This window comes from Triturus cristatus, chromosome 10, assembly GCF_964204655.1.
Source record: "Triturus cristatus chromosome 10, aTriCri1.1, whole genome shotgun sequence".
In the NCBI taxonomy this organism is placed as follows: Eukaryota; Metazoa; Chordata; class Amphibia; order Caudata; family Salamandridae; genus Triturus; species Triturus cristatus.
Window position 1 is genome coordinate 783894452 of NC_140593.1, and position 576716 is coordinate 784471167.

General features: G+C 45.7%; 1 protein-coding gene across 1 annotated transcript; it reads right to left on the reverse strand.

Annotated features, from left to right (window-relative positions):
• Positions 1-107522: 107522 nt before the first annotated feature.
• On the reverse strand, positions 107523-454475 carry FAM234A (family with sequence similarity 234 member A). Its single transcript, XM_085628316.1, has 12 exons — positions 454298-454475; positions 351643-351930; positions 322801-322914; positions 315197-315385; positions 299651-299781; positions 262267-262399; positions 217166-217310; positions 193844-193984; positions 179984-180062; positions 141805-141957; positions 135442-135541; positions 107523-112536 (listed from the first exon to the last, which is right to left on the reverse strand). Exons 2-12 carry the CDS (start codon positions 351896-351898, stop codon positions 112322-112324), a joined length of 1656 nt encoding a protein of 551 aa, XP_085484442.1. The 5' UTR covers positions 351899-351930; positions 454298-454475; the 3' UTR covers positions 107523-112321.
• Between the last annotated feature and the right edge of the window lie 122241 nt (positions 454476-576716).

Here is a 576716-nt window from a genome sequence, read left to right on the forward strand (position 1 = left end):
ATGAAACATAACACATCTTCCCCTTAACAAAATGAAACAAAACAAAAATTAAGATACATCATCACAAAAATAATCTGACATCCATTTAGGTTTAGAACGAATACTTTTGTTGTCACAATGTGGAAGGTCAACATCAGCATTGAATTCTATGTCAGGACCGGAGGCTCCGATTATGCTTCTCATTTCTTTACTAGAAATTTGCTCAGCAGCCAATCATATTACAATATAACAACAAGCATTTGCAATGCAATAGGTCTCGCATTTACACAAGTTTAAGCTATTGGCATTGTAAATGACAATGCCTTTTATTTATGTTCAAAAAACAAAAATAAAAGGCATTGTCATTTGCAATGTCAATAGCTCAAACTCGCGTAAATGCGAGACCTATTGCATTGCAAATGCTTGTTATTTTTTATTTATGGATCGTGCCCTGGATATGGCTGTTATGCATTAGCCATGTACGGCATTCCAAATTGACAAACCACTTTTTGACATTACTTTTGGCAAGTCTGCCTTTATGCACTGGGGCGATCACTGCTAGTGATCTAGCATATGGTGACCGCTGATGTAATCTTGTCTGATATGGTCACTATGACAAGACTAATATTAGTAGTCCCGGATGATTTTCATGGAAGACAACTAGCTCTTATTACATAAAAGCTGCAGGCCCTGCTTTACGTTCACCCTCCTAGAAATGAGATGCAGTGCCGTAGATGCCGCCGTCACGTGCTTGCTCGAGCGCTGCTGCCCTCTCGGGGTTAAAGGGGGACTGTTCCTCAGCTTTGGAATAGCGTCCGCCGTGCCTGTGCCAGGCGCGGGTTTCCAACCACCTCCAAATGGCTCTGGGGCCTGGGCCGGGCTAGTTTATTGCTGAATTGGACTAGTGCGAGTTGTTCTCAGAAAACAGGACTGGGATTTATTTTGGAGACTCTCGGGACGCCGTTGCCATGGCAAGTGCTGTTTCCCCCAATTACCCATCCCTCGTTCCCCCCAGCGATGGGGGCACGTTTTGTTGCCTTCAATTCTCACTTGCTCAGCTGCTCCGCGGCTGGAAGCTCGGCTTTTGCCGGAGCGGCGCGGTGGGGAGAAGCCGAAGCAGTCGGGAGTATGTCGCAGTTTGAAAATGAGAGGCGCGCTTCATGCCCGTTCCCCAGCTGTCGGAGTCTGGAGCACTGGACAGGTTCCCATTATCGAGTGGCGGCTGGGAGCCCTGCCCGCGTCTCAACAAAATTAATTTATTCATGGATTGCAGCATCTGCGGCGTGCCAAGAAATCCAAGCCTCGCCTTACCTAATGCGCCATAACCATTGCTCGGGGAAAACGCTGCTGTTTGATGAGCTTTTTTACAGTATCTCGAGTAGCGTGCGGATAAATGCATTTTTATTTAAGCTTCCAGATAATGTAGCATCAGCCCTTGGGATTCTGGGTAAAAAACGAACTGTTCTGGAGATACATAATTCACGAGCGCGTCCTTCTATATTTCCAAATGAATGGGATTTAAAGGAAGTCATCACAGACAGAGAAGCCCCTTCTTATCCAATAAAACAAGCGCGCACTGAAGCTGACGAAGAGGGAGTGGGAGGGGGGAGTGGGGGCGGGCACGCAGGCTGCCAAATGGTGCGCTGATCACGATTGCGATCACATCACGGCGAAAGTGAAAGCAAACCAGTGCTTTCAGGCCTCCAAATGGTGCGCGCGCCCGGCCGGCGCACATGCACTGTATTTGGAGGCCTGAAAAGCCACTGTTTGCACTTCCAAAACTCGCTTACTATAAGTCTCGCCAGAGCAGCGCTAAAGCGCTGTCTCAGGCGAGACCTAAAAAACTACAATACCCATGAACCCAATGGGTATGACGAAATAACCATAGAGTATGCACATATAAATAGTCAGCAAGAGAATACCACATCCTCTTTCTTTGCTGCTCCGCAGCCAGTTAAGTGCATTTCTCTTTCTCTTTACAGCTATTTGTTTATTTATTTATACCGCTTGTTTTGTATTGCTTTGTTGTTTAAATTCTGCATTGGTTTACATTCTCAGCGCTGTGCGCCGCTTGCGGACCTTGTTTTATGCTGTTGGATTTCTTCTTTGCTTGATATCGGTTCCATCGTTGCAGGGAGCGAGTGTCTGCCTCCCCGGTTCGGGCGCTCTGCGCCCGCGCCTCATTTCAAGTGGAGCGGGAGTGAATTAAGGGGCTGAAAGGCTACGCGCGTGTCGCGTAGGTCTTTCCTCGTTTAATTTCAGGCGGCCGTTAACGCGCATGCGCGGCGGCCATTTTTCCTGGGTAAAACTTACTGTTTCCTCAGGAATTCAGCGCGAGAGCAGCGCTTTATTTGCTCATGCCCACTGCCTGATTTCTCTTGCCCCTGTTGACGTCCTGCTGCAGGTTTGAAGCAGTTGGGGCTGTATAATTTTGCATAGGCTTTGCCTAGAGTGGCTTTCATTTGGCAAGTCCTCCCTCCACATCTAAATATTTCATATTTCAGGTTCATTTTTGACCTGTTTGTTTAAACTTGCCTTCGGGGTTTGTGCCGCTCCCCCTTTATTGTGCTTGGCATACCAGATTTACTGTTGTTTTTCCTTCCTCTTGTGGGCATTATTTGCACCAGGTTCTGCCATGGCTGATTATTTTGAGGAAGATGACTATTATTATGATTATGAAGATGAGGACGCCTCTGGCTCTATGGAGCAGGATTTGGTAGAGGCTCTTGACTTAGGTGTACAGTCCTCTGTGAATAAAGCGCTGGTCCGCGCTATTACACCTCTAAAACGTCATTTATCGCAATATGCTGTGCAACAGGGTTGGTTGCCCTCGTCCTCTAAATCTTCGAAATCTTCTCAGTCCTCCAGGTCCTCTAAATCTTCTAAATTGTCTAATCCTCACAGGTCAGATTTTGTAAAGCTGGCTAAGGCCCTTTCCTCGGAACATTCTTATGGTCAACCTCCTAAGGAGCTTTCCTCCCCTTCAGTTCATCCAACAGACGATGACGGTACCTCTCCATCTTCTTCTGACCATGGGGTATCTTCTCCTCCTCCTCGTAAAAAGGCTCGCAAGGAGCATTTTGTTGATGCGCCGTCGCATCCCCAGGTTCTCACGTTTGAACCTTCAGATATCATTCATCCCAATTCTTCTTCTTGGCTCCCGTCTCCTGAGGTGGCGGAGTACGTCCAGACGCATATTCGTCAACCTTTTGACAAGGAGGTGCGTTCCCGTCTTCGCTCTGAGTGTCCCCGTCCTGACTTGGCTGATAAATTAGCGGACACCCCTGAGGTGGATCCCACTATGGTGACATATCTAAAAAAATATGCCAAGGACCCTAAAAGGGGCATTGACAGAGCATGGCGCTCTTGTCAAGATAAACTTTTGGATTTATTGGGACCCCTCACCAAAATTTTGGATTTAGGTTATCGGGCCAAGGAGTCTTCCTCTGCCATTGACCCGGATGACCTTATTGGTTGGGCTCAAAGAGCAGTTTGTCAATTGGGTAACGCCAATTGTGCTATGTCTTCGGAACGTAGGCGTTCTATTTTACTGAAATTGGACCCAAAATTGGCTGAACTTTCTACTTCTGAATCAGGTCCTTGGGCACAGGGTTTATTGTTTGGCCAGTCTTTCCTCAAAGAACTCACTAAATTTGTGGCCACTTTTAGTGGTCTTGATAAGGCGCAAGCGTCTATCAGACGGGCTTTTCGCCCGGTTTTTGGAAGGGCCGGTCGATATAGGGGACGATCGTCCGGCCGAGGTTATAACCAATCTAACCAGCGTGGTTTCCAGTCCCACCGTGGAGGAGGTCAGGACCCCAACTACTCCACCAACAAGCCTTCCTTCTACCCTTCCCGTCGAGGTCGACACCAATTCCGGAAGAGGCGTACCGGCGGCAATCAAGGAGGGCACCACGATTCCTCCGCTTCAGGTGAGTCTGATCTCTGCTTCAGAGGTCATGTTGGGGGGCAGAATTCAGTTTTTTCTTCCCAATTGGCGTTTGATCTCCAACGATGCATGGGTGTTGGAGACGGTCAAGGGTTTCAGGACCGCGTTTTTCAGTTGCCCAAGTCAACCTGTCCCTCCTTTACCCTTGGTTTTTTCCCTTCAGGATCAGGCGATTATTTCCGCAGAAATAGACTCCCTTCTGACAAAAGGGGCGGTTGTCCGGTCTTCTCCTCACCCGCAGGGTTTTTCCAGCCACATTTTTCTCGTTCAGAAAAAAGGAGGCGGTTCCAGGTTGGTTCTCAACCTGAAAGAGTTCAACAGCTGGATTGTCTATCGCCACTTCAAGATGGAGGGCATCCATCTTTTGAGGGATCTTCTTCAGGAAGGGGACTGGATGGTTCGTCTAGATCTAAAGGATGCGTATTTGTCAATTCCCATTTACGGTCCTCATCGCCGGTTTCTCCAATTCCAATGGCAGGGTGTCTGGTACGAGTTCCAGGTTCTCCCGTTCGGCCTCTCGTCAGCACCCTGGTGCTTCACGAAACTTCTGAGGCCTGTGGTAGAGTCTCTACGATCTCGGGGAGTTCGTCTGATAATTTATCTGGACGACATTCTTATCATGGCGCACTGTCCGCGTCTGTTAATGCTCCATTTGGACTGGGCAATAGATCTTTTACAGTCACTCGGATTTCTAGTCAATCCTCAGAAATCTATGTTCCGCCCTTCCCAGTCGATAGAATTTCTGGGTTTTCTGATCAATTCCCTCTCTTGCCAACTGTTCCTGCCTCTTCAGAAGATCAGGATGATCAAACGGGAGTTGAGATTGATTTTACACAAACAGCTTGTGTCATTGAGGTCTCTAGCTCGGATTGTCGGTCTGTTAGCTTCTTCAATTCAGGCCATCTTCCCGGGTCCCCTCCATTATCGGGCACTTCAGCGACTCACAATCCGGCATCTCCAGAAAGGCCTCCGATACTCAGATCAGATTCCTCTTTCAGAGGAGGCGAGGTGGGAGATGTTGTGGTGGTTGGAACACATGGAGTCCTGGAATGGCAGAGCCCTGTTCGGAGTGTCTCCGGAGGTGGTGATCGAATCCGACGCCAGTCGGTGGGGATGGGGAGCCCGTTGCGGTCCAATATCCACGGGCGGCCGGTGGTCCTCGGAGGAACTATCTCTCCATATCAATTGTCTGGAGCTTCTGGCGGGGTCGTTTGCGATCCGTTGTCTGTCTCCACGCATGACGAATTGTTGCATTCTCCTATGCATGGAAAATGTCTCAGCGGTTTGATATGTCAACAAATTGGGGGGGACACGTTCCAAGATTCTGGCAGAAATTGCCAAGGACTTTTGGCACTTTTGCCTCCAGAGAAACATCACGGTGATTGCGGAGTACCTGCCGGGTCACAGCAATTTGATAGCAGACTGGAATTCTCGACATCTTCGCGACTTCAGCGACTGGAGACTTCACCCTCGAGTGTTCAGATCTCTGTCTCGAATGTGGGGCCCCTGCCAGATCGATCTTTTTGCCTCTCGCCTCAACACTCAACTTCCTCGGTTTTTCAGTTGGCGTCCGGATCCGGAGGCTCTTGCCACGGATGCATTTCTTCAGACCTGGCCGTCTCTTCTGTGTTATGCCTTTCCTCCGTTTGTCATGATATCCAGGGTTCTGGCACGCATGAAACTATATCAGACGGAGTTGATTCTGATCACCCCTCTCTGGAGGGTTCAAGCTTGGTTCCCTGTTCTCCTGCAGTTGTCTTGTGCAATTCCAGTTCTTCTTCCCCAATTGTGGAATCTGTTATTGGATCCACTCAACAATCCTCATCCTCTCATAGAGTCGGGTCAACTCTTTCTGGTGGCATGGTGGGTTTCGGGGATCGCTGGCAGATCCCAGGCCTTTCGCGAGACTCTTCCAGATTTATCAACGAAGCTTGGTCTCCCAACACACACAAACGTTATGCCGCAGCATGGAAACGTTGGTGTGATTGGTGCACTCAACGGCAAGTGGATCCCTCTTCTGCGGATGTCGCTTTGATTGTGAATTTTTTAGCTTCTCTGGCATCCTCCGGCCTTGCATATCGGACTGTCAACAATTTCCGTTCGGCTATCTATGCGGGGCATATTCCTATTAATGGTAAACCTGCGGGTGAACATCCTTTGATTTCCAAATTACTCAGAGGTATCAGATTGATAAAACCTCCTTCTCCACAGTATGTTGCGTTATGGGATGTGTCTATTGTCTTACGTTTCTTGGAGGCTTGGCCTTCCAACGACTTTGTCCCGCAAACAACTTTCAGCAAAGTTAACTATGCTGTTGTGTCTAGTCTCTTGCAAACGTGTGTCTGATGTTCGCGCGCTAGATCTTGCAGGTCGTACTTTTTCTCCTGAAGGGGTTACTTTTTCCATTTCCAGACGTACTAAGTCTAATACTGCCTCCATCACTTACCCAAGTTTTCCCAATAATCCAAAACTCTGTGTAGTGCAATGTATTAAGGATTATGAGGTAAGTACTGCTCCTTTTCGTCAAGATTTACATGGTCAATTGTTGATTTCGTTGCAAAAACCCTTTCGCCCTGTGACCCCGGCTACTTTAGCCAGATGGGTCAGATGGCTCATGGGTGAAGCTGGTATTGATGTTACTACTTTTGGTGCACACTCAACTCAACTCGTGGAGCTATGGCTTCCAAGGCCTTTTCTATGGGTGTGACCTTAATAGATATTATGAAAGCAGCTGATTGGTCAACTGATTCTATGTTTAAGACTTTTTATTATAAACCTATTCTGGATATTGCTTCTGTTGTGGTGGCTCAGCTTTGAACAAGCATAATCGGAGCCTCCGGTCCTGACATAGAATTAAAAATTTGCGAACATACGTGACAAGAATTTTCAATTCTATTAAGGACACGGAGGCGAGGATTATCCCACCCATTTTTTCTGTTATGTATTTTGCATATGATAATTTTTCAATTATATATTTCTGGTATACTGTTATGATGTATTTGGAGACAGTCCTTGTTTTTCTCTTCCTTCCCTAAGTATTCTATGCTTTCTTTTTCATTTCGGAATGGTATATTACCACTTTATATCTTTTTTCAGGTTCTGATCCGAAGTGAGCTGCGCTTCTTTCTTTACCTTGGATTATGTTTTGGACGTCTGCTGGTTCCTGTTTTGGGGGATGTTGTTTCACGCATCAAATCAGCTGTTCTATCCTGTTGGTCTTCAGTTGAAGTGTTCGAGCTACGATTTTATCTTCCACGCCTTTTTTCCAGTTGTTGCACTTTTTTCTTCTTCTGACTGTTGCTAATTTCCAAAGAAAGAGGATGTGGTATTCTCTTGCTGACTATTTATATGTGCATACTCTATGGTTATTTCGTCATACCCATTGGGTTCATGGGTATTGTAGTTTTTTGTTATATTGTAATATGATTGGCTGCTGAGCAAATTTCTAGTAAAGAAATGAGAAGCATAATCCTCGCCTCCGTGTCCTTAATAGAATTTAAAATTCTTGTCACGTATGTTCGCAAATTTTTAATTGGTCTCCTCCTTGATCCCCTCCAGATGGTAATTCCTTGTTGATTTGCTCTCCACTAGATGGTAAATCCACATTACAACTTCCACCCGAAACAACAATACTATTGTTCACATTTGAAGAATCAGAATCGATATTAACACAATTAGAAGTGCTATCAACATTTTCATCACAATTGGTAGGAACACCATCCTTTGTGATAATGTCCCACTCAGTGAGTATCCTGCGAGCGGGTAATCTTCAAAGGAGGAAATTTGTTAGACAAACGTGTCAGGAGGGCGAAAAATGGCTATCCTTTTAAGTTTCCAAGCTTAACCATCCGACAATTGTACAGCATTTTTTAAGACTTTCTTAACTCTTAAAGGTTTAAAGTATTGACTTTTACCCTTACTAGTTTTCCAGGGTTTCTTGACCCTGACCCAGGAACCAACCTTGATATAAACATCCTTAGTATGATGTTTTTGATGATACGCTTCATGCTACTTGTTACATTTATCAACAATTCTAGATCTAATGACTTCAACACGGACAGTAGTGGAAGCAGTTTCTAATAACCACTCAGGATTGCGCTTGGTTCTGGCACCAAAACCTCCCATGACTTCAAAAGGGGATACTTCCAAAGATTCATGAGGTGTAGTTCTGTACATCCACACTGTTTTAAAAATGTGCACTTCCCAATCACAACTGTTCTAGACGGCCATTTGAATAGAACTCTTTAAAACTCTATTAAATCTTTCAATCATGCCATTACCAGAAGGGTTGTAAAGAGAGGTTGTCCTGTGTCTAATACCAGCTCTTTTAAAATACTCTTGGGTCAAGTTAGACATACATTGGACTCCATTTTCAGAAATAACTTGGACAGGTAGACCTTCTTCAATGAAGGTTCTGTCAAGAAACTTCAAGATTTCTTCAGAGTTAATTTTGTTAACAACTTTGATGACAGGCCACCTAGAAAAAGTGTTAATGAGTGCTATAACATATTTCTTCTCCAAGCCAACTGGACCCATAATGTCAATATCAATAGTGTGCCAAGGTTTGTTGGGAAGAAAAGACTCACCTAATTTTGGTCTCAGAGTGACTAAGGATTTATGAAAATTACAACAAGGTAAACATTCACAAACAACTCTCTCAATTAAAACATCAATGCCAGGCCACCAAAACCATTGCTTGACCCTCTGCTTGGTTTTAACGATGCCACTGTGCTCCTCATGACAAAGTTTAACAATTTTCATTCTCATTGAAAGAGGAGGAATAACTTTGTCACCCCTAAACATAGAACCATTGGTAACAGAAAGTTCATGTCTGATTTCCCAAAAGGCTTTAAAAGCCTTAGGAAGTTTTTTTTGCAAGGCCAACCATTATTTATAAAAACTGTCAATTTTTGTAAAATAGAATCCAGTTTATAACCAGTTGACCATTCCTTCTCATCAAGGTTGGATAAGCCTTGATTGTGAATCAAAGCAACTTGTTCAATGTCCAAGTCAGAAGGGTCACACTCATGCATCTCGATAGCTAATCTAGACAGGAAATCTGCAATGACATTCTTTTTGCCAGGAACATACACAATCTGGTAAATGTAATCTTGTAACCGCAAAGACAGTCTAGCGAGTGTAGCTGAAGCATTCAAAATTCCTTCTGTAGTAAGTAACTTGACTAATGGTTTGTGATCAGTACGTATCACACAGGACTTTCCGCAAATAAAAGATCGAAAAAGGCCCATAGCCCAAGCACATGCAAGGGTCTCTTTTTCAATGACAGAAACATTTTCTTCAGAAGGAGATAAGGCACGGGAAGCATAACCAATAATATTCTCTTTGCCATCTGCTCTTATTTGAGATAACACACCACCCAAACCCTTGTTCCTGGCGTCCACAGTAACAATATTATCTAAATCAGGATCGAATCCCTTTAGAGCAGGGGCTTCTACAATGGCACGTTTGATGTTCTCTAATTCAGATTGATACTCTGTGCTCCTCAAGAACTTGACATTATTCTTGAGAAGTTGCCTAATGTGGAACATTTTTGAGGAAAATTTTTCCACAAATCTGGAATACAATTCAGCAAGTCCCAGAAAGGACCGCATTTCTTCCTTGCTTTTGGGGTTGGGTGCATCACGAATTGCATCAATTAAGGAGGGTTTTGGAGAAATACTTTCTTTACTGATAGTATGACCTAAGTACGTGATAGATTTGACGGCAAACTTACACTTGAAATGCTCAACAGTTAACCCTTTGGACTCCAGGATGGTAAGTACTTTATTCAAAATTTGTCATGTTCATTCCTGTCAGCACCGAAAACAAGAATATCGTCTTGAAAGCATCTGACGTTTTTGATTTGGCCAAATAAATGGGACATTAACCTCTGAAAAATAGCAGCCACAGAGGCTAAGCCAAAAGGAAGTCTCTTATATTGGAAACAACCGAATGGGGTGATAAAGGCTGTCAACTGTTTGCTCTCATCTGCAAGAGAAATCTGATGATGAACAGCAGAAAGATCTATTGAAGAAAACCACTCTGCATTTTTCACCAAAGACAACAATTCAGAAATTTTTGGAAGAGGAAATGTATCTACTACAATATTATTGTTTTGATGCCTAAGATCAATCTCAATTTGCCGTTACTACGTCTAGCCACTACAATCAGAGAAATCCATTCCGCGGATTCAATGGGTTTAATGATGTCAGCTTTAACCAATTTATCCAGCTCTTTTTCAACATCATCCCTGATGAGAACAGGAATTTGTCTGACTTTCTGTATTTTTGGGCAAGCATCAGACTTCAATACAATACGATGCTCAAAATCATTAAGATTCCCTATGCTTCCATTAAATACTTTGGGAAACTTCTCTAACATTTCCTTGCAAAGCAAATCATCCTCATTAAGCACCATGACAGGATCTGGACTGCTAGGGTTGAGAATTATATCTAATTTACCCTGGTCCTTCCAGCCTAAAACTGAAGGTGGTGGTCTGTCTATTCTTGAATTTAAAGACTACCTGTACCCAACCATATCTATCTTCTCTCCAGAGAACCCTACTGGTTGAATATCAGGTTTTCGAAGTTTATCACTCTAACGGGCGACAACAAGAGATTTCCACGTTTCTTCATCAACAATAGTATATGGCAATCCAGAATCAGCATACATTTGTACTGAAATCCCTCCAATAAACATGGCACACAAAGGTTTTTTTAAGGTTCTAGTATTACTGTCATAGATATTCCAAATAAATAACTTTCGGATTCAAAATTTTGAGAATTACTGGAATCATTGATGGTAAGTTTCTTAATACTACCTTCACAATCACGCGAATCACAATCACCCTCATCCAGACACTTGACTTTCTTTTTGCTTTTCCTTTAACACGCTTTGGTAAAGTGACCCACAATACCGCAATTTGAACATCGTTGCCTTAAAGCAGGACATGTTTTACTGGATGCTAGATGCAAAGGACTATCGAAACGGTAACATCTAAAATTGGTATTGTGATTATTTGTTTTGGAAGTAGACATTTTGGCTTTGATCTTGCTGACTACCTCTGCAGAGCTTTCCGCAATAGCGGCATCTTGTTTAAGCAACTTTGCACTGCGACTAGACATTTCAGCCTTTCTTACAATGCTCAAAATATCTTTTAACTCAGCATCTCCATTTATCCACAACCTATCTTGTACAGCTGGGTCATTATTGTGCATTACTACTTGGTCTCTGATAAATTGATCAACTAAATGATCAAACTTACAATCATCAGCAAGTCTTCTCAAAGCTGATACGTATTTGTGAATGGTTTCATTAGCTTCTTGTTTCCTGTGAAAGAATTTAAACCTCACAATTCCAATACAAACTTTAGTTGCAAAGTAAGTGTCAAAATCATTCATTATAGCGTCAAATACATTGGCATCGCCACCTCCTAAAGCTTTGGTCATTCCTTCATAAGCCTTTAACCCTCCTGGACCAACAGAATGTAATAGCAGTTTCTTTTTTCTCTCAGGCGTCATTTTCCCATCTTCATCGATAGTGTCTATAAAGTTGAGAAAATAGGCTTTCCATTCTGACCACTTCATGCATGGATCAGATCCAGCAGGCCAGAACGCTTGAGGAGGCTGGATTGAATAAGTTTGACTTGTCATCTTGAAAATCAAATAAGGTAAACAAAATAGAGAAAAAGAAAAAAAAATAACTCAAACCATCCAATTACAGAATAATAGTAAAGGAGGTGTGCACATCACCGCGCTGAATTAAAATGAAATCTCGTAAGGTGCTACTAAATAAGTGTGCGCATCACTGTAGGATCGAAGGTAAGATGGTGCACAGGAAAATGACAGAAGCAAACACAAGGTGTGCGTATCACCGTAGAGAATTATATTATTAGATGCGCAATAAACAATTAAAAGGGTGTACGCATCACCGTTAGCATTAGTAATAGAAATATGTTTATGGTAGGATACTTGTAGGCAGGATGCGCAAGTATTTAGGTGTGTGCATCACTGCGTATGTTAAATAGAATTATAACCAGCTTATTGTTGTAAAATGCTTGTAGACGGAATGCGCGAGTAAATTGGTGCCCGCATCACCACGTATGCTAAATAGAATAAAAATCAGCTGTGTAACGAGGAAATGCGGTGAGTGTTGGTGCCTGACAAGATGGCGGCACGTAGAGGTTACAGAACGTGACCTTAGGCATCACTGTGTGAAGGCGTACCAAGGTATGGCAGCAAGGAAGGCGAACTCTGCTGAGTGTTCTGAAGAACGAGACGCGAAAGGTAAGAGCGCTCGTGGACAGACAGTTGAATGTTTTGAATTTCAACAAAGGTAGAGAAGAGAGATAAAGTAAATTAAATCATTTAACAGGCAAATACGACCTGTAGTATAATGTTCAGCACATCACTGAGGGCAGAAAATCCAATGAAGTAAACTGCCGCTTCCCGATCGCTGAAGTCCGCTTTCCAATCACTGGGGTCTGCAGTCGTATCTTGGTACAGCAGAAAGCACGGCAAAGTGAATTTTAAAGCGTAGGTTCTTCCTGTGTTCCGCTCATCGCCAATTGTAAAGATGATCGGAGACAGGAATGAAGATTAGATGTGTTTATTTATGAAACACTGTATCAGCAGAGAAACGCCTCCGCACTCTTCTCCACTCAGCATCCACAACTCCACGCTCTAGGACATACATTGACGTGGAGCGAGAACAAAATGAGAAGCGCGAGACAGAACAATGTAAGAAGTGCGAAGCATACAAAATATACAAAACATACAATAAAACATAACAATTCCCTAACCCTAAACCAGTGGTCGAAGTGGGGGGGGAGGAGTAGGGTAACTGTGGGCGGAGCATCAGAGGGTGGGAATAACCCTTACATTGGGTTACTGGGCGTAGTCAGTGAGGTGTGACAGAACAAAATATCTAAATTTTTAGGTCTCGCCTGGCGTTGCAGCGCCTGTGCGCTGCTCGCTCTGCGAGGGCTTCTTGGAAACAATACGGTTTCAGAAGTCGTGTCTCAGCTCCGCCTGTAATTTTCATTGGCCTGCGTAATTTGTCATCAGTGATTATGCTAAACATAGTTTGTTGATTGTGCCGGAGGCTTTTTAGTCCCTCCTGGTTGCGACCCTGTCCTCTTTTGGCCACGCCCACCAGGATTGGATGTTTTACTGGCGGCGAGAGACGGTTGGTTTTATGGGGAACGGTAATGTGATCAACCCGTGGATAACCCACACAGCGGAGTTTAATTCGGCCACAGAGAAAGGTAAAGGTTCTAACTTTTCAATGTGCAGCAATGAGTATGTTGTTTCGAAGTTAAATTAAAAGGAAGGAACAAAGATGAAGTATTCATGTAATCCCAAGGGACTTTCCCAGCCTTTAACGTTTGCAATGTCCATGCAAACTGCATAATAGAACGCAATTGATTTTAACCATGATACAAAACAGACAAATCATCCTGCACAATATCAACCACAGATGAAACAATATAATCTAACGTATAAATTCTGGAAGACAGGGTGTTAATGCTATTATCTATAACAGCCAATACTTTCTCAATATTGGCGTGATCAATAGCTCGTAATCTGGATGCAACTTCAATCTGTGAGAGCTTCCAAACTTCGTTGAAAACTGCATATACCCATCTTTTGGACCTGCCAACCGCAGGACCTTTAACAAAATCATTCAAATCTATTTTGTCGTTCAATTGTGATAAATAAAGTTTAACAGATGCTAAGGTGGAATGTTGCTGCCAAGATTTGCATAACTTCCCTACTGAGTAGGTAGTTACAGTGTGAGAGGGTTCAAAACGGGGGTCTACACGAACTTGTGTATACCCCGGAGCCAAGTCCAGAAACCGATGTTGACAGGAATCTGAGCTCGTTTGCCATATTAACCACCCTTCCGGATTTAATTTGGAAATGTTGAAGGATGTGTTGGAAATGTATGACTGCAACGTAGCAAGGGACAGATCCGTATGATTATGCCAATTAGGATAAGCACCCAGACCCGGAGTGGAGGGAGAATTGAATTTTTTAGAAGTAGCCAATCCAAAACAGGTGGTCTGAAAAATTGACGAATTCAAAAATAACATGTGGTTCGGGATGAGGCAGGCACAATGCAAAGCTTCTGTTCCCTGTACCTGCCACGGTTTAGAGCCCCAAACCCATTTTAGATCGATACTAGCTTACCACAGGACATAGCCTCCGATTGCCAATTCATCCATAAAAGACTTGGAATACAACAATTTAGTGTGTGTCAGTCTAACTTTAGAAGCAGACTCAGCCGCAACCTTAAAATAAAAGGAGGCCGGATTCGACACATTGAAGTCAGAAAAATATGTGAATTTGTCCAGTAACGTGGAGGAGCTGCCCAGCCTAGGATCTGGACAGTGTTCCCACTGCGTATAATTTACAAAATTTCTAAACGTATTTGCTTTGTGTAGGAAACGCGTGCCATAATGTTGATAGCAGAATTGCTCATCACAATTAGCAGTGTCTAAATACAAATCCTCAGCATCAAATGCAGCATAATATTTCAAATCAGAAAACAGTGCTTCTATGGCTTGAACATCCCAATCATCCGAGTGGATGTTTTGCTTAACCACATCACCCATAGAAACACAAAATACATTTGGCACATTGATTACTTCAGTGGGACCTTGAATTTGAAATTTAACAGCATCCCACGCGATCCCATCCAGTACAGGCCAGGCAGTAATGTTCACAAATTCACAAAAGTCTGGTCCCTTTTCATGATATGTGATGAGTGGGGGGCCAAAGTTCCATCAATTAGTCTAATTGTAGACCTTTCTTTCAGGTAGTGTCCATTTATAAGTCTAAAAAACACTACCACAAAGGCAACGGACATAAATAGAAAAATACATATGAGCACCAGCCAAATGTAAATCCATGGGGGAATTAAAAAATGTCTTTTAAACCAGGCAACAAAAATCGAAACTTTTGATGGGGCAATGGAAGTCATTGAATTAGTGTCAAAGGAGTAGCGCGACTGGGTAACTGTGGTGAATTGTAAAACAGGCAACGGGACATACGCAGGATAAGCATACTCAATATCTTGAGGTAGACCACCAGCTGTCGGTGGCAACAAAGGACCAGTAACTGTATGCATCTCGACTCCAACATCAGGCTAGGTGGTAGGAGCCGGGGCCAAAACAGAAGTTCTCACCATCACAGGGCAAGAAACCGCTGGAGTCATACTAAGAAGAATCGGCCACTCGCTGTAGCTTGACATTGTCAATAGAGATGTACCTGTTATCCTTGCGACCAGGAAGTGGAGGTAAAATGACTGTACGTGTACCCTGTACTCCAAGCACCGGAACTGGTGCACGATAAGAGGGGTCGAACTCCTTCTTGTTCTCCACCTTCTCACGGACCAGGTCACCAACTCGAGGTAGCCAGCCGACTACCGGAATCTGAAGCGCAGCATCAGATGTGGAGGGCACGTGTTCCTTCGCTAGACTGTCTCTGGCTTCTTGTAGATTCTGCAATACAGCACAGTGATCATCTACGTCAAAGGGTGCGGCCGACGCCGCCATGTCTAGACCATCAAGGTCCAGGACAAACATTCGTATGCCAGGGGGCGCTAGAGGGCGCCAGACCGACATGGCCGCACTTCGGTGAGGCTCTCGCCAGCCGGGCACTTCAACTATCCGTATAACCCATCCTTTACCCTGGAAACTGGAGGCTGCTTAGACCGAGTGTTCCACAGGGGCAAACGCACATCTGTGGCGAGTTTGGCTCGAATTGGTGCGGTAACGAGGAAGATATTTGCCCTAGCAGGTCCCGCGGGAGGCGCTGGAACCTTCAGACGTGCAGAAGACGGCGTGCGTGTGCACGCGACGACGGCGCTCGAACGTGGTCGCTAGGCCGCGAGACGCGGCCCTAGCTGGAGCGGGACTGGCGGAGGCGCTTAACATCACCGGACTGCCTGCGGTGGGGCCGGGGGGCCTGAAGTGTCGATAAGACAGCAGAGAGGGCGGGCTGCAGAGGAGACGAGATTCGAAGCTAAACCCTACATAGCAGCCCTATCACCCGGGGACCAGAGAGGTAGGCCTTGGCGCGTTGCGTGGCCCTGGAGGGCCGCTGAGCGGGCGGGGGACGGAGACTCCTTGCAACCTGCACCCTAACTGAGAGCGGGGTGGGGCTCCCTCCGCCGCTGTTGTCGTGAGACCGACCCACGGGGGATCTGCCAGACGTGGGACCCTCGCTGGGGGAGGGTCTCGCGTAGGCCTGCCGGCCTGCCTATAACTACTACGGGCCCGGGGAGAGGAGCACTGCTGACCTGCGACGGAGTGTCATCGGCGGGGGTGGGAGCGCTCCCCCCTGACCAGCCATCCTACATTACGTTGCACTGGGAGGAAAGAAACGTGCGGAGCTGACGGGAGGTGACCCGCCCAAGGAGCTGTGTGGCTGCTCGCCGCGGTACTACCACTTACCTTGTTTTGTGGACGCTGTCAGGACTGCTACCGCGCATAAAATCTGGAAATTAGGGGTCGATACTGCAGCCAGTGATCTGTTGGGGGTGTCTCTTCCCCCTGCACCCCCCCTGAGGGTACTGGTCCATCCACATCACGAGGAACGAAGGGGGTTGTCGTCGAGACGCGAATTAGACCGTCGGAATCGACGCACAGCATACCTCACGCCTGACTCGGGTGGTTTTGGAGGGAGTGCTCCGCTCTGGTGTTCCTGTGTGGAGGGCTGATTTGCCAGGTGTTCCATAATGGGGAAGACGGATACTAAACAATCCAAGCTCCCTTTTGAGTCCCAAAAGAAAAAAGCCCGCACCCCGCCGACGGGGGATGGTGACTCGGAGGTAGGAGACGCAGAGGAGGTAGATTGGAAGGCGCTTCTCTTAAACATGCAAACGAGTCTTACCTCCATTGACTCAAAGATTGATAATATGTCCAGACGACTGGATTCTGTGGTGCACCGTTTCGACCAACAAGAGGAGCGAGTTAAAGAGTCGGAGCAGCGGATCTCGGGGCTGGAGGATGGGGCGGCGGCCAATGCCAGCACTGTATCGCAGATGGAGCGGTTACTGAAGGTAATTGCCGACAAGAATGAGGACTTGGAAGCGCGTTCGCGCCGAAATAATGTGCGCCTTCTTGGTCTGGCAGAATCTACCGCAGTGGAGAAAATGGAACTCTTCATGGAAAAACTGTTGTCTGGCCTCTTTGGCGCAGAGGCCTTCTCCCCACACTTGGTGGTGGAGTGGGCTCACCGCACCCTGGGCCCTCGCCCCATACCTGGAGCCCCTCCGAGACCAATCATCATCCGCTTCCTGAATTATAGAGACCGTGATACTTTGCTTCGCCTGGCACGAGAGAAGCAGCCTGTTCAGTATGAAAACACCACGCTCTCATTCTTCCCCGACTTCACACAGTCGGTACAGGAGGCACGCCGAAAATCTGGGGCAGTTAAGAAACGATTAATTCAAAATGATATCCGGTATTCCATGCTCTACCCGGCGCACCTACGGGTGGTCCACCATGGCAAGTCACACATATTCCAGAACCCATCTCAGGTGGAACTCTTCCTAAAAGACCAAAAACGCCCTCAAGAGACTGCCCGAACACCGCCTGGGAGGGTTGGCTCCCGCTCGCCCACCTCAGCTCTGGACTGACTGGAGGGGTATGGATGATATTCTTGTTTTTCATTACACTGCCACTGCATAGCAATGTTTAGTTTCTGCCGCTTGATGAGCCTTACTGCTCGTAATTTCCTCTGCTTTGTGCCCTGACCTCGAGTTGATGGCTTGTAGATTAATGGGCCCGGTTGTTTTCCAGGGTACAACTGTTGATGTTTAACTTGATCTTGCTCTGGCACTCCCTTCCCCCTCCCGCGTAGCCTGCTGCTACTGATCCACGTGGGCAGCGGGTGAAAAATCGGGGGAGTTGGGTTGGCGGGTCTGGACCCTAGTATCTCCCAATTGGGTATTCCCCAACAGGATAATGGTTTGGAATGTGGTGTGGATATGTGATGGGGGGGATGCTCGGCATGATTGGGATGTCGGTGTGGGTGGGGGGGGGATATTCTAGGGACTGTTGATATTTTGTTTGAACAAAGCATGGATAAGGTCACAGTGCACAGTGCCGACTCGCCTTTTGAACCCTCCGCGATGCAATGGCTCCGGAGCAGGCATGTGTTTGCGCAATCCAGGATATGTTGTTTCTATAGCTTTAAATATGAGCCGGGAAGTGCAGCTAGATAGCAAGGGGGGGGGGGCCTTCTGTCCGTTATTACCTGGAATGTCAGAGGTCTAGGGGACCCAAGGAAGAGGAGACAGATATTGGGGGCATTGGGCAGACTTAATGTAAATATAGCATTCTTGCAGGAGACCCATGTGGATCCCCTACGCGGCGGCAGCTTTGCCGCCCGTTGGGCGTCTCATTCGGTCTTCGCATCATACTCGTCTTATGCGAGAGGCACCGCTATTTTGATAAAAAGGAATGTTCCCTACACTCCCATGGGAGACGCAGCTGACCAAGAGGGACGGTATTGCGTCACCTGGGGAAGGATGGGTGCTGACACCATCACATTGGCATGCTCTTATGGCCCTAATTGTGATGACCCGAGTGGCTTTATTGCCCTCTGGAACAAGATCAGGGAGGTGGGATCAACACATCTCATATGGGGAGGGGACTTCAATGCGGTCCTTGACCCGACCTTGGACAGGTCCAACCCTTCTACACACTATTATACCAACACCCAGAGATACCTGCGAGACATTTGTGACACTCAGGAGGTGGTGGATGCATGGCGTCACTTCCACCCTACTAGTATGGAGGGCACGCATTGGAACTCGGCTCATGCCACTTGGGCTAGACTAGACTACATCTTGGTGTCTCGGGGGCTGGCCCCCTCCATGGCTGCAGCACAACATGTGGGTCGTACGTTTTCTGACCACTCCCCGGTACTGACCAGGTTCCGCTTACCGGACATATTGGGGAGACCCCCATCCTGGCGCCTCCAACCCAACATACTACTTGATGAGCTATTCCGCTCTGAACTCCGCCAGGACATTGAAGAGTTTCTTTCGCATAACAAGGGATCAGTAGAGCAGGTAGCCACACTGTGGGAGGCACTGAAGGTCACGGTACGTGGCATTTGCATCTCTAAAGGCTCAGGCGTATTGCGGGCCTTACGCAATACCTTACATACATTGGAAAACACACTGCGAACACTAGAAACCCAGCCGGACTATACCACTGACTCCGCCGTCCAGGCGCGGTATCGAGAGGTGCTGTCTGAATATACTTCCACCGCTGACAGAGAGGTAAAATTCCGGGGTAAACACTTCAGAGCTAGGGCTTATGGGGAGGGAGAGCGACCCGGGAGATTCTTGGCGGGAGTGATTCGCCCCCGACGTGGCGCAAACTTCGTATTGGAACTGGAGGGGGACGGCGGGACACCTTTACGAGACACACGGTCGATCCTAGACGCTTTCGTTATTCCGCACTCTACTCTACTACCAGAGTGGGGGACCTGGATATGGGTGACTACCTGAGGGAACTCACTTTGGGGTGGCTTCCGGACAGACACAGAGAGTTTCTGGCAGAACCCATAAGTCTAGACGAAATAAGAGATGCGATCAATCAGATGGCACCCGGGAAGGCCCCTGGGCTGGACGGGCTGCCCATGGACTTTTATAAGGCCTATGCAGATATCCTGGCACCGGTGCTTCGAGAGGTCTATCTTGAGGCGCACGAGTCCGGAATACTTCCCCCGTCCATGCAAGAAGCTCTAATCAATTCTCTTCTAAAACCCGGTAAACCACCCACATGCTGTGATTCCTACCGTCCCCTCTCCCTAATCAACTGTGATGCGAAAATTCTGACCAAGGTTTTGGCCAACCGCTTGCCGCTGCTACTGGGAGGGTTGGTGCTGTCGGATCAGGCGGGCTTCATCCCAGGCAGGGCTACCTCATACAACCTTCGTACGCTTTTCTCCATATTGCAAAATGTAGACCCTGAATTGCCATTGGTGGCGGTCTTTTTAGACGCCACCAAGGCTTTTGACTCGTTAGAATGGGACTATCTCCAATGCATACTACGAAACATGGGGATGCCAATAGGTTTCACACAGTGGATAGGTATACTTTATCGTCAGCCGGTTGCTCGCGTTGGGGTGAATGGTCGGATATCTGACGCCTTTACCATATCCAGGGGTGCCCCTTATCTCCATTACTGTTCGCCATAGCGATGGAACCGCTGGCGGCTAGACTCCGACAGCACCACCGGGACAAGGCTCTACGCTGCCTACAGCGAGAGATCCTTGTATCCCTTTACGCGGATGACATAACGCTATACATACGTGATCCCACTAATAACCTCAACCCCATTCTGAGGGAATTCATTCGTTTTGCCGGCATGTCGGGTATCCATATTAACTGGGGAAAATCCACTATCTTTCCGCTCACTAGAGCGGCCCAGCCGTTCCCCCTCGATTATCCACTGCGGTGGTGCACAGATGAGGTCCGCTATCTAGGCCTATTTCTCACTCGAGACCGGGACGAACTGATGCGGCTGAATTATGGCCGTGCTTTTGACCACATCCAAACTTGCGTGACAAGATGGATCACGTTGCCACTTTCATTTGCAGGCCGCGCATCCCTCATTAAGATGGTGATTCTACCTAAACTTCTGTACCTCTTCCTAAATATCCCATACTACCCGGGCAAGTCCTTTTTTAAACTTTTGCGATCTGAACTTATCCGATTGGTCTGGGGGGGAAAGCAGCCACGACTGCGCTGGGCTATCTTGACTCGCCCATTCGCGCAAGGCGGCTTTGACCTACCGGAGTTCGAACTTTATTATGACAGTGCCCAGGCCCATTATGTACATTACTGGGTTCGCCCTGCGCCCTTCCTGCCCCAGACAGCGGTGGAGCATTGGCTGGCGGACCCGATCCCGCTGGAGGGCGCCTTATTTAGCGAACCCGTAACACGTACTGCAGATACTACCACAGTTTCTAGTACGGTCCTGGCGTGGCGACGTATCGCGGAAAAAACTCACACGACTTTACCATACTCTCCGCTGCTTCCTTTGGCGTACCATCCCACGCTACCCCTTCTGCAGGAACAAATATTCAAGAACTTTATGATCAAACTCAACATCAAGACATGGGGAGACCTTTATCGTGATGGTCGTTTTAGGTCGCAGACGCAAATGTTTGCTGACCTTACACCCACTCCCATGGATACATTTCTATACATTAGACTTCGTAGTGGGATTCGAGCGCTGACGGAGGAGTTTCCGGCCGAGCCGCCCACGCCAGACCCTCTACATCAGTTGCTCAAAGCTACTACTCCTGCACATGCGGTATCGAACCTATACCACTTACTGCACGCCATACCGGAGCTCGGACATTGCGGGGCACGCGCTGGCTGGGGGGGGAGTTGGGAGAACCCATTACAGACGAAATCTGGGATTTTTGCTGTGCACAAACCCAACAAATTTCTTCCAGCAGCAGATTCAGGGTCATCCACTATAAGTTCCTACATAGACTCTACTGTACCCCTGCACGTCTGCATAGGATCGGCCTACGGGAGGACGACCTTTGCTGGCGATGCCGCGCACCCGAGGCGGACTTCTTGCACGTAGAATGGGGATGCCGGGAGGTCGCCGACTATTGGAGTCAGGTGTATTCGGGCATTTCGGAGAAGATAGATATACCATTAACACCATCTCCAGTGCAGGCACTGCTGGGTTACACAAAAACTGTTAGGAAACCTGTCCGCAGATTTGCCACAGTCGCTTTTCTTATGGCCAAGAGACTGATAGCTTGCAGGTGGGGAAGGGGCAGAGCCCCAAAATTCAAAGACTGGATCAGAAGCATGGTTCAGTGTCAAGAAACGCTGCTCCAATACGCGGAGCTTCTGCCCACAGCGGCTCGCCCGGTGGATATATGGGGTCCTCTCACGACTTACCTGTTGTCACACCCCATATCATAACACATCATCGTTTAGCTGTATTAGATAGATCCTATAGCGCCGCGCCCACTGGACCCACCCTGCTTGAGCGTGGGCACATGGAGACGAGGTCGAGTCTGGACCGATACACCATTGCATTTATATAAAGCGTGCTCACGCTTCGGCGGCTGGGGGAGGTGGCTTCCATGATTCGGGGTGGCCTCTCCTGGGACAGCTGGGAAGGGATGATGGTGCGGATTCTCCCTCTGTGTTCCTCTGGCATTGCTTGATAAAGTAACAAAATGGGATATATTGCACCCCTGGGAAATGTGATGTGATGATGTTACACCAGCTGTCTTTTGATTCCGCATACTGTATACACGAGATATGTCCCGATTATTACCTGCCAGTTCCAAAATAGAACAACAGGACGAGAGTCCCTTTTTGAGTTATCCTCCTACGTATTGTTAACACTGCAACGCGGCCGGCCCCTAGCGGGTTGTGGACGAACCGCTGTGTACACCATTATCGTTCTAGATGCCGCCACGCTGCCGGCCACTTGTGGTTGTAGGCATAAAGCTGTGTAATGTGACTAAATGCTGAATAAAGTTTTTTGAAAAGTAAAAAAAAAAAAAACATTCGTATGCCAAAGAGCATCATGTATGGGGTCCGCCCACCCAGAGACCTTCTAGGGAGATTATTAAGTGCACGTTGTACGTCATACAAGTGGGCTGGCCAGTTCCGGTCAGTACCTAAAACCCTAGCTGTCAAAGATTGCTTTAAGTCACGGTTCATTCGCTCCACCACACTATTACCCTCAGGTCGGTATGGAGATGAAAATTTGACTTGGTCCCCCAAATTTCTCATGGCTTCTTTGTACGCCTTAGAGGCGAATGCAGGGCCCTGATCAGAATGAAAGGTACCACATGCAAAACTTCCAACAAAGACACGCAAATCCTTGATGACAGTACGGGCATCAGCACTCCTTTGTGGCCATACCCACAGAAAACGTGTGCACGAATCCACTGCAACCAAGATGTATTTGTACGCAGTATCAGATGTGAATGGACCGCAATGATCTAAATAAACACACCCCAGTGGTTTATTAGATATGTACAACTGAGTCTGTGGTGGGCACGCCGCAGTTGAAGGTTTTATCTGCTGGCAAATGTCACAATTAAGAACATAAGCGCAAGCTTGTTTATATAAACCGCACCACCAGTAACGTTGTTGTAACAGAGATACAGTAGCTGCAACGCCGACATGGGCAGACGCCATGCCCTCGTTGGCTGCTAATATCAAAGATGGTCTGCAGTCCGCATTGGGAATCAATCTGTCACCAACGTCGTTAATCCTCACTAACGGGACGTTATCAGGACTAAAGCGATAATGGTAACGAGAAGGGAAACCTCTCGGGTATTTTGTTCCCTTCTCTGTAGCAGCAATAGCTGCCAAGATGTCATCATCGATCTTACTTTGTGATCTTGTAACTGCTGCTACTAAGTATGTCGCCACTGCTGTTTTTGCTGCCTCGTCAGCTAGGCTGTTGCCGACAGCATGGACACCAACTCGTTGGTGACCAAGAGTGTGAATAACATTCATGAGAGGCAGATGTTCTTTAAGTTCTGCCACTCGAACCCAAAGTGTTTTATGCTTAATTGTGCTACCCTTGGAATCACTGTAGTCCTTTTGAGACCAAAAATGTAGATTGTCGTTGTAAGATTGAACACAATAAAACGAGTCACTTACTATAAGAGTAGTGACTCGAGGATCAGCAAGCACCAGAGCCCGAAGCTCCGCCAACTGTGCGGTACAATCACCCAATGACTGCGTATGCACGACATCAGATTGGAATTCACCATTCTCGAAAATACCGACCACAATTGCACAGGCCGCTGAATAGGCATGCTTCGATCCAGTCGCCGGTTGCGCAGAACCATCAGTGTAAATGACACAATGGTAATCCTCGAGTGGGCGCAAAGACAGAGGAGCTGGATGAACGAATTCATACTGTAAGAACTCCTGAGTCTGCAGAGCTGCGTCAAAGATATATGTGACGTCGGGTGATGTCAAGGAAGTGGCCCATTTTATCCACTGTGGATGCAAAGCCTTAGAATTTGGTACACTTGCTTTCGTCATCTGTACTGCCGTCAAAACTTTCTCGACAGCGGAAAATCGCAGTTCAGCCGAAGTGTACAGGTGTGATTTGTAAGCAATGGGGACGGTGTCGCCCTCATTGAACGTTAAGTACGTGAAACCCACTGCACCTGGCACAATTCTTATGACCAGGTTAGTGTGGTTATCACGCGTCAGTAAATATTTTGAAGCAAGAAGGTCAGCTTGCAAAGATTGCAATATAGCTGAATGCTCCGGCAGCCAGCATGATTTGGAAAAAGTAGGTTGTACCAAGGCATAAAGCGACTTGATACGCTGGGCATAATCAGGAATGTACGTTCGACCGAAATTCAGAAAGCCCAGTAAAGATTGTAATTTCTTCAGTGTCGTAGGAGCACGTAGGCATGCGCATTTCTCTAGGAAGTGCGGAGCCAATCCTCGACCTTCATTGTTGAGTTTGTATCCCAAAAACAACACTGTATATTCCGCAATGTGAGACTTCGCAAAGTTGAATTTGTATCCGAAGTCCGCAAACAAAACAATAATGCGATCAACGCGACACAGATGCGGCCACAACTCGTCATCTGTGAGATAAATATCATCCACATACGAGTACGCATCAGGGTCAATGCTCTCTAACAGAGAGACTACACGAGCGGCAAAGACACCAGGGCTGTTCTTATAGCCCATCGGTAATCTTTTGAAATGTTTTTGTTTGCCGCCCGAGGTAAATGCTGTCCGTTCACTACTAAGAGAGGACAGGTTATGGCTATAAAAGCCGTTGGAAGTGTCAAGTGTGGTTTTAAACCGTTTTATCAAGAGACTATCGAGAGCCAAACTGTGGGTATTCTGTACTGTGCATGTCCGGCAATGAGAGTTTAAATGCCGGTAATCCAAAACCAGGCGGTACGACCCATCAGGCTTCGTCACAGTGAATAAAGGATTATTTATTGGTGAAAGCACATGTTTCAATTACACCTTGATATTCCAATTGTTCAAGGATAGCCGCGACGTGAGGTCTTGCTTCGCGACGCATGGGATATTGGGGTTGTGGCTGTGGCGTGGACCGCAACGGAATCTCATGGATGGGGGACAATTTATCCCAGCCTACCTGATTACGATACAAAGCATGCGCAAGCACCAGAGCCCACTCCTCGGCGAACTTCTTAGCTTGGTCCTGTGGCACTGTGTGCGCAAAGGACGGGGGGATCATCTCCTCCCCTCTAGGAGCATCTAAAATGAAAGCCGGGGGCCAGTCTGCCTCTGCCAATAGAATATCATACGAAGAGGTCAGATTATCCCAAAAAATCCCTTGAATCGTGCGTTGTATGTCACCTTCAATTAAAAGGACTATATTATACAGTCTGTCAGGGGGAGCCACTCTAGTGTCAGCAGTTTCTACAGTTATGAACGTATCAGTTGCTGTCGCCACCAGATATGGACGCAGTGATAGTCGCACTACTGTAACTTCCGCCGCGCTGTCGAGCAGCGTTAGTGCCCATGTCAGGTTCTGAAGCTGTGTCCGCACTATCTGTGGCATACCTCGCTGTTAGCGCAGCAACTTTCTTCTTCTGAAACGGGGGTCGTTGACGTGCAGACTCGTCCTGCTTGCCTTTGCCGTCAGTCTGACGGGGTTGCCCACGAACTTGGGCACCCCGTCCTTTCCCACGGTCTCCGCCACCGGATTGTGAAGCCGATGTTTCCTGTGAAGAACGAGGAGAACGTTGGTCAGAAACCTGAAACCTATCAGGTGACCTAATACTAGATCATATGTGCGTTCACTAGACGACTGTACGGTGAGGCAGGACGAGATCCCTGTTTCTGTTGCTGCTTTCCCTGTTTCTTTGCTCGTCAATTTTGTTTAGGAAAATTAGGGCGTTCGTCTTTACTAGACGAGCTCACCTTAGTTTGCTGTACTATATCAGGAATGATCCCAGCTGGTTTAACACCCAAGGTACTGCGGCCTATGGTCCTATAGGCTTCCGCAATTATTTTAGCGAACTCCTTAGGCCTGTCGAGTTCATCCACGCGGTCCAGCTTATTAGCTACTTGGAACTGCATGGCATCGCCTTTGAGGTTGCCCATTACCATGGAAGCAACCACATCGAACACCCCGACAAGCCTCATCCCCAATTCAACAGCAGCCTCCGCTCCGTGATTCTCTTGAACACGTTTAATGACGGAGGGTAGTACAGACATAGACGGAGTGCCGAAGCACTTCGAGTAGGTCGCGGCAAAGACCTTGCCCCAATTTGCACAATCGGCCATATCTGGGACCAAGTCTTTCGGCAAACTAATGGTGAGAATCCTCTCCACAGGAGAGGTATGCGGAAAAACCGCCTCCAGTTGGTCAAATTTCTCAGCAAGCCAATAAGGCAAAACATCCTTATTTTGGGGGTGCTTGCCCATCACCGAATTAACCATAACAGGACTAATAACCACCACGTGGTGGTCCGTTGGTTGTCCCGCAACAGCAGGTGCCCCCACCTGCACGTTGCGTGACACGTACTGCACTAAAGCCCTATGAACTGTAATCAGGGCTGTGTGTAGTACCCGCAACTCAGCCACCGCCACCGTGAGATAGCGGGGCTGAGGCGTAAAGTCGGCCAGCACCGGCCATGTGGCCCCTGCAATCGACAACGGGCCCATTCTAGCCGGTGCAACCGCATGGGGAAGGGCGCCATTAAACCAAATGGTATGCTGCCAGGCAGAAATAGGAATTTCCTGTGTCCTATACGGCGTATAGACTGCAGGTAGCTGCGTGGGAGTAAAGGAATGAAACGTATCATCGTCTACATCCACCGCCGGAAAAGTCACCCAAGAGTAAAACAACTCATACGGGTAAGACGCATCAGCGCTCACCACAAAAATAACAGCCATCCCATCGTCCAGCACCCCCTACGTCGTCAAATGACGGTGCAGAGGTGCACGACTATGCGCGGCAATGTCAACCGTCATAAGGACACACTAAAAAGTATCAATGATATCAACAGTAACACTGGGGTTCAGAAAAAACCCTTTTCAATGATCAAGCTTGAAATAACCTATTAGACGAGACACAGGTAGGTTAAACCCGTCACTCCCGTTAACCGGAAACAAGAGTGAGGGTGTTGTGGACTAATATAAGCACTACTAAGGCGTTTCAAATCAATCGACCAAACGTTAGGTGCGCCATGTTGCAGGTATTCTGCTTATGCACAGAACTATGCACAGGAAACCAGGACCTCAGTGAATTGTGGTGTACCAAAATCTCACCTCAGAACCCAGAACCCCTTATCCGACCAGCATCAGTGTCCCATTCGTTATCCGAGTTTTATCTCGGCGGTCCTAATGTATAGACAACCCAGAACAAGCGACTTAGTGTATTCTCAGGAATGGTGGGAATCAGAAATACCTGTTCGTAATTATTCTCATATCAGTCCACAACAGAATAAACAGAGACACAGTAAAGTTTAAAGAGTTTATTTTATAAACCTCGTGTCCTAAGATGCAGTATTTCGGCTAACATAAGCAGACAAATGATTAAAATCAAAACCATCAGCATAGTTACAATACCATAGAAAATGAAAGGAGTAATCATAATAAAATGACAGTGGATGACAGCCACCTTCCTTTCGCTAGTAAACTAATATTATTATTATTAGACTAATAAAAGGTCTCTAGGCTTGAATGGGGAACCCCATACCGTAAAGATCAGCTTAGTGGAATCACATCACAGGATCAGCTAGACTCTGCTCCTGCGAAAGCTCTCCTTCCGAATGTGTATAAAGCATGCTGCCTGCAATATTAAAAGCACTCGACTTTCAGGTATTTGCAGCTGCGTGCGTGTTATGGCTAAATAGTGGGCCGATCAACCTGAACCCAACAACATGCACCGTCTAGCGACCCAGACTGTTTCTTTACACAATGTTCAGACCAAGGTCGCAGATCACTGTTAGGGATGAGAACAACAGACAGTTCTCATGTGAAGCAGAGGCGAGCAAGCATTTCTCAATTAATAACATGTAACTACAGTGTTGTGTGCAAAAGCAGCAAAAGTGGCAAGATGGCTTTCTAACATCTAACGCGGTTGTGCTAACTTAGCATTGTACGTATATAAATAGCAGTCTTCACTACACTTCCGGCACTTTTTTTTTTTACTATTGCATGTATCTTACGTTTGGAGTGCATTTACTACTATTGGGTGATGTTTAACTTAATGTTTTCTTGATATCTGCTAAGTTATTTGAAATCTTGTTTACTTTGGTGGCACGCGCGCTTTACCTTCAGCCGTGTGAAGCTAAAACGCGGGTGCTCCGATTGTAGCAAAAGTAAAGAAATAGATTTTATTATATTTATTTACTTTTGCTACAATCGCGGCACCCGCACTTTACTTTAACATGGTTAAAGGTGAAGTGCGGGTGCCGCGATTGTTGAAAACCAAAACTAATAGGAAAGCATCTATTCCTTTACTTTTGCCACAATACCGGCACCCGCGCTTTAGCTTAACATGGTTAAAGGTGAATCAGGGCAAGATGGCCGCTGGTGGTGTGTAGTGACCAGTCGCACTCCTCTCCTCCTCCTGATTATACCTGATTATACCAGAAGATGTGGTGATACCCCGCAACCCGATGAAACCCGACTATTGTCTAAAAGGAACTGGCTCTGAATTCACTTGGTCTTTCACCAAAAAGTTTGCCGAGCTTCCGTTAAGGATAATTCGTTTCTTGCTAGCAAGATCCTTGAAAGCGGCAGCTTTTACCTTGGGACGGTACAATATGCCTCCACGCATCGTCAAAGGGAGCGAGGCAGCCAAAGAGGGTAATACGAAAGAACGGCCGGATCGGGACAAACAGGAGCCAAAGAGTACAGCCTCGCGTCCCAGCAACGCACTTACCTCGAAAAAAGGTACCGGGAAGAAAGCTGGTGTGATCCAAGGCACTGACAGGCTCCAAGCGAACCCCATCGGGACGTCTCTCCTGTGCGACTTGCGAGAGGTAAGAAATCTGCGGTCCAACAATGCAGGAGGAAAAGAAATACAACTGCGGCAGCCTTCTGTGGTCGAGAGCTTCCCGGTGATGAGTACAGGCCGCTTGGAAAAGCGAAATGCCGGTAAGCAATCCAAAGGGAACAGCGTGAACAGTGCCGAGGCGCAGGACTCCCGCGAAACGGGGGTTGCTATGCAACCAGACCAAGCACCGGCATTGGAGCAGACGCCTTCGGATGTGTGGAACCTAGCCGAGGGTGTTCCGGCGGAGTCTGAGCGATCGGAAACTTCCAACTCGGGCCCAGAAGCACCAATGTTAGCAGCAGAGGACATGCTCAAGGTGAGGCAGCCTCAAGGTTTGGAGTCTGTTCGTACGGGCTCAGGTGGGCCACTTGCAAGGGATAATTCCAAAGGGGGACAACCTCGGGAGAATGATGAGGCGCACGGAGACAGTCTCGGCGAGCTGGGGGCTGAGCAGGCTAATAGCCAGGAGGCAGGCACGGAGTCAGAGATCTCCCTGGAAGGGGGTACCTCAGTATGTTCACTATTGGACCCGGCCAGTGGGTGTGCTTCACCTGACTATTTTTTTTCACTCAATGAGGAGTCAGAGTCTGTAACTCACAGCGACGATAGCTTTGGTGAGTCTTCAGCCTCAGATGCTAGCTCGGTCCCTCAAAAATGCACCTTAAAGAAACGTAGATCCCGTAGGAAGCCAAACTCTCTAGAAAGCCCTCCTAATCCAATGAAGAGACTTTCATGGGATTATTCAGCTACGTCACAGCCATATCAGGAGGTGAATAATATGGCTTCTGGTGGAGAGGGAATACCTCAATCTAAAACGCAAGAAGCCTCAATGGATCTATTATTCAGTACTCTGAAGAGTATGCAGAACGAGGCAAGGGCCGAAGCTCGGAGATCAAGGCAGGGGCTCAACAAAATTCATAACACACTAAGGAAGATGAATAAGTTGTACGAGGAGGCCTCTGAGAGAATTACCCAGGTCGAGGAAAGAACGGGGAGGCTTGAAGACGAGCTAAGCAGTTTACGGAAAATGAAGGAGGAGCAAAGTAAGATATCCGAAGACATGCAGTGGAAGCTGGAGGACTATGAAAATAGACAGCGCCGTAACAATATAAGACTTCTGGGGGTTGAAGAGGGGATTGAAGGCCAGGATGTAAGGTTGTTTGTTGTTAATTTACTTAAGGGCGCATTCCCAGAGCTTTCAGCATGGCAATGGGATACAGAAATCCAGAGAGCGCATCGATTTCCTCTGGCCCCTAGGCGCAACTCAGGGCAAGACACGAGACCTAGAGCTATCTTGTTATTTGTGGGTAACTTTCTTCTAAGGCAACAGATACTGGATAAAGCTAAACCGGACTCTAAGCGTACCTTTAACGGGATCACTTTCTTCGCAAGGCCTGATTTCTGTCATGTCACAGTTGAAAGAAGGTGGAGGCTGAGGCAATTGATAGCACCTATACAAGCCTTGGGCTCACAAGCTTTCCCGCTGTATCCAGCCAAACTAAAAATAATCACCAAAGGCCAGTTTAAAATGTTCTTCTCAGAAATAAAAGCTAAAGAATATATGGTGGAGGTGCTGGGGTATAAAGTCACGGGGGATCACTAAAGGAAGGGAGAAAGAGGGATTGGTTGGGAAACATACGGTCTCTCATATTGGGAGGAGGAGGCGACAACTGCACTCCTAAGCGATCACACATAGGTCATGTTTGACCTATTTGCCTGTAGGGGGGGGAGGGGGGAGAGGGGGGGCACAGGTTGGGGGGTGCGGGTAGGGGTTCAGGGGGAGGGGGGGGGGCAGGTAAAATACAGCTTTTTCGAGCACAGCATAGGATGTTATATCTCTGGTCTATTTATTTTACTAATTGTTTTGATAAAAGTTAGTCATGGATTACGCTAATGACGTGTAAAATAGCCTCAATTAATATTTGTGGCCTCAACGATGCTCAAAAAAGAATGCGAGTGTCGTCTATATTGAAAGCAATGAAATTGGATCTAGTATGTCTCCAGGAGACACATATAGAGGGGACTAGGGGGTTTCTTCTGGAACAATTGGGGTTCTCCCTACTGGCTAATACTAAACAGGGGACTAAAACGAGGGGAGTAGCGGTTCTAGGCAGAAACAGAGATACAATATTAGTCAGGAAAAAAGAAGATCAGTGGGGTAGGTGGGTATTATTGGAAGTTATTTTTAAAGGGGAGAAGTTCACGTTGGCTTCAGTTTATGGCTCCACCGAAGATGACCCTGAAATGCTCCAGTTCTTGGATACAGAGTTGGCTTTGTGGCCTATACCGATTATTTGTTGTGGGGACTTTAATATTCATTCTCAGGTCGGGGCTACGGGATACACTGGCAGAAAGAAAAGATCTTTTAGGGCTTTAGAGGATCTCTTAGTACACAATTCATTGATTGACATGTGGGCCGCTACTCACTCCTTTTTAGATGGCAGTACTTTTTTTTCTGCTCCCCATAGGGTTTTGGTAAGATTAGATTATTTTTTTATATCCAACTCTTTGCTGAATAGGTCACAAATAGAGAGACACCCTCGGATCATATCCGATCATAAGCCTTTGATCCTAACTATTAAAATGGGCTGTCAGCAGGGGAAGTTCTCCGCTTGGACTTTCGAAAGGGCTCTTTTAAGGGAGGAAGCCTATATTCTTCATATGAATTCCTGGATTAAGAACTTCTGGGAAATTAATAGAGGGTCGGTGGACTCTGGGATTGAATGGGACACCTTTAAGGCGGGCATACGGGGAGAGACGATGAGCTACTCACTGCATAAAAAGAAGAAGGAGAGGGCAATGTTTAATGAATTAACAACGGAAATAACTAAAGCGGAAGAAGAACTTTATTTAGCAATACAGGCCCAAAGATCTGTTGAGCAGCTGAGTATAAAATTAATCTGTTTAAAGGCAAGGGTCTGTGAAAATATTGCTACTAAGGCAGCTGCTAGATACTTTTTTTTTTTTTTTTTTTTTTTTTTTTTGAAACCGTTTATTACAGTTTATAAAAGTTACAGGTATGGGCCTACAACCACACGGCCGGCCGCTAGAGCATCAAAAGCATATCACATACATACAGCAAAAAGTCTCTCAGCGGTGCACAGTAGGAAAACAGGGGTAATCAATGGTGCAGGCCACATAGCTCCATGCCCACAATACGGTTCCATTTTCTTAAAACAAAACAACATCAACAAACCACAACCGCAAGGCAACCCGCGATCCAAAGTGACAACACGTGCTCCATAAGTGGGGGATCCAAACAGCAGCAGAACTCTGAAGAGGGGGACGGGAGTAGATCAGGGACTGGGGGACCGCGCGCCCGCGGCCGAGGGAGGGGGGCCATCTAGGGAGACGGAGCAGGCGAGGCAGCCGGTAGCAGTGGCGGCTCACAAATACCCCCGCGGTAGGCGTTCCAGGGGCCCCAGAGTTTCATCCACGCCCCAGGCTTACCCCTCGCCACATACACCACCTTTTCACGAAACATACACCAATCCATATGCTCTTTCCAGGCCGACACCGCAGGGGGCCTCTGGGATCCCCACAATTGAGCAATATCACGCTTAGCTATCATGTATCCCAGAGTCACCCACCGCGTCTGGGGGACCGAATAGTCATTAGGTTCCCAGACATTCAGCAAGCATCTCCTCGCTTCAGGCAGCAGCGCGACACGCGTAACCACTCGTAGAACCTCATGCACACCACGCCAGAATCGCTCCACCTTCGGGCACTCCCACAGTATATGCATGAAAGTCGCCAACGCACCACAGCCACGTTTACACATTCCATCACCGGCAAAACCCATACGTAGAAGCCTTGGCCCCGTCACGTAGACCCGGTGAAGGATCTTGAGCTGGACGAAACGAAGGCGAGCCGGGATGGCCACCTCTTTCGGAGAGGCCACCGCGGAAATCCAATCCTCGTCGTCCAGCTCCAGCCCGTCGGCAACCCAAGCCTCGCGGAGACTAGTCAGCAGACACGATCTATCGTTAATCAATTTTTTGTATATGAGGGAGATCGTGCTGTCCGGGACATGGCCATCTAGCACTCTGTCCTCCAGGGGGGAAGACTCCGGAATGGATGCAACATCCGGGAAGACGGAGCCCAGCGCATGGCGGACCTGTAGGTACCGAAAGTACTCACTGCCCTGCAGCTGAAACTCCGCCTGCAGCGTCTCAAAAGTTTTGAATCCCCCCCTCGTCCAGAGATCTCCCACCGTGCTGATTCCGATCGTGTCCCACTTCTCGAAGCCCTTCGACGTCCACAGGGAGCCCAACCTCTCAGATGCATACAGCGGAGACGCTCGGGTCAAACGGTCCTTCCACCCCATAGCTGCATTAGCCGCGTGCCAGACACGCACCATGACACGCGTCGGTCCCGTCAAACGGGAGTCGGGCGCGCCAGAGTAGAGCGCTCGATTATAGTCGCCACCGGGCAGAAGCGTCCTGTCCATCTCAAATGCCGGGTTCAAGGCGGGCCCGTAAAGGCCATGATTAATTGCAGCTAGTTGGGAGGCCCAGTAATGCCGTTTGATGTCCGGGAGGGCGACCCCTCCATCGTACCACGGGAGCGTCAATTTAGCCAGAGCAATACGCGGCCTCCCGTCCCAGAACAGGCGCCGCTGGAGGCCCTCCACCTCGCGAAAGTAGCGTGCCGGGACCAAGTCCATGGTATTCTGGAGGGCGTAGAGGAAGCGCGGCAGGGACATCATTTTAAATAAGGCCGCTCGGCCGAGCGGCGAGAGCGGCAGACGCCGCCAGCGCACCACGTCCTCCCTCAGACGCTGGAGGGGGGGCAGCAAGTTCCGCTCATAGCGGGCCTCCGGGTCAAGAGTGATATATATACCCAGGTACCGGAAACCCTGGGAGGCAATCTGGATCGGACAGTCCCGTGGCAGGACCGGGGCCTCCCCGGAGAGCACATAGACACAGGATTTCGCCCAGTTGATGACCAGGCCTGAGTTGCGACCGAAGGAGCGCAAAACATCAACCAGGACGATCAGTGACTTGCGCGGGGAGGCGAGATACAAAAGGATATCGTCAGCATAGAGGGACACGCGGTCCTCATGCTCGGGGGTCCAGCGGAGACCACGGATAGAAGGGTGCCACCGCAGCCACTCCGCCAGGGGCTCCATGGCCAGGGCGAACAGGAGAGGCGACAGGGGACAACCCTGTCGCGTGCCCCGCCCCAGCGCGAATGGGGCCGATACTCGCCCATTCACCACCACCTGCGCCAACGGGCCCGAATATAGCAATTTGACCCAGCTGACGAAACCCGGGCCGAACCCAAACTTCGCCAGCATCGCCCAAATATATGGCCATTCGAGCGTATCAAACGCCATGGTGGCGTCCAAGGACGCCAAGATGGCCGGCTCCCGCACAAATGGGACACGCGCGAGCACCCCGTGTAAGCGCCGCAGATTAAGCGCCGTGTTGCGGTGTGGTATAAAGCCCGATTGATCTTGGTGGACCAAATCGCCCACCACGCCAACCAACCGGTTGGCCAACACCTTGGCGAGGATTTTGGGCTCCGCGTTCAAAAGCGAAATCGGCCTATAGGATGTGACCCGTTCACGGGGCTTCCCCTCCTTATGGATCACCACAATCGTAGCCAGACGCTGGTCCGGCGGGAGGGAGCCCTGCGAGTGGGCCGCAAGGAACATCGCGCGCAGGTGGGGCGCCAACACATCCGGGCGTAGCTTGTATAGCTCAATGGGAATACCATTGGGGCCCATGGCCTTGCCGGATGCGACCGAGCGAATAGCCGAGGCAATTTCGTCCGAGGTGGGCGGGGCGTCCAGCGAATCCCTGTCCTCCACCGTAAGGGAGGGCAGTGCGATGTCCCGAAGCAAGGCATGGGAATCTTCCTCCGAGCAAGGAGAAACCGGGGAGTAGACTTCGCGGAAATAGTCCGCGAAGCAGGAGACAATGGCTTCCGGCTCGGTGACACACACTCCATCCACGCTCTCAATCAAAGGCACCACGCGGCTCGCTCTCTCCCTCTTATCCAACCACGCAATCAGTTTGCCAGCCTTGTCACCCACATCATACAATCGCCCCTGCTGCTCTCTACTGAGGCCCCTGGCCGCCTCCGTGACGAGGGCCCGATAGGCCGCCTGCTTTAAATGCAACACATGCAACTTGGCGTCTGTTACCCCGCTCCCCAGGTCACCCTCCAGTTCTGCAATTTCGGCCTCAACCCGGGTCACCTCCTCCCGCTCGCGCCGCCGGGCATTGGAAATAAAGGAGAGGGCCTCCCCTCTAAGAACCACCTTGAAAGCCTCCCACAGGGAGATGGCAGACGGAACCGACCCCACATTCTCATCAAAATAGCGCTGTAAGGATTTGATCAAGTCGGCACGAATGGTGGGGTCGCGCAAATACCATGCATTAATCGGGGCCACCCTGCCATCCCCCCTCGGGAAGACATCGAAATGCAACAACAATGGGGAGTGGTCTGAGATACCCCGTGCCAAATGGCGCACCTCCCCCACCCTCCCTGCATGGGCCGCCGGGACAAGGATGTAATCAAGCCGCGAGAGGCTACCATGGGCCCCGGAGTGGAAGGTGTACTGTTGCAATCCAGGATGCTTTAAGCGCCAGCAGTCCACCAGGCCCAGCGTGTCTAAAAGGCCGGGCAGCCATGCCTGTGCCCGGGGGAGGTCCCTAGGGGGATGGCGATCCATAGACCCGGAGGCAACCGCATTAAAGTCCCCTCCAACCACCAACAGGCCACTCGGAAGGTCCAGAAGGAGGCGCCCCAGGTCTGCAAATGTAGTGGCTTGTAACCCAGGCGGGACGTACACTGATATAAAGATAAACACTCTACCCTCCATTCGTCCCACCAGAACAGTGTAGCGTCCCCTCTCATCATGACGCACCTCGTCAATCTCCAACGGGAGCGAGTTCTTGACCATAATACCCACCCCCCGCGAGCCCGAAGTGAAGCCGGAGTGGGCCGCCAAACGATATCCCCGCCGATTCATTGCATGAAAGGTGTTACCTATAAGGTGCGTCTCCTGCAGGAAGACAACATCTGGTGAAATACGTTTTAAGTACTGCAGGACCACACCACGCTTGATCCTATCCCCCAGGCCGTTAACATTCCATGACAACACAGTCAAATCCCTACCCCCCATCATACGTCAAAACAATCGGTCGCCCCCCACCGAGCATCTTAAAAACGACAAAACAGTTGCGGGTTTGCCTTGCGGTGCTAACAAACAACACCCCCCCCCACCCCCCGGTCCCAACAGAACTCCCCCCTCCCTGCACCCCTGCATGAGCCCAGACAGCCCCCCCAAAGTGCAGTGTGCCTGTCGCCCCATAGCTAAGTACTAACTAGTCCCCCAGAGGAGGAGGGAAGCCCCCAGCAGACCCCACCTGACCTCCATGGGAGGGGAACATACGAAAGCAATATATGGTAAAGGAACAACATCCAGAGCAAGGCCTATACAGTCACCCCTCAATTCTGATCTGGCGGGCCCTCCTCGCCAGCCGCGCCCCCCCCGCCCCGATCCCCAGGCAAAGTGTCTAACCAGTCCCCAGCCGCCTCGGGCCGGTCGAAGAAGTGCGTACGGCCATCCACCTCCACCCTCAGCTTAGCCGGAAAGAGCATTGAGTACTTGAGGTTTAGGTCCCTTAGGCGACGTTTAACACCAAGAAAGCTCTGTCGCTGCTTCTGGACCGCCGGAGTAAAGTCTGGGTAGAAGTGTACGTCCATGTTGTCCAGCCTGACCGGTCCCTGTTGCCTGGAGGTCTGGAGGATGGCATCTCTGTCCCGAAAATTAAAAATCCGGGCAATAAGGGGCCGCGGCGGGGCACCGGTCTTAGGGCGGCCCCCGGGGACCCGGTGGGCACGCTCCACCGCAAAAAGCTTACTCAGCCCCCGGGGCTGGAGATGGGTCAGGATCAATTCTTCCACGAAGAGATCCGCCGCCTCCGCCTCTCGGCCCTCCGGCACACCAATAATACGGACATTATTCCTCCGGGCCCGACCCTCGGAATCCTCTAGTCGCCGGTCCATCAGGGCGCTCACCTGGCCAAGCCGGCGCACCTCCCTCTGGAGGGCCACCACGTCAGTCGTGAGGCTCGTTGTGGTGTGGGCCAGGGAGTCGACTCGGTCGTTTGTTTTTGACAAGTCTGCCCTCACAAGGCCCACATCCACCAGGACCGAGTCAATTTTTTGCGCCAAGGTATCGAAACGCTGGTCCACTGAGGCCTTCATCTCCGCGATGGCGCCCATGACGTCCCGGAGGGTCAGATCTGCCGGATGGGCAGGCGCCTCCGTCGGGCCCACCGGGGATGTCCGCGATGTCTCCGGAGAACCCTTCTGGAGCGTGTAGCGATCCATACTATTGGCCTGGTGCGCCGTGCCACGGCGAGTTGTCTTCATCTTCGCCCGGTCGCCATCTTGTTTGGTGGACATGCTAGCTCTTCCACTGTCGTGCCGAGATCTCCAAACGGGCCGCCACACCAAATCACGGGTGTCAGGGGGGGGGGCGGGGGCGACCACCGGGCCGCGGGTCAACCCACCGCCGGCGGGTCAGCCGGGCACCTGGACAAGGCCACACCACCGCACCCCGCTCCGCAGCCCGACCCCGCTTGGAGCAAGGAGGGCGCAAAAGCGAAAGCGAAAGTGCGGGGTACGCGAGTCGCCCAGCCCCGCTCGCCGCTGTTATTCACTTTGTCCCCGGATCGCCCCACTACTCCAATCCGGGGGGCCGGCGAGGAGAAGGCCGCAACCCTCGATCGATGCTCCCACCGGTGTTCGGGGTCCAATTCGAGCCCAAAAAACGGGCGGCGCCTCAGCTCGGGTTCCCCGACACAGTCCCCTCAACAAGGACAGGATATCGCCAGGATTAATTCAGGAGGTCGCGGAGGTCCTCGGGAGCCTCGCACCTACGCGGCCATCTTGGTTGCGCGCTAGGCTCCTCCCCTCAGCTGCTAGATACTTATTAAACAGAGAGAATGCTTACGAGATGAGCGAAAGAGTGGGGCACCTTTTGGCTATCCGCTCTAGACAAAAAGCCTCAGCGGCGGAGATCAAGAAGATTACAGATGCTCAGGGTAATATGATTACGGATTCAGACGGGGTAAGAGAAGTGTTTAGGCAGTTCTACGTAGATTTATATAGATCAGATAAGGTTTTAGATCTGGGTCAGATTTTACACTATCTCGATAATATTCAGCCAACATTTCTGTCTGAGGAAGATAAGGAGCAGCTAGAAGCCCCATTCAATCTGGAAGAAATTTTGGGTGCCCTCATCGATCTTCCTCCCGGTAAAGCCATGGGCCCGGATTTAATCCCAGTTGAATTTTATAGAGCATTCAAGGACATATTAGGCGATATACTTCTATCTACTATGCTTCAGGCGCAGATAGGGGCCTCTATCCCTAAGTCTTGGGGAGGAGCAGATATTATAGTCATTTTGAAAAAGGGCAAAAATCCTTTGGCAGCTTCATCTTATAGACCTATCACTCTAATGAATTCAGACGTTAAAATCTATTCGAAAGTGTTGGCAAAGAGATTGGCGACTATAATCGAGTCCCTTGTTAGCCCTATACAGCACGGCTTCATTCCAGGAAAGGGTACCACTCAACATATTAGGCAGGTGCTTACGCTATTTGATGCCGTGGAGATCCCAAGAGACCCTATGGCAGTGTTGTTTTTGGACGCCGAAAAGGCATTTGATAGGGTCTCTTGGGATTTCTTATGGTCTGTCTTGAGGTGGTTTGGGTTTGGCGAGGATTATATTAGAGCCATCCAGACCTTATATAATAAACCCTTTGCCAGAATTAGAGTGAACAGTGGCCACTCATCCATAGTTCAAATAGAAAGGGGGACTAGGCAAGGGTGTCCGTCTTCCCCTCTCTTATTTGCGTTTTATATGGACCCTCTTCTGCGTAGGCTTGTTGCCAACGTTAATATCCCACCGGTAATAGTCAATAATTTGCATATCAAGGTGCAGGCATATGCGGACGACGTTGCAATCATTACAGCTAATCCTACTCTTGCTATGTGCGCAGTAGAATTAGAAGCTCGGGATTTTGGTCAGGTGTCAGGGTATAGCCTCAATAAAACGAAAACACAAATAGTAAAAAATTCATATGTCATATGTAATGATTACAGGGTAATTAGCTCGGCAGTCTATCTAGGTATAGAAATTTCGGCAGATTTGGAGAAGGTGGTTGAGCAGAATATAACTCCATTAATGGCGAGACTAAAATTAGATCTTGATAGGATGAATAATCTGCACCTTTCCCTATTAGGACGCACAAACGTTATCAAAATGATTGTATTGCCCAAATTTTTATACCTGTTTCGCGCAATACCTCTGTTTTTTGGTGTAAAATGGTTTCAGACTTTGGAATTGGTACTAAATAGATTCATTTGGGCTCACGGAAAGACTAGGAGAGCGTACAGATTCATGACTCTTCCAAGGGCTAGAGGTGGGTGGGGCGCCCCCGACTTTAGGCTATACTATCTGGCTACCGCACTGCAATATATGCAGGGATTAATTGGTGGAGGGGAGCATCCTAGAATCTCCAAAATGTCAACCGAAGTTTATTCTATAGTCTTGGGGGCGGAGGCGGAGAACTGTTTCTTAAATTGCACGGACTTTGCATACTTTAAAAGAACAAGGTTTAAGACAGTCATTGCTGCTGTTAACATCTGGACAGCTTTTTTGAAAAGATCTGGATTGGGTAGATACAACAGATATACCCGCTTGTTTAAGAATAAATCCTGGCCAGGAGATATATTTGCAGACTCAATTTTTGCATCCTGGGAACACAATGGGATCAGGAGGATAGGGGATATTGTTGGACTGGACGGTATTGCGCAATTTGCGGATTTAGTTACCAAATTTCACATTGATACAAGGACTTTTTTCAAATATTTACAGGTCAGAAGTTTTCTGAATACCAAGCGCGGAGGGATGACAGGGTTTAAAAACAATGAAATACTGGATATGATCGAGAAAGGGGGAGATTGCAATATACGTAGTTTTTATGCTTGCCTTCTTACTACTAAGAAAGATGATCTTGTCAAATATGGTACTAAGTGGGCCACGAAGTTAGGCATTGAAGCGGCTTGGTTTCAGGAATCACTGGCTCTTGGCCATACGGTTTTATGTTCAGCACCATTACAATCACAGCACTATAAAACTATTTATTTTCTTTATTATACACCAGCTAGAATTGCGCAATGGGGTGGCACCTTAGGGACAGACTGTCCACGGTGTAATCACGTACAGGCGGATATAATCCATATCTTTGCCACTTGTTCCCAATTGGCTACTTTGATTAGGGAGGTAGAGGGATTTCTAGTGAGATATCTAGGTATTCAAATTAAAATTACACCTACGGTGGTTCTTTTGGGAATAGCAACAGATGGTCAGGCTACTTGTCAAGAGTTTGTTTTTATTGCTATGGCAGTTTTTCGGTTGTTAATAGCAAGAGCCTGGCGTGACAAAGTTGCTCCCACCATGAATCAATGGTTGGCCAACTTGTTGTTTGCCTATAATTTAGAAAAAGGGATTTACGAACGGAAAGGTCGAAGGGGGAAGCAACTAGGTCTGAGAATTTGGGATCCATTACGGAGATGGAAAGAACATGTGATGTAAATATGGTGGCTGAATGTGATTTGATTGCTTGGATGTTATTCTTAAAAATGAAATTGTGATAAGGGCTGTATTGAAGCTATATATTGTTTATAATTATTGAATTGTACATTTTCATTGACTGTTAATTGTCGAACCCTATGCTGTGCTATATTGTTATATCTGGTATGAAAATTTCTTTTAAATATAAATAAAAAACAAAAAAACAAAAAAACATGGTTAAAGGTAAAGCGCGGGTGTCGCGATTGTTGCAAAAGTAAAGAAAGAGAAAAAAAAATCTATTTCTTTACTTTTTCAACAATCGCAGCACCTGCGCTTAACTAAAGTAAAGCGCGGGTGTCGCGATTGTAGCAAAAGTAAACAAATAGAAAAAGAGTGCCCCCCCCATTTTGTTTCTATTTGTTTACTCTTGTTAGAGCTTATCACAGCTTGCCTTGGAAAAAAGAAGGGCGATATCCACAAAGGTGCAGAAAGAACCGGTATGCAAATTAGTCAATGTGTGCCCTGGACAGGCCTGGAGCTGCAGGAGAGGGTGTGCATAGGGAAGCATTTGGACGATGACTGCTCACCACCCCCAGCCCTTCCCCCGCCCGCACAGGTTTTCAGCTTTCATTTTCCACGTGTTTAATCCAGCGCCTGCTACCCTTGTGAGTCAGTTCACGTTTAGGTGATACATTTCTGTGTGCGCGTGACTGACTCAGGCGAGTTGGAACACAGATTAATAGAAGATTCAGCTGGGCAAAAAACAAATATTAAAGATGGATTTGTGGCGCGCTTCAGTTATTTATTCTTCTCGGCCCCATTCCGTTCTGCTGCGCATGCGGGGCGCGCCATTTTAAAGGGCTGCCTGACTGACAGAGGGTTGGGCAACAAGAGTATTAAATCACAGAGGCCTTCTGCCGCTGCCGAGAAGTCCAGAGAGGACAGTGCCTTCTGTCTGCCCCCCAGGAGTCGGACAATTTAAGCATGGCGCGCACACACCTGAAGCGCACTAGCAACTATACTGCAAAAAGAACACGTCTTTAGGGTGAAATGGTTGAAAATCTGCCAATTGTTGCAAGCAAGCCTGGCACTAGCCGACAGAATGTGGGAATTAGCCGTGAGTGGGCCAAACTCCTAACTTTTCACTTAAGGGTATGCTGCTGCTGTGCACATCTCAGGTACCATGTACTACACCATTCCAAAGAACATCATGCCATGGCACAAAAAATGGCCATGTCCCAACACAACATAAAATAACACAACCCACCAGACGAATGCAATCTGCAGAGCTCTTTCTAGCTGGGTCCTGGTGTTCCTTATTTCAACTCCTTTTAAAGAGCCTCTCCTGGTTCTACAAGTTTTAGTTCCCTATGGCTGGATTTTAGCGTCTTGGATTTGTTCCACTGAGTGTGAATTTGCATGCTGTCCCGAAGCACAGCAAAACACATCGCTCATGGAATTGTGCAGTTATGTATATTTGACTCGTGCTGCCCATGTCGAACTGGTGTTTATTTATAATGTAATAAGAATATATAATGCCTATGTACCTATGCATATATGCATATGTGACTATATTTGTGTGTATACATATGCATATATAGTTATATGGACATATATATATATTTGTATCTATATTTATTTATATATATGCGACGTATCTGCATATATATATATATATATATATACATATGCATACATGAATATGTATATAGTTATATTTATATATATATTCACTGAAAAAACCATAGGTTTCACACATGTTATAGTTAGCGGAAATTTTACTGATAAAAAACCAATGAAATTCCCCCGTTATAGTTAGTGCAGGAAACTATAACTCACGTGACCGCAATCCTCTGCTGATGCTAATACTGTATTTAGACACTTATTTGCCCATGTCTTCTTCCATAAATTTTTAGCTATACATATATTACAAATATTTTTTTTTCATAAAGACACATATGTCATCAGCAGAAGATTGCGGTCGCGTGAGTTATAGTTTCCTGCACTAACTATAACGGGGGAATTTCATTGGTTTTTTATCAGTAAAATTTCCGCTAACTATAACATGTGTGAAACCTATGGTTTTTTCAGTGAATTTGCAAGGTTTTTTAAATGCTAATTCCTAACTATAACGTGTGTGAAACCTATGGTTTTTTCAGTGAATTTGTACGGTTTTTTAAATGCTAAGTTACTTTACGCCATTCGTGGCGTGCGCGCCCACTTAACGCAGTTTGTTCCGTGCGCGCACGGTGCGCTTCGCGCACCGTGCGCGCACAGTGAGCACGCGGTGCGCTTTGCGCACCGCGCGCCCACTTTACGCAGTTAGTGCCGTGCACGCACGGTGGGCACGCGGTGTGGGCCATGTACGCACGATGCGCTTCGCGCACCGTGGCACATGGAGGACATATTATGCGCTTCCTTGTGATAGGTAATCTGTTGAAATTTTTTGGGGAAATTCTGTGAACTAATATGCCATGCACAAATGGTGGCCTTCGGCCACAATTTGCACACGGGGTGGAGAGAGTGGGTTTTTTTTTTTTAATAATTTTTTACCGTACGCGTACGGTAAGCGTACGGTAAGCGTAATCGGCAAAATTTTCGAAAAATAACAAATTACCGTTTTTTGCCTTGGGGGATTTTTGAAGACTCAACTAACATGGTTATGTGCATGGGCTCTGTCTAAACAGCCCCTTTATATGTTTTTGGCATTTGTTTATCAGCTCCCCCCTCAGAGTGCGAGAGAGAAAATGGCGGCCGCCGCTTCCTGGTTTCGACCGATTCGAATGTTTACTAAGATCTAAGGGCCAATCAGAATCGCGCTCACGCACGCCACCGTACGCGTACGGTAAGCGTACCGTAAGCGCACCGTAAGCTGGCTCAGATATATATATTGATTTAAAGGCTATTTTCTCAGAATCTACTGAACAGATTTACACCAAACCTACAAAAGGCACTTCCTTGACCTGAGGACTACCTCTCTGCCAAATTTCAAGTAATTCTGTTCAGCCGTTCGGGCTGTAGCTGTGTCTAAAGGTCCTATGGAAAAATGCATGGGAAAAACGCGTTTTGGGACCCCCCTTTTATCTCAGCCCCCGCTTGACGAATCCCCCGGAGACTTTCAGGGTAGGAGCGGAGCGTAGCGCCCCACCTATTTTGAAAAATTCGCGAGGATTCGTCGACCGGCGCCAAAGTTATTCAAAATAGAATGTTGCGGATTTCCTATGGAAACGTGGTCCTAACTATAACTACCTACTGGCGACCGCCAGTAGGTAATATATGCATATATCTATGCAGATGTATATATGCATATATAGATATATGTATTTATAGACACATACATATATGCATATATATGCAAATATATGCACATATCACAAATATACACTAAATAATGCAAAGCTACAATACAATACCATTAGCAAAGCAAATGGCTTTAACTTAATCAAAGGCAAGACCTATAGCATTTTCAATGCTTGTTAGTATTGGTTTCTCATTTCACTAACCGGTTACAGCTTATTACGTTATTTAATTTAATCAATGGATACACGTTTTTTTAAGGTTTAATATAAGTTATTGACATTTCAATACATTCACAAAGTGGGATACGTTTCCAATCACAGAATGTCCCAAATATTCTTAAAAGTGGAATCGCAAGCCATTTGTCTCCTAGCCATGGAGTTTCTGTCATCAGCACTTCTTCTCCCTTTTTCCACAAGAGCAGTTCAAACATGAATGGCAAAATATCCTAGTTTGCAAATGTTTTTCACGTAATTATGGCTCTGCCATATTTTCCACATAATACATCATCTGCTGCATAATCTGACGATTCTAACAAATACATTGTTTATAGCTAAAACGGATCAAAAGTTACTAAAAAATGTGACTTGTGCTGCTGTGAAGTGGAGGGCCCTTTGCAAAGGTTGACTGGTCACCTTTCTCACTGCTGCAGTTGTATTTTCCACTGCTACTAATAAGGAACAATCTTTGCAGAGACTGTTAGCATGTGTAAAATTTCAAAATAATAAAGTATCAGAAAATGTACAGCACCACTAATGCCAGTGTAGGGTGTCAGAGCACTTTACATCACACATATTACACAGAGAAAAGCAATCATACATGTGTAAATCACTGTATAGGAAATGTTACATAAGACAAAGGACTACAAGGTGTAGGAGTCACATGACAACCATACTAGTAGGGAGCATAGTTTAATAGTGATTGGTATGGAGAAACACAAACTCAGAATTTAAAACGTAATACCATGGTTGGGGGTTCTCTATAATAATCAGAATTGATTTCTACCCAAATGAACCCTTTTTTGCAACATTAGGATAATAAAAGACTGGGGTGGAAAACCACAACGCTCTAATTTATACCTTACAGTTTGCATGCAGCTCTTACTTGACAGTTAATAGCTCACTGTTTTATGTTAGGATTTTAACTTATTAACTGCAAGTAACAATAGGGTCTCTCTGACAAAAGTAGTAACCCACGGACCTATTTACATTATGTGCACTTTGTGATCGGCATGGTACATGTTCTTAGCAGCAGGCACATTAAGCCTCTGCGCTTCCTTTCCATGAGTCAAAACTTCCACTAGACAAAACACCATCTCTCTCTACTAAGAGCATTAATCACTGGAGTTATCATGACATTTTTATTGTTGTCCAAAATTGTTGTGCTAAGACACCAGGACTTTTAAGATCTTGCGGGACCTTCTAAGGTCTAGCATGGGAATTTGCTCCCTCAAGGGGAGTAGTCTGGTGGACTGGTCATGAAGGCTGAACCTGGTTCCCCAATTCCAAACTCAGCAGCTCTGACCATAGTGCCACATCATCCCCCCCACTGAACACCATACTGCCCCACTGAGAGAAACTTGCACTGCACTGACCCGCTATAAACACCTGGATGTGACTCTATTTAAATTACGCCCTAGACAAGAGCAATATGCTGCCTAAAAAAAAATTAACAACATCCTAGAAAAAGCAAACACTCAGGCAGTAGATGGCGCTAGCGTGAACTTCCTGTGAGCCGGCCAGCCACACCAGGAGCCACTGATGTCCGATGACCGCGTTCGGCGATCTGCTTGCTGACCTGTAATCTTTAGCGGGAGTCCGAGATTGATGTCCGCGTCCGCGTCTGAGCTTGATGCCGTATGCGGGAACAAACCGCTCGGCTATTTAATATTGCTCTCGTTCCACAAGGCGGTACGGGCTGGGTCCTCAATCTGCCTACGTCTGCAGTGCAACCTTAAACTCATCTTTAACAAGAGTGTGGCGGGTAGTGTTTCAAACCGGGCCCGAGCTGGTTTGTTTGGTAGGAAATACAGTCTGGGGACTGGGGACCCCGGTTACTATATATCATTGCTACCGGAGGAAGAGAAGCATGACTACGAGGGGCCAAAAAACCATCAAGCTGAAAGCAGCAGCCATGATCCAAGATGGGGTGGACAGAGACAAGACAGACAAGTCAGACAGACCTCCTGAGAGAGCGGATCCCCTCCAGAAAGGTAAACGTGATGGGGGGAATGCTAAAAAGAATGCCGGGAAGGCAGGACATAAGATGCTTAAAGATGGCTCAGCAGTATGTTCGGCGATTTCACCCTCCATCTCCAAGCATTTCCCTGTTATACCAGCGATATCTAAATCCCTTCATATTCTTACACCTAATATACCGGATGGGCATATTGATTTAAATGGCACTAATCGATTGACTGAGGAGATTCTTGATTTGGACTCCACGCCACGAATTCAGCAAAACACCCCAGACAATGCTTCCGATAATGCGTCCAACAATATTAGCAATACTAGGAATATTAGGGGCTCGGAGCCGGGGGAGAGTTTGTTAACGCCTATGTCTACTCTTGCGCCCTCAAAGGCTGTCCTGGCCAGCTCAGAGGCATTAAATCATACCCTCATCCCAGAGTCGGCCACCAGTACAGCAAGAATCCCTATTCCTAAGGAAGGAAGCCGCCCCGGTCCACAAACTCCTGATCTAGCTACTGAAGTTTTTTTCTCTGTCTCAGATGGGTCATTGTCCGATACTGAGAATGAAGATGGTGACGTCTTGGTCAGCTCCTCTGAGAGCAGCAAACAAGATGGTAATGAACTCGACCCGACATCTAGAACCATCCAACAAAAAAGAAAGCTAGAAGCAGAACACGGAGTCAGCTGAAATGGGATTATACAGACTCTCACGGATCATTTTCTCCGGTGGACCCTTCCAACCTACTGTCCGGTGAAGCTGATGAGACCTCATATTCAACCATTGGATGCCTGGCCGAGCCTTCCTTGGCCTCTATTCTAGAATCTATTAAGCAATTTTGAGACGAAGCAAGGGCAGATAGCCTCGCCGCTAAGGGGGCCTCAAAAAAATTGCAGGGAGGGATCCGGAAATTAAATAAGATCTGTACGGATATCGACGATCAAGTTGCTATGGTTGAGGCCCGGACAGAGTCTCTGGAGTCTGATATGATTAACGTTAAGGAGCAAGGCTCGTCTCACTCTGCATGCCTCACTGATTTGATGTCCAAACTGGAGGAGCAAGAAAATAGAATGCGGAGAAACAATCTAAGGCTTTTGGGGATTCCGGAAGGGGTTGAGGGAGAGGACCCCAGAGGTTACATTATCAAATTCCTTCGTGCCGCTTTTCCTTCAGAGTCTGCCTGGAACTGGGATCAAGAGATCCAGAGGGCGCATCGCTTTCCATTTAATCTAAAATCTCGAAGAGATGGTAGCCGCCCTGGAACTGATAGGCCCCGGGTGTTCCTGTTTTTTTTTGGCAATTTCTTGCTGAGGCAGTTGGTATACGATCAAGCTAGACCAAACTCTCAAAGGAAGCTAACGGAATAAAGTTTTTCGCTAAACCTGATTTTGGTCACGCCACCGTTGAACGCAGGTGGAGGTTACGCCAACTAATTACACCCTTCCAACACCAAGGTGCTCAAGTGTACCTTATGAATCCGGCCAGGCTAAAAGTAATATATGAAGACACTACGCGGACCTTCTTATCGGAGATTAAAGCTGGGGAATATCTGAAGGACATCGTGGGCAGAAAGAAAGTGAACTAAACTTTTCTCCTCTCCTTTAGATCCATGTATATTACCTGAACTATTTCGTTTGAGACTTAAATTTTTTTTTTCTTCTTCTTCTTTTCCCCGCTTAATTGATATAGACATTTTATGTCCTGCGCAAAATGTTTCATTTTTTTACCTTCTATCTCTTTGGGATTATGGCCACTGACTGAAATTTTTTTTTTTTTTTTTTGGTTCCCGCAAGGGTGAGAGGCTCGAATATTGTGGGGAGGGGGTTAGAGAAGAAAGGGGATAGTAGGGTAAGGAAGGTGTGTAAGGCGGTCCAGATTTAAGAGGAGAAGAGGGAGGGAGGGGGGAGAAAAAAAAAGGGTGAAGGGGGAAAAAAAAAGGAGAGAGGGAAAAGGAAAGGAGGAAGAAAGAAAGGAGGGAGGGGGAGAAATGAAAAAAAAAAAAGAAACTATTTTGATTTGGTGTGGCTTGGCGACAGGAGCTCGCGCATGCTCACCATCATTCAGGCTTATCCTGACTGCTTATTTTTGGGGAAGGCTTGGGGGAGGGGTAGGGGTAGGGGGTCTAGATTGCAAGTAGTGGCAGTTGTATCGTCGGTCTGGTTTATATATATGTATTTTTTGTTGTTCTTCGCTGGCAATTTTTGGAACGATCGCAGGAAAAGTCTCAGGAATGACGATGGGTGGTGACAACAAGGGGATTATATGGTGGGCGCAGGGACGGGTCGGTCGGGGGGCCGGTGGCTATTGTATTCATGTTGTGATGCTGATAGATGTTGGTAGTACTATGATTACGAGGATGATAATGATGCTTATTGTCGTAGCTACCGGGCTAATCCATTTAAACTTTAGTCTCTAACAATTAATCTGTTAAAGAAACTTACAATTGTTTCACTTAACATTTGTGGTTTAAATGACCCCTTAAAAAGGCACAAAACTGCTCAAACTCTGCGAACAATGGGGGCAGATTTGGTCTGCCTACAGGAGACACATGTTGAGGGAGCTCAGAAATCCTTGCTGAACACTTTGGGCTATAAGGTTATTGGAGCGACCTCTCAAGGTGCTAGGGTTAAAGGAGTTGGGATTCTTGTTACAAAAAGTTTGCCCCTAGTTGTCAACCAGGTCAAATCTGACTCACTAGGGCGGTGGGTGATTGCAGATTGTTCTATCTCCTCTCCATCGAATAATGCTGGTTTCACAATCTGCTCAGTTTATGGAAGCAATCTTGACGATCCCGGGGTAATCTATGGTGTGAACGAGGAACTGGCACATTGGCCATTACCTATTATATTTTGTGGTGACTTAAATTTAAATCTCCCTAGCACCTGGCTTTCGGATGAGTCCTGGGTCTATAGGGGCAGAAAACCTAAGGTTTTTCAGGTCATTTCCAATTTGATTCAGATTCATGGTCTGAAAGATGTATGGGCCAACTTGAAACCTAATCAGGATGGGTATACCTTCTTTTCTGCTCCTCATTTGTCTTTTGCTCGGCTGGATTATTTTTTAGTTTCTGCATCTCTGGCGTATGACTGTACTATCGATATTGCTCCTCGCTTCTTATCAGATCATAACCCTCTTATTATCAACATATCGGGACTGGTAAATAGTAGGTTAAGCTCTAATTGGACTTTTGAAAAATCCCTCCTGTACGATAACGAATACCGAGAATATATGAAAAAATGGATACCTGAATTTTTAGATATAAACTCCGGGTCAGCCCCGGTAATGGCTGTTTGGGACACACTAAAGGCAAGTATAAGGGGGGAGACGCTTAGATTTTCCATTAATAAGAATAAAAAGGAGAAAATACAGGCTGATGCCTTACTTAACCAAATGATAGAGGCTGAAAGGAAATTAATAAGTGCTGTCCAGCTGGGCTCTAGAATTGAGGAAGCACAGATTAATGTGGCAGTCGCCAAAGCAGAAATGGGGACCATATTAGCAGAAAGAACGGCTGCAAAATGGGCCTCGGCCCGTGAAAGGTTATATGAATGTAGCGAACTTATCGGGCATCAACTAGCTTTTTCCACCAGGCAATAGGTCACTACCAATCTAATCTCTTCTATTCAAACCGTCTCTGAAGGGATTACTAATGATCCTGTAAAAATAGAGGAGTCTTTTAGAGCATTCTATGAAAAATTATACACCGAAGAAATTATCAAGCTCAGCATACTCAGAGAGTCTGAGATTAATATCTACTTAGACACAATTCCAGTAGCTGAACTTGATAGGGAGAGTAGCAACTAAATGGAAATCTCTCCTGTCTGGGAGGAGATCGCAATTGCCCTGGCTAGCCTCCCCGATGGAAAGGCCACTGGAGACGACAATATTCCAGTGGAATTTTATAAAATATTTTCTCCACAAATTAAAGATCTATTCAACAATGTAATTACCTCCATTTTTAATGGCTCATCTCCACCGCAGTCTTGGTCATCTGCTAAAACAGTAATGTTTCTAAAAAAAGATAAACCCGCATTGGAAATGTCCTCATATAGACCAATAACTCTCATCAATACCGATTCCAAGATCTTTTCTAAAATTCTCGCATCTAGACTGTCTTCTAAAATTGAGTCTTTGGTCTCAAAGTGGCAACACGGATTTATACCTAAAAAGGGCACTACCGAACATGTCTTCCGGACTATCACCTTATTTGATGCAGCCAAGGTGGCAGGAGACCCGATCGCTTTAATACTCTTAGATGCCGAAAAAGCATTCGATCGGGTCTCCTGGCAATATTTGTGGGGGACTATGAGGCGGATAGGTTTCGGTCCCAGGATCTTGCAGGCACTACAGGCTCTATATCAGGATCCGACCGCTAGAATCGTGATCAATGGACATATGACAAGACAGATTGGAATAACCCGGGGAACAAGACAAGGATGCCCCTGCTCACCGCTACTATTTGCATTATATATAGACCCTCTGATCAAAAAAATTGAAAGTAATCCTGAGATAGTAGCGGTGTGCAGGTTCGGAATTAATACATAGATCTTGGCTTATGCCGATGATCTAGCTTTAGTAACCCCGGAACCTGAAAGAGCCATTAGGATGTTTGAACAGGAGGCCCGGGAATTTGGGAAAATATCCGGATATGCCATCAATAAAACTAAAACTCAGATTGTGTTAAATGATTATATAACTTGGCAGGACGATAGAGTAACAGATAAGGCTAAATATCTCGGGGTCAATATATCTGCGAATTTGGACCAAATTGTTAAAGAAAATCCGACTCCCCTTGCTGTCGATATGAAAAAAGCTCTTAAAAGAATTGATAATATGCATTTAACAATAGTGGGGAGGTGTAATGTTTTAAAGATGACCTTTTTTCCTAAACTTCTATATTTTTTTTAGGACTATTCCATTAGAATTTAATAATACAATGTTTCAGATATTCGACAGAATATTTTCCCAGTTTATTTGGGCATATGCTCAGCCAAGAAGAGCCTTTAAACTTCTTTCATTACCTACAGAGAGAGGAGGGTGGGCTCTTCCTAACTTAAAACTTTATTATTGGGCCACTGTTCTGCATTATAGCCCCGAGCTATTGCAAGACTCTCCTATAGCGAATCCCACCAGCCTTCCGTCTCCCTATATTATACTATTAGGGGAAAGCGTAAGAGGCTGTCTCTGGCGCCAATTGGATCGTGGCTATTTTAAAAGGGTCAGATTTAAGACTCTTATGAATGCCTATAATGTGTTTTTCAGAATACGTAAACTATTTGGACTGTCTAAATTAAATTACTACACTCCTACTTGCAATAACAGTAACTTACCCCTTATTTTTCAAAATTCGTATCTTCCACAGTGGTATCTAGCGGGCCTCTATAAATTGGGGGATTTGATCACCTCAGAAGGCATTCTGCCTTTTAATATTTTGAAAATCCGGTATAACTTAGCCAATAGCCAGCTATTTCAATATAATGCAATTTCCAGGTACTTAGCCAATAAAACCGGCGGACTAGCTGGATTTGCTAAGCTGGCCCTTATAGATAAAATTTTGGAGCCCAGCACATCACGGATTGGAAGTATTTACCTAATACTAAATGAACGTAGGCCCGATGATATTAGCAAAATTGATGAAAAATGGCAGCAGAAATTAAACATACCTTCGGACACCTTTTGCCGCGCCCTAAGTCTTGCTCAAACACATTATTGTCATCATAGTTGCAAGCTCAGTTTTTGAAAACTGGCTTTTTCTTATATATTACTCCAAGTAGGGTGGCCAAATGGGGCACTGGCATCGGTACAACCTGCCCGCGATGTGCTGAGTATAGCGCTGATTCTATACACATGTTTGCTACATGTTCAAAATTGGCCCCATTACTCGAAAGGGTACAATCATTTATTAGTAGAGTGCTTCTTCAAGATCTACAACTGCTGCCTGTCACTGTAATGCTAGGAGTAAATAATACGCTTAATATAAAATCCGGGGGTGCCTTTCTGTTTCTGGCTATGACTCTTCTCCGAATTTGTATTGCCTCTTACTGGAAAGACCCGAACCCTCCCTCCTTCGCTCAATGGCAGGCTAGACTGCTGTCCACTCACAAACTTGAAACAGCTATATAGGTTTGGAGATTTGGGCACCCCTAACTAACTGGCTTAGCATGTTGAATATACAGGAGGCGTAGCTATGTTGGGGTATCTGGATTTGAGTTTTTTTTCTGTGTGGTATTGATACTCTTTATATATTTATCTGTTTCATCATCATCATAGTCTTTATTCGAATTTTAAAAGAAATCCATAAAAGACACAAACATATACAAAAAACACAATTATCAGAATCTAATCCTTATAAAAATAGATAAAATCATCCTTTAAATATCTTAAAATTCCAATTAAACCAAAAACAGAAAGAAAACAGAATCAAACATATCAACAAGCTAAAAATTGCAGTTTAAGACAAGAATTAAACATGGCAAAAGACTAAAGATGGAAACATTTTTTTTTTTAAAAAATGCATTTCAAAGTAGTGCTACTTGACTTAAAGGGGAATTTACTACTGGCTACCCATGAGTCCCTGTGGTGAATACTCCCGCAGATTCCCTAAGAGCCCTATGTCTTAATGACCAAGCCCATCCCAAATATTTAGCTAGGGCGATTGATAATACTGGCAACAGCAGCGCTCCTTGTGGCAAGGATTTTACACAAAGGGGACCACCAAGTCCTTCTAGGGTTGGCATAAACGGGGCAAACAAACAGAAAATGGGCAATTGTTTCCTCATGGAGGCCACAAATGGGACAAGTCCCTGCACTTGCTCCAGCCCACCCTTTAGTTAGAGCCCTAAGTGGGAGCGAACCTGCTCTTAATTGGAAATAAAGTTTCCGATCTCTGGGTTGGGTGATCAAATCCCAGTAGAGTTCAAGAGCTGGGGAAACCTTCGCCTCCAAAAAACGACTGGTCATTGTAGGTGATGCAGAATCATTCCAGATCCGATGGTGTATCCGTTCCCAGTATAGCATTTTCAGGGATCTCTTTGAGGGGAACCCGGTAGCCACCGGATCGCTCCATAGTCCCTCCATACCCAGATCTATCATGGTTTCCCGGAGGTTCCTTAGCCACCCAATCTTATGGAACGTATCAGCCTGTATGACATCCATAAGGCCCATAGCATATGAGTGAAGCTCTGGAGTAGTCCAGAGTCTCCTCCAGTAGAGAACTGGACGGAGTTTAGCTATGTCCTTAATTGCCTTCCTACCTAAATCGTACCGTAACGGGACCAAGGGAGTGCTCTGCGGGAGGCCGACTATATTACGAAAAAATTTGTTTTCGACAACTGTTAGAGATGATAGTGTGTCGAAACCCCATAGCTCGGCCCCGTACAACACTGAGCTTAAGGCCTTTGCCTCATACACTTGGAGCAATGGTTTAATGGGCCTGGTGTAGGATTTTTTGTGTTCGCCAATCAGGGTTCCTGTTATCTGCCTGAACTTCAGGGTGGCCATTTCCAAGTGTCTATTCCACTTGTTATCATGTGTCACATGCATGCCCAAATAGACGAAGTTTTTTACCTCCTCAAGTTTCTGCCCACTCATGACAAACTTTCCTGCTCTGTAGCTTGGGTGAGGATTAAAGGCCATAAGTTTGGTTTTAGTCACATTGACCTCTAGGCCATGATTTCTGCAAAAATCTTCAAAAACTAACAATGCCCTTACCATGCCACTCGGTGTTTTGGATACGATAAGGGTGTCGTCAGCAAACATCAATATTGGAGTGCTCACTCCAGCCAGCTTAGGGGCATCGGTGTTAACTTGAGCCATATAGTCGACTATTCCATTGATGTACAGGGAGAAGAGCGTGGGTGCCATGGTACATCCTTAGCGCACACCGCGCTCCACCGGAAACTCCGGGGTAATGTCCCCCGGGCCTCCCCACTGGATTCTTGCAAAATTCGGCTCGTGCAGTCGCCTAATTAGGGTCAAAAGTTCCAAGGAAAGGCCTAGCTTTTCAAGAATCCTCCACAACTGCTCTCGGGGAACAAGGTCAAAGGCAGCTCTTAGGTCCACAAAAGCGACGTAGAGACTGCCTTTGCCTAATGTTACTACTTTCCAGTGCAGTTGAACAAAGCGGAACACCTGGTCCACCGTGCTGGTCGATTTGCGGAAGCCCGCTTGAAAGGAGGAGAGTATCCTATTGTCTTTGATCCAATCCAGTAGCACATTCAGGGCCATCCTCCCAATGACCTTCTGGATTGTGTCAATTAGACTAATAGGTCTATAATTCCCTGGGAGGGATTTATCTCCCTTTTTGAAAATGGGAATTATAATTGCGCCCCCCCATGATTTGGGCACGGGAGCCCCTTCTGCCACAGCGTTGGCCACTAGTGAGATGTATTTGCTCCATCTGGGCTTGTTATTGAGGAAGAGATCAGATGGGACCCCATCCAATCCCGGTGCTCTCCCCGTGGCTACACAGGCCAGGGCTACTAGGACATCGTTTGGGGTAAAGGGACCATGCGAATAGAATTCATACGATGTCGACCCCGGAGATTTGATTAGGGGGTTACATGCGTATTGCGGTTTAAAGTAGCCTATCCAGTCCTCTTGGGTGACATGGTTAGATGGGCTGTCAGGCATACCACCCCTGTTCCATTTGATCACACTCCAGAACAATCTGGAATCCCTGGCATAGCAAGCCTCCTTCAGATCGGACCAATACGATTCATCCCACCTTTTTTTAGCTTGGGTGAGACACTTCTTATAATGTAGTCTTGCTTTTTGAATGATAGTCTTACTCCTACTAGAAAGAGCTTGCGCCAGATTGCCTCTGGCTCGTCTGCACTCCTCGTCGTACCATCTTAGACGTTTGAAGAGTGGTTTTGTTCCCTTCTTTATTGGCTTATAGAAAAAACTACGTAGCCCCTCAAAGAAGGACTCATGTAGACTGGTGACTTGGTCCCTAGCTTGATTGGTCACCAGAATATCTTCCAATTTCACAGTAGTCTTGGCAAGCTCATCATCGATGTTAGCAATGGCCTCGACATTGATCTTGACCTGGGGCCACTTAAGTCTTCTCATATCATTAGTAGGAACGTGGTCAGGGTAGCCTGATTGATGTTCCTCTCTCGCCATGTTACAATCCCCCCACCAACTATGGGTAACGCATATAGGGTTGTGGTCGCTCTCAGCTCTTAATGCAACCACCATATCCACAATATGCTTCCACAACCTCCTACAACAAAGAACGTAATCAATCCTGCTAGCTGAACGTCCGTTGTCAAAGGTAAATACACCGTTCCTATCACCAGGGGTCCTTCCGTTCAAGGCCCTTAGGCCTTTCTCATAGCATAGTGCGTTTACCTGCACTGCTATCGTGGACCACCTTTTAATTGGGCAGAGCGGCAGGACAGGTATTCCCCATAGTCGATCTTCTTCGGGATCGAGGCCCCATTCGGAGTCCGGATCTAGAAGGGGTTCAAATGTAACATAAAAATCGCCCGCAACAATCATATCCCTATTGCTCGAGTTGATTTCAATAAGACTAGTCAGAGTGTCCAATACCCGTGACCTTTTCCCTTTCGTCCCGCGGAGGTACAAATTATAAATGTCTAATGTATTCATTGTGCCAAAGGTTAGTCTCACTAGTTGGATGTCTGGGGAGCCCGTATCAATCATGACTGCCCTAGAGAATAAATGTTGGCGAGCCCAGATGGTTAGTCCACCCATAGGTCGGCCTTTTGGGCCCTTGGTCGCTGGAATATAATAGTTCAGATAGCCCAGCAAAAACTGGGGCTCGCAGGACCATGTTTCCTGCAAGATACAAACATCATAATTATTGACAAATCCCACCCAGTCAGGGGAATCTAGTTTGGTATTCATACCTGCTAGATTCCACGATAACAAAGTGCCTTGTCTTTTCCCCAGCAATGAGCCTTGGTGTGCGACAGTCTCTATTGGCTCACTCGGCTTCCCTCTCACACTACAAGGGCCTATTGAGCAAACCTTAGATGGAGTGGACACCCCTGGCCAACCAGGGTTGACAACGTCGTGGCCACCAGTAGCTTCGCATTCATTTGCCCTTTGGTCCTTAAAAAATATGTAGTTCGTTTTGCAATGTGAGTGTCAGTATCTAGCGCCTGTATCGTAAAAATGGTGTAGGGTGTGGGTCTCTATCCCTGAACTGGGTCCATGTTGTGCGTGGTTCATAATGAACCTCGGGATTCGAGTGTCTTCGAAGTTAACAATGATACAATCACCCGCTACATTTTTAATACTTGAGCCCACCCAATTTACTCTTCTTACAAATAAGATTCTCCCATTCAGATTGTTTGGGATTGGTCTGTTTATATTTAGCCAATGACTTACTTTGTTTCTTAGCTCCTGAAAAGATTCAGTTTTGCCTGTGGATAATTCTGGGACTCCAGTTAAAACAACTACGTATGGGAGAGATTCTGGTGGTAAATGGATTTGGGCTAAGGGTGGACTTGAAGGCTTTGCGGTGGTAACAGGATTAACAACTTCTCTCCCTTCCGCAATGTGCTTTGAATTATTACTCATGGATTCCTTGCGTGTCCCTCCCTCCCGCCCTGACAACTGATGGGTATTAGCCGCAGAGTTGGTAGAGCTAGTTCCTACGTCTGTGGTGGTTGATAAGGTAGGTTTTCCAGAAGGGAGCGATGCACTATTCGAATAGTTTGCATTATGGGGGCAACTAGCTTTAACATTGTCTCTAGTAGACATTTTGACAACATTTTTTAAAGAACAAAAATTGTCCAAAATAGTTTGTTCCAGTCTATCAACTTTTTCAGTGACTGATTTAATCCTTTCTAGAATTGGCAAAATTAAAGATCGAACGGCCAGTTCTAGCTGGGAAATCATGTCTCTACTATCGAGCAAAAAGGGGGTACTTGTGCTAGCGTCCTCCCCATGTAAGCGTTCCTGGGTGCGTGAAGTATCGGGGATAGCGGAATTGTTACATATTTTAAGCATTTTCGCCTGCCTGGTACGTACCATAGTTCCACCCCTTTTCCTTTTAGAGTTGGTGGGTCTAGGAAATTTGGTCGCAGCTCTTGTCTGAGGGGGAGTAGGGCTGGCATCGGGTGAAACCATTGCTGGCGCTGCAGGTGTTCCATCAGACAAAGCGATAGCAACAAGCGACCTGTCCGAGGATGTTGATACATTAGAGTGCGTTTCAGAGTCAGCCAACGGAGATACAACCCTCCGAAACTGCGCCCTTGATTTGGTCGGTGACTTGGACTGGGCCAATATTCCTAGTGAGGAGCGTCTTGCGAGCATAGGATCAATAGAAAGGCGCCTCTCAGTGATGGCGATTTCATGTTGCAGGGACTGCGGCACGCTTCCCCTTCCCAGCCATATTTAGCAAACCTAATTAAATCCTTACGTGTGTTGTTGGCAAATGGACCACACGGGCGACGCGGTTCAGTTAACAGTTCACCGTCACCTTCCTTCCAGCTTCGAACACTCACTTGAAAGAGGAATGGCCCAGCCCAGCCTTGGCCAGCCCCGGACGGCCACAGACGGCCCGCCCTTTGTCCGGGCTTCGTCCGGCGCGTCCCGCTCGCGTACCGCGTAGCGGTTAACGCCTTCACTTTTATGGAGCGTGGCAGGACTAAGGCGGGTGGGCGGAGAAAGAGCACAGGTGCAACTGACCACGGGCTCCTGGGATACGGAGTCCCGAGTCGTGCCTTTACCCCTCTTCAGCGCCTCCGGACACAACAGCGGTAGCAGGCAGCCCCTCCTGGGTGACAACGAAAGAAGCAGCACCTCCGCAGCCAGGTGAGACTCTCAACGAAGCGGGACCCGCGCCAGCGGGTTCCGCGAGGTCTTTTCAGCAATCCAAGGCGGGTGGGCGGGGAAAGAGCACTGGTGCAACTGACCACGGGCTCCTGGGATACGGAGTTCCGAGTCGTGCCTTTACCCCTCTTCAGCGCCTCCGGACACAACAGCGGTAGCAGGCAGCCCCTCCTGGGTGACAACGAAAGAAGCAGCACCTCCGCAGCCAGGTGAGACTCTCAACGAAGCGGGAACTAGTGTAAGAGAAACTGCCCTGCCTCCAGGTATAATTGCCACTCGTGATCTGCTAGGCGCTGACTGCTGAGTTTATCTGTTTCTTATCGATCTTTGGTTAAATTGATTTGATTTCACTACTTGCAAACACATATTGTCATTGTTTCCAGACTTAGGGTGGGGGGCTCCTTTTGGTCTGGTAACGAAGTTTGATTTTGTATCGATACTTTTTGTTTTAAAATAAATAAAAAAAATAAAAAAAAGCAAACACTCATAGGAAGTGCAAGATTAAGTAAATCATGTGAAATGTCAGCAGGAACAACATGGTTACCTTTTTCCTTTTACACTCATTATTCAGAAATTAGTGAGTGCTTTTGCCTGAAAAGTTAAGGCCATAACTACAGGGCCCAGAAGGGACCCGTTTCAATGCCCATTGCTTATATCCTTACAAAACGCAAGCAGTATGGTTTAAAAAGACCACATTCGTGAACACATAGCCCCTGTACACATTTTGTTTTCCAATTCACCCATCAAGCAGGTATTTCAGTACTTCCAGGAATGGTGCACTTTGCCACCCAGGGAAAACAATGTTGTTCAAAGAGAGATGAGAAAACAAAAGTAGCACTTTACTGGCAAACACTGTAAAGTGGCGCTAATGTGTTTAGGTGTGAATAAATCAATCTGGCCACCTTGCAACCACTCTGTCTTGATGTAGTTAGTTATTTATTTTTAATATTTGGAATGTTTTATTTCTCTCTACCCCGAGGCTGCACTTAGAAATTGAAAAATGTCAGAAAAGGACAATGTTTCCAGCAAAAGTGTTTTTCTTTTTTGGATCCATTTCACAGGGGAGCAAATAAACGAAAGGAGGAAAGAGAGGGTAATTCCCGTTTCTTGAAGTCTTGGTTTTCACTAAATGAGGAGGAGCAAGACAGAAAGAGAGGGAAGAGGGGGAACAAAGGGAGGGGGTGGCAGCTGCCAGCGGCAGGGGAACTGGACACTGTCCTTGTCTTCTCTGGGTACGGAGGAAAAGATAGGGTCCTTTTCCTTCTCTGCCCGTTCCACCCGTCCCCAAAAGCCGAGCCTTAATTATCGGCCTTGGCGATTTCTGCCGTCCGGGAGGCATGTTTAAAATAAGAAAGTAGGGGAACGGAATCTATGAAATTAGAGAAGTAGGGGCACGCCGTGCCCTGCCGATCCCACCCACTTCGACCACTGCCCTAAACACTGTTAGAACAGTTATACTCCTCTAGGAGCCTAGCTCTGTTTTTGTGAGAGTGTAGGATTTGAACCATGAATGACCTGAAGTGAGTTAGTTATGGACAGGGTAGTAAACCTGAACCCGGTGGCGACAGGTAACTCGGTTGCAATGTCGATCAAATAAAAATACCCTACTGCAGACCAGTCCCATAACACCAGAGCTGCCATCTGGCGAATCAGGTTCGAACCTAGGCCTTGGCCCAATATCCCGTGATTCAGTGAAAACCACATATTCTCCCAGTCCCTTAAAAATACATAGATATATGCAGGGTAGGAATGGGATCACAATTTGGCCCGGGCAATGCTGAAAAAAGTGGCCCACATTCGAGGTGAAGATGGTGTGAGTTCACAACATCACCTGGCTCCAGGACCGGCTTTAGAAATGGTGGCGCCCTGTGCGACAACCACTGTTGACACCCACTCTACCCACACATCAAACTATGCATTTTTTTCTTTGGTGCTGTCTGTGCGTTCACAGCTGTGTACCCACATAATTTTGATACATTCACAATTTCACTTGGTCCATATGTGACCATTATTCTGTCTTCAGAGCTGTCAGCTGTGCAACAGGCCAGTGCTCCAACTGATCTCCCTAAAGGGGAGGGCGGTGGACATGGGATGGATGATGGAGTACGGGATAAGGAGTGAACATGCAGGAAAGGGGGTACCCACTGGCCCATGTGTAACCAATTCTGTCTCTCTCTCTCTGCTTGCAAAGAGGCCAAATGAATAGATGATCATGATACTTTTCTGACCCAGTGACAAGGACATACACTGGTTTCAGTCTCAGTTCCACATGTCCCATCCTCAACACCCATTCACACTTTTATGTCACATTCTCCAAGACTCATATTACATGAATTTCAAAACGACAGAAACTTATCAGATAAAAGGAAATACTACTGCAAGTTAGGGGAGCATACCCTGCAACATGATCCAATATGAGTTAAATGTACAAGAGGACTGTGTGGCTGTCTTGAATTACTTTAAGGGTTCTTACAGTCTTTGCTGAGAACCAGATGAGAGTTTTTTATTTGCAAAGTTAAAGACTTTAATATAAGACAGCATAGAATGACATTTCAATGGCAGGTTGTATTTACTCAAAGTGCTTACCACTGGCAGGGCCCTTACCTGCACACAGCACAGTCAGAAATGTAAAAGTAAATGCTGTTGCTCTCCTGATCGTTTCTCTCGAGGCAAAAAAAGCCTCCATGGTATTTGTGGAGCCACAAGGGCCTCCTTCTCCCATGACAGGCCGATGACATCTCTGGCCCTCTTCCATACACAATTTGCCTGCCCTACTGCTCACAAAAAGAAAGACAAGCAAGCCGTTCGTCTTTTTAAATAACAAACTGCTGCTGTGGTCATAATCTTTCTTCTGGTGTGAGGAGTGGCGTGAGCGCTCACACACAGCCTCTAAGCTCAAGGACAGCAAGATGGGTGAGCAGGCACGCACCTTGCTAGCTCCAAACCATGTGTGCTTTAAGCACCCCACCCCAGCTTGTCACCCGGTGCCCTGCCTGGCTCCCACAGCAAGACCCATTTTTCCTTGCCCATTATGCCCTGAATCAGGGTTGGATTGGGATCAAAAATCGGCCCGGGCACACCAAAAAATTGGGCCACGTTTGCGTATTGCCTTTCAGCAAAACACTGCTTCAGTGAAGTTTTATGAAAAGAAAGGGGATGGGGAGCATGTTTTATTAACTTCACTTAGATTAAAAAAAATTGCACAGATTAGTTCACACTGCTGAGCCACACATGAATGCAAGTGAGCCATTTCTGCTCAGACCCCCTGCTCAATCATCATACAGGCTGCTTTACTCTCCCTGTCCGGTGCCCTCTGTGAACTGGGAAAGGAGAAAAAAAATGACCCACAGAGAGCACTGAGACACCGGCTCTTCAGCCAATCCCCAAATGCCCGCAGTACCAATACATCCCTGTGTATATGAATTTGACCTTTTGTAATTTAACTGGTACACATGTAAAGTGTGGCATCTTGAGATGTCACTCATGTTGCTAAGCACTCTAGAATGTTATCATCTGCATGAGCCTTATGATGTAATGAGTACAGGGCAGTTGCTGCCTAGCTTTCATCCCCACAAGACCTGTTTATCTGGATGGGATCTTTCTATGAATAAACCTTATACTACAAGCAACCTTCCTGGAGTCTTCATTACATTTGGCGACGAGGGTGGGATCACCTGAAGACTTTCATCTTTACTCCATGAAGGACTATTTTTTTTAATGGAAAGATCTCAACATTTCCTCATCTAAGCTGTGGAACTGCTTGTTACAATGATCTCTTTTTAAACTTTGCGCTTGGCATGATTGTCTCTATCTGCGCTGAGGACTGGATCTCTCTTCCTGGTTTGCCTGGGGGGCCTGTTGTCGCTTCGTGACTCGACCTTTATTCACGACGAGGCTCGACTTTGTGTGATTTCCCCACTGCTGACAGGCGTGTGTGTTCCCCACTGCTGACTCCCTTTGAACTGTGCAGCCATTTACGACAGTGCCCAAGCGCGTATGTCATCTCTATTTCAACGTTGCTAGTTCACAGCCTCAACGGGTGCCCATCAGGAAAGTCTATTTATTTTTTTTTTAAAAAGAGACACGGCACGCACTTACCTCGCGGAGCAGCGTTCCAGATCAGCGGTGTTCAACGCTCCATGAGTTCCGTTCTCTCCCTGCAGCGAACTTCATCAGCGACGCTCCGTCATCCCGGCATCTGCTTCCAGAACTCTTCTACGGCAAGCGCGCAGAGACGCAACGTCAAGTGCGCAGAGACGCAACGTCGTCTCTACGTCTCTACGTGAAGCGTTTGGTTGCTTAGCAACTCCACACAACTTCTCTTCGCGTTAATCGCGCCGTCACAGACGAACACAAAAGGAAAAAAAAATAAGAAAACAAGCGCTCAGCGCTCACGTCAAGGGTGGTAAAGTGAACTTTAACCATTTGTTTCCCAAAACAGCAAAAGATATGAACAACTTGAGGTAAATTGTAAGGTGTGTCATAAACAGTGATACACACACATTTTTTTTTTTTTTTTTTTTTCAAATTTCAAAGTGGACAACAGTGATACACACACTTTTGTGTGTCGCATATTTTTTTTTAAAAAAAAAAAGGGGGAAAGAATATTGTTTATCTTACTTGGTTAATTATTGTTGTTTCAAACCTAGTATATAAAAGACGGGGAAGACTATGCAGAACGTAACGGCACCACCGTTCTTTCTGTCATCGCCAGGTGATCCCCCCATTAGATGGAAAAAATGGCGAAAGGTTTTTGAAAGATATGCAAGAGTGTGCGGTTCGTCCCTAAGTGCAGAGAGGAAAACCGCTCTACTCTTACATTGTCTGGGATCTGAAGGACAGGAAGTTTTTGATCACCTTCCTGAACTTCATGATAGTACCCTTAATGAATATGAAATGTGTATTGCTATGCTTGATAAACACTATTTGCCCAAAGTCAGTACTATTTTAGAGCGATACCATTTTGGCAGGAGGACTCAATTAGAAGATGAGAGTATAGAGAATTACGTTACGTCTCTTAGAAAATTGGCTTTGTCATGTAAATTTGAGGGAACACTCGATGAGAGAATAAGAGATCAGTTCATGCTGGGTTGCAGCATTGAACGTGTTAGGGAAGAATTGTGGCAGAAAGACGAGCCAAATTTAGAAGATGTAATTGTAATTGCAAAAAGAATAGAACATTCGCTGAAATGTGTAGATGTCATAAAGAAAAATGGTGAAAGCAAAGAGAAAAATTCTATTCAAGCTGTTACTGTTAAACCTAGAGGGACAACAGGTAATGTGTGTAATGAGAAGATTAACAATTCAAAAGATATAGGAAAGAAATTTGATTTCTCAACTGTTAAGTGTTTCCGCTGTGGGAAAACAGGTCACTTTGCAAATGACAGACAATGCCCAGGGTGGAGGGCCACGTGCAGTAAATGCAAAAAGAAGGGTCATTTCTCTGCCATGTGCAAAGGAAAGAACTACAGAGGTAAGATAAGTGAAGTCTACTATGATGTGGATGGTACCTATGAGTCTCAAGAGGAAGTAGACTGTGGCCAAATTCAGGTTCAAGCCGTGCAGAGCGGGGAAGGAGGAAAATCCCCAATAGATGAAATTTTAGTGGAAGGGAGACCCACTAAAGTACTTTTCGATTCAGGTGCAAAGATTAGCATTATTTCAAAGGATTTCTTTAATAAAGAAATGTGTGGAAAAGTCAAAGTTTATCGCCCTGACATAAAACCGTTTGCATACGGAGGTGAACCCATAAAATTGTTTGGGTACTTCTGGGGTTTAATTGACTACAAAGACAGGTTAGTAAGTGCAAAGATTTACATTTCACAAAAAGGAGACAGCATATTGAGCTGGTTCCACCAGAGGGATCTAGGCGTTAAGTTGGACCCGAATTCCGATCCACCTATCATACTTAGAAAAGATTTCAAATCAAATCTAACTTCAGTTAGTCAGAATACTGTAGATGAAGGGTTTGCTGAGAGTTTAAAAAAAAGATTCCCAAATGTGTTCTCAGACAAGCTAGGGTGCCTCAAAGGGTATCTTCATCACATTCGCATGGTCGAAAATGCTAAACCCATTTGTTGCAAGGTTAGGAATGTCCTATTTACAGTAAGAGAAATGGTCAAATTAGAACTCGAACGCTTGAAGTCTGAGGGAGTGATTGAAGATGTAGAAGCTACACAATGGGTCGCTCCGGTGGTCGCCGCAAAGAAGGGGGATGGATCTCTTCGTTTGTGTGTCGACCTTAGGGAATTGAACAGGAGTGTGGTGGTTGACCGTTATCCGCTGCCTAAGATTAACGACATGTTAATGCTGTTGAAGGGGGCAAAGGTGTTCAGCACCATTGACCTAAGGTCAGCCTATCATCAAATTAGATTAGATGAGGTTTCGAAGGACCTAACAGCATTTGTCACTCCATTTGGCACTTTTCGTTTTTCAAGACTCCCTTTTGGCCTTGTATCAGCAGCCTCAGTCTTCCAGAGAGCGCTGAAAAAAGTTTTGAAAGGCCTCACTGGTGTTAGAATTGACCAAGATGACATTTTGATCTTTGGAGGTGATACCAAGGAGCATGATGAAAGGCTATACATGGTTTTGAACAGGTTACAAGAATTCAATTTAACAGTAAAAATGCAGAAATGTAAATTCAGAAGAAACTCCATTGAGTACTTAGGACACACTATATCCGAGGGTGGTGTTTTGCCAAAGGAAAGTTTAATTACTGCTATACAGGATTTAGCCACCCCAAAGAATAAAGAGGAACTAATGAGTTTCCTCGGTATGGCTGAATATTATAGTAAATTTGTAAGCGGTTTTGCTTCCTTATGTGTTCACATGAGAGCACTGCTCCGCAAAGGTTCTGTATTTCATTGGGACAACAACTGTGATAAAGAGTTCAATGCTGTTAAAGAGAAATTGAAAAGTGCTCCAAAACTATGTAGTTTTGACCCGAAGAAGAAATCCATTCTAGTCACGGATGCAAGTTTAAAGGGGCTAGGAGCAGTGTTATTACAAGAAGGTCATTCGCAGGAACAAGTGATTCTCTTCTTGTCTAGAAGTTTGAGAGGCGCAGAGTTGCGTTACTCTGTGATTGAGAGAGAAGCACTGGCTGTTTATTGGTCGATAAGAAAGTTGAAGGATTTCCTTTGGGGTGGTGAGTTTGAAGTCAGGTCTGACCATAAACCGTTGTGCGAGATCTTTAGGAATAAGGGTATTGACGCGGTTTCTAGTAGAATTACGAAGTGGATTGTAGGCCTACAAGATTATGAGTTTGAAGTAAAATATTTGCCTGGAGTAGAAAATAAAGTAGCTGACGCTTTGTCAAGACTGGTTGTTGAGAATGATCAGCTTTCGGATGAAGGTGAACAAGATGATGATATGGTTTGTGTCGTTGAAGAGAAAATAATTGACAGGTGTAAATGGCAGGAAGCGTTACAACAAGATTTGGAGCTAACTAAAGTGTTAGAAATTATTAACAAAGGTTGGGAAGGTAAGCACAAGGCAGATGAGAACTTGGCAAAATATTGGCATGTGCGAGATCAATTGTCTCAACACGATGGACTCCTTTTTAGGGGTTTAAGACTCATCCCTCCCAACTCTCTTAGAGCAGAACTCATATCGTTGGCACATATGACCCATCAGGGTGTTTCTAAAACTAAGGAGAGACTTAGATTAAATTATTGGTGGCCAGGTATGGATTTACAGGTTGAACGGGTGATAAGAGATTGTGTTGATTGTGCCCTCAGTGAGAGGGTAGCCAAACCTAAAACACAGCCCATGATCATAAGAGATAGACCAGATGCTCCTTGGAAGGAGGTAGGTTTAGACATTCTGGGTCCGATACAGTGTTCGGGTACTGTCTGGTACGTCTTTGTTTTAATGGATTTTTACTCTAGGTGGCCTGAGATTGGAATCTCCAGAGGAATTGAGACTAGACACGTTATACATTTTCTAGAAAAAGTATTTGCTAGGGAAGGATTACCTAATAGTATTTTAACTGATAACGGTGTACAGTTCGTGTCTAAGGAAATGCTAGTATTTTTGGATGCACGTGGTATTAAACATAAAAGGTCCTCTCTGTACCACCCACAAACGAATGGTATGGTTGAGAGATTTAACCGTGTGCTTAAAGAGACTATCAGCATGGCACGAATGAATGGACTGGATTGGCGTACACAAATTTGGAAAAAGGTGGAGATTTACAGAGTGTCACCTCATTCTGTGACAAATAGAACTCCCTTTGAATTGTTTAGGTCTAGATGCCCTAATACTCTAATTGCACCTCCCTGGGTAAACAACATGCAACCTGGTTTACTCCTTGAGAATGAAAGCAAAAAGTGGAAACTGCATGAGTCTAAGACTGTTGAAGCCAGGAAAAGGATCCATGATTTTAGGAACTCTGTTAGGAAAACCTTAGTCAAGGTGGGGGATTGGGTTCTTATAAAGAATCCCTCAAAGAAGAAATCCATGTCAGGGTTTTTGAAGCCCATCCAAGTAATCAAACTTTTCAACAATGCTATAAAGACTGCAGATCATCGTATTTGGAATTTAAACAGGGTGGTGGTGGTTAGGAAAGATTTTGCAGCTGGTCAAAGTCATTCTAGTTCTGCAGAACCAAAACCTAACCCTCTTGCTATTCGGAAGTCTTCTAGAGTCACTTCTCCACCAAAGTTTTTGAGAGATTTTGTAAAATAGGTCATCTCATGTGTTATTAGTTCATGTTTATTGTCTAGATGTGGTTTTATTTGTTTTTGATGTAAAGGATGGGGATGTGTGGCATCTTGAGATGTCACTCATGTTGCTAAGCACTCTAGAATGTTATCATCTGCATGAGCCTTATGATGTAATGAGTACAGGGCAGTTGCTGCCTAGCTTTCATCCCCACAAGACCTGTTTATCTGGATGGGATCTTTCTATGAATAAACCTTATACTACAAGCAACCTTCCTGGAGTCTTCATTACATAAAGCTAATTATTTTTCTACCTATTTTTGTACAGCCCGGGTCCAGCTAATGGGTGTAATTGTTTACAAACCGAATGTTCTACTAATGCATCATAGGTTTGCTGAGGTATTAAAGACGTTATAAATGTTTGCATTGCAGAGTGCCCTATGTGCAGGTGACAGTTGACAACTTGTACCCATTATGATCTACACAAGTTTTTAGGCTTTGTAGAAAAAATTTGCAACAGGGCAAAGATTTTACAAACTTTTGTGTCACTTTTTTGACGCTCCGGTGGCACGTGTCGCTGCATATTTGCAAGGCTACACAAACCCACTTTGCGTGTTTTTTCATGGCCTTGTAAATAAGTGTCCCTTTCAGGCTGTGTGATAAAGGCGTTCATTGGTGTTGTTGTGGGTGTTCCCGGGCGACACCCATGGTGGCGTTAGGGAAGCGCAACAAGTGTTTTCCTCTTTCTGCATCACACATAGAAAGAGGAAAACACCTCTAGTCATCACCCCTACAATGCACCATGGTGCAAGGGTGCCTGCATTGGCACATGGCAGCCCACTGTATGTCAGCACAGGGGAAAAGGACAGGAATGTGCTGTATCTCATAGATACAGCGCATTCCTGCCCTTTTCTTTTGACACAGGGCAGTGCAGCAAGATTCCTTGCGGCACTGCCCTGCACCAAAACCTCGTAAATGAGGCCCTAAGTATTGTATGCACCCTTTAGTTATTAGAAAGAAGTGTGTCAGCGTGAACAGTTCTACGTCATATAGAAGACTTTGCTCCAAGTAATACGTTATGTGCCCAGGCTAATGTGCTGCATAGCTAAATACATACAAAGTCCCAAAAGGTGAGACTGATTGCATTACAAATGCTTGTTACTGTTTGTAATCCCGCGAAAGTCCAGTGAGATTATAACAATTTGTTCAAAACAATATACATTTATTTTCTTCACATTACTTTTCACTTAGACACCTCCTCTCTAAACCTAGGGGAACAGTATGCCTTTCTGTTGCCCTGTTTTATAGCTTTTTTATTTTACTTCCACAACACCTCCAATTTTTCATGGTAAACATTAATGGCGGACATTTCATTTCCGATATTCCAACTGCCAGCCAATCAGAGTGCTCGCTTTTGTGGGACTCTCGGGAGCCTCTTGCTCTTGGTAAAGCGTGAAGGCTCATGATAAAATTGTGCCACTCAACTAATCACAGGGCTCCATTTTTGATTTCACGCTCTCGCAGGACACTCACAAGTGCAACTGTCAAAATATACAATTATTTTACACCCTTAATTTCTCAAAAACTACTCAATGGATTTACACCAAACCAGAAATAGCACAATCTGTGGACCAATATTTAGCTTCCTGCCGAATTTGGTGTAATTACGTTCAGCCGTTTTTGCTGAAAACTCTCTTAAAGAAGTCTATGGAAAATGCATGGAGATTTTGCGTTTTGGGACCCCCAAACTCGTAATTAGGCCCATAGTCTTAAAGTTATGGGCTGGGGTAAGGGGATTTGATTTTAAATAGGAGGCTGATTTGTTGTTGTGTGCACCTTGCAAGGAAAAAAAAGTGTGTGTGAAGATTTAGATTATTTTCAGGTGTAAAACTTAGGTTTCAGCTAAATAGGCTTGTTGCAAATATCCATAATTGTATAAGCGAGTTACTGTGATGACGAGGAGCAGGAAAATACTGTCTGTGGGTTAAATTGCAAGTGATGCAGTGTCATCCAGGCAGGGCTGTTGCCACGGGGGGGGGGGCAGCGGAGCCCGGTCAGTCTATATTTATGTCTGGCCCCCCCTAAAATACTTGGCTCAGGTTTGTTGAGCTTTTCTTTCTTTTTAATCAGGGTTACCTTTTTTCTTTGAGCGCGAGCCCAGTGCCTGGTGCGGTGTGCTAAGAGCTGCAGCACTGCTTGTATTTGAAAGTGGTAGTGAGTGAGCAGGGTGGGGGCTATCTGTTGACAACTGGCCGGGCGGAGTTACACATAGGGCAGGGTCCTCCTTCCTGCCTCGCTGGGAAATACATGGTCTCTGAAAGTTAGCAGGTGCAGAATGAGGCCAGAGAAGGAGCCACGGAGTCGGATCACTGCTAAACTTGGAGAAAAAAAAAATAATTCCAGCTTTGTTTTTAATTTTTGTAACAAATATTTTCATTAACATGTGGAGTAATCACATTAACAAGTATACAACACATTTACTCAGATTGGACATTATGGGCATGAATGACGCATCTGATATGATTATAATCGCGACTGCATGGTTCTCGACCTTGCTCACAGTTCCTGTTCATTGTCTGTGAGGACAAGAGCTTGGGACAAAGCCATGAGAGGTGCACATATATTTACCCTGAAGTGGTTCCATTTACCCCAAATCAGTGTCCATTTCTTAGGACAGCCTCTGCTTTGATAGGTTATCTTTTCGGTGGTCATACACCAGTCTATATCCTGTTCCCAGGCTTGAAGTGTTGGCACCTCCGAGGCCCCCCACAACGTGGCGATGTTACGCTTGGCTATTATCCAACCCAAGCTAGCCCAGGTTCTCCCTTTGCTATTCAGGTCTGTTGCTCTGCATATATTTAAGAGGCATTGCTTCGGCTCCGGTTCTATTGTATTCTCTAATGTATCCCCCATTTTTTTTTTTTTTTAAATATCTTTATTGACATTTTTCCATTTTTTCAATAAACAGCATACTCATTAACAAGCTAATAAGGAAATACATGATACGATACAACAGCATTTTTGGCTAGCATGTCAGACCGTACAGGACGTACGCCAATCATTCTCTAATGTATCCCCCATAGTGCGTGTCACCTGGCACCAGTATTTCTTAATGTGTGGACAATCCCAAATGATGTGGTAGAAGGTACCCTCTTATTCGCAGTGTCTTCTGCATGTAGAATCCACCCCAGGAGTGAACTTGGCAAGCGTATGCCCTGAATAGTAGTCAGTGCAACATCCTAAGCTGTATCAGTCTTGAGATCGCCACCTTTTTTGGGTGAGGACGTGGCCTCCTGCCATTCCTCGTCTTCTAAGTTTTCTACATCTTGTATCCAACGTTGCCTTGGAAAGTATATATCCATCTAGGTCCAAACGTTCTTTTAGAATTTTTCACAGGGAGGCATGGTTGACAGTGTCAGATGCTGCTGATCAGTCTAGAAGACATACATGGCAGGGCTTGCCTTTTGTCTAGTACGTTAAGTGCATTGTTGATTACATACTACAACCAGTTCTGAATCAGGGTTGATAGTGGGCTGTTAAGACGGTTATCGTATTTTATGAAGAGTTTCAGTAGTTTCTCCACGCTGCTTTTCAATACATTTTCATATAAGGGAAGAATGGAAACTAGCTGAAAATTGTTTAGGTCTTCAGAGTCAGCCTTGGATTTATTTAAGGTATAACCCACTTTGAAACCTCCTGGGATGAATCCATTTGACACAGAGTCGTTGGTTTTGTTTGTAAGGTGAGGGGAGAAACAGGTCGTGTTGTATTTGAGAATTTTGGCTGGTAAGGGTCCATGGTATTATTGGATGGCTTGAAGCTGGTTTTTGTAGCTTGGACAGTCAACTGGTTGCAGTTTTTTCTGATGTTGGGAATTGCGGAGGCAGCTTTTGGTCTGGTTAGATTATTGATTAAATCAAACAGTTTCTCGTTGAATTTTGGATGTGTTTATTTCTGATTGGATCTATTTCGGTTTGGCTTCTGAGAGATCGTCCTTTTTAAAATTGCTGTTTTCCTTCCTCTTCTCTTTATCCTTTACCTAAACGTATATCTGGGATAAACATGTTTATCTAGTTTAGGTGAGTCTAGCTTGGTTCATTGTAGGAAAGTGGGTTTCTGTTGCAGTACCCCCCCACTTTTTGCCAGACTACTGATGCACTTTTACTTGGTGTACCCTGGGTCCCTGCCAATCAGGTTCCCAGGGCCTATGTTCTTTCCCCAAAACTAAACCCAATTGCCATCTCTGGCCACAGGTCAGCCCCTGGTAAATGGTACCACAGGCACCCAGGGCACTGTGGCCAGAGAAGGCCTCTAAGGGCTGCAGCACTTATTGTGCCAACCTTAGAGGTCCTGTACCACTACACTCACACACTGCCTTTGCAGGCTGCGTGTTTTGGTGCAGACCAAAGTGAAGAGTCAACATGGCAAACATCCCTGTGTGCCATGCATACAACCCACTGCCCTGGCATAGATCAGTCACCCCTCTAGTTGGGTGCACTATACCAGTGGTGAGGGTACAGGTGCATGAGCCCGGTACCCCTACAGTGTATAAGTCCATTCTTAGGCATTGTAAGTGCAGCGCTGCCAATAAGAGTATATGGTGCTGGGAGTTTGTCATTACGAACTCCACAGCACCATAATGGCTACACTGAAAACTGGGAAGTTTGGTATCAAACTTCTCAGCACATTAAACCCACACTGATGCCAGTGTGGGATTTAATGAAAAATGCACACAGAGGGCATCTCAGAGATGCCCCCTGAAAATTAACCCACCTCTAGTGTCCCGACTGAGTGGCTGCTTAGGCTGCCATCAACAGACATGTTTCTGGACCCCTGGGTCGAGAGCCTGCTGCTCTCGGGGGCCTGAAACAATGCACATCCTGGGACGAGGTGTCAAGTTTCCTACCCCAGGATGGGCAGGGTTCACGAAGGGGAAGCTTCAAAGGCATACTGCCTTTGTAAGCTTCCCCAGACCACTTGCTGCTTTCAGCAACTGGTCCCGACTGGTTCTGCCCTCCCACTTTGGGTGGGAGAACTGGTGGGAAAAACAAGTGAGGGAGAGAGGTGTGCCCACCTCTGCCAACTCCACCCCTCAGGTGGGAGAGGCGAGGTGAAGCACAATTTCAAGTCCGCACCATCTTGAGGATGGGGGGACTCAACCAACCAGGGACAGGCTCGTGCCCCCCCTAGTATTTAGGGAGCACCCTGAACCTTGCTTCCTCAGATCCAGAAATGACAAGAAGAAAAGAAGAAGGACCGAACAGCTGTGCAGCCAGCTAACAAGAGGAAGACACCCCCTGACTTGGCCCCCAGCCTTACAGGCCTGTCTCTCCTTGAACCTGCTCCTGCGAAATCCCAGTGTGTCCTGCAGCCAGCAACCTCAAAAACCCTGGAGGACCTGCCTGCCTTCACTTCCAAAGACTGCTTCCCCCATGAACACAAGATTTGTTCAACTGCAACCTCTGGCAGTAGACCGTGAATCCAGCCCACTCTGCACCCCTGAACTCGGCCCGAGCTCAAGTAGAAAAACACCACGAGGAGGTCCCCCGGCGATCCTGACCAGCGATCCAGCGACCCCTGAAGTGCCTCAAGCCTCCAGCGGACGCCTGCAGCCTAAATCCAGAAGGTCCCCCTGACCGCGACCCGGAGCTGGTAAGGAGATCTGACCCCAAAAGGCACCCCTGCACCAGACGCCCCACGGCCTTGTGTGCCCAAACCAACGGTGCCTGACCAACCCCTAACTTCCCAACTTACCCCTCAAAGTGGTGTTCGCACACAGAAGTCCTTCGTGTCCCTGCCTGCAGCGGTTTTGCAAACCGAGGTTCTCCATTGAAAACAACAGGGCGCCCAATGTAAAAACAGCACTCTGCACCTGGCCGCCTCAGTGCCGCTGAGGGTGCACCTTTTGTGCTACTTTGTTTACCCATTTGCCCTGCCCTAAACCCTAGGAGCTTTGCTCCCACAACCTAGTGGCCTGCTTGCCAGCAGCCACCAACCGGAGGCCCCCTATCCCCTATTGGATAACATTGGGCCTCAACACTCTGCAACCAGCCGCTCTAGTACCGCTGAGGGTGCAACAGGAGTGCATCACTGACCCTGGGGGACCCCTGGGCCTAACCCCAGAACCTTAACTCCCACAGTTGATAACTTACCTGTGAATCGATAACCAGTTTTTCCTTCATAGGATAACATTGACAATTTTCATCCAAAAAGTTTTTAAGTGTGGAGTTTTGAAATCTGAAAATATTCTTTAAATTTCATGAATTACCTAAACGTATATACTTACCTGTTTCCAGGAAATGTCCCAGTGCTGCATCTAGGTATCCAGCACTGAGTTAGAAAAGTAACGTAAAATGTAACTTACCTGTAATTTACTGAAAAAGCCTATTAATGTCAATGTACTGTATTTGCTAAGTATTGCAACCTACTACATCCCTTGCAGATCAAACAAAGTACAATTCCTATTGCACTTTCAAACTGTTCTACATTCAGCAACTTATTACTGTAAAGTATGTAATGCTTACCTGTGCCAGGCTTGCTCGGTTCTAAAAATAAAACAACAGTATATATTTTTATACAAAAACAATTGGCCTAGAGTACAGTTCTTGAGTGTGTGAAATCATTTGCTGACTGAGTGTGTACATCAAATGCTTAACACTGTCCTCTGATACTGCCTTAGTGCTCGACCACTCTACCACAAATAGAGAGTAAGGTTCTATCTAACTTTAACCTCTGCCTACCTCTAGGGTCACCTGGATTCTATACACACTATACCTCATTTTGGTGTAGTATATATAGAGCCAGTTTCCTACATTCATGGAAAGGTTAGTTGAATTATGTGCCTAAGGAAAGGCTTCAACTGCAGACTGTTTTCCTGTTTAAAGATCACCAAAGGAAAGCATGTATCTCTCACTTAGTCTTGTAAAATGTCATGAGGGCATGGAAGCAGGCAAGGAAGCTGATGCTGCTCAGATGCTTTTATAAGATGAGTTATAAATACTACAAACCACCCACATTGTGTTGTCAAGGTCAGGGAATAATGGTTTGTTTAAAGTGTAACCAGGCATTGTGAGAAAGGAAGGAAACCAATCAACTGTTGTTAATGATGGGGGCGCTAGCGAGCCCGGAGCAAGATGGCTGCGCCGTAATGTAGCTCTGCTGGTCGAGCTGTCTATCCATCAATTATCCGAACATATCGGCGCTATCCGTGGCCACTAACGACTGCTACCTGCTACTGAAGTGCTTTGGACTGCACTGGTACAAAAATTGGCGCACTCCGCTGTCTCTGCCCCCGAGAATCCGAGTCTGTACTGGCGGCCCGCGCGGGAGCTGATGGAGGATCCGACTAACGACTCCGCCTGGGGAAGGCCCTGCACTGCCTGGTAGTGGACGATAAGCTGAGGTATTGCTGCGGAACAGGTACTCACGTGATGACGACTGCTGGTGGTTCCCCTGGGCTGTGAGGTGATCGCTGGGTCGTGCCTCATGGTGGCTGACGGCCCCGGCGACATACCTCCTGGAGCCGGGCGCTGCTGCTATCTGCCTGCTGCTGGGACCAGAGGCTGCTGCGGGACCCCTACGCTGGATGGCGCAGCAGAAATCTCGCCTACAGACCTGAGTGGTGTTGAGGAGTCGGAGGCCCCGTTGCGGTGAGTTCCTGGCTGGCCTGGCGGCGTCCTGCTGGGGCGGAGCGCTGGCTGCTGTAACCCGCTAGCAGCAGGCTGCCCGAGGAGGACTGCGCTGCTCCCTAGGCCCTGCGGGCTGGGGCTCCCTGTGTCCGCTGGTGAAACCTTAGACAGCCGGAGGGGACCGTGATGCATCTGGGCCCCGGCTGCGGCGGACGCTGATGGGGAGCCTGGCTCTGGACACTGGTGAGCTGGTGGGGGCATCTTGGGCGCGCCTCACTCGTGGCGCGGCGGCGGACGGTGTGGCCTGGGGGACCCCCTAGACTTGTTGAGGCCTGCTGGAAGACGTATAGTGTACTTGGCCATCCAGGAGAGTGCACCCTGAGCAGTGCGACAAATGAGTTGCCCCTGTGGGGTTATGTGGCCCCTAGTGCAGTACCTGGGCAGTTGCTGATCTCTGATCGGGCCGGATGATCGCTGTCCTGATCGGGGTTGTGAAGGCTGGGTCACCATTATACCCTGTACTCCCTGCTTCCCTGGGGAAAACTAGCTTGCTCAGGCACTGGCGCTTAGCTGTATCTCTGCCCTAGTGTATAGCGTGGCTGCAGGCGCTGATTGCTGGTTCCTTCTGCAACTGCCCTCCTTACCTGACTGTGGAAAACTACAAGCATGGGTCGCACGGATAAACAGCAGAGTAAGCTTCAGTTTGAGGCTAAAACAAGTACCAAAGCTCCTACACCTGCCGCCCCTAGCTCGGAGTCGGAGCCGGAGCAGGGACCGACTTCACGGCTGGAGCGCATGATGCTAAGTATGCAGCAAAGCCTCCAAACCATAGATGCAAAAATCGATGGTTTAAATCTCCGAATGGACAGTATTGCTTTGAGGCTAGATAAGCATGGTGCGCAAATTACGGAGGCAGAGACCCGTATTTCAGCGGCGGAGGACCGGATGGAGGCGGTGGGTACCTCATGTGCCACTATGGAGAAAGTACTTGAAGTCATAAAGGCTAAAAGCGAGGACATTGGGGTGGCCGAAACTACCAACACTGGTCCCATGGAACTGTATGTTGAGTCGATGCTCACGGCACTGCTGGGCGCTAAACATTTCTCAAAGGTGTTTATCGTAGAGCGCACTCACCGCTCCCTGGCCTCTAGACCCGTCCCGGGAGCCCAGCCATGACCGATAATTACCAGGCTCCTTAATTATATGGATAGAGATGTGACTCTCCGCCTGGCCAGGGAGAAGGGGAGGCTTGACTATCAGGGAATGAAAATAGAACTGTTCCCTGACTTCACCATAGCAGTGCAGCAGGCTCGACGTGAGTTTCAGGCTGTGAAGAAAAAGCTGCAATCTCTTCAAATTCCCTATGCTATGCTCTACCCGGTTTGCCTGAGGATACAGCACGATGGGAAGGCGCGGATCTTTACGACCCCAAAGGAGGCACTGCAATATGCCCGTCAGTTGGAGCGGCAGGGATCGGCAGGCAGGAAAAATGGACATTCTGACTCAGATGACTGAATGTGAGGCTCTAGGTTATCGGGCCACTTATTGCTATCCTGCCTGGCATTCTTCTGGCTCCTAACTGTGTATGTTGGCTAATGTGACATTTCCACTTTGTGTGTGCCATGCTTGATAGCTGCTGCTCGGGGGTGCTGGCATGGGGGCATGTTTAGAATGCTATTCTACACCTAATGATAGTACCAGGTAGATATGGGTACATTTTGCATTTTGTGCAAATCCACGAGGTGGTTGCCAATTTTCCTTTAGCTCGACCCACCCCGCCTATGCGGGGGGCCAGGAGCCTCTAGTGACCCCTGAAATGGGATTTCCCCGCAAAGTTTTGGGTATATGTTGGTGCCAGGTTGACGCCTTTGTTGGGACACTGAATTTTTTTGGTCTCAATCTATTATGTGATAGGAAAATGCGATTGTTCTGTTTTCGTTTGGTTCATGCAAGGGAATGTATGTGGGAATGTTTATTGGCCGCAGTGGGGGGATGGGGTGGTTGGGGATCTATGGCTCAATGTGTTGGCTTGGTGCTGATTCTAATGTTGCATGCTATATGGTGCTGCGAATGTGGCTGTTGTCCAGTTGCCTTACTATGTCCCAGAGTACGCTGCTATGGTAGTTAACAACAGGTCAAACCTTACTTGGCTGAGCTGGAATGTCAGGGGACTTAACAACGCTAAGAAAGTGCGGCAGGTACTAGCCTATCTAGACAGGCATAATGTGCAGGTCGCACTGCTGCAGGAGACGCATCTCACAGAGCAGTGCGCCTCGAAGGTCGCCGCTGGGTGGGCAGGGGTGAGGCTGGCTGCGTCCTACTCCTCGTACGCTCTGGGGGTCATGATACAAGATGCTATTAAAGCACTACCTGGTGGTAAGGCAGCGGGAACTGACGGGCTGCCAGCTGAATTTTATAAAGAGTATGCTGACCAGTTAGCACCATGTCTGCTACAGCTCTATGAGGAAGCCTACAAGACCCAATGTGTGCCACCGACCCTTCGGGAGGCACTGGTGGTCGCCCTTTTGAAGCCTGACAAGCCACCTGATCAATGCGACTCGTACTGCCCATTGTCCCTAATAAACACTGATGTTAAAATACTGGCAAAGGTATTGGCCACAAGGCTCCAACTTCTCCTTCCGGTTATGGTGCTCCCGGACCAGTCGGGGTTTGTTCCCACTCGCTCCACGTCCCACAACTTACGTACCATATTCGCGGTAATGCATGTGTTAAAGCCCACACTTCCGGCAGTGGCAGTGCTACTTGACGCTGCAAAAGCGTTCGATTCTATAGCATGGTCCTATATGATTGCGGTCCTCCATCGTATGGGCGTCCCGTTTGTGTTCACGAACTGGATTCGATTGCTGTATACTAAGCCGGAAGCCAGAGTTCTAATTAATGGTCACCTCTCTTACAAATTTACGATTCAGCGGGGTACTCGGCAGGGATGCCCGCTGTCGCCCCTGCTATTTGCGCTTGTACTGGAGCCCCTGGCCTGCATAATACGACAAAGGCACGCTGCGTCGGCATTGCGCTTTTTTCAGCGACCGCTTGCTGTCTCCATGTACGTGGATGACATGGTGCTGTATGTTCGTGAGCCAGCGCAGTATCTGGTGCCGCTTATTCGTGAATATATTCAGTTTGAACGCTTCTCTGGCCTTGGAATCAACTGGTCCAAGTCCACTATATTGTCTCTCACTGATAGCGCCCGGCCCTTTGATATGGAGTACCCGTTGGTGTGGGGTTCGGAGGCTGTTAAATACTTAGGAATATGGCTGCATAGGGATCCGCAGACGGTCATTCAAGCAAACTTTGGCACAGCTGTTACCAGACTGGAGGAGCAGGTGACTCGTTGGATTAAGCTGCCGTTCTCCTTTGCGGATCACATAGCATTGGTGAAAATGATAGTGCTCCCGCGCTTTCTATATTACTTTTGTAACATCCCAGTGCGTCTTAACAAACACTTTTTTGGCACTCTTCGCTCCCTCCTGATCACACTGGCGTGGGGAGGGAAGAAACCCCGCCTTCGGTGGGAAACGCTTACATTACCATATGACCAGGGTGGGTTTGCGGCGCCGGATTTCTATCTCTACTACCTCTGTGCACAGGCGCAGTAGGCCTATTACTGGCAGCATGACCCTGCATTCATCCCACATGTGGCTGTGGAGGCGGGTGCAGTCCATCCTCTACCCCTTAAGGCGATGATTGTAAACACGCATACGGTATATGAGAAGGGAGAATTCGACACGGTGCAGACTACCTCAAGCGCCTGGCGGGCGTTGGGGCAGCGTGCGTGTAAATTACCGCTCTATGCTCCAAGCATGCCATTGCTCCATCACTCTGACCTCTCGGTAACCCAAGAGACGGGTACGCTGCGAACACTGGCGGAGATGGGACTTGGCGTCATGGCGGGCGTGTTCCCTGGGGGCCAGTTTATAACCTCAGTAGACCTGGTGGCCCGTGGTGAGGTCTCGGCCATGCAGCTCTTTGTGTATACTAGGTTGCGCTCTGCCATGCGTGCGTTTAATCCGCACTTCCCTTCCAAACCGCCAAATCTTGGGGCACTGCAGCTTCTTTATACGGCCACCTCTAGAGCCCGGCTGGTGACAAGGCTCTATAAGGCGTCCCAGCGTGATAGGGTCTCTGTGGGGACTACGGCCCTGGACAATTGGAATATGGTGCTTCCGGAACCCCTCACGGAAGATGAGTGGCTGGATGGCTGCAGCTTGACGGGCCGCTTGACGCCGAATGGCAACCTGCGCTTGGTGCATTTTAAGTATCTGCATCAGTTGTACTATACACCGGCGCAGTTATTTAAATTTGGGCTCCGACAGTCCGATGCCTGTAAGCGTTGTGGTGCGTCTGGGGCAGGGATTTATCATCTGGCATGGGAATGTCCTAAGATATTTGCTTATTGGGGTGAAGTTGTGAGAGTGCTCGGTCTGATTATTGAGGAGCTACTGGACTGTCATCCACGGCTGTGTCTGCTGGGCGTTGGGACTAAGGTGCACCCTTCTAATAAAAAACTCGTATCCATTGCATTGCTCATGGCTAAGCGAAGAATCGCTCTCTGTTGGGAGAGCCGATTAGCTCCTACAGCAAAAATGTGGCTGCAAGACTTAGCATATTGCCGGGACCAGCTTACCTGCTATGCGGAGGAGCTGCCGGCAGCCTTGAGGCCACGGGACATCTGGAAACCACTTACATCCTATCTGTTGTCGATTACTGATGTTTGATGTCTAGACTGTAGTTGTTGTGCTGAACTCTTCATTTTCACTCTGTAGGTTGCTGCCCGACTTTCTGGCATTGTAATTCTGGGACTGATTGAGGACATGATTTTGCGGCAATGTAAGTTCACTGCGGCACCGATAATTGCTTTACTCACTGTATTGATGCGATGAATCTGCCAACTTGCATAATTTTGTATTGTATCTGAAATACATGAATAAAGTTTGGGAAAAAAAACTGTTGTTAATGATATATGGCAAGCTGAAAGACATCTTCCTGCTACAACTGCATTGCTCAAGTCTTTTTGTGTTGTATGATGTCTTTATTGAGATCATTGTTTTTCACTCTTTCCTATGGGACTACAAATCTATATATGCAGAGTAACTTGTAAACTGAAGCAGACTCTCTGGCAAATGCTTAGACACTCCACTGCTGCAGCGGGAGCAAAATAAATGATAATGGAGACTATGACCGACTCCTCCATTATTTAAAGACTTCTTCATTTCAGCTTTAATACTTCCATGAAATGGTTTATATATTCTTTGCCTATGTTGTGCAGAAACATTAGATTAAGTTTGGAGGAATTTATATGCCATAAGTGTTCTGTTTGCCTGAAGTTTTCTTTCTATTAAGAGTTCTTGAGAGAACTAGCTTGTTGCTTTGCTTGGTCTTAACTATTTTAATTTTAGACTGGCTCGAATTGCTTTATTCAATAAGAATAACAGTGTTTGAGTTGGGATCGTGGGCAATTTTGTGGCATATTTCTCGGGTACATTGGCTCATGTCTTTAAAGTTTCGGACCCAAACCTTTGGATATTTGGGTTGTCCCAAGGAAGCTGTTTTGGGATAGTGAAGTTTGGAGAGTATTAGAATGTGGTCAGATCCGACAACAGGGATGGGAGAGTTGGTCTTAAATATTCCTTTTTTAGGGATAATCGGGTCGAGAATATTGCATTTTGTATGATGTATATGTACAAATTTTCATATCTTGTTAGTTCTTTTTATGTGTAAATATTTGTATATATATTTTCATTACTTCCTTTATTCTGTATTGTTTAGCACTGTGTACCATGTAAATGAGCTAGGTAGGACCATGAAGTGAGTAATGTTGTTTAGTGTGTTTGTCCTTGAGCAATTATCCTCGTTTTATGGGCTGTTAGAGTCTTCAAGGTATAAATCATTCAGTTGTATCAAATTCCTTGCATGGAATCGCCACCCCTTAACAAGAGATCACTCTTCAGTGAAAAAGATACAGGTGCATGCAGTCCAGTGGCAGAACGGCTAGTTTACATCATCTGACCCAAAATGGGGAATCGGAATCCCATAATCCTTGAGGACCTGGTTCTTCTGTGTTACTCACTGAAGAAGAAGGACGGGAAAAAATAGTAATGAAAAGGGTAGGTCAAATGTAGAGAAAGCACACCGGAGAACATCGAAGGACAGAACCGTTCACACTTGTTGTTTTCTTTGGTGGCAAGGAGATTGACCTGTGTCGTGCTCCAGTTTTGAAAAAATGGCATGACCCACAGCCCCATTGATCCGCTACATAGCTGTCTCCAACTTACGTCGGCCTTGTTGAGGTAAACTATTGCTTGTGTATTGAGGATATGATGGCAGGGCACAAGACAAAATTTCTACTTGGGTAAGGAGAAGCATTTCTAAGGTAGATGTAGGTTGAAAAGCAGCTCTAAGCAGTAAGTCATTCAAGTAGCATTAAATGAAGTGGCCATGTAGGTGTTGGAGTACCACCACTGCCATCATTTTAGTTATTTCAGGGCATGACTGCAAACTGGTAATGTTAACCTTCCACCAAAAATCTCAGCTACGTTTTGTCCTGTGTAGAGCTAGATTTGAGGAGGTAAGAATCCCGGACGTCCAACACCACCACACAGTCTTCTGCCTGCAATGCCTACAGTACCCGGTAAATTGGTAACATTTTGAATTTTTGTTTCCTGAGAAATTTCTTTAGCAGTCTGGAGTCTAAGATTGGTCATAACCCCTGGGTATGCAGAAGTATTTTGAATAACAACCCTGGTTCATCACAGCAATGAGAATGAGTTTGAATGATCTTTTAACCAAAGAGATGTTTACGTTAGGCTTCTGTGGGAATTTAGGAGTCTCTCGGAAGGGCAGCCAATAACATTGTTTCGGGATTTGAAGGATCTGTTAAATTAGAGTATGAGAATTTGGGTGTATTATATGGTACGGCTGTGCAGCCTTATGGTGTAACACACTCACAAAAACTGTCTTGGGTTCAGCCAGGCTTGCTTTTAAAACCTTAAGCTCAACCCTGGGTGGCTATGGCTTCAAGCAGCAAGACTTAAACAAAGGAACTACTGTAAAGCATGTTACAGTCCCAAACAACAAAATAAGAAAGCCACGTATCACAAAAGAAATCAGACACCAATTTTATAAAAATAGATTACATTTTTATGAATTTTTAAAGTCCAAGATGAGCAAAATCCACCAGAGGATTCCACAGATACAGATTTTTTAAAGAAAATGTAACTTTGAATTCATCTGCAAACAAGCATTGGTAACCATAAAGTTTGTAAACTTATGAAAGGTTTGTAAGAGTTGAGTTCAATTTCTCCGGCCCTTCTTGGGTGACCAGATTAGACAGTGAGAAGGTCTGGGGGCCAATAAGGAGTATTTGGACAGTTCCTGGCCACCAAAGCGTTTTCCAGTCCAGTTAAAAACTTTACAGCACATCCGCCATAGATTTCAGTGGAGTAGTCCTGATGCTGCAGCTGCAGGAGATGGAAGATGCTCAGGGATGCTTTACGTGCGGTGCGGTCAACGGTGGTACCTTTGTAGTTATTCCACAGCCCACGGGTCTGGTGGGGTGACTTTCCTTCAGCTCCTCTTTAGTCAGTTCAGAGGGGGCACCCTGATTCTGAGCAATTGCTTGACTCTCCAGGACCTCCTTTGGGTCAGAAGAAGACTTGCCAGGACCAATCTTGTGGTCCCTGCTTACTGGGGTGCTATGCCAAGGGTGGCCTTCCTTTCATCCCTTTACCTTTCTTCTGGGGCTTATGTCTCCTAACCTTAGGGGCAGGATCCCCAGGATCCTGGGGTCTGGCAACGCTCTGGGTGGCTGCCTCTTCTGGGCCCAAACCAGCCTCTGGGATGTCATTGCCTAGGAGGCAATCTAGTGGGAGGTCAAGACTGACTACCACCCTATGTCGGCTAAGCGTACCTCCTATTTCTAGGGATACTAGGGCCCCAGGTCAGTTTGTGACCTCTCCTGGGGTTGCCTTACTTTCCTTACCTCTCCTGGCAAATACTGATCTGGGGACACTGACATGTCAACCACTATGGTGTGACTGGTACCTGTCTCTCTCAGGGCAGTGGTTGGGATCCCATTCACTGAGAAATGGTGGCAGTGTATACTAGCACCCTCACGAATCACTAGCTTACCACCTGGACCCTTTTCCCCAGTTAAAAGTTACTAGGGCCTCCTCATCTGAGGTGTCAGCTTGTAAGAATATACAGGCTATCCAATTGGTAACAGTTTTTTTTGGGGTCAAGCTGCATCAGCTGTGTCCTGTCCTGGCTATTGGCAGTCAAAGCAGAGCCTCTTGTACAAGAGGTTCTTTTACCCTGGGTCCCCAGTACTCTGTTTACTATGGTGGGTTGGGTCTTGACTTCACCTCTTTAGGTTGGCCGGATACCCGCTTCTTGAGATGACCCACTGGGTTCGTGGATATTCTTGTCCAAACTCACTCACCTGTTACCTTACCCATCTCTCAGGGACTTGATAACTTAGAATCTACTAGATGCTGGTGTAATGTCACTGAGGTACAATTTGTAAGCATGTGCTCTTTTACCGCTAAATTGTAGAGCCCCTCATAGGTATCCACCTTGCTACCCTTAATCCAGCCTTTCAGTGACTTCACAGAGGTATCTACAAATTCCACCTGTGTCTGAGTTGACTCCTTCTATGTGTTCCTGAACTTTTGTCTGTACTCCTCTGAGGTGAGACCAAATAACTCAATGAGGGTTTCCCTCATGTGGGTGTGTGACGCTGCCACCTTTTCTACCAGTGTCAGCAGCCTATCTCTCCCTACTGTTAGAATCAGTTCCCACAAGAAGGATCACCAGTGTTGGGTACCCACCCTTCTCATCTAAGAGCGCTCTCATAGGATGCCAGCTGTTTGTGTATGTCATCCCTCTCTACATATTTAAGAACAATAAACTAGGGCAACCTGGGATTATAGGCACCTCCTGCATTCACCTGTATTTCCTTGTTGCTGCCACCATATCCCTGGGGTTTCAACCCCAGCTTAACCTTTTTTCTTCTAGGGCCAATCTCCTTTCTTCCAGAGCCAGTTTCCTCTCCTGGATCTCTACGAGGCTGAGCTGGGCTTCGAGGTTCTTAGGCCTCCTTACAGAAGTGGAGCTCTTTTCAGTTCCAGAAGTGGAGTCATGCCTTGATCGAATTGTGGGGGCCACACTCTTGTCCCCTCTGTTTCAAAGAGAATTCTACCATCTTCTTCATCCCCACTGTTAGGGGTGAGCTAATCTTCTAGTTGGGCATGGGCTCTCCTTGCTTCTTCCCAGGATCTGTGGGCCTTCTCAAGGCCCTCCTTCTTGACAGTGATTCCTGGGCGGATTTTCCTTTCCCTGCAAAGAACCTTCAAATCATTAATCCTCAGCGTGGGCAGGATGGCCAAGTAGATTTCTCTGTTTTCCATCTTTCAAGCCCATGCAAAACCATAAGCCACTTTGTGAAGTCTTGTTGTCGACTTTAAGCTCTTGGGAAAACGGTGCCTTGGATATACACAACTTGGCAACTTTTGAAACGTTTTGCTCAGTGTCGACTTGGCAGGTCCTTTTGGTGGTTGCTAACTCATTAATTGTCTGGTACAGTTAAACACAGGTTCTGGATCCAACCGCTAGGCATCAATTTGAGGACTTGGGTGTATTATACAATATGTACAGTATGGCTGTTATAACCTCGCAAAAACTGTCTTGGATCCAGTAAGGCTCTTATGTAAAACCTGAAGCTCAACCTTGGATAGCTCTGGCTTTGAGCAACAAGGTTTAAACTAAGGAACTAGAGTAAAGCATTTAACAGTACCAAATAAGTAAAGAAGAAAGCCACAGAACACAAAAGAAATACCATTTGGGCAACCAAACTCAACAAGGTGAAGGTCTGGGAGGAAGGGGGGAGGCAAATGAGGAGTATTTGGACAGTTACCTGGCCACCAATGCGTTTCCCAGTCTAGTTCCAAACTTTACAGCATGACTTCAATAGAGCGGTCTGTATGCTACAGATGCAAGAGATGCTCTGGGTGGTGTACGGTTAGTAGGAGTGCCTTTGCGGTTACTCCTTGGTCCATGGGTCTGGTGAGGCAACTTTGGCCACAGAGATTGGAGTCCCTTGAAGTCCTCTAAGACAGTGGAAGGACAGCTGTGGCTGGACTCCCAGGCTCCGTACACAGCAGTCCCAGCGATATCCTTTGATGGAGACTGGTGTCCCTGTTGGTTGACCGATCTGGACTCAGACTACACTCCCAGGTCCAACTGACTCGGGTGCAACTTTTGGCTGACAAGGATCGGTCTCTTGGGACACCCAGTGGCAGTCAGTGATGGTTCTTCTGAAGTGGCTACTGGCTTGCTGAGGTGGGCTACTTCAGCCTTGATGACCGTGGTGGTGGTTTCAGGAGGCCAGCTAACTGACCCTTGGAATAACCTGTTTGGTATGGGACATGACTTTTACCCCCAAGTCAGGGGCCACAAGTACAGTCCGCTCTTCGCTAGCCCAAGGTGCAGTCTAGCAGATGGTGCAGCCTCTCTTTGCACAATCCGGGGAAGCAGGGAAGTCCTTCTCCGGTCCTTGTTCCAGTTCCGACATGATCTGAGGTTCAGGGTGCTAGGGGTGCCATAATTTCCCCAGTGTCCTGGGGGGATGATGCGGTCACTAGCCAATGGGCTACCATGTCCCATCCATCTTGGTGACGACTTTCCGGCTAGGTGCGGCATCTGGAGATTCCACAGTGCTCCATTCTGCCCACTCTCAAGTTGTCGACACCCATCCTCAGATGTTAGGAGCTCTGTAGCCCACCCTAGAGGCGTACGTTACTGTGAGCTACACGCCAGTGGGAAAACCGGTTTGGGCACTGGTCTCTCTTCTCTGCCTCCATCGCAAGTTGGTCTACCTGAACAAAGGGCAGCCCCTTAGGAGCGTGATCTCCATTTGCCACCAAAGGCGGCTTCGCCTTTTGGGATAACACCCTGAATGGCTACCTGCAAAAGGGAGGTGTCACCTCGGTCTGTAGCAGGCTGCTATTGCTTTTAAGCCTGTGAGTCATTCACACTCCTCCCCAAGAGGGCAGAAAGCGGTCTGGTGGCTAGTGACCATGTGAGGCCACTGGACAAACTGGGTCACAGAGAGGCACCTTTCTAAAGGTTGCATTTCTCTAACAGTGACATTAAATTTGACTTGGGCATCAAGTCGGGTTTAATGTCCAATTAATTTGATACCTTACAGTACCCATCTGCATAGTCCCATTCAAGAATTAGCCGGACTGAGGGGTCAGCTGGTAACCCTATGTTAGCCAATAGAGATACAAATTCTCCCACAGCAAAACCACAACTTGGAAGTGTTACTGCTAAGACACACATAAAAATACATGTCCTACTTAATCTCCCTGCATTGGGGCTCGATAGGACTTCCTTAGGGGAGACATACATATATTGTTAAGGGCAGTGTGGGCGTTTGCCATTAGTTTGAATATCAAAGTCGAACTAGCAATGTGACCACTGCCCTGGGTGGACGCTCTGCATTACATGCCCTGGGTACCCTAGTTACCATATACTAGGGGCTTACAAGTAAGTCAGTCCTTGCCAACTGGGGAAGCCTATTCGACATGCATTTTGTAATGTGTTAGAACACAGGCACGGGGGTCTGAATAGCAGGCCTCAGTTCACTCTCAGAGTCGATAAACCAGTGGCATCAGTCCAGAAATGTGGGCAAAAAGTGTGTGTTGGGGAGGCGGACCTGCAAAAAGCCGGTTTTCTTACACAAAGTTATTGTTCCATTATTCTCAAAGCAGTCCACTACTCATCCCTTAATGGCTGAGCAGTGCATTTGGAAGATCAAGGCCTCAAAGAGGGTTTGGTGATGGAGTTCATGAATATGAGGAGCAAGAAAGGATAGGGCTTGCCTGCGTGATAGATATATATATATATATATATATATATATTATCTACTGGCGGTCGCCAGTAGATAGTTATAGTTAGGACCGTGTTTCCATAGGAAATCCGCAACATTCTATTTGGAATAACTTTGGCGCCGATTGACGAATCCTCGCGAAATTTTCAAAATAGGTGGGGCGCTCCGCTCCTTCCCTGAAAGTGTCGGGGGGATTCGTCAAGCGGGGGCTGAGAAAAAGGGGGGGTCCCAAAACGCGTTTTCCCCATGCATTTTTCCATAGGACCTTTAGTCCAAGCTACAGCCCGAACGGCTGAACAGAATTACTTGAAATTTGGCAGAGAGGTAGTCCTCAGTTCAGGGATGTGCCTTTTGCAGGTCTTGTGTAAATCTGTTCATTAGTTCCTGAGAAAATTGCAGTTAAAAGCATATATATATCTATAAGCGGGCACCGTGCGCGTACGGTAAGCATACCGTACGCGCACGGTGACGTGCGCGAGCGCAATTCTGATTGGTTGTTAGATGTCAGTAAACATTCGAATCGGTCGAAATCAGGAAGTGTCGGCCGCCATTTTGTCTCTCGCAGTCTGAGGCAATGAAAAACAAAGGGGGAAAACGTGAGAAGGGGGCAGGATGGACAGGTCCTGACCCCCTAGCCTTTGTCAGGGGGTCACTGAAGGACCCCCAAGGGTAAAAAAAAAAATATTTTTTTTGCGAAAAATCGCGGGGTGCGCGCACTGTACGCGCACGGCACGAACAACGCATCGTGGGTGCTTGGTGCGCGAAGAGCACCAAGAGCCCACAGCGCGCGCAGTAAAAAAAAATACATAACTTAGCATTTAAAAAACCGTACAAATTCACTGAAAAAACCATAGGTTTCACACACGATATAGTTAGGAATTAGCATTTAAAAAACCTTGCAGAGAGGAGGAGCCTAGTGCGCAACCAAGATGGCCGCGTAGGTGCGAGGCTCCCGAGGACCTCCGCAACCTCCTACGTTCATCCTGTCTTCATCCTGCCTCGGTTGAGGGGACTGTGTCGGTGAGCCTGAGTTGAGGTGGTACCCGTTTCCCGTTCTCGAATCGGACTTCAGGTACCGGAGTGGGCACCGATTGAAGTTTGCGGCCTACTTCTCGCCGGACCCCGGATTTGCGCTGGGGGGTGATCCAGTGGCAAAGTGAACAACAACGGCGGGACGGGCCTGGCGAATCGCGTACCCCACACTTTCGCTTTCACTTTCGCACCCCCTTGCCGTCTCTGCAAGTGAGATCGCGGAGCTCTTTGTGTTGGTGTGGCCTCGCCGGGAGACCCTGCCTGCCTGCCGGCTGTGACCCAACCCGTCGACCTGGGGTGGCCCCCCCGGAGCTCGTGGCCTTGATTGCCTGCCCTCTACGGCGTAGCTGGTGCGGGTGTGTGACCCGTGGCGATGGCCACGAAACAAGACGGAGATCGGTCGAAGACCAAGTCGACCCGGCGTGGCGCCGTACATCAGGCCAACATCATGGACCGCTATACCCTCCAGAAGGGATCTCCCGGCGGACCGCACAAGTCCTCTGAGGGCCCCCCTGATGCCCCGGATTTGCCCACAGATCTGACTCTGCAAGACGTCATGGGCGCCATTGCTGAGATGAAGGCCTCGGTGGGCCAGCGGTTCGACACCTTGGCGCATAAGATCGACGCGGTCCTCGTGGATGTCGGCCTGGTGAGGGCTGATCTCTCCAAGACCAACGACCGGGTTGATTCTTTGGCCCGAACCGCGTCGGGCCTCACGACTGAGGTGGCGGCCCTCCAAACGGAGGTGCACCGACTTCGTCAGGCGAGTGCGCTTATGGATCGGCGCCTGGAGGATTCCGAGAGTCGGGCCCGGAGGAATAACATCCGCATCATCGGAGTACCCGAGGGACGGGAGGAAGCGGCGGCGGATCTTTTTGTAGAGGACCTGATCGCTACCCATCTCCAGCCTCGGGGACTGAGTAAATTCTTTGCCGTGGAGAGGGCCCACAGAGTTCCCGGGGGAAGGCCGAAGGTCGGAGCCCCTCCGCGGCCTCTCATTGCCCGGATTTTTAACTTTCGGGACAGGGACGCGATCATGCAAGCCTCCAGACTGCAAGGGCCGATTAAGGTGGAAAATATGGAGGTGAACTTTTATCCCGATTTCACTCAAGCGGTCCAGAAACAGAGACTGAGTTTCCTGGGTGTTAAGCGCCGGCTCCGGGACATGAACTTAAAATATGCCATGCTCTTCCCGGCCAAGCTGCGGGTAGAGGGGGATGGTCGCACGCACTTTTTGATCGTCCCGAAGCGGCCGGGGACTGGCTGGACACTCTGTCTGAGGGTAGTGCTCGAGATGGTGGGGGGGGGCGGCGGGAGGAGACGGCCCACTGGATCGGGACTGAGGGGTTGATATTGGACCTCGCTCTGGACGACTATGATGCCACTTTCGACCAAGCTTCTGTCTTTGTTCTTTCCCCTCCCTTGGAGGTTGTGTGGGGTCTAGAAGGGGTACTCTTTCCTCCTCTAGGGGGTCTAGCTAGTTTCATTATATAGGGGCGACAGGCACACTGCAAGTTGGGGGGGCTGTCTGGGCTCATGCAGGGGTGCAGGGAGGGGGGAGTTTTGTTGGGGTGGGGTGTTGTTCGTTTCTACCACAAGGCAAAAGCATCGTTGTGTTATTTCTAAAGTGCTCTCTGGGGGACGAGTGATGGCTTCTGTTTATGATGGGGGGTAGGGGACTGAGTCTGTTGTCCTGGAATGTTAATGGATTGGGGGACAGGATAAAACGAGGTGTGGTCCTGCAGTTCTTGAAGCGAATTTCGCCCGATATAGTTTTTCTGCAGGAGACACACCTCATTGGCAACTCCTTTTGTGCCATGAATCGACGGGGCTACCGCCTTGTGGCCCATTCGGGCTTCACGTCTGGTTCAAGGGGTGTGGGCATTATGGTTAAGAACTCGCTCCCGTTGGAGATTGATGAGGTGCACCATGACGACAGGGGACGTTACACGGTTTTGGTGGGTAGAATGGAGGGCAGAGTGGTCGTTTTCGTGTCTGTTTATGTCCCGCCGGGGCTGCAGACGACCACCTTTGCGGATCTGGGGCGCCTCCTCCTTGGCCTTCCAGAGGGGATTCTAGTGGTGGGGGGGGATTTTAATGCTGTGGTTTCCGGAACTGTGGATCGTCACCCCCCTAGGGATCTCCCCCGTGCCCAGGCGTGGTTGTCTGGCCTCTTGGATACCTTGGGGCTGGTGGATTGTTGGCGTTTGAAACATCCCACGCAGCTACAGTACACCTTCCATTCAGGGGCTCATGGTAGTCTCTCACGGCTAGATTATGTCCTGGTTCCATCGGCGCACGTTGGGAGGATAGGGGAGGTGCGCCATTTGGCACGGGGTATTTCGGACCACTCCCCGCTCTTGTTGCACTTTGATATTCTTCCGAGGGGAGAGGGTAGGGTGGTCCCGATTAATCCCTGGTACCTGCGTGACCCCACCATTCGCGCAGAGCTGGTTAAATCCCTTAAGCGCTACTTTGACGAGAATGTGGGGTCTGTGTCATCGGCGATCTCATTGTGGGAGGCGTTCAAGACGGTACTCAGGGGAGAGGCCTTGTCCCTTATTTCCCATTCCCGGAGGCGCGAGCGGGAGGAGGTGACCCGTGTTGAAGCTGAGATAACAGAGTTGGAGGGTGATCTAGAATGTGGGGTGACGGATGACAAATTACATGTTCTCCGACTCAAGCAAGCGGCTTATAAGGCCCTCGTCACGGAGGCGGCCAGGGGCCTCAGTAGAGAGCAACAGGGGAGACTGTATGATGTGGGTGATAAGGCTGGTAAATTGATTGCGTAGCTGGACAAAAAGGAGAGAGCAAGTCGAGTTGTCCCGTTGATTGAGAAACAGAATGGTGTGTGTGTCACTGAACCAGAAGAAATTGTCTCCTGCTTTGCAGACTATTTCCGTGGGGTGTATTCCCCGGTGTCCTCCCGCTCTGAAGAGGATTCCCACGCCCTGCTCAGGGATATCGCGCTGCCTTCCCTTTCGGAGGAGGACAGAGTGTCGTTGGACGCCGCTCCAACTTCCGAAGAAATTGCCCTCGCCATACGTTCGGTCGCTTCCGGCAAGGCCATGGGTCCTAATGGTCTTCCCATCGAGTTGTATAAACTGCGACCGGATACGCTGGCGCCGCATCTCCGTGCTATGTTCCTCGCGGCCCACTCGGCGGGTTCCCTCCCGCTAGACCAGCGTCTAGCTACTATCGTGGTTATCCATAAGGAGGGGAGGCCACGGGACCGGGTCACATCCTATCGGCCTATTTCGCTATTGAATGCGGAGCCCAAAATCCTCGCCAAGGTGTTGGCCAATCGGCTGGTCGGCGTAGTGTGTGACTTGATTCACCAGGATCAGTCCGGCTTTATCCCTCACCGCAATACAGCGCTTAACCCGCGGCGTTTGCATGGGGTGCTCGCACGTGTCCCGTTCATACGAGAGCCGGCCATTTTGGCGTCCTTGGACGCCACTATGGCGTTTGACACGCTTGAATGGCCTTATATTTGGGCGACGCTCGCGAAGTTTGGGTTTGGCCCAGGATCAGTTGGGTAAAATTGTTGTACTCTGGCCCGCTGGCGCAGGTGGTGGTGAACGGTAGAGTGTCGGCTCCGTTCGAGCTGGGCAGGGGCACGCGGCAGGGCTGCCCGTTATCGCCGCTCCTTTTCGCGCTCGCCTTGGAGCCCCTGGCGGAGTGGCTGCGGTGGGAACCTTCTATTCGTGGTCTCCGCTGGACCCCCGAGTATGAGAACCGCGTATCTCTATACGCTGACGATATTCTCCTGTACCTGGCTTCCCCACGTAAATCACTGATAGTACTGGTTGATGTATTGCATTCATTTGGTCTTAACTCCGGCCTTGTCATCAACTGGGCTAAATCGTGCGTCTATGTTCTCTCTGGGGAGGATCCTATCCTTCCGCGGGGCTGTCCTATCCAGATCGCCCCGCGGGGATTTCGGTACCTGGGTGTCTTCATTACCCTGGACGCGGAGGCCCGATATAGTCAGAACTTGCTTCCCCCCCTCCAGCGCCTGAAGGAGGATGTTGCGCGTTGGAGGCGCTTGCCGCTCTCGCCGCTCGGCCGGGCGGCATTGTTTAAGATGATGTCGCTGCCGCGTTTCCTGAACGCTCTGCAGAACACAATGGACGTCGTCCCGGCGCGCTACTTTCGCGAGGTGGAGAGTTTGCAGCGCCGACTGTTCTGGGAAGGTAGACCGCGTATCGCCCTGGCGAACTGACGCTCCCGTGGTATGACGGGGGGATCGCCCTCCCGGATATCAAACGGTATTATTGGGCCTCCCAGCTGGCTGCGATTAATCACGGCCTGTACGGGCCCGCTCTAAACCCGGCCTTTGAAATGGATAAGATGTTACTGCCGGGTGGTGATTATAACCGAGCGCTTTACTCCAGCTCGCTTGACGCACGTCTGACGGGCCCCACGCGTGTCATGGTACGAGTGTGGCACGCGGCTAATGTGGCGATGGGGTGGAATATCGTTTGACCCGGGCGTCGCCACTATACGCATCTGAGCAGTTGGGCTCCCTGTGGACCTCGAAGGGCTTTAAAAAGTGGGACATGATAGGCATCAGCAGGGTGAGTGATCTCTGGACGAGGGGGGGATTCAAAACGTTCGAGATGCTACAGACAGAATTCCAGTTGCAGGACAGGGAGTACTTTCGGTATATGCAGATCCGTCATGCGCTATGCTCCGTATTCCCGGACGTTGCCTCCATCCCGGAGTATTCCCCTCTGGAGGATAGAGTGCTAGATGGACACGTACCGGACAGCACGATTTCATTAATCTATAAAAAACTTATCAATGACCGCTCGGGACTGCTGACTAACCTTCGTGAGGCATGGGTGGCCGATGGATTGGAGCTGGATGACGAGGACTGGGTATCGGCGGTGGCCTCCCCGAAAGAGGTGGCCATACCGGCCCGCCTTCGCTTCGTCCAGCTCAAGATACTCCATAGGGTCTATGTTACGGGGTCAAGGCTACTGCGTATGGGCTATGCTGTGGACGGGTTGTGTAAGCGTGGGTGTGGTTCTTTGGGGACCTTTCTCCATATTTTGTGGGAATGCCCGGAGGTGGAGCGATTCTGGCGGGATGTGCATGAGGTCCTGCGGGTGGTTACGCGTGTGTCGCTGCTGCCCGAAGCGAGGAGATGCCTGTTGAATGTGTGGGAGCCAACCGACTGCTCGGTGCCGCAGACACGGTGGGTGACTCTGGGATATATGGTGGCCAAACGCGACATTGCTCAACTGTGGGGTTCCCAGAGGTCGCCGACTGTCTCGGCATGGAAGGATAACATGGATTGGTGCATGTTTCGGGAAAAGGTGGTGTATGTTGCGAGAGGTAAGCCTGGGACATGGGTGAACGTATGGGGCCCCTGGAACACCTACCGCGGGGGAATCTGTACCCCGCCGTTATTGCCCGATCCGTCACCGGCCCCGTCCCCTTAGCCAGTTTATCTCCCCAGTTCCGGGCACTGAGTCCACCTAATCCCAGTCTTGACCTTTTTCCCCCCTTGATACTCCTATGGATTGGTAGGGTCCCCCCGCTAGGGGAGCACATGCTGCTGTTTCCGATTGTGGGTTGCCTTGTGGATTTGTTTTTTTGTTGTTATTTATATTAAAATGAAACCGTTATGTGGGCCCGGATGGTGTGGCTACCACCGCTTCTAACTCCTGTGCATTTCCCTTTGCCGCGGCATGCGCGCTATTGTTTGTATCACATGCTCCTCTTGCTTGCTAGCGGCCGGCCTGAAGGTTGTAGGCCCATCTTTGTATATTTTTTTAATTTTGTAATAAACGGTTTCAAAAAAAAAAAAAAAAAAAAAAAAACCTTGCAAATTCACTTAAAAAACCATAGGTTTCACACATGTTATAGTTAGCTGGACATTTCACTCGTGAAAAACCATTGAAATTCCCCCGTTATAGTTAATGCAGGCAACTATAACTCACGCGACCGCAATCCTCTGCTGATGACGTCAGATATTACATCACTGATGACATGTGTCTTTATGAAAAATAAATATTTGTAATATATGTATAGCTAAAGATTAATGGAAGAAGACATGGGTAAATAAATGTCTAAATACAGTGATGTAATATCTGACGTCATCAGCAGAGGATTGCGGTCGCGTGAGTTATAGTTGCCTGCACTAACTATAACGGGGGAATTTCAATGGTTTTTCACGAGTGAAATGTCCAGCTAACTATAACATGTGTGAAACCTATGGTTTTTTTAAGTGAATATATATATATATATATATATATATATATATACACACACCTCTGTATGGAATAACAATTTGCTGCGGAGATGGTTAATACACTGTTGCGAATTTGTGGTTTTAGTCCTTAAACACAAGCTATTGTTGATGAAACAATTAAAAAGTTAAAGATGAGCTCAGAGCATGGCTCATAGACAGTGCTTCATGTGGAAATATATATGTGCAGGTACTTCCTATTGAGAGTTCCGGTTTGCTCCTGATAAGCGACGGTACTCTCCTACTAAATGTATCACAGCAGTGCTGAGAAGTACAGGTAGTCTTCCTTTTAAATTAAAGAAATGCAGGTACTCATTACCAGATAGTACTGGTCTATTTAAAGCACTGGTGGTAGCCCATCATTTTATGAGCTTCTCAAACAAAGAGTTGACCTTGCCGGCAGGGGTTGCCGGTCAAAGGCAGATCCATAAGCTGGATCTGGGTGTCACCTGGAAAGCCTATGGTCTTCAAGCAAGCATGTCTTTTGCACAACGAGCCCGCATCACTTGCATCCAGCAGTGTCTTTGGAAGGTTTGAGGTTGCCAACGCAGCTATTTCCCACAGGGTGTGGGTGTACCTTGGTAAAAGGTAGGAGGTGTTGGATGCTGCTAGGTCAAACCTACCCATGGTGCATATTTCGCCATTTTAAAGTTTCTGTCCAAGGAAATCATGGGAATGGTATTTAACTTACAATTATATGAAGAAGCCAGAATTTCCATCCTGTCTGGTGTTGGACATGCTGGGAAGTAAGCATGGTGTGAGGGAACCAGCCTATATTTTCAGGATGCCACATGTTAAAGCGTGGAGCCCATTGTGACAGGTCTTGTATTTCCTTTACATGTTTATCAGAGCCTCATTAAAGGGAATAAACATGTCTGTGGACTGCAGGGTCAGAATCTATATAAACAGAGAAGACTTCAGTTGTCTGTGCGAATGCTTATTGATTGTGTCACAGTATCCCTACATTGATCACAGTAAAGTGCGTCTATTGGGCTGAGCAATCCACTTCTGGCGGGTATGTAGCACACTGGAATATAGCAAGTCTGAAAATAATTTGGAAGTTGTGTATGCCTTTGGGAACAGATTGTCCTCCCTGTCTTTACCATCTTACAAAGGTCTAATTGGGAAACTGATGGAGTGGGTGTTGGACCCACGGATATCTTTGGAATAGATTGGTAAGCGAGAGAGAGAACTCCAAGGGAATTATCTTTCAACTAAATAGGTTGATGACATTTTTCCTAGAAAATTGTAGTAAGACGTCACTCCTTTCAATGAACTTTGCTAGAGAAGGCTCTGATGCCTGTAATAACCCTGAAAGAGTCGCACCAGTAACTGCTGGGGTTGCGTTGTCAGGTTTGAAGTGGTTTAAACAGTTAAATGGCAAGATCTTCTGATGCCTTCCTGCCTCTGCATCCACCCTGGCAACTGCAGAGGTGGTACAGAAATACGGAGGAAAGGGAATGGGAAAAATTGATTCTAGTCCATGATCTGGAAGAGGCTCTTTGACGGTTCTGTGTACCTTTGTATAGAGAGGATACAAAATAAAGAACAGGATATTAATAACAGTATAAATCCTCAAGTATATACTAAGAGATAATATCAGGCATTTCCATGGATCACTAGGCAGGTCCTAGAACAGACTTTTTTTTATTATAATCCTTGAGTAAAAAAGATGAACCATTTTCAGTCTTCATTCTGAATGAACATACAGGGAAGATTCCAATACCAATAGTCCTTTTAAGACTTCTCAAATACTTTCTAGGTCCATGACTCTTCTCAGGGATCCATTAATCAAAATCAATAATACACAAATGAAGGAGTCTGATACAGTAAGCGCGTGACCCTGAAACCACAAACAGCGTAGAAGCTACACGACAAAAAAGAGGGTGGTGAGAGAAGTACATAAACTATAGAAGAATTATACGAGGCTCATGAGAGCTAGAGGCTATGACACGACAGCAGAACAGGAATGTAGGAGCTACAGAAGTCTAGGTGCTGCAGGATAGATGCTGGAGCTGAATCAGAGCTTTGACAGTCAAAGGTAGCAGCAACATATGCGTCAAAGGAACCACTGTAGACTCTGAAAGTGAAAGCATTTTCCTGGTGACAATCTAGCCATCACATCTATCATCTTCCTCATACAAAGTAGAAGCAACCAGGTCATAAATGTACCCACTGCATGGAGAGGAAAGACATAATGGTAGTTCATTTCTGTTATATATCACACTAGAGGGTTCTAACGGTGGAGTAAAACAAAGCACCATGCATCACTAACTCCAAATGAATTTATCTCACTAAAAGTGATGTAATGCTACTGTACTGAAAGACAGAGTCAGTGTGTGTAAACAAAGGAGGAAAAAGAAATATTTTCTTTTAAAGACGAGAACCCTCACTCACCCGAGGGTGACATGCTTCATCATTGGGTCCCCTCTTGCACACTGCAACCACAAGGTATACAGTGTGGGCTACAACTCTCAGAGAAAAATAAGAGAGGAGCGTGAGGTGTTTTAATGAGGATACCAACTTAGGCAGGGGAAGTAAGGGGCAGAGTGTAAGTCAAACAAAATGTGGGTAAATAAAACTAGCTATAGGGTAACAAAATTTAATTTAATAATAGTTCCCTTCTGCTAGAGTTAAAATGAGGTGATCTAGGATTGAAATAATATCCTAGTTATTGGTGGTCGACATGTTTCTGCCAGATGACTACTTGTTCGCGGCCTTCATCAGGACCTCTCAATATTATCACTCTGCTTATAGGACAAAAACTAAGTTACAGACCATACTCAGTGGTAAGGTGTTTATGACAATGGAACCAGCTGCAGTCCGGTCCAGTGTCTCTGAAGAAGAAGATAGTAAATAAATTCAATATCATTTCCAAAACGTCAAAGTCAACCTCCATACACCAAATCTAACACCACACACGTGATATGTGTTGCACACGTGGTTAAAAAATAGGGAATACACACCAAACAGATAAGTATGTATAGTGTGTAAACTCACCTATGGGTAATGTTAATTTACCTCTACCTTTCGAGGAATGATGCTTCAAAGCACAAATTACTAAAAAGAAATAAAAGAACGGCTCAAGCTGGTTCTCTCATGTTGCACAAAAACGGACATATATAATGATAGTTTAGCACTATTGTCATGGGGTAACGTGATGACAAGCAAAATCTAGTATTTACTCGATACACAATGTTCAGGGCAATGATAAAGGGTGATAACTTTATAACCCACATGTCCCAAATGCGAGTATCTCACAGTCACTATATAGTAACATACAGTTCTACGAATGTATAGCGTGTGTTATATGTTAACAGCAATATGGAGACCTTTAATGTGTGTTGCACATAGCTGGGCCAATGTAGTCATAGTCTGGTACTCATGAAGTTAAATTATACTACAACAGGCACAATCTAGTAGATTCGTCAGTATGCAGTATTTGGGAATAATTCGGAGTAATAACATTCTACCCACACATCCCAAAAACGAGTTGATCAATGGCGCTAACGGCAGGCATGCAGCTCTAGAGATTATGTGGCATGTGTTCGCTGGTATCGACTCAATAAGTCTAAAAACCCTGAACATGAACAGTGTATTTTCACACTATCTTCACAGTGCACACACCATCAACGGCTAAACACACTCGCAACCTCCAGTACCTTGTGTTAATCTGTGTGTTCCTATTCAGGGCACCAACCGAAGGGGGAGAGACAGCGCGTCTCGAAATGTTTTTGAATCCACCCAGGCAACTCCATGAATGCGTATACCCGGAAGTGAAGCAGTTAGCATCCGGGTCGCAAAGGATCAAGGGAAATGTAGTTAAGTAATGGAAAAAGCAGTGGAGTACGCTATAGAAAGTCGGACGACAATAGTGTCAGCAGTCTCCTATATTCGGAAGTCACAGAAACCGAACCAGACGCACTACAGATGAATGATATGTCCACAATGCAGTGAAATGATCGGTTTGTAATTCTGAGCTCAGCATAAAAACGGGGGCCATGTCACTGTAACGTAAAACAGCTTGATCATGTGTCTTAACGAATGGAAACAATACATATATATAATTCCATATGTAAAGCCAGGTGCCAACTACCCAGTTTCACATTATTTGCAAATTGGTACATCCTGCATAATAAAGATGGTATATCCAATGTAGATTGAAAAAACGGACCAGCATGTGTAGGGAATGTGGAAATAAATATGTATATATTCTAGTATGCATATAAAGTGGATACAGAGCCTACAGGCAAGACTAACGACGTGGACCTGGCACTTGTTCCACTAGAAGTCAGTCATCATGGTGCCCACCATCTATGATTGGTATCATTACTCCCATACTCATGTTGTTAATCATCCAAAGATATGGAGACACTGTGGGGAACATGGCAGAGTTAAACAGAGCCCCAGGGAATGTCCTCGTTAAGACCTTTCAAGTGACTTTTGATACGGAACACCCAACGTTGTTCCCGGCGAAATAGAACCTGTTCCAAAGGTCCCATATTAACATCATAATGAGGTTTATCAATAATGACCCATTGAAGGTCATTTTCCGTGTGACCCTTTTCAAGGTAGTGTCTTGTCATGCGTGTATTCGATTTCTTGCACCGAAAGGTGCTACGATGCTCAGTAATTCTTTGACGTACTTTGCGACAAGTCATGCCAATGTAGATTAGTGAGCAAGGGCACGTGATCATATATATCACCCCACTGGTGTTACAATTTGTGTGGTTATTCAATTTCCATGGTCTTCCCGGTAGAATATCTAACTCCGTTACATGACTTGTAAAGGGACAACATGAACACGATCCACATGGAAAGTGCCCAATCACAGGATTAGTATTCCACAGTGTAGATTGGCTGTTATGATGTATAGTGGTTCTTGGTCGTGTATGTACCATGAGATCTTGTAAATTGCTGCTCCGTTTCAATGCAAATAGGGGCGAGTCCAGTGTCAGCTTGCCTGTGTTAAGTATGTGCCAATTCTTATTGATGGCCTTTTTGACATTTGTAGTCAAATTACTGAAAGTAGTCACACACACCAATCTATCTGATTTTGGTTTGGTATACGTTTCCAGAAGTGCCCCCCTGTCGTTATTACGAGCTCTTTTGGCCGCTCTTTTTATCAGTTGTGTTGGATAATGTCTGGCAGATAGCTCCTCAGTCAACTTCTTGGCATGTTTGTGATACTGGACCAGTTCTGAGCAATTCCTCCTAAGTCTGAGAAATTGACCTACTGGAAGATTGGTTAATAATGCACTTGGATGGAAACTATGAAAACTCAGCAAGGAATTTCGGGCCATCGGTTTCTGGTATAGCTCAGTGTGGATCCTCCCATCTTTAGGATACAGTCTGAGGTCCAGGAAAGGAATAGAGAAGTTGTTATTCTCACCAGTAAACCTCAGATTTGTATCCCGTGTGTTAAGCCATATAGAGAAGTCTTCAAGAGACCCCTGGTCACCTTCCCAGATGACCAGGATATCATCTATATAGCGCTTCCATAGTTTGAGTTGACCATGGAAGGGGTTATGTAGAGGATAGATGTGTAGTGTCTCAAAACCATGCATGTAAAGATTGGCCATGCTGGGTGCACAGGTACTCCCCATGGAAGTACCAGTGGTTTGCCAATACAGTTGTCCTTCAAAGCTGAAGAAGTTTTCTTTAAGTGCTAATGTAGCACATTGCATGATAAAGTCATTAGGAGTTTGGTCATCACGTGAATTTCTAGCTAGTAGATCCCGTATTGTCTCGAGGGTGGCATCTTGTGGTATATTAGTATACAATGCCTCCACATCGTATGTAGCCATAAGTTGGCAGTTGGGATCAAAAGAAAAAGATTCGAGACCCTGCAAAACATGTTTAGTATCCTGTAGGTATCCTGGTCGGAGAAAATGATCCACGAATTTGGATAGAGGCTCTAAAAGGGACCCGATCCCAGACACTATCGGCCTACCCGGTGGAGGTCGCTGATTCTTGTGAATTTTTGGGAGGACATAAAAGGCCGGTATTTTGGGATTTTTCTGGATCAGGAAATCAGCCTCATTCTTTGTTATCCAACCAGCCTCTTTCCCTTCTTCTACCAATGACTTAATTTTCAGCTGTAATCGTCTGGTAGGATCTAATGCAATGCGTGTATAGAAAGTAGTATTCTCTAACTGTCTGTAGCATTCTTGTCGATATATCTCTGTATCCAAAATCACCGTTGCTCCCCCCTTATCAGCTGGTTTAATCGTGATAAGGGGATCGTTACCCAAATTAGAGATGGTCAACTCAAACTATGGAAGCGCTATATAGATGATATCCTGGTCATCTGGGAAGGTGACCAGGGGTCTCTTGAAGACTTCTCTATATGGCTTAACACACGGGATACGAATCTGAGGTTTACTGGTGAGAATAACAACTTCTCTATTCCTTTACTGGACCTCAGACTGTATCCTAAAGATGGGAGGATCCACACTGAGCTATACCAGAAACCGATGGCCCGAAATTCCTTGCTGAGTTTTCATAGTTTCCATCCAAGGGCATTATTAACCAATCTTCCAGTAGGTCAATTTCTCAGACTTAGGAGGAATTGCTCAGAACTGGTCCAGTATCACAAACATGCCAAGAAGTTGACTGAGGAGCTATCTGCCAGACATTATCCAACACAACTGATAAAAAGAGCGGCCAAAAGAGCTCGTAATAACGACAGGGGGGCACTTCTGGAAACGTATACCAAACCAAAATCAGATAGATTGGTGTGTGTGACTACTTTCAGTAATTTGACTACAAATGTCAAAAGGGCCATCAATAAGAATTGGCACATACTTAACACAGGCAAGCTGACACTGGACTCGCCCCTATTTGCATTGAAACGGAGCAGCAATTTACAAGATCTCATGGTACATACACGACCAAGAACCACTATACATCATAACAGCCAATCTACACTGTGGAATACTAATCCTGTGATTGGGCACTTTCCATGTGGATCGTGTTCATGTTGTCCCTTTACAAGTCATGTAACGGAGTTAGATATTCTACCGGGAAGACCATGGAAATTGAATAACCACACAAATTGTAACACCAGTGGGGTGATATATATGATCACGTGCACTTGCTCACTAATCTACATTGGCATGACTTGTCGCAAAGTACGTCAAAGAATTACTGAGCATCGTAGCACCTTTCGGTGCAAGAAATCGAATACACGCATGACAAGACACTACCTTGAAAAGGGTCACACGGAAAATGACCTTCAATGGGTCATTATTGATAAACCTCATTATGATGTTAATATGGGACCTTTGGAACATGTTCTATTTCGCCGGGAACAACGTTGGGTGTTCCGTATCAAAAGTCACTTGAAAGGTCTTAACGAGGACATTCCCTGGGGCTCTGTTTAACTCTGCCATGTTCCCCACAGTGTCTCCATATCTTTGGATGATTAACAACATGAGTATGGGAGTAATGATACCAATCATAGATGGTGGGCACCATGATGACTGACTTCTAGTGGAACAAGTGCCAGGTCCACGTCGTTAGTCTTGCCTGTAGGCTCTGTATTCACTTTATATGCATACTAGAATATATACATATTGATTTCCACATTCCCTACACATGCTGGTCCGTTTTTTCAATCTACATTGGATATACCATCTTTATTATGCAGGATGTACCAATTTGCAAATAATGTGTAACTGGGTAGTTGGCACCTGGCTTTACATATGGAATTATATATATGTATTGTTTCCATTCGTTAAGACACATGATCAAGCTGTGTTACGTTACAGTGACATGGCCCCCGTTTTTATGCTGAGCTCAGAATTACAAACCGATCATTTCACTGCATTGTGGACATATCATTCATCTGTAGTGCGTCTGGTTCGGTTTCTGTGACTTCCGAATATAGGAGACTGCTGACACTATTGTCGTCCGACTTTCTATAGCGTACTCCACTGCTTTTTCCATTACTTAACTACATTTCCCTTGATCCTTTGCGACCCGGATGCTAACTGCTTCACTTCCGGGTATACGCATTCATGGAGTTGCCTGGGTGGATTCAAAAACATTTCGAGACGCGCTGTCTCTCCCCCTTCGGTTGGTGCCCTGAATAGGAACACACAGATTAACACAAGGTACTGGAGGTTGCGACTGTGTTTAGCCGTTGATGGTGTGTGCACTGTGAAGATAGTGTGAAAATACACCGTTCATGTTCAGTGTTTTTAGACTTATTGAGTCGATACCAGCGAACACATGCCACATAATCTCTAGAGCTGCATGCCTGCCGTTAGCGCCATTGATCAACTCGTTTTTTGGATGTGTGGGTAGAATGTTATTACTCCGAATTATTCCCTTAAATACTGCATACTGACGAATCTACTAGATTGTGCCTGTTGTAGTATAATTTAACTTCATGAGTACCAGACTATGACTACATTGGCCCAGCCATGTGCAACACACATTAAAGGTCTCCATATTGCTGTTAACATATAACACACACTATACATTCGTAGAACTGTATGTTACTATATAGTGACTGTGAGATACTCGCATTTGGGATATGTGGGTTATAAAGTTATCACCCTTTATCATTGCCCTGAACATTGTGTATCGAGTAAATACTAGATTTTGCTTGTCATCACGATACCCCATGACAATAGTGCTAAACTATCATTATATATGTCCGTTTTTGTGCAACATGAGAGAACCAGCTTGAGCCGTTCTTTTATTTCTTTTTAGTAATTTGTGCTTTGAAGCACCATTCCTCGAAAGGTAGAGGTAAATTAACATTACCCATAGGTGAGTTTACACACTATACATACTTACCTGTTTGGTGTGTATTCCCTATTTTTTAACCACGTGTGCAACACATATCACGTGTGTGGTGTTAGATTTGGTGTATGGAGGTTGACTTTGACGTTTAGGAAATGATATTGAATTTATTTACTATCCTCTTCTTCAGAGACACTGGACCGGACTGCAGCTGGTTCCGTTGTCATAAACACCTTACCACTGAGTATGGTCTGTAACTTAGTTTTTGTCCTATAAGCAGAGTGATAATATTGAGAGGTCCTGATGAATGCCGCGAACAAGTAGTCATCTGGCAGAAACATGTCGACCACCAATAACTAGGATATTATTTCAATCCTAGATCACCTCATTTTAACTCTAGCAGAAGGGAACTATTATTAAATTAAATTGTGTTACCCTATAGCTAGTTTTATTTACCCACATTTTGTTTGACTTACACTCTGCCCCTTACTTCCCCTGCCTAAGTTGGTATCCTCATTAAAACACCTCACGCTCCTCTCTTATTTTTCTCTGAGAGTTGTAGCCCACACTGTATACCTTGTGGTTGCAGTGTGCAAGAGGGGACCCAATGATGAAGCATGTCACCCTCGGGTGAGTGAGGGTTCTCGTCTTTAAAAGAAAATATTTCTTTTTCCTCCTTTGTTTACACACGCTGACTCTGTCTTTCAGTACAGTAGCATTACATCACTTTTAGTGAGATAAGTTCATTTCCGTTGCCAGATTGGAAGGCGCATATGCAAGCACTCTGACTAGAGTCGTTGGCACCACAGCCTGCTCTACACTGCTGAAAAGGCAGTCTTTCACCCAGATGGTTCCCTTAGACATACCAAGCATCGAGCACCAATGATCATTAACAAGGATCTTGGGAAAAGGTCCATCTCTTGAATGTAAGCACCAGGAGGGAAAAATGTACCCAACATACCTCCTACAGCATAGGCACACATTCAGAATAAGACGAGGGGTGCTTTTTAGAAAGTTTCCCCTTCTTATTGTAAGTTGATTGAGAACAATATTCCTTTTTAGTATTTTCTTTTTTGGGTGAGTGAAGCAGCTCTTAAAACAAATCAGTCAATGCATTTTTCTTTTCATGGAGGTCTGAATTTAGAATGGTCTTGTATGCAGGACATCAAACGCTTCCCTTTTCTGATTTTCTCAGGGTGCCTAAAGCCACGAAGATCACATGACAAAGCATTGTGCAACGTACCCAACTACCACAGACAGTAGGTCTGGGGGTCATTCAGGACAGCTGTTTCAGCAAGAACAGAAGGAATTGAAGCCTGAAGAAAAGCTTCTGACAGTATTTGCTATTTTATTTATTGATAGAGGTTTTCAAAGTATGTTATGAAATAGTTAAGGATTACAACAGTCATAGTCATTCTTCCTTGAGAATTTTCAGAAGAGTGGACTGATTTACCATGAGGATGAGGAGGCAGGTGTCTCCTTGGTCAAGTATGCAAAGGTCATTACCAACTTCTTTGTGCTGTGAGTTTAAACTGTATCAAGAGTAATCTATACTAACCCAACAGCCAGGGTGAGAGTACAAGGACAAGTATCGAACCAATTTATGTTAACAAAAGGCACGGGGCAAGGATTACCCTTGGCCCCACTTATATTCACCATAGCAATGGAATCCTTAGCTATCGCACTGAGGGGAAAAATAGGGAAATGGAGAATTCAAGTGGGAGACACAAACCATGTTGTCTTGTTATACGCAGACTATGCAATGGTTTATATGCGCCGCCCGGATGAGGTGGCCCCGATCCTTCTCAGAGAACTTGCAGAGTTTGGAGTGATATCTGGCCTTCGTTTTCACTCTGGAAAGTCAAAACTGTTCCCTATGGGGAAACTAGCCGGGAAGCCAGACAATGATTTACCGAACGTAGGTCTAACATGGGTGCTGGGTGGTGTCCGATTCATGGGGGGTTTGTTTGATCAATACCCCTACCGCTTACTTAGAATGTAGGGAAGGTAGTGGAAAGTATAAGTAATTATATCAAATTTTGGAAAGAACTTCCACCTCTCCCTGATGGGAAAAATAGCACTAATAAAAATGGCCATTCTACTGAGATGCCTATATGTCCTACAGCATTCACTATATAGGAACCCAAATCAGTACTTCACCAAGTTAGTTTACTAGTTGAATTAATGTGGGGGAATAAGAGGAAGCGAGTGAAAACAGGGACACTTCAACGGAAGTGGAAATGGAGGTACCACGCTTGTACTTATATTATATGGCCTCACAGCTCCAACACTCAGTACACTGTATAGATGAGCATAACAACTGGAGAAAAATAGCTTTTGGCAGGTGCGTGTGGAGTGGTCTCCTTATTGGAGCACCTCGTAATGGGGGCCGGGGTGCCTGAGATCTACCCATATATTATTCGACATGTTGCGGCGGTATGGAAAACATTAGTACAGAAGGTTGTTCGACACGCACTCTACACTCCAGATAGGTCATTGTAGGTGGTAAAACCCTTTAAAAAGATAGCAGACTCAATGTTCATTAAAACATGGATTGAGGGAGGTGTCATACAATGGGAGATCTATATAGTAATGAACAATTCATAACGAGGGAGGAAGCTGAGAATACATTCAAATTGGGAAGGGGGCAATACCTACAATATGTAAAGATTTCAGCGGTAGCCCGCGAGCTATGGCCCGCATTCTCACAGGATCCACCCAGTACATCGATCTTACAGGCGCTGCTAAGCTTGTCTGGAGGATGTAGGCTGGTCTCCCATATATGTATAAAGCGTTATAGGACGATCTCTGCCAAAAAAACCCTTTCAATACAGGCAAGATTGGATGGGATGATGGATAAGCCACTAACAGACCAAGAATGGGCAAAAATACAGGAGGGGGCAAAAAAGGTAAGCTCAAACAGGAGATTTAAACTCATACAATATAATATTATACACTAGACCTACTTGACACCACGAACGATAAACAAAATATATCCGGGACGCACAAATCAATGCCCTAGATGCTGGCATGCAGAAGCGCATTTCCTCCACATGATATGGGAATGTACAGCATTGACACAATACTGGGGAGATGTAGTAAACTGTATAAAAAAAGCCACAGGGTGGAAAATTCCACGAACAATACAGGCAGTACTATTGGGTTTGCTCCCCACACCCAAATCAAAAAACTCTGTAGGAAGTTTGTCATGTTGGGTCTAGTGTTGGCGAAGAAGAGAATAGAGATAAAATGGGGCAGTTCGGACCCCCCCACACTGGAGGGATGGTTAAAAGATCTTAGTGAATGGGCAACAGCAGAATTAGAATGAAATGATTAGGAAAGATGAAAAAGTTGAGAAGGATGCGCGAGCCTGGTCTCTTACAATAGCAGACGCAAAGGACCCCCTGGCCCCTGATGAGGAGTCAAATGGGGAAGGGAGGGGACAGAAGAGGAAGGAATGGATGGATGAAATGTTACTAGAGAATGCACTACATCCATAGATGCGAACTGTGTGGAGATTGATATGTTTCTTTTATTTCTTAGACCAGACACGGCAATGGTGAGGGTGGGAGGGTTGTTCGATGTTAAATTGGTATAGACAGCATAAAATACAATTGCTGAATGATGGAAACTCAAGGAGGAACAATGTTAAGATACAGCTATAGGACCTTACAGAAGATGGGTGAGGGAATGTATGAAGTTGTTGTGATAATTGTAACAATTTTTTTGATAACAAGCAAAATGCCAAACTTTTTACAAAAAAAAGAAAACTGTATCAGGAGGGGAAACATGTTTTATTGCTTTCATATTCACTCCCAGTTAACAAACATCAGGCGTAGAGGGGGTTTATTTAGGAAGCCTACCTAAGAAGCAATAATTCAATCAAACAAATTTTCCCACCCAATACAAATTATTCACACTCCATACACAGTATTCAGCCAAACAGCAAAAAAGCAAATAAGACAAATACCACATGCACATTGCTCATAAAAATGCTACTAATGTACCCCCTTAGCAGCACTGAATCGCTGCTGGTGGGGAGCGACGGCGATAATGAAGCATGCCGCTAACTGTCGGTAAGGAGTTTGCATCCTTTTTCTTTTAGAACATCCCAGAGTTTTCCGTAAGAAAGCAACGCCAACCTACACACTTAAATAATTTCCGAAGTGCTGCAATTTGTATATTACCTTCAGGAAGCAATACATAATGGCCCATCCTCATTTGCCTTTCAGTAGCTGCTCAGTGACTGGCCATGGATTGGACATGGAGCCCCGCCCCCCCAACCCACTCTGCTAAAGGCAAATGTGTGCATGCACACGCACAGTCCCACCCCTAAGGCTGCCCACCCAGAACAGTACCGTCCGTCCGCCATACCACCATGAAAGCACCTGGTTAGTACCTGGATGGGAGACCGGCTGGGAATACCAGGTGGTGTAGACTTTAAAAAAAAAAAAGACCATGGTCAGACGGACGATACTTTGGGCACAACTTCATATGATACCGGCATGAATAGAAGGCAATAATCCATAGAAAATCCAGAAGACATTGGTGCTATTGGAATATCGATGTATATATATATAGATCACTAAACTTGTTTGATGATTTACATGAGCTGGTTCCAGCTTGGATATATATTATTAACAAGATGTCACGAAATTCTCAACTTCCAAGATTTCACATTCGTAGATTGCTTTGCTGATCTTCGTGATCTGATTCACAACCCTGATGAAGTCCATCTATTGGACGAAATGTGTTGGCTGGGCTTTATGCTTCTGATTGGAAATGAAAATAAAGATTATATGAAGAAAAGAAATTTCAAGACTCCCCGCACTTTAATTTTGTTTTAATTCACATGAATTTGTTATGGTTTATAATTTATAAATGTACTATATTTGATTATATGCTCCTTTTCATTATTTCTTTATTCTAAGCAAAGTTTCTTCTCGTATAGTGTGACTTCTGTAGCAATGGGGTTACGAAGAGTGGAGCATTACAATTTAAACACTCTATGGGAACTAATAAACTGGTACAGCCATTTAAGCCCACACTGCGGTTTCTTTAAAAAAAATAGTACTTGCTTTAAAGAGACAAAGTGCTAAAAGACTGCCATAGACTAGTATTTCCCCTAAGCAATATTAGTAATTGAATAGCTGGTTAGCGAGGCTTGATTTGACAATATGCTCAACATACGGTGACTGATCATAGAGCCTGCAAGGTAATAGGAAAGGTATAGGCTGACGATTCTCCAGGTTTTAACAGACCAAAAACACACCCTATATAAGAGGTTCTAACCTTTTGACTTCTGCAGATTCCCACATATTCACTACTTGAAGCTGGGGACTTGGCCTAAGGCATTTCTACTATTTGAACCTCATAACAGTATACACAAATACAGAAATAAGCATACATCAAACAAAATACACAAACCATTAAATATTTTATTTTATTCACAACCAAAACGAAACAAAATCGGAATTTTCATTTTCATTGGAAGAAAGGAACATTTCGAAATGTGTCTTTATTTCTGAAAGATGAAGCGATATGCTAGATGCTAGGATATCACTTTGAAGTTTTTGCTCCTAATGAATGCTCTCTTTTCATCAGTGTAGGCCAGACCTTTAACTGAGTCCACCAATCTTTCATACTGGATTCTGTACACTGGACTTGAAGTGTTCCCACAAACCAGGCTAAGGATACCAATTTAATTTACCATCGAATTTAACATTCCTGCACATTTACAGTGTTAACACATTTTCAGTTTTGCTTTTTTTAAGTACACATAATTAATCTGTTAATATTATTGAATTTTCATTCATGGACCTCCTCAGTAGGCGTCCATGGATCCCGTGTTAAGAACCACTGCCCTATATATTTACATAGGTCTCTTTAACACCCGCCTTAGCTGAGACTGCTAGGCCCAACAAAACACAAAATTCATCATATAATGTTGTAAGCGAACTAAAAATTATTTTATATTTTTGTTTAATTGTTTGGGTGTTCAAGTATTCAAGTGCTTTTACAGCTCATTGATAGTGGTTCACATACAACCTGTTAATGAATTTCCAAACAAAGTTATCGGTCAACAGAGAACTGTCTAGAAGATGTATTCAAGTCAACACAATAAAATAAATGTCAATACAATAAGAAACATTAAATAATTATTCATTGAAATTACAATAATCATATTTTGGCTTTGAAAGAATGAACACTTCTAAAAAGAAAAAGAAAAAAAAACAACAAAAAATAATAATCATTTCATCACCCATGTTACATTTTCAAGGCACAATGTAAACTGATAATTTAAAAATTTATCAGCACACTATTTAACTCACACTTCCCCAAGCCAAGAGATCAGTACAGGCTTAACCCCAGTCACAAATCTGAGGTGCACATAAAAAAAGAAATCACATCATAAAGTCAGCCAGAATCAAACATAAACCCAAACATATTGGCATTCATTCTAAGAGACATACATTATTTTCTTTGACTAACAGATGCTCGTGAAGGTGGGTATATACATGTTGGTCTAATCAAAAACCAGTAGGGAAAAAGAAACACATTAATACAACATTAAATACAATTTTTCGTCTGTCCTGTGTAGTAGGCGTCTATGTGCTACTGAATACCATTAATGCAAACTATTCATTTGATCAGTCAGTTGCACTGGCCATTCAAATTAATGTTTTCTCTACAGTTCGTTACATTTCAACTTCCAGAAAATATTACATTAAATTCAGTTTTATAATTTTCAGTTGAAGCATTTACTTAAATACAGCATTGTATATATTTATATATTAGGTTTCTACGTAATAGGCTGTGTATTACACCATATTATTTTAATATCATTCATATTGTAAAATCGAGTAGAGACAATGCAAATATTGCCTAATTTGTTAATTCGAGCCCTGCAAAAATGAAACCGAATGAATCCGTATTGAGAGAAAACTGCATTTTTGCAATTTCAGATCTCCAAGAGAATGCTAGGAAACTGTCCATGACTGTAAACATAAACCCACTACAGATATTGCAACACCATTGAATAAAGCAGGTGGTATCCAAAGTAAGAAACGTTTGCAAGCTCCAGAGTTAGAATATTAATGACAGAAACGGTAACAGGCAGCTGCTAGTTTGTAATCATTATGCAGGATTTTCATGTCATAGGACAGGAGCAAGTAAATGCTGGGTAGTAATAGGGACAGTGGAGAAGCTTGTGAAAGGCCACATTTCGTCCTGGCCAGCCTGGCTTTTGTATTGACTTAAATTCTGATTGGTGTAAAAACGGTGTGAATGACATGAGGATGTCTTTTGAGTCGAATGCTACAGACTGCAGAACATCAAGATAATTCCAGTATTTCAAATGTTGCTATTGGGATGAGTAATATAGGTGAGGCATGTTTTCCTTGGTCTACTATGTTGTATACATCTTAATTATGTACCTAATTGATTTCAGAGATTTGTGTAGCCCAGCATGCAGCCTTTGTAGCTGATTCAGCGTGCTTACTGTGTAAAGGTTTGCTGTGTTGGTCCAATGGCGGTATACTGTTAAGTGCCAAACTTGTGGTGGTGTTTTGGGGCTCCTGGTGTTTGCTTCTTCAATGCAGAGCCCTAGAGTCTGGATGAGCTGTAGTCACAGGGGAGCTCCGTTAGATTGTATTCAGTCTCGCCGGATAGCTGGACCTGCACCTATGGTCAGTTCATTTTGAAGGTTGGGGAGTATTTTCACTTTGAGTTAGTATAAAAAAGTTTATCTTTAAAATCTCCTGAGGTTGTGGTCTGGGAAAGTCCAGATGCGGAAGGAAGGAAGTCTATTGCATTGGGTCTATGAAGCTGTACCTTCATAATAATACCTAACATTTTTAGTTACTATGCCCTTAGAGTTATTGAGGTGATAAGCAAGGTGACTTATAATATGAGAATGACCAGCACATTGGAGTCCAAGTGGAGTTATTTCAGGAGTGGTTTAAATAACAGATGTTTATGCCCCTCATTACAAGTAGGGAGTAAGGCTAAATGACATTACCCCAGGTTAAGGTAATTACTCGTCTGGTAAATATTGCAGATTCAGAGTTTTCGATATGAAAATGAAGCATAACATGCATCATTGATTTGAATACACCGACTTCTCCATGTTTTGCATTTTTTCCAGGATTTGTCCCTTGAGAGATTCCAGCAAGCTTGACCTGCCAGTATCTATCGGGATAACTGCAAGGGCGTGTGATAATTATCACACATTTGGTAATTCCGATTCCTGTGCAAACTTTAGTTTCCATAGGGATCGGAAGGTAGCCCTCAATTGATATTGAGGTTCACAGATTTAAGAAGATGTAGCCTTCATTGAAAATAGTCACTTTAGTGGGCGAAGGACTCTGCCTCTAGCTTGATGAGAGATGGGTGCCCTATATCTCCTGGGGAGACTACGTGCTTGAGTGTTGTAATTGGGAGTACAGCATAAACTGATATTTGAGTTGGGAGAGCCTCTGTTCAGGTAAATGGGTTGAGCCAGAAGGTTTTGTACATTAGATGTCATGGTGTCTAATTGGTTACAGTAGTTCCAGATTTGAGTGGCTAAATGTTTGGAGATTACTGGTAGTGGGCCATTTCTCATTTTTTATGCTGCACCTGGTCAGAATATTTTTTTGTTCTGCTGCGATTTCTAGATTAGGTCAGTAAGTGTTGCCCCTTTCCTTCTTTTATAAATGCTGGTAGATTGAGAATCTGCTTTTCTTTTTCTCTTTCTAGATTTAGTTTTTCTGTTCCAACTTGATATCATATGCCTTGTGTCCAAAACAGGAGATGGCCTGTGAATGTGTTTTGATCCAAATGAATACTTCATATCAGTTTGGCATTTTGACCCAATCTGTAACTTGTAAAACTGTAAATTTTTATAAAGAAGGATGCCTAAGTTTTTGGCTTCGTCATCTAACTGTAGAAAGGAAAATTCATTAAGTTTTGATTTTTGTAGGCCATTCCATTCTTTTTTAGTCTGCTGTGTTTATGTTTTTTAATGTTATATGTTTTGAGTGTGGGGTACAGACATTTATATCATGCTGAGGTTTTTTCTACAACATAACAATGATTTTCTGGAGTGTTAAAAGATTTTGAGTCCACATGAGATTTGGAGAGTGAGTAAATATGGAAGATGTATGATAACAGTATATTATTCAAACTGTTCCATATAAGTTGATACTCCTACTAAGTCAGGACCCCAAATATTTAAGAAAACTAACAGTTTTACATATTCGTCTGGAAACCATAGTTCTACAAGAAACTGTAACATTACACTGGCCACGTTTAACAAACTTTTTTATAGGGGATGTCGCTCAGGATTACTAGAGTCATTGGCATAGAAGAAGTGTCATCTCAGATTCCGAAAAAAACTGTGGTATCCTGGCAGGTCTTTGGAATCCAAACATGCTAAATGGGTGTACATTAATATCCAGCCAGACGCTATAGCCACTTTGGTAAATTTGTCAAACCCTTGCACCTCCAGAGCAGTTAATCCTTAGTTCTTGTAAATTATGAGATTGAAAGCCCAAATATCAATAAACACAATGTATCTAATGACAACATTTGATTAGATGAATAGAACCTTTTACAAGTTTGTTATTGAAAAAAAAAAACATTTTGATGTTCTATTTATCTATCCTAAGTGGCTTCACAATTTCAAGAATGCAATAATAAGTTGCCTTATGGATAAAGGCAACAGGCTGCCTTAATTACTCCATGAAGTAAACTAAATTAAGCATTATCCTCATACCAATTAGGATGATTAACTGCAGTACCCACCTTAACCTCGCAAACAAATTTACCCATGCTCAGTCCAAATAAGAAAATAACTTGAAATCTTGGATTTGAATTTCAGGACATGAATAATGATCCCTTGAGGGTCAGGGACAATAAATAAAAAAAGGCCTTTATGTGCAAGGGCCAACAAACCTATTGTGGGCATCTACCTTCCAAAACCTGTTACGTAAAAAAGTGCAAATATGCTTCCATTTTAAGTAGTGTTTACTGTGCCTTTTTTATATAGCTAAACCATGCTCGAGATTTTTGACAAAAATCTAAAAATTTACAACAGATCTTTAGAATCTGTCCTGAGGCACTGCTTGATATCTTATCGATTACAGAGAGATTGAAATAAACAAGTATGGAAAGAAAGTTTACAGGCTTACAGTATTGACACCTCATATAGATGTAAAAAATGCAATGTTTAGAACTATCATGCAATTTCACTGCTGTATCTCATTCTGAAGAAGAAATCCCTGATGTCCTTCTCGCTGTACTCGTTGTCGTCGCTCAGCCAGATGACTTTACCATTAGTGATGTCTTCCTTCAGCTTCCGCTTAGTAAGAGACACTGGACCTGGTGCTTCAGATGCCAATGGGCCATTCAGCAGCATGTAGCAGGCATGACGACTTCGCTCAAACAAAACCGCTGCAAAATAATATTTTCATAATTACATGAACATGTGGGATAATCAAAATTGATTACTGTGTAAATATCAAAAATTGAGAATTACAAGACTCACAGAAACATTAAACTGTGTTGCTATGATCTTGAAATGCAAATAACCGCTCTACAAATTCAGTTTAATACAGGAATGGCTTCTTCAAGCAGTTATGTCAGTAAAGGTGAAGTTTCTGCCTCTTGTCAACTAATAAGAGACATGCTTACATTTAAGTAAGTTGAACATAGCTTCGTCATCTAATGGCATCTTCATACAGGTATCAGACTTCATAAACTGTAGAAAGCTGAGGTCACTGCATGAAACTATTTGACGTGAACAGTTCGCCCATCACACTGCAGGAAAACCTCTGGTGCTTGCACTGGAGGCTTCTCCCCAATGGCAATTTTTACAGAGGCCTACACGGAAACTGTTCCACTTCAGCCCCACCCAGCCATCCATGAAATGGTGCTACCAGATGCCGCAAACAGGAGCAGTAGAGCTGAGATTCACACATATCCAGTAAGATTTTGCCCAACATCAGCCCTGACGTCATTCTTAGGTCTCGCCTAGCGTTGCAGTGCCTGCGCTGCTCGCTTGCGAGATCTATTGTCGTTGGTTTTCTGTCGGGCTTCTTTGGAAGTGGGGTTGGTGACCACTCTGTCTCCCTTAGGCCCGCCCACTCATCTGTTGCTCGTCATGCGTGCGTTGTGTCCTTGCACACGCTCGAGCCCCCCTTCTCTGAGCGGCTGTCTCCCTTACGCCCTGCCCGCCCATCGTCTGTTGCTCGTCATGCGTGCGTTGTGCCCTTGCCTCACGCTCGAGCCCCCCTTCTTGGAGAGGCTTCCGTTGTGTCCCACCACCGCAAACCGGTGCTTGTCCTTCATATTTATGGCTAGTGGCACGCTTTAACTTGCAAGGATCTGTGATCCTCCACAGGGCGCTGGTCAGAACATGGTTAACCTAAATACTTTTAGCCCATTATTATTTTTCTTATTTGTGGCTCGCAGCACAGCTTAATTTCATATGGCGTGCGGCTTGTGTTTTTTGGTTGTGATTCAGTTCCTCTGTGATAGGCTTGTTAGACTAGGACTAATCTTTCTAATTAGTAACAAGCATTTGCAATGCACTAGGTCTCATATTTGCGAGAGTTTGAGCTATTAGCATTGTAAATGACAATGCCTTTTATTTATGTATTTTTTTTTGTAACATAAATAAAAGGCATTGTCATTAACAATGCCAATAGCTTAAACACTTGCAACTGCGAGACCTATTGCACTGCAAATCCTTGTTGAGAGAGGCATTGCTGGAAAGGGGACAGTCTTAGTTTACCCTTTACAGCAATGCCTCTCTCAAAAAGATTCCAGCTCATGGATCACAGACACATTGGAAATTCCAATAGACACCAGGGATAGCAGGTGTTTGGGGATGGGGTTTGCCCATCCAGGCAGGGCTCCACCACCCTCCCAGGCAGGCATATATAACATTTTTCCCTTCCCTTTGGGGCTGACTGGACAATAATTTCTATGGGTACCACTGAATACAACCAGGACATAGTATTTGAAGAAGAAAGTTCCTCCATTTATGACAGACGCTGGATGTAAAGTCAATATTGCAATTTTTTGTCTATTGACTATCTTTTTCAGGATAATGTCTTCCTTGACAAAATTGTGCACCAAATTAATATGTGTGCCAAACTATGTCTGAGGGTGCATGGGGGCACTCTGGAGCCTCATTCTACAGCACACATCAGGGCTCCCACTTCACTTGGAGAACTGAAAATATTTCCGGCCCTTACACTCCTCATAGGAATAGTGCACAGAACAGCTGTATAGTCTTAATGGTTGAGTGATATGTTTTGGGCAACATTCATCCTTGCATCAGTCATGACCAGAGATAGGTTTTTGATTCTGAAGTGTATGCTGCATTTCGAAGAGAAGTCTGCGGCTTCACCTTGGGATCATCCAAACCATCACAAGTTGTTCAAATTTGGGCATTTCGTGTTACATTTGTTAAGTTTCCAGAGGTTTATACTCCTGGGAAGAATATAGTGGTTGATCCTATACAAAGGGCAGCTGCTGTTCAAACAGCAGCCTCCAAGCAAAAGAGCTTCTTATGGCATAAAACTGTACATATTGTGCAAGAGCTCTACTGGTTATGGATACAGAATAAGATTTTATACTGGGAAGGACTCAAGTTTAAACCTTGCAGAGTACCTTTCTATGTTAGGAACTGAAAAGATGTGTAAATGAACTTGTGCAATCACTCCTTCGTAAAGGTTATAACCTTTATGTGGACAACTTCTTCATGGGCGTCCCGCTGTTCAGTGAGCTGTACAATGCCAGCACTGCAGCTTGCATTACCATTCAAAACCACAACAAAAGGATTCCTTCAGGAGTTTGTTAGAAGCCTTAAAAAGACAAAAGCACTGCAACAAACTGATAGATATCAAACTTTCTGAAAGGCAGCCAGTATATAAGCTCACTACAACCGAATATGAGACAACGTCCGCAGTCTCAGTTTGAGGTCAGTTGGCAGAAGTCAACAAGCCTAACTGTATACTTGATTACAAATAGTATATTGGCGGAGGCAATAAAAAATACCAGCTACTTCACCCATATAATGCAAGTTGTAAAACACATTGTCTAAGTAATTGGCTGTCCGCTGATCTGGTTGGCAACATACTATGCATACGTTGTCTATCGTCAGACTGCCAAAGGAAGACTGATGTACTTCCTTGACTTTCAGTTGGCCGTTAATGATATTCTTACTGCTGTAGAAGCAGTCGCCTCAAATTCATCTGCTATGGAGTGTGGTTAAATGCTGCATGATCAGCACTTTGCAGAACGAATTTCTGAAACAGAGAAAAAAAGAGCAATCCATATCACCAATGCAGAGTTTTTGCTCGCCAAGAAAAGTGGCAGTGGCGTCATTATTAATGTCTCTGTCCCCATCCCTGCAAGGCTTGTGATTTCCAACTTGCTTCACTCTATCACACAAAAGTAAATTTCTGGGAAACTGACAGAGGAGGAGGAGCAGTTAGATTACTACCTAGTATGTGACTTCAAAAGACTGTTCATGGGTACATAGCTTCCATGGGCCATTATGTGACCAGTAATGCAGCCTTTTAAATTGTTCATCTAATCTGGAAAATCTTTCTAATAGTACCAAACCATAGAAGATCCATCATATAAGCCTATTTTTCTTCCTAAATTATAAATGAGGTACTGTCTTTACGGATTCCAGTAAATAGGAACACATTGCTCACACTTGATGTGTACTTCCTATCTTCATCCTCTGTCAAAACATAGCAGATGTTCTGTCCACCCTATTACAAATGCCATACAGTAACATAACACTTAGTGAAACAGAATACCCTGTCTAGCAAACCCTAAGGTAGTTAGTCTTTCTGGAAGTGTTCATTAGGGACTTAGGAGAGTCTGTCCCAGCATATTTTACACCACTTTCCAAATGCATTTTTGCGAATATTATCGGATGACTGGGCCATCAGCCATTCTTGGACACACACTCAACATACTCCCACACACTGAAAGTAGTTGGAAAAAGCGCAGTGAGTATACTGATGGCGCACAAAAGACACATCATCATGAGTCTAAGCGCGCTGTCACTGTGAGAGGTTATTAAAGGTGTACATGGCATAAGCAAAGTATTAGTCAAGACTGTGAATGAGACAGAAATATGAAGAGGTAGTCAAAAATCAGACTAGGTTTGTGTTCATTGGGATGTTGTATCGACAGAAGGCACATGGTCCAGGTAGGGGTGACCCACAGATCATTGCGCCCAACACTGGTCACACAGGTTATACTTGCAGACTCCTTGCCGCATTCATCCTCCGTCATATATGTGGTGGATGTCCTGTCCACCACATTACAAGTACATTACAGTCTATGCTCTGCACTTAATCGTGGACAGGGCATGCACCATATTTTTAAAAAGTACCCTGCCCACCAAACCTGAAGCCTCTTCATCTTCCTAGAAGTGCTCTTTCGGTAACTTAGGAGATCTGCTCCAGCACGTGTACCCCACTTTTCAAATGTAGATATTCTCATAATGTCTGATGAATGATCCTCATGGACACCTATCAACATGCTACAACAAACTGGAAGTGGTGGGATTGAGTGTAGAGCGTGTGCTACTGACTCTTGAAAAACAGGTCTTCCTGAGCCTAAGATGGCTGCCTTGGGAGGCATTTGTAAAGGTTCACCTGCCACCCACACAGTATTACTGATGACTCTGAGTGAGACAGAGACATGAAGAATAAGTCAAAGTTTAGCCACGCGGGGGAGGAGCCAAGATGGCGACCGGGACGGCAGCGTAGACTCCCGGCTCCGTGAACCTCCGTATCCCGCACGGATATCCTGCATTAAATCCTCAGCCTGCGCTATGCGCCCGTGTTTGTGAATAAGAGCGGCAGCCGATCGAGTGACTCCGAAGTTTCTGGCGGCTGTACCGCCGGAGAAACGGGTATTTGCAATTTGCGGCCTGTGCGGCCCTGGAGCCGGGACCTCGAGTGGATACCTTGGCCGGGTGGCAGTTTAACAACAGCGGCCTTTGGTGACTGGGTGGAGTCGGACTGCCGGATCGGTGCGACTATCGGCCTACATTTCGCCGTGGTCGCTTCCTACCACTAAGCGGAGCGGAACAAGTGCATGCCCGGGGTGGCACTTCCATGACTCTCCGGTGATTGCCTCTGCCTTCGGCGGTGAGCTGCCCGAACGCCGCCCGTAACTCGCCCTGATTCCTGCGGGCTGCTCCCGGATTTTCGCGGGCGCTGGTCCGTGGTGGGGACGACTGTTGCCTGTGACTACATAACGGATACATTTTTGTCTGCCTCCGGAACCCTGTTTGCCAGCGACATGGACCTTGATGCGCTGGCCCCTGGGTCCCGGTCCCAATACGGGTTGGACCTACCCGGCGGCCATCTTGTCACGATGAAGTCCACCAGGTCACAGCAGGATCGGGAGTGTGCGACTCTGGGGAGCGTAGCGGAGCGACCGCAGAGAGCTGTGCTGGGGTACTGTGACCTTCTCGAGGCTCTCGGTGCCCTTCATTCCACCTTGCTTCATGGCGTTTGGGTATTGGGGAGTAGGCTTGATGGTGTGGCATCAGCGTTGGGACAGTTGCGGCCTGCCTGTCCTCAGATACACAGGGACTTCCTGCACCGCACTCAGGACGACAATGTCGTGGCCACCCCTGTGACTAGTGACCAGCTGGAAACTCCGGACAGTCTACTATCGTGTGATCGGCTGGCTGTGGGTCTGATCTGTCCCGGAGGTATTGGCCCTGAGTGGGGGGGGGTGGCCTGGTCCGGTGCGCGGCCTCCGGCGACCCGGGGAAAACTCAAGCAGCGGTTGTCTACTCTGACTGATTCCGCCTTCCTGGACCTTGTGTGCAGTGCAGATCCTGGGGCAGCACTGGGAAAGACGTTCCCCCATAATGCTGACTGGGTTGGTACTCAGAGACTTCCACCCCACCGGGGTGCGTCGCTTCCTGGTCGTTTTTGGACGCTCCTTTACTGTGTAGCATTGGACATGGCGCCGGGTCGAGGGGTATGCATGGGCGGATTTGCCAAGAGTGGCCAAGGATAAGAATGATCTTTCAGAGGTAGTCGGCTAATAGGCGGGCGGGCTCTGGGTTGCGTGCTCTCATGGTATAACTGTCGGTATAGTAGGTGCAAAATGCTCCCCATCTTTCTTTGACATGGTCGATTTTGTGTTGCTTACTGTTTGCTTTGGGGGAATCATAATGTGCGGGAGGGAGAAGCCGGGGGCATGTTTTGAAGGCCCTCCTCCAGTTTATTAATACTCTCTCTACCCCCCCTTCTGGTGGGGTTCTTTTCTTACTCCTTTTTCCCTGTTTCTTCTATATTTCGGGTCTGGTTCCAGGGCGACAGGCACACTGCTGGGGGGGGGGGCCGTACTCATCTGCAGAGGTGCAGGGTGGGGGGTTGGGGGAGGGGATTCTTTAGTCTTTAATCTTTTTTCCATGGCCTCCTTTTTCTTCTCTGATTCTTCTTGTTTTTTCTTTTCTGGGATCAGCGTGGTATACCTCCTTTGTTGTGAAGCGTTGCCCTTTCATGTGTGCCACAATTTCCGGGGCGTTCTCTGGGCTTTAGGGTAGGGGACTGCAGGCGCAGCTGGGCATGATATTCTTCCCCATCCTGAATTTCCTGTGTCTGCGCCATTGATCCAATAGATTGCTGTTTATTGCTTACGTTTTTTATTCTGCCTGCCTCTTATCGCTGTTGGGAAATTGTTCGGCACCTGATCCTTCTGTCTTTTTCCATTATAAAATGAAAACCCTTTTTATCCTGGTGTCCTACCTGCGCTGTTCACTGGCCAGACTATATTAGCATGAAGATTCTGCTCCCCGAGGTGCTGCCTGTGTTAACATTTGATCTCTGTTGCTCTGACTGCTTAGCGGCCGGCCCCGGGGGGTTGTAGGCCCATACTTGTTATTGATTGAAATGTCAATAAAGGTTTTTCAAAAAAAAAAAAAAAGTTTAGCCACGCCTGTAGGTAGAATGCAGAATGTCAAGGTAGGAGTAACACACAGACCTCTGCACCAACCACTACTCAAGGTGGCTGGCAGTATGTATGTAGTAGTGCCTTGATGTGGGATTACAGATCACAATCAATATGTCATGGATGCATTATTCTGATACTCAAATTATCTTATTATCAGTGATTTCTGAGTATTGATTTATGTGAGATCGTTTGTTAATAGCATTTGTTCTTTAAACCTTGAACCACTACTTGTGCTAAATCCAACAGGAATGCGTCTATATTGGAGTAGTGTATGGGTGTACAATGTTGAATTTTAATGATCAGGATCGGGATCAATTACTTTATTTGGATAAATACATATCCATAAAAGGACAGACTCATACAATAATGCATCAAAAACACACAAACTCATAATATTCATAAAAAGAGACTGTTGTAAAATCTAAATACAATGCAAAACAAATTAAAATGCAATGTATACAGTATTCATCGTATTACGTGCACGAAGGAAGATAAAATACTACTTACCAGTATGCATCTGTTCTTAGCATGTAGAGCTGCAGAGTTGTACACTGTGCATAGATCGACATCTGGTGTGAGGCTCGGATGCTTGCACCTTGTTGTTGTCTTGGAAGAGTCTTTTGTAGTCACAAGATACTTGACTCCTCCCTTGGACGATAGTGCGCATGGGCATCGACTCCATCCTCAGATTGTTTTTCGCCATGATGGGAAATGATGGAGTTAGTAAGAAATAAAGAGATGTCCATGTGAATGTATCTAAGATAATACTGGAACAGATACAGGTTCCGGGGAGGTGGGTGGGCGTGTACAACTCTGCAGCTCTACATGCCAAGAACAGATGCATACTGGTAAGTAGCATTTTCCGTTCGAGGCATATGAGCTGCAGATTGTACACTGTGCATAGACTGTACAGCAGTGTCTCCCCTAGCGGTGGTCACCTGTATCTGTTGCAGTGGTTTGAAAAAGTGTTTTAAGAACAGCTTGACCTACAGAAGCCTGTTGCTTAGCCTGCACGTCAACACAATAGTGTTTGGTGAAGGTGTGTGGTGTAGACCATGGTGCTGCTTTACAGATGTCATCTAAGGGAATGATCCCTAAGAATGCCATGGAAGCCCCTAGTTTGCGTGTTGAGTGCGCTCTAGGGGGAATTGTTAATGTACGTTTAGCATTTTGGTAGCATATTTGAATGTATTTGACTATCCACCCAGCGATCCCAGCTTTGGAGATGGGGTTACCTTTATGAGGTGGTGAGAAGGCTACAAACAGTTGTTTTCTCTTTCTAAAGGGCTTAGTCCTGTCAATGTAATAAAGTAGGGCTCTTTTGATGTCCAGTGTGTGAAGAGCTCTCTCTGCTACGGAGTCCGGGTTTTGAAAAAACACTGGTAACTCCACTGATTGGTTAAGGTGAAAAGCAGAGATTAATTTGGGATGGAATTTTGGATTTGTTCTAAGAACCACCTTGTTATGATGTATTTGTAAGAAAGGTTCTTGTATGGTTAAAGCCTGGATCTCACTTACTCTCCTCAGAGAGGTAATTGCGACAAGGAAAGGTACTTTACATGTGAGGAACTGCAGTTTGCATTTGTGTAGAGATTCAAATGGGGGACCCATGAGCCTGGTAAGAACAATGTTTAAATTCCACACTGGAGAGGGTGGCAGTCTGGGGGGAATTATTCTTTTAAGGCCCTCCATAAAGGCTTTAATTGGAGGTACTCTGAATAGTGACAAGTGTTGTCTGCTTTGTAAATAAGCGGCAATTGCTGCTAGATGTAATCTTATGAATGAATATGCTAGATTAAACCTTTGTAAGTGTAGCAGATAGCAAATGATGTCCTGGATTGAAGCATCCAGCGGATCGATTTTATTGTTATTGCAGTAGATGACTAATCTTTTCCACTCTGCTGCATAGCAAGCTCTAGTAGTAGGGCGTCTGGCTTCTTTAATGATGTTCATACAGTCCGGTGGGAGGTTAAGGTAACAGAACTCTAGGACTTCAGGAGCCAGATTCAGTTGTCCTGGATCGGGGTGCCTTATCTCTCCATGGTTCTGCGTTATCAACTTTGGGGAGAGACATAGTTTTTGGTGTGAAACTACTGAAAGTTCTAGGAGTGTTGTGAACCACGGTTGCCGTGCCCATGTGGGAGCTACTAGGAACATCTTGAGAGACTGTTGTCTGAGCTTGCAAACTACTAGGGGAATCAGTGGGAGTGGTGGAAAAGCGTACACAAATCTGCCTGACCAGTTCATCCATATCGCATTTCCTTTGGACAACGGGTGTGGAAACCTGGTGGCGAAGGTTGTGCATGTTGCATTTGCGTGTGTGGCAAACAGATTTATGTCTGGTTGACCCCACATTTGGAAAAATGGTTGAAGAACTTGGGGATGAAGTTCCCATTAGTGTATCTGCTGTGTCTGTCGACTTAGCAGATCCGCAATCTGATTGTGAACTCCTGGAAGGTGTTCTGCTAGAAGGTATATATTTTGTGGAATGGCCCATCTACATATGCTTTGCGCTAGTTGAGAGAGCAGCAAAGAATGTGTGCCTCCTTGTTTTTGTATGTAATACTTAGCCGTCATATTGTCCATCCGGACTAGGACAGTCTTGTGGTGTAGATGTACTTGGAGTGATTTTAATGCTAGAAATATTGCCAGTAATTCCAGGTGATTGATGTGGAGCACTCTTTGTTGTGTGGTCCACTTGACTTGAATAGTGTGGTTCAGGTGATGGGCTCTCCAGCCGGTGAGTGATGCGTCTGCTGTTAGCACTATGTGTGGAACTGGCTCTAGGACGGCCACCCTTTGGAAAGGTTTCATGTGTTCCACCACTGCAGAGAGCGATGTGTGCGGCTGTCCACCAACACCAGATCTGTAAGTTGTCCTTGAGCCTGGTTCCACAGAGGTGCTAGGCATTCTTGTAAGGGGTGCATCTGAAGTCTTGCGTGAGGTACGATGAAAATGCAAGAGGCCATCATTCCAATGAGTTGCATGAATACCCTTGCTGGGAGGGAATGCTGTGGATGAAATTTGGTGATTAGGGTTTGTATACTGGCTATTCTGGCTGGATTGGGATATGCCAGAGCTTTGGAGGTGTCTAATGTGGCCCCTAGATACTGATGTATGTGGGAGGGCTGCAGATGTGACTTGGTGTAGTTTACTGTGAATCCCAAGTTGTGTAGTAGCTGGATGGTTTGATGAGTATGATGAACACACTGGTTGAATGACCTGGCTTTTATGAGCCAGTCTTCGAGATACGGTAAGACATGGATTTGTTGTCTTCTTAAGTGTGTTGCTACTACTGCAAGGCACTTTGTGAACACCCTGGGTGCAGTGGTCACCCCGAATGGAAGGACTTTGAACTGATAGTGTTGTCCGTCTACTATGAATCTTATGTATTTCCTGTGAGCAGGGTGTATGGGAATGTGGAAGTAGGCGTCCTTGAAATCTAGTGTGGCAAGGAGGTCGCCTTGTTGAAGTAGTGGGATGACCTGTTAAAGAGTGATCATATGAAAATTATCTTACTGTATGTAGAGATTGAGAGGTCTGAGGTCGAGTATTGGCCTTAGGGTACCGTCCTTTTTGGGGATTAGGAAGTACAGCGAGTAAACCCCTGTTCCTTGATGCTGTAAGGGAACTAGTTCTATTGTTTGTTTTTGAAGCAGTGAGAGAACCTCCTGTTTTAAGAGCGTGAGATGTTCCGTGGACATTGGACGCTGTTTGGGTGGTATGGTGGGTGGGGTTGTTGTAAGTTCTAGGCAGTAACCATATGGGTAATTTATCTTACCCACTTGTCTGTGGTGATGGAAGTCCAGACAAGTAGGAACTGTGATAGTCTCCCTCCGACCGGGGTGGAATGGTCTGGAGGGAAGTCACTGCTTATTAGTGGGGGAGGTGAGAGTGATGTTGTTACCTCGGCCTCTCCCTTTGTTGTTGTTTCCCCTGTATCCGCCTCTAAAATATCCCCTGTTGGGGGATGTTTGTGTGGTGTTTTTGTAGGAAGAAGAGGCAGTGTCTGTTCCGATGTTTTTGTATGCTCCTCTATAGAAGGAGCGACAAAAGGAACCACGTGTGGATGGAGACTGTAATGCCCCCATGGATTTAGCAGTCTCCATGTTCTTTTTCATTTTTTCTAGAGTGGTGTCTACAGCCAGTCCAAAAAGTTGTTCTTGATTGAACGGCTGATTGAGGATAGTTGTTTGTCCCTCTTGTTTGAAGCCACAGATGCGTAACCAGGTATGTTGTCCGAGTAACACGCTAGTGTTAATGGACCTAGAGGCGGCATCAGCTGCATCAAGGGAACACGTGATTGATTGATGCATTAGTTATTAATTTGCCCTCCTGAATTAAATCATTGGCCTGGGTCTTATATTGATCAGGTAAATGTTGCAATAGGGTTTCCAGTTGGTCATAGTGAGCCCTATTGTACCTAGCAAGTAATGCCTGTGTGTTGGCTATCCACCAGTGATTAGCTTCTTGGGCAGCAACTCTCTTGCCGGAAGCATCTAAAAGCTTAGACTCTCTATCCGGAGGTGGCGCATCACCGGAGGTCTGAGAGTTGGCACGTTTCCTAGCATTAGTTACCACTAGTGAATCTAAAGGTAGTTGACCCTTGATGTAGGTGGGATCATTGGGAGCGGTTTTGTATTTTTGTCAATCCTGGGATTGAGAATTCTAGCCCTAACAGGGTCCTTGAATATGTTGGAGGCATTTTTAATGACACCCTTTAACATTGGCAGGGTTTGTACAGACTTTTGTGACTGTTCAAAGGTGTCTAGTAGAAAGTCCTCGTCTGCGGGGTCAGAATGCATCTGAACACCGTTGTACAGAGCAGCTCTATTCACAAGCTGACCAAAGCCAATATTGTCATCTGGGGGAGATGGCTTTGTTGGATATGCCTGGGGATCAGGGAGGTCTGGAGGATCTATTGGGTCATCATAATCGTCCCAATAGTCCTGTGGTACGTCCGAGTCGTCATCAGGGTCAGTGAAAGGGTCATTGTTGCCTCCCCCACCCCTAAATCATCATCCTCCTGTGGTGAGTGTGGTGGAAGTTCTGGAGAATGTGGAGGAGAGACAGGCTTAGGAGGAAGAACAGGAGAAGAGGGTTCAATCAAGCAGTATTAAGGGATTGCTTTAAGTTGGATCATGCTAAAGAGGTTCCGTGGCTGAGATATGTAGGTTCCACACTCGCAAGATTGGGCCTGCGTAAGTTATTTGACTTCTTATCACCTTGCTCCACTTTTCTTAAAGACAAACTGAAGCAGATAGTCTTAGAAAACGCTGCTGCTATCAGATGGGAGACAAATAAAAACAAATGTCCATGTGATGGGGTTTCTGAACAGACAGCTTATCATATACTGTTTTTTTTGTTCATTTTACTCCCAGCAAAGAAAAATAATATTGGTTCCGTTTCTGCATAGTACTAATTTTAGTCAATATAGGTAAGCATTGTCCCACTTTCAACGGCTGGAGAACCCCTTAGTTGATTTGGTTTTGGCCACTTATTTGTGCCCAACAGTAAAACACAGGAAAGCACTTAAGATTTTTTAAAGCAGAACGCATAGATATGGGAGAACATTCTTATTGGTTAGTTAAAAGTAGTAGTGTCTGGTTTATTGCGTACCGATTTCAACTTTTTAATGTATATCTATTTGATAGGAGGTGTGATTAATTTTTCATGTAATTTGTGGTCAATGTGTCAAGTTGTTCTGTTTTACTTAGTCTAATTTATATGGTTTTATTGTGATGTTTTTAAATAATTTAATAATGAATTGCACTTATCGATTGTGATGTATTTTCTTTTATGCAAAGAAATATTGCGAATAAAGTTCTTTGACTGACTGAGTTCAGGTTAATGAAAATTCAGCTTCTTCTAGAATGCCTGCACATTTTCACACAAAATTACTCTCTGTGATGACTATGGTATTTTAGCCCTGTGTCAGCCAGCTTTGAGGGAACACTAACAATCCCTTATATTTTTGAAAACTAAAATCATTGGGGAGTCCAGGGTGGTGTTACTTGCATAGATTCTACTACTTTTTTTACCCTACCCCGAATGTTCGACAAACATCAAGCTTTGGATAAAATCAAACATTTTCCACACATTTCGGAGAGGAAAAGTTCAGCAGGATCCTACCACCAAGCGGTCTAACACCTGTCCCAATAAAAATGGTACCCCACTTGTGTGGCTGGGCCCAGCGCATGTGACCAGAAAGGCTTTAAAGCTCAATGTGGAGATGGTTTTTGTCACAAAAAAATCTATCCATTTATGAGATGTGGGTAACAGTGGTATTTGGGGCCCAAGTTTAGCAATCACCCATAGAATCCTATTGAATCCATACATTTCTGAAAACTAGACTCCCAGCTTAGCTGAAGATGCCTCCGGGGCAATGAAATTTCAATTTCTCCTAGAATGCCTGCAAATTTCCATACCACTTTGCACTCCGATGGCTATGGTATTTTAATCCTGTGTCAGCTAGCTCTGAGGGCACAATAACAATCCCTTACATTTTTGAAAATTAAAATCCCAGGGAAGTCCAAGGTGGTGTGATTTAGACGAACCAACTTTGTTTTCGTACCCATAATACCCTACAAGCCTCAAACACAGGTAAAAATCACACATTTTCCTCACATTTAGTTGAGCGACAGTTTCAAAAGCTGCGAGGATCCACGCAATTCCTACCACCTAGCATTTCCACACTTCTGCAGTATTGGTACCACGCTTGCATGGCTGGGCCTATCGCCCACTACAGGAACTGGCTAAACCAGGGACCATCCAAAGGCCTCATTAACTTCAAAAGGTCATAGTTTTGATTCATGCCTATCACTGATGCTTGGCCCAAACCACACAAGTGGGGTACCATTTTTATCAGAAGTTTGGGAAAGCAGGGTAGTTGTAATTGTGTTGAATACTTCAGTAGTATCCTTGAGATAGGTCAGAGTCTTAGTGACCAATGCTCAAGGGTCGGTCGACCCATCGTATGCGGTATCGATTCCCTGATAGAACCCTTGAGCAAGTTTTGTGACTACTACCTACGCCCATTGGTAATCAAGACTCCGACCCATCTCAAGGATACTACTGAAGTACTCAACCTCATTGAGAACTTTCCTGCACCTGAAACCATCCATCTACTGGTGACTTTAGACGTAGAGGCTTTGTACACCAATCTACTACAAGATGCCACTCAAAGTTTTGGAGTCTACTTTACAGAACATCAACCCATAGCCTTACGAGACCCCTATCTCTTTCATTTGCGAATGTGCTTCCCTAGCCTTGAAAGAGAACTTTTTTGCCTTTCAAATGCAACTCTACCACCAGATTCAGGGGACCAACATGGGAAGCACATTCGCTCCGAGTCTGGCCTGTCTTTACATGACCAACTTTGAAGAAAAGTTCATCCTAGGGGACAACAATCTATTTAGGGCCAACATATTATTATGGAGGCATTATATTAACGATATCCTTCTCTTTTGGAGGGGAGGGGAAGAACAGTGCACCTCATTTTGTGAATGGATTAACAGCTTAGATCAGTTTCTCAAATTCTCTGGCACCAGATCACACGAAAGCATCCCTTTCCTTGATCTTCTGATCTCCCGAGAAGGAGGAGTGTTGTAAGGACACCGACTTGCTCTCGCCGCCTGAGACGTCCGAGAACTCCAACATGGCCGCCGGTGCACCACTAACAGGAAGTAGCGGTGCAGGTCTAGTCTTTCTACCCCTCAGCGCCGGAAGCAGGAACCCGGGGGAGGGACAAAAGGCAGAGATGGTGAAACGAGACGCTGGCAAGTCCCGGAAGACCGGCAAGAAGGAAGAAAATGAGGGAGGTGGCCCGAGTGCACCAGGACGGAGGAACCGACGAGGCAGACAGAAGAAGACGGCCCCCAACCGGACCGAGCGGGAGGAGAAGGAGGCAAGGTCGTGAGAAACACCTACAGGACCAGCTCTCCTGAAAGGGACACTGAGGCGGGTTCTCCCTACACCATGGCCCTGGAGGGTCGTGGCACCAGGCAAGTGACGACCACACATCCTTCCTCAATAAGGGGGTGGTGGGCAGGTCTACGGGCCACCCAGAGAACAGCACGCTGAATTCCCCTCACCTAGGCACCCCACGTTTAGGGCACCGGTGGTGGAGCACAACCCCCCCCCCCCCTCCCCCCCCCTCATTCCCTTGGTATTAAAACAGCTGACTCAAAGCAGTTTTGTTTCTTTTCCTTTCTTTTGCTGTCCCTGCCCTGTCCCTTCATTCCGGAGACACCAGCCATAGAGGAAGCAGATCGGGATCCAGACCTAAGGAGAAAGAACCCCGAGAAAGCCCAGATATTCGAGTTCAGGAGAAAGAGACTGATTTCACCAGCGTTTTGTCCCTTTTCACCTGCCGTCCCTGAAGAGTCTGTACTTGTAACCAACCAAAACAGAACAATAGAAATAAAGAACGTGCTTGCGTTCCAAAACCTAGTGTCTCGACCTCCTCTGGGGAATAAGGGTACAGGAGGTAGGGACAAGAAGCTGACAAGGAGCTCTACTCACAACGAACTATAGGAAGCCCACAGATAGGAACAGTCTTCTTATGTTTGAGAGCCATCACCCCAAATCCTTAAAAAACAACCTCAGTTCCTACGCCGCAATCGTAACACCCTGACTGAATTCAACAAACAAGCTGAGATCTTGTCAGAAAATATGACAGACAGCCACTACCTGGAGAAAATAATACGGTAGGCACGGAAACGGGCCAAGAACAATCCTAGGAATGCCCTGCTGGAAAGTAGGGAAAGACCCAGTACAGAGGCAGAACGTGCGCGACTACCTTCATCCCCAACTCCAATAAAATTCAGAAGGTTATAAAAAAAACACTGGGGTATTTTAAAGACAGGGGGTTTTACTTCAGGGCCACAACCTCTTTTTCGTTTAAACCCACTCAAAACCTGAAGGACCTTCTTCTCCACACACGTCCTAAGATAACCACCCCCACCCAACCTACCCTCTGGGCCTTACCCCCTGTAGAGGGCCACTATCCCTGCGGATCATTTTCCCTCACAGGAATATCAAAGCAGATAGACCTGGGTCTGGCTAGACCTTGGCACCAGAAGAAACACACAAATTGCAATACGAAAAATGTAATATACCCCATCACCTGTCCTTGTGACAAGCGTTATGCAAGTATGACAACGAGGCCTGTGAAAATTCGAATAGGGGAGCATAGAAGCACCATACGTTGTAAAATGACGAGTACCAGACTAATGAGTCATTTTCTTGAAGCAAACCATACCCCTGATAGCCTTAGATGGACGATTATCGAATCAAACCCCAGCTGGACTACTAGCACATTGTTCAGACAAGAACAACGCTGGGTGTTTTGTCTAAAAAGCAACACAGGGGTCTGAATGATGATATACCTTGGGCTGAATTGATCATCTAGGTCTATCGGCCTAATATGCTGTATTGGGTCTTGGGCTACACCCTGAAAATTATGAACTGACCCCATTATACATTAGGCCATATGATGTGCACACCCATTTTTCTTCCCCCCTACGCATACACATCTGGGTCTGTCCCGTTTCACGCACTGTACCCTGACCCTAGAAATGGGAATAACATTCTGCCTGAAGCCACATTATATCATCCCAACTACGGCTCACCACACCTGTGTTTCTAAATATTTGCTGTGTTATGTTGGAAACATATGAATATGGATGTGTAATGCACCAGCATTGTGTTTCTGTCCATATAGAGCTAGTCATGAGTTGCCATCTAATATGCCATCATTAGTAAAATAACCATATGGCAGGACAAGCCACTAGGGAGCTTCGGCAATTACCTACAAATACTGGAACACATTGTGACAATACGCCTTAACAAAAGCAATTTTCCATTCCATTCACCCCTTTCAAAGATGGCTGCCTTTTTTCTACTAACGTGAACACTCTCACGTTTTTGCTGCACGACCGACCACGCCCCCCTCTTTTCCGCTTCCGTCCAATGCCACGGTATAACTCTGACATCTTCACCGGCTCACATCTACCGGCGTATCTCGGATAGGAAGGGCAGGTAATGGGCTGCAAGGAAGCGAGTGACCGTGAGTATTCTCCTGCTGCCATCTCAACGGATACAGGTATTCACGCACACATGCCAGCACCAGGTCAGCTGATTCCGGCATTTTTCCCGCAGGTATACTCCTTCATGTCCCCAGGGTATGCAGAGGAAGCCACCTCATCTAAATAGAGGGGTAGGAAGTTATGTATGTGTATGGCAGATGTAAGTGCATTGCGGCGGTAGACTTAATTACATGCAACTAAATGCTCAGCACGTTTTTCTCATGTATTTGTGATATTCACCTGATCATGTTAACGGACTGCCACTATTACCATGGCTGCGATGCCTAGACTTCATGATCACGCGTTTAGCCCCCGCTTCGTACCAACAGAGGGGCATAACAATCTGTACGTGAGTAAGTAATACATGGGTGGCTGGGAACTTGCTTTGGACGCATCTGCATGCTCGAAGCAAGTCACTCGAGACAATATGTTTCCCACGCTGCACATTTTTAGCAGACTGACACAATCACGATGGCAGGGATGCCTTGATTTTAAGAGCTTGCTTTCCATACTCCTGAAATGCCTGGGGTACCGCCAGCACGACGAAGTGCATGCATGATACGAGTCACCTCTGGCTACAGTTGGCCAGACACTGGTGACACACCACCTGTGCATGGTTGATTGCACAGGTTACAACGAGCAGAGCTACTTCACAATGCACTGTTATGATGAAAGGGGCATGTTACATTCAGCATGCCTCTATTAGTATATGTCGATGTGAATGCAGATCAGTTGGCAGCATTCCGTTGAAAGTGAATGATTGTATTCACTCTATCCTGACATGTTCATGTCTCCTTGTGTGAGTGTCTCTTTTTGTTTTCTCACTAGGTTGGACTAAGGAACACGACCCGGATGTTCCATTAGATGCACAGACGCCCACACTTAACTTTAGGTACCATAGGAATATAGTGTTGTCACCTCTAATTCCTATTTTTTATATTTTTTAATGCACATCACGGTCCTGAAGAAGCGCACTGGAATCCATTAGGGACCAAAGTGAGCGCGAAACATGTTGACCTAATTTCACTATCACTCACACTCACGGATAAGAGAGCAGCAGGACAGTACTCATCCCTCTACATAATTTGTTTAAAAGAGGTTCTCCTTATCCTTTGTGGTTATTTTTTAACCTTGCCTCCCGGACCCCCGAATGAAAGTCTATGGCCAGGTACCGGATAGGCAATTTTATTTCACACACTCACTTACATACTCGCATGCACAACTGCGTCGTCTCTCCTTAAAAGATCTCTGCCAAAGAGCCCTCTCACGGGGCCTGTGGGGGACAGCAGCGCCACCCCCATGAGGAGCAAACGCCCGATGATGAAGCATGACACCCGCAAGGGTGTGTGAGGGCACTTTTTCCAAAAGGAGGTATTCCCCCACCTTCATGGGTATCCAACCTTCATCATAAACAGAATGCAACACCCCTAACACATTGCTCTAAGCTACCAGATTAGGTCACTTCCTTCTTTTCTCATAGGAACAGTTACCTCTGAGTAATTACCACGTAATTCTTTGGGAGCTTTGGTACTGTACCTTTTCTTTCTAATTGGCTCCCGGTCCCCCCCTCTCTCTTTTGGTTTAACAACACTATGTGCCCAAGCAAATACCCTGCAGAGAAGGTAAACACCTGTACGTGGTAACATCTGTTATCAAGAGCTTTAGACCACGTGTGAATCTTGACATCAAATTTCAGCAGCTCGCAGGTGGTTTTCAGAAAGTTTTTCATATAAGTGTGTGTTCGTGTAATTTTTTTTTTCTATACGATTACATTTGAGGTTTCCACAGCATGTCTGCCCTTTGTAAGGACCAGTAAAATGTAGAGATCTTGTTAAATGAAGAATACATAGGGCCTGATGTATTGTCAATTTGCAAAAAGTGGTGGCTACGTGTGCACCAACCTTGTTAACTGACTGAGCCCGATTTAGATTTCGGCAGATGGGTTACTCTGTCGCAATGGTGACTGATATCCCAGCTGCTGAAATATAAATCCTATAATATCGTATGGGATATATATTTCAATGGACGGGATATCCTTCATCGTTGTGAAGAGTAACCTGTCCACCAAAATCAAAATCAGGCCCTTTGATTTTACAAATGTACAATGCTATGTACTGTTAGGTCGTATTGAAAAATCACCATTCACAACGAGTTGGAGAACAACCTGCATAACGAATATTAACTAGGCAGACAGCAATTTGCTACCTCCCTGTGAATGTCTACAAACACAGGGATGATGGCCTGCAAGGTTAAATGAACCAGGACTGCTTTAAAAAAAATAAAAGGTTCCTGAATGGGAAAACATCAGGGAAAGCATAGTATGGTCCCCTTGCCAACTGAGGCTGCCAACACAATTCCCTTTGCGAATAAGTTACCATCTCCTATGACGAGTCAGGAACTGTTCAATGTTTGTTTTGCAACCGTAACCTCCGTTGCAAACAATTGGCACTGTATCAAATCATAATTTGGAAGTAACGCCTCTATCACACCCCTTTCTAAATTCTGATTCGGTATGGGTTGCAAAACCCATTTTATGAGTCAGAAAAACTTTTCCAATTCGTACAATGGGTTTTGCACATTGGAAATAGCCATTTTGCGGTACCAAACCCTTTGACATCCCAGGGTCAGCGATTGAAAAATTGCTTAGTAGCATCTGGCACCTAGTTGCTTTCATAATTTCCTTCAACACATTAATTTTAAAAACGTTCTTTTTATTTATAATTTAATATGTTGTATTCTATTTGAACATTGTTTTTCTATACTTACTTTATACTTTTTCTTAACTAAGTTTCTTTTTTAAATCTGTTTCTTGACCATGATTAACAGCTTAAAACCAGTGTTGCTCTTGTACACGTTTAACCGAAACCAATAAACAACATATTGGATGAGATGCACAAGAAGTACAATAAAAATAAACCATGCCTCAGGGTTTCTTGTGGCGTGTGAAAGGAGTTGCTCTCTATGGCGTAGTTCCAGAGATAGGGAGCCGGATGGGGTCTTTTCTAAGAGTGTTCCAATAAAAGGATACTGATCACTGACTTTCCAAACAGCATAGAAATATTTACTCATAGCAAAAACAGTAAGTGAGCTCATGTCTGATTGAAGTTCTCTGGAAGCAGTATGATGGTGCTTATAACTCAAATTCAAACATAAGTGTCTGGACCACTTCCTTCTAACCCTTTTGTACATTGGGAAGTAGAATAATACATGTTCTTTATTCTAAATTGTGTTGTTGCAAGATTTGCAGATGCCTTGATCATTGGGGCTATGCTTCCACTTCTATTAGTTAATATTCACAATCTGAATTTAATGTACCATATTCGAGCCTGGTGTGGAATAATATCATACATACAAGATTCAAATGCCGGGATAACTTTACGATCCAAAATGCTATCCGTCATGCTACTGGGTTTTGTTTCTCAATGGCACTGTTCTTCCAAATGGACCCAATAGGTAGATTTTTCAATGTCCTGAGTTCCTCTGTTGATGGTTTAAGGATAGTTCCAAACATTGTCCAGCCCTAGGACTTAAAACCAGGATTTTATATGACAGATCGGGGGTTGATCATAATCTGATCCAAAAGAGAAGGGGCTTTAAAACAGCTATATCCTCAATCTTCTTGAGCCCTGTATCAAAAAATAAGGGTAAGATGGGAGTGCTTTGAGTTAAGTTAAATAAAGATCTCAGTAAATTGTTCTCCTTAAATTTCAGCTATTTAGTGCTGCCTGATCACCAAATGTCTGCCCCGTAGAGTGATGCATTTTGCACCTTGGCTCACGATCGCCAGTCAGACACATCTAGGTGTAGTGACTTAATACGTTTTGACTACTGGAGAGGATCTATAAAGCATTATTGCACCACTTTTCTGTAAGTGTGTTTCCAGTTATGCATATTGTCAAATCTGATTCAAGGTAGTCAAATCTATCACCCATGTGCAGCAGTGTGTCCCTCTGCGTGAAACCACCTCTGAAAGCCTTATGGGGGTTGAAAGTCATATACCTGGTTTTGGAGGTATTCATCTCCAAACCCTGTAGATTGCAGAAGTCAGTGAATTTATTTAACAAATTCTGCAATCCCACCGGTGTTCAAGAAATCAGAAGAGTGAAATCTACGAATATGAGGGCTGGTATTGGGATGCCTTCGACAAATTAAAACCCTGGGAACAAGCATTAATACCCCAGGAATCAAGTTTCTTGCAAAGAGGACCTTATTTCATTTTATTAAATACAGCATAATGATCTACATAGTAAACAACATTAATTGCCATAGTCCCCTGCTTTTGTTCAGTTAGTATATGCAAGAACATGATCCATACCTTCACTACCCTACCTAAACCCAGTTTTATAAGTTTAGAGGATGAATGTTTCTCAACATATGCAGCAAACTTTGCAGGTCGTTCACTGAACAGTAACATAGCAAAGATCACACTGGAGTCTAATAGAGATATTGGCCAATGGTTAGCAGGAGGGATCAGCCCATTCCATGATAAGTGTACCTTATTATATATTAAAGAAGGTTAACATTTTTAGTCAAATTTCAACAAACCTATCAAAGGTCTGTAAGGACCATATACTCTAGACACATTTCATACAGTTGTGATATCTTTGATGTAAAAACGGAAAGGAGTACAGTGCTAAAGATTCTCAATTATAACTTTGACACACATCATTGGTGGATTCTGAATACACCCTCGTAATATGATTTAACAGAGCAAGCAAGTATTATCATAAAGGTCTGTACAGCTGTCATATTTTTTAAGCAGTCAGAGAAACAGCATGCATTTCTATTCATTTGTTTTCAATTAATTTCTTCTAACATCATACATACTTTATATTTCTTTTTTATTTAGTATTAGGATTTTTTATCCTCACCTCATCTGTATTTGGTTCACTGTTCAAATCTTTTAATGTAAGCTGTTTTGCAATTTGTTTTAGCATTGCAATTTTACGGTAAACCAACCACTACCTGGCATGTAAACACTCTACTATACCCACATATATCTCTATCTATATTCCTATCTAGAGTCATAGGTAGTAACAACTTATTATTAAAAACCTTCTGTACTGCCATTTCTCATTGTTTATGAATCAGTCTGAGCACTGAAAGTGTTTTTTGTAAGATATGGATCAAGTATGATATTATTCCACAAGGAAAAGAAAAAAATTCTCCTACACTTTCTTTCCATTTTTTTGTTTTCAGTGAGCTACTACTGGTGACTACACTAATTTTCCCTTTTGGTCATTAGCTCAGAATGTAATGCATATTTTGTGTACTCCAAGATTGACAGGGGGGGGGGTCTCCAAAAAAGGCATAACCAAACCCTCTCCTGTTCTGGTTATATAGCTGTTATTAAAATGGTGGCCTTGCTTAAGTTATTATTTTCTTTTAAACAATACCTTTGGTTGTTGAGAAGACATTCTTAAGTAAGATCCAGTGGTCTGTGTTAACCTGATATGAGAGCCCCCCTCTCATATCAGGTTAACACAGACCAGAAAGAATGCTAGAGTACAAGCTAGGTCGGGCTTCAAACATGCTATTAGAAAAGGAATGGGCATCTCCAAATCTTGCTCTTTTTTAAGCAGTACCACAATTAAGGTAACCTCTGGAGTAGTCTGAGGCAAAAACAGAGCAGCATTGGTTCTTCGTGGACCACACGCTGGAAGGCAGATTTCTGAGGTGATGTGGCTCCTACCTGATAATAGCCCCAAAAACATGACAGACACTGTTTACACATTCAAAAAGGGTTAAACTGAGTAAGCAAGCGTTCCCTCACCATACATCCCTATTCAAGGAAATCTTTTAGTGAGCAGCAGGGAGGCCTTTTTGGGTGGAAACAGGCAGGGTGCACCACAATAGGTGGTTTGTGCATGAAGTTCGATTTGGACATGTGAGCAGATTAAAGCAAGCTGTGGGCAGTAGAAAGATTTAGACATGCACAGGTGAGCCACTGGACTGCAAGCCCAAATATTAGAACTACTTCCACTACGCCTCTCAGTACCTTTAACATATGTTTGCACACGGTAGAGAAAGAAGCCCTTCTCATCTCTTTAAGATATATACACTCATGGCGGAGAGGGATAGGCCCTACATTAGCCACATAGCCGATTAGCAGCAGATGTGTATTTTTAATTCTCAATTTTAAAGGTCGATTTCCGAGAACTCTGAAAACTCAACAACAACAAAAATTGGAATCATAAATATCCCTTAGGAAATAGCAAAATTAAAGATCAGCAATGTCTCATGTTGCACAAACACATACCATCAAAAGCTGTTATTTTTTCTGTGTTGTTTTTCAACTCCAGGATAACCTTGGGGCGCGAAGGATGAAACATATACAAATTCTGTTTCACTGGCAAATCCTTAAAAGAAAAATAAAACATTTTGTCTCAATATGAGTGTTAGATTTTAGTTATTTATGTTATCTCTCTGGGTGCCCTTTTTACAATCAATATCTTATTGTTTATACACTGTTCAGATCAACCTAATCCATCCATAACTATGTTATGAAGGTTCTCATTCAACAAAGGTTGCTCAAAACCCAGTCACAAAGAGTTATTTATTTAAGCACAAAGAAAATTAAATCTGCATGAAACTCTGTACACAGCAGTCTTTGTGGTACATTAGGGCAAACACAGTGACATGAGAAAATGTGTGCATGGTTGATGAGTTATAGGACAGGAATAGACTATGAGAGGAATACTTGATATATCTTAAGGGGTGTATGGTGCAGGTGCAAATTGATACATTTCCCTTTAGTATGGCAGAGTAAAACAATTTAAAGATTGCAGTTTAATGGAAAGCAACGGGGTTGCAAGGATTTATCATGGATTGGGAGGCAGGGCATTCCAGAGTTGGGGGGACCAGTAAGTGGAATGCCTATTGCCGGGAAGAAGTTGAGGGTGCATGCCTTGGACTGTCATTCTAAAACCTGGCCAGTGTAACAATCCAAGGTGCATGTTACACTGTAATTTCTGAACCTATGGTAGCAGGTGACAGGTAAAGCTTGTCAGAAATAAAACGGACAGCGCAAGTGAGAATGGCATACATTAGCCTATTTTTGCAACTGCCACAGAGACATTCCTAAAACATAGGTCTAGTGGACTTGATAATAAAAAAAAATATATATATATAATTCACAATATTACAATTTTCTGCAGCTTGGTTTAAAAAGGTAATTCAAATTGGTATCCGTGAGATAAGGCGACATGATTTCACAGTCTTTCAGTTTTTTTGTAGCGTGCTTTAAAAATTTACTGAAAACGACAATTCAAAATGATATCCGTTGCCTGAAAGCACGCAATCATGGTCTGTCTGCAAGTTCGAATACCATGTTTGCTGAAAAGTGCTCTCAGCGTCGCCCTCCTTGTGTTTATAAGAACAAGACAAACAAGTTAAATGAACAATATTTTCCTCATCAGATTTGCACAGTCTACATCATGCTGTTTTTGCTTCCCGGAGCCAAGGCACAATGTGGGAAAGTCCAGGAAGAAAGCCGAAGCAGTATCTAATAAAGTGCTCTTTTAGTTGCTTGGCCCACCGAGACTCAAGATGGGCTGAAACGTTAGGGCTTTATAGTCATTTAGGACCATTCAGGGATGAGATCTAGTTAATAGTGATTCTGTCTTTAGCCGCAGAGATTTTCTTCATTACGCCATTTATCGTTTTCTTCAATTACCCTTGGGGAAGGGTCATTCCCAATAATGGCCGAACACCCAAATTTTCAGAGGACGAGTCTAGATACCGACGAGAGGACACATTTTTTCTTGTTTGGACTTCACCCCAGAAGGTTTTTCACAATTGTTTGGCCAACCAGGACTGAACTGTTTTCCATACTTTAATGTACACCCCCTTTCTAGTGATTGACTGATTTACTACGCCAAACTCAAGTCTTATCTGGGCCGGAGAGGCATTTATGGAAGATGGAAAAGCGATCTGAAATGTTTTGTAATAATGGAGTTGAAGGCTGTTATGTCTTTGCCTCACTCCCATATGTTAGGCTCTGAGTTAATATTGGTGTTATTACCTTTAGAAATGATAGGAAGCTTGGACCATCCAAGGACTCTGTAGTGTTTGAAATGACAGAAGTAATGCGTTGCCCTTCCTTTGTAGCTCCATCCTATGTTGGTAGAAGGAGCCTTTCCCATTGAATAATAATCCAAGGTATCTGTAGGTTTTCACCGACTTCATTTGTTGCCCGTTTGCCTTGTTTTGCCTTTTCTGTATACTGTTACTAACTTTCATGACCTTGGTTTTCTTTGGATACATTAACATGCCATTGGTTACGGAGTAATTAGATAGTCTGTCAATGAGGCTTTGTAGACCGATTTTTGTTTGACTGAGGAGAATTGTGTCATCTGAATACAGAAGATTTCAATTATGCATATCTCCTACCTTTTGGGGTGAGCATTTACCCCTTCCAGTGCTGGGGTAAGGTCTTCTAAAAATAGATTGAACAAATATGGCGCCAATATGCATCCTTGCTTTAAACCCTGGGAGGTGTCTGGTTTTCTGGACAAGAAAGAGCCGTCCCCAATTCTCTTTCTTGCCCCAGTATCCGTGTATAGCTACTGTATTGCTTTTAAAAGCGGTTGAGGGATGTCCCAGTGTGTCAATTTCTGCCAGAGGAGATTACGCTGCACAGTCGAATGTGGCCGTGAAATACACAAAACAGATGGGTTGCTTGTTTGGTAAACTTTTTTTATCCATTATCACAAAAAAGGGATAAGATGTTAATTGCTGTGCCACCCACCTGTGTAAATCCAGATTGATTAGGAGGGATGATATTTTTTTCTGCTGCCCAAAACAATAATTTAGTAAGTAGAAGGCCTGCAAAGTGCTTTGCCTTGGTATCTAAGAGTGTAGTGAGGTCTAATTTTCAGGCTGGTGGCAGTTACTCTCTTTGAAGATCGGATTAATTATAGAGCCTTTCCATGAGTCAGGGATAGTTTCCAGCTGCAGCACATTGTTGTAAACTAAAGTCAGAAGGTGGGATTTGTTTTATACAATGCATGTGGTATTCAGTCCGGTCCTGGCATTCCATCACGTCTGCACTTCTGAATGGATTTGTATACTTGATCTTCCAAAAAGCTAATCACACTGTTGTCTAGATTTATGATGCTTATTGAGTTTGTGCTTCCTGTCTTATGATTTAAGGGTGTTGTGTCCTCTGAGGATTGATTGAAGTGTTTGGTTAAATTTGAACTAGAATAAGCGATAGTGGCCTTGTTTAGGCTTTTCATCTTTTTCCAGAAGTCTCTTGAGTTTTTCTTTTTACTGAGATACAATGCTTTTGTATTTTGTATTTGTATTTTGTATTTGTATGTGAATTTATATAGCGCGTATATACCAGCAGGTGCCCAAATGATTTGCATCTTTCGGTATATTTTATATATAAACATCAGGTCCGCTTGAATCAAAGGGTTCCTATGCTGTCGCCCAGCAATTCTCAGGATTCTATTACTATTCCACTTTATAATGGCAGATACTGAAGTCCTTTTTAAGTCTTGTGAGCACTATGTAACCGGATGTGTGCTTGGGCATTTTTTTGACAAGTAAGTGTTTATAAAACATATTTTACAATCTGCCCATTTGGAGATCGGGGTAAGGTGTTTATTACTAAAGCAATACCTGATAAGGGCTGCTTAGGCTTTCCCGAAAGTATCTATAGTGTCATTAGACCACTGTAGTGCCTAATAATGTATCGTTTGCAATTCCCCCAGTAGAGTATTTGCCTGGTGGTGGAGGATATATTTAACATCAAGCTCTATAATTTGTTGTCCATGATCATGTAAGGAGGCTTGAGGGCAGAGTAGTGGTATAGAAGGACAAGCAGTCAGGTTAGGTGTCTATGAGAGGGATACTGTTTATTTGCCACAGTAAGAGAAAGACAGTCTGTGTTACACCATAGGTTCAACGGGAAATTAATAATCTCTTCCAAGAAGTTAGGATTCTCGTCTCCTTGTTTCAAAGGGGTATGTGTCCATCTACCACTCTTTACTCTGGGATGTCCTGGTCGTCCCTCCTCGGGTCTGGCTGTCTCCAGGGTTCTCCTCACCAGGGTTGAAAAACAAAGAACAGAAAACACTCGGGTTAGGCTTTACCCTTCCTATTCTTTACGTTGTGCCACCTTCACCAGAACGACGTGGGGGGAGGGAATGGGGATGTCAGGGAGGAACCCTTCTAAAGGTTCGTGAGGGAATAGTGGGCTCCGGTAGGGTGTGTCTCCTAATAGGTATTCCAGCTACCCCACCAAAAAGACCCTCTAAGCGGCACTTGCCTGAGGCCACGACCCGTATACCGGGCCGCGGCAGCCGGACCCGGGGCGTCCTCTCCTTCTCGTGAGCCGCCGGGCTTGAAAGCAGCAAACTCCTGTTCGGTCGTCGCTGTGGGCTCTGGGACACCTGCGCTGGGGTCTCCGTCCTTCTTCTGTCGTCCCGTCCGCTCCTGCTCTCCGGCAGCGCCTCCGGTCCTCCGTTCTGGAACCTCGCTGTCCTCCGCTCTGGATATCCGTTGCTCCGTCGTCCATTCACCTTCGATCCCCTCGCTCTCCGTCCTGCTCCGCTCTTCCTCCTTCCTGATTCCGCCCCTCTTGTGCTCCATTGGCGGCTGCGTCCTGACGTCACGCGTTCCAAGGGAGACTAGAACGCGGTTGATATCCGGTGTTCTCGTCATGGCTCCATCCGGGTTTTCCGACTTCCGCTGAGCCGAGCCGTCCTCCCTCTTACAGATCACTTTTGTCCTAATTTTCGATCTGGAGTGATGTAATTAAGCGAAGAAGAGGGAGAGTTGCTGCTGTGAAATCAATTTTAGATTATGATTCAGATGAGTAATGGGTCCACGCTGAAGGGGATCTTGTTGGTATCTGCCATTTAATACTCTTAGTCCAAAGAATTCAAGATCTTTTACCAGTGTCACCGCCTTTAAATCCCTTGACCTAGGGTTAGTTGTTCCTGCAGATTGTTTGGGGACAAGCCAGAGATGGTCCTGCTGTATAATATGGTCATCTCGGGTGAAAGACGGCAGCAAGTTCATATTAAAATCTCCTGTGACAAGAATTTCTGGAGATGTTGGGTCTTGCAAACTGTCTAGTAGGCTGTTTGACAATTTAAATTACAGATTTTCTTGATCCGGGTGAATATTTAAATTGATTCATAAAAGGGGTCTCTCAAATTTTACATGCTACTTTGTCAACTTGACTGATAAGTGATTTGACAATATACATAAAAGGTTAATTGCTTCCGAGCAGGTTACATTGCTTCATTAAAATGTTTCTGACACTTAGCGGATTCAGTGAAAAGTCTTATGAACCTGCCCAAATTTTGGGCTGTCACACTTTCCTTTGCTGCTTTTTCCATTGTTGACAGCAGTGGGATTTCTCTGTTTTTGTTCAGTCTCTGGCTAGTGCATCCTCAAGAACCATGGGGTGGCACACATTTGAAGCAATCTCTCATTCTTTTGGCTTTTGTTTCAAAGTCTTCATCTCTGGAGCACAATCTCTACGTTCTAAGCCATCCCCCTTTGGTTACCATCAATTTAAGAGCCTCAGGAATGCCCAATGCTGGTATACAAAATCCAGTTGTTAGCTGCTGTATTCTGATAAACCTTTGTGCATAGTTCTGTATCCTAACAAACAGTGTGGCATCCAAGAACTCAATGGTCTTCCTGCTTGTGCTGCTCGTTAATCTGATGTTACAGTCATTGTTGTTCAACCTCTCAATATTGGCTTAGAGTGAAGATTCATTGTTGTCCAAAATAAGGAAAAAGGTCATTGATGAATCTTGACCAAAACATCAAATGTTTCATCTTGTCTGGTTATACTCCGCCCACACCACGTCCCTCTCCCACCACCCCCCGAAAAGATGTGTGTATTTTGGGATGAAGGAGGTACCCATGGCTGTGCCTTGCCTCCAAAGCTATAGTGAATTGTCAACAAAGGCATTATGTTCCATGCAATAGCCTAACATCTCCAAGAGCATATGGATGTGTTGGAGAAGGCTGATAAAGCTTTCTTCCAGAAAATGCCTGCAGGCTTTAATTCTCCATTTCTTTTGTATTGACGTGTATAATGATATAACGTCAAGGTTGACGATCAGATAACTTCCCTTTCAAGGTATATTCTGAATACTCATCAGAAAGTCAGATACATCTCTAATATATGATGGTAATGTCACCACAAATATAAAGAGAAAAATGTCTAGAAATGTTGAAGTATTCTTAAGGTAGGAGCCTAAGAAACTCACAATGGTTCTCCCTTGTGGATGTTCCAATATATGACATACAATGGCCATATGCCTTTTATTGAGCTCAATTGCAATTTCTATTTTCCTTCCACCACCCAGAGCATAACTAAACACAAACTATTTTAAAAGCTGAAGATAAATAAAACGTAAAAGTTTACTTTGTGTTCATACCAAAGAAATTATATGGAAATCTCAGAGAGACAAATTATAGTTATCAAAATTATTTTCTGGTTGATGATCCTTTTAGACTATGTTAAGTATAATAAGGGAATCTTAACACAAACAACCTGTAGACTAGTAAAATACACAATGTCCAAAAATGATTTAAATTATTGATTCCACATTTCAAAACAAAGAAACTGTAGGAATGAAACAAGACATACTGTACTATTGGTCTCAATTTGATAGTCTCCCCAGAACAAGAACGTGGACCTGTGATCTCCAGTTCGGAGTGTGGCTGGCTGTGGGCTCCCTGGTTTGTAATTGATTTCCAGTTCCCAGTGCACTGATCCGGAGGTGCTCTCAAGAATCATGACCTAACACACAAAGGAAAACTGATATTAATTTGTATAAGGAATATGCTACTTACCAGTATGCATCTGTTCTTGGCATGTAGAGCTGCAGAGCCACACACTTAGGATAGTAGATCGCCATCTGGTGTTGGGCTCGGATGCTCGCAGGTTGTTGTTGTCTTCGGAAGAAGTCTTTGGTCACGAGATAGGTGACTCCTCCCTTGGACTACAGTGTGCATGGGCATCCACTCCATCCTCAGATTGTTTTTCGCCATGATGGGAAATGATGGAGTTTGTAAAAATAAAGAAAGGATGTCCATGTGTAATGTCTAAGTAAGACGATGCTGGAACAGAAACAGGTCTCGGGGAGGTGGGTGGGCGTGTGTGGCTCTGCAGCTCTACATGCCAAGAACAGATGCATACTGGTAAGTAGCATATTCCGTTCGAGGCATATGAGCTGCAGATCACACACTTAGGATAGACTATATAGCAGTGTCTCCCCTAGCGGTGGTCACTTATATCAGTTGCAGCAGTTTGGAATGAAGTTTTAAGGACAGCCTGACCCACAGAAGCTTGTTGTTTCGCTTGCACGTCAACACAGTAGTGTTTAGTGAAGGTGTGTGTTGTAGACCATGTGGCTGCCTTACAAATATCTTCTAAGGGAATGTTTCCTAAGAATGCCATGGAAGCCCCTATTTTGCGTGTGGAATGCGCTCTAGGGGGAACTGTTAGAGTGCGTTTAGCCTTGTGGTAGCATATTTGGATACATTTAACTATCCACCTGGCTATTCCGGATTTGGAAATGGGGTTGCCTTTATGTGGTGGAGAGAAAGCAACAAACAATTGTTTGGTTTTGCGAAAAGATTTGGTTCTATCAATGTAATAAAGCAGGGCTCTTTTAACGTCTAAGGTATGAAGAGCTCTTTCAGCTACAGAGTCTGGATTTGGGAAGAACACTGGTAGCTCGACTGATTGGTTAAGATGGAACGGAGAAATGACTTTTGGTAGGAATTTAGGATTTGTTCTAAGAACCACTTTGTTACGGTGTAGCTGTAGGAATGGTTCTTGTATGGTTAAGGCCTGGATCTCACTTACCCTTCTAAGGGATGTGATAGCAATAAGGAACGCTACTTTCCATGTAAGGAACTGTAGTTCGCATTTATGCAGAGGTTCAAATGGGGGACCCATGAGCCTTGTGAGAACAATATTTAGGTTCCACACTGGAGAGGGTGGTAATCTGGGAGGAATAATCCTTTTAAGACCTTCCATGAAGGCTTTAATCGCTGGTACTCTAAATAATGACAAGTGTTGTCGATTTTGTAAGTAGGCTGCTAATGCTGCTAGGTGGAGACGTATGGATGAGTACGCTAAATTACATCTTTGCAAGTGTAGTAAGTAGCAAATGATGTTCTGGATGGATGCATCCAGTGGGCGTATATCATTGTTAGTGCAGTAAATGGCAAATCTTTTCCATTTTGCAGCGTAGCAGGCTCTAGTAGTAGGCCATCTGGCCTCTTTTATAATATTCATATAGTCTGGTGGTAGGTTGAGGTAACCGAACTCTAGGACTTCAGGAGCCAGATCGCTAGGTTCAGTTGATGTGGATCTGGGTGTCTGATTTCTCCATGGTAATGGGTTAATAAGGACAGGGAGAGGCGCAGTTTTTGGTGTGGAACTAGAGAGAGTTCCAGCAGTGTTGTGAACCAGGGTTGACGCGCCCATGTGGGAGCTATTAGTATCAGCTTGAGAGACTGTTGCCTGAGTTTGCGTACCACGAATGGAATGAGTGGGAGAGGCGGAAAAGCGTACGCGAATCTGCCTGACCAGTTCATCCATATTGCATTGCCCTTCACCTGTGGGTGGGGAAACCTGGCGGCAAAGGTTGGGCATTTTGCGTTTTCGTGTGTGGCGAACAGGTCTATGTCTGGTTGGCCCCATTTTTGGAAGAATGGGAGTAGGACTTGTGGGTGTAATTCCCATTTGTGGATCTGTTGAGTTTGTCGACTCAACAGGTCGGCAATCTGATTGCGAACTCCTGGAAGGTGTTCTGCTAGCAGGTATATGTTCTGGGGAATGGCCCATCTCCAAATGTTCTGTGCTAGCTGGGACAACTGGAGAGAATGTGTGCCTCCTTGTTTTTGTATGTAATACACGGCTGTCATGTTGTCCATCCGGATAAGGACAGTTTTGTTCTGGAGATGTAATTGGAATGATTTTAGTGCTAGGAATACTGCCAGCAGCTCCAGGTAATTGATATGGAGCCCTTTCTGTGTGGTCCATGTGCCCTGAGTGGTGTGTGTTAGGAGATGGGCTCCCCATCCTGTGAGAGATGCGTCGGTTGTCAGCACTATTTGTGGAAGAGGCTCTAAGAACGGCCGCCCTTTGGACAGGTTTATTGTGTTCCACCATTTTAGAGAACGATGTGAGCGGCTGTCCACCAACACCAGATCTGCCAGTTTTCCGTGAGCCTGATTCCACTGACGCGCTAGACATTCTTGCAAGGGACGCATTTGAAGTCTTGCATAAGGCACAATGAAGATGCATGATGCCATCATGCCTATGAGTTGCATGAACACTCTTGCTGGAAGAGAGTGTTGGGTTTGAAATTTTGCGATCAGAGCTTGTATTTTGGCTATCCTGGCTGGGCTGGGATATGCTAGGGCTGTGGAGGTATTTATGGTGGCTCCCAGATATTGATGTATGTGGGAGGGTTGGAGATGAGATTTGGGATAGTTTATTGTGAATCCCAAGTTGTGTAAGATTTGAATAGTTTGGTGAGAGTGTGGGATGCATTTGTTGAATAAATTGGCTTTTATGAGCCAATCGTCTAGATATGGGAAGACATGAATTTGTGGTCTCCTGAGATGTGCTGCTACTACTGCTAGGCATTTGGTGAATACTCTGGGCGCAGTTGTTACCCCGAATGGAAGGACTGTAAACTGATAGTGTTGTCCGTCCACCACAAATCTTAGATACTTCCTGTGAGCAGGATGCATGGGGATGTGAAAATAGGCATCCTTGAGGTCTAATGTGGCAAGGAAATCGCCTTGTTGTAGTAGGGGGAGTACTTGTTGAAGAGTTATCATATGGAAATGATCTGAGTTTATGTGCTGATTTAGGAGTCTGAGGTCCAGTGTTGGTCTGAGCGTCTCGTCCTTTTTTGGGATTAGGAAGTACTGGGAGTATACCCCTGTACCCTGATGTTGTAAGGGAACTGCTTCTATTGCGTGTTTTTGAAGCAATGAGAGCACTTCTTGTTTGAGGAGCGTAAGATGGTCTGGTGACATATAGCGTTGCTTGGGTAGAATGTGTGGGGGGTAGTGGTAAGTTCCAGGCAGTAACCATACTGGATAATTCGTCTTACCCACTTGTCTGTTGTGATGGAGTTCCAGACAGGTAGGAACTGTTTGAGTCTTCCCCCGACTGGAGTGTAATGGTCTGGGGGGAGTGGAGAAAAGTCACTGTTTTGTGGCGGGAGAGGTACGAGTGTTGGTACTGCCTCGACCTCGTCCCTTGGTGTTGTTTCCTCTATAGCCTCCTCTAAAATATCCTCTACTGGGGGATGTTTGTGTAGAGGGTTTGAATGTGGAGGAGGTGTCTGCTCCAATGTTTTTGGAGGCTCCTCTGTAGAAGGAGCGTCGAAAGGAGCCACATGGTTGTGGAGACTGCAATGCTCCCATGGATTTAGCAGACTCGGTGTCTTTTTTCATTTTCTCAAGTGCAGTGTCTACTGCTGGTCCAAACAGTTGTTCTTGATTAAATGGTTGGCCAAGTATAGTAGTTTGTACTTCTGGCTTAAAGCCTGAAATGCGTAGCCATGCATGGCGTCTAAGGAGTACACTTGTGTTTATTGCCCTAGAGGCAGTGTCTGCGGCATCAAGTGCACATTTAATTAAGGCATTTGAGATAAGTTTTCCCTCTTGTACAAGGTCATTTGCCTGGGCCTTGTATTGGTCTGGTAGGTGTTGTATCAGTTCTTCTAACTGATCATAGTGAGCCCTATCGTAACGTGCTAATAGGGCTTGGGTGTTGGCGATACGCCAATGATTAGCGGCTGGTACTGCTACTCTTTTGCCCGATGCCTCTAATAGTTTGGATTCCTTGTCGGGGGCGGTGTATTTCCCGTAGTTTGGGAGTTGGCGCGTTTCCTTGCCTTGGAAACAACCAGAGAATCCAGAGGGAGCTGCCCTTTGACGTAACAAGGATCTTCTGGGGCAGGTCTATATTTTTTCTCAATTCTTGGGTTGAGTACCCTGGCCCGAACAGGGTCTTTAAATACTTCTGTGGCGTGTTTTATGACCCCTTTAATCATGGGTAAAATTTGAACCGACTTCTGAGACTGTTCAAAAGTGTCTAAGAGGAAGTCTTCCTCGGGTGCATCAGAGTGCATGGTGACTCCATGATAAAGTGCTGCTCTGTGCACTGGTTGTCCAAACCCCAGGTGGTCATCTGGAGGTGATGGTTTGGAGGGATATGGTGTAGGGTCAGGCATATCTGGTAGAGGGTATGCCCAGTCGTCCAATGGTACGGTATCTGGATTTGTGAACTGATTATTAATATCATCAGGATCACCCGGATCACCCCCTCCCCCTAGGTCATCATCATCATCCTGTGGGGGTGGTGTTGTGATGGAGATGGTAGAGGTAATGGTGGTGTAGGCAGAGGGGGTGGGGTAGGAGGTGGTACAGGAGAGGAAGGAGGAATTGGTGATGTTGCTGAGTCCTTCTTCTTTATAGGAACTGGGGCAGGTGTTGTATCCGGTTTCCGTTTCCTACAAGGTACAGCAGTGACATGTCCAGTTTTTGGATTAATATAGATCCTTTTTAGGTCGAGGACGTCCGGTCTGCCGAAAGGCAGAACCGGAAGTCGGAGATTTAATGACTTGGAGAAGAGGGGCTTGAACCAGCCCCTCTTCTCCCCTGTTCTCCATTGGCTGGCCTCTTGAATGCTGGCCAGCCATTGGAGAAGAGGTCAGTCATTCAGATTAGGCCCCGTCCTTTTCGGATCGGGGGGCGTGTTTTTTGCAAGAAGTCTCAAGGAGGAGACAACAGCAAAACACGCCCCCGAATCCGAAAAGGACGCTGCGTTTCTCCGAGGCATTTCTGCTCTGCCTCGGAGAAAGGCGGTGGTGTCTTTCATGTGTGGGACCTTCACTCTGGAACAAACTCCCTTTGGAGTGAAGGTACATTTCGTCTACCTCCCCCTCCCCTTAGATCCCGAGGAAACTGAAAACATTGGGTTTTAAGCAAGAGTGATGTTACTTCTCAGCTACATCCCATTGGAGGCGCAGAGCGCCTCGACGCTCCTTGGAGTAACAGAGCGCTTTAAGAAATGCCTTTTACATTACAAAAAGCAACAACTGTTGTCTGTGCGGTATGGCTCGTGCTGAGACCCAGGCTGGTAGAGTTAGATAAGAAACCGGGGGTTACATTCTTGTGGGCGGGGCAAGGCGTTAAACTTTACCACCTTCCTAAAGTTTGACTTTTTTATTGGCTTTTTGTGAAGGTTAAAACGTCATTGCGGTTATGTGAACCCTAAGCACCATGTCAGTGGAAGCCTGGTCTTCGACTGACTCTGCCCCATCCCTTTTGCCTTTCACAGAACATGTACCCATTGCCCTGTTTCCAGCCTCTGCCCCTTTATCACGCACTCTCTGCCTCCAGCCCCCGGGTACCAGCAGCTCCCGGACTCTATACGGCCCTGCCTTGCATCTAGATTAACCCTATATACATCCCCATAAACCCTATATGCATACCCCACTTTGAGCGTTCCCTGTCGTGGCGGCCGCTGAGGAACCCCTCCCCAATGTTTAATCTAAAACGAGCATCACTCACCGACGCCACCTCTGAATGAACCAGGCGCTAGGGAGAAGCGCTTCAGCTCAAAGCGCATTGAATGAACCAGGCGCTAGGGAGAAGCGCTTCAGCTCAAAGCGTATTGAATGAACCAGGCGCTAGGGAGAAGCGCTTCAGCACAAAGCGCATTGAATGAACCAGGCGCTAGGGAGAAGCGCTTCAGCTCAAAGCGCATTGAATGAACCAGTCATTAATTGTTTGACTTTTGTATTTAGGGCGGGGGAGATGAGGGTGTGTGTGTGGAGGGTGATGAGGTGGAGGGGGGGGGGGTCGCTAGCACCCACTACACTAATCAGAACTTTTAATATCAGGGTTACATTAAAGGCTCTGCTCGTGTATATGGGATATAAAAAACGCTCGTGATTACTTGTCAGGCCTTTGGCGTTTGTTTGGCCGCTAAAATCCGGATTTAATGATCATTTTCTTATTTAAGTGACATTATAAAATATTGGCAGCTCCCAAAAGGGTGAGATTCACGCGTTTTTAATCCCGGTCCCGGCTGGTGAAAATGTCAGTGTTCTGTAACTTTCATGTGTAAATCTTAATTAATGAGGTGGCAGTGGGCGCGGGAGGGGCTTGCAGCCCCAGAGTAAGAGGTGGGGGGTGGGGAGGACTGCCCATTGTCCCCTCAAATCCCTCTTACTCGGGCACTGATCTGACTTCAAAGCCTCGGGTGGAGGGGAGCGTGCTTCATGCGTCTTTAAATAAAGAGATTTTGTGAGCCGAGGGTCACACCTGACGTCTGTTCGCATCGAAGCAAGTGCCTTCTAATGAGGGTCCACTGGAGGTTAATCCGCCTTCAGGGGTCACTGGCTGTCCCGGTCCTTCCCCCTCTCTTAGGCTGTCTAATTTGTGACTCGGAGCAGGGCTTGCACAGCCACTATTCCACGGGATGTGACGCCACAAGTCTCCCTTAACCCTAAGGTCAGGTCAGAGAGGCTTGGCCGCGCGCCATGGAGTGCCCACGCGCTACGGCTGGGATTATGGCCCCGAACATTTGTTTCTGTTCAGGAAAGAGATGGGCGGCTGGGCCCCCCTACGTTGTCCATCACGTAAAAGACACATTTGGCCATTTATAAGCGCTTGACGTATTATTTCGCCCGAACCCCAGACACTTGTGTATCATCAACCTTACACCATTTCACTCCTATCAGTCGAAATATTCTGAACAAGCATTTACAATGCAATGGTCTCGGCATTGGTAAAGTTAGAGCTATTGGCATTGCTCATGACATTATTTTTGTTTATGTTTTTAAAACATTTAAAGAAACGGCATTGTCATGAGCAATGCCAATAGCTCTAACTTTAACAATGCCGAGACCGTTGCATTGTAAATGCTTGTTTGTGTTGGATCTGGGTGGAAAAGTTCTTGGTCTTCAGGAACAGACTTTGGCGCCGATTTTTTAGGTTCCGATTGAGGTTTTGGGTGATCGGTAGAGTCTTTGGCTTTAGGAGTTGTATTATAGTCCTTAGCCGGTGGTTTCGGTGCCGATGAAGGTTTCGGTGCCGATGAAGGTTTCGGTGCCGATTAAGGTTTCGGTGCCGATGTTGAGTCTTTGAGCTTGGGAGCTTTCGGTGCCGGTTTGTCTATTGGCCTCAGTGTTTTCGGTGCCGAAGGCGCCGGAGCCAGTTTCGGTGCCGAGAGGTCTTGTGTCTTTGGTACCGAAGGTGCCGGTGGCACAATGATATGTGGTTTGCTCGGGCCCGAGCCACTGGAAGGCTTGTGTTTCTTCGGAGCCGAGCCCGAAGGCGGGGCTTCTAAAGGGTGTTTTCGCTCTCGAATGGGGCCCGCTGGCGAAGTCTTGACCAATGCCTTTGGTTTTGGAGGGGTTGGGGTAGGGGCACTGGTACTCACGCGTTGCCCCGGAGTAATGGGGTTGTCTGAGTCGTCGGCTTCTGAGATAATTTGAAGTTCCTCGGAATCTTCTTCCGGGACATCGGGACCCTCATCGAAGATGTTTTCTGGTTCCGGGGCTGGTCTGTGTGCCATGATATGGCGTTGAGCTCTTCGATCCCGAATGGTCTTTTTGGATCGAAATGTGGCGCAGGCTGGACAGCTGGACTCGTTGTGTTCTGGCGACAGGCACAGGTTGCAGACCTTATGATGGTCACTGTGTGGGAATTTTGCTCCACACTGGGGGCATTTTTTAAACTGCGTTCTTTCCATGAGCCGTAGGCCTCACAGCGCGGATGGGTCCAATCGCCCGCGTCGACGTCCGGAACCGGTCCGATTAATTCGATGTCGAGTGAAGGTGCCTCGATGTAGTTTTTTAAAAGTTTTTCGATTCGAAAGCTTGTTTTTGAAGTTTTCTACCGGAGTGGAAAAGTTACATCCGAACCCAATGGCGGAAAAAAACAATCTGAGGATGGAGTGGATGCCCATGCGCACTGTAGTCCAAGGGAGGAGTCACCTATCTCGTGACCAAAGACTTCTTCCGAAGACAACAACAACATTCAAGCATCCGAGCACAACACCAGATGGCGATCTACTATCCTAAGTGAGTGATCCGCAGCTCATATGCCTCGAACATATACTTACTGCCACACATATGTCCAAAGAAGCGGTACACTGCACACAGAATTATGTACAAATGCATGGTTGTTATACATCATTGTTTAATATCCTCACACATCACCCTTTTTTTTTACAACATAAATAATTAAATGAGTACTGACACATTAACCTATATCCCAACTCTCATACATTTTTAACAGTTTAAGACAACAATCTGATCCAGACTCACTGCGGTTACACTTGAACTAACATCTGTCAGAATGGTAGATTATTGATGACATTTCAGAGAGGTCTAGAATTTGTCTAAATTGTTAGCGAAAAAGACAAAAGTTGTTCACCCATTCTGTTTAAAACATGAATTGTTGTTCCTTTTGTTAAAGATGCTTGAAAGGGTGCAAAATATTTCACTGCCGGAAAAATCCTCCTAATTTATAACCTTTTTACGATTAATGGGGGCCCTATTGTAACATCTCTGTGGCATATTTTAAATATCAATTACCCACACCCTGTTAAAGGTTTGTGGCTATGGAAGAGAACTGCAGGTTGCATTTAAGGCAAAAAAGAAGTTGAGGTTTTGTTGCCTGGATTCCTCTCTTCCCCAGTCATTTTCATATGTAAACTGTGTGCCTCAACATCTGCTGCCCATCAGTTTCCAGGGATATCGAGTTGTTCCCAGTCCCTTTGCAAAAAGAAGCTGAAGGCAACTGCAATCTCCTGACTCAAATTACTATAACTACAGATAGAATCCAAAGCCTATTGGGAAAGCATTGAGGGCCTCTGTGTGGTAGGTGGATGTCAATGGAGAGAAGAGCGACCACCAAGTGATGTTGGTTGAAGATGGACATGAAGATCGGAAATCGGGGGCATCCAATGGAGTAGAGGCTAGTGGCACACCAAGGTAGACGTTTTGAGGGAATATTCAGGGGATTAGGTAAAGAAAATCATCAACAAACACCATAATAAATAGCTCAATGACCACCAACTATTTGACACCACTCAGTCTGGTTTCAGATCTAACCACAGCACTGAAACTGCCATCATTGCTGCCACAGATGATGTTGAATTGACTCTAGACTGGACAGCAGTCCTCATCCTCCTGGATGTCTCCACAGCATCTGACACAGTCCCCCACCCCATGCTCCTCCTATGCCTACACACCATTGAAATCTGAGGACACACACTCCTATAGATCTGCTACTTCCTGAATGGAAGCCAGTCAGTCAGTCTGGCACTATCCACCTTGGATGCCCTTGATCTCAGCTGTGGAATTCCGCAATGATTCTCCCTAAGCCTGACACTCGTCAATGCATACTTGATCCCATTATCTAGCATCACCACCTCTCGCAATATTGACATCCTCTCCTATGCCGATGACACTCCACTCATTCTTTCCCTCACGCACAAGTTGCCCAAGTCCCCAAATCAAATTCAATGCCTGTAAAACTGAAATTGTGCACTGGATGAAGACCAGCTTTCTAAAGCTAAACACTGACAAGTTCAAACTCATGATCTTTTGGAAGAGCACATCACTGTGAGACTACACCTTGTGGCCAACAGAGATAGGTCCGACAAAGCCAAGAACCTCGGGATCATCATCGACAGGAAGCTCAACATGATTGCTCACGTTAATGCCGTATCCGTCTCATGCTTGCATAACCTGAAGATGTTGAGGAAGATTCTCAAAGAGCTCTCAATCAGCATCCGAAAAACTGTCATGCATACCTTAGTCACAAGCAAACTGGTCTCTGGGAACACCCTCTATGCTGGGATCAACAAAAGACTCACCAAAAGGATGTAGATCATTCAGGACTCAGTGGCCAGAATCACTCTCAACCACCCACTCCTCACTCACAACACACCACACTTGAAGGAGCTCCACTAGCTCCTCATTCACAAACAAGCCTAATTCAAATTCTTCCCTCCCATTTTCATGGCACTACAAAATTATGGCCCAGCAAACCTCAACAATCTCATCTGTTTTCACAAACCTTTCAGACACCTCCTCTCATCCAGACTCCTACTTGCACAAATCCCACGCATGCGGAAAAACAGATCTGGCAGTCGAGCCTTCTCCTCATCACTCCTAAAGCATGGAAGGACCTGCCTCTACACTTCAGAGGCTCCTCCTCATTTCTTGAATTCCACAAGAAGCTGGAGACCTGGCTTTTCGATCAGTTCTATTAGGCCCTAGCTGGGCCTAGTCTCACCTCTGATTAGTGCTAGGACACCCTCACAGGTAATAGTGCGTCCTACAAATCTGCATAAAAAGGGGTTGTAGTCGGCATGCAGAGAGTTAATGGTGTATGATGGATGTTAGTGAGACTTAGAAATAGTTGCGGTAGTCTGCAATGCTCAGGATGGGGTGGAAAGTAAGTAAGAAGGTGATGCCCTTAGGGAAAAGTGTGGGGGACCAGATATAAATTTGGAAGGGCTGAACATGTGTCGGCTGAGTGTAGCCATCACATCTCAGCCTTTAGGTGGTGTTGGGGAGACTCTATGGAATACCCACATTTTTTCCATGGCTGGTAGGGTGTGGTTTGCTAGGACTGGTTGTGTGCTGCATCTCAATAAGGACTAGGGCAATCCTGTGGGGAACTGTTACATGGTATATGTTAGTTAGAAGGGGAAGTTAGTGGCTCTGTATCCTTTCAATTTTCTTCGTGCTCATTTTCCAGCATGCCTTTCTTCTGTCGGCACCACTCTTGCATGATTCAGTTGTTGCTCATAATGATACTATGGTTTTTACTATGTTCCTAATCTATTGGGGTCACTCTTCACATAGGGAGATGATGACCTCCTTTGTGGTCAATGAATGTGAGGGGGTTGAAAGAGGACAGGAGATGAAGTGAGAAAGCTTTGAGGGAGTTCACAGATGATACAGAGAATTTTGATAGGTGGGTACCAACTGAATACTTCAGATATGTGGAGAGTACAAAAATGTAAAGCAGTTCATTTGTTCTGGGGTCAAAGAGCAGCTATTATGTAGGTTGCCAGGAGAAAGGCTATGGAGAGGGTACAGATCCAGAAGAGAGGGTCGCAACCAAGTTGCAGCATATGCCATGGATCATTCTCCAACACATCGGAGTGAATTAAGTGGTTTAGTCAACCAGGGCCAGATCAATCAGACTATGCTTCAGGCACTGCAACAAAAGTACTATAGGTGGTAGGATACACCATACCACCAAAGGCATCTGGAAATAAATAATCCTCAGAAATGCACTTTTAGAAAAGTTAAAAAAAATTGCCCCTGCACAAAGAAAAGCAGTCTTCACCCAAACGAATAATGATTTTCAGGCTGAATGCTGAACGTGCAAACAGGACAATCGTCGTAAATAAACACCAGATGGCAGCAATTACTTCACCCCACTATAACTTGCGCCCCCACCACGCAAGTCTCATCATCTATAATGTAATTTCAAATGTTGCAGTGATGTTATCAATGATGCGTCCTCCAACCAGCGCATCAACCAGAACCACTGTGGCAAAGTTACTTCATATACAGGCCGGTATGCCATTCTGTAATCAGCACGGAAAGCTGGTAATTATAGGATTGAAGACCAAAAGCTTTTACTCTTCTCTGATTATAGCCTGGCAGTGCTGCAGCCCAGATCATCATTAATAGCGATGAAGCAGAAACAGTGGGAATTAGGCCTGCACCAGCTGGGCATGGATTAAACAAAATGCAATCATTGCTTGCCAATGGAAGCAGAAGAGGAAAGTTAGAGGAGCAGACAGCAAAAATGTATAGGCAATGAGCCAGCTAAATAAGGATCGACACTTACTCATCAAGAAGCAGAGGAAGCCAAGCAGGATGCACTTGTCAGTGCAGCAGCGTTCAGACCACAGTTTGAGGACCAAACATCTGATATAGCAGAAACCAGTGTTGAAGAAGACTGGACAAGCTCCTCCCTAGCTTCCAAAGTAGTGGACTTACCCAGAGTCACTCAACAAACAGCAGATGACATCCTATGAGTGGACAGTAGATAGATTGATGAATGATAACTCTAACAAGGTTAGCTGGTTGTTGGCGGCCGCGTAAGAGGTAATTTGCTTGTATTTCACAGGGGCTCTGGCAAGCCAATTTTGTAGGTATACTGAGTGCTCGACTGGCTTACCGGAAATAAGTTTCTTTGTAACATTGAGGCAATCTCCTGTGCAAAATCGCCATTAATTACGAACACACTTAGCCATGAGACATTAGCTTTTACATGTAGGTTGGCGCAAACGCTTCATAAGGGTTGGTTAACATCCATTACACTGAGGGAATTTGTGGTTTTAAGGCAGACTGGATTACTGCTTGCCATACATCAGGATTCATTCTACCTCCTCATTTAAAATTTGGGCTCAATATGTTTTTTAGGTCTCGCCTCCCTTGCAGCGCATGCGCTGCTCGGTGGCGAGAAATTTTGTGAGAGAGGGATTTCAGAAAAAGGCTTTAAGCCCTGCTCCTCATTTCCATTGGCTGGAGTCACCGTTGATGCTAAACGGTGGCCTACCACTGGAAATTAGGCATTTTGTGGATGCCCTTTTGCCTCCGATCCGACTGGGTTGCCTGCTTTGCTGCTGTCGTAAAGCACTTTCTTATCCTTATGGGGCCATGTGTTTCTAATTCACGCTTATTAGAAACACATGGCCCCATTAAGCTAAGAGATTGATGCTTGTTTTCTTTAGTGTGCATGTTTTAATGTTTGGTGTGGTGTATAAGTGTTGGCGACAGATTTGCCAAGCATGCCTAAAGACCACTTATTTGCAGAAGAAACTGTTCCGGATGGGTAGAGGTGTGTCAGGCATGGCGCAGCAGAGAAACTTTGTGAGTAAACACTTCTGAATGCCTCTCTCTCTCTCATTTCTTTTCCCTTTGTATCATACATCCGGCTTTCTCTTCTTGACGTCTTGTCTTCCCACCTTCTCTACCGCTCCATCTCTGCTCTATTTTTATCCCTCTCTTAGTTTGTTCAGACTTCCCTCCCTTCTGATATTTGCTGCCCCCATTTGCCCCCCCCCCACTTCCTCCTCTTTGTGGTCTGCATACAAAGCGGACTTAGGTGTTTGAGGTCAAGGGACTCGCAGCCTAGAGGCTGCGCTTGCCGGTTTACATTGCATAATTTTAAATGCTATAGCTCAACGGCCTCACAGCACTACATGTCTGTGGTTGCTGGTTTATATTGTGCGGTTTTTAATGCTGGAGCTCAACGGCCTCGCAGCACTAGAGGTTGTGAGCTCAACGGCCTCGCAGCACTAGAGGTTGTGAGCTCAACGGCCTCGCAGCACTAGATATCTGCGGTTGCTGGTGTACATTATGCGGTTTAAAATCTTGGAGCTGAACGGCCTCGCAGCACTAGAGGCTGCAGTTGCTGGTTTACATTTTTGCGGTTTTAAATCTGGATTGAATCCTCCTCCCGCCCCTTCCCACAGACGCTAACGCTGAATATGATCTGGTTTGCCGGAATCCATTGAGCAGCGCAGTAGCCTTTGCAATTTCCCAGCCCCATATACCCAAAGTTTATTAAATATCACACTACACGGCTGCTGTGTATAATATTGGAACCATGCCGAATACTATCAATACTAAATGTAGGTACCAGAAAGAGTACCCAACATCTGTACAGGTCTTTTTATACACGTTTACAACACTTTATACACACCCTACGGCACAGGAACATTGGCACAAACATGCCTCTAGAATGACCAGCACTTATTTCATACAATGTACTATTGATTTAAAAGTCATGTCTTTTATGTTTCATTCTTCTATTTTATTTTACTAAATGTATAGTTGCTGTTATTGTAAATTAGCATTCCTATAGCGCACATTCTTCTGTTTTATTTTACTAAATGTATAGTTACGCTGTTATTGGAAATTAGCATTCCTATAGCGCACAATCTGCCACTGGCAGAACATCGCAGCACCAGTCGCCAGTCCAGCTAGTTCCCTACCAGACTATACTCACACAGACCAAAGTCTGATTCGGTTTTGTGAAGTGCTTAGCTCCAAAACCAGAGACAAAAGAGAAATCGGATTCACTCTACAAAGCTGAGCTTGATCCACTGTACAAGTTATTATTATTTTTTTTAAATAACTTTGTCCATTTTTTTGGGGGGGGGGGGGGTTTTAGATAGCGTGGGCAGCGTTTCCAAAAGAACAACTTCAGCAACTTCATGAAGTAGACAACGTTTTTTTTCAAAATGTTCGATGAAAAACGGCCTAAGTTTTATGTGGGACCCGTGATTCCTGCAAAAATCAAGTTCCTCGGGGCGAATGGACTTTTTTTTTGCACAAAAAAAGGTTTTTGTAACACAAAAATCTCTTTCTGTCTGAAACTTTGGTCGCGGACTAAGTTCTGTGAAGAAACGTCACAAATTAGTGAAATTGTGCTTGTGGAGCTATAATTTTGCACACCTCAATTCGTATACTATTCATGCTCATTACATACAACGTGTTTGTTTCTTCATGCATATTACCCTGTGCTCACGGTATATGGTTGGAAACTATCCATTTTTCTCACAAAAGATCAATAACTATAGCTATGAAATTGAATTCCTGTCACCCGGCGCTTCAGGTCATGTTTGTAATTGTGGACACTACTATCATCATGTGAATGGAGACAAAAGACAACAGTGAGTGTTGCACACAAAGTGCACACATATGTTATCGGGAGGCATAGAAAGGAAGCAACTTAAAAAGTGTCGTCGCCATTCGATAGTCGTCTTTTTTCTGAAGTCAGGTTATAAAATATTTATTTGCTTTACAAGGAACACGTTTATTGTTGTACTTAATTTGTTTTTTAGGTTTGATATGAGCACGAGTCAGGCCAGAAAGGGCTTATTAGGACTGTGCCTTTTTGTTAAGAAGGAACATGATAGAAAACTTAAATGAGAGAAAGAGCCACACATAAGTACAGTTTCCCAACAGTGCCTGTAATAAAGCAGGTGGCTAATCAGCACGTTCCATTCGGCTCACAGCGCCATGAGGTCATACTAATGCCAGAAGTGCACTACATACATGCGGATAGTATGACTATGGATGTACTGTAAAATATTTAGGGACTGATCCAGAAAGATTTTCCCAAAAGAAAGTCAGTCGACTTTATTTTCAAAGATGACTGTGCCTGTAAAGCCTGCTTACACACAGTCACACACATACTTGCGTGTGAAAAAACACTTTTCTGGTTTTCAAGAGTTGCTTTTCCACAGGGAAGTGGATTTACTCAAATCATTTTTTATTAGTAAATCTACAAGCGGGTGTGGCGAGTGGACTATAAAGGATGGTGTTAACTGCGAGCTGTGAACTCCTACAAAGCTGCAGATTTGGGAGTATTCACCAGCTTCTATTTGGCCCACTTTCACCTTGAAAACAAAACACGTATTTTATTGGTGTTTCTGATTTTCGCATGCGTAAATATTCTAAGGTATATTTTTTCACGTGGAAGTTGAATTCGTTCTAGATTTTCATGAGTGTGCATGGAAGCCTGCAACGTCTCTAACTGTACAGGTGAAACCTGGAAAACGCTAGAACAAAAAAAATCAGAAATCTGCCATCTGCGAGGCTGAACCTGCAAGGTGCAGAATTATGTTTTTCATGAATCTGGTCTGATGAGTTTGCGCCTCATGTAAATAACCATTTAATCTGCTGCAGAGGGCACATCATACATGTAGTTCGTAGAGGCCATGTCTGATACACACGGCCGCATGTGGCCAGAATCCGTTCTTGATGCTGGAATACATAGCATGTGCTCTCTTTCACAATCCTGCAGCCCTGCTCGCAGGACTCCTGCAGGCCCTCTTTCTTCATACAGGTGCAGGAGTACAGGCTGGTGGGTTCTGCGCGGAGAGTTGAAACAGGGGTCAGGCGCTCGCCTAACTTCAGACTGAAATTCCAGATGCGGTCCCAGGGCTCGCTGCAAGTCTCAGGTCATCAATTTCACGAGCTCAGACTCTGCTCTGGGGATGGCCCGGCTGCAGCCACTACATGGCATTACACAGAACAAATTGGGACATATCCGCGCCCTAATAAATTCCAGAATTTTAAAGATTTATGGGGGAATGATAGGGCCGATGGTGCACCACTTTCATTTCTGGGCTCTAGTCAAAGCACAGGGATGGAGCGCTGTGGCAAGTTTAGTGTAGGTCTGCCCGACTCTGACATGGCACTATGGCAGGCAGTCACTGAGGATGTCACGTGCAGCCTGAGAGGATACACTGCGGTGCAGGTTTCACCAGAGACTCACAGCGCGAAGAGATTAAGCCGGCTGTTATCAGCCATGGAGTTCAATGCGCATCACAGTCTTCTCCATCCAATACCAATACCACCACCACCAATACCACCAAAACAAATCAGTGCTTAATTTGAGCCGGTGTTTTCCGGTGCTCAGCACCGCCACCTAATCCTCAGCACCGGTGCTTATAGCACCAGTTAAGGACAGAATCATTCGGAGTGCATGTGACTTCCCCCAGAAGAATCACAGGATGCTGAGCCACGCCGAGACTCAAACCCAGTTCCCCAACTCCGAAATCGGCGGCTCTAGCCATTTGGCCAAGTCCTCTCCAGAATAGTAAGTGCAGGGACTCTAGTCAGGAGGCAGTTTGCACCAGCACATTTCTCTTGTTAGCGCTGCCTCCTGAGGAGAGCCCCGGCACTTTCTATTTTAAAGATTAACCACTGCCAATACCACCACCACCACCACGATGCCAATAATACCACTACCACCACCGCCAGTACCAATACCACCACCACCAATACTAATACCACCACCAAGACTGACACCACCAGTACCACCAATGCCACCACCACCAATACCACTACCACCACCACCACAACCAATACCAATACCACCACAATACAAATACCACCAACACCAATACTACCAACAATACCACCAATACCACCATCACCAATACCAATAATACCACCACCTCAGCACCTCTCGCTCATTAGTAATAACAGAGGCACTGTACTAGGCCGGAGCTGCTGCCGAGACCATCCTTCCTTCCCTCCCTCCCTCCCTCCATGCCTGCCATAAAGCATAGCCCAACCTGCACCAGGAGGTGAAGCTAGGGCCCTACTACAGCTGGAGTGTTTTTTATTAGGCCAAAGATAGGAATGACATTACGCAATGCCACACTACACACTCAAATTACGGAGAGGGCAGGAAAAAGCTCCCCCTTCCGCTGTTCCTCCTGAGCCGCAACAGTGTAATCACAGTGCGAAATGTGTTGGAGCGTTTTGTTAGTGTTTATAACTCAAATCATATGTAATTCTCACTTCACACTTTGTGTAATGTACAACACTTACACATCTTCTTCACTGCGCTATTTATCACTACTTTGAAGACGTCGCAGGCCGGTCTCTTCCTCTGATATTTACAATCTAAAAAGCGGTCAAGAAGGCCCTATATTGCATTGCAATAGGTCTTGCATTTGCGAGAGTTTAAGCTATTAGTATTGTAAATGATAGTGCCTTTTATTTATGTTTTAACCCCTTCGATGCTGCGCAGATTCCGCCGCTGTGCTGGCGGAATCTTGCGCGGGCGGGGTCATGACGGAATGGTTCCGTCATGAGCACAGCTCAACCGTGGGTCATGACGGAACCATTCCGTCATGAGCACCGAAGGGGTTAAAACCTAAAACAAACACAAGGCATTGTCATGTACAATGCCAATAGCTCAAACCCATGTGAATGTGAGACCTATTGCATTGCACATGCTTGTTGGATTAGCCCTGGGTGGGGATATTCAATTTGAGTTTTCTGTTCTTGTTTGGCTTCCGACGTGTTACGAAGAACACAATCTTTACAGCAATCACCAGTGGCTGTTAGGGGCTGATATCATAATTATGGCCATCAGATTGCTTCCTACGCTTAGCGTGCACATTGGGGCTCCTAATAGGAGCCCAGACACACCAATATCCAGTAGAAAGCACCACATAAGTACACAATCATAACCTGGAATGTCCGTGGCCTGAGACATATCACTAAGAGACACCAGATACCAACCTTTTTAAAGAGGTGTAGAGCCACCTTCACGTTCCTACAAGAAATCAAAGCTAAACCACAGTGGTGAAAAGCTTAGGGAAAATAGAAGGGTCAGATATATTTCACCTCATATTCTGCATATGCTAGGAGTGTCATGTTCTGGGTGTATCCCAGAATGTCTTTCTCTGCTGAGGTGCAACATATAGACCTAAGAGGACGTTTTGTGTATGTAGGAGGCCAGTTAAATGGTAAATCCTTGCATTTCGGGGGTTATACCTGCCCAACTACGGGCACACACCAATCCTCAATAGTATCTCGGCACTACTTGCATTGATTCCCCTCTGGACCCCCATTGATAGCAGGCAATTTTAACCTGGGTTATGAATGGTGACACAGATAGGTAACATTCACCCCTGTCTGGCATACCCTCCCTGATGTGCAGACAGGTTGAGGAGCTTGGCATCCAAATGGCAATGTACTGAAACATGGAGGGCTACTCACCTGTTACTCAGAGAGTATTCCCATTATTCTGCTACTCATGTTCTACACACCCAGAGTGATATGATTGTTACTACAGAAGACTTGCACTACTGGACTTATTAAGGCGACAACGTGGATTAGACCCCCTTGGATCCTCCCAAGGCCAACTCTACCTAGGGAGAATCAATCAGCAAATATACCCAATTAGTGTCTGCAGCCAGCTGCCTAAGAAGACTTAGTTGACAGACATACTTAATCCAAAGAAATCATATACTTTAATACAGATGTGGGATCCACCTGGGACGCATTCATTGAATGACTTTTGCATTAAGATACCTGTAGGTTTTCGAGTGATTCTGCACAGGCAATTGTATCCACTTGAGAATGATTTGCATGCACTAGAGAAGACATACACTAAACCAAAGCAGATATTGCAAATCTCACTCACATGAGGTAACAGCATGCAATGCTTTTTAATAGGTTGAGCTTACAGAACTACAGATACTACATTGCACTGAAGCATGCTGAGGATATAGATGAGGCTGTCTTTTGGCTAGACTGATTACAGCAGAAACCTAACATGCATCCTTGACTGCATGTTTTAATTACACAATTGGATATTTATGAGGATTTTGCCTCTTACTTTAGGTAACTTTATGCATTGGGCCTGGAGATAGACTACTCGCTACAAGAAGCTTAGATATGCTTGATAGCATAAATTACGGCTTAAATTATGTAATATGATTGACGGAAAACTTTAAAAACAGTGTTATTCTGTAACTTTGACATCCGCGAAGCGGAAAGCGAAACCAACCATTGTCGATACAAACTCAGTAAAGCATGGGGGAGGAACAATGATGGAGACATGCAGACTAGTATAGATTTCCACTTATGGTTGCTTATTCAGAACCGGAAATACGAAAAAAGTATACGTCAGGAATAAAAATTAACATAGAACAATCCTGTACAGCGTGTTCGCAAAATAACAAAGAAGATCCATGTAAGAGGCAGTGGAAAGTGTTTTTAAATATAAGGTACGGATAAATATTTAAGCAATAATTCAAATCAATGGAAATAAAATAATAAGTATAACTAAAACGATAAATCTCATGTATGCAGCTTAATATCGAATCCGAAAAGGTACAGGGACTTCTGAATCAGGGCCAAATCAGATGCTCGTTTCCGGAAATATTGGAGTAAGTAAGTTAGAAGGTAGTATTTCCAATTTAGAATAACCATGGCAAAAAGGAGTAACATAATAGAATATACCAAATAAATGAAGGCAATATAGAAAATTGTGTTTCGGTATGTTCTTTATTTAGGAATAGAAGGAAAAGGGGACGGCCTCATTAGAAGTATCTCAGGGGCGATCGTGTCCGTATTATTGTGGGGCAGACTTGTTTAAATCGCCTCAAGTAAGTTATATATTTTTGTAAATAACCCGTAAATTTATATATGGAGTTTTTTGTAGAAATAAAGAATGAAAATGAATTTAGAAATAACAAAAAGGTCCACAGACTACTGTTTAAGTTCCGGAATAAAATAAAAGAACATATTGGTCTAAGTATGTATATATATATTTGAGGACCGGATTTGGATGTGCGTTGGTTCACTATATTGGCATAAAATATTTTCTCATTAGATACATAGATGTGGGGTTTAACTATTGAAAAACAGCATAGAGATGGTTGTTAACTAGATGTTATGATGTCACAGTATAATATATTGATTTACATATTTAGATTTTTAAAGAATGGGATTAAGAACATTACAGTCTTGAAAAAGAAGGTTCTATGTGAAACATACCTTCGAAACGCGTCAACGCTTTTGATAGTAGCCACAACTTTACCTGTCTGAGTTTCACCTTAGATGCATATAATGTGTAAGGCAACAAGGTGTATATGTTAGAATTTTGTTTTTCTTTGACTGTGGCCATTAATGACAAATGTGATTGTCTGTTTAAAACTCTTTTAACTTTTAAAACTTTTTTGTATATATCTTTGATTGTTTTATGTTTTTAACTAGGACCAAACAGTTCTTACATTGAACAGATTGCAATGTTTTTATATTGATTTGCTTAAGTAAATGATTTACCTAATTAAATGTTTTTTATTATGTAATGTATTGAACAACATTTTTGTTTTAATAAACTCAATTGCTATTGCATTTACTATTGGTTTTTGTGCCAATATTTAGTGAACCCAACAGCCTGAATGCGGTGGGTATGATTATACCTGAGAGCGTGTGACTGAAATTAAAAGTATAAAGTTGTATGTAGAGACACAAAAAAGATTTCTCCCTGAGGACGCTTTTGTTATAAAGTTCTTGTTTGAACCCTAGTCCTTTGGGTTAACCAAGGGTCCCTCTCTTTTTTTATGCATGGCGATGCATGATTATTTGTTTGTATAATTCCCCAAGAAACAAGGAGAGTGTGGGTATGAGCTGTTTGAAAGAAAGCAAAGTGTCAAATTTGGTTGAGGAATTTTCAAACTCAGAGGGAGCGTCCACACTCACACATGTACATAAAGTCTCCTGAAATACCCGAATGAAACTATTTTCATTATGTGCACCAGTCCTAACTTACACCATTTAGGTTACATAACATGTTCCTAATATATACCAGACATTTTTCCAGGCGTGGGACAGTGAAGCCAACCTTCTACCAAATGGTATGGTCATGTCCCCATGTGAATGTCTTATGAATGAAGCTTGAAGAACTGGTCCTATCATACACGAGAAGGCAGTATCAGGGGAACACCACAAGCAAATGTCCTGGGTATTGTACTGAGAACCAAGGATTATAAAAATAAAAGTCTCTTCATTGATTTAGCTCTGGTGATAGCTAGAAGGGCCATAGCAATCCAGTGGAAAACACACCCCATGTCTATTCGGTTTCTGCATGGCAACTAGAGCAAAGTGGGCACAAGTGGAAGATACTTCATTAAGGTACATCAGTTACAAAACTGGAAGAGCTTGTAGACCTTTCTAGCTAGGACACAGTACTATTAAAGCAGGCCTTGATGTCTGATTACAAGTCCTGTAAGCTGAGGTCATTAGGTTTGATACAATGGTTTAGAGAAATCACATGCCATTACTCCTATCTTTTAAAGTAACAAGTTTATATCTAATTACAGGGTCACCTGGTGAATATTTTCCTCAAACTTACCAAATGTGTCATTGTGAATTAAATATGTACATGCAAATAGAAAAGTATAATGGTTTCTTTTCCTCTCTTGATTTAGATTGTTTCTTACAAAATCTTTTGGATGCTGGTCATCACTTTGCACAGCTTTTTAATATACCCACTGTGAATAAGACACTTTCCTTTGCGTGATGGCTTCTGTTGTCATGTATTTGATATGGTTTGAACCAATAAGATGACAGCTCAAATTGTTATATCTAAGCCTTCAGAGAGCCAAATTTCCAAAAGTGGCAATGAACTGCAAAAAATCCCAAATAATACAATTTAACCAACTGGCCACTCTGCATTGTGTCATTTTCCCAGCCGCTACATTTGCTATTGATTTAGTCTTGTAGGTAGGAGAAATCCCTTGACATTATGAATAGATTTAGTCCACAGCATTTTTGCCCCTTGAATGGGTATCCTGAAATTGCTTTTTGGCTTGACTTCAAAGCTCCCGTCCTTGTGTGATGAAATCCTTCTTCGATTTTTAGCATTTTGTCACTTCCTTATAATATTCTACCATAATTCCTAGTTTTTAATAACAACCTACAAAAATACTGACTCCAATTTATTGTCAATATACATATATATAAAGTGTGTGTAGGGCCACTATTTTTTTTTTTTTTTTTTTTTTTTTTTTTACTGTTAATAAAGAATTTTATTTTTTGGCACCGTTACAGTTTTTTAAGCTTTGGAGAAAAGAGGAAGCATTGATTGGAACATCAATATCATATGAGAAAGCCTTTTATGAGTACAAACGCCCTTATTTTAATACCAGAATTCCATAGTTATGTTGACATGTTGAATCAAGCAATTTTAGAGGAAAAATAAAATCCAATCAGAGATATTATGCAATATGCAAGTACCAACAACCTTTCAAATATTACTCCTGCACACCCGCTTGGACAAACAAATATTGGAAATGAAGGTACTGTTGCTATGGGTGAAGGAGAACTTGCTCTGGGCAAATTTGTAAGGATGATGAAAAGTTTGAATGCCTACTATCACAATGAAATACTCAACATATTGAAATATTTGAATAGATTCAAACATCTGTCGATCATGGACTTCAAAGTGAACATGGCGTATGTTTAAATATTCAGCCTATATTTAAAATGTATATTAGGCCAGGCTGGTACAGGTAAAAGTTTCCTAATGAAAGTTATAACTGCTTACTTTAAAAAGTAATGTACTTCGGCAAAATGTGGTCACTCACAGCCAAAGCCTTCAACAGGTATCTGCTGCCCCTGTTTCATTTTGGGAGGGCTGAAAGTTTGGTGGTGGTTGTTCAAGGGGGTTCAAAGAAAAAAGGGAGGGTCGCATAATGGGCTTCAAATCCCATGCATTTGTTCATAGAGGTTTGTATTTCGCCAAGCGTGAAAACATACCGCTGTATTTATATGAAATTTGGCCGTATTACATAATAGGGGCCAAAGATTATTTTGTGGGGGTAGTGAAGGCAACTGGGGTGAGCAAATGTTAAGTTATAAGGTATTTTAACTTAGTAATATATACGGCCACAGTAGTACGGGGGTACTCCCTGAGTACATAGCAATGACTTGGAATTATTTGTTTGGATAATGTGTTCTTTTCCAAAACATAAAGACAGCCATGTTGTTTTTTGTACCACTTCACTTGTGTTTTGTGTTACACCTTAAGAATAAGTTGAGAAATAAGTTTTCTGCTTTAGTTTGAATTAGTAACACTTTCATATAGTGGTGATAGGTAGAGAAAATATGTGAAAATGACTATATTCTTAAAAAAAAAAAAATACGGAGTAGCACGGTACTTCTGCAAAGGTTTCACGAGAGTATCATAGTACCATAAAAGTATTTTTTTAAAGAAGATATATATTTTGACATTTACTAATTTTTCTATCAGGTTGGCTGTTAAAAGAGCCTTTGATTACAAGTGTATAGTTTGGGTTTAGGTATGCTTTAGCACCAATTGGTGGATGTTATTATGAACACATTATTGTAATTTTTTTTTTTTTTTTTTTTTTTTAATTTTTATTGAACAATTATTCGATTACAAGCACGGGCCTACAACCGCCAGGGCCGGCCGCTAAGTACAGAATGAAATATACATTTATCAAGGCTGCAGTCGGTTCCTGGGGCTCGGCCCCGTAGTGGCTCCGGATAGTTCTAAAGGAACAGGAGACTTAAGTCCAACAGACACAAAAAACTAAAAGAAAAACAAAAGGCGAGGCATAAAGACAAACAGCGCAGGTCAGGCTTCCTCCGGGGAACTCCAGTTCAGACCATTAAGCAGCATGCAAAAGGAAGGAGTACCGGGAGGCTGGGGACGGGGGGGGGGGGGGCCAAGGGAAATGAACGTCCATATGTAGTCATTCCAAAAGGTGCCCGGAACCGTCAAGGGTCAGGGGGACATGGCAATATCGGTGTCCACCAGGGGGGGCGTACAGATACCCCCGCGATACGCATTCCATTGCCCCCAGATTCTGCCCCATGCCCCCGGCTTACCACGGGCAACATACACAGTCTTCTCCCTGAACATACACCAGTCCATATTCTCCTTCCATACTGACACGGTGGGCGGCCGCTGGGCACCCCAAAGCTGCGCTATATCTCTCTTGGCAATCATGTTCCCCAGGGCCGCCCACCGAGTCTGAGCCGCGCTATAATCATTGGGCTCCCACACATTCAGGACACAGCGACGCACCTCCGGCAGCAGCACAACCCCAGTGACCTGTCCCATAACCGTATGGACCCGGCGCCAGTAGTCCGCCACCTCGCGGCACTCCCACAGGATATGGAGAAAGGTGGCGCTGAGCCCACAACCCCGCTTACAGAGCCCGTCGTCGGAAAATCCCATCGAGACCAAGCGAGGACCCGTCACATACACTCGGTGAAGAATCTTAAGCTGTACCAACCGGAGACGGGCTGGAATGGCGACCTCCTTGGGGGACGACAGTGCAGACTGCCAGTCCTCGTCGTCCAATTCCACCCCATCCCCCGTCCAAGCCTCCCGAAGGCGCACAAAGAGGTCAGCCCGATGATTGATCAGTTTCTTATAAATTAAAGAAATAGTACTGTCAGGGACATGTCCGTCAAGTATGCGGTCCTCGAGGGGCGAGGAAACCGGGATCTTGGTCCCCTCTCCAAAGACCGAGAGCAGGGCGTGTCGAACCTGGGCATAGCGGAAGAACTCCCTGTCCGTCAGCTCATATTCGGCCTGAAGCACCGCGAAAGTCTTAACCGCGCCCTTATGCCACAGGTCTCCCACTTTGCTGATACCAATCGTGTCCCACTGGTCAAACCCCTTCGTAGTCCAGAGGCTGCCCAGGCGATCGGAGGCAAACAAAGGAGTAGCACATGTCAGTCGCTCACTCCAGCCCGTGGCCGCAGTGGCAGCCCTCCAGGTCCGCACCGCAATCTTAGTAGGACCCGTAAGGGTCCGGCCAGCCGAGCGGGAGTAAAGTGCCCTGTTATAGTTCCCGCCGGGAAGCAGGAACTTGTCCATCTCATACGCCGGATTCAGGCCAGGCGCATACGTGGCATGGTTAATGGCCGAAAGCTGCGCGGCCCAATAATACCTGCGAATGTCGGGAAGCGCGATGCCCCCGTTGTACCAGGGGAGAGTAAGCTTAGCAAGAGCAATACGCGCCCGCCCGTCCCACACCAGTCTCCTCTGCAGGCTCTCCACCTCCCGAAAGTAGGCCACTGGGATGACGTCGAAGGAATTCTGGAGTGCATAGAGGAACGTGGGAAGGGACTTCTTTTTGAACAGCGCGGCCCGACCCAGCGGGGACAGGGGCAGCCTGCACCACCGGGCCGTGTCCTCTCGCAATCGCCGAAGTGGACGCAGGAGATTCTGCTCATAGCGAGCCACCGGGTCCAGCGAAACGTATATCCCCAGGTACTTAAAGCCGCTCAGAGATACTTGGATCGGAAGCCGAGGCGGCAGGAGAGGAGGACCACCGGAGATCGGATAGACGCAGGATTTAGACCAATTGATCGTGAGACCCGAATTGTTCCCAAAGGAAGTCAGAACGTCAAAGAGGACGTTGAGCGACTGCCGCGGTGAGGTGAGATACAGGAGAATATCGTCCGCATACAGCGAAACCCGATCTTCGAAGCCCGGGGCCCACCGGATCCCTCTAAGCGAGGGCTCCCAGCGGAGCCAAGCAGCGAGTGGCTCCAGGGCGAGAGCAAAGAGCAAAGGGGACAACGGGCATCCCTGCCTCGTGCCCCTGCCGAGGGCAAAGGGCCGAGAGACCCGCCCATTCACCACCACCTGAGCCATGGGTCCCGTGTAAAGAAGCTTCACCCAGCCAATAAATCCTTCCCCAAAGCCAAATTTAGCCAAGACAGCCCAGAGGAATGGCCACTCGATGGTGTCAAAAGCCATCGTGGCATCCAAAGAAACCAGCACGGTCGGTTCGGAGAGGAGCTCCGCCCTGGCAAGGGCGCCGTGAAGACGCCGCAAGTTAAGAGCGGTGTTACGATGCGGGATGAAGCCGCATTGGTCCGGATGAATAAGATCGCACACGACGCTCAACAGACGATTGGCAAGGACTTTCGCCAGGATCTTAGGCTCTGCATTTAGCAGTGAAATAGGCCGGTAAGAAGTACAGCGGTCTCGCGGCTTGCCCTCCTTGGGGATCACGACTATCGTGGCCAAACGCTGGTCGGCCGGAAGGGAACCCGCCGCAAGAGACTCACGGAACATGCGACTGAGGAAGGGCGCAAGCTTGTCAGGGCGCAATTTATATAGCTCAATGGGCAGACCGTTGGGACCCATAGCCTTGCCCGAGCGAAGGGATCGCGGTCGCTATTTCATCCGCCGACAAGGGGGCGTCCAGCCGCTCACGGTCCTCAACGGACAGGCCGGGCAAGGCGATATCCCTCAGTAGAAGGCGAGAGTCGTCCTCATCCCTGTCAGTCACTGGGGAGTACACAGCCCGGAGGTGGTCGGCAAAACATTCCACAATCTCATCCGGCTCCGTCACACACACACCATCCGCAGCACGCAACTCCGGGACCACACGATTCACTCTCTCCTTCCTGTCCAGCCACGCGATCAACTTTCCCGCCTTGTCCCCGGCATCGTACAGTCGACCCTGCTGCTCCCTATACATAGTTTTGGCAGCGTCAGTGACCAGGGACCTATATTCAAACTGTTTCAGGCTGAGGGCATGGAGCCCGTCCGGAGTGACATTCGCCTCCAAGGCCGACTCCAGCCCCGAGATGTCAGTCTCCAGCCTCACCACTGCCTCACTCTTGACCCTCTTAGCCACCACTATCTGGGAGAGGGCGTGTCCGCGGATCACGGTTTTAAAGGCTTCCCACAGGGACATTGCAGACGACACCGACCCCTCGTTATCAAGGAAGTATTGGTCCATAGCCTTAACCAGGCTGTCACGAGTCGTAGGGTCTCGCAGGTACCATGGGTTAATGGGAGCGATCCGCCCTGCAGACCGCGACCCGGTGTCAAAAAGAAGCCACAGCGGAGAATGGTCGGAGATACCCCGCGCCAGGTGCCTGACCTCTCGAATCCGACCAGTCTGCGCCGCGGGCATAAGGAAGTAGTCTAACCTAGAGAGACTCCCATGCGCCCCCGAGTGAAAGGTGAATTGACATTGGGTCGGATGCATTAATCTCCAACTATCCACCAGGCCGAAGGTCTCCAGCATCCCACCCAGCCATGCCTGGGCAGCGGGGAGGGTCCTTGGTGGGTGACGATCCAGTTCACCCGAAACCACAGAATTAAAGTCCCCGCCCATGAGCAGGAGGCTGTCCGGAAGGTCAAGCAGCATTCGACCCAAGTCAGTGAAGGTGGAGTTCTGGAGGCCCGGGGGGACGTAAACTGAAACCAGGGCAAGGGGCTGCCCCTCCCACCTCCCAATCAAACACACATAGCGCCCTCTGTCATCCGAGACTATCTTAGTGATCTCCACCGGAAGTGAGGTTCGCAGGAGAATGCCCACCCCCCTGGAACCAGTTGTGAAACCAGAATGGGCCACGAGGCGGTATCCCCCCCTGTTCATTGCATGACAAACATTGCCAACCAGATGCGTCTCCTGGAGAAACACCACATCAGGAGTCAAACGACGCAAATATTGCAGTACTACACCCCGCTTGATACGGTCCCCCAACCCATTGACGTTCCATGACATAAGCCTCAACCCGTCCCCCCCATCCCCCCCAATAGATCAAGGGTCCCCCAGCCTGCAGCACAGTTCCCAGATGTGGACAAAAATCAGTACCTCGCCCTGTAAACAAAAAACACACAGCAAAACAACCCCTTCTCCCCCCCAACCCCACCCCAAGACCAACTCCCCCCACCCTGCACCCCTGCGGGCCAAAAACCCCCCCCAACTTGCAGTGTGCCTGTCGCCCCACTAACCCCATTCTACGAAAAGACCCCAGAGGAGGTAAGGGACCCGTCCCCGCCCGCCCCCCTCACTGGTCCTGGTAAAACACAATATACAAATGAAATAAGACCCAACTGTACAGTGCAAAACGGCAAAATCAAGGACCAAAAGTCATTCTAAAGGGGACCCGTCACCCGCGGTGCCCGCAGAGGGTCCGGGACGGCCACCTCCGTCCGGCAGAGAGTCCAGCCAGTCACTTGCGGCCACAGGAGAGTCAAAAAAGGCTGTCCGATCCCCATGTTCCACTCGGAGTTTTGCAGGGTAGAGCATCGAATACTTTAGGCCCAGCTCGCGGAGACGACGCTTCACCCCTTGGAATCCCATCCGTTGTTTCTGGACCAGTTGCGTGAAGTCCGGATAAAAATTGATGGTCGAGTTCTCATGACGAACCGGGCCGTGGGTCCGTGAGGCCTGCAGAATAGCGTCGCGGTCCCTGTAGTGGAACAGTTTGGCCACGATAGGCCTCGGGGGGGCCCCCGGCCGTGGCCGACCGCCCGGAACTCGATGGGCCCGCTCCACGGCAAAGAACTTACTTAGGCCAGCCGGGGACAACTGTTTCAGGATAAGTTCCTCGACCACGAGGTCAACCGGGCGGCCGTCGGAGGACTCCGGTACACCTATGACGCGGATGTTGTTGCGTCGGGCCCGTCCCTCGAAGTCCTCAAGCCGCCGGGCCATATGATCGTTGACCACCCTGATGTCTCCAAGCGCGGCCCGCAGATCCGACACCTCCGCACCGAGGGTGGAGGTCCGTGTATCGAGAGCCTGGACCCTCTCGTTAGTTTTGGAGAGGTCGGCCCGGATCAGGGTGACATCAATCGCGACAGTGTCAATCTTACGGGCCAGGGCCTCATATTGCGTCGCGATGGTTTCCCTAATGCCATCAATGGCGCCCATAATGTCCTGCAGGGATAGTTCCGTAGAGACGGTCGTGCCTCCCTCCGCAGTATCCGAGGGGAGGCCAGCAGCGCCAGAGGACCCCCTGCCCTGGGTGTAGCGGTCCATGTTATTGCTCTGGACTGCTCCCCCGCGGAGGGAAGCCTTGGTCTTGCGCCCCTCGGGACCCCCTTTGCCCCCCATGTGAACACGGTCACTCAAGGGGACCTCCAATCAAGAGGTGTAAGGGCACCAGCAAGAAGACCACAAAATGTCGGTATAGGGGGTCCGAGGCGATAGGCACTCTAGTGGCAGGTGGAAGAAAACCTCGTGCAGAGGCCCAGGAAGCACCTCGCCACCCCGAGCGCACCCACCCGCCGGTCTCCTGAAGTCCAAAACCGAAACCGAAAGTGGTGGATCGGCAGCTGGCACCGCGCTGAAGCCGCTGTTGTTCAATTGCAGCCCGGCCCCTCGGGTCACCTTCACCCCGGTCACCTCCGTCGGGTGGGTCCCAAAAGTTCCGACGACGACAACTCAGGATTCCCAGGTCCGATTTGATTTTTGAAAAGAGATATATGCTCAGCTGGTCTTTATCTCCCAGATTCCATAAGCCACGTCAGGATATTCTCAGGATAAATTCCGAGGAGCAGAAAGGGTCCGGGGAGCCCTGTGCTCACGCGACCATCTTGGATGCGCGCTAGGCTCCTCCACTATTTTTTATTTTTTTTTATTTATTTTTTTTGAAACCGTTTATTGCATTCTGAAAAAGTTACAGGTATGGGCCTACAACCACCCGGCCGGCCGCTAGAGTGACAAAAGCATATGACATACATACAGTAAGAGTCTCTTGGCGGTGCAGATTGGTAAAGCAGGAGACATCAATAGCGCAGGCCGCATAACTCCAAGCCCACAATACGGTTTCCTTTTATCAAAACAGAACAACACAAAAAAACCACACCCGCAAGGCAACCCGCAATCCAAAGTGACGGCACGTGCTCCGTAAGTGGGGGATCCCAACCAGCAGCAAAACTCTGAAGAGGGGAATGGGAGTAGATCAGGGACTGGGGAACCACGTGCCCACGGCTGCGGGAGGGGGGTCGGCTAGGGGGACGGAGCTGGCGAGGCAGCCGGTAGCAGCGGCGGCTCACAAATACCCCCGCGGTAGGCGTTCCAGGGGCCCCAGATTTTCACCCACGCCCCAGGCTTACCCCTCGCCACATACACCACCTTTTCACGAAACATACACCAATCCATATGTTCTTTCCAGGCCAACACCGCCGGGGGCCTCTGGGATCCCCACAATTGAGCAATGTCACGCTTAGCTATCATGTATCCCAGAGTCACCCACCGCGTCTGCGGGACCGAATAGTCATTTGGTTCCCACACATTCAGCAAGCATCTCCTCGCTTCAGGCAACAGCGCAACACGCGTAACCACACGCAGAACCTCATGCACACCACGCCAGAATCGCTCCACCTTTGGGCACTCCCACAGTATATGCATGAAAGTTGCCAAAGCACCACAGCCACGCTTACACAATCCGTCACCAGCAAAGCCCATACGTAGAAGCCTTGGCCCCGTCACGTAAACCCGGTGAAGGATCTTAAGCTGGACGAAGCGAAGGCGAGCCGGGATGGCCACCTCCTTCGGAGAGGCCACCGCGGAAATCCAATCCTCGTCGTCCAGTTCCAGCCCGTCGGCAACCCAGGCCTCGCGGAGACTAGTCAGCAGGCACGATCTGTCGTTGATCAGTTTTTTATATATAAGGGAGATTGTGCTGTCTGGGACATGGCCATCCAGCACTCTGTCCTCCAGGGGGGAAGACTCCGGAATGGACGCGACATCCGGAAAGACGGAGCCCAGCGCGTGGCGGACTTGTAGGTACCGAAAGTACTCACTGCCTTGCAGCTGAAACTCCGTCTGCAGCGTCTCAAAAGTTTTGAATCCCCCCTTCGTCCAGAGATCTCCCACCGTGCTGATTCCGATCGTGTCCCACTTCTCGAAGCCCTTCGATGTCCACAGGGAGCCCAACCTCTCAGACGCATATAGCGGTGACGCCCGGGTCAAACGGTCCTTCCACCCCATAGCTGCATTAGCCGCGTGCCAGACACGCACCATGACACGCGTCGGTCCCGTCAGACGGGAGTCGGGCGCGCCAGAGTAGAGCGCTCGATTGTAATCGCCACCGGGCAGGAGCATCTTGTCCATTTCAAATGCCGGGTTCAAGGCGGGCCCGTAAAGGCCATGATTAATTGCAGCTAGTTGGGAGGCCCAGTAATACCGTTTAATGTCCGGGAGGGCGACCCCCCCATCGTACCACGGGAGCGTCAATTTAGCCAGAGCAATGCGCGGCCTCCCGTCCCAGAACAGGCGCCGCTGGAGGCTCTCCACCTCACGGAAGTAGCGCGCCGGAACCAAGTCCATAGTGTTCTGGAGGGCGTACAGAAAGCGCGGCAAGGACATCATCTTAAACAAGGCCGCTCGGCCAAGCGGCGAAAGCGGAAGACGCCGCCAACGCGCAACGTCCTCCTTCAAGCGAGGGCCACTATTTTTAACATTGCTTCTATCCACATCAAATTACCCTGGCAATATGTATATCATCAAGGGAAACCGATGTAGAGTCAAGAATAGTAAATCTGCAATTTTATATATATACACACACAATCAATCAATCAATCAATCAATCAATCAATCAATCAATCATACCATTTGTAAAGTGCGCTACTCACCCGGAAGGGTCTCAAGGCGCTGGGGGAGAGGGGTCCGTTACTGCTCGAAGAGCCAGGTCTTGAGTTGCTTCCTGAAGGAGAGATGGTCCTGGGTTAGCCGAAGGTGGAGGGGGAGGGAGTTCCATGTCTTGGCCGCCAGGTAGGAGAAGGATCTTCCTCCGGCGGTGGCTCTGCGGATGCGTGGAACGGCGGCGAGGGCGTGGCTGGTCGATCGTAGCTGGCGGGTGGGCGTGTAGAAGGTCAGGCGGTTGTTGAGGTTCTTGGGGCCCAGGTCGTGGAGGGCTTTGTGTGCCTGGATGAGGAGTCTGAACGTGATCCTCTTGCTGACGGGGAGCCAGTGCAGGTTTCTCAGGTGGCCGGAGATGTGGCTGTGTTGGGGGATGTCCAGGACGCGTCGTGCGGAGGCGTTCTGGATGCGCTGGAGTCTTTTCTGAAGTTTGGCTGTGGTTCCGGCGTAGAGGGTGTTTCCATCGTCCAGTCGGCTGGTGACGAGGGCATGGGTGAGCGTCTTCCTGGTTTCGGTGGGGATCCATCGGAAGATCTTACGGAGCATGCGGAGGGTGTTGAAGCATGATGATGAGACGGCCTTGACTTGTCTGGTCATCGAAAGGGAGGAGTCCAGGATGAAGCCCAGGTTGCGTGCGTGGTCCGTTGGCTTGGGAGTGGTGCCCAGGGCAGGTGGCCACCAGGAGTCGTCCCAGGCGGTGGGCGATGATCCCAGGATGAGGACTTCCGTCTTGTCTGAGTTCAGTTTCAGGCGGCTGTTCTTCATCCACTTGGCGACGTCTTTCATCCCTTCGTGTAGGCTGGTTCTGGCGGTGGCGGGGTCGTTGGTGAGGGAGAGGATCAGCTGGGTGTCGTCGGCGTAGGAGATGATGTTGAGGTTGTGTTGGCGTGTGATGGCCGCGAGGGGGCTCATGTAGACGTTGAAGAGGGTGGGGCTGAGCGATGATACTTGTGGTACGCCGCAGATGACTTCAGTGGCCTCGGATCTGAACGGGGGGAGGCGGACTCTCTGGGTTCTTCCAGCGAGGAACAAGATGATCCAATCCAGTGCCTTCTCTTGGATTCCGATGTTGCACTAGGGTGTGGTGGCAAACGGTATCGAACGCTGCGGAGGGGTCCAGGAGAATGAGGGCCGCTGTTTCCCCGTTGTCGAGCAGGGATCTGATGTCGTCAGTGGCTGCGATGAGGGCGGTCACACACAATGACAGTATAGTGGTCGATATTCAGGAGTCGAAATTCTTGTATGTCGATATTTTTGACCTCTATATTCTGACACACAACACTTTATTGCAAAGGCACTGGTTTTTAACTGTGTATAAAACTTTAAAATCCCCTGAGAAGTGTCATATTTGCCAATAAAAGACATACACATTTTTTGGAATGATCACAAACTGAAAATACATGATGTCATTCAATGTTTTCAATGAACAAATGTAATACATTGGGTTATTAGTGGATAGGTGTGGTATGCCCACTCAAATAATAAACATACTCCTTGTCACAGTGAACTACAAAAGTCACTAAATACACTTGAGCTTAATCCTCTGGTAATTTGTCACAATGTGTAAAGTATTTATCCACCAAACATAAAATGACACCAAGGTTCAAAAATCCAATCAGTAGAACCAGAGTTATGGGTTTTTAAAGCTTCGAGTGAAAATAAAGCCAAAAAGCACAACTCTCCAATTCTGGTTAATCGATCACACTGAGCCAGGTCAAAGTTGCAAGTTCAGGCAGACCACAATGGAGCATGCATCGGATACAGGGACCAGTTTCGTTTTGCTGTAGATTTTATCTTCTCTGAGTCCAAGTCCACATGGGAAGCTGCAGGGGAGCTTCACATTGGCGGTTGACGTGAAGAGACCAGTGTGGGCTTGAGTAGAAGGTAGGGTTTTGCAGACAGCGCTGTTCATCCTGAAGAGTGAGTAGTTGCTGGACCTTCGTGTTAGTGGTCGATGCAGACTCTCGTGATGGTTTTCGGAGCGGACACAATGAACTCGTCATCGCTGGAGATCTGTGACGCTGGACGTCGTGGATGGTCTGTGTGTGCCACAAAGAGTCCGTTCATGGTAGCGAAAAGCCGTGAAACTTCTGGATCTTCACCTGGTACCGGGACTTGATATTTGAAGTAGGAGGAGAGCACTCTAATGCCAGTAATAGGTCCAGAACCTGGTGGGATACCTCTTGGGGATCAGGACAGCACAGGCCAGCAGGAGGGCTTTAGGCAAGTCCAGGCAGGTCCAGTCGGTCATGGGCAGCTGGGCAGTTGAAAGGAGGCATCTGGAGGCATGTTGTGTCCTTGTAGTTCAAACAGGAGGTCAACCAACTGACCCTTGGAGTCACTTCTGGGGGAGCCTGGTTTCAAGTCAAGAGGGTCCAAACTTCCTTCTTCAGACACCAGGGCAGGCATTCTTCTGAATCTTCCACAGGTCCAGGAGTGTTCTAATGAAAGTTTCTAAATGTGCCACTTTTATGCCAAGTGCCAGTCTGTAGGTGAGGGGGACCCCCTCTGTCTAACCATCCCCCTCTCCAGGGGTTGGCTTTAAATTTTAATCGGGTAACAAAGGGCAGGTAGGCCTAGGTGTGAGAGGCATCTGTCAGTGGCAGGCCAGGCTGCCCATGGAAGGTAGAAATGTGGTAGCCCAGCCTGAGGCTACCTTTTGAAGCTCTGGAAGGGCAGAGTACAACCCCAAGGACATTTGTTCAGGAGAGCAACACCCTGCCCCATACCCAAGGCCTTTTGTACCTATGTTTGGAAGGAATACACAAAACACCACAAGAGGACCATTCACAGTCATAAAACCCTGGACACTGGCAGAAAACCACATTTGGTTTAGGCAGAGAAATGCCAATGTTCTAAAAGTCTAAACTAAGAGGAAAAGTGTCCTAGCCACTACTATCAAATGCTGCTAAACCAATTTAACAGAATAAAGGCCATCAATTCAATTGATATAGGCTTGAAGCATTTATTTGCTATTTCATTCTATGCACTTTACTCCACATATAATCATAGGTCAGGTAAGTACGGATACGTTTTAGTCAAGAACAAATTATACATATTAAGACAACAAATAAAAAAAAAATACAGATTTTGTGATGAGGTAATGTGATGTAACAAACAATATATGAAGAGTGGTCCTTAGTTTCCAATGAACTCACTATATATACGCTATATACGTTTTTATATACGTTTTTAAACATTCATGTGTGATGTCTTGGACACTGAATGAAGAAACTCTCATTATTAGGAATAGCAAATAAAGTAAAAGTGCACCGAGCTTCAATCAATTGCTGGGGACTTCAATCAGGCATTTTACAAAGTACTGGGCTACCGGTAACATGCTTAAGTGGTCAAATATAAGTAAATAGTATTAGTTTTAACTGTGTGCTCCTCAACTAAAGTTTTTCATAAACTGACCTATATTCTATCTTAATTTCAGTTGGGCAATAGCACTATGGGCTTTAAGGATAGTGAAGAAAACATCTCATGTCTTTCTTTACATTAAATCCAAGCAAATACATTCTTTGTCTGACTGAAAGAATGGCGAAACAAATTAGAACGTGTTCCTTTTCTAAAAGCAGTCACAGGAGGAATATGAAAAGCTCCACTTCACAGAAAAGAGGGTCTGACTCCAAAGCTTTGTAGTTTTCTTTGCTGATTTTGCTTGTGATGTATTACTGAAGAGGAGCTACACATGTTCTCATAATAAATTCTAGGAAACTCAACCGTTGGGATTGGAGGTTTTGAGCATCAGAGGACTGAGGTGTAGCTCACTGATGTGTTTTGACAGTGTGGAAGAGGGACTGCCATTACACCTGAAAAGGTTAATAGGTCATCAAAGGAACATTTTTGAATGAGAAGGATCTGTCCTATCTGGTGAATAACTATCTCCAAGTATATTTTGGACCATTGTCTGTCGTCTTTATATGGGTGAATCTGTGTTGCTTGTCTAGAAGTGCAACACCAAGATCAACGCTGACCTTCTAGAATCCTAAGGCAGGGCTGTCTCTAGAACACTGAAACAGGTGCGCCGCACTTGGCTCGCACCTCAGGAATGTCATATATAGAAACAACATGAGTTTAAAAAGCACCTGCTGTAGAGTTCCCTGTGTGTCCAGCAGTTCTTAGGCAAAAAAAAAGTCAAGTTAACGCTGGTGATTAATGTTCCCGCTGGAGGGAGACCAGAGTTTTGTCTAGTGGCCGTGTGCACCCACGATAAAGTAGCGGAGAGGGTAAATATGCCTGATGCAAAGAACGAGTACCACTCTAATCACAAACAATTATTTTATATGGATCGGTCAGTAGGATACTGCTTTTGTCACAGAGATCCATTTGTTACTTGCAGTTCAGAAGTTACAATCCTACTATAGCATGGTAAGCTATTAACGGTCATCTAAGAACTGCGGGTCCCTGGTGCGATATGAATCTGTTTCGAGTGCTTCCCACAAAAGGCAAACTTTTAATTCATTTAAATCGGCCCGCCAGGTCGAGGGTAAGCACCACCGCGATATTGCCAGCGGGTCCATGGCTGTTTACTGGGGCAGCCGTCATCGTGAGTAACGGATTCGCACTATTGGAGAACATGCTGCAGCTTTGGTATAGTAACAAACTTACCTGTTTCCTCACAAGCAACCCACATGGGGTTTGAATGACAGACTACCAGGTCCATGATGCACCAAACAGGCGGAGAGTGAGCTGCTGGCCCACAAGGGCGTGTCTTAATCAATTTAATAAATTGAGGGATTCACCTGGCAGTTTTGTTAGTTCATCTTTGTGTTAGCTGCCAAGAAGAAGGGCGTAAGGCCCGAAACACATCGCAGCATGAACTGTCTTGTGGCTGGCTGCAGCGGGTCCCTGGTGCGATATGAATCTGTATCGAGTGCTTCCCACAAAAGGCAAACTTTTAATTCACAAACTGCATGGTATAGGTTACATTTTATATTTTATCCCCAGTCTTTCATTATCCTAATGTTGCTAAAAAGAGTTCATTTGAGTCAAATACATTCTTATTAGTAAAGCTAACCCCAACCACTGTGATATGTTTTAAATCCTGTGTTTGTGCTGCTCCAGACCAAATACTCTTAAAATACCCCGACTACTAATATGGGTAGCATGTGAGTCCTACACCTTTTATCCTCTTTGTCTTTAGTAACATTTCCTATAGACTGATTTACACATGTATGATTCATTGTTTCTGTATCAATTGTGTGTGATGTAAAATCCTACACCGATATGAGTAGGGCTATAAAAACAAATGATATCACAGGAGAGAAGCGTTTTAGAGAGATAAGGGGCACTGGTGGCGCTTGGTAGGGAGGGAATTAGAGTGGAGATGGATGTTTTTAGTGAGTGGGGGCACTAACAAAGATTGTCGTAAAGGGTGCCACCAGCACTGAAGCCAGCCCTGTCCAAAGGACATAAGGTTTCCAGAGACAAAGGGCACATTGGATGACCTGGATCAACTGGAAAAGTTCTAGGATCACCTGGAATAAGGTACAGAGGACAACTGGGAGTGAACGGTGCCATCTGTTGCTTATTAGATATTAAAAGGATGGTCTGTGCTAGCTGGAGCCTCAGTTGACTAATTTTTAGACTGATGGAAAGAAATGCCCTGTTGAAGTTATTACTACCAACAGGAAACACATGAAAGGCTACAGTGATTTATGTTTGGATATCAAGATTCATGACCCCCAACATGATATTAATGTCTAACATGAAACCTGCGAGTAGCAGGACAGCAAAGCTCACCATATCCGCAAGTGATGATCCTGCTCACCTCAGCATCTGGGATGGACAAGCAGGTCATGAGTGTAGCTGGAGGTTACCAGCTTAGAAAAGGGTTAGAAGTATAATACAGAAAAAAAACATTTTTAACAGGCCACAAGGTCACTAGCTGGAGAGCACAGCCACTCTTCACTGTAGCAAGGACTGTGATGAGGAACAGCAGAACCAGGAGTAAAGTGTCTTGTACAGGGTGAGCATCTGACACTACTTTGTTACAACAGCAACATAAATGTGAAAGCACTGACAACTGTACCTTTTTTCTGTTGACTCCAATTCCGACTTCCATTACTATATCCAACACATCTTTTTTATAGTATCCTAATGTTGGCTCACTGTAAAGAAGAAAGTAACAATGAATTGCCAATCTTAGACCTGTAGTCAAATAATTCAGTAATTGGACCCGGTTTGTTGGCTGTAAACAGAATATAAACCGTGGTATGCTTTGTCTAGTTTAATGTTTCTACAACATCTATACCAGAGTGAACTCAATATTAATCTACCCATTAAACATAATCGTCAATAAATTAGCGTAAAAGTAAGTAATTAAACAAAAAGGTGGCTTTTAGGTCAACTTGGGTCAACTTGGCAGATAGTGTTACTCAGTCAAACCACGGTAAAAAGCGTTCTAATATCTGCACTTTACGAAATGTATTGCCATTAACAGAATACCAACACAAACTTGCAAAACTGACAGAAAGTTCTTATTGCATTATAACGATGCATGAATGGTTGAAAACATATATTCTGATTTTTATCAAATAAAAAATCATTGCTGTAGGAATAGATTTGCATCTTCAGGTAAGATTTCAAGCCACAGGATGAATAATCTATGGTGAAAGCATCTCCTTCGAAAGTAGGATTCTATGTCGATGAATCATCTATGGTGAAAGCATCTTCGAAAGTAAGATTCTATGTCCAGAACCGAGGAACTGTCCTACGTCAAGAGACCGTCGGCTTGACTCAGTTGACCCTATGCAGTTCTCTCCAACTGATCTCCTACTGCCTGGTTGCGCCTTCACCCGGAGCGGTACTCCAGCCACCAGGGGAGCCAGATGTGCGTCTCCCATCTCGCACGTTTGTGTCCCTCCTCTGACGGTGCTCCAACTGGATGGCACTCAAGTCACAGAAGCCCGAGAGGGGCACATTCAGGATGTTTTTGGATTTAAGGCTGTGCGGAGAAAAAGGGGGCACAGGAAGTTGGCGAGCCTCTTTCTTCAAGGAGTAGTAGGACACTGATTGTATCAAAAACTGTTGTGTCATCTCAGTGTTTCTTGGGATACACAGTTTGTATATGTTGAAGTGGTAAATTTTAACATGCTGCAGGAGAAAATAGAGATGAAAGTATTGCATAATCCTTGCATAAGTGTCCTTAGTTGAATTGAAACGTTAATGTACATTAGCTAGGACTTCTTTTTTATTCTTAGGTCTTATTCTCAATGTCTTTACTGTATGCACTGTGTATTATTCTTAGTTTTACACATAAAAGAAAAAAAGCCAGTGACAATATTATTGAAAATGAAGTGCGCATTTTTTGTCAGCTTGATCATTTTCTAGTAGATGGCTTTTATTTCGATGATGTTGGATCAGTAGAATATTTTTTGTTTGTTTTAGAACTTGTTGATGACAATGATCTCCATCCTCATGCATTTATTTGAGCTTGCCCGGTTATCTTTGTAGGCTTTCAGCTACTTATTGTACTGGGATTGGGACACCTTCTTTTCTGAGTTATGATGGAAACGGGGCAAACATCTTTAATGGTATGTTGTATGGCCTCATCTAGGTTTTAATTTTTAGTTCACTCAGGTGCTACATATTTTAGGGATAATGTGTAAATCCTATTTGAGAAGACAACAAAGGCGACCACCATATACGGGGAAACTCAAATCTCAGTGTGTAAGAAAGTGGCTCGGCATATACTGTTCCCAAATAGGTACAGTGTGCACAGAGTCCACAGTCCCCAGAGGTTTGGCAGAGGCTAAAGTTAAATATAACCTTACTCTCTAAAGTGATTGCTTGGTCGAGCAGTAAGGCAGTATCAGAGAACAGTGTAAAGCATTTGTTGTACACACTCAGTCAGCAAATGGTCTCACACACTCAAGAACTGAACTCTAGGCCAATGGTTTTTGCATAAAATATATAGTTGTTTTATTTTAGAACCAACAATAGGTATCAAAATATACTTTCTCAGAATGAGATGCTTTAGATAAATACTTTTCAATAGACAATAGACTTTTGAATATAACAGTTACTGTGGTTGCAATAGGCAACACAATTTCAACACACAATAATACATTGAGCTCAATGGGAATTTCTAGTTAAATGCAATTAGTTACTTTAATGATTACTTTTCTAATCACAGGACTGGATCGCGTTTTGGTTACAGTTGTGATTTTTAAGCAATATTTTTGTATTTTTAAAGTTGACACTTAGAAACTTTTTCACATGGAATCACCAATGTTATCCTATGGGAGGAAATTCATTTAGCAGGTAAGTGGGTTTATTGTTACTTTTTCTAACTCAGTGTTGGATCCTAGATCCAGCACTGGGGCATCTCCTGTAAACAGTTGAAAGAATGAGTTGTTGTTATACAGGCGATTTTTAACGAATATTTGTAAGTTTGCAAAATCGACACTTCAAAACTTTTTCAGCAAAAACCAGGCAATGTTATCCTAAGGTAGAAAATTGGGTTAGCGGCAAGTATGGTTGTAATTATTTTATAGGGTCAGTGCTGGGCACCAAGATCCAGCACTGGGATCTCTCCTGATAACAGGTGAGTATTTTCGTTTTCGTTACTCGGTTGATTTTGTGTGAATATTTTAAAGGTTAGAAACTCCACACTTAGAAGAATTTCCAAGTGAAACCAGTCAATGTTACCCTATGGAAGAAAAGAGAGTCATCAGCTTTTGGGTAAGTACTCGACTGGCATAGTTAAGGTTCCGGGCATAGACTCAGGTGTCTCCCAGGGTCAGGTAAGTACAGCTGTTACACCCTCAGCGGCACAGGTGCAGCCGGGTGCAGCCGGGTGCAGAGTGAGTTAGGCCCAATGTTATCCTATGAGAGGCAGGGGGTCCTTGTGTTGTGGGTATGGCACACAGGGATGTGGGCCATGTTGACTCTTTGTTTTGTTCTGCACCAAGACACTCGGCCTGCAAAGGCAGTGTGTGTGTGTCAGGGTACAGGACCTCTAAGGGTGGCACAATAAGTGCTGCTGCCCTTGGGGGCCTTCCCTGGTCACAAGGCCCTGGGTACCTAGGGTACCATTTACCAGGGGCTGACATGTGACCAGAGATGCCAATTAAGTTTTGGCTGTTAGGCAGTTTTTAGGGAAGGAACACAGGCCCTGGGACACCTGATTGGCAGGAGCCCAGGGCACAACAAGGAAAAGTGCATCAGATATCAGGCAAAAAGTGGGGGGGTTACTGCAACAGAAACCCACGTCCTTACACAGTGTAAACAGAAAATTACAACTATATTCATTGTTTCAGCTCAAAAAAGCCAAACAACAATTTTAATAAATAAATAAAAACAACCTCACAAATATGAATGAGGTGAACTAATCAAGAATAACAGGAGTTTGCACAGGGATCAGATGGGTAAAGTTTGTGGTAAACACCACAACATCACTATTTTGCATGAAACACTTTGAGAGATTAATCCACCATGTAACTCTTCGACCGCCTTGACACTTGGACTTCACCTCAAACTGCTTCCCAGAAGACTCCTGATGCTCCTGGTCTCGCTGTTCTGCAAGTCTTCTTCCTTGTCTGTGTCTGTGCTTCTTTCAGGATATTCAACAGACCTGTGGGCATCAAGGACATCCAAAGTGATTTCTCTTGGAGTGAAGGAGTCACTCCCCTGCATCTGCAGGTCCTACAACAAAGCTGACACGTCTGCTGCCCCCGATGCCCCATGGGTTTCGAAAGGCTTAGCAACACAGATGATGGTTCTTCAACTCCCTCGAGGCCTGACCTGTCCTCGCTGCAATTTTGAGGCCAGTATTCCTCATCGGAACTGCTGGGACCAAACCCCTGTGCACCGAGTCAACTTGTCATTGCCCAGGCTTGCTGACTGCCCTCCAGAGATCTTTGGGCTACAAGAAGCTTCATCCTCCAGCAACTCTTCCTGCCAAGAACAGCATCATCACTGCATCCTCTGCACTGTGGGCCTTCATCTTTGGTGAGCTGCTTGAGATCCTCTTGTGACTCCTGTGCCTTCAGCCTGTGGGTCTTCTACTGCTCCAGTGGGCTCCCCTGCTGGCACGGTGCCTGCTCGGACTCTCCTGCTTGTGACGAGTCCCTAGGACCATGCTGTCCCCAAGGTTGCTCCTTCTTCGCTTTCCACACCGGTTGCAGCTGCCAAGGCTTGTTGGTGCTCCTGCCAGACACCAACCCCCTGGGTTCTCGACTTCTGACATGGGACAGCTTGTGCACAGCTCCTGTTCTTCCTCAGTGTTACCTGGTCCACACAGCTGCAACGGCAAGGTCACTGTCAGCTCTCCTGAACCATCCGACATCAGTTGGCATTGCTTTTCCGTGCCTCCTGGTCACATCCAGTGGCATAGACTCTGTCTCGCCTGCTTGCAGGTTCTTCACTTCAAGAATCCACCCTTGGATTCCACCAGACTCTTGTACAGTCTTCTCCAGCGGCTTCTTTCCTGAAGTACTCCATTGCGGTCTATGGCAGTTTCCGACGTAACTTCGCACCTATGCACCCGGCTTCCTGGTGTAGGTATCCTGGTTTCTGGGGTATACACATGTGGGGTGACGCTCCAACCTTCTGTCTTCCATGGGGTTTCTTCAGGGTCCACTGGGAAGGGTCACTCTTCTCCAACCACATACGTGACTTTCCCCATTTACTTCTATTGGACACGCGGCTGTGTTTACACTGCACACAGCCTCCGTGGGGTTCCTGGGTACTTACCTTGGGTGGTTCCTTGTGTCCCCAGGTCCTCTGAATCTCCTAGTCCAAGTGCTGACTTCAGAGACCACTGTATTTTGTGCTTACTTTCCTATTGCAATTGAAGTATTATTATGCATTTGTGTTTATATCTACGGGTAAGAGATATACCAGTGGGTTAGTGAGTGTTGTGTAACAAATACACATTTTTATATATACACTCCGTGGTTCTTTTTTCTGTTTAATCTACACTACATGATCTGAGCTGGTAAAATAAGCTGCTTAACACTCCTTCAATAAGCCTCAAGGCTGGTCTAAACAGCTACCACATAGAGCTTTCTATGGTTGTCTAAGACCCCTAAAATTACCATAAGGGTTGCCTGGATGAGTGCAAGGTGCTTCACTTAACTAAGTGTGAACCATATACTAAGCCAGCCTCCTACATCGGTACTTTGGGAAACCCCTGACCTGATGGCTTCGTCGGATCATTTCCTACTCCCTTTTTCTTGGCCTATGGCTGGCTTTAATGAAAGTAGATTACCCATTCCGAAGTCTTTTTGCCTGTTTTTAAGGAGGTTCTTGATGAATCTAGACCAGTATGCAAGGGCAGGGTTACTGAAGAGGACTTAGCCATAAGCACATGCCTCTGGAAGCAGCGGATGCAGTAGCACTCATGGGGGCACCTCAGATGGGTATGAAGGCAAGTTCATCTCACTGGTTTACCCAGGACTTAGCACTGGAAAAAGCCTCTTGTAAAAGGTTGGAGAGCGCCTGGCGGCGACACTATCAGGAAGAAGATAAAACATGATAAAGTGGCCGTCATTGTTTATCATAAAAACTTTATATGAGCCCGCAGCACCTTCTATACCCATAGAATCATATAGGCTGATAATAATGGGAAGGAGATCTTTGAGATAATCTCCAGCTTCCTTGATCGTACAACGATGACCCCACCATTGGATAACAATTAGGTCCTTTGTGATGGACTCAGTGATTTATTTGAAGAAAAGATCTTCAAACTCCAGGTCAAGTTGGTGAGTCCTAGTCAGCATTTCAATTTGTTACTGAGCCCTGATGTTTTAGCATGATCCTCAGCAGAAGTTAAGCTGACTTGCATTCTCCCCCCGACGATTTGGTGGCGCCTCTGGTGCTGCAACCTATACTTCATTTGTGGAATTTCATTTACAATTACTTATGCTACTACTATCCCAAAATGTCCTACTCTATAATCTCCTGAAATGAAAAAAAAATGTCTAGACCCTTCCTTCTTCTACCCCTCCACTATCCTTTTTCAATCCAACTAACAGACTCACATGTCAACTGCTCAAATATATTTCATATTTACCTATACTAATTCCTCACTGATCCTCTTTGGGTGTCCGGGTGCTCTGCTACTAGCGCTAGATAAATGCAAACCCTTCCCTCGTCTATCCCTCCACTATCCTTTTTCAATCCAAATACCCAACTCACATGTCCACTGCTCAAATTAATTTCATATCACCCTATACTAACTCACCACTGATCCTCTTTGAGTTCCAGAGCAGCATGCTACTCGCCGAAAAGCACTTCGACACCTTTTCAGGGATAGTAAGCGCTATATAAATGCAATTACAATTACATATTCCAAGGCACAAATTAAGAACAGTAAGTATTTATGGAACAAGATAAATGCCTGGACCCAGGGTATTTGTATTTACTGGATGTAATAACCCCCACCCCACTTTCTGACAGGCTCATAAACAGGGTTCAAGAGGGTTGACTATTTAGGCTGAGCCAGAATCTTTGGCTTGACCTTCGGGCTAGGTGCATGTAATAGGGAAAGAGAAGAGGATCAGGCGGTGATCTTATTTGTCTGCTGTGACAATTAATTATATATTAAGATTAGCTGCAAATATTTAGTCTAGTAGGATGGCCATGAATGAACTTCAAAAGTCATAGGTTAGCCTTACAAGTGACCCATCTAAAGCCCACAGTAATTTGGAGGAAAGATAAAACATATTTGGGGGCTCAAGAGTCCGCCACTGCGATCCATCTTTTTGTATGTAAATACATACATTTTACAAAACACAGACCTCAGAGCAATTGTTCACTGCTGCCTTGACCAGCTGCCTGGAATACCCTCAGAGTCAAAGGACACAAATATCTCTACTTCTGTTAAGGAAGGGCCTGTAAGCTATTGTGCTCAAGCAGTTTCTACCATGAAGTAATTTCTTTTGTTTAGATTTAATCTAACCTTTTGGGGGCTTTGGAGTCGTGATCTCAGTTTGTAACCAGACAAATAAGCACTGGCAAATCTAGTAGGGCTGCATTTTTGTTAAGGGGGAGTATTTGGTATTTGTAATATGTAAGCTAGGGCCAGCGAAATTTGCTGAACAGACAGTATTAGCAGAGTTAAGCTATGCCCTTAAAGAGGAGTGTTATAAAAAGGAGTCGTGAAATGTATCTTGTGTCATAAGTGGTGCACTTAAAAGGCATACACAGCTAAAAAAATAAAAATAAAGTCTATGTACCCGCACATATTTACTTTGTGAACAAACAAGCCCTAAATCCAACAACATGTTAACATGAAAGCAAAGTTAAACGAATGATTGAGCAATGTCAATTAATGAATAGCTTTGTATCTTTATGGCAGGCTAACGAATCCAAACACCTGCACTTTCTAAACAAACAAAAGACATAAATCAGCATTTAAAATGTTGTTGTGTCAGCAAAGTAAAACATCAAAGGCTGTCAATTATAAGCTACAGTCGATTTGCACCTGCAGTGTAACAAAATAACTCCTTAATGCCCCTTTATCAAACAGGAACACAGACCCTGCAACCATTCACAGAATGCCATTGCATTAATGTACAGCTCATCCATGCATTGACATACCATGGAAACACAAAATGGTGAAGGGGCATGATCCTAAGCCTACTTTCTGTACGTCTCATTGTATGTTTTTGAAGAATTGATGACATTAGGTATTCAAGAGCTAAAATATTGCATAGATGGTCCCAAAATGATTTGTCCAGCCAGGCAAGCATGGGTGGACAATGCTGTTGAGAATGAAGAAAGGGCATGTTGGGAAGGGTGAATACTGGGTGTTTTCAGTACAAATCAAAAGTTCTTGCAATGATGATATTTTGTGATTGTATGAAATGAATTGTAAAAATTCAGTCAATTTCCCTTAGAACACGGAGCTGTTGCCAGGTGGGGTGTAAAGAAGATGCACACTGTGAGAATACCCAGCAGATGTTCAGAAGGAAATGAACAGACGTTCAATTACAGTGTCTGCTGTGTGATCCCTAATGTGCTTTTGGAGAGAAGCGCCTGCCCATTTCGCAAAAACATGGATCGGAAGTACTCATGAGGGAGTAGATTATCAAATGCCATTTGTCTGTGTGAGGCGAACTTGGATTCAGTAAGGAGCAGTAGGTGTCATAACCCTGTACAGGAGGTACTTTGCTGAGGGATAAGGATACAACTAATCGTACGCTGGCATAACCTCGGTCATATAACCACATGACAGGGGTACGAATGATGAATGAATGCATGTAGGAGGCTGACATAGTTTCAACAAATAAAGAGAGGAGAAACCTAAAATTCAACTAAGTGCATGTGTGTAATGTGCCCGAGATCGGTAAGTAACTGTGCCGGGATGAATCAGTGCTCACCTTACATTTATCTCAGACCTACGTATGAGAGCTATCTGTATTTATATGTAGACGGAGTTTTTATCAATACATATCTATGTATAAATATATATATTATAAGGGTCCTCACCCACAGGTACCACCCGTGGCATGCTTCATCATTGGACCCTCACTTACACACGAAATGTGTGTGAGTGGACTTGATGCGTTTGTAAGCGAAGTTCTATGAAATAGTAACTGAGTGGAGGCAGTGAAAGGTGGGTGTGTTAAAATAACCTCCAAATCCAAATATTTAATGGTCTAGAATTGGCTAGATTAAAGATAAGATTGAAGACGCTCCAAGGATTTAATGATCCCAGGTGTCGATTAGCTATTAGATCGACATGTTTCAGCCAATAAAACTGCCTCGAAAGGTCATTTGGCTTTCTTCAGGACCATTGTTTTCCCTGCTAAATATAGTAAAAAGCCTATTAGCTTGTGCAATTATATTGTAATTAAAAAGGCATGCTCCTTTATATACAGACCATACATGAAGGACCCTTTCCTTGTATAGTTGGAGCTGAAACGAGAACATTTTTATTATCAAATATTCTGGTACTCATATCTTAACGTGGACCCCCATTTAATGTGCTTTATGGCTTTATCACTCTTTTTCGTGTCTTATCCAGTGATATTTCAATGAGCCGATTACATATGACAAACACGAACATATACTTACAATGGACAGACAATGGTGTACTAAACCAGTCAACAACACAAACAAACATAAAATGGCAGTATAGGTTACCTACATGTCTAAGTAACTTAACCGACATCAAAAGGAGTTTCAGGGATGGACCTCCCTGTAGTCACACACTAGAAAAAGCATTGGCATAGCCAATAGGTCTCGCCTTTGGGACCTTATAAGTGTTTAGCCATGCAACAGTTGATGTTGTTGCACTAAGGATATTGTGCGGCATAACTAAATACTTATAAGGTCCCAAAAGCGAGACCTATTGGCTATGCCAATGCTTGTTTTCTATCGTTGTCCAAATTACTTCTAAAACTCATTAACAAAATTCTTATCTGATTGTACACCATCTTAATATTCAGATTTAACACTAAATATTCTACAGTTTGACTCTATTTCTTTTTGCATAGACCTATGAATAATATATAATTGACTATTGTAAATTATCCCCTTGTTATTCATTTACCTCAGTTTATATTGTTACCCAAGCTCACAATGGGTTATTGGGTTGCCCTTATTCTTGTTACTGGTGGCTAGCCCCAGGCAGTACAGAGCTTAAGCCTAAAGAGCCCATTGCTAAATGTACGGATGGGTTTGCAGCACGTCACAGTAGGGTGGCTCCTAAGTTAATTGGACCTCTGTGACCAGGACAGAGACTTCACAGGATTAGACAATCTGCCTGATGACCGGCAATCAGAAATATTCACATTCTGAGGCTGCTGCTCAACTCTTGATTGGGTTGGATCAAGCACAAACACTCGACGTGATCTCCACGAGCGTGAAAGAAGCACGCTTGCGGAAATCACGTTAACATGAGTAAGAACATATACAACAATGAGGTTTTCAAAAAAATATTTTAAGTCATTCTGTCTATGTTATAGAATACATACTAATATTCTTCTGGCATGCCCACTAGGGTTTGCCAAGACTGTCTATAACAAGATCCTATGTTCCCAAGTGTATTGTGGGACATTGAGTTTAAATGTATGCAATTACTTGATATTAAAATACTTGTGTTTAAGGACTAGTTTTGTGGGAAGGATTAGTTGTAATTTCTTACTTGTATCGTATTCACTGATTTCTTACATCTTTGCATCCTTTCTGTGAGGTGCAGTCACAATGTTGTTCCAAGGTATATCATCATTTAATCCTGTTGTGTGTGTAGAGAGTCTTTACACCCACCTTTGTTCTTTTTTAATAGGATTTTTTCAATGTTTCTAGTCTCTTCTGTCACATGTTCCAGGACTGTCCATCTCATGTCATTAGTCGTATGATTGCTCGTTATAAAGTGGTCTCCGCGACGGCTGACAGTACAGGACTCAATGTCCCAGAAAACCGCTGGGCGGCTGAGTACAACTAGATCTGGATGACTCGACTGGTGGCCAGGCACGCAACACCCATTGGGCAGAACGTGCTTCTTCCCCACCATCAGCTTCCGTCGGCTGGGCGGCAAGGGCTGGAGTTGGTGGTTAGTTTTTTGGGCATTGCAGGGAGCTGCGCTGTTCCCTCCGAGAAGCCTCAACTCCCTGATGGGGCCGCCTTCCACTCCTCCTCTGAGCACAAGAGCAGCCCCACCCCGCCCATGGTCATTCTGTATGCCGGCTGATTGTCACATACAGAATGACAATGGGCCAGTCTGGGCTGTTAAAACATGTCTCGTCTAGGGCAGGGCATTCTTTTTTAACAGTACTTAAAGATAAATGTTGCACCTCACGAAATGAAAGAAATTTACAGAATCCATTTCATGTATAGAAGCCAGATAAGAAGTTAAAAAGAAGGGGTTATAGTTCTTTCACAGTCTCATCGTTTTAGAACTGAAGCTATAGTTGCTATTTTTTTTATGCATCTAACAACCATTGGCAAAGCAAATAGTTCTGACTTGTTGTAGGTATGTTACTTGTTGTATTATATATCTGGATGCAATAACAGAAGAAGCAGAATGCCTGTCGGGCAGCACACTATGCTAAGCACATATTTTTAGCTTATGTGCTTGAAGCCACACCTTTAATTACATTGGACACACTCTTTGGAGAGACCCCCACGTTTTTAAACCCATTTAAAGCCCTGGAAACAACACCATGTCACAGTCATCTCATGTCCTGGCACTGTGCATCATGCAAGACTCATGATTTCAAAATGTTCAGATTGCCTATGTGCAGGGACATAGCGAACCCTCCCCCACCCCACCCCTTGTTTTAGGAACTACAGCAAGGATGAAGTTCTTAATGGGTCTCTTCTGCCTGCAACTCTGCAGACAAAGGCTCAGATCATAATTAATGTGAAAAGGTGGGTGAGTAAGTAAGTGAAGGAATGGGTGAATGGCTGGATGGACTAGTGAAGGGATGATTGGATGAGTGAAAGGGTTAATTGATGGATAATAAGAGAAAGGATGGATCAGTGATTGGAGTGTAAGATTTGCCCAAGATTGTGATGTAAAAGAGAATCTGGTGTTTCACATTGCAACTGGTTTACCGGCCTAATGTGTATTAAAATAGAACATTTGTCATTCATTGTGCTAAAATTAATTGAGACCCCCAAAATCATGTTATGCCAAGAAAAATGTTACTGACCCTGTGTGCATTAAAATGCAATATTTGCCACATGTAGTCTCAAAGAATGACTCAGTGTTTTACACACTACATCGGAAAAGCGAAGGGAGCCCCCCACAAGTAATTTTGATTCGGCTCTTATGATGTCTCTGTCTCCACTAATCCATGCGTTAGCTTACCGAAGATGGAGTCTAGTTGCGCCCCTGCTGGCGGCCATAATGGTTCCCAGAGGTATAAAGGTTACACCCACATGAGTGTGCGCTGCTTGACAATCCGCTATAAGAAGCAAAGAAGGCAGTTTTATTTTGCTGCACTCCGCACCTTGAAACCTGCTCTCAGCCGTTGCTGGATTACTTTCTGGTTCCAGGCAACTACGTTCCGGAGAGGGCATGTAAGTATAAGTCCTTGGTGGGCATCTTAAAGGAAACTCCATGCCGTTCGCTTCACGGCCGCTGGCATTTCTTACCTTGCTGGTTGTACCACTGGGACAGCGTACTTGCCGGAAGGATGGCTGCTTTGGACCGAGATCTGTCGCAGGCGTTAGCGACACTTGGGTGGAACTGTGCTCTGGATCTAAGTGCGCGTTCCTACATCTGCTGTTAACCAAACTCCTTTTTGTTCCGTGGCGTCTGACTACTATTTCCGCTTCACTGCAGTCCTCATGGAAAGCACACTCACGGAAGCAGTTCAGGCGTGCCCATCGCTACTATTAACTTGTACATTTAGATCTTTTTGTTGCTTTACCAGAGAGATGTTATCTCTGAGGTACATGACTTTTTGTGTTTCCTACATTCCTGTTTGGGTATATTACCACGTGTGAATTATTTACCCTATAGATGCCAGATTCATTGAGGAGGAGGCACCATTCAACCCGAATGTGCATATGAGAAGAAGTGAAATATCTGAACTCTTGTCTCCACAAACACACCGAGAGAGGAGTGCGTGGATGTTAATGTCTCTCTTGCCCCTGTTCTTTTTTAACTACAGGTCGCACCATTCAGGGTTGGCACTTCCAGATGGTGAACGTCCCTACACTTGCCAAGGACACAGCGAGCGACGACATCCAGGATCCATAGGCTCTATTTGTTATTTTCTCCACTCTCCTTTCCCCTGTTTTTTTTCCGTGGGTTAACAGTTCTCATTTGCTTCCCGAGGAGACCGCAAAAGGGTGTGGCTGGACTGTCTTCTTTCCATCGCCCGTGCCAGCCGCATCGATCAGATTAGTGGTTGCAATCAGACAGTAGGTCATGGTTGTCACTGGGGAGGACGCTGAAAGAATATAGTTTGAAGGGCATTTGTAGAGTGGCACTTGCAGGACATGAAGCATAGGGTACTGCCAGATATTTTTGATCACCAGAGTACGTATAGATTTGGTGATTTTAAGTAGGTTGTTAAGGGATGCCCTGAGATTCAAAACTGTGAAGTATGTTTTGGGGAACAATCAAGAATGATGACTATCACACACAAGTCGGTAGTTTACAAAATATCCAGCAGAGGTCATAACATTTTCTGTGCCAGTTGAAGTTTGAAGTGTATATAAGCCTTGGAGGAGGTGCAGGACGACAACAGGTATAAGTGGTAAAAGTGCATTTTTGGTCTAAGGAGGGTAAGGTGGGAGGATTCCAAGTGCTGGAGCAATCCTGGAAACATGCTTCCTAGGCAGACCATTAATCTAGGATATGAGGGTCTAGGTGGTGGTTTAGCTTGCAGTTTACAGTGGGACGAGAGGTGAAAAGGTGGCGATGAAATGTTTGAATTTTCTAAAAGGAGGTAAGAAATGATGTAGGTTGGCAGAAGTGGTTGCTGTTGAAGTTTAAATGTCTGTGTTGAGTGCCGGGTCCTAAGAGGCAATGATTAGAAAGATGTCAAATATATACATACAAGCACTAGCTAGGCCTGGCCTCAGTACTATAAACATTTGGTAATGAAGACTTTGTGTCATCTGTGGAAGTAAGGATGATACTATACCACCATGTGACCGTAGGGTAAACCTTAAATTGACAGAGAAGCAGCAGATGTACAGTTTGTCCAGACTACAGTTTATTATGTTTGGTGTGGAGCTGGTGTTTGGACTGACAGAAGAGAATGCACCTGCCCCTCCCCTGCTCTTCAATGTCTGGTTCTTTGTTGGAGACACCTTATATTCCCAGTGAATTAGCCAGCTATGGCTTTCAAATTAACACGTTTCCACAAAACATGTTTTTTACACAATTTTGTAAAACACATATTTAAAGATAGAAACACATTTGCTGTTTTGATCACTATTTAGCATGTGTTCTCTTTGCATCACGTTAATTTCTTACCTTAGGACAGTTGATGTGTTGACAGTCCACAGAGTACGAAGGCTTTGGCCATCAAGTAATTCAGAAAAATCTGATTTTACCACAAGCAGATTTTCATAATAATATCCAGGCACCCTCACTACATATCGAATTTGTCCAGGACTGTAAAAAATATTTTCAAGAGGTGAGTGTTCAGTCTTATACCAATGCCATTTTAGTCAATGCAGATTGATTTTCATATTTGAATCTGGCACTGAATGATCCTGGCAGCATATACTGCAAAAGGCTTCAGTAGAGTTGGCGGTCTAGTCAAATGCTTTACCAAGTATGCTTCAGTTTGCCATTGATCATACCCAACATTTATTACCATACTCAACTTAGATTACCATATCCAACATATATTACCATCTTCAGACTGACAAAACAGTTCATCAAAAATCATCACTGTTCACTGCAAAGGTTGTGAAGCATGTCAGACACAACTAATTACATTCCTGTACTTCTTCATTCCTGAAATGTTTGCCACAAGTGGTATAAAACAAGGTAAAGAATTCTCCTGCAAAGATCTTAATGGAATCAGGTAAAAACAAAAGGTGACGCACACAATGTCAGACGTCCATTTTGCCAGCTTTCGTTTGTTAGAACAGGATCTGAAAGAGCGTTTCTCAGATCCGGCCTGTGTAGCTATGCTTCCAACTTCAAATAACTGTACGCTCTCTTATACAATGGGAAGTGGAATCTGAATAATCTTCTTCCAGAAATGTAGACTACGCTAACATCATCGCGACTAAGAAACAAAAACTAGAAGTAAGAAGCATTGCACTGAAATCTAAAGGAGGGAAATTGGCTTGGTTGGGACTGGCAAAAGACCTCATTAAGTAGCGTGTACTCCACAAGCACTGCACCAGAAAATTTATAAAGAAGCAGTTCCGAGATCAAAAAAAGTTAAATGGAGTTGAATAGAAATATATTGATATTTGACAGTTTTTATAAAAAAGAGGAAAAGAACTCCAATCACAAAAAAATAATCTGAACATAAAAACTGAAGGCATGTGTTTCTCGACCAAACCCCAAAACCATAAAACATGAGATCACAAGACAAAGGATAGTAAAAAAAAAAAACTAAGAGAATCAAAAAAGGGTGAAAAGAGAACAGATCAACAGATTAGACTATATATCGCACATTCACAAGAGGACACTTGACATTAATTACACATTGTTAATAATATTTAATAAAATTGAGTTTTCAATTATATCCCTAGTGTACAATTCATAACAATGGTAAATAAATACAACATTATGTTCGTTCATCAAAATAATTGTGGTTAAAAGATCATTATATATTCACAAATTTTAAGACTCAGGTCACACTGCCAAGCTGAAAAACAATATCGAAGTTATTGTTAAGAACTGCAAGGGGCCTGCAACAACTTCTTAACTGTTTTATAGATTTTATGAATTCACTAGACTTAATCATGAATTTTAAGAAATCTCATGCCATATCCATAGGCTCTCGAAAGGCCGCAAAGGCTAAATTTTACTGTAATGGGGAAGAATTAACTAAGGTATGCACGTTCCCATACTTAGGGGTACTCTTTGATGACCAAGGTGCATGGTGTGCACAATGAACACTTAAGGAGAATGTCCTAGCTAGAGCGGCTGGGGCACTCTGGACTTCGCAAAGAGACTAGGGTCAAAACCCCTCCATGCACTATTGAAGATCTATAACGCAAAATGTATTCCCATGGTTATGTACAGATGTGATATTTGGGGCTACAAGGATGTGAAGGGTATACAAGTGGCGGAGAATACTTTTATGCGCAAACTTCTTGGGGTCCCTGTTGCTACTCCAGTCTACAGTCTGCATGAAGAATTAGGGGTGGGTAATATTTCGGACCAGATTGCAGTTGCCCCGTTGTTACGTTGAGTCAGAATCTGGGCTCAACATTCCCCAAATTTAAACCAACTCAGAATCTCGGATTGCACTGCGCTAGAGGGAGCCCTACACATCCCTTGGCTGAAATACATAAAGGAAGAGACAAGATGTCTTGGTTGCCCAGAATAGTTTTTTGACCCTGAGGCCCTTGGGCAAGACCACGATTATAGATTTTAAATGACAGTTTATGGATAGGCGGAAATGCCTCAGGGAGGAGGTTGAGTTAGCTAAACCCTTGGTGAGAAGGTATGTTACATTGAGCCTAGCACCGCAGCTGCAACCATATTTATTTTTGGTCAACAAACCATACCATCGTTTTGTCTTGACAAGATTTTGTTTAAGTATGGTTCCCTGGCTGCTGGCATTTCCGAGAGGATACTCAAAACCAGAATCACTAAAACCCTGCCCCTGTGATAACTTCTCGGAACAGGATACCTTGCACCTAATGTTCTTCTGTGCTTATTATGATTCTTTGCGCAGGCAGTGCATTCTTCCTTTACTTAGAGATTGTCAGTTTGCCCAAGTGAGGCCAGCCCTGCTCTATCTACAAATGCTAGCCTCACCTATGGTCTGTTTTTGGGTCGCAAGCTTTTTAGTAGGGGCCATTAGACATAGGACTAGACTATCGTTGCAATAGAAATCCTGTGTTACTAGCTGGTTCAAATATGTTTTCTTAACTAATACCTTGCATTTTTAAATGTGATTTTACCTACGGACTTGGTTCACTATTCTAGCACAGTTGCACTTTATATGATATCGTTTTTAAAGGTTTTTTAACATGAACACTGTAATTGTAATGCGGAATAATTTTATTATAATGTATTTTGATGGAATGTGTATTTCTATAATATTGTATGCTTTTTTGACTCTTGGCTGTCGAATAAAGTACTTTTGACTGACTGATTTAATATCAAAGTGATATTGATATATGTTTTGTGAATATTCCAAGTTTGTTCCAAAGTTCACACATAATCAGATCTTTTTACAATCATTTTTAAGCAAAAAAAACTAAGAATTATTATTCTAGTAGTTTAAGGTGTTACTCAAAGTATTAACAACTAGAGTAAATGAACAAAAATAATAATTTTTTATTTAATCTCCTCCGCTCTTTAAAAAGCCACACATGCATAAGATTCGGAAGCAATCATGAATGCCACCAGATGTACTAGGTAAGTGCGATAACACAGACAAATCAGAATTAGCTTCTAAATAACTAATCCTATGAATATTACATTTGGTTCATAGGAAGAGATATATTTCTTCCAAATATTTCCACAAGGATTTATTCAAGTACACCGAGTTGTGGTAGATGTTAGGAAGCACATTGTAAAATGTATTTTCAAAAATAGTTCTGACTTAAAGTGTAGCAATTGCTGCTACAATGTAATCTCTATGCTTAAATCTTACCTCACTAGATCAAAGTGCACATTCACTCTTCTAGGTTACACGGAGTTCCTTCGCTGGTGCCAAACTGAGCCATTTCCCTCTTTCCCTTGTGTTCTGGCTCTGAGACCAAGCTTAAAACTCTTTGCAGAATGGTGCTACCCAAACATCTAACAAGAAGTGAACGGTTAGTGGACTCACTCTTTAAGAGCCCTATGACTAATTCCTCTACATTTGGCTCCATTGATAACCCTAAAAGTTTAAAACAATTACTTTTTAGACTAAAAATGATTACAGATTAAAAGAGGAAAGAGTTCAAAATGTTTGGAAATACAAATACTGAAATGATGGGAAGTACAAACAATAAAACAATATTTAGAAATAAAAATGATTCTTACAGGTTTGCATGCTACTTTATTCCTCTCTGCTGAAGACACCGCAGAGGAAATGGGAGAAATCTGGCACAATAAAGTTCAAGAATCTTTGTTTGAAGTGATTAGAATGTTATTTGAACAAACTGAGTTAATCATTAGAAAATTATATATATAGTTTACAGGATTAGATCTACAGTTTGATCAATGGCTCGGACCTTTTAAACCTTAATACAAAGCATTTTTATATAGAAATAAAAACAGAAACGTCTTCATTTGACAATAACATTTATCAGGTTTAAGATTTTCACCTAGGATGCACTTATATTACATATAAAATAAGCAACACACATCATTAAGGAACTAATATTGTAGATTTACAGACAACTGGCAATTAGACACCTTTAATAAAAAGTTTTAAATGGTTCTACAATGACTTTTTATACAAACCTCACAATACACTGTGACAAAATATTTTGTATTGTGTATTTAGTAATTTATTTATTGAAGTACAACATATGTATAATGGAACTATACCATATAACTACAGACCAGGAACACAGTAGAGTTCTAAGCTTGAGCTAGACATTACCATGGTGTCTTCAAATGCCGAAAATGTGGCAAGTCTAAAATAGGGACCGTTATGTAATCAGCTTGAAAATGTGGCCTGGAGCTTACAAGAATCAAAGGATTGGACCCAACCTAGAGGGGTTATTATGCCCTTTTATCTAGTCATGTAAGCTTTAAGCATGGAGATTGATGTGATTCTGCAATCGTAAAGTTGAAAAAAAAAATACATTCCAATAGCTACTTAAGCTCGAAAAACGTACTGTGATGTGATCCTTTTGGAAATGCTTAATCTGACTTAGACATGAAAAGAACAAATCTTGTCTCTTGAACCAATTGTAACGTTCATATAATTAGTCATTTAGAAACTTAATTTGATTACTCTTATGTTATTATCGCCGTATATACTACCTATAATCTCTGATGGCAGTCATGATTGCTTATAAATCATATACCTGTGAGGCACTTTAAATAGCGGAGACGATTACTTATAAAATTATGATTGTTCTTGGTATATTACAGTTGAAAATAATTTTGGTCATATCCTAAACAACTCAACTAATACTTAGATTATTAAAATGATTTGTTTTAAACTGAGTGTGTATAAACTTTCAGACAAATGTGGTATATTTGCAAAAACATATCACTGTAACTTGAGATTCTGTTATTCTGTTTATAAGGCTGAAATGATTCTGCCATTTTTAAACAATATGGACTTTTACTCACAATTTGTTTTAATTGAACAATCAGCATTTGTTTAATGTTGGTACAAATGGCACAAGGTGTGTAATTAATGTAAAAGAATTCCTCTTTTAAATGTGGGTATATAGCCTGATCTATTGATACGTTCTCTTTTATCCATTTTGTTTTTTAGGTCGAGCCTAAGCAGCACATGCACTGCTCTGCGAGGCATGCTGTATTCAGATATGGACATGCAGCTCCGCCCATATTTGTCATTGTCCACCGTAAACTGTGGCTTTTCATTGGTCAGTCCCTCCTTAGTACCACCTTGTCTCATTTTTTAACCTCCCATGAGAACACCCCGTTACATGTGTTGTTACTCGGTAGGCTTTAATTTGATCCTCCGAGCACTATTTTCTAAAATAGCTTTGACCTAACTGCTGCTGCAGGCAAGACACACTCTCTCCTAACGCTTATCTTTAAAGAACAGGTGCCAACGCATTTGCAATGCAATAGGTCTCACATTTGCGAGAGTTTAAGCTATTGGCATGGTAAATGGCAATGCCTTTCATTTATCGGTTTTAAAGACAACACATAACTAAAAGGCATTATCATTTACAATGCAATAGCTCAAACTCTAGTAAATGCGAGACCTATTGCATTGAAAATGCTTGGTTTTTTTGTTTCTCCTACTTTTCTTACATGTTCTATCACTTGTGAACTCATGTTTGGTAGTATTGGGGCCATCTTATAAAATTACTTGTAGAATCTAGCATTCCCTGAAAATTGAAAAATGTCTATTAGTGTTGCGAGAGATATGTTGGCAGTTTTCTTTCATGTGATTGGAGTTCTCTTTCCTAAGGAATATGCTACTTACCAGTATGCATCTGTTCTTGGCAAGTAGAGCTGCAGAGCCACACACTTAGGATAGATCACCATCTGGTGTTGGGCTTGGATGCTTGCAGGTTGTTGTTGTCTTCGGAAGAAGTCTTTGGTCACGAGATAGGTGACTCCTCCCTTGGAGGACAGTGCGCATGGGCATCAACTCCATCCTCAGATTGTTTTTCGCCATGATGGGAAATGATGGAGTTTGTAGAAAAGAGAGAGATGTCCATGTGTGATGTCTAAGTAAGACGATGCTGGAACAGATACAGGTCCCGGGGAGGTGGGTGGGCGTGTGTGGCTCTGCAGCTCGACATGCCAAGAACAGATGCATACTGGTAAGTAGCATATTCCGTTCGAGGCATATGAGCTGCAGATCGCACACTTAGGATAGACTATATAGCAGTATCTCCCCTAGCGGTGGTCACCTGTATCGGTTGCAGCAGTTTGAAATAGAGTTTTAAGGACAGCTTGACCTACAGAAGCTTGTTGCTTTGCTTGCACGTCAACACAATAGTGTTTAGTGAAGGAGTGTGTTGTAGACCATGTGGCTGCCTTACAAATATCTTCTAAGGGAATGTTTCCTAAGAATGCCATGGAAGCCCCTATTTTGCGTGTGGAATGCGCTCTAGGGGGAACCGTTAGTGTGCGTTTATCCACCTAGCTATCCCAGATTTGGAAATGGGGTTGCCTTTATGTGGTGGTGAGAAAGCAACAAACAATTGTTTTGTTTTGCGGAATGATTTGGTTCTGTCAATGTAGTACAGAAGGGCTCTTTTGACGTCTAAGGTATGAAGAGCTCTTTCAGCTACCGAGTCGGGGTTTGGGAAGAACACTGGTAGCTCTACTGATTGGTTAAGATGGAACAGAGATATCACTTTTGGAAGGAATTTCGGGTTTGTTCTAAGAACCACTTTGTTACGGTGTAATTGTAAGAATGGTTCTTGTATGGTTAAAGCCTGGAGCTCACTCACCCTCCTGAGGGATGTGATAGCGATAAGGAAAGCTACTTTCCATGTGAGGAACTGTAATTCGCATTTATGCAGAGGTTCAAATGGGGGTCCCATGAGTCTTGTAAGAACAATGTTTAGATTCCACATTGGAGAGGGTGGTAATCTGGGAAGAATAATTCTTTTTAGTCCTTCCTTGAAGGCTTTGATCGCAGGCACTCTAAAGAGTGACAAGTGTTGTCTATTTTGTAAGTAGGCTGCTAACGCTGCTAGGTGGAGACGTATGGATGAGTATGCCAAATTACATCTTTGCAAGTGTAGCAGGTAGCAAATGATGTCCTGGATGGATGCATCCAGTGGGTTTATATGATTGTTAGTGCAGTAAATGGCAAATCTTTTCCATTTTGCAGCGTAGCAGGCTCTAGTGGTAGGTCGTCTGGCCTCCTTTATAATATTCATGCAGTCTGGTGGTAGGTTGAGATAACCAAACTCTAGGACTTCAGGAGCCAGATTGCCAGGTTCAGTTGACCTGGATCTGGGTGTCTGATTTCTCCACGGTTCTGGGTTAATAAGGACGGGGAGAGATGCAGTTTTTGGTGGGGCACTAGCGAGAGTTCCAGTAGTGTTGGGAACCAAGGTTGGCGTGCCCATGTGGGAGCTACTAAGATCAGTTTGAGAGACTGTTGCCTGAGCTTGCATACCACTAATGGAATGAGTGGGAGAGGCGGAAAAGCATACACAAATCTGCCTGACCAGTTCATCCATATTGCATTGCCCTTTGACTCCGGGTGGGGAAACCTGGCGGCGAAGGTTGGGCATTTTGCGTTTTCGTGTGTGGCGAACAAATCTAGGTCTGGTTGGCCCCATTGTTGGAAAAAGGGTATTAGAACTTGGGGATGTAGTTCCCATTCGTGGATTTGTTGAGTCTGTCGACTTAACAGATCGGCAATCTGATTGTGAACCCCTGGAAGGTGTTCTGCAAGTAGGTATATTTTCTGGGGAATGGCCCATCTCAAAATGTTCTGTGCGAGCTGGGACAGCTGGAGAAAATGCGTGCCTCCTTATTTCTGTATGTAATACATGGCTGTCATGTTGTCTCTCCGAATGAGGACAGTTTTATTTTGGAGATGTATTTGGAATGATTTTAGTGCTAGGAACACTGCTAGCAGCTCCAGGTAATTGATATGGAGCATTTGTTGTTGAGTGATCCATTTTCCCTGAGTGGTGTGGCCGAGGAGGTGGGCTCCCCATCCTATGAGCGAAGCGTCCGTTGTCAGCACTATCTGTGGAAGAGGCTCTAGGAACGGCCGCCCTTTGGAGAGGTTTGTTATGTTCCACCATTTGAGAGAGCGATGTGTGCGGCTGTCCACCAACACCAGATCCGTAAGTTGTCCGTGAGCCTGGTTCCACTGACGTGCTAGACATTCTTGCAAGGGACGCATTTGAAGTCTCGCATAAGTCACAATGAAGTTGCATGACGCCATCATACCTATGAGTTGCATGAACACCCTTGCTGGAAGAGTGTTGGGTTTGGAATTTTGCGATAGGAGCTTGCATATTGGCTATCCTGGCTGGATTGGGATATGCTCGGGCTGTGGAGGTGTTTATTGTGGCTCCCAGATACTGATGTATGTGAGCAGGTTGGAGGTGAGATTTGGGATGGTTTATTGTGAATCCCAAGTTGTGTAAAGTTTGGATGGTTTGGTGAGTGTGTAGAACACACTTGTTGTATGACTTGGCTTTTATTAGCCAGTCGTCTAGATACGGGAAGACATGGATTTGTTGCCGTCTGAGATGTGCTGCTACTACTGCTAGGCATTTTGTGAATACTCTGGGTGCGGTTGTTACCCCGAATGGGAGGACTGCAAACTGGTAGTGTTGTCCGTCCACCACAAACCTTAAATACTTCCTGTGGGCAGGATGTATGGGAATGTGGAAGTAGGCGTCCTTGAGATCTAGTGTGGTAAGGAAATCGCCTTATTGCAGTAGTGGGAGCACTTGTTGAAGAGTGATCATATGGAAATTATCTGAATTGATATACAGATTTAGGGGTCTGAGGTCGAGTATTGGCCTTAGAGTCCCGTCCTTTTTGGGGATTAGGAAGTAGAGTGAATATACCCCTGTATCCTGATGTTGTAAGGGAACTGGTTCTATTGCGTGCTTTTGAAGCAATGAGAGAACCTCCTGTTTGAGGAGTGTAAGATGATCTTGTGACATGGAACGCTGTTTGGGTGGTATATGCGGGGGGGGGGGGGGGGGGGTAGTTGTGAGTTCCAGGCAGTAACCATACTGGATAATTTGTCTTACCCACCTGTCTGTTGTAATGGAGTTCCAGACAGGCAGGAACTGTGTTAATCTTCCCCCGACCGGAGTGGAATGGTCTGGGGGGGGTGGAGGAAAGTCACTGTTTTGTGGCAGGGGAGGTGTGAGTATTATTATTACCTCAACCTCGCCCTTTGTTGTTGTTTCCTCTGTATCCGCCTCTAAAATATCCTCTGCTGGGGGATGTGTGTGTGGCGGTTTTAAATGTAGAGGAGGTGTCCGTTCCAATATTTTTGGAGGCTCCTCTATAGAAGGAGCGCCGAAAGGAGCCACGTGGTTGGGGAGATTGTAATGCTCTCATGGACTTAGCCGTCTCTGTGTCTTTTTTCATTTTTTCCAGTGCAGCGTCTACTGCTGGCCCAAAGAGCTGCTCCTGATTGAATGGTTGATTAAGTATGGTAGTTTGTACCTCTGGCTTAAAGCCTGAGATGCGTAGCCATGCATGTCGTCGAAGGAGCACACTTGTGTTAATTGCTCTAGAGGCGGTGTCTGCGGCGTCAAGTGCACATTTAACTGCTGCATTTGAAATGAGCTTTCCCTCCTGAATGAGGTCATTTGCCTGGGTTTGTATTGGTCTGGCAGATGTTGTAAGAGAGTCTCTAATTGATCGTAGTGGGCCCTATCATAGCGTGCTAGTAGGGCTTGAGTGTTGGCAATTCGCCAGTGATTAGCGGCTTGTGCTGCTACTCTTTTGCCAGAGACTTCGAATAGTTTGGATTCTTTGTCTGGGGGTGGTGGGTCTCCCGTGGTTTGGGAGTTGGCGCGCTTCCATGCATTGGAAACGACCAAAGGATCCAAAGGGAGTTGGCCCTTGATGTAGTTAGGGTCTTCAGGAGCAGGCCTATATTTATTTTCAATTCGTGGGTTGAGAACCCTGGCACGAACGGGGTCTTTAAAGACTTCGGAGGCATGTTTTATGACACCTCTAATCATTGGCAGGATTTGTACAGACTTTTGAGACTGTTCGAAAGTGTCTAATAAGAAGTCTTCCTCTGGTGTGTCTGAGTGCATTGTGACGCCGTGGTATATTGCTGCTCTATTTAATAATTGTCCAATCCCCAGGTGAGCGTTAGGAGGCGATGGTTTTGAGGGATATGGCTGAGGGTCAGGCATATCTGGTAAGGGGAATGCCCAATCATCCAGCGGTGTGGTGTCTGGATCCGTAAACGGATCATTCGGATCACTCCCACCCCCTAGGTCATCATAATCATCCTGTGGTGGTGGTGTATGAGATGGAGAGGGTATATGTAATGGTGGTGTAGGCAGAGGGGGTGGGATAGGAGGCAGTGTAAGAGAGGAAGGAGGGATAGGGGAAGTAGAAGAGTCCTTCCTATTTACAGGAACTGGGGCAGGTGTTGTGTCCAGCTTCTGTTTTTTGCTTGGCACCGCGGTGACATGTCCAGTCTTGGGGTTGATATAGATCTTTTTCTGTCTTGGGTCTGGATGAAAAAGTTCTTGTTCTTCAGGAACAGTCTTTGGTACCGACTTTTTCGGTTCCGATCGAGGTTTTGGTTGATCGGTAGTGTGTTTGGCTTTAGGAGGCGTATGAGAGTCCTTAGCCGGTGGTTTCGGTACCGACGATGGTTTCGGTGCCGACGTGGTTTTCGGAGCCGAAGGTGTTTCTGTGGGCGATTTCGGTGCCGAGCAGTCTTTTGTCTTCGGTGCTGATGGTGCCGGTTGGACAATTACATGCGGTTTGCTCGGTCCCGAGCTACCGGAAGGCTTATGTTTCTTCGGAGCCGAGCCCGGAGGCGGGGCTTCTGAAGGATCTTTTCGGTCTTGACTGGGGCCAGCAGGCGAAGTCTTGACCAATGCCTTTGGTTTTGGTGGGGTTGGGGCAGGGGCAGTGGTACTCACACGTTGCCCAGGAGTGATGGGGTCGTCTGAGTCGTCTGCTTCGGAAATTATTTGCAGATCCTCGGAATCTTCTTCCGGGACATCTGGGTCTTCATCAAAGATGTCCTCTGGTTCCGGAGCTGGTCTCTGTGCCATGATGTGGCGTCGAGCCCTTCGATCCCGAATGGTCTTTTTCGATCGAAATGCTGCGCAGGCTGGACAGCTGGACTCGTTGTGTTCCGGTGATAGGCACAGTTTGCAGACTTTGTGGTGGTCACTGTGCGGAAATTTTGCTCCACACTGGGGGCATTTTTTGAACGGAGTCCTTTCCATGAGCCGTAGGCCTTACGGCGTGGATAGGCCCAGCGGGCTGCGTCGATGTCCGGAATCGAACCGATGTAGTCGATGTCGAGGATGAAAGTGTTTCGATGTTTTGTTGCAAAGTTTTTCGCTTCGAGAAGCTTGGAATTGATATTTCCAACCGGAGCGGAAAAGTTGCATCCAAACCCAATGGCGGAATAAAACAATCTGAGGATGGAGTTGATGCCCATGCGCACTGTCGTCCAAGGGAGGAGTCACCTATCTCGTGACCAAAGACTTCTTCCGAAGACAACAACAACCTGCAAGCATCCGAGCCCAACACCAGATGGCGATCTACTATCCCAAGTGTGTGATCTGCAGCTCATATGCCTCGAACATAAGGATAATCCTTTTTTTATAATCGCCCCCCCGAAGTATCAATAAATTCCTACTTTACCAACCTCAATTGACTTTTTCTTACCTCACATCTGCTTGTTTTTAAGTAAGCAACATTTCATACAACTACTCCTAAAGAAAATGTTATTTACCTTCGGCTTTTTCTGGTAGAAACTCTAACCACAGATTCCTCACTGTACTAATACCACCCAGGTGCCAGACTGGATCTGACATTTTTTATCAGCAATTGCTGAATCCACAAATAGGTGGGGATGTGCAGCTCCACATCAGGCCCGTCAAGCCCCGGAAGTGACTTTGTGGCCACAATATATCCTCCGCATGGCAACATCAGTTTCCTTCGGATAGCTGACCGCATCGTCAGACAGGAAGCCCTTGTAACTACATTGTGCTAGTGTGCAGATCCCTAATTGTTAACTTTTTATTTTGTACCAAAAGAGCCCATTGCACAGACCGGGAAGGAGGGAGCGTCGGTGAGTAATCTGCGGTTAGATAGACAATCCACCATAAAGAACATTACAAAAAGTAAGAAACATGTTTTTTTTTCACAACAGATTTTATTGTTGACAGGCAAAGTAAACCCAGGAAGATCAAGGGCAATGCATCATATACATGATATGGCATTGGTAAAGATGTCAACTTTTTATAATGGTTTGTCAAGAAAATGAGGATACATAGGGCTGAATAACATGAAAGTAAACATTATACACAAAAAGCAATATAGGATAATGACTCCAATCGCGATAAACTAGCATATGTACAATTAGTCACGGTGCACACACCCAACCTTGGAATGTCAAGGCAGATCATCGATACAGAGCTTCAGGAGGATAGGATCAAGATATAGACCTTGATAGTCGGCCCATCGCTTCCATATTTTCGGGTGTTTCTGGGGGCATCCCCGCGCCTTAAAAAATCGGAATTTCTAGCCCCATGGAGAAATCAAGGACTCGCTTCCATGTCCCAACTAAGGGCGGGGAAGTCACCTTCCAAGCCATGGTAATGTTGCGTTTAGCGAAGGTAAGCCCCAGAAATAGCAAGTGTCTTTTGTATCTATTACCTCCGATCCCATTGTTAATGTGAAGCATAGTTACGTGCGGAGACTGTGGCACAACCCACCCAAAGACCTCGGAGAGGCAGGCCAGCACCCCACGCCAAAACCACGATAGGTGGTACAGCCCCACGTTGTGTGGAAGAGAGTACCCTCCGCCAATCTGCAGCGCCGGCACAGAGGAGAGGCAATCATCCCAGCACGCCAAAGTCTGTAGCGAGTAAAGAAAACCCTGTGGAGGTATTTGAATTGCATATGTCGTAGGCGTGCCGCAATGACCGCACCGCGCGGGGATTCAAAAGCCTAAATCAAGTCATCTTTATCAAGTGGACCTAGTTCTAGCTGCCAGGCCTCCCTCGTTTTGTAAAGTGTGGTGTGACTTATTAGTTACCAAGGTACAGTATAGTGCTGTGATTTTGGGTGCACTCATCTCACCCAGAAACACTTTGGCATCAATGGGGTTGAAATCGGGGATAGTGTCTTGTCACGCAAGGTAAGGAGAGAATGCATGACAGAATTGAAGATATTTGTAAAATTGGGATTTGGGCATTTGGAAGTCGGATTGTAGTTGTTGGAAGGACTTTGGTGGTGTGGGATGCCCTAAAGGTGGTCATCCGAGAATCCTTCAAAGAGGCTGCACGCCTCAAGTGAACAAGAGAATTTGAATTGCTCTGTTAAAAGACAACCTCACCCACATGGAAAAGGAACATAAGGCATGTCCCTCTAAGAAACTCTGGAGGAGCCTTACAGCCCTCAGTGACCAAATCTGTAACCTGGAATATAATAGACCTAACTATATACTGGCCAGCGCAGGGCTAAATTCTACGAGGGGGGTAACACAGCTGGCTCCCTCCTCGCCAAAAAACTCTGGGCCCAACGTACCAGAGGATACATATGGGAGGTAAAGAACTCCGAATTGTGCACCTCAGGGGACCATAAGGCCAAAGCATTCCATATGTTCTATAGCCCCTTATACACGGCTGACATGCCTGCAAAAGGAACTAAGCATGCCTATCTACAGGCAAGGACTAACTTCCAGCTCCTAGCACACTCCCATAAGATGCTTACTGCCTGCCACCTTGAAACTATCTCTTGGGTCGAGAGGAGAGCATCCTTTAAAAGGTCTGCCTTCCCCAAGATTCTGTACATGTTTCAGGCACTCTCCTTACCGCTACACAAAACGGCTAGCAGATATCTATATTCATATGGGCTGGCAGTTGCCCCAGATTTCAGCACCTAACCAGTACACTCCATCCAAAACACAGAGGGTTGGGTGCCCCCCATATCTACCTCTACTATCTAAAGGCGCAAGTGAGATACATGGTGGAGTGGCTCTAGGGGGAGACTGACAACCGTGGTGATTCACAGACCAGAATATGACAGCTAGACCGCTGGCGGAGGGCCTCTGGTTGCCCAGATCACAGTGTGGCTGTAACCGCTACATTTCTCCTGCGAAGAGGGATACTCTGGATGCTTGGTACTATCTTTCACATTAAAGGTGAACTACTGAGAACCCATCCCCCTTTACACCAATACATGGGAACAGATATTTTGCCCCAGTTTGGAAAGATTTTGGTTCGGCACATGAATTGACAGAGGCTGTTATCGGCTCGAGATATGTTCCATAATAGCACCATCAGGTCTTTTGAAGGCATCTAATTGACTTACCAGATCCCCAGGTGGGAGAGATTTCACAAATTACAAATCAGGCACTGGGTGCTACAGCCTGGGGTAAAGACAACAGCTACGCGACCCATCACATACTTCGAGAAGTCCCTACAGTACCTCTCGACGTCGCGGCAATTTGTCTCCCGAATATACCCCACTCTACTCATGAAAGCACTGCAGACACACCTGAATTACAAGACTAGGTAGGGCGAGGACTTGGATGTCACCTTTGATGATAAACCATGGGGTGCCATGACCAACTTCGCAAGACACCCACTGGGAAGGGAAACGCTGTACAAGATCCTTTATAGGTGGCACTATACACCAGCACACATATAGATGTGGGGCAGTACTCAATCAGGGGACTGCTGGAGGGGGTGTGGAGGGACGGGAACCCTCTACCACAATCTATGGACCTGCCCTAATTAGGACCGGTTTTAGGAGGACGTTCTGCAGGTCATTGCCTCAATCGAGGGATACCCCTAGGAGAATGATCTTACTGGGACTGCCCCTAAAGACCACTTATCCACTTCACTCCCCCAAGGGGAAGAGGATATGGCACCTCCTCTTGGCAACTAAATAGACAATCTTGGGCCTCTCGGGGGAAAGACCTCACCCCGACATCTCCATGTGGCTACTGAGAGTACTGCAGCTCCTGGCATATGAAGCTAGCGTATGACATGCAGGACGCCTCTGATAAATTCACAACCTAGTGGGATAAAATCTTAAAGTACCTCAGTCAAGGAAATAGGGATCTTGCGTGTCCGAGTCGCCTCAGAGCATTGGGTCTACTATCCCATTACAGACTGTCTGCTGAAGATGACCAGTAACTTTGGTGACATGGAAGAGGGGAGGGTGGTTGTGAAGGACTTGCTGGTAGTTCCTTTTTTTTAGTTCAGTAGTTGGTTGCATGTGGGAAAGCTTGCCTTGTTTGTATGAGAAAACAACAATAAAAACGAGTGAAACTAAAAATAAACTCATTCACCCAGGGCCGTTCTCAGAAGAATATGCCTGACCACAAACTACAAAAGGAGTGAGAAGACACTCAGCGCAAGTGTATCAATGGAACTCTACCCAGTGACACAGCTACACAGAGATTCAGGTAAAGATTTGTTTAAACCATTAGTACTTATTTGCACTGCAGTACTGAAAGTGTCAATGTCTTATGTCAAATATACAACACTAAATGTCAAGGACTGAATAAAGTAACAGCCTTTAGCATTTTTCATGCTCGACTTGAGAACTCATTATGAGTGGCCTGGATTTATCCATGTTACTTTCCTCTCTATAAATTACAATTAAATAGGGTTCCAATGATTCCACAAGAGAGAAATAGCAAGGATTACAAGTTTTTGTGGAATAACCTGAAGAAACTGGATTTACCATACTAATCCCTGCATGTTTTGTCCCCAGTAATCTACCTGGAGACTTTTATACTTTCAGCAGGTAAAATTTCCCGGATGGAATACCACTCAATTATGCTAGTGTATATAGATATATATAGATAGAGAGAGAGAGAGAGAGGGAGAGAGAGAGAGAGACAGAGACAGAGACGGAGAGGGAGACAGAGACGGAGAGGGAGAGGGAGAGAGAGAGATGCACACATATATACATATATTGTATATAGATTTAGATAGATATGTTTTTTGGGGGGTGGTTGCCTCCCAACCCCATTTGTTTTTTTAATAATCCACTCCCCCCCTCTTTTTTTAAAACTCCTTACATCCCTTTTCCACTACCTGTCCTTAAGCTCTTAAAAGCTGTACCTTGAACCTTAAAACCACTTTAACTCCCTTTACCACTTCCCATCCTTGACCCTTTAAACTCCTTACCCCGCTTTTTTGTAAGAATATATTTTTAACATTTTTATTTTATTTTTGGGGGGTAGACCACCCCACCACCGAGTGTGGCCCTGCTGTCTTGTTTTTTACCCTATACAGGTCAGACCGAGAACCGTAAGAGCCTTAAATGCAAGTGACCAGCTGGCCAAATACCTCTGCACCCTTGCCCTAGAACCCGGGTTCACCCCCTAAATCTAAAGACCCTTACCAGGCAAGCCTCCCTGTGGGTTCTACCGGACTTGCCCAAAGTCCTACATTGCAGCCTATGTTTTCAGTTGCCCATTGACTTCAACAGTGTAGTGCTCGAGGCTACCAATCCGTCTAGCACCTCTACACCGAGACACGCCAAGGCAGGTAAACTAAAACTGCTGGGGCTCTTTGGACCTTGGCCCCCTAGCACCTTAATGTCCAAAGGGCACCCCCGAACTACAACTACAAGTACATGTTGGCAGTATATGTTTTCCTTCCATAGGATAACATAACAGCGTTCGAAGCTCATACCTTAAAAACATAATTTATGGATTTTACTGATTTCTTGTAATATCTATAACTCCGAAAGTACTTACCCGATTCTGCTGATCTTTTTTTTTTTTTTTTTTTTTTGAAACCGTTTATTACAAGACTCAAAAAATCATACAAGTATGGGCCTACAACCTTCCGGCCGGCCGCTAGCAATAAAAGGAGCATACGGTATATATTTGTAAAACACATGGTGCTGCGGCCGAGCATTTACAGGAGATAACATCGTTGCGTGCCACACTATTCAGACCCCATTATACGGTTCCATTTTAAATTTAAAGAACAACAAACACAAACAAACCCACAAGGCAATCCTCAAGCGGAATAGCAACACGTGCTCCCCTAGAGGGGGGATTCTAGCCATCCATAGGAATCTCAAGAGGGGGGGGGAGAGATCAGAACTAGGGTTGGGGACACCTAATGCCCAGGTACCGGGGGGATGAGTTGGCTAAGGGGACGGGGCCGGCGACGGATCAGGCAATAGGGGTGGAGCACAGATTCCCCCGCGGTAGGCGTTCCAGGGGCCCCACACTTTCACCCATGTCGCAGGCTTACCTCTCGCCACATACACCACCTTTTCCCGAAACATGCACCAATCCATATGTTCCTTCCAGGCCGAGACAGTCGGGGGGCTCTGGGATCCCCACAGCTGGGCAATATCACGCTTGGCAACCATATACCCCAGAGTCACCCACCACGTCTGCGGCACCGAGTAATCGGTAGGCTCCCACACATTCAACAGGCATCTCCTCGCTTCGGGCAACAGCGCCACATGCGTGACCACTCGCAGCACCTCATGCACACCTCGCCAGAACCCCTCCACTTGCGGGCACTCCCAAAGGATATGCAGAAAAGTCCCCAGCGCACCACACCCACGCTTACACAAACCGTCCTCAGCATAGCCCATACGCAGGAGCTTTGGCCCCGTCATGTAGACCCTGTGGAGTATCTTGAGCTGGACGAAACGAAGGCGAGCCGGTATGGCCACCTCTTTCGGGGAGGCCACCGCGGAGATCCAGTCCTCGTCGTCCAGCTCCAGCCCATCGGCTACCCAAGCCTCACGAAGGGCAGTCAGCAAGTCTGAGCGATCGTTGATCAGTTTTTTGTAGATCAGTGAGATCGTGCTGTCAGGGACGTGTCCATCCAGCACTCTATCCTCCAGGGGGGAGCACTCCGGGATGGAGGCAACGTCCGGAAAGACGGAGCCCAGCGCATGCCGGACCTGCAAGTACCGAAAGTACTCGCTGCCCTGCAGCTGAAATTCCGTCTGCAGCATCTCGAACGTTTTAAATCCTCCCCTCGTCCAGAGATCCCCCACTCTGCTGATGCCTATTAAATCCCACTTCTCAAAGCCCTTCGAGGTCCACAAGGAGCCCAACCGCTCAGATGCGTATAGTGGTGACGCCCGGGTCAAACGGTCCTTCCACCCCATTGCAGCATTGGCCGCGTGCCACACTCGCACCATGACACGCGTGGGGCCCGTCAGGCGAGCGTCGGGCGCGCTAGAGTAGAGCGCTCGATTATAGTCACCACCTGGAAGTAGCATCCCATCCATTTCAAACGCCGGGTTTAAGGCTGGCCCATATAGGCCCTGATTAATTGCAGCTAGCTGGGAGGCCCAATAATACCGTTTAATATCCGGGAGGGCAATCCCCCCATCATACCAGGGGAGCGTCAGCTTAGCCAGGGCAATACGTGGCCTCCCGTCCCAGAACAGGCGGCGCTGCAAACTCTCCACTTCGCGGAAGTAGCGCGCTGGGACGAGGTCCATCGTGTTCTGCAACGCGTATAGGAAACGCGGCAACGACATCATTTTAAACAATGCCGCCCGGCCGAGCGGCGAAAGCGGCAAACGCCGCCAGCGCGCGACATTCTCTTTCAGACGCTGGAGGGGGGGGAAGCAAGTTCCGATTATACCGAGCCTCCGGGTCCAGAGTAATGAAGACACCCAGGTACCTAAATCCCTGCGGGGCGACCTGGATCGGACAGCCCCGCGGGAGGATAGGAGCCTCCCCAGAGAGAACATACACACACGATTTAGCCCAGTTGATGACCAGACCGGAGTTACGACCGAATGAATGCAGAACATCAACTAGTACTATGAGTGATTTACGTGGGGAAGCTAGGTACAAGAGGATGTCATCAGCGTATAGGGATACGCGGTCCTCATACTCGGGGGTCCAGCGGAGACCACGGATGGAAGGCTCCCACCGCAGCCACTCCGCCAGGGGCTCCAAGGCAAGTGCAAAGAGGAGCGGCGATAAGGGGCAACCCTGTCGAGTGCCCCGGCCCAGCTCAAACGGAGCCGATACTCTTCCGTTCACCACCACCTGCGCCAATGGGCCCGAATATAGCAATTTGACCCAACTGATGAACCCTGGGCCAAATCCAAACTTCGCAAGCATCGCCCAGATATATGGCCATTCAAACGTGTCAAACGCCATGGTGGCGTCTAAGGACGCCAAAATGGCCGGCTCCCGTATAAACGGGGCACGTGCGAGCACACCGTGCAAACGCCGCAGATTAAGGGCTGTGTTGCGATGAGGAATAAAGCCAGACTGGTCCTGATGAACCAAATCGCCCACCACGCCGACCAGCCGATTGGCCAGTACCTTAGCGAGAATCTTGGGCTCCGCATTCAGCAGCGAAATGGGCCGATAGGATGTAACCCGGTCCCGAGGTCTCCCCTCCTTGTGGATGACTACGATTGTAGCCAGACGCTGGTCCGGCGGGAGGGAGCCCACCGAGTGTGCCGCCAGGAACATAGCCCGGAGGTGGGGTGCCAGCGTATCCGGTCGTAACTTATATAACTCGATAGGGAGACCATTCGGACCCATGGCCTTGCCGGAAGCGACCGAGCGTATGGCGAGGGCGATCTCATCGGAGGTGGGAGCGGCGTCCAACGACACCCTGTCCTCCCCGGAAAGGGAGGGCAGCGCGATATCACTGAGCAGGGCAAGGGAATCCTCTTCCGAGCAGGGAGACACCGGGGAATACACCCCATGGAAATAATCCGCGAAGCAGGAGACAATTTCTTCTGGCTCAGTCACACACACACCATCCGTTTTCTCAATCAGCGGGACCACACGATTCGCTCTCTCTTTTTTGTCCAACCACGCTATAAGTTTACCAGCCTTATCACCCACATCATACAGACGCCCCTGTTGCTCTCTACTGAGGCCCCTGGCCGCCTCCGTGACGAGGGCCCTGTAGGCCGCCTGTTTGAGTTGGAGGACATGTAATGCAGCATCCGTCACCCCACCTTCTAAATTCCCCTCCAACTCGGCTATTTCAGCCTCCATCCGGGTCACCTCCTCCCGCTCGCGCCTCCGGGCATGGGAAATAAGGGATAGGGCCTCCCCTCGGAGTACTGTCTTGAAGGCCACCCATAGCGATATGGCCGAAGGCACAGACCCCACATTCTCATCAAAATATCGCTGAAGGGATTTAATCAATGCAGCGCGAATGGAGGGGTCGCGCAGGTACCAAGGATTGATTGGGACCACCCTACCCTCACCCCTCGGAAAGACATCAAAGTGCAGTAGGAGCGGGGAGTGGTCCGAAATACCCCGTGGCAAATGGCGTACCTCTCCCACCCTCCCAACATAGGCCGCCGGGACAAGGACATAGTCTAGTCGTGAGAGACTACCATGGGCTCCCGAGTGGAAAGTATACTGCAGCTGAGCGGGGTGTTTTAAACGCCAGCAGTCCACTAATCCAAATGTATCTAAGAGGCCGGGTAGCCACGCCTGTGCCCGGGGGAGGTCCCTAGGGGGGTGACGATCCAAAGATCCAGATACCACCGCATTGAAATCCCCCCCCACAACCAAAAGCCCCCCCGGAAGGCCAAGGAGAAGGCGCCCAAGGTCCGCAAAGGTGGTCGACTGCAGCCCCGGTGGGATGTATACTGACACAAAGACAACCACTTTGCCCTCCAGTCTTCCCACCAAGACCGTATAACGTCCCCTATCATCGTGGAGCACCTCATCAATCTCCAACGGGAGCGAGTTCTTCACCATGATGCCCACACCCCGTGAGCCGGACGTAAAGCCCGAGTGAGCCACTAGGCGATAGCCACGCCGATTCATGGCACAGAAGGAGTTACCAATGAGGTGTGTCTCCTGCAAAAAGACTACATCAGGCGAGATTCGCTTCAAAAACTGCAGGACCACACCCCGTTTGATCCTGTCCCCCAGTCCATTCACATTCCAGGATAACAAAGTTAGTTCCCTACCCCCCATCATATACAAAAGCCATCATTCGTACCCCGGAGAGCACTTTAAAACCAACACAATAATACGTTTGCCTTGTGATAAAAACGAACAACACCCCATCCCTACCCACCCACCCCAACAAAACTCCCCCCTCCCTGCACCCCTGCATGAGCCCAAACAGCCCCCCCAACGTGCAGTGTGCCTGTCCCATATGTAGTTAGACTAACTAAACCCCCTAGAGGAGGAGGGAGAACCCCCAAGAGACCCAACACAACCTCCATAGGAGGGGAACTTACAAAAAACTGACGCAGAATTAAAAGTGGCATCATTTTCGTCCAGAGTGAGGCCCATTATTAGACCTTCAGTCCTGATCCAGCGTGCCGTCTCCCCCCGCCGCCCCCCCCCCCGCCCCCCCGATCACGATCCCCGGGCAGAGTATCCAGCCAGTCCCCGGCCGCCTCGGGACGATCAAAGAAATGCGTGCGACCATCCACCTCCACACGCAACTTGGCCGGGAAAAGCATGGCATATTTGAGGTTTAGGTCCCGAAGACGGCGTTTGACACCTAGGAAGCTCAGTCTCTGCTTCTGGACCGCTGGGGTGAAATCAGGATAGAAATTGACCTCCATATTGTCAAGCTTGACCGGTCCATGCAGTCTGGAGGTTTGCAGGATAGCGTCTCTATCCCGAAAATTGAAAATCCGGGCGATGAGAGGTCTCGGAGGGGCTCCGACATTCGGCCTTCCCCCGGGAACCCTGTGAGCCCTCTCCACAGCGAAGAATTTGCTCAGCCCCCGTGGCTGGAGATGGGTAGCAATCAGGTCCTCCACAAAAAGATCCGCCGCCGCCTCCTCGCGTCCCTCGGGCACCCCGATAATGCGGATGTTGTTCCTCCGTGCCCGACTCTCGGAGTCCTCCAGGCGTCGATCCATTAGCGCAGTCGCCCGACTAAGCCGACGCACCTCTGTTTGCAAGGCCGCCACATCTGTCGTAAGGCCCGATGCGGTGTGGGCCAAAGACTCTACTCGGTCATTGGTTTTGGAAAGATCGGCCCTCACCAGGCCAACATCCACGAGGACCGAGTCAATCTTCTGCGCCAGTGTATCAAACCGCTGGTCCACCGAGGCCTTCATCTCGGCAATGGCGCCCATAACATCTCGCAGAGTCAAATCTGCGGGCAGGTCTGGGGCATCAGGAGGGCTCTCAGGGGACTTGCGCGGTCCATCGGGCGATCCCTTCTGGAGGGTATAGCGGTCCATACTGTTGGCCTGATGGACGGCGCCGCGCCGGGTCGATTTGGTCTTTGCCCGATCTCCATCTTGTTTCGTGGCCATGGCCACCAGTCTCCCAGTCGCACCAGCCACGTCGTGTAGGGCAGGAAAGCAGACACGAGCTCCGGGGGGGCCCCCTCAGGGCAGCGGGGTGGATCACAGCCTGCAGGCAGGCAGGGTCTCCCAGCAAGGCCACACCACACCAACACCAAGGGCTCCGCGACCCAACCTCGCAGAGACGACAAGGTGGTGCGAAAGCGAAAGTGCGGGGCACGCGAGTCGCCAGGCCCTGCCTGCCGCTGTTGTTCACTTTGTCACTGGATCACCCCACAGCGCAAATCCGGGGTCCGGCGAGGGGAAGGCCGCACACTTCAATCGGTTCTCACTCCGGTGTCCGAGGTCCGATTCGGAAGCGGGAAACGGGTGCCACCTCAGCTCAGGTTCACCAACCTAGTCCCCTCATCCAGGGCAGGATAATGTCAGGATAATCGTAGGAGGTCGCGGAGGTCCCCGGGAGCCTCGCACCTACGCGGCCATCTTGGTTGCGCGCTAGGCTCCTCCCCCGATTCTGCTGATCTTGGTGTCTAAAATTAAATAAAAATCTGTGCTACTATTTTTTTTTGATAAATAGGTGTTGGATTACTTCTTTTTTGTTTAAATGTGTTTTGTTTTCATAGAACTGTTAAAACAAAACAGAATAGAATAGCCCATATACACGTTGTGTTGGATTACTTCTTGAGTGTGTGTACCATGTATTGACTATGTGTGAAACAAATGCTTAACACTCCCCTCCGATAAGTCTAAGCCGCTCGACCACACTACCAAACATAGAGCACTAAGAATTATTAAAGTAAGCACTGTAAACCAATAAGAGTTGTCTGGAATTTGTGAATGATGTGACCTTACATTGTCCCACTACATAAAAAAGCAGCCTCCTACAACATGCCTTACACAGCCAGCATTCCAGTGCGTCTCTCATTGTTACAGAAAGTGCATAAAGGCAAACCACATCTTAAAATGGGAGCATTTCAACAAAAAACACTGGTAAAAAAGAAACATGTGCTGCTTTTTCTACCAGAGACGCATTCTGCTTTTTTAAAATATAAAAACGCACTTATGCAGATTAAACACACGTACCTAGAAACTGGTATTGGGATTCTTCCAGTGGTTATGTTGATCTTTTTTTCCCACTCATTGTCTTGCTTAAGCGTTACTGGTTTGTTCTTTTCTCCAGTTGTCATTGAATACAAGTTGTTTAAGGAGTATCCGTGAATGGAGTTCTCTGTATCAAAAATTGACATATTTCAATACATAAATACAAGTGTTCATTTTTTTCTGGTTTACACCTATTTAAAACATAATGCATTATGCATCTGGATATAAATGTTACTTATCTAACAGTCAATACAAGAACTGTTGTGTAACTTAAAGTTCAACCATTTTGAATCCACTTCTTAACAAGAACATATGTAATAGAAATCTAAAACAAATTTCTGTGAACTCAAATTTCAGTCTTATTGGTGATCGAAGCCCATTCATACAACTGGAGCCTAAATGAAGAGTGAGCCAAAACATGCAGCAAATCTGCACTGAAACGCTACCATCAAATGATCCAAACCACCAAACGTATCTCTCTGGCAGATCGAATTGATGCCCACATCAACAAGAGCAAAGAAATCTTTCACTTCATCACCGGCAGCCTCCAACTAGATCACACCCTCGCAGGACCTCTGCAACAAACTCAATTTTTCAGCAAAAAAACACAGCTACTTACAGCAACCTGAACCGGCAACCGGACCCAACAGGCCTTGCCAAATACCCCCAAGATCTTATCAAAAGAACCAATGCTAACCACATGGCCTGTCATCACTGCAAAGGAAACTGCCTACACTATGAAGTTCATCCACTTAGGTGCTCATCAGACCCCTGCCCGCACCACGCCGAATTCGGAGGACTGCAAACCATCAGCGTCATGCACACACCTATTCTGAACGCCTTCACCTCTTTTGTGACCTTCCCACAAGCTTGGAAACACACAACATTCCCCCCATTGATGAAAAAATCCTCTGCGGACCCTTCAACGCTTGAAAACTACAGACTGATCTCACTGCTATCATTCTCTGCCAAGGTCTTAGAGAAAAGCATCAACAGACACCTCTCTGAATACCTCAACGACTACTAACTCCTTTAAAACACCTGTCGGGTTACAGAACCTACCACAGCACGGAAACTGTCCTCAACACCTCTATCATCCGTATGACTCTGGACAGAGACGACACAGTGGTCCTCATTCTCCTAGACCTATCCGCAGGGTTTGACTAGGTTTCTCACCCCATCCTCATTAAGACCTACATGGTACGGAATCCAGGAACATGCACTTCAATAGATTTGCTCCTTCCTGACTGAAAGGAGGCAGTCAGTCACCCTGGGACAGTACAACTCGGATGCCACACCTCATCTGTGGAGTTCCACAAGGATCTTCCTGAAGCCCAACCCTCTACAACGCATACATGAGCCCTCTAGCCAGCATTATCCGATCTCACATCACCCTCTTCTCCTACCTCGACGACCCTCAACTCATTCTCTTCCTCAAGGACAAGACGCCCAGTACCTGGGTCATGTTCAATGCCTGCATGACAGACATTGCCCACAGGACGATGACCAACTATCTGAAGCTGGACACTAACAAGACTGAAATCGTGATCTTTGAGAAGAGTACCTCACTGTGAGAATCCACCTTGTGGCCAACAGAGCTAGGATCGACACCCAGACCAAGAACATTCAGATCATCTTCAACAATAAACTTGACATGACTCCCCCCCCCCCCCCCCCACCAAGCAAACGCTGTCACCATCTCATGCTTCCATAGGCTGAAGATGCAGATTTTAAAATGGCTCCCAATCAGCACCCAGAAAACTGTCACACACACCCTTGTCACAAGTAACTCAGCTACGGGAACACCCTGCGTCGGATCAACAAAAAACTCATCAGAAGTCTGCAGACCATTCAGAAATCGGTAGCCAGAGTCACTCCCAACCTCCTACGCCTGACTCACATCACACTACATCTGAAGGAGCTTTACTGGCTCTCCATGCACAAAGCAGCACAATTGAAACTCCCCACACACACTTTCAAGGCATTACATAACACTGGCCCAGCATACCTCAATAACCGCATCAGCTTTCACAAACCTTCCAGACACCTCCACTCGTTCGGACTCCTACTTGCACACAATCCACGCAAACTGAAAACCAGATCCAGAGGTCTAGCCTCCTCCTACATCACTCACTGTGCTAGGATATCCACTCGGGTGATAGTGAGCTATATAAATCTGCAAAACATAAGGAGGAGTTTACAACTGCACCTCAGGTGAGGAAATTAATTTGGTTATATTAAAAGCAGGATCTCAAATTCTAATTTTTTTTAAATTTTCTTTACTCTATCAAAATGGACTAGGAAAAACAAAGAGTATGGTTTAGATAGCAATGAGTCACCATTGCCTTTAATCAAAGTTTTCTTTTACAACAATTACATATGTATGTGTGTAATTATTTCCCAAGAAACCTATATTTACATTCTGTAAAACACAATTCCTCCAAATTTTCAGCCACCTTTCTCGGTATGGATTCCTTAAAGCCGCTTTCTTATAATTTCCTTTTTTTAACCGATTTGATGGTTATCCAATATACAAATAGAAGGATTTAAAAATGTTCAGTGTGAAAGTAACAGAACAACAGAGAATGGATTGTAAATAGTTTCATCAAACCCACAAGTCGGAATAATCTATTTTTAGCATGCATTTCTATCTGTATCTTTAATGTTTGAAATAACATTTGCCATAAGGCCCAATGTAAGGCTAAAACAAATTATTACAGAAAAATCTGAATGATTTAAACAAAAAGAAACATTTAAGAAATAGATTCTAAGAGACTGTTTGACTCAATGTAGAGAAGAATAGAGGGGAAAAACAGATATTAACAAGAAATGAACTTTTAAAATACTAAAAGATAAAATCAGCAATACAAATGAACTAGAAATTGATTAATAAATAGGTTCGGATTTGAGCAAAATATTTGGAAAATGCCTTAATCTACAGTTTCTAGAAGCATGGATTAGCATTTGGGGCAACCTTTTTAAATATGGATAAGGTTAAGTCATGGCACACTACAAGCACCGTAACTAGGGGAACCCTATCCAGGTTTGAGTACTTGCAGTTGAACTCTTGGATCTCAATAAGATGACTTCCACAGAATAGTCCAGAAGAAATAGAACAGGAACTGCAAGTAGTAACTCCTAAACCGAAAGAGTTAGCCACATTTTATAGATTGGTTATGTGAGGCTGCAGAACTGAGGATGTCTCCCATGGATTAGCCTAGTTTCCAATGCCATTTAGCAGAGACTGTTCGCAAGTATCTGTGCACATGTTGAATTCTATGATCAAATGTGCCACATCTAGAAGAAACAATTGATTTTATTTTTGATATGATCCTGTGATTATTCTCTCTCAGAAAATTGTAATCGAAAAGGTTCTGTAAGTCCATTGAGATGGTGGTTGAGATCCTCTTCAGATGGGCAATATAGTTTGAAGGTTTCATTGGAGGGTCTTAAAATGTGATCACTTCCTACAAGTATTTCTACTCCCTGAAACCCATGTTTTAGTCATTCGTATATATCACTTGTTGTTCTACCAATTGTACCTATTGTTTTTAAAGAAACAATTAGAACTTGACCTATTTACTCCACATGGATAAATTGTTATGTAAATATCTAACATGCCTCTTGTGGTAAAGGTCTTTTTGTGAAGTATCCCTTCTCAATTAAGGTTTCACTATATCGCAACTTTGACATCTTGACTGAGCTTCTGTATGACCTGAGCATCTAAAACATTCCAATACACAGACAATTTAGAAGGTACTCCACTCCCTTTAAACAAAAAGTTTATTAACCCCTGATGGAGCTCTCCTTTTCCGTTTTTGGATGTGTTATTGTTTTAAACCACTTAAATATGGAAGGGCGAGGAGGAGCTTAGCGCGCATCCAAGATGGTCGTGTGAGCACAGGGCTCCCCGGACCCTCGCCACTCCTCGCAATTTATCCTGATGATATCCTGATTTCTCGGACGGACCCTCGAAGGTGAACCTCGACTGAGTCCATAACTCTTTCCAGAATTTGAATCGGACCTGGGCGACCAGTATTACAGCACTTTGAACTTTTGGGGCCCACCTGGAGGCTGTGCCGGGGACTTGGTGATTTGTGGAGCCGGGACGTAGTTGAACAACAACGGCAGTGGGATCTCATCTGTGGCCGTACCCCCACTTTCGGTTTCGTTTCCGGATCCTGACATGGTCTGATTGAGAGACCGTTTCGCTCGGCCGGGGACCACTCCAGCCTCCATTCAGTGTCATCGCTGCCCCCTTATTATAGCCTCTTGGGTCAAGTCGTGACTTTCTTCGGATCGTACGAGCCAGCTTCTTGACCTGATGGTGCCCGACCTGCCGGTGGCCATTTTCACCAGGTCTCGCGGGCCCCTCCGGGGTGCATCTTCCAACATGACGGGCAGGGGTGAACCCGAGAAGCGGAAGACTAAGACGCCTCTTCGTGGGGGACCGTTCCAGACAAATGTTATGGACCGTTACACTCAAGCCAAAGGATCCCCCGGGCTCTCCAGCAGTACCCCGGAGGACACCAGAGACGACCCTTCTGCCCCTGTTGACTTGTCCCTGCAGGACATTATGGGCGCCATCACCGGCATGAAGGAGACCATCGGCCAGCAGTATGAGGCTCTGGCTCGTAAAATTGACACGGTCACCATTGATGTCACTTTAATCAGGGCCAACCTGTCTAAGACTAACGAGAAGGTAAAGTCATTGGATTTGAAGACTTCCAGCCTCACGGCCGATGTGTCGGAACTTCAAACAGACCATGGCAATCTGAAATCGGCCAACGACTTGATGTCCCATCGGCTGGAGGAATTTGAGAACAGGGCAAGACGCAACAACATTCGCGTCATAGGTGTTCCAGAGAATCCCGAGACTCGTTCGGTTGACCTCCTGGTCGAAGATCTAATCCTCACCCATCTTGCCCCTTCTGGACTGAGCAAGTTTTTCGCGGTGGAGCGTGCACATCGTGTCCCGGGCGGTAAGCCCAAGCCTGGCCCTCCTCCGAGGCCTATCATCGCAAAACATTTTCATTTCAGAGACCGTGATGCGATTTTGCAAGCTTCGAGAGTGCACGGCCCTGTGAAATTTGAAAACTCCTCTGTCAACTTTTTCCCAGACTTCACTCAACTTGTCCAGAGACAGAGGATGGGCTTTCAAGGGGTTAAGCGACGTCTCCGGGACCTGGGATTGAAGTATGCTATGCTTTTCCCTACCAGGCTTCGAGTGGAATACGAGGAACGGACCTTCTTTTTCGAGCGACCGGACAGTGTGAGTGACTGGTTGGATTCTCTATCTGGTCGGGGCGATCGCACGGGGCACCCTGGCGGTGCCGAGGGTGGTGAGCCTACACAGAAGTGACCCTTTGGTCCCTAACCTTGACAATCAGACATTGCTCAGTTGGGTTCTACTTCGTTTGTATATTTTGTCTTATAGTAGTTCGTGTCTGGGTGGCGGGTGGAGACGGGCCTCTCTCCTCCTCCGGGGTCTTTTTGTAGAATGGGATTGTTAGGGCGACAGGCACACTGCATTTTGGGGTGGCTTTTTAGTCTGCAGGGGTGCAGGGAGGGGGGAGTTGTAACGGGTTTTGGTTGGGTGGTGGGAGGGGGTGTTTGTGTTCGTGTTTTCTTTTCTCAAGGTGGCATATTGGTTCTTTCTCTGTCTCAGGTGTCCTGCTCTCTGTGGGGGGACTCATGCAACTCTTGTGGGGATGGGGGGTAGTGGGTTGAGGTTGATATCTTGGAACGTCAATGGATTGGGGGATCGTATTAAACGGGGTGTTGTACTGCAATATTTGCGTCGTTTGACTCCGGATGTGGTACTCCTGCAGGAGACGCATTTGGTTGGCAACGTGTGTCATGCTATGAATAGGTGGGGGTACCGATTGGTGGCACACTCTGGGTTCACCACTGGTTCCAGAGGGGTTGGTATCTGGTCCGGTCTTCCCTCCCACTAGAGATTGATAATGTCATCCTTGACGACAGAGGGCGTTATGCCGCCCTAACTGGTAGGTGGGAGGGTAAGACTCTCTCCTTAGTCACGATATATGTTCCCCAGGCCTCCAGACCTCCACTTTCTCTGATGTTGGTTGGATGTTGCTGGAACTCCCCGATAGTCTTCTCCTCGTGGGTGGGGACTTCAACTCCGTGCTATCCGGCGATCTGGATCGCCACCCCCCCAGGGCCCTTCCTGTTTCCCAATCATGGCTTGGTGGGTTTTTGGACACCTTTGGTTTGGTGGATTGCTGGAGGTTAATGCATCCGACGCAATGTCAATACACCTTCAACTCCGGGGCTCATGGGAGTCTCTCCAGGCTTGATTACATCCTCATGCCCGCGGCCCAGTCCCCCCACGTTGGGGAGGTGAGACACCTGGCCCGGGGCATCTCAGATCACTCCCCTGTGTGGCTTCTTTTCGACACTGGGACGCAAGCCGCGGGACGGATCGCCCCTATTAGCCCCTGGCATCTGCGCAACCCAAAGACACGCAACAGCCTCATTAAGTCGCTTGACCACTACTTCCTGGAGAACGAGGGGTCTGTTTTGTCCTCAGTGTCCCTTTGGGAAGCCTTCAAAACTGTTATTCGTGGACAGGCCCTATCATTAATAGTCGAGACCAAGAAAGCTAGGATTGGGGAGGTCGTGAAGCTGGAGGCCGAAATACTGGAGTTGGAGGCTGATCTAGACTTAGGTGTTACCCAGGATAGGCTCCACGCCCTTAGCTTGAAACAGTTTGAATATAAATCCCTTGTTACGGATGCTGCCAAGACAATGTACAGGGAACAGCAAGGTAGACTGTATGATGTCGGGGATAAGGCGGGTAAATTGATTACATGGCTTGATAAGAAGGAGAGAGCGAACCGTGTGGTCCTTGTGCTTCAGAATTCTGATGGTGTGCATGTGACTGACCCTGGCGAGATTGTGGAGTGTTTCGCTGACTATTTTCGTGTGGTCTACTCCCCGGTGTATGATAGAGATGAGGATGACTCTTGTCTCTTGTTGAGGGATATTGCGCTGCCCTGCCTGTCCCACGAGGATCGAGGGCGCATGGAGGCATCGTTGTCGGCCGACGAGATTGTAGCCGCGATTCGTTCCCTTCGTTCTGGCAAAGCTATGGGCCCCAATGGATTGCCTATTGAATTGTACAAGTTGCGCCCGGATAAAGTCGCACCGTTTCTCCGTGATATGTTTCTGGAGTCGCGTGAGCTTGGTTCCCTCCCTTGTGATCAGCCTCTGGCCACTATAGTTGTAATTCCTAAGGAGGGCAAGCCTCGTGATCGTCGTGCCTCTTACAGGCCTATTTCCCTATTGAATGCTGAACCTAAGATTCTTGCCAAGGTCCTTGCTAATCGCTTACTCGCTGTCATCTGCGACCTGATCCATCCGGATCAGTCGGGTTTCATTCCGCACCGGAATACTGCTCTTAACTTGCGGCGTTTACATGGCGTTCTCGCCAGGGCGGAGTTTCTCTCCGAGCCGGCCATCTTGGCTTCCTTGGACGCCACGATGGCCTTTGATACGATAGAATGGCCATATCTTTAGGCCACTCTGGCGAAGTTCGGTTTCGGTGCGGGATTTATTAGTTAGGTGAGACTTCTATATACGGATCCGCTGGCTCAGGTTGTTGTCAATGGTAGGGTGTCCCAGCCCTTCGCTCTCGGGAGGGGTACTAGGCAGGGATGTCCGTTGCCCCCTTGCTCTTTGCTCTTGCTTTAGAACCGCTTGCAGCCTGGCTCCGATGGGAACCATCGATAAAGGGCATTCAGTGGGCCCCTGACTTTGAGGATCGGGTTTCATTGTACGCCGACGATATTCTTTTGTACCTCACCTCCCCGCGTGAATCCCTTACGTCCTATTCGACGTCCTCACTTCTTTCGGTAAAAACTCCGGTTTGATCATTAATTGGTCTAAATCGTGTGTGTATGTTATCTCTGGTGGCCTTCCCCCCTTACCGAATAGGTTTCCCATTCACATTTTGAAATCCGGTTTCAAGTACTTGGGGGTCTACGTATCGTTGGACCCGGCGGTCCGCCACGAGTATAATCTCCTTCCTCCTCTCCGGCGATTGAAGGTGGACGTGGCTCGGTGGCGTAGATTGCCGTTGTCGCCACTCGGTCGAGCGGCCCTTTTTAAAATGATGTCCCTGCCCCGATTTCTCTACGCACTCCAGAACTCCTTTGATATTATTCCAGCGGCCTACTTCCGGGAGGTGGAGGGTTTACAGAGGAGACTTGTTTGGGACGGTCGCGCACGCATCGCTCTTGCAAAACTGACTCTCCCCTGGTATGACGGGGGCATCGCGCTCTCGGACATCAGGAGGTATTATTGGGCCTCCCAGTTGTCCGCCATCAACCATGCTACGTATGCTCCCGGTCCGAGTCCGGCTTTTGAGATGGACAAATATCAGTTGCCTGGTGGCAACTTCAACAGAGCGCTCCACTCTCGGGCGGCGGGGAGGAACCTAACGGGACCCACTAAGATTGCAATACGTGTGTGGAAGGATGCCAATGTGGCTGTGGGATGGAATGATCGTCTGACACGAGCGACCCCCTTGTTTGCATCGGACAGATTGGGATGCCTCTGGACAACGAAAGGTTTTAAGAACTGGGATACGATTGGCATAAGCAGAGTGGGTGATCTTTGGGTGAAAGGTGCGGTCAAATCCTTTGCGGTGCTTCAGAGTGAGTACGAGTTGAGTGAGAGGGAGTTCCTCAGATATGCACAGGTTCGCCACGCTTTGCTGTCGGTCTTTGAGGCCGGTTCCACAGTCCCTGCATCTTCACCACTCGAGGACCGTATACTTGATGGTCATCTGCCCGATAGTACGATTTCCTTGATTTATAAGAAATTAATCAACAATCGGGCGGACCTCCTGGTGCGTCTTAGGGAGGCCTGGACCGGAGACGGGTTGGAGTTGGATGACGAAGACTGTCAGTCCGCACTGTCCTCCCCGAAAGTGGTGGCCATCCCTGCCCGTCTCCGTTTCATCCAGCTCAAAATTCTTCACCGTGTTTATGTGACGGGTCCTCGTTTGGTTGTGATGGGTTTTTCTTCGGATGGGTTGTGTAAGCGTGGCTGTGGAATGAGCGCCACCTTCCTTCATATACTTTGGGAGTGCCGTGAGGTTGCGGCATATTGGCACCGTGTGCATGCTGTAATGGAGTGTGTTACTGGGGTCGCTCTGCTGCCTGAGGCTCGTCGATGTTTGTTGAATGTATGGGAGCCGAATGACTACAACGTCGCCCAGGCCCGATGGGCGGCACTTGGGAACATGATCGCAAAGAGGGATATTGCGCAGCTTTGGGGTTCCCGACGGCCTCCCACGGTGTCAGTGTGGAAGAAGAACATGGACTGGTGCATGTTCAGAGAGAAGACGGTGTATCTGGTCCGGGGTAAGCATGGGGCGTGGGGTAGAATTTGGGGTCAGTGGAACACCTACCGAAGTAACATCTGTACGCCCCCTTATGTAGACACTCCGGACATTTCTCTGTCCCCCTGATCCTGAGGTTCCTGGAATACTGTATCCTTTTGTCCGATTGTTTTGACTTCCCCGCTGCCTCCCCCCCCCCCCCTGGTCATCGCTGTTGTCCTCCTGATTCTTTACCTGGTATGGTGGGACCCCCCCATCGGCGCTCGACACCGTCTAGACTGTTTCTCGCCTTGAGTTTTGTTTCTTAGTTTCTTTGTTTGTTCTTTTCCCTTAAAATTTAAAATATTTGTATCCTGCCTAGCTTCTGAGTTGCAGATAATGTCTCCTGTAACCCTGCTGAGCCTCTGGGGATCAGTCGCTGCTTCGTGACGTCAAGTAATTGACATGCATACATTAGAGGCCGGCCCTGGTGGTTGTAGGCCCATATTTGTAATGATGCTAATTTGCACAATAAAGTTATTTAAAAAAAATAAAAAAATATGGAAGGGCATCTTTTACAGGAATGCACATTGTACATTGCTCTTTTTGTTATTCATCTTTTGACTGCAACAACAATTGTCATACATTTTCCTGGTATAGATAGATATTGAATATTCTTCAAAATTATGTTGTATCTTTGAGTCAATGAATCAATTTTCTTTATTTGATTTTATAGATAAAAACATAAAACTCAATTCATTAAAAAAAATTAAAAAACACCTGCATAGACTTATGGGCCCCAGTATTGACACTGCACTTAAACTCTGCAGCCTCTGGTTCTAACCAACCTACCTGTTCTCAATGAGTATTAGTCCCGGTTTTTAAAAAGGGCAATAGGTCAGACCCTGCATGCTTCAGGCCCATCTCCCTTAGAGATTCGGAGGTGAAAATCATTGGCCGGATCTTACTAAACCGCCTCACAGAGTGGGCCGAAGACAGAGGCTTTTTATCTGACCTCCAGTATGGGTTTCATTCCAGCCAGGGTACTATAGTAAAAAAACATTGAACCTCTATTTATTAACTTGTAAATACAATAAGTCTAAGAAGGGAGCAGTTTCTGGCCTTCAAGGACCTTAGCTATACCTTTGACAGAGTCAACCGCTCTAAGCTCTAGTCCATGATGGAACAGATTGATGTCGACCCAGTTTTAATAAACTTTTTGCGTAATTTGCACAACGATCTCTCAGCCAGTGTCAGGTTTGGACCTAATGCCTAATGGGGAATGTACAGAGCACTTTAAATTATGGTGCGGAATTCGTCAAGGTTGTATTTTAGCTCCCTTTTTATTAATTTTTTATATCAACCACATAGAGTAAGCCCTGACAGCTCCGGGTGCTAACTTCCCTAAATTAGGAGATTGTTCTATACCTGCCTTGCTCTATGCAGACAATACAGTTTTAATTGCTTGTACAGCTAAAGACTTGCAAAAACTTCTTACCCTTTTTATTAGTTTTATGAGTAGCCTTGACTTGACAACGAACTTCTCAAAGTCACATGTTATGAAGTTTGGTCCATCAAATACGAAAACCGTGAAATACGTAATAGATGGCCAACACTTCAGGCAGGTAGACAAGTTCAGGTATTTGGGGGTCCAACTGGTTTCTGAGATGAATTGGCACTCACTCATATCTCTTAATGTTTTGTCTTTTAACCCTTTAGCGAGATATGGCAGTGGAATATGGGGATATGGTCGGGTTGCTCCACTTCAAGTAGCCGAAAATAAATTTTTAAGGGGCCTCTTGGGAGTTCTACAAAGTTAACTTTGCAAAATAGTTCACGGAGAACTAGGTGTAGATTTTTTTAACTGAGCACCTCCGCCTTTGTCCTTTAAAACTTTGGAACTCAATTTGGGTAAAGGAGGAACTTAGTTTCAGCAGACTTATCTTGCAAGATTGTTTAAAACTAGAAAAATCCTCCCTGATCCCATGGTTGGGATATGTGGGGCGTAATTTGCGGGCCCTAGGGAGGTCAGACATGTATGATAATCCTTCTGAGATAACCCATCCAGATGGCAAATGTGTTGAAGCCGCCTTTAGGGACAAGTTGGCTTCAGAATGCGAGGACTATGCGCTAATGAAACACTCTATGCGACAAGCGCTATTAGTGAAAACAGTCAGCAATATAGAATCTTATTAGATCTGGTATATGACTCGCCATTAACGCCGCTTGCCGACTCCTCTTAGGTTAAACTTATTTCCCCGCCTAGACCCTTTTAATCATGGCTGTATGTATTCGCACTTGCCCCTTTGTAATTGTGACAATATATTGTTTAACGATACATAACATGTTGTTAAGCTCTGTCCAAAATACAATAATTTGCGACATAAATTCCTATGCCCAATTTTAGGACCTTTGAATGTTACCCAAGTTAGGCCTGCCTTGCTGTTTTTACAACTGTTAAACTCTCCCTCTATTTGTATTATTTCTTGTACGCTTTTTGATGGGGGGTTTTAAAAACATGAGTGAATCTGGTAATGAAAATCTGTATGCTGTTTTTTTAATGAATTGACTTTTATGATTTTATCTATGAAATCGAATAAAGAAAATTGATTGATTGTATCTTTGAGTGATTTCTCACTATTTTCCACTTTTTTGTTAATGATGTGTTTTATATTGTAAAATGGTCTGCTGAATGGGAGAAGAACTTCGTGTTCTTCTCTGCTCCATCAAATACATCATTTTGTTGTGACTGTTTCAGTGCCATCTATCTGGTTATATTTTGAATACATTCCAAATTCTTATTTAGTTTACTGCTTAAATAATCCCTGTCCTGGCAGCACAGCCTAATTTCTGCAAGTCTTAAAGTCTCCTCAACTGGCACTATGCAATAAACTCCCCCACCAAAAAACTGACCAAGTCGAAGGTTTTCTTTTAGTTTAGGAGTATGAGAACTGGAAAAAAACAAGTTTAGTATTTTTCTCAGATTACCACACCTGTGATAAAGCTACCATAGGTTTAATTACTGTATTGAGGAATTCTACTTGTGGTGAATCAATTGTTAATGCGAGTTTTCATCCAACAATATTTGTTTCAAATTTCACCAGATCGTCAAGACTAGCTCACCAAATTCCAATGCATTCATCTATCCTAAAGATCTTAAGACTCTTTATTTTAGCATTAGCAGGTGTAAATACTTTTACCTACATATGAATACTTAATGAGATTTAACAAGTAAGAGCTCCTCAGTATTTAATCTGTGTCTGTGCCTTGAGTTCCCCATCTTAACAGAAACAGCCCTGATAAGGATGAAGTTTGGTGCCACAGTAAACACACCTCTAAACAAACCTTGCCATGAGAACAAAGCACAGTTCATATATTACATTAAAATACTAGAAGCTTCCTAGTTCTTGGCAGTATCGGCAGGGGGGATACCGAAGGGGCAGGGGGTTCAGGAATGTAGAGTTATGTTTTTTGTTGTTTATACACGCAAACACACATCCCATTCTTCACTTGGCAGACCATTACTCTTAGACCCTGACTAGGTATATGGCCCTTCAGGCAACGGTTTCCCATACCGGTAACCTGACTGTGGTGACGTGGAATGTCCAGGGGTTGCTCAACAAGGTCAAATGGGGGGCTGTCCTCAGGCAAGCTAAACGATATGGGGCAACATTCTTCTATTACAGGAGACTCATCTCCTGGGCAATAAGGCTCCATGTCTAGCCAGGTTTGGATTCAAACATGTATTTTATGCGGGTTTCACTAGGGGCTCCCGTATTCTTATTCATGCTCGTGTCCCCTTCATCCATACTAAACATTGGGTGGACCCTGGGGGTAGATACGTTCTCCTGACGTGAATGCTTTATGGTGAACTGCTCACGCTGGGCAATGTATATGCACCCCGCCCCTCAGGACTGCTTTTGTGGAAGGTCTGACCCTGCTGTGGGGAGAGCTCCTGGAGGGTCTGTCCCTTTTGGGTGGAGACTGGAATGGCATTATGAGGCTACTAGATAGGAGATGGGGTTTGGAGGTGGTCCCCCCGCAGGTACTTCTAAATTATCATTGCTTACAGGGGCACTGGGTTGGGCGGATCTGTGGCGGGAATACCATTCTGCCGAGATAGGCTACACATACATGTCAGCGGTACATGGCTTTATGTCTCGATTAGATTACCTGTTCACACCACGGAGCTATGTCCACATGTTTTCCCAGGTCTCGCATCTTCCGAGAGGGTTATCGGATCATTCACCAGTCACGGTGACACTCCTCTTACATTTTCAAAAGCCCCCACTCAGATGGCGGATGTCCCCATGGCATCTGCAGGATCCTGATTACCAGGAGTGTCTCCACACTGCGATCCATGATCTATCTTACCCCGAGTGTCGACTCCACCCCTCTAAAGTAACCCTCTGGGAGGTCCTGACACCCACCATTAGAGGGGTGGACATTAGTTATAGGATTAACGACAGGCGCAAGGGCTCCGCTCAGAGGTTCGAACTAGAGGCCCAGTGCATTTCCTTGGAAGCGAAATACTCACTAGAGCCCACTCCGACTCTTCGAAGAAATCTGTCCCTTGCGCAACAGCAGCTGCACTATCACCTCACAGACGAGGCAAATGAAATCTGGTTGGCGTCTCAACATCCGATATACCAGTGGGGGGACAAATCCAGTAAAATGCTGCATAGATTATGTCAAGCCAAGGGGTAGTGATGGTGCCTTGCGTACAGTCCCTGCGGAGGTGGTGGAGGAGGAATTTGCGAGTCATTTTTCCACGCTGTATACCCCGAGGGAGCAGATCTCGGAAGATCTCATCGCAGAGTTCCTACGGGATATCCCCCCTCAGCGGCTGTCGGATCAGCTGAGAGACCAATTAGATGCCCCCAATACATTAGACGAACCAACAGCCGCAGTAAACGTGATGCGACCAGGTTGGGCTCCGGTTCCTAACGGGTTCCCTATGGAGTTCCTTCGCTTCCATATGGCCACGCTGGGCCCACATTTATTGGGAACGATCCACGAGGCCCTTGAGAAGCGACTACTGCCTCAGGACTGGAGACAAGCTGAAATTGTCCTCTTTTTAAAGCCCGGCCATCCACCAAAGGATCCGTCCTCATATCGCCCTATCTCCCTAATCAACTTTGAATCAAAATTACTGGGGAAAGTCTTGGCGGACCGCTTGCGATCATGCATTCTTGATCTGGTCCATTTGGACCAATCTGGCTTTATGCCACATAGGGTCACCCGGCATAACATCCGTCGGGTTCACAACGCTATGGCATTGGCCCCGGAGCTGGGACGCCCTGCGGTCTTACTCTTGGCAGATATAGATAAGGCCTTCGACTCCCTTAGCTGGGAGTACCTCTTCCAACTCCTAGAAGCGAGTAATTTCTGTCCAAGTTTTCAAGCGTACGTGCACCTACTTTATACGGAACCTATGGCCTCTGTGCATATTGCAGGCCATCAATCTCCCTTTGTAGTGTAGTTCCTATATCCCTGATAGACTCTGCGCATTGGAATAATATACACTATAGTTTTGACATAGGACTGAGGTCAGTATGTCTCTATCGAGTACATTAAACTTAATTACTTGTGTGTGCCAGCTAACTCAGCGGTCACTAGAAACTTCTCGAATATACAAGAAGGGATTAGTTTCTGACAACTGCATAAACATGACAACTTTGTTTCCCTTAGAGTCGGAACAATCTCAGAACCGTGGAAACAATAGATAACAGTTTCACTCAGTCAACCGTGCATGCTTCGTTTCTACAGAGCTGCACAGAAATACAGAGACGGGCGTTTCAATAAAAAAGGGTTTATTGAACAGTCTGATTTCTCATGCAAGAGATATGAACTGCTACAATCGTAAGACAGGATGCGAAGTACAATACGTACAGAGTTAACAGTAAGATCAAATAATACTGCAATAGCATGGTTTGTAGCTATGACATATATTCATAAAATACATACATAAATAACATAGGCTAAAATGTGAACACTCATCTGATGCTTCTAAATAGTTCTACCCTAGTGTACCTAACCTAAGTGTAGTACGAGGTAAGAAGTAGGTGCTGTTTTCTTTAGTTTAGTTAGCTATAGTTTTAGTTTTGCCAAGAGTTGCCAAAAGTTTTTCTAAGTTCTAGTCTGCTCCATACCTTAGAATGTGTGAGGTTGGAATCTCTTTCCGGGACTCGATATCTAACACGCCGCAATGGGAGTCAGAAACACTGGAGCTGGAATCTCTGCGAGGAGGATGACAGCGTCTGGTCAGTGCATCAGGTGGGAACTCGATCTCCTTCCGAACTTGCTGTGGTGAACCGCAAGTAGGCAGTCGAACTGGACCGTACCGGAACCGTGGTTTGTCAAGGCAAGTGCAGGTATATTTACACCTTGAAGGTGTTTAGGAATGCCTGTATGACGTAAAAGTCGGGCATGGAAACGTCATGAATAAACCCCTAAGGAATAGATGTTCATGCATACTAAATGAGTTCTTGGAGAAATCAATATCCAAGCAAGGGAAATTCCTAAAGGCTTAAGAGTCTTGTTTCCCAACAACTCGTTGTGACATGGATTGACTGATGTAGGAGACCATGCCTGTATTTGGTTAGCATGGACAATGCCTAAATAAGGGCTGGATTTTCTATGCCTAAATAAGGGCAATATGAATTGTACCTATATAAAGGCATAAATCGGAAACCTATATACAGAATCTAAATCTACACACAACACCCACTCCAGTTTCGTATGAACGACATTACTAAATCCCAAACATACTAAACATATCTAAAAGAGAGTATCGCATGATTAGCTAGAACATGCTAAAACATATCTAAAAACATATGTCCTAAAAATGCATTACAAAACCATTGCTATGCATAAGGTGCTGTACATATTAAAAGCAATATTTCATTCTAAGCATATGTGTTCAATTGGAAATGCCAAAAAGAATGAACCAGAAATATATACACATGATGAAATGGCTCATTCATACAGAAGAAAAAAGGGCCGAAACCATTTCATAGCATGTTAACACACATCAATTATTGATGTGACAAGTTGGCATAATGTCCCTGGATGATTTTTCAAATAATTCTGTTCTCTATGAATAGTTCTACTATAAGCAGATTACTGTGCCAAAAAATAAAAAAAATGCAAATCAAATAAAAAAAATTAATCATAGAAAAAAGTTCCAAAGTTAGTCCCTTGTCTGAAAAGAAGGAAGGCCAAATTCAGAGTCTCATCGGAACACTGTGTGCCTGAATCAAAAGTCAGTGTGTGGGCCGGAAGAAAACATGAAATCTTCTAATCCCATAGACAAAAAGTCGTCTACCGTTGTAGGTGATAGTTGGAATACTTCGTTTAGAAGTTTAACTGCACATAGATGTGAACTATCACCATCAGCATTGGTTGCATTAGCAATGTTCGAATCGAATGTTACCTGCATGCCTGTCGTGTCCTCTCATACCTCAGCAGTAGCAATTTGCGTCTGTGAGATCTCAATGAATGCCGTCATCAGGATTGGTAGCCGCTGGGGACAACACAGAGCATGGGCCGTTACCGGGTCCAGCAGAGTATCGATATCCGTAGGCATGACTGATGGGAGTGTTAGACAGATGTCTAGCAAGCATTCTTCACCGCAGAGCAGGCAGCGTAGAACAGGTAAGATGCAATCTTGCCAGATTGGTCTGAATGACAGAAACCATGCGATGTTTAATTCTCGTAGACGAGGTAAACCCAAAATTTGGACGATGCGCTCACGACACTTCATCTCCAATAGAGCTCTCTCTATGGTGCCTGGAGTGACGCTGGTGATTTGGCTTGCCATATAGCAGTAGGAGCAAAAATAGGATTCCTGCAACGAGTGCTAAAAGGAGCGGCAGTCCACCAAACACGAAGTTTGGAAATATGCTGAGGACTGCTTGAAAAGGTGCTAACAGTCCTGCACACACGTTCTTAAATACATGTATAATACCACTCGTATCAGACATGTTAAGATATAACCTAACATTTCTGAGAAATGTACAGGGCAGTTTGTATACAAAAGGGTATGTATATCGGCAGAAGTCCTTGCGACTTGGAGATCATAGGTTTCTCTGGCCTAGGTCAGTGGCACCGTTTTCTGTAAAAGAATGGCTTTCAATCTGCTTAGAGTATCAATTCGTATAGAAGAGATGTTCAGTGAAGACCATAAAGGCGACTCCCTGACTGTGTCTATTTGTGGAAACAAGACTTGCATACAGCAAGTGACCCTGGATGTAACCGTAACTAGATATGGAATACCTGGCAACATGCCACAGCAGCTGTGATCATTCAACATAATGCAACTCCCATTAGAAAGTTGGCCAAAAATTGGATTAATCACTGCAGCCGGTGAACCTTGTAGGTGGCAGGATAAGTTTGTTGTTTAACCATCACAGGCCCCGTGTAAGTTAATACCCTGACAAAGGAGCGAACCGCTTAGTGTGTGTTCACAGTTTTCACCGCTAAGAAACACTTCATGTTCCCCACTCCAACATCTATGTGTGTAAGGTAAATCCCAGGATGTCTTGATGTATTCTTTACCCAACCTTTCATATTTGCCTACTGGTGTATGTTTTAGGCAATAGTGAAAATGGAAAGTTGTAAAAGGCAGAGTAATTTTACCATGTATGATCCACTCAGTAGCTGGTTTTTCTGCCACTGTGAATGGTAATTTTTCCAGTTTTTCAATGCTCAGCATAGTGTAGTCTGCTCCCCTTTGTGCCAGTCTGATCTGTTTATCAGTGAGATTGAATTCTGACAACAGTGAGGTAGTGTTGATTAAACGTCAAGGCACATAGCCTGCACGCAAGTTTTATAGCGACCAGCCCAATAGCATGATAGAACGTAGCTGAGACTGACCATGTTGCAACATGACCAAGTCCTGTTCCATGATGTCTATGACAGAAGACACAATGCTGTCCAATGAATATATTCTGGACGACAGTCGTTAACCCATTGTTTACTACAGAGAGAGTTTTCTCTAAATTAATACGATCAATTTCTCGTATTCGTTCTGTAGTCTCTGCTTGGGTAACCTTCCATGCTTCATTATAAGCAGCGTAGAAACCCGCATATATGAAATATTTTTGACGCGGTTTTCTTGGTCCTAGCAAGAATTCCCTAAGCTCTGCGCCTTCTTGAAGTAAAGTTAAATGTTGTTTTACATTCTTTAGTGTAGCTTTCTGTAGCCAATCAAGGCAAAGTTTCCCTACATTGTATGTTGTTACTACCCCTGGATGCTGTCTTTGAACATAGCGTGGGTCTGGCCTATTGATAGTGAAACCCTGTGTTTTGTTCAGGAATCGATCTGGACAGTTATTCGTGTCTGTGGGCCAGAGCAAACATTTTTTCCATTCTGGATCTGATCTGTTGTGATGCAAAATATTATGTACGTCGAACTCCCCCGTGTATTGCTATTACTTGCATGTATAGGTATGGTCATTGTGTTCATGTATTTGATCCTGGCTAATCCAAGGCAAGACGTTTGTTGTACAGTGTGATTTTAAAAAACATAATTTGCTCAGGGATGATACAGGCTCTAAACAAAGCTTCTATCCCCTGCACATGCCAATCTTTTGTACTCCAGACAGATTTTGTCTCAGTGTTGTTTTTCCAAAAGTCGAAACCCTGTCTAGACAGTTGGGCATTAAAGGCTGCAGAATAAATCTGTTTCGTATTGGTTAACATATTTTTCGTTACAGTCTTGTTCACATTTATAAAGTAAAACGTTTCTGGATTAGACAAATTGTAGCCTGAAAAATATGGAAATTTCAGTACAAAAGTTTTCGAACTATCCTTTGGAGGTGTAGGACAATGTTCCCATGGGTTATACATAAAAAAAACCTCTAAATATTCATGATTTGTGAATACTGCAGACATTTCTAGATCAGACATCATGTTATTAACAGTCTCGAAGTCCCAATCATCAGAAAAGGTACTAGAGGTAATAAAGTCACTTAATGAAATTTTAAATAAATGTGGAATCTTCAAAAGCTCCAACGGGCCAAAAATGTAATTCAGTTTGGTTCCAAACTATACCATCATGTATAGGAATCGCTGTGATGTTCACTGCTGACAAGTCTCTTGCTTCACAATGGGATGATTTGTGTGGTTGGAGAAGTTCACTTTTTTACTTGCTGTGTCCATTTGAATATATCTTCCATTTATCAGCATACCCAGAGTTATTACCAGAGCTAACCAAAGTAGAAAGAAGAATATTCCCAAAACAATCCATAGTTCAATCCACGGTGAAACCAGATAAGTATTTTTTAGGAGATGAAAAAAGTCTGTTGCTTGTTCTTTGAAAGTTCTTTGTGCTGGCGTCGTTTCAGGTTCGCTGGGATCCTCAGAAAACGTATCAAAGTTCATGAAATAGCCAGAGGCAGTTCTGTCAATGGTTGAAATTGCATCAGGATTTGTTGAATTCGCTAGAACCAGTTGATCACTTGTTACTTCGTTGTAGACATGTGTATCAGGACGAACTGTTATTTGGGTCTCAAGAGGGACGAGTTCAATAGCTTTGTTGCTTAGTCCTTCATTTCTCACTGCAGAATCTTCAAAGGTGATGAGTCTCTCAGTTTGAACCTCTTGGATTGTAGCTAGAGGAGTACGTCTGCTACATTGGCGGAGTCCACTTGGCCTACTGCTCAGTATCGGCCACATAGTGTGGTTTGATCAGGTCGATGGACACAAATCTTTTCTCCTGTTTACCAGCAAGTGGCGGTGTCGAATTGCACAGAGGAAGGCTCAGAAAGTTGTGAAAGTTTCAGGGTTGTCCCTTATTTATTTGGAATATGCAAATAATACAATAGCCATTTAGCTGAGGTGTTTTGGTCCTTGACGGTCGTGTCAGGTAGCGCCTCGTCTATTTCCAGTGCGTCTTCTTTCCCCGGGTGTCGGGAGGACCCGCAAACCCATATAAACAAAAACAAAAAGGAGCACGTATTATTATGCAGTATTTCTCTAGTCTTTAGGGAAGGGAGTGAGGGAATCACCGTCGTATTTTTGAGTGCGGGAGAGGGGGGGAAGGAACCACCACCAATGAGCGCGGGATAGCAGCGGACAGGGTCTATACGGCGAAGGTACTTGAAGAGCCTGTTACTGTGTGGCTTTCCCCACCCTTCTCTGAGGTTCCTACACCCACCCGACTCCCGGATCCCCGGAGACGCGCAGGCACCTGTTGTAGCCACAACCCTCCGGGGCCGTGGCTGGGCGATGCGTCCTCCTGAGCGTGCCAGCTCTCGCGTAGTCGGTCGTCCACTGGCGCGTCTCTCTCTGGGAACCCCGGTTCTCTCCTTCGTCCTCCTTCAGAGTTCTTCCGGATGCCTCCGTCTTCCTCCCAGGCGTTGCTGACGTCTTCCTCTGCGTCACAAGCTAAAGACCTCTCTCTGGTAGGTGCGTCCGTCCTCTAAGGGGCGTGTCCGGCAACAGTAGGGAAATCCTTAAAGGGCCAGGTGTTCTGCTCTTCCTGACGGCTCTCGTCTTCAGTGGTTGGTAGCTGTGGGGGAAAGGGGAAATTGCTAGTCCACACCATCTTCTCTTTGGCCCTCCTAGACGGTGAAGTCTGACACACCCCACCCCCAGAGTCTTCCTGATCGGGGAGGAGTGGATATCGGGAAAGAAAGTCAGCATTTTCATTTTGGCTGCCTTTGCGATGGAGAAGTTTAAAGGTAAATGGTTGGATTGAAAGGAACCACCTCATGACCCGCGGATTGTTGATTTTATTTTTACACATCCACACCAGATGGGCGTGGTCAGTATAAAGAAGGAATGGACGTCCCTCCAAGAAATACCGCAGTTTCTCTATGGCCCACTTAATAGAGAGGCATTCCTTTTCAATCGTGGGGTATACTTCCTCTCGAAGAAAGAGTCTTCTGCTGATAAATGCTACTGGGCGTTCGAGACCGTCCTTTGCTGTCTAGGGACAGGACAGCCCCGATACCAACATCGGATGCATCTGTTTGAAGTATGAAAGGTAGGTTGTGATCGGGTGACACGAGCACTGGTCCTTGGGTTATGGCGTCTTTCAGGTTTCTGAAAGCTGTCATGGCAGCCGGAGGTGTGTGGGCTTGGAATCGGTTTGGCACACCCTTCTTTAGGAGGTCTGTGAGTGGGGCAGCTAACTCTGCGTAATGGGGAATAAACCGCCTGTAATAACCTAGGAGATCCAGAAAGGCCCTGACCTCTTTCTTTGTGCTTGGAAAGGGGACCTGTGTGATAGCTTTGATTTTTCTTGTTGTGGGTCGATGCACCAGTTTCCTAACAGATACCCCAGATACCTAACTTTAGAAAATCCCATTCTTGACTTCCGGGAGTTTAAGGTGAAACCCGGCCTCTTGTAAGGCAGAGCCTACTTGTTGGCAATGTTGGAGGTGGTCTTTCCAGGATGAACTGAAGATAATAATGTCATCCAGATAGGCAGCGGAAAACGCTTTAAGGGGTTTTAGTACCTTATTCATAAGACGTTGAAAGGTGGCTGGGGCACCGTGGAGCCCAAAAGGTAACACGGTAAATTCAAAGAGATCATCAGGGGTGATAAAAGCGGTTTTTTCTTGGTCACCTTGGCGTAGAGGAACCTGCAAATATCCTTTTGTTAAATCCAGGGTGCTTATGTATTGTGCTTCTCCTAGTTGTTCAATCAGCTCATCCACCCGAGGTAAAGGATACGCATCTAATTTGGATATTGCATTGACTTGCCGAAAGTCGATGCAAAATCTGATGCTTCCGTCGAGTTTAGGCACTAGAACGATGGGAGAGGCCCAGCTGCTGTGGGAGGGCTGTATCACTCCCATTCTTAACATATCCCTGATCTCGGAGGCGATAGCCTCTCGTCGTCCGGCGGGTATTTGGTAAGGACGTAGCCGAACGGTTTGATTAGGAAGGGTTTCAATACGGTGTTCGACCAGGGAGGTCCTTCCGGGTAGATCCGAAAAGAGGGCAGAAAAGGGAAGTAAGGTGTCTAAGAGGGACTCCTTCTGAGCGGATAACAAATCTTCGTTTACTGTGAGCAGGTCCAGAGTGGTTGAGACGTTCGCCTGGGGAAGGGTTAGATGGTTGTTTACAGGAGGGGCGCCTAACCATTTCTTCAGAAGGTTAATGTGATACGTCTGAGTGCGGTGCGGGGTAAGCTGTAGACGATAGGTGGTGTTCCCTATGGTGTCTACCAGTAGATCGGGACCGTCCCACTCTTTTCTTCCTTTACCTAGGGTCCCGGGTAGCTTCACCAAAGCCCAATCACTGACTTGAAGGGTCCTCCATTTCTTTCCTTTATCGTATTGTCGTTTCTGTTGGGTTTGGGCTTTTTCGAGGTTTGTCAGAGCCAGGTCCCTCAATTTGCCTAAACGGGTTTTGAGGTCCTGTGTATAGTCGAGGACGGTACTAGTGGAAGTTGCGTCCTTCTCCCAGGCTTCTTTGGTCATCTCTAGGAGAGTTCTAGGTTGTCTACCGTACAACATCTCGAAGGAGAAGCAACCCAGACTACTCTGCACCTGTCCTCGAACAACAAACCGGGCTAAGGGCAGAAGTCTGTCCCATTGTTTCCCTTCTTCTGTTAACATTTTCCTTAATGTTAGTTTTAGGGTCCCGTTATATCGCTCGACCAGGCCATCAGTCTGGGGGTGGTAAACGGAGGTACGCAACTGCTCGACATTCAATAATTTACAGACCTGTGCCATGAGTCGAGAGACAAACGGGGTCCCTTGGTCTGTTAGGATCTGGCGAGGGAAACCTACCCGCGAGAAATACTCCAGAAGTTTATCGGCGATAACGGCCGTGGTAGGGGTTTTCAGGGGAAAAGCCTCAGGAAATCGGGTACAATAATCCACCAGTACCAAGACGTATTGATAACCCTTGCTGGATTTGGGTAGAGGACCTATGAGATCCATGCCTACTCGTTCGAACGGTTTTCCTATAACGGGGAGGGGTTGGAGAGGGACACCGGGAGGAGTATAGGGATTCTTTTTCTGGCAGATAGGACATTCCTGGCAGTATCGCTTTACGTGTGCGTAAATACCAGGCCAGTAAAAATGCCTTAACAGGGTTTGGGTAGTCTTCTGTGCTCCGGTGTGTCACCCTAGGAGATGAGAGTGTGCAAAGAAACAGATCTGTTCTCGATATAGCGTTGGTACTAGAAGCTGGGGTTCCTCTTCTATGCTTCCTTTTCTATATATTAGGTCATTGGTTATCTGGAATCCAGGATACATGAGATGAGCGGGGTCTTGTGGCAAGCGAGCCTGTTGCCAGGCATGCTGTAGGGTGGGATCGTTGAGTTGTGCCCAGCGGAAGCTTCTGTCCCCTTCCCAGGGCTCCTGAGTCAAAAGGGTTCTGGGGATGGCCTTGGTCGCACTTAGTCTACTAGAGGAGGGGTTCCCTACTTTTGTTCGTAACAGTGAAAGGAACCGGGGATTATCGGTAACTAAGATAAGTTCCTCAGGTAGGGTCGGAAGAACCCCAACAGTCACTTGAAGGATGGCCCCGTCCGAGCATTTGAGAGGCAAAGTTGCAGAGGGATATGCTTTCACATCCCAATGCACACAACGTATAAACACGTGTTTCCCCTGACGGACTTGCTCTGGTTGAACCAAGTCACCCCTGACCACAGATTGTCTACACCCAGAATCAAGAAGTGCAGTAACGAGTCTGTAATTGAGGTAAAGACTTACATAAAAACAAGTCCCCAATTCCTCGGTGTACAACAGATGGCGGGGAATATAGCAGACGTCCATCGGTTCTTCAGTCCGTCTCTTTGGGCATGTACGGGAGATATGGCCCCATTCCCCACACTCGAAACACTGAGGTCCTCTATGCACGGGGCTCTCATATCGAGGTTTTACTCTCTCAGGTTCCTTGATAGGGCGAAGGGGTTTTCGGGGTACTGGTACGGACCTTGGTGGTTTCTCTACCTCCCACGATGCCGCCCTGGTTTGTGCTCTGGAAAAGGAGGAAGCCATTTCCACAGCCTGTTCGGGGCTGAAGTTATTATGTTTTCGAAGCCAACGCTGAGTGGGGTATGGTAACGCCTCGATAAATTGTTCCAAATATATGGCGTTCATGACTTGTTCTTTGGTGTTTACCTCCGGTTTGAGCCACTTATCTGCTGCGATCTTTAGCTTGAAGTATAGCGTTTTCACTGAATCCCCGGGGGACCCCCTTTCTTTTCGAAAGCGTAAACGATACGTCTCAACGTCGAGACCCAGGTGATCCAAGATAATGGCTTTGACTTCTTCATAGGGGGTAACCTCAGCGGGATTGGCCACCTGGTATGCCGCCTGGTCGTCCCCTGTTAAGAGGGGTGCCAAAAAGAACGGCCATTTGGCCACTGGCCAACCAGATGCCCTAGCCGCCCGTTCAAAATTCAACAGGAAGGCGTCGGGATCCTCACCCCCATGTATTTCTGTAGGGCCACTGTAGGGACAGAAGCCATAGTCCGGTTCCTTTTTTGGGCTGTAGAGGGATGGGCTGCTTCCTCCCCAACCCGTAAGATGGCCTCCATCTGTCCCTTCATGAGGTCTTTGAACATTTCGTGGTCTGCCTGCGCAGACGTGAGTTGTCTTTTCACAACCCATTCCAATTTCTTCTGGCCCTCCACCATATGTTGTATCAGGTTCTCCATTCTTGGGCTCCCAATGGAGGGTTGGACCAGGCAGAAATACCACCTGTCGAATTGCACAGAGGAAGGCTCAGAAAGTTGTGAAAGTTTCAGGGTTGTCCCTTATTTATTTGGAATATGCAAATAATACAATAGCCGTTTAGCGGGGGTTTTTTGGTCCTTGACGGTCGTGTCAGGGAGCGCCTCGTCTATTTCGAGTGCGTCTTCTTTCCCCGGGTGTCGTGAGGACTCGCAAACCCATATAAACAAAAACAAAAAGGAGCACGTATTAGTGCGCAGTATTTCTCTAGTCTTTAGGGAAGGGAGTGAGGGAATCACAGTCGTATTTTTGAGTGCAGGAGAGGAGGGGAAGGAACCACCACCAATGAGCGCGGAATAGCAGCGGACAGGGTCTATACGGCGAAGGTACTTCAAGAGCCTGTTACTGTGTGGCTTTCCCCACCCATCTCTGAGGTTCCTACACCCACCCGACTCCCGGATCCCCAGAGACGTGCATGCACCTGTTGTAGCCACGACCCTCCGGGGCTGTGGCTGGGCGATGCGTCCTGAGTGTCCTGGCTCTCGCGTAGTCGGTCATCCACTGGCGCGTCTCTCTCTGGGAACACCGGTTCTCTCCTTCGTCCTCCTTCCGAGTTCTTCCGGATGCCTCCGTCTTCCATCCAGGCTTTGCCGACGTCTTCCTCTGCGTCACGAGCTAAAGACCTCTCTCTGGTAGGTGCGTCCGTCCTCCAAGGGGCGTGTCCGGCGACAGTAGGGAAATCCTTAAAGGGCCAGGTGTTCTGCTCTTCCTGATGGCTCTCGTCTTCGGTGGTTGGTAGCTGTGGGGGAAAGGGGAAATCGCTAGTCCACAACGTCTTCTCTTTGGCCCTCCTAGACGGTGAAGTATGACAGGCGGCAAAAGTACTGTTCTTGATCCGTGGATTGGTAGGACAGGTACTGGTTGTCTGTAAGAAGGCCCAAATTCCTTCTTGTCCGCGATCTTTTCTCTGACTAGATCACCAAGCTTTGGGATCCAGCCAGGCCTTGCTGGGACGGCCGTTTTTTCCCCAGTGATGGTTGGCTTCAGGAGCACATTGCTTTGTTTTGTTCTTAGTTCATTTAAAATGGCCAAACGATCTTTGATATCAAACTTTTTATTTTCCATCACTGTGCGTCTTGCATATCAAGGTCCGGTACCAACATTCTAATTCCAAATAGAACTTCATATGGAGAGACACCCCCTAGAGAACTTCTTGGCAAGTTGTTAAGTGCGCGCTGGACCCCATAAAGGTGTTTGACCCACCCATCACCCAAACCTAATACCCTAGCTGTTATAGACTGCTTTATGTCCCGGTTTTTTCTTTCCACAACAGAATTTCCCTCAGGATGGAATGGAGAAGAATACCGCAATGCTACGCCCAAACTTGCCATGGCTTCTTTGTAAGCTCGAGAGCTAAACGCAGGACCCTGGTCAGAATGTAGTGCGCCAATTGCATATGTGCCGATAAAGACTCGCAAATCTTTTATAACAGTTCGAGCGTCAGCCGAGCGCTGAGGCCACATCCATAGGAACCTAGAACACAAATCCACTGCGACCATGATAGATTTATAGTTACCATCCCTTTGTAAGGGACCGCAGTGGTCCAGGTAAACACATGTCTAATGGTTTATCTGACATTAACAGGGGCGTCTGCGCAGGACGTTTCACAGTTGAGACTTTCATCTTCTGGCATATTTCGTAGTCCAAAACATAATTCCTGGTCTGTTTCCTAATGCCTGGCCACCAGTATCTCTGTTTTAATAACAGTACTGTGGCAGAAACACCTGCATGGGCAGAGGCGATTCCTTCATGTGCTGCTAGGATTAGTCCTAGTTCCATGTTTGGTATCACCCTATCCCCCACTCCAGAGATTCGAGCAAACGGAACATTGTTCGCATCAATTATATATGAGTATTTGAGTGGAAATTCTTTAGTTAACGCTTTTGCTTCTTTGAAACCATTTTGAAGCCAATTCTGAAAATATTCATTGTAAGATTGAACACAGTAAAAATAATCGCATACTATGAGTGTGGGGAATTCGCGATCTGTGTTTTCAAGTGCCATCTTAAATGCTTGTAGTTCAGCTCGCTGAGCTGTACAATCTCCAAGAGATTGCGTTTTTGTGACCATTGGTCTGAATTTGCCATCGCGCATACGACCTTTAACGATCGCGCATGCTGCACTGTAAGCTTATTTACTCCCCGTAGCGGGTTGTGCAGATCAGTCACTATAAATTATACATTTGTACTGATCAAGAGGGAGAATTTCAGTAGGCAGAGGACATTCATGTTCGTATTGCAGGGATGCTTGTGTTTTCAAATAAGGATCAAAAACATATGAAACATCAGTTGCAGCAATATAATTAAGCCATTGTATCCATCTTGAATGTAAAGCTTTTGCATTCGGAATGCTAGCTTTAGTAACTACCTCTAAGGCTGGTACAGGAGTCACGACCATAATGCGTTTCCCCTATGCTAGGGCTCTTTCTTTTGCTACAGCGGTTTTAACTGCTGTCAGAATCTTTTCTGTAGAAGTGAATTTCATTTCTGCTTGTGTATACAAGTGTGATTTGTATGTACTTGGTACTTTTTCACCTTCGTTAAAAGTTAAGTAGGTGAATCCGCATTGACCCGGAATGATTCGGCTCACTAAGTTGCGTACATTTACACGTGTTTGCAAGTGTTTTGGTGCTAACATGTCTGTTTGAAGTGCACGCAGAATTTGTGTGTGTTCTTGTGTCCAAGTTGTGGCTTTGAAATCAGGTTTGATTAATTCGTAGAGAGGTTTAACCCTCTCTACGTAGTTCAGAATGTATGTTCTTCCAAAATTCAGGAAACCTAGAATCGACTAAGTTCTTCAGCGTTTTTGGAGGTTGGATCAGCGCACACTTTTCTAAAAAGTTGGCTGCCAGGCTTTTCGCTTCACTTGATAGTTCATATCCAAGGAAAAGGACGTTGAGATGGGCAATTCTGGACTTTTTAAAGTTGAATTTGTAACCCTCAGAGGCGAAGCCCAATATAATGGTGTTCACCCTGTTCAAGTGTCTGTCCAGGTCATCGTCTGTCAGATATATATCATCGACATATGACAATGCCTCATCATCATAAATTTGTAGCAACTCTGTTACTCTTGCTGAGAATAACCCCGGGCTGTTCTTGAACTCTTGAGGGAGTCGACAAAATTGACGCTGATTCCCCATTATTGAGAAAGCGGTCAAATATCTACTTTTAGGTGCAATATTTTGACAAAAGAAACCATTTGAAATGTCTAATGTGGTTTTGTACTTTTTATGCACAATGTTATTCATTAATGCTGTACTGTGTGCATTTTGCACTGCAAATGTTTTACAACATGAGTTTAGGTGTCTGTAATCCAAAACTAGACGATATGTATGGTCTGGTTTGGAAACAGGAAACAAAGAATTGTTCATTGATGAGGTCCATGTTTCAATCACCCCCTGGTATTCAAGTTGATCTAAGAACTCCCGGACTTGATTTTTAGCTTCTTGCTTAACTGGGTACTGCCTTTGTGCAGTTGGTTGATTTTTTAACTGGATTTTGCGGTGAGGCGAGTCCTCATCCCATCCTATATGATTCTTATATAATGCTGGGGCCTGGGCCACTGCCGATTTCCTGGCATTAGTATATTTTAAATGTACTGGAACATGGTTAGAGAAGGCTAGCATAATGATGTCTTCGTCATGTGGGCACTCTCTGACAAATTCTGGTGGCCAGTCTTGTTCTGCTAGAAGTAGATCATAACCCTTTGAAAGTCGCTCCCAAAAGAGTGCTTTCACTTTTCTTGGTATGTCTCCCTCCATCCGGAGTGTTATTTCATATAACCTATGTGGAGAACTAACCCTGGTATCTGCAGTTTCAACTTGAATGTCCTCATTCAAGTCCACTATCTCCAGAAGCCCCTTCAGGTTCTGGCGAGCTACTGTAACTTCTGCTGCGCTGTCCAACATTGTCGGAGCCCATTCTCCGTTCTTTAGTTGTGTTCTCAGAATCCTCGGCATGTCTGATCTTCAGACCTGCTACTTTCTTCTTGGAGAATTGAGGTTTTGGTTTGTTTTTCTGAACGTGTTGATCGTCTTTGGACTTCACGCGCTCTTCTTTGTTCTCTGACCGTCCTCTTCTTTCTGATGTCTGTGATGATATCTGAAAGGTACGAGAGGAACGTGTATCAGCATCTTGATACCTGTCAGGTTTTCTCAAATTATCCCTATTCCTGAGGTTATACCTCCTTTCAGAGGGCTCCTTTTGAGGAGACCTTCCTCGGGATTGAGAATCTTTTTCTTTGGAATGTTGTTTGTTATTTTCCCACTTCTTTTTAGAAAAGGTAGGATTGTTTTTAGTAAAGGCCTTTTCAGGACTTTCAGACAGTTGTGGCTTAACTGGTTTCCCTCCCAAACCGTCTCTGCCTAATTCTTCACAGGATTTTTCAATTATTCTGGTTCGTTCTTGCGGTTGTTCTGTTACATCAAATTCCTTTAATTTCTGGCTCATTGCCATGGATGACGTTTCTCCTATAATTTTAGATAATATTATTGTTGAGACCTGGTTGAAATTTTTTAGTAACTTCATACCTAAATTTAGAGCAGGCTCTGCCCCGTATTCATTTTGAATTTGTTTCAGGAGATCAGGTATTACCGCCATGGACGGAACACCATGTGTTTTTGTGTAGATTGCAGCAAAGGCTGTGCCCCAAGTGGTGCAGTCTTCCAGATGTGGTGTGAGCCCTATTGGTAAACAGATTGTTAGAATTCTGTGTTTCTCATAAGGGCTAGTACTAGGTAATACTGCTTCGATTTGAGTAATTTTTTGTGCTATCCAGAATGGAATTTGTTCACGTTTTGTGGGCATTTTACCCATGACTGCGTGTAAAGTCTGTAGAGTGATTGTAATGTTTTAGGGAACCTTTAAACCAGAGATCATGTTCCTGGTTTGCGAGTGGAATTTCAATATCCTCGAAAGGAATATATTCCTCAGGTGGTTCATCTTCTTTGTAGAAGTGAAACGTTTTAGTTACTGGATTTGATTCTGGGAATACTATCCATGAATAGAATACCTCTGTCTTGTGAGATTCATGTGCCTCTATCACAAAAACTGCCCTACCACCTCTTGGTGTTAGGCCATGTTTTACAAGTTTTAGAGTGATGGATCTCCTTAAATTTGGATGGATGTTTATAACACCCTGTTGGAAAGTGGCTCTGTATATACTGTTCCCAAATAGGTACAGTGTGCACAGAGTCCACAGTCCCCAGAGGTTTGGCAGAGGCTAAAGTTAGATATAACCTTACTCTCTAACGTGGTAGCTTGGTCGAGCAGTAAGGCAGTATCAGAGGACAGTGTAAAGCATTTGTTGTATACACTCAGTCAGCAAATGGTCTCACACACTCAAGAACTGAACTCTAGGCCAATGGTTTGTATATAAAAATATATGGTTGTTTTATTTTAGAACCAACAATAGGTATCAAAATATACTTTCTCAGAATGAGATGCTTTAGTTAAATACTTTGCAATAGGCAATTGATTTTTGAATGCAATAGTTACAGTTTGTTGCAATAGGCAACACAATTTCAAACACAATGCTACATTGAGCTCAATGGGAATTTCAAGTTAAATGCAATTGATTACTTTTAGGATTACTTTTCTAATTCCAGGACTGGATCCTAGATTCAGTCCTGGGACAGTTCCTCGAAACAGGTGAGTAAATACGATTTAGTCACTGTTGTGATTTTTAAGCAATATTTTGGTATTTTAAAAGTTGACACCAATGTTATCCTATGGGAGGAAATTCACTTAGCAGGTAAGTGGGGTTATTGTTACTTTTTCTAGCTCGGTGTTGGATCATGGATCCAGCACTAGTGTACCACCTGTAAGCAGTTGAGAGAATGCGTTTAGGTTATACAGGCAATTTTTCACGAATATTTGTATGTTTGCAAAATCGACACTTAGAAACTTTTCCAGCAAAAAACAGGTAATGTTATCCTATGGAAGGAAATTCAAGTTGCAGGTAAAGTATGTTCTCGTTACTTTTGTAATCCAGTGCTGGGCTCCTAGGCTCAGTACTGGGACATCTATCTAAATCAGGTAAGTAATTACGTTTACAGTTGATACGATTTTTAAAGAATATTTGTAGTTTGCAAAAATCGACACTTAGAAGAAATTTCACAGAAAAACAGTTAATGGTTTCCTACGGGAGAAAATTGGGTTAGCGGTAAGTATGGTTGTAATTACTTTTCAGGGTCAGTGCTGGGCACCAAGATCCAGCACAGGGATCTCTCCTAATAGCAGGTGAGTATTTTCGATTTTGTTACTCTGTTGATTTTAGGTGAATATTTTAAAGTTTAGAAACTCCACACTTAGAAGAATATTCAAGTGAAACCAGCCAATGTTACCCTATGGAAGAAAAGTGAGTTATCAGCTTTTGGGTAAATACTCGACTGGCAGAGTTAAGGTGATGGGCATAGACTCAGGGGTCTCCCAGGGTCAGGTAAGTACAGTTGTTACAACCTCAGCGGCACAGGGGCAGCTGGGTGCAGAGTGAGGTAGGCCCAATGTTATCCTATGGGAGGCAAGGGGCCCATGGTTGGTGGCTGCTGGCTAGCAGGCCTTGCGGCTGTGGGAGCTGGGCTCCTGGTCACACGCTCAGGACAAATGGGGAAGTAGGTTAGAGTAGAAGTTGCACTGCCAGGGACACTCGGGCGGCTGGGTGCAGAGTGCTTTTCGGAATCTGGATCTAAGGAAGGAAGGTTCAGGGTGCCCCTAAATACTGAATTTAGGGGCGTTACAGGTAGGAAAAGGGCAGGGACCACTGGGTCTCTGCCCTGGGGTGGGTACACCCCCTATCCTGCCACTCTCCTGTGGAAGGGGGGCAGTGGCCTAGTCCTGATTGAGCAGGGCTCCCCATCTTCAAGATGGCGAGAGCCCAGAGATCTGCTTCACCTCGCCTCCCCCACCTGAGGGGTGGGGTTGGTAGAGGCTGGCACACCCCCTGTCCTTCCTTGGGGTTTCCGGCAAGTCTTCCCGCCAGAGTGGGGGTTTAGAACCGGTAGGGGCCAGTTGCTGAGTACAGCAAGTGGCCTGGAGAAGCTCACAAAGGCGGCATGTCTTTGAAGCTTCCCCTGCCCATCCTGAGGGAGGCCTAGCACCACGCCCAGGATGTGCATTGTTGCAGGCCCAGGAGAGCGGATGGCTCTCTACCCAGGGGTCCAGCAACATGTCTGCTGTGTGGCAGCCTAGGCAGCCCATCAGACCAGACGTGGATTGTAGGTTAGGTTCAGGTGGCATCTCTTAGATGCCCTCTGTCGTGCATTGTACAATAAATCCTGCACTGGCATCAGTGCGGGTTTAATGTGCTGAGAAGTTTGATACCAAACTTCTCAGTCTTCAGTGAAGCTATCATGGTGCTGTGGAGTTCGTGTTGACAAGCTCCCAGCACCATATATTCTTAAATGGCAGCACTGCACTTAGTGCCCAGGAATGGACCTGGGTAATGTAGGAGCACAGGGCTCATGCACCTATGCCCACACCACTGCCATAGGGCACCCAGCTAGAGGGGTGACTGAGGTATGCCAGGGCAGTGTGTGTTGTGGGCATGGCACACAGGGATGTGGGCCATGTCGACTCTTTGTTTTGTTCTGCACCAAGACACTCAGCCTGCAAGGGCAGTGTGTGTGTGTCAGGGTACAGGGCCTCCAAGGGTGGCACAAAAAGTGCTGCAGACCTTAGGGGCCTTCCCTGGTCAGAAGGCCCTGGGTACCTAGTGTACCATTACCAGGGGCTGACATGTGGCCAGGGTTTTAGGTTTCAGCATAGTTTTTAGGGAAGGATCATAGGCCCTGGGCACCTGATTGGCAGGAGCCCAGGGCACACTCAGTCAAAGTACATTCAGCAATTCAGCAAAAAGTGGGGGCATACCATGCAAGAAAGATGGCACTTTCTCACACACCCTCATCGGTTTCATTTAAACCTGTAGTATTAAAAACTGCTACGACTTGGTCAGCCGGAGACTCTGTATCAGACATTTTTGTTTAATGAAAAATGTAGAACAAGTTTCAAGGAAACAAAGATAAGGTGGCACAATATTTCGGAACACTGTATCGTTCAACGTTGAACAAACCAAACAGCTAATACATAGGATTTTTGTCCTACTCAGCTATGGCGGATATTATCCCTACCCACGCCAGACGTTTTATGGAGTATTATGAGTAGGGGTCTCTGAGAAAAGCACGACTGAGTTACTTCAGTATCTAGCGTTAAATTAGTGCCTTACCAAATCGTTGGGCGCCATGTAGTGTAGTTCCTATATCCCTGGTAGGCTCTGCGCATTGGAATAATATACACTATAGTTTTGACATAGGACTGAGGTCAGTATGTCTCTATCGAGTACATTAAACTTAATTACTTGTGTGTGCCAGCTAACTCAAAGGTCACTAGAAACTTCTCGAATATACAAGAAGGGATTAGTTTCTGACAACCGCATAAACATGACAACTTTGTTTCCCTTAGAGTCGGAACAATCTCAGAACCGTGGAAACAATAGATAACAGTTTCACTCAGTCAATCGTGCATGCTTCGTTTCTACAGATTTGCACAGAAATAGAGAGACGGGCGTTTCAATAAAAAAGGGTTTATTGAACAGCCTTATTTCTCATGCAAGAGATGAACTGCTACAATAATAAGATAGGATGCGAAGTACAATACGTACAGAGTTAGCAGTAAGATAAAATAATACTGCAATAGCATGGTTTGTAGCTATGACATATATTCATAAAATACATACATAAATAACACGGGCTGAAATGAGAATACTCATCTGATGCTTCTAAATAGTTCTAGCCTAGTGTACCTAACTTAAGTGTAGTACGAGGTAAGAAGTAGGTGCTGTTTTCTAAAGTATAGCTAGCTATAGTTTTAGTTTTGCCAAGAGTTGCCAAAAGTTTCTCTAAGTTCTAGTCTGCTCCATACCTTAGAATGTGTGAGGTTGGAATCTCTTTCCGGGACTCGATATCTAACACCCCGCAATGGGAGTCAGAAACACTGGAGCTGGATTCTCTGCGAGGAGGATGACAGCGTCTGGTCAGTGCATCAGGCGGGAACTCGATCTCCTTCCGAACTTGCTGTGGCGAACCGCAAGTAGGCAGTCGAACTGGACCATACCGGAACCTTGGTTTGCCAAGGCAAGTGCAGGTATATTTACACCTTGAAGGTGTTTAGGAATGCCTGTATTGACGTAAAAGTCAGCCATCGGAAGTCAAGAATAAACACCTAAGGAATAGATGTTCACACATACTAAATGAGTTCTTGGAGAAATCAATATCCAAGCAAGGGAAATTCCTAAAGGCTTAAGAGTCTGGTTTTCCAAGAACTCGCGGTGACGTGGATTGACGGATGTAGGAGACCATGCCTGTATTTGGTTAGCAAGGACAATGCCTAAATAAGGGCTGGATTTTCTATGCCTAAATAAGGGCAATATGAATTGTACCTATATAAGGGCATAAATCGGGAAACCTATATACGGAATCTAAATCTACACACCTTCATCCCTATTGGTCGAGGCACATGGCAGGGCTGTCCCCTGTCCCCTCTCCTCTTTGCCTTGGCGGTGGAGCCCCTGGTGGCGTGGGTTCGTGGGGATACGGTGCTCAGAGGCTTTGACTGGCCACGCTCTCAGCCGGACTGTATTGCGCTAAATGCAGATGATGTCCTGTTTTTTATGATTGGCCCTTGGATCTCGGGTCCACGTATTCTGCCGATCCTACGGGTCTTCGGGCAGACCTCTGGGCTCCACACTAACCCTGCTAAATCAGTGTTGTTTCCAGTCTGTGGCCATCAGGACAGGATCACTTGGGCATCCTGTTAAAACACGCCATGGAAGGTTTTCAATATATTAGAGTATTTGTGTCCCCATGTCTGCAGATTTCGTGAGCACGCAACATAAATCCCCTCCTCGACAACCTCCGCGATGAGACATCTATCTGGTCTTCCCTACCTCTCTCGTTATATGAACGGTCTGCCATTTTTAAAATGGTCTCTCTCCCCAGGGTTCTTTACCATCTTCAGAATTTCCCATATCATATACCGCAAGTGTGGTTTGCGCAAATTAATGCCATACATAATACATTTTTATGGGGGTGGAGGGGCAATTAGAGTGGCAATTCAAACCTGTGCGCAATCCACCTATTGTGGAGGCATCGCTCCTGCAGACGTACACTCCTACTACGTGGCGGCTCATCTGTTAATCATTAACAACTCGTGGTATAATTCGCCTACGGATCCGGCGTTCGCATTAGAACATACTGCCATGGGGAGGACTGCCCTCTTGCAGTTACTCTACAGCGCACAGAGTCTCGACTTATTACCACACGTCAGTCAAACGACGATCAGGTTGTGGCGGTATACAGTTCGGCGAATGGGATGGCACATGCAGCTGACGCAGGCGACGCCCATATGGTACGATAATTATTTTCCATCAGGTGGTCGCACTGAAAGGGTTCCACCAATGGGACCTGATTGGTATTTCCACTCTGGGGGACATTATGCGGGGCACTGTCCTTAAATCATTTCAGCGACTACATGAGGAGTTCAATCTCCATAAAGCCCAGTTCTAAAGGTACCTCCAACTATGTTATGCCTTGACCCCCTTGCTTGCAAACATGACCGACCTCCCTGAATTCCATCCGCTAGAAGGCTGCCTTCTTATGGGTGATCTAGGCGCACACAAAATAAGGCAGATATACCAGACGCAGACGACGCACTCCAACACGACCCTACATAGAACGAGAAAGGCGTGGGAGGATGACATCCCAGACCTGATGGACGATGACTGTGCGGAGGCTATAGCTAGTGCTCGGGGTGCCACGGTCGCTTCCAGATACCATCTTATTCTGTTTAAGTATGTTCATTGCGTGCATTACACTTTTCTTCATCTTTGGAAGATGGGAGTTGTGGCATCCCCCAATGCTTACGCTGTGACAGGGAGGTGGGGACATTTCTGCGTACGGTATGGAGCTGTGTGGCTTTACAGCCCTTCTGGCATAGGGTATCGACATGCCTTAAAGAGGTGCTGTCCTGGGATCTTCCGCACGATCCCCGACTGTTTTTACTTCATAGCACAGGAGACATAGGTGGGAACCGATATAAGCAACACCTACTCTTTCTCGCCCTCACAATCGCCAAACGCGATATTGCTCAATTATGGAAGGGTACTTCTCCACCTACAATAGGAAAGTTGCTATGAGAGCTAGACAAATGCATGGGTGCAGAGATGGCGGTCTTCCAAGCGAGGGGTTGCCCCCAAAAACGTAGAAAAATATGGTTTTGGTGGGCTACATACCGTCGCATTGACCTTCCTTCACTTCCAGCACAATCCCCGTAAAAGTAGCCCTATGGGAGGTTTTCAGGCCACAATGTACAATGTATTGTTTTATCTTTCTGGGTATACACGGGTATCGATATTTGCTTGCCAATGTGGGTGGGGTGGGAAAGTCTGCGTGCAGTTTTCAGTTCTTTCTCTTTGGTTATGTATACGAACTGTATCTATTGATATTTCCACGTCCGGTAACCCTGTATTACTTTGTCTTCCTGTGGATTATGTCGGACCCTCGCCCACGTGGTGCTTTCAAAAACCTAATAAAATATGTTTAAAAAAAATATATACGAGAAGCTTCAAATGTTAACATTATAACTAAAGATGATTTAACTAACCTAACATACCACAAATTTATATACTCACAATGTTAGCACACTTTGACCATTATCAAGACAATACAGGTTGCACACTTTAGATTTGGTATTCGGAGCATGCCGTTGAAGGATAATCCCCAAGTTGTGAGGGGCAGTAGGATCTAATTTCCAAGAGTGGTTACCATCTGAATGGCACTGAAAAACCAGCCACCTATTAACACATGGCAATGGATTCAAAAGAAGCAGAGTGGGGCCCATGAGGCTAATGAACATCAGTGAGGAAAGACGTGCAACACCAAAACATTTTCAGATTGGAGACAAGTTAATGGTGCTGAAACTGCTCTCACCATCACCTCAAGTCAAAGGCAGTGTGTTTTTTGCTCCCAGAACAGGTTTCATTGGTCCAGGAATCTCAATCCCTCCATCATCAAAGTAGTCTCTGAAACCTTTGGATACAAGTTTATAATAATTACGAATTTCCTGCACAAGTTTCACAACTTCTTGTTACCTTCCCAACATGGCTTCTCAAGGCTGTTTGGCTACTTAATTGGATTCATGACATTTATGTCTGATGTAAGGGTTACAAATTCATCTGCCAGTTATTGCTTAACAACAGAGCATATTACCCTGAGCGCAGGCTATCCACCAGATTCTGGCAAAACTGATGGAGGTTAACTTTTACCTAGCTATGTGATTTCCTCACAGCTGACTGCCAGTCCTAAAAAGGAGACTCATTCAGTGGCTTGTTCATCTTCCTTTATGTATTTGTCTAAGACGTATTTACACTTTTCAATTGTTTAATTGCCCACAGAGCACAATTCATGAGCTGTTAAGTTCATGGCAGCATTACATCATCCCTTTGAGGTGCTTCCTGGTACTGTCACCTGCCATGATCTTCGGTCCATTCTCAATTCCTTGAACCCAAGAGAAACTCTTAGTCTCTCTGTCCCAGGAGGTGCCCCCCTGTGCCACAGCTCCTGGAGCTCCCTTTACGTCCTTTACATAGGAAAGATGATTTTAAAAAGTCTCTCTCCTCATCCAATTAGTTCATATATCCCTGTTACAATACACTGAACTCTTTTGTTTCACAGGTCAAAGCTTGAACAGCTCATCACTACATCTCAACAGTCCTTCACTAGACTTTCAGTCCTGATGTTTAAAATGGGATGAACAGAGCTAAACTTCCCAGAATGCAAAGCCCAAAACCTTGACTGAATGAGTTGCTTACTCTTTTTTTTATGGCATAAGCTACAAATATAAAAGTTGAGACAAAATCTCTCCACTGCTGAGTTTACAGACATGAGAAAGCAGTCGGGCACTGGCACAAACAAAAATTGGCAACCCAAGTCTATTCCTATATGTGCTGAAAGCTGCACACAGGGACTCTGATTTAACCAAAGCAAGCATGCATTTACACAGGAAATGGGATGATGTGTACATGGTTACTGCCCATAGCTCCACACTCACCATCTATCTGCCTATGTACATGTATGCCTATTTACTTTATTTTAATCAGAGGCCCGTGACAGTCACATAGGCAGTGGGATGGGGTGTGGGGCTGGGGTTTTAATGGTTATCAACTGCTGGAATAACGTTCTGGATGCAACCAACAGTAATCCTTCAGCTACCTCCATCATGCCTTAACCCTCCTGCGGCTGTTATCTGATTTGAAGCAGACAGAGGACACAAGGAGATTTCTAGCTCAGCAGCAAATAGAATAACATCCCTGCCTTTCTACCTTTTAAAAGGGGAGGCAATTTAATCCGTCTGACTCTGTGTGGACTTCAAGGCCCAGTATGCTGCGAGGTCAGTGAGGAGGTAATATAAAAATCAACACGCTCTCCCGCAGTGTGGGACGTGCCCTAGCTAAGAACGGCCTGTCTGAGCTGGGCCACTCCTCACAAATTGGCTCCTAACTTTGACAACACAGCTCAGCACAACCGTCACAACTTTATAAACAAAACTGTCCACAATGGGGAAAAAGGAAATCAATGCAGGTGGCAACTGGTAAAGAGAGTTCAGCCTCCTATTCAATCATAAACTATTTCTCCAGTGCCATGGGCCCCAATAATGAAATAGTTAACATGGAGGAACAGTTTGTGGCCACTCAATGGACTGTAAATGAGGCTCCTAAAAAATCTTCATTAGATCATATAGTGAGGCCTAGTGCGACCTCAGTGGGCATATTTAGAGACATCTGGAGCCTACCACATAATAACAATCCATGCGTCCTAAATGCTTCTCAGAGTAATATTACTACCTCTCACCCACTGGCTGCAAGCTCTCCTCACGCTCAAAAGAGAAGAGCACAAGCTAGAGTAAACTGGCGAAAGCTATTTCTGCCCCTTCAAGACTCATTCAAACATGGCCCTCCAGTAATGATCAGCAGGGAAATTCTAAAACAAGAATGAATAAGGATGAAGCTACCAATAACATTATAAGAACCTTTAATATTAAATAGGGCTGCTTGGAGTATTATATATAGTCTGTCCTAGAGGACCTTAAAAGTCAAATTGAATCACTCAAGTCTGTGGTGCAGAACATGAGGGAGCCCTCAAAAAAAAAAACTCCCTATATGCTCTACTAATCAAACTTCTGCTGTGCATAACAATGGTCACACTAACCCAAGTCCAACAGTACTGTCTTTAGCGCAAAGGAATAATAGTGCGCCCTTATAATAGAGGAGAAACATGCCAACCAATCCCCAATATGACTCTGATTCTAATGAAACTAATGGGGGGAATAGTTTAAGTCAAAAGGCAGCGCAGATTACTTCCTCCCATGTCACATCAGGGGGATTCACTAAGAAGCGCACTGATATACAGCTGGGTTAGAATCATTGTTTACTAGATGTCTTACACCTTCCCTCGGAAACCAATCCATGTGTGTTTATCATGAAGTCTGTCTCGCCAGTAAACCCTATTTTATCGGAGTCTTGGCAGGATGGAAAAAAAAAAGATTAATTGGTAGAAATGTCAATCGCCTATATAACGCAATTTTAACAGTGAGGAGAGTAAAGCTTGTTCGTAATTCCAGGAAGACTAGTGAGGGAGACGGCATTGTTTTACATTTTCTATGCCACCATTTTGTTAAATTTTAATTATCAACACTGACTATTATTCAACCAACTGATAATCATATGGAAAGGAAAATTGAAGTTTTGCCTCTCTGCCTCTTTTATAATCCCGAATACTTTGTACTGAATGACATGTCTTACAACCTTGAGGGAAGGATGTGCCTTTTAGAACAAAAAAATGGTGCTGTTATTCAGAATTGGTTTGCCCCTCGTCAGTATATGAATGAAGTTGAATGACTTTCTGTATGCATACAGAATAACTCTACATTCACCACGGTTGCTGTTTAACAACTCTTATGAGGAAGATATTAGCACCAATAATTGTTATTCGGTACCCTGTGTACCCTGTCTAAAAGTTAATGCTCTAATAATTTCATAGAATGCCGTGGAACTAGCAAATAAGCTTAGATCTACAGTTTTAAATGAATTACATTATGGAAATTCAGATTATATTTATTCAGGAAACGTGGGCAGTAGATAAAATCTATATTGAGGGTTTTCTGTAACTTGCTACACCCGCAGCCCCCTCTAGTGTGAGCAGGGCAAAGGGAGACCTTGCTATTTAAATATGAGTTGTATTTGCTTCTAAAGTTCAGATGACATTTACTGCCTCCCATTATTGCCAATTCGTATTATTGTCTGTATTAAATAATCGTGATTTTCTAATTCTAAATCACTATTATAACAAATTAGATTCCAATCTAGCAGAGGTAGTTGGCATCTTGGACAACAATTCGGACATCTTTCTCCAGTCTGCGGTGAATTACCTTTTTTCATTTTGGGCTGGGGGTTTTAGTATTAGTAGGTGCCTTTTCTCCCAAAGAGGTGTGTAGATTAGAGGGTTCGCTGGGTGAGGGATTAAATCAGTTTAAACACAATTCATAGGGCAAAGATTGAATATGATGGCCAAATACAATCTTTTGATAGCTGATACTCGTTACAATGTTATCTTAAATGTATTACCCACATTCTTTGGGAGGGGTGCCTCCAGTACAATTGACAATATATTGACATCATCTAACCCGTTAGTTGTGCTTTTAGCCTTTACGTTGGGGACAGATTGTGTAAGTGACCATAATCCCCTGGTGCTAACATTGCAAATGCATTCACAACAGGATACAGAGACACTTGGACCAAATGGGGAGAGACTAAAATGGACTGAAGCGGACCCAAATAATTTTACCTCATCTCCAATTACTGGTGTACTAATGCCTGCAAGCAGCTAAAAGAAGCCCTTAATGCAAACCCAAGGGATACAATTGCAATGCAGCAATCTAGGTACAAGTACAGACTAGTTTTAGTCTCCATGAACAGTAAGAACTCAGAGCAGAAGCCTGGGAAAACTTGATCCAAGCTGTTGAGACCAAGGATATGAATCTTTTCTGGCAAACCCTAAATTTTACCTTCCGAATCCTAAGGAGAAACGGCTCCCAGTAAAGATTCTTTGGTCTCTACCCATGATTGTGTAAACATTTGACCTCGATATTTAACCTCCTAAATTAATATACTTCCTCTGCTATCATTGAGCTGCTTCCACGGTTAGTTCCTCTTGCATTAATTCTCAAAGAGGTAATTTCTGCCTTAGATAAAAGTGGTAAGGAGAAGTCTCTGGGCCCACATGGTGTCCCTGTGGCCCTAACTGCTAGGGTACATTACGGGCCAAGCAGGGAGAGTACAATGCACTTTACAGTAAAAAAGGGGAAAGGCAGGGCTACGTGCTTGTCTCCTTCCTCCTCTCTCTTTACGTAAATGGGGTAGATGAAAAGCTTCAGGCTTTAGGGTTAGACTCACCCAGCCTTCTGATAGTTAGGGTAAGCACAGACATGTCAGTCAGTCTAATTTGTTGAGAACCAGTGAAGCTGCCACTAAGCTAGGCTCAAAGCCAATTAGAGAAATTATGTCTATTTATAGAAGTAAAAGTCTCCTGGTGGAAAAGGATGATTATTTGGAACACTGGTGCTCCACTGGTGAGTACTGCGTGGCACCTGGACACCTAGCTTGCCACTTGCCTGTGGCCGCCAGTTTCTGCTTGATCCAGACTGATCCAGTGACACCGCGGCTACCCGGGTTTTCTCACTGGGGTTTTCCCGACCGGGTTTTCACATTCACTGTTCTTCCCGCCAACAGAAGCTCCGCCCACCTCAGAACCTATTTAATGCAGACCCCAGCGTGACCACGTGGTGGACATGCGCAGCGGGAGAGCCGTAGGCACGCCAAAGACAAGCCAGTCTACGCCCATCCGAACCTGGACCGCGACCAGAGTCACAAACCCCTAGCCCTTCCACCACTCGAAGATACACCATCGCCAAGCTCTATACCCTCGACCACGGATGCTGCAACAAACACTGCCACCACACCAACCCATGCTAGGACCTTTCGCCTGCACCCACTGCCATTTCACCTGTCACTGCACACATACTTCGTAAAATTGACGAAGCTGGGCAGGGGTCGCTCAGGGTTTCGGGAAGGTAGGGAAGCCCAAAGTCGGCCCTTCGGGCTCTGCACGCAAAGCCGCGGGAGGGGAACCATCCGCATCCCTCGTCACATCAGCCAACGGATGGGGAGAAGTCAAAGTGTGACGATGCTTCTTCGACATCTTCTTGTGCTTCGACTTACCTGACCCCGAGTGCGAATACTTGGATGAAGAGTGATGATGGCTCCTCGACCTCTGACGAGACCGGGAACGTGAACGGCGCTGAGCCGACTGCCGAGCCTCGAGAAGCTTTCGGGACCGCTCCCGCAAAGACTTCGGATCATGGTCCGGCAGTTGGAGCACGACTTGGGGTCATGGTCGCACTCCAGGCAGAAGAGGCATACGTGGTGCGGATCTGTCACCGACATAAGTCGGCTATAGGAACCGCAAGCCTTGAAGCGGGGCATCCCGCGTGCACCAGGAGCCGATGGACTCAAAAAACGGTATCGGCAAAAGTCGAGAAAAAGACAGTCAAAAAGTGACTGGAGGTACCACTCTCTCCGGATCTGCGCTTGCTGGAGCGGAAAAAGAAAGAACGGACGTCCGACCACGACGCCAACGACGCCACTGTTCGACGCGTGGGGGTTCTGCTGACGAAAATTCTCCGGATACAGCCTGACGCCTGGGGGTAATTCTAAAGTAAGAAATCTATAACTAACGGTTTCTTTCAGATCCCTCTATCACCACAGCAACATTTCCCGACACCTGGAAACACGCCAAAGTCATACCACTACTCAAAAAAACCTCAGCCAACCCCAGCGATCTCAAAAACTACCAGCCAATCTCCCTGCTCCCATTCCCAGCAAAGGTACTGGAAAAGATTACCAACAATCAACTCATGACACATCTGAAGCAGAACCAGCTGCTCAACGCCTCCCAATCCGGCTTCCGCAGCAATCACAGCACTGAAACTGCCCTGATCGCAGCCACCGATGACATCCGAACCCTACTCGACCAAGGAGCAGCAACAGCTTTGATCCTCCTCAACCTCTCGGCAGCCTTCAACACCGTATCTCAGCACACACTGATTGAAAGACTCCACCACATCAGCATCCATGGGGACACGCTCAGATGGATCACCTCCTTCCTCAACAGAAGATTCAAGAGGATCCACCTCTCACCTCTGAACCCACGGAGATCACCTGAGGTGTCCCCCAGAGCCCATCCCTCAGCCCTATGCTCTTCAATTCATATTTGACACGCTGGCAAACATCATCAGACCCCATGGTCTCAACATAATTTCCTATGCAGACAACACCTAACTCATCCTCTCATTTCCGACGACCCCACCACCACCAGAACCAACTTCCACAGATGGATGAAAAACAACTGCCTGCAGCTGAACACAGTCAAGACTGAAGTACTGATCTTTGGTAAATGCAGCAACACATGGTGGCCATTAGACCTAGGACCTGCACCCACTCCCTCCAACCACGCCAGAAACCTTGGAATTATCATTGGAAACAAGCTCAATATGAAATAACAGATCAACGCCGTCTCCTCCGCCTGCTTACTCTGCGCATGCTACGCAAGATCTTCATGTGGCTAGCCCTACACACGAGAAGCACCGTGACATAACCAACCAACTGGACTACGGCAAAGCCCTCTACATAGGAATCCCCGCACACATTCTAAAGAGATTTCAGACCATACAGAACGCCACAGAATGCCGCAGCCAGGCTCATCCTCAGCCTCCTCGGCCTCCCCGTTAAACCTACATCACACCTGACCTCAGGAAACTCACCTGGTTCCTTGTTCCTGAAGAGATGCCAACTCAAGCTGCTGATCCACGCAAACAAGGCTCTACACAACCAAGGACCCGTCAACATTAACCACTGCCTGAACTTTCACCAACCATCAAGAAGACTATGCTCCGCCTCCCTTTCAATTGCCCATACTGCCTGCATCTACCGAAGCAGAAGTGGAGGGCACTCCTTCTCCCACATCGCAACAAATACCTCAACAGCCTCTCCATGCCATCATCTCACTTCCGGAATTCCAAATGGTCCTCAAGACCTGGCTGTTTAAATAAGTCTCCAGGATACCCTATCGAGTGATTAGCTGCGCTTTATAAATCCTGATTGATCAAAGTTTTACCAAATGGACAACTAAAACTAAACCCAGGGTAAGTTGTGGACTACTGATTTCATGAGGAAGCCCCAGGAAAATTCACTTGACCCATTTTTATTGGTCAGTTTTGAGAGTGGCAGTGTTTTGAGCATGGTAAACACGCCCACGGAATATTGTCAAAGAATTAAAATGGAGGAAAATCATTGTCTATTTTTCTGAACCTGTGTGGAGTCTTTTTGCGGTATTTTCATTATGTTACTGTTTGTGTTGCACAAATACTTTACACATTGTCTTTTAAGAGAAGCCAGACTGCTCTGTGACAAGTGAGGGTGAGTACAGGTTATCTTTTAGTGTGTATCTGGCTTACCATGTCTAGGGATTGTGGTTCCTGCTTGGATTGGGTGCATACCTCTGCCAATCAGAAACCCTATTTTTAACACAGGTTATGTGAGGAGGGACTGTGGTCTAGTGGCATACGTTTCTCCTGCTACAATTAGGTCGGTGGAGGTAGGCAGCTGATGTCAGCAACATATAGGCCTATAATCAAAGTTCGTACAACTAGCTTTAATATTACCTCACATTACCTACTGCATCAGATCCGGTTAAAGATACCAGAGAGTTTTTAAGGGAAGTCTGAACCAATTGAAAGTTACTGGAAAAATGTTCATGCCCTCCTTAAAGCACTCTAATACTTCGTTATCTTTACAATTTGAAAACATATACATTATGGAAATCCGCAGTTCTTTGGAAATCTTGTTAAAGAAAGACTAACATTTACCGTTGTAAAAGATGATGTAGGGAGACTGAGACTTGGTAACATGCATTAAATATCCAGCTGGTATGTCAAAGTTCACACTCGCATTGTGACTTATTTGATCACCATTCTTTCCTGAATGTACAAAGATTTGCATCTGAAATAAAAAAAAGCAACTGTATTAAAGTTTTGTTGAGAGAAACACACTATTCGAGCTGTAATTTATAACACGTCCTGTCTCTTCAACTTAAACAAAACTAACTTGATTGTGGCTCAAGCATGTATTTATGTTCAGTCAATAGTCTGTGATTAATTTCTAAATACATTAATAAATGATAAAATTCCGCACGCTTAATCAATTAGCCATCGACTTCAAATGCTGTCCCGAACTGTTGTCTACTGGTACCATGCCCAAAGTTGAAGTATAGCAAGCGAGCAAAGCAAACAAGCGCAACTTTGGCAAAGAAGGGTTAGGGGCGGGGGCAGAGTTTCTTCCTCAAAAAGGATTTGAAAAACATGCAGTAAAATTGCAATTTACAGCCTAATTTTAACTTGAATTTGTTAAAAAGCAATAAGCGTTGAAAGGGAGCTCATGAAATAATGCAGCACTTCCATGGTTCGTGTTGGAAGAGCGAGGTCAAGGGTGGGGGGCTACATGAAAAAGTACTTTGTCCTTAGTTTCGCTAGTTCAAATAAAATTTAAACCTAAATGTCCATGATCTGGTAGAATCAACAAAACTGAGTAAAAAAACAAAACTCTGAACAATTATATTGAGAGAAATTAGGTAACACTCTTCAAAATAAATGCTTGTCAATGGTGGGAGGGGGTTCATTTTGAACAGCTAGATCCCAAAGAAGCTCATCAAACAAAAACAAACCAGCATTTGCAATGCAATAGGTCTTGCATTTGCAGGAGTTTCACTTTTTGGCACTGTAAATGACAATGCCTTATAATTATCGGTTTTGATAATTAACAGATAGATAAAAGGCATTGCATTTACAATGCCAATAGCTCAAACTCTTGTAAATTCGAGACCTATTTCACTTCAAAGAAGCGGCCGCCATTGTCCCGGGCTGCGTGGAAAGTGACAGCACGCATGGCGAGCTGAATGTTGCAGGAAAGCATGTTGTGACTGCAGTAGGAGAAACTCATTAAAGACATACCGTGTAACAATAGAAGTAAAAGGGCCAGTCCTCATGGGAGGTTACAAATGAAGACAAGAAGGTACTAAGGAGGGCCTAACAAGCCTATCAACGAATCAGAAGCCAGCAATTACAGAGGATAATGACACAAGCCAATGAAACAGGCGGAGAGTGGGCGGAGCTTCAAGTCCATACTCGAATACAGCATTCCTTGCAGAGCAGCGCATGGGCTTCCTAGGCTCGTCCTAAAAATCACGCACTCACTTGTGCGACAACCTACACTTCCTTTGCTGGTAACACAAAAACACACACAAATGTGATATTTTGAAATCAAATCTGTTCCACTAGTTTCACCTGCACTTCAACCTGCCACTATAGATTCACATTCAGTATATATGAAGGAATGGTGAAAACCGAATTATATAAAAGGTGGCAATATCAGCAGCACACGTTTCAATGACAAAATGAAACAATATGAGCCCTGATGGCCCCAAAAAATAGCAACAAATGACAAGTAGAATAAGCTGAAGATTATCCAGCTATCTACAATGTTCGTTGCCATTTTGGACTCAGGCTGTATTCCTAAATCTTGGAGAGGGGCCATAATTAGACCCCTACATAAAAAGGGGGAAAGGAAGGATCCAAGGAACTATAGACTAATCAATTTATTGTACATTGGAGAAAAGGTTTTTTTCAAAAATAATCCTTGGTAGATTAAAGGAGTGGGTGGAGCGGCGGTCGATAGTTCCAATAGAGCAGGAAGGCTTTAAGGAAGGACATTCTACTATCGATCACTGCTTCGCTCTGTGGGCTGTGGCGCGGAAGTCCATGGAGCTGCAGGGCAAGTTGTATTGCTGCTTCGTAAACTTTCGCGCAGCTTTTGATTTGGTGGATAGGGAGTGCTTGTAGGAGACCATGAGAAATTATGAGGTTCCTGCAGATCTTTTGTTGATACTTTCCAGGAGCTGCACAGCCAAAACTGGGCGCAGGTAATTAAAGATACTTCTGGCGGCCTAACACCTGAGATGGCAATAAACAATGGACTGAGGCTAGGTTGTGTTTTGGCCCCGCTTCTTTTTGCCATATTCTTAGCTGATTTGCCCCTTATCTTGGGCTCTGCCAGAGGCGCAAGCCCAAAAGTAAATGGAAGGCATTTGTCCTGTTTGACGTATGCAGACGACTTAGTAATATTGGACCAAACCGAGGTTGGGCTTCAAAGGAAGCTGAATATATTCAGCAAATACTGTACGGCAAAACGACCTACAATAAACATGGACAGAACAAAAATGTTGTGCTTCGGGAAGAGGAATATGAAGTTTAGTTGGTACTTGGCCCAAACTAAACTTGAAATTGTAAATGAATACAAATACCTCGGAATATGGTTTACAAGTTCCCTGAAGTGGGGCATGCACTTGGAGGCACAGAAAATAAAAGCACATCTAGCGGTATGTGGGCTGGAAAGATTCAACCATAGTTATGGTGATATGTCCCATAAACCACTATTGACGGCCTATAAAGCTATGATTCCCCCACAATTCCACTATGGTTCAGAAGTTTTTTGTATTGATGGTAAAAGCTCCTGGGATAAAGATGAAGGGAAAAGTTTAAAATCTTTATTGTCACTCCCCAGCTCGGCAATGATCCAGGCAATCACATTGGAATTAGGCCTAACTGCTTGGAATGTTCAGGTGCAATTAAGTCTACTCAGATTCTGGAATTGTTTGGGTCTTGGGGAGGTCACAAAGGTGTCTCAATGGTGCATGAAAGAAATTCAATCCAGTGAGTTAAAGTGGGCCAAGGCCACAAGAAGTAAACTCCAGACCATTTGTGACCACCTGAATGTGAAAATAGACCCGAAGACACTACAAATCAATGTAATAAAGAGTGTACTTAAAATGCAGGCTAAAGAATTGTCTAGAGCAATAGACCGAGTGTATTTGAGTAAGAAAGATTCTGTAAAATTTAGGAGTACTAGCTGGGAGAAAGATATAAGCTTTCCTTACCTAGACATATTACCAAACCGCTGGTTAAGAATGGAAGTACTTAGGATAAGAATTGGTGTTAACCCAGTCATAATAAATAGTGCAATAAAATCTGTTTTAATGCAACCTGATGGCAATTTTATGTGTAAGATAGGGTTGAAATGTAACATTTTATTGGACTGTCAAAGATTTTTAAATTTACGTAAATTATTCCTTCGTCCGATATTTTAAAAATATGATGTATGGGAGCTTCTTGCTGATATGGAAAATTTAGATATTGCGATAGCCATTGGGAAATATATGCAGGGCGTATATAAGTTCCCTGCCTCATTAGAGGCTTAAGAGTAGCTAAGAGCTTTGTAATTTTAAATGAAATTATCTGTTTTAAAATTGTTAGAAATGAAGTTTCAAGGATTTTATGATTTTTAATGCTTAAGAATATGACTTTGTAATGTGTAGTTTTTTCAAATGATAATGTACGAGTTGTGGTTTAAAGACCAAATGGTCTAAATAAACTTTATTTTTGAACTTGAGTTATCTGCGGCAGGTTACTAAGTGAATAAGAGGAAGCAAAGTCATAACTGAGAGTGATTGAGTCATGAGTGAAGCCCGTTGAGCTAAAAGAGGCTATGAATGTGGAGGGCTGAGGGGTGAATATGTTAAAATGAACTAAGATCCCTGCAAGTTGAGCAATTAAGTAACAATGCAGCCAAAAGAAACAGCAGGGTGACTAATGGAAGAGATAAGTTGATTTGTCAATGCAGCATGTCAATAAGTCCCTTTGGCAGGTTGGGCAATGCAAATGGCACCCTAGGTAGTGTATACGACAGGCTGAGTAGTAAATTGTAAAGGATTAGCAGTGAGCGAGTAATCAGACAACTAAACAAATTACCAAACATTAGTCACATAATTCTATAGGTTTCCTTGATATCTAAAGTATTAATTTTTCCTTCTGCCATAAGGAAGTATTGACCATCCACAAACTGGACAATAAACTGGGAAATAGGCCACTTAACACTGGCTCACTGCAATTAATTTAATGCATTCCCTCAATGGTAAAAAAAACATGCAGGTAACTCTCGTGATCTGCCAAGACTCTTATTAACTACAAGATGGAAATATGTAGCCCTTGAGGGTAGATGTTTTTAGTCAAGTGCCAAAGAGACACACTGTTGTCAAGGAGACCCGGAAGAGCTGCACTATTTGAGAGAAGACATGTACATAGAGACACTGGTAGCCATGTAGTATTTTCCAAGTCTTCTTTATTGGTTCCATGTCAAGGTAGCATCAATCATAGTCCAGCCAGCTCTCGTCAAGTACCAACCATGTACCAGCCCCACCATGAGCAGCCTGCCTAGCTGCTCAGCCCATCTCTGTCACCACTCATCCACTCACGCACCCAGGTATTCCATCCATCACAGTCACACCAACATTCCGTTACCATCTCTCACTCTGGCTGAGCAGCTAGGAGGACCTAGGCTGATTACATTTAAATGTAATACTGAGGAAATAACAAAATCCTTAACCCTAGAAGTCAGTTCGCAGAACAGGGAGGGTGGGTGGGGCAGTAAGGAATCTATAACTAATCTATGTTTCTTACACATATATCGTTATCAAAGGTAAGTAACTTGTTTATCTGAAAGAGACAATTAGTTATAGATTCCTTACCTTGTGAATAGATACCCCAGCAATACCAACCCCAGAGGTAGGTCTGCGAGCCAAGTTCACAGCAGAGAGTCCTGGAGAACAGAACAGCCAAAGAAGCCGTCTCCCCGGACTTAGCCGTCCAGGCAGTAGTGTTTTGTGAACGTGTGCAGAGATGCCCACGTCACTGCCTGACAGATGTCGTTGAGGGGGACTCCCAGTCCCAAAGCAGTGTTAGCTGCCGTCGCCCTGGGGGAATGGGCGCGTACCCCACAGGGGGCTACTTCTTTGCCAAAGAATAGCAAGCTTTTATACACAAAACGACCCATCTAGAGATGGTTTGCTTGTGTATGGCCCGACCTTTTTTAGCGCCCACGTAACCAACAAAGAGCTGGTCATCCACCCAGAATTGTTTTGTGCGATCTAAGTAAAAGGAAAGCGCACATTTTGGATCCAGACGGTGGAGCCTCTCTTCCTCCTTAGAAGGATGCGGAGGCGGAAAGAAGGTGGGCAAAGTGATGGTGTGGCCAAAGTGGAAAGAAGTGACCACTTTGGGAAGAAAGGATGGACGAGTTCGAAGAACAACCTTGTCCGGATGAACAGCCAGACAAGGAGGTTTTGAAGAATGAGCTTGGAGCTCATCACCCTGCGAGCAGAAGTGATGGCAACCAGAAAGGGAGTCTTTAAAGTAAGAAGTCTGGGAGGACAGTTATGAAGTGGCTCAAAAGGAGCGCACATAAGGTAAGTAAGAACCAAGTTCAAGTCCCACTGAGGCATTACGAAGGGAACATGAGGAAAAAGATGTGTAATGCCTTTAAGAAAGCAATTTACAATAGGGGACTTGAAAAGAGAAGGCTGATCAGGAAGCTTAAGGAAGGCTGAAATGGCAGAGAGGTAGCACTTAATAGTGCCCAGAGCAGAGCCCTGCTGGGCCACAGAAAGAAGGAACAAGAGAACCTCAGCAAGAGGGACAGAAAGGGGATCCAGAGCCTTTGCTGCACACCATGCCACAAATTTGTTCCATCTACAGGCGTATACCGTCTTAGTGGAGGGATGCCTGGCTGCCAAGATAACATCACAGACTTTGGGAGGCACTTAAAAGATGCTGGATGCCGCCGCTCTACCTCCACGCAAGGAGGTGGAGGCTGGACAGGTTTGGGTGGAGGACCATCCCCTGCTGCTGCGACAGAAGATTCTCCCGAAGAGGCAGTCTTATCAGAGGATTGATGGCCATGTGTAGCAGCTCGGGATACCAGACTCTTCGTGCCCAATCCGGAGCCACAAGAATGACTTGGGCCCGGAAGCGCTTGATCTTCTTCAGCACTCTGGGCAGAAGTGTTATAGGCAGAACAGCGTATAGAAGACCGCAACTCCACTCGCGACGAAAAGCGTCACATCGCGAGTGCCGCCTGGGAAATTCCAACGCACATAATTGCTGACATTGCGCGTTCTCTTCGGTGGCGAACAGATCTAACCAAGGCTCTTCCCAATGCTGAAAGAGACCTTGAACCACCTCAGAGTGAAGACGCCATTCGTGATCCATCATGTACCTGGGGCTGAGTTTGTCCACCCTGGCGTTCAGTGAACCTGCCAGGTGTTGAACCACCAGGGATATGCCCTGATGTTCCAGCCATGTCCAGAGACTGAGAGCCTCTTGACATAGGGTCCGTGACCTCACCCCACCCTGTTTGTTGCAGTACCACATGGCGGTTATGTTGTCCGTGAACACCTGCACTACGCTTCCCTGGACAGAGGGAAGGAATGCTTTTAGTGCAAAACAGATCGCCCCGAAGCTCCAGAAGGTTGATGTGGAGCCCAGACTCCGCCGGAGACTAGAGGCCTCTGATCTCCACCTCTCCCATGTGGCTGTCCCACCCCAGAGAGGATGCATCCGTCACCATTGTGAAGTCTGGTTGAGGAAAAGAGCGGGATCTGCCGCTGACCCAATCCCAGTTCGTTAGCCACCACTGCAATTGGCGTGCAGTGTCCTCTGATATCCAGATGCAATCAGACAGGTTTCCCTGATGCTGTGCCCACTGGAACTTCAGGTCCCACTGCAGAGCCCACATATGCCATTTGGCATGATCCACCGACAGGATGCAGGAGGCCATCGGACCCAGCAACCGCAGTCACCCTGACTAAAACCCGGGTTAGAGGCTGAAAGATAAAAATCATAGCCTGAATATCCCAGACTCACTGCTCGGGAGGATAGACCCAAAACTGTGTATCGTACAGAACCGCTCCAATGAAGAGGAGCTTCTGAGAGGGAGTCAGGTGCGACTTTGACACGTTGACAGTAAACCTTAGTGAATGCAGGAGGTCGGCCGTAGTCTGGAGGTGGGAGACGACTGCCTGGGGCGAGCCAGCCTTCAACAGCCAGTCGTCGAGATAGGGGAAGACTGGAATCCCTGATCTGCGCAGATTAGCTGCGACCACCGCCATCAATTTTGTGAACACCCGAGGGGTGCTGGTAAGGCCAAATGGGAGCACGGTAAACTGAAAGTGCTGTGGCCTACCGTGAACCGCAAGTAGCGCTGGTGGGCCGGCAGGACGGGGATGTGAAAGTAAGCGTCCTGCAAGTCTAATGCAACCATCCAGTCTCCAGGGTCAAGGGCAGAAAGGACCTGAGCTAGTGTCACCATTTTGAACCTCTCTTTCCGGAGGAAGCGGATGACTTTCCTGAGATCCAAGTAAGGACGCTGGGCTTTGCCCTTTTTGGGCAACAGAAAGTAGTGGGAATAGCAACCACGGCCTACTTCTGGGGCAGGATCTCGCTTGATGGCTCTTGGCTAACAGAGCCGTAACTTCCTGGTGGAGAAGGGCCAGATGATCCTCCGACATGCGATGGCACTGAGGTGGCATGGCTGGGAGGGGTTTGCCTCGAAGGGGAGGGAGTAGCCCCTTCAGCCTATCTGCAAAACTGACCTGTCCGATGTGATGGTGCGCCAGTGGGAGAGATGATGGCGAATCCTGCAATCACTGGCGATTGGTGGCCCTGAAAGGTCGGACTAGGAGGATTTGAAGGCTGCTGCAGAGGGGGCTGTGGTGGACTGGCCCTTGTGCTGGCCCCCAGATCTATGGCCGTGGTTCCCACGTCATCAGCCGCGCAAAGGCTTAACAGCTTGCTTCGGCCTGTGGCTCTGGGCGGGACGAAAGGGGCAAAAAGCAGACTGCGCAGGGTGGGTGGTGGAGAGGCCCAAGGACTTGGCCGTAGCTCGAGAGTCCTTAAAGTGCTCTAGGGCGTGGTCTGCCTTGTCGCTAAACAGGTGACTGCCATCAAAGGGCATTTCCATAAAGGTAGCTTGGAAATCCCCTGAAAAACTAGTCGACATCAGCCAGGCGTAGCCTCGAAGGGCTACTGACGTGGAAATCGTCCTGCCTAGCGAGTCGGCGGTGTCCAGTCCACAGCGAATGGTAAAGTCACCTGTGCCACCGTATCCCACACGGAGTGGGTTTTAATTGCCCAACAGACATGCAGTGTTCACCGACTGCAGTCCCAAGCTGGAGGAAGAAAACATCTTCCCAAGTTGGTCCAGCTTTTTTGGATTCCCTATCAGATGGTGCGTTAGGTAATGCACCTTTTGGTGTGGAGGCTTGGACCACCAAGCTCTCAGGGGTGGGGTGTTGGGAGAGGAAAGTGGGGTCGCCCGGGGCCGGGCGGTGGCGTCAGGCAATCATCCTATCCACAGGAGCCCCTGTGTTGGGCCTGGACCAGGTGCCCAAAAGGATGTCGGTTAGGGCCTCATTAAATGGCAGCAGGGGCTCCGAAGAGCTTGCTGCCGGTTGAAGCACCTCTGTAAGGAGATTAGTCCTGTCCGGTCCGCCACCGTAGGTAGCTTGAAGTTGAGAGCCTCAGCTGCCCTACGCAACACCACTGCATAAGACGCTCCCTCCTCCGTAGATACGGTAGGAGGAGACAACATGTCAAGGTCTGGTGAGTTATCCAGACCACTGGCTTCTCCCAGTTCCTCTCTCCAGTCTGGTCCGTTACCCAACTGGTCATTCAAAGGGTCTCCAGACCCCTCCAAGTCCTCCTCACCCTCCTATGGTTGCCAATCTGGCCTGAAAGAACCAGGGTAGAACAGAGGCACAAAAGTACCTGTCGGCGCCGGATCGTCTGGCTCCGTGTCTGCGTCGGGGTGGAGGCCGTGGTCGATGCCGGCTGGGTACACAACCGGCGTCAGATGCGGACGTGGTGCCGGTGGAGGTGGTGCCAGGGGAGGTGTAGTCAGGTCGACCGGCGCAGATCCAGGCCTGGATCCCAGGGGACCTGCGGTGCCGGTGCCGGGGCCGAAGCCGCCGGCGTTGAAGGCCCAGGGCCCCCATTTGAGTCCACGGGCCCCGAAGGTGCGCCGGTGGAGTCAGGCTGCCCAAAGATGGCATGCTTCGCTTCATAAAAACTCCGAAGCTGGGAAGGGTTCGCACTGGCTCCCGGGAAGGGAGGGAAACCCAGAGTCGACCTAGCGGGCTCCGCACGCAGAGCCGCGGGAGGGGCACCACCAGTATCCCTTGTAGCGTCAGCCGACGGACGGTGAGAAGTCGAAGAATGACAATGCTTCTTTGACTTCTTCTTATGCTTCGACTTACAGGAGGAGTGCGAAGACTTGGGAGAAGATTCGTGGTGGTGGTGGCTCTGCAACCGGATTCTTGTCCTCCCACGCGACCAGGACCGAGAGGCGCATAGCGGACTGCCGGACCTCGAGAAGCTTTTGGGACCGCTCCCGCAAAGACTTCAGATTCATGGTCCGGCAGTCGGAACAGGACTTGGAGTCGTGGTCGGGTTCCAAACAGAACAGGCACATGCGGATCAGTCACCAACATCAACCGTCGGTGGTGGAGCCGGACACCTCTCTTGCCTGTCAGTATGTAGTGATGGCGGTGGGTACCTTTAAGGCGGTGACTTGTCTCTACAGGCGGATTACTGGGGATATGCGGCAACCCCTGGCTGCGCTGCGCGTCAAGTGGGAGGCGGACCTGGGGGCACCTATTGCGGATAAAAACTGGGAAGAAATCACGGAGCGCCCTTGGAAGTGTACACGAAATGCACGTTTCCAGCTCATTCAGTTTTATGTTTTCCATAGGGCATATCTTACACCTAGCAAAATAGCTGAGTACTTTGGGGGACCGGATGCTTGCCCCCGATGTGGCCATGTTGGGGCGACATTTCTTCACATGTTCTGGGACTGTTTACAGGTGTCAGGATTTTGGCAGGAAGTGGCGACGGTACTCCTGACGGTGACAGAGAGGGATTTGGAGGTGGGCCCGGGGGTCTGCTTACTGCATGGGTTTCCGCACACTGCAAAGACTAAGGTCACCAGTAGGTTTATTGACCTGGGGCTGGTCCTGGCCAAGCGGGAGATTACTTCCCATTGGAAGGCGAGGCAGGGACCTAGTTTCTTGCGTTGGACTAGGGAAATGGAGAAATGGGCGGGAAGTGAGGGGACTTATAGATTATGTCTGGCTAGACGTAGTGGAAATGAGAGATCGCAAGAATGGGCCCGGGCATGGTTGGCACTCCTGGAATTGTTCAAGCGCTCGGCTGTGGGGGACGGGGGGGATCCGGTGGAGGATGATGAGACCCCGGCCCCTTGAGAACCCTGTAACAGGCTTCCCCCTATGCTCGTGAGGCAATTTCTGCTGTGGTATGTGGGAGGCAGATCCGACAAGTGGCAGGGGAGGCTTTGATACGCATGTAATTATGATAGATACTGGCGACCTGCTTGGGTGGGTGATTAGGGTGGGGGGTATGTTGGGGGAGTTGCTGGGGGATGGGGCGGGGGCATATTGGTTATATCGCACACTCGCTGTGGATTAATCCTGTGGATGGACTACCTCGTAGCATAGCTGTTGATGGGGTGAATGCTGTACAGCTATGATCAGTTTGGTGGACTGGTCACTGCTCTACGCTCTGAATTGGCTGGAGGGCGGAGTAATGGGGAAGGGGATTGACTGTATTCTGTTTTGTGACCCAATAAAGTCTGTTTAAAAAAAAAAAAAACATCAACCGTCGGTAGGAACTGCAAGACTTGAAACCGGGCATCCCTGACATGCACCAGGAGTCGAAGACTCAAAAGCCACGTCGACAAAAGTTGGCATAAAGTCAGTCAAAAAGTGACTGGAGGTACCGCTCTCTCCAGATCTGCGCTGGCTGGCACGGAAAAAGAAAGAACTGAAGGAAGAGCGCGAAGGCGGCGTCTAAGTAGCTGCCGTAATGTCATCCCGGCGACCACAACGCCAACGACGAACGCGGAGCCAACCCACGCCACCTTTCGACACGCAGGGTTACTGCTGACGAAAAAATTCTCTGGATACAGTCTGACACCTGGGGTAATTCACAAGGTAAGGAATCTAAAACTAATTGTCTCTTTCAGATAGCTACTAGTTGTTGCGCTGCAGAATAGTGATGTGCATTTACAGTCGTAATGAGGTCCCAGCCTGCGTTTGAAAGTGCTGTGAATATTGCACACTGTATAAAATAGCCTGTTGAAAAATGGCACCGAGATGTAGGGGCATATTTAATAACATTCCAAAGTGATGCAAAATATTTATTTTTAATTCACTTACCAAGTTGCATGAAAGTAACACAAAGCAGTACAAAGTGCTACTTTGCGTCAAAGGGAGTTCTATGGGTGGTACATGGGCGTTCCCATTGCAACCATTCATGGTGTCTGACGCAAAGTCCTATTTACTAACAAAAGAATACAGGGTTTTGACCCAAAAAAAATTGTCTCTCTGAGACAGGTGATAAAAGGAGAATGTTTGACTTTCCAGATTTGTTGAACTGTATAGAACACAATCCAAAATGGCAAGATTTTGTCTAGGGATGGAATTTGCTACTGGAAAGTTATCCTTTCAGTACAAAACCTATGGCTGACATGACGCAGACACCTTTGCGATATGGCGCAGTCCCACTCTCTCCCTCCCAAGCAACAGAGTCCAAGAAGTTTGGTTTCTGTGCTGCGTGAGGCTTTTTTTATGTAAATATACCGCGAAGTGTTAAGATAAAACAAGTGCATTAAAAATTTATATTTTTAGTAACGCACAAACAGACTTTACCTAGTGCAAGCTCTTTTCTAATAAGTTTATTCGAATGACATCCTCCAGAGCTTAGCTGTTATAAATCTTACATTAGATCTCAAAAACAAGAAATCTTTGTACGATTAAGTCTCAACAGGCATCATCAGTTTAACCACAATACAGCCTCCCAGGAAGCCTTTTATATTTGCTGATTAACCAATTTCCCACAATTATATTTCTTTCAGGTAGCAGGCATTCTGGCGAGAAGATTTGTTTCTTATTTCAATGTCTGCCTGCCCCTTGGCTTCACAAAACAGGGAGGTGGTTGAGCCAACAAATTATCAGGGACACTAGAGACAGACTCGACTCAACAGTCTGGCTTGGCTCTGGGCTTCCGTGCACCAGCCAAGCCATGAACATTTTGGCCATGTAAAGCACGTGAAGTAAAACTCAAAAAGAGTATTTTTTTCAAATGTAGAAGCATTACATCACTGCATTGAGAAGCATTTATTAAAAGTGATAGTTTTTAAACATGAACTTGTAAACATTCAAGTACCCCATGCCCTGGGCATGTCGAAAATGCCACAAGTGAACTAGGAGGCAAGTTGGTTGCCATGCATCCCCTACATATATGTACCCTAGATTCTTCTAATGCATCGGACAACATTATAGTCTATTAAATCGTACACAAGAGATTTATTTTTGCAGCACACAACCTGAACTCACATATTTGAAGGTGCTCTCATATGTGATAGTGAAGAAAAAGCAGGTTGGATAATGTAGCTTGGTCAAGTAGGGAAGCCCTGATAGATCACAGGTTTTCTTGTTCCACACTGTGAAATTCAGCCACTAGATGGGTATCTCTTTCTTTCTCCTATTTTACATCAAAGGTGACTTATTTGTTTTTATTATTTCTTGGCGCACAAAGCTAAAGCCTGCATAGCAGACAGAAGCGAAATGGAGTCTCAGCTCGCTTTAGGCACGAGGGTCCAAGAGGACCTCGAACTGAGGTAGTCCAAAATTTGGCTTGAGCCAGGCTGGGGCTTTCAGTCGCTCGCCCACCTCCAAGAATTGAAGATCTCCTACCATCCCTTTCAGTCAGAGGCACCTGATGGCCAGCATTATCTATTCTGCAACAGTTTCTTTTTTCTTTTTTAAACAAAATGTATGGGACCTGTTATTGTAAAATTAAAAATGATCGGGAACGTCATTTTGCATAAATCACGCCCACTTCACCCAATAATGTCATACAGATGTTTTTTACAGGTAAAGGAGACTTTTTTTCTTTGCTTCATGTGCCTCATGGTGTTGCACTCTCTATGCCTAATCAGCCCACTTGCGAGGTGCTCATAAAAAACTGAGCCCTGAATGGGAAATGTGCTGAGCGGAATCCGAGTTGAATCCTGTTCCATACAACTGTAAGAGGGGCATTGTTCCAGGATTACCTGGTGCGGGAACAATGAGCCCACAACTGGTTGTACGCGACTTGGGGACTTATATAAGATATTGTTGGCTGGATCTCAACTCCTCCTCCAGAACTTGAGCTAACAAAAGCTTTTAAACAAACTCAGGTGATTGAGAATAGATTGCTTTATGCCATGACCTGGACGGAAACCAAATTGCACATCTTCTAACCTATTAGTTTCTAAGAATTGCAAGAGTATTTTGCTAACCAGACGCTCTGTAATTTTCATAGGATAGTGTAGGAGAGAGATAAGTCAGTAGTTTTTTGGGCACAGGGGGTCAAGCGTAGCTTTCTTCAGAAGCGATGTCACTTGTGTCTGTTTCCAACATGCAGGTACCAACCCACTACTCATGGATTGGCAGCAGGTCTGTTGGAATAGTGGTAAGAGTTCTTCTTTTAGTTCCTTCCACACCCTGTGTGGTAGAGGATCCATTGGGGAGCCTGAGGAAACACTCAGAGCTAATCTATTGAAGTCCTCCTCTGTGGAATCTCAAAGTATTCTAGAGTGTCTGATTTATCCTGGTCTACCCACTCCTCCTTCTGAGCCAGTGATGGCATCTTAGCCTTTCTGATCTGGTCTTCTATTTCATCTGCGTTGCCCATTTCCAGACCATCAATGATTTTATTGATTTTCTTCTCAAAAAGTCGCTAAGCTATCACATAGGTCCTGTGTAGCAATGATCTTATTTTTTGTGCAATCAGGTTTGGAGAGGTTGTTGTAAATATACTTCTAGCACTGTTTGACGCTCTTAGAATATTGTCAGCGTAATACTCTGCTTTCACTTTGGAGATTTTCTTTTTATAGTTGCCCAGTGCCACTTTCAAGGCTTTTTTATCCTTATCTGCATATCATTTTCTCCACTTTCTTTCTGCCTGTTTGCAGCCCATTTTTTTTTTAGATTTGTTAGCTCTGTACCAGGGGGCTGACGACCTGTGCGGATGTTTTTGTTTTTTCATTGGGATGATCTGATCAAGGGTATTTCTTATCTGGTCACAGAATATCAAATAGTTTTCATACACCGATTTATTTACAACAAAACAACTTTTAACAGTGAACACAGGGGATTGTTTTGCTGTTTTCAAAAGTTTATTCCAATCCCTGCCTCGACGGCTATTTTCCATAGAGGCAGTAAATGTATTAATTCTACGGTTAAATACCAGAAACTTAATAAGGTAATGTTCAGTACAGCATATGGGTAAGATACCTTCCAGTTCATTGTCGACATCTGCTAAGTTAGCATGAGCTTCGCTGCCATGAGGCTGCTTTTGAGCACGACACTGCATGCATATATTTTGCAAGACTCACATGAGAACTGTCTGCTTTTCACATTCTCTGCTGTGCTCCGAGGTTTAGTCTGCACACGATGTACAAGGTCAATCAACAATGCCCCTTGTTATTCTGTTCTGGTCAGTCCCTTGCACCTAGACATAACATGCTACACACAGCTGCACAACTGGAAATCGTAGGCTTTAATATTGGAAGCGAAACATGTTGCTGATGCACTTGGAGAGACACCTTTCCAGAGAGAAGAGCTGTCCTGAGATGTGAACCTTTCATCTAGGCCTTGAAGTATGGGGTCTGCTGACAAAGCCCAGAGGTGGTCTTTTTTATAATAAAACTATTTCTTACCACAGGGAGAGTGGCTAGATCTTTTAGTCCTTTTCCACTGTCTTTATAAAATGATATCCCCGTTTGTATTCTATGGAATTGTGACAATGCTGACTATATTGAGTTTATGCATTTTGCGGCTAGTAATGGCACGTGTACTGTACCATAGAGCGTGTTAGTTAAAATAAACATTTTAAACTATACAGCGTCTCCGTTTACTCTCAATGTGGACAAGTATGAGTAAGTGAGCGAAAGAGTGTCTGGCTCCCGCGATTCCTGAGAGAGTCTGGAGTGTCATGTTCTGGGTTGTCTAATCATTGGTAGCTTCGCTGTTAGTCGGAGAACGAATGAGACACTATTGCTAGTTGGTTTGGAATTTTGGGTACTAATGTGGTAGGTTGGTACACCCCTATTCACTGAGGTCCTGTTTTCCTGCGCATGTGCAGAATCCCTGCAACATCTTATTGACAGTCCTGGACGAACTCCAAATGCGAGCAGACAGAGGACAATCAGTTATATTGATCCTACTGGACTTGTCTGCTGTATTCGATATGGTCAATCACAAAATTCTTCTGTTGAGGCTCAAAGAAGTTGGGGTAGAGGGCATGGCTTTGAACTGGTTTCAGTCATACCTGTCGAATAAACAACAGGCCTTACCTCCCCATCAATCAAAATTTGATAACATTCAGTATGGTGTCCCCCAAGGATCAGCGATCAGTCATATATAGTTCAATATTTATACGAGTACTCTGATTTCAATCATTAAATCATACAATGTTAATCTGGTAAACTATGCGGACGATACGCAACTCATCTTGTCACTGGAGGGGAATCAATTAATATCACTCGAAAATTTTCATGAGTGCATGCAAGAAACTGCAAGCTGCCTTAAAGAGAACTCCCTGTAGTTTAACGGAGATAAAACAGAGATTCTTTTCGGTGCAGCTAAGAAAGTTCCTTTCACGCTCCCGGGCAAATTTTGGCCTATCCCTACAGATAAGCCATTGATACCCTCTGCGGCAGTGCGCAACCTGAGGATAGTATTTGACGACAAACTGAGTCTAGAAACCCAAGTGAACAAAACAGTTGGGACCTGCTTTTCTCTTATCAAAGCGCTACGGAAGATACCTCCAATGCTACCGACTAGAGCGAGAGCAGTTGTTGTGAGAAGTGTCATTCTGAGTCGGTTGGATTATTGTAATGCTCTGCTACTAGAGGCCCCAAATTTCTTCATTAGGAGACTTCAGAGAATCCAGACAATAGCTGCAAAGCTAGCTCTAAAGAGATCGCGGCGATCATCAGCCTCTCTGTCTCTTAAAGAGCCTCACTGGCTCCCAGTGCTACAAAGGACACCGTTCAAATCGCTTTGCATTGTATTTAAGGCACTGCATGGACTCAGGCCAAGCCACTGAAGAACAAATCTTAATGGTATGCTCCGACCAGAAGCCTTCGCTCATCATCAGCTTACTTGGTAAAGATGCCTAGGTTTAGAAGAACAAGGTTTGGAGGAAGAGCTTTTAGCTCTGCAGTCACTCTGCTCTGGAATGAACCTCTGTCTAATCTCAGACAGATAGAAGATCTTTTACAGTTTAGGAAAAGGCTTAAAACATGGCTCTTCCCAAAAGTGTAGTTCAGATCAGTCATAATCCTTAGTAATTGATATCCTCACAGTAACATGTGTGAACAGTAGGACTATTGTAATTCAGCGCCAGGATACCAGTGGGGTGATAGTGCGCTTTATAAGTCTGAATAACATAACAAAACAGTTCATCCAGTGTTTTCATATCAATATTTAGACTGTTAAGTAAATGGCAGTACCACTGTTTCTATCAGTTGATTAAATTGCCTAATCTTGTACGAATTTCTTGATTAATCATGTTATTGGCATGAAGTCTTCCATGAATGACCGTTAAAGTTTTTTTATATCTATCTTCTTAGTTTAAGCGGTATGGCCTGGTCAACTAAACATAATTGACTAATGAGCAGTACAGGCAATAGGAACAGGCTTGTTAACTTGTCCACATTTGAAAATATTTGGTGGAGCTAATGTTCGCTGAATGGGTGGAAGAAGTAGAGACGAGTTCTCGATCAAATGAGTCAAAGGTTTCTTTGGATTTCTGTGCAGGACCAGATGAGGTCTTGAACCAAAGATTGACGTCTCATAAAACAACAGAGATCTTTCTCAGAAGGCAGAGAGACCCCGATTCCTTCAACACTAACTCAAATGAAGGTGAGATGTGGAGGTCTGTAAATGAAAGGAAATGGCAATTGTGTGCCATTAACATCCAGGCTACATACCAAGTTTTCATGAGTGAACAGATCAATGAACTGTTTACTTTTATTTCAAGAGTATAACTAGTTCTTCTACTATGGGACTGCAGAGCGGGACGAGCCACTAAAATAGGTAATTGCAAATCAAATTGCAATAACAGTGAATATATTTTGGACTGATGAGCTGAGGTTAAACAAACATTACACAACAAGGCATTCATGGTTCATGTACCAAACATGTTGGGGGTTTTACTTTTGGATAAAGGTGGGCGCAGTAGCCTTCTAGACGCCTGTTTAAAGAAGGACAGCGGTTATAAATAAATCCATAACATAACAGACTGGAATAGGATATGTGGCCATAAATTGCTATGCTCATTTATTGATTTTTTTTGTCATACCATTGTCTTCCATTCTTGTGAAGCACGGGGTTGCCCTCAGAAGAACGGCAGCGCATATGGGGGAAATGGTGCAACTATTATGGGCTGTCTCTGAAACTCTATGCAGCCTGTTTACATTAATGTCAATACATGAAACCGCCACTATATTATGTGATTTCTGTCTTTGGATGCTATGTGCCTAGCCGTAAAAGTTCAATAAAATTGGTTATAAAAAAAACGTTGTCTCCCATTTCAGGGTCTAGGTTGAAACAAGCAGCATCACGTGAAGTGGACAGCGTTAGGGTGCTGAGAGGGGCTTGCCTTTGGCAGGCCTGCTGCGAGGGTATGCATCAGCCCTTTTGTTATAGTCCGTGTTGGCCTGGAACATGGAAAACTACTGCACTGACTGGCAACTGTAGCTTTCAGACCCCAAAACGGCTGCCACAATGAAAGAAGGAAAATGGCTAACAATGGGTGAAGTGCAGAGCGCAATAAGAAAACTAGTAAACACAAACACAGTGGTGTTTAAAAATAAAACAAATATATTCTTTAAAATTCCCCAAGTATTAAGGACCCAAAATAGAAAACCTACTTGAAAATAAATACGTACGTTTATAAAAAAAAAAGGGTCTGTAGTTTTGCAGCATAAAAGAAACAAAGCCTTTTAGCAGTTTCTCTCATCAAACTGGTGACTCATCAGAAACAGTCATGCATCAGCCCATTTTAATAGTTCATGTCGACCTGGTACATGTAAAACTAGGGCGCTAATCTACCCGAAATGGTCACCACAAAGAAAGAAGAAACAAGCATTGGCATAGCCAATAGGTCTCGCCTTTGGGACCTTATAAGTGTTTATCCATGCAACACTTGATGTTGTTGCACCAAGGATATTGTGCTGGATAACTAAACACTTATAAGGTCCCAAAGGCAAGACCTATAGGCTATGCCAATGCTTGTTTTCAGTGATGTCCTCATGGTCTAAGGTCACACGACTTCTTCCTGTCCCGTCCGCAGTTGTATGATGTCACTTCGTGTGATATCATCACAGGTCAAAAGCGTCATATTACTAATGCTACTCCAGATGTTTTTGTGAATCGACGTCCATCTTGAAATCCATCTTTGTTTCAAATCACATAGCCACAAAGGGCGAGTTATTTTGTAACTCTTTACCCATCACAGTGATTTAAAGGACTCATGGAGTTTTATGTGCATTTCCCATCTTACCATTTGAAACTTTTTTAATTTAATCCAAAAAAATGATAACAATGTAAATACACGTAACCAAAATACACACAGATAATGACAATGGCACTGAAATGCATTCGCTTGATCACTTAGAACACATAAAGCAAAAACACAGAGTGAAAGCGTCATCCTCAATACTTATAAAAGCATTTCATTTGTTAGTTTTAGAGATTTGTGTTAACCACTCGATGGCACCAAATACCAAAAAACATCACATTGTGCTGCTGCTGATATTAATTCAGTACAGTACTATACTCCCATAATGGCCCGACTAATTGCAGAAGTATTGCCAGAGCTTAGTTATTTACATATTTTCTTCACGAGCATCTTATATATATTAACTACTGAGAAGGAACAAAACAAACTGGGAATAAGGTGGGTAGTCATCCTACAAGTGCCTGGACGTTTGTGTGTACTATGCTGTTTGTTACAAGCAGTTTTTTCCGCCATTCCACTGATTTTGCCTAGCATGATCACATTTTCAGATATAAAAATCAAAGGTGAAGAAAATCAATCATAATGAAATGTTGTGGTTCCCCCGTGGCGAGCGCTAGCGGCGAACTCCGGCCTTGCGCACACGGAGACGCCCGAACTACAATACCCAGAGGGCATAGCGCGTCTCGCGAGATGACACGCCAGACGCTTAAAACAGGAAGTTACCGGCCTTCCGATGTCGGAAATTCCTGTGGTGAGACTTCGTCCTTGTCCGATCCTTGTTCTTCAGTCTGTGGCTCAGCGTACGGTAAGGGTGCTTGCACCAACGTAACTATTGTCCCTCCGTAGTCGAGCGGGTGCTCCTACGAAGGTCTTCGTCCGGAGTCTTGTGGATGTGTTCGGCCTGCGGTCATCGGCAGGCGAAGAGAGAGAGAGAGCCTCTCCCCTGGGATTTGTTCGGCCTGCTTTGTCGGCCGGCGGGGTGGGGGCTTCTAGCCTGATCTTACCGTGTCACGAGTGCATGCACATTGCGAACCAAGAGCGTCCCGAGGAAGCTCTCTAGTGCTGGGTCCTATCTTCAATAATTCACCAGCTTTCCTACTTAACGCTTACAGTGTGGAGTGAACACGAAGGGGAGAGTGTGGTGACTGCGTGCGGGGGCTTACAGTGATGGATACAGTACAGTGTTGTATTGTCTAACTGTTGGTTTCTATGGCTCTATCTTAACAGGGGTTATTGCGAGTGGTAGAGGGCTGCACTCTACCCCTGTGAAGTGCGGTGGAGCCAAGTGGAGGGTAGGTGCTAGTTCGTACTGCAGAGCCTCATTGTGCAGCATGGGTTGCTAGTGTAGGGGTTGATCATTGTTTATTTGTCATTGCTACAGTCAAACCTCCCGCATCAAGCGCTGTCTGCCCACCTCTCAACCAGCCTTCAACCTTACGTTACCTTCTTCATGTTATGAATGGATGTTATTTTCCTTTACAGGTATAAGGGCTAGGGGCTATACCAGGTCCGGTAAATCGTATTATTTATTGTATATGTTGGGGTGATTCTTACTGGTGTGTGCTCTGTTCTTTTCTCGTTGCAGATCTCCCTCCCTGGTGTTCCCTTCCTTTCCTTCCCTCACTTGATCCTTCCGCTGACCTGCGCTGTAACAGCATTCAAGCTTGGTTAGACCAAGAGGTGGACCCCTCATTCATCAACCCGCTCCTGAGGACCGGTCGGCGTAACAGAAAGCACTTCTGACAGTCGAAGGCGTGGTCCCCCTGCCTCCTGAATTCCAATTGACTCGCATCATGGGCGACATTCTCTCGCGATCACTATTGGGATCGTCTGCAAAATATGGGATAATCATAGTAACGTCAGATGTTTTAATTGCCCTGCCTTGTTCTGTGGGGTTATGTGCTCTGTTGTGCTGCCAGCATATGTTTGTTACTCCATTGCGGACATTTCAACAGGTTTAAAGTTCTTAATATTTTAAATTAACATTGGTGCACCAGAGAGCTAAACCATGTTTTATCACCCCCGACTGGAAGATAGTACGTTCCCTATAGACGTCTGATCGAAAATAAACCGAACTGGATACAGTTAGATTAGATGAGACGCAGTAGCGACTTCTGAGAGGTCCCAAAAGGCCAGAACGCGGAAGTAAGCTACATCCATATAACTCTGCATATCTTACCTATTACAGAAGGGGGGACTCTTTTCCGTGATTAGCACAATTAGATGTGTCTTCATATTTAGTTTCATGGGACTATGTAGATGTTTAGTGTTGTAGCATTTTCATAGTTTCCTAACCCTTGGTGCGAAGTCGAAACGTATTATGCGGCGAGTGGCATGCTACACTATAGGCGAGTACATAATTGTCGGAGTATTGTGGTCCTATTTGGGTGGCTGAGTGGTGTTGTGTTTTAGTGGCCACAGAGGTGTTCTTATCTTCTTTTGTGGCTCAACACCTAGCAGTGAGATGGACCTGGAGGTGTGAGCGATAGGGGTGCAAATCGTAATAGGCTGGCGGCCATAACTTACTCTGCAGACAACATTTTCTAGTTCATGGTTTCTATTCTGCTTTCAGTTTATGTTCCATGGTAACCAATAGTTGGGTAATTCGCTCTTTAAAGTGTTGTGAGTGTGGGAGGAGAACAGGGGACAGAGGCATGGGAAATAAGCACAGACGTATCAAGCGGTCTGCATAAAAGTAAAAGCAACGGCCGCAAAAGTGATCGCAATCGCGATCAAGCACGGCGAGCGATGCGCTTAATGAGCATGACGAGGAAAGCCATATGGCGCCTCTGCTCGTAAGCGCGCGCCCGCACACATGCACGCACGCTGTAGGCCGGCCATGGTAGCATATTTTGAAGCCCTTACTAAAAGTCTCGCCAGACCAGCGCATGCGCTGGGTCAGGCGAGACCTAAAAAAAAGACCAACAATTGGTAAAGAGCACAGTGCAAAACGAAAAACTACTAAACACCAACACATGGTGTTTCCTTTTTTTGTTTTTTTGTTATTCATTCAAATAATATAGTTGTGATTTTATTATTAAAATATATCATATTTATTAACAGTTGTTAGAAATATGCAAAATGGTAAATTCTCACGTTATGGAGTGTATCGCTAATCAACTTGATATTCATATACAATTGTAAACATTAATAGGACTAAATTGAAATTATTATGAATTAAATTGTTTTTTTTGTGAATAATTAATGAAAGTGACATTTCAGGTAATAACGTATACACTGAAAATTACAAAGGAAAAGTAGGTGTAGCATAATTAAAATTAACCGTGCTTTCATGAAATCTCTTTAGAATATATTTCACACATACCTTAACGATTTAGATTGTTTAGACAAAATATTTGTTTTATGTCCACATTGGTATTTTCAAGATTTATGAGTAACTTATACTTTCATGTATTAATGTACAATCCAGTATTAATATGACTTTGCCATATATTAGCTTAAATTCATGTGGGCTTCATTCTCAAAGTGAAATCACAGACTGGTATAAACAAAGCGTATTGCCAGTAGTACTTAATTAATAATTGTTTAATTTGACTTCTCCCATACTGCACAGGGCACTTGTTACAATCATTGCTACAATTCAGATCTGTGGCCTGGTAAAGTGCCTTTTTGAACCTGCTATGTCTTTTCCTCAATGTTTCATTGTTCAATGTGTCTCATTTTGAATAACTTAAGGAACTGAGTAGTTGATCTTTCCTATTTTTCCGGATTTTGTGTCTTTGAGAGGGAGGTTCTGCGTGCTCACCGCTTCACAATCACGCGGAAACGAACCTATCCAGCCGGACAAGAAGATCACCCCAGAGCAATTTTGATATATGTTGGAAATTTCCTGCTCCGCCAAGCCATAATAGATATGGCTAGACCAGACGCTAAGATGACCTTTGACGGGCATATTTTTTTTGCCCGCCCAGATTTCTGCCATGCCACTGTGGAGCGTCGATGGAGACTTAATCAAATGATAACTGCATTTCAGGGCCAGGGCTGTGAAGCGTATTTGCTTTTTCCCGCTCGGCTTAAGGTTATTGCTAATGGTCGTGTATATATGTTTGTTTCTGAAGTCAAGGCTCAAGATTTTTTAACAGATTTGAAATTGGCAAAAGAGAAAGGGAGCGTTGTTACGTGATATTTTCTGATATTTTTATGAAATGTTGAAAATAAGTTGGATGGTATGTGCGATATTCAAAGGATAGAGTAAGACTAGCCCTTAATTTGCCGCATGACGTATTTTTGTGTTTTCTTTATGCTTTGTGGGTACAGGGTCTCAAAATGGACTCGGGTTCTTTTTCTGTTTAACTATACACAAAGGGGCAGGGGGGGCGGCTTAGGCTGTGAGTTTGGCCGCCATACATAGGTCTTGTTAGACCTATTTGCCTGGGGGTGTTGGGTGGGTTGATACAGGGGGAAATGGGGGTGGGTAAAACACGGCACAGTAAAGCACAATGTAAGTGGGAACAAAACCTCAAAGATTTTAGATATATCGGACAGATTATCTACAGAAGAGAAGAGGAGACTAAGACGGTGTTAAGAGAAAAGATAAACAGTAAGATAATGATGAAGGAAAGGGATTTTAAACTGCTTTATGGGGTCATTAAAGCTTAGAGTTATAACTATCTATATTTGTGGGCTCAATGATCAAGCTAAACGACAAAGGGCGGCAATCTTATTGAAACCTATGAGTGCTGATATCGTATGTATACAGGAGACTCATATAGAAGGTACGCAGGGCGGAGTTCTTGAACAGCTCGGATTTAGGTTATTGGTTGCTACAAAGCAAGGCACCCGGACAAGAGGGGTAGCTATTTTAACCTGACGGAGCGATATTATTGTTAAAAGGAAATTATCAGACAAATGGGGCCGCTGGGCAATAATAGAATGTGCGTTCGCCAGAGAAGTCTTTACTGTATGCTCACTGTATGGCTCGACCGCTGATGAATCAGAAGCCTTGGAGTATTTAGATATCGAACTAGCAAATTGGCCTACACCTTTAATAGTTTGTGGTGATTTTGATATTAACGGGCTGGGGGGGCTTTGGGGTAGGGGGGAGATATCTATTCTGGACGAAAAAAAAGGGTTTTCAAGGCACTGACTAATATGGTTAGCAACCATGGCCTTATTGATTTATGGAATCATGTTAAACCAAATGACCCAGGGAGTACGTTTTTTTCAGCTCCACATAAGGCAGTTTTTAGACTTGATTACTTTTTTATTTCCCACTCGCTTGCCCATCGGGCCGGGATAGAAAAATATCCTAGGGTAATCTCTGACCATAACCCCTTGGCCCTTACCCTTGTTTTCTCTGGCGGTCCGCGTAGTGAGCGGATATGGACCTTTGAAAGAGGGCTCTTAACAGATCCTGAATATGTCTCTCGTATGAAGGGATGTGTTAAATCATATTGGGATATGAACAGATATAGTACAAGCTCTGGGAAGGTGTGGGACGCTTTTAAGGCAGGTATTAGAGGGGAGACGCTTAGCTTCACCCTCTCTCAACAAAAGAAGGAAGCATGTCGGACGAAAGCACTGTATCAATCTCTAGTTAGGATTGAGGAGGAATTGGCAACTGCAGTAAGCACCGGTTCATCTCTAAATGATATTTTACTTCGGCTGGCGTGGGCTAAGGCAGAAATAGGAGATCAAGCTGCCTTAAAGGCAGCCGAGCTGTTTTTGAATAAGAGGGAACATTGCTATGAATTTAGTGATAGAATCAGCCGTACGCTGGCAGCCAGACTCAGACAAAGGAGTGTTAAGAGTGAAATAAATGAGATTACAGATGAGTGGGAATTTAGTTAAGGATCCATTTACGATTCAGGGAGTATTTTTGCGATTTTATCAGCGACTATATGGGGCTGAACCCCCGGTTCAGAAGGAATTAATATTAGGTTATCTTAATAGTATACCACTATTTCATATTAATGATGAGGATAGATCGGGACCTGAAACTATTCTGACATATGAAGAGGTATATTGCGCTCTGAAGAGTCTTCCTCCATGCAAGACCTCCGGCCCTGACCAGATTCCCTTGGAATTTTATAAAACTTTCTGGGATGAAATCGGACCTGTGCTGGTGGATACGACCTGCCTAGCACAACTAGGGAGCTCTGTCCCCGATTCCTGGTCGGGAGCTGATATTATTACATTTTTAAAAAAGGGTAAACCAACTTTAGAGCCCGGATCTTATCGGCCTATCACTTTAATAAACTATGATGTAAAGATTATGTCCAAAGCTTTGGCTACTAGATTAAACTCTATAATAATGAAAGTAATCCATCCATTTCAACACGGATTTATCCCGGGAAGAGGGACTACTCAACATATCCGTCGGGCAATAACCTTATTCGATGCAGCAGAAGTCTCTGGTGACCCTATGGCTATGCTCCTTCTGGACGCCGAGAAGGCTTTCGATAGGGTCTCCTGGGACTATTTATGGCAGGCTATGAATTGGTTTGGAATCGGGCCAGGGTTTATAAAAGCTATCCGCACCATGTATAGTGCACCTACAGCTCGCCTCAGAGTCAATGGGAAATTCACCCACCACTTTCCGATTATGCGGGGCACTAGGCAAGGCTGCTCCTGCTCACCCCTATTATTTGCCATTTATATTGAGCCTCTAATTCGGCAGTTTATGGCATGCCGTGAGATTGAGCCTGTTATTTATCATAGGACATCTACTAAAGTCTTAGCATACGCTGATGACGTTGCTTTAGTCACCCCTAACCCAGTAGCAGCAATGGTAGCAGTTGAGGAAATTGCTTTAACCTTTGGCTCAATTTCTGGGTATGCCAAAATAAACAGAAAACGCAGATTGTTGTAAATAGGGAATTAAGCCACTCCGATCCACGGATGACAGACTCTGCAATATATTTAGGGATTACTATTACTTCAGATTTTAATAATTTAGTGGCTACTAATATTGATCCCATTATTCGGAAGGCCAACACAGATTTTCAATAAATTTCACAATTTACACCTGACACTGATTGGCCGCTGTAACGTGATAAAAATGGTACTCTTACCAAAGATATTGTACCCGTTCAGATTAATACCCTTGGAATTTGAGAAAAATGGTTTACTGCACTGGACAATTTGGCTAACAGATTTATTTGGGCTCATGGTAAAACCCGGAGGGCCCTACGTTTTATGACTACCTCAATCAAGGGGTGGCTGGGCTGCTCCGGATTTTAAATTATATTATTGGGCTGCCGCTTTTCAATATATGGCTGGAATACTCGGTGGCAATCCTAAAAATTTAAATTTGGAAGGTAAGATCCCAGATGTATATACACTCCTGGTGCGGGAAGATGCTAAAAATTGCCTCATGAGATTTAGTGAGCCGAGCTATTTCAAGCGAACTAAGTTTAAAACTCTTCAGGCTGCGTTTACAATTTGGTCTAGTTTTAAAAAAAAAAAAAAGGTTGGCTTAGGGAGGTTAAATTACTACAAATGAGTGTTAACCCAACACTCCCAGAAATCTTCTCAGATCAAACTATGGCATTCTGGGTGGGACGTGGCCTTTTAAAAGTTGGGGATTTATTATGTACTGATGGAATCTATCAGTTTAAGGATCTACAAGATAAATATGGAATTGGGAAGGGGAATTTTTTTTTAAATATCTCCAGCTTAGAAGCTACCTGAGTAAAAAGCTAGGTGGACCTAACAGGTTTGATAAGGTAAAAACTATGGAAATTATAAGAAGTAGGGACGGTTGCACTATTAAAGGAATATATAGGGAACTCTTGGCACTTAAACAAGATGATCTAGAGAAACATGCTGGAAAATGGGAAGATAGGCTGGGCACAGATCCGGACAACTTCTTTCAGTCGCTGGAGCTGGGACAGACAGTTTTATCTTCTACGGGGCTTCAGGTTCAACATTATAAAACAGTATTTTCCCTGTATTACACGCCGGCAAAAATTTTACAATGGGGGGGGGGGCAGCAGGGAATCACGTGTCCACGTTGCAATTCCCTACGGGCTGATCTAGATCATATGTTTTCAACCTGCCCCCGATTAGATGTGCTAAAAAATGCAATTTTGACCTTTTTTGAGTCCACCTTGGGTCTTCGGGTTAAGTTAACTTCATCTCTAATTCTGCTGGGGGTTGATAATACTCAGGGACATACCATGACTCTTCGCTTTCTCTTTGTTGCTATGGCAGTTTTCTGAATCTGTGTTGCTTCAGCCTGGCTAGATCCAGCCGTCCCTACATTTAATTTATGGCTGGCCCGGCTTCTCTCTGTATTTAATCTCGAGAAGGGAATATACGAGAACACATGGTGTTTCCTAGCTTCCTCAAATTAACTCCATCTCTCCCCACAAACTCCAAGGCTATAGTTGCTACATCTATTTCTCCGAGTCTTTTATTTGAGTACATTTTTTCTTCTACCAAAAACCTATATTAAATGTTGTTGGCTTGACTTTGGCCTAAGGGCATGGCACTTAACGTAAACTAGCTAATCTCTCTTACACTTTGTTACTGTATTCCTACTCATTTTAAAAAAAGTTCCCTTTTCCAGAGTTTTGCATCTTCTTTTAGCTTGGTACTATACCACTCTTAGAGTATGTTCACATTTTGTGATATGCTGTAAAGATATGTTTATACAAAATATATGCACAATCTGTGGTATAAAGGACTTGGTCTCGCTGTTAAACATGATCAGTGGCAATGATATCCTCATGACAGCAACTATGGGCATACCAGTTGGCAGGATGCGATAAGAGAAAGGTTGGGTGGTTGGTTCCGAAAATTCGTGTGCATAGAGTTTCCAAATCTCATCACACAACAGAGCTCCAAGGATCAGCTGTGCTGAAAGGTCAAAACTGTTGCTTAACCTTTAAAACAGGTACATGCCTGGCAAGCAGCATGTTGCATGCACTCCTGTGCTCTACATTTCAGCTGTTCACTAACAGCACACATATAGTCCAAAAGATACAAAACAAGGTATGGGGTAAACAATTCTAATAGTGTATGGTGAAGATCAAGGACTGGATTGGCAACATTTTCTAACCGGGACACCAACAGGGCCACTATGACGGCTGTGAACAACTTTCTGGTGACAGGACAACGGCAGCTGCTCAGTCTCTGTTCATGAAACAAATACATTTGGCTTTAAACCGGATATGGCTGCAACTCTTTTCCTAAGGGTCAGCTTAGGATTACCAGTGTGATACATTTGGGATAACAGAGTTAGGAAGCAGCTCTGGTGGTAACAAAGCAGCAGCACTCCAATGGAGAGTAAAAAAGTGTTATTAGTATAAATGTACAACAGGAATGGGCAACACCAAAACAGCAACTGCTAGCAATAGAACATAGAACTATCTACATTCCTTAATGTTGAGTAGGAGGGTGGCACGAAACATGGTGGAATGGGGGTTCTAGGTAGACGGTTGTGCGCTGGCATTGTGGATACTGCTGGGCGATGTGATGTACTGGAGGCATTAGGAGGAAACTTGTTATGATATAATAAATCCTTCTACTAGACCTGAAGTCATGAAGGACATCTTCTTTTCATTGGCGACGAGCTGGAGCATAGTTCGCCACCAGTTTCCCAAATCGGCTCATTTCGATGTTCTTTGGTCAGCAGTGCGGTTCCTGTCAGCACTGCATCGGTGTACTCTGGCACTGGGCAGGACTTTGCCGCATGTCTAAGAGGTGCCTCAACTGAGTTCCGACGACTGTTGGTAGAGGTAGGAAGCCTCAATCACGCCCATGTGTGACGGGCGTGTTGACCATTTTCTTCGTGTCTGGGCAGGTTTGGAGCAACTGTTGGAGTAGGTGGAGGCCTTAGTCACATCCATTTGTGACAGGGTGCTTCGGCCTGCATCTTTGTTATGGATAAGTTACCAGCACACTATGCCTAACGTTATAGCGCCCGCCATCTTTGTTGTGGGCAAAGTTTATCTATCCTAGTGTTCCCTGAAGTTTCTCTCATTTCTGACTGGTGCAGTGGAATTTAACAGTATCCTCTGTGTCTGTGTGACTGCCATATTGCATGTTCTTAATAATTGGTTGTACTCCAACGGTGTGTGGCACACTGGCATATTTTTATTGTCTGAGTATTACTGTGGAAGCCCGGCGTTGGAGGTGTATTCATAATTCATCAAATTTAAGGTACTTGGGTGTACTTACGCTCCTTAGATATTATCCTTCACAACAAGGGAAAATGTGACTGCCCCACCAGCATTTTTGTCTATGCCAGGTGCACCCCCTCTGTGTTAGATTCAATGGAAGAAGGCTTTTGAGGCGTAATTGGATGACATAGATGGGGACACCTTTACAAATAAGAAAAAAATAGCTTTACTCATGCACAATTTGGAAGCAGAAAACAGATCTATTTTAAAAACATTGCCTTTGCAAGATGTAAATATTTGAATACAGCAGGAGAAGGTATCAGGGGAGATGGTAGCAGTTGATGTACTGGATGAGTATGCTTTGGTGATTAAAACGCTCAATAGCAGATTTTCTCCCTCTAGGAATGTTGTCCTAGAGTGACATTTATTTCTAAAAAGAGTTCAAAATCAGGGCAAATCTGTTGATGATTTCATGTCTGCACTGCGTCAGTTAGTAATTACTTGCAATTATGGGGAGTTCTAAAGTGAAATCATTCATGATCAGATGATAAAGAAGACTCTTAACAAGAAGATCCAGAAAAAGTTATTGTCTACGGATGATCCTAGTTTAGAGGTAGCAATTACCACTGCCAGAGCTGTAGAGAATTCTGATGCATATTTCAAGGAGTTGTCAGGCCAGGAGTATACTAGCATTACAAAGGTGGTGAATGCTCTGCAGTCAAAAGAAGGACGTACGAATGTTAATTAGTATACTGCATCGGAGCGAGATGGAAAGAAGTACACCCATTCGTATGGCAAAGGAAACAAAAGTAGTGACGTTAGTGTGTGTTTTAGATCATAAGGGGCACTTTGCGAGGGTTTGCAGAAACACACGCAAACCAGTGGTATCTCAGGTGGATGATACTACATTGGGGATGACGATGATGTCAGTCTAACAATTACAGCATGTAATGAGGATATATGTGTAACTGGTAATGAGATGGTTGAAGACATTGAGGAGGTGGTGGGAGAGTTCAAACTTGTACATAGGAAACTGCCATTTTGCAATGTCACGATAAATGGAGTCAGTGTATGCCTAATAGCGGATTTTGGGTCACCTTTTACGTTAATTGGCCCCAATGTATTTTCAAAGTTCAATCTTCAAGAACTTCAACCATCCAAGGTGAAAATGTGTGCATATGGTGGAAAAAGAAACAAAGTCAAAGGGCAGTTTGATGGCCTGTTAGAGTTTGAAGGAAAAGCTGCTTGTGGGGTAGTGTTTGTGGAAAAGGAAAGTTTGAATCTGTTGGGATGGTATGATCAAGGAGAATTAGACATGATCCTGGACCCCAATTATCCTAATGGTGTGAGGTCACAGTCCAATTTAAAGCCAGTGTGTCTGCTGCCAATGTTTGGGTTGAAATGTTTCCCAAAGTGTTTACCAAGCAGTTGGGAAAATTGTCTGGGTTTAAGCACAGAATCATTTTGCGAACCGGTTCTGTTCCTTTAAAGCATAAGGTGCGCAGGGTACCGTTGTCATTGAGGAGCGATCTGCGCAAGGAACTAGATAAGCTGTGCAGTCTTGATATGATCGAGCCGAATGAGAGCGCAGAATTGTAAGTCCTAGCGGGTACGAGTGACAACACTTTATGGTTGTGTGTTGATTTGCGTGACCTCAACCAGAATATTTAGATGGACAGGGAACCCTTGCCCAGCATTAGTGAGATGTTTAGTACTTTGGAGTGGATGACAATATTTACCACCTTGGATATGTCCGCCGCATACCAAGAGGTAGTTCCTTGTGAAAAACCCATGAATTTAACCTCATTTGTGACCCCGGAAGGTGTGTTTCATTTTAAATGCATGCCCTTTCGACTTGCTTTTGCTTTGTTCGTCTTTCAAAGGCTTATGAAGCCGATATTCAAGAATTGTGAGGGGTCCGATATTTTAAGGACGACATTTTGATTTTTGGTCAACATCTTCAACAGCACAATGGGCGTTTGGACAAAGTTTTGGGTATATTGCAGGAGAGGGGAGTAACTTTGCAGGAGGACAAGTGTAAATTGGCGCAGGCTGGAGTAGACAATTTAGGTCATTATATATCCAAAGAGGGTATCAATTCCAAAATTACATTTCTTAAAGCCATTCAGGAATCACCTGTTCCCAGTAACAAAGACTAATTGAGATTCTTCCTGGGTTCGGCTGAGTATTACTCTAAATGTGTGCCCCATTTTGCAACCAAAACCAGTCCCCTCAGGGATCTGTTGAAGAAGGGGGTAGTGTGTGTGTGGAATGATGAGTGTCAAGTGGCATCTGACAAGATGCGGTCTGACATCCTATCACTGGTCTGTTGAAATTGTTTGAAACTAGGGACAATAGTATCATAGTTACCGATGCTAGCAACTTTGGGCTGAGTGCTGTACTAATGCAGAAAGGTGTGATGGTAGAGAGGATGTGGTATCCTTCGACTCTCATGCTTTATGGGGGGCAGAACATACGTACTCAATCATTGAGAAGGAAGCTTTGGCTCTTTGGTGGGGAACTCGGCATTTCTGCACATATGTATGGAGAGTTCATTTCCTGCTTAGAATGGATCACAAGCCATTAATTGAATTGTTTAGCACGAAAAGGTGTGACAAGACTTCTGCCAGGATAGTCAAATGGAAATATCGATTACAGGAATTTAATTATGATATTGAGTATGTTCCTGGCACGATCAACACCATAGCAAACATTTTATTCAGAATGCTGTTGGATGATTCAGTAGGAGATGTGGAAGCGACTGGTAATGGAGATAATGATGTGGTGTGTTTGAGCAATTCTATCAACAATGTGTTGCAAGGAACATTGTAAGAGAGTGAATGGAGAGCGGAGTTGAGCAAGGATCCGATTGAAAGCAGTAATGACGTGGGTTGTGCCTAAAAAAAGAGTGAAATAACTCATGCACCAAACACTGCATTGAACTGCCAGTTTGTTTCACCAACATAGCTTTGGTTACAGAACCATGCTGATTCATCAGAAGCAGCTTCAAAAAGTCTGTTGATGTTGAGAAACAGATGTATTAAGAGATACTATCATCGAAGGAGGCTGAAACTGTATCACTGTATTGGAGGCAGAAAGTAGAGCTGTAAATATGGCAAAAACAGCTTTCAGGACAAATTCAAAATGACTAGCGGATTCTCCCACTGAAGGAAAATTTACCTGTGGGATAGAATAAAGGGCAGGTATATGAACAGAAGTGGAAAAAAACTTCTCTTTGAACGTTTGTCCTTCGCCCTGTGATGCAAAGAGGATCGGTCTCTTTTACACGGTTTATGCCTTTTCTCTGGTGAAGTAGTCATGGATCGAGCTCAATGAGCATCAATTAATGATGCTACTAAAAGCTTGCCCTTTCTTTCCGAAATCACCTTTGTGTCTATGAGTGAGAAGAAATCACACCACAAGTTATGTTTCTTTATTAAACACAAAAAACCATTGATGCCAAGGTAACAAACATGGGTTTGTGAAATGGTTCGCAAGACTTCAAAACCTACAGACTTTAAGGGAATCATATTTTACTTTTTGAGGAAAAAACATGTTCAAAATCAAAAAAGAACCAAAAAGCTTGATTGTTTTCTTTTCAGGGTCTGTTGACGCACTAAAAAATGAAAAAGAATTGATGCCACCAGCGGGGTGGCTCTATATGCAGGGTTGTTGCAGTACATTCACTGAAACAATAGGACACCACTGCTGCTTTATAGCGCCACATAGTACACGAGTTGACATTATACAAAAATGCTTCGCAATCAAATCTGGCACTGAGCAGAAGGTTCAAGTAAGAAGTTTGCTGGAGATCATATCCAAAAGAAAGCTTATTTAATTCATGCCTTAAAATAGTGGCACAGTACAGGGTTGGGTCAAGTGGTAAACTGATAATTCTTAGGTAAGGGTGGCGCAAGCATGGGAAAGGCAAGTATGCACCTCAGTGGCTGGGGAGAATTTGGCATGCAATATATTCATGTGCCACTTTGTGCCCCCAGCAGCTAGTTCCGCAGTTCACTGATGTCAGATTTGAAAAGGAGTTTCAGTGGCTCTGTTATGGCCAGATCAGATTCTGACCACCTAGGCTTCATAAAGGAATATTCAGTGGTTCTGGTATGGCCAGCTCCGTGTCTATCCACCCACACTCAATTCTTGAAAATCTGCCTCCGAACTGTCACACGCTCGCTCATATATAATAACAGTAATTTATATGACCCTGTTGTGCTACAGACTGAAAGAATAACATGAAAAGGTGAGCCTTGCGCCTACATATGTCTCAATGGTGATGGGCAGTCACCCTAAAGGGGACCCAACATCACAACTGAGAGTCCCATGACTTTATTATGCATACGGGTGAAAGTCTTAGTCCGTCCCAGGTTCTGTGCAAACCAGTTAAAGTTATTTATGCAGTGTCTGTGTTGATTTTTCCCAGTTCTCAACTCAAACGCTAGAAAACTACTGACAATCATTTGCGAAAAGACCAGTCCTAAGACAGGAATCAACCAGGTATAACATTTAATTACAATATGTAGAGTTTGTTACCGCTTTTGCTCCTTCAAGAATGTTCCCATTTTAGGGGACATGCCATATGGGCAGCTAACAAAAGAAATGAGATGACGGTCGCACTCCTTTCTTGACAATGTTAAACGTTAGTTCTGGTTTCACAGTGTTTGGGTGCTATAGAGTATCACCTCTTGATCATGAGGTGTGACGATAAGATGAGAAGAAAAAAAAAAGAAAAAAAAAAAAAAAGAGTCCTTCACCACTGGAAGGGCAAACTCATGTAAGCACTCCTGAGCGAATAGAATTGCTTTAGAAAGTTAACACTCCATTAGTTATGTTTCACTAGGGTTTATTCACATCATATTCCAATAGTGAAAAGTCAGTTCATTTTTGCAAATTGTATATTTTCATTCTTCATAACAATGAGATGTAGAGCATTTGTTCGATTCACAGGAATATTATCAACAATCCCGATGCATTTCGGGACCAGCCCTTCTTCAGGAGTTCTCTCTGTAAACAAAATAGGACACACTTAATAGGTCCTAGAACTGAATACGCCAAAACAAAATAATACACTGTAATGCCAGTATGGCCAAAAAAGTGGAGGATGTGTCATGCAAACTGTAAGACCTGAGAAGTTATAATGAGTAACGGGCAAAAAAACGAGTCTTTATAGAAAAGATAATATGCTAACGAACGTGTTGAGAACTATGTGCTCGGTACTGAGGAGCAGAATGGAACCCGGTTGTGTAATGACAAAATAAATCATAAAAATAACGAGCAAAAAATGAGTCTAAGTGGAAAAGGTACAGTGAGATCAACATGCTCAGAATGGTGTGCTCAGTGCTTGACCATATCCTATCTAAAAATATCTGGAAAGAGAACCTGATTACCTACTTCAGGTATATAGATGACATTTTTGATCTGGAAAGGAACAGAAACAGATTTATCCCAGGCCATCAGCGAGATTAACACCATAGATGAACACATTCAGTTTACACATAGCTTGGACAGGAAAATAATTTCTTTCTTAGATGTTGACGTCCAGATACATGATCACAAATTAGTCCGTGTTCACCAAGTCAACAGACCAGAATAATTTTTTTACGCTTTTCTAGTTTCTACCAGATGAGTTTGAAAAAACACCTTCCATACTCGCAATTACTTTGGGTCAAACGAATCTCATCACCAGAAGAATTATACCATGAGAACATACTGCTAAAATTCAAACACAGAGCATATCCTGGAGAGATTCTACGACAAGCTAATGATACAGCTAACCAACTAAACAGAGTTGAATTGCTTAAATCAAAAGACCGCACAGCGGAAACTGATGAGAGAATGGTATTTGTGTCAAAATACTCAACTAAGAGTTTAAAAATCAAACAAACCATCAGAAAATATTGGCCTCTGTTACAGGCAGAAACGGATTTTAAAGGCATATTAGAACAGTTCCCCATCTTTGCTTATCAACGCACGAAAAACCTACAACAACTCTTACAGAAGAAGAAGAACCCTCTTAATCAGACTTACACTGGAACAATCCGGTGTCATAACTGCGGAAGCTGCAATAATATAATAAAGGGCACCACCTTAAGGCATCCTACCCAAGGCACTCCCATCAAGCTACAAGTGATAGCAACTTGCGACACAAGCAATGTACCTGCTGAAATGCCCGTGTGGGCTACCCTATGTAGGGAAAACAGAACACAAAATTAAAACTCGTCTGGTTGAACACGAAAGAAACACACGGTTGAAAAACCCTAAATCAACAGTTGCCATGCACTATTCCGAATAAAATCATAACAAAAGCCAATTACGGTATTTGATTTTGGAACAAGTCACAAAGAAATTCTTATTGCAACGCGAATTATATTGGATTCACAAACTGAACTCACTAAGCCCCAAGGGGCTAAATGACTGCGTAGAATTCAGTTGTCATGTATAACCAGTTCACACGCACTGTGATCACAAGTCGTTGATTAATTCTCTTGTTATTAAGATGAACCTTTTCCATACACTATCATATTGGTATATGTCTTATAGAGCAGGAGTCCCTTTCATGTATTTTTTCTAATTGTACATTCCTTGACATAGGTGAAAGCGCAGTCGCTATTTTATTTTCCAAGTGCTGGTGTCACCATGCTCTTTGGCTATTTTCACAAAATGTATAATCCATTTGCACCTGTTACTGTTATTTTTTGGAGTCAGATACTCAATGATTTGTTAAAAGTCACAGGTCAATAACTTTATTGAACATCATTCAGCGCTCACGCGCACAATGCACTGAAATACCGGAAGTCTTTCTTTTTAAGGTCTGTTTATAGTGTCTATTGTACTTGCGCAGTTTATTTCCGGTTTCCGCCATCATTTACTTCCGGGGCACCATTTTCGAACTTTATTCTAGAAGTGAGCACCGCTACGAGGCACGCTCGATTTAGGGTATTTCACAGGTAAAGATTTCTCGTGGCACCCTATGGAACCGCGCCACTGTGTTATCCTGCACGCCCGCGCGTTTGCACACTGTTCAACGCAGACAATTGATTTGTGTAATTACCACTGAATTCCATACACAATTCTCGTTCGCGTTTAATGTTGGTCCGTTCCCATATATGCACATAACGATGCCTGACTACCAGGTGTGACACTGTTCCGAGCACGTTTGATCACACGGGTCGCGAATTGCACTTCTATAATCTTTTTGCTAACACACACTCAGTTTCTATTTCGTTTTTAAGCACTGAGAACACCATTCTCAGCATGTTGATCTCACGGTACCTTTTCCACTTAGACTCATTTTTCGCTCGTTATTTTTATGATTTATTTTGTCATTACACAACCGGGTTCCATTCTGCTTCTAAGTACCGAGCGCATAGTTGTCAGCACGTTCGGTAGCATGGTACCTTTTCTATAAAGGCTCGTTTTTTGCCCGTTACTCATTATGACTTCTCAGGTCTTACAGTTTGCATGACACATCCTCCACTTTTTTGGCCATACTGGCTTTACAGTGTATTATTTTGTTTTGGCGCATTCAGTTCTAGGACATATTAAGTGTATCGTATTTTTTTACAGGGAGAATCCCCTAAAGAAGGGCTGGTCCCGAAATGCATCAGGGATTGTGGATAATATTCCTGTGAATCAAACAAATCCTCTACATCTCATTGTTATGAAGAATTAAAATATACAATTTGCAAAAATGAACAGACTTTTAACTATTGGAATATGATGTGAATAAACCCTAGTGAAACATAACTAATGGAGTGTTAACTTTCGAAAGCAATTCTATTCGCTCAGGAGTGCTTACATGAGTTTGCCCTTTCAGTGGTGAAGGACTATTTTTTTTCTCATATGGGCAGCTAAGACACCTTTTGCTATTTTCTTTGGATAGTGCTGCAGCATGCAGATTATGGCACTTGTGAGGAGATGGTCACCCTAATTGTGTGCAACACAATACTGGTCATTCACATATGCTGTGAACCCAAACAACCAGAGGACGAGCACTTAGTTTTCTGAGCTTCAATGTTGCATTTCTACATTGTTAACACTGAAACAAGTTTGAATCATAGATAGTGGACAATAGTTTAGTTTACAGTGTTCTGATGGTGGCATTATTTAAGATGCGCCGATCTGATCAAATCAATGCATCAGCAGTACTCCATTTAAAGATTTTTTATTTTTTCAAAAAGCAGCAGAAAGTAAATGCTTCATTGGCTATTCAACAGTTTTCCAGACGAGCTGTAGAGGTATCTTTAAAGTTGACAGTGTGTTCATATAAAGCTATATGTATTACCTTTTTCTGTTTCCTTCTAACTAAATATTAAGAGGCCTAATACTTTTAAAAAACAAAATCCTTAACAACTGTATTCCACATTCTATACACAAAGCAATCTTCCATAAATTTCTGCCATGGTAACTTCACCCGCGTAAATTATGAGTAAACTAAAGAAAGAACATCTTACAATTTAAATGTTAACTACCTCTGGCACTGTACATTATTATTATTTTTATTATTATGCTAAATTCTTGCAAGTTAATTTCAAAACCAAAAACCACAGAGGGCACAATCTGAGACTCTCCTGCAGCACCTTACATTTCTATTTGACAAGACATCACGTTCAGTTTCTTACCTTATTTTCCAATGAAACCAACACCATCAAGTCAGGGATATTATCATTATTCACATCCGGTATTTTTAGTAACGGCTTCATAACAGTGTAGGTAGCACCAAAAGAACTGGGCTTCTGCCACAGTGTTTCACCTAAAATATCAACAACAAATGTAGGGTTATTGTATAGGTTTAGTTTGTGTCTAGCTGATGTGTTACCTGAATATAGTATTGCAATTCTACCTATTTCCTCAATAATAACTCCTCAACTGTTTTTCATTCCTTTTCTTTACTTAGGAAGATCTCAACTAAAGAACTATTCTCTCATTTCAATGTTCAATACTGTCCACTGCAGACTCCTCAAACCCCAACTCCAATCTCCTACTAGTGATAGTCTTTATTTCGAAGATCTTTAGTTCCCTATGCATTTATTTCATCATACCGTAAATGATTTTTACTTTGTTCTGTTTACTTCTACCTCCTTTCAATTGTAGCCTCTCAGAACCTTAAACTTGACCATAAGGCCGTTTTACAAATCTTAATTTCAATGTAATTTTAGTACATTCAATTTCTTAGTAGCTCCATTTCATGACCCTAAATTTAATTTGAAAAGAGTTCTCCAAGAACTCAATACATCACTTCTGATGTTGAGGTCATGGTATCAACTGTCTTATTAGAACACCCAAACAATCATTGCCATTACTGCTTCTCTCTTTATTCCTTGCCAACACATGTTTCTTCTGTTGCTGTGATGTTAACAGCAGACTTCATCAAGGCTGGAATATAAAGATGATGTAGGAAAAGAAAGTATTGGGGTATATCTAATCCCATCACCAGGGTCAGTCATCCAAAATACGCACGTTATGTGTTCACATTCAATTGTCCATAAGCTGATATTTTGAAAGCGAATATAGAAAGTAGGGGAGAAGTGAAATAAAAGAAAATTATTATTATTAGTCAGATTTGTATTGCGCATGGCTGCCCCAGCAACGGGGCGTCCTAGCGCAGCCCAAACCCAAGACATACGCCAAAGAGATAGAAATACAATGTTAACCAAGAAGGCCGGGGAAGAGCCAGGTTTTTATGGCTTTACGGAAGGCCAGATGATTCTGGATTACTCTGATAGGAACAGGCAGCGGAGTCCAGAGTTTTGCTGCCAGACTACGAAAGGAGCGACCACCTGCTCTAGCTTTCAAAACACGGGGAATACAGACCAGCCACGGTCAGCCCATCTCAATAGGCGCCGAGGTACATAAAACTTGAGCAAGTTGGACAGCCCCAAGGGGGTCTGACGGGTCAAGATCTTATGCGACACACAGAGCGCCTTAAACTGAATGCGTTTTTCGACAGGCAGCCAGTGCAGCTTAGGGAGTATGTGAGCAACTGAACAGGACTTTGGGAGTGCTACTAACAAACACGCTGCAGCGTTCTGAACCCTCTGCAGGCGCTTGATGCTGGTCTTGTTAGCACCCAAATAAAGGGCGTTCCCATAGTCCAATCTGGACAAAATTGATGCCTGGACGATGGTTTGTCGCACCTTGGGAGGGAAGAAGCCCAGCAATGGTTTTAAACCACGCAAGAGCCCAAAGCACACCCCTGCCACTGCTTTGGATTGAGAGTCGAAAGTCAGACCCTGATCGAGCCACACCCCCAAGTTCTTCACAACCTCCTTGGGTATGAGGGCGGGTTTCAGACGCTCCGGCCAACACTGTTCAGACCACAACTCGCGGTCCTTCCCAAACAGTAAATCTCAGACTTGCTAGCGTTCAGCTGCAAACAGTTGGCCGCCATCCAATCTGCCACTGCTAAGAGGTCCTCTTTAAACTTAACCAGATTGTTGCCGCAATTCTTAGAAAAGGTGATCACCAATTGGGTGTCGTCGGCGTACGACACCAGTGACAACCCCCTATCTTTTGCTACTGCAGCCAGGGGGCGAACATAGATCTTAAACAGACGAGGGCTCAATACTGAGCCCTGCGGTACCCCCTGATGCAGAGCAAACTCCTGTGAGTGGAATGGTGGCACAGACACTTGAAAGGACCTCCCCTCCAAGAAGGAGCGAAACCAGCCCAGGGCCACATCCCTCATGCCAATTTCCTGAAGGCGTGTTAGTAAGATCGCATGGGAGATGGTATCAAACGCGGCACTTGGGTCCAAAAGGACCAAGGCCGCTGAATCGCCGCCGTCCAAGCTGCCCCGGATAGCTTCCGTCACTGCCGGTAATGCGGACTCGGTACCATGACAAACTCAGAAGCCGTGCTGAGATGGATCCAGAATGGCATTCTGTTCGATGTACTCGGAAAAGACAGAGTTGACGTGCGATTCCGCCAACTTCGCCAAAAAAGGCAGCTGGGAAATTGGCCAATAATTGCCTGATTCCTCAGGATCCAAGGAAGGTTTTTTGAGTAACGGGATGACTTTAGCATGTTTCCATGCCCTGGGTACGACTGCAGATGCCAGGGACAGGTTAACCAGGTCAATATCCCATGGGGAGATCAAAGAGTGAAGCTGGCGAAACAGGGCAGGGGTCAGAGGATCCGCCGGAGAGCCGGACTTGATTTTCAGGCAAAGCGCCTGTAACAGGGGGAAGCCGGCCGAGGAGACTCCCGTCAGGACACCAAAGGTGATCGACCCTCTTTCCCCTCTTCTCTTCCACCAGCACACGGAGTGGACCCACTCAGGAGCACAGTTCCCCTTCGCGGCAGAGGAAAAAGGACACCGTTCCTTTAACTGGGAAGGTCTCTCGCAAAGCCCCCAGCAGTGACTATGAGGACGGTTGGGCTGAAATACCAGGAAGTGCACTAACGCCGGTGTGTGCTTACACCAGAGGACGAGAGACAGACAGTGGAGCGGAGAACGAGGAAGCAGTTTTGGACAGCGGAGCGGAGAACGAGGAAGCCGTGCGGGACAGCGAACGGAGAGGAGAAGGAAAGCGGACGGGGCCTCGAGGGGAAGCTGCCTACGAGCTACGTGAGCCAGGAGGCCAACGACATCGTGAGCCGCCAAGCCACGTTCCCGGAGGAGCGTGGCTCTTGCAGGTACGCGAGCGCTTCACGGGCTGGGTGGGAAAAAAGGGTGGGCGCCTATAGAGGTATAAGGGGACGTCTGGGTACTTACGTTTGCTGTGCTGGTGATGTCCCGGTAACAACCCTCCCCGAGCACCAAGTCACACAGATCTTGTTATATTGTGCACAGAGTGATCCCTCACTCCCTTCCCTCACCCTCTCAAGCTGAACATAGAATACTCACCTCTGGAACCCTTTCTGTTTTATTTTCCGGGATCATCGGTACTACATTGCCACCCGCGGACCAAGCCAACCCATACTGGACTGAACCCCCGGGAGGAGAAGGACCACAGCGGGAAGGAAGGACCCACGAGAACCGGTTGCACAGACTTCCCTCCCCTATTACCGGCCTAGCCCTATACGCAAACGTGTGCACAGAGTAATAAACACACTTGAAACCCCAAAACGTTCTCCGGTATTACCTTCCAGCCCACAGCGCCTCAAATTCCATAGGTGACAAGGGAGGAAAGGATGGCAAGCTGTTACCCACCGTAGGACCCAAGGGCCCCGGTGCCTCCACCTCAGCAAGCAGATCCCCCGCAGGCAGATTGAGGTAGATCCGCTCAACTTTGTTCACAAAGTAATGAGCAAACTCATTACACTGGTGATTCGAAGAAATCGGGGAGACCGCAGATATGCCCGCACTTTTCATACCCTTGAACAGGGAGAAAATTGTCTGAGTATGATTAGTGCTAGCCAAGATTTTATTGGCCACATACTCTGCTCGTGATCTCCGAATAAGTCTGTGATACTGCTTAATGGCTGCCCGATATAAAAGTGGAAAACATTATCTAAATACTATAGTCTCAATCTGTGAGTATTATTTGTGCCCATACCGTAAATATAAGGAAGGGGTGCCACATCAAAAGTGCAGAGCAGGCAACTGGTGTTCTTACTTCCAAATAACATAGTGCAATGTTCTCGTGCCGATTGTTACCAAATTCATCAAGTCGCCAAGTGGTCTATTGGTAATGGCCGCCACGTACAAACTAAATCAGACTCACCATGGGAGAGTAGTCGAGACCTATCTTAAAGCCCAAATATGGCAGTGTAGAAGGTACCAAGCAAGGTAACAAGACAAGTATTTCAATAGATTCTGTAAATGCAACTGTAGGAAGGTAGGATCCTTCTGCATGTGTACCCCTACTTTTTGCCTGGTGCTAAGCTGGTTTTTGACTAGTCTGACTGGGATCCTGCTAATCAGGACCCCAGTATACTTGCTCTCTCCCTACATTGTTGTGTTCAGTACTCCGGTACATCCCAGATTGGATACCGGAGTACCCTTCTCAGTCTCTAGTATATGGTACCCATGTACCCAGGGCATAGGTACCCCAGAGGTCTCCCATGCGATGCAGCAGGTATTATGCCACCCATGAGAGACCATTCAAAATGGAACTACAAGCTTGCCATTGCAGCCTGTGTAAGTTGGTGCATGCACCGCTTACGAAAGATATAGGTTTACTATATCTAAGGGTCACTGCACTTAAAAGCTATAAGTCACCCCTATAGCAGGCCTTTACAATTCTGAGGGCAGTGTGCTTGGTTCTAAGTGAGAGGGTGGCCCTGCATGAGCAGGACACCCCTGCAGCCCAGGGAGTCTATTCTCCTGAGTTGACACTGAAGAAGCCATATACTTATGTAGAGGGGCATTACGTGACCGCGCGATGACCATCTCGAAAAAGGCTGCAATGAACCCTATTGTGTTTGGTGTCAATCATGTTGGAATCGAACCCCCACACCGTTACCGGAGTGGGAGGTATGATTCCACACGCCGGGAGAACCCTCTGTTAGGCTCAGTGTTCCCGGTACCAGCCTTCTAGTCCTGGACAGCACAAAACGGTTGCTGCTGACCAGAGACACATTTCTGCCCTCCTGCTGCTGAGCCAAGCTCAAACAGGGGAAGTCAGGACAATAGGCATACTGTCACGGGGAGGTGTGACCACCTCCCAGACAGGATTTAGTGTATTAGGGCTGGGTGGGTGTGCTTGCCAGCGCCTGAAAGTCTGCGTGAGGGGCACATTTGGTGTCCCTGTGCATAGTCCAGTTCAAACCAGTCCTGGGAGGCGTTAGCTCCCGCTCTGGCACGAAACTGGACAAAGGACATGGGAGTAACATCCCCCCCCCCCCGTCTAGACCCTCCCCTGGGAGGGTACCCTAAATCTTCTCAACCCTTTCTTTAGGGTACTTAAGGGCTTACCTGGGTGTAGGTCCCTAGATTTGTCGTCAAGATTCAGAACTGAAACCACTGTACTTCTACCGTCTGGGCGCTCTAGACTTCGCTGGACTTCGTTTGGGCCTGACTTCGTCTACCCCTTTCAGTCAGCTGCCTCGCCTGTGCCTGTGCACCATACAGGATCCGTGCAGGGCCTGTGGAGCATCCAAGACACCCGAAGATAATCTCACTTGGAGTGAAGAAGTCACTCCCCTCCAATCGCAGGCACCACAACACTGCTGACCCGTCTGCTGATTCCTAGCTCCTATGTACTCCGAAGGGTTGAACAACACAGGAGGTGAGTTTCTACGTCCCAAGAGGCCCGGGTTGCCTTCTCACCCAGTTTGAGGCCAGAATCCCTCGTAGTGGCTGTAATACCCGCACCCCTGGGCAAGTGCAAATGCTTGTTGGCAATTCTGCAGCAAGTGCATTGGGCTCCAAGTAACCCCAACCTCTGGCAACTTCTCCTGCAAAGATCTTCACCCACATTGCACCATGTGCTCCGTGGCCTGTTTTGTAAAGCTACACGGGGTCCTCCTGCGACTCTAGTGTCTTCGACCTGTGGGTCCTTTGGAGGGTCAACAACATCTTCTTTGGGCTTCCCTGATTACTCTGGACTTGCCCTGACTCCCTTGCGTGTGGTGAGTTTCCTAGACCTTGCTGGCCCTCTTCCTGCAACTTCTTGACCTCCTGCATGGGTTGCTTTTGCCAAGGCTTGTTGGTGCTTCCGCCGGACATCGACCCTATAGCACTCGATATCCTTCGTGGGATAGCTCGTATCCGGCTCCTGGTCTGGTTCCCACAGCTGTAGAGTCAAGGTCATCGACATCTATCTTGAAGCACCAACATCGGTGGGCATTCGTCTACTGAGCCCCTGGTCACTCTCAAGTGACCCAGACTCTGTCACCTCTGCTTTCAGGTACTCCTCAAAAAGGATCCATGTTTGGATTCTCACTGACACTTTCTCCTCTTCCAGCAGCAGCACTTTCCTGAAGTCCTCCATTCGGTTCGGTGGTTTTTGACACCACTTCACACCTATGCACCAGGCTTCCCTGGGATAGGTAACTTGGGTACTACAGTATCCACGGGTGGGGAGGCTCTCCAACCTTTTGTCTTCCACGGGGTTTCCTCAGGGTCCACTAGGAAGGGTCCCTAACCTTTAAAAAACCAACTGTGACTTACACGTACAGTTGTGCGGAGCCTGCGGCCGTGTTCTCACACTGCACGCGTCCTCCGTGGGGTCCCTATCTACTCACCTTGGGTGGCCCCTTGGGTCCCCAGCGATTCTACAACCTCTCGACATTGTCCAGACTCGAGTTGTGGTTCTTATACCACTTTTAGTATATGGTTTGGTCCCTCCTCAGGGCCGACTGTGTATTAGTGCCATTTACTGTGATTTCTTTGCTATAGTATTGTTTGATTTGGTCATATCCCTGTGTGGGAGATACTGGACCGTACTAGAGAGTATTATACAACAAATACATATTTTCATAAATACCTTGTGTGGTTCTTTTTCATTTAATCTATACTAGAAGATTGCATTCTGGTACAACACGCTGCTTTACACTCATTCAAGACTATGCCTGAAGGCTGCTCTCCACAGCTACCACTTAGATAGCTTCCTAAGGTTATCTGAGACCACTAAAATTACCCTAAGGGTTGTCTGGACTGGTGCAACGTGTTCACTTACATTAGTGGACATCATATACCAGGCCAGCCTCTCACATTGGTATGCAGCGGTTTGGATTCAAGCTTGAATTATTTTACCAAATAAATCTTTGCATTGATTAACTGAAAAACCACTAGTACAAGGCACATATAAATACAAGCTAAGAATAGTAAGTTCTAATGAACTTGGGGTTGGGTAAGTTAAGGGTCTAGCACACCCTTTCTCCAACCTAAGAGAGTTTAGCTCCCACTAGGTTGGGTAGGTGCAACACCACACCTCACTTAGTATGTCTACTAAAGGAGATGTCAGTGGATCTCTGCCTTCTAGATACAGGAAACTTTCGGTCCAAGAACTGAAAGCACTGTGTGCCTCTAGAAAGCTGAAGACAAGGAGAAGTGGCAACACTCAACGCCTTGTAGAAGTGGTACTGTTGGATGACCTGAGGAAAGCCTCTGGGTCAGACGAACAGGACAAAGTGAGTGGGCTAGGGAATGAAGATAGGGCAGGAGGTGAACCCCTCTTTGACCTAGAATGAAACCCTGACCAGGGGGAGCCCACTGGCTCCCACCTGGACAAATCAGACCTCCCAGAGGCAAACACAGAGGGACAAGAGGATGTCCTCTTTGATCCTACTGGGAAGGTGCAGAGTAGACCAAGGAGGTCTAGATCCTCCTCTGCAGAGTCCAAAACTTCTAGACAGTCAGTAGGGACCTCCATTTCTAGTAAAGCAGGTAACTATTTGGATAAGGAGTCCCAAAGGCTTGAGCTAGAGAAAGCTAGGCTTAGGCTCAGGAAAGGGCAGTTGGCCCCTTGATAGAGTCCCTAGACGTCCAGAAGGCACAGAAGAAATTGGGACTAGAGTCCCATGGTGGCAGCAACAGTGTCACTAGAGTTAAGGAACATTCCTTTGATAATAGGTACCTGAGCAAGATTGTCCCTCCCTACCATGTTGGGGATGACATTCATAAATGGATAACTTCTTTGGAGAGGGCCTGTAAAGTTCAGAGGGTCCATCAAAAGCAGTGGGCAGCTATTTTGTGGCTCTCGTTTGCTGAAAAAGGTAGAGATTAGCTCCTCACTATTAGAAAAGAGGAAGCTGACAATTACTCAGTTCTGAACAGTGCTCTCATAGATGGGTTTGGCTTCACCCCTGAACAGTGCAGGATTCGGTTCAGAGACACCCAGAAGACACAGAATCAGGACTGGGTAGACTTTGCGGATAGTGCTACAAAATCTCTGGAAGGTTGGTTGCTTGGCAGCAAAGTGCATGACTACTAAGGAATGTACAATTTGATTGTGAGGGAGCAGATCCTTTATAATTGTCAAAACCTGCTTTTGCATCAATACCTGGTGGACTCAGATCTGACTTCTTCCCAAGAATTGGGAAATAAGACACAGAAATGGGTTAGAACCAGGTCTAAGAGGAAGAACCAAGGTGGTGGTGACCAGAAGCAAGATACTTCTAAAACCCAAGAGAAAGGTGGAGATAAGTCTATAGAGAAGCCCTCTGAAGGTCCCCAAAAGTCCTCCGCTGTGGGTGGGTCCCTAACTACTGCTTCCCCTGGAAAGAAACCTTATTGATTTGTTTGTAAAAAGCAAGGCTACAAGAAATAGGATTCTGATTGCCCCAAGGCCAGCAATAAGGAAATTGTTCCTCCTACTACTACAGCACCCCCTTGTGCTCCTGGCAGTACTCTCCCAGGGAGTAGTAGCGCACTCAAAAATGTAGTTGGGTTCTCACGGGGTACTAAGGTGGATACTGGCCTAGCCAGATCCCCCACACAGGCTACCTTAGTCTGTGATGGTGGCATGGGGTTTGCCACTTTTCCTGAAAGTCCCAGTACTTTAGGCAAGTACAGACAGGAGCCTCTGATCAATGGTCAGAAATCTGCAGCCTATAGGGGCACAGGAGCTAGTGTCACCATGGGGAAAGGAAACCTAGTGCCCCGACTTTACCTGAGTACAAGTACCAGGTGACCACCACTGATGGTGTTAGGACAGACCATTCCATGGCCATAGTCAATATCAGCTGGGGAGGGGTCACTGGTCCCAAAAGAGTTGCAGTGTTCCCAAACGTGCCTATAGATTGCCTCTTGGGCAATGATCTGGAAACTTCAGCCTGGGCTGAAGTAGAACTGAAGGCCCATCTAGAAATGTTAGGCGCCCCTGAGAAGGTTGGTGTGACCCCTAGGGCCCCAGCCCAGCCCCAGGGAAGTTCAGGAGCATGAAAGAATGGCCCACTCTACTAACCCAGAGAGCACAGACGATAAAGAAAAGTATTTCTCCTCCCAGAATATAGGTAAGGGTCAGCCTCCTCAAGGAACTGATTACCCCTTGTGAAGGAACTGTCTCAGAGGTGGTCAGGCCTGTCCTGGCAGAGCCACTGAGGTCAGGGGAACCTTCTAAGAGATACCCAGTCTGGAGCAGGTATCCTGCCCCTCTCTATCCAGCCTCAGTCAGCCTAGGACTGCAGAGGTCAGGGATGTCAATGGACCCTTAAGGGCCCACTGCCAGGAGAAATCCCCCCATCTCCACAGATTAGGGACCCCCAGCCTAGTAATACTAGACAGGTGGATATTCCTCAGCAATCTGATGGATCCCTCTTACCCATAGACAAGGACATCCCACAGATGGACTTTGTTGGACAAAGGAAAGGAATATGCTACTTACCAGTATGCATCTGTTCTTGGCATGTAGAGCTGCAGATCTACACACTGTGCATAGATCACCATCTGGTGTTGGGCCCGGTTGATTGCAGTTGCTCTTCCTGTTGGAAAGTCTCTGGAAGTCACGAGGTATGTGACGACTCCTCTGGATCGTATTGCAAAAGATATCAGTCGGTCCTAGAAAGAAAGGACTACATGATGGATAGTACTATGAGGAAGACGAGACCAACCCGGTTAGGGCTTCACTTCCCTACTCAGACACCCCATCAGCCTTTTTCGTGGATAAAACAGATTACAGGTAATCACCCCAAATTTTTGAGGAGATCCACGACCCTACAGGGGAGGAACTTCTCAGTGGACCATAGGATAGGGAGTATCCATGCAAAGGCAGGACCTTCCTTATATGGCCAGTTAGGAAATATAGTCTCAACTGGGCATGGTTAGCCTTATCTCCTTTCGTTTGGGGAGGGTTATGTAGGAAGGAAGGATCCTTCTGCATGTGTACCCCCACTTTTTGCCTGGTACTAAGCTGGTTTTTGACTAGTCTGACTGGGATCTTTCTAATCAGGACCCCAGTCTATCTGCTTTCTCACTACATTGTTGTGTTCAGTACTTGGGTACATCCCAGATTGCATACTGGGGTACCCTTCTCAGTCCCTAGTATATGGTACCCATGTACCTAGGGCATAGGTACCCCAGAGGTCTCATATGGGCTGCAGCAGGTATTATACCACCAACGAGAGACCATTTAAAATGCAACTACAGGCCTGCCATTGCTGCCTGTGTAAGTTGGTGCATGCACCACTTACGAAAGATGTAGGTTTACCATATCAAAGGGTCACTGCACTTAAAACTTATAAGTCACCCCTATAGCAGGCCTTTACAATCCTGAGAGCAGGGTACTTGGTTCTAAGTGAGACGGAATCCCTGCATGAGCAGGACACCCCTGCAGCCTAGGGAGCCTATTCTCCCGGGTTGCCACTGAAGGAGCCCTATACTAATAAAGAGGGGCATTACGTGACCACGCAAAACAGCTGCAACGAACCGTATGTTTGGTGTCTAACATGTTGGAATCATACCCCCACACTGTTACCTGTGTGGGAGGTATAATTACACCCACCGGGAGAACCCTCCGTTAGGCTCAGTGTTCCCGGTACCAGCCTTCTAGTCCCGGGCAGCACAAAATGGTTACTGCTGACCAGAGACATTTCTGCCCTCCTGCTGCTGAGCCAGGCTCAAGCAGGGGAAGGCAGGACAATAGGCATCCGGTCACAGGGAGGTGTGACCGCCTCCCAGACAGAATATGGTGTATTAGGGCTGGGTGGATGCTCTTGCCTGCGCCTGAAAGTCTGCATGAAGGGCACATTTGGTGTCCCTGAGCATAGTCCAGTTCAAACCAGTCCTGGGAGCCGTTGGCTCCAGCTCTGGCGGGAAGTTGGACAAGGACATGGGAGTAACCTCCCCCCTGTACAGACCCTCCCCTGGGATGGTCCCCTGAATCTCCTCAACCATTTCCTTAGGGTACGTAAGGGATTACCTGGGTGTAGGTCCCTAGATTCGTCGTAGACAAGATTCAGAACTGAAACCACTGCACTTCTTCCGTCTGGGCACTCTGGACTACTCTGGACTTTGTTTGGGCCCAACTTTGTCTCCCCCTTTTGGTCTGCTGCCTCGTCTGTGCCTGTGCACCATACAGGATCCGTGCAGGGCCTGTGGAGCATCCAAGATACCTGAAGATAATCTCCCTTGGAGTGAAGGAGTCACTCCCCTGCATTCACAGGCTCCTCAACACTGCTGACCGGTCTGCTGATCCCAAGCTCCTACAGACTCGAAAGAGTTCAACAACATAGGAGGTGGGTCTCTAGGTCCCTAGAGGCCCGAGCTGCCCTCTCACCCAGTTTGAGGCCAGAATCCCTCGGGCGGAGGGACAGGGGTGGGGGGGCTGCAATACCAGAACCACTGTGCACCGCATACTTTTACAAGTGCAAATGCTTTTTGGGCAATTCTGCAGCAAGCGCATTGGGCTCAAAGTAGCCCCAACTTCTGGCAACTTCTCCTGCAAAGATCCTCACCCACATCGCACCGTGTGCTCTGTGGCCTGTTTTGTAAAGCTGCACAAGGTCCTCCTGCGACTCAAGTGTCTTCGACCTCTGGGTCCTGTGGAGGGTCAGCTGATTGCTTTGGGCTTTCCCTGACTCCCCTGCGTGTGGTGAGTCTCCTGGACCTTGCTGGTCATCTTCCTGCAACTTCTTGACCTTCTGCGAGGGTTGCTTATGCCAAGGCATGTTGGTGCTCCAGCGGTCAGTGGACCCTGAGGAAACACCGTGGAAAACAGAAGGTTGGAGAACCACTCCACCCGTGGAAACAATAGTCCCAAAGTTACCTATCCCAGTGGCGTCAGAAACTGCCTCAGGATTGTAAAGGCCTGCTAGAGGGGTGACTTATAGCTTTTAAGTGCAGGGTCCCTTAGATATAGTAAACCTATATCTTAAGGAAGTGGTGCATGCACCAACTTATACAGGCTGCAAAGGCAGGCCAGTAGGTCCATTTCGAATGGTCGCTCATTGGTGGCACAATACATGCTGCAGCCCATGGGAGACCTCTGGGGTACCTATGCCCTGGTTACATGGGTACCATATACTAGGGAGTGACAAGGGTACCTCAGTATCCAATTTGAGGGTGAACCCAAGTACATAGCATAACAGATTAAGGAGAAAGCAGATTGACTGGGATCCTGCTAATTAGGACCCCAGTCTGACTAGTCAAAAACAGCATTACGTCTAGCAAAAATTGGGGGTAACCAGAAGAAGCAGAGCCTACTTTCCTACACCGTGGATACTACACATTACAAGATGGTCACAGTGTTTTAATGGGAGATTGTTAGCACTGTGTTAAGAAGTTGCTCGGTAGCTCATGCAGGGATGAATAGGAGTTATAATATGGTGCATGTGCTGAACGCCAAGGACCAGAGACACGCCGGGACCCCTAATCTTTCCGAGGTAAGCCAGGATTATCTGTGGCACCGTTCTGGCTCAATGATAGGAATTGGGATATTGAGTATTATTTATAGCAATAAGCACCGAGTCTACTCTGTTTTTCGCTTCACTTCACTTGTCACAATAATTGTTTCGCTGTGTATATTTATGGCAGTAATTTTGGTTGCCAGACAGGTCCGACTGGATGATAATACACAGATTATGGCACTTGGTGCATTTCTCGTGACTATCTGTCACAATAACAGTTTTTTTGCTATTTATACCACTTGTGGTAAACTGATTTGTCTGACACGCCCACCTGGGTAGATGAGATAATAATGCATTGATGAGTGCACTCTGTCTAATGTTTAGGTTTTACTTTAGATTTGGCAGCATAGATGCCACCTTATACTTAGTGTCCTATATTCCGTTCTATTGATGCATATTGTGAGCTAGGTTTACCGAACCATGGTAAACATTTGAGACCATGTGAGTTATTTTTATTTGAGTAGGGTATTCCTGTTTTACTGACAGATTTATAATCAGATTGATATAAGTTAGTGCCACCCGTTATTTTATTAGACATTCACTGACGGTACGATAACCTACACCCAGTCTTTAATATTGACTTTAGGAGCACAAGGTAAGACATCCACATGAGATGTTATTTCCCTAAGATATTAGGCAATGAGAACTGTTCCTGGTATAAAAATAGGATTTTGGTTGCATTTACACAATCTATTGAAATCTCTGTCTGGTTATCTTGCTTGGTACCTTCTACACTGCCATATTTGGGCTTTAAGATAGGTCTTGACCACTCTCTCATGGTGATTCTGATTTGGTTCCATTACTTGGCGGCCATTACCAATAGACCACTTAGTGACTTGATGGATTTTGTAACAATCAGCACGAGAATACTGCACTATGTTATTTGGGAGTTACAACACCAGTTGCCTGCGCTGCACTTTTCATGTGGCACCCCTTCCTTATATTTGCAGTATGGACACAAATAGTACTCACAGACTACGAGATTATAGTATTTACATACTTTTTCCCACTTTTCTTTTATTTCACTTGTCCCCTACGTTCTATATTCACTTTCAAATTATCAGCTTATGGACAACTGAATGTGAACACATAATGGGCGTATTTTGGATGACAAACCCTGGTGATGGGATTAGATATACTCAAAGACTCTTTCTGTTCCTACATCATCATATTTATATTGCAGCCCTGATGAAGTCTGCTGTTAACATCACAGCGACAGACAAAACTTGTGTTGGCAAGGAATAAAAAGAGAAGCAGTAATGGCAATGACTGTTTGGATGCTCTAATAAGGGACAGTTGATACCATGACCTCAACATAAGAAGTGATTTATTGAGTACTAAGAGAACTCCTTTCAATTTATTGAGAAAAAGCCTTTTTTCCAACTGAGGAAGATCGGGCGACTCCTCCTCCTCCTGAGCAGCAAAGGACACATGAACATTAGCCTTATGGACTTTATATTAAAATAACCTTGTACTGATTGCGTTGTGTGCGCTAAATGAACCCAGCCACCACCTGGTATTGACCCAACTGTAATTTAATTTTAATTAATAATCTAAATTACATTTTAATATTGCATTTATACTAGCTCTAAAACCTATATTCTAAATGTAATTTACAGTTTAGGAAAACTTATTTAAATCCCTATTCTAAACATTCATAACATCATAATTATTTATTTTTCAATAATTTAATGAAACTAAAATTTACTTCTCTTAATTTCAATCAAATTCCTAACCCTACATTGAAATGAATACAAACTTTACTATATAACTAATGCCAATCATAGTCTTATGTTTTATTAATCGCATTCGCTCATAACAGTAAATGGTTTTATTGTGATTTGAGTTTTATTCTAAGGCTAAATCTTATTAATTAAATAGAGTGTCAAATGTTTAGAGTAATACTAGCCGTGAGGTAAATACATGTAAATCATCTGAAATTATAAATAATGTACTACGTTTTAAAAACCCTAACGTTAATTTATTATTACTACCATAAAATACCATTTTCTGTTGCCTTGAGACAGTGATGGTGTAACTCAGGAAATGCAGATGAATGAAAGGTGTAGTTGAAGTAAAAGCAAGGATGAAAATGTCAAAGGACAAAGGAAAAGCACTATCCTCTCACTTGCACTCTACCGATGAATCAGCAAATACCTCTGCTTCGATTACGTTGGCCTCTGTAAATTATGATCCTTGAGCAATAATAAGTGAGAAGATGTTTACCACGTCCACTATTCACCAAGAGCGATTAAGAAGACACCTTCAGATTTCTCCATCCCCTGTCCCTCTGTTAAACCACCTTAAATTTAATGGGGGATGAGGCTCGATAAATACGAGACCATGAGAATTTCGATCCTGAAATCACCCAAATCCATATATTATGCCCCATTTTGCAGGACTTAACTTCCAACTGGCGATAATTATCGCCTCCAATCTCTGGGGCTATGAGTATTTATGGGTGTGGTAGCTATCATCTACCTCTCTTGGACACTCCTAATCCACCCCTTGGACTAGATCAGCCCTATGACCATACATCTCGCATTATGGGCACTGGGTAAGAGAAGGGGAATGCATGTTCTGTTCTAGCAGGGTTCTTGCTATGAGCAGTGATCTGTGTTACACAACTGTCACGATGATACCCGATTATGCGCTTACTGTGCCTACCTCATGAGACATTACCATCCACACTTCAGTGCGTATGCCCAATATAAACTGCCTAGTTATGCCCCAATCAATTTACGTCATAGGACATTGACCTTACCGACACATATTTAATCTCCAATAGTGAACATGCTCCTATAAATTGTGCAATGCCTCCATGTATGCAGGAATGAGGCGTATGAACACAGGATTTATCCCTACACACTTAAGACTCCTATGTACATGCAAGTACACTACTATGAACCAGCTCTTTAAGTACACATTCCTACCAGTGTGAAAATCGATTGCAGTTAAGAATTCGGGTTTGCCAATAATGAGGCATCCTGAGGGCACGGCCCCACCCAGCTGTTCGATACCACACTCAACTAGCAGGATATCTTCAGTTATTGGCCTTTCCCACAAGGTGCTACTGTTGGTTCCGGAGACAGCAGTCATGAAGGCACAAGGTGAGGAAAGTCCTGAAAAAGTACACAAAAACAGTAATATTTTAATGAAAAAGTGATATAACCACCACAATGTGTTTAATGTACAGGACCAATGCAAAGTGCTTTGACAAGTTCAATATTGTTAATTTATCAAATGCAATTAGTAGACTTGTTTCAATTAGACAGAACTATTAGAACTAAAATTGGTTATTGTAATACAGTCAAATTAATTTGTTGCCAGTTTCTGGAAAACTATATATACAGTAGAACCCATCCTTAAGAAGTTCAGGTGGGACTAAAGTGAGGAAAATAATAGCAGAATAATTTGTTTCAAGGATTTATATAGCATGGACCTCACCACAATCAAACAAGCACAGGAAACAATCAATAACCCTGCAACAGAATGGAATCGAACTGTGGAAGCTCTGCTCCATATGCGTAGATAGCTGATCTCAAAATCTTGGAGTACATGAACCATTGAGTGATGGTGCTTGATATGAGGTGACAAGGTGCTGGTCTTAGGAGTGTTACTGGTCTGTTGTTCAGTCTGCCAGTTAGGCACAAATTCTACCCTCTCCAAGGCAGTGATAGAGATTGCTTAGTTTGAGCCAGTGGTTCCTGGGGACCGGCACCGTAATCTATTTGTCAACAATGGTGCTTGTGACAGTCTGCACAAGGTGGCACTGTCTGGCTAAATTCCAGATGAGCATAACAACAGTTAATTATTAATTTGATAATACATTAAAAATGACTATTACCTGCCACTCAAACCATTCCTATAGCTTTGGGGGGCTGAAATAGTCGGAACGGTCACACTTGTAGTAGTGTGATGGTTAGTAGTTGTGTTGTTACTATCGATGGCAGGGGCAATGTGTGATGCAAGCTGCAATGGCCTCCCTGGCACTTATGTTTTATACAAATTAAGCACTGATTAATGTAATATTTAGAGTGTTCTGCCAGTGTGGTAGAGGGTAACCTCTGCTATTACAATGTACCAATGTTAACACCCACATATCTGGTCTCTCCAACAAGGTTTTTCCCGCACAAGCATGGGGGCAGATAGCATTAAGGAACTCCGACAAGATCAAGGAAGTCCAAAGTATAGACATTTTCATAACACTAATTATACAGCGGATCGAAAGAGATAAATTAGACCATTAAAATAAATCCTTATACGTTTCATGACTCGTTCTGTTCATATGCCAAATGTTATGTTATACTATGTTAATAACACTTGTATAGCGCGTAACTACCACTGGTCTCTAGGCCTTGCCCAAGGGTTATGAGAACATGTTACTACAGATATTGATGAGATGAGAAGTATTAATCTCTTCCAAAAGCTTGTTTAAATAGAAACGTTTCCAATCTCTTCTGAAAGGAAAGGAGACCAGTTTCTGTCCTCAAACCTTCCGGAAGTCCATTTCAGATCTATGATCAGCAAAAACACCTCAGAAGAGCGTAGACGGCATCCAGGAACATATTGCCGTAGCCATTCCTTAATATAAGATGAAACTGTCTAATGCAACGTCTTATGTGCAATGCACATGCCTTTAAGCATGGCCCTCTGTTTGACTGGCAGCCAATATAGCTTTTTCAACAGTGGCTTAGCATGCGTCCATCTTGTTAGCTTCATCAGTAGTCTTGCTGCATCATTCATAACCACCTGAAGCTTACCCAACAGCTTATTAGGGAGACCAATGTACAGGCCATTACTATAATATAGCAGTGACATAATCAATGCAGCCACAACTGTTCGCATAGTAGCAAACAAGAAGATAGGAACCAGTTTCCGGAGCTGCCTCAAGAGACCTGTGCAGGTAGCGCACACTGTCACGACCCGCTGAGCCGTTAACAGGTTACTATCCAGCTTAATACCAAGACTTTTCACTACTGGCATAGAGTCTGGGGCGGGACCTAACTCCCAGGGCCAAAATACATCCCTCCATGGATTCCCTTTCATAGAGATAGCTAGAACCTCTGTTTTATCAGGATTCACTTTCAGCGAGTGATCGGTCTTCCCGACCATAGTGAACCACAGAATATTCTGAACGTTCAACTGTGACTGGATGGAACTTTCGATCCGTAAGACCAACTGAGTGTCATCTGCATAGTTGATGCTACAATCAGAGGATATAAATAAATATTAGACAGCAGTGGGGATAGTGCAGATCTCTGGGGAATGCCACAAGAGAGCACCCTCTCTCTAGAAACATGCCCACCCATCTGCACCCTCTGTGACCGGCCATTCAGAAACAATTAAATCCACAGGAGTGTGGACCCTGTAATACCGCACGCCATTAACCGGTACAGGAGCACTTGATGGTCAACCATATCAAATGCTGCCGTAAGGTCCATCAAGATCAACACAGAGGGCCTGTTCATATCAGAAGCCATTCTAAGTTCATCCAGAACTGAGAGCATCACTAACTCGGTACTATGAGTGGCCCGAAAGCCTGATTGGCAAGGATGGAGCATTTGTTGATCTTCCATAGCTCCAGTATTTTAGCTGGAAATGGCAACAGGGAAACTTGGCAGTTTTTCGGATCAATGTTTAATGACTCCAGTGAATAAAGAAAACAGGATATGTGAACCAGAAATGTTCAAGGTTCGTCTGCTTTGGAAGGTGATTTTACCTGCTACTACTGGGTAAGGGATTCCACCTCAACCTGGCAACAGCTCAGGATGGGGGCACTGCACTCTCCATCGGTACTCCGTGCTCAAATTGAGCCTGTAACCGGTATCGCATATCCTTTTTTGTTTATTCACTTGAGTCATTAAAGCAGCAGCATCTGCATAGGTCCTGACGAAAACCTCGCCCGACTAAGGGGCTTTTTGGCTGAAACATGTTGACCACCACTTTCCACCATACAAATGTGGTTTAAATCCATACCGCTGGTGCACTGTTTTTAATCCTGACAGAGGGTACACTTTAATAAATCATACTTTCTGTACTCGCTAGCCAGTTTTATTCTCACATTCCTCACATTATACATTTTCTTTGCGCTGCGCACTTGCTCACACTATTTTGTTCATAATATGTGGATTTAGAATATCCAGAGAGAATAGATATTAAAAGCATCCCTGAGCTCCTCCCTCTCAGAGAGGGGGTTGTAGCCCTCAAAGGAACAAGGCTTTTTCCTTTGAGAGGAGAATCCCATATGATGAAGCATTTCACCTTTGGTGAGTGAGGGATTTCGTCCTAATAAGGGAACTTCCCACAGCTAGGTCTGTATGTAACAATTTATGGCTTTTCTGTAGTTTATCAGCATACAATATCTTTTTTTCAACTTCCTGTTAAACATAGACCCAAGGATTCTATATTTGTTTCTAACTGATATTATTGGGGATATAATCCTTTGCAGGTCTCTAAAATTTCCCTTGGACCCTTCTGCTTAAATTTTTTGTCGTGTTAGTGTATCAAGATACAAACATAAAGGGTAGTGGTCACTTAAGCAATTTTGTAAGATTGCAAAGTCAATGGTCTTTGGCCTATAAGACAGAGAGTGCAATAAAGTCAATAAGGCTACCTTTGCCGCTGAGCTCAAGCGTTAAATACAGAGATATCTTATTCAGTATTAAACTGAATACATCCCCACAGGGAGTGTGCTCAAAGTGAAAGGGGTCCTCAATATCCGAACCAGTCTGTCCTCGTTTATTTTTAACAGTTCCTCTAAATGAAGCCAGAATCTATGTGGCCCACTTATGTAGTATCACCATGTTTGGATTGTATGTTAGTGAAATATTAGGAGCAGCCAACTGGTAATGATTAGCCTTGCCTATATCAAGATAGGGTAGTGATCACTTAAGCAATTTTGTAAGGTTGCAAAGTCAATGGTCTTTGGCCTAGAAGACTGCGAGAGTGCAATAAAGTCAATAAGGCTACCTTTGCCGCTGAGCTCAAGCGTTAAATACAGAGATATCTTATTCAGTATTAAATTGAATATATCCCCACAGGGCGTGTGCTCAAAGTGAAAGGGGTCCTCAATATCCGACCCAGTCTGTCCTCGTTTATTTTTAACAGTTCCTCTAAATGAGGCCAGAATCTATTGTGGCCCACTTATGTAGTATCACCATGTTTGGATTGTATGTTAGTGAAATATTAGGAGCAGCCAACTGGTAATGATTAGCCTTGCCTGTATCAAGATAGGGTAGTGATCACTTAAGCAATTTTGTAAGGTTGCTAAATCAATGGTCTTTGGCCTAGAAGACTGCGAGAGTGCAATAAAGTCAATAAGGCTAACTGTGCCTCTGCCCGTGAAGGGAATATGTTCTGTATTAGGGTGGTTGCCAAGCTCAAGCATTAAATACAGAGACATCTTATTCAGTGTTAAATTGAATATGTTCCCACAGGGAGTGTGCTCAAAATGAAAGGAGTCCTCAATATCCCACCCTGTCTGCCCACAGACCGCTGAATCGAACACTGGACATAATCTGCAATTGAAATCACATGCCCACATAAAAAAACTCTGAACTAGAAATGGAATCATTAACCCTGGGTGTTTGATTAACACTGACCCCATGGCGCTTAGATGTGGTATTGGCTTCAGGTCGCTTCCTCTTCCCAAACCCACCATGGGTCTTGTTCGAAACCGTCAACACAACGGGCTCCTTCCTCTTTCTTCCCACCCACAGTACTCACTAGAATCTACCCGAGCCTCAGGCACAAAGGTGTGGTCAAGTTTGAACAACTTGGTAATGGAAGAGCTTTGGGGGGGGGGGGGGGGGGGGGGAAGGAGAAACAGAAGACTGACCCACCCGAACCCCAGTTGACATGGGCGAGTTTACTTGCCCAGAACCAAAGTCTAGGGAAACAGATGGGGCAGCGCCTAGGGAGCCAGAAGATGATGGGGTAATAGAGGAGAGGGAGAAACAGCACTCAGTCAGCACAATCTCCTTGTCAATGATTCCTAGCGCACGTTGTAAAAAAGCATCATATGGGGTATTAGAAGAGGGCTTTAGCGTGACAGGTAACCTGCGTTTCCCCATAATACAAGCTTAACATGTAGGTAAAAAATCCCGACTTATTTGTGCAAACAGCCTTGAAAACTGATGAAGCGACTAAATTTAAGGACTCTCTTTGGTTCAAAGTAGACGATTGACTGGTGCTCCGACACACCCCTGTACTGCAGAAGTGCAGTAAGTGCAGCCACTTGGCAACAGTACAATGTCAAAGAGAACTCCTAGGGTCAAGAGGATGTAAGAACAAAGCATGGGTGTTTTATGGCTCTACTCACTGCGACAGCTGTCAAGTACACAGTAGTCACACCACTATAAAGGGTAAAGTAAACCTCCTACCGACAGGCTGATGCAGACTGGAATGCTTCCAGTAGACTTTACCCCACGTCTATGCTCGAGCTCATAACCAAGGAAGGGGGCCCAGCCTCCTTCGGGCACTGATAGGCCTGCCCTCGGCCCGGGCTTTGTCCGGGCACTACCTGTGTGCATTCCACACAGGACAGCAGAGTGCGCTTTATAGCACGTTGTGAGACACCATACCCCCCTCCAGAAACAACATGGCAGCTGCGCCTCCTGATGTTAGGGTAGATGGAGCTTGAAGTCCCCATCAGGCATCAGGGTATTAGGATACCAGTAACCCACTAGTATGCAGCTATAGGACCTTAATTTGGCACTCACGTGCAACAGCCCACCCAGCGAGGTCCAGAGAGGCTGAGGAGCACCTTGCTTCTCTCCAGTGTGTATGACAGCCCTGGTCTATTTTTAAAATTGAAGACTTCCATATTCCTCACCTCTCTAACCATTCAACTCTTCAGTTGATATGATTCAAGTTTGTGGAAAATATGACGTGGACTAGATCCCAGGCTTTTCTTATGCAACCCCATTGTGTGTGCTCTTATTACTGGGATTGAGAAGTCATGATGTTCTTGTCCGCAAAGTAGTTCTCACTTTGTCTCCCCTGGTCTGCCACCCTGAAAGTGGCTGGCAGCTGCCTCCAGGAGATCGTGGGTGCTTACATACGGGCGGGAGAAGGAATTTGACAAGAGCCCACCACCAGGATGCGATCATCTCGGCGCATGAGATTTCTAGAACTATCTTTCTAACTGCCTGGCTCCAAATCACTACCTGCGCGTCTTAGTACTTATTTTGTACGCTTTTTTGGGATAACTTTAAGGTGACCGAGTTGATGGAAATACATAAACAAATACGAGCATTCCGAATATGAATATAAAGAGTGCAGAGCAAGCTGTTGCATCTAGGCTGAAACAACTGACACATACGATACTGTATTTAAACAAATTATGATGCTATTTTAGGATTCCCAGTTTTATGTTATTAATTTTTTCGACATTTCTGTCTGTATTTATCCATATTTATTTTGTGCTTAATGTACAAAAATGACAAAGTCATGGGTATATTTCCACAATTATTTACCTGACAAATATTTACTCGTGCTTGAATGTCCAATGGATTTTAGCAGTTTACAGTACCCCAGTCATTGGAGAACATTTCCATTGTAGCACAGCTTAGACAGCTGCAATGCTGGAGTTATTCAGCTTCATTCGAAAATCTTTTACATTTATTTTTAGCTTCCCTGCCTGTCAATGTGCAGGGTTAATGACCTAGCACTCATGACTGACAGTAGTGAGTATTGTTCAAAAGAAAACCTATTTTCCCTATTTAAAAATAATTACAGACCAGAAAATAGATGATTTTCAGTCTATATTTATCTGTGAAAATAAGTAAAAACTGAATACTGGGAGCCTTACACATGAACTAGAAAACACTAAGACCTTACACAGTCCTTTCAATGCAATCCTAAGGGGCACCAACAAATTACTTTAACCGACATACAATATAATCAGACATGGCCAGCAGCCTGTTTGTCTCCGAAGACAAACACAATGGGAATCTGGTATTGAGTTCACTCTAATAGTGGCAATGTCCCCATTCACAAAGTTTCTTGGACACACTGTAGGAAAGGAATGGGTACAAGTCCACCCTCAATAGTGGTGTAGCGGCATGGGTTTCTCCACAGGGAATGTTTTGCAATGTGTACTCCAGAGCACTGTGTACTCCAGAGCACTGTCTGCCATGCGGATGACTGACTGGAGTACTTATTGGAACATGACCAAGTACTGCGACTTCCAGATTGTTATGGCATACTTATTTAAGTTCAATGAAACCCATGGATTAAAAAAAGGAGTAAATCTACGCGAATCATAGGCATGTGTCTATAATACGTCCGTTCACGCATTTTTGTTCTTGTTAATCAAGTAAATATTTCAGTAAACATGCAAGGCGTGCTATGGTTGCTTTATCGGACAGTGAGATAAAACTGCCAGCTTAATGTTACTTAATCGAGAACACAAAGGTTGAATAATGAAATGACAATAAATAGAAAAAAGAATACAAAACAAGAAGAGCACACAGTGGATAAAAACAATCTGTAATGATTATTTTGTGAGAATAAATCATAAAATCCTAGATACCTTCATCTGAACAGGATATGTTTGGGTTGCTGGTGTTGGTAGACTTGTAAATAAAAAGCACGTCCAGGACTTTGTCTTTGTTAGCATCATTGGTTGATAAATATGGATAAGTAACTGTTAAAATAAAAAGAAGAATTAGAACTCCTATTCTGAAAAAACACAGGCAAGTGGCAGATTCTAATATAAGATTTGCTTTATGAACGGAAGGTAAACATTTACATATATTAATTAGAGTGTGCCTAATGACCGCACAATAAAGTTATAGTTTCAAGATAAATCAACCTGTATGTAAATAATCAGTATTAAAATTCATTAAGGGAAACCTTTTGTTGATTGGTTCCATAAGATTTTAGCTCAAGCCCTGATGGTCATTTCAACCTCGGCGGGCGATGACCCAGCCCACCAGGTCAGCGGAGGCCGTGGCCTCCACTCTCCTGCTGGGGGACTACCAGTCATATTCCGAGCTCCTCACCAGACCGACAGGCTTTTCACAATCATCCATGTTTTCGCAAGTGCAGCGCCTGCACAAAAAGTACATGCGCTTTCTGAGTGGGCATCAGGTTGTTTGGCCCTACTCTGCAAACTATTTTTTTGCAGAAACAAACCCCCCGAAGCGGGTGTTTGCTCCTAAAAAATATTAACCAAATTGTGTAGAAGTACTGGGAGTTTCCTCCCAACTAGTGCATGTCATCTGTGTTTCTGCTCGACTAGCCAGGCTTTTCCTGGCAATCGTGAACCGGAACAATGAATGTCAGAAGGTGGGCTCTTCTGACATACATTGACTGACAGCCCTCCAGTCAAATGTTTGTTGACGGAGACACCCGAGGCTCCGCCTCTTCGGCACTTGTATAAATATGATAGGTGAAATATGAGGTTGGCAGGCTTCTGTTCAGCCAGACTAAGGGAGTCCCTTATTACCTATAAACTCAGCAGACGGAGAATGGCAATGGATACAGTCACGACTCAAATTAATAGTTACAGGAGGAGAAAGAAAAGAGATGGAAACCACACATATTTTCACTAGAAAGTGCTCTGTTTTTAATTTAGAGTTTTTCATACCAAACAGCAGTGGCAATATATCTCATTTACTAAAGTTTACCAAATCAAAAGTATTTCAAGAAATGCGGCCTGTTTGGTCACACAAGTGTGGTAAATCCAGTCAAAAATCTCACTGGATTTATTTTTCTTATCTGGTTTAATTAATTTTTGTGTATACAGTTAGCTTCAAAACGTAGGTCTTATTTCGAGGATCAAAGCAATCAAAATGGACATGACACTAGGATTAACTCAGATGTTTTTCATACTAAAAAAAACAGAGGCATTTTAGTCAGTAAGACCATGAAGAATGGACTCCGATCGGAGACATTTAAACAGAGTTCCTATTCCAGACCTAATCAACTGGGTAGAAATTCTGACAATCTTTCACATTTTTCAGACCATTGAAATTTGAGAAACAATGGATTAACCCTATTGGCAGTCTAAACATTAGGCCATGTTTGGATACAAGGTTCCACGCAAACTCTTTGGCTAAAAAAAACACCCACAAAAATAGTCATTTGACCGGAGAAAAGTGCTGATTAGGTTTGATTTGGTTCCTTTGATGCTGTACTTAAACCCCAAAGGGTTTTGGCTTAACTGAATGAAAATAATTCATTTGTGTGCAAATAAACCAAGAGAGGCATTGAAAATTATTTCGGTGTCTAGAAGTACACGGTTTGCTTGTGGCACCTGCAAAAAACAAGCATTTACAATGCAACGGTCTCGGCATTGTTAAAGCTAGAGCTATTGGCATTGCTCATGACATTATTTTTGTTTATGTTTTTGTTTTTAAAACATTTAAAGAAACGGCATGTTTATTTACAATGTCAATAGCTTAATCACTCTCAAAAGCGAGATTTATTATGCGAGCATTATTTGGGAAGTTTGGCAAATCCATAATTATGAGGAAAACGCTGCAGCATCGCAAAATGCCAGTGGCCCAGACTAATATGCATGATTAGTATTTGGATTCCATGCCCATTCCTTCTTTGTCCTCTCTGCTGAAACTGCTGTCTGAAGTGTCAAATTTTATTAATACTAAACAAAAATCGCACTACCGTGCCAGGGCCAGACTTGGCGTTGATAATGATTGTTTGAAAAGGGAACTTTGAAAGGATACGAACTTGACCAATTCTGGTTTCAAAATATAAGAGAACACTGTAGAGGCATGCGTCTACCGACTGTTATATATAATTTGGGATATATTTCTTAATCTGTCGAGTTCAGCCACTGCATGATTATATTGTTGTCTCTTTTTGAAACTCAGGAGCAGTAACATTGTCGTGGTGTCACTAGGGCTTCAAGTGGATGCTTTTTCAATATTATATACAAGCCATAGTTACTGCTAATTTATCTTATGCAACTAACAACGATTGACAAAGCCAATAGTCCTAACTTGTTGTAGATATCATGTTACTTGTTGTATCATTATGCCTGGATGCAATGACAAAAGAGACAGCAAAATACAAGTCGTATAGACCCCGCGCAACACCGCCCCCCACCCCCACCCATTTTTTTTTATCCCACTTAAAGCCCTGGGTAGGATACTCAACAACAGGGCCGAACTGGAACCCCAAAGTAGGCCTGGCAATTATGTCGGTCCAGCTGGAGGGTCATGGGGGAGGTTAACTGTGAAGCACTTTTGCTACAGGAAACGCCCGATGCCCGGGCAAGCCGGCCCGGCCCTGCTCAACAACCCCGTTCTCTCCCGCATTTACCTGTGATCAGGCGCGCAACACCCATTGAACTCAAAGGGCTTCAGCCCCCCCCCCGTCGTGTGTGGCAGCCCGGGATGAGACCGCTTCCTGGGCAGACACAAAGCCGCGCCCGAGCACTTCACAGGTCTTTAAAAAATCCATTTGCATGTTAATGAGGCCTCGCTGTTGGTTCACCCCTTCTAAGAACCCCCGCAGCTCCACTCTGCCTAGATCCAGCCCCCCCACCCCCGAAATCAGCGCCACTCTGCCTACTGTTTAAAGATACAGCCCCCCCCGAAATATTTGCTTAGCCCCTCCCCCGAACATTAACTAGCAAGTGATTTCGCTGGTCGCTTTTTCACAAGCTCTGAACTTTGGCAGTGATGTTTCCCCTTGATAGAGAAGTTTCAGTTTCTGTATTTGGATTCCATGCCCATTCCTTCTTTGTCCTCTCTGCTGAAACTGCTGTCTGAAGTGTCAAATTTTATTAATACTAAACAAAAATCGCAGTACCGTGCCAGGGCCAGACTTGGCGTTGATAATGAATGTTTGAAAAGGGAACTTTGAAAGGATACGAACTTGACCAATTCTGGTTTCAAAATATAAGAGAACACTGTAGAGGCATGCGTCTACCGACTGTTATATATAATTTGGGATATATTTCTTAATCTGTCGAGTTCAGCCACTGCATGATTTTATTGTTGTCTCTTTTTGAAACTCAGGCATCGAACACCGCCGCCTTTCTCCGAGGCAGAGCAGAAATGCCTCGGAGAAACGCAGCGTCGTTTTCGGATTCGGGGGCGTGTTTTGCTGTTATCTCCTCTAGCCATTGACTGGAGGAGATAATTAGACTTTCTGCAAAAAACACGCCCCCCATCCGAAAAGGACGGAGCCTGATCGGAGTGACGGGACCTCTTCTCCAATGGCTGGCCAGCATTGAAGAGGCCAGCCAATGGAGAACAGGGGAGAAGAGGGGCGGGTTCAAGCCCCTCTTCTCCAAGTCATTAAATCTCCGACTTCCGGTTCTGCCTTCGGCAGACCGGCGGTCCTCGACCTAAAAAAGGAGAGGTAGCCTGTTGCAATTTTTTTGGATGAATGGGCACTGTGCCACGGAAGCACCACATTTATGATGTTAAGCAACATGTATGCATCTACTACATGGAAATTACCATTTGTTTGAGTTTTGTACAATCACATATTGCGTCTTAACGTGTTTAATCAAAAGTTTAACTATTTTCGACTAAATGTGTTGATTCTTTCATTTGAGTTGTAGAGTGGGATGGGGTCCCTGGAGTCCGATTGAGCTTGAAAGCAGGCAACAGATAGAGATGTCGGGAAAGACTTGCAAAACAAATCTAGATTTGGAGCTTTGATTAATCAATTGGCCCAGTACAGGAATGTGTGACTGTCTGATCACGAGATACAAAGCCACAACAAACTTCACCATGAAATTCCAATAGGATACAAATCTCTACAATTTTTGCACACTATAGGTAAAACTTAAAATTGCAGTTTCACAGACAAAGTTATGAAATATGCAGATTTGTGTTATTTGATTTAATTAAGAGCACGTAGCTGTCTTGACGCCAAAAGTGAAATTCTTCTATTTGTAGAATCATTATTCACCATAATTCCTACGAGCTTTTTAACAATTTCTTATGGGAATACACAGATTCAGTTCAAGGGTTTGCTCTCCTAATCCTCAGTTTTGTGATTTGCTGAAATTTCTGATATAAGAACAGGACTAATCCTTTCATGAACAAAAGACTATGGGAACATGCCTCTTGACTGTCACCTGTGAATAATTCAATTTCTTCAAGTAGGAAAACAAGCAAATTCTCTTTTTAAGCTGAATGGAATATTCATTTACCATGATCTCAAGAACCCAGAGTCTGTGGTTACATTTGACGGGATCTTCCTCCTGAAAGGCCACGGTGGGAGAAACGCCTGAAAAAGCGAGCTTTCCTAGAAGTATCACTGCTCCTTTTTAGGGGAAAATGGTAGCCAGAGATGAGGGGTGAGCTCTTACTCAGCTACTCACAGGGAACCAGGCGCCTCATAAAAGAAAGTGGCCCTCAGCTGCAGGAAAAGTCATTTTAACTTAAAAGAAGACTTGCATCCAGATAGAGTAGCTTAAGGACACACCGTATCCAGAGTCTCATCTTCAGTAATGCACTGGGCAAGACAGCCTTTCTATCATGCTTATCTTTAAATGTCATACATGTGTAGGTAAGCATGAACTTCATAGGACCAATAACAGAGGACAATGATGATGCTGTATATTAGCATAGAGGCTTTTGAAGATGCAGCCCTTGGTTTAAATGGACTCGACACTGCAAAGTATGAATAGTAGCTTGTTTTCACAACTTGAGAGTGCCAGTCACACCGCACGAATTTCAAAGACTGAGACACCAAATCACATATGTATCTGGAAACGGATTATAAAAAGGTGATTGAGTCTCCAAGATTACCGGGGGAAGTTCAGCATAACTTCTGCCTGTAGGGACCAAAGTCTGCTAGTCTCCCTACTGTGTGAGGGGACATCACCGAAGAGAATAAAGACCACTTGCTGTGGAGCCTACAGCACCAGCATCAGCCAGTCTGCTGACACCAGAAGACCCTGTGAGGAGGCGGCTAGCACTTAAAGAGAGCGAGGTCCAGTGGATATCCTGTCAACTGGACCTACTAAGCGAAGTGTGAAACTCACGGTCCATTTGAGACCGCCGTACCGATTGGGCCATCTGCTCATGTGCCGCTCAAGTTAGCAAACTCATATGCCAGGTGGGTACATGGTGAAGATTCAGGGACATTGCTCTGGTGCATCAAAGTGACCATGGAGGGCCAATGCCCTGTGCAGCGCTGTGACCTGAAATGGCTGTTACCCTGTGTGCCACTGTTTCCGACCGCAGTACGTCAGGTGGGGGCCACAAAGAAGAGAGAGGACTGTCTCTCTTGTTTGGTGTTCAAAAGTGAGGCAATAGCGAGTTGTGACCCACGTGATCAGAACCTCTACTTTTCCATCAAAAACAAGAAGCCACCCAAGACCTGCAGCTGAAATCAGGAGGACTTACTGCACAAAAGGGAGAAGAGCTGGAGAGGCCCAGCAGTTGCAGAGCCATGGGGGCGAGGGGAAGGTCGTTGAACTTCCTCGGACTAGAGCGCTAAAGCACAGAGGCACTTTAACTTTAAAAGCCAATGTGGAACTCTAAAACTCGTATTCACTAGCTGGTCCTGGCCTGATTGTTACCTCGAATAAATGGGGAATAACCACAGCCAGTAAACAGGGCAGTGAAACTGAGGATCTTGTCCAGACAAAAGCTAAAGCGCTAGCCTTATGAAGATTATGTATATTATTGTGTGCCGTATTTAACTTTGTACATAAATAATACATTTTTTCATAAAAGTAAGCATCTGGTTGGACATCATTCATTGGGTTTGCTGAGCATTCTTGGAGTAGTGTGCCCATATAAACCTTACACCTACCTCTCTTCCCACCCCCGCCGCCCAGAGAAGCACAGCACAGATTGACCTGCGCTACCACTGATAGTCAAGTGCTGAAGGGCTAATATTGGTCCCAATTATTGAAGACCCATAGTAAGTCGGGCACAGGGACATCAGGAGTAAACGGCCTCAACCCCCACGGTTGGGCCCATCAGCTCCTGCTTGCCCCGAGGCCCTCTGAAAGGGGTACTGACATACTAGAAATTTTAATCCGTTTTACAACAGAATTAAAATGATTTATTTAGTTTAACCTATTTTTATTTCAATTTTCAAAAAATGGAGGGATTCAGGGGATGAAGGAATAGCGGAGAGGAGAGAAAACGAGTGATCATATTTTAGAGGCACAAACTATTAATCTTCACGCGTGAGCAAATATAATGGCCGCGAAGTAAAGCGGGAGATGGGAGCAAAAGACATCCAGATGCTGGATTAAGGCATACCAAGATTTATTAAAATGTTAAATTGTTAGGTATTCTGTGTCATTTGGCGACTAATTGATTACATTCTAGATGCCTTGTGGCCTTGGTGCATTAGCTGATCCCTCGTTTTGTTTACTGTGGCTTGTAGTGGCCAAGTCTAAGTTATTTCTTGATAAAGTGTGACCATGAGCAAAGGTGAGAGAGTCGACCCTGATTCAAGTTAATCTTCATAGAACTAGTGTGTGAAAGGAAAGGAGGTGACAGTATTGGACAGAAGGGACTAAAGACAGAAGTCTGCAAAAGGTGCGTGTCCATGTTGTGAAGCAGGGACTGTGACCACCAGGATGTGTCTGAATGCATCCATACTATTAGCCATTGAACAATTGAAGATTCTTGAGCCAAGGGAAATGGAGTTCTTAGTTAACATTTTGTAAATAATGAAAAGGTACCCCAACTGGTAATTATCTCCCAACATGATCATGAGCAGAGAACGACACAAGGCAAACAATCTTTGTAAGGGCAGGGAGCTTCCAGGTACCTTGCAGTATCTGTATAATGTACCCAGTTGGGCATAAGTTATTTCTTTTACTGGACTGGCCATGAAGCCTCGTTCTGCTTTGCTGCCACGTGTGGCTTTTTCCCCCAATGCTGGGATGGGGAGTGCAGCCTCTCCCTGCTGTGCTATGCCACCTTACAGCCACCCCCCACCCCAAACAGGCAACTTGATCACAGCCGGTGTGGACTGTTATTCTATAACTATAAGGTACAACCATGGTCTAAAGAGATATGTGTGCCATGGTGACCAAGAATAATATATTCACTTAAAAAAACATAGGTTTCACACATGTTATAGTTAGCTGGACATTTCACTCGTAAAAAACCATTGAAATTCCCCAGTTATAGTTAGTTCAGATAACTCTAACTCGCGCGTCCGCAATCCACTGCTCATGACGTCACATATTACATCACTCATGACATGGTCAGTGGCATCACTCATGACATCAATGATGAGATCATCCTTGTGATAGAGTGGCGGTCGCGCGAGTTATAGTTATCTGAACTAACTATAACGGGGGAATTTCAATGGTTTTTTACGAGTGAAATGTCCAGCTAAATATAACATGTGTGAAACCTATGGTTTTTTAAGTGAATTTCAATGGTTTTTTAAATGCTAATTCCTAACTATAACGTGTGTGAAACCTATGGTTTTTTAAGTGAATTTGTAAGGTTTTTTTAAATGCTAAGTTATGTACGTTTTATTATATTTTTTATATATATATATTTTTTTTTAAGGTTTTTCACCGTGCGCGCACCCCGCGATTTTTTGGAAAAAAAATAAAATGTTTTTTTCACCCTTCGGGGTCCTTCAGGAACCCCCCTGACAAAGGCTAGGGGGTCAACTCTCTACCCTGCCCCCTTTTCACGTTCTCCACCCTTCTTTTTCACTGTCACACACAAAACACACAAAATGGCGGCCGACACTTCCTGATTTCGACCGATTCGAACGTTGACTGACATGAAACCACCAATCAGAATTACGCTAGGCCACGGCACCGTGCGCGCACGGTGCGCGCCTATAGATATTTATGTACTTTTAACTGCAATTTTCTCAGGAACTACTGAACAGATTGACTCCATATATTCAAAAGGTACACCCCTGACCTGAGGACTCCCTCTTTGCCAAATTTCAAGTAATTCTGTTCAGCCATTCGGGCTGTACCTTCGACTAAAGGTCCTATGGGAAAATGCATGGGGAAAACGCGTTTTGGGACCCCCCTTTTTTCTCAGCCCCCGCTTGACGAATCACCCCGAGACTCTCAGGGTAGGAGCTGAGCGGAGCGCCCCATTAGTTTTGAAAATTTCGCGAGGATTCGTCAACCGGCGCCAAAGTTATTCAAAATAGAAGTTTCAGATTTCCTATGAAACACGGTCCTAACTATAACTATCTACTGGCGACCGCCAGTAGATAATATAGATATAGATATAGATATTCATTGGTTCACTGCTAGAGCAATCCCCATGCCTGCGACGCTGGTGCCGTCAGTGGTAGCAGAAACCACTCTAGAATCGTTACGGTTCTTTCCTCCAAGCGTAAATTCAAAGAGAGAAGAGACAGCACACTAGGAAACGGCACAAACAAACTTTATTTGTGCGCTAGCTTAATCCAGGACGACGCGTTTCGGCGTTAGCCTTTGTCAAGTAACTTCCTGTATTCCAACAACCGTAGAAATACATGCACAAGGTTGATAGACATAAAAGAAATACTGCTATTATTTCGCATAGCATACATAACTTGCGTGAATTTGGACCAAAACAATCATCCTAAATTCAGTTAGTTAGTCAATAGTAATAGACAACGTGTCGAAAATCATAAAAAATGGTGCGATAATAAATAAACAATAACAATCCATGGTCGTGACTTTATGCGTTAACTTAGAAAAATAGACGAAATGTTACATTCCTTATAATCAGGGATCATATGTAATTTCATTGGTAGTCCATATAAGTCCACAGAATAAAATAATTGCAACGAGGTTGCATTCAAGTAATCTGCCCACTGAATCAAATAATTGCGTTAGGAATGAACAATAAAGTTACAAAAATTCAAAGCATACTCAGGTTGTTTCCTTTGCTGTTTTTTTGTGTGTGTGCGGTAACCTGAACAAGTTATTGTGAATGCTGTTCTCATGTGTCCGGAGAAAGCCAATTGGAATCCCCATTAAACCACAACGTAATATAGCACAATTGCGCTATTGCAATGATATTGTCATTTCCTTTCCTTTCAATTTCCTGTGGGCAAATTTTCAGTGGTAGTATGGTCCGTGTGGGATACAGGAAGTGGCCTTAAATAAGTGCTGGGTGTAGGGAGTGTGGGAGATGAAGTGCATTGTTACAAGTGACAAATCGGGGTATTAGGACATATGCGGGACACACAACATTTACCGCAATTGCGGTTGACCCCTATTGGGGCATGTAGACCCATACAAGGATGATCAATAGCCCCGTTTAAATAAAATGTGAAATCTAAGAAAATATAATACCATAACCAATAAAATCCCAACCTAAATATGTTGGGAAGAAAACATTGCTTATTCCATGAATGCAGAGTGTGGCGAAAAATGGCAGACTAAAGCCCTATGTGGGTTGCAAGTTCCTCCCCGCCATTGAGTCCCCGGAGTGCCTTACAGTCCAAATCTATAATAAATTTGGACTCAAATATTCTCAACTGTTTTTCTCGGTCACCTCCCCGTGTGTACTTGGGAATCCTCTCAACTCCAAAGAACCGTAGACTACTGTTATCACTCCCATGGCATTCTGAATAGTGGCGTGCCACAGGATAATTGTGATCGCGGTTGGTAATTGCACGTAAATGCTGTAGAATTCTTAATTTTAAAGGCAACTTTGTGCTGCCTACATACTGGAGGCCACAAGGGCATTCCAGTACGTAGATAGTAAAATCGCTAGTGCAGTTGATAATTTGTCTGATTGGACGTATTTGTCCAGAGCCTGTGATGTACTCTTTACAGTTTTTACCATTACGGTCAGCTTTGCACATACCACATGTGGTGAAGCCATTAGGCATTTTTAACCACTGTGATCTTGTGTCATTATCCTGGAAGCTGTGAACTAGTCTGTCTCTTAGCGATCTTGCCTTCCTATAGGTTATCTGTGGTCTTAATCCCACGCGATCACCAATGATTGGATCTGCGGTTAATAGGTTCCAATGTCTCTTTAAGATTTTTTCTAATGTCCACACACCTCTACTAAATTGGGTTATCATTCTGGGTGTATTGGACTTGATTTCTTCACCCTCTTTCCTCCTAGTGCTGATTTTGGAGGGTTTAAATAATAGGTCATGCTGTTTTAGATTTTTGACCTTGTTTTTAGCTGTTGCCAGGGTTTGTTCTTTGTACCCCCTTGCTTTAAAGCGTGTCAACATGGTTTGTTGCTCTTTCAAATAGATATAGATATATATTATTTGACTTATTACAGTCAACTTACAGCCGGACTGACTTCCACTTGCTTGGTTGAAACGTATGCAGGGACCCAGGTGAGGCTTCAGGACTTACTACAACCGGGTTCACCACGCCTTGCCCTGCAGTTCACCAGCCACATTGGTTCCTACTTTGTTTCCCCACGCAACACCTGCCCGAAAACAAAGCATCTTGGGAGTTGCAGTTTTTACAGCGCTGCACTTGGTGGGCGATCACATGACTGGGGATGGAGGGTGCTCCCACCAATGGGAGACTGCAGTACCATTTAAAAGAGAAGGCGTGGCTATGTACTTGGTGAGCAGCGGCGTCTGAGGAAGGCCACACGGCCGAAATGCATCACGCTTTTTCTGCTGTCCAATAAAGCCCTTACCTGGATTCCTTGTGCGGCCTCTTCCTTTAAGCATGCTGGAGGGGCTCTGGGATATTTGTCGCGCCAGCCAGAGGCGCGTTAAGAGGCCCCGTTTCGCAAGCTGGCAGGTGTCCACACAAGCCTCTGCATCTGCAGTTTGTCGTTTTCCAAGGGATTGGATTGACACCAGCACACCTCGCAGTGTTTGTTCAGTATGGTTTGCTGCCAGTTGGCAGCTCGTGACTTCACGTAGTTATTTGACTTATTACAGTCAACTTACAGCCGGACTGACTTCCACTTGCTTGGTTGAAACGTATGCAGGGACCCAGGTGAGGCTTCAGGACTTACTACAACCGGGTTCACCACGCCTTGCCCTGCAGTTCACCAGCCACATTGGTTCCTACTTTGTTTCCCCACGCAACACCTGCCCGAAAACAAAGCATCTTGGGAGTTGCAGTTTTTACAGCGCTGCACTTGGTGGGCGATCACATGACTGGGGATGGAGGGTGCTCCCACCAATGGGAGACTGCAGTACCATTTAAAAGAGAAGGCGTGGCTATGTACTTGGTGAGCAGCGGCGTCTGAGGAAGGCCACACGGCCGAAATGCATCACGCTTTTTCTGCTGTCCAATAAAGCCCTTACCTGGATTCCTTGTGCGGCCTCTTCCTTTCAGCATGCTGGAGGGGCTCTGGGATATTTGTCGCGCCAGCCAGAGGCGCGTTAAGAGGCCCCGTTTCGCAAGCTGGCAGGTGTCCACACTGGCCTCTGCATCTGCAGTTTGTCGTTTTCCAAGGGATTGGATTGACACCAGCACACCTCGCAGTGTTTGTTCAGTATGGTTTGCTGCCAATTGGCAGCTCGTGACTTCACGTAGTTATTTGACTTATTACAGTCAACTTACAGCCGGACTGACTTCCACTTGCTTGGTTGAAACGTATGCAGGGACCCAAGTGAGGCTTCAGGACTTACTACAACCGGGTTCACCACGCCTTGCCCTGCAGTTCACCAGCCACATTGGTTCCTACTTTGTTTCCCCACGCAACACCTGCCCGAAAACAAAGCATCTTGGGAGTTGCAGTTTTTACAGCGCTGCACTTGGTGGGCGATCACATGACTGGGGATGGAGGGTGCTCCCACCAATGGGAGACTGCAGTACCATTTAAAAGAGAAGGCGTGGCTATGTACTTGGTGAGCAGCGGCGTCTGAGGAAGGCCACACGGCCGAAATGCATCACGCTTTTTCTGCTGTCCAATAAAGCCCTTACCTGGATTCCTTGTGCGGCCTCTTCCTTTCAGCATGCTGGAGGGGCTCTGGGATATTTGTCGCGCCAGCCAGAGGCGCGTTAAGAGGCCCCGTTTCGCAAGCTGGCAGGTGTCCACACTGGCCTCTGCATCTGCAGTTTGTCGTTTTCCAAGGGATTGGATTGACACCAGCACACCTCGCAGTGTTTGTTCAGTATGGTTTGCTGCCAGTTGGCAGCTCGTGACTTCACGTAGTTATTTGACTTATTACAGTCAACTTACAGCCGGACTGACTTCCACTTGCTTGGTTGAAACGTATGCAGGGACCCAGGTGAGGCTTCAGGACTTACTACAACCGGGTTCACCACGCCTTGCCCTGCAGTTCACCAGCCACATTGGTTCCTACTTTGTTTCCCCACGCAACACCTGCCCGAAAACAAAGCATCTTGGGAGTTGCAGTTTTTACAGCGCTGCACTTGGTGGGCGATCACATGACTGGGGATGGAGGGTGCTCCCACCAATGGGAGACTGCAGTACCATTTAAAAGAGAAGGCGTGGCTATGTACTTGGTGAGCAGCGGCGTCTGAGGAAGGCCACACGGCCGAAATGCATCACGCTTTTTCTGCTGTCCAATAAAGCCCTTACCTGGATTCCTTGTGCGGCCTCTTCCTTTCAGCATGCTGGAGGGGCTCTGGGATATTTGTCGCGCCAGCCAGAGGCGCGTTAAGAGGCCCCGTTTCGCAAGCTGGCAGGTGTCCACACTGGCCTCTGCATCTGCAGTTTGTCGTTTTCCAAGGGATTGGATTGACACCAGCACACCTCGCAGTGTTTGTTCAGTATGGTTTGCTGCCAGTTGGCAGCTCGTGACTTCACGTAGTTATTTGACTTATTACAGTCAAATTACAGCCGGACTGACTTCCACTTGCTTGGTTGAAACGTATGCAGGGACCCAGGTGAGGCTTCAGGACTTACTACAACCGGGTTCACCACGCCTTGCCCTGCAGTTCACCAGCCACATTGGTTCCTACTTTGTTTCCCCACGCAACACCTGCCCGAAAACAAAGCATCTTGGGAGTTGCAGTTTTTACAGCGCTGCACTTGGTGGGCGATCACATGACTGGGGATGGAGGGTGCTCCCACCAATGGGAGACTGCAGTACCATTTAAAAGAGAAGGCGTGGCTATGTACTTGGTGAGCAGCGGCGTCTGAGGAAGGCCACACGGCCGAAATGCATCACGCTTTTTCTGCTGTCCAATAAAGCCCTTACCTGGATTCCTTGTGCGGCCTCTTCCTTTCAGCATGCTGGAGGGGCTCTGGGAGATATATATATATATATATATTTATATATATATATATATATATATATATATATTCCAAATGCCTGTGACGCTCAGAGGATGCCCTGCCTAGCGGACCGGGGCTCTTTACACGGGCGGCATCCGTATAAAATATTCCAAAAGAACAAACCTCTGCTTCCACAGGCAAATAGAGCCCACCAGTCGGTATAGTAGTTTTAACTACTGATGGAGCGGGCAGTACAAAATGTTGTATACCTTCCCCATTCTGCATGAAAATATTAATTGAATAATCTACTAATTATAATATTATTAAATGAGTTGCATGAATACTAAACCAACATTACTAATATCCAAATTACACGTGAGATTGCATATTGCATGGCTAAATAACCTTTATGACTAAAAACCTTGCGCATACTAACCGTAGTATATGTAATAAATAGAATACTGCATGCTTTAAATGTTGCTATACGCTAGATAAATACAAACACAGAGGGATTAGTAAGGGATTAACATTAGATTTATTATTTCTATGCATTAATTACTTTTTGTGTTTGTTTCGCTTAAGTTGGCGTTTGGGCCTAAATCCCAAAATGGCCGCCGACGCGATACAACGAAGTGGCCACTGTCCCACGAGGCATAGAGGGAAGTGCGCAGAAGCGACAAAGTTTTCCAGACCTCGTCGTGAACCCTGATCTTAGTGTTCCCAAACAAGGTCACTGTGGGATGACGGCCAAGACAGAAGACAATGGACTCCCACAATAAACCAGAACGGACCAACATTAAATGGACGTGTGACATCACCCCTTGAACTGTACCAATATTCCGAAAAGACTATCGGACGATTCCAACCAGCCAATCACGACCGTACTAAAATAACGAAAAATGTATCTTCTTGCTTTGATTTTATTATAAAAATACGCGGTAGAATAGAGAGGCTCTCGATCGATTGCTCTTTCCGATGACAACGACGACGACGGTGACGCTACGCGAACTCTACTACTTAGGTGACTGCTGCGTTTCCTGAATCCTAGATGGTCCGGACGCTGCCCAATTACCTGATGACTGCGAACTTTTCCTAATTCTATGGGCACTGACAGTTGCTTGCACATCTCTGGTCTTTACCGATCCTTTGAGACTGTAGCGTGCTGAGCAAAGAACTTGAACCTTAGACGAATGACGGCAGATCTGAGTATGCAGACCTAATGATTTAGAGGATTTCGGATAGCCAGATTAGGTAAATACGATGTAAACTTTTCAATGCAAACCTAACTTTCAAGAAATTTTAGATAAACAGATATTGATTAACAAGAATTGAGTTTGTGGTTTATTAAGAAAGGTAAGATCTAAATCTTGAAATGTGTTTTAGCTGGTTCTAGATCACCATCAACCAATCCAACTATTTGGTCCATTGACCACGTGGGAGGAGTGCCTTGATGTTCAGGATTGAGATCTGTAGGTGGAAGGGGTATTGATGTATATTTTGTAAATTAAACTTTCTTTCCCTTTAGGTTACAAGGTGTTGCCCCACATGTCGAGCGCTTGAACCGCTCATCCCTCCATCTGTGTGCAGACCGGTAAATGGTTAGTGTGAGTGTTGGTGTTATGGGCCCCACCAATGACTGCATGTGTGAATGAGTAAGTGTGAGACGTTGGGTCTGTGACGCAGAGAGGATACCGGTACGGGTTTTGCTTTCCCCGTTACCAAGGTTTTTGCGCTCCATCACTACTATACCAACTGGTGGGCTCCATTTTCCTCTGGGAGCAGAGGTTTGTTATTTTGGAATATGAATATACATATATATATTTTTTTCCCCAATTAGTTTACTTTGTGAACAATTGAGAATGTTGAAAATTTGATAAAGTTGATAAATACAAAGTTTGGTTTAATACACTTAAATTATTTTTGGTCATTTGAGAAATATTAATGTACATTTTTGACCAGTTTCGTTTTTTTTTTGTTTTTCCCCACATTTTAATTTTCTCTCAGAAAGAAATGTATTTTTATATCAGCAAAGATTTTAACACATTTTCATAAAGATCTGGACTGTCTCGACTCTTGGCCATTACTGACTGAAACTCTGTTAGAAGCCAGAAGTTGCCAGTACAGCACTACACGTTTTCAACCATCTACTCATGGGACGTCCCTGTCACACTTCGCTTAACGCTTGTGACGCATTTCAAATTTGTGGCAAAAACTGACCATTCCAGTTTGCATAACTTGAAATAATAAAAAGCTAATTCCTGAATATAGTTAGTGCCATTAGTTTACTTTCAGCGACAGAGGGTTGATTTACTAACGTTTTCTCACATGCAATGACATCAAGAAAATGGGGTTCTTCACTTTTACAGCTATTCGTTCACTAAATCTGCTGTACTGATTTATGATTCGAACTATTATTTTTCACATGTCACATGAAGCTCTTTCTTGCTATCTGCAGCATACATTGAGCATAGCCATAATGAGCGTTAAAAATGATTTAACAATCGAAATCATTCAACAGGCTCACAGTCACTTCACTAGGAGCTACATTACCAACGTCCAGTGTATTATTCTGTGAGGAACAAACGGTAAGCCTGAGAACAGTCATCACAGTTCACTCATGTACATACACCTCTGCCTTCCTCTTTCCACTGCAAAGACCTTGGCTGGAAATTAAAGTCTCATTAAAAAAAAAAATCCTTCATTTGTTGTTGGAGCCTACACCAGAGTTGGCAGCCTTGTGTAGACACTAGATAAAATTTCCTGTCATCGTCGGTAAAAGAAAAATAACTCTATACTTGCCGAACTTCACCGACTGTATTAAAGGGGGCAGAGGTGAACGATGTTGCAATAGACCTCAAAACATAAGGAGAAGTCATCGAACAAAGGAACATTCTGGAATGCCAATTGCTTGTGGTCGTTACAGATGCATGGCTGGCTAAAGAGAGCAGCATTTTTGTCTGCTCACTCCTTTAACCTGGATGGACGAAGACAATCCCTGCAACAAGCACCATTGATTAGCATTCCGACTTATAGCGGTACATGCATAATTGTACAGAATAAATGTACATCTCCCCTTGTGCAAATGTAACACCGTAAATTTAATGTAGTACTGCAAATGCAATTTCAAATTTTGATTTGGTCTTCCGTGGATAAATAATTTCCCTGAGGAGAACCCCGTTTTCTTCCTCCTCAGTTTTTGTGGGGTGTTCCCTCCCCATTCTCAATCTGGACCTGGATTAACTCCTTCCCAATGTAGAAGTAAATATCATAACATGGTCATGAATTTGTGAATACCCACAAACACATTACTTTCTGAGTGGGCATAGACTTCAAGGCGCATGTCCACACTAAAACGTCCCTCACAGCTTCTGGGAGATTTATTCACATATATAAATGCGTGACTAAATCTCTCTTTTAAAAACAAAATTCTATTCAAATGCATTTATTTAAATTATGGCGAGTGAACAATGAACATTTCACATTATAATGAATATCTATGGCCTATCGGTTCCATTGATTTAAATAATGGTGCAAGGATGAGGCATAACATGTGGCTGATTCTAGAAATGCGGTGGCACCCACAAATACCCATACCACCATTGGTTTCCCTTTCTATTAAAAGGACACTCGCCCACTTGAAACTCCAGTGTCATGCTTCATCATGGAGTCCTCACCAAGATAATTACTGACATCTGGGTGGGCTCAACCTTGAACCACAAGTAGTTCTACCATCTTCATTGTTAGTCATAATGTGTTGGATTCAGTACCGTGTGTGCAGTGTTCATATTTTTTCTATTGAAAGAAAAGGCACTGACTGGAGAAAATTGTATGGAGTATTTCCATTGCGTGCTAGCGAATTGGGATGGCTAGCTCATTCCACCTCCCATGAGGACGCCTTTACTGCTCTTATTCTCTGCCTTGAGAAAGTCAAGTGCTACAATGGGGTGGTAATTAATATCCAATGTCTTACAAGGTAAAAGTATTTTTAAGTGAGTGATCATATTTTTTTTTAAACTCTAGAAACTGATTGATGCTGCAGCACTAAAGGCGTGATCAGTGGTTAGCATGTTTTTCTGCAGCAAATGAGTCAGCAATCCGGTGTTACATAGGGTCTTTTAAGCATTCATACGCATATCAAACTAAAATATAGTGCTAAATGGTAATTTTCCCTTTCATCTACTTTCACATTATTTTTGTGGAATTATGAGTAACTATTCAAAATCAAATTACGTGGGTTTTGCACACCACAGTTTGTAATTTCCGATTGAGCCTTTATGTTTCCGGCCCCATCATTTAAAAAAATATATATATTTAAACTTGTTTTTATTAATCACTGCTTCCAGCGTATCCAGAACAAGGACATGCATGTACATTTTCAGGATCTATAGCCAATATACATCCAGTGCTGTCAACATGACATCCCATGGTTGTGAATGGACTCACGACTCGAGTTACTCTTATTCATGGTAGCAGTACAATTTTGGTAACGATAGGACTAGCATCCTAAACGACATAGGAACAACAATTATCACAAAAGGAAATCTAGGTTCCCCCTCTGAATCTAACCCTAAACCCCTCCCTCCGCCCTCGTGGCAGCGACAGACTGGAGGCACAGTACCTCTGACCTAGGTAGAAAACTAGCAGTGCACTCACAACTTGTTTGTGAGTCATGCGTTCCTGGTGGGAGAGGGTGCGTGTGACAGCGTTGCTTCGGGAGGTGTTAGAGGGGGCCCAGCGCTCGGCAAGCTATGTGTGTTCTCGTTCTCACTCTCATTTGTTGTTGTGGACACTTCAGTCAACATTTGCCCCCATTTCAGGAGATTGCTCTCCGCATTCTCATCTGTCCGTAATGCTCGGAGGCGACATTCCTCAGCTACTACCCACTCCTGCAGATCATCCCTCCATTTTTTCCACGCCGTCGGTCCTGAGTGTATCCAATGGATCGCTATCCACCGTTTCGCCAGGACCAGTCCTAGTAGCGAAAACGTATAGCGCATCCTAGTCCCTTTCTTGGGCGTCGGAAGCACTCCCAGAAGACAGCGTTGTATGGAAGCGTCAGTTCGCACCGCCACTGCCGTGCTAAGAGATAGCACCACCTGGTGCCAGTACCGCTGTAGACACGGACACTTCCAGACCATGTGCAGAAACGTGGCGGGATACATGCCACATCACCGGCATGCGGAGGAAAACCCTGGGGTGAACGTGCTCGGACTAAATCTCTTTAAATGTAGAAATTCACAGTTAAAGAATATGATATGTGAATTTACACTGGTAAATCAGCCATTTGCGCACCCTGGTCCCAAAATTCTTACAGGTAATGAGTGCTGTTTATTCTTAAAATTCTCTATGAGGATGCTTTTAAAATGGCATATGTTTTGAATGACTCTATGATTCGTCTCTCTTGCAAACAAGAATTCTTCAATGCACTTGATAGGCACTAGTTACTTGTGTCAGATTTTCTTCTGCCCTTACCAATAACCAGAGTATTGGTCATTACAGAGAAAATCCAGCCCTTTATCAGTAGGACCCATAGGGTCCACTAAGATATGTGGAATTGTTATCCAGCGCTACAATGCCTTTCAGATTACAACTGCGCTTTGAACATTTTCATTAAGTTTAATTACCAGCGAAAAATCAAATTCTGGCCACAATTCCCTGGTAAGTCCTCATTCTTCCTGGACATTCACTGGGAGGATTTGGCTGTTTTCCGCAGCTAAAATCTTTGTCTGGGACAAAAAAAACCATACAATTTCCAACACATTTGTGGTAACTATTGTTAACTCCATCATCGGAATTAGGAGATCACTTTTAATGAGGGTCTTATTGTAGTCTCATCATGAAGACGTTCTGCAACTAACAGCTTTATCTCCACAGCTGCGCTCTCTCTCAATGTCACCCTTTGCTCTTAGGTCCACATAGTGGGAAAAAAAACGCATGGTTTGCCTTTTGCTTATGCATATAAGCAGGTGGTTTCGATGCTGAACAACTGGTACAATAAATAACAAGCATTGGCATAGCCAATAGGTCTCGCCTTTGGGACCTTTCAAGTGTTTAGCCATGCAACAGTTATATAACTAAATACTTATAAGGTCCCAAAAGCGAGACCTATTGGCTATGCAAAGTAGCCGTGTGGCCGCGAAAGTTAAAGTGATCGCAATCGCGATCACGATCAAACATCAAAGCGGCCGCGCGGCCGAAAGTGAAAGTAATCGCGGTAAAACGCGGCGCGCGCGCCCGCGCACATGCACTGTAGCTCTAGGCTGGCCTGGTAGCACTTTTTGGAGCCCTCTCAATAAGTCTCGCCAGACCAGCGCATGCGCTGGGTCAGGCGAGACCTAAAAAAAATATGTCTAAAACATTGCTGTCAGAAAATTTTGCAAATGATTCTGAACGTATATTTTGACTAAAACAGTAAAAATGTAAGCATTCACGGCAGGATGGACTGCTTTCCGCCCATCTTGTAATTAATCTTTTGATAGAGGGATTTCAACCAAACTATTCTGTAAATAGCCAGAGGACAGCTCAAGATGGGCAACAAACAGAGTAGCAACTTTCTAAAAGTTGCTGTTACTTAAAAGTTACATTAAATTTAACTTGACCATCAAGACGGGTTTAACGATGTACAGGGGTAGAGAGATAAAGAGACAAAGAGAAAAATGAGGAGCACCGCTTGTGTTCGGACAAGAACCCTCACTAACCCTAGAGTGACATTCTTCATCATAGGGTCCCCTCTGCACACTGGGGCCTCAAGGTACTCAATGAGGGCTACAACTCTCCTTAGGGAGAGGAGCAGGGGTGTTTTACAGCAAAAAGTACTACTTCCTATGTGGGCGAAGTGAGGGGCAGAGTGCAAAGAAAGTGAATAAAACTATCTCCTGTTGGCGAAACACTTTATTCTGGTGCCCCTAGTGGATAGAAATAAAAAAGCAAACTGAAATGGGGATATAGGTATTACCCTATCTCATGGTCAACATGTTTCTGAGATGTAAGACTGTAAAGTTCAAGGCATTCCTCAGGACCAAAGAATGTATGCCACTCTGCTATATGTAGTGTGTAGAATATATTACAAAAAAATATTAGGCCATACAGTCAGCTCGGAAGCTGTTCTTGTGGCACAATCATCTTAAACAGTCCAACTGACACTGTAAGGGACAAACAAAAATAGGAATTTAGAGAATATAACAGACACAGTTCCTCATATTCAATGTACAACACCAGTGTCCACCACCATCACTGCAAACTTGTGCTGAGTGTATCTGTGTTCCCAGTGAGCATATAACACGACCTTACCATCAGTATGTAGCCATGGATCCACTCAACCGTCATCAGACTTTTCCCAGCATGTAGAACTCTATTTAAGTGTACACAGAAGAAATCATAAAATTAAGGGAGCACACCATTCCATGGACAGTATATCGACACCCATGCCATGGATGTGTAATATGTCTGAATGATCATATAGAAAAACAGGAATAAAAACTTTATAAATGGCAGGAGTTAGGGCCACATGAGGAATGTCATTATCTCAGTCTCACAGTACTGTTAGTGTTTGGGAAGAAAACCGACACATAGGGACAAAATGGTACAGGAAGGCCCTGAAGTGGTAGCAATAGTCACGTCTCATGGCAAGAGATGCGGGAGTCAAATCATCACGTGGATGTTGTTCTTGCTGGAACATCACATGATGATTTGACTTCCACATCCTTTGTAATGGAATGTGTGTCTATTGCTATGAAAGATAATTTATTTTATCTTTGAAGGCCAACTTTATTGGCAAGTGACCGGAACATCCATGGGCAGTACTTGTGCCCCAAGTATGGCCAATTTGTACATGCACTGGTTTGAAACTACTCGCATCTACCAGACGGATAACCCCTTCCAGATGAACCTCAAGTTGTGGAAGAGATATATAGATTAGATCTTTGTCATCCGGGAGTGTGACCGTGTGTCCCCAGAGGCTTTTTCTGTGTGGCTCAACACCTTGAATGTCCACTTGGAAGTTCACCTGCGAGTGTAATATGACAACTTCCATTTCTTGACGTTGTACTGTACCCCAAAGAAGGTGGCATTTACACGGACTTGTATCAGAAACCGATGGCTCGTAATTTATTGCTTAGTTACAAGAGCTTCCATCCATAGGTCCTATGGGATAATCTTCTGATTGGACAGTTCTTTCATCTGAGAAGAAATTGTACAGAAATGGACAGATATAAAGAACATGCCAGGAACCTAAGCGAGAACCTCCTGGAACGTCAGTATCCTAAAGATCTCATACGGAGAGCCTCTAAACGGACATGGAACAATAATCGAGAGGCCCTAGTGAAAACATATCCTAAACCTAAGACGGAAAGATATGTCTGTGTCAGCACGTTTAGCCAGCTGACTGATATAGTCAAGAAAGCAATTAATAAGAACTGGCACGTCTTAAAGGTGACAAACTCTGTGAGAAACCTCTTTTCGCGTTGAAATGCAGTAGCAATCTGTGGATCTTTCTGGTTCATAAGAGATCACGTCGCCCTAGGACCAGTGACTTCGTACACGCATTATGGACTAGGGAGCCAGTCAGGGGTCACTTTCCATGTGGTTCTTGTAATTTCACCCAACTCACAAAACAGACCTTGACCTGAAAACACCATGGTTGTTATCTAGCACACTAGTAACTCAGAGGTTGTAATATATTTGATTAAATCCCCTTGTGAGATGCTTTATGTGGGTATGATGACCCGCAAGGTAACAACTAGAATTATCGAACACAGAAGTTCGGTAAAATGCAAAAAATCAAATACAAAACTAACAAGACATTTTCTGGAGGCCAGACATACTGAGGAGGACATCAAGTGGTTGGTTTTGGATAAACCCTACTACTGTAGAGAGACGGGCCCACTTGATAAAGTTCTGTTCTGCAGGGAACAACGTTGGGTGTTCAGATTACGTAGCCACTTGAGGCTTCTCAACAATGACACTCAGTTGTGTTCTTTATAGGACAGGATCAGTACAAGTGACACCTAGTTATAGCGATCACCTTCATTTTATAACACACTATGGCTCCAGACACATGTATAGTGCTACAGTGTTAGAACTGCCCTGTAGTACCTAGGAAACATACTATTGGCCTTAGCATCCTACAGGGTGGTGACATGTTCTAGCTGTCCATTCTCGCCCTTATTTAATTTTATTTTACTCTATTTTATTTTGTTTTCATTTCAGGATTTGACATGGAGGTGTTTATTGCCTGTATACCATCTAATAATAGGCTGGGTTTACACTGACCAGATTTTTGAAAACGCAAGTGAGAACTACATCTTCCATGAACACCCTGCCGGTACTTTCGGCCTGCTGGGCGGAAGGTTGAAAAAAAAAGACTCCGTATCTCGCGCGTTCACTCCCGCCCGACATTTCTAACGCGTATGCGATTCGAGTGTGTGTACACTTGATGAGCATCAGATAAGGTGGCATTAGTCGAGGCACCATCCGGCCATATTTTGCTTATAGATTTTTCCTCATCCCGTCTCAAATGTGGTAGCTTTTTAGTTTTAGTTTTTCACTTTAAATTTTCACTTTATTTATTTTGTTGTGCAGTTTTGCTAACAGGGTAGCAGCTTCCTTGGGTGCCAGGGCTGTCACTCGTACATGCATTATGACATGTGTGCGTAATCCGATATGGCCCATGTACCCCTGCACCTTTAAAGGTTTCACCTTACTTCACACATTGAGTAGTTACTGTCACGCTGCATTGTGTTGCCCATCCTGGGTGGCTCTTAGGAGCATCACATATTTTTATCTTGCCATGAGACGTGACTGTTGCTACCACGCCTCGGCCTTCCTGTTCCATTTTGTCCCTACGTTTCGGTTTTCTTCCAGCACCATAACAGTACACTGAGACTGAGATAATGACACTGCCCTCGTGGCCATAACTCCTGCAGTTTATAAAGTTTTTATTCCTGTTTTTCTATATGATAGCACTCATCATTCAGAGATATTACTACCCATGGTATGCGAGTCGATATACTGTCCATGGAATGGTGTGCTCCCGTCTTAATTTTATTATTTCTTCTGTGTACACTTAAATAGAGTTATACATGCTGGGAAAAGTCTGATGAAGGTTGAGTGGATCCTTGTCTACATACTGATGGTAAGGTCGTGTTATATGCTCACTGGGAGCACAGATACACTCAACACTCAGTTTGCAGTGTTGGTGGTGGACACTGGTGTTGTACATTGAATATGAGGAACTGTGCCTGTTATATTCTTTAAATTCCTAATTTTCATGTCTCTTACAGCGTTATTTGGACCGTTTAAGATGATGGTGCCACAAGAGCAGCTTCCAAGCAGACTGTATAGCCTAATATTTTTTTGTTATATATATTCTACACACTAAATATGTAATGTAATGTAAGTAGCATTTTTATAGCGAGGCTGCCACCCAACGGGTATCCTGGCGCTGAAATTACCAAAAAAAAGAACACTGTGTGTAACTAAATTTAAAGAATCAGAGCTGGAGATTAATCTGGGAAAGAGTGTAGTTTTCAATTCCATCCCGAAACGTGACAAAGTGTTAATTTGTCTGAGCTCAATTGGCAATGTGTTCCAGAGTCTGGGAGCTACAAGACTAAATGATCTGCCACCCAGTCGAACTTTGTTAACATGTGAAATGCATATCAGATTGGCTGAAGAGGAACGCAGGCTTCTAGCTGGAGAGTACCGGAGGAATTTCATCTGTAGAAGCTTAGGCCCCATTTTATGTACTGCCCTGTAGACAATAAAGAGTGCCTTAAACTGGACTCTCTGCGCAATGGGCAACCAGTGAAGATCTTTTAGGGCAAGCAAGGCTGACGTTCTGCGTTGTCTTTTTAATGCAAGCTTAGCTGCGATAACTTGTATCCTTTGCAGCTTTTTTAACAGAGAAGCTAAAGCTCCTAGGAGTAGGGCACTGCAGTAATCTAATCTGCTCATAATAATAATACTCCTTACCACTTGAGGTCTGGCTGAGGCTGGTAGAAAAGGGAGTATTTTTCGAAGAGCTCGGAGCAGAGACAGATAAGTGCTCACTGTTTTATTCACTTGAGAGTCCAGTTGTAGATTACTGTCTAATAGTACTCCTAGATTACGAGCTGTCTTGACAGGCAGCAGAGCATGATTTGCAGAAACTGGTCAGAAATCTGCTGGTAGGGGGCGAGGAACTTTACTTGCAGCACAGCATAGTACTTCCGTCTTATCACCATTGAATTGTAGTGAGTTATCACTGAGCCATCCTGCTGTTTCCCGCATGCAGCTATGGAATTTCTCCAAGAGGACTACATTGTTGCCCTCAAATGAGAAGACAAGTTGGGTGTTGTCAGCATAGTTTAGAACTTCAATGCCAAAGGATTTTATAAGGGAAATAAGTGGGCGCAAGTAAAGATTAAAAAGGATTGGACTGATCGCCGAATCCCATGTTTTACGGGGCTATTCTGAGAGAAGAATGGCGTCATGGTCACTGCCTGCTGTCTGTTTAGAAGATAGGACTGCAGTCAGTCCAGTGCCTTGCCCACAATACCATTCTCAAGTCTCTTGATCAAGAGACTATGGTTGACCGTATCAAATGCGGCTGACATGTCCAGCAGCACTAAAATGACTGTTTGGCCACTGACAGCCCGCATTCTTAGGTCATCAAGGACTGTCACCAGGGCAGTTTCGGTGCCATGTCCTGGGCGAAACCTAAATTGAACTTCATCCAAAAGATTGTTTTCTTCCGCAAATTTTGAAAGAGATTTACTCACTACTCTTTCTAAAATCTTGATCGGGTAGGGATCAGGTATGGCAGAGTGACATACATTCTTTGGCCCTCAGGAATACCTTGAACTTTACAGTCTTGCATGGCAGAAACATGTTGACAATAGGATAGGGTAATATCTATATCCCTATTTCACTTCGCTTTTTTATATCTATCCACTGGGGGCACTAGAATACATTTTTCTGCCAACCAGGAGATAGTTTTATTAAATTCCTTTGCACTCTGCCCCTCACTCCACCCACATAGGAAGTAGTACTTTAAGTGCTGTAGAACACCCCTGCTCCCACAGGAGAGTTGTAGCCCACACTGGGTACCTTTCGGCCCCAGTGTGCAGAGGGGAGCCTATTATGAAGCATGTCACCCTAGTGTGAGTGAGGGTTCCTGTCCGAACACAAGCAGTGCTCCTCATTTTTCTCTTTGTCTCTCTACCCCCGTACATAGTGTGTCTTTATCTATCTAGATTGGAGCAGTATGGTAGACGTCGGGGGAATAATGCTCCCTTCAGACCCTCCCCTGTGTGAGTTAATAAATGATTATTTGATACCTTGAAGAACCAACTTTAGTAGGCCCATTCAGAAGTTAGCACAGTTGAGTTGTCAGCGTATAACCCTGTATTCGCTAAGGGGGCTACTAGCCTTTCTACAGTAAAACAGACAATTTGGGGGTTTTAGTGTTAGGACATATAAAAACACATGTCCTACTTTTTAATATACAGCACCCTGCCTCCAGACTGAATAGGCCAGCTGTAGGAGTGACATAGAATTAAAAAGGGGGTTGGATTTTGTGATCACTTTAAATGGCAAAGGCAAGTTTAGCAGTTTAAACTGCTCTGCCAGTTTGCAGTGGCAGGCTATGAGGCTTGCTTTCATGCAGTCACACCCAAGGTGGCACAGTAAGTGCGGCAGCCCTTGTTGGGACACTTTAACTTACAGGCACTGGGTACCCCAGTACCATACACTAGGGACTTATAAGTAAGTTAACTTAGATCAACTGGGTAGAAGCCAATAAAACATACACTCTTAAGGGTCAAAGCACTGGAACTGTGGTCGGTCTTGTTATCAGGCCTTAGTGCACTCCGAGTAGAAAATCCAGCAGCATCAGTCCAAAACCCTGGGGGTGATCATGTAAAATGGAGCAATTCCTTTACGTAGAGATTTCAATTACACTATTCGGTAAGATCGCCGGTAGGACAGCTCAAGTGTCACAAAACTCCTGCTACTAAGATCTGTGTCCAACATGGAGGTCAAAGGCTTGACTCAATCTAATAACCTTCTGTTGTTGAGAAAAGGAGGGTAATAGCAATCCCTCTTATAAAATATGAAACAACAAAAACACAGTAACAAATGCTATTTCAAACAAGCTATTCTTATTATAGAACTAGGAAGATTCCTAAAATACTTGTGACTTATTATCAGGAGCACATTTGGAGGATAGAGACTAGAGGTCTGACAGTTTGGCTTATTTGTAGGCAAGGGGGACCAACTCAACTGAGATTTGAGTCTATTTGAACTGTGGTCCTCTTACTGAGGCCCGCATACTATAAAAGAAGGAACTCCCTCAGAACATGAACATGAAATCAGTAAATATAACGGTAATTTATTGAAAGCTGCCATATGGATTTAGCGGTCTTAAATGAACTATACCTTGTCATTGCTAGATACCCTAACAAAGGAAGATAAACATTTCTATACTCCCCACCAACTTTATTCAGGGATACGGGTAGTTTAAAATCACTCCAAGGATAAAAAAAAAAAAGATCATTTACATACTCTCTGTACTCTCTTGAATGTCAGGGTGTTCATTCAATGCAACCCATTTTTGATCTTGGGCATGAGCAAAGCAAAATGTAATATTTGTTTTGTTACTAAAAACTTTAGTAAGCTGTATTTTGTATTTTCACTCTTAAATACGTGGTGCTTTTCAGGAGACAACTCATGGGAAGAAATGGTGGGAAGGTTGAGAAAGGTCTCAGGTATGATTTTTGTGGTTTGCAATGTAAATTGTTAAAGCTGGCTCTACAGCAACACTCCTATGGATGTGTTTATGCAGCAGGACTGTCATTTACAACCGCAATATTTGGTTCAGTTTACTCCAAAAAGTGAACAATTTTCGACTTGAAGAAGTTCGAAAAGGAATCTGAACACTTTAAGATATCAAAGTGTAGCACAGCACAGGTTTCTGTGAATACATCCTCAACATGATCACAACATCCAAGGAAGGTATGTAAGATGCTTTCTCAATTCTGTATCCTCTACTTTTTAATTAATGACAAAAGTCGTTTTTTTATTGAATAGTTATTCCTTGGTCACTGACAGCTACTATAAAACTATCTACTTAACATTCCCACATGACACCCATGGGGAATGCACTGGATTATGTAGGTTTGTTTAGAATCACTCACCTACCAACATTAATTTTTTTAAAAGATGCTATTTTGGAGCCAAGCAAACTCTGAATAGATTGTACAGATTTAATTGGTATGAAGGTATAAATTGGGGACAGCTAATTTGCTCATAGAGTCCCTCATCTTTGAAAGAAGTTTCCACGTCCATGCATTAATAAGTTCCTTTTTCGAAATAGTCAAACACATACATTTATCATCAATTGCAACCTTTTTTTATGTTGTTAGCTTTCTATCTTTATTACTTTCAGCAGATGAACATTACATGGTTATTTCTCTTTTCAATGTAATTATCTTTTTAGATTCTATCTTAACCAAGACTTTATGATTTACTAAAAATGATATGAATAATAAACTTATAGGGGCTTTCAGCCAGACATCTTCATCCACTGGTATGTGGCTCTGCCATTCACATTTTTCTTCCACCCACTACATAATAGACTGTGGGTAGTGGGTCAACCCAATTCAGCCACTGGCTGACTTCACTGTGACCGAGAGCATCCTGCCCTTTCATGATGAGCACTTCTACACCAAGACGTTCCCTTCAGCGTGAGGGACTACGGCGGCAATGTGTGCTTTTTGAGATCAAAAAATATTTTTGTTTTTAGCCAATGTTTATTTTTTATTTTTTTAGATTGGAGAGGCCAAAAACAAGACAACACCAAACCTTGCATTGAGGAAGTCAAATGACTGGCAGCCAATGCAAGGCCTTTTGGCTTTGCCAATGTTTGTTTGTCTAGGTAGGACATGAGATGCTGGTGTTACTCTACACAGTAGAAGGAGCAACTCGACTTTAAGATCAGAAGCATTTGGCTCCTGCCTACAAATCTTGAATGAATGCCCAAATGAGAAACCACATACCAAGTCATAATTATTCTCATAAAATCGAATTTAAGCAAATAAATAAACTACGGAAAAAACAGATGAAAGTGAAGTACAATTTGAATATTTCTGTGGCCTGCAGGTTGTTCACATTCTAGCGGTTTGCAACAATGAGCAATGGAAACATGTGACAATGAGGACTGCCAGCTTTAGTTGTTAGGACCATGCTAGAAGTAGGCCACAAAGCTACTGCAAAGGGAAAAGGTTAACAACACGCTGTCAGTAACATAATGCGGGATGCAATGAAAGGGCCAGACTCACCTGCATTGTCATAGGTCCTACTCCACGTCCTCACTGAATGAGGTCTGACTGGACACGGGATTATAAACGAAAAAGCAAACACAACGACCAAACACAAAAACAAAGATGCGAAAAAAGCTGCTGTTCGCCATTTGGAAAGCTTTGATGCACCCGTTTTATTAACTTCTTTTCCTGCGCCGATTTCACAGTTGTCCTTCGGTTTCCCATCCTCGTTCTTCAGGGGGTGAATTTCGGCATCTAAGTCCTTACTGTCCATGCTACCGTGCGCTTTCTGGACAGACTAGGCTTCTGAAAGAATAACAAAATAATAGAATTACTATGTATTGAAATGCAAATTTATCCTAATTTATTATAGTGGTGCATAACCTAATGCCTTGCTGAAACACCACCTTCTAGAGAAGAAAAAAAATACTTTGAAATCTTTTGGATCATCTATTCCCTGAGAAACGTCTTTAATGGAACATGGACCCACTTTTTTATGTGAACACATTGTATGCTATTTGAAAGGTATTTCCTGAATCATAAGATAGCATACTAGCCAAAATACAAGGAAGCATTAACAGAAAACTCTGTTGAAAGGCTAGAAGCTTTCAGAAACCAAGCTTCGTTTCACATGCACAAGTCACATTGTTATAGGATGAAATTACATTAAAATATGACAAAGGTTCGAATTAAATGAGCATTGATAAAGCCAAAAGGCCTGACTTAGTATTAGGCGAGAGAAAGCAAAAGACACACAATTGATGGACGAATGAAAACAAATCAAAACATTCAGCCCCAGTCAAGAGATCTGGGTTAAATCCATCATTCTTTTGCTCACCATGCCACCCCAGTTTAGACCTGGCCATATGCAAATCAGTCTTGACCCTGTGCCTCTTTTTGCATTAGTATTAGGGGAAGCATCTAGTAATAGTTGAGCATCTATGATTGTGTGTTGTCTCTAGTGGTCCTGGAAATAACACTCGACAATAATATCTTGGGGTGAAACAATATTGAAAGCGGTTGTAGAGATCCTTTGCTGAACAATGGCGAGACCCCCAAGGGCCATCTAGAGAGGCGTGGGCAGGGGCGGTGAGGAAATGGGCAGCAGCGGAGGAGGAGGCAATTAGAGAGGAGGAAACGCGGGGGCGCAGAAAGTACCCGCTTGCAATGGAATGGACCCAACTACTCTTTCAATTCACCCAAGCCTGGCCACCCACAGGGACACGCTTGACGCCACCATCACCGCACACGGCCCCCCCCTTAAATCCCGTTTCGGAAGGTAATAGCTCCCACGGACTCTGACACTCTACCCACAACACCTAATGGATTACACTTATCCTTCGCACTGACCAGGTGCGCCCCTAGCACTGGGGCGGAGTCTAGGCCCACCATAGTAGACGCAACGTGATCACATGAGCAACGACGCCCCCTTTTCAGCCCCATCCCTGCTGCATATTCTAACACGGTCTGTCGCGACGCACACCCCCTAGCACACACTTCGATGATAGTGGTTTCCCTTCCCTAGTTCTTTCTCAGTTATATAATTGTTTTAAAAGGAAAAAATAACAAAAAACGAGATCTAAGTCACCTTGTGTTGTCACCGCTGCCCCCCATGACGCGGCTGGCCCCTCATGGGGTTGTAGGCGGCTTGCTGTGTATTCTACCTCCCCCCACATACCACATAGCACTGGTACATTGGCCCTGCCGGCCCGACGGAATGTAGGCAGTGGATGAGTTGTATGGCCTACGATAATAATAAAGATCTTGTTCGTTTAAAAAAAAAAAAAAGTAGAGATCCTTTGCTGAACAGGCAGCATCAGCAGCTAAGCTGTTCCTTCAAAGAAGAGTGCTATGAAAAGGATTCAGAAAATTAAGCTTGCATTTTAAGTGATGAGCATAAATAGATGAACATCCAAAAACTGCACGGTAGATACTTTTGACAAAGGGACAGTACTTTCTTTTCACCATGAAGAAAGCTCAGGTTCATGCACATCTTTACCTTGTGGGCAAAAAAGCTGTACCTTCAACAACAGGTTATCATGACTGCATAGTGGGACAAACGAACACGCAAGGACGATTAGTGAATAGCATTGCGTCTTTGAGAGACTGAGGCATACAAACAGCAAGCGCTTTATAAATAAACCAGCACTGCGGAGCAAAGAGGTCTCACCTATGCGAGAACTACTGCCTTTTTAAATGTTTTGTATAGCCATGTGGTATAGCAGTGGGGCTGCTAAGTAGCAGGACTGAAAATAAACAAGCACTGGCAAAGACAATAGCTCAAGCCTACGCAAGAGCCAATGTGTTTTAGTAATGTTGTACACCAGCATGGCTGCTGTTCATCATGGCTAAAGGTTTCTGACATGGAGGAGAGAGGTGTGGAGCGTTCTGGAGTGGCAAGAATTGTTGTAGAGTGGCATAGAGTGTACTGGAGTGTCGTAGAGTGGCACACAATGTAGTAGCACGGCACAGAGCCTCACAGAGTGGCATAGAGTGGAGTGTCAGAGTGGTGTGGAGTGGAGTGGTGTAGAGTGACCAGAGTGTAGGGGCGTAGAGAGGAGAGGCAAAGGGTGGAGTAGAAGGGCATACAGTGTTGTGGCATAAAGTGGAGTAAAGTGTCAGAGTGGAGTGGCATACTGTGTCGGCGAGTGGAGTGGCATACAGTGTAGTAAAGTGGTGTGGAGTGGTGTAAAGAGGAGTGGTTTAGAATGTCACTGAATGGCAATGAGTAGAGTGTGGCAAAGCGGAATGGAGTGTGGCAAAGTGGAGGGGCGCAGACTGGAGTAGAGTGTCATGTCGTAGAGTGGAGGGGCATCGAGTGGAGGTGCATAGAGTGGAGTGGGGTTTTGTGGAGTGGCATGGAATGGAGTAGAGTGGTGCGGCAAAGAGTAAAGTGTCAGAGTGGAGGGGAATATAGTGAAATGGCATAGATTAGAGTGGAGTAAAGTGCCATAGAGTAAAGTGGCTTAGCGTGGAGTAAAGTGTTGTAGACTGTCGAAGACTAGAGTGTCGCAGGGTGGAGTGGTATAAATTGGAATGGAGTGGCGTAGAGTAGAGCGGACTGGTGTAGGGTAGAGAGGTGTTGAATGGGGTGGAGCAGATTGAAGTGCAGTAGAGTGGAGTAGCACAGAATGGCGTAGAACGGAGCAGAGTGAAAGAGCGGAGTAGAGTGGCGTAGAGAGGTGTAGAACAGAGAAGAGAGGCGTAGAGTGGCATACAGCAGGGTAGAGTGGCGTAGAGCAGAGTACAGTGGCGTAGAGCAGAGTACAGTGGCGTAGAGCAGAGTACAGTGGCGTAGAGCAGAGTACAGTGGCGTAGAGTGGCACAGAGCAGAGTGGCGTAGAGCAAAGTACAGTGGCGTAGGGCAGAGGAGAGCCGAGCAGCATAGAGTGGAGCAGTGTGCACACAGCAGTGGTGTAGAGTGGAGTGTTGTACAGTGCAGTGATGAATAGTGCAGTGGTGCGGAGCAGATTGAATTGAGAGAGTAGAGTGGAAGAGAGGAGTGGGGTGGCATACAGTGTAGCACCAGAGTGGAGTGATGCAAAGTAGAATGGAGAGGCGTAGCATGTAATGGAATTTTATGGGGTGGGGTGGGTTAGAGTGGCACTGTGTGGCGTGCAGTGGCATACACTGGAGTTGCATAGAGTGGAGTCACACAGGATTGTATACAATGAAGTGGAATGGAATGGGGAAGAGTGCACTGACAGAGTGTTGTAGATTAGAGTGGCGTGGAGTGCATTGGTGTAGAGTGTGTTGTCATAGAGTGGAGTGGAACAGAGTGGAGTTGCATGTAGTGCTGTGGAATGGAGTGTAGCAGCGTACAGTGCAATGGAGTACAATGCAGTGGCTTATAATGGACTGGCAAACAATGCACTGGCATAGATTAGAGTAGTGCAGAGTAGAGTGGAATAGAGTGCAGTGGTGCAGAGTGCAGTGGCACAGAGTATGGCGCAGAGTACAGTAGAGTGCAGTGGCATAAGGTGTAGTAGGGAGGCGCCGAGTAGAGTGGTGAAGATTAGAATGCAGTACTGTAGAGTGCAGTGGCATAGAATGAGTGGCGCTGAGTAGAGTGGTGTAGAGTTCAGTGGCAGAGAGCGAAGCTGCAGTGTACAGTGTCAGAGTGCAGTGGTGTTCAGTGGTGTACAGTGGCATAGAGTAGAATGGTGTAAAGAGCAGTGGTGGGGAGTACAGTGGTACAAAGTAGAATGGAGAGGCATAGAGTGCAGTGACGTACAGTGCAATGGTGTGGCGAGGAGTGTTGTAGAGTATAGTGGAGTATAGTGCATAGTTTCAGAGTACAGTGGCATAGAGTGCAGCAGCGTAGAGAGGTGTACAGTAGAGTGATGTGCAGTGTAGTGGGGCAGCATATATTGCAGTAGCACAGAGTGCAATGGCAGGGAGGGAATTTGTGGAGAGTGGAGTAGAGTGTCATACAAGACAGTGGCAAAGAGTAGATTGTTTTAGAGTGAAGTGGCGTAGACTGCAATGGTGCTGTGTAGAGGGCATTGGCGTAGAGTGCACTGGCGTAGAGTGCAGTGTTGCAGAGAAGAGTGGCGTAGACTCGAGTGGAGTGTCCTAGACTGGAATGGTGTACAGTGTAGTGGCAAATAGTGCAGTTGTGTAGAGTAGTGTACAGTGCATTGGCATAGGGTATAGTGGTGCATAGAAGAGAGGTGTAGAGTGAAATAGCTTAGAGTGTACTGGTGTAGAGTAGAGTGGCGTAGGATGCAGTGATGCAGAATGGAGTGGTGCAGAGTGCAGTGGTGCAGAGTAAAGTGCAGTGGCTTGGAGTGATTCAGACTGGAGCAGAGTGGTGTCAAGTGGAGTATGCATGGTGTGGTAGCACCCTGTCATTACAGAAAACACATTTTTAATTGACATTTGCACAGAAGTACAATTTTACTGCTAAAAGTATACAGCGCACAAACAATAATGTGTGGAAATGTCATCACCTAGTCGATTGATTTGTTTAGATCGTATTAAAATATTTGTTTCCACCACACTTCCGAATTTTTAAAAAATGCTTTATTTGTGCTCTTCTAAGTTTGATATATTCTGAAATATTTGCACAGTTCATTAACAGACATAGTAATTTTGTTGTGTGCCACAAAAAAGTTATTCCTTTCACAGGAAGATTGTCATAAATCCTCTCACTTTTAAGCCAGAGAAAGAAAAGTCAAAAACCCGTTCCGTCAGACGAGAGAGGCTGACATTTGATATCTGTCTTTGAATGCACAGAAAATGTGACAAGATAATAACAAGATTTAAAGACCTGTTTACACAATGCAAGCCCTGTGGAAGAATACAGTAAATAGAGTATGCTCCATGGGAGGAATGAACTCAAGCTGGACAGTCTAAAATAAATAAAGCCAGCAAATCGAAAGCAAGCAAATGAGAGTTACAAACCACAAGGACAATGGTAAGCAATGGGTAGAACGTATTCTAAGGGAAGCTTTCCAAACGTCTGGTAAGCTTCAACATAAAATGAAAAACAAGCATTAGGATGCAGTAAGCTGTGACCACGCCATAGTTTTTATTTTTTATTTTAGCCATGCTGAAGAGCAGACACGCTGCTGTACAACATGGCTAAACAACATTGACAAAGCCAATGGATCTCACATAGATAAGACCTATTGGGTTTGGAAATCAATTTTTTGTTTTTGTAAAGTAAAAAAAAAAAAGATAACTAGTAACACGTTTTCCCAATTTTTGGGGCCTACAACCCAGTTTACACTACACAATAAAATGAAGAAAACCTTCATTCTAAAACAGGCAAGGGTGCCCCTACTAGCGGCGTTTCTCTGCTGACCTGCATCAAGCTGCCCCATGAGCCTACACCGGTGCCAGGTTTGGTGCGAGTCCTCCCACCCTGAGCCTGTTCCCAGCAGCACAGTAGCAAGCGGGTGGATGAAGGGAATGAGGAAAAGAGGGAGGGAAAGCCAATGATACAGCAGCACCTTTACTTCACAGCATCCCATACGGTCACCAGCACCCTAGCCACAGGCAGCATGCACCCAGTTCCTTACCTCAAGCTCTTTTCTATCTGCAAACAGGAGCGGGCCTAGACATGGACATTATTTACATAGGAGGGGTATGTCCTGGGAAAAAAATGGAGACGCTCATCCAGAGCTCCATGGAAAAAGCCCTTCTCTCCCCTGAGTTCAAGGGAAAGGAAGTTGTGTTATGGTGCTCAGCAGCAGGAGCAGGTGACGGAGTGAACATAGGCTGCAGAGAGATAGTCCAGCACCTCCTGTCACAAACAGATTTCGCCTTATGAAGTGTGCTAATCGAGTGCCTTGGAGCCCTTTGGGGTGTAAGGGTAAGCACTTTGTAAAAAGCAAAAGGCAGCTCCTGGTGATCTGGTTTGCTACTGCTGTATAAAGAGAGGGGGTGGTTGAGTCTCTATGGAGATGGAAAGGCAGCAAGTACAAAAGTGTGTGCATGCAATACAAAAAAAGAGACAGGACACCGCCATTAGTGGCCAGGTTATATTGCTTTTTGTGATGGATTGTGGAGAGGATGCAGCAAGCAATAATGGGCGTAGGGGCAAAGAAATGACAACGGGATGGGCAACGACGACAGGCAAGCAATTAAAAATAAATACCTTAATGGGAGCAGCTAAAGGACACAGTACATAAAATGAATCAGTACTCCAGGGAAGGGACAAACACAGGAAGAGAAAGTGAAACCGGCATGCGCTGACCAATGAGAAGCAACGAAATGAGAGTGATAAAGCCAACCAATGGCAAGTAACGGGTTGGCTTTAAGTTCAATTAAGTTTACAAAAGATCTTGCAAGTGATAGAGCTGTCTCCGGCAATACCTAAAAAGCCATAGAACAGCAAATAAAATATTGTATCAGAAAAGAAAACACAACATAGCACACACACACACACCGAGTCTCAATTACGAGCTACATATCGAATCTACAGTCTAACAAAAGGACTACTTGATGACCAAAACATAATAGGGAAGACAAATGGTACAATGTAACCACTATTGAAATCTCATGGCCTTGACACACATCTAAGCAATGGCGCACGGTGAAAAAAACTATGGAAATCAATACCTGAAGTGGGGTAGCTTAAAGACCCCTCTCTTCCGTCTTACTGTACTTTTCTGGGGCAAACTGATAACAAGAGGACAAAACAACAAGGGCTGCCAGTAGCCAGATCTAAACAGACAAACTGAAAGATTGCATGTGTGTATAAAGACCTCTTAACATTAATACCTAACATATGGAGTGTTTAATATTGGTCTTTTTATGCATCTGTTGTAGTTATAGCATAGTGCAAGAGTGCAGTCAGTGTAACTTCTTAAAGTGGATTGCACGGTTCTGGATTGCCTGTACCATGTGCCTCAAAGATCTGAAAAACAGTACCTTAGGATGTAAGCACATACCTGAGTGAGCATGTATGAGTGCATGTGCATGAATGTGCCTATGTGTGCATGTTAGAGTGCATGTGGTTGTCTATTTGTGCAGTGCATGATGTCAATGATTCATTGGCTTGCCTGTTCAATGCAGCCGGGCTTGGGTAGCCTGCTACCAGGAGTGGACTTCATGAGTAACTGCGGGCTCCTTTGCAGTGTACTACTACTATGCAAGGTACCATGCTTGAGGCATGCGTGTGCAAAAGCAAGCAGAGGGGATAGTCATCTGCTGCAGCATGCCAGGCCTGGATTAGCAAGAATGAAATCTGTTTAGAATGACACATTGTTAATGTGGTGGCCTTTGGCACCGTGTTAGATCGGTTTCAGGCAAGGAGAGCACATGGGAGGATGTAGGAATTTAAACTAGGGCGGAGTAGGAAGTGAAAGCAGAGGGAGGAGTAAAGGACAGCTTCTTTGAAAGCATTGGGGATTAACACTGGCACTGTGGTGGACGCAGAGAAATGTCTGGGTACGCGTAGAACAAGCAGAGTGTACCTGGTTTAGTTTCTGGACATGCTGGCACATAAGCATGCCATCAACCCTATTCAGCTTACTGTGGCTTCAGGGATGGAAGTAAAGGAGATAAATAGGGAAGGAGTCAGGAAATCAGGGTGGCACCCTAGCATGTTATAAGTGCTTCCTGCTCTGCGCCCACTGCCTCCAACTGGCTACCTCCAGTGGTAAGGGTGAAGGCATACAGTGGAAAAGAAGGGTATATCAGAGTGAAACCGAACCTTGGACTGAGAGTTAACAAGGGGTAAGAAAAGGAGAAGGCGAATAGGATGTAGGCATCCCATGAAGGAAGTTTTTAATTAAAGCATGCCTGTAAGCAAACCCGAGCACAGAGGGTAGCAATGAGAGAGCGCAGATCCTGGCCAGGAATTAGAAGTCAGGAGGTCGCTTGGAGCAACCTGTGCGTTACCTACAGGAGTCAGGCGAACTGGTAAAGGTACAACAAAAAGAATAGAACATCAGCACCCACTGCCAATTGTGGTTTATACCCCTTAACGGATACAAATCTTCACAAAAAAAGCATAAAGTTATTATTAAAGATAAACTGCACATGCGCTCACTGCCCTTCTTCCCACCGATATTCCCACCCCAGAATGTAGCCCACTCTAGGCCAAGTTTCTGATGGGGGAACTGGGGAAAGGAGGAGTTTCCCAAATTTATGTACACTTGTAATCAATGTCTCCCCTAAGCTAGACTACATCAGGACACACTGGGAAAATTGGCTGGACCCCCAGAAGACGATGATTGGCGGGACACCCTCATGGCCCCAGGATCATTACCATTTCTTCCCGGCTGAGACTAATCCAGTCGTATTACCTACACTGCTCTTATCTCATCCCGGCGGGCCTTTTACCGAGCCCAGAATGCCCCCGCTGTGCAATGAACCCTGCAAACTTTTTATCAGATGGTGTGGGCATGCCCGGCAATAGACCGATACTGGATCACTATAGCCGCATAATCTGAGGTGCTGAGCTGAGAGATTCCTTGCATGCCTGTGGCCTTTCTTCTGGGGTTCTAGATAGCGTGGGAGAATCATGAGCAGATAAAGCATTCCTGGGCAAAGTCACAATGGTAGCGAAAAGAGACATAGCTACCAAATGGAAACAGAACGGTGTCACAGTGGCTTAGAGGGTTGGACTGGTGTGCGATTCAAGAGAAACAGGTGTTTAAAGCAAGGGGCTGCCCACAGAAGTACGACAGAGTGTGTGGAGCAAATGGTTGGGTCAAGCGGAACAGGATACAGGACTTTAAACTGCTAGTATGTTCGAATGGGGATGCATATGCGCTTCTTAGTGTAGTGGATGAGATTATACGAACAACACAACCCACGTGAGTGCTCTTTATTGTGCTGTACTAATCTGGTCTTTACGGCCCTTGCTCCATGTTGCAGAATGTTGTGGATGCGGGATTCCACCAGAGTCAGTTACTCCGTGGCTGGTGAAGGTAGAATCACGCTACGTTTGCTCAATGTCATTAAAGCCTTTTTAGGTCTCGACTAGCAAACGCAGCGCATGCACTGCTTCGCCTTGGCGAGACTATTGTTGTCGGTTTGGTGTGCGAAGGGAGACAAAACATGTGCGCGCACAGACAGGCGCTGTGCATGCGCATGGAGTCACCTCTCTAGCGAGGTAAGCTTTCACACGCTCCCACCTTGATTTAGGTTTCAGTTTCACTGCGCGATGCAACTATACAAGGCAGACACATACATTTCAGCCCTTCAGCATATCAAGAACTTTGTGCCGCATGGTATTTACTTTGCTTTTTTTCGCTTTTGTTGCCTCAACACACAACAGTATTGTTCTTGCCTCGCTGTGCTTTTTATCTGCCCCGCACTCTATCCTGTCACTTATCCTCAGGTTTTTAACTCGCCGTGCGAACCAGGTCAGCAGAGCTGCTTTAGAGCCAGAGAACCAGGTCAGCAGAGCTGCTTTAGAGCCAGAGAACCCGGTTAGCAGAGCCGCTTTAGAGCCAGAGAACCAGGTCAGCAGAGCCGTTGTAGAGCCAGAGAACCAGATCAGCAGAGCTGCTCTAGAGCCAGAGAACCAGATCAGCAGAGCTGCTCTAGAGCCAGAGAACCAGGTCAGCAGAGCTGCTCTAGAGGGAGAGAACCAGATCAGCAGAGCTGCTCTAGAGCCAGAGAACCAGATCAGCAGAGCTGCTCTAGAGCCAGAGAACCAGATCAGCAGAGCTGCTCTAGAGCCAGAGAACCAGATCAGCAGAGCTGCTCTAGAGCCAGAGAACCAGATCAGCAGAGCTGCTCTAGAGTCAGAGAAGCAAGTCAGCAGAGCTGCTTCAAAGCCAGAGAACCAGGTCAACAGAGCTGCTCTAGAGCCTAAGAACCAGGTCAGCAGAGCTGCTCTAGAGCCAGAGAACCAGGTCAGCAGAGCTGCTCTAAAGCCAGAGAACCAGGTCAGCAGAGCTGCTCTAGAGCCAGAGAAACCAGGTCAGCAGAGCTGCTTTAGAGGGAGAGAACCAGGTCAGCAGAGCTGCTTTAGAGCCAGAGAACCAGGTCGGCAGAGCTGCTTTAGAGCCTAAGCACAAGGTGAGCAGAGCTGCTCTAGAGCCAGAGAACCAGGTCAGCAGAGCTGCTGTAGAGCCAGAGAAACCAGGTCAGCAGAGCTGCTTTAGAGGGAGTAAACCAGGTCAGCAGAGCTGCTTTAGAGGGAGTAAACCAGGTCAGCAGAGCTGCTTTAGAGGGAGTAAACCAGGTCAGCAGAGCTGCTTTGCAGGGAGAGAACCAGGTCAGCAGAGCTGCTCTAGAGCCAGATAACCTGGTCAGCAGAGCTGCTTCAAAGCCAGAGAACCAGGTCAGGAGAGCTGCTCTTGAGCCAGAGAACCAGGTCAGCAGAGCTGCTTCAAAGCCAGAGAACCAGGTCAGCAGAGCTGCTCTAGAGCCTAAGAACCAGGTCAGCAGAGCTGCTCTAGAGCCAGAGAACCAGGTCAGCAGAGCTGCTCTAAAGCCAGAGAACCAGGCCAGTAGAGCTGCTCTATAGCCAGAGAAACCAGGTCAGCAGAGCTGCTTTAGAGGGAGGGAACCAGGTCAGCAGAGCTGCTTTAGAGCCAGAGAACCAGGTCGGCAGAGCTGCTTTAGAGCCTAAGAACAAGGTCAGCAGAGCTGCTCTAGAGCCAGAGAACCAGGTCAGCAGAGCTGCTCTAGAGCCAGAGAACCAGGTCAGCAGAGCTGCTCTAGAGCCAGAGAAACCAGGTCAACAGAGCTGCTTTAGAGGGAGAGAACGAGGTCAGCAGAGCTGCTTTAGAGCCAGAGAACCAGGTCAGCAGAGCTGCTTTAGAGCCTAAGAACAAGGTCAGCAGAGCTGCTCTAGAGCCAGAGAACCAGGTCAGTAGAGCTGCTCTAGTGCCAGAGAAACCAGGTCAGCAGAGCTGCTTTAGAGCCAGAGAACCAGGTCAGCAGAGCTGCTCTAGATGCGGAGAACCAGGTCAGCAGAGCTGCTCTAGAGGCGGAGAACCAGGTCAGCAGAGCTGCTGTAGAGCCAAAGAAACCAGGTCAGCAGAGCTGCTTTAGAGCCAGATAACCAGGTCAGCAGAGCTGCTTTAGAGGGAGAGAACCAAGTCAGCAGAGCTGCACTAGAGCCAGAGAACCAGGTCAGCAGAGCTACTTCAAAGCCAGAGAACTAGGTCAGCAGAGCTGCTTTAGAGCCATAGAACCAGGTCAGCAGAGCTGCTCTAGAGCCTAAGAAACAGGTCAGCAGAGCTGCTCTTGAGCCAGAGAACCAGGTCAAGAGAGCTGCTCTTGAGCCAGAGAACCAGGTCAGCGGAGCTGCTTTAGAGCCAGAGAACCAGGTCAGCAGAGCTGCTTCAAAGCCAGAGAACCAGGTCAGCAGAGCTGCTCTAGAGCCTAAGAACCAGGTCAGCAGAGCTGCTCTAGAGCCAGAGAACCAGGTCAGCAGAGCTGCTCTAAAGCCAGAGAATCAGGTCAGCAGAGCTGCTCTAGAGCCAGAGAAACCAGGTCAGAAGAGCTGCTTTAGAGGGAGAGAACCAGGTCAGCAGAGCTGCTTTAGAGCCAGAGAACCAGGTCGGCAGAGCTGCTTTAGAGCCTAAGAACAAGGTCAGCAGAGCTGCTCTAGAGCCACAGAACCAGGTCAGCAGAGCCACAGAACCAGGTCAGCACAGCTGCTGTAGAGCCACAGAACCAGGTCAGCACAGCTGCTGTAGAGCCAGAGAACCAGGTCAGCAGAGCAGTTGTAGAGCCAGAGAACTAGGTCAGCAGAGCTGCTTTAGAGCCAGAGAACCAGGTCAGCAGAGCTGCTTAAGAGCCAGAGAACCAGTTCAGCAAAGCTGCTTTAGAGCCAGAGAAACAGGACATTGGGGCTTATTTACAAGCCCCTTGCGCCGCAGCTGCGTCACTTTTTCCCCACACAAAAGTGGAGCACCGGCAGTGCAAGGGACTTGTAAATAAGCCCCATTGTACCCATTTGAATGCAATAAAACAGTTACGTAACCTTCACACCACGGAAAAGGTGAAATAAAGCACCAGTTTCTAAAGTTATTGCTCTTTCCACAGGTACTGGTAACTCAAGTCTCCTGCCTGAGGTCTACTACATTTATTGTAATTTAAAACTTCAGGTATCAACATGCAAAGTTGTGTTCGCTATTAGCCTTACACTGGCTGAACAACTGCCTCCTACCATAGGACTGTTACGAGTGTCTACAAATCCAAGATTGTATTTTGGAAAGTAGATGATGCACCTCATGCCTGCAAAATAAAACAAGCATTTGCAATGCAATAGGGCTGGCATTATTAAACGTTTGAGCTATTGGCGTTGCATATGATGTTTGTTCGTTTTTGTATTACTTTGTTAAAAAATATTACAGCAGTAGCATAAGTAATGAAATAAAATCCATGTAGACCACCAGTACCACCACCACTAACACCACCACCACCACCAGTACCAATACCACCACCACTACCACCACCGCTACCGCTACAACCACCACAAGTACCATAACCACCACTACAATTATTACTACTCTGTGGTGATAGTAATAATAATAGTGGTAGTTATGGTACTGGTAAATTACAATACCTATTAATTTTTCAAAAGGCATTGCCATTTACTATAACAATAGCTCTAAAACTCGCAGTTGCGAGACCTATTGCATTGTAAATGCTTGTTTATACTTACTTCAGTGACCGAGTGTCACTACCACAGGCTGCCCACAGAAGTACGACAGTGTGTGGAATGTGGAGCAAATGGTTAGGTCAAGCGGGATAGGATAAGTGACCTTAAACTGCTAGTATGTTCAGATGGAGATGCACATGGGCTTCTAAGTGTTGTGGCTGAGATGATATGAATAACACAATCCATGCAGTGGGATGAAAAGTACTTTATCGTGCTCGTATGTGGCTGTATTGTTTGAATTAAAATCAATAAAATTGATTATATATTTTTTTTAAAAGAAACTGCAATTTCAATTTATTAACCAGAATATGTCCTTTCTTTTTCCATCTTCATCCAGCATAAACGAAGAAACAAAATGTTGAGAACTCAAAATCAAGTAACAGTTGATCTACAAACAGATGTGCAAAGCGCCGAAATGACACATTTTGCATGCATTGGCTTATGACAAAAGAGGTAAAGAAGTTTAAAAAGCACGCATAAATAATATATAAAATAAAATATCAAAGAAGTAAAAATTGTTAAAAAGTACAAATAAGTGTGGATGAAGATGAGGAGCAAAACGCTAAGGTATTGAAAAAAAACAACACTGTAAATTGTCAATCATTTAAAGATGTGGCTATTTTAAGGGTTGGCAAACAGCTGTGTTGCCTCAGCTCTGCATGTTATGCTGTGCTATATTACTGGGCTACCTCTTGAGTACTAGATTACCCCAGTAATGGTTACTTAGCACTCAAACTAGGGCAGTGAGCTGCATGGCAATTAATAGACTGATCGAGAGAAGGTGTTTGGATATAACTCAAAAGGGTATCGTTTTGCAAAGATGTCCTTTCAGGAGAAAGTTGAGATTTTCCACATAACAATTTTACTAGCCAGTTTACAATTGCACCACGATTTTATGTGGTTAAAGCATTACTGATTAATAATGTGGATTCGAAATTTGCGGAAGTGTCAAAACAATATCTATTTGAGTTATCCTAGAAGGTTACCCAAGAAGACCAGAACAGAAAGCAGAAGTACGATCATGATTGTTAAATATTAACTGTGTGTTTATGATCCACCAAAATTACTTCTTGTCTGTACCCAGGGGTCTGACGCACAGCCATGTTGAAGCATACCGGCCTGTGATTACAGGAGAAAAGATGGGTGGAGAGCCGTAAACTGTCAGGTGGGGCAACAAAATCATCAAATAACTAGCTGTCTGGCAAGTGGCCATTTGGGCAACTACAACTGCTTAAGACCAAGGCAAGGTGGGCATCATCCTCCAAGGCGAAGATAGGAACAGATGCTTAAAATGCCTGCAAATGTACATGGTTAACCTGTAGCTATAGCAACCGTTATATATATATATATATATATATATACATTTCTTGTTCCCTTGGTTACATGAAAGGCAGTTTGAAGTTCATAGTGTAGGAGATGTGAGGGTTTTTCAACTATCTTGCTAGCAAAATTGGGTTAGACAGTCCCGAAGGAAACTGATCCATATCCTGCCCTGAAGCATACTCTGGAAATCAAAGTACTTCCCTGCAGGATCTTCATCTGCCTGATCACTAAAGTTTGATCCTCTGTACTTCCCAGACATCAGCAGGTTTGATCTGCCAGTATGTACACATGGAATGAGAACAATAACTTCACAAATTCTTGTCTTGTGTCATTGGAAGGCCTCACTCACACCAAACACAATGATAGATGTGCAGTCACAATGACGAAACCGTTCTGCTGATCAAAATATCATTGAACACTTATGTCGTTGCACATAAATGAATCCAACGATTTGCATCAACAGGATTTACAGTTGGGTGTTGTTCATTCATTTTATGTAACTGCAGCATATCTTGCAGGTAGATGGTCTGCCAGGCTACGCAGCTTTATAATCACAGATGCAATGTAGCAACTCTGGTGAGTGACAAATTGCTAGGACAGTCAAAGATCCCTTCGGCAGACAATCAAGAATATAGAAAACCTTATTTCAGGAAATCAAACTTGGTAGAAGCAATATTCATTTATGTGCTTTAAAGAGACACACAAGGATCACTTTGTATTACAGGTCTAACAGTTTCACGATTAGGCCATGCACATGGAACCCTTTGTAAGTAGTCTCTGAAGAGAAGGGGGATATTTAAGACGGGCCAATGAGTATTTCCAGGTTAGCGTTTGGACCTCTCTGTCAGAGACTATCCGAGACTGTCTGGGACACAGTCAGGGACTTGGGCAAGGACTGGGAAGTAAACGTACACAGAAAGAGGAGTACAGCGCTGCCCAGGATCACACAGGGAATCAGAGGAGAAAAAAGGTATCCAAAGTGGAAGCCTGTACAAGTGAACAAGATGGCCAAGACTCAAAGGATGGGCACTCAAAAGGCAATTTAGTATTCAGAAAAGCTACACCCAGGATGGACGTGCAGACACACGTGCAGACACACACACACACACACACACACACACACACACACACACACACACACACACACATATAACAATAAAGGGGAGTGTGGGGTAAAGCACTCAGGAGCTACACACGGTAAGACTGAAGCTGTTACAGATACTGTCTGAAAATACCCACATAGAGGATATGCATGCAAAGACAGGGTCTGTGGAGCTTATACCTATAGTGAAGTTATAAATTTAACTCAAAGACAACACTCACAGTGAACAAGAAACACCACCTAGCTAGTCAGCTGTGCCCATGGATCCTGCCGATCAAACAGGAACATGCAAGGCAGTAACACAACCACAATAGACAAGGAGCTAGCAAAGAGGAGTGCTTTACAGGAAAGGAAGGAAATCACAGGGCACACTTGGCAGAAAGCAGGTAACACACATACAAGGTAACAGAAGCAAGACAGCAGAATAGAAAGACAGCAAACTAGGAACTGGAACCAAGGAAATGAGAAGAAAGGCAGGGACTGGAAAAGGATATACAGAAGGGGAGACAACAAGGGTATACTAGAATAGTGCAGGTTCGGGAATCAAGAAAACAAAGTGGCATAGAAGGCTGTGCTGGAGCTAGAACAAAAATATAGCAAAAGCTCAAACGCCAAGGTAGCACTGCAGGCAGTGCTAGTTCAGGCCCAAGGGAAACTGCTGCAGCTCAGAAACAAGGAATGCTGAGGCTCAGGAGTCAAGGTAGCACTGCAAGTAGTGCTAATTCAGGAACAAGGAAAACAGCAGCAGCTCAGGAACAAGGAATAACTAAAGTGCAGGAACTCCTGGAAACAAAGATATCAAAAGCTCAGGAAACACTGGAAACAAGGATCGGTCTCACCAGTTACAATGACCATACTTGGCCTGAATGGAGCTGGGGCTTATAAGACCTCACAGTAAATCACATGAATCAGGTGTGAGCAGGCTAGCAGCAGCCAGCCACAGGTGAGCTGAATTTCTCCACCAATCCTCGGCCTGCAGGGGTGGAGACTAAGCAGTGAGCAGGGAATTCTGGTGGTGGGCATGAGAGTGCAGGAAGTGAATCGCGACACTCTCCTTCACACACTGCCTCCAACTAAATTTTAAAAAAGTAAGAGGAACAAATTAGCCAATGAGGAAGGCACATTACCATACTGTACATGTTTTCAGAATTTGTCAAGACACTGCCTTGAGCAGAGTCGGCAAACAGTTCCTTTTATAATGGCTACAGTAGAAAACCAAGGGGCAGTTCTTTTGGCTTCATCCCATCACCCTATGCTCATCCTCTCCCGTACCCTTTACTTGTGCACTATGGAATAGCCATTCCTTCACCCATCATCTTCCAGGCCTATGTCATCCCCTGTAAACTACAGGTGCTGGCAATCAAAAAAATAAAACACACATTTCCGAAACCAATGTCTTTGGCTGCGTTTACCAGTATGGCGGGCTTTATCCGTTCCATCCCCAAAATGTAATCGAAACAAGCTCATTACCCACCCTTCCACTGTCAATCTCTTCACCCACTGTAAACAGTTCTACTGTTGAGGAGGCTGACACTTCTCCCTCTCCCTTCCAAACGTACCGGACATATACTGCTCTTGGGGATCCATTATGGCCATTTCCATCAATACTCTATTTCCTAGCATTCATTCTCTTCCGGCCTTGAAGACTTGGTGGAAAATTAATGAAATGTGTATTCCAGTGTGGGTACCAAGTTCCTTCGACCCAAGGTTGACCTTCTTAGTGAGCCTGCATAGCATATTTAAGAGTAGGTAGATTCACATGCTTCCAGGACACCTTCTTGTATTTGGATGCACAAAGGTGGAATTTTAGAGTAAGTGTGGCGATTGCATTAGAAACATCTGTAGACATAAGGAAGCAAACTTAGTATTGTTTCTGTAACACGCTTGGGATATGAGATCCTCTGAAGTGGAGCCAAGCCAAATAAGTTTTTGAGTGAGGTTAAAATAAAAGCTTAGGCAAACCTTTGCTGCTGAGGTCGTAGGTTTTATGCGGCTACCAAAAATAAGAACACCATTTGGAAACTAGAATTGCACGAATAACAGCAGCCCACACAGTGTGACATGATGAATGTGGAAGCTGGAGGCATGTTGAAGGAGATCCTGGAGGCCATTGTCTCCAGTAGAGATTCTCTGGAAAAAGACTGAAACAGTTTAGGCAGATATCAGCCTACTCAGAGATGAAAAAATGGCAAAAACATGCATGCCGCTGAGACTGCCACAACAGAACTGAACTGAAGACGGCCATGGAGGAAAGCCAAGCATAGATGAAAAACCTGACTAAACAAATAAGGTTTCTAGAATATGGGGCAGAAGAGTAAGAGGGGAGGGCCCTGGGGGATAATATAAGAGTGGTAGATCTACTCGAGAAAAATGAAGGACATTGTATGATATCCTACCTGAAGACCTGAATACAACAAACCATAACATCCAAAGGCCTAATTCAGTTTTTCGCCCTGAAAAAAGCCCACATGGTCCGATCCCGACCACCATCCCCTGGGGCTCCACAAGACCAGTGGTGGACAGATTGCTGCATTATAGGCACCGAGGCTATGTACTGCAACAAGCACGCATGAAAGGAAATTTCATTCAAAAGAACTGTAAAGTTATGATATTCTCCGATTACATGGCTGCTGCCAGGCCCACATAGCGTCTTGTATAGAAGCAAACAAAAGATTAGGCAAAATAGGGAGGAAGAATGCATTACCCTTCACAGCAAGGATTAGTTGTGATCAAGGGAGGCACTCACTTTTTCACGGAACTCCCATGGTGTCTGGGAATGTTAATACAGATACAGTTAAGACACTGGCAACTTCCCATGAACAGCAGGCCCAGGCCTTGGAACCACAAAAAGGCAGAGTGAGAAAAGAAGTTGAGATGGCAGACCTATCTCTTTCCCATCTTGCTTGATGCAGAGTAGGACAGAGACAGCAAATGCCACTCTCAAAGAAGACTCTTGCTCAATCACAAACAATCATCACCAGAAGAAACACACATCCACACAGACTCAATGAGTGGCATAGAGGGGAGCACATGAAACTGCCCAAAATAAGTCTAAGGGCAGCAGGCGAACTATGATCGCAATGGAAAGCCCTGCAGATATTGGAATGCAACTTGAGAAAAATAGTAAGTCAATACAGGTCACATGTCAAGCACTCATCAGGTTTCTATTTGGAGCCAACCACCCCTCCACCTTATTTGTGCTGTTCTACTGAGCTCTGGCAACGAGCAACAACGACAGCTGTTTGGACAACGGTTGCCAACCATACAGTCCAGTGAGAGGATTGTTGGGGTGCAGTTTTAAAGTTCATGTTTACGTTTCTAGAATGATCACAATGATGTATCGTGCCTTGGGGGTGGATCGGGGTGGTTGGGGATTGGTTGTGGACACGGGCTGATTCACCCCGATCAAAGCGGGTCCCTCCTGTAACATGACAAAGCAATTAATTATAAGAGGTTAATAAAGGTAATAGAGATCACCATCTATGACCATACCGATTCACTAACGCTTGCTATTGACAAAACATTTGACACCCCCACTGGCGATTTTTTTTTACCAGGCCTTGGACTGGATGGGCCTAGGAGCTGAATTTAGGGAATGGGCGCAGCTATTATACACACAACAGACTGCAAGTATGAGGCCAGAATGGTTAATATCCAACTCTTACCTAACTGGTAGAGGCATGAAACGGGTGCCCACTATCCCTCTTCCGGTTTGTCATGGCCTTGGAGGCATTGGCAAGCACAATAATACAAGGAAGACACTAAAGGGGCCCTGTGAGAGTCGATATACCCCATAATATCTTGATGGGGAAATATATTGCTGAAAGCAGATGATATGTTATATTCAGGAGGGAGCAGGTGCGCATCGTAGGAGCCATGAAAACCCTTGAACAATTTAGAGCGATATTCGATTCAATGTAAATAAGATACCACTGTACCATAATATGCGCGAGAGTCTACAACAACGGAACGGGATCAGCTCTATTAGAAGGAAATACAACACTGGTAATAACTGCCATGAGAGGCAGAGTGAGGTTCTAGCAAACCATGCCAATATCAGTGGCAGGAGAATTGCTCTTGCCAAGATGGTGGCGCTACCCTGACTATTATATTCCTTCATAGTCCTTCCTCGTATAATACCCAAAAGGGTATTTACAGAAATCTAAAAATTCACAAAGCTTTATACCTCGGACTGTATCCCGTTTATACGATTGATCGGTGAAACAATGTTTTGTCATGATTATGCTCTGTGGTCGCAGGGTTCGCCTAATTTGTTTCTCTTTAGTATTTGAGCTCTGGCTAAATTATGGTCCTTACATCGTTGTGATACCTCCTTTCCTTTTTTCTTTCCCGCCCTCCCATGATCGGCCTCTTTTCTGATCATATTTTAGCACCTACTATGATTTGTTCAGTTGAATAAGATTCTTTATTTTACTCTTGAAGTGCCATGTTCTATTGTTCTGCTGTTATGCTATGTCACATCTTATGCATCTCCTGGGTTTTGACTGCTTGGATCGCTAGAACAGAGGCTTATTGTTAGAAATGGAGGTCTCTAGTTGGCGATGGTTTGCACCTTTGTCCAAGTAGGGACCCTTGCTTCTAGTCAGGGTAAGGGAGTTACGCTCTTAGACAACCCCTGCTCACCCCCTTGGTAGCTTGGCACAAGCGGACAGGCTTATCTCAGGGGCAGTGTGTAAAGCATTTGTGCACACATACAGTGATACAGTGAAAACACTACAAATGAACACCACAGCAGTTTAGAAAAATAAGTAATCTTTATATAAACCAAACAAGACCAAAACGACAAAAATCCTCAATACATATACCAAGATATCCTCAAAAATAGGTTATTCGAGGGAGGAGCCAAGATGGCCGACGGGATGGACGCCTGAGCTCCCGGCTCCGTGGACCGTCTGGCTTCCTTTGTTAATCCTGATTAATTCTCCTGACCTGCGCCGCCCAACCGCCGCGGATTACCGGTACTAAAGCGACTGGCGTTCTCCTGACACCTTTGTCGACGGGTTTGGTAGCTGACTCGGTGTTTACTACGACCTCCGGCGCTTCCACGGGTCCCTGCGTAGATGGCCGCCGCTGGACGCCGAGGGATGTGGACGGGGCGCTGAGCTGGAATACTGCGGGTGATCGCGGGGGGTGAAAACGCTGGCCGTGCGACTGGAGTCAGACCCTTACGTCCGGGTCGGACTCCCCCGAGCGCTGGCAGTGGTGTGGACGACGTCGGAGCCCCCTAACACTAGCTCTCCTCCGCCACCCTGAAGAAAAGCGAGCGGACACCATTTTGAAGTGTCTTCCTGCGGCGAACGGCCGGTTCTCGAGGTGGCCGTGGGGCGCTCTCGCCCTGTGCAGTTTCCGAGTGGAGCACGAAGCTTTTCCGGTGTTTACATCCTCGGATCTCCGGTATACATAGTCATTTTTGTCCCGCCACTAATTGCTCGCAGTGGAGATGACAATGGCGCCTGCTCTTCTTGCTGAGACGCTGGCTGACCCTGGACTCACAGTGTCTGCGCGCCCATGTGCCCCGGAGCTGATTGCCGCATCGGAGGAGCAGCGGGACAGTGCGGCCCGATGCTTGGTACAGAGGGACCCGACCTGTGGGGATGTACTGGCCGCCCTCGTGGCGTTAAAGGTGGCAATGCAGAGTACTTGCCGGGCGCTGACCCGGAGAATCGATGAGGCACTGTTTGCAACGGGGCGTTCCCGGCTGGAGGATCCCCCGCCGCCCATGTTTTCTCCTGGAGGTGAAACAATGTTGCAGAGTGGGAGGACGGTGGCGCGGAGTCCTCCTGGCCACAATGTAACGCGTCAACCCATCGACACGGATACAGTTGCAGGGACACCCTTCGCTTTGAACGTTGTGACTCTGCCTACGAACTGCCTGTTGAGACCTAGCCTTTTACTTCCCTTGCCAGATGTTACCCTTAATGCACCTATCGCTGGAGCTTCTGTGGCATGTTACTGCTGCGTCTGGGACCCTGCGGTACGATACGTTTTCATTGTCCCCTTCCCTCGAGGGCGGCCATCTTGTCTCTTTGCCCTGGCTGAAGGTGACTCGCAGCAATGGACGGGCCTGAATCATATCTGCCGGTCCGGACAGGGGTGAAGGCATGCCTGTTGTCGCTTTGGTTGGATCGGCATACGGGGCCCTGGACTGATACACGTTTTGCAATTTTGGATGAGTAGTTTTTAATGACCCGTTTTTGTTACATGTCGCTGTGATTTCGCCTCCTGTTTCCTTCTTCTGCCGGGGGGAGGACTTGTGAAGTGCTGAAGTGCTGGGTGTTATTGATTCGGGACCACCGGGTTTACGTGGGTCTTTGGATACTGTGCTGTACATGGCGCAGGATGTATGGGCGGCGCGGGCGTCCGGGAGTTCGGCAGTGTGGTGGGCTCCTCCCCGCTTTATGGTTCTTTTTCCTTTCTTCTTTCCTTAATTCTATATTTCGGGTTCCTATGGGGCGACAGACACGTAGCTAGGGGGGGGGTAGGCCATAGCCTCGGCATGCGTGTAGGGTGGGGGGTCTTCTTCGGTTCGTTTTTGTTTCTATGGGCCTTCTTTTTCTTTCTTCCGTCTTTTTCCTACGTCTTTTTCCAGGGTCAGTGGGGGGGACTGGTGTTAGGAGGGTAGCGGCTGGGAGGCACACTTCGCTGCGTAGCTATATCCTGGTATTATAGTTCCGTGCCGCCATTTTCGATGTGTTCACTGTTAGTTGACTCTCCTGTTGAATGCTACCCATTTATCGTATGATCGTCTGTTCTGTGCACTGATCCGTTCTAGTTCTGTATCTCCTTACATTTAAAACTTTTTAAAATTAACCTTACTGTCTCCTGCCACTCGGTGCACGTGGATTTTTGCAACATAGGTCGTATGCTTTTATGTGCTGCCGTGCCACCGAGTGGACGTATACTTTGCTATCAAGCTTTAGAAGTGACGCGGCCGGCCGGATGGTTGTAGGCCCGTATATGTTTTGTACACAGTGCTAAATAAAGGTTTTCAAAAAAAAAAAAAAAAAAAAAAAAAAATAGGTTATTCACACAAATAAAACTTGTAGCAACAAATAACTCCACCTGGAGCTATTGCACCGTCGTGAAAAGATAAAAATCCAAAGTACGGCGCTGACCGTGGGATGCGCGGCATCGGGCAGGGGGTCACACAGAAGCCCAAAGAACAGTAACTTGGCAAATGATGAAAGCAAAGATGGTACATGGCCTCGGGGAGGTGATCTTCGTTGGCGCAGACTCTTTACGACCACAGGGGAGGTGATGGGTCGGATCCGTACGACCCCAGGGGAGGTGAGGTCTCAGTGTCCCTACTGCAGTGCAGGGGAAGTGAGGAGTCTGTTCCTTATTGTTGTTGGTTTCTTACTGCTGCTGGAGAGGTGAAGTTGCGGTGGCGGCAAGGCGTCGGTTCCTTACAACGGTGTGGTGTCGATGGTTTCAGGAAGTCACCCACATCCAGTATCGGCTCCGCGATGATGAAGCACCAGCATCGAGGAGGTCGGGGCTGCGATGCAAGTCGGGCAGTGCATCCGGTGCAGGCAGTGGCCTCGGTAATGGCATCTGAGACGATATGGTGCGGCGTCAGCAGACTTCGGGGCTGCAGTGAAAGTCAGGCGGTGGAGCGTGGTCTTCACGGGCGGTGCCCACGGCTGCGTTGCAGGTCGCGGCGGCAGTGTTGCAATTTCCCTCGGTGGCTGCTGGAGCAGTAGTTCCAGGTGCAGGAGGACAGATGAAATGAAGTTGGTCTGTCCCTGAGACTTCAGAGCAGGAGGCAAGCTCTACACCAAACCCTTGGAGATCTTCTTCAAGCAGGATACACAGCAAACTTTTGGTCCTCTCCTTGGCAGAAGCAGCCACTCCAGGACAACCCCAGACAGCACTTCTCCTTCAGTTTTCTCATCTCTCCTCCTTGGAAGAGGTTCCTCTTGAGTCCAGAAGTATTCTAAAGTCCTGGGCCCCAATATTCATACTCAATTTCTCTTTGTTCTCTTGTGGCAGATAGGCTCTGTGCTCAGTCCAAACCAGTTCAATCCTCTCTGGCCCAGCTTCCTGGCAGGAGGGGGAGACAGCATTGTCGACGGCAGACCAGGCCTATTCAGGTGCAGGGAAATCTCCTCCCACTACTCTAAATGCAGCCAAGCCCTAGCTCATTCAGCAAAGGCAGGACACATCTCAAACACCCCAGTGGCTGTCTGAGAGAATGCACATTCCCAGCCCCTGTCACCCCAAAGCCAGACAGTCAATACACAACACAGCAGAGGCACACATGATTGCTGGGAGAAAATACCCACTTTCTAAAAAGTGGTATTTTCAAACAACCCATATAAAAATCATATTTACTAAAAGATGCATTTTTATGTTCTTTCCATCTCGTCCCAATGGGAAGTTATACTTATGAGATGTTATAAATATACTCCCATTCTATTCTATGAGATAGCCTTTCCATAGTGAAAAACGAAATACGCTGTATTTCACTATTAGGGCATTTCACACACACACCAGTACATGTCCTACCTTTCACAAACACTGCACTCTGCCCACAGGGGTACCTTTGGCCTACCTTAGGGGCGACTCACATGTAATAAAATGGAAGGTTAGAGCCTGGCAAGTGCATGGCAGTAGAGTAGGCGTGCAGACAATGCAGTGTCAGGTCTGAGACCCTTTTAAAAGGTTGCTGCGTGGGTGGCTCAATCAGTGCTGCAGGCCCACCAGCAGCATTTGACTTACAGGCCCTGGGCGCACACAGTGCACTGTACTAGGGGCTTAGTAGTAAGTCAAATAAACCAATCATGGAAACACCAATCCATAAACATAATTTACATGGAGAGAATATGTACTTTAGCACTGATCAGCAGTGGTAAAGTGCCCAGAGTCATAAAACCAACAAAAACAGGTCAGAAACAAGAGGCCAAAAAGCAAAAGGACTGGGGATAAAGCCAGCTGAATAAGCCAGGTCTAACACTTATGCGGGGTTTGATAATAGAAAAGCTATAAATAAAAGCATCACGAAGAAATAAAGAAATCTAAAATAATCTTTTAGTTCTCATTTGTGGAACGGGATGGTGCATGCACAAATTATGATTACCAGTGTCAGAAGGGGGGATTTGCAGTCCCAGACTATAAGCTTTACTATTTTGCGGCTCAATTACAGCAAACTGCTAGATTGAGAGAGGAGAATATAACTTTTCGGGCAAGCCCCAAACATAGCCATGATCACGTCACTCTTGTGAACATTACTGAAACCCAAGGGTAGAGAGGATGGTGCTGAAATTGTAATGACGGGGGTTACAAATAGCCGGCATGGGTACTACGGAGAACAAGCACACACAAATCACTCATGCCAACAAAGTATTGCCATTGATTATTAACTTCACCACATTTGGATTTTTTTTTTATTTTTTTATTTTTTTTATTGATTTGAACCAACCATGGTGAAGCAGCATTAAAAAATAACATTTCAGTTCTTTACAGCTCACATAAGCCACTTCTTCCCATACCCTCCTCTCAGTCCCTCCCCTCCCTCCGCCGGTGCGCCTTGAGTCTCTGCGTTATCATCAGTAACCTATTCCTGCAGTCTATATTAAACAACATGAATACAGTACTGGGGGTAGCATATCCCTAAGAAGTATTACCGCCACTGTCCACAATGGTGCATTCTTCTCCTTGCGCTAGTGTTGCATCTAAATCCCCACGACCTTCCGTGGTCGACCCCTCCTCTGAGTCTGTGTCTGGTGTTTGGAGTACTGTAACTAAGGCCTCCCATGCTCTTGCTGCTTCTTGCGCCCTCTCATTATTAGTACGGATGGCTTGTTGCAACCTGAAGGTACCCTCACTCCGTGCCCACTTGAGAAATTTCACTCGCCACCTCTCCATACTAGGCCCTCTACGTGCTTTCCAATGCATCGTGATCTCCCGTTTAGCCAAAACAAGGCCCTGATCCAGGAATTTGTTGGTCACCTTTGTTTTAGCAGTATGGGGGAACCAATGCAGCAAGCAAACACCCGGCTCCGGTCCTAACGTCCGGTCAGTGATGTTACATAACAGATCTAGCACCTCCTCCCAATATGTTCCCAGTTTCGCACTGGTCCACATCATATGCAGAAAATCCGCCCCCTCTAAATCACACCGCAGGCATTGAGCAGTTGTCGCCCCGAAATATTGATTACGTTTTGCTGGCGTTAAATATGCTCTATGCAGGACATAAAAATGTATCAGTTGAAACCTGGCGTTTCTCGTGCTCTTCCAAGCCCGCCTAATCAGCTGAGCCCATGCCTTTTCAGGTATATCTCTGGCAAGATCCCCTTCCCATTTCTCTCTCTCAACACTCGCAATGGTTCCAAGTTTTCCGTTGCCATTCACCTTTAGAGGCACGTAATAGCCTTGAAGGTCCCTGCGGCCATTACTACATACTGGCATGCCATTGAGGTTCGTGGCTCCGATAACCCCGCCCGCCAATGGCGTTGGATGGCGGAAATGAGCACCGAGTGCAGCAAGTAATCCCCACGGGGAGACCATATCTATGCTGTAGCGCCTGGAACGACAACAGAGTTTCGTTTTCATAAAGATCTAACATTTGCAATCCCAGGTCCTCCCAAGCGGCCAATGCCATCCAATCCCCTCCATGCGGGAGGGCCGTGCACATACCCAGTGGGATCTCCGGCGCATACAGGCGGGAAAATCCGGCTCGGCACTGGCTCCTGTTCCAGCACATCCTCAATGTTCGCTCCTCCGCCGTGAGCGGTTCAAGCCGCATCTTCTGCTGGAGGACTATGAAGGACAAGATATAGCGCGGGACCCACCGGTCCCTCCGGGTGCCGAAATTCCCGTGCCTCAGCCTGTGTGAGCAATTGTAGCTGAGCTGCCAAATAATACCACTCAAAATCTGGCACCGCCATACCCCAGTCTACCCTTGGCCGGATCATTGTAGCCATCGCCACCCGCCTCCTGCCCGTCGCCCAAATAAATCCACCGGCAAGAGATCGGAGCTGCCGAAAGATGGAGCCCGGCACCCAAATTGGCAAGGTCCGTAAATAATACAATAACCGCGGCAGTGCTACCATCTTCAGGAGCGCCACTCGCCCCGCTACCGATAATGGTAGCGTGCTCCAGAACGCCATACTGCCCCTGAGCCCCCGTATGGCCCGACCTAAATTCCCCTCCAATAGATCCTCGGGGGCATGGTAAATATTAGTGCCCAAGTAAGGCAAACAGCGGGGCTCCCAGTGAACATTCTCCAGCTGGGGAGGGGGGGGGGGCATCCCATCCGGCCTCACCGGAAACAAGCAAGTCTTTGCCCAATTCACCTTCAGTCCTGAGTGTTGTCTGAACATATGGAGCAGACGTCTTGCGCCCTCCAAAGCTTCCGAGGTATTCGCTAAAAACATTAGCAAATCATCTGCGTATAGAGAGATAAATTGCATGTCCCCTCGCAGGTATAGGCCAAGGTAGTGCTGTCCCAGTCGGGCGTGGGAGGCCAAAGGTTCAATAGCCAAGGCAAATAATAGCGGAGAGAGCGGGCAACCTTGTCGTGTACCTCGCCCTATTTGGCAGGCCGCAGATATCGTCACTCCCGTCCGCACGCGCGCCGTCGCCGATCTATAAAGAAGCTCCGTCCATCCCACGAAAGTCTCCTCAAGTCCAAATGCAAGTAGGATTTGGTACAAATATGGCCACTCCAGGCTATCAAACGCCTTCTCTATATCAACAGAGAGAACCGCTGCATCAGGCGCATCACTATGGTCCTCTCCCAGAATTCGCAGAAGGCGTCGGACGTTGGTCGCGGTAGTCCGCTTCGGGATGAAACCCGCCTGGTCACTGTGGACCAGTTGCGTCAAATAGGGCAGAAGCCGGGTCGCCAAGATCCTGCTTAAGATCTTGAAATCCGTCGTCAACATGGATAACGGGCGGTATGCCGACCTGGATAACGAATCCCTCCCTGGTTTCAACAACGGGCAATGATAGCCTCCCGAGTAGAAGCCGGCAATCTCCCCAGTTCCTTGGCTTCTCGATAGAGTGCCTGAAGCTTGGGGGCTAGGGTGTCCACATACGTCGAATAAAATTCTATTGGCAGTCCATCAGCCCCTGGGTTTTTTTTACGCGCCATGATTTTTATCGCATTGCGTATTTCACCCTCTTCAATGCCCCGACCCAATAGCTCCCCTTGGTCTTCCTCAATGCGCGGCAATCGTAACCCAGCTAAAAACTCACTCAATCCACCACTCGGGCCCTGCAACTTACTTTCGTAGAGCTCCGCATAGTACATAAGGAGCATCCCATTAATCCCGTGTTGGGTACATTCGGGTACCCCCTCTGAGGTAGCCAAAGCCAGGATGGGTGTGCCCCTCGGAGGTGGGTTCGCCAACCACGACAAAAGAGAGCCCGCCTTATCCCTTTGTGTGTGTGCCTTCACCAAATACTCCTTGTAGTCGAAGCAACGCAATCGCTCCACCTGCTGCGCTACTGCTTCACGTGCAGTTGTAACTTCATCCCGCATATCTGGGTCCTCAGGATAGGCCCTTTCTGCACAACGTAATCTTTGCTCCTCCCTTTCTATATCTCGCAGCAGAATTTTGCGCACCCCTACTGCTTTAGTGATGCATAAACCCCGTATCATCACTTTAAACGCATCCCACTCCAAGCCCAAGGTCGACGCAGTCCCCTCGTTCTCACGGAAGTAGCGCTCTATACCCTCCCGCACTTCAGCGCGAAACACCGGGTCCTCCAAAGCTTCCGGGCGTAGGCGCAAGGTGGGGATAGCAGGTCGCTCCCGAAACCACTCCAACACCAGCAGTAGGGGATTATGATCCGAGATTGTCCTTGCCAGGTACTCACAACACCGCATCCAACCGCACATGCAAGTCATGTAGGGAAGAATAGTAAGAATAATCCCACTCCCTGATATGTTGCACACGCCATGTATCTATCAGTCACCATTCTGCCTGCCAATCTCTTCGGAGTTTTGCAAGTTTATGTAAGGGCGCATGGGGTAGCGGTGGGTGCGACCTATCCAGCTCAGTATCAGCAACAGAATTAAAAGTCACCCCCAATAACACGGAGCCCGTAAGGAAGGACACCAGCTTCCCAGATAAGGTCGCAAAATATGATTTCTGGTCTACATTAGGGGCATACACACTGCACAACGTTATATCTCTCCCGTCCAGGCGTCCCATAACAGCTACATATCTCCCTTCGGGATCCACTAGTTGCTTGGTCAGCTGAAAAGGAACCCCCGCCCGCAACCAAATCAATACTCCCCTGGCAAAAGCGGAGTACGTGGTACAGAAAAGCTACCCCCTCCAGCGACGTTGTAAGGCATGGCCTTCAGCTCGGTCTATGTGGGTTTCCTGAAGAAAGGCTATTTGTACTCCTCTTCGAACCAAATAAGCATGCACTTTATATCTTTTCATCATCGTATGCATCCCCCACACATTCCACGTAATACATTTTAATTCAGGTAACACTCCCATCATTCAAGTTATTCTTGTTACTCAACTGCACTCTCTGGTGCGGCGCACCGACGGTGTGAACTGCCCCAAACTCAACACCAACCCAAAATCCCTCAACTCCCCACCCCAGAACAGGCTCTAAACAGCTAGCACCCATCCAAACAATCTACTTATAGCCCCTCTGGCAGCTACCAGAGAGTCGCCCTAGGGGCGAAACTAAGGGGGGGAACCTGACGCCAGAAAGAACCCGGCCGGAAGCCTCATTACATTCGGGCGCCTAACCCCTCTATAAAGAAATCTTCAGTCTTCCCCAGAAGGGACCCCCTCACAGGGGAGAACCCCTCCCCCTCCCCGGGCATCCACATGTCCAAAACTCACCCCTCATCCCAACCGGTAATTCAGACAACGCCCTCTCGCCTCCCCCCGCAAGCAACAACATCAGGTCCAGCTGGCCCCTCTTACTAGATACTGCCGAAGTTCAGGCGTCAGCAATCTCATCAGCTGTCCTCGGAGTAATGTGCGGCAGAGCCACACTTCCTTCATCCGTTCAATCAGAATCTGCCCCCACTGATCCTTTTTCGGAATCAGTGAGTCTCAACTGTGCCGTGCCGCCTGCCTGCGAGATCTCTGTCACGGCCTGCAGTGCGGCCGACTCTTCCTCGCTCCGTCTGAGCAATGGAGGGCCTCCGCGTCTCCGAGCGTCGCCCCCTTGGGCGCCTTACACAGCGCAGCTGTGGAGCCTCCTCTTCCCGTCCACCTGCGCTCCCTGCTCCGGTTGTTCCTGCTTGGTGGGTTTCCAGCCAACTCCATGCCTCGCCTGGATCAGTATGAAAGAACGTTTTGCCGTCCAACGAGATCCGTAGTCGTGCCGGGAACATCATGGAGTATTGAATGCCCTCTTCCCGGAGGGCCTTCTTGACCCCCAGGAACGAAGCTCGGCAGCGCTGGACCTCAAAGGTGTAGTCTGGGAAGAGCGATACACTGCTGTTATCTACTTTATACGGGCCAGCCGTAAGTGCTTTATATAGCAGAAGGTCCCTGTCTTTGTAATGGAGCAGTCGGGCCACCACAGGCCTGGGAGGCCTCCCAGGAGCTTGCCGGCGGGCTGGGACCCTGTGTGCCCTCTCCATTGTGTAGAATGGCGATAGGCCCTCCGGGGCTACCGCAGTGCGCAGCCACTGTTCCAGATAGTCAGTCAGATTATCACCTTCAATTCTTTCAGAAAGGCCCACTACACGTATGTGATTCCGCCAATTACGCCCCTCAGCATCTTCAGCTCTCTTCTCCAATGCTTGAAGCCTGCGGGTGACCTCAAGCATTTGAACATCCAGCGCCTTCTAAGATGGCTCCAATACCTCCAGAGTAGTCTCAGCTTTCTTCACACGGTCCACAAGCTTTGCATGATCAGCCCGCAGGAGACCCAGTCCCAGTGACACCTGAGCAATGTCCTGCTGGAGTGCTTCTTTCGTATCCGTGATAGCGCTGAGGATCTGATCCACCTGTTGCTGCATCAGTCCCTCAGGGTGCGACTCAACTACGTCCTGCGGCCTCCGTTCCAGTGCTCCATTATCCGGCTCTGGGTGCGTACCTCCCTGTCGGCCTCGTGGTTTCCCCATGGCTGCAGATCCTCCGGGGTTCCAGCTACAGTCACACCTTCCTGTGTCCTCTGCGATCCAACAGTATGAATCCTCCCAGTCGTCTGGGAATCAGATACACCAGGCCTCTAAACCCTTCTCTCTAACTCGCCTCCAGGGGAGCCTCCCAAGGTCTCAGTTCTGGGCGGGGGACCCCTCCGAGCAGCCACCGCCCATTAAATTATGTTATTCCTGAGCGAAATTGTCCCCACTTCCGGGTCAAAGTGAATTTAGAGGGTCTCAGTACCCAAGTTACTGACAGTCCAGTGGGATTCACTACGCGGCACTTTCAAAATCCAGTTATGAGGAGCCCTGGCGCACAATCAACCAGGTTGCACAGCCGTCCGCGTCCTTCAGCCCAGAACCTTCGAGGCGCCTCAACAAACATCGGGTCTGTCCACTTATGAACCGCACCACTCTCAGCTCCCAGCGTCAGCGCTATCAGTCAATTTCCTTCCTCCGATCGGTGCCACCGGCCATGCCCCCTCAAGCCCAGGCGACCCCCCGCAGCCCAAGGTCCGCAGTGCCGCACTGTGCTTCTTCTGTCTTCACCTTTACGTGGCGCAGTGCAGGGCCGCCTTATAGTCAAATCCAACCACAATCTTCAGGGTGCGACCCCGCCAGGTACTCATCGCCGGATCCAGGGGTCCATCAGAGTCTATACAGGGGCATTTCTCTTTGTTGCCCAAGAATGTCGTCAGCAAAGTCCTTAAGACCTCGTGGTTGCGCTCCAATGAGTATGGTGAGTCGCAGTCGCTCCCTCGGCGATTGCCCTGAACACCTGATTAGCTAGTGTCCGTGCCCAACACCTCTAGCTTCCAGCAGAGGCTGAGAGGCCAACAGTTAATGCTGCTGCTCCCCAACAACGATGGTCTACAATGCCTGCCACAGACCACGTCATGCCCCCTATCAGCCTTGCACGATACCTGCCTCTAAGCTTACCGCTGAGGAAGCAGTGTCTGCATGGGCGACGGCTGGGTTTCAATGCACAGCTCCAGCAGCAGTGCGGCACCGCAGGGTCACAAAACCACACCTGGCATTCCCATTGTCCACTACGCGATCCTCCAGGCCGTCGTCTCTATCAGTTGCGACGCCCAGATCCACCGCTCTCGTCGTCCGTGGTGGGGCCCCACAGTGCGCGCCCTGCATGTGCCGCTCCCCGCCGGGTTGGGGAAGCGCACTTTCCTCACGCCGGTATTCAAAGGCGCATTAGCGTCGGGGCTGCACGCACATTAGAGTCGCTGCCTCCTGAAGTCGCTCGGCTGTCTCTGAGGCACCCGCACCACAGCAGACGCAACTTCCAGCCCCAGGCGCATCAACAGTGCCCGCCAGCCGCAGCCACCATCGTCGGACTTCTGCACGCGTGTGGGGGGGGGGGGGGGGGGGGGGGGGGAAGGCTCACCCCACAGGTTCAGTTCACAGCAGTCATGAGGGGGGAAGCGCATATTCCCCTCAGATCGACGTTTCTCCTCGCGATCCTATCGCGCATCATTCATCAGGTCCGGGAGGCGGGTGCCATCTTGCGATCACGCAGCCCAGGGCTCGGTGTTTCTCGAACTCATTGTCAGCGCCCAGGGGCAGCGGGAGCCCGGATCACTCGCAGAGTGGGTCCCCACCTCCAAGGGGGCTTCCCCGGGATCACCGGTAGAACAATCCGGCGCTCAGAGCAGGATAATTGGCGAGGGTGGCGCAGAGCACTCGGCTCACGCGACTGTCTCCATCGGCGTCTAAGCCACGCCCCCCACATTTGGAAAGTTGAGTGAAATATACAAGAGGGTACTGCAGAGGCTTGAGGGAGACGTATAGGAAGGAGGGACATGCATTTATTTCATAGAACTGTGGGCAGTATGTCATCCCTGAAGCAAATTTTCTTCTCCACGGATTCATCTTACAACAAAGCAGAAGCTGTGGGAAAACAGATCACACTCAACCATCAACACATCAAGGATTAAGGGTGATTGGCAGCACCAGTGGTAGACACAAAGTTGCTACGTTACAGTAATGATCGCTCATTGCGCAGACAAAATGCTTGCAGGAATAACTTCAGGATGGATGGGCAAAGGGAATGAACAGATCAATCAGGGATAAAGAATGTGGGATGAATTATAAGAAGCACCCCAAAAAACTCTAGTAATGCAGAGCTCAAATTGATACAGTACTCTTACTTGGACATCACCCTAAAATAATTTTTCGAATCTGGCCCAATGCAGATGCAGAATGCCTCACATGTAGGACAGAATACCCATGCTTTTACCATATGGTATGGGAGTGCCCAAATCTATAGAGCTAAGGAAAACATGTGGTTGATACAGCATTGTGGTTAGCAGATATATAATGTTCAACCAAAGGAGCTTTTGTGACCCTGCATCTTTTTCTACTACTGTGCTGGCAGATCCGTCCCTCGCTTTTCTGCTCGGTTAGCCCAAAGTACGCTAGTTCACACAGGTATTTGAAGCAGTAAATCATATTAGTTGGTGTTGCAAGTGGAAACTGCTTGAGCCTGTGATTTGTGTTTAAACTCCTGAACACGTTTGTATTTTTTATTTATTTATTTATCCTCATTCACCACCAGAACAGCTTTGTATTGCCTGTTTTACACAACACACAGTTAGTGAGTGAGACCTCTGACTTCGGTCCCAGGATAACATTCTCCCAGGCAGCTTCGACGTGCTGTGTCGCCTGCCAGCCCCCACGTGCAGGGTTCGATTCCACCCTGACTCTGGTCTCAGCTATACTGCATTTTGCCTGTTGCGTTAATCTTCACTGTTTTACAGCTTACTATGCCTCTGTTTTATTTTCTTCCTGCTTACCGCATCACTGTGTTTTTCCGATTTACTTGCCTCACTGTGTTTATTTTGCCGCTTACCTGCCTCACTGTGTTATCTAGCTACTTTGCCTGCCTCACTGTGTTTCATTTTTGCTGCATCGCTTGCCTGATTGTGTGATATTCCTCATTTTTCTCTGGTTGCCCCGTGATTCTCTCATGTTGACCCGCCTCGGTTTTCTTTTTTCTCCCCTCCTCCTTCCGTTTTTCTGCCGTTTCCTGCTGCCGCGTCCACTGTAACCCCTCCCACTGACCACCCCACTCCCGCCTCCCAGCTACTCATCCCTCCCCCCATCCCCTACATAATGGCGGCCGCTGCGCGGTCACACCTAAGGCAAGCCCATCTGTGCCTGTCCGCAACCCGACCGTGGCCAGTGCCAGGACCCCTGGTTCGACGAGGCCTCACCGCTACGACCCTAACACCCTCCACGCACTCAACCCTGGTAGGCACGCCAACTGCACAATATCTTCGCCGAACAACACACACGGGCAGTTCTCGTGCAGACCCTGCTGCAAACCCTTCACCATCGACAGAGCCCCCGCGACCACCGTAGAATCTCCCGATGCACACATCACCAAAACTCTGACCTGCATCCTGCTCAACGTGCGCTCCCTGCACCGACACGCCATTGAGATCTGGGAACTACTAGACACCCTCTCGCCAGATGTCGCCTTTTTCACGGAAACCTGGACCAATAACACCTCCGGTCCAGTCCTCGCCACGGCCATCCCTGACGACTACAAGATCCAGAGAAAGGACCGCCCACGAGGAGGAGTCGCCATTGCACACAAGACCCCCCCCTCAGCCTCTCCACATCCAGCACGAGTGACCCCCACTCCAACACCGAACACCTCCACTTCCAGATCCAGACGAGCCCCAGGACCACACTACGCGGCACCCTCATCTACAGACCATGCACCCAGCACGCAAATACCATCGCCGAGATTGCCGCCCCCCCACGCCATCGCCTCCACAGACTACATCCTACTCGATGACCTGAACTTCCACCTCGACAACGGCAATGACCCCGACTCCACTGCTCTTCTCGACAACCTCGCCAACCTAGGGTTGAAGCAGCTCGTCAACACACCCTCCCACAGAGCGGCCCACACCCTCGACCCCATCTTCGCAGGAGGAACTAACATCGCTTCTGCCACACCACCCAGCCCCCCTGGACCGACCACCACTGCTTCCACTTCGCCTTCAACATCACCACCGCACCCAAGCCCGCCCTACGTCTGCCACAAAGGAGCTGGAGTAAAGTGACAGAGGAACTCCTAAACACTACCCTCCTCCAAGACCCCCCCAGTGCCACAACCGACACCAACTCCGGAGCCAAGGAACTCCACCGCTGGATCGCCTGCTGTGCAGACAAGCTGGGTTCCCTCCGCCACCCCACCAAACAACGCCAGCCGATAGCCGCCTGGTTCACTACAGAACTTCAAAAAGCCAGACGCTCCTGCAGACGCCTACAGAAAACCTGGCGAAACCTGAAAACTACGGAAGCACGGAACGACCACAGGAACGCCCTGAAGGAATACCACCAGAGCATAAGAGACACCAAACAGACCTTCATAAGAAACAAAGTTCAGACCAACACGACTAATACCAAGGAACTGTTCAGCATCATCCAGCAGCTCACAAAACCCACCTGCGAAGCCACGGACGTCACACCTTCCCAGGAACTCTGCTCCTACTTCCACCTGAAGATAAAGGCCCTCTATGACAACTTCAACGAACTAACGACTAACACCACCCCCCTACCGACCACCACCTATAAGCCGACCATCACGTCCTGGGAACCCGCGACCGTCGAATGCATCACAGCCACCATGAAGAGAACCCACTCTGGAGTCCCTACGGACCCCTGCTCACCGCACATCTTCCACAGGGCCGCCACCACACCCGAACTGGAACGCACCATGAGCGCCTCCCTCAGATCCGGCATCTGCCCAGACGACTGGAAACGAGCGGAAGTAAAACCCCTCCTCAAGAAACCATCAGCCGACCCTACGGACCTGGAAAACTGCCAGCCCATCTCTCTCCTCCCTTTTGTGGCCAAAGTCACCGAGAGACTCGGAAACACCCAGCTGGCCGCCTTCATAGAAGAAAACCTCATCCTGGACGCCTCCCAGTCGGGATTCCGCAGCAATCACAGCACCGAGACCGCTCTCCTCGCCGCCGCAGACAACATCCGCATGCTACTAGACCAGGGGCACACTGCAGCCCTCATCTTTCTAGACCTCTCTGCAGCCTTCTGCACTGTTTCACATCGCACTCTAGCATCCAGACTACACGACGCAGGAATCCAAGGAGCCGCCCTCGGCTGGATACAATCCTTCCTCTCTGGCAGAACCCAGAGGATCAGACTCCCTCCCTTCCTCCCCGAACCAAACGGAAATCAACTGCGGAGTACCCCAGGGATCTTCACTCAGCCCCACGCTCTTCAACATCTACCTGGCCCCCCTCGCCGCCATCGTCAGACAGCATGGGCTCAGCATCGTATCATACGCCGACGACACCCAGCTCAGCCTGGATGAATGACAGCTGCCTGAAGCTAAACTCAGAGAAGACCGAGGTTCTTGTCCTCGGTCCCTGCACCTACGCCTGGGACAACACCTGGTGGCCCGCCGCCCTTGGTTGCCCACCCACCTCTACAGACAACGCTCGGAGCCTCCGCTTCATCCTGGACTCCTTCCTCTCCATGAACCGCCAGATCAACGCCGTCACTTCCACCAGCTTCAACTGCCTTCGCATCCTCAGTAAGACCTTCAAGTGGATCCCCTCAGACTGCAGCAGGACTGTCACCAACGCACTCATCACCAGCAGACTAGACTACGACAACGCCCTCTACGCCGGAATCAACAAAACCCTCCTGCGTAGACTCCAGACCATCCAGGGATACCGCGTCAGGAGCACATGACCCAACACCTACGAGACCTCCACTGTCTCCCTGTCGAGAAGAGGGCCCCCTTTCAAACTCCTCACCCACGCCTACAAATCCCTACACTACATCAGACCCATATACCTCAACAAGAGAATATCCTTCCACGTACCAAATAGGAACCTCCGCGCCGCCGACCTCGCCATGGCAGAAGTGCCCCGCATCTGCAGACACAGAACCGGCGGAAGAGCTTTCTCCTACATCGCAGCCAAGACTTGGAACGAGCTCCCTGTGAACATCAGACGCTCCCTGACCCTGCACACGTTCAGGAAGGACCTCAAGACGTGGCTTTTCAACTGACTCTGGAGCCTCGCCCCCCCTCCCCCAGCGCCTTGAGTCCCTCATGGGTGAGTAGCGCGCTACATAAGACACGGATTGATTGACTACTCTTAAAACAATACTTAATTAGGGGAGCCCCTAGCTGTTTGAGATTGAACAGTCAGTGCAATTGATCCTGCAAGCCCGTACAATAGGGTCCCAAAGATTGGGCCACAATGAAGTAAGAACATGTTTTAAGAATGTTCCAATTTTTTTAAATGTATTTAACGTCCTATCGGAGAGATGGTAGAAGGATGTAACATAGGTCAGCTTTTGAAGGTTTTTAAAAACATTTGGGGACAAGAAGGTTCTTCCTCAAAGATTACCATGCGCTTTTCAGACAGCGTTTCACAAATCGGACACTTAGAAGTCTGATTTCCAAATTAAGGCATCTTTCATTCTGCAATTCCTGCCAAGTCACTTAACTGAGAGAAGACAGTTCTTAAGGACTCGTGGATGATGACTGTGGTATTCAAGCAATGCATTTTCAGTTGGTTTCCTATAAAGGGTTGAGTATAAATGTTTATGGTTTGCTTTAATAGTCAAGTTCAGGTAATTAATGCTTTCAATATGGCTATTATTTGTAAAGTGTAAGTCTAGTTAGTAATTGTTCAGCTAAACAACAAATTATACAAGTGTGTCAGTGCTACCAGACTAAATCATAAAAGCATCATCTATGAATTTTTTCCTCACATGTGTATTTCTTCTAAATGATTAGATTTATGCAAGACAACATGACTCCGGGACATCCATTAACAGAATGGCAAAGTTAGGAGCGAAAACCGCTGAAATTGTATTATCCATCAAACCAGGAAAACATAATTGAAGGGCACTACAGAGTAAAGAAGCAGTGAACATAGTAGGGACTTGGACTCGTGAGGGTCTTCTGTCAAGTAAACTCTCTACAACAGCTTTGACACAATCCTGTGGATTAACAGAATAGAGAGACTCAATGTCAAGTGTGACCAAAATCTCATTTAAACGATCAAATTCTAGATCCTCAATAAAGGTTGATAAAGCAAAATGTCTCCTGTGTCAGAGTTTCAAAGTTTCAAACCAGCATAGTTTCCCAGAGGTTCAAGCTCAGCGCCACAGCCGGAGAGTATTAGTTTCCCTAGAGGATTAGGGGCATCTTTGAGAAGCTTGGGAAGAATGTACAGAATAGGCGTTCTCCGATTCTTATTATTTAGAAACAGAAATTCATGGTCATTTATATATAACCTTCTGTTTTAGCCTGCTGAGTAAGAGCTAAATTATCATTTTAACTATAAAGGAGGGGGTATGATTCAAATGTGGATAATGATTTGTATAACTCAGTGGACTATATCGATCTCCATTCTACTTATCAACAGTCTGAATAGCAATTCCAACCTCTTTATCAGAAGGTTTTAATGATAATTAGGTCACCGTTCTTAAGGTCCTTCCTTTCTGCAAGACTAATATTATATGGGATATAAAAATGTGTGTTACAGCCAAAAAATCTTTCAAGAGCAGGCTACCAAATTTAAGACACTACGGTGATACCATGGAGTCCTATAGCATCCAGAAAGATGTTAGTGTGATTTTGGGAAAAGAATGCAGATCGGAGTATTTTCGTAAATAACTTGTAGAAGTTCAATTTGGCTATTAAATACATCAGACTTCTCAGTACTGACAAAAGAAAGGCCTGTGCTCAAAAGTGAGAAAGGCGAATGAGTGTTTTGAAAGATTAATTACTGGAATAGTTAAGTCAGTTATGTTCAAGAAATATGTAGCCCCAAAGGGTAAAATTTCCATTGTGTTCTATGTTCCACTAGGGCAAAACCTGGTCTATATCACCCCCTTCTCCGTTTTCCTCTCCAGCCCTGAAACAAATAAACGGAAAAGTATTTTGGGCCTACTGACTAGGATGCCAGAACTGGTACCTTCAAGTGAGCCGGAGATGTTGGAGTCCGCAGAAGATTCAGAAAAACTGACCACAAGTTGAGTCCTATATCTCTGAAGGGCGGCATGCAGTACAGTAGGGACATGGCTTTTTTTTGCACTTTTATAGCTTTACTAAAGAAAGCCGTTGGGTATAAGGAGTTTAGGTAGTGTTCAACAGGGATAGGTCACTAATTAGCTGAGCAATACACTCTTCTGTATAAATAAGCATTTGCGGTATGTCAGTCCTATAATGAAAAAAAAAGGGAAAGAGACAGATCTACGCAAATATATGAAGGTCTTAGTGATACTAGGCTTTTGCAGTCACACAACTGCATATTAACAAGTTACTAATAACAAGGGCTACCAAATACTTCACCAAAGAATCTTAAGAAATTACAACAGTTGCAAAAACAGTGGTTCATAGTGGACTCATTTTTGCCTCTTTTATAGGGTTTAACTGTTACAGCGCCATTATGCTGCTCAGTTGTGCTCTCATCCTTCCCAGTTTTATTGATGATCATTTAACTTATTACAAGGCCCAAATGCAATCAACTTTCATACAGCCAGATTCTAAGACAACCCGCTTCTGATTAACATAACATTCAATGGTAATTTCTCATATTTTACTAGGGCCTTTATTATGTGAGTCGGTTATTTTCACTTGCATATAACTATTCTGACTTTGTGAATTGTGTAAGGTGTGAAAACGTTTTGCGCACCAACTTAAGTGATTTTCCATTTATTTATTTATAGAAATAAATAGTTTTCTTTGCACTACTCTTAATTGCTTTTGGAAATTATGGCTGTATACATGAAGAATTTAATGGATTATAGATTAATTTGTTTTCCAGGGACTAAGCAAACTGTTGAAAAATAAGTCCACTATGAACCACTGATCTTGTTACACTAACAATTGTTGAAACATAAAAATCGGTGATTGTACAAAAACTGGACTTTCGAGTAGCTGGACACAAGCAGGGTTTCCCTTATTCCCTAATGACATTTTGAGGAAGTTGGAGGAAAAGGTTCCTCATCTAAGAGGCCATGCATGTGGCCTAACAGATATCTTGAGAAAAGTCACAAGAAAAAAAGACGCCCGGCATAAAAAAAACACATTGAAGGGAAATTAGAGCCGGGAGCGCACCAAATCAGAAACACAGACCAGACGCTCTGGAGTTCACTTCCAATACGCAAAAACTATGACAAGCACAGAAACAGGAAAGACATCAGTAACAGTTGAAAAAAAGACAAAATGCGAAACAAGGATTATACTGAACATAGATTGTGCTTACCTGGAGCCCCGTGTTCACATTTAACACCAGCATCTTGCTGGTGAGAAAAACAAAAGCAAAAGGACAACAATGCAGCAATACTACACGTGGGGGTGTGGTTAGCGCCTGGTGAAGATGGCGGCTGCTCCGTAGCTCTCCGACAATGACCGGAGCGGCATCGGCGCGGACACCACTCATACTGCGCACATGATCTCCAAACCGGCGGACTTGGTCCTTTAAATGCCCGAGGCGTCGAGGGAGCCTCGTATGGAGCTGTTTGGTGGCTCGTCGGCGAATCTACTTAGCATATAAGCTGACGCGCGGCTGTCGAGCACCCGCGGCCGCCATTTTGAATATTTAACCTGACGGAGCCGTTATTCTCCTCAACCTATATATAGATGAAGATATAGCTCTCCTGAGGCGCAGCCGGGAGATAGATCGTTCGACAACTTTATTTTAATATTGTGTACTCTATAGTATTTCTAACTGCTTTGCTCCCTTGGGCATTTTAAATCTGCAATTGTTTTTTAAATTTGTTTCCCGCCTAGCGGTGTTCTCGCTACCGGGACTCACCAACTCCGCTGTGACGACACTGACGGGGACTCCCTAGGCCACGCCCACTACGGTCGGCCACGCCCCCCACCTACGCCTACTTAAGTGCTGACTACCAGCGCGACGGTAAAGATATAGCTCTCCTGAGGCGCAGCCGGGAGATAGATCGTTCGACAACTTTATTTTAATATTGTGTACTCTGTAGTATTTCTAACTGCTTTGCTCCCTTGGGCATTTTAAATCTGCAATTGTTTTTTAAATTTGTTTCCCGCCTAGCGGTGTTCTCGCTACCGGGACTCACCAACTCCGCTGTGACGACACTGACGGGGACTCCCTAGGCCACGCCCACTACGGTCGGCCATGCCCCCACCTACGCCTTACCTCCCTATAAGACATGTGCACTCACCGGACGCGCAGCGGACGAGCTCAGCGGGCGCGCCAATTGCGCGCCGAAGGCGCGCCTAAGGCAAGCCCGTCTGCGCCCGTCCACGCCGGACCCGCGCCTAGTGCCAAAAACCCTGTCTGTTTTGCTGGCCTTCGATACTCTAAATCTGAGCTATGTAGCTTTGACCGCCGCTGCTGCAAACACCCGACTAAAACTGATTTTGGGGAAACCGATGTTACCCCCACTTGTCCCTCCTGCGGCTCTCATGTGCCAATTATCCCACTGACTGTCACACCTAACTTGGCCAACTTACCTTCAGATAAAAAGGCGCAGCCTGCCTCAACTAACCAACTACAGGCTACCGTCCCAGATAACCGTTTTCATACAATGCCACATAGGAATAGATCTCTCAAATGTTTACTACTTAATGTAAGATCTATGCCGAAGCATAAACATGAGATTGAAGCTTTACTTATCGACCACAGCGCTGATCTCATGTTCCTCACAGAAACCTGGGCATCTGACGCCTCTGGCCCTGACTGGAACATCGCTACGCCCGCAGGTTACTCTGTCGAATGCATGAACCGTACAGGCTTCATAGGTGGAGGTATTGGGATAATTTATAGATCACATCTTAAAATAATTGCCTGCCCTCAACCAGACTTAGAGGCTGAAGCTATGACCTTTAAGATCAAAGAGAACAACCATCTGATCTTCGAGGGACTATTAGTGTATCGTCCCCCTGGCCCTAGAAGTCCCTTCACCAAGGCTTTACTCACTTTTTTAGAAACAACGTTTGACGCAGTCACCTACACTATTCTAGGTGATTTTAATTATCACTTAGAACTAAATAACGACCCCGACTCAGCTACCCTTCTTGACAATCTCCTTAGCTTCGATATGAAGCAGCTGATTGACAAACCTACTCACTCGGCAGGGCATACCCTTGATGGGATCTTTTCCAACAGCAACTCCATTGCAATTAGGTCTATCGCCCCGGTACCTTGGTCGGACCATAATGCCATCTTTTTTAACCTACAAATAAAAAATCCGACAACTCAGCGCAGAAGTTATCTACCTCCTGAAAAAACCCGCCCCTGGAAAAAACTCGAATCCAATCTACTCGCTGAGACACTGCATAGAAATCAGCCCGACTTTGAAGGTGGTAACAGCGAGGATTGGGCCCTCAATTTCAATAAATGGATCACCGAGGCTATTAATAAATTGGTTCCAACTGAACCAAAGAAATCCAGGAGACGGCTTGTTACCGCTCAATGGTACACAGCCGCCGAGGTGAAAGCAGCTAAGATTAAGTGCCGACGCATAGAGCGGATCTGGCGCTCTGACTACAGCCACGGAAAAAATTGGAATATCTAAAAACTCTACAGGAGTATAAAAACACAATAGTTCAAGCAAAATCTGCCTACTTTACAGAAAAAATTCTAAACTCCGCAAACTCCTCCAGGGAACTTTTCAAAACCGTTGCACACTTAACTAAAACTCCTCGAGACACTGTCTTTAGCCCTGATCAATGTTTTGTCGATGGAATAGCCACTTTCTTTCAAAAGAAAGTGCAAACAGTATACGATGATCTTCGTACCATGGTATCCACCATACCCATGAACGAAACTGAACATATCACTATAACCCCTCCCTATTTCTCCAGCTTCTCCGCACTCGAGAAGCAACAAGTGCACGATCTTATCACCCAGATGAAATCTGGTTCTCCGCTGGACCCCTGCCCCCCCTATGTACTGCATCTAATCCCTGAGACCATCGCTAATATCTTGACCCCCCTGCTCAATAAAATAATCTCTCAAGGAGAATTCCCAAAAAATTGGAAAATGGCCTGCATCAGACCCATTCTTAAAAAGGACACCCTTGACCCCTCTGAGCCCAAACACTATCGTCCCATTTCCTGTCTGCCGCTACCCGCAAAAATCTTAGAAAAAGCCATGAACCAGGAAATAATGCGGCATGTGGAGGAAAAGAAGCTACTTGATTCATCACAACACGGCTTCAGACCCCTACACTCCACTGAATCAGCCCTTATCATGGCTACCGAAAAAATTCGTAAAACCATGGACGAAGGCGGGAGATCGGCCCTGATACTGCTAGATCTTACAGCGGCCTTCGATACCGTAAATCACTCCGTCCTATTAACAAGACTTACTTCCCTAGGCTTCACCGGTCCTGCTCTGGCCCTTATCACCTCTTTTCTTACTACCCGCACTAACCAAGTGATCTGGAACGGACTACAATCTGTTGAATTCTCCCTTCCAGGTGGGGTCCCACAAGGCTCGGCTCTGTCACCGACACTTTTCAATCTATACGTCACCCCCCTGGCTGCCCTGATTAGATCCCATGGCCTACAACTGGTGTCTTACGCCGACGACACACAAATTATTGTGTCCATCTCACAAGCTATTGATGCCACGGCGGAGTGTTTTAGGAGCTGCCTCACTCAGATTAAGAACTGGATGAGTAGTAACTTTCTCAGACTGAACACAGATAAAACTGAAGTCATCGAGTTCGGTCATAAACCTTCCATCTGGAATGAACTATGGTGGCCCCCTGAAGCAGGAGCCTGCCCTCTCCCCGTAGACAAGGTCAGAAACCTTGGCTTCTTGTTAGACAAAGACCTCTCTTGCAAAGCCCAGGTGAATCAGGTAACTTCCGCCTGTTTCCATAAAATCAAGATACTTAGGAAAATCCTACCCTACATCCCGGACATGTTAAGGAAGACGGTGATGGGAGCCCTTGTAATGTCCCGAATAGACTATTGTAACTCCCTCTATTTAGGAGTAGGAGAAAAACAACTGTCTAAACTACAGGCAATTCAGAATGCGGCGGCCAGAGCCTTATTGAACCTCCCCAGACATCACCCTACGTCCAAAGCCATCCGGGAGCTGCACTGGCTCCCGGTCAGATGCCGAATTCAGTTCAAAGCTCTTTGCCTGGTACATAGATCGGTACATGGCAAGGGACCTGACGACCTCAACAATCTACTACCACGATATGTTCCCTCACGCACACTGAGGTCAGCCTCCCACGACCTAGTGTGCCAACCCATAATAAACAGAGCCCGTTGGGGGGGAAAGTCCTTTTCCTATCAGGCAGCTAAAATTTGGAACCTGCTACCCCCAGCACTTCGTGCACAAAAATGTAAAACCAGCTTCAGGAAAGACCTAAAGACCTGGCTTTTTGCCTAGATCGATCTGCCTCCCGCCTTCCCCTCCGTTCTATATCTTCAGCGCCAAGACGCCGCGGCATTCGTGCGCTCTACAAATATTTCAGTCAGTCAGTCAACGCGGTGATTATGGAGTTCTTCAGAAAGGAGGGACATGGATCCTGGTAACTATTTTTACCCGTTTTTGCAGCCAATGTTCATTTTTTCCAAACCATTCCAGCAGGGCAGACCTATTGATCCACAAAAGTGAAATAGTATACATCCAGCTCATATCATCAATCAGTATTGGACAATGCCCCAACATATGTTATGCTGCAAGTTGTGTCCTTCAAGATCCAGAGAAATTGGCATGAAATACCCACAATTCCTCCTGCATAACGGGTTTTTGCCATGGTATTGACTGAAAAAAAATATTATCATGCTGTCATTTTAATAATACTAATGTTATTGAGGAAGCGTAGTTGATGCCTGGCGGGGATGGCGGTTGCTTCGTAGCTCTCCACCGCTGATGAAAGTGGAAACGGCGCGAACACCACCCGTGCGCGAATGAACTGCTAATTGGGAGAATTGACCTTATGAGTGCCTGCGACGTCGAGGGATCCTCGTGTGGTGCTGTTTGGTGGTCCGTTGGAGATCCTATTTGACATGCAAGTCGTTACACGGATTTTACTTATCTACGTCTATGTCATTTGGAATACTCTATCCGACAGAGCCGTTACTCTCTTCACTGTAGTAAACGTGGAGTTCCTTCAAATCACTTGTCTGGTTGGATAGCTTTATCTACCCCTCTGGGAATGACGCTTGACTCCACAATATTTTTTCCTCATGCAGTTTCTAACTTGATTTGAGGAGACCTATGGGTCATCTCATCACATAGGTTCAACTTTACCTGTCAATACTCTTCATGGGGAAGCTTCGGAATTTAAAGCTGGCTTCTTCTTCTCAACTACCTGTAGACTCAGATTCGGATTCTCCTCCTCAGGATATGGTAGACGCCACGGCACCAAAATTAGATTTAGCACGAGGGGCCATCCCCAAAGCGCGGAACAAAGGAAAGCTGACGTCCACTCTCGCTTCCTCTAAGCGCATGAAGAAGGATCCACCATCTCCAGAGAGTAACTCCTCCTCCGCTTCCATGGATCTCATCTTGGAGGAACTTCGTGCGTTCAAACCCTTTATGGAAGCCACCACAAAAAACATGCAGGCTATGCAGGAGAAATGGTCATCTCTGGAGTCGCGTGTCCACACTTTGGAAACTTCCACAGACTCCTTGCAATCCTCTTGTTCCCATATCCCATCAATGGAGGCGGAGATACTTCTACTTAAACGCCAGACGGAGGATTTGGAAAATAGAAATCGTAGGAACAACCTACGCCTATATGGTCTTCCAGAACTTACAGAGGGGTCAAACCCCACCGTCTTCTTCCAATCCTTTCTTGCCAAGATCTTAGATGCTCCGGCCTTAACTTCCGTTAACATCCAAAGGGCTCATCGTCTTGGACCGAAGGTCGCTAGTAAGCCTAGAGGTGTCATTATGTTATTCCTGCAATTCACTGACCTTTTACAGGTCCTTTCAGCTGCCAAGCTCAGGAAGCAAATTATGTGGGAAGGGCATCGCCTCTATCTTTCACAAGATGTCTCCAAGGCCACTGCAGATCGAAGGAAGAAGTTCTTGGACATGCGACCACAACTACGGGCCTTGAATGCTAGATATGGACTCCTACATCCCTGTCTCTTCAAGGTCACATATAAAGACAGAACGGTCACGTATGAGGATCCTGCGGCCTTGCAGGCGTTTCTCCAACGGCAAAACCCTGATGTTATGGAGGTTTCCAGGCCTGGTTGATGAGACCGGCTACTTCTCCTACGAAACAGTTTTGTTATGATTCTATTGTCTCTCCATTATTGTTGATGTTGTCAATCCCCTACTGTTTCTTCCTCTGACAGCCGTTTCACCCTCATATGTCCCCTTTGTAGTCCAATTGCAGTTTGTTTTGTTTTTTCTAGTTTCCCAATGACACGTTTTTCCCTTCAATTGATTATCTCTCTTGTTTCTACAGACATCCCCTTATCCCCTCCTACCTCGATGTGCCACGCTACTTTCTATATGATGCGTTTTTGGATTCATGGTAGTTTTGACATTTGTTGTCTGTTCTGGATGTCGTCGTCGCTGTCTCCCGGCGCCATCGCAACATCCTTGTTCTTGAGTTCTTTCATTTCGTAAGTATGTTTTTCAGTCGTTCGTTTCGAACGTGTACTGTCTTCTTGTTGGTTTTTGTTTCTATCCTCTTTTTTATACTTGATCTTTTACCATCTACTTTTCCCTTTCTTCTTTCACTCTCTTCTACCTCCCTTTTTTCCTTCTTATTCCTTCCTTTCCTTAGATTCAGTACTATATTCATAGTGGTTCCTTCCCTCTCTTCCTTTTCTATTCTTCCTCCTTCCTTTTACTCCTCCGATCTCTTCTCCTCCATCAATTAGTTACAATTCTCTCAGTTTTCTCAAGTTATTTTTTCTGCAATAATGAGCATGTTGCTGTTAGTTGTTTTTCTTTGCTGTTCCATTCCGTGTTACATCGTGGAACGTTAAGGGTTTAAATAATCCCATTAAAAGGCAAAGGGTTTTATCACATTTAGCGAGACTTAAGTCTGATGTTGCCCTCCTTCAGGAGACTCATCTCTCTGAAACGGAGGCTCTGAAACTCAAGCTTTGTTGGGTGGGCCATGCTTTTTGCTCCCCCTCAGTTTCCAAGAAAAATGGTGTTGTGATTTTATTTCATAAAAAGTTAAATGTTTCCTCAATTTCTCATGAATGTGATGTTGATGGTCGTTGGGTTATGGTTACATTGCTTATAGATAATATTCCTATCACCCTTTTTAATGTGTATGCTCCAACTGGGATTGACAGACTGTTTTGGCCCTCTATTTCAAATAAGTTAACCTCCCTTTCTGGAGATTATATACTTCTCGGGGGAGATTGTAACCAAGTTGTTGATCCCTTCCTTGATCGTCATTCCAATGTGAAATTTGTCCCCTCTAGGATGCATTCTCAATTTGTTAACACCTTTCAAAATAATGCTATGGTGGATATTTGGAGATTGTGTAATCCCGAGTTTAGAGAATACAGTTTTTACTCCCCTCCACATCAATCACAGTCCCGCATTGACCATATCTTCCTTAGTAAATCCCTTTCCCAGCACGCTATACGCTCTGACATTGGTTCCATCCTAATCTCCGATCACGCTCCGATTTATGTAGACTTGGATCTACTTCCCTTTTCCCCTCATTCTGGCAGATGGCGTTTCAATAATGCTCTGCTTTTGGAGCCTACTTTTGGTTCTGATTTTACTGCCTTTGCCACGGAATTTTTCCTTCTCAATCATTCTCCCGATTCCTCTTTTGCTACTGTTTGGGACTCTTTCAAAGCAGCCTCTAGGGGTTTTATTATTAACTTTGTAGCCCGACGGAAGAAACTTCGAGAAGCTGAGTCCGAACGCATTTTAGCTAATATTAAGAATTTAGAGCATGATTACTAAACCTCTAAATCTGAGCTTTCTCTCAATAAACTTATTGATGCGAAAATCTCCTTCAATAAATTTACAACGGATGCTGCCTCTAATCTTTTACTGAAATGTAATTCCAGGTATTACGGGGGTAAGAACAAAATGAGGAAACTTTTGGCCAATTACTTAAAGATAAGAAGGGAGCGTACAAAGATTGAGTCCATTAAGACTTCCTCTGGAAACTCTTGTTTTAAAGATAAAGACATTCTGTCAGAGTTTGTTAAATTCTATGATAATCTCTATACTCCCGAGCATATTCCGGAGAACACGGACCTTCTTTCATATTTCCTTTCGCTTCCTTCCCCCTCGGCTTCTCACGTTGATTTCGCTGCCCTGGACCGAGACATTTCACTTTCTGAAATTTCCCATGCTGTTTCTAAATTGCGACACGGTAAGTCTCCAGGCCCCGACGGTTTCACTATTGAATTCTACAGCCACTTTGCCTCTCTACTTCTCCCTAAACTGTTACTACTATTCCAATCCTTCCTTGCAGCGGGCTCTTCTAGCGGTTCCTTCCAACAGGCCTTAATCTGTTTAATTCCCAAAGAAGATAAGGACCACTCGTTATGCAAAAATTATAGGCCAATTTCCCTGGTTAATACAGATTATAAAATTTTGGCTAAAATTTTTGGCTTTGCGCATGGATCCCCTTTTACCCGACCTCATTGGCTCTGAACAATCAGGCTTCGTCAAGGGCTGTCTCTCTTCTGACAATTCCCGTATTTTCCTTAATATACTTAACAAGGCTTCCTCTTTGTCACTCCCCTTCGCGGCTATTTCTTTAGACGCGGAGAAAGCCTTTGACAGAATTGGATGGGATTTTATGTTTCAGGCCTTACGCTGGACCGGCTTTTCTTCTAAATTCATCTCTATTATTTCCTTACTATATTCTAATCCCCAGGCTTCTATTTTTGTCAACGGGATGACCTCAGACTATTTCTCGTTACATAGGGGTGTGCGACAAGGCTGCCCTCTATCCCCCCTACTCTTTGTTTTAGCCTTGGAACCTTTTCTTACCAAAATTCGTCTGGACAACAGTATTTCTGGTTTTAAATTTGGTTCGCGCCAGGTTAAACTTTCGGTCTATGCTGACGATATTCTCTTCTACTGCTTTGATCCTGTGTCCTCTATTCCCTCTTTTCTCCAGCAGGTATCTTCCTTCTCCGCGGTCTCTGGCTATCGCCTAAACGCTGATAAGTGCGAGATTCTACCTTTAAACCCTATTTGTCACAAGCATCTTTTTTCCCAATCGGGTTTCTCATGGCAACCTTCTAAGATCAAATATCTGGGTGTTTGGTTTGCCCCTCTCTTGTCTGATACTCTCAAATTGAACTTTGATTATGTTTTCAAGAAAATGGACACGGCTATTCAACGTTGGAACCCGCTCTTCCTGTCCTGGTGGGGTCGGCTCAATTCTATAAAAATTATGTTATCCCCTCTTCTTCTTTATACCATTTCCATGCTTCCAATACACATCCCAGTTTCTTTCTTTAAACGGATTGATTCCTTGTTGCTGAAATTCTTATGGAACGGCAAGCGATCTCGGATAGCTTTGGCCTCATTGCGCAAGGATAAGGCCCATTCTGGTGTACGCTTTCCGGATTTCAGACAATATCACCGAGCTTTTTCTTTGAAACAATCGACCCGTTGGTTCTCTTCAGATCTTCCGCACTACCCGCCCATCTGGTTAAGTATGGAATCTTCCTTTCTGTCTCCCTTTACTTTTCGCGAGTTCTTATCCTTCACGTCTTCTTTAGTTCGCTTTCGTACGCCTGTTATCTCTCACTCCCGTACACTCCTTCTCCCTTACATAACATCATCTTATCCCTCCCTTCTTTCCATTCATGAGCAACCGATATGGCATAACTCCCTTTTCACAATTCGTAATCGCACCATATTTTGGAAAACGTGGCATTCTCGAGGATTGTGCTGGATCTCTCTTTTATTTTCTCACGATACTCCTCTCTCATTCCAGGAACTTCAATCCTCTTTCTCATTGCCCTCTTCTGCTCGAGCGCAATATAATGCCCTTCTCCCAGTCCTGATCTTATATCTCCGCTCTTTGATACCATCTACCGATATTCCTTCGGACTGCAAAGCTACCTCTTTACTATTGGAGACGTCTCCCTCAGCCTCTGCTCTTTATAACTCTTTCCGATACTCTACTGGCAGATTAAAATCTAAAATCGAGAATTCATGGGAATTGGATCTTTCTCAGGATTGGACAATACCTTTTTGGGACAAAATCTGGGCTAAACTTCATAAGGCCTCTAGAGCTGCTAACACCACCCAAACCTTATATTTTATTTATAACAGAATTTTATGTACTCCACATGCTTTGTCCCGTTTTTCACCTAACACCCCCCCTATTTGTTGGTCTTGTTCCTGCCCCCTTGCAGATCTTAAACACATGTTGTTTGAATGGCCTGCTATATCCAAGTTCTGGCACCTAGTTTGGACGCAAATTCAAAAGATATTCCACCTTCAAATTTCCTTTTCCCCTTCGCAGGTTTTTCTAGGTTCCCTATCACCGCAATTACCGCAATCTCCTACCCATTATCTGTTACTTGACCTTCTCGTTGCTGTGGCTTTCCACACCATTACTTCTAATTAGAAGCAGGCTGCAAATGTCTCATATCACTCTTGGTGGAATGCAGTTTGCTTCCATCATCGCCTGGATACTAATTACGTATCTCCCATTTCCCTCACAATTAAACGTAACCTGATTTGGCTCCCTTTGGTAACCTATCTCTCTTCCTTTGCTCCAGCGCACGACCCTCCTGACCCTGACACAGTTGAGGTGTGTAAGCCATCATGATTTTCTTGTTTCTTTAATGCCTTTTTGCTATGATATTTCGTTCTACTATATTATATGGTTTTTTCCATTCCTATATGTAGGTTTGGTTTGTGTAACTTCATGCTTGTTATAGTCGCTTTTCACGAGACTTTTTATTGAACTGTTTATTCCTTGTATGTATTTATTATGATGATTATATCCCCTCTCCCCTCCCTTCTCCTTCCCTCTTTATTTCCTCAATAAACTCAAACTTAAAAAAAAACAATGGTCTCGGCAATATTATAGGTAGAGCTATTGGTATTGCTCATTATTTTTTTATCATTTTTGTATCCCTAAATAAATGGCATTGTCATTAGCTTTTTTTTGCATATGTGATACCTATTGCATTAGCAGAGAAAGAGTGAGGTAGTGAGATAGAGAGAGTGAGGTATTGAAATAGAGAGTGAGGTAGTGAGAGAGAGTGAGGTAGATAGAGAGTGAGGTAGTGAGATAGAGAGTGAGGTAGATAGTTACCTGCATTACCTATAAGATTGTGTACTAATGTGTGGGGAAAGGAAAGTCGGGATAGGGTGTGGGAATAATAAGAAAGAAAAGCAAGTAAAAGGGTGGAAAGGAGGAAGAAAACGGAGTTTGTAAAGACAAAAGCAAAGAGAATGAAGTGCAATGGCGTAGAAGGGTGCTAGTGTCTTACTGCAAGCAAAGAAAATGGATCCCCAGTACTATGGTTGGGGATTAAAAAGGAGCCATTACTATGGAGCAAGGGGCCCCTGTCACTCCTGGGCCCCGGGGCCAGTTTACAGTCTGCACCTATGATTTCCGATTACCGATGTATTGGTAAAGCAGAGAAGGTAGCGTGAAAAGTGTGTGAGGGGACGTCAGTGACAGCAAAGGGAACGAGCATCGAGGTGTGTGGGGGAGGAGAGAGAGGAAAGAAATGTTGTATTGCGAGGTGCAGGAAAGGGGTTGAGTATGGGTAGTGTGAGGGGGAAGGACGGAAGGTAGTGAGGGAAATGCGTTAAGAAGAAATGTGTTAGGAAAAAGTAGAGGGGAGGGAGACGGAGAAGTAAGGAAAAAAGAGAGAGTGAGAGGTGTATGCGGGGAAAATGAGATGAGGACAGAGGGAAAAGCGTGTTGGGAAATCAGGCCATTTCGAGATCTTAACAGCCATAAATAACCTACCCATATAGGGGCCCTTACGATGAAGAGAGGCCATGAGAAAGGCACGAGGCAGAACACGTTCATCACACACACCCCCACACACCTTCCCCGAAAAAGTGTGGGCCCGAGAGAGGCGCGAGACTCCTTTAACACGACACTAGGAGGCAACGGAGAGCGGGTGAAACGGACCAGCTCGGACAAGAGAGGCGCCCTGCTCTCTGACCAGAAGAGCCGAGGAGGACAAACAGAAGAAAAGAACCCCCATATCCCACCTGCAAAGTGCCCCATGAGCACCAAGAGATATGATAGGCACCAGGCATGATACTTCCATGACCAGATAGATACAGACTGGTATACGGCCACTAGGCAGGAAACTGACCCAAAACCCCTCCAACAGAGAGAAAGAGAGCAGTAAATCGGCGCGAAGCTCCCCTCCCCCACGGACAGAGTCGCTGGAAGTAGGGGCGCGGCTGGGGCTGCAGCACCCCCAGACTTGGGAACATTTCATAAAGATAATGGAAAACAGCAAAGCCATTCACTGCTCACGTCAGGCAGCACGAGCCGTTTGTTCAAATACACTGACAGTTAAATGGCAACGAGAGCTCTGCGAACCCCCGATACCGCTGCCCACCCCCTGCCATGTATGTCCACGTTCATGTTATTTGTCTTCAAATAAATAGCATTTGCTAAAAAGGTATTATCACTCTTGTGATCGGGTCAAGAGTGACGCAGTGAAAGGCGCCAACGTAAACAAATAACTCCCACTTAATTAAGGTTTACCAATATTATAAATGACCTTCTTTTGGCTGTTTTTATTGCAGATTGTGGTGGCAGGCAAGTTTCGAAGAAGATGGCTTACCTTACTCGTGCACAACAGCAAGAAGATCCTCACGGCCAGACGATACCCAAAAAATGGCGGATGGAAGCTTCCAAACCTTTTCGGATTCGGGGCGTGATCCTGCTGTTCTAAAAGGGCGTGGCTAAAAAGTGGAAAGAACAGCAAGGAACACGCCCCCAAATCTGAAAAAGACGGAGCCTATTTGGAGGGACAGCTCTCTCCTCCAATGGCTGGCCTCCGTTTAGGAAGCCAGCCAATGGAGGAGAGGCAAAAAGAGAGGCGGGCTAAGGAGCCACTCTCAGAAACATTAAATCTCCGACTTCCGGTTCTGCCTTCGGCAGACCGGACGGTCCTCGACCTAAAAAGAAATACTACACGTGAAAGATGTGCAAATATCGTCTGTCTGAGATTCTTATCTATTTTGTACAGCTTTGTAAACTGGGCGCAACCACACATCCAATACTCCACACACATAGAATTTAACCCTCAAGACCATACCAACCCTGCTTTGAAGCGCTTTGAAGCCCTTTGGAGCCCTTTCACTGCATTACATTTAAACTATTAAGTCTTATGCACATGGCTTGCTGGAGCAACTATGTGTAGGAAGGTGGAATCTGACTGCATGTTTGCCCCCACTTTTTTCCTGGTGTTTTGCTGGTTTTCGACTTAGTCTGGCTGGGATCCTGCTATTGAGGACACCAGCTTATCTGCTTTCCCCTTTAAATTGATTCCATGTACTTTAGGTACACTCCAGATTGGATTCTGGGGTACCCTTAAAGTCCCTAGTATATGGTATACTATGTACCCAGGGCATAGGTACTCCAGAGGCCAACCAGGTGCTGCAGCATGTATTATGCCGCACATGGGAAGCCATCCAAAATGACACCACAGGTCTGCTACTGCTGCCCTGTGTAAGGTGGTGCATGCACCCCTTACTTAGGTATAGGTTACCTATATCTATCCATATCACTGCACATATAAACCTATCAGTCAACCCTATGGCAGGCCTTATCAATCCTGAATGCAGGGTGCTGGGTTTTATGTTAGAGGGTGCCCATGCATGAGCAAAGCCCCTCTGCAACCTACGGAACCTTTATCCCAGGGTTGTTTGTGATGCAGCCTACCATATACTCTTAAGTGTATTATAACCTCGCGGTAAATGCTAACTTTGGAATGGCTGCACGGAAACATGTGTTTGGTGTCAAACACCTTGGAATCATACCTCCACACCAGTAACTGGGGTGGGAGGTATGATTCCACCCGACTAGAGGGAGAACCATGACGTCACCGGTGCACCCGGTACCAGCTTCACAGACCCTGGCATCACAAAATGGATGCTGCCAGCCACAGACATGAGTCTGCCCTCCTGCTGCTGGTCAAAACTCCGGCAGGGGAGGCCTGGACAATAGGTTTCTGTCACAGGGAGGTGTAACCACCTCCCAGACAGGCTTTAGTGTATTGGGGCTGGGTGGGTGCACTCCAAGAGTGCTTTGATGTCTACACTGGGGGCACATTTGGTGTCCCTGTGCATAGTCCAGCTCAAACTGGTTGCAGGGGCACCTAGCCCGTGCTCTGGCGCGAAAATGGACAAAGGACATGGATGTAGCCACCCCTCTGTCCTGACCTTTCCATAGGTGGGTTCCCAGAGTTTGTCCCACCCCTTCCTTGGGTATAAAGTAGGAACCACTGACTACAGGACTTTAGATTTACCTGGACGAAACTCTGCTACAGAATCCCAGAACTTCTACTATCTACACGACGTTGGATGACCGAAGAATCTCCCTTAGAGTAGAGGAGTTACTCCCCTGCAACCAAAAGACGCATCTGTCCGGTTTGCATCAACTCTGCTCCCGAAGGACTCAGACGATTTTGCAACACAAGAGGTGGGTTTCCAAGCTTCCCGAGGCCGATCGGTGCTCTCAGCAAACTTGAGATCCAAAGCACTCGTGGGGACCGTGCAACCCGAACCCCTGGACACCGCGACCATTTGCAGCAGCATATGCTTCTTGGTGATCCCTGAGGCTGTGCTTTGGACTACTTGTAGTCCAGACCCCGAGCAATGATTCCACCGACGATTGCTGGCCTACACACCTCGAGTGACCCGTGGGCTGGTATCTAGTGATTCCTCTCGAGGCCCCGTTGCGATCCCTTGTCAGTCGACTTGTGGGTCCCTGAGAAGGGTACTTTGACTTTCAACGGGCTTACCTGGTTGCCCCAGACGTGCCCTGACTCTCCATCGCTTTGGGAGTCCACAGGACCTTGCTGGTCCACACAGAAGCCGTTTTACTCTCACCGTGTGGGTTGCCATTGCCAAGGCTTGTTGGTCTCCAATCCGGACACCGACCCCCCAGCACTCGACATCCTTCATGGGACAGCTTGCCTGCAGACTGTGGTCGTCCTCGACGCTTCCTGGTCTCTGTGGCAGTGGAGTCAAGCTTCACCTCACCTGAAACACACGACATCGGTGGGCATTCGTCTACTGTGCCCCTGGTCACTGGCAAGTGACCCAGACTCTATCCCCTCTGCTTTTAGGTTCTTCCCATCTTCGATCCAGGCTAGGATCACACCGGACACTTTTCCTTTCCACGACAGCAGCACTTTGCAGCAACTCTCCATTGACGATATAGAAGATTCCCGACACCATTTGACACCTATGCACCCCGCTTCCCTGGGTTAGATAACACGAGTAGTCCGGTGCTCACGGGTTTGCTCCAAGTCCTCTCCTAAGTGTCCTTGAACTCTAAAATTCCAACCGCGTCTTCTCCATAGGATTGTAAGGAGCTCGTGGTTGTCTTCTCACACTGCACACGTCCCCCATGGGTCCATTGTGTCACTACCTTGGGTGGTTCCTTGGGGTTCCAGCGATTCTACATGCTCTAGGCACTGTGTCTAGTCAAGTCGTGGTTCTTATACCACTTTCTTAATATATGGTTTGGTCTCCCCCTGGGGCCCATTGTATATTGTGCTATTTACTGTAGTTTAATAACTGTTATTGTGTGCCTTGCTCTCGAACTTCATAAAGAGGTTAGTAGAGAGTGTTTAGAAATAAATACATATGTTTAATATATATACCTTGTGTGGTTCTCCTTTCATTTAGTTATTCAAGAGGTTATAATTTGGTAAACCAAGCTGCTTTACACTCCTTCAAGACTTAGCCTGAAGGCTGCTCTCCATAGCTACCACTAGGATAGCTTTCAATAAAGGTTATCTTGAACCTAATCATCAATAAGAGGTTGTTTGGACTGGTGTAAGGGGCCCACTATAACTAGTGGACAGCATATACCAGGCCTACTTCTCACACTATGCACGTCTTGGTATAATGTGGCCCACGTCACTTCTTACTATGCTCCTAAATGGAACTTGTACAACCAGCTCAACTCAAATAAACCATCAATGGTATGGTTGGAGGAGAACCATGCAATCCACTGAGACTCTTCAGTTGTTGCTCTTAATTTGAGGCACGAACCAATTTCCCTCCTGTTTTGAGTGACCTTGATAACTTTTCCCTTTGAAAAGGCACATGCAGCGGAGTAACTGTTTCCTTCAGAAATGGGTCAATCTTCTTGCTCGTTCATTCATCGTCATCAAACTCACAGCACCCGGTTATAATGTTCACCATATGAATATCTCAAGCACTTGAGATAGACATCCTGTGGCATTATTGATTTAGAGAAATTAAATCAAGACTACAATATTTAGTACATGAAACCTAAAAGTGACCAAATTCAAAAACATGATAAAAGTAGGCTGGCAAAATGTTATTTAATGAAGCATGATTTTTTTTTTTTTTTTTTTTTAATTGTCTTGAACCCGGACAGGGAAAAGACCATGCTGACATTTGAAGTGTTACACGCATTTGAAGAGGCACAAGTAATTTTGGGAATATGCGCTTACCAAATTTTCTGAAGTGTTTGTGAACGCAAAAGCAGGGGTGTCTACAAAGGGATGCCAGAGATGAGGCCCGTGCCCAGGTCTATTTGTCCTGCTCGTGCCCCACTATCACAGCTGCTGTATGCAAATGAAAGCAATAGAGAAAAAACAGACACTGCACATAGCCTTGCACATTAAATTTTCCAGCCACCATTCACGCAAAGAAGTGCCGTTAGCTTCAAATGCTTAAATCTGACTTTGTGAGTGTGTATACACCTATATCGACATATACAGATATTTTATGCGCACACACATAAAAAGCCAGATTTTAACATGTTAAGCAAATAAATATATTTTACTCAGTGTTAGTAGTCACAAGGTAGTTTTAGCTAGGACCACGAAATTGATTTTTTGGTTTGATAACAACTTTGGAGCCGTTTGACGAATTTTCACAACACATTCCCCAAAAAGTCTCAGTCATCTTAACTTCCTCCTGGAATGTTTCGGGGAGATCCGTCCAGCGGGGGCCGAGAAAAAGGAGGTGAGGAAAAAAAAACACATTTCACCATGCAATTTCCTATAGGAAAATTGAACAGTGACACTACAAAAATGACTGAACAGAATTTACACCAACTTTGACGGAAAGCTGATTCTTGGTCTAGAAAGCGTGCTATTGAAATGTTGTGTAAATCGATTAAGTAGGTTTTGAGAAATTAAAGTCCAAAACGTATGTATGTATCACACAGCAGTGGATCCGCAGATCCAACAGATCTAAAGGTAAGAACTGATTGGCTGTCACCACATCAACAAAGAGGCAGCCAATTTAGGATTTGGGAACTCAGTCCCTGGTCCTACAAAAGGAATAAATAAAAATATATAAAGATGGAGGGTAACTATACCCAGTCCCCTAGTTCTAGTGTGGGGGTTGGGAGTGGGATCTACATGCGTGTAACAAGAGGGAGAGAGAGGACTAGAAAGCTAGTCCATGTCCCCGAGGGATTTATATGTGATTAAACAAAGAAGACTAGCTTAAGTTGACCAAAGTGATGCAGTACTCAAAGTAGTTCTGTCACAGACACCTTGTAGGTGTATTCATGAAGCCCTCACCCACCAACCTAGTTGGTGGCATGCTTCATCATCGGGCCCACCCAGTGACACCTAGTATGTCCCGGGTGTGCTACGACGCCTGATTACAGCGGAGCTGGTATATTGCTGAGAGTGCAGTGAGGTTGGGTGAATTGTGATTTAAAACGGCTTGGTGGTGGTCCCAGTACCCAAGGGTAAATTAAATTGTAATAACTGGGCCGACACCAGCGGTTAAAAGTAAGGCTACAGGACGTGTAAGGGTGGAGAGTTACTGCCCCCTGCGTCCTTCAGATGGTCGACATGTTTCAGCCAGTGCCTTAGAGTATTCTGGCTTTCCTCAGGACCGTTTTTAAAAGGGTGTGGTGAAAATAAAACAGACTTAGTGTTGTGGTACAGACTATGTGATACACTCACTAAGGCGTTTTTCTATGTGTGAGAGGGGGATTCCCTTCTCATGCATACGCTTTGGGTTATTAGCCAAGGCTTCCTGGAGGGAAGCGGTAAGGGGATGACCAGTCTTTCTGGTCAGTGCCTGCCTTGTACCTGTTGTCCCGCCGTCGTCCCCCTCTCACACATAGAAAAACGCCTTAGTGAGTGTATCACATAGTCTGTACCACAACACTAAGTCTGTTTTATTTTCACCACACCCTTTTAAAAACGGTCCTGAGGAAAGCCAGAATACTCTAAGGCACTGGCTGAAACATGTCGACCATCTGAAGGACGCAGGGGGCAGTAACTCTCCACCCTTACACGTCCTGTAGCCTTACTTTTAACCACTGGTGTCGGCCCAGTTATTAAAATTTAATTTACCCTTGGGTACTGGGACCACCACCAAGCCGTTTTAAATCACAATTCACCCAACCTCACTGCACTCTCAGCAATATACCAGCTCCGCTGTAATCAGGCGTCGTAGCACACCCGGGACATACTAGGTGTCACTGGGTGGGCCCGATGATGAAGCATGCCACCAACTAGGTTGGTGGGTGAGGGCTTCATGAATACACCTACAAGGTGTCTGTGACAGAACTACTTTGAGTACTGCATCACTTTGGTCAACTTAAGCCAGTGGGATCTACATCCCATTAAAAAAATGTTTTTTTTTAAAGGAGAGGGGTGGGGGCACAGCAATGACAGTCCACAGTGAGCACCAACAAGTAGCTCTATCAACGACTGTCTGCGATGGTCGGCCAACTCTTTGCGCTACAACGATGACAGGACATGCAGCCCAGACAGTTCTCTGCGCTGTCGCGAGTACCATCGACATTGTTCCTGCTCCTTGCACACTCCTCCACCGCGAAGGGATCTCTTCGTGACGGATTTTAAGAAGGTAACTTTTTCAGCTAGACTAACCTGGCCCCCGAATTCAGCCAGTGGTCCATCGCGGTTGGCGTGAACTTGTGATTTTCCCCCAGTCTAGCATGACCAGATGACCGTGAATGGTACTTTGTGCTTTAGGCAATTTATCGACCTAAAAGTTTAAATTTGAATATTTTTGGTTCTACTGATTGGATGTCTGTCATTCTGGTCTCATTTTATTTTTTAAACTGTACTCTATACTTCTAACTTGGTTGGGATTTTTCTTGCATTATGTTTTCATTTTATTACTGTTTGTGTGCTTCAGAAAAACTTTGCACCTTGCCTTCAAGTTAAACCTGACTGCTTTTGTGCCAAGCTAAGAGAGGGTTAGGCATGGGTTCATTTAGTGACTTTTTTGGTTCACCGTGATGAGGATTGTGGTTATTGCCAGAGGGAGCTTCCACCTACTTTAACTAATAAGCACATTTTTCACAGTTAGAAACTTAAATAATATCTTACTTTACAGTAAAAAAAAAACTTTTGAAATTCACTGAAAAAAACAAAGTTCTTCCCGCCAATTAATAAATAGTTTTTTTAGCTCTCATGCTAACAGAGCAAACGCAATAATTAAGCATTTGAGAAGGATAATAGTATTACTCTCAGTATCTATGTTCTCTCACAAAAACAGAAAACTGACGTCAAGACAGGAGAGTTTATTTCACACCGACTTCTTTTCCGACAGTATCTTCGCCCAGGAACGCAAGGCTCAAAATAGACATATACAAAGTGAGCATAGAAAGGTATATCAGCTTGAGCAGTCCATGTTTATTAACTAGGCTCTCAAGTTGTTTTTAGGTATAGACACTTTCAGTAATTCTTGTGGCTGCCTGTTACTGCCAGATGCAAGTGAGTGATTCATACCTCCAAGGTGGTGTTTAGTCTGACAAAGCTTTAGTCTGTAATCTGCTGCTTCAAACACACCACTTACAGTAAACGCTACAATATAATGAAATAATGACATTTAGATGTAAACAAACTGAACATCTTACAGACCACTTTTTTAATCAAATTTTTTACGCGCAGTTAAAGTTCAAAACAAAGCCATATTCACTCAGTCTTTCCAAAATATACACCACAGAATACAATGTTAAATTATATTTAAAAATAAAATACTATATAGAATCTTTGTGGAGCCATAGACACAGGGCTGAAAATGAATCTTTCCTAAAGGAGAAGTCTAACCAATCAAGATTTGATTTTTGATTAGTACGAATCTAATATTTACATAGATGAAAACGTCCCTCAGTAGGAATTGGTGGCGACAGGCAACTGTATGTGATTTCTTCAAAGGCAATATGAATAGTTTTAGAAACACCTAGAAGTGGACTGTTCAGCCAGTGAAGAATACACATTTTAAGTAGCACACTGTAAAAATCAAAAGGAACCTGGAAAACCAATGTGCATGCAAGGCAGCTACTGTACCCAACAATAAGAACTTTGTTATGCTTGCAGCACCCGCTAACACAAAGACAATCCACATTTGCACTAAAACTATTGCACGAAAGAGAATGGCACAACAACCATCATTAAACTTTCCTACAGACAAAAAAGTAAAAACCTGAATTTGCAATCAAGTGCTGATAGTACTAGAACGTCTCTGAAGAGGAAGTTTCAAGGTCCACCTTTTTAGATTAACATAAATCCTTCTTATGGAACTGTAATCTTTGTGTAAACTAAAAATAGTTATTGACTGTGACAAATTACTGCTATGATCTTCAAATATATCGAGCCTGTGTGTACAAAGATTACTAAACCCACGAAAGGTAGATAAGAGTGTTGCGCACTAGAAATCTCTTTCCATGGCACAGGATCATGGTAGACCATAACTGCTACCGATCTATAAGTGGGGTGACCGGGTACCTTCTATTTGCAAGGATAGTCCTGGTTTTTCACAATCCATCCCAGTGAATTTAGCACCTGAATACAGTGGGAGGCAAGTTTGTATGTGTTCCAATGCAGGTTTAGTTAGCAGTCGCTATAAAAAGCAATTTCATTATAAAAAATTATAATGTGAGTAAAAGCCTCTATGTCTGAGTTTTCTGTCAGAAGGCCCTGTGAATTAAGTCAACCTGTGGCCGTGAACAATACTAAGTAATAGTCCTACTTCGACCACACTCCCACTTTAGCAGCTTGAGTGAGGCGTGGGTTCCCAGGGGCCGCGAGTGTCATACATTTAAAGTACAGTTGATGGCTACTGTGACTGTGACAAAGGTACACATACAGAAGCCATGAAAGAGAATAGTAATAATACAGGGGAGTGGCAAATACAAATGTAATTACTGAGCATGAAAGGAAGTAATGGTGGGATGGAGAAGTGTAGAGAAAGATGGATGGATGGATGGATGGATAGATATCTGTGGAATTCCTATAGCCTGACGCCCAGGACATATTGTTTGGGGTCAAGGGCAACAAGATTTCATGTCTATTTTGTCCTTGGGACAAGTAGGCCCAACCTCCTGCAGCATTTCCAAACCCTTTGGCTGCTAGTTTGCAGTACCACATTATGGATAAAGGCAGGGCATTATCTGCAGTTACGGTAATATTTTTGTCCATATGTTAATGCTGTTCAAACTTGTATTTATGGTTCATTAATTGAAAGCTTTTATTATTAGGGTGAGAGCTTCAAGTACATGTTGTAAGCTCTGACTGCACTACTGACAGTGGTTCCAGTATAAAAAGGTGTGCACACGTTTTCAAAGTTTAGCAAATATGAGGCTATATATAATGCTCCCTGAATGCTCCCCGATTTGATGCAAATATTTTCAGAAGCTCGAAAGCAATATCGAGGATTCTTTGCTTTCAGGATAAAATGGTCATTAAAAATGAAAGCAGAAAAAAAATGTTTTGCTAAACCACTGTAAAATTTTAGGTACCATTTCTGTGCAGCATCATTTAGTAACATGTTGATGATGAATGCTAGCATTTTTCCAAAAATATTCATAATAGAAAATCAGTGTAACTAGTTTCAATAAGATTATAGGAAACAAAAATAAACAAGCATTGGCAAAGCTAAGTCTGGAATTGGTGGTCAGCTTTTTAGTTTTGTCAATGTGTGACTTGTTTTGGCATGGTTTTTGTAAAACCTTATTGGTGTGGGAGCTGCCAGGCCCTTACCATTATAAAAAAACATTGGCAAAAGTTGTTTTTGGTCTCAAAAAGCACACACTGCCACAGTAGGTACTGGCACTGAACTAAACTACTTGGTGTGCCGGTATGCTCCTAGTGAAAGAGCAGAATGCGGTCACTCAGTGAAGCCAGAAGATACAGCGAGAGGGACAGAATTTTAATAAATTCAAAAGGTTACAGTCAAACGCCAGACCAAATTAGGGGCCCAATTATTAAAGAAAGTCTCAAAAGTGCACCCATTGTATATGTCCTTGCATTAAGGGCAGCTGTACAGCTTTCGTGAATTCTCAATAATTTACAGAAGTAGGACAAGAAATAGTACTCCTAGAAAATATTTGTGAACTGCATTTTAGCATGAGCAAATATGCATGTGTAGATTTGCTCATGCGAAAATCTGAGTGGTTGCAAGTTCACTTTCCCTCCAACCACTATTTTCCCAACTCTGGAAGAAGGTTTACATCTGCCATTGTCATGAGTAAATTGCCAACATTTCTCAGTACGTAAACAGATCAGAGAAGAGTTGTTGAAAGCAGTTAAAACATACAAGTTAGTAGGTTTCCACAGACTCAAAAAGGCATTCAACCCTGGAACTATTGCTTACCACTACCTTCAGCCTCAGTATGTAGATATGCGGAAACATGGCAGCACAAGGGGTTTGCAAGTATTCAAGCCCTACTATGTTATGAGCCCTGGCATAATCAGAGAGGCTATATCAGAGCTCTTATATAATGAGATTGTTGACATAATTTGACGCCGCACTACATGGCACCAAAAGTACAAGTGGATTTTGTTACAAGACGAGTAGATTTATGAAGCAACCTGCCTCGTGGACAAGTAGATATTTTATTAAATTCCACACCCCTGATTGATGGATGGGTATAGAGAAGGAAGGACGGATGGATGAGAGAAGAAAGGATGATGCAGAAAGAAAGGTTGATCACAATAAGGCAGGATGGATGAAGAGAAAAAAAGAAGGATGGATGGCCAACCTCATTGAGAATTCAAGTGCCTAAGGCACACCTAGGAAGGACAGAGCAAATTTTAATTAAACTGGAGCAATTTTTATAATTTTGGGCATTTCACGTTCTTCTTGTTATGCGAAATCCCAGCAATTACGCCACTATGTCACTCCCCATAGTAATGTGCAGTTCGCAGTACAAATTTACAGTGAATGGTGCAATGCGCCTTAAAAATTTACAACAAATGTACAGGAACAACAGAACGCGAGCAGCTTTTGTTCACTGTGCTCTTGTTTAAACGGATCCTTGCTCCAGAAATTGGTGCAAGGATGCATTTTGCACTAAAGTATATCGTGAAATGATGGATTTGCATTTCGCGTAATTATGAGAAGGCAAATTATATACATTTCGCATCCCTCTACACTTAGGGCACATTGTTTTCAGAATTCCTTCGAGGAACCAAATGACAAGCACAGGAATTTCTCGCCTCTCTCAAAGCCTACTTTCATGTTTGTGGAATCTATCGGTTTTTAGTTTTCAAATTAGGTTTATCCTATGCAAAAGACAACCGCATACAATGTTTATTGACTACTGTACTAGGCAGAAGGAGAGTGATGGTAATACATAAGCCACAGGCTGACAGAATTGAACACTGTCTAGTCCTACACATCTGCTTCAACTAGTCAAAGATCAATTCCCACAGCTCCATTGTGCAGACAATTAAAACATGAAGCCTCAAGCACTCGTTTATTTTCCCTCTAGAGGTTGGGATGGCAAAAGTCAAACTGGGCTTTCCGATAGTTCATTTTTGAAAGTTTGGAATATCGGTATATAGGGAGTACTGATGATTATTTCTTAAACAGCTACAGACGTGAACTGGAGAAACCACAAAACCCAAAACACTTCCTAAGAGTAAGCTCACTTCAGAAAAAGGAGAGAAAGTATTTTCAGATAAAGGGTAACCTTTTGATATAAAAAGAAGAGGAAGATGCTAATACTTAAATTGAGAGATTAACTGCAACCCATGAGTTGAATTGAAATATATGATAGCATTATTGTTTTACGTAACACTGCGTATGCCTTACATCCTCACTCCCTATTTAAATCCTTGTACATGAATGGAACGTCGGTATAATGCAACACATATGTAAACATGGAGCGCCATCGAAAGGAAATTAGGACTACTGAAAGGCAGATTCAGGTGTCCTCACAATAGTGAGGGAGCACTTGAATATGATCCAGAGATAAGCTGCAAGATAATAGCCGTATGTGCTATGGACACAACCTGTCAACCACTGGCCACAGGCAGCCCACTGGAAGATAATCCACTGCATTGGCCAGCAGGAGATCTAGCACTGGAAACTGCTGTTGCTTCTGAAACACATAAGCAAGCTCAAGTTCCTCCCCAGGCACACACTATAGTTACCAACAGAACCAAACGTGCAAAAGCCTGATGTACTTTGCAGACTCTCTATCAAGAGAACCAAATTTATAAAAGCAAAACCTCCACAAAAAAGAAGCCACCTAATGTCTCATGCCCTCTGTTCTACTATTTCCAGCCTCCTCTCCTCATGATTCATGGTATCAACATAACTGAACAAAATGAATAGGCAGGGCATGAACCATGACTAGACTGTCGCAGAGAGAGCACCTGGAGGTTGCCACTGCTTCATCATGGGTGTTCATCAAATGATAACGCTTGCGGGAGATGCTGTACTGTGCACCAGCATATATACCAACAGAAGAGTGCCAACTGAAGATATGGGTAGGCAACCCACATTTCTAAGCAATCAAACTGCTGTTTTGGAAACCCCGAGGTAGAGTGTTCATACCAGCCTTCTGCAGAACGAACAGAAGACTGGTGCAGACCAAGGCTGCAAAATGTGCAAGCAAGTCTTTATTACTAGAAATGTAACCTCAATTTCCTTAACAATGGGCGCCTTCAATCCTTAACATCTAAAGCTGCTTAGCGGCCTAAATGGAAGCGGGTGATAAAGTCCTAGGGTTAAAGGGTTGTGTCAAAAACAAATAGGTGAGCTGAAACTACACAAAAAATTGGTGTCCACAATGCATACTCAGCAAGCCAAGAAATGGCGAGGAAAAGAGCTTGTAATATAAAACAGATATTGTCCTCAATCCAAGTGGCATTTTTGGAATAGGCATGCTGCCAGTGGGTGCTGTAAGTACAAAATGGAGAGAAAAGAACATCTTAAGCACAGTTTGTTCCATAGTAACAGCTTCCAAGATGCACCCACTCCAATCTGCTTTACCATCTGGTAGAGATAAAGCGGATCCTGCTTTTTGCTAACTACATGATCATCTTCAGGAATGTATATCCAGCTAATAATAGCCAATTTTCAATTCACTTCAGAAACACAGGCCCGGAGGGTTGAGCCATGGACATACAGAGAACCTCTTTCAAAGTGCTTCTACCTGCCTGCGGATGGAGCACATTTTCGCAGACAGGCTGGCAGGGCTGGGACGAAGTCAGTGGGTGAAGCTTCTTGTCGTGCAGGATTTGGATCTTCTTTGTCCTCTCCTTCGTAGGTCGTCGGTAGTCTGAGGATTAAGGTTAAGGGGTGCCACTCCTAAATATAATTTTTGGGGGCGTTACAGGGGTCAGAAGGTAGAAGCCAATGGGCTACTTCACTTTAGGGTGCCTACACCCTTTGTAGGTCCACTCCCTTTGGGACCCTACTGGCTAGAGTCCTCCATAACAATATGGAGGTTTCTGAAGGGAAGAGGTACCTTGAGCTCAGGGCACCTTAGGAGTGGCCCTCGCTGGGAGGGGACACACCTCTCTTGCCTAGTAATTTTCCTGCCGACCTGGACCCCAAAAATGGAGCTTAGTCAGGGGGAGAGCATCTCCACTAGCTGGAGAGGCCCTGGTCAGCATAACAAAAGACGGGAAGGCTTTGAGGTTCTCCGCCTTTTGTGCTGTATCTGCTTGTGGGTAGGTGTAAAGCACCTCCAACCAGAGCAGGCTTTGTTTCTGAACCACAAGAGCAAAAGGCCTCCACCCCAGGGGGTCAGAAACATGTCTAGACTGATTTCATAGTACAGCTATTAGATGAAGCTATGAGTAAGAACTACTTCATTATTCAAAATGAATTATTCTTTCAATGCAAAGGAGTATATAATCCACATTTGTAAAGCGCGAACAATCACTCGTAAGGGTCTCTAGGCGCTGGGGGCCGTCGAGAAGATTAAGCAAGCTATTGCCCAGAGTCACATGGTGCTGGGCTAATCAGCCACCGGTGCCGGGGATCGAACCGTAATCCCCAGATTCCGGAGTCAGACACCCTGCCCGCGGCGCCACACCTCTTCCAGGAGTAGCAATGGGTACCGGCTTCCCCCTAATCTGGCAAATCTGTTCATGGATAAATACGAGAAAAGACACATTTACAATACAGTAAATCTTTTCTTGGACAACATCTTGATGTGGAAAAGATACATCAATCATGTACTTATAATTTGGACTGGTGATGAACTAAGCTTGATTGACTTTACCCATTGACTAAACGGCTGATCTTCTGACAAAGTTCACAATGACACATGACAGAGAGAAAATAACCTTTTTGGGTCTATCTCTCAAGGTAGAAGACACAAGGATATACAGTACTCTGTTCTGAAAGCCAACCGAACGCAACACACTCTGGAGATATAATTCCCATCATCCTAGAAATCTACAAGATAAAAGTCCCTTAGGCCAATTTCTTAGGCTGAGGCGCAATTGCACATGCAGAGCAGATTTCTTCCATGAAACTGACATACTAATGACATGATTAAAAGAGAGAGGATACCCCAATGGTCTTCTCAAAAGAGCTAGAAAAAGAGCATGGTATTGCTCTTGTGAGACTTTATTAGAGGTAAAAGCAAGGGATACCACTACTAACAGACTAGTGTGTGTCACCACATTTAACACAAAGAACAATTAGATTAAGATTAAGAAGGTGATTAACAAATATTGGATCCTGGTTGCCACTGAGATTGATATGCATGACAAGCCACTGTTTGCCTTTATAAAGAGGCAAAAACATTAGGGACTTTGTAGTGAGTTCCTCTTTGAAAAGTAATCATACTTCAGACATCATGTCCCAAATGAGTCTTCCACCTCTTTTGGGTCACTACAAATGTGGTTATTGTAAAGCTTGTGACCTCACGGTTGAAAGGAAAGACTTTAGGCATCATGACCGGCTGTACACATTAAGATACCACACTATTTGTAAAACAATTGGAGTGATATGCACCATCACATGCACCTGTGAAAAAATGTATGTAGAGCAAACCACACAAAAGTCTAAAGTGAGGGTCCTACAACATTGCAGTAGGATTAGGTGTAAGACACAAGTTGTTGCTTCTGATGCTCTTCCTGACGCTCTTCTCCTGGTCCCAGCTGCTGACGGCTTACTCTGGTGGGACTGTTGTCCCAGGGTATCCTTTTGCCTCAGCGCCGCTGCTTCCCGCACTATCACCCTGGTGAGGACTTCAACATCCAGGGTGCAACGTGACAAGGAGGTTGCACCGGAACATCTCCGTGCATAAAGCGCAGCCTCTACCCCCGCAGCGCGGGACGTGCCGGGCTAAGCCCGGGCCAAGGGCGGGCCCGTCTGAGCCCATCGGTCACCGAGCTGGGCCACACCCCTGACATTGTATTCACTGTGTAAGCCGATTAGTTGCTCGTGTTACTTTACAATTGTATTTGTTTTCTTGTTCAAAGTCGGGAGACAATGAGTAAGAACAAGCGTAAGGGGGGTGGGGGGGTCAGGAGTAGTGGGGACTTTGGACGAGTTTCTTTCTCGGGCCGAATCCACCGTACTAGAGCACAATGTATCAGTTGACTGTACTTCCCAACTAAATCATATGTCCCTGGTGCACTTGCAATCTGGGCCATCTATAGTATCTAGTCCAGATAGCATTTCATCCACATTGCCTGCCTCCCCAGCTAAGGTACTTACCAGGCGGCAAAGGTCTACACAGGTTCTTGGTGGTGAACCCTTACAAAAAAAAAGGAAAGCACGTGGGTTACCCAAGACCAGCTATCAGGCTTCCAAAATGGTGAAACGCAAGCCCGCCATAACAGGAAGCGAGGGAGGCTTTAAGTCTGCATCTATATCTACAAACTTGGGTGCTGGTCATATTAACAATATTGTTGCAGAGGAACAGCCACCTCGTAATATTGAGGCTGGTCTCTTAAACCAGGTTGAAGAGAAGCTCAAAGCTCTGATTGATCCCTTGATGTTGAAAATGTCAGCAATGGATATGAGACTAGCCAAAATGGAGCAGCATATTTTCAATGCCCCCAACCTTCTTGTGGGGTTCGGCAGGAAGGAATGGTTGATACACGACAGGGGAATAGTTCTGATAATAGACCACATACTAATTTAGCATTATGTCCTCCCCCTTTGGAGGCAGTTGCATCTACGTCTACCCCTTTGGTAAACCCCCTACAAAGTGGTATATCGGCACACACAGTAGGGCTAATGGGACCTCGGGCTCCACTGCAAAGTATGGGTGGGGCCACGAATACCCATACGTCCCTCCACCTCCCACCTGAAGCAACACCATACACAATTGTACTGGCAAATGTTCCAGTACTCCCAGCCAACGCCCAGGAACACTGGTCTTCCCTAAAAAACAAGGCAGTACATCTGCTGAGTACTAGGACTGGATTAAGGAACCATCTTTTCTCAGAATTTAAGATGGTACGAAGAATACCTTGGATCGGTAAATCCCTCAAGGCTCTCAGTGGAGACTGCGTGGTTTTAAGTTTTAGGTCCCTGGGCCTGGTCCAGTTAATATTGGATAGGACAGGGTCCGGTCACCTAAGCAAGGAAGATATCAACGTACTTCCACTGGGCTTTTTCTAACAAACATGTGTCGACCACGGAAGGGGAGTATTGAGGGAACCTGCCCCCGATTCGGGCCCCTATAACTACGCGGTTCCTACTTTTAACCCCTTCAGTGCCCGCCCCTTTCCCCGCCCTGTGCCGGCCGTTTCATTAGCAGGCGGGGTTTATCACGAGCTGGTCTCGTCATGGGCACAGCGCAACCGCGGCCCATGACGAGACCAGCTCGTCATGGGCATTGAAGAGGTTAACAGATGTGAAGCTTTTGCCTCATTGGATGAAATGGATTGACTTGGATTCAACTCCAGTTCCATTAGTCTTGAGACACAGGTACGAAGGGAGTCTTGTGTGGCCTATCCCTAAGTAGATATTAATAAAATAGGAGTATCTCAATTATTTAAGTTAACTTTACAGAGGGGTGCTAATAATGTGGTTAACAATACTGTGGGTGAAGTCAGGGACGGGAGGCTCTCTCAGACCAATGCTCCGTTTTGTGAAAGAGACCTGGGGTATTGTCCATGTAACTAACAAACAGCCCACCCCCCACAGCATAAACATGAGTCACCTCAAACCAAATCTACTGCTAGTATCCTGGAATATAGCAGGGTTATTGTCGAAAATACCCTCAGCAGAATGGTCCACATTTATTGAAGGCAACGATATTATGGCCTTTCAGGAAACCTGGTCCATAGATAATGTGTATCGACATGGTTTCCTAAATTTTTCTAAAACAGCTCAGGGTGGCCAGAGGGGAAGACCTAAGGGGGGCCTCACTACATGGGTTAGACAGTCAGATTGCTACAGGGCAGAGGAATTGTGTATTGATAGTAGGGACATTTTAATAATTAAACTACAGATAATCAATGTCCCTGACCTGTTGATTATCAATGTATATGCGAGAGGGCTGCCAGGTGGAAAAGCTTCCAGTACTGTTGCTCTCTTGGACACCAGATCAGCATAAAGGCGCATGTAATTTGATAATTGCCGGAGATTTTAATTGTTCTTTTGAACCACTAGACAATAACGACGTCAACCTTAGCTTAGAGGAGGATGCTCACTGGAACATTCAGTCCCTGGACCTTCCTCCAATTAAAAAATGGACCGGAGCAGCGCTGCAGCTAAAAGTGTTATGTTTGGAACAGGGGGTTAGGGCTGTCAATGGAAGGTCCGTTTCTGATAGGCAGGGCTCGCAAACGTACAATAATGGGTTGAGAAGTAGTCGTATAGACTTCATTTTTCTCAACAAGGAATTCTCGCCCTCCCTAATAGATATCGTAGTTCAGGAGTGGACCGAAAATGATCATAACCTCCTAGTACTATCCTTGCAGCTTAAGGGTTTTCCTGTCATTGATTATCCGGCACCAGACAGCACCTGTGTAGACGTGCAGCTCAGTAATGATACAAGGAGAGTCAAATGGACTAAAATTATTAACAAACAAGAGCACTTGGAGCAGATGAGGGAGCTGGTGGCAAGTGCAACAGCTACCCTTCAAAACTGTGCTACACAAGAGGAAGTTAATTTAATGGTCTTACAGGTCCACAATGAATTGTTTATTAATCTTAAAGGCTTTTTTATTACAAAGGTTAAAAACTCTCAGAAAAATTCTGGCCCTAAGGTGGCCGCATGGTACGGGAAATCTTGTAGAGAGGCTTATAGAATCCTGGCATGGGCAATTAGATCAAAGAATATGGGAGACATCAAAAGGGCAAGGGCAGGGTACAAGTTAGCCCAACAGCAAGCTAAAAGGGACTGGGATGAGCATCATTGGGACGAGTTGCTCAAGGCCAGCAAAGGGAGAAGCATGGTTACCTTTTGGCTTCTTGTGAAATGGGGTAGTGGCAAACCGAGCTAAGCTCCAGTTAACCATGTAGCCCCTGAGCAGTGGGTATCACACTTTAAGGCCCAGTTCGACATTGCAAAACAAGACCCAGAACAGTTTAAAATGCCCCCTTTTAATTCCTCTCTGTATTTTACAAAGAAAGAGGTAGAAATAGCGTTACACTCAGTCCCGAGAGGTAGGGCGCCTGGGTTGGATTGTATTCCAGCTGATCTGTTCTTGCGTGACAGAACGAACTGGGTAATATATATCTAGCTACTTGTGAATGCCATCGCCAGTGGTGCCCCCATACCCGATACATGGTCAGGAGCTGAAATCCTCCCAATTTTTAAGAAAGGGGACCGCTCCAACCCAGGCAACTACAGGCCTATAAGCCTCATTGATTGTATTCAAAAAGTCACAGCTGGGCTGGTACTAAGCTGAATCCAGGCCTGGATAGACAAATATGATATTTTGTTCCCATTGCAGGCGGGGTTCCATTCACACACCAGCACTATTGACCAGGTTTTTAGGTTTATTTTAATTTATCGGAGAGTGGTAATTATAGGAGGGGGTACCATTTACGTGGCTTTTATCGATCTTAAGTCGGCTTTTGATCTTGTTCCACGCATTAAAATGTGGAGAGCATTCGTGGAACAGGGCATGCCATTGGAATTATTGCCCATTTTAGTTACATTACATGACTTAAATTATGCACAGGTAGGCTGGGGCTCGCAGGGAAGTGTTACCGATAGGTTTCCAGTAGCAAAGGGGGTTCGACAGGGGTGCGTTTTAGAACAAACCCTCTTTTCCTTGTTCCTCAATAGGGTAGTGCAGTATTTCCAGCATCATCCCACCGATGCTCCTACCCTAGCAGGCATGAAGATTCCTTTGCTCATGTTTGAGGATGATACTTTGATAATCTCCAAGACACAAAAAGGACTCTAGCCGGCTATTGTTAGAATTGAGGAGTTTTGTCAGGACCATGACCTGATAGTTAATGTGGAAAAAACTAAATTTATGGTTCTACACAAACACAAGGTTGCTATGAACAATGTTACCTTAGAGCAGACTCATGTATTTACATATTTGGGGATTACCTTGGGTAGTAAACTCAATTGGAAGCCTCATATCGATCATTTGGTCCTCAAACACGCCCAACTGTCTGGTTCCCTGTTGAAGGAACAGCGTCTTTCCCACACCAAGCCTGTCGCACTTATCCTAAAAATATATAACTCTAAAATGAGTGCCTCGGTTAGATATGGGGCAGAATTATGGGGCTTTGACAACTTGGTTCCCCTGCCTACAGCCCAAAACAAATTCCTGAGGGCCATAACTGGTCTTCCCCAATCAACACCACTATTGCCCCTCTTTTTAGATTTGGGTTGTTATTTTATTGAGGACACGGCGCGGTTTAGACCAGTGGCTTATTGGAGAAGGCTCTGGGTTACACCAGAGCTATCCCTGTACGCCCAGGCTCTTCTTGAAGTCAGGGAGGCAGATCATATGTGTAAATTTCCTGGCTGAGATGGACAAAAGATATTTTGAGCGAGATGGGGATGTGTAGACTGTGGGAAAATCCTGTTGATAATCCCTTTCCTTCAAAGAAGGAATTTAAGGCGGTGTACTGGAACATGGTCAAAGTGAAGCGCTTCTCCTCTTTAACAAAGCCAAGACTAACAAGGGAATTCTTAGAGCTTAAACATGATTTAGAGTACGAAGGCTATTGGGATCTTATTAGTGTTTTTAATGATAGGAAACTTTATCATCAATTTAGAGTGGGTTCTCTCCCAATTAACTAGTTTGTTAGTAAATGGCATGCCCTGAACCATAGTAAATGCCCCTTCTGTCCAACACAGAACGAATCCTTAATACACATTGTATTTGTATGCCCAGTTTACAAAATCCCTAGGAACAAATGGCTCAAACCAATTTGTTTGCTTTTGGGCATTAGTTCTGGCAATGAAGCATTCAGGATCCTAAAAACAGACACCAATGAATCCATAGTGATTGCTGTTGCCACATTTCTAAGTTGGATGTGGGCCATACGAACTAAGAAGATGAGGCTACGATAACATGTTTTTAGGGTATATACCTGGTTATTTTTTAGGTCTAGCCTAGAGCAGCGCATTCGCTGCTGCTCGACTTTTAGTAAAGGGGTCAAGAAAAGTGCTACCAGATGCTGCCATGGCCGGCCTAGAGCTTGAGTGCATGTGCGCGGGCGGGCGCGCGCTTTGTGTGCCTCTCTCTGCGCTTCGATTCCCTCCCCCTCCCCCACCACAGATCTCGTCACTCTGCTGGGCTCATTAAGTGCATCGCGATCACTTTCACTTTCGCACATAACTCCTGGGCTTCTCTTGCGTTTCTTCCCCCACTGTTCTTCCTTTAACTCCGGCTTCAGCGTCAGCTCTTGTTTTCTCTTTCCTTCCATTCCCCGTACTTCTCTTCACCTACTGCATGGGTACTCACAAACTTTCTCTCGGGGGCCACATTTACAGTGTGGTTTGTGGGCGAGGGCCCCACCGGTGGGGGCGGGGTCAGAGTGGGAGGGGAGGGGCTAAAGCAAAAAAAAATGTGACCATGAGGTTGAACACAGGTCCCTGCAGCAGACGCCTTCGTCCACTGAGCCACCAGACCCAACATACACAGCTCTCTCTCTCTCTCTCCCCCTCTCTCCCTCTCCCTCCCTCCCTCTCCCTCCCCCTGTAGCTCTCCCCCTGTCTCTCTCACTGTCTCTCCCTCCGTCGCCCTCCCTCCGTCGCCCTCCCTCCGTCACCCTCCTCCCTCTGTCGCCCTCCTCCCTCTGTCGCCCTCCTCCCTCTGTCGCCCTCCTCCCTCTGTCTCCCTCTCTGTCCCCCTCTCTGTCTCCCTCTCTGTCTCTCTCCCTCTGCCTCCCTCTCTCTCCCTCCCTCCGTCTCCCTCCCTGTCTCCATCCCTCTCCCTCTGTCCGTGGGCCGTACTATGAGTAACCCTGACCTACTGCTTCTCCCTCTCACCTTGTGTCTCTTTCACTGCTGGTTTCTCTCGTCCTATAATGTTGCTCTTCCCCACTATTACCTCACTAAGGTAATAGGTGCATCTGTCCATCTCGTTTTTCTCTCTCCTTTCCGTTGCTCTCCAGCTTGCTGTTTCTGCTCCCCCCCTTCTGTTTGTCTCACCCTGTTGTCTCTCCTTTTTCTCCTCCCACTTCTGTTTCTCCGCCTTTCCCTCTACTCCACCCCCGTATTTTTTATGTTGCAGATCAAGGTGCTCTATAAAAATATTACCTTCTCTCTTCAACAACCCACTCATCTCCTGGACTTCTGTCACCACTTCTCCTGCCAACTCATGCCTGTGCTGCTTGTGAATATTTTCCGTTCCCTCCTCCTGCCTTCAGAAACCCTTTTGTCTTCATCTCCACATCAGTCTTTCATATTTTTCTCATGTCATAACTCCTCTTAAAACGCACCTGCGGCCTCTCATGATCTGCCCGCCCACTCCTTGTAAACAGCCGCTCATCTGCACCTCTTTCATGCATGCAATTAGGTGTGAAAGATTCCATTAATGGACGGAGAGCACTTTGGGTAAAACGTTATTTACATGTGCAATGATAAAAGGCGCCCACCACACAATATGCACTCTGATTTACTCTCTGAGCCCACTCACTTTATCCAGTTGGGCGAGTTTTTCTCTTCTTTCTTGAAGACGTTTTGTCATGGAGGCCGACGGCGACATGGATAGATGGTGGGTACAAAGTTGTTCGTGTTTTTGGGCACATTGCCACCTAGAGTCATTTAGCCTAACCTGATTTTTTTGACCTCCAGCAGTACACTTCGGGTTACTGAGTACATTTTCTTAAGATCTCTGCATCACTGATTTGGTGCTTTATAAGTATTTTTTCAATTGTAGCCTGGTGCCAGGAAATGCCACTTCACAGCACTACTTAGGTCATCGGACTGAGTGTAGGTGGAAATAGTGTCTTCACCAATGTTTGGTCGGAGCACATCTCAGTGTTGGCAGATGCAGGGGCACTGTGGAGGGTGGTCTATCTGCTTGGTCCGCATTAGATAGAAGCCTTCTATTGATGTGCATGCTTCCAATGCGGTGGGTTTTAGGATGACACTTGTTATTTGAGGGGTTTGGTGCCAAGATCTGCGTGGCATGTTCATGTTCTGCCACCCTTGTTAAAAAGGAGGGTTTCAGGGCTAAATTTGCTGCCAGCTTGCTCCATTAGTGGGGCATTGATAGAGTTAATGTTTCTGCCGGCATGTTTCTGCTGTCTAGTTGAGCTCAAACACGTGGCCAGGTTGTGGAGGCACTGGGAAAATTCTTGAATTCAAAGATTGTCCAGAAGTGGGCAATAACACGTTTTCATCGAACATTTTAAAAATACACTTGCAGGAAGCTCTGTATTTTGCCATCGAGTAGCCTGGTTTTGATTGTACCAGCTCACCAGCTGTGACATCATTGCAGCTTGCAACCTATCGCACTAACCAGCTCCAAATGGGTCACAAAGCAAACATGGCTGAACCCTGAACATCTCTGAGAGAAGTTTGCCTTGTCAGATAAAACCCTGTTTTCCCTGTGCAGTTGTGGGCATGGTTAAGATAGAAAAGCAAACTAAATCCATTGACAATATGAAAAGGGAAGCCCGTGTTAGAATTTTGGGCACACTCCAGTGCTCAAAGAGGATTCTCTTACTACAGTGGAAAATTGTTTTGCAAACTGTTGGAGCTCCAGAGTGAAGGAATCAGCCAGGGGTGTGTAAAGATTACAAGCTGCCGTCAATCCAAAGGGAAGTGACCCCCAACATTTGGGGTACCATGAAGCTCTCCCTGTCATCAGCAGGCATCCACCACGTTGGACGTCAATTCACCAAAATGCCAGAGGTAGTGGAAGGTACTTCACATGCCCCTTGACCTTCACTTTCACTCACACATACATATGCTTGTATATACACTCACATTCACACATACACACACACTCTGCCTACACATGCACACACATACACACACTCTGTCTTACATAAACACACTAAAAACGGCAAGCACGCACACAATTTAAAAGCATTTTTTTTTTACTTACCTCAGCTGCCAGGGAAAGTCATATTCCCGCTATTTGCAAATAATGTAATGTTATTCACTACTAATATAATAAGAAATTGACAAAAAAAACGAGGCGAGTGAAGCCCCCACTCACATCCATAAGAATGAGCTGCTTCTGTTCATACCACTGATTTTGCCACTAGTGACGCTAGGGGTCGCAAAGACAGTGCAAGGGGTCACAAGGGGAATGGTAAGGGTGCAGTAGCGACCCCTAGTGGCCCCTAAATGACGTCCATGTCGAGCACTGGGTGCTCCAGGTGGCTCGATTGGTTGTTGCTGTGCCTCATCTTCCGACAGTCATCAAAGAGTTGATCGGAGTTCGTGTCGGAGGCATTGCATTGAACAACCACTCTTATTGGATCTCGCTTACAAGGTGCCACCACATTATAAACAAGCATTGGCATAGCCAAAAGGTCTCGCCTTTGGGACCTAATAAGTGTTTAGCCATGCAACAGTTAATGTAGTTGCAGTAAGGATATTGTGCTGCATAACTAAATACTTATAAGGTCCCTAAGGCAAGACCTATTGGCTCTCTACCTCTCTCTCTACCTCTCTCTCTACCGCTCTCTCTACCGCTCTCTCTACCGCTCTCACTACCGCTCTCTCTCTCTACCTCTCTCTACCTCTCTACACCCCTCTGTCTACACCCCTCTCACTACACACCTCTCTCTACACACCTCTCTCTACACACCTCTCTCTCTCTCTATACACCTCTCTCTCTCTATACACCTCTCTCTCTCTATACACCTCTCTCTCTCTATACACCTCTCTCTCTCTATACACCTCTCTCTCTCTATACACCTCTCTCTCTCTCTATACACCTCTCTCTCTCTCTATACACCTCTCTCTCTCTCTATACACCTCTCTCTATATATATATATATATATATACACACCTCTCTCTCTCTCTCTATACACACCTCTCTCTCTCTCTATATATATATATATATATATATATATATTACCTACTGGCGGTCGCCAGTAGGTAGTTATAGTTAGGACCACGTTTCCATAGGAAATCCGCAACATTCTATTTTGAATAACTTTGGCGCCGGTCGACGAATCCTCGCGAATTTTTCAAAATAGGTGGGGCGCTCCGCTCCGCTCCTACCCTGAAAGTCTCGGGGGGATTCGTCAAGCGGGGGCTGAGATAAAAGGGGGGTCCCAAAACGCGTTTTTCCCATGCATTTTTCCATAGGACCTTTAGACAGGGCTACAGCCCGAACGGCTGAACAGAATTACTAGAAATTTGGCAGAGAGGTAGTCCTCAGGTCAAGGAAGTGCCTTTTGTAGGTTTGGTGTAAATCTGTTCAGTAGATTCTGAGAAAATAGCCTTTAAATCAATATATATATCTGAGCCAGCTTACGGTGCGCTTACGGTACGCTTACCGTACGCGTACGGTGGCGTGCGCGAGCGCGATTCTGATTGGCTCTTAGATCTTAGTAAACATTCGAATCGGCCGAAACCAGGAAGCGGCGGCCGCCATTTTCTCTCTCGCACTGAGAGTCATGTTTAAAATATAAAGCACAAAAACATGTAAAGGGGCTGTTTAGACAGCTCCCACACACATAGCCATGTTGAGGGAGTCCCCAAAGGTCCCCCAAGGCCAAAAACTGAATTTTTATTTTTTCGCTAATTTCGCCGATTACGCTTACCGTACGTGTACGGTAAAAAATATATAAAAAAAAAAAATTATCCACACTTTCCCCACCCCGTGTGCAATTGGTGCCCGAAGTGCACCAATTGTGCATGGCTTATTATATATGACATAAACTAAAATATTTTAAAAAAAAAATAATAAAAAAAACAATTATCCACACTCTCTCCACCCCGTGTGCAAATGTTGCCCGAAGGGCACGATTTGTGCATGGCTTATAACATATACGAAAAATTAAAATATTACCTTTCGAAACGAAGTGCATCATATGTCCTCCATGTGCGCACGGTGCGCGAAGCGCATCGTGCGTACATGGCCCATCTAGCGTAACGTGGGCACGCGGTGCGCTACGCGCACCGCGTGCCCACCGTGCGTGCACGGCACTAACTGCGTAAAGTGGGTGCGCGGTGCGGGAAGCGCACCACGTGCTCACTGTGCGCGAAGCGCACCGTGCGCGCACGGAACGAACTGCGTTAAGTGGGCGCGCACGCCACGAATGGCGTAAAGTAACTTAGCATTTAAAAAACCGTACAAATTCACTGAAAAAACCATAGGTTTCACACATGTTATAGTTAGGAATTAGCATTTAAAAAACCTTGCAAATTCACTGAAAAAACCATAGGTTTCACACATGTTATAGTTAGCGGAAATTTTACTGATAAAAAACCAATGAAATTCCCCCGTTATAGTTAGTGCAGGCAACTATAACTCACGCGACCGCAATCTTCTGCTGATGACATATGTGTCTTTATGAAAAAAAAATATTTGTAATATATGTATAGCTAAAAATGTATGGAAGAAGACATGGGCAAATAAGTGTCTAAATACAGTATTAGCATCAGCAGAGGATTGCGGTCGCGTGAGTTATAGTTGCCTGCACTAACTATAACGGGGGAATTTCATTGGTTTTTTATCAGTAAAATTTACGCTAACTATAACATGTGTGAAACCTATGGTTTTTTCAGTGAATATATATATATATATATATATATATATATATATATATATTCAAACACAGGTAGCCCAGTAAGCCGCACACGAGTCAGAGAGAAGGTTTACCAGCCTTTAATAAACGGTGTGGAAAGAAGCATCAGTCAGTGCAATTGGCAGCCTCTCCTCCGCCTTACGCATTTCGAGTTCATCTCTTCATCAGAGGCGCTTCGGGAAAGGTTCGCGCAAGCTGGCAGTTCCTCCCTTTTTAAATCTTTTTAAGGCGGAGGAGAGGCTGCCAATTGCACTGACTGATGCTTCTTTCCACACCGTCTATTAAAGGCTGGTAAACCTTCTCTCTGACTCGTGTGCGGCTTACTGGGCTACCTGTGTTTGAATTGATGAGGCGGACGCCCATCCGCCAAGCCAGCACCACCCCATGATCCCCGGGGGGCCACGGAAGCAGATACAACACTTCCAATGTGGAGCAGAGAGGTCGGATAGAGGAAGGAAGCCTAGGCCAGGGCCCATGTTAGGGCTTGATTTGCGGCAGTGATCAGCGCACCGTTATTGAGGTGGAGAATACTGGCACTACAACTCCCATAAGAACTTGCAACGCAAACAGGAAGCGTGATTTAAAAAGGGAGGAACTGCCAGCTTGCGCGAACCTTTCCCGAAGCGCCTCTGATGAAGAGATGAACTCGAAACGCGTAAGGCGGAGGAGAGGCTGCCAATTGCACTGACTGATGCTTCTTTCCACACCGTTTATTAAAGGCTGGTAAACCTTCTCTCTGACTCGTGTGCGGCTTACTGGGCTACCTGTGTTTGAATTGATGAGACGGACGCCCATCCGCCAAGCCAGCACCACCCCATGATCCCCGGGGGGCCACGGAAGCAGATACAACACTTCCAATGTGGAGCAGAGAGGTCGGATAGAGGAAGGAAGCCTAGGCCAGGGCCCATGTTAGGGCTTGATTTGCGGCAGTGATCAGCGCACCGTTATTGAGGTGGAGAATACTGGCACTACAACTCCCATAAGAACTTGCAACGCAAACAGGAAGCGTGATTTAAAAAGGGAGGAACTGCCAGCTTGCGCGAACCTTTCCCGAAGCGCCTCTGATGAAGAGATGAACTCGAAACGCGTAAGGCGGAGGAGAGGCTGCCAATTGCACTGACTGATGCTTCTTTCCACACCGTTTATTAAAGGCTGGTAAACCTTCTCTCTGACTCGTGTGCGGCTTACTGGGCTACCTGTGTTTGAATTGATGAGGCGGACGCCCATCCGCCAAGCCAGCACCACCCCATGATCCCCGGGGGGCCACGGAAGCAGATACAACACTTCCAATGTGGAGCAGAGAGGTCGGATAGAGGAAGGAAGCCTAGGCCAGGGCCCATGTTAGGGCTTGATTTGCGGCAGTGATCAGCGCACCGTTATTGAGGTGGAGAATACTGGCACTACAACTCCCATAAGAACTTGCAACGCAAACAGGAAGCGTGATTTAAAAAGGGAGGAACTGCCAGCTTGCGCGAACCTTTCCCGAAGCGCCTCTGATAAAGAGATGAACTCGAAACACGTAAGGCGGAGGAGAGGCTGCCAATTGCACTGACTGATGCTTCTTTCCACACCGTTTATTAAAGGCTGGTAAACCTTCTCTCTGACTCGTGTGCGGCTTACTGGGCTACCTGTGTTTGAATTGATGAGGCGGACGCCCATCCGCCAAGCCAGCACCACCCCATGATCCCCGGGGGGCCACGGAAGCAGATACAACACTTCCAATGTGGAGCAGAGAGGTCGGATAGAGGAAGGAAGCCTAGGCCAGGGCCCATGTTAGGGCTTGATTTGCGGCAGTGATCAGCGCACCGTTATTGAGGTGGAGAATACTGGCACTACAACTCCCATAAGAACTTGCAACGCAAACAGGAAGCGTGATTTAAAAAGGGAGGAACTGCCAGCTTGCGCGAACCTTTCCCGAAGCGCCTCTGATGAAGAGATGAACTCGAAACGCGTAAGGCGGAGGAGAGGCTGCCAATTGCACTGACTGATGCTTCTTTCCACACCGTTTATTAAAGGCTGGTAAACCTTCTCTCTGACTCGTGTGCGGCTTACTGGGCTACCTGGGTTTGAAATGAATATATATATATATATATATATATATATATATATATATATATATATATATATATATATATATATATATATTCAGCCAAACTTCTCCAAGAAAAGCAGTCGACGCCGTGTCTGTGCAAAAAATGAGTTTAATGTCAGCTGAAAATGCTAGACGCGTTTCGCCTGACCTGCAGGCTTGTTCACTAGCAAGTTAATAAAGTTTTTCGTGACTATTTAACAGTGTGCATGTGATCAAGTCACATGGTGAAACTACTACAATAGAACTGGACAACAGACTCGTAGTTGATAAAGTGCGACCATACAAAAAGGAAAATTCCGAGTTGTAAATGACCATGGTACATTAAAGCTGTTACATAGTGGAAACAACATCAATGTCCTTTACATATTTTGAAATTCAACATATGCGCTAACACTCCCAATGAGTTATTCACAGAAAGTGGATAAACTAAACACTTAAGTGGTGCCGTTAACCATCGAATGATCAAGTGATCCGATAATGAAATATCTATAAACTTAAGATATGGTAGTGTACATTTATAAACATTTATAAACACACAAACACGGAGTGCCGCCCAAGTGGGCAAAGCACAGAAGAATTGGTGCACATCGGTCTGTATATAATACTCATCGTCCAAAGTCAGTGACTAAATCAAAACAAAATTAAAATTATAAGATTAAAAACCATAAAGAGCGGGAGGGGCCTACAGATGTGTGTGTAAGTCTTCCTCCATGTTGAGGCCATTCGGGGTTTTGGTATTTAATCTTATGATGTAGCATGACTCCAGTTTGCGTAATTTCTTTTCACGATTCCCACCCCGACTACTCATTGGGATGGCATCTATGACAAAATAGGACAAGCCTTCAGTGTGTCTATTGTGATACTTGTCAAAGTGACGAGCCACGGGGTAGGTTTTGTCCCCATTTTTAATGGCCCGTAAATGCTGAAGCACTCTTTTATGGACAGACAAGATGGTAGAGCCTATGTACTTTAAGCCACATGGGCACTGGAGCACATAAATTGCATACTCCGTCTTGCATGAATACTGGCCCTTGATTTGCTGTATCGTTTTATGGGAAAAACCTGCTGGATAGCAGGTAGTATTTTTCCCAAATGCACACGCCTTACATTTGAGGCATTTGATGAACCCATCCCTTCTGCTCAACCATAGGCCAGATGGTTTCTTTTGAGTGTTGCTTGGGAGCATGTTTTTGACAAGCGCTTGTTGTAGAGATCTTGCTTTTCTAAAAGTGAATTGGGGCCTCCTTTGAACAATTTTGACCAGCACCGGATCACTGCGAATAATATGCCAGTGTCTGTTAAAGATGGTCCTTAATTCATCCTGTTGTTTATTGTAGGTGGTGATGAATCTGCACTGGTTCAAATCAGGTTGTGGGATATTGGTGTGCTTCTTAACTTTATTAAAAAGTAAGTGTTCTCTGTTGGTCTTTTTCACTTTGAGGACAGCTTGGTTCAAGCATCCTTCAGAGTATCCTCTGGCTCGAAAGCGGGATTTGAGACAAAGAAGCTCTTTATCCAACTCTTGCTCACTACTGCAGTTTCGCATAGCTCTGAGACATTCCCCATACGGAATGCTCTTTACTAATTTAACCGGATGGAAACTTGTGGCGTGTAATAACGTGTTTCCATCTGTGGGCTTTCGATACAGTTTAGTTTGAAGTTTCCCTTCACTTACAAAGACCGTTAAGTCCAGAAAATTAATTTCAGAGGCACTGATGGTACTAGTGAGTTTCAGATTCAAATTGTTAGTTTGCAATTCTTTGACAAAATCCTGTGCACTCTTCATTGTCCCTTTCCAAATAACAAAAAGATCGTCGATGTATCGACTCCAATGCATTACCTTATTTTGCCACTCTGCATGCCATTGCGTCTGGACCACCTGCTCCTCCCACCAGCCCATATGCAAATTAGCATAGCTGGGGGCGAAGCAGGTGCCCATCGCTGACCCGCAGATCTGGTGGTAGAGCTCCCCATTAAACAAAAAATAATTATTCTCAAGACAGATGGTGATCATTTTGAGAAGCATTTGTGTATGGTGCCAGTATTTTGCCTGACGGGTACCCAAAAAGTGTTTACATGCATTGATGCCATCCTTATGGCGTATGCTGGTATACAACGTCGTTGCATCAATGGTTATCAATAGGTAATCAGACTCCCAGGGCACATCATATATCTTGCGCAAGAAATCACTCGTGTCTAAGATAAAAGATGGGAGAGCCTTTACAAGAGGACACAGAAAAGAGTCAACAAATTTTGAAGTGTGCTCAAAAGCACTGCCTATGGCCGAAATAATGGGCCGGCCCGGAGGATTCAATAAGTCTTTGTGGACCTTGGGTATGAGGTAAAAAACCGGGGTGGTAGGACAGTCTATTTTAAGAAAAGACATTTCATTTTTACTCAGTATACCTTGACGAGTCCAATCAATCAACAAATTGTTAAAAGAAGAATAACATTCCTGCAAAACATTGTTATTAACCTTAACATAATTGGCCCTATTGTTCAGTTGTTTATAGGCCTCTGTTAGGTACTGCTGTTTGCCCCAGAGGACCACATTACCCCCTTTGTCCGCATTGCGGACAATACACTCATTGTCCCTGTTCAATTTATCAACCAGATTAAAATAATCCTTAGACTGTTGGGTAAATGCATTCCTCTTTTTCTTTAATGATTCACAGAGCTTTTTAACTTCATTGGTAACTAAATCGTTAAATACATCTACTGAATCTCTTGCTGTAATGGGGGTAAACTTAGAAGCAGGTTTGAAATTGGTTAATGTTTCAGTACTCATGTCAATACCCTCCTTCAGTGCCAGTGTAGTCATTAATTCATTGGTGTTGTTCGTATCCAAAACAGCACTAGAACCTGCAATGCAGTCATCGGGGTTACTCATTTGATGTAGTTCAAGCATAAGATTCATATCATCCACCCCCAGGTTTTCAAATTGCTCTTGCGTGGATGAGTACCCAGATGGCACCGACTTGGTTGGTGCCACAGCAAAAAACTTTTTAAGTTTCAAAGCTCTTACAAATTTGAAAAGGTCTATCCTTGTTGTTACATAGTCCATATCAATTTGGGGACAGTACGATAGACCAAGTTGAAGTATGCTCTTTTCTTTCTCAGAGAGCACAATGTCGGTGAGGTTGATTATTGCGGTTTCATTGGGTATAGTTACTTCTTCGGTTTGGATCTGGGCTTCTCTTTGTCGTTGACAAAGTTTGGAGCCTTTGCGCCTCTTCCCCCTCTGCCTCTTGCTCTTTGTGCTCTGTTGTTTACTGGGGGTCTTGGGCGTAAATTGAAGCGTCTCTCTTCCCTTAAAAAATCAAACTCATCTACAACAGAAGGAATAGGTGCTCCCATGAGATTGCTGGGTCCTTCCTCTGCATCCGTATCAAGTTCAGAGCTGGGGATACTGCTTTGCTCCGATAGGTGGACTTAACCTGTGGATGAGGCTGCATTCATTCTCAGGTTCCTCATACTTTCAAATTTCTTTGCAAACGTGTAAATTTGCCCCCGGTCATAATCGTTCTTGTCGCGCTGAAACTTTTGCGCCTTTCTTTCTTTAATTGATGCTTCTAGTTTTAACAGTCTCTCTTGCATATCGGTCTTGAATTTGAGCACCAATTCCTGATCGGCCTCTCTACTCAACATGTCCAAAATCTGATCGATTTCTTCAAGGATTTTAACACGGTCAATCTCCGCGTACTTTATGAGGATTGCGAGCATTCTACTGGAAGACTCCTGGCTGTTATCGGACCACTCTCTCAACATGTTCGGGTTGGGGTCCTCGTAGGTAGGCGCTACCAGAATGCGCAGCCCTCTTGGTATTCTCTTAGCTTCCAAATAGCAGCGTAGAGATTTAGCTTCCCACCACTTGGAGACTTCTGTACGCTTTAATTTCTCCAGGCGTTTTAGTCGCGTCACTACATCCGTAGTTTTGGCACATGCAACGCCTGCTGGAGATTTCGTGACCGTTGTTGCTTTATCACAGAAAATCGTTAAGGCAGCTTCCTCCCGCTCTTTAATTTCAACAGCTGACATTTTTAAAACACAAAATTTCTCCGCGGTATGATCCGCACGCACAGAACCGCCAGTGTCCACACTTGCTATAATGCGTGTGATTTACTTTGTAGTTCACTGACTTTCCCTTCTCCCCGTCCGTATTATCGAACGCTCACCTCAGCTTGCAGTCCACAAGCCCCGGGTCCTCCGACTCGAACTGGCGATGTGGTCCTCGGCTGGGTTGCTGTTTCAAATCAATCAGGTCGCGGTCCCGCTCTCCTGAATTAACGGTACGTGGGGGGCAGCGGTATTCACACGTTCCACAGGTGAATGGGAGCACCCGTTGCCTCCAGAACGAAGGGCGCGTCGACGAAAGACCTCCCAAACACGGTCACAATATTCAGCCAAACTTCTCCAAGAAAAGCAGTCGACGCCGTGTCTGTGCAAAAAATGAGTTTAATGTCAGCTGAAAATGCTAGACGCGTTTCGCCTGACCTGCAGGCTTGTTCACTAGCGAACAAGCCTGCAGGTCAGGTCAGTTCGAGTCGGAGGACCCGGGGCTTGTGGACTGCAAGCTGAGGTGAGCGTTCGATAATACGGATGGGGAGAAGGGAAAGTCAGTGAACTACAAAGTAAATCACACGCATTATAGCAAGTGTGGACACTGGCGGTTCTGTGCGTGCGGATCATACCGCGGAGAAATTTTGTGTTTTAAAAATGTCAGCTGTTGAAATTAAAGAGCGGGAGGAAGCTGCCTTAACGATTTTCTGTGATAAAGCAACAACGGTCACGAAATCTCCAGCAGGCGTTGCATGTGCCAAAACTACGGATGTAGTGACGCGACTAAAACGCCTGGAGAAATTAAAGCGTACAGAAGTCTCCAAGTGGTGGGAAGCTAAATCTCTACGCTGCTATTTGGAAGCTAAGAGAATACCAAGAGGGCTGCGCATTCTGGTAGCGCCTACCTACGAGGACCCCAACCCGAACATGTTGAGAGAGTGGTCCGATAACAGCCAGGAGTCTTCCAGTAGAATGCTCGCAATCCTCATAAAGTACGCGGAGATTGACCGTGTTAAAATCCTTGAAGAAATCGATCAGATTTTGGACATGTTGAGTAGAGAGGCCGATCAGGAATTGGTGCTCAAATTCAAGACCGATATGCAAGAGAGACTGTTAAAACTAGAAGCATCAATTAAAGAAAGAAAGGCGCAAAAGTTTCAGCGCGACAAGAACGATTATGACCGGGGGCAAATTTACACGTTTGCAAAGAAATTTGTAAGTATGAGGAACCTGAGAATGAATGCAGCCTCATCCACAGGTCAAGTCCACCTATCGGAGCAAAGCAGTATCCCCAGCTCTGAACTTGATACGGATGCAGAGGAAGGACCCAGCAATCTCATGGGAGCACCTATTCCTTCTGTTGTAGATGAGTTTGATTTTTTAAGGGAAGAGAGACGCTTCAATTTACGCCCAAGACCCCCAGTAAACAACAGAGCACAAAGAGCAAGAGGCAGAGGGGGAAGAGGCGCAAAGGCTCCAAACTTTGTCAACGACAAAGAGAAGCCCAGATCCAAACCGAAGAAGTAACTATACCCAATGAAACCGCAATAATCAACCTCACCGACATTGTGCTCTCTGAGAAAGAAAAGAGCATACTTCAACTTGGTCTATCGTACTGTCCCCAAATTGATATGGACTATGTAACAACAAGGATAGACCTTTTCAAATTTGTAAGAGCTTTGAAACTTAAAAAGTTTTTTGCTGTGGCACCAACCAAGTCGGTGCCATCTGGGTACTCATCCACGCAAGAGCAATTTGAAAACCTGGGGGTGGATGATATGAATCTTATGCTTGAACTACATCAAATGAGTAACCCCGATGACTGCATTGCAGGTTCTAGTGCTGTTTTGGATACTAACAACACCAATGAATTAATGACTACACTGGCACTGAAGGAGGGTATTGACATGAGTACTGAAACATTAACCAATTTCAAACCTGCTTCTAAGTTTACCCCCATTACAGCAAGAGATTCAGTAGATGTATTTAACGATTTAGTTACCAATGAAGTTAAAAAGCTCTGTGAATCATTAAAGAAAAAGAGGAATGCATTTACCCAACAGTCTAAGGATTATTTTAATCTGGTTGATAAATTGAACAGGGACAATGAGTGTATTGTCCGCAATGCGGACAAAGGGGGTAATGTGGTCCTCTGGGGCAAACAGCAGTACCTAACAGAGGCCTATAAACAACTGAACAATAGGGCCAATTATGTTAAGGTTAATAACAATGTTTTGCAGGAATGTTATTCTTCTTTTGACAATTTGTTGATTGATTGGACTCGTCAAGGTATACTGAGTAAAAATGAAATGTCTTTTCTTAAAATAGACTGTCCTACCACCCCGGTTTTTTACCTCATACCCAAGGTCCACAAAGACTTATTGAATCCTCCGGGCCGGCCCATTATTTCGGCCATAGGCAGTGCTTTTGAGCACACTTCAAAATTTGTTGACTCTTTTCTGTGTCCTCTTGTAAAGGCTCTCACATCTTTTATCTTAGACACGAGTGATTTCTTGCGCAAGATATATGATGTGCCCTGGGAGTCTGATTACCTATTGATAACCATTGATGCAACGACGTTGTATACCAGCATACGCCATAAGGATGGCATCAATGCATGTAAACACTTTTTGGGTACCCGTCAGGCAAAATACTGGCACCATACACAAATGCTTCTCAAAATGATCACCATCTGTCTTGAGAATAATTATTTTTTGTTTAATGGGGAGCTCTACCACCAGATCTGCGGGTCAGCGATGGGCACCTGCTTCGCCCCCAGCTATGCTAATTTGCATATGGGCTGGTGGGAGGAGCAGGTGGTCCAGACGCAATGGCATGCAGAGTGGCAAAATAAGGTAATGCATTGGAGTCGATACATCGACGATCTTTTTGTTATTTGGAAAGGGACAATGAAGAGTGCACAGGATTTTGTCAAAGAATTGCAAACTAACAATTTGAATCTGAAACTCACTAGTACCATCAGTGCCTCTGAAATTAATTTTCTGGACTTAACGGTCTTTGTAAGTGAAGGGAAACTTCAAACTAAACTGTATCGAAAGCCCACAGATGGAAACACGTTATTACACGCCACAAGTTTCCATCCGGTTAAATTAGTAAAGAGCATTCCGTATGGGGAATGTCTCAGAGCTATGCGAAACTGCAGTAGTGAGCAAGAGTTGGATAAAGAGCTTCTTTGTCTCAAATCCCGCTTTCGAGCCAGAGGATACTCTGAAGGATGCTTGAACCAAGCTGTCCTCAAAGTGAAAAAGACCAACAGAGAACACTTACTTTTTAATAAAGTTAAGAAGCACACCAATATCCCACAACCTGATTTGAACCAGTGCAGATTCATCACCACCTACAATAAACAACAGGATGAATTAAGGACCATCTTTAACAGACACTGGCATATTATTCGCAGTGATCCGGTGCTGGGCAAAATTGTTCAAAGGAGGCCCCAATTCACTTTTAGAAAAGCAAGACCTCTACAACAAGCGCTTGTCAAAAACATGCTCCCAAGCAACACTCAAAAGAAACCATCTGGCCTATGGTTGAGCAGAAGGGATGGGTTCATCAAATGCCTCAAAAGTAAGGCGTGTGCATTTGGGAAAAATACTACCTGCTATCCAGCAGGTTTTTCCCATAAAACGATACAGCAAATCAAGGGCCAGTATTCATGCAAGACGGAGTATGCAATTTATGTGCTCCAGTGCCCATGTGGCTTAAAGTACATAGGCTCTACCATCTTGCCTGTCCATAAAAGAGTGCTTCAGCATTTACGGGCCATTAAAAATGGGGACAAAACCTACCCCGTGGCTCGTCACTTTGACAAGTATCACAATAGACACACTGAAGGCTTGTCCTATTTTGTCATAGATGCCATTCCAATGAGTAGTCGGGGTGGGAATCGTGAAAAGAAATTACGCAAACTGGAGTCATGCTACATCATAAGATTAAATACCAAAACCCCGAATGGCCTCAACATGGAGGAAGACTTACACACACATCTGTAGGCCCCTCCCGCTCTTTATGGTTTTTAATCTTATAATTTTAATTTTGTTTTGATTTAGTCACTGACTTTGGACGATGAGTATTATATACAGACCGATGTGCACCAATTCTTCTGTGCTTTGCCCACTTGGGCGGCACTCCGTGTTTGTGTGTTTATAAATGTTTATAAATGTACACTACCATATCTTAAGTTTATAGATATTTCATTATCGGATCACTTGATCATTCGATGGTTAACGGCACCACTTAAGTGTTTAGTTTAACCACTTTCTGTGAATAACTCATTGGGAGTGTTAGCGCATATGTTGAATTTCAAAATATGTAAAGGACATTGATGTTGTTTCCACTATGTAACAGCTTTAATGTACCATGGTCATTTACAACTCGGAATTTTCCTTTTTGTATGATCGCACTTTATCAACTACGAGTCTGTTGTACAGTTCTATTGTAGTAGTTTCACCATGTGACTTGATCACATGCACACTGTTAAATAGTCACGAAAAACTTTATTAACTTGCTAGTGAACAAGCCTGCAGGTCAGGCGAAACGCGTCTAGCATTTTCAGCTGACATTAAACTCATTTTTTGCACAGACACGGCGTCGACTGCTTTTCTTGGAGAAGTTTGGCTGAATATTGTGACCGTGTTTGGGAGGTCTTTCGTCGACGCGCCCTTCGTTCTGGAGGCAACGGGTGATCCCATTCACCTGTGGAACATATATATATATATATATATATATATATACACACCTCTCTCTCTCTACCTCTAAGTTGCAGCCAGAGCCTGATTGCACTGCTTGTCCTTTAATTAAAAATAAATACAAGCATTGGCATAGCCAATAGGTCTCGCCTTTGGGACCTTATAAGTGTTTAACCATGCAACAGTTAATGTTGTTGCTCCAAGGATATTGTGCTGCATAACTAAATTCTTATAAGGTCCCAAAAGCGAGATCTATTGGCTAGTTTATATATATATATATGCTGAGATTACTGGTACTGATTTTTGCGGCACAATCGTCAGAAGTTGTATTAGTTTTAATTATTTATTACATATCAAGGCACCTTATCTTTGTGGATCTACTTCCTTCCTTTTGATCGCCATTTTAATGTATAATTTTGCAAACACTTATGTAAATGAATTTGACTATTATGTTTTAAATGTAAATGTCTTTTATGATTTTTAATCGAAATAAAGACTTATTTGAATTGAAATGAATTGACACAAGGAGCGCCTCTAGTAGAGCACTTCCAGGCTGCAGGCCACGTAGCTGGAAGCTTGAAATGGTGGATTCTAGAAAAGATATCCCGCAGCCTCAGAAGAAGCAATATCCAATCGAGGCTAAACATAAGTGAATGCTGATGGATAAACACACTTGACACAGTACAACAAGGCCTAAACGAATTTGAAGAGATCAACAGACCAATTGCACTACTTGTTTTTTTTTTAAAACAGATTTTATTTTCTTTTGTGTTCAATCTTAAGCATGTGCATTCGACATTACAACAAGCTTCTGTACACATATGCATGTATCGTATTTTCTCAGCATTACGCCTGCATATCCATATCAGTTTAGCATGTTCAAGTGCTCAGGATAACAGCCATGTCTTGATTGCCCAAACCCCCCCCCCAACCTCCCTCCCCTCGCTGCTGTCAACTAGGGCATCATTCTCCTCCCCACAGATTATGGCTAAGGGCAAGCACCTGGAGTGGCAGTGGTGTTTTGTAGCTTCCCTTCCCGTCGTGTGTCTCTTAATCTTTAGCACCTTTGCCTCTCATTCCAGTCTCTCGTCTGATTCCGGATTCCCGGGGCTCCTGGGTCTAGATGGTCCAATGGGGTTATTGGGTTCAGATCCATGTTCAGCATTTTTCAGATCTTCTACTAGCACCTCCCAAGATTGTGCCCGTTCAATCCTTCCTATGGCCTTTTTCGCGTTCCGGAGCAGTACTCTGCCGTCGCACCCTGCCCATTTTTCCAGCACCCGCCTCCACCTATGGATGCTGGGGCCAGGGGATGCCTTCCACTTGCTAGTTATTTCTCGCTTTGCCAGTATAAAGGCTAAATCTTGAAATCTAGCCGTTACCTTAGTCTTAGCTGAGTGGGGAAACACATTAAGCAGTATGTGCTCTGGCGTGCAGGGCACCATCCATCCTGTGACTCTAGTCGTTTCCCTTGTCACTTCCTGCCAATAAGCCGCTCACAGGGGACAGCTCCACATCATGTGTATGTAGTTGGCTCCCTTCTTACCACATAAATTGCACTGCTTGTTACTCGAGTATCCCCCTTGCAGTTTATGTATTCATTTTTAGAGTTTTATATAGCACTAACTAGACACGGAGATATCAGAGCGCTTTACAATAGAAGTGGACTAAATGGTTACATTATTTGGATCTACTCTTATGTAACTAAATAGGAAAGAGTTGAATACACAACAATATACAGTTGGCCAGTGATGAAAAATATAAAAAAAGAAGAAGAGGATAGTAATGAAGCGGTTACAGGAGATAAAAAAAAACAAAAAACACAAATGCAGGAAAAGGTGAACAAAAAGAGTGGTGGGGGATGGGGAATTGAGCCAGTAGCAGGAATTAATTTAAGTTCCAGATACCTGCTACCAAAAAGGTTAACATCAGGGGTCCATTTCGAGTCAAGAAGGCAGACCCTTAATCAAGTCAGGGTCGAGGTATCGCAGCACCAGGGAACGGTTTCGCTCTCAGAGCTGGAGTGATCTGGCTGCGGAGAGGGGCTCGTAGAAGGGGACAAAATGGCCTTCTCGCAACAAACCATCATTACCGAAAAGATATCAGTGAGGTTTCCGATGGGGGAAGACCGTCTTGAGGCGTAAAACAGGCAGCCGATCCTTAACAAAGTCAGACTGCAAGCGGCGTTCCTGCATACGAATTTCACCGCCAAGATGGAGGACTCCAGTCCCAGTCCCATAGACCTCCATCCTTGAAATGGTAGCTTGCAGATCCAGTGGACCCCAACCACAAATCAGGTGGGGAAGCCCAACTTCAGGGTGCTGGATTACATGGCGGGGCAGTCATGGGGATGAGAATGTGGTAAACGGGAACTCGTTGCTCTCTCCCGTTTCGTTAGGGAATTGCTCGGGGGTACAAGGTCGGCAGTAGCGCAGAGATTCTCTTGCTGCTTTGTCTGTGTGAAGCGTCTCGGGCGCAAGGCAGCTGGTATAGGAAGCATAGAGAGAGGCAGTTATAGCGTGATGCAGAGCAACCGTGGCCAAGTCCGGAAGGTAGGTGATGGCTATAGATTACACCGGAGGGGTGATCCTAAGACCATCTCCTCTCAGCTGCTTTTAGCAGCTCAACCGTGCATTTAGCCATCTTGCTAGGTTTACACTGGAGACTATCTTCCTTGATTTTGATTTGCTGCTGTAGCAGGCTACATCTCGGTCGGTGACAGCAGCGGAGTGGCACTGGAAGATCGCGGGGTCGTAGCCTTCTGATCCCCGGGGCAGTGGAAACTGGATGGGGGACTTTTCTTCGGGATTTTTCACCTTAAGGCGATCCATTGCCAGAGAGCTCCCGGCCGGAGCTCCTTACCCATGGGCCATCAATTTGGATGCTTTACTGCTCATTGCAATCAATGCGATGCATTCAGAGGATATATTGGTCACTTATGTAATGTACACAAATGACATGGGATGAAATTTGTGTTGTGCTATAACTGCCCCCATTGAATTTATCGGTCTGGTTAGATTGCACAGGCCCTACACCAGCCTCTAATAAAGCTCAGTCTATGCATGAAATATAGTTACATGTTGTGTACAGGAAATATTTGTTAAACTTGTCGTTGGGCTGAACGGTGATCAAACGAGGCACGTACGTTAGTTACTAGACAATAGTTAATTGGCTTGCCATGACAATGTTGACTATTGTGTATCGCCTCTTTGCTCTGCCAATTATGGTCTTATACATCACATGTCCAAATTGTCAAAAAGATGTATTGTTTTCAATGTGGAATCACTTACTATTTTTGGTTGACATACCAAGTTACGAACTGTATATTTGTCATTATGTAATCGTTATGCACCAAGTTATGGGTTGTGTTTTTAATTTTCCATTTATATAACAGACTATATAGGCTTTGTACTAGCGCCTCTTTCCTAACATTCACCCTTCTACTTATTAGCAATGTCAGTATTATATATTCAGATGAGATAGATAATGCACAAAAATTTTCCTTTTCCACACAAACGTGTGATGACTCTAAACATGTTCCTCTGTAGTACTCCGATTCGGAGTTCTTAGAAGCAATACATTTGATCTGGAACGAATGCGTCAGACATCCCTCAAGATGCATTCCATAGATTTCTCCTAGCCGTGCAGGCTTATGCAGCGGGCGTCTACTAATGAATGACTTTTTGGCAGCGTGCGCTCGGCCGGTCCGGGCTTCGCATTCACCTCTAGTCATCACTAAGATGAGGTAAATGCTGTTTTTGCTTGCGCATTCAATTTACGTGGGTGGTCAGAAAAGGTTATTGACTTCGCAAACTTTCTCACTAGGTTACATCGAGGCTGATTTATTGAGCCACCAATTAATTCTGACTGAATTCACAGTTTGGGTACGTTTTTAAGCCCAGATGTTATCGCACGTAACTGGGAAATTCATAACAATTTTGTGCCCGTCAATTAATGCTAGAATTGTAATTGCCCTTGTAGATATGGACTCAGAACATCACTTTAATTCCCTTATTTGAACCAAGGACTAAACGGACCAGGAATTATTCCTGCTTGTGTGCGTCATCCAGGCCTGGAGGAGTACTCTTTGCGAATTCACTCGCTCGGGTGAGTTATGTGCTCATACTTGTCCGCACCAGGTGCGCGTTTACCAAGTACTGGTTACCTTCACTACTTTCTGCGCACACTAATGCCACATCATATATTATTTTAGAAATGAACACAGAGGATCCATTAACTAAGAACCGATACATTTGCATGCGATCCATTCCTACTCCCTTCTCCATCCAGACTAGGAGGAGTACATCTTTGGGAATACATTCATCTTGGTGAGTCGCCAATCCGATTCGTTTACTCGTGCTATCAGCACGGTCTTATGATACACACCATACTTATTCTAGATTCCTCTCCCTCACATAGGTTGTCTGCAGGTTGCATACCAGTCCTGAGGAAGACCCATTGTGATGTTCACACAATAACACACGTACTCTGGGTCAAAACGTCGACTCTTAATCCATCCATGTCCTGAGGTCACTTCTACTTATAAATCATTGTCAAAGTTAAGACATAGTGCAAGTCGAACTACATATTTTGTGATAGGACGGATTCTTCAAAAATGTATGTTTTATCTTGATATGTTCAAATATATTTGTCAGTTTTTTTTAATATGCACTGATTAGTTTCACTTCCCGTCAGTGTAACTTCATGTTATTTTTGTTTTTGTTGTCCTGTGAATTAGCTGTACTACAGCCATATATATCATGATGCATTTAAATTATATTAAATAATATATATTGAATATGACCTTTGTTTGGTGTGTTTTGACTTATCCTAACATTCATAACAAGTGTGTGATTGATGCTGACTTCTTGCAATTGAAACTAAGCAATTGATTTACTCGACTGAACACACTGTAGCATTTAAGGAGGTGGTCTGCATGGAGGCCAAGGAGATCCTCCTTATTTCTGTATTATTTTACAGAGAAGTAAGTATGTTTGCAGTAATGTTGCCATTCTTGTGGGGGAAAAGAAAAGGATAGGAATCTATGACTGACAGAGAGAGGTTTCTGTGCTAACTAAACTGGCCGCATGTTCAGTTCTTGTCGCCTCTCCAGCAAAATGGAACACAGTTAAGAAAAAAACCCTGGCCTTCCATTCCAACATCGCCGGGAGGAAGGAGTGGACGCACGTAGGTGTACAGTGAGGGATGCACTTTGAGGCAGTAAGAGTATCAATGAGAAAAGAGAGTGTTTTCCTGACTATTGCTGACCGCGAGCAAGTGTGTGATGGTCTAACTTGTGCTTTAAAAATATATTTATATATTTTTTTTAAACTTTCAAAAACGAATATTTTCCCTTGAGTATGAGTATAGGGTCCCTAAAACCTTTCTTACATGGGGCATTGAAGACCCTACGTTGGAGTAAGGTTGTGAGCTGGTCTCACAATTGAGTAAAGAACTGCTTTTACTATTACCTCACATTTGCAGTGTCACAACATCACACTAGCATGCAATGCAGCTTATGCTTTATATATATATAAAACGTTACTTATGTCCTCCTTTCAATTAAGCGTTACAACAAACAAATGATGGACGGAATGCTGACAATGCAGACATTCTCCCCCAGTCAAGAGATCTGGGTTAAATCCATCGTTCTTTTGCCCACTACACCACCCCAGTTTAGACATGGCCATATGCAAATCAGTCTTGACCCTGTGCCTCATGGGAACAGTCCAGCCCGAACTGCCAAGCCATGTCTTCCCTGGACCGGAATCAAGCATCCTAGGACCGGTTTCTGGCTATCAGCCGTCATCAGCCAGTATAGCTTGACTCCAGTGGCGTAGTGAGCACGGGTCCCACGTCTGGGAATAGCCATCCCACTTAGGGCGAAAAGCGTTACAACAAACAAATGATGGACGGAATGCTGACAATGCAGACATTCTACCCCAGTCAAGAGATCTGGGTTAAATCCATCGTTCTTTTGCCCACTACACCACCCCAGTTTAGACATGGCCATATGCAAATCAGTCTTGACCCTGTGCCTCATGGGAACAGTCCAGCCCGAACTGCCAAGCCATGTCTTCCCTGGACCGGAATCAAGCATCCTAGGACCGGTTTCTGGCTATCAGCCGTCATCAGCCAGGATAGCTTGACTCCAGTGGCGTAGTGAGCACGGGTCCCACGTCTGGGAATACCCATCCCACTTAGGGCGAAAAGCGTTACAACAAACAAATGATGGACGAAATGCTGACAATGCAGACATTCTCCCCCAGTCAAGAGATCTGGGTTAAATCCATCGTTCTTTTGCCCACTACACCACCCCGGTTTAGACATGGCCATATGCAAATCAGTCTTGACCCTGTGCCTCATGGGAACAGTCCAGCCCGAACTGCCAAGCCATGTCTTCCCTGGACCGGAATCAAGCATCCTAGGACCGGTTTCTGGCTATCAGCCGTCATCAGCCAGGATAGCTTGACTCCAGTGGCGTAGTGAGCACGGGTCCCACGTCTGGGAATACCCATCCCACTTAGGGCGAAAAGCGTTACAACAAACAAATGATGGACGGAATGCTGACAATGCAGACATTCTCCCCCAGTCAAGAGATCTGGGTTAAATCCATCGTTCTTTTGCCCACTACACCACCCCAGTTTAGACATGGCCATATGCAAATCAGTCTTGACCCTGTGCCTCATGGGAACAGTCCAGCCCGAACTGCCAAGCCATGTCTTCCCTGGACCGGAATCAAGTATCCTAGGACCGGTTTCTGGCTATCAGCCGTCATCAGCCAGGATAGCTTGACTCCAGTGGCGTAGTGAGCACGGGTCCCACGTCTGGGAATACCCATCCCACTTAGGGCGAAAAGCGTTACAACAAACAAATGATGGACGAAATGCTGACAATGCAGACATTCTCCCCCAGTCAAGAGATCTGGGTTAAATCCATCGTTCTTTTGCCCACTACACCACCCCGGTTTAGACATGGCCATATGCAAATCAGTCTTGACCCTGTGCCTCATGGGAACAGTCCAGCCCGAACTGCCAAGCCATGTCTTCCCTGGACCGGAATCAAGCATCCTAGGACCGGTTTCTGGCTATCAGCCGTCATCAGCCAGGATAGCTTGACTCCAGTGGCGTAGTGAGCACGGGTCCCACGTCTGGGAATAGCCATCCCACTTAGGGCGAAAAGCGTTACAACAAACAAATGATGGACGGAATGCTGACAATGCAGACATTCTCCCCCAGTCAAGAGATCTGGGTTAAATCCATCGTTCTTTTGCCCACTACACCACCCCAGTTTAGACATGGCCATATGCAAATCAGTCTTGACCCTGTGCCTCATGGGAACAGTCCAGCCGAACTGCCAAGCCATGTCTTCCCTGGACCGGAATCAAGCATCCTAGGACCGGTTTCTGGCTATCAGCCGTCATCAGCCAGGATAGCTTGACTCCAGTGGCGTAGTGAGCACGGGTCCCACGTCTGGGAATACCCATCCCACTTAGGGCGAAAAGCGTTACAACAAACAAATGATGGACGGAATGCTGACAATGCAGACATTCTCCCCCAGTCAAGAGATCTGGGTTAAATCCATTGTTCTTTTGCCCACTACACCACCCCAGTTTAGACATGGCCATATGCAAATCAGTCTTGACCCTGTGCCTCATGGGAACAGTCCAGCCCGAACTGCCAAGCCATGTCTTCCCTGGACCGGAATCAAGCATCCTAGGACCGGTTTCTGGCTATCAGCCGTCATCAGCCAGGATAGCTTGACTCCAGTGGCGTCACCCCGAGTGGGAAGGGTATGCTCAGACGCGAGTCCCTTGTTCTCCATGCCACTGGAATCAAGCTATCCTGGCTGACGAGGGCTGAAAGCCCGAAACCGGTCCTAGGATGCTTGTTTCCAGTCCAGGGAGGACCTGGCTTGGCAGTTCAGGCTGGACTGTTCCCATGGGGCACAGGGTCAAGACTGATTTGCATATGGCTGGGTTCAAACTGAAATGGCATGGTGAGCAAAAAAACGATGGATTTAGGCCCAGATCTCTGTACTTGGGTGAATGTATGACATTGTTCTGCATTCTGTCCATCAATTGTTGTTTTTGCATTTGTCACCCCGAGTGGGAAGGGTATGCTCAGACGTGAGTCCCTTGCTCTCCATGCCACTGGAATCAAGCTATCCTGGCTGACGAGGGCTGAAAGCCCGAAACCGGTCCTAGGATGCTTGTTTCCAGTCCAGGGAGGACCTGGCTTGGCAGTTCAGGCTGGACTGTTCCCATGGGGCACAGGTTCAAGACTGATTTGCATATGGCTGGGTTCAAACTGGAATGGCATGGTGAGCAAAAAAACGATGGATTTAGGCCCAGATCTCTGTACTGGGGTGAATGTATGACATTGTTCTGCATTCTGTCCATCAATTGTTGTTTTTGCATTTGTCACCCCGAGTGGGAAGGATATGCTCAGACGTGAGTCCCTTGCTCTCCATGCCACTGGAATCAAGCTATCCTGGCTGACGAGGGCTGAAAGCCCAAAACCGGTCCTAGGATGCTTGTTTCCAGTCCAGGGAGGACCTGGCTTGGCAGTTCAGGCTGGACTGTTCCCATGGGGCACGGGGTCAAGACTGATTTGCATATGGCTGGGTTCAAACTGGAATGGCATGGTGAGCAAAAAAACGATGGATTTAGGCCCAGATCTCTGTACTGGGGTGAATGTATGACATTGTTCTGCATTCTGTCCATCAATTGTTGTTTTTGCATTTGTCACCCCGAGTGGCAAGGGTATGCTCAGACGTGAGTCCCTTGCTCTCCATGCCACTGGAATCAAGCTATCCTGGCTGACGAGGGCTGAAAGCCCGAAACCGGTCCTAGGATACTTGTTTCCAGTCCAGGGAGGACCTGGCTTGGCAGTTCAGGCTGGACTGTTCCCATGGGGCACAGGGTCAAGACTGATTTGCATATGGCTGGGTTCAAACTGGAATGGCATGGTGAGCAAAAAAACGATGGATTTAGGCCCAGATCTCTGTACTGGGGTGAATGTATGACATTGTTCTGCATTCTGTCCATCAATTGTTGTTTTTGCATTTGTCACCCCGAGTGGGAAGGGTATGCTCAGACGTGAGTCCCTTGCTCTCCATGCCACTGGAATCAAGCTATCCTGGCTGACGAGGGCTGAAAGCCCGAAACCGGTCCTAGGATGCTTGTTTCCAGTCCAGGGAGGACCTGGCTTGGCAGTTCAGGCTGGACTGTTCCCATGGGGCACAGGGTCAAGACTGATTTGCATATGGCTGGGTTCAAACTGGAATGGCATGGTGAGCAAAAAAACGATGGATTTAGGCCCAGATCTCTGTACTGGGGTGAATGTATGACATTGTTCTGCATTCTGTCCATCAATTGTTGTTTTTGCTCCTTTCAATTAAGGCACCTCAAACAATCATTTATGTATACACGGGTAAATATTAACCAATTGTTAAGTTAGAGGTAGACACAGGTCACTAACAGCAAGGCAATTCTTAGCACAACATTGCATTACCAATAGCCCATTTGTTCGTCCTGAAGAATGCTGCGGACTCAGTAGAGCCATAGGCAGAAACATGTTGACGACGGTAACAGTGGTGATGGGGTAAAAGTTCCCCTAATCCCCACATTTTAAACTTTTAATACCAAGTAAGGTGCCCGACGAATAAATGTAATCTGGGATACTACATTGGTTTTAAACTCACTACTCACGCGTGCCCTTCCTAAAAATTAGAAGTGCCTCCCTGTCCTCAGGTGTAGGCCCGCTCTCTATCAAACTGGGTTTTTAGAGAGTGAGGGCTGTCCTATGATGAAGAATGACACCTGGTAGTGTGTGGGGACAGCCAGTTCCATTTTTGGATATGCCTAGTACTCCTGTCAAGTAGTGCTACGAGGGACACTGTAACGTAACATAACTGTATATAATTCTCTGGAAGCTAAATTGTATGTGTACAATCTTTGACTGTAACCATTGGCTATAATTACACAGAGGAGTACGAGTGTAGGAATGTGGTCAGGTCTGAGTGAAAACACAAGGTTTAGGAAGGCATACTTCATGTTAAATATGATCAGAGTACTTTAACTGTCAAGCATGCAATGCCTCACTTATAATTGAAAAGTCAGTATTCCTAGTGCCCACAGGAGGCCAATCACACATGTTAGATTTATTACAGAAAGATGTCATTAAGAGAAATAAGCAAAGTTTGGGAGCCAACCAAAGTGGTGAACGAAGGCTCTTAAAAAGGGTGGATATCCACCAACTAATCATCATTAGAAACTTCATTTCCTCATCTCAGGTTAGACTATACATTTGCAATTTATGAAATACATTGTTCTCTGTAATTGGTTTGATACTTTCAACCCAGAAGTATACCAATTGTCATAAAGAAAAAGATGCAAATTGAATGAGGATACCATTTTCTCTCTATTTTATTCCAGCATGGCCTACAATGGCAACCACTTCATTTCCTTGGTGATTTTGTGCTCTTTAACATTTTAAGTTTAAAACAGTCCTGCCGTTATGTGGGAACATGACGAATTCTGGTTGTTATGGCTGTGCTTTTCAGGATCCCCAGGTAAGACTGGGTTGAGAAACATAGTGCCAAAAGGTCAGGTGACTCGTAGTTAGGTGTGACAGTGTCTGTGCTCATGTTTTCCCTGCTGACATAAGTACTTGAGACACAGGCACTTGTGCACCTAAACATTTGAATTGTTCTTTTTTAATGAACACCTCTTCACAAATCACATGGCAGAAGTAAATAACAGTATTAATAATCATCTACACTTTCCTAATTGTTCGTAGTGGGCTCCTGCAGAGAAGATGATGATAAAACTCTGTTTCTCAATCATCCTCCTAATAAAGGAGGACATTTCATTTTTCAGTTTTTTGGTCATCTATTTGAAGGTTTACAGGCATATTGTATAATATTCGCATAAGAAAATCATGAATGTATCCCAGCACCATCCCACCTACATTTGGAACAGATTCACACATTTTTGGAATTCTCAAATACATCCAAGAGTACTCCGGGAGGATGAAAACGTCTCAGATTTAAGAACACTCTGTAAATTCTTACCAGGATTGAATTTTTATACATGCCAACTTTTTTGCCACCCTGAAAATATTTTTCCCCTTGGAGAAACACATTCGCTCTCAACCCCTTCCAATATTGGGGATGTTCCCTCCCAGGCTCCTCCCATGATGAGGTTATACTCCTACCATTAACAGGAATACATTTCCAAGTGTATCCAGGGTTGGACTAAGCTGTAAAAAAGTTTATGAAACTCAGAAATGTGCGGGGGTTCCTCAACTTTGAAAAGCGTTCCAGACTTGGAACATCCACTCCTATCCCTAAGAGTAGAATTACTGCTAGGTAATATAACACCATACTTCTACAAAATTACATGTGAACAAATACATTTATGAATGTTTATATAATGATTAGATATCTCAAACATGACTTACCACTTTGTAATAAGGCCATTTGCACAACTAAGTTGAACTTCGCTTTTATTGCACAAAATCCATCCTGTAGTAAGTTGGTTTCTTTTTAATCAATAATATTGTTCTAAATAGAACACCTCACAAATAAGAGATTTCTTCAGGCATGGCTCCAAGGCAGTTGTGCCAGAAACCTGGTTACGTCTATTCTCACTAGATTTGTCCATTGGTGTTAAGAGAAGTGACAAAATAGAGCAGTTTGTAAACAGTGACATTTTGTGATTAAAAAAGTGAGATGGGGCAGTTTTACTACAACAATTCTCAATGCTGTCAACTTTTTGAGAGGGCATAGTTTGTAGAAATAAACAAATAAATGTATTACGGCAAACCAAAGGTTGATTAACACCGACTACACCCCTTGTGACTGTGCCCCATAGCTGCTGCCTACCACAGCCTCAATATCCAATTTTAAGCAGTAATTTGTTCCATTTACAATACTGGAATAGTTTGCATGTATATATGCATGTCGATCAATGTTAACCCCAGCATTAACTATTTTGCTTCTTGAATTAATGTTTGGATTATTTAGTGTTAACGATACAGTTACTTAATATGCTTCTGCCTTTCTCGTCTTTTGAGACTTCTTCATATTATTATTCACATGGAAGCCATTTCAGTTAGCATAATGTGCCAGTCAATGATTGTCACATAACTGGAACACACTCCAGAACCCGCATTGTCTCAAAGGATATGGACAGCTTAGAAAGTATGGACAGATGATGCTTAATATGATACATCTTGTGCGCTGGTTTACCTTCACTCTGCTACAAGTAACCTTGGAACTGCTGCTTCATAGATAGGATCACTGACATTATGTGATTTTGTCTGTCACATTGTTTTCTTCAAAATTATGGATGTGCCACATAATCTACCATCTGTTTCACAATTTGCAGATTTCACCCAAAATATTTTGAGCTCAACAGATCAAAAGCTACTGAAAAGAAAGCGCCATACCATGACTGGGCACATTGGCAAAGCCTCTGCAAAGGATGATGACCTTTCAGTTGCTCTCATGGGGTTAGTGGCTCAAAGGGCCTAGGTTAATCGTCTTTTATAAATTGCGCAAGTTCAGTGTTAGTGAAAATGTGGATTCTAAGTTTCAAGATCATTGATCCTAATTAATCAATTCTCAAGATGTATCCCATCTATTGTGAGTATTCCCTAATCCTCGCTTCATCGACTCTAGAATAATTTGTTTTATCCATCATCCCAACGCGTCCACTGGCACTTCCTTTTTCCAGACCCTCTTCCCTACCCCTGGCCATTCGCTAAACCTGATTTATGCTTAATCCTGAAATGTTAATTACCAACGGACCTTTCCTTACACATGACCCTTCTCTACTCAAATATCCTTCAGTGACGTACATAGCCCCCCTGACTCGATCTTGCTTACAATAATCGTACAGACAGATCGTGTTTCCTAAGGCCCTGCTTGCCCTGTTCTTCAAGTCCATGCTTTTATTTTGCAACTACTAGTCGGGATTTTCTAAGTGAGTAAACAAAATTCAAGAATGCTAGAAAAAAAACTTGAACTGAATGGCCTACAACTAGGAAAACCTCAAACTCAGTAAATCTTTTTCTACCACAACCACGAGCATGTCGCTGCAGGGGAACTTCCCTGAAAACGAACCCAACCTCACCCACAGGCCATGACCATCCTGAACCGGACGTTTTCCTCCCAAGCAGCAGTGTCCTTTATCCCGAAACTTCCTCCACAGGCTTGATAGTTCCAAATTCCCTCAAAAGTTTACCGTGTGCCCCCCGAGTCATTTGTGTAATGAGGCCACTTAACCATACAAATCGGGCTTTGCTCTGCACTCGTACCTTCCGACCCACTCTCTACCAATTTCAACCCTCCCTACAAACCTTCTTGACATTTACCCCTTTCCAGATTCTGCTGTGCATGTCAACACTCGTGCAGCTTGCCCCAGACGTCCTGGTGGAGGAAGGAGCTTCGTTTACAGACTACATAAAACACTCAACAGATGCATCAGTGACAGCACTTGACTTCATCGGTTGGCATTTCGACCAGAGAGGGAAGCTGTGCCAGGCATGGTGAGAGAACTACGAATAGTAACCCCACACTGTAAATAGCTCATAAAGTGATGTTCAGTAACAAACAAAAAAAACTCCAAATCAGGCACATTGTTCTAGACCCCTCGCACCATTCCTTACCTGCTGCCACTCCCACACTGGACTGCACCTCAGATTGGAGACCGCCTGCCCAAGATCTGGCAGATGCACTTGGCACTCCAAACGTCGTCAATGTTCGCGAGCTGGCTAGCCTGCCATGGCATGAACTCGTCCAACACTAGACTGCACTGTAGTCAGGAAGTGTAGATAAGTCCAAGCTGGTCGTACGGAAGCGCGATACATACATCTAAAATGGCCACTGTGGCTAAAATAAACACGCGGTCTAGTGTTTTAAGAGTAGATAAACCCTTGCAAGTCGTTACGGAACGCGCGATAAATACCCACATGTAAAATGGCCACTAGGGTCTAATACAATCGTGTGGTCTAGTGTTTCAAGCGGATATTGGAGAGCGAATGAAGACAGTAGAACAGCAGTGTCAAAAGCACTGCTTCCGGTATGAACCAGAGCGTTGAATTCTTTAACACAATATGCCAGCGATGGGTGCTACGTTACTGGGCAGGAGAGTAATACTTCTCACTGTCGGCTTTCAGTTTTCTGATAGTGGAAGAATTTCTGTTTTCGATTTTTTGTATTTATTACACAAGCAGCCATAAGCATTTAAAGGATAGGGAAGCCAGGTAATGCAGAGCTGCCAAGTTTTTTGTGTTCTTATGTGTGACATTTCCACGTTTTCATTTTGCTTATGTGTGACTTTCCAAGCCTTGTATGTACCACTTTGAGTGGCACTTTATTGCATGCAGAAAACGCAGCTATTTCAAAGTAGTGAGGAACATAACAGAAGTTACACCCTTTTGTGGTGTGGGGAAGGTCAGAAATCACACAAAACACACTGAGGCCACCTGGGTCCACGTGGAGAGTTACGAAATGTAAGGGTATAGGATAGCCATCGTACAGGACGTTTCCCCTCATGCACCCGTAGGTGGTATGCTTCATCGTAGGGAAACCTCCTCACCTCCAAGCCTAGTTGCAATGTGGGCTACAACCTCCTGCTCAGGGTTTGTTTTCAGTGTTTCTGCTAGAGGTTTCTTAAAACCAATGATGTAGGCAGAGTGTGGTGAGAAGGGACTTAAAAGTGGTATGTGAGCCAAAACTAACTCTATAGTAGGCCAGAGAATTCTCAGTTTTTGAACATACAATATTGCATCAGTGTAAGTAAGTCTTCGCCCAGACAGGGTTTCACTGGTGGTTGTGATTAACCTGCAAAGGAATATTGAAAGAGCACATGTAACAAAATACAAACTCTCCAAACTATTAGGGTCATAGTCAACCATTAGAAATGTATATTTTAATGCTTACCCGCTTAGTCAGGTAATCTGTGTTAACTCTACCTTGGTACAAACTCAAGGGAGCCAAAATGTCCTAGAAATGAAAGGACATATGAGTAGGTCAAATTGTAACCATTAGTAAAGTGTCAAACTGAAAATGCAGTCATCATTTAAAGTTGACACTCAAAAATTATGGACAAACACGCAAGGTACAAAACGAGTAGACTCCATAACCGTGAGAGGTGGGGACGAGCAATGTGACATAATTCAATAGAATCGTTTCTCAATAACAGACCTGGTTAAAAAGGTAAAAACAAATGACCCGGTACATGGTATTCACGGTGTCTAAAGTGTGGAGCAAAGCGGTACAAAAGGGGGTGGTGATGGACGGAGCATCAGAACCAATCAAACACTCACACCCAGTCAACAGATCTGGGTTTGATCCATCACCATTCTTTAGCCCACTCTGCCACCCCAGTTCAGACATGGCCATATGCAAATCAGTCTGACCCTGTGCCTCATGGGAACAGTCCAGCCCGAACTGCCAAGCCATGCCTTCCCTGGACCGGAAACAAACTTCCTAGGGCCGGTTTCTGGCATTTCAGCTGTCTTCAGCCAGGTTTGCTTGTATCCAGTGGCAAAGTGAGCAAGGGACTCACGTCTGAGCATACCCTGCCAACTTATGGCGAACAAAGCGGTACAAAAGGGGGTGGTGATAGACGGAGCATCAGAACCAATCAAACACTCACACCCAGTCAACAGATCTGGGTTCGATCCATCACCATTCTTTAGCCCACTCTGCCACCCCAGTTCAAACATTGCCATATGCAAATCAGTCTGACCCTGTGCCTCATGGGAACAGTCCAGCCCGAACTGCCAAGCCATGCCTTTCCTGGACCAGAAACAAGCTTCCTAGGACCGGTTTCTGGCATTTCAGCCGTCTTCAGCCAGGCTTGCTTGTATCCAGTGGCAAAGTGAGCAAGAGATTCACGTCTGAGCATACCCTGCCAACTTATGGCGAACAAAGCGGTACAAAAGGGGGTGGTGATGGACGGAGCATCAGAACCAATCAAACACTCACACCCAGTCAACAGATCTGGGTTTGATCCATCACCATTCTTTAGCCCACTCTGCCACCCCAGTTCAGACATCGCCATATGCAAATCAGTCTGACCCTGTGCCTCATGGGAACAGTCCAGCCCGAACTGCCAAGCCATGTCTTCCCTGGACCGGAAACAAGCTTCCTAGGACCGGTTTCTGGCATTTCAGCCATCTTCAGCCAGGCTTGCTTGAATCCAGTGGCAAAGTGAGCAAGGGACTCAACGTCTGCTTGTTTCCAGTCCAGGAATGACTTGGCTTGGCAGTTGGGCTGGACTGTTCCCATGAGGCACAGGGCCAAGACTGATTTGCATATGGCTGGGTTCAAACTGGAATGGCATGGTGAGCAAAAAAACGATGGATTTAGGCCCAGATCTCTGTACTGGGGTGAATGCATGACATTGTTCTGCATTCTGTCCATCAACTGTTGTTTTTGCATTTGTCACCCCGAGTGGGACGGGTATGCTCAGACGTGAGTCCTGTGCTCTCCATGCCACTGGAATCAAGCTATCCTGGCTGAAGAGGGGTGAAACCCCGAAACCGATCCTAGGATGCTTGTTTCCAGTCCAGGGAGGACCTGGCTTGGCAGTTCAGGCTGGACTGTTCCCATGAGGCACAGGGCTAAGACTGATTTGCATATGGCTGGGTTCAAACTGGAATGGCATGGTGAGCAAAAAAACGATGGATTTAGGCCCAGATCTGTGTACTGGGGTGAATGTATGACATTGTTCTGCATTCTGTCCATCAACTGTTGTTTTTGCATTTGTCACCCCGAGTGGGACGGGTATGCTCAGACGTGAGTCCCGTGCTCTCCATGCCACTGGAATCAATCTATCCTGGCTGAAGAGGGGTGAAACCCCGAAACCGGTCCTAGGATGCTTGTTTCCAGTCCAGGGAGGACCTGGCTTGGCAGTTCAGGCTGGACTGTTCCCATGAGGCACAGGGCCAAGACTGATTTGCATATGGCTGGGTTCAAACTTGAATGGCATGGTGAGCAAAAAAACGATGGATTTAGGCCCAGATCTCTGTACTGGGGTGAATGTATGACATTGTTCTGCATTCTGTCCATCAACTGTTGTTTTTGCATTTGTCACCCCGAGTGGGATGGGTATGCTCAGACGTGAGTCCCGTGCTCTCCATGCCACTGGAATCAAGCTATCCTGGCTGAAGAGGGGTGAAACCCCGAAACCGGTCCTAGGATGCTTGTTTCCAGTCCAGGGAGGACCTGGCTTGGCAGTTCAGGCTGGACTGTTCCCATGAGGCATAGGGCCAAGACTGATTTGCATATGGCTGGGTTCAAACTGGAATGGCATGGTGAGCAAAAAAACGATGGATTTAGGCCCAGATCTCTGTACTGGGGTGAATGTATGACATTGTTCTGCATTCTGTCCATCAACTGTTGTTTTTGCATTTAAAGTGTGGAGCATGCATTTATAGAGACCGTGGTATAAGTTAAACAGAGCATGAGGAAACACTTGTGTCCTGTCAAAATAGTTTAAAACCATAGTTCTCAAAAGGAGCTAAATCAAAGTTGGCGTACATGAAGGCGAGGGGTCATAAATGAGGCCTGTGTCATGACTCGATTCTCCAACTACCCATAGGAAAAGTGCTAAAATGTAGGCACTTACAAGCGGATAGGTCCATCATAAAAGCGGCTGCCTCGGGTGCTTACTCGTGCCACGATGGGGATAGAGGCACAAGTGCGTGCTCCTGGAATTTTAATCTATTTGAATCACGGAATGTAACCGCGAAATTCCTGACAAAGCCAACACAGAATTTAATACAAAAAAAGAATATGTGGTTGTAAAGATGGGTGGTCATAAGCGAAGCTGATAGGCGACTGAATCCCTCACCTTCCCGAAAAGGGTAGTTCTCAAAATGTAAGCAATAGCATTTCGAAGCAGACGCTTACCTCGTAAGCGAAACTGCCTCAGACACTTGCTCACGTCGCGGTATTAACAGAGGTAACAGAGCGTGCTCCGGGAGTTTTTTTTTCTTTTTATTGTAAACAACAAAGTAGTAGTACATCAGTTAGATATCAGTTCAGTTCAGTTCAGTAGATCTTTATTTCGATGATTAAAAACCATCATAAAAATACATTGTACAAAATACATTAATTACATTTCTGAACCATACATCATTAAAAGGAGGGTTAAAACATTTAAAACATATGGCATTATATACATCGTTGCTCAGTCTCTTGTATTTCTTAGTCTTACTACTATTTTCAGAAAATTCATAATAGAGCACAGGATACGCATATCACTGGCCTTTTGCAAAAAGAGTAGGGCAGTCTTGGCTTGACGGTGTTTTACTTCTTTTAAAATATCAACAAGAAATCTGCGGCGGGGAATTCGATAAAAAGAACACAAAAGTACAAAATGAAGGGTGTCCTGCGGAGACCTATTGTCGCAGCCGCAGACTCCCTTCTGCTCAATTGTTAAAGTAAAACCTGATGGATATGCTAAAATATTATGTAACAAATTGAGCTGGTCTGTGATAAATGGAATCCCAAGCTCAGTGTGTACAATTCCTGCCGGGGTACTCTGTGGTAGCTTCAGGATCATACGTAGGAATTTATCTTCCTCCAATTGTAAAAGTTTTGCATCCCTGAAGCCCCAGACCTCTGCACCATATGAAGCCTTTGCAGTACTTACAGCTACGTATAGATTCATTACTTGCTCTGGTGACCAGCGACCCAGCCTTCGGGCAAAGTTGAGTATCGCACCGTTTGCGGAGACCAGCTTTCTACACCTTTCCTCAATTAAAAAGTCGAACTTTATCTCCCCATCAAACAAAAGGCCCAAGAAGGAGAAGGAATTTACAGTTTCTAGTGTGTGGGACCCTATTTTAAATACAAATTTCCTGCATGGTTTCTTGCCCGCCACCATCACGTAGGATTTGTTCAGATTCACGGACAGGTCTAATTTGTCCATGAATTCCACAAACCCATCAACGAGATGTTGTAAACTCAGAGCTGTTCGAGCAAGCAGGACCGCGTCATCCGCGTACAGCAGTACCGGGATATGACGCGTTCCTGCTTTGGGACAATCCACATTTAAGTCAACCAGTGTTCTCTCCAACTCATTTATATAAAGGGAAAATAAAAAGGGGGCAAGGATACATCCCTGCCCCACTCCGCTGGTGCATGGGAAGGGATCGGTACTCCCCTCCCCCCCCGTGCTAAAGCGGACCTTGGCCGTGGTGTTCCAATGTAATTCCTTGAGAATGGTAATAAGTCCGGGATCAATTCCCAGATTGCTCATCATGGCCCAAAGTTTACTCCTATTTACATTATCAAAAGCCGCAGCCAGATCCATAAAACCCATGTAGAGTGTACCTTTACTAGCCTTTATGTATTTTGCTGCTAATAAGTAAAGGTTGAGGCATTGATCGCTTGTTGATTTACCCAATCTAAAGCCATATTGGGTGTCTGCTATGACGTGGTGCTCTTCTGTCCAGGCCATGAGGCGATTTAAAACTGCCCTGCCCAGCAATTTGGCTGACACGTCTATCAACGAGATTGGTCTATAGCATTGAGGATTGTCCCTACTCCCTTTTTTGAAGATAGGGACAATCAATGCTGTAGACCAAGATCGCGAAAGACCAGATTTTATAGCTGCGTTTAGCACCCTTGTCATAATAGGGGGCCAAAGATCGATGTTGCTTAGATAGAGGTCTGGTGGCGTACCATCAGGCCCCAGAGCTTTGTTACGTGTCAGGCCTTGGATTGCTTGGGTGATTTCTTGAAGTGAAAATTCTGATTCACCGAGCCGAACCCCGTCCCAACCCCCTACAGACACAGTATCACTGCTATGATTGTAAAGGCCCTTGAAATGAGCCACCCACTGTTCGAGGAGTATATTATTGCTAAGCACCGGAGCATTACTGTCTTGAAAGCAGGGTCTATTGATGATTTTCCAGAATTCATTAAAATCTCTTTTCTCCCCAGCCTCCCATAGGTTAGCCCAGACTTCCGCTTGAAGCGTGGTCTTCCTCTGTTTTACCTTTGTTTTGTATATGTTTCTACAGAGAGCTACTTTCTGCTTGTCCCTAGATTGGGTTTTAAGGCATGATTTTAAGTCTCTCAGTGCTCGCGAGCATTCGGAATCAAACCAGCGTGTTTGGGTTCCATTCTTTTTGGTCCCTTTTACTTTCAGTAGTTCGCCCACCAAGTTAGTTAATGACTCGAGCACTGAGAGCAGCACACCTCCCTCTACTAAGGGATCAAGACAATCATAAATCTGTTTTTTTACCTTTTTCTGCTAGAGTTCCATAGAACTCCTGGGCATTAATTTTTGCCCATCTAAGTCGCCTCCCCTGGTCCACTGGTCGCAACTCGATGGCTGCCGGTTTACTTCTAATAGAGCGACCACTATATATTAATTCCATCGTCAATGGGTTATGGTCACTGAAGGGACTCCAATCTATTTTCACCTCCTTGACCCGGTCCTTTGCAAAGGTAGATATCATAATATAGTCTATAATGGAGTGGCATCCCCTACCTTTGAATGTTGGAGTGAGAGTACCAACCCTACCCGGGGCCACCAAGTCTATTGTATGTGTTAGAGCATAAGTGTCTAATAGCTTCATAAAGGTTGTACCCTCCTTGTTGTGCTCAAAGTGTGGCCCACTCTCTGCCGGGCATGATGACCAGTCAGCACTTACGGGGAACAATTTTGGGCAAAGATGGCAATTTAAATCACCCATAATCAAGACTATAGGTTCTCCTACCCCTTTCCTCTGACTAATCTCATAATTAAGTCTGTTATCTAGTTCCTGGATTACTGAGTTATTCCCATCCAGTGGCCCTGAATTATAAATATTGAATATCAGTAATCTCAGCCCTTGACCTTGAAATACAACTGCCTGGAGGGTGTGCGATGTCCAGGAAGGTTGTGACCATGAGCCTTCTACATCTAGATCGACATACAAAGCCAGCCCTCCCTTAGGTCTGCCTGATCTGCCTTCTATAGCTGGTACAAAGAAACACTTGTAACCCTCTATTTGATAAGGGGAGGATTCTACCGCCCATGTCTCCTGGAAAGCTAATATATCATAGCCACGGAAGTTTTTCTTCCAATCACAATTTTCAAATTTCCCTGCCAAGCCTGCAATATTCCAGGACAGTAACATCAGACCTTCTCTCAGTGCTTTTCCAACATCTCCTCCCTGGTTGTGTGTCCTTAGATCATCCTTCCAAAGCAATGTCACTCCCTGATCACCCTCACCTACAGATGTTCGATGTACATCCACCCTCTTTGCTTGATAGCTTTCTGGGACCCTCTGTGCACTTAATTTATTGTTTCCCCTTCCAGCCATCTTTTCATGACATTTCCCAATTTGGGATAGTCAGTCGTTTTCGTCAAGGGACTGTAGTGGGCTAAACCTGTTTGTATTTGCCCACTGAGTATAACCCTGTCCTGTCTGCTCTTCCATTCTGGCCCAATGTCATGTTGGTTTCTTTCCTGTTCTAGCATAAGCATAGACGTTTGCAGCGCGTCTTCTCGGGTAGAAGTATCCTAATGGTAAGGAACATATGGTGCTCGTATGGTTTTTATTATAGCTGCCTAATATGTATTTCACTAGATCAGCGTTTCTAAAGTTTACTACGATGCAATCCCCTGTGATATCTTTCCTCCTGCTGCCTATCCAGTTTACTCTTCTCACATGGACAGTCTCTCCGCACTCTTCTCCCCGCAGGGGCCTGTGTATGTTTAACCACTTTATTATTTTGCTTTTCAGTTCTGTGTGTGACTCTTTCTCCCCTTCCCTGAGTTCGGGAACCCCTGTAAAAGCAACAACAAAAGGGCATGCTTCAGGGGGCAGATTAATATGTTGTGGTACGTGATGAACAAATCTGTCATTCGGCTCATGGCTTGTCAGATTTGTGTTAGTGTGGACATGGGTTATTGGATTTCCTATTTGAGCTAGCAGGGCATTTGTTCGCTGTTGGGCCTTATCCGTGTCCTTTGTCCCCCCCTTCTGAGTATTTCCCCTCTCTACCTGGGCTGTAGGTTTGGGTATTTCGTGGACTTGTACAATTGTGCATTGCTCGTTACTCACACAGTTATTATTACCGACTATCTGACCAGCTGGCGTGGGGCCTGCTAGGGAACGGTTTGCTGTTAAATTACAATCTATAGGGCCCTTAGATCTTCCCTGATTTGTCAATTCATTAATCACTTTATCTAGCCTGCTAGTTATTGGTTTCAGCTGATTCATAATGAAAGTTTCCATGTGTTTTTGGAGGTCTCCTATTACTTCGTCCATCCATCCAGGTGGAGTTTGATGACGTGTCACTGGCACTTCGGTGACTGCTGCCTCCCTATCTTTCGAACCGTGTGTAACCCTGCTTTGTTTGTTTTTCCGAGGTTGGCCCTTCCTGCTTCCCCCTTGTTTTGATTTCCTATTTGTGTCTATGACTACTTCTTTTGCCACCTGCGCACAAGGAATACCTTCAGTGGAATTTTTTAGAGAGTCGGTATGGGAAATTGCTGATGTGTTTAGAACAGTGGGTTGTGTAGGTGTATTTGGAATAGACAGACTTCTCTCTGTGCGCTCAATCTCCCTATTGACTTTTTGCAATATCAGGTCAATCGCAGTAGGTTGTAACGCAACATTTGGTTCAGACCCTAAAGGATTCAAGGTCCGAGACGAATTTACTTTGCTTGTGACAGAGCGCGTTTTAGTTCTGTTGGACATAACTGAAACAGGAAAGGAGGAGGGTGTAGGAACTTACACTACAGCAACCCACCACTACATTACCTCCTTGCCTGGTTAGCTGGTGATTGAATCCTCCCTGCTTTACAACAAGATATATAAAAATTAAACCCTCCCGCGATTGCACAATGATCTATAATCCACTGTTTATAATGTCTTTTTGTTTGCAATCAGTTCAAGAATGGGTAGATGTCTGAGTAGCGTGCTACTAGGGTGGAGTTAGTAATATAGTACCTCTGAGACAGTCACAAGGGGGGTGGCCCAGCCCGGCCTCCTCTGGCCTCTGATGGTCGCAGATGGTCCCGGGCTTCTCCCGGCGTCACCCGTGTGTGTCCCGCGACGCGGGGGTTGGGCTGCCGGTTTCTAGCTCCTCCAGGCGCGTGATTGGCTGGTGGCGGCTGTGGGAGGAGCCACTAGGGAGTCTGGGTGGTGTGGTCCCTGCCTCCTCACTGCGGCCGTATGGTGGATGAACGGCGGCGGGAGGGCGAACCAAACACAGCGGCAGGAAACAGGTGAGGAGCACAGTTGCCCCCAGGAGTTTGTAAGAGTCCCCCGCTCCACCGGGGTTAGGCTGCCGGTTTCTAGCGCCTCCAGGCACGTGATTGGCTGGTGGCGGCTGTGGGAGGAGCCGCTAGGGAGTCTGGGTGGTGTGGTCCCTGCCTCCTCACTGCGGCCGTATGGTGGATGAACGGCGGCGGGAGGGCGAACCAAACACAGCGGCAGGAAACAGGTGAGGAGCACAGTTGCCCCCAGGAGTTTGTAAGAGTCCCCCGCTCCACCGAGGTTAGGCTGCCGGTTTCTAGCGCCTCCAGGCGCGTGATTGGCTGGTGGTGGCTGTGGGAGGAGCCGCTAGGGAGTCTGGGTGGTGTGGTCCCTGCCTCCTCACTGCGGCCGTATGGTGGATGAACGGCGGCGGGAGGGCGAACCAAACACAGCGGCAGGAAACAGGTGAGGAGCACAGTTGCCCCCAGGAGTTTGTAAGAGTCCCCCGCTCCACCGGGGTTAGGCTGCCGGTTTCTAGCGCTTCCAGGCGCGTGATTGGCTGGTGGCGGCTGTGGCAGAAGCCGCTAGGGAGTCTGGGTGGTGTGGTCCCTGCCTCATCACTGCGGCCGTATGGTGGATGAACGGCGGCGGGAGGGCGAACCAAACACAGCGGCAGGAAACAGGTGAGGAGCACAGTTGCCCCCAGGAGTTTGTGAGAGTCCCCCGCTCCACCGGGGTTAGGCTGCCGGTTTCTAGCGCCTCCAGGCGCGTGATTGGCTGGTGGCGGCTGTGGGAGGAGCCGCTAGGGAGTCTGGGTGGTGTGGTCCCTGCCTCCTCACTGCGGCCGTATGGTGGATGAACGGCAGCGGGAGGTCGAACCAAACACAGCGGCAGGAAACAGGTGAGGAGCACAGTTGCCCCCAGGAGTTTGTAAGAGTCCCCAGTTAGATATCATTTTTTTTTTTTTTTTTTTTTTGAAACCGTTTATTACAAAACTCAAAAAATATACAAAGATGGGCCTACAACCTTCCGGCCGGCCGCTAGTAAACAAAAGGAGCATATGACACACATTGTAGAGCGCGCGTTGCGGCTAAGGAAGATGCACAGGAGTTAGCAGCGTTGATAGCCACACCATCCGGACCCCACTGTACGGTTTCATTTTAAACTGAAATAACAACCAGAAAAAACAAAAACCACAAGGCAATCTACAATCAGAAATAGCAGCATGTGCTCCCCTGAGAGGGGGACCCTACCAATCCATAGGAGTATCAAGAAGGGGAAGAGATCAGGATTAGAGCTGGGTAAAACTCAATGCCCGGAACAGGGAAGATGGGTCGGCTACGGGGATGGGGCAGGCGACGGATCGGGCAATAATGGTGGAGTACAGATTCCCCCGCGGTAGGCGTTCCAGGGGCCCCAGACTTTCACCCATGTCCCAGGCTTACCTCTCGCAACATACACCACCTTTTCCCGAAAGATGCACCAATCCATATGTTCCTTCCAGGCCGAGACAGTCGGGGACCTCTGAGATCCCCACAGTTGAGCAATATCACGCTTGGCCACCATATATCCCAGAGTCACCCACCACGTCTGTGGCGCCGAGTAGTCGGTAGGTTCCCACACATTCAACAGGCATCTCCTCGCTTCGGGTAGCAGCACCACATGCGTAACCACACGCAGGACCTCATGCACACCACGCCAGAATCGCTCCACCTCCGGGCATTCCCACAATATATGCAGAAAGGTCCCCAAAGCGCCACACCCACGCTTACACAACCCGTCCACAGCATAGCCCATACGCAGAAGCCTCGGCCCCGTCATGTAGACTCTGTGGAGTATCTTGAGCTGGACGAAGCGAAGGCGGGCCGGTATGGCCACCTCTTTCGGGGAGGCCACCGCAAGGGTCCAGTCCTCGCCGTCCAGCTCCAGTCCATCGCAACCCAAGCCTCACGAAGGGCAGTCAGCAATCCCGTGCGGTCATTGATCAGTTTTTTGTAGATCAGTGAGATCGCGCTGTCCGGAACGTGTCCATCCAGCACTCTATCCTCAAGGGGAGAACACTCCGGGATGGATTCAACGTCCGGGAAGACGGAGCCCAGTGCATGACGGATCTGCAAATACCGAAAGTACTCCCTGCCATGCAGGTGGAATTCCGTCTGCAGCATCTCGAACGTTTTAAATCCTCCCCTTGTCCAGAGATCCCCCACCTTGCTAATGCCTATCATGTCCCACTTCTCGAAGCCCTTCGAGGTCCACAGGGAGCCCAACTGCTCGGAGGCGTATAGTGGTGACGCCCGGGTCAGACGATCCTTCCACCCCATCGCCACATTAGCCGCGTGCCACACTCGCACCATGACACGCGTGGGGCCGGTCAGCCGAGCGTCGGGCGTGCTGGAGTAGAGCGCTCGATTATAGTCCCCACCCGGGAGTAGCATCTTATCCATTTCGAATGCCGGGTTTAAAGCGGGCCCATACAGGCCGTGATTAATCGCCGCCAGCTGGGAGGCCCAATAGTATCGTTTGATATCCGGGAGGGCAATCCCGCCGTCATACCATGGGAGCGTCAGCTTCGCCAGGGCGATACGCGGCCTCCCGTCCCAGAACAGGCGGCGCTGCAAACTCTCCACCTCACGGAAGTAGCGCGCTGGGACGGGGTCCATAGTATTCTGCAAAGCGTAGAGGAAGCGCGGCAGAGACATCATCTTAAACAATGCCGCCCGGCGAGCGGCGAGAGCGGCAAGCGCCGCCAGCGCGTGACATCTTCCTTCAGGCGCTGGAGGGGGGGAAGCAAGTTCCGATCATACCGGGCCTCCGGGTCCAGAGTAATGAAGACACCCAGGTACCGAAATCCCTGCGGGGCGATCTGGATCGGACAGCCCCGCGGGAGAATGGGCGCCTCCCCAGAGAGAACATACATGCACGATTTAGCCCAGTTGATGACAAGGCCGGAGTTACGACCAAATGAATGCAAAACATCAACCAGTACTATAAGTGAGTTACGTGGGGAAGCTAGGTACAAGAGGATGTCATCAGCGTATAGGGATACGCGGTCCTCATGCTCGGGGGTCCAACGGAGACCACGGATGGAAGGCTCCCACCGCAGCCACTCTGCCAGGGGCTCCAAGGCAAGCGCAAAAAGGAGCGGCGATAAGGGGCAGCCCTGCCGCGTGCCCCGGCCCAGCTCGAACGGAGCCGATACTCTACCGTTCACCACCACCTGCGCCAATGGGCCCGAATACAGCAATTTGACCCAACTGATGAACCCTGCGCCAAAGCCAAACTTCGCAAGCATCGCCCAGATGTATGGCCATTCAAGCGTATCAAACGCCATGGTGGCGTCCAGGGATGCCAAAATGGCCGGCTCCCGTATGTACTGAACACGTGCAAGCACCCCATGCAAACGCCGCAAGTTAAGAGCTGTGTTACGATGGGGAATAAAGCCGGACTGATCCTGGTGAACCAGTTCGCCCACCACGCCGACCAGCCGATTGGCCAGGACCTTGGCGAGAATTTTAGGCTCCGCGTTCAGTAGCGAAATGGGCCGATAGGATGTAACCCGGTCCCGAGGTCTCCCCTCCTTGTGGATAACCACGATTGTAGCCAGACGCTGGTCCAGCGGGAGGGAGCCCACCGAATGGGCCTCCAGGAACATCGATCGGAGATGTGGTGCCAGCGTATCCGGTCTCAATTTGTACAACTCGATGGGGAGACCATTAGGACCCATGGCCTTGCCGGAAGCGACCGAACGTATGGCGAGGGCGATTTCGTCGGAGGTTGGAGCGGCGTCCAACGACACTCTGTCCTCCTCCGAAAGGGAAGGCAGCGCGATATCCCTGAGCAGGGTACGGGAATCCTCTTCAGAGCAGGAAGACACCGGGGAATACACCCCACGGAAATAGTCCGCGAAGCAGGAGACAATTTCTTCCGGCTCAGTAACACACACACCGTCTGTTTTCTCAATCAGCGGGACTACACGACTCGCTCTCTCCTTTTTGTCCAGCCACGCAATCAATTTACCAGCCTTATCACCCACATCATACAATCTCCCCTGTTGCTCTCTACTGAGGCCCCTGGCTGCCTCCGTGACGAGGGCCCTATAGGCCGCTTGCTTGAGTTGGAGGACATGCAATACGGCATCCGTCACCCCACTTTCTAGATTACCCTCCAACTCGGCTATCTCAGCTTCCACCCAGGTCACCTCCTCCCGCTCGCGCCTCCGGGTGTGGGAAATGAGGGACAGGGCCTCTCCTCGTAGTACTGTCTTGAATGCCTCCCACAGTGAGACAGCCGAAGGCACGGACCCCACATTCTCGCCAAAGTAGCGTTGGAGGGATTTAATCAATTCAGCGCGAATAGTGGGGTCGCGCAAGTACCAAGGATTGATCGGGACCACCCTACCCTCACCCCTCGGAAAAAGGTCCAGGTGTAACAGGAGCGGGGAATGGTCCGAGATACCCCGTGCCAAATGGCGCACCTCTCCCACCCTCCCACCATAGGCCGCCGGGACAAGGACATAATCTAGTCGTGAGAGACTACCATGGGCCCCCGAATGGAAGGTATACTGTAACTGCGTGGGATGTTTTAAACGCCAGCAATCCACCAATCCCAAAGTGTCCAATAGACCAGAGAGCCACGCTTGGGCCCGGGGGAGGTCCCTAGGGGGGGTGACGATCCACAATCCCGGAAACCACCGCATTGAAATCCCCCCCCCACCACCAGAATCCCCCCCGGAAGGCCAAGGAGGAGGCGCCCCAGGTCCGCAAAGGTAGTCGACTGCAGCCCCGGTGGGACGTATACTGACACAAAAACCACCACTTTGCCCTCCATCCTTCCCACCAAGACCGCGTAACGTCCCCTGTCGTCATGGAGCACCTCATCAATCTCCAGCGGAAGCGAGTTCTTAACCATGATGCCCACACCCCTTGAGCCAGACGTAAAGCCCGAATGGGCCACTAGGCGATAGCCACGCCGATTCATGGCGCAGAAGGAGTTGCCAATGAGGTGTGTCTCCTGCAGAAAAACTACATCGGGCGAGATTCGCTTCAAGAACTGCAGGACCACCCCACGTTTAATCCTGTCCCCCAGTCCATTCACGTTCCAGGACAACAGAGTTAGTTCCCTACCCCCCATCATAGACAAGAGCCACCATTCGTCCCCCCGAGAGCAGTATAGAGCTAGCACAATGATACTTTTGCCTTGTGGTGAAAACGAACAACACCCCCCCATCCCTACCCACCCACCCCAACAAAACTCCCCCCTCCCTGCACCCCTGCATGAGCCCGAACAGCCCCCCCAACGTGCAGTGTGCCTGTCGCCCCATATATATAATAAAAACTAGCTAAGCCCCCTAGAGGAGGAGGGAGAACCCCCACAGTTAGATATCATTGTACAAATATTTCGAACATCAATCTATCTATCTATCTATCTCTTACTATTATTGAAGCAAGTATCCCCCCTATGTGACACCGATCTCTCAGTAAGTCTACGGATCCTATCACAACCCTCGGTAGGATTGCCAGTGTCCCCAAATATTTTCCCATTTCTTCTGACAGCTTCTGTTATGGTAGATGGTTCGTTTAGCCAACCAGCACCGGTCTAGATCCATCTTCCAGTCAGCAACCTTTGGTAGGGTACAGGCACCCCAACTCCTAGCTAAGTTACGCTTGGCTACCACTGCCGCTAACACCAGCCAGATCCCGGTATGTCTCGGCCATGCCACCTCCCCTGGGATCTGTAACAGGAACCATTTCGGTTCCAGGGGTACCTCCATCTCTGCAACCTGCGCCATGATTCTCCTATTTTATCCCAGTATATCTGTGTCTGTGGGCACAGATGGTAGAACATTCCCTCTTGGCCACAGCCCCTGTGGCATAGGGATGATTCTGCCCTACCCAATTGGTGCAAGAGTCTTCTGGAGTAGTAAGTACGGTGAAAGACCTTTATCTGGATTAATCTGAAACAGGAGCTAATTGCCACTTCTCTTAGCCCCTGCAGGGCCGTCCTCCAATTCTCATCATTTATTAGTCTGACATTCCCCACCCACGCGGCTCTCAGTGCTACTAAGGTGCCCGGTGCGTTATTCACTAGTTATTTATTATACCAGCAATATCGCTTTCTCCTCTAAGGGCTCTGTCAAGAGTCTATCCTCCGGGGGGTAAGGCTTCAGCTAGTACGTCACCCTCCCAGATATAACCCAGTATAGCATGGCTCAACTGCAGGTATCGTAGCCATTCCCCCTGTCCTACTTAATACTCTTGTTGGAGGGTAATAAACTGCACAAACACTTGGTGCCTTCAATATATCGCCGAGTTTTTCTAGTCCCAACGATTCCCAAAACCCTTTAGTCTGCCTACCTCCTCTAGTTGGCCATTCCCCCAAAGTGGATGCATCACTATCAGCTTGTTTCCCCACCCCAGATATTTCAGTGCCTCTCGCCAGACTTTAACCACCATCTGTGTGTGTGTGTGTGTGTGTGTGTGTCAATAGCTCCCTATACACTCTTATATTGTATAGCAAATGTGCACAGCCTCTGGACCCCATATAAACTCTGTCCACTTTACAGGCAGGCTCTGTCCTGTTCCCAAACATCCAGTCATTCACTGTGGTCAGCTGAGCGGCCCAGTAATACAACTTCATTGTTGGTATCACCAGTCCTCCCTCATAGATGCCTCTTTGTAATTTGTGTAGGGCGATCCATGCCTCCCCTCCTGTCCAAAGGAGAGCTCGTAGTTCAGCCTCCACCACCTCAAAGAACGTGGGCGGTATTAGGTATGGGGTATTTTGCACGATATAGAGTAAACGGGGTAGCGTCATCATTTTAAATAGAGCAGCTCTGCCCATTTGCGTTAGTGGGAATGTCTTCCACCTTTTGACATCCCTTTTAAATTTACCTAATTGTGGCAGAAGATTTCTCTCATAGATCTTTTGGTCGTCCCTTGTAAGTATTTAAACCCATCCGCTACCAGTGAGACCTCACATGTCGAGGTGTCCCTCCTGCCAATGGGAATAAAAGAGGCCAATTAGTTTTCCCCTTTTTACAGAAAAGAACACAAATTGTCTTTAAATTAACTTCTTTATCTCCTTATTCAGTGTATGATCAATTTAGATACATTTCCTTGGGCAAATTATCTTACATGGCAGAATAAATGTATCAAAAAATAGCTTTATATCTGAGTCATATTTTAGAAGAGTATCGTGATACAATGCTTGGCTATCTGATGTAGCTCTTAACAGATTTCTTCCAGTTTAACAATTTAATTTGACTTCCAGTGAGTTATTCCATTGACCTTGTTAAAATTCACTAAATCTCCTTCCGAATTCCAAGACCCTAACCCTGCTAATGGAAAATCAATACAGAATGAAAGAATTTTATAATCTCTTAAAGAATTATTACAACGTCAGAAAGTAAACCGAAAGCGTAATATGGCACAATCAAATAATCTATAAGAGACCAGCCCCTATTAGAGATATAAGTGTGTGTTGCAGGAATATCATTAGCGATTCTCCTATTCACAATAAAACAGCCATAATTCCTCAAAAGTACTCAAAGGATAAATCCCCTTTATCAGTTTTTGAATTAGGTGGAAGAATAGCAAAAAGGCCTCTCTCCTATCTATGTCTGAGAAAATTCTTACTGCATGATTAGACTCTTGTATGTTTAAATCACCCACCAAGGCTACATGTTGGCAATCCTCTGACTCAACAATATGAGATCTAAATGAAAAGAACAATTTAATCACAAGAGAATATGATGCATCTGGAGGAACATATGCATTCACCAAAAGCAACAATTTATCTGGGTTTTGACTTTGACTTCTGGTAATCTGTACGCACTGTACTAACTTAGTTGAGTGAACAAATTACCTGTAAAGCCATGCATGATTTGTGTTCAATAAAATCGCTATTCCCTTACTTGCATACATCTCCTCCAGGGTCTTGTGGGGCAACTAAGGTCATAGTAATTATGAACTGGAAATCCGAAGTTAGCCATGTTTTCTGTATTTATATACAATCCAGCTTTTTAGCTGTTTAATGAATCTAATTCTCTAAAATTGCTAGAACATCCAGCATATTCCAGGAGATGACTTTTAAACCATTGCTAACTATACTGGGAAAACCTATTCCCGAGAGGGCGATTGTAGTTAAGTGCTCCTGGTAGCTGGTTCCAATGTCATACTGTAGGAAAGTGGTTCCATATATACTGTTCCCAAATAGGTACAGTGTGCATAGAGTCCACAGTCCCCAGAGGTTTGGCAGAGGCTAACGTTAGATATTACCTTACTCTCTAAAGTGGTAGCTTGGTCGAGCAGTAAGGCAGTATCAGAGGACAGTGTAAAGCATTTGTTATACACAGTCAGCAAATGGTCTCACACACTCAAGAACTGAACTCTAGGCCAATGGTTTGTAAAAAAAAAAATATTGGGTTTTATTTTAAAACCAACAATAGGTATCAAAAATATACTTTCTCAGAATGAGATGCTTTTGTTATATACTTTGCAAAAGACAAGTGACTTGGAATGCAATAGTTACAGTTTGTTGCAATAGGCAACACAATTTCAAACACAATAATACATTGAGCTCAATGGGAATTTTAAGTTATATGCAATTGATTACTCTCAGGATTACTTTTCTAACTCCAGGACTGTATCCTAGATTCAGTCCTGGGACAGTTCTTGGACACTAGTGAATAAATACTTTTAAGTCACTGTTGTGATTTTTAAGCAATATTTTGCTATTTCAAAAGTTGACACTTAGAAACCTTTTCTAATCAAATTACCAATGTTGTCCTATGGAAGGAAATTCACTTAGCAGGTAAGTGGGGTTATGGTTACTTTTTCTAGGTCAAAGTTGGATCCTAGATCCAGCATCAGTGTACCACCTGTAAGCAGTTGAGAAACTGCGTTTAAGTTACACAGGCGATTTTTAAGGAATATTTATAAGTTTGCAAAATCAACACTTAAAAGAAATTTCACAGAAAAACAGTCAATGGGAGAAAATTCAAGTTACGGGTAAAGTATGTTCTCGTTACTTTTGTAATCCAGTGCTGGGCTCCTAAGCTCAGTACTGAGGCATCTATCTAAAACAGGTTAGTAATTACGTTTTCACAGTTGGTACGATTTTTAAAGAATATTTGTAGTTTGCAAAAATCGACACAGAAGAAATTTCACAGAAAAACATTCAGTGGTTTCCTAGGGGAGAAAATTGAGTTAGTGGTAAGTAAGGTCGTAAGTACTTTTCAGGTTCAGTGCTGGGCACCAAGATCCAGCACTGGGATCTCTCCTAATAGCAGGTGAGTATTTCTGTTTTCGTTACTCGGTTGATTTTAGGTGAATATTTTAATGTTTAGAAACTCCACACTTAGAATAAATTTCAAGAGAAACCAGTCAATGTTACCCTATGGAAGAAAAGTGAGTTATCGGCTTTTGGGTAAGTACTCGACTGGCAGAGTTAAGGTTCTGGGCATAGACTCAGGGGTCTCCCAGGGTCAGGTAAGTACAGTTGTTACACCCTCAGCGGCACTGTGGTGGCCGGGTGCAGAGTGAGTTAGGCCCAATGTTATCCTATGGGAGGCAGGGTGCCCTTGGTTGGTGGCTGCTGACTAGCAGGCCACGCGGCTGTGGGAGCTGGGCTCCTGGTCACTTGCTCAGGGCAAATGGGGAAGTAGGTAGGAGTAGAAGTTACACTGCCAGGGCCACTCGGGCGACTGGGTGCAGGGTGCTTTTGAGCCTTCGGGCGCTCAATGGATTGCTATGGAATCAAGGACGAACAAAGGCTGCAAGCTCGGGGACGAAGATTCTTCAGGTGCCACCACCACTTCCAGAGTTAAGTTGGGTAGTTGGAGGATAGGTAGGTATCCAGGAGTCAGGCACAGGGGGCCGCAGGGCGCCGGGTGCAGGGGTGCCTTTTGGTGTCAGGAAATCTTACCCTCTGTTGATCGCGGTTGGGGGGGTCCCTGGTTCTGAGGCTGCAGGTGTTGTCAGGAACGTCGAGGTGGGTCCTTGGGTGCCGGATTCAGGGTCACAGTCGCCGGGGGGACGTCCTCTGGGTCTTTGTCCACTTCGGCACAGGCCAGGCTTGGCAGGTGCAGAGTGTGCAGGGTTTGCAGTTCCGTGCTGATGCCAGGGGTTAGATACTTCCTTTGAGCAGAGCCACTGCTCGTGGGAGTCCCAGGTGCTCAGAGTCATAAGGTAGCCAGGTCCTCCGGGGTTTGTGAGGTTGCTGGCCACAGGAGGTGCCGGGATTTAGCAGGAGCAGGTTCGAGGGTCGACAGGCCGGTAGTGTTGGGGCCAAAGCAGTTGGTGTCTTCCTCTTCTTATCAGCTGCACGGCAGGTCTTCTTTCTTCTTGATCTTCTTTGCTGTTTTAGGATCTGGAATCTGAGGAAGGAAGGTTCAGGGTGCCCCTAAATACTAAATTTAGGGGCGTTACAGGTAGGTAAAGGGCAGGGACCACTGGGTCCCTGTCCTGGGGTGGGTACACCCCCTATCCTGCCACTCTCCTGTGGGAGGGGGGCAGTGGCCTCGTCCTGATTGGGTAGGGCTCCCCATCTTCAAGATAGCGAGGGGCCGGAGATGTACTTCACCTTGCCTCCCCACCTGAGGGGTGGGGTTGGCAGGGCTGGCACATCCCCTGTCCTTACTTGGAGTTTACGGCCAGTCTTCCCGCCAGAGTGGGGGTCAGAACCGGTGAGGGCCAGTTGCTGAGTACAGCAAGTTTCCTGGAGAAGCTCACAAAGGCGGCATGCCTTTGAAGCTTCCCCCTGCCCATCCTGGGGGAGGAGACCTAGCACCTCGCCCAGGATGTGCATTGTTGCAGGCCCAGGAGAGCGGGGGCTCTCCACCCAGGGGTCCAGCAACATGCCTGCTGTGTGGCAGCCTAGGCAGACTCTCAGACAAGATGTGGGTTGTAGATTAGGTTTCAGGGGGCATCTCTAAGATGCCCTCTGTAGTGCTTTGTACATTAAATCCCACACTGGCATCAGTGTGGGTTTAATGTGCCGAGAAGTTTGATAACAAACTTCTCAGTCTTCAGTGTTGCCATTATGGTGCTGTGGAGTTCGTGTTTGACGAGCTCCCAGCAACATATACTCTTAAATGGCAGCACTGCAGTTACAGTGCCCAGGAATGGGCCTGGGTACTGTAGGGACACAGGGCTCATGCTCCTGTGCCCACACCACTGACATAGGGCACCCAGCTAGAGGGGTGCTTGATATATGCCAGGGCAGTGTAGGTGTAGGTTGTGGGCATGGCACACAGGGATGTGTGCCATGTCGATTCTTTGTTTTGTCTTGTACCCAGACACTCAGCCTGCAAGGTACAGGGCCTCTAAGGGTGGCACAATAAGTGCTGCAGCCCTTAGAGGACTTCCCTGGTCACAAGGCTCTGGGTACCTAGGGTACCATTTACCAGGGGCTGACATGTGGCCAGGGTTTGCCAATTTGGGTTTTAGGTTTTAGGGAAGGAACATAGGCCCTGGGCACCTGATTGGCAGGAGTCCAGGGCACACTCAGTCAAATTCAATTTTTTCAATTTATTTATTATGTTTTGGCTCTCAAAAGAGGGCCACATAGAAGTTTACAATGATAAAAGCAGAAGACAAGTACATATCAAGATTATGACATTTGAGAAACATATTTAAGTACAAAAATAGCATACAATGACAGATCTACAGCAGGAAGCAATGTCAAACATCTCCAGAGGCATGTTAATAAATAGCTAAAAAACCTTTAAAAAAGTTAAAAATATAGAAACAGAACATTTCATTAGGAGGCCAATAAAGTGCTTGGAGAAAGCCGTTCAAAGTGGAAATGCCCAGACGGATACAAATAGGTTTTAACCATCTGAGACGCAATATACGGAGCGCAGGGCAGGTCAATAAAACATGCATACAATCCTGGGTACTCAGTTTACATAAATTGCACATAGGAGAAGAACCGTACCATTTGGATAAAAGTAGATTTAAAGGTACTAGGTCGTAACGTAAAAGAAACCAGAATCTACGAATACCATGCGGCAAGTTCCATGTGACATAGGGTTGGGCCAACTTCATCACATAAGAATTAAGGAGAAGGTCTACATCCCTTTTTTCACAGATTAACTTCTTATCAGACTGAAAACATAGTTCCCACGAGGCCTGTTTTAATACGAGTTTTAACTGTAAGGGAGAATACAAAAACAAGGTGTTTTCATCTAATTTTAGAAGGGTTACGGCTTTTCTAAAATTCCTTACAAGTTGTGAAAACTCTTTGAAATTACCCAGTAATTCACTTCTGAGGAGAGCTCTCATCGTCCCTAGTTCAGCTCTAGCCAGGCAGGCCACCCATTTTACTAGGGCACATAGTCCCTGTACCCAACTGCTCCTGAGACCGAAATCGAGCCTACAAGCGGCCAAAGAGCACGCAGTATTCAGAGAAGATAGGGATCTTAAGAGTTTCCCCTCAATCTTATGGCAAAAGTCCCAATATTTCACCTCTATAAGTTCTATACCATACAGTATCGTTGCGGGGATTTTAGACCTGTACACCTCCAGTAAACACGAAAAGTGCCTTTTCCCCGTAGCCTGATAGAGGGAGTTTAAACCTTTGCCATGGGCGAGGGCTTTGCGTGAACTATGCTCAATATGGGGCCTCTCACTCAAGTTAGCCGTGATAATTTTCCCCAGGAAGGTATAGGAGTTAACAACCTCCAGTTTTTGGCCGCCGATATACCATCCAAAATTTACAGATCGGCACTTCTTCTTACCGGCTATGCACATAACTTTACTTTTAGATATATTAATCTTCATGCAATGGGCAGCAGCAAAAACATGAAGGGCATGTAGCCGATTTGTAAGTCCTTTAGGAGTCAAGTCTAGAATAAGGACATCATCGGCATACATCAAGCAGGATATTGGGGTCCCCCCCATCACCGGAGCAATACCCTCACTGGCAGACAAGGCGGCGGGTAGGTCTACAGTATATAAGGAGAACAAAAGGGGAGCCAATAAACAGCCTTGTTTAAGGCCATTCAAGGACGAAATTTGATGGGAGAGCCCCCTTTCGCCCCCTTGCAAGACACTACACCAAGTCTCTGTATGGAGAGTCCGAACAAGCTCCAATAGATAAGCTGGAACACCAAGAGCTGCCAATTTTCTCCACAGCGTTCTACGATCTACTTTATCGAACGCTGTAGAGAAATCAATAAAAGCCGTATACACCACCCCCCCTCTCACCTGCACGTATTTATCAGTAACCACATGGAGAGCGGTGAGGTTATCTAAAGTACCATGCCCCCTACGGAAGCCAGTTTGTTCAAGAGGCAAGATATTATTCTCCTCGACCCAGTCGGAGAGGAAATTTAAAAGACATTTCGCAAAGACCTTTCCGATAGAGTCGAGGAGGGCTATCAAACGATAATTGCTGGGGCTATCCCTGGTTCCCTTCTTAAAAATAGGGACCAAGATACTTCCCCTCCAGGAGGCAGGTACCGTTTTAGACAAGAAACAGGCTTTAAACAATGGATACAGGATTTTACTCCACCTTAAAGGATCCTGCTTCAGGAGTGTCATAGGGAGTTCGTCAGGACCCATTGCCCCAGAGGCACGCATATTTTTTATAGCCATCTCAATTGCTTCCTCTGTGGGATAATTAATGAGTCCTTCGGGCGTTGCATCTAGGACAATATCTTCACCTGTAATACCATTCCCTGCATAGAGGTCCTGAATATAAGTGAGCCATACCTCTTCAGCTATGGGGATGGGGCAAGGGCTTATTCTAGTACCACATCCCTTCCCAATTATTGCCCAAAATTCTCTAATCCTACCATGAACAACTGATTCCCTCAAGTTGATCCAAACTGTATCTTCCTTCTCCTTTTTTATTTTCGCCTTTAGTCTGCATCTCTTTCTTTTTAGTCTAGAAATTTCTTTTTCTCGTTCCATAACTCTATCTAGATATTGCTCACGGACTAGTTTATTTATTTCCTTGTTCAGGATGCGTAGTATACTAGGCACCACTACCCCTTTTCTAGGGCGGGAAGTCTTTTTTACATGTAAAATAATGTTTCGCATGAGTTTTTCAAAATTAACTATTTCTAGACCACGCCACTCATTTAATTCTATTAAAGTTTCACATAATATATCCTGGACCCCATTAATGGCAGAAGGATTCCAAAAACACCTTCCCGTGGAAGCGTGGAAAGCAGCGTCACTGCCGTTAAGGGACCTGGGCATGGAATTTAAAGAAATAGTTATGAGCATTACACTATGGTCGCTCAGAGATGTAGGAATAATCTTAAAATCCTGAATACACGGAAACAAGCCATAATCCGAGATTGCATAATCCAAGATAGAAGACCCAAAAGGAGACTTATGTGTAAATTTGGCAGGCACATCGGACGGGAATCTCCCATTTAATATAAGTCCCTCAACGGCCGCTAGTTCTATTAGCAGAATCTTCCCTCTTTTGTTAGTCACTAACTTATCTGGGAAGAGGGGTAGGGGAACAAAATGCGCCTCTTCTTTAGATTTATTTCTAAAAAGTTTCAGACTAGCATTGGAAATTTTGCAGTTCAGATCTCCAACGAGAATGATATCCGGAGGGGATGGAACATTTTTAATTTGATCAATATATCGAAATACCTGCTTCAATATGAGATTAAAACGCTCTTCTGGAGGAATATACACATTAAGAATAACAATAGGTGACTTTTTAAAATTACTAAACAGATTTGCTATTGTTATAGCGTGAAAAAATTTACTTGGGTCGGTGTAATGGGAAAATCTCAACTGCAATTTATTTGATAATAGACAAGCGATTCCCCCCCTAGCGTGACCTTTCTTGGAAGGGGCAGCTGGCACTTCCAAAACATAGAAATCCTTCGAAACGTCCAGCATATTAATACACCAGGTTTCCTGTATACAAATCACATTTGCTCCTAAAGAGAATAAAAGGTCAAATTTCTCTGGGCTACTATGAATCCCTGCCGCATTCCAAGAAATAATTTTCAATGGGGTGTTAAAGATGGTGAAACAATTTGGGGTTATCTGTGGTCTTAGTAGATAAGGCACTGTGCAGCCAATTCCACCGATTATTATCCTCTATGAAGGAGGAATTCTGAGGCAGAGGGAGTGGCTTTACCTGAGAGACCGAACGTTTCCCCTTAGAGACCCAAATCTTCAGGTCTCTAAGAGGGGAGGCTACCCCATTTTGTTTATCGCCCTTTAGTGCCATCCCAAGGGAAGGGTTGGTATTACCAAGGTTAAAAATAGGGAGAACATCAATACCTGTGCGTTGAAAATTCTCAGCTTGCTGTAATATCAAATTTACAATGATAGGTGAATAAAATGTAACCCTTATACTCAAAACCCTGTCTCCACCAGACAAAGAGACTAGCTCAATGTCCCTAGATTGAATAGGGTGAAGACTTTCAATCTGGCTAAAACGCTTAAGTAGCCATGCTCTGTTTAGGGGTATATCTGCATCGAATAAAGGTAAAAAGTCTAACACGAGAGTGTCCACATGAGCCTTTGAGTTTTTTGGATGGCGCGCAGGAAGAGAGCGGTCTCCAATCTCTGGGGCAGGAGAGAAAGAAGAGGCCAAAGGGTTAAGGGGCCCAAGTTGATATAGGATTGGGGCTCTTGTCGCAGTCGATGGAGAGGAACTCGAAAGAGGGCCCTCCATTTGCGGCAAAACTTCCAAAGACATTGGTGGGCAAAATTCACTTTCCACCTTTAAAGACGTAGAAGTTGGATCCAAGTCTATTTCTTCGTTCTCCGATGCAACTAGAGAGTTTTGGAAGATTATCCGTCGTTGTCTTTTCTTCCTGTATTTTCGGATTGGTTTCCTTTTATTCCCTTTATTATTTCTATGTTTACCGTTTTTTACCTTTACCTCTTGTTTATCTTCAGAAAGTTCTTTTTTATTTTCAGACATGAAGATTGGGAATAAATCTTGAACCACTTTAGAACCGGAAATAGATTTATTTTCTTCCTCAATCTCTAGAACAGAGTTCTTAACACAATTGGGCACTGCGGTTAAAGGCTGAACTGTAGTATGAATTTCATGAACTATTGCTGCAGCCTTTATGCCAGTATCCACTATGGGCGCATTTATTTTCCCCTTTGGAGAACTGGGTTCAGCCTTGGAGGGGGAAACACTCCTCGTATCTGGTGATTTTTGTAACAATGTCTTCAGTATTTGGGTAACTGAATCCAGGATACAATCCGAGCTGCCTACAAATTTCCCCAGGAGAAATAGAATGGAGGCTAATAATTGTTCCAAAGCAATCATGGATTCTGATATCGGTTTATCACTAGCTTCAGCTGGACGACAAATACCAGAAAAATTGAGACCCGAGCTCCTGGAAACATTTAACAGATCAGACATGTCCTGTCCGTTTAACGAAGGGGTACTACTATATAACATTAGCCCAGAGGGAGTAGCACCCCCAAAAGGCTTAATAGGATCCAGAGTCTCCAAATTAGCTGTATTTACATAGCGGCCGCAAAGTTCAAGATCAATGGATAACGGTGAGGGATCCCCACCTAACCTGTCATTCAAAGTAACAGCTTGAGGCATAGGTGGTTGATTCTCTAGTTTTCCTTCAGATACAAGAACTCCGAGATTACTCTCCCCCTCCCCTTCAGGATGTACAGGGCAGGCATTCACCGCTGCTGCTGTTTGCGGTGGCGCGGTCAGCAAGGATGAGGACAAAGAGTTTGTAACAGCTTGAGTATGTCAATGTCAGAGAAACAATTCTAAAGAAACAATTTATTTAGTGGTGTTGCCTACTCTTCAAAGAGTACAATAAAATCTAGAAAATCAGAGACATTTGTGGCATGTCAATTTTTTAACTCTTCGACTGATTTACATCTATTAGAAAAAGAAAACACCTTAGCATCAGAATTGAGAGAGCCATTTATGGATGCAAGATTTACTCTATCAGCTGGTGAAAAAGAAACCAAGTTCATATGAGGTGCCAACTGGATCTGAAGATCAGCATAGAGTCAACCAGACAGTTAAGAACTAAATTACATAGAACTAAAGTTTCATGGGGGAAGTCTCTTTCCTTCACTACCTTTGAAAAGGCACCTGTATCCTGAATTGGGACAAAGCGTCCTTTCTTGTTCCACCGTTTCTGTATCCTTTGTTGTTTTTGGGGGTGTTCCGTTTTCCCCCCAATTTTCTTGCCATTCCTTCTACAGTTGTTACTGAAGAATCTGTGATAGGCTCCTTTATCTTAAAAATTGGTAAAATTGCACCATTCGTTTCTGGATCTATCATGGCGGGAAAGGAGTCAATTTACTCTACTGACGGTTCTTCAAATAATTTCTTTAAAGAATACATTTGAGACATCTCTCTTTTTCCTCCTTTTACTTTTTTCCTTCCCTTTTGTACAATTTGATTGGCCTACTTGTACCCCAAAATCTTTTGAGGAAGACTGTGGTAATATAGATTGATTCTGCTGAGGCATAGTACCAGAACTGCTTGTATCAGGCTTATATTGACTCTGAGATAAAATACATCCGGTAACCCTTGACTTCCCATGTCTTTGGAACCAGACTTTGAAGGATCACAGAGGGATAGTCTCAAATATGATCTGAGTTATTTACTGATTTTTCCATTAGAGTTAAAATAGAAGATTAAATTATTTCCAAACATTGTAGTGAGTCTGAATATTGCGCATAATTACCAGATAAATAACAAGAGTCATGCAAATCCAAGTCGGGGCGTACTGAGTGGACAAGAAGGATTTAATCCTAGGAGTACTGCTAAAGAATTTCATTATAATCTTTTGAGGAACCATTAATGGAGTACTATCTGGGCAGCTACTATTTTGATCAAACACAAACTTTCTATAGGTTTCAATGGCAATATCTGGCAATGTAAAATCTGCAGGAGAAAGTTTAATTGCTCCTCAGTCATCATGATGGTGCTCCGGCTGGGCAGACTTATTGTTCAAGTCTGTATGCTTGAATAATTCTTTTATTTCATGAGACTGCTTATTATGTATTGTGGTAAGGTGTTACCAGTATTTTTCCTTGGTTTTTAAAAGGTGGGCTGGAGCTGAGACAAAACCCTTTAAAGGATTTATGTGGAGTGATTTTATTTCGGAGGGATATAAATTTCGTCTTCTTGCATGCTGTTGTTATTATTAATTTTCCAGATCTGAGCTTCCTTACTTTTAGTTTGAACCCTAGAGGATGTGCCCAAACATGTATCCAGTCAATAGATATTGTCTCCTTAAGATTTAGCCTATCCAAAAGTCTCAAGCCGCAGCATGGGTCACCTATTTGGAAACCTGCTTACTGAAGCTAGAGTCACCCCATGTCTCAGTGTCTTAAACTCCTACTGCTATTTGGGCCTCACCCAGAGCCTTTATTACAGGTGGTGCCCAAACATCGAGGGTGGGGGGGGGACAAAGAGACAGAGGAAATAGACTATACAAGTTGGCCAATTCTGGAGCTCAAGCACCCATGGCCACTTCTGAGATTATCACAGGCCGCAGATATCTTAGAAGACAGCCATTATAGTACAATGAAGGGCTTCCTTCTGAATGAACAAACAAAGAGGTTGCTTGAAGGATGACTTTCAGCCTGGGAATGCATCAGCGCAAGAACCCAAATGTCATACACAGAAAACTCACTGTAGGAGTTCACATCGATTTTCAACTCATCAGCTCAGAGTTGCCAAGGTGCCAAATCCAACAACCCAAATTGCGGGGAAAAGGGAAGGCAAAGTGTAGAAAAGTGCCCCTTTGTGACATGCTCACCCCGCTTTTTGCCATAGTACTGATGCATTTTGACTGAAAGTGCACTGGGTCTCTGCTAACCAGGCCTCCAGTCCTCTTTCCCTTAATACAGGTAAATGTCTAATTGTAACCCAATTGGCAAGGGCTGTAGCACCCTTGTAAGTTTTGTAGTAAATGGTACCTCTGGTACCCAGGTCATGGGTACTAAAGAGGGTCCCTATGGCCTGCAGCATGTATTATGCCAAAGGGACCCACACAAAAACTGCATGCAGGCTACCATTGCAGGATGCATGAAATGGTGCAAACACAACATGACACATTCACTGTGTACCATGCCCCTGTGCACTGCATATACTGTATGTAAGTCAATCCTACAGCAGGCCTAAGAGCCCTAAGGCAGGGTGTATTATATTATATGTGAGGAGATATCTGCATGAGCTGATATGCTCCTGTGATGTCTGGCTCCATTGCCATGACATTGAAAGTGACCAGGAAGCCATCTTAAGCATATGTACTGGCCAAAGGTCATTAAGAGTTGCCCAACTACATAATGGCTTCACTGAAAATAATGGTGTTTGGTATCAAACACCTCGTCTTACTAAATCTGTACCGATGCCAGTACTAGAATTATTATGACATGCACCCTGAAGGTACCTTTGTGGTACCCCACAAATCCTACTAGTCTCTTAGTGTGCTGGCTGACTGGTATCTTCCAGCCTGCCACCACAGATGAGTTTCTGACTCCCTGCAGGTGAGATCCCGCGCTCTTTGAGGTCCGAAACAATTCCTGTCCGGAGGAAGGTAATCACACCTCCTCTAACAGGATAGGTAGCGAATTTAGTATATCAAGGTCAAAGGCTTCAAAGCCTCTACAGCTTTTGATATGCGACCCCGGCTTCCCCCTAGATTGGGGAATGCCAACCCCTGCCCTGAGGCCCATTTGGCACCAGAGCATGCTAGAAAATTAGGTATTCAGAAGGTGTGTTCACTTACAGGCTAGTCACACCTCCAAGTTGGGCTACCTGAAGTGAACAACATCTTGGATTTGGTGAAACTAAGAACTCTGGGTCAGGTTTATGTCCACTCTCCCCAGGAAGTGGTCATACAGGGGTTGTAGTCACTCTAAAGGTAAGTAGCCCATTGGCTACTATCCTATACTCCCCTTAATGCCCCTAAATTCAGCATTTAGGGATCCCCTGACACCAGAAACTCAGAATTGTCTATTGAGAACCAAACATAGAACAAAGAAGAGCAGTCACAGCGAGAACTGAGGACTTTACCACTACTTGGCTACAAACCCTGCCTTGCTGCTGGAACCTCTACAATTGCACTTACTCATCAAAAAGCTGAACTCCTCCAAAGGTTGTGGAGGACTGTCCAGCAACTTCCACAACCAAGCAGCATCTCTCTTGTGGTGGAGGAGCCACCCCCCTGCATTTGTAGGCTCGAAAGCATTTATCCGATATCCCATGCTGTTGGTCATCAAGTGCGACAGGAGAATGTCCCTGAGCCTCTAGGAGGTCAGCCCCGTCTCTCTGGTGAGTTCTGAGATGCTTGACCCTCCAGGATCCCCTGTACACTGATACCCTGACCACTGGGGCCGAGGCTTGTTTGTGTCCAGTCCGGACAACACCACCACAAAGCATATCGAGGGACTTCAAGACAAATGAGGTTCACACTGAGAGTGGCCCTGCTGTGTTTCTTTTTCCTCCTCTGCAGGTATACCGAGAACCGTGAGAGCCTCCGACGCTAAAGTAGTCCACCAGCTAGCAGCTCTGCACCCGGGCCCCACAGCCCTAGTACACATCTTCTGCCTGTGTCCCCTTGGTCAAAGAGTCCCCACGAGCTGAGCTCCCCCTCTGGTTTCCGCCGGACCTATCCCCAAGTCCCCCCTTTCAGACTATGTTGTTTTGACAGGTCCCTTTAAACTTTTGTTCGAGAGAGCGTTTTTCTAGGGGCACGGGGCAGAGGGGACCTTCACCGAATGATCGAAGGAGTGATTTAGGGGCAAAAGGGGCACCTTAACTTGAGGCGGGGTGCATGCGAACGCTCGCACTAAAAGTGAAGGAAACAGATATGTGAGCCATGGAAACTAAGCCAAAAGGTTTAACAGATTTATTTAAGAGGCACAGTGTCGAGAAAAAGGCATTATTAATGCAAAATACAAAATATAGTGACTTTGCATTCACAGAGAGTCACATGGATCAGAAGGAATTTCTGCATGAAAGCAGTGAACTCTCTGGGAGAGAGACATTTAACCTCAAAGATACATTTACAAATGCACTATGAAAGCAGTATAACTCAAGGAAAATGTTCTCAGAATGCACAACACATTTGATCTAAAATACAAGGAATACTCACGTCTAAAGAGAGCAGCCCTGCAATTACAATATAAACATTTTAAATGTTAAAAAAGGAGAAAACAATAGTTTAACATAACATAGCAGATACAGCATTTCATATGATAGAATATTAGTAAAATAGAACAGTACACTTAAGTAAAATAGAACAAGAGCTCTTGGGGAAAACCTACACAGTCTGTCACCTACATACAGACAGGGAGGTAGTCCGCCGAGAACTGTGTGGGCTTCCTTTTTATTCTCTTTAAGGCTAGGAGAAGCGCCTACAGTAACGTCATCTCACGCCACTTCTACCTACGTCACTTATCCCATGGTTCGCACATTTATCAGACGTGTCGTTTCTATCCTACTAAATGCTGAACATAGACTAGGTGAAAGATTATATTCTCAGGCCAAGCGCTCGTCGTAAATTGCATAGGGCAAGCAGAAAAATATGTAATGTAAAGGGATAAAATAATAATATATATAGATATATGTCTTGGTTGCCACATCCATCACCTCAGCTTGACGCGGCTGCGGTGGGAACTTCTCTATTCTCATGTACAGACCCAGGATGTAATGTGCTATATGTCGACAGAATAGAGAGACAGTGAACTCTGTGCCAGTGAATTTCTCACACAGGTAGGGTGGGGGCTCTATAGTTTGGAGCAGGCGGCCTTGCAGAGAGAGGCGGGCTGTGATTTGTGGTCAGACAAGCCTAGAGCCTGCTGTTCAGTAAAGATGGGTGCAGAACTTTGGTCCACTTAACAAAAGGCCTACAAATTAGGCTGGCAGGGCCTACGTAGGGGTTCATGTTTTGCTGAGTGACAAGGATGGCCCAGGGTATTTGTTATATGGTAAAACCGGACCCTCTCTCATTTCGTACAGCATATCTAGCTGGTGGTGGCCAGGGTGTGTCATCAAGGAGTGGCTGTTTGTAGTTCATATTTAGGTCAGTTCTTAATGCCGCATTGTGTCTCCCCGATTGGTCAGTCATTGCCTCATACGGATGCACCACGTCTCTTTCTGAGGGAAGCGTTGGGCTGCTAGGTACCTGATAGTGGTGATCAAGAGGGACCTGTGATGTGCTAGAGTCAGGGATGGTGAGCTCCACTAAATTTAACATAGCCATCTCCTCCCCATTTCCCTGCCTCCTGCATTCTCCTGAGTATGTTCCTGTATCTGCATAGTTAATCCCAACTACCTTAGAGCTAAATCTTGTTACACAATGGATTAGGACCTGTGTACCGCAACACACTAACAACACACAAAAGATAGGTATTATCAATTTCAGTACAGCAGACAGCCATGAAGGCATCCAATCTAAGTTGAACCAATTAGAAAAAACATCTGCCTCAGCACCTCCCTCTTCATGCATCTGTTGCCCCAAATTGTCCAAGTCTTCATTGGCCTTTGTAAGCGTGCCATTGTCTGCGTCATTGGCCAAGATGAACGTGCAGCAGGATTTCCCAATTCTGGCGCATACTCCACCATTCATTGCAGTTAACTGATCTAGAACATATCGGTGTTCCAGAACCATCATTCTCAAAGGTCGTAGTTCTTCTTTTACGGCGTTGAACACATCACGGGTGTTGTTGACTAGTTGCATGAGTTTGTATCGGGTCACTTGAAGCCAGCGGGCATTTGCTTTAGTCTGGAACAGGGGGATAGCGCCCCGAAGAAAAGTTCAGCGTTGTTGAAAAGGCGGAATTCTTGTGGAATCTTGAGAAAGGGGCCATCTGAGAAATAGTGCTTGATGCCCCTTCTTTGGTGGTGGAGTAGGGTGAGATCGCCTGTCATCAGGTGGGCATGAATATGGGAAATGTTCGCTGCTGGTACGACCAGATGCAGACATGCATTGTAACCATGGTACAGAGTCCATTCCAGTGGGGAGGCAGCTTCAGATATATGTGTTCTCTGCAGGCCCAATAGATGTCCATGAGGCTGGAGGTGCCGTACTGTAGGTCCACATTAAAAATGATGTTGCTGCAATTAGTGTTCGGCCCACAGGAACTGTACCATTAGCTAGGAAGCAAAGAAGAGGAGAATTTAGCTTGTATGCTCTCTTTGGTTTGTATGTCGTGCCCTTATTGAAGGTATATCTTCTAGTTTCCTGTGCCCATGTCTCAGCGCACTCTTCCCCAATGTTCCTGTCAATATCATGTTTGTGCTCTGCTCCTACAATCGGGCGGCCTAAGGAGGCTGCCTTACATATTAAGTCATGTGGTCCATTCCATTTCCTGTTAAAATAAATATTGTCCTTCAGGCGTAGTATTGGTCTCCACTGACAAGGGCAGTAGGCAACCGTATGGTTGACTTTTTATTATGGTGATTTGAGTGGCATTTTGATGGAGGTGTTGAGAAGGTGAAGTACCCTTATGTCTTAAAGTTCTGTTCCCAAACATGTATTATGTTCATAGGCACTCTCATGCTATGGTAAACTTCCATTCCCCTTTCATACTCCAGTGGATCAGTAACAACTGTGAATGTAACATAGTTGTTATCCCATTCTGTAGCCTTTACAAATGCATCATCTATTTCGGCCGACTGAAGCTGAATCTGACCATGTATACGGCAAAGAAATGGGTGAAGAAGACATTTGGCGGTGGGTGGTGGGACTTCTCTGGGGAAAATCAGTTTAGCTGCACCTACAGCGTGGGGAATGTAGGAGCACACAAAGCAGGACTCATTTGTAACTTTCTTCCTAACTTCCATCATGTCCCTATACCACATGTTATCTAATAGTGCGTTATGGACCCCATGATTCCCTGCTGGCTTGTCAGGGCCCTGGGAGTGGAAGTCAGGCATAGAGTGCTGGTCGAAAGTGTAAACAACTGTGTTTTGGAGATCACTGACCCGGTCTGAGACTGGCGGGGCCTGCGCTTTCTTACGTTGGGTATGTAACGTGTACCTAACCGGCGCTTGCTTGCGTTGGGTACTCAATTTATATCTAATACTTCGTCTATTTTTGCGGGATCGTTTAGGGGTATCTGGCACAGGGGGATTAAGGGTGAGATCAAGTACCATGTCCCATTCTGTATGGTCGGCAGGGGGTGTGGAAGGTGTCAGTGTGGGGGGTACATGGGAGTCATAGCTGCTACTGGTGCTTCTCTCAGTTCGCGTGTTACCAGGAAGTGTCTTGGATGTGGGGTGCACTGTGATGGTGGCAGTTCTAATCTTGCTGGCAGCACACTTCTCTCTCTCTGAAAGTACTGCAAGCCAGTGGAATATAGCAATTGCGACAATAAATATAACAAAGAAAATAATGACGACTGTACATATCTTTTTGAATGAGGGTTCTGTACAAGGGGTGCATCTGTTACTGCGTCTCAGTCCATAGACCACCATGCGATCTCCATACTCCTGTTCTTGGATAGTCAGTGGAAACATGATGCCCTCCTCTTGCTCATCATTTAGATCTTGGATGGTGCCGGGTGGATCCTCACGTGGCTCCGATGTATCCATGCTTTCCTCTCAGCTATTCGGAGAGCAGTGGGTGAAGAGTCTACGACTTCAAAGGGTCAGTCGAATTTGCAACACGAGTTAGAGCACACAAATAATCAAACAGTTCAGCTTTCACAATCTCAGAAGAAGTCTCAGTGTCTAGTTTGGGTCTGGTGAAGGGAACTACCACATTCATTGATCTGCCAGTGACAAGCTGGTGAGGTGTGAGGTGATGATCAGAACTGGGAGTGTTTCTGAGTGCAAACAGAGCAATGGGAAGGCAATAGAGCTATTTATTTCCTATTGTGGCACTTATTTTGCTGATTTTAGCTCTGAGCAAGCCGTTGAGGCGCTCACAAATACCATTGCTTTGTGGGTGATAGGCTGAAGTCAACTTATGTCTAATTCCTAACATTGTGGTAATTATGTCAAAAATAGCGTTTGAAAAATGTCTGCCATTGTCACAACGAATGGCGTCGGGCAAGCCCCATCGTGAGATGACCTCACGAAGCAGAAAGGTAGCTGCGGCCTTTGCGTCACAATGGACACATGGTCCAGCCTCAATCCACCGTGAAAATGGGCATACTACCACAATGAGGTATCGGTAATTCTGGCACCTCTCAATCATGTCTATATCGTCAATGTGGAGCTCTCTAAAAGGACCTTTGGGCCTTGGTATTGTTGAGGCAACTGTTTTCATAGTTGGGTTAGGTGAATATTGCTGACAAATGAGACATTGATGAACAAAGAGTTGTATCTGCTCATATGCATTGGGGATGAACCCCTCTGTCTGCAAAGTCGTAGACATGTTATCACGAGGAACATGTGTAGGAAGGTGTAACTGAGTGAGTGCTATTTGCAATAGGGCCTGTGGCATGGCAGGCTTTCCTGTCATTGTCTGCCTGTAAATGAAATCTGAAGCGTCCTGTTGCACTCCCCTCTTCTTCCAAAACTCTTTTTCTTCAGGTGGGGCACTCTCCTGTATCTCTCGGAGGTGCAGTTGTGCTGTGTATCATCAATAGTGTATGGAATTGTTGGATCAGGGGTATCTGAGAGGGGTGAATCACCTGTGTCATCAACTATATTTTGTGTATCTTCTTGTACAGCTAAGGGTGCATCTTGGGCAAGCAGGATGGAGGCACAGTGATGTTGTGGTGATGCTGTGTGTGGTGATGGTGCAGGCAGGGGCCCTCTGGCGGCTGCTTTGGCGGCCCACTTTGCCAGGGCATTACCTCTAGAAACGAAATCTTGGCCATTTGTGTGTGCAGCACACTTTAATACAGTTACTTCTGCTGGCAATGTCAATGAATCTATTAGCTCTTCAAGTTACTGTTTGTGCATCACAGGTGTGCCATCTGTTTTGAGGAAGTCATGCCTTTTCCATCTCAAGATTCTGGAATGTGTTGTTGTGGTGACATATGCGGAATCGGAATACACAGTAATGCTTTTATCTGCTCTGTGTTTGAGGGCTGCAATCAGTGCTACTAATTCTGCTGCTTGTGCTGAGTAATGTGATGGCAATGTTATCTGCTGTACAATGTCTAGAGAGTCGAGGGAGCCATTCTGTTGTGCTCTGACCTCAGCTCCTGTGTATCTTATCCCTGTCTCTTGATCAATGATAGAAGAACCATCAACAAAGTAAATTATACTGTCTGGCAATGGGTCCTCCTTTGCTGTTCCTGACTCATCTGGACAGTATGTGGCACCATCATGAGAGTCATCATCTGTGGTAGCAATGGGATGGGCAAAGAACGTGGCTGGGTTTACAGTGTGACATTTAACAACTTTTAAAGATGGTAATGGCAGTATGACTTTGTAGCCTGACACTCTTTGTGTGGTAAGGGTCGTTTTAGCTTTTTGTATTATCGCAAAGATAGCATGCTCAGTGTACAGTATCAGAGGGGAACCCATAACTATGGAGGGGGGCTTTTTTCAACAGCAAACGCTGCGGTCGATAAAGCTTGTTCACAGGGATAGTGGCCCTTCATTACTGAGTTTAACATGCCACTGAAGTACGCAATTGGTTTGTGGCCCATGGGGTACTTTTGGGTGAGGACTGCTGTCATGACCTGTCCATTACAGTGAATGAACAGATAGAATTATTTTGTGTAGTCAGGAGAGCCTAGCACTGGTGCATTTGTAATCTCATCTTTCAATTTTGCAAAGTCTGATGTCATTTCAGGTGTCCAGTCAATCTTTTTATGTCTGTCTTTAGCCATTTTGACAGCTTTTAGGAGTGGTGCAGTGATGGTAGAATAGTCAAAGACCCATTGTCTAACGTAGTTCACTAGTCCTAGGAACTTTTGCATGTCTTTGACTGTCTGTGGTTCTGGAGTGTTTCTTATTACCTCTACTCTTCCTGGGGTAACTCTATGCTGAAATCAGTTGACCTAGGTTCTGTACTTCTTCCTGACAGTATTGCAGCTTTTGTTTGTCTACTTTTTATCCTCTATGTGCTAGTGTTGTAAGCAGAGCAATTGTATCCTGTCGGCACTGCTGCTCTGTGGTGCTACAGAGGAGTATGTCATCGACATATTGTAGCAGGGTGCTGTCACATTGGAAATTTTACAAATCATCTTTGACAACTCTTTTGAACACGCTGGGGGATTCACAATAACCTTGTGGTTATCTTTTATAAGTGAACTGTCTATGTTTGAATGAAAACGGAAATACGAACTGGCTGTCAGGGTGCAATGGGACACTGAAAAAATCATTTTTTAGGTTAATGATGGAGAAGTATTTAGTATCAGGTGGGATGTTAGTAAGGATCACTGAAGGGTCAGGGACAATGGGAAATTCTGGAACCACTATGCTGTTAATGGAGCGAAGATCATGAACTAGCCTCCATTGGTTTGTCTTCTGCTTGCGGACCGGAAAAAGACAGGTGTTGCACGGCGAGACACAGGGGTATATTACAAGGGGTATATTACACCTTGGTCTAGCAATGCTTGTATAGTGGGGGCAATGCCCTCCTCCACTTCTTTGGACCGTGGGTACTGGCGCACTCTAGGGAGTATGGCGTCCTGTTTGAGTGTCACTCTGAATGGCACAGCTGATTGAATGAGACCCACATCGTGGACCGGTTGTCCACACGTTGGAGGGCACCTGAGCTAGGTCTGAGCCACGTGTGGTATCAAATAGCATGGGTGGTGTAGGTGTTCTAATTTCAACTGTTACCGATAGGGGGACTGGATTTTGATAGACAATCTCTGCTTTCAAATATTCCTCAGGATTACCAAAGAGTTGGTGATCTGTAATGTTCCTCACCAGGTGTCCAGGCTCAATGAAAATGACGCAGGCCCATGCGTGGGCGTAGTCATCTATGGCTAAGAAAGCTCCATATGTGGGTGTTATTTTAAGACAGTGTATGTCTAAGATCATATTCTTGTCAGGTACAGGGATGTTCTGTGATTGAGGACGAAAGAGAAATTCTTTGGGAAGTTGGACAGTGCGGCCATTCATTTCTGGTGTGTTGGTGTCGAGCTCCTCAACTCCTCAGGATCGAAACGATGTTCGTTATGGTCCACCTCTTGATAGCTCCAAGTCTGAGTGCTAATATAGCACAGAACAGTGAAGCGATCAAGCGAGGGAAGGAAAGGGAGGGGAAGGAGACCTGTAAAGACACGAAAGCAAACACCATCAACATCTATTGATACACAACATCCTCTTCCCCTGCCTTGTTTGATGGTCTGACATATCTAAGAAATAACCACCTGTAAAGAAAAAGAAGGACGTGTGGTATTCTACTGGATCCAGCTCAGCATGCTCCACCCAAGAATATGAGCCAGGTGAGGACAAGACCCCGTCACAACAAAGGACACATACGAACACTACAGAGAAAAAGACAACACTTGTTTCAAATCTATGAGGTGTGCGGGATATTCTCTCTATGTGTACCCCTTTCCTCACGGTTTGACATACCCAGATTCTCCTCTCGTATAGTATCGCAGAGGTTGTATGAGACCGTCTTGGCTCATCCACAATCCCCTGCTAGAATGGATACATAATCATAAAAACATAGTTAGCAAACTCAGATCCTTGAGTTGGTATTATTTCCACAGGATATGTGAAGATCAATTCTCCACAAAACAAAGTAAAAGTATTCCCTATTCACTCCTGGTGAACAAGTCAAGGTTTTCACACACACACTGTCTGTAGAAGCTGGAACAACTCCTACCATACACCCTTGCACCGGTATTCCTACCACTCGCAAGAGACCACAAACGTGTGTCTCACCAACAAGGAGGAACACCTAGTGCTTCGGGTTAGTCACAATACTGAAACAAACTGCTTGCATCCACAAGCGTAGACCTCGAGGGATAAGTAATCCAGGTGCACTCCCCCCTGTATTAATGTTCCTAAACACTTTCAAAGCCCAATGCTCGCCGGTGGCAGAAGTGGTGCAACTGCACCCTTACCGGACCCGCTCTGTTAGCCAGTGAGTATCGGGACCGATGATCCTTCCCCCGGGTTGTAATTGCAGCTAATATTCTCCAGGGACAGCGGTTCTGCTCAAAGACGTCCCCCGCTGACTGCCACACTCAATCTACGGACGAAAGCAGGAACAAAAAGAAATACACAACAGCCCACGCTGACGCGTCTTGCAATCCAAAATACTCGGCAATGCCGCCAGCGCGGAAGTGGAATAATAAACCTTCCGCTGCTGTGCGTGCGTGCCGTGCTGCCGCCAGAGCTCATGGGACATGTAGTCCTTGGGCCGTTTTCTGCGTTTTTTTGCGGAAGTTTAGACGGGCCGCTTTCTCGCTAACTGCGGGAAACTGCGGGAAACTGCGGGAAACAGGACAGGGCTCATGCGAGTCTTGACAGTTGGCAACAACGATGTGTACTGCAGTGGAAAATGCTTGCTCATCCACTGAGCGGGCTCTTATCTGATCCTTTAGGGAAGAATCCACAGTGACAGCCATCATTCTAGCCAATGCTGTACCAGGAATGGAGCAAATCATTGTGCCATTCTCATCAAAATGTATTGTCATATTCAATTTTGCCTCCTATTTCTATTGGTACTGGCTTGGTGAAAGGTACCCTTGTTATTGCCCCAGAGAAACCCTGTGTGTCTGCGATGTGATTGGAGATGGGCAGTGCTCCTTCCCTGATACAGGAATATGTAGCACCTGTGTCAATAATGAAACTATACGTTTTGTTGTTAATCCTGACATACACAACTGGGTCCTTTTTTACATCTGTGAGACACGATAACACGGGACACACAAGAGTTGTCTGTGGGCTGTCCTAACTTGAATACCCTCCAGCCCGGTACTGCTGAATGGTGCCCTGTGAGAACGTACTGGTAGGGGACATCACTGTGTCCCCTTGGGGTACAAGGGCTTGCGTCTGGGGCATCATTTGGTATACAGGTTGTTGTGACTGTAGCATCTGTGGCTGTACTTGTTGAATTGGGGGCTGTATTTGGGCCATCACAGGAGCCTGTAGTTGTACCTGCTGCTGCATTGGCTGTTGCTGTGCTGGAGAAGGATAGGAGTACACTATCTGGGGTTGAAGTGGCTGTGGGTGCTGCTGCTGAAGGTATTGTGTTGGGACCTGAGCTTGCTGTGGGCGTCCTCTGACTACTACCGTCCCTTCATCCCACATTTTAGTACGGCACCGTCTTATAAAGTGTCCTGGTTGCTGACAGTAGAAACATAGTGGTGCTCCTGGCTGTGGTGCAGCTCTTTGGAAGCCTAATCCTCTACCTCTCCCCCGTATCCCTGTATTTGTGGGCCTCATCTGTTGATTACCATAATACTGCTGTTGTTGCCCATTGGCATATGACTGTTGTTGTGCATAGTCCTGGATGGGCTGTGCCTGCATGGGTGGTGCTGCTACCTGTGCATTACTTCCTATTGCGTTCAAGGCATTTTGTGGAAAATTGGTGACAGCAGTCATTTGACTCACTGGTGTAGCTACCATGACTGTGCCAGGAGCCTCTTTTTTCTTAAGTTTTTGCTGTACTAATTTAGCAGCTGCATTTTCAATCGCTAATTGCCTCTTTTTCTCCTGTTCCTGCTCCTTTTTGCAAAAGTGAATGATGTGGTGTTGTATTTGTGGCCATGGTTTGCATTCCATCGCTACTATCCCATCTAATTTGTCCTGTACGGCGGTAGGCAGTCCCTTTTTAGGTCTCGCCTGAGCCAGCGCATGCGCCCGCACCACTTTCAAAGCCGGACTTTCTCGATTCATTCACTTAAGAGCCCTGCATCCATGTTTTTCACCTTCTTTGCTAAATACAAAGGCGTCTTGGTGTCTTGATGTGGCCTAATGGCTTGAATTGCAACTGTAACTTGCTTTACCCTGGTAAATACCAGGGTACTGCTTTAAAGCGCTCTGATGCCTTCAGCTTTCAGCGCCCGAGGCGCCATCTGGAGCGTGAGCGCGTCCCTGCCTACCCCTCCCTTCTCGAACTATGTGCTTTCACTTCTTTCGCTGCGGCGGGCGCTCGCGCCCGCACCACTTTCTTGATTCATTCCCTCTAGAGCCCTGCATCCATGGTTTTCACCTTCTTTGCTAAATACAAAGGCTTCTTGGTGTGGCCTAATGGCTTGAATTGCAACTATAACTTGCTTTACCCTGGTAAATACCAGGGTACTGCTTTAAAGCGCTCTGATGCCTTCGGGACACGTCAGCGCTATATAAAATTACAAAAATAAATAAAATCACCTAATTTCCAGCCTCATGGTTGCAACAAGCAGGAGCCGAGAAGAATGCCATTCGCTGAAGCCCGTGTCACCTCCAGGGTGACATGGTCTGCCTAAGACAGGCACCTCTCAAAGATGTTTCATAGCCACTGATGCGAAAAAACCCACACTTCAATTGAGTCAGTGTGGTCTTTTGTGGCAAAATAAACAAAACTACTCTTTGGGGGTAACAAATGTGAATTTTGCAAGTCCTTGCTTTCATGTAGAAATGAGCCACCCCAGTCTTCAAAACAAGACATTTTCCTCATGTGTTTTTGTGGCTGTTCGGGTGTTTTTGTATCTCAGCATGTGCCTCTCCCGCTGTGCGTCTGTATGCGTGGTCTGTGGACTTTGTGTGTTTCTCTCGCTCTCTCTCTCCCTCAAGGTATGCATGTGTCTACCAACTCTTGTGTTTGTGCGTCCTTTTGTCTGTTTTTTTGTGTACATCTTGTGACTGTACGTTTGTCTATCGGTGTGCGCCATCCAGTGCCATCCATGTGGGTGTGTCAAGTTCTCTGTGTGTGAGACAGCGCACAAGAATTTACATTCAGTGGAAGACCAACAAATATGTCTCCGCAACTTATGTCAACGCCAAACATGACGAAGGCGCATTAAACCCACACTTGTGTTGTGTCCTTCAAAGTGAAATATCTTGTTCTAGTGAATATGGTATTTCTTACCTTTTACAATCTCCTCCCCTTCAGTTTCACACCTTACCCCGCAGCTCAGACCCAGGTGCCAGCTGGGTGCCTACCAGTATCACTCACACTCTGATGATCCTGCAAACGCTCTGTTAAAACCGGTCTTTTTTTTTGTTTTAAATAAAAGAATGACTGGAGGTGCCTAATGTTTTTCTCAGAACCCAGTTAGCGCCGCTGAATGCCGCGGTTTCCCCATCCCAAGCTTTCAGTGGTCTCTCAACGCTCTTCCGCCCCGCCCCCACCGTGTCTGCGTTAATTTAAAACATATGTGCTTTCACTTTCGCTGCGGCGGGCGCTCGCGTCCGCACCATTTTCAAAGCCGGGCTTGTTTACAAATTATCTCGATTCATTCACTTTAGAGCCCTGCATCCATGTTTTTCACCTTCTTTGCTAAATACAAAGGTGTCTTGGTGTGGCCTAATGGCTTGAATTGCTAAATTTGGAAATGGGGACTCGGGTTTGAATCCCGGCCCGACTCGCCATCTTGTGATTCTGGACAAGCCGCTTAATTCTTCCGTAGTTAAAAACCAGCAATCTTTGCCAGGCAGCCAAGTTTTGAACCCAGCATTCCTTCCCTGACGTCAAGTGTGCTTCCGGGGTGCAGCTGTGGCTGGGCAGCCCCTCATGTCTCACAGCTATAGTCCTGTGGTGGCAGTTTGCATGTGGGGCGGTGCTATGGTGGCGGTTGATAGGCGTTCCTTTCCATGACTTCACATTCATGCAGACTCCAGACCAAGCCCTGCTGCCTCCTCTTATGCGCCCATGTTCAGTGCAGCTCTCGAGCCGCTGTTAATGGGGCGTCACCCCCCTCCTAGACGGGGCTCATCCCATCCCCCTCATTTTTTAAACCTTTATTTATAGATTTCCCAACATAAATCAGAAGTTTAGATTCTATTACACATCGCATATTGCTCCAATAGCATAACTCCTAACAACAAAGGTTCCATGTGCACATTCTACTCAGTTGTCTGGTATAACCTTTGGCCTTTTGCTAAACGCCAGAGTGTACTTTAAACACGCACCTCTGTTAATCTGATAAACATTTTTATAGGTAGTCTGACTCCTCGGTACGGCGTCTGTGTCCGTAAAATCCGAACTAGTCCGTTAAATTTGTTTTCAGGCACACTCTGTTGTGCTGCAGTTTGCACCTCACACAAAGTACTGTGCAATAAAATACCACATTGTGACATTTAGCACACAACCGTTGACCCGTCTCAGAAATAAAGTGTTTAGGTTGGACTCCTTATTCCCATTTTAGTGACAGAACCAGAGGGAATGCTACCAATTGTGCCTTGATAATCGAGTGTGAGCAGCAGGGCTGGTACTTGATGTACCCCCTGCAGGCATTTCTAGGCGCTTTAGGCGGAATATGCCTGGCCTGGCACTCGATTTCTTAATTCTGTCTGCCTCTCTCTACAACCCCCTCCACCCAGCCCCCCCCCCCGGCTCGTGGTCCTCTCTGCCATTCTTCACTCTTTCTTCCTCTTTCTTTACTTCTGTTTCTTGCTCTCTATCGCCCACTCTTTTCCAGTTTTCCGATTGTTTCTTCGTGTCTACTCTTTGTTTCTGGGCCTTTCCTGCCGCTCCGTGTTTCTGCTCCCCTCGGTTCCACTCTGTGTGTGTGTGTCCCTCTCTCCACCACACTCGTTCCTCGCTCCCCTTATTCCCATCTCTCATCCCCTGGCTTCTCTCCTCTACCCTTGCCCCTCTCCTGTCCCATTGTCCCCTCTCCCTTCTCTGAATCCACTTTCCCTCGCTCCCTCCCCCATCTTTCCTATTCTCATCTTTACTCCTAATGTAAATCGATAAAAAGCGCACTATTGATCTAATTTGAGGCTCCTCGTCCCACCTGTTTCTGCTTCTTAACACATTTCTCCACCCTGCCCTGGTGGGTGTACTTTGAGGGGTCAGGGGTCACGCCCTGCAGACCCCACACATGCCAGGAGGGGCATAAGGTGGTCAGTGGGGTGGGGGCATCTATTGGGGGCTCCTGCCTCCCTCTACTCCAGTCCTGCTGAGGATGGAGACAGTTTCTACCCGGCATACCCTCACATTATTGACATCCTAGTTGTTCGTGTGGACTATTTAAACATTTTGAGGAGTCCTCTCTCCCGAACTCCAAGGGCTGGCGAACAGTGGCCCACTGTGCACACCGTACAATATTAACCATTTACTCCTACGCAGGAGAGGACGTCCTGACAGTAACATGACCACACTTGGCCGTCAGTGCACACAATTACTGCCTGTGTGTGTACATAGGGGATCAGGCGTGCTCAATTGTGCTGGCAGGCCCCCTAGAGGAGGCCTTGTGTCCGTCAGCCTGGCCCCCTCCGGGTGCTGTCACAACAGGAGACAGGCAGGGGGTCTGCGGATCACAAGCTCCCAGCATGACTCGTCAGGCCGCTCCTGCTGATACAAGTTTGTGTGTTTTGCAGAACACTGCAGGGCACATCTGGATGCTGTTTTTCGGCCACCTAGACATCCGGTAGAGAGGTCGTTGAGCGCATTTGGCTTATTCTGCACTGACACAATAGTCACAAGCATTGGCATAGCCATTAGGTCTCGCCTTTGGGACCTTATACGTGTTTAGCCATGCAACATTTGGTGTTGTTGCACCAAGGATATTGTGCTGCATAACTAAATACTTATAAGGTCCCAAAAGCGAGACCTATTGGCTATGCCAATGCTTGTTCACTGTGTGGTAAAAAACCTGCAGTTGCCCCCTGTCACGTCCCATTTCTCTCCTAACTCCTGATGCCGTTTTTCTTTCATTCTTGAAATGTACTGCGCTGGATCTTCAGTGGGTTGCATTGTTTGTGACATCAGAGACCCGATGTCCGGGACATCGGGAAACTTACGGTGCAGCTGATTCTATATGGCTGCTCTGATTTTATTGAAAGGATTACCATCACATTATGTATTAGTGCTGGAAAGTCTTGTGTCAACGAGTGTGAACATATCCTCTGCATCCTCTCCAATCAGGGAGGTGAGCAGACTTTTTACATCCCTAATAGCACACTTGCAGTGTGCTTTTCAAAGGCTTGTATCCACTTTCCAGCACCCTCTGTGAGGGGCGGGAGTTGTTTCTTCACATTTTCTTTGTCCATCAGTGACCAAGGGACATAGAGGGGGGCTCATTGACGTTTTTAAACAGTAGGGGCATCTGGTGTGTCACCCCTGTGGGTCGTGTGTGGAGATGCCTGAGGTACGAGCACAGGTGGTGGTGTCATCTGGGAGCTGTTGCTAACAAATGTTGGCTGAGCTTGGGGTATATTTAAGGTAGCTGTCAGAGAAGCTGCTGTGTTGGTCTGTGGTGAGGCTACACTTTGGGCTTCCTGATGTAAGTCTATCAATGGTGCCTGCTGTGGCGAGATTGTTGGGACCCCTCTACTATGTAGACCCGCTGGGCCTGCAGCACTAGCCAATTCATTGAGTGTAGGTCGGTGTTCTTTACCAAATTGGCCCATGCCATCCAGTAGTTCAGTAAGTTGATCTTTTACCCTGCCTACTTGTACTGACAACCGCCGGATGGTTGCGGTATTGCCAGTGGGGCTTGTTGAGCGCTGTTCGTATGACATGTCCCCTGCCTCTCTACTTGTTCTTCTAAATAAGTCATGCTCTGTCCTCCACCTGCTAATATCTACCTCAGTGACTACCTCAGAGGGATGTAGTTTGCTATCCCTGTTTCCTTCATTGAGTGGTAGAAGGTGGTCTTCCTCTCGCTTGGGACCAGTGTTAAGGGGCAGTCACCCATTATAGTGTGTCCGTGGATTGGAATGCTGCTGGCCTGGGGTGAGGAACGGGCCGTAATGTCTAGTTCCTGTGTCTGGGGAGTCATGATCCTCAGTGAAGAATGTGGGGGCTGAGGGGTTAGGCCTGGGAAGCGGCATGTGGGAGCTGTGCTGTGAAACACTAGAGGTCCCATCGCTCTCAGAGTCCTCTTCTTGCTAGGGAGCTGCAGAGTTGGATGCGGGTGTAAGTTTTATTGTAAATAGCGCGTCAGTCTGACCTGGCATTCCTGATGTTGCACCCTGCATTACTGGGCTTTGGGAGCTTAGGGATAGCTGGCCTTGTGTACTCTCTAGCCTGTTATCCCGTGAATCATCTGAGAGGCCTGGGACAGAAATATCGGCATGGCCTATGGCTGCCTGGTCATTTGATGAGGGTTCTAAGTCAACCTTGATAACCCATTCTGGATACATGCCACCTGCGTCATAGGCCGGTGGGAGTTCCGTGGGTATTGGGTCTGGTTTGTCATCCTCCTTGAAGACACTCCACAGAGCCAGCGTCTCTCTGCGTTTTTTGAGTTTGCTACCGGAGTACTTTGCCTCCAGGAATGTTGCAGCGTGGTCTAGTACTGCCGTATTGAATGTACCTTCTTTTGGCCATGGGTGTGGCATATTTTGTGTGAATTTGTGTAGCTCTCTACAATGCTTCATAATGCGCTTCTCCTTAGCTGTGATGTTGTTTATCACGTGTTGCAGTGGTGTTGCCATTATTCTTTAGCGTCGTAGGTAGAAATGAGTAACGGTGGAACTTCACTGGGTGTTATTGTCAGCCTCACCTGCTGCAGAAGTGTTGTGTCAATTCCCAGGGCTGAGAGCAGTGTCGAGAGGACTGTACACGTTAGGGATGGGACCTGAACAGAGGATGTTGATGTATCCTCAGAAAGGGCAACAACACAGCCGTTTTCTATATGTACTGTGATCTGCAATCTTGGGTATTCTGTGGGTGGTTCGCTCATTTCCTAGAGCTGTCTTTGAGGTGGGCAATTAGTGGCAGCGAATTGGCAATGTTATTCTCCTCTTAACTGGCGGTTTTGCAAATATGCCCACAATAATGGGTAGTGTGTTGTTGCGGAGGGGTGTCTTTGTAATAGCTCTATTATACTTGGCGAGGCACTTTGATGCAGTTGTTCCTGCAGCTGTGGTGCGTGATGCTCACAAACCAGGGGCAAGCTAGTGTTGTGGAGTACTTGCAGCAATAATGCTTGATGCTCACAGACTAATGGGGCATGAGTATCTTGAGTACCTCCCTGCTGCCCTAGACAGTTGGTGTTTGAAGGTGATGATGTCAGTGAGTGCTGGTGGGTGAGGTCAGGGTTCTCGTTGCTTACTACACTTCCCACTGGCTGGATGTATTCTGTGGAGGAGTTTTCAATAGTACAAGCTATTGGTGGGGGCACCGGTGGTTGTTGCAATGGTATATCCTGAGTGTCCCCCACAGAGTGGGAGTTTTGTGAATATTGTGGCCCCTCAAGTGTAGTGTATTGGCTCTGTGTAGTGGGTCTATTGGCTGATACTGGGAGGCGTAGTTGCACAAGGTGCAGTGCAGATACTCTATCTCAGTGCCCTGTGTGAATGTGACTCCCAGCAAGTCCCACGCTTTAGATATCAAGTCACTTTGGCAGCCCCCCCAATGTAGTTAGTGTCTGTGCGCCTGGATTGTGTACTGCTATTAATCTGCCGTCTAGTATATGTAGAAATATCTCAACTGGTTGCTGCTCACTATGGCTCATCTGCGTCCCTTAGTAATACATATATATTGCTGCCCTTATGTATTAGTAGTCAAGGAGGTGGGGTGGTCACAAGAGAGAACTGTGGTACACAATTCAGGTGACCTCACTTATTTAAAGGGGTTGGGCGGGCAATCCTGAATGACAAATATGCACACAGGCAAAGAGGCAACAATAATCGGTATACCTGTGACAATTGTGGCGCTTAAGATGCTTTAGCTTACAGAATCTTAACTTGCAATCAGTGGCAGAGCAGTACATGTGGAAATACATAAATGCATTTGAAACCTCCCTAGTTATTGAATCTCACTAATAAACCAGTCTTTGTACCTGGCAGCGGCCTCCAATATAATGATCACAAAAAGTTTTGCAGCAACACCCTACCTAGCGGGCCTCCACCCTTTAATGATGAACGTGATGGGGAGAGGAGTTGGCCTACCGGCTAGGGCGGTCGACCTTGAATCTGGGGACCTGGGTTCGAGCTTCGGCAATGCCTCTGAACATCCTGTGATTCTGGGCAAATCACGTAATCTCCCCGTGCCTAAAAAAAAAAGTGTCCTCATGTAATGCAACCGGTGCTATGTAAAGCGCTCTGATACCCGATTCGGGTCAAGTTCGCGCTATATAAAACTCTGTAAACATAAAAAAAAAAAAAAAAGTTGTATAAGGCCAGTCAACATTAAAATGTGCTCATACAATGAATATATGCATATATAAAAAGGAATCAACAAAACAATCAATATACACCTAGATATTATTGTCTCACTAGTGGATGAGCCGCTGCACCAGGCTGTGACTTACAATACAATTCTCACAAAAATTGATGGTGAAACACTTAATAAATGCAAAAACCCTATAAGCATAAATAAAAACTAACAAATAACACACAGTCCTGAAGGTGCATAGCACTTAATGAACATTGTGTACATGTGCTTTAAAAAGAAAACAATGCATATGCTTCAGTGTTTGGAATTTTTAAACAACAATTACGTACTTTGGCCACTTGAGGGCCAGAAAGTGCTTTCTATCGTAATGGTGCACACACAAAAAAAGAGAAAACACAAAAATACTTATAACTAGTGAAAATATAATATCTACTAAATCATCCCAGGGAAGCCACTTTTAATTTACTCTAAACAGGAGATATCCGTAAGTCTGTTAGCTAGGTGGGCTCGGAAATCGACCTCTTCCCCATTAGTATTGAAATGGGGGCCCTCCCTCTGAGTCTCAGAGAGGCACCAAAATTACTGCTAGAAAACTCAAGACGCAGTTCACTCCTCCCTATGTAACTAAGATAGGGGTATTCTCAGAAAAGCACATAGATAACCACTGAAAGACGCCAAACGCAACTGTCCCTTCCCTGTCAGCCCTTGTGACTAGACAGAGGCCCCTCCCTGGCTCTCAGAGAGGCACGGTAACGGCTTATAACAACGATAAAGCAAAATGAGCACTGAAAGATGCCAGACGCAGTCTTCCCTCTGGCCCTACGAGAGGCACAGTAATAACGTATGTCTATTTATAAAAAGATAAACACATAATTCAAACAACTTCCTAACGTCACTCTCTGGCTCAGAGTTCCACTTCGCACACAAGTTTCCTCAGCTTGAGAATGTCCTTTAAGCGAGACCAGCTAGACAGGGATGAAAACTGAAAGGAACGCAGATGTCTCACAAGCGCTCTTCTAAAACTGTTCCCAAAAAAGACACAAGCACATCATGCAGCCATCATAAACTTAACTGAGCGCGGTTCTCTGTGGTTCAGTCAGAAAAGAGTAACAAGTGTTTAGTCTACGTCCTCCCGGTCCCAGCTGTCTCCTGTCTGCCGGTGCTGCCAATCTGAGTCACGGCACCAAATGTTCGAGGGAGCGTTTTTCTAGGGGCACGGGGCAGGCGGGACCTTCACCGAATGATCGAAGGAGTGATTTAGGGGCAAAAGGGGCACCTTAACTTGAGGCGGGGTGCCTGGGAACGCTCGCACTAAAAGTGAAGGAAACAGATATGTGAGCCATGACAACTAAGCCAAAAGGTTTAACAGATGTATTTAAGAGGCACAGTGTCGAGAAAAAGGCATTATTAATGCAAAATACAAAATATAGTGATTTCGCATTCAGAGAGTCACATGGATCAGAAGGCATCTGCATGAAAGCAGTGAACTCTCTGGGAGAGAGACACTTAACCTCAAAGATACATTTACAAATGCACTATGAAAACAGTATAACTCAAGGAAAATGTTCTCAGAATGCACAACACATTTGTTCTAAAATACAGGGAATACTCACGTCTAAAGAGAGCAGCCCTGCAATTACAATATAAACATTTTAAATGTAAAAAAGGAGAAAACAATAGTTAAACATAACATAGCAGATACGGCATTTCATATGATAGAATATAAGTAAAATAGAACAGTACATTAAAGTAAAATAGAACAAGAGCTCTTGGGGAAAACCTACACAGTCTGTCACCTACATACAGACAGGGAGGTAGTCCGCCGAGAACTGTGTGGGCTTCCTTTTTATACTCTTTAAGGCTAGGGGAAGTGCCTACAGTAACGTCATCTCACGCCACTTCTACCTACGTCACTTATACCATGGTTCGCACATTTATCAGACATGTCGTGTCTATCCTACTAAATGCGGAACGTAGACTAGTTGAAAGGTTATATTCTCAGGCCAAGCACTCGTCATAAATTGCATAGGGCAAGCAGAAAAATATGTAATGTAAAGGGATAAAATAATAATATATATAGATCTATGTCTTGGTTGCCACATCCATCACCTCAGCTTGACGTGGCTGCGGTGGGAACTTCTCTATTCTCATGTACAGACCCAGGATGTGATGTGCTATATGTAGACAGAATAGAGAGACAGTGAACTCTGCACCAGTGAACTTCGCACATGGGTAGGGTGGGGGCTCTATAGTTTGGAGCAGGAGGCCTCGCAGAGAGAGGCTGGCTGTGATGTTTGCGGTACAAAAGGGGGTGGTGATGGACGGAGCATCAGAACCAATCAAACACTCACACCCAGTCAACAGATCTGGGTTTGATCCATCACCGTTCTTTAGCCCACTCTGCCACCCCAGTTCAGACATGGCCATATGCAAATCAGTCTGACCCTGTGCCTCATGGGAACAGTCCAGCCCGAACTGCCAAGCCATGCCTTCCCTGGACCGGAAACAAGCTTCCTAGGACCGGTTTCTGGCATTTCAGCTGTCTTCAGCCAGGCTTGCTTGAATCCAGTGGCAAAGTGAGCAAGGGACTCACGTCTGAGCATACCCTGCCAACTTATGGCGAGCAAAGCGGTACAAAAGGGGGTGGTGATGGACGGAGCATCAGAACCAATCAAACACTCACACCCAGTCAACAGATCTGGGTTTGATCCATCACCGTTCTTTAGCCCACTCTGCCACCCCAGTTCAGACATGGCCATATGCAAATCAGTCTGACCCTGTGCCTCATGGGAACAGTCCAGCCCGAACTGCCAAGCCATGCCTTCCCTGGACCGGAAACAAGCTTCCTAGGACCGGTTTCTGGCATTTCAGCTGTCTTCAGCCAGGCTTGCTTGAATCCAGTGGCAAAGTGAGCAAGGGACTCACGTCTGAGCATACCCTGCCAACTTATGGCGAGCAAAGCGGTACAAAAGGGGGTGGTGATGGACGGAGCATCAGAACCAATCAAACACTCACACCCAGTCAACAGATCTAGGTTTGATCCATCACCGTTCTTTAGCCCACTCTGCCACCCCAGTTCAGACATGGCCATATGCAAATCAGTCTGACCCTGTGCCTCATGGGAACAGTCCAGCCCGAACTGCCAAGCCATGCCTTCCCTGGACCGGAAACAAGCTTCCTAGGACCGGTTTCTGGCATTTCAGCCGTCTTCAGCCAGGCTTGCTTGAATCCAGTGGCAAAGTGAGCAAGGGACTCACGTCTGAGCATACCCTGCCAACTTATGGCGAGCAAAGCGGTACAAAAGGGTTGTGATTTTTGGTCAGACAAGCCTAGAGCCTGCTGTTCAGTAAAGATGGGTGCAGAACTTTGGTCCACTTAACAAAAGGCCTACAAATTAGGCTGGCAGGGCCTACGTAGGGGTTCATGTTTTGCAGACTGACAAGGATGGCCCAGGGTATTTGTTATATGGTAAAATCGGACCCTCTCTCATTTTGACAGCTAACCGCACTTGAGGCTATCGTTGCTACCAGCACCTCTGTACCAGGACACACCAGGGCAGGTGAATCAGAACTGCTGGTGGTACTTTGGACCTTGGTCCCCAAGCACCTTAAGTCCTAAAGGGTACCCTGTACAACCGTTTTCAAATACCTGTATGCAGTACATGTCTTTTCCTTCCATAGTATAACATTACAGAGTTCGAGGCACATATCTCAAATCTGGCAGCTTTATCATTCAACTGTTAAACTGTGTAAAAACGATACCAAACTAAAGTAATTACCTGATCCAGCAGATCTGGGATCTAAGTACTATATAAAATGTTGTGTTACTTTTCACAACTGGCCTTGGATCTCTTATTGTGTGTGTGTCTCGTTTATTGACTCTGTTCAACAAATGCTCAACACTCCCCTCTGATAAGCCTAAACTGTTCGACTACACTACCACAAACAGAGCTCATTGGGATTTTCAAAGCAAGCCCCTGTAAGCCAATACGGGTCGCCTGGACTTTCTGAATAGTGTGCCTCGTTTTGGTACACTACTTAGAAAGCCAGCTTACTACATTGGTGGTTCAGCAGTGGGATACAAGACTTTGCATTTGCTGAAACCACTCTGTCAGTAGGTGATTCCACTAAGAAATCAACAATTGACTTTAGTCAAAAATATTTTTGCAAATGTTTTCATTGTTTCCAAATATTTAATCTGAACTGTTAGGGCCTTGTGTTAAGAACTCCCGTTTATTTGTATTAGAACTTCAAAAAGTGTACAAGTCAGTTAGGCCTAAAAAGTCTGATAAGAATTTTCGTTGATTTTCTAAAAAGGTCCCAATTGTACGAGTATAATATCTTCCTCAAGGGATGGAGTTCAGGAACTCGACCCGACCCCTCGTCTGCATCTTAATGTGAGCCAGTTAAGACTTCTCTGTAAGGATTTTAACATTAAAACTAGCCTGTAGGAGAGTAGGGTCTGCTATCCTATGGTCACCCCAAATTTTTGCTTTTTGCTTCACTGGTTTTTGACATATTGAGGCTGTGGGCCTGCCAATCAGACCCCCAGCCTGCTGTTCTCTCTACTAAATTAAAACTATGCACCCTAGGTGCATAACCAATTGGAAGTGGATCACCCTGTCAGCCCCTGTACCAGTGTACACTAGGTACCCAGGGCATTGGTGTACCCAAGGCCTGCCAGGGGCTGAAGCATGTATTATGCCACCCCAGGCTTGGCCTAACAATTTGACACAACTGGCTGATCACTCAGCTGGGGTAAGTTGGTGTAATCACCTCTTACTTAGGTGTAGTATACCTATACCTAACCTTAAATGGGACACCTGGTAACCTATAAGTCACTCCTATGGCAGGCCTTAACAATCCTGAAGGCAGAGTGCTTGGTTCCATGTGAGATGGTGCTCTGGCATGAGCTGAGCCTGTCTGCAGTGGTCGGAACAACTTCCTTCTACTGTTTCCAGATATCGTCATACCATATACTCTTAAGTGCATTATGAACCTCGCGGTTAAATGCTATCTTTGGTTTGGCTTTATCAAAACATGTCGAGTAAGGTGTCATACGAATTGGAATACTAACCCCTCGCCAATTCTGGCGACGGGGTTAGCATTCCACCCTTCTAGAGGGACACGACATGTACAGTACCAGAAACCCGGGTAAAATCAGACATAGCCTCAGCTCCACAAAATGGATGCTGCCACCGCAGACACAAGTCTGCCCTCCTGCTGCTGGGAGTCCTTCCAGCTTGGGAGGTGTGGACAAAGGGTTTCCTGCCAGGGGAGGTGCATGCACCACCCCAGACAGGATTTTGTGTATTGGTCAGGTAGGGCTTGAAAGAAACCAGACATGCCTGTGGCTCACAAGGAGCCTCGGTGCATATGCCAGTTCAAACCGGTCCTGGGGCACACCAGTCCCGGGCCTGGGGCGAGCTGGACAAAGGATTGGGGGTGTAACCACCCCCCTTCCTGGTCCCACCCATAGGGAGGGACCTAGCAGGTAGTCCGGCCCCTAGAATCCGCTTAAAGGTAGGAGCTGTGTCCTAAGACTTCAGACATCCTGGAATCAACTTAACACTAAGAAGAAGACGGGAACTTCGACGCTCTGCCGCACAGAGGACTGAAGCCAATCTCCCCTGTGGTCAGGGAGTGACCACCTTGCTAACGCAAGCACCATCCAGCGAATCAACGTCTGCTTTGCCGCCGCCTCCCGCCGGAGCCCGAGCCCAGAGACTGACAAGACCTGGACCTCCAGACCTCTCACCGCCCGATCCACAGTCCCTGAAAAGAAGAGACCCGTGGAGGCACCGAGACACGTGGAGCCAGCCATCTTGGAACGACTACGACAAGCTGACAAGTGCAACAACCGAGGCTCCCTCCAAGTTGTGCTTTGGGATCTGAGAAGCCCAACACCCGAGCAGCATCTGCACCAAAGGTGAGCCCTCCAGCATCTCCACGATCTGCGTGGGGCCCTTCTGCATTTTGCCACTCGACGCGCCTAACCGGTTGCTGGCCCGCTGGCTAGTAGCCATCTTGGCGACGAACTCTACGAAATACACCGCTGGTCTGGTTGCTCCAGACTGGCCCTTGCTCCCCTCCAAAGGAGCAGTCCCTCTGACCTTGCTGGTCAGAACCATCAGCTTATTTCATCTCCTACAACAATTGCTTTTGCCAAGGCTTGTTTGCTTCGATCAAGTCGCCGACACCGCCGACAGCGAGAGCCTGCGTGGGACAGCTCGTGAACCGACTCCTGGACGTCGTCGACCTCCAGGGACCACGTGGCTGCAGAGACAAGCTACACCTTTCTTCCTGTTTGCACCCGACATTGCCTGGTACCCACCTGGTGCCACGCTGGTCACTGGCTAGTGACTGTGAACACTGTCCCCTCTGCTTACAGGTCTTCAACATCTCCGATCCACCCTTGGATCCACTGCATCTCTCCCGGACCGACCGCCTGCAGCATCTTTGTCTTCAAGCTCCACGGAACAGATAGAAGAAACCCGACGCACTTCGAGGCCTATGCACCCGCTTCCTGTTGGTGAGGTAAAGCTGGCACACCTGTGCCCAAGTGTAGTATTACATCTCTAGTGCCTGTGTTCCAAATCTTGAGTTCCTAGTCCATCCGGAAGATCCTCTTTGCAGTAACTTTGTACTTTTTACGCACCCATTGAAACCTATGGGAGCACGCGTGTGACTATTTGCTCTGCACACGCCACCCGTGGACCTCCTGGTCACTAACTGAAGTTAGCTCCTTGTAGGCCCAGCGATTCTAGAGGCCCTAGGCCTTTTCCCTCTTCTGTTCGTGGTACTTATACCACTATTTTAGTATATGGTTTGAGCGGCCACCAGGGCCTATCCATATAAAGTGCAACTTCTGTGTATTCTACTGTAATCTTGTTTGACGATTTGTGCTCCTGTGCTCATAAAGAGACTAGGGGTTACTTTGAGAAATAAATACATATATATTTTGAATATATATCTGTGTGGTGTCCTTTCATTGGTATAAAGGGGGGTTACATTTGGTAAAACAGCTGGCTTAACACGCTTCACGAGCTTAGCCTCAAAGACTGCTTAGCCTACGCTACCACTAGGGCAGCTAGTCCGAAAAGGTTGACTTACAACCACACCATAAGGGTTGCTTGGCATGGTACAAGGTGATCACTTTAACTAGTGAGCATCATATACCAGGCCAACTTCTCACATAGCCCAACCCCTACCAAGACAAAGCTCCAGGAGATCCTTGCAGAGTTTAAGGCAGCTAATGTAACAGCTGATCCTGACACCTCTCTAGAGGAGGAGGTGGACAGTGACCATGACAGTGGGGACAGTAGTCCAGGAGACTGTACCCCTAAACTCACTAGAGAAGGTGATGAGATACCCTCTTGCATCTACCCCAGAACTGTACCTAGAGTTCCTTCCCCTGATTGGAGTGGGCCAGGCAATTCAATGGTCATAGAAGAGCTAAATGATGAAGAAGCAATTCTTGAGAGACTAGCCAGAAGCTTAGCCCTTGAAGCCAAACTGCTGGCTATTGAACAAGAGAGGGCTGAGATGGGTCTTGCACGCATGGGTGGTGACAGCAACAAACTAAATAGGAAGAGAGGGTAACGTTTTGATCCAAAAATTCCCAAAGGGATTGTCCCCAAATATGTTGAGAGTGATGAAATCTCAAAGCAGTTTACAGCCTTTGAGAGGGCTTGTAAGATGAGGAAATTACACCAGAGGCACTGGGGCTCTCTACTGAGGGTGTTATTCTCAGGACAGTGCAGGGAAAGACTGCGGACACTGGATGAGGAAGATCGTGAGACATATGACCTCATGAAGGATACCCTTATTCAGGGATTTGGACTCACCACTGAAGAGGACAGGATTAAGTTCAGGGAGACTCACAAACCTTGTGTCAGTCCTGGGTAGATTTTTTTGACTTCTCAGTCAAAACACTAGGTGGCTGGTTAAAAGGCAGTAAGGTGCAAGACTATGAAGGGCTCTATAATTTGATAATGAAAGAACATCTGTTGAGTAATTATACTTCAGAAAAACTGCACCAGTACTTGGCAGACTTAAGGTTGGTCTCTTCCCAGGAGCAGGGGAAGAAGGCTGACCATTGGGTCAAAACAAGGGAGTCCAGAAAGACCCAGGGTGTGGGTGATCAAAAGAAAGGGGCTACTACTCCTCCCAGGGAAGATGTGGGACACAAAGGGGAAAACCCCAAAATTCTTCTAAAGGCCCCCAAAAACCTGTTTAGGAGGGTGCGCCCAGAAACACTTCCCACTCAAAGAGTGTGTATCAGGAAAAGAACTGGGATCCCAAAAATGCTTGGTGCCATGCCTGTAAGCAGAATGGCCATCAAACTGGGCACTCTTCCTGTCCCAAAAAAGCTTCCACTAGTCAAATAGCTTCAGGAGTTGTTAGTCTCCAGATGGGATCATTGGTGTGCTCTTACCAGGTTAGCGACAACACTAAAGCTACCTTAATCTCAGAAGGTAGGGTGGATATAGCTACCCTGGCTGTCTGGCCCAGTAACCTGGAGAAATACAGACAAAATCCACATATCAATGGGGTTGAAGTAAAGGCACTGAGAGATACAGGTGTGTCACCACACTGGCTGAAAAACTGATATCCTCAGAACAGTACTTAACTGGACAGACATAGTCAGTTATCAGTGCTGATACCATTGTCAAGATTTATCCCATGGCTGTGGTGACCTTGCAATGGATACTAGTTACTGGACAAAAGAAGTTGGTTGTGTCCTATGCAATGCCAGTAGAATGTCTGCTAGGTAATGATCTGGCGACCTCAACATGGGCTGAGGTAGAGAGGAGCCATGCTGTGAATACCTGAATGGGTGCAGCCATGCTGTGAATACCTGAATGGGTGTGTATAAACACAAGAGCACAAAGCAAAGCCTAGGGTGAAAAAGGGGTATTGAAGCATGGAATAATGGCCCAATTCTCCAAGAGAAAAGGCAATAAGGCTGGGAAACCAACTTCTATACAAGCTCAGGTCCCTTCTCCTCAGGGAGAACACCTGACAGCCTTGCAGGAACTGAGTCCCAGGAACTTGGGCATTACATGGCAGAGCTCCTGAACCCAGAGGAACCCTCTAGGTAAGATCGTTGCCAGGGACAGAGGACATGTCTCCCTCTGTAGAGCCTGAGACAAACAAGCTGCTGATCAAGAAAAAGCAGATGTCAGTGGCTCTCACTGAATCTGTTGGGAGGAGGGACTCCGGTATACTGAGGCTAGAGACCCTGTTGAAAATTGAAATAACGATGTGAGTAAGCATTCACTAAAGACATGAATTCCCCTTATATGACCGAGTTTCTCTCGTTATGTTGACTAAAGTCTGGACTCCATTTTGTATTGTCATGTCTCCACGTGCTCAGCACGAGAAGAGTCCTATCTTCGTGTTAGTTGCTCTTGCAATCTGCCTAGTAACAGTCTATAAATAGCTCCTTTGTCCGTCTGGCGCATGCCCAGACTTGACCACATCTGTTATCAGTTAGTCCCTACTTGACCATGTTTTCGCGGGCTCAAGGAGTTTGTCAACTCTGCCCACATATTGATTCTGTATTGAAAATGTCCATAAAAGGCAATATTCCTTGCTTCATGTTGTATCCACCCACTTATGAGCCCCTCTGTTGTGTATAAAAGGGGACCGTGTACGCAAGTTCTTTGTGCTACTCTATGCAATACTGAAGGGTGTTGTATGGATTGTAGGACCACCCTTAAGGGTTAATAAACTTTGTCTTTGTACTTTGCAGTTTCCGTGCCAACTTCCTTGTAGATTCCATTTGCAGGAGAGCGAACCCTTGTGTCCTGCTGGCCTAGCTGGGGCCGATATTCATCAATTGGCGCCCGTCACGTGGGGCTCATCGGCGACTCGGATGCTCGAAGGATTGGTCGTGACGAAGGTGAGGAATTTGGCCGGGGATGTGATCACTGCCAGAGGCACTTTAGTCCTGGCATCCCGAGGTTTTCTTCCTTCCCTTCCGAGCTGACCATCTGGGTGGCGCCGGTCCTCGACTGAGACCTCTTCTGTCGGTCCTGCCGTGACAGCCGTTTGGGCGAATTGTGGAGCTTGGCAGTTGGAATCTGGACACTCTTGATTGGTAAGAACCGCTATACGGTACTTGCTCCGAGTTTTTGAAGCCGGGTTTGGCTATTTGAGTTTGATTTGTGATGACCGGTCATATCTTGTATTGATTATTGTGAGAATATATGCGTTGCAACACATATAGGCAGGTAATGTGGAGATATTTCTCCGGAGCTGTGTAACTTTGAACGGCACAACGTTTAAGTGCCATTTTTTGATAATACTGCATATTTTGCATTATTTTTGAGCATGCCTGCTTTTAGCGCACTCCGTAAGTGGTGCTGCTGCTTTGGAAACCGGTTAAACCTCGAGGAATCTGCTCCAGCTCCCCCAGAGGGGACTCCTAATAGGGATATGTATGTGAAGCATGGTCTTTCTTCCATAATGTACAGCACAGTATGGAGGAAATATACCAGAAAGGATCCTGAGTTACGATGGCCTTTGTATGGGTCGTTTGATATGCGTAAGATTGAGTATGTGGAACAGTGTATGTGTAAACGGCGTGCTCGGCAAGACATGTTTGAATGTGTGCGATTATGGGTGAAGGAAGTGCGTGAGCGAGAGAAACGTGAGAAAGCGCTGTTTGATAAAGAGCAACGGAAGAATGATCATGTGCGAGCACAGGAAGCGAAGCGTCGGGAGGAAAGAGAACAGACGGAGAGACAAGAGAAAGAGCGTAGGCTGCAAGTCTCGGGTCAATATGCTGTCCGTCAGTCACTTTATCCTGTCCTTACTAATCTTGACGATGATTTTTATTTACTAGATCGCTCTCCGCCCCCTTATGTTGGCGCGTCTGCCCCGAGGCCACAGGATTCTGGATCGGCGTCGGGTAAGGTAGACACGCGGTCCATGTTATCGGTTGACCGAATGGGTGAGCTTCGGCAAGTTTCCTATCGTGCACTTAAGGGCAAGTTATCCCTCGCTGAATTGTTGGACTCTTGGGAAACGTGGCAGGATAGAGAGAAGTTGTATTTTTTGGGCCACTTTTCTGATGAAGTGATTACTGTCTTTCGGAAATATTCGGCAGTTTTTGAGCCTGATGATGTAATATTAGATGCTAAAGCATTGCGTGACGGTGTTTTTTCTCCCTCTAAGGCGCCTGATGCGGCTCGACGGCTGTTTGCATTGCGGGACGCAGCGAGTGACCTTAAAGAGAGAGCGCGCCTAAAAGCAGAGGAGGAAAAGCAGTCGGCTTCACGTGTCGGTGATGACCAATCATCTACCTCCCACTCAGATAAGAGCGACCTAGTGCATGCTAAACCAATGCGAGAGGCGGCACCTTTGTATGTTCCTCCTAAAGGAGCGGGAACTAGTGCGGATATTACCTCCGCTGACGCTAAAGGATATTTTGTGTACAATTGGGTTTATACTCCCTGGCATAGGGCTGACGTTATGGCATTAAAGAATGCGTTGCCTGATCCCCGCAAGAATCCAGCGGCCTTTTACGAAGAAGTCGAGGGGGCCTTGAATTCTTGTACTATGACCTTAGCAGATATAGATCTGTTCTTTGGGCTTATTTTACCACCGGATATGTGGCGATCCGTACGGAAGGTGGACGATGTTGCCGCTTTTAAGGCTCGGTGGTCTGAACTTGAGAATGAGGATAGGGAGAGGAAGCCCGCGCAGAAACCACCTCAGATTATCCTAGATCTCCCCGCTGCTATTTTGACCAAGTTAAAAACAATCATTCCCCCTAAAAAGATTAACTGGAACATGTTAGCCTCGTGTAAGCAGAAAGTCGATGAATCAGTTGCAGATTTCTTTACGCGCTTTGAGGAGACGTTTCATGATTTTAGTGGTCAGTCCCTTACGGATGATACGGGTCGGCACCTTTTTGCTGATAAATATGTGGCGAATTTATTACCAGCAATAGCAGCCCGCCTAAAAGCGAGTGAAAGTTCTTGGTCCACTGCGTCCCCAACAGCCCTCCTGACTATAGCTCAGTATTATGAGCGTCAGGAGCAAGAAGCGAAGGGGCAGGAGGAGAAGAAGTCGAAAGATTTAAAAACGAAGGTGATGTTAGCGCAAGTGTATGGTCCGCCTCGTCGGGGTATCAATAGAGGTAGGGGAGGATCTTATGGTCCTCCTTTGGGCCGATCTGATTTGAATAGGAATCAATGTGCGTATTGTAAACAATCGGGACATTGGGCCAGAGATTGCCCGGCGTTGTATGCATCGCGTCAGGGGCATAATGAGGGTGGACCGAGAGGTAGAGGGGGTTTTTCGAATTTTAGAGGGAATTCTAATGATCACGCTCGCTTTGAACCTGCCGGGCAGCAACGAAATAGACCTAATGTCTTTGATCGACAGAACCAGTACCAAGTGTCAGGGACCGACCGCTCTGGGTACCATGATTCACAGCATGCATAGGAATGCGTTGGATGGGGGTTAGAATCAGTTGAGGTGCCGGTTGATCAGAAGGGTCCTTATGTATCAGCGGAGGTTTTGGGTTCTACTGATCAGTTCCTAGTAGATACAGGAGCGACTCGTAGTGCGCTGTCTAAACAATTGGTTCCGAGGGCTCCCCCATCTGGCTTAATGGTTACATCGGTAGGGTTTGACGGTACGCTCTCCCGAAGCCCTCTTTCTCGACCCCTCACATTTCAGGTTGATTCTTTTTCTGCACCCTGTCCGTTTTTGCTTGCCCCGAACACGCCGGACAACATTATGGGTCTTGATATGCTCAAGCACTTCAGAGCTACGATCCGCTGCTCCCCCGCTGGTGTGCGTGTGATATTAAATGATAATCACCCTCTGTCTGAACGGATGTGTGTGGTTGCAGAGGATACCGTGTTAGCAACTCTCCCCCGTACTTTGTGGGCCATTTCGGATACCGATGTAGGACAGATGGTGATTCCGCCTGTCCATATTAGTGTCAAGGAGGGGGCGGTGTTACCACGCCTCCCGCAGTATCGTATTTCCCAGGAGGGGGAGGAGGCCCTTATACAGATAGTACAGGATTTGATTAAGGTGGGAGTAGTGGAGGAAGTTCCCTACAACGTCTGTAATAGTCCGATTCTACCCATTTTGAAAAAGGATACGGATGCCAAAGTTTATCGGTTTATAATTGATTTGAGGGAAGTAAACAAGATCGTGATACCTCAGTATCCAGTGGTTTCTGATATCACGACGTTGCTTACTTTGGTCCCACCTACGGCGACGACGTTTTCAGTCATTGATTTGAAAAATGCTTTCTTTTCGATTCCTATTCATCCCGATAGTCGATACCTTTTTGGCTTCACTCTGAATAATAGGTCTTATCGATTTTGTAGAGTTCCTCAGGGCTACACAGAAAGCCCTAGCATTTACAGTCAAGCTTTGAAAAGACAATTGGACTCCTTTGTTCTGCCCGAGGGTGTCGCCCTCATTCAATATGTCGATGACATCTTGTTGGCGGCTGACACTCCGGAGTTGTGTGAGAAGAGTACGTTATTCTTGCTTTCCTTTTTGGCATCCCACAATCACAAAGTATCTCGGAAGAAATTGCAGTTCTGTAGACCAAAGGTGACTTATCTGGGTCACCTTTTGTCTAAGGAGGGGCGTGCACTCACACCAGATCGTATTCAAGTAATTTTGGACACGCCAGTGCCTTCCACGCAGAAGGACGTGCGTGCATTTTTGGGTCTTGTTTCTTTTTGTAGGCAATGGAAACTAGGTTTTTCACATATAGCCAAGCCATTGTTAGCCCTTTTGACAAAAGACACACCTATTCCGCTTCCTTGGTCAAATGAGTGTGACACTGCCTTCCAGAAATTGCGACAGGCCCTTTGTTCAGCACCAGTGTTAGGGACCCCTGATTATACAAAACCTTTTTCGCTGTATGTGCATGAGAAAGATGGATGTGCATTATCAGTTTTAGTGCAGATGCACGGCGACAAGCAGCGCCCTTGTGCATATTTTTCGGCTGTACTTGATCCTGTTGCCCGAGCATTGCCTGGTTGTTTTCGCTCGGTTGCGGCGACAGCTGTGTCAATACGCCAAAGCGAGGGAATTGTGTTATCTCATAAGCTGTTGGTATTAGTCCCCCATGCTGTTGATGCCCTGCTTAATCAGACAAAGACGCAGCATTTGACCAGTGCCCGTTTAACGGGATATGAGCTGACGCTTTTGGCTCCTCATATTACGTTAAAGAGGTGTGTAACGTTAAACCCGGCTACATTGTTGCCGTTCCCGGAAGCTCAGTCTGAGGCACGGAAAGCACATGATTGTATTCTTGTGACTGAGAAACAAACAAAGGGTCGTATTGATCTCCAGGATACGCCCTTTCCAGATGTAGATGGAGAACTGTGGGTGGACGGATCATGCCTGAAGCTACCAGATGGTACGACTTCAGCAGCGTATGCAATTACCACATTGCAAACAATAGTGGAGACAGCACGCATACCACAGAAATCAGCTCAAGCAGCGGAACTGATAGCATTAACACGAGCATGTGAGCTCAGTACAGGACTGTGTGTGAATGTTTATACAGATAGCCGCTATGCTTTCGGAGTAGCGCACGATTTCGGCCTACTCTGGAAGGAGAGAGGGTTTCTGACGTCGCATGGAGTACAAATAATGCATGGAGAGTTAGTTCACAACCTTTTAACTGCATTGACATATCCAAGGAAAATTGCTATCATTAAATGTAGTGCCCATAAGAAAGTAGTTGATAAAGTTGGAGAAGGAAATGCTTTGGCAGACCGGGTGGCACGGGAGACTGCGATGCAGCCCGGCGCTACTGCCATGTATGTAGTAAAGTCGCAGGTAGAAAGATGGTACGATGCGAAAAGAGAGGTGCTGGAAATACAGAGGATCGCTTCTGACAAAGAACGGGAGCAATGGTCCAATGATGGAGAATTGGATGATGAGGGTTGTTGGAGAAATAAGCAGATGGATAGATGGAAGTTACCCACAGCTTTTGTACAACCTATGGTTCAGATGGCACATGGGCTAGCACATGTTGGAGCTTCCGCAATTGTAAAATTGCTTACCCAAGTCTGGGAGCATCCAGAGATTGCTAGCACGGCAAAGAGGGTGGTGCAGACCTGTATGATTTGCCTGAGGTACAACCCAGGAAAGGGTACTCGAACTCCAGCAGGAGGATTTGCGACACCTACTGCACCCTTTGAGGTTTTGCAGATGGATTACATCCAGCTTGAGCGCTGTAACAATTTGAAGTATGTTCTAGTAGTGGTATGTGCCTTTAGTAAATGGGTCAAGGCATACCCTACGAAAGACAATACTGCAATGACTACCGCCAAGATGCTATTGAAGGAGTTCTTCCCCCGATATGGTGTTTGTAGACTGCTGTGGAGTGATAACGGACCCCACTTTATAGCGGATGTTATAAAGTATGTTCTGAAGGGTCTGGGCATCACCCAGAAGTTTCACGCAGTGTTTCACCCTCAGTCTGCAGGACTAGTCGAGAAGTATAATGGTACACTGAAGCTCAAGATCGCTAAAATCCAAGCTTCGACGTCTTTGACTTGGCCAGATGCTTTACCGCTGGCATTATTGTCAATTAGATCGATTCCGCACTCTCGAACTGGTCTTACACCGTACGAGATTGTTTTTGGACGCCCAATGAATATTTGGGGTCCACCACGACCTAAGGCTGTGTATGATGTACCTTGTGTAATGACAAATGATTATCTGGCACAGTTAACGGATAACTTGGTTTCTATTCATCAACAGGTCCGGGAGGCGCTCCCTGATCGGTCCACCGGCGAAGGTCACAGTCTCCGGCCTGGAGACTATGTCATGGTGAAGATTTTTGAAAGGACGAACAGCTTGGAGCCGAGATGGGTTGGTCCTGAGCAGGTCCTACTTGCAACAAGGACGGCTGTGCGGGTTTCCAACCGAAAGAATTGGATTCATTCCCTGCACTGTCGCAAAGTGCCGCCCGGATTGGTGGAGCCTGCTGTATTGACCGACCATCGAGAAATTCTGACTGCAGAGAAAGGCCGTGCAGTGGAACCGAACGACACTAAGGAGCTCTTTCCGGACCACGTGATTCCTGGAGGAAGGCGATATCATCTCAGACCGAGGAAGTGAATTCTTCAGTTTCAGGACACGTTGTCAGAACGGCCCTTGGGTTAGTGAAACGGAGAGCCAATGAGGCAAGGGGGGGGGATCAGCCCTGCATTAGTGTAGCGACACCCGTCTTGGCCCGTTGGTGAAGAAATCAACCGCTGCCTAAGGGGAAGAGTTCTGACACCCTTTTAGTTTCAGGAAGATATTGATTTTTTTATTCTGATATGGAGAAAAAGAAAATCCTTTGTGCAACAGGTTTTATGTTTACAGTAGCTATTGTTGGGATAACCACATGGTTTGTGGAGGATGTGACTCCTGCTCGAAAGTTACTTGTCTTGACTACTCCAGTGCCTAAGGAGCACTATTTCTATACACTGCCGTATCAAGAGTTGAAGCATCGTCAGTCTTATTTGAATAACACTTTCATCCAGATGTCGCATCACACCCATGTTGCCACCAATGCTACGAACTGTTGGATATGTGGTATGATGCCAGCTCACCAGAAGAAAGGAGGAACTCCGTTCATACCTCTTCCTTTCTCTCATAACGGCTCCTGTAGAGCATGGTACACCTTGCTTTTTGCCACCCGGAAACCTACAGTGGGACGATTACTCTTCAGACTTAATAGGGAATGTCATCAGGATAAAGATGGATATCCGCAAGCGAATGGGACAATTTGGGAATGGGAAGAGTATCGACCAGACAATGAATCGATTCCCTATATTTTCACGAACACCAGAGACACTGTGGGGAAAGACCGATTTGTGATTCAAGTGGCACAAGCTAAAGCGGACCTGTGTGTCCAGAGTGTGGGTTATATTCCTGTTGGTGTTAGTGATTGCATCACTATTTTAAACATCGACGGATTGAATAACAGTACCTTCTTAGCATCCCATAATACATACTTCGTATGTGGAAATAAAGGTTATTACCGTTTGCCAGTCGGTTGGTCTGGAGTATGTTATGTGGCATTTCTATTGCCTCCCGTATTCTTGGCACCTGCATCTTATCATAAGGATTTGAAGTTGTTAAATAATGTGACTGTAAATAGGTATAAACGTACTCTATCGATTGATGACGTGGACCAGACTGACACCAGTCTGCAGCAGTATATTGATTTTAATTTAGGATTGTTTTTCTTTGTTGGAGCTGCCCTAAATAGTAGGAAAGTTCGAAGGTTAACAAGAGTGGTAGAGGCTGTGACAAATCAAACCGCTGCTGCTCTTGGGAATCTTACGGAAGAATTACAAATTACTAGAATTGTTGCATTGCAGAATCGCATGGTGTTAGATGTTATGTTAGCTGACCGAGGTGGAGCTTGTAAAATTATCAGAAGTAGTTGTTGCGTGTTTATTCCTGACCACACGCCATCAGTTTATAATGCTATCAATAAACTGCATAAAATTGCAGCTGAAATCCATACAGAAAATGGTACTTGGACCTTTTCTGGATGGTTTTGGGCGTTGATCACCACATGGGGGTGGAAGGTCTTAACTGGTCTCTGTATCATTGTGGCAGTTTTGTTTTCTTGTTGCATTTGTATTCAATGTGGTCCTTTACTCTGTTCCCTATGTGTGTCACTCTGCATTCCTGATAAGAAAGCTATTGCCAATGTCACTTACCAGAAACATCTGACTAGAGAAATAGAAGAAATGATGAAGATTGATATATACGATGATTATCCTAACAAACCGGATGTCTTCAGTGAATGCTGAAAGGGTCGTCTGTTGAAAATTGAAATAACAATGTGAGTAAGCATTCACTAAAGACATGAATTCCCCTTATATGACCGAGTTTCTCTCGTTATGTTGACTAAAGTCTGGACTCCATTTTGTATTGTCATGTCTCCACGTGCTCAGCACGAGAAGAGTCCTATCTTCGTGTTAGTTGCTCTTGCAATCTGCCTAGTAACAGTCTATAAATAGCTCCTTTGTCCGTCTGGCGCATGCCCAGACTTGACCACATCTGTTATCAGTTAGTCCCTACTTGACCATGTTTTCGCGGGCTCAAGGAGTGTGTCAACTCCGCCCACATATTGATTCTGTATTGAAAATGTCCATAAAAGGCAATATTCCTTGCTTCATGTTGTATCCACCCACTTATGAGCCCCTCTGTTGTGTATAAAAGGGGACCGTGTACGCAAGTTCTTTGTGCTACTCTATGCAATACTGAAGGGTGTTGTATGGATTGTAGGACCACCCTTAAGGGTTAATAAACTTTGTCTTTGTACTTTGCAGTTTCCGTGCCAACTTCCTTGTAGATTCCATTTGCAGGAGAGCGAACCCTTGTGTCCTGCTGGCCTAGCTGGGGCCGATATTCATCAACCCCAAACCTGGTGCCACTGAGACAGTCGTAGCGCCTCAGTATTACAGAGAGTTCTTACTCAACTTAGCACATGTCATCCACCTAGCTTGGCATCTTGGCCTGACTAAACTTGGAGTAGGTTAATCACCCTCTTCTACTGGCCAGGTATGTCCTAGAAAGTGAAAGAGTTGTGCATCTCCTTTGTTATTTGTCAAGCCAGTGGCAAGACAGGTAACAAACCAAAGGCCCTCTTAATTTCACTACCAATGGTTGGAGTTTCATTTGAATGGGTATGGATTGAGATTGTTGGTCCTCTTGACCCTCAAACAACATCAGGAAACAGATTTATACTAGTGGTCGTGGATCATGCAATCAGGTATCCTGAAGCAAGTCCCCTTAGGACTGTCACTGCTCTTGCAGTTGCCAGGACCCTCTTAAGTATGTTCACTAGAGTGGTTTTCCATAAGGAGGTGGTTTCAGACAGAGGTAGAAACTTCATGTCTATTTACCTAAAAACAATGTGGAATGAATGTGGTGTGACTTATAAGTTCACTACCCCATATCATCCACAACCTCAATGGTCTGGTTGAGGGACATGAGACTCTCTGATAAACTCAGAAGGAGATGGGATGTCCTTTTGTCATGCCTGCTTTCTCCTACGTAGAGGTGCCACAGAAAGGAGTGGGCTTTGGTCTCGCTTTGACCTTCTGTTTGTCCATCCTGTTAGCGGACCACTGAGTCTAGTGAGGAAAGGCTGGGAAAAGCCTCTCAAACAGCCCAAGCTTTTTTTTTGTTTCTTTCAATTTATTTTCCGTGAAAAAGTATGTTCACACAGCTGTTTGCCCACAACCCGGAGGCCGGCAGCTTATTTCTGGCATTGGCATTATCAACAGAACACAGGTTGTACGCCTACAACCCTACGGGCCGGCAGCGATAGATCAGTCCAATTGTACAGCATCCGCTATACCCATTCGTTATCCCATTGCAGCTGATGACGCAAATGTGTACGTAATAAATCTAAACAAAACAACAACCCCTCCCTCCCCCCCACCCTATCTGCCTTCCCCTAGCGTACTGCGATGTCACCCAGCATGTCGTGCGGTTTACTTGGTTGTCGTGATCCGACTAGCCCCATAATCCCCTATGTGCCTCTGATCATAAAGAGACTCTCCCCTTACATCACAAAATGTGTAACACATACTGCATAGATTGGTCCAGGCCCACATATTATGGCGACCGCGCCAGCTCCTCTCTGCCTAGCGCCTTTGAAGGTCAGAGCCCCCGCGTCCAGCCAGGCCACTAATGGTGTCCAAATGTCTGCCGGCCTGGATCTGCTAGGCATTAACTCCCAATAGTGGGACAGCTGGTCTTTACAATAGATCACTGTGTTTACCCATGCCGCAATTGTAGGGGGCTGTTGTTTTTTCCAGTGGATTGCAACCTGTCTCTTCGCCAGCAGCAACAACATGGCCGTGAGCTTACGGGAGTTCTTTGGGACCTCAAATACAAAGCCCAGAAGCGCCGTCAGTGGAGTGACCGGCACCTGATGTCCTGTGATTTGCCGAATATGTCCAAACACTGCCTCCCAGTATCTCCCAATCAGACCGCAGTCCCATGCTAAGTGGGAGAGTGTGGCGCTAGGCGCCCCGCATCTCCAGCAGTTCGTGTCTGGGTGTATGCCCATGCGATGCAGCTGTGATGGCGTTCTATATAATCTGTGCAAGAAATTGAAGTGGATTAGCCTCAATCTATAGTTGGGTGAGAGACGTTCTAGCTGCGAACAGCAGTATTGCCACTGCTTATCATTGATAACAATACCTGAATCAGGAGGGAGGAGCCAAGATGGCGACCGGAGCAGTCGCTTGAGCGCCCGGCTCCGTCGGCCCTTGGCCTCGGACTATCATCCTGATTCCTATCCTTGCCGATTTTCGAGGTCCAACGCGTGCGACGATGCGCTGACTGCGCCGCCGCTTTCCCGAAGTCTTAGCCCGCCCGGATGTCGGAGTTCTTGGTGCCTTTGTTCCCCGCACTGGACCCCTGCTCTACTGTGGCCTCGGCCGGCCCCCTGGAAGCGTCGCAGTCACCGGACCCGCTGGTGCAAATCTGAGCCCCGAGGTCCCGATCCCGCCTCACGCCACGGACGGCCGCCGGGGGAGCCGGGGGAGAGACGCCCGGACACCTCCTGCACCCTGCACCTGACGGGCTGGAGCTAGAGGGTAAGCCCCGGCGTGACGGGTCTCCTGCCCCGCTCTGTGGATCACGCTGTGGAAGGCTGCAGACCCCCTTCTTCTATGGTCTAGTCGGCTGCAAGAGAGCCCGAGGGAGGGGAAGCGACTGTTGGCTTTCACCTGTTGCGGCGCAGACCTGTTGGGAATTGCCTCCTTGTCACGATCCCCCCCCTGGCCACGGTACCGTTCAGCGGTAAAACATGGCGCTGATTGCCTGCTCGCTGCTGGGGGGTGATGTTCCGGTCTCGCCCGCTGCCCGCTTCGCCCTCCCTCTACCAGACTCCGGCTCCCCAGTGCCGTCCCGGATTGCTGCCGCGGTGGGGGCGCAGCTTCCGCTGACATACGGCTCCGTTCTGGCTGCCCTGCGGGACTTTCGTCTGCAATTGTGTGTCGGCTTGCAAACGCTGAGTGAGCGGTTCGACTCTACACTGTCTGCTGCGGGTCGTGAGCGCCCCGTTTGTGATCAACAAGACGTGAGTCTGCCAGTGCTGTGGTCCTCCTGCGGGGAAGTAACGACTGGGTGTAGCGGTGCTCCACTGGTGTCTGCGTTTGGCTTTCCCGGCGCTCAGGATCAATCGCTCTCCCGCTCAATGGCGGATACTTTGTTTCCCCGGTCATTGCTGCCTGCTTTGTTGTTGCCTGCCTCACCGTGCCCGCAGGACCCTCCAGCTGAACTACACCTGACGACCTCGAGGAACCGTTCACGGTGGCCTACGGCTCTTTTTATGTGGAACTCATGTACTTTACAAGCCAGGTCTGGATTTTATATGGTGTGCAAGGGGACCTCAATAGATGATCGGCGGCCATTTTGTGACTCTACTTCTCCATCTTCTTCCAAGCGGCCATATTGTCTTTGTCTGTTCGGGATGCGGGGCATTCACGAGGGGGCGGGTCTAATCGTAAGCCCGCGATCGGGCCAGGGCTAGATTACTTTCTATTATCATGGTTTCACGGACGGGCTGGACTGGGACTGGAATTGTTTGCATATGTTGTGCGCACTCGTCGCGATCTGTCTGCCTTCATTTCCTTGTTGTTACATGCTATCTTCCCACGACCGCCTTTGGGTGTAGTGGGGTTTCAGTGTGTGGAGGCTTGGTTGGCCGGTGGTGTCGGGCGCTCCGAGGATACGTGGGCTCCTCCCCGCTTCCTTTCTTCTTTCTTCTCTTAGTTTCTTTACTCTATTCCTACTTTCTCTCTCGTCTATATTTCGGGTTCATTGGGCGACAGGCACTATGCTGGGGGGGGGGCAGGCCATAGCCTCCGCATTGGTGTAGGGTGGGGGGGTAATTTACTGTTTCTTTTTAGTTCTATGGGCCTCTTTCTTTCATGTCTCTGCACTATACTTGTTTCGATTCGGGGTCCGGGTGTGGGGTGGATTGAGTGGGGGCGGCTTTTAGGGGGTGCGTATTTACTACTGTGATGATCCTGTTATCTAACTGCATCGCCTTACTGTATGAGATTTTCTATGGTTGTTTTAATGATGCTGCTGCTCTCCAGTGTATGAAGCCGACTCGCGGACTCGAATCTCCTTGTTTCTATCCTTTACTGATTTCTTTCTCGATAAAATTATTATTTTTTTTTTTTTTGAAAACCTTAAAATTAACCTTCACTTCTCCTTCCCCTGGTGTCAAGGATCCCTCCAGTGTATGAATCCTGAATCATTGCTAATCTTGACCTTGACGCACAGGGGATGTACTGTTTGTCTCTGTGCTCAACCGTATTGTGGCCGGCCTGATGGTTGTAGGCCCGTATTTGTTCTTTTACTATGCACAAATAAAGGTTTTTAAAAAAAAAAAAAAAAAAAAAAAAAAACAATACCTGAATCAGTCTCCCACTCCGCCCTGGCCGTGCATACTAGTATCGGCGATTCTTTTTGCTTTGTGCTGTATATACGCGTAATCAATTTGCGAGGAGACGGATTTACCAGCACGTTTTCTAACGCAGGTAATGCAGGCGGCGCTTGCGAGAAGGACGCATATCGAGCATGGCACGCTGGCCGAAGTTGATAATACAGGAGTGTGTCCGATGCCGTGGGTGTTTGATCATTGCACATCTGTTGTAATGATAGGAAAGTATTATCTGGGAAGAGATCCCCACCCTTCACCAGGGCATGAGCCGTGACTCTAAGCGTGATTGCCTTGTCCACTAGTGGAGTTAGTAGCGGGTTGCCCCCCGGTGGCATGGATGGTGCATATAATTCCTCAATATTGGCCCTTTTAGCTATCCCTTTCCATAACCATCTCATTGTTTCCACCGTATCGATTTCTAAATGGGGCCTTTTATAAGGCTGGTATATCGCCGTTTCCAGCGGGGTGGGAGCCACTCTATCAATTTCTATCGCTACATGGGGCTGGAAGGGCGTAGGGTGCTGCCAAAAATGCAAATACTGCGCCTTTGCACTATACACATAAAGCTCGAAATCAGGAGCACCCAAGCCCCCCTGAGCAAAGGGTAGTGTCAACAGCTTCCAGGATGCTCTCGGCTGTTTACCCACCCATACCAGTTCGAGGACGCGAGATCTCAGCTGTCTAAAAAAATGTGTGTTTAGCGGCATCGGTATGTTGACGAACAAATATAAGAGCTTGGGAAGTATCACCACTTTTATTATTATTATTATTAACGAATTTTGTACCGCGCACGGTTACCCAGAGGCATCCCAGCGCTTATAGAGAATCAGAGCAAGCTGCCTGTGTGAAGCAGAACAGATTTAGAATTATTCTGGAAATAGATAAGTTTTCAAATGTTTCCTGAACCTGAGCAGGTTTGGTTCAGAGCGTAGTGAGAGTGGGAGGGAGTTCCAGGCGTGTGCAGTATGGATGGAAAAGCTCCTGCCACCTGAACGGGCTCTCCTAATTCTCTTTATCTGAAGGAGGTGTTTATTATCGGAGCGTAAGGCTCTGGTGGGCTTATAGGGCCGAATCATGTCCTTCAGAATAGCAGGTCCTTTCCCCTGAATGCTCTTGTGAGCAATACAGAGGGCTTTGAAGGTCACTCTCTCTTTGACCGGGAGCCAATGGAGTGCCTTTAGAGCGGGCCTGGCTGATTGCCTGGCCGGAACGTTCCGCAGCAGCCTGGCTGCCGCGTTCTGCACTTGTTGCAGGATTTTGAACGTTGATTCCGGTGCTCCGAGAAAGAGTGCATTACTGTAGTCCAGGCGTGAGATGATTAGACCTTGGACTAACAGCTTCCGGGAGAGTTCCGGTAAGAGGGGGAGAACCTTACGGGCCGAGCGGAGCAGTCCATAACACACGCCAGCGATCTTCTTGGCGTGTGTCCTAAAGGACAGATCAGGCTCCAGCCAGACCCCCAGGCTCTTAATTTCCTTCTTTGGGTCAGGCGGAGTGCCCATACAGTTGGGCCAGCTGCTCGGCGAGAGGGCGAAGTTTGAGTGGCCCAAGATCATCAGCTCAGTTTTTGAGCCGTTCAATTTGAGCGATGACCTGGTCATCCAGTCAAACACCTCTCTTAAGCATGAATGGAGCGTTTCAGGCTGCTTCTCCAGCTGTGTCAGACCCACCACTAGCTGAGTGTCATCCGCATAGCTTATGGTCTTAAAGCCAAACGGAGACACCACACCCTCAAGGGGTGCCATATACACGTTAAATAACGTGGGGCTTAGGGATGAGCCCTGAGGCACCCCACAGTGAAGTGGAAAGGGAGGAGATTTTGCGTTGCCTTCCCAAACCTCGAAGGTACGCCCCTCCAGAAAAGAGGCCAGCCATTCCAGGGCCGCTCCTGTGACTCCTGTCTCTGCTAGGCGTTGTGTCAACACTCCATGGTTGACAGTATCGAAGGCCGCACTTAGGTCCAGGAGGATCACTGCCACTGACCCCCCTGTATCCAAAGTGCTTCTGGCCTCCTCTACAACTGCTAGCAGGGCCGTGTCGGTTCCATGACCCGGTCGGAATCCCGTCTGGGAGTCTCTCAACCGACCATTCTCCTCGAGAAAGTTGGACAGTTGGCGGTTAACCAGTTTCTCGGCAACCTTACTAATCCCTGGTAGCAAGGAGATGGGCCTGAAATTGGCTAAGTTCTGTGGATCTAAGCCAGGCTTCTTCAGAAGCGCTTTAACGACTGCGCTCTTCCAGTCTGGCGGTACCGTGCCATGAGCGAAGGAGAGATTGACCAAATCGGTCAAAGGCTCTCCTATCGATGGGGCAGCTATACGCCCCATTAGGGACAACAGAAGCTGCTTCCATTTCTGTCTCCTGCTCACTACCCAGTCCATTACCTTACCATAGTTTGCCAGCCATATTTCCTGCACCGACCTGCTTACCCATATTCCTAGATATTTAACCTCCTCAACCACCCACTTGATGGGATACTCCGTGTCAAACTGGGTAGTGTTGTCAGTGAGCGGAAATATCACGGACTTGGACCAGTTCACCTGTATACCTGTAAGTCCACCATAACAGACAATCTCTCGCATTACTGTCACAAAGTTCTCCCTGGGGTTTGTGAGGTATATTATCATGTCGTCGGCATACAGTGAGATCAGCAGACCTCTGGACGTGAACCCAATGCTCCTCTGCGTGTGGTGCTGGCGAAGCCGGGCCGCCAATGGCTTTGTGGCGATAGCGAACAACAGCGGCGACAATGGGCAGCCCTGTCTAGTTCCCCTGGTTATGGCGAAAGGTTCCGATATTTGCCCATTTATTCGCACCCGAGCCATAGGTTTCGTGTACAGCAACTCTATTTGTTTAATAAACAAGGGGCTGAACCCCATGCGGGGCAATAAAACAAAGAGAAATCGCCACTCCAAAGAATCAAACGCCTTCGTGGCATCTAGTAGTGCAGCAATTGCTTGGACATAGGGGGCCAGATAGTGCAAAATACCAAACAGCGTGCGTAAATTATGGGCAGTTGAGCGGCCCGGTATAAAACCAGATTGATCTGGCAATGCTATTTGCGGTAGCATGGGTTGCAACCAGGGGCATAACACAGGCCCCTGCAGCCCCCACGGTGCGGGGGGGCCCCCACGCTCCAGGGGCCCCCTCACTCTCAGCGGAGGGAGACGGCGCGCCTGCGAGCAAGCCCCTTCAGTCTTCGCAAATGGTGCTTCTGCGCGCACGGTCTCCCCAAGTCCCAATAAATTAAACTGTGCGCGCACACCACGGTGAAGGCCTCTAAGCCTCCGAGTCTTCCCTCTCTTTCTGTCTCGCTCCTCAGTTAGTGAAAGCCGAGGCTTCAAGAAACGGGTATAACCCTCTCTTTTCTCCTTTCGTTTATTTGCCCCCTGTGAAATGGATCCAAAAAAAGAAAACATTTTTTGCTGAAAACGTTGTCTTTTTCTGACACAAGTGCAGCCTCGGGGTGGAGAGAAATAAAACATTCCAAATGTGAAAAATAACTAATTAAAGCAAGAGAGAGTGGTTGCAAGGTGGCCAGATTGATTTATTCACACCTAAACACATTAGCGCCACTTTACAGTGTTTCCCAGTGAAGCGCTACTTTTGTTTTCGCCTCTCTCTTTGAACAAAATAGTTTTCCCTGTGTGGGATAGTGCACCTTGCCTGGAGGTACTGAAATACCTGCTTGATGGGTGAATTGGAAAACAAAATGTGTACAGCCACTGTGTGTTTACGAATTGGGGGGCATATCAGCAACGAGGCGATAGAAAATGATCGCCGCTTTTAAGGCCGTTTTCGGCCGAAAAGCAGCAATAATTTTATCGCCTAATTAGCAAGGTCACGCTAACGCGTGAAACCTTGCTTTAGCGCACGAAATCTTAACGCCCAGCTTTGCATCTCTAATGAGATGCAAAGTGGGAGTTCCTGACCTGACATGACAGGAGAAATGTCGCTAAGCGACATTTCTCCTATCATCAAGCCCCACACTATGAAGCATAGCGGCAGGAAAAGTACCGATAACCCCTGTTATCGCTACTTTCCTTACGCCTGCTTCAGGACTGACTTAGCCATGATATCCTATGGAAGGAGGATATCATGGCTAAGTTTGTGAGTCCCGATCAACAAGCTAACGCCACATTTCGTGAGATTATCGCTGGGTTTCCAGCGATAATCTCATGTTAGGCAGTTAGCGCTATGATTTTTAGCGCTTTTGAGATAAGCGTTGCGAATAGCACGCTATCTCAGCGATAAAAATCCACACTAGCCGGCGATAATTATCCTAGCGCTAAGTGCGCTTAGCAATAATTATCACCGGTTGTTGCTGAAATGCCCCGTGGTCTTTTTAACCCATACTGCCTATGTTTTGAAAGGATATAAGCAATGGGCACTGAAACGGGTCCCTTCCGGGCCCTGTAGTCATGGCCTTACCGTTTCATGCAAAAGCACTCACTAATTTCAGAATAATGAGTGTAAAAGGAAAAGGGTAACCCTGTTGTTCCTGCTTACATTTAACATGCTTTACTTAATCTTGCATTCCCTGAGTGTTTGCTTTTTCTAGGATGTTGTTAATTTTTTTTAGGCAGCATATTGCTCTTGTCTAGTGCGTAATTAGAATTGAGTCACATCCAGGTGTTTATAGCGGGTCAGTGCAGTGAAGTTTCTCTAAGTGGGGCAGTATGGTGTTCAGTGGGGGAGAGGATGTGGCGCTATGGTCAGAGCTGCTGAAGTGGAACTGGTGAACCAGGTTCAACCTTCATGACCAGGCCCCCAGACCACTCTCCTGAGGGAGCACATTCCTGTGCTACAGCTTAGAAGGCGCTGCAAGATCTTAAAGGCCCTGGTGTCTTAGCACCAGCAGGTGAACCCTAGCGGTGGCAAGTGTGGATTAACCTTGAAGGCCTGTCCACCACTATCCATCAAGTTCACCTCCGGTCTTGGGGACAGACCTATGAAGCAGCACACCATAGAGTTGCAGTGACTCTGTCACTGAGGTCACAGGACCCTTTAGCAGGGTGGCTCTAAGTCAGTGCGACCGCACCGGGCGCTAACTTCAGGTGAGGGCATCGTGTTTGTAAGTATAATATGGTGTTCTGCTTGGGTTTTCGGATCAGATAGAACCCGCTCATCAGAGCCTCACTAACCCAGCCAGAACGTTACCCCCTCCCTAGGGCCTATTTACAATAGTGCAACCACATATATCTACCACCTAAGGACAGGGAATTCCTACTATACATACCAAGACCTCTTATAATCGGCGGCCTCGCGATCCCATACGGATCCAGACCTCTCTGCCCATACGACAGTATCACAAGTGGCGGCCTCGCGATCCCATACGAATCCAGACCTCTCTACCCAGACGGCAGTCTCAGCACAATCGGCGGCCTCGCGATCCCATACGAATCCAGACCTCTCTGCCCATACGACAGTATCACAAGTGGCGGCCTCGCGATCCCATACGAATCCAGACCTCTCTACCCAGACGGCAGTATCAGCACAATCGGCGGCCTCGCGATCCCATACGAATCCAGACCTCTCTGCCCATACGACAGTATCACAAGTGGCGGCCTCGCGATCCCATACGAATCCAGACCTCTCTACACAGACGGCAGTCTCAGCACAAGTGGCGGCCTCGCGATCCCATACGAATCCAGACCTCTCTGCCCATACGACAGTATCACAAGTGGCGGCCTCGCGATCCCATACGAATCCAGACCTCTCTACCCAGACGGCAGTCTCAGCACAAGTGGCGGCCTCGCGATCCCATACGAATCCAGACCTCTCTGCCCATACGACAGTATCAGCACAAGTGGCGGCCTCGCGATCCCATACGAATCCAGACCTCTCTGCCCATACGACAGTATCACAAGTGGCGGCCTCGCGATCCCATACGAATCCAGACCTCTCTACCCAGACGGCAGTCTCAGCACAAGTGGCGGCCTCGCGATCCCATACGAATCCAGACCTCTCTGCCCATACGACAGTATCACAAGTGGCGGCATCGCGATCCCATACGAATCCAGACCTCTTTACCCAGACGGCAGTCTTATACAACAGTTCATCCTATGATCACCATAACATACAAAAAGGGAATCAGTCTCACTATTCATCAGATCACACAAGGACTGCCAGTTCAAGCATAGCCTGTTCTCCGGTTCGAGGGGCTCCTCTTTCCCCTATTCAGTTACCACTTACCTGATCAGGGTTAACATCTGTTCATGTAGCCGCAGCTGACTAGAAGAATAGGCTACCCTCTCATACAAGAACACGCAGCACATGTTGGTTCACTACAAACTGGGTACTTTATTACTCATTACATACGCAATCACATAACATTACAATATAACACATAACCTGCAAAGAAAAGTGAAAGATTAAGTTGTACACTCTAATAAGAAAGGGTCGACATCACCTTAGTAGTGTGTAGCCTGCACTCAGTGGTCATCTAGGTTCCCTTCTCGTCTGTGCCTCGGCTCGCCTGGAAGTCACGCCTCCGCAGTCACGGATACATGTCTGCACCACTATGCGCTGTTCTCTTCACCCTTCTCCGAGTCACTGGGACCTCTTCCTTATCGGCTACTCTCTCCTCTCTGGCTATTCTGCTAGGAGAGTATCTGTCTCTCGGTTCTTCTCCGCCTTCAAGATGGTGTCTGTCTTCCCTGGAATAAGTAGTAGCTTTACTGCTAACGGCTAGATGCCGCCTACGGACTGAACATGTAACTGTCTCAGACTTTCACTAATATAGAGGTGCGTTTCCTCATGGAAAATTCCGGCCCGTAACCTGCCGCCCACCAAATTCTTGTACCTCCCCGTACCAAGGACACGTTCCCAGCCGGACGGCCTGATGTAGTGTCTTCGGCATGAAGAAAAATACAATCCTTCGATAAGGGCCGGCCTGAACCGGTTCTCTCCAAGCGAATAACACCTCATAACTAAAACATTACATTTGACCTAGAAGCATCCCAAGCTGCCGGAGCAGAAAGAAAGATGGAGTCTCTCCCGTTTGAGGCCTACCAGGCCTGAATTCAGCACGGCTCCATGAAATACCCTCACTACAGGACAGGTTATCCCTAATACTAACGAATCTATCCCCTAGGCTATGTGTGCAAGCCCTGATCTATGGGGAAGAGCACAGGATCATGTCGAAGTGCCTAGTAAATAGGCTCCATTCACTACTCTAACCCTTAGACTTGAATGGTAAGAAACTGAAGTCACATTCACTCACTTTTCCTCACAAGAAGGCCGGGAAAATCGAGCAGAACATATGGTTTTAAAAGTACTTGCTGCCTCCTTCCTGACATTTTTGGGCAACAATAAAAATGTTTTGATAACTCCAGTGATTAATGTTCTTAGTAGAGAGAGATGGTGTTTTGTCTAGTGGAAGGTTTGACTCATGAAAAGGAATGGCAGAGGTGTAATGTGCATGCTGCTAAGAACATGTGCCATGCAGATCACAAAGTGCACATAATGTGAATAGGTCGGTGGGTTACTGCTTTTGTCAGAGAGACCCTATTGTTACTTTCAGTTAATAAGTTAAAATCCTAACATAGAACAGTGAGCTATTAACTGTCATGTAAGAGCTGCATGCAAACTCCAAGGTATAAATTAGAGCATTATGTTTTTTTCCCCAGTCCTCGATTATCCTAATGTTGCAAAAAAAGGGTTCATTTGGGTAGAAATCAATTCTGATTATTAAAGAGAACCCCCAACCATGGTATCATGTTTTTAATTCTGAGTTTGTGTTTCTGCAGACCAATCACTATTAAACTATGCTGCGACTAGTATGGTTGTCATGTGACTCCTACACCTTGTAGTCCTTTGTCTTATGTAACATTTCGTACACAGTGATTTACACACAAATGAATGATTGTCTCTGTGTAATATGTGTGATGTAAAGTGCTCTGACACCCTGCACTGGTATTAGCGGTGCTGTACATTTTCTGTTACTTTATTATTTTGAAAGTTTTGCACATGCGAACAGTCTCTGCAAAGATTTTTCTATTTTAGTACTAGTAGAACATACAACTGCAGCAATGAGAAAGGTGACCAGTCAACCTTTGCAAAGGGCCCTCCACTTCACAGCAGTACAAGTCAAATTTTTTAGTAACTTTTGATGTGTTTGAGCTATAAACAATTTATTAGTTAAAATCGTCAGATTATGCAGCAGATGATGTAATATGTGGCAAATATGGCAAAGCCATAGTTATGTGGAAAACATTTGCAAACTAGGATATTTTGCCATTCATGTTTGAACTGCTCTTGTGGAAAAAGGGAGACGTGCTGATGACAGAAACTCCATGGCTGGGAGACAAATGGCTTGCGATTCCACTTTTAAGGATATTTGGGACATTCTGTGATTGGAAACGTATCCCACTTTGTGAATGTATTTTAATGTCAATAACACATATTTAACCTTAAATAAACATGTGTATCTATTGGTTAAGTTAAATAATGTAATAAGCTGTAACCGGTTAGTGAAATGGGAAACGAATACTAAAAATTGGGATATTTTGCTCTTTCTGCCACACCTCTCACTCCGCCCACTGACCCAATCCATTGGTTATTCCCGCCCTCTGATTCTCCTCCCACAGTTCCCCTACTTTTTTTCCCCCACTTCGACCACTGCCTGGCACTAACATTCATTAGAGACAACTGTGGGCTTATACCACTGGGCCTCTTAGAGAATGACACCTCCGGTCTATACAGGGGGGCTAAACACAGCATGTTTCTGGGTTCTCGGCACAACGTGTTTGCTATTTGACGCCAGACTTCTGCAGCTTGTGTTGAGGGAATTAAACATCCTCTTGTGCTTGTATAAAACATAGCTGCCAAGTGGCATTGGCACCATGTTGTGTCCATTCGTAGCTTTTGTCCAACAACACTTTGCATGCTGGAATGTTTAACCCCTTACTTAGATGGTCACAGCACAACTCCCAGAATGCAAGGCGCTGTTGGCTTAAAATCCAGGCCTGGCTGGCGGTGTCACACGTGACGATAGAGCCATTTGGAGGCAATGGTGAATCTGTAATTTAGCAGACCTGTCTATATTCTTAGTAAATTGTAAATACCGCCTGTGAGAAGTTGGCCTGGCATATGCTGTCTCCTTGTTATAGGGACACCTTGCACCAGTCCAATTCGACTCTTATTGATGATAGGTTTAAGACAACCTTTAAAGAAAGCTATCCTAGTGGTAGCTGTGGAAAGCAGCCTTCAGGCTAAGTCTTGAAGGAGTGTTAAGCTTATTGTTTTACCATAATAACCTCTTGAATAACAAAATGAAAGAGTAGTCCACACAGGTATATATATAAAATGTATGTATTTATTCTAGACAGAATCCCACAGTCTCTTTATGAAGCTGTGGCAAAGTTACAATATCAAACAAGCATTGATAGATACAATAAATAGCACTATTAACATTGGGCCCCAGGGGGGGACCAAACCATATACTAAAAAAGTGGTATAAGAACCACGACAATTCTACAGGCAATGCCTAGGGCATTCAGGATCGCTGGCCCCTTAAGAATCCACCCCAGGTTATGAGGAAGGGGACCCACGGGAGGCGCGTGCAGTGCAAGTAGCTGCTATCGGGATCTCTATTACAGCCTATGGAGAATGGCGCGGTTGGAAATAAACAGTTTAAAAATACTTCTAGCAGGAGTACAAAGTTGAAGCTTTAGACTTAAGCTTTTGAGGAGCCCACTACCACGAGAGTACCGAGGTACCACTGTTACCTGCCCCAGGGAAGCTGGGTGCATAGGTCGTTTCTGCTGTCGGGTCGCGGGCTGATTTTCAATGGGAAAATAGTCAAAAGTTCTGCTAGCCAAAAGCGTCGATGATGCCGTGAAGATCAAAGATGTGAAGATTGTAGAGGAGAACCTGAAAGCAGAGGGGACAGAGTCTGGGTCACGGCAAAGTGACCAGGAGGCTCAAAGCAAAGAGCCCTTCGATGTCGGGTGCTTCAGGTGGAAAGTGGTGTAGCTTGGATCTGCAGCCACGGGCTCCGGGAGGCTTCAAGGAAGGCCAGCTTCAGGAGGGCGACTGTCCCACGTCGGATGAGGGTCGCTGCGCTGTTAGTGTCCAGATTGGATCCACTAAGCCTTGGCAACCGCACCCCACGAAGAATAGACAAATCGGCTACAGTGCAGACCCACGAGGTCTGGGAGAGGTCTCCTTCGAGGAGACTGTAGAGCAGGCCTGGAGCAACCAGGGGAACTCTTGATTGTAGAAATAGACCTCCGCTAGGGCCCACAAGTCGAGAGACAATGGACCGCGGGAGGCGGCAATTTGGAGTGCGTAAAAGGGCACACACGGTCCACCGGAGGGGGCTAGGGCGCTGATCTTTGGCACAATTGCTGTAGAGTGGTTGGCTCGTAAAGGGGCCAAAGCACAACTTCCCCACTGGTCAGGGTCGTGTGCTACGCAAGAGGTGGCCGGTGTCCTGGGGTATTGGGGATCTCGGCACCCACGTGGTCCACGGTGCCCAAACTCGTTGAGCACACTCACTGGCCTCTGGGATGCGCTGGAAACCCACCTCAAGGTTTCTGGAAGTCGTCAAAGTTCGTGAGAGCAGCAAAGTTCCAACCGGGTCACTTGCAGTGTTTCAGGTGCCTGCCAAGCAGGGGGATAACTCCTTTATCCCAAGGGAGATTTCTTCCGTCAGCTGGGCAGCAGCAAGTCGAAGGTCAAGACTGTAAAGTTCAAGATTAATCTGAGGCTCTGGGGCCACGTTATTCACCTTTATCCCCAAGATTAGGGGAGTGTCCAGAGTAGCGTCCACCAATGGTAGGTGAGGCGGGAAAGGGTGGCTACACCCTCTCCCCTTTGTGTGTTTCCCACCTGGGCGAGGGGCAGGATGCCCCTGAACCGGTTCCAAGCGGTGTATGCAGAATGAGGCTTCTGCAGCTGCCTACGTGCAACTCTGAAAGGACATATGGTGCACCCACCCTGTTCCAATCCACATTATCCTGTCTGGGGAGATGCTAGCACCTCCCTGCTACAGGAGCCCTATTGTCCAGCTGGCGAGGCTGGGGTTTTCCCCAGCAACAGCCAGCCAGGGTCGTGTAGGTGGCGGGCAGTAGCCATTTTGTGTTACTTGTGCACTTTTAAATTGGTGTCTAAATTCTACTGCTTTTCCCATATCGCCCCTCTAGCAGGGGGGAATCGTACCCTCATGCCCATGGCTGGACTGGGGGTATGATTCCTACATGTTTGACACCAAACACAATATGGTTCTGTGTAGCCATTCTCAAGTTATCGCCTTATCGCGATAGACTTATAATGCGGTTATGAGTATATGGTATGGCTACACTACAAACAACCCAGCAATGATTTTACGAAGGTTGCAGAGAGGCCCTACTCATGTAGGGGTCCCCCCTCACACATACCTCAGCACCCTGCCTTGTAGGATTACCAAGGCCTGCTATAGGGGTGACCTATGAGAGTATATGTGTTGTAATGGGGTGGGATATAGGGTACCTATATCCCTGTAAGGGGTGCTAGCCCCACCTTACCCAGACTACAGTAGTGGTCTGGTGGTGTCAGGTTGAATGGCGGTCCCAGGGTGGCACAATAAGTGCTGCAGCCCTGGTAGGCCTTCTGAGGGACCCATGCCCTGGGTACCTAGGGTACCATCTACAAGGGACTGTCAGGGCATCCTCAGCATACAATTGGGTTGTACCTAGGGTACTTCACATTAGTTTTAGGGAGAAAGCAGATAGGCTGGGGTCCTGGATAGCAGGATCCCAGCCAGACTAGTCAAAAACCACTCAAATACCAGGCAAAAAGTTGGGGGCAACCATTAGTCAGATTCCACCTTCCTGCACCGCTAGTGTTGACACACTGAGGTCTGAGGCCTCTGTTTGTTATGAAGTAAGGCCCAGTCTGGTGGTTCATGTCAGTCCTTGTGAGGGAAGCTGCTGGACATGTTTTTACCATGCACTTTGAAAGTATTTTCACATTGATGCAAGAAGAAAGTTCTATTGTTTTACAAAACATTTTTGATTTTTGTATATTGCTGGACTGGTGATTGCTTTATTTTGCAGTTTGAGAGTATTTGCACTTTTTCTTTTGCTTTACCAACTACAGTTTGTATAGATTGTCATTAGGTACTTGCTGATATGTTCTTTTTTTTCTACATGCAGTGTTATTTATGGTGTTGCTTGCACTTGTCTGTAATACGTGTACCTTAAATCTTGTATTTAGCATTGTTTACACTACATAAATGATAAATTAAAACAGACAAACATCTGCATCAATGTTCTGAAGCATCCAAACAGTTTTCTTCCTCAGCCTTGTTTGCCAGCCTGTTTTGCAATGCTTACTAATAAAGACATTATAATTGAAATTGCTTCCTCAGTTCACGTTATTATAATGCACAACCCTTGACAGTCGCTAGTGTGTGGCATGCAGATAATTCACCAGTCTATTTCTCTTGAGTTTCGCAGGATACTGAGTTGTAGCTTGTGTACTTCTCATATATATTGTCAGTCGAGTTTTTATGGAATTGCAGGTTTGGGTTGATCTTTCAAAGTTTCAAGGTATTGTCAATTCTATTTCAGACCCTTCATAGTTGTTCTTTGTTCTTCAGCCATAGGCAGTTCCTGAAACAATAGGATCGCTCCTTGGCATTGTTCTGATTGCTGCCTCAGTTAAATAATCTGCTTTTGACAGTATTGTTAGAAATTGCATAGCTTGTATGTTAAGAATGTTTCCCACTTTCTCATTAGAACTTTGAGAGACAATATAGAGGCATTTCATTTAAATGTTGGAGGTTTCAAATCAAAATATACTAGATTTCTCGGTGGTAGGGCAAAGTGGTAGATGGTGGGCCGCGCCGCTGGGGGAGGGGGGGCCCCCTCCATGTGCTTTGCAGGGGGGCCCTCTCAAGTTTCGTTACGCCACTGGTTGCAACCTGTTGGCTATGAGTTTGACATAGATTTTAGCATAGAGATTTATTAGGGGGAGAGGGCGATACGAGTCAGGGGCTGTAGGATCTTTGTCGGGTTTCAACAAAGCTATGATAATAGCCTCTCTCAGCGTGGGGGGAAGGATGCCCGTCTCCATAGCCTCGTGATATACCTGCAACAGGCGTGGTGCCAATATATCGGAGTACTCTTTATAAAAGGCCGGTGTCAGCCCCCGGAACCTTGCCAGCCGGCATACTGCCTATCACTTGCCAAACGTCTTCCACCGTGATAGGAAGCTCCATGCATTGCCTTGCACTATTGCTGAACCATGCCAATGCCATGGTATCGAGGTAGTCAGTTATGTCAGACTGGGAAGGGGCAATCTTGTATGTATATAACTTTTCGTAATACCAGGACTTTGTGGTTAAAATTTCCGGCGGTGACCTGACCAACTCCCCGTCCTCAGTGTTTATTTCAGTTATGTAATCCGCTCCCCTAGGCGATCTAAGTAATCCCGCCAGAGTTTTCCCGGCTCGATCTCCTTCTCCATACTGCCTTGCCTGTGCATTTTTATATAGGACAAAAACCAAAGGAAATGATGGACGGAGTGTTGAACATTGCAAACACTCACCCCCAGTCAACTGATCTGGGTTTAATCCATCACCGTTCTTTAGCCCACTCTGCCACCCCAGTTCAGACATGGCCATATGCAAATCAGTCTGACCCTGTGCCTCATGGGAACAGTCCAGCCCGAACTGCAAAGCCATGTCTTCCCTGGACCGGAAACAAGCTTCCTAGGACCGGTTTCTGGCATTTTAGCCGTCTTCAGCCAGGCTTGCTTGAATCCAGTGGCAAAGTGAGCAAGGGACTCACGTCTGAGCATACCCTGCCAACTTATGGCGAACAAAGCAAAAACCAAAGGAAATGATGGACGGAGTGTTGAACATTGCAAGCACTCACCCCCAGTCAACTGATCTGGGTTTAATCCATCACCGTTCTTTAGCCCACTCTGCCAGAAACCGGTCCTAGGAAGCTTGTTTCCGGTCCAGGGAAGACATGGCTTGGCAGTTCGGGCTGGACTGTTCCCATGAGGCACAGGGTCAGACTGATTTGCATATGGCCATGTCTGAACTGGGGTGGCAGAGTGGGCTAAAGAACGGTGATGGATTAAACCCAGATCAGTTGACTGGGGGTGAGTGCTTGCAATGTTCAACACTCCGTCCATCATTTCCTTTGGTTTTTGCTTTGTTCGCCATAAGTCGGCAGGGTATGCTCAGACGTGAGTCCCTTGCTCACTTTGCCACTGGATTCAAGCAAGCCTGGCTGAAGACGGCTGAAATGCCAGAAACCGGTCCTAGGAAGCTTGTTTCCGGTCCAGGGAAGACATGGCTTGGCAGTTCGGGCTGGACTGTTCCCATGAGGCACAGGGTCAGACTGATTTGCATATGGCCATGTCTGAACTGGGGTGGCAGAGTGGGCTAAAGAACGGTGATGGATTAAACCCAGATCAGTTGACTGGGGGTGAGTGCTTGCAATGTTCAACACTCCGTCCATCATTTCCTTTGGTTTTTGCTTTGTTCGCCATAAGTCGGCAGGGTATGCTCAGACGTGAGTCCCTTGCTCACTTTGCCACTGGATTCAAGCAAGCCTGGCTGAAGACGGCTGAAATGCCAGAAACCGGTCCTAGGAAGCTTGTTTCCGGTCCAGGGAAGACATGGCTTGGCAGTTCGGGCTGGACTGTTCCCATGAGGCACAGGGTCAGACTGATTTGCATATGGCCATGTCTGAACTGGGGTGGCAGAGTGGGCTAAAGAACGGTGATGGATTAAACCCAGATCAGTTGACTGGGGGTGAGTGCTTGCAATGTTCAACACTCCGTCCATCATTTCCTTTGGTTTTTGCTTTGTTTGCCATAAGTCGGCAGGGTATGCTCAGACGTGAGTCCCTTGCTCACTTTGCCACTGGATTCAAGCAAGCCTGGCTGAAGACGGCTGAAATGCCAGAAACCGGTCCTAGGAAGCTTGTTTCCGGTCCAGGGAAGACATGGCTTGGCAGTTCGGGCTGGACTGTTCCCATGAGGCACAGGGTCAGACTGATTTGCATATGGCCATGTCTGAACTGGGGTGGCAGAGTGGGCTAAAGAACGGTGATGGATTAAACCCAGATCAGTTGATTGGGGGTGAGTGCTTGCAATGTTCAACACTCCGTCCATCATTTCCTTTGGTTTTTGCTTTGTTCGCCATAAGTCGGCAGGGTATGCTCAGACGTGAATCCCTTGCTCACTTTGCCACTGGATTCAAGCAAGCCTGGCTGAAGACGGCTGAAATGCCAGAAACCGGGCCTAGGAAGCTTGTTTCCGGTCCAGGGAAGACATGGCTTGGCAGTTCGGGCTGGACTGTTCCCATGAGGCACAGGGTCAGACTGATTTGCATATGGCCATGTCTGAACTGGGGTGGCAGAGTGGGCTAAAGAACGGTGATGGATTAAACCCAGATCAGTTGACTGGGGGTGAGTGCTTGCAATGTTCAACACTCCGTCCATCATTTCCTTTGGTTTTTGCTTTGTTCGCCATAAGTCGGCAGGGTATGCTCAGATGTGAGTCCCTTGCTCACTTTGCCACTGGATTCAAGCAAGCCTGGCTGAAGACGGCTGAAATGCCAGAAACCGGTCCTAGGAAGCTTGTTTCCGGTCCAGGGAAGACATGGCTTGGCAGTTCGGGCTGGACTGTTCCCATGAGGCACAGGGTCAGACTGATTTGCATATGGCCATGTCTGAACTGGGGTGGCAGAGTGGGCTAAAGAACGGTGATGGATTAAACCCAGATCAGTTGACTGGGGGTGAGTGCTTGCAATGTTCAACACTCCGTCCATCATTTCCTTTGGTTTTTGCTTTGTTCGCCATAAGTCGGCAGGGTATGCTCAGACGTGAGTCCCTTGCTCACTTTGCCACTGGATTCAAGCAAGCCTGGCTGAAGACAGCTGAAATGCCAGAAACCGGTCCTAGGAAGCTTGTTTCCGGTCCAGGGAAGACATGGCTTGGCAGTTCGGGCTGGACTGTTCCCATGAGGCACAGGGTCAGACTTATTTGCATATGGCAATGTCTGAACTGGGGTGGCAGAGTGGGCTAAAGAGCGGTGATGGATTAAACCCAGATCAGTTGACTGGGGGTGAGTGCTTGCAATGTTCAACACTCCGTCCATCATTTCCTTTGGTTTTTGCTTTGTTCGCCATAAGTCGGCAGGGTATGCTCAGACGTGAGTCCCTTGCTCACTTTGCCACTGGATTCAAGCAAGCCTGGCTGAAGACGGCTGAAATGCCAGAAACCGGTCCTAGGAAGCTTGTTTCCGGTCCAGGGAAGACATGGCTTGGCAGTTCGGGCTGGACTATTCCCATGAGGCACAGGGTCAGACTGATTTGCATATGGCCATGTCTGAACTGGGGTGGCAGAGTGGGCTAAAGAACGGTGATGGATTAAACCCAGATCAGTTGACTGGGGGTGAGTGCTTGCAATGTTCAACACTCCGTCCATCATTTCCTTTGGTTTTTGCATTTTTATATAGGTACACCGCTTCGCGCCTCTGCCTGATATTCTGTTAGCTTAGACCGGATCTGCGCCATACTAACAGGCATTGGGAAGCATATATGAAGTTTCTCCAGCTCCCCTATCTCTAGCTCCAGTCTCCGCAATGTAGTACGGATATCTCTAAGCACCCCCGCTTTAAGTGCAATACAATCACCTCGTACCACAGCCTTAAACGCTTCCCATAACATGCCAGGGGAATCCACTGAGCCCTCATTTAGTGTAAAGTAGTCCCCTATTTTCCCCCGTAACTCTTCTCTAAAGACTTGGTCTTGCAGTGCCCCGGAAGGAAATCTCCAATTGAACGGAGCAATATATGGACTTGGCACATTTAATGTCAGTAGTACTGGTGCATAGTCTGAGAATGTATGCGGGTGGAATTCGGCCGCCGTTACCCAAGTATGCATGTCCCTAGACAGCAACCAAAAGTCTAGCCTCGACCAGGCGCCGCAATGGCGCGTCACACATGTGCCCTCTCGAAGTGTTGGGTGTAGCGCTCTCCATGAGTCCACTAGTTGCATGTCAGTTATAATGTCTTGCAACGTCGCGGATGCTCTCGGGTGGTGCTCACGTGATGTACCGTGCCTGTCAGCAACGTCCGAGAGGACCCCATTGAAGTCTTCCCCCCCATATGACCGAGGTGTTGTTCAATGTTTGCATCAGTTGCCCAATGTTGCGGAAAAAATCAGGGTCGTCCGTGTTGGGGCTATAGGTATTTATGATCATCGTGGGTGTATTGTATAGTGTACCCAGTAGCAAAATGTATCGACCTTCTCTATCTATCACTGTGAGGTATGTGCGCCACTGCAGCCCCCTGCGCAACAACACAGCCACCCCCGTGAATAGTTTGAGTACCTGCCGGCAACTACCTCCCCCCATCTTTTGTTTCGAAGCATACCTGCCATGCTGTCCGTCAGGTGAGTCTCTTGCAGCAGACATATGTTCACTCCGTGTCTAGTGAGGTATGAGTGTACCAGTCTCGCCTTACGGCGATCATTCAGACCTCTAATATTCCAAATAATACATTTTAGATGTGACATCGTAGCAACAGAGACCATTCACAACGACAACCCACAAGGGACATATGATCTCCCGAGTCGGACATGCAGAGATCCTGAAGCCAAGTGCTTTCTGTACTAACAGCTGAGCGGTGCCCCAATGTGAACATATCCTCCTGTGCCAACCGCCATCGGCCACTGGGCGTATATTTATCTTGTGACAGATATCCCCCAAAAAAACTAACCCTATTCCCCCATCCCCTCCCACACCAACCCCCCAAACAGGTTGTGAGTTCCCCCCCAGTACCCAAAACTTGAAAACAAAGGCCCCATATTAGGAGCTCTGAGGGAATCATCCCGTGGGGAACGTGGGTCCGCCGGCACAACACCCCTGCACTCGTGGCAGGGTGGCTGAGCTATATACTGGTCGCCCCAGGTCTGGAAGCTATTATGATTACATACCAGTATCCACATGTGCGCTGGGAAATCCCCAACATCACCAGAGAACTAGACAATTCTATCTTACATACATGAAACATCTCTTACAACTAAACCATCGCATCACAATATCTCTATGCCATGAACTTATCTGCCCATCCAGTGCAGCACTTCAGAACCTTCAGTCATTGTCACCCAGGTTATTTGCCTCAGGTGCATCTTCTGACTGCGGCTTTTGTCTCTGCTCCTTGGCCAGCTGCTTGGCATACGTCAGGGCAGCCCTCGCATCCGTGAAGAAGGTGGGCTTGCCGGGACCTTGTATCCTCAACTTAGTTGGATAAATCAGCGAGTATTTAGTTCCGATCTGTTGGAAAATCTTCTTGGCTGGCATAAACTCCCTGCGGGCCGCCTGAACCTGCAACGTGAAGTCTGGGTAAATGGCAATGGGGTTTCCGTCATATTGCACATTCCCTTTCTCTCGTGCCGATCGAAGTATCGCATCCCGATCCCTATAGTTGAGGACTCTTGCCAGGATAGGTCTCGGTGGGGCACCAGGTCGCGGCCTAGGGCCCAATGTTCTATGTGCTTGTTCTATGAGGAACATGGGGGACAAGGCGGGGCCAAAAAGCTCTTTCATCATGATCTCTATGTATCTCTTCATGTTCTGAATGTCTGTGGTTTGCGATACGCCCGTGATCCGTACGTTGTTTCTTCTCGACCGCGCTTCCAAATCCTCATTCTTTAAGCGGATTACCTGTAGCACCCCATCCATCTCACGCAGTTTTTTATTCATTTCCGTCTGCCCCTCTTCCGCCTCCGTGACTCTAGTTTCCAACACTTCCATTCGACCTTCCTACTTGTCCATTCTCTGTGTTATCCGATCCATTCGCACCGCCAGGGAGTCCATTTTGGAATCGAGACCCTTAAGACTTGCCTTAAGGTCCTTGAACATGGCACGAATGTCCTCTGCTGGTGGCATCGAGGCGGCCCCCTCCTCCACCTGACTCTGCTGCCCAGTCTCGCCCTCCGCCGCTTTGTTTGCTTTCTTGTCAAAAGTGAGCCTTGGCTGCCTCGTATCTGGTTTCCCCATCGTGGCCGATCCGTGCCTCTCTGCTGCCTGGCACTAGACCCAGCTCCACCGCAACCGGCCACCTCCAACAAGGAACAATTTGCACCCACGAATGGCACTACTGTCGTCTTTCCCTTCTGCAGATTAACAGGGCAGTCAGGCGTCCTATTGTCACAGCATTGCTATGGGGCACTCGCAAGTCAGCTCTGCCTGGCGCGACGCAGCACTCCCCTCCGCCTGTAATCTCCTGCACAGTCGCCGTCTCTTGCCCGACACGGCCTTCCCCCGCACCACCGGGCAGATGCAGTCAATGTGCGGCGTGCATAATGTGCGGCAGGGACCGTACTCCTGTGCCCTCGGGCCCTAGGTGGCACCCCTCAGCTTTATCCGGCGTCTGCAGACCATGCGTCTGCACTGCTAGAAATGTACAGCGGCAATGCAGGCCAAGTCAGTGGCGTGGCGGCTCCTAGTTGGTAACTGCGCTTTTCGGTTCTACCACAGCCCTCTGCGTAGCTCCCTGCAGAAAGTCATCAGCCTCGCCTCCGCATCCAATGTCCCAAGGGCCTCCGCTCCTTCGCTACAGTACGGCCTCCTCCAACCACACCAGTCGTGCCCCGCGTGGCTCACTATCTCCCTTCAAAGTCTCAGCAGCGAGCCGGTATATCAGGATCCCTCCACTTTCTTTAGGCACACTAATGCCAGCCAGCCCACAGTTCCTCTGGTGTCCCCGAGCTTGCTACTTCATGCATGACTTATCTCCGCATCGGCGGCCAGGCGAGCCCTCCCATTGGCATCTCCACCCTCCGATGGCAGTGTCCCACTGTACGGCCTAAGCGGGGGAGGTCACCGTGATTTTATGCTTAGGCCCCCGCAAAGTTCCCAGGCCGCAGCTGTGAAGTGCCCCGCTGCACCTACTTGATCGGCAGAGTTACCGGAGTTCACCGCTCCCTCCGGGGTGCAGCATGCGTCGGCCCCTCCAGCCTCTCGCACAGGCTCATCCGCTGCCGATCTCACGCTTTCTTATATCAGCCACCAGCTTTGGCGTGTTGCAGCTCGAGGTTCTCCCTCCACAGGCCAGCTGTCACCGCTTCGTCCCGTCTGCGTCTCCCAGCCGCGGCTAGGGGCCTCCCGGCACGGATTCACCCGAGGTCCCGGCTTCTTAAGGGTCATGCGTCTGCAGGCCTGGTATGCAACTCCGCCTCCATCTGCTCCTGACGCGTATATTATCGGACTCCGGCGATGTCGCCTCTTCCACAAGACTGTGGGACAGCAGCAGGCGCTATCTTGGGGTTATAGTGACGAATATTGGAGGATTAATTCAGCTCGCCCGGCGGAGCCGCACTAGTGCGCGGCCATTTCGCAAGTCGGCGAAGCCACGCCCCCCTCAAACAGCCCAAGCTTGATATTGTGGATTATGTGTTTGGCTTTCGTTCCAGGATGCACATGTAGAAAGCAAATAAAAATCTTGAGGCCAGCCAAGATCTCCAGAAGCAATGGTTTGACCAAAAGACTGCACTAGTTGATTTTCAGCCAGGGTAGAAGGTATGGCTCCAGGACAGGTCCCCTACCCTATCCTAGAAAGAAAAGGGTCATCCATGTAAACCACCTGAAACCTTTTCATGACAGGGCTGATGTGACCATGCTGATGGTCACTGATGAGGATCGGGAAACTCTCCCTAACCTCCTCTCAAACAACCCTAAAGATGGGTCAGTTGATGGAGATGTCTTTTCAGACAAGCTCACTGACCAACAGCAAACTGGCTGCAGGCAAGTCCTAGGGCAGTATGCCGAGCTCTTTTCTTTAGCCCCTGGTCAGACAACCTGGTGTTCATAAGATGTGGACACTAGGAACAGCCTTCCTGTCAAAAATAAAATGTACAGGCAGTCTGATCAAGTCAAAGAAAGCATCAGCGCTGAATTAAGCAAGATGCTTGAGTTAGGGGTGATTGCCCTCTCTCAAAGTCCCTGGGACAGCCTAGTGGTTTTAGTCCCGAAACCTCATTCCAAGGGAGGTAATCCAGACCTGAGGTTCTGTGTAGACTATAGAGTTATTCACACAGAAAAGGAGGTGTGAGGGTAACGGACAGTCCTACTCCGGACCCCCAAAGAACGCTTTAATACACCAGAAGAAGTAGGGAATGGTAAAATATCTCTATATGTGGTGGCACGGGTTGTGTGTCCTAATACTGCCCTCATTCACACAGTTGTGTGACATGCTTCATCATAGGTGAGGGGAAAAAGATCCTCATCCCTTACTAGTCATGTAATAAGCATGTATCTTTCTTGTACTGTTTCTGGCCCAGAAACAGGGGGAGAGGCCCCTATCCCCCTAATTTGAAGTAGGATGTTGTAGGTGTATCCGGGCAAGAGTATAAGTTTTAAGTTGATTAGGATAAAGTATCCAATTGATGCAAGTAGATCAGATAATGATGGTAAGATATTCGTGCTTTTATTCGTCTGCTAGAAAAGAAAAGAGATGGCACAGCCAACACGTGTTTCGCCCCCTAACTGGCCGTCAGGCCTAGGGCTTCCTCAGGGCTGTACATATGCAGTGTTACAGCAAGGGTTAATTACACAGAGTTGGGTAAGTCATGTGTACAGGATATACAAGGATGTGGTCGGTGGGAACAGAAGAAAAGGGTAAGTGAAAAGAAGTAAGGGAAGGGAGAGGGTAAAGAAAGAGGAAAGGGAACAGAGTTGAGGTGCGAGGAATTAGCAAAGGTTGTTACAGGAAGTTTAGATGTGATTAAAAGGAAGAGTATATGGGTGGGGGATAGAGGGAGGTTAGGTGGAGGTTAAAAGGAGTATATTGGAACGGATGTGCAAAAAGTAGTTAAGTAGTATGGAAAGAATAGGGGATGTGATTCGGATATTTAATCGTTTTGAAGGTGAAGAAGAAGAGTAGATAGTTATATTAGGCGGGGAGGTTGGCATTTACAGGAATCCATGTCATACAATACAATTTTAACATTAACACGATAGTTTAAGCACAGGCAATTTGAGACATAATGACAACAGAGATTGAAGAAAGTAATATAGTGTAAAATGTCAAAGAGCCCCAATTCAGGGCAGCGCGCGTATGCAGGACAAAATCAAAACAGTTACCGGTTGACAAGGTGCATATTTACGAAGGCATCATAATAACGAGATTCAGGGCAGCGCGCGTATGCAGGACAAAATCAAAACAGTTACCGGTTGACAAGGTGCATATTTACGAAAGCATCATAATAACGAAACATTTTTTGGGTTATAAGTCAAGCGGTCATTTAGGGAGGGAGAGAGAAGGAATTGCATGTCATATGAGAGCAGGGTAGTCGAGAGAGTCAACAGTTTTAGGACAATTCATTTTGGGTTCCAAAAGTAATATAGTGATGACGCGATCATGAAACGCAGGAAACAGATTATATAGACATGAGTGAAAAAAACACAGATAATCACAATTGGATCCAACGTTACGAGTATACGTTAAGTCAGAGGCAAGATGTCAATCGACATGCAGTAGTAAGAAGTGAGCATATATTTACAGTATGAATGGGATTGCAGCGTCAAGGTAGCCGAGTCAGGTATGAAATGAAGGAAAAGAAATTGACATTAGTTACATCTAGTACGGGTGGTTAGCGAAAACGCGGGTAAATGGGTGCGTGGCACCAAAAATAATGAATCGGTGACTAGTGTGAGCCGCGGGAGAAGGTTCTGTGTAGACTATAGAGTTATTCACACAGAAAAGGAGGTGTGAGGGTAACGGACAGTCCTACTCCGGACCCCCAAAGAACGCTTTAATACACCAGAAGAAGTAGGGAATGGTAAAATATCTCTATATGTGGTGGCACGGGTTGTGTGTCCTAATACTGCCCTCATTCACACAGTTGTGTGACATGCTTCATCATAGGCAGCTTCAAAACACCCGCGCGCAGCCAACGCCTGGGGTGGAGCAATAGGGTAGGGGAAGACAAAACACAAATAAAATAGAAACAAATAATGTCTAGAGTGACTGGGATCACCGGAAGTGAAAGTGCAGTTTAAGTTAAAACATGTCACACAACGGTGTATTAAAGTGGACTATAGAGGTCCCAATGCTGTCACTAAAACAGATACCCACCCTTTTCCAAGGGCAGATTAACTCATTGACATGTTGGGTGCAACCAAGATTCAAAGTACTTTTAATTTGACATCAGTGTACTGGCAGCTTGGTCCAACCCAGCAGCCAAAGAAAAGTCAGCATTTTCGACCCCAGGCGGACACTACCAGTTAAGTGTGATGACCTTTGGTTTAAAGAATGCCCCTGCCACCTTCCAAAGGCAGGTGAACAGAGACAGGGCTGGGCTGGCTTCTTTTAGTGCAGCATATCTTGATGATATTGCTGTCTATAGCTCCACTTGGCAGGATCACCTGATCTACCTTGAAAAGGTCATTGAGGCGCTGCAGAAAGCAGGACTCACTATCAAGGCAAGAAAGTGTCAGTTAGGGCATGGCTCTATTGTATCCTTGGGCCCCCTTGTAGGTGGAGGCCAAGTTGAACCTTTACAGCCCAAGATCCAGACTATACTGGACTGGGAGACTCTACCAACCCAAACCCAGGTCAGGGCATTCCTTGGCTTGACGGGTTACTACAGGAGGTTTTTGAAGGGGTATGGCAATATTGTGGCACTCCTCACAGAACTGACCTCCAAGAAACACCTCAAGAAAGTAAACCTGTCACAAGGCTTTTTACACTCTGAAGGAAGAAATTTGCTCAGTACCCATTCTAAAAGCTCCAGATTATACAAAGTAGTAGTCATATGCCTCCAAGCAAGGGATAGTAGCAGTCATATGACAGAACAAAGATGATAGCCAGGACCAACCTGTTGCTTTTATTTGCAGTAGGTTACTCCCCAGAGAACTGAATTTGAGTGCTATTGCCTTTGCTGTCGTTTGGTCCCTGGAGAAGCCGAGACCATACCTGTTTGGTACTCACTTTCTTGTCAAAACTGACCACAGGCCTCTCAGATGGCTGATGCAAACAGGGAATGTACTTTACAGTGGAGCAAAGACCTGGGACTGACTGCCAATGCAGATGGTCTCTCCAGAGTCTTCCACTTCAACAGGAAAAGCTTAGTCTCATTCCCTTTCATTGGGGTGAGGTTCTGTAGGAAAGGGCCCCTCTATAACATGGTCACCCCCACTTTTTGCCCTAGTACTGATGCTTTTTGACTGAAAGTGCACTGGGTCCCTGCTACCCAGGCCCCCAGTGGAAGTGCCCTTTGCCTTAAAACAGGTAAATGTCTAATTACAACCCAGTTGTCATGAACATTAGCACCCCTGTAAGCCCCTAGTAAATGGTACCTCTGGTACCCAGGACATGGGCACTAAAGAGGGTCCCTATTGGCTGCAGCATTTATAATGCCACCCAAAGAGACCCACACAAACATGACATGCAGGCTGCCATTGCAGGATGCGTGAAATGGTGCAAACCTTTTTTAAAAATGCAACATGGCACACTCACTGGGTGCCATGACCGTGTGCACTGCATATACCACATGTAAGCCACCCCTACAGCAGGCCTTAGAGCCCTATGGCAGGGTGCATTATATTATATGTGAGGACATATCTGCATGAGCAGATATGCCCCTGTAATGTCCGGTCCCACTGCCACAACATTGGAAGTGATCAGGAAGCCATCTTAGGCATATGTACTGGGCACTGGTCATTACGAGTTACCCAGCTACATAATGGCTTCACTGAAAATAAAGATGTTTAGTATCAAACACCTCGTCTTAATAAATCAGTACTGACCCCAGTGCTATATTTATTATGACATGCACCGAGAAGGTACCTTAGAGATGCCCACTGAATCCTAGTAGTCTCTTAGTGTGCTGGCTGACTCGCATCTCCAAGCCTGCTACGACAGATGGGTTTCTGACCCCCTGCTGGTGAGAGCCCACGCTCTCTGAGTTCATAAACAATGCCTTTCCAGAGGAAGGTGATCACACCTCCTCTAACAGGATGGCTTGCAAATTTAGCATATCAAGCTAGAGGCCTCAAAGCCTTTGCTGCCTTTGATATGCAACGCTGGCTTCCCCACGGACCTGGGAATGCCACCCCTGCCCTGGGCTCCATTCGGCACCAGAGTAGGCGGGAAAATTGGGTAGTCAAAAGGCGTGTTCACTTACAGGGTAGTGTTATCCCTAAGGTGGGCTACCTGAAGTGATCAACGAAAGAAGGGTTTCACCATCTTGGATTTGATGAAACTAGGAACTCTGGGTCAGTTTTATACCCACTCTCCCCAGGAAGTGGTAATATAGGTGGTGTAGATACCCCAGAGGTAAGTAGCCCATTGCCTACTACCCTATACTCCCCTTAATGCCCCAAAATTCAGTATTTAGGGTTCCCCCTGACACTAGGAACTCAGATTTGTCTACTGGGAGCCGAAGCAAGGGACAAAGAAGAGCAGTCACCACAAGAACTGAGGACTTTACTACTACTTGGCACCAAACCCTGCCTTGCTGGTGGAACCATGACACTTACTCGGACCTTACTTGTTGTAATGATGATACCAGGCAGATTGAGATGAAGGCGGTGGTGATTTATTGAATCAAGAATACATCCATCCAAGGAAGGGACACTGGAGCAACTGACAGATAGAACACGTTGTTCCTATGACCTCATAACATTCCAAACCTCTAGCTTGCACATTACCACACATCTCCCTTTTTATAAAACAAGAAATAATATAATACAATTAACAATATAGTTGATTATACAAAACAAGAAGACTCATTTAACATTATACTGTAACTCATTTTAACCCACAACCACTTGTTTTAAAAGAAACATGAAAAGGAAGAGAGAAAAAACTAATCTAGAATGAAAAAAACATTTAAAACAATTCAACGTGAAACAAAATCATTCCATTTCCTTGGTCTTATTTTGGTACGAGCACTCCTTCTTGTAGCTTGAGCCAACATATCATTCTTTAAACATTTCTTGATTTTGCTATGTATGACGAGATTATGAGGAATGAAGGCCACACGAGTGATACCCCACCAATTCCCATCAGAAAGTCTCCCAGAATTCTTTCTTAATTCACATACTTGAACAGGATCTTTAAATTTAGATAAATCTTTTCCTACAAGAACTAGATTTTTGACCCGTACCCAGTCTCCTATTTTTAATCTATATTCTTTCCTTAAGCCTAGGTTTGCTTTAACAGCCCTTCTTTAATTGACCAAGTTGGAAGTAGTTTCAGCAGATTCCACCACCTTCCAACACTCCCATGCTTCGGTGCTATTTTAGTAACCCAATAAGTACAAAGATCTGTAGCAGCTTCCCTACACCTCATCAACTCAAACGGGGATTTCCAAGTCACAGAATGAGGAGTGGTGCAGTTAGACCAGACCAAGTCTTGTATAGATTTAGCAACAAAGCCAACATCTAGGCTTAGATCGCCTTGATAACCTGCGCCCAATCTCCCTTCTGCCCGACTTTGCAAAGATCGCGGAGAAAGTGGTGAATAGGCAACTCACAGCACATATTGGTAAATTTCACCTTTTATATCCTACCCAATCCGGTTTCCGGGAATGTCACTCGACAGAGTCTGCCCTGTTATTGGCCACAGAGACTATCAGGCAATATGTGGATGCGGGTCAGACGGTGGCCTTGATCCTGTTGGATCTAAGTGCCGCTTTTGATACGGTTGCCCATCACACTCTAGTGCACCGTCTGAGGAAAGGAGGTGTGTTTGGCAGGGCACTAAGCTGGCTGGAATCATTTCTCGCGGAGCGTAGTTTCCAGGTGAGGCAGGGTGTGCACTATTCCAGGGTTATCAAGCTGAAGCAGGGGGCTTGATCCTGAGCCCGACTGTTTAATCTGTATGTGGCCACCTTAGCGAAGATTGCTGATGGTTTCGGGATCAGGGTTGTGTCCTATGCCGATGACACCCAGTTGGTGGTCTCCCTGACTCAGGAACAGGACACGGCAGCACCCAACTTCGTGGCATGTTTGCAAGAGCTAGCATCTTGGATGGCCAATAACTGCCTGAAGTTGAACCGCGATAAGACCAAGGTGCTTGTGGTGGGGAGAGCACCATCGGTGTGGTCGTCAACTTGGTGGCCGCAGAGCTTGGGTTCCACCCCAGTGCCTTGTGCACAGGCTAAAAACCTGGGGGTGTGGATGGACACTAATCTCTCCTTTGAGTACCAGGCCAGACGGATTGCGGCTGCTTGTTTCGGAGTTCTGAGGGGCCTTCACAAAACTCTGGATATGCTGCCTATTGCAGCCAGGAAGACCTTAGTCAACGCCCTGGTGACATCTCGCCTCGATTACGGTAACATCTTGTATCCAGGTGTAACAGGGAGATGTATGCTGAGACTCCAGGGTGTGCAGAATGCAGCAGCCCGTCTGGTTCTGATGCGTCCAAGGAGAGCTCCATCGAAAATGGCACTTGCTTCCCTCCACTGGTTACCGATATGAGAACAAGTTTGGTTCAAGGCGCTGTATGTCTGCCATCGCATTGTTCATGGGACTGCGCAGTCCTACCTGCTTGATTTTCTTACTCCTTATGTCCCACCTCGCCGCCTCAGATCTGAGGGGAAAAGTTTGGTATGTGTTCCAGTTGTTAAAAGAGCTAGGGAGGGGGTCGGTCCTTTCGTTTTCTGGCTGCACAGCTCTGGAACAAACTTCCTCTGAGCCTGCGGCTGGAGCCCTTGGAGGGCGCTTTTAGGAAAAACTTGAAGACTCATCTATTCCCCTCAGGATAGTGGGACAGTAGCTTACCATAGTAGCTTGCACCGCAGTGCGGGGACACACTGGCTGACTGTAACCAGGCGCTTTATAAATGTGCTAATAATAATAATAATAATAACACACATATTGCTTTTGATAGAAGCTTGTACACAGTCTACTAAAACTTTATTGAATCGTTCAACTTTCCCATTGCTTTGAGGGTGATATAGGGGCGTTCTGAGATGTTTTATGGCACATTTGTTTAGGAATGAAGACATTTCTGTGGAAGTGAACTGAACTCCATTGTCAGTGAGGATCTCTTCAGGTAAAACTTCTCTTGAAAAAGAATTCTAAAAGCACTCGATTACCTTCTTGGTAGTAGGTTCAGAGACTGGTTCAACCTCAACTCATCTTGAGAGATGATCGACCATGACAATTAAGTATTGGGTAGAATTTGATATGGGCCCAAAAGGTCTACACCAATACGTTGCCAAGCTCTTTTGTGACAATAACTTACTGATTCTACTTGACATTCAGTTATTTAAACTTTGTCACTCAATTTGCATTTGACAAAATTGGACACAAATTCTTCAACTTCAGTGTCCATGCATGGCCACCAGAACCTCTCCCTGATCTTTCATTTAGTTAGAGTGGAACCCAGATGGCCATAGTGTACTAATTCTATTATTCCGTGCCAAAAACAGGAGGGTGCTACAAGCTTTTCTTCATGTACTAAGACATCATTTTCTAAAGATAGTTCATTTAAAACTTTCCAAAACATGTGTAATTCATACTGCAATTGAGTCTGTTTTAGCCAGCCAGATTTCACAAAGGCAATTACTTTACTAAGAATGCAATCACTTTCAATAGCTGAAATCCAATCTTTCTCACAAATGGTGACATCTCCTACATAGATAATGAAACATTCTTCAATTTCTGTTTCCCATTCTAAATTCTCAGGTTCTTTAATTGGAAGTCTAAACAAGCAGTCTGCACAAGCGTTTTTTCCACCTGGAATGTTGTCATTTGAGAAATTGAATTCCAATACTTTTCCTGCTAATATAGAAGTTCTGGCCGTGGTGCATTTAATCTTTTTACCAGAAAGTATGTCCACTAAAGGACAATGGTCAGTTTTTAGTAAAAAAGGTCTACCCCACACATAGGCTTTGAATTTTTCCACACTCCAAACACATGCTAAGAGTTCCTTTTCAATAACTGAATATTTACGTTCTGCTAGTCTTAAGGTCCTAGAAGCAAAACCTATAGTGAAGTCATGTCCCTTGTTAACTTGAGTGAGAACTGCGCCAAGACCATATTCACATGCATCAACTGTTACCACAGTGGTTCTACCTTCGAGAAATGGTTGTAGGGCAGGAGCATTCACAATTTTGTCCTTGACGATTTTAAATGTACGTTCACAAGAATCTGACCAGACAACCTAAGCATTTTGTTTTAACAGCCCTCTGAAACACTCTGTCAAATTTGTAAAATTCATTAAAAACTAGGCCTAAAAAAGAAAGTAACTCTTTCTTATTTTTGGGGGTAGTTACATCTAAAATGCTTTTTAGGAGGCATGGCTTAGGTTTTACTCCTTGAGTAGAAAAGACATGACCTAAATACTCAATTTCCTTGGTCTTGAAAATGGATTTGTCTTTCCGCAAGGTAGCACCTCTAGACTCAATTATGCTCAGGACTTTATTAAGTATTTCATCATGTTCAGACTCATTTTTAGTAAAAACCAAAATATCATCTTGAAATATAGCTACTTGAGTGATACCATGAAACATTTCAGTCATCAGTCTTTTAAAAACTGCTGCTGCTGAAGCTATGCCGAAAGGCATTCTGCAAAAATTGGAAAGTGACCGTGGGGTGACGAAAGCAGTGTGATGATGGGAGGCTCTGTCTAATTCGACATGATGGTATGCCGATCTAAAATCTATTTTGGTGAACCAACTGCAATGACCAATCTTTGTGATCAGGTCTTCTGTTCTGGGTAAAGGAAAATTATCTACCCAAATGGCCTCATTGACACTTCTTAAATCTACACACATCCTGAGTTTGCCTGTCTTCTTCTTAGCTAAAACTGTGGGAGATAACTATAAAGTGCCCTCAACTTTCTCAATGATGCTTGCTCACACATGCTAGATAACATATTTGATCTTTCTTTTCTGACACTCAAAGGGATATTGCGTAGTTTGAGTTTCACAGGTGCAACATCTAGCTTTACTTTTGCTGAATAAACAAAGTCAGTTATTTTCCCCAACTTATCTTGAAAGACTTTTTTAAATTTGTTTCCCCAGTTGTTGTCAACATTAGTGACACATGTAATATCATGTTTTTCAATGGTAATAAGATTACTAAAGCCAGGTCTAATGGATACATTGAATTCAGCTTGGTGAATGAAACCTGAAACATGAATGCCTTTGTATGCAACATACACTTTCCCATTGATAGAGGAATGTAAAAGTTTGTTAAATGACCAAAAGTAACCAATCAGATCCACTTTGCTACCCTCAAAAGCTACAGTCATTAGATCTGGAGGTATTAAAGGTTGTTTACTCCGTAGCTGTGTGTATTTAGTGTGATCCGCCATGGTGATGTGCGCTCCGGTGTCTACTAATAGTTTAATTGGAGCTTCATTATTCCAAACTTCAATTTCTGGATCAGCTACTAAGGCAGATTTATCTTGTTTCACACATCTCACACCTAACAGCAATTCTTTATGTGTATCATCCTTCTCGTTGTCGTCAACCTCATGGTTATCGCTGATTACACAATGAACAGGATTGCTGCTTTTACCCACCTCTACACACTTTTAAGAAATGGCCCATTTTACCACATTTCTTGCACTGTTGCCCATGTGCAGGACAGTGTTTGAAAGTCGAAACATGATAGGGTGACCCACATCTAAACAACTAGCTCTCCGTGATTGGAAAGTTTGGGGTTAGATTTGAATATATTTGTATTCCTTTTGTTTCTAAAGTGGTAATTGGTTTGTTAATGACTGCACCTGAAATGGACGTTTTATTAAGAGATTCTGCTAAAAAGTTCATACCCTGACATGAACCCTTAATACTTTTGGCTATGTCAATAGCTTTGCCTAAAGATGGATTTTTACAAGTTAAGAAGACGTTCCTGGATTTTCTTGGAGTTGCATCTTACTACCAAGTTGGCCTGGCATATGCTGTCTCCTAGTTATAGGGACACCTTGCACCAGTCCAATTCGACTCTTATTGATGATAGGTTTAAGACAACCTTTAAAGAAAGCTATCCTAGTGGTAGCTGTGGAGAGCAGCCTTCAGGCTCAGTCTTGAAGGAGTGTTAAGCTTATTGTTTTACCATAATAACCTCTTGAATAACCAAATAAAAGAGTAGCCCACACAGGTATATATATAAAATATATGTATTTATTCTAGACAGAATCCCACAGTCTCTTTATGAAGCTGTGGCAAAGTTACAATATCAAACAAGCATTGATAGACACAATAAATAGCACTATTAACATTGGGCCCCAGGGGGGGACCAAACCATATACTAAAAAAGTGGTATAAGAACCACGACAATTCTACAGGCAATGCCTAGGGCATTCAGGATCGCTGGCCTCTTAAGAATCCACCCCAGGTTATGAGGAAGGGGACCCATGGGAGGCGCGTGCAGTGCAAGTGGCTGCTATCTGGATCTCTATTACAGCCTATGGAGAATGTCGCGGTTGGAAATAAACAGTTTAAAAATACTTCTAGCAGGAGTACAAAGTTAAAACTTTAGACTTAAGCTTTTGAGATGCCCACTACCACGAGAGTACCGAGGTACCACTGTTACCTGCCCCAGGGAAGCCGGGTGCATAGGTCGTTTCTGCTGTCGGGTTGTGGGCTGATTTTCAATGGGAAAATAGTCAAATGTTCTGCTAGCCAAAAGCGTTGATGATGCCGTGAAGATCAAAGATGTGAAGATTGTAGCGAAGAACCTGAAAGCAGAGGGGACAGAGTCTGGGTCACGGCAAGGTGACCAGGAGGCTCAAAGCAAAGAGCCCTTCGATGTCGGGTGCTTCAGGTGGAAAGTGGTGTAGCTTGGATCTGCAGCCACGGGCTCTGGGAGGCTTCAAGGAAGGCCAGCTTCAGGAGGGCGACTGTCCCACGTCGGATGAGGGTCGCTGCGGTGTTAGTGTCCGGATTGGATCCACTAAGCCTTGGCAACCGCAACCCACCAAGAATAAACAAATCTGCTACAGTGCAGACCCACGAGGTTTGGGAGAGGTCTCCTTCAAGGAGACTGTAGAGCAGGCCTGGAGCAACCAGGGGAACTCTTGATTGTAAAGGTAGACCTCTGCTAGGGCCCACAAGTCGAGAGACAAGGGACCGCGGGAGGCAGCAATTTGGCGTGCGTAAAAGGGCACCCACGGGCTACCTGAGGGGGCTAGGGCGCTGGTCTTTGGTACAATTGCTGTAGAGTGGTTGGCTCGTAAACGGGCCAAAGCACAACTTCCCCACTGGTCAGGGTCGTGTGCTATGCAAGAGGTGGCCGGTGTCCTGGGGTATTGGGGATCTCGGCACCCACGCGGTCCACGGTGCCCAAACTCGTTGAGCACACTCACTGGCCTCTGGGATGCGCTGGAAACCCACCTCAAGGTTTCTGGAAGTCGTCAAAGTTTGTGAGAGCAGCGAAGTTCCAACCAGGTCACTTGCAGTGTTTCAGGTGCCTGCCAAGCAGGGGGATAACTCCTTTATCCCAAGGGAGATTTCTTCCGTCAGCTGGGCAGCAGCAAGTCAAAGGTCAAGACTGTAAAGTTCAAGATTAATCTGAGGCTCTGGGGCCACGTTATTCACCTTTATCCCCAAGATTAGGGGAGTGTCCAGAGTAGTGTCCACCAATGGTAGGTGAGGAGGGAAAGGGTGGCTGCACCCTCTCCCCTTTGTGTGTTTCCCGCCTGGGCGAGGGGCAGGATGCCCCTGAACCGGTTCCAAGCGGTGTATGCAGAATGAGGCTTCTGCAGCTGCCTACGTGCAACTCTGAAAGGACTTGTGGTGCACCCACCCTGTTCCAATCCACATTATCATTTCTGGGGAGATGCTAGCACCTCCCTGCCACAGGAGCCCTATTGTCCAGCTGGCGAGGCTGGGGTTTTCCCCAGCAACAGCCAGCCAGGGTCGTGTAGGTGGCGGGCAGTAGCCATTTTGTGAAACGTGTGCACTTTTAAATTGGTGTCTAAATTCTGCCGCTTTTCCCATATCGCCCCTCTAGCAGGGGGGAATCGTACCCTCATGCCCATGGCTGGACTGGGGGTATGATTCCTACATGTTTGACGCCAAACACGATATGGTTCTGTGTAGCCATTCTCAAGTTATCGCGATATCGCAATAGACTTATAATGCGGTTAAGAGTATATGGTATGGCTACACTACAAACAACCCAGCAATGATTTTACGAAGGTTGCAGAGAGGCCCTACTCATGTAGGGGTCCCCCCTCACACATACCTCAGCACCCTGCCTTGTAGGATTACCAAGGCCTGCTATAGGGGTGACCTATGAGAGTATATGTGTTGTAATGGGGTGGGATATAGGATACCTATATCCCTGTAAGGGGTGCTAGCACCACCTTACCCAGACTACAGTAGTGGTCTGGTGGTGTCAGTTTGTATGGCTGTCCCAGGGTGGCACAATAAGTGCTGCAGCCCTGGTAGGCCTACTGAGGGACCCATGCCCTGGGTACCTAGGGTACCATCTACCAGGGACTGTCAGGGCACCCTCAGCATCCAATTAGTTTGTACCTAGGGTACTTCACATTAGTTTTAGGGAGAAAGCAGATAGGCTGGGGTCCTGGATAGCAGGATCCCAGCCAGACTAGTCAAAAACCACTCAAATACCAGGCAAAAAGTTGGGGGCAACCATTAGTCAGATTCCACCTTCCTACACAATTCATCTCTGATTAATTGTGATGAGAACTCTTCAAATTCACAAGTTCCAGCTAATACTTTTAGAGCAGTAACATATGTGTTGATACTTTCTGAAGGTTTTTGTACCCTAGTAAACAATATGAATCTATGAACGACTCGATTTTTTGTCTTAGAATTTTATTTATCGAGTTGAGCAATGGCAGTGTCAAATTCATCAAGTTCTGTGTCGTCTAAATCTTCATATTCAGGTAAATGGTCAAATATGTTTTGACCTACAACTCCTAAATGGTAATACATTAACCCTTTTTTCCCGTCTGTTTTGAGTTTTGTGGCGTCAATAGCCACTAAATACGCCTTGAAAGAACAAATCCATAATTTCCATTCTAAAGGTGATTCCCCTGGTTCATGTCAGAATGGTGTAGGTGGAGAAATACTTTCATAGTTTCTTATTAGTTGAAAAGTGTAAAAATTGTAAAATTCTAAAGTGTACAAAGTACAGGTTGCTGATGAGTTGTACAAAGCGTGTAAATCACTGAAATATGAACTTGCCCAAAGCGTGCAAATCACTGATAAATTTGCACAGAGTATGTGAATCTGTTCAAAACGTGCAAATTGCTGATAAACTTGCACATGTATTCAAATCACTAGGATGTATGTTGAAAGTTAACGTGCAAATCGCTGAGTTACAGATTTGCACAAATATAGTTCAATGATGGCTTTGTGAGCACGTCACAGAAAAAAAAGTGCAGTGCTGTTGAGAACCGCTGGGGGCAGTGTAGCTGTAAAATCCTTCGAATAGAAAGCAGGAGTCAGAAGAGTAGATTGAAATGCAGGTTTATTCCTAGAGATCCCATCCATCTATAAACTCCATCCAGCAAATCCAGTTTACATCTAAACACCCAGCATCAGCCTAGAACTCAGTGACATCACAGATGACACTGTTGACATTCTATAGTGAGCTCAGTGAGGCCATTAGGTATGCCATGCTTATGACATACTACACACCTCCCTTCGTCACCTTAAATTTAACACAAACTATCTTGCAATAAAGTTAAATATACACCACCTACTAACAAAGCATAATCTCTAAACATAGTCCAATAAATAAGATGGCTTCTTACAGACTCTAGTTGAAACACGATTCCTAACACCATCTGGTGAGCTAGGCTTGACATCATCATTGTTGTCCCCACGACATCCATCCACCCTTCCTTTTACCACTACAACCCTATTTAGGTTCCAAATCCTATGATCCTGTGTTTTTACTGCATTTTTAAACACTTTAACAACACTCATTGGTTTCATGAATTTAGAAATAGCATTCCCCATCAATCCAGGACGTTTGATCATGACCACGTCACCCACCATAACTTTAGTAGACCTCACACTTTTTCTCTTATCATAGTAATTCTTTCTCGAATTACATTTTTCTTCCTCCCTCTTCTGTATCATATCTTTATCACATACCTTTTCCTTACCCTTCTCCAATTCATATTTGTTGACCCATGTTGGTTCCACATTAGTATTGGGAACTCTCCCACGAAACAACAAAAAGGGTGTTTTCCCAGTAGTTGAGTGTGGAGACAATCTATATTCTTCTATTTTCTTTAACACATCATCCTTCCAATTTGAGGACAAAGATTTTGACAAAGCAATCGTCTCTTTGATTACCCTGTTAAATCTCTCCACCATCCCGTTTGCTTCGGGATGATAGAGAGAGCACAACTTGTGAGTGATACCCTTGGAAGCTAGAAAGTTTTGCATTTCAACCGACACAAATTGCATGCCATTTTCCGTCAGTATGGAATTGGGTATACCCTCTTTAGAGAACAGATTCCTCAAGCACCTAATAACGTGTTCTGAATCTATGCTTGACAAAAAGAAGATCTCATGCCACCGTGAAAACATATCAATGATCACCAACACAAATGACTGAGATCCATTAGAGTGAATGGGACCCAGAATATCCATTGCAACGTCCTGCCACGGACCCAACGGACGTCTCCTTACCACCATGGGCTGAACACGTGTGCATTTGGTCTTCTCACTTAAAGAGCATGGTATGCAATCTCTAATTGCCCGTTCCACCTCTATATCCATTCCCGGCCACCAATAAGACATCCTCAAGTGTTCTTTAGACTTAGTTATGCTCGCATGAGAAGAGTGTACTAAATCTATGAGTTCTTTCCTGAGACTAGAAGGAGGTATCAGTCTCGTTCCCCGAAACAAAAGGTTATTCTCAACCGACAATTCATTACGCACTGTCCAATACTTCCTGGAGTCTGAAGAACCTTGTTTGTTACAATCCCAACCCTTTTTAACCAAATCTATAACTTCATTCAGAACATCATCCATAGTCATTTCATTTCCCCATCTCTCTTCACTAATGATATTCTGCTCCACTACACACACCAATTCTTTTGAATCTTCCCAATCATCCACCTCAGTCGAGTCCTTTGGTGTGAGGCGTGACAGTACATCCGCAACATTATTTTCAACACCTGGTATGTACTTTATGTCAAAATTATACTCCTGCAGACCTATCACCCATCTAGTAATCCTACTAGACACCAAATCCAGGCCTTTTTTATCTAATATTTCTACCAGCGGCTTGTGATCAGTCCTCACCTCAAACTTATTACCCCACAGGAACTTCTTCAACTTTCTTACCGCCCAGTACACTGCGAGAGCTTCTCGCTCTACCACCGAATATCTCGTCTCAGGATCTTTAAGGCTACGTGATAAACACATAACCGTATAGATGACACCCTCTCCTTGTTGTTGCAAGACAGCACCTAGACCTTTCTCGCTTGCATCTGTAATCAGCACTGGTTTAATCTTGGGATTAAAGCTAGCTAGAGAAGGAGCATCCTTAATTTATTCTTAATGTCACTGAATTCACGCTCACAGTCTTCCGTCCACTGAAAATCTACTCCCTTCCTTAGTAACTGTCTCATCTTCAATGTACAATTAGCAAAGTTCTTCACAAATTTTGAGTAGTACTCAACAACTCCTAGGAATTTCATAAGCTCACTCTTATTAATGGGAGGACTCATATTTTGAATAGAATTGACCAAATCTTTCTTAGGCTTCACACCCTCACAAGTTATATTGTGACCTAAATAGTCTATGGAGTTAGACCTAAATTTACATTTTTCAGCTTTTATGGTTAAATTATGTTCAGATATCTTCTTTAAAACTGACCTCAAGCGACTATCATGTTGCTTGTTATCTTGTCCAAACACTAAAATGTCATCTTGGTATACATAAATACCAGGTAAGCCTTTAAACATGTTCTCCATGACCCTCTGAAATACCGAGGAGGCCGATACTAACCCAAAGGGCATACGTATAAATCTGAAAGTTCCAAATGGCGTTATGAACGCAGTGTAATCCCTACACGACTCTTCTAATTCTATTTGGTGGTATGCTGAAGTCAGGTCAATGGTACTAAATACCTTAGCTCCACCCAATAGAGTCAGTAACTCATTAATATTCGGCAAAGGGTATTTATCAATTATTACACACTTGTTTAGTTGCCTCAAGTCGATGCAGAGTCTCAGATCCCCATTAGGTTTGCGTGCTGCTACAACCGGGGCCAACCACTCAGCCCCTTCAACCTCCTCAATTATACCTCCCTTTTTCAATTTAACAATCTCTTCCTGCATGTCGTCTCTTACTGAAAGAGGTACATTCCTCACCTTGCAACATACGGGACTAGCATCTTTCTTAAGAAGAATTTTATGTTTGTACCCCTTGAGACAACCCAATTCTTTCCTGAACACACTTGGATAATCTCTTTTGAGACAATCAACAAATTTGTCATTAGCATTCTCCACCTCCTCAACAGAGTTCACATCACATTTCAACCGTATAGGAGGATCCGCATTGGGATCTAAGAAGACCCCAAGATCTCCTTGATGCATCCAACTAATAATGCTGTCACCTTTCTTTGACACGTAAACTTTCCCTGAAATTAATCTCCCTTTGTATTCAATAAGCCCTACAAAATAACCATGTAATTTAATGGGCTGTCCGCCATAAGCTAACGGCTTTATATCCGGTTTTAAGAGATTAATCTTACTTTTTAAATTGTTCATGTAGAATTCACTTGCCACAATAGTGATTTTAGCCCCTGAATCAAATAAGACTCTGGTCTTTTTTCCTTCCACTATAATTTCGTCCATTGGTGAATTCTTCTTCCTTTCCCCAGTTACCACTTGCACAACGATCTGACCACATTCATATTCTTCACAATTAACCTCATCATAACTATCATCAGATATGTGGATTTTTTTTACATTTGGTACATTCTTACTGTTACACATAGAGGCAAAATGGCCTTTCTTTTTACATTTAGGACACATAAAGCCAAGAGCTGGACACTTAGGATTATTTGCCAAATGACCTAATTTCCCACATCTAAAGCACTTGCTGTTGGACCACTGCTGTTGGGCACTTGCTGTTGTCTTTCCTTTTGACGATGAAGATTCCATATGAGTTTTATCCTTAACTTTATAGTCTATTTTATTCTTGCTCTTCACTTCTTGAACTTTACACTCATTTGATGAATCTTTTTTCAAAACAGCGACGCATTTAATGGAGTGTTCTATTCTTTTAGCAACAACCAGAACTTCATCCAAGGTGGGGTCATCGCGCAACCACAACTCCTCCCTAACTTTCTCTATATTGCACCCAAACATGAACTGGTCGCGAATACGTTCATCAGTAGTGCCATCGAATTTACACGAAGATGCAAGTTTCCTCAAGATGGTTATATAACCTTCAACCGTCTCTTCATCAGCTTGCATCCTTTTTGCAAAAGTATATCTTTCCAGAATGGTACTTACTTTGGGTAAGTAATGTTTATCTAATTTTTTAATGCAAATCTCATAATCATTAAGACCATTTTCTTCTTCACGTGTTAGGTCAGGCAGATGATCGAAAACGTCTTGCCCCTCTGACCCCAAACAATGCAGTAATAATGCAGACCTCCTCTCCGCGCTAAGCGACGGACCACATACTCTCGCATAACGTTCAAAAACGACTTTCCATTTTTTCCATTTGATATTTGGATCGCCCGGCTCAGACAAAAAAAATGGAGCCGCAGTGACATTCTGCATGTTCAAAAAAAATTATAGTCTTAAAATGTGAAGTGATAGAATGTTGAATCAAAACGTAGCAAGATGACAAATAAAAAGCTAAGCATAGAATTGAACCAATCCACAATGAAAATGAGCACAAATCATAACTTTGTTAAAATGCAATGCAAATAAAGTAATTACTTTGACGTGGGGTTGTAATAATTAAGAGGTAATCATAAATGAAGTTTTACCTAAAGAAATGCTTTAATCCTAAATTTACCTCTTAAAAATGAAGCGCAAGATGCAGAAAGCAAGTTGTGTTTATCAGAAACTTTAAAACTGAAAGCTGTGCGTATCGGCAAAAGTTTCACAGTTGCTAGGAAACGCACATAAATATTCAAGATGGCCACCACGTTATAGTGACGACACACGTTCACTACGTGAACACGCCGGTGCGTGTGACGAGATGAAATGGATGATGAGCCTTCATCTTCTACGTTCACACGCCGGTGTGTGTGACGTGATGAAACAGATGACGAGCCTTCTTCGTCAGGTTCTCAAGTCGGAGGCTTCGCGCGAGGTAAGACTTGTTGTTTTTTAAAGTTGTAATTGCTTGAAGATGGAAAACAGAGCGAGGAAGTCCGTTAGCACCGGACTTATGGTGGCTTAATTCTAGCACGTTGCAGAGGGAAAATCCGTTGACGATTTCTCCCCAACTTCACCACCACCAAAATCGCGTGAAATGTCACAATCCAAGCAATCCACTATATTTAAGTCCATCTACTGACTTAGCAAGACACTCGTATGGCACAACGAGATAACGAATGCTTCTCCAGCCAATTTTCACAACTGCACAGTAGTTTATAAAAAATTCTCAAATGTCACACGCACGTTGGGATGAATACAAAAAAACAATCCCAATGGGCAATCCAAGGTTAAGAGCCACTTATAATGTAGCGCACATCTCAGGAGCCTTTATACCTCAAACAAATACGAGGTTGTGTTGGGATCTCTTCAGGTGTTTCCCTGCCGACTACGCCAGTGTAAAATCCTTCGAATAGAAAGCAGGAGTCAGAAGAGTAGATTGAAATGCAGGTTTATTCCTAGAGATCCCATCCATCTATAAACTCCATCCAGCAAATCCAGTTTACATCTAAACACCCAGCATCAGCCTAGAACTCAGTGACATCACAGATGACACTGTTGACATTCTATAGTGAGCTCAGTGAGGCCATTAGGTATGCCATGCTTATGACATACTACAGTAGCGAGATTGCATTCTATTATGAACTTGGAGAAAGAATGTAACTGGATGAAGAACAGCAGCTCCAGGACCAGATAAAGATCAGCAGCTCAGGGTTACTAGAAAGATGTAGATATGGCTCGCAGTTTAAGGTAAGTTTGAGCTTAAAGTTTGACGTGTCGTGTTCTTTGAAGAAAAATCAGCCTATGTTGGATCGTGAGTTTTGCTACACACGAACTAGAGGCTGTGTCCTTTGTTGCGCCACAAGCTTAGCTATGCTCGAGCTGAAGGCTGTGCCCCTTGTTGCGTCATGAGCTTAGCTGCGCTCGAGCTAGGGAACAGACAGCGCAAGGTTTTTGTTTTTTTTAAAAGGAGCTGTAGCTAAGTAACAGTCGCAACCGTAAAATAATGAGTAAATTGAAGTTATTGTAATTTTTTTGTTTTTCTTCAGGAAATCTTTGATAAACAAAACGCATATGTTTTGTAATTTAGAAGAAACTGTATATTTTAATGGTTGCTAGGTGACCGGTGCGATAGACGGTATCACAAAACTTTCCCAATTTCTCTTTAATATCTCCGACATAAAATAACAAGAAAGGGGGTCTCACCTTCTGTATTAATTTACGAGTGAAATCAACAGTGGGTATTTGTGGCGGTGAACTGCTCTCTGGCCCCATCCAGCCCTTGTTCAAGGTAAAATGTCTGCCTAATGGATGGATGACAGTTCAATGAAGATTTGCCAGTCTAATAAAAGTCCGCCAGGCAGATGACTCCCAAGTCGTCGCCAGTTATGTAATGATGATACCAGGCAGATTGAGATGAAGGTGGTGGTGATCTATGGAATCAAGAATCCATCCATCCAAGGAAGGGGCACTGGAGCAACTGACAGATAGAACACGATGACCTCATAACATTCCAAAACTCCAGCTTGCACATTACCACACTTATCCAAAAGCTGAAATCCTCCCAGGGCTGTGGAGGACTGTCCAGCCACTTCAACAACCAAGCAGCATCTCCCTTGGGGTGGAGAAGCCACCCCCTGCATCTGTAGGCACCAAAAGCATCTGTTCGGTAACCCGTGCTGTTGGCCATCAGGCCCTCCAAAGGAGCAGCGCAACAGTAGGCGGTCCCTGAGGCTCTAGGAGGTCTGCCCTATCTCTATGGTGAGTTTGAGATGCTAGGCCCTCCAGGAGCGCCACACTTCTCCAGCCAGAACTGCTGTTGGTACTTTGAACCTTGGCCCATAAGGACCTTAAGTCCTAAAGGGTACCTTCTGCACCTGTTTGAAAATACCTGTATGCAGTACGTCTTTTCCTTCTCTAGGATAACATTACCGTGTTCAAGACTCATGCCTTAAATCTGACAGCTCTGTTATTCAACTGATTTACTGTGTAAAAAGTATACTGAATTAAAGTACTAACCTGATCCTAAAGATCCTTTGTCTAAATACTATATAAAATATTGTTTTTTCCCCTAAATTGCCTTGGATTTCTTATTTAGTGTGTGTCTCATTGTAAGAAACTGGCTCTATATATACTACACCAAAATGAGGTATTGTGTGTATAGAGTCCAAGTGACCCCAGAGGTAGGCAGAGGTTAAAGTTAGATAGAACCATGCTCTCTAATTGTGGTAGAGTGGTCGAGCAGTAAGGCAGTATCAGAGGACAGTGTTAAGCATTTGATGTACACACTCAGTCATCAAATTAATTCACACACTCAATAACTGAACTCTAGGCCAATTGTGTTTGTATAAAAATATATACTGTTGTTTCATTTTTAGAACCAAGCAAGCCTGGCACAGGTAAGCATTAAATACTTTTCAGTAATAAGTTACTGGATATAGAACAGTTTGAAAATGCAACAGAAAGTGTACTTTGTTTGATTTACAGGGGATGCAGTAGGTTGCAACACTTAGCAAATACAGTACATTGAAATGAATAGACTTCTTCAGTAAATTACAGGTAAGTTACTTTTCTACCTCAGTGCTGGATACCTAGATTCAGCACTGGGACATTTCCTGGAAACAGGTAAGTAATTGCGTTTTGGTTCTTCACATGATTTTTAACGAATATTTTTAGATTTCAAAACTCCACACTTAGTTGTCTTTTTTGGAAGAAAAACAGTGCATTGAAATGAATAGGCTTTTTCAGTAAATTACAGGTAAGTTACTTTGTATGTCACTTTTCTTACTCAGTGCTGGATACCTGGATTCAGCACTGGGACATTTCCTGTAAACAGGTAAGTAAATACGTTTTGGTTATTTGTGCGATTTTTAAAGAATATTTTTAGATTTCAAAACCCCACACTTGGAAACTTTTTGGAAGAAAATTGTCAATTCTCCTATGGAGGAAAAACAAGTTAACGGTTCACAGGTAAGTAATCGACTGTGGGAGTTAAGGTTCTGGGGTTAGACTCAGGGGTCCCCCAGGGTCAGTGATGCACTGTTGTTGCACCCTCAGCGGCACTAGGGCGGCCGGGTGCAGAGTGTTGAGGCCTAATGTTATCCAATGGGGGATAGTGGGCTTCCGGTTGGTGGTTGCTGGCAAGCAGGCCACTGGGTTGTGGGAGCAAAACTCCTAGGGTTAAGGTCAGGACGAGTGGGAAAACAAAGTAGCACAAAAGGTGCACCCTCAGCAGCACTGGGGAGGCCGGGTGCAGAGTGTTGTTTCGACGTTGGGCGCCCTGTTTTTTTCCATGGAGAACCTCCGGTATGCAAAAGCACTGCAGGGCGGGAGATGAAGGACTTCTGGGTGCGACCACCACTTGGAGAGGTAAGTTGGGAAGTTAAGGGTTGGTTAAGGGTTGGTTAGGCACTGTCGTTTGGGCACACAAGGCCAGGGGGCGTCGGGTGCAGGGGTGCCTTTTGGGGTCGGATCTTCTTACCAGCTCCAGGTCGCGGTTAGGGGGGCCTTCTGGATTTAGGCTGCAGGTGTCGGCTGGAGGCTTGAGGCAGGTCAGGAGTCGCCGGATCTCGGGTCAGGATTACCGGGGTGACCTCCTCGTGGTGTTTTTCCACTTGAGATCGAGCCAGGTTCGGCGGGTGCAGAGTGAGCTGGATTTGCGGTCTCTGGCTGGTGCCAGAAGCTGCAGTTTGAACAAGGAGATGCAGTCTTTAGAAGTAAAGGGAGGCAGGTCCTCCGGGTTTCTAGGGGTTGCTGGCTGCAGGACACACCGGGATTTTGCAGGAGCAGGTTCGAGGGGGAGACAGGCTGGTAGGGCTCGGGCCAAGTCCGTTGGTGTCGTCCTCTTGTTAGCTCCGCACGGCTCTTTAGTCCTTCTTCTTATCTTCCTTCTTGTTTCTTGTCTGGATCTGAGGAAGCAAGCTTCAGGGTGCCCCCTAAATACTAGATTTAGGGGCGTTACAGATAGGTAAAGGGCAGGGACCAATAGGTCCCTTCCCTGGGGTGGGTACACCGCCTATTCTGCCACTCTTCATTGGGAGGGGGGCAGAAGCCGGTCTCTAGTTGACTGGGACCCCCCATCCTCAAGATGGCGGGGATGCGAGGTTGTGCTTCACCTCGCCTCCCCCACCTGTGGGGTGGAGTTGGCAGAGGTGGGCACACCTCTCTTCCCCACTTGTTTTTCCCGCCGGTTCTTCCGCCCAAAGTGGGGGGTAGAACCAGTGGGGATAAGTTTCTGAAAGCAGAAAATGGTCTGGAGAGGCTCACAAAGGCGGCATGCCTTTGAACCTTCTCCTTCGTGAACCCTGCCCATCCTGGGGGAGGAGGCTTGGCACCTTGTCCCAGGATGTGCATTGTTTCAGGCCCCCGAAAGTAGCAGCTCTTGACCCAAGGGACCAGAAACATGTCTGTTGGTGGCAGCCTAAGCAGCCACTCAGTCAGGTCACTAGACGTTAGTTGAGCTTCAGGGGACATCTCTAAGATGCCCTCCGTTGTGCATTTTACATTAAATCCCACACTGGCATCAGTGTAGATTTTTTCTGAGAATGTTGATACCAAACTTCCCAGTCTTCAGTGTAGCCATTATGGTGTTGTGGAGTTCGTAATGACAAACTCCCAGCACGATATACTGTTAATGGCAGCACTGCACTTACAGTGCCCTGGAATGGACATGGGCACTGTAGGGGTAAAGGGCTCATGCACCTGTACCCTCACCACTGGCATAGGGCACCCAGCTAGAGAGGTGACTGATGTATGCCAGGGCATGGCACACAGAGATGTGTGCCATGTCGACTCTTCTAAGGGTGGCGCAATAAGTGCTGCAGCTCTTAGAGGCCTTCTCTGGTCACAGTGCCCTGAGTACCTGTGGTACCCTTTACCAGGGGCTGACATGTGATCAGAGATGCCCATTGGGTTTTAGGCTTTAATGCAGTTTTAGGGAAGGAACATAGGCCCTGGATACCTGATTAGCAGGAGCAAGAGCACACTCAGTCAAAGAACATCATCAATTCAGCAAAAAGTGGGGGCATACCATGCAAGAAAGAGGGCACGTTCTCACACTCATTTATTGACTCGGTATGTTCAACAAATGCTCAGTGCTCCACTCTGATAAGCCTAAACTGCTCAACCACACTATCACAAATAGAGCACTTGGGATTGTTATAGCAAGCCCCTGTAAGCAAATAAGGGTTGCATGGACTTTCTGCATTGTGCAGTGCCGTCTTAACACATGGGCATGCTGGACAGTTCCCAGGGGGCCCACGAGCCTAGGGCCCATTTTTTAATGTCAAAACACTGATTTTGTTGGAGGTACCCGCATAAGGTCATTTGCAGGGCACCACTCACCCTCCTCTCAAGGTACTAGACTTGAAACTGTGGAAGGACTATTCTCCTTCCCATTGAGGCAGGACATTGAAAGTGTGAAAGGACAACTCTCCTTCCCAATGAGGCAGGTCATTGAAACTGTGGAAGGACTATTCTCCTTCCCATTGAGGCAGGACATTGAAACTGTGGAAGGACTATTTTCCTACCCATTGAGGTAGGACATAGAGACTGGGAAAGGACCACTCACCTTCCCACCATCAGCCTCTTTTCTACCAGTTGCCTTGCAGGTTCAGCAGACATCTTGGAACTTCCCTCTCTTCACAGTAATGGACATAACTCAAATCTTCAGGAAAGAATCTTGACCAAAAACCTCAATGGATTACTCCACTCATCTATGTTGAATATAATTAGAGCTCCCAGTTTTATGGTATATTTTTTTTTTTTACATTTCTGTCAATATTTATCCATATTTATTTTTGGACCATCTTATTAGTATTTATTCATATTTATTTAGTATTTTGAGAATAAATGGAGTCATAAAATAGTATATTTCTACATTTATTTAACTGAAAAACATGCAACCATATTTTGCTACTTTTCGCGTTTTAGCAAATTAAGCAGCCAAATATGGTGCAAGATTACAGCCATTGGTAAATATCACCATTATAATACAAATATATGTTAACATGTGTAGGTATTTTGGGAAATCATAACTTTTTTTCTTTTTCTTTAACTTCCCATGCTGTGTCATTCTCCCACGCTCAGTGGTTGTCTTGGAAATCACAAAAGACAGCATAGAGAGTCACCCAGATGAAGCACAATTTTCTGTATTTTTCCGCTTTTAAAAATAATTACAGACATGAAACACATTGTTTTCTGTCTGTATTTATCTGTAACAATTGAAAACTGGAGGCCTTAATGTGGGAGGGCGGGCCAGACAAACAGACGAGGAGGCTGTATATAGTGGGCCAGTTGGTCGGTTTTATTTAAAACACTAAGGTCAAGAGTTTTTCAGGTATTGTCTTTGGGGTTCCGCAGCTACTGTTTGGGGTTCTCTTCTTCCTTGGTGGTTCCGGATCGCCTCCGACTTTGATTGGGTCGTCTATTGGCTGGATGGTCCTTCCCAGGGAGGCTCAGAAGAGGAAATGAAAAAATAGGGAGCCTTCAGTTGTTTCTTGGTATCCCACTTTCCAGACAATATCGATTCCGTCACCACACCCGTTCGGTGTTTATGGATTCAGGGGATCTGACAAAAGTTCGGGGAGGGATTGGAACTTGTGAGGGAAGGTGGTGAAGGGCTAATATGGGGTTCTATCGTGCACGGGGTAACAGAAGGAAAGAAGAAGGTGTGAACACAGATGAAATGCCACAAACTCCTCTGAGCTCAATTATTTATTGTGCTCAGGTAGGATGCGATAGTGAGGATGAAAACGATACACCTATGAGCCTAATTACTTCTTGCGCTCCAGTAGGGTGTGATAGTGAGGGCAATAACGATGCACAAATGAAGAAATCCCACAAACCTCCCACCGCCCTGCTGTACACCCTTAAACCTCCCGCTTCCCGCTCCCTTTTTCCCTTGATTCCGATCACTCACCGGCTCTGCGGCAACTCTCCTGAGTTGCGGCCGCTCTTCAGCAACCTCCGGTGGGGACCAACAGTCCTTCGCACGACGTCTTCTCCTCTTCTCTGGACTCGTCCTCTCCGTCCCGTTTTCCTGCGACCTCTCCTTCCTCGTCTCTGCTCACTCGGTACTCCTCCTTCGCGCCGCCTGTCAGTATCTCTGGCCCTTTTCACTTCTTGCGAAGGACCACATCCGGGGTTGGCCCCTCCTCCTTCCATTTCTGATGTATAGGTGACGTGACGCTGTACGGGCAGAGGATACGGGGGAGGAGTTACCTTTGGGAAAGCCGCTTTTCCGCGTTTGAATTTTGGTGAGGCAGTCATTACTGGTAAGCCATTTCGATATAATGCGTGCGTAGATCCCGACATCAGGCACGTCATGTTCGGCACCCCCTCACATCCGTGTTCCCTTGCTGTCCGTCCAGTAGGGGGAGTTTCACAGGGATACCTGGAAAGTAAGTCTGCATTCGCCTGCTCTGTCCCCTTACGGTGCTTGGTATGGAATCTATAGGGTTGTAACGATAATTATAATGCATGCTGTTACTTGTTTTTTCCCTTCCCTGTTTGCAGCGTGGGTCTTCCTTTAGGTTGGATTATTTTCACTGGATTCAGCGAACCACTATAAGATGCCTGTATGGTGACTCTCCCTGTGGCCCCACCAGATCCTTCCTACACTGCTGGAGCTCAGAGGTGTCATCATGCCACTAGCTTCAACTGGTATACAACCCTTCGCTCTTTCCTCTCCTTTCACCTTCCTTACGTAGGCTCCCCTGAGTTATGTGACTCCACCTCCTTGTGCTTCTCTACGCTGCCACTACACACAGTGCTCTCTCCCTCTCCCCCACCATCATCTCCACCACACCCTCTCTACTCCACAACAATGTCGACCAAACGAGTGAAAGTTGGAGACAACTGCTTCAATATCATTTATCCTCCCAATCTGTCCAAAGCATCAGAAAAAAGGTTCAGACATAAGACCCATGCACAATTTCCTGATTCCCTTTTCATCGACCAAAACCACAGCGGCCGATATGGGAGGCTCAAAACTGACCTAATTTTCTTCACCAACATTTATTCTTGGACCACTGTCTCCAACAACTCATTTAACGTTACTTCCTCCTCCTCAATCCCACACCGGTACCAACTAAATATTTCCCCTTCAGGTTGCTTCAATGGATCACTCACTATCTCCCTTTACAAAAACGGTTAGGTCATGATTCAAGCTAAAGACACTTGTCTCTCTTTTTTCAACCACCTATTTCCCTCCCTACTCACCATTCTTGGCACACCGATTCCTCCTGACTCTCCAATGGACTCCTCTCTCGCTTCACTCTTGCCTTTCCCTATCCACCTGGACACCAGATTGCAGCTCTCCAAGAGGAACAGGATTCCCCTCTTCCCCACCCACTCCCCTCCTTCCCCACGCTTCCCGTCCTCCCAGTCTCTCCAGCCGGGACGTTATCCCCAACACCCCATCCTGGCCAATGGCCATCACACTTATTTGCCCCCACATACCATCCCGGGATTTCGAAGAAACCATCCCTCAACTAGGTTGTTCACCCCCTTATCCTGTCCATTTTTCCAAATGCCAGACTACCCAGCTCACATAGCGACCTCTCCATCATAAGCTCTTCCTTCTTATCCATCCCACCTTTCTTCCCCTCTTTCCTCTCCCATTACTCTGAATCCTTCTCACACCCCATACATCTCAACACACCCCACCCTTTATTTCTGTACTGCCGCTCGACCCATTACTCACCCATGGCAACCTCTACCTTTCCTCTCCCCTTTCCTCTAACGAAGAAGAACCATCCACATTCTACATCTACCCTCCTGGATAATTCTCATTGTTCATGTCTCTGACCCCCACACACTCACTCTACCTAGCTCACGTGCCATCTCCCCTCCCTCCTCTCTTCACTCCCAAACCCCTGCCTTTCTTCCACTCCCGTCTCCCTCGTCCCCACATACCGTCATCCCACCACAGCCGTCACCCTTCTCCACCTCATTTAATACACATTACATCTCTTTCAATGAATGCTCTGAGAATGTTTTCTTAACCACAGCTGCACCCACACTTATTTCCAACCAACAATCTTGACTTTACACCCTCCACATCATAATCCAATACCCCAGCACATCTTCTTTTCTCCCTCCTTGCTCTTCCTCTCAAGTTGAACACCCCTCATAACGCGTCGCCCCTATTGAGCAATATAACATTCGGTGATCAGCTCTGCTCTCTTTACAAAATAAACTAGGCCACCTCAAGTCACCCAGCTTGAAGCTACCATCTCCCACCTAAGCTCTAAAATATCTACTTTACCCGACTCCCTACACCCCCTGGGGAGTGCACAAAACCCCAAACGCCTTATCCTGAACAGTACTCTCCTCCCACGCCCCAAAAAAGCTGCACACAATCTGTCCCCAACAGAAATTGCCAATTTACTTGCTGGCTACAATACCGCTAATTCCTCCACCTTCTTTATTCAGACAACACAAATCATTGCACTATACCAACCATCTCCCTGTTCCGAACAAAAGGCCAGCCATTTACAACCCAGCCACCAACATACAGGAACATCACCTCTATCGCTTCTAAAAGCCCTGACACCCCCTTCACCAAAACAGTCATATCAGAGCTGCACTGTTTGCTTCACAACTGTAGATCTGCAAATAAACACAAGCTGGAAATCTCAGACACAATCAGTGAATACAATCTTGATGTACTTTTCCTCAGAGACCTGGTTCAATGACACCTCTCACACTACCTTTGATCTTCTGCTCCCTCGGACTATTCCATTATCAGGAATAATGAGGGTAAAGTCGGGGGAGGCGTTGCTGTTATCTTCAGAAACTCCTTTCAATTCAAGGAATTTCCCAGTAGCTCTTTCTGCACTTCCAAATGCCTTTCTCTGTAACTTCAAGTACAGCACAGCTCTCCTTTCAGGTTTCATGCTATTTCTCGCAACCAGGTAACGGCTCTGCCTTCACGGGGGAATTCACTGACTTTGTTAGTGACCAATACTCACAAAGAGACAAATTGATCTTTCTAGGAGACTTTAATTCTCACTGGGGTATTTTGGAAGATTCAGCTGCCAACCAGCTTCCCACGTTTCTCTCAGGAAATGATTTCTTACAACACAGCGCAAAACCAACACATTCCAAAGGCTCTACGCTTGACTTTATTACTTCCAAAGAAGATATGCTAGCAGCCGTTGATCCTCTACCAGTACACTGGCCTGACCACTCCCTCATCCCCTTCTCAATGCATCTATCTAATTCTGTAACCCTTGGCCAACCTAAAAGGACTACTACTTGGTTTCACAATACTAAAAATATGGATCTTGACACTCTCTGCAACACAGCCACGAAGGCATTTCTAGTCTTCAGCCCCAACTGTGACGTCAATAATTGGACCACCCAGTGTCTCACCAGTCCTTCTTTCGTGATAGACAATGTTGCTCCACTACAAAGCAAAATGAAAAGGCCCACACCTTCTACCCCATGGTTCAATAAATTCTTCTATGAAGAAAGAAAGAACCTGAGGTACCTGGAGAAGCAATGGAGACAAATCCCCTTCCACCATTAATCTCTCTAATCTCTGTTACGCAAGATTGCGCTATCACAAACACATCTTTAGTGAAAAAGCATATCACTTCAGAACCCTCCTCAACTGTGCCAAGAACAGACCTAAACAACTATTTGATCTAATCAAAACTACCAGCAACTCTTACTCAACCATCAAATTTGATGACCCTCCCAGGAAAAAAGACAGAATTTGCACAATTATTTGATGAAAAAGTGAAATCGCTCATTGACCATGTCACTTATCCTCCTCCCTTGAGGACTGCAAATCCAAAGTCTCCTGGCACAGCTTTGATGTCATCACCGGAGATACCCTCCTCACGAGTATTCTGAAAACAAAACCCTCAAAACTTTCTATCGACCCCATCCCTAGTGACATTGCAATGGACTTTTACACCTACACACTCCCCTACTGGACTAGTCTGGTTAACCTCTTCCTCAGCCAAGGCTCCCTTCCTGTTGCCCTCACAGCAAGGCAGTTTACCCCACTTAGAAAGAAACTCTCTGCTGATGTGAATGACCTCAATAATTTCCGCCCTTTCACCATCCTCCCTTTCCTTGCTAAAATCACTATGATCATAAAAGCACAGATGGAAATGACAAAAACCAAAATTAAAATCACAATTCATCTAACATAAAATCCATATTTAGTGTTTCATATCACGTCTTTAAGATAACTTTTTTAACAAATCCTGGAAACGGGGATACTCTAAGAGAGAAACTAAGGTATATTGTATAAGGTTAGACACATGATATAGGTATAAAATGTCACTTTTATCCATGATAAGTCATAAATCAAATCAGTAAATAGATAAAAGATTAAAAAACACTACATTCTTCATACCCACTGCTTCCTCTTTTTTGAACAGGCCCAAAAAAACGTTGTTACCTATAAGCAGACTACAAGGTCAGAAAATAGGTAAAAGGTTAAAAACCACTACATTCTTCAGCCCCACTGCTTCCTCCTTTTTATACAGGCCCATAAAAACGTTGCTACCGAGAAGCAGACGAAAGGGTCAGGCAAAGATTTTCAAAAATAGAATGCGACCTGACATTGTTTAAAAGTGTACTGTTTTAAAATCAGGACAATGTAGTCAGTCCTTTCTTTCCTATAGTGCCCGCAGAAAAAACTACATGCAGATCAGATTGTAGCGAAAGGTTGTCACAAGGACATGAGCTTAGATCTGACTGCTTAAAAACTCTTTTCGGATGAGCTAGCATCAAAGATATCAAATTCATGCAGAATCTCAATAACATAAATGTATGTTGTGCTCTACTGACATGTACTAAATAAAAGTAGCCACCCTCTGTTACAGGCGGATTTAATTGATAAGCCAGAACCGCCTGTTTGTCTTGATTCTTTTCCTGCCGTTTGTATTCTGCCCTCAGCATAAACATGTTAATTAGGTTTTGTTTCAGAACCTTACTATATGCTGTTGGATCTGTAAATAATTCAGGTAATCCAGCATCAGTCAGCTCTGATTCAACATATTTGAGCCATCTGATCCTCCTGTAGTTTTCCAGTTTGTGGCAATTACTTATTATCTTTTGCGTTAAGGTCACCATGTCCCTCTTCCAAATGGAAAGCCACAGTAGGATCGGGCCTAACCTAATTACATCTTCGATATAAGGCAAGCCCAATTCAATGTGTAAGTTGGAGTTGGAACAGAAAGGTGGTAGGGACACTAGCGACTTAAAAAAATATTTTCAGTGGTTTGCAGTGAGTCTATCGGGCCATGCCCCAGGTGCCTGCCCCGTATGTTGCTACGACCTTTGTTTTGGCCTGATAAATGTTCTTTATGGGGAGCGATGGTCTGGCGCCCAGCATCTTGGAAAATGATTTTATGGCTGCCAGACTTCTCTCCATTCCTAGGGTCTTTTCCTCCACCAGCTTTGACCATGGTAGGTTTTTATCAAAGAGGACTCCCAGATAGGGAAAGGTGTCTACCACTTCAATTCTTCCAGAACCCTTATAGAGGTACAGGGATTTGTCTTGTTTGCCAGCCCCTGCTATAATTGCAAAGGATTTGGTCAGGTTGGCTTTCAGGCCTATTGAATCCATGTAAGCCACGTACGTGGTTATGAGGCGTTGAAGGGCTAGCTAGCCCTGTTCTTGCAATCAACACTGCATCGTCTGCGTAAGCCAGTATGGGTAACAACTGTGCGTCAAACACAGGGACGTCCTGGGATGCCACCAAGAGAGCGTCCTCGGCACCAACTTAAATCAAAGGCTTGCTATGACTTATTGCAAAAGGTAGGTGATACCAATATTAAAGTGGGTGATATGGTAAGGATTCATATTCCCTGGTGGCTGGACAAAGGGAAGTGCTGTTTTTTCTGACCTTGAAGGCAGTTAAAGTAAACAAGGACCGTTTGATAACACAAGATGGGAAATGTTGGAGCATGAAGTGTCAAAATGTAATAATGTACCAATACCATACCCATTCTGGAAAACAAATGGGGCCC

Bases quoted from the DNA above. Each gene is read 5' to 3' on its own strand.
- FAM234A (XM_085628316.1), bottom strand. From the start codon at position 351,898: ATGGACAGTAAGGACTTAGATGCCGAAATTCACCCCCTGAAGAACGAG. The intron at 141,958-179,983 runs GTACAGTTGTCA...TTTGTGTGTTAG, and splicing joins TTGGAGTCAACAGAAAAAAG to GTCATGATTCTTGAGAGCAC. The intron at 112,537-135,441 runs GTATGTGTTTGT...ATTATTTTGCAG, and splicing joins AAAAATAACAGCTTTTGATG to CGGTTTTGTTTGAGCGAAGT.